The following is a 576,716-nucleotide window of genomic DNA, read 5'->3' as shown; positions in this document are numbered from 1 at the left end:
CTCACAGCGATTTTCAGCAAAAACCAGACCTCCAAGTTTCCAAATGGATTTACACCTTTTGCAAGTTTGGCAAAATGCACAACTCTTCCGGGTTGAAGATACAATCAGCCTTAAAGATCTTATGGATTGTAAAATAAAGATTAATCTTTAAAAAAGTTTAAACTGCTGGGAGCAGCATGCCCGCTTTAATATCCTTACATAAATGTATGAAGGGTTGGCTGATAAATATTAAAGATGATATAATATCTGAAACTGAGAGAGTGTTTGCAGCCTCAAACTGCATACCAATTCTTTAGACTTGGTCAGACTATATGGTAAAACCATGTCTTGAACAGTTACATCTAGAGAAGCACTGAGACTTTGCTTCATCTTCTAGACCTGTGAGGGAATTATTAAGAAATCCAGTCTGAAAGAGGAAACAAAATTGCTTCCTCTTTAAAAGGTGCCCACAAGAATTGCTGAAGGTGCATGGATAGTAGGTGCTTGAATGCAGGCCTTTGCAGAGAGTTGGGCAGCCTTAATTCCAGATCAGTGGGTAATACACTTTATATTACCTATAGCACAGTTTTCTCATGTTCAGTGCCATTTAGTGCTATAAATTCTATAGACATTTAGATGGCTTTTCAATCTTTTGCAGCCTTGTTGTTATATTGTTATTTGTGAACTTTAAAATATCAATAAATACAGTTGAAAAAGAAAGAGACAAAAGCAACCTTTCTAAACCTTCTTCCACCCAAGAACCAAGACAGAGTTATTGGAACACCCTTAGTGGCAACAGAAATGCCAGATTTCAACCATGGAATGCCAGAAGTTTGTGAGAGTCCTTGCCTGTGGTACCTGTGGTTTTTATACTGTCAGCCTGGGACCAACACAGGCCTTTATTGTGAGAGGTAGTCATGATTCAAATTCTGCATTGACCCACAGCAGACTTTATTGGATTCTCTCACAAGCTGTACAGGGGCAGACCAGAGCCAATTGACCAGCAATACAAATGTTACACAATTGTTCTTGACTTGAAAGACTCTTTCTTTCTTTCTTTCTCACACACACACAGCATTCCTTCAGGCTCCCTCCAGGACCGCTTGTTATGTAGGATTGAACAGGCAGAGTGCCGTTAGCCATTTCAGGGGGCTCTCTCCTCTCTATAACCCTGCTCCCCCTTTCTCTGCAGTGTCCTCACATACAGTGCCCAAGCACTCGTAGGCTCTCCACACACCTACACCTAAACGCTATCAGATTCCTACCAGGCACATGCTTCCTCCAAAATCTTACTCCTCATTGGGACTCGGGCTGTTCTTGCTATGTATCCTCACTCTAACTCAGTAGCTCTCAGTATGTCTGCACTCACTGTAGATGGTAAGGGCTGTGACACAAGGGGAGATTAATCACTGCACAACAAATCTCCCTTGTCAAGGGCGACTAATCTCCCCGAAATGCCATCCCACCGGATAGAATGTAGATCGACAGTGGGATGGCCTACGCGGCGCCACAAAGTTTCCTCTCCAGGCAACTTCCGCGACTTCGCATATGCCATCCCACCAGAAATTTACATTCTCGCCCACGACAAGGGAGATTTGTTGCGCATTGAGTAATCTCCCCGTGTGACATAGCCCTAATAGGCCAAAGAGGAAATGCTCTGCTGGTACACCTTTTTAAATAGGCTCCTGATGCGGACTCCCTCTACAGACTAACCCTAGTGGTTGGTGCCATATTGTGGACAAAACCCAATATAGCTACAACTTTAAAATGCTGAAGTAAATCTTTGTTACCTACATACTTATTATGGTGAATTGCTTGAAATGGAACATGAGGACATTCCAGTTGAATTTTCTCTCCCAGTGGGACAGAGAATCACAAGACAACACAATAATTATCCTGCTTTATATCTGTTCTACTTAACAATTGTCTTCCTCTTGGAATTCAGACATCTCTGAATTTTTATTTTTTTTTTAAACTTTGTTTTTATTGTTTGTTTTTCAACAGGGTAAATTACATTTAAAGCATGTAAAAGGGAAAATAGAGAATTAAAGTTGGGTTACTTATGCTCTTTTTGTTTGTAATTAAAACTTCCTATTAGTCTATCCTAGCCAATGGGAGGGTGGGGGTAAACCCAAGTGTAGTGCTGTCATAATGGAAGAAAGGACACGATAATTACTGTAAATATTGCTACAATTTTCTCTTATATATATTTATATCCTGTTGTAATGCTGATTTTCAATTTTGAGGTTGAAGGGGCCCCTCATTTGTGTTTGGGTTTTATGGATTAGGGTTTTTATTTTTTCTGCAGATTGTTTTATATGGATTATTATGTGAATTATTGTTATGACATTGCACTATACAGTATACATGTTAAGGCTCCAGTAAGGAAAGAAGTTGGGTAGCATGTTGGTTGGTTCCAGTTTCTGTTACCACAAACTGAAGGTAATTTATTTGGACCTTCCCCTGGTAGCTCCACTTATATCCAGCTACTTCTGTTCTGGCAGCTATAGACCTATTACTCTTAATTCTAGTGCTAGTCCTAGAACTGACACGTTCTATCCTATCATAAGTGAGGTAATAGTCACTTTCAATTACATAAAAACGTATGGGAGAGATTCAATTTTGGTTGAATTTGAGGAGAAAAAAATGTTTCGGGGTTTTTCATAGACTTCAATAACTTTTTCATGTGAGAAACAGTGATCAGTTTTTCTCAATAAATTGCATCTGGCTCTATGGGAAAATATGGAATTGAATTCGGAGAAAAGCTTTTCTCACCAAATTGAATTGGGTCTGCTATGCCTTGAGATATGAGACTCAATCCACTACATTGTAGGGGGTAAAGAGTTAGGCTGGGGGACGTATAACATTTGTATCATTTGGATATACATTTCTTTATGTATATGAGTAATGGGATAGCAGCTGAGACATTCTCTGCAGATAATCATAAAACAGCTTTCAGCTTTGATCATGTCTATAAAAATAGCTGTGCTAATGTTTGGTTACAGCACCCACTACTGTACAGAGTAGCGTGGATTTGTGGGAAAACCATAACAGCTGCAGGTTTTCCTTTCAGTGTTTTTGATTCTAAAGTTGCTATGCATTTTACTATAAATGGCAGCAGAGCATGTCAGGGAGGCATGAGGTAGTCTTTATAAATAAAATAGTTTACTGTCTATTCAAACCTTCTAAAAAGATTATATTTGTACATTTGTTGGGTCTATTGCAATTATGATCTATAACCTCCAGATTGCATGTATCCCACCAAGTCACTCGCCACCAAGAAAACTCCTAACCCATGGTCCTAACTTCCATATAGGCACTTGTGGGCATAGGGCAGCAGTGGGGGAGGCCCATGGGTGCCTATATGAAAAATCACAAAAAAAGGATATGGGGTGGTCTGGTACAGCTGTGGTCATTCTGCTGCATGACCTGGACACTTCTTTACATTCTCCACTTTCATTAAAGGTACTTATGGTAATGCTTTCCTTGCATTTCCTTATAGTTGGGCTTGGCGCCACCTAGTCCTTCCTGCTTTCCATTCCGTACCGAGTGCTGCCATTCCTAGTGATGCATGGGGACCCTGGAGCCTTCACCACCTGCTAACCAGACAGTAGCTCCAAGTTTCCCTTTGTGTCCAGCATCAATAAGTCCAACACACTTTCACCTAAAGGATTAGGCACGGATGTCACTGGCATGCGATACTTTGGAAATTACACCAACTGGACTTCCCCACAATTCGCTTTGATTTGTGACAAAATAAATGCACAGTTTTGGTACTTGTTGAATTGGATGACATTGCCATAGGCGCAGCGCAATTGTACCAAGCGCATCATGCTCTTGCGACCACAATGATCGGCAATGTTGTAAAAGAAACATGGTGACTGGGTTTGAAATTGCACTTTGCTCACTGCACATGTGCCCAACAGTTTTAAATTTTTTTTTTCAAATTAATTATTACATATATCAGTAAGCAAATAAATGGAATAACATTACCACAAAAAAAAACATTTTTTTTCTTGTTCTGGCATATGGGATAACACAAAACCTATTCTTTTGTTAAAAAAAAAAAAATACCGTATGGTGTTGTGGTGGCAATGACACATATTCAAGATATTTGGCAAGCTTTGCAAGACTGTCTGTAATTGCTAATTAATGATTTACATCTACAGCTATCAAGTAGGATGCGACCGTCTAATTATGGTTTGTACCTTCTGTCATCTCATAGCATAGTACAGTTGTAAAAGATGATGCTTATTTCCAAGCCATATGGCTGTATGGACACCAAAATACCAGATTTATAAGAGTTTATATATATATATATATATCATAATATAACATTAATTTGTAAATTAAGTAATACAATGTTTAATGGGATACAGTTTATGGGTTAGATGATTTATTATATAATTCAGTTTTAGATGTTACATTAACTGAAAAAACATTTATATTTTTTTGACATATTTTTATTTGCACAAAAAAATTGTAACTCTCTCTTCCCCTCTTCAGATAACTGTACTGTTAACAGGAAAGTCTGGCATTCTGTAGATTTTGGCAAATGCCAGAGCGACTGCTGTAAGATGCCATAGACTCACATTTAGTGGGCTAGTGGGAGGCAGATTGGGCCTCTGTGTACCCAAAGTGTCAGAACTAATTTTGCATTTCAGTCCAGATCTGTTATTACCCACATAGCCCAGCATGCTTTTTTTTAACAATATGGTTAGACGCAACAACAACAACAACAAATTGTTTTTTTATGTAACCCTTTCTTTATGTAACCCTTTCTTGGCACACTTACTTCATTGGGCTGTATACTTGCTTAGACCAGGAGATTTGTAGTTCTCTTTGCAAATGTGAAAGTTACTGGGAACTGGGATTTTAGCTCAGTGCCGCCACCTAGTGGACACTGAGGAGCACACCTCAAGGGGATTTCCACTTGGAAAAATAATTACACACACTTTGCAGCAAGAATAACTTTATATAACTGTTGATATAGTATAAACAAAACTTTATGGATAATTGATAATCCTGCCCTGAGGAACCCGTGCAGTCTATCCAGTCCTGGCACAGTCTCTTTAGTCGCCCAGTCCCAACTTGGATCCGGATAGACCACAAACCTTTTATTTAGTTCAGTCCCTTCCCCAAGAGCTCTTATGCCAACCCCCCCCCCTCCCAGATTGCACTACCTGTCCCAGAGTATCTTCCCCTTTGGAAAGGCGACTGCTCCCACGTAGCAGGCAAGCAAGCAATATCTGTCCTCACCAGGGGACACACATGGAGATTCCACAGAGGACTTTGTAATCACCAGCAGCCCAGCAGACTTCTCTCTTTGCAGTCTGAATTCACAACAATTGGTACTAGCTACTTACTCTGGATCTCTCTTCCAAAAGCTGGCAAAACAACTGGGACTACCTTTATAAACTGCTGGGCCCGCCCCTGATTTTTGGCTTCAAACCTAGGCACACCTCCTCTCTCCCAGCAGTGCACTGGCAATCGGGTTCTCCCCAGTCTGTAACCAGCGCTGGATTTCAAATTGGGGTGCCCCGAGCTCGCCCCTTTCTGCACCAAACCCCCCCCCCTCGCCACAAATCCGGGCCTGTCTGTAGTCAGGCTGGATGATGTCACAGACAGAGAAACAGGGGAAAGAGTTCTCTGATCCCCTACATACATATTAAATTAAGAAGTTAAAATAAAATAAGAGTTGCCGTAACTTGATTATAAATTGTTTCCTATATAGGGCAATTAGAGTGTTACAGATTTAACACAGCTCATGTAATTTGTACCTTTCACCCTTAACTGTAATAATTTTTTTCTTCAAAGATTTTAACACTTTTGTTTCACAGGTTTTTTGTGAAAGTTTGACACTATTTTTGCTCTTGCTCCCCAGTGGCAGTTTTTTTTTTTTTTTATTCTAACATACAACACACTTCCAACAGTAGGTTGCTAAGGTGGAAAGTATTCTATACAGCACACACAGTATGCAAAACAATTTAAAATGGAACTAATAATTTTTAGAATTAGAATAGTGTTACGGTTTTCCTAGGTTCTTATGAAACAAAATTCAGAAATACAATATAGAGTGAACGGACAACAATTTTTTTTAATGTGGCAATATACTGAGTGCTGAGTATGTGCTTGTTTTCATGCTGAGAAAATCAATTAAACAGCTAAATGTACGACCTTATACACTTCACCTCGAGCTGTGTAACACATATCAATATTGTATTCTGTCAGTTTGTCCATTAACTGTATTATGGATGAAAGCAGTTTCCTGATATTACAGGAGAAAGAAAAGGTACAATCACTGGGGGAGACAAGCTCCCAATTAGGCAACCCCCAGTGATTGTAATCACTTACCTGATACTCAGGGCTGGTGCTCCTGCCCAGGGTTCTGGCGAGTAAGAAATCGTCTTCTTCCCTTCTTTTTTTCTTCAAAATCCTGGGCCAACGCATGCGCAGTAAAGTGAAAAAGTTCAACTTTTCACCCTGTGCCGGGGCAGCGGTGTCCCGGGGGATCAGATAAGTGATTACAATAACTGGGTGTGCATAACTTTTGTCTCCCCCAGTGATAACATTAGACATCCCCCAGTGATTTAACCTTGCCTTTATCTTTAAAGGAATACTGTCAAGGTAAAACGTTTTTTTCAAAATGCATCAGTTAATAGAACTTCTCCAGCAGAATCCTGCACTAAAATCCATTTTTTCAAAAAGAAAATTTATATTTAATTGTGAAATTTCACATGGGGCTAGCCATATTCTTCATTTCCCAGGGTGCTACAGCCATGTGACCTGTGCTCTGATAAACTTCAGTCACACTTTAATGCTGAGCTGTAAAGGCGGCTATACACGGGCCGATTGGAGCTGCCGATATTGGTCCTTTGAGCCGGTTCGGCAGCTTATCCGCCCGTGTAGGGGAAGAAAATAGGGGCATGCCTGACCGATATCTGGCCTGAAATTGGGCAGATATCAATAGGGCAGGTTAAAAGATTTAGTCAGATCGGGGACCGCATCGACTCGTTGATGTGGTCCCCAAACCGACTGCCCCATCGCCGTCATTATAATTCGATAGTTTGGCCCCAAATCATGACAGTATCCCTTTTAACTAATTTTTTTCACCTTGAAATTAGAATGCTAACAGAATAAAACAAAATCTGTAATTTACTGTGTACATCATGTTTTTATTTACGTTTTATTATAGTTCATCATATTTTTTTGCGTTTTGACTTGTAATATTCCCCAACAACGACAAATTTTCATTCTATCTATTTATTTAAGGATTTGAGAAATCTTTCTTATTTGTAAGAAATATTTAAACAATATTTAAAAAAATAATAATATATAAACTATTAAGACAGTATTAAAATATTGTTTAATTTTTAAGACAATGCCACACAGTCTTCTGGGTTTTGAATTCTGACAGAGCAGACTGCAGTAACATACAGCTTTTGGAAAGAAAACATAAGAAAAACGTCTCCTTTCAGTCTCACAAAAATGAGTATCATGAAAATATTTTTTTGGCAAATGAGAATGATAGTTTTTGTTAAAAGTTAGCATCAGGTAGCTTTGGGTGGTTACAGAAAACCTAAACTCTTATTTGTTAATGTTTACAGGTATGTTTCACTAGGGCCAGTGGTGTAGAGCCATGAGTGAAACAATTCAAACAAATAAAAATTCATGTCAGAAGAAAAGTAGGAGTCCAGAGTGCCTGATATACAGAAAAGTAAGGACAATTTACTATTGCAGGGCAAGCTGACTTTTCTTTTTGCACTTTGCTGATATGTTCTCTGCCATTTGCATGTTGCAAGGTATAGAGAGAGAATTATTTGCACTCACAAATAATACATTGGCTATGATCATATTTATTACAGGACTGTTTTGTGTAGAAGTAAACAGATACTGGGAAACAATAATAGGAAAGTAACCATGTTGTGTGCAAGTTGTGGCTAATATTTTCAGGGAAGATTGCGTCACTTTTTACTACACAGCATTAAAATGGCATTGACATGTGATTGTTTTGACTATACGGCAGTGCAAAGGGTCTATTTAGATAAATGTACCACTATTGAATGATGGTACAAGATTTATCAACACAAGCAACATTTGCATCCATTTTAGAGAAACCATAATTGACGCTGCATCTGTAAATGGCCCTTTATAAACCTTGCAGACTGGTTTGTGTATGCCCCTTGGAGTACCCTTCAGAATGATGTTGTGATGGCAGATTCTGTTAATGCTTTTAAGAGGGGCTTGGATGATTTCTTGAACAAAGATAGTGATACTAAAATCTACAGTTAGTATTGATGTTGGTATATATGGTTTGTGTATTTAAGTGTATAGGTATATCAGTATAGGATTATGTATGTGCTAGGTTCACTTGGAAGGGTTGAACTTGATCTTGGAAGGGTTGAAATTGATAGACTTCAGTCATTTTTCAACCTAACTTAAAAATTAAACTGGATAAAATATAATGAGCAAAATAAAAGATGTTTTCAATATAGTTAGTTAGGCAAAAATTTAATCTATAAAGGCTGGAGTGAATGGATGTCTAACATAATGGCCAGAACACTACTTCCTACTTTGCAGCAGTCAATAACCAATCAGTGACTTGAGGGGGGGCTTATGGGACATAACTGTTCAGTTAGTTAGTTTGCATTTGAATATGACCTGCGCTGTGTGCTCACAAACTAACCGAACAGTTATGTCCCATGTGTTCCCCTAAAGTCACTGACCAACTTAGAGGTTAGAGAGCTGAAAGCAGGAAGTAGAGTTCTGGCTATTATGTTAGACATCTGCCTGCTCTAGCCTTTGTAAGTTACATTTTTGCCTAACTAACTACAGGTATCGGACCCCTTATCCGGAAACCCATTATCCAGAAAGCTCCGAATTACAGAAAGCCTGTCTCCCATAGACTCCATTATAATCAAATAATTATGATTTTTAAAATTGATTTACTGTTTCTCTGTAATAATAAAACAGTACCTTGTATTTGATCCCAACTAAGATATAATTAATCCTTATTGGATGCAAAACAATCCTATTGGATTTAATTAATGTTTTATTGATTTTTTAGTAGACTTAAGGTATAAAGATCCAAATTACGGAAAGACCCTTTATCCGGAATACCCTTGGTCCCGAGCATTCTGGATAACGGGTCCTATACCTGTATATTAGAAACATTTTTTATTTTGAGCAGTCTATTTATTTTACCCCGTTTCATTTTTACACTGAACTATTCCTTTAATATGAAAGTATTTTGTCACAACAGTGCCACCTGCTGGCTTCTTTCTGACCATGATGTTGTCAAGGAAGTTGTCAGGAGATAGAAAGAGGGCTGATCTGATGTTCTTCTGGTTTAAAAGGATGTAAGAGAAGTTATCTAAGTTTTTTAATATTTTTTCTAAACAAAAAAACATCAGATCAGCCCTCTTTCTTTCTCCTGACAAAATCGATGACAAAGTCCTTGACTTCATGTTCGGAAAGTGACTAGCAGGTGGTGCTGTTGTAACAAAATGCATTCAAATTAACAGTATTTTAACCCGTAATATCTTGGAATTATAAATAAATAATCAATGTTTCAAAAGTGCTTAGAATAGCACTCTCATCAATTTTACATGAACTTGTTTTAAAGGTTTACTTATCCTTTAATGTGGATTTGCCCTCGTTTAATTGCCTGCTATTTTACCTTTTACCTTCCCTGCAGAGGCTAATCAATGCTTCTTTGTGTCTGGAGTCCTTCCAACTGGGAATAGGCAAAGCAATACTCAGTTTTACTGATATGTGTGCGTTCAGTCAACTTGCATTTTCATAGCTCTGTAGTGACACTATGTCAGGCAAGGGAAAGCAAAGAACATAATCAGTTTTATAATTAGACATTATTGTAACCAAGGATGCTTTAAAATTGCCTTTTGCTAAATACAGACAACAGTTATATGGTTTCTGATTGCAATGTACACCATTTTGTTGTATCTTTGGAATATAAGGGCCTCTTTAGGGAAACAAACTCTGCTCCCAGATAAACTATTATAAATGTTTTTGTGGGCCCTAAGATTTCTGTTCTAGCCTGGAGCCTGTCTCTCAGTTAAAAGCTGTAATTTGTAAATGAAGCTGGCAGAAGAACACAGCAAACACTACTTCATTGCATCTGGTGCAGACGCACTGTGTTTACAATGCCAGCATGATGTATTTATTAGTCATGGCACCCAAACTGTGCCAAATGTGATGGCATGCTGGTATCTTTAAAATGGTTTCTGAGGAAACAGATTAACATTTCTGTTAATATTTTATTTCCAAAGTCCAGAGTAGCTTATCTGCTAAAAGCCTTAGAACAAACTTTAGAGGCTAATGGTGATTTTTTTTCTTCATTGCTTAGTTACCTATGCTCCTGATTTCTAGCCCCTACATGGCAGAGCTATAAGGCTCATAAGTTAAACAAAACCGTGCCGCCTTTCCAGCTAGTGATGGTAAAACATCAGTCACATTGGACTCCCTTACCCAGATGGGCCCTTGCTAAGTGATAGAGTGGAGGAAGGGAGATGGTGTTTGGCAACTAATGATTAAGCAGGATGCCAGAGAATCTTGCAAACAAAACAAAAAAACTACTGTCAAATCATCACAGGGTTTTTAATAGTTACAAATCAATGAGTTAGTATAGCTATGCAGTCAGATACAGTCATGGATAGAACTAACAATTCTGACACCACAGTGGAGATTGCTTGGTAGGTTAAGAAACATCTTTTGAATGCTACCAGCTAGTGGTCCTGATGCCCTCCAGTGGAAACTGTTCAGGGAGTGATACTCTAAAGGCTAGTCCCTTTACACTGTAGTCCCTTTACTGTAGGCCAGTTATGCCTAAGGGAGAGCTACCACCAGCTATCGATCCTCAGGTGGAGCAAAATGCTGCTTAGCCATGTCTCACTAGCTTACATTCCTAGAATGTATATATCTGTGTTATATATCTGTGTTTAGTCAGATATGTTATATCTGACTAAAACCTTATTCACAGGGTCCCTGTTCCCTTACTTTCTCTAAAAGGTTTGTCCCTATAGGGCACTTGGCCCTATACTTGGCCTTGTTGACAGCAAGTTCCCCAGCACACATACATCTGGGATCCTTTCCAATCACTATCTTGAGTGACAGGAAGTAGTCACTATCTCTATGGGCCAATAACACATATATGTAAATAAGATAACTTAGATATAAAGGCTTAGTAAATAGCACTTGTAAAAGATTTAAATACATAGGGACTGTATACCTTTTGGGTTTCTACACACACATAGCAGTTAACTAATAAACGGTATCATATTACCACAAAAAAGTATGTATTTTTTCTTTTTCTGAATTATGGCTAATATGGTACAATGCTACCTGGGTCCTTCTTTTTGTAGATTTGCAAATGGCCACCCTAGTAAAGAGCTCCATTTCGGGATGTCCTTCAGAAAAATGTAATCTTAAAGCCAGAGTGCTGGAAGGGCATAAGACACTTCCTAAGGAGCAGCTGGAAGAATAAAAAATAGAGATCATAAGCCCAAATAAGTCTAAAATGGCAGTCTGGTATGCCCTGTGTTAGCAATAGAGCAAAATGGTAACAGACAATACTTTTCTTCATAAATGGTCCACCCTGTAAGGTGCCCAACGTGGGCCACAAATTGTTAGTTTGTTAACTAAAGAGCAATTAAAAGTGTGACAAAAGTGTGACTTGCTCCAATGGTGGCTGGATTTGAGGAGTCCGGTGCACCCATGTCAAAAGTGGTGGGGGAGTCCCTCCAGCTGGAGAGGAATGTCCCAAGGAACAGCAGCAACCTCAGAAAGAAGGAGTAAAGCATTACAAACCCATAAAAGTGTGTAAGTCAAAAACAGTGGCTCAATTTCCCAGGGTTTGCTTACAATTAATCTGTCCAGGCAGAAGCTTGTTCCTGGGCTATTTTGGAGCTCTTAAGTGGAGAGTGCATGCTCAGGTACAAGAGAGCTGCATGTGGTTTACCTACTTGGTGTAGAGGGACTCTAGCTGTAGGAAACCATGTTATTTTGGTACCTCTTGAGGTTTAAGTTCTATTCCGAGGCATCAACAGCAGGCTAATTTCATTCCTGGGTTAAAGGGATACTGTCATGATTTTTATGGTGTACTTTTTATTTCTAAATTACACTGTTTACATAGCAAATAATTCACTCTACCATTTAAAATGTTATTCTTGAACCAACAAATGTATTTATTTAGTTGTAATATTGGTGTGTAGGCAGCCATCTCAGTGCATTGTGCCTGAGTCTGAGCTTTCAGAAGGAGCCAGTGCTACACATTACAACTGCTTTCAGTTAATCTATTGTTTCTCCTACTCCCATGTAACTGGAGGAGTCCCAAGCCAGACTTGGATCTCTTACTATTGAGTGCTATTCTGATATCTACTGGGAGCTGCTATCTTGCTTCCTTCCCATTGTTCAGCTGATCGGCTGCTGGGGGGAAAAGGGACGGGGTGATATCACTCCAACTTGCAGCTCAGCAGCAACGTTTTCCCATGACTGTATTTTCCTGGTAGTACAGTAACTGGCCAGAGGGTGTCAGGATATTCCAGGTTTGTAAAAAGGGAAGGCACCATGTGTTCGCCCTCTTTTGGTCCTTACTTGCTGGAGGCAGACCAGGACTGGGATTCAAAATAGGCCTTGGCATTTAAAGCCCAAACAGGTCACCACTAAATAGTGACTAAATAGTGACTGTCTATGGCAGGGATCCCCAACCTTTGTACAATCAAATGTAGAAAAAGTTGGCGAGCAACACAAGCATGAAAAATGTTCACGAGGGTGCCAAATAAGGGATATATTTGGCTATTTGGTAGCTGCTATGTGGACTGGCAGCCTACAGGAGGCTCTCTTTGGCAGTACCCTGGTTTTATGTAACCTGCCTCCAAGCCAGGAATTTAAAAATAAGCACCTGCTTTGAGGCCACTGAGAGCAACACCCAAGGGGTTGGGGAGCAACATGTTGCTCATGAACCATGGGTTGGGGGTCACTCATCTATGGCATCTTACAGCAGACCTTCTGGCATTTGCCAAAACCCCCAGTCTAGCCCTGACTAGAAGAAGTAGTACTGAAGGGCCTAGAACAGACATAGGTTCCAATAAGTGCTAGGATAGTTTTAAACAGCTCAGTCTAGGAGTGAGAGGCAGGATCAGGGTGGTTAGTAGGGCAGCCATAGGCTCCAATGAGGAGGCTACTAAGTGTTAGTATGTCGTGCCAAGCCGCCAGTATAGGGACTCAAGAGGATAGATATAAGGTTCCTGGAGCATGGGACAACTGTGAGCTCCGCCTAGCACTGGGGATTGTTTCACCAAGGCAATAATATCTCTGGGGTTTTGTGAACACTACTGCTGTGAGTAACAACTTATGTGATAATGTATTTGAAGTGTTTACTGATTTGTGAGCTTGTACTATCCAAATCAGCACCTCCAGAGAGATAGGGAAGGCATTCCATTAACAGTTATCATTTGTTCTTAAGAACCACTGGTGCCCAAATTAATTGTGAGATCAAGTTCCGTGTGGAATCAGTGTGGTTAAGCCTTCCCCCAGCAGTAATGGAGAGGTCCTCCTGAGAGGAAAGAGGAGTCGCAGGGAGTTGCTAATATTACAGTACAAGGTACTACTAAACAACCTGTTGCTTAAAAAGTCTGCAGGGATTTACGGAATAAAGGAATGACATACAAGTATATATATAAATGGAGAGTTAATATTTCTACGTTTAATGCAATATGTTCTCATATTATACATTGCATAGAGCAGTGGTCCCCAACCAGTGGCCCATGAGTAACATGTTGCTCACCAACCCCTTGGATGTTGCTCCCCGTGGCCTCAACGCAGGTGCTCGTTTCTGAATTTCTGGTAAGGAGGCAAGTTTTGGTTGCATAAAAACCAAGTATAATGCCAAACAGAGCTTTCTGTAGGCTGCCAGTCCACATAGGGGCTATTAAGTAGCCAATTATAGCTCTTTATTGGCACCCCCAGGAACTTTTTTAATGCTTGTGTTGCTCCCCAAAACTTTTTCCATTTAAATGCGGCTCACAAATATAAAAGGTTGCGGATCCCTGGCATAGAGAGACTCATAGGACGGGCAGCGGATCTTTATTTCAAACCCATTTTCAGCACTGGTCTCTTTCTATTGGCTTGTGAGTATGACGCCAAGGTCATACTCCACTCTGATTGGCTGCCGCTGAGGACCGAGCGATGGCTTTTTTTCCTCACAGCATCCTGATAAAAGAAGGCGGATTTGGTGATGCCAGTCCCGTTCTCCTCCCTGTGTTCCTGAGGACCGGTAGTTGCTAAGGCGACAGGTGAAGGAGCCAATGGTAGAGAGGCGAGGGCCATGACGAGCAAAGTGGGCGTAGAGCACTGGCAGAGCGGGGAGTGGGTAGTTAGAGGCCGACGCGAGTCACTGGGGGGCGAATGAGCGAATAACAGCCGCTCCGGGAGAGGGGAGCTCCGGGCACCGGGCCCACGTAGCCCGGCCTTTTTCCCATGTCTCGTAAAGCCGCTGCAGAGGAGGGGCGGCGAGGACGGAGGGGGAGGCGGAGAAGCGGTGCGCTGTGAGGGAGCGGAGGGGGACGATGCGTGAGTATAAGGTGGTGGTCCTGGGAAGCGGCGGGGTCGGCAAGTCGGCCTTGACCGTGCAATTTGTCACAGGGACATTCATCGAGAAGTACGACCCGACCATTGAGGATTTCTACCGCAAGGAGATAGAGGTAGACTCGTCCCCCTCCGTGCTGGAGATCCTGGACACGGCCGGTACCGAGCAGTTCGCCTCTATGCGGGACTTGTACATCAAGAACGGGCAGGGCTTCATCCTAGTGTACAGCATGGTGAACCAGCAGAGCTTCCAGGATATCAAGCCCATGAGGGACCAGATCATCCGCGTCAAAAGGCAAGCGGGGGGGGGGGGGGGAGTAGGGTTGGACGCGGCCCTCCAGCTGTTCAACTACAACTCTCACATTCCGCTGCCAGCTTGGCATTGCCGTACAGCACAGGTGTGGGGCCGCGGCTCTGCATCATTTACTGCACAGAACAAAGGGGGCCCTTAGTCTCTAGTTACTTTTGTTCAACCTGCCAGTAAACTGCCCCCCTGTCTCCAGCCAAGCCGCCTCTCATTGGCTCCTGTGCAGCTCATTGTCCTGTTGCCCTGTTAGTGCCCATTGGGGCAGGCTGGGGTAGAGCCTTCTGCTGTGGCTGCTCCCCTATTGCATCCTTCATTTATTTCTTTTCTTTGTTTGTCTGCCCAGTCCAGCTTTTGTACATGTAATGCTTTATATTATAGATTGGAAACAGAATATTGGTCCCTGCAGTATGACTGACATAGATATTTAATATGTCTGGGTCTTTCCCCATAGTCTCTCTGTTACAGCAGGGAACAATGAGGCTCCTCAGAGGAATCTCAGACACTGGCAGAATTGCAGAGCTTTTTGCTTGATGGCTTTGCTGCACAGTGGAGCCTCAGGGTATTCATATATATATATATATATAAACACAACACATGCTGCTCCCTACTGTCATTCTACTGAGTCATCATGTATCATATATGAACTTGCCTTTAAATAAACATGCACATATGCTCTACTGACCTTATGTAAAGGGATTGAAAGGCACTGAAACCCTCAGCCAAAAGCATCTTAATTACATATGAACATAACAAGCATCTGTGAATATCCTGCCATTATCATCTAAGTCTGTGGCTGTACACAAATTGTCTACATCTGGATAGGCTTTCTATTTAATGGCATGATTTAGTGAAAACCTCTGTGCATGTATACACAAGAGAAGTGTATAATATATATATATATATATATATATATATATATATATATATATATATATATATAGTACAAGTTGTTTTAGACACAAATTGCTACACTAGTAGCACCAGAAAAAACAATGCAAAAATGTGTGAAATACCATCAGTCATGGTTAATACACTTTATATTGGCGATTAAATGAGTTAGAAGTAAATATATGACATTTAAGTTATAAAATATATATATATATATATATATATATATATATATATGCTTGAAACGATCATGCTGTGATATAAAGCAGTCATGCTGTGACCATTAAAGACTATAGATAGGGCGGGTAGACTTGATCTATCCTACCTGTTGTGGGATACCAGCAGATCCAATTCAACAGTGCAGCTTTGGTCCACAAGTTGTGCCTCATTGAATTCATTTATATCTAAGTAGTTGTTAGAAACAGTTTTTCATGAGTATCCAAAGGGCTACAGTGGTACATGGGTTTTTTCATGTTGGCTTTGAGCTTATGGGTATTGGTGAGCTATTTTCCTTCTGTATATTAATGCCATGGGTTGGTGCATGACCATTAACACTAGCTTGCCTACTTGGGCACTTCGGGATTCAGTTTTGATGAAAAAATCAAAAGGCAAAAATCAAAACTTCAGTAGGGTAAAAACTGTAGTGATAGTTGTTTGGCCCACAGGTACAAGTGTTATGATTCCCACTGTAAGCTGAAAAGCAAGCAACAAAATGGTTAGGATAGCCATTGCTCTTAGACCTGTAGCTCATCGGGTTCATTTCATTCTTATACAGTCTGGTTTTGATTCACTAATTTCAATTTTACACAGTGTGTCATCCTCCATTCTCAAACCTGACTACCCATACAATAAAGTAGCTCTTTCTTTGTTGATAGTGGAACTGTGCTTCTTTTCCCTGAATGAATTCCTAGTTATGAAACAGCTTTGTGTCAGCCTCCGATAGTTTGGTGTCTACTAGAATTGTTTAATCCCTTTTCAGTTTAATATCTCCCCAAATGTCTATTATTTAAAGTATAATTATTATAATACTTCCCATAATATGTAGCTATAAAGAACACCAGTGCATTTTCTCTATGTGATGAGGAATGCTGGCCTGAAGAAAAAAAAAATCCATTACTCCAAAGTCCAGTGGTGCGAAGTCACACGGGGCAATTAGTGGCTGCAACTTTTTAAAAAGTTGCAGTGACTAATTGCCCTGCTGCAAATGACACGCAATTAGTCACATCTATAGCAGTTCAATTTCTGCAATTAGTCGCCACTACTGAGTTTTTTTTTAAATTGCGGTGACTAATTGCCCCCTGTGTCTTCACCATGAATTGTGATTATAAACTTGTGTGCGGCGGCTCAACCATAATAATCCATTACTCGCAACACTTTTGTCCAGACATTGCTTCCAGTGACTAGTTGGAACTCTACTGTAGTGTGTGTTCCAACTGAGGATATCTCATTCTCATTTTAAATATGACTATGAAGATTTTAATTCATCCAGGTCATGGTATATCTAGTATAAGTAATCTAGAGCAACTGGACTTGCTAAGACGTTTCACTACTCATCCTAGCAGCGTCTTCAGTTCAACTGACAGGTATGGGAAGTCCTCAGCATATGGAGATGGAGTTTCTGGTTACTTTTGACTAAAATTGTGTCTGGATACTTTTGGCCAGTCCAGTCTGCCTTTTTTTCGGAATCATTTAATTGGGGTAAAATGTATAGACTGTTGATTGGGTGTTTGTCTACATATTCTTTACATATACAAAATGTTTATTAATAATGTGCTACTTTCTCACCGGATAAGTAAGGAGGGTGTCCTGTGTGTTCCATGTCATTTGCCCTTTCTACATTTTCACCCCATTGCAGTTTGTTAAAGAATAATCTTTTGAAAAAGTGGTGCTTAGGGGCATAAACTGGGGCTAAACTGGTCAACGTTTTGTTTTTTTTATAACATGGTAACCAGTTTTTGATACAAATGCCATATCAAGATAAAGGGCATGTCACTGAACAAAAACACAATGAAAAATTACTTTTCAATGGTTTATTCGACAAAATACTAACATCCCATTTCCTTCTGTAGAAAATAAGAACACCCTTATCTCTAATACCTGGTACTGTCCCCTTTGGCACAGACAACTTTAAACTGATTACCAGTCTCTGACATAAAACGGGAGCAAATGTGTAGATCTAATTTGTGCAGCCTCTCTCCAATGCTAGACTCATGTACTTTGCCATCAGTAGTGGCAAGAGTTACCTGTGGGGCCCTTCATTCAGTTCAGAGGTTCTTAATTCTTTTAGCAACTTGCATTCTGCTCTCTGGCAGAGGCCTGCTTTGAGCAAGTTGGCAGTTGCTTAAAATCTTCTCCATTTGTAGATAATCTTCTGGACAGTAGAGTAATTGATGCCCAATTGTTTGGTGATCTTTTTTTAATATTTTCCCAGACTCATAAGAATCTATACCACTCTTTTCTGAAGGCCTCAGAGAGCTGTTTCAGAAAAGGCATGTTGATAACGTACACTTCAACAGCAAAGAGCAAACCAAACAAAATGTCTAAGGTTCAAGTAAGACACATTCAGCTAAAATTATCTCTAGGGTCCTAATCATTAGCCCTCGAATTTGGTTCCCCCTGTTTGTCAGCGTATTTTTGATATTACCAAAAATAGGACACTATATTCTTTACTATAGCAGTGAAGTTTTATTTGTCGGGAAACATTTTGAAGTTTGAGGATTGCTATAGTTCAGCTGTGTGATTGCTACAACCTTCAGCTCTAACTTGTGTCTCTTGGTCTTTGTTTTCTTTTCAGATATGAAAAAGTGCCAGTAATTTTGGTTGGCAACAAAGTTGATCTAGAAAGCGAACGTGAGGTGTCATCAAATGAGGGTCGTGCATTGGCAGAGGATTGGGGATGCCCTTTTATGGAAACATCTGCTAAGAGTAAAACAATGGTGGATGAGCTCTTTGCTGAAATAGTGAGACAAATGAACTATGCAGCCCAACCAGATAAGGATGACCCGTGCTGTTCTGCGTGCAATATACAGTAGTGTTCATTTAGAAGGAATTAATCCAGTTAGATATTTTTTCACAGCAATGATTTAAAATAAACTTCAGTTTTTTAAAAATATGTGAATCATCCAAAGAAAAGCTTTGAGAAAAAAAATCATTGACTGTGTAAGAAACAAACATTGCGTGGATAATGTGCAAATATTTTTTTTCTTTTTCTTAAATTTAGGTTTGCAAATTCATAAGTTTAGCTATTGTATGATCTAAAATTTACATTACATGGCTTATGTGTTATGTGGCTCCCTGCCATATACAATTTCTTCCTGAGTTACCTTGGGATTTACAGTTTTGTAAATACTTCCTATAAGTAAACTTGCCAACGTTTGCTCTTACCCTACAAGCAGTGGAAGTGTTTTAATTGCAAATCCAGAAAAAGGTAATTAATACAAAAAATCTACAGAAGATCTGGGATAGTCACCAAAAAAAATATGAGCCAAGTCTGGTGGTGCAAAGCTGTATGCTTTTATTTGCTGGAGTTTGTTTATATTAGTTTGGTTTTAGTTTAGGAGCTTTTATTATTGCCCCTAGTGAAGAAGACTTACGTCTTAAGAAACAAACACTTTAGTATCTAGTGAAACACTGCTTTTGTGATTGGAAAGGGTATTTCACCAACTATGAATACCATTTTTTGGGAAAAGAAGCCATGTTGCACACAGTCCTCTTATGAAATTCCCGGAAAGGACAAACATGCGTTTTGTGCGAGTGTACTAAAAATACAATTATTCTACTGAAACAGTCTCTTCAGAGTTTTTCTTTTGAGTGTTTCCATGAAACATGATTTTACTGGAAGCCCTTAAAAATTTAAGAATTGCAATTTTTATTGTTGATGCACACGACCGTGAGGTAGAATGTTCCTGGGTGCTAAAGCTAAACATCAAGTATATATCATTTGCATGGGCAATGCTGCAAGTTTATGCTTAATGCTGTCTGAAACTGCATTGTGTGGAGTTATATCTTAAAAGAGAAATTCAGTTGTCCTTTCACTCTAAAGAGATACTGACACCGGAAATTAAATATTTTTTTTTACATCTATCATAACATTGTCTTTTCATGCTGTTTGTAGTTTTGCCTTAAATGTATTTGCCTGATTCTTTTACATTACCTTTCTGATCCCCCATATTTTTTTATGACGGGGGCTGCCATATTTGTGCAGCAGGAGTCCGTTGGCATTTGAAGCTATAACTGACAGGTTGACAGTCAAGTTGGCAAAACTGTCAGGTTTAGGAACCTTAGGTAACAATTACTTAAGAAAAGCAGCCCTATCTGTGAAAATTGATTCCCATGACCTATGGGTAACTTTTAATGTAATTAATATTGTGAAGAGTGTTTTTTTTTGTGTCAGTATCACTTTAAGGAAACGCAAAGCCCATTTAATACTACATATAAAATAACCTATTACTCATACTTGTGAGAATAGTTCTTTTTTAATGTGAATGAAATGCTGTGTGAATGTGCAGACATAAGTATCCTAACAAATACCGTTTGGGGTGATATTTTAGGTGTTGACACATCTTTGTAAATATGTGTTCTCTCTCAGAAAGTACTTGTACTGTTTAATTTGCTTTCAAACTTAACAAAGCTCTACATAAAAACAAAATTTTTGAGACAGTGATTTCTAAGGGATGTGCATTAAAGGTGCTAAATTCCTGGTCAAAATTGTTTAAAAAATATTTCTCTCTTTGCTTTATTTGCATTGCATTAAATATGGATTATGCCTCAAAATGCTGATCTTTTCATTACCACAATTTGTATCGCAGAATATTATGTCACTTGCCCTGTGTTCCAGGCTTCTGTTCTTGAGATTTGTGCTGAAGGTAAAGGATGCCCCTCTTTAATTCATTATCGTCGTGATTCAGAATTTTAGACATAGAAACAGATTTGTTCAACTCAGATGCAAATGGTTCTGTGGCTTTGTCTTTGTGGAACTTGTTTCATTTCAAAGGCACGCACAGGCTGATTATTATCAGTTATTCAGTCTTTTTAGCAGGTAGTCCGATATTTGGGGAATTTGGTCATGCACATTAATGGCTATATATTTATTAGATTGAACCATTGTGCACACACAACAGTGGAGATGTTATTATCCGTATTGTTTTTGATATTTAAAGGAGAATGAAAGGCTAAGTCACTTGGTGGTGCCAAAATGTTAGGCACCCCAAGTGACTTTAATCGCTTACCTTGTACCCCAGGCTGGTGCCCCTGTAAGTAGAAAACCGCACCAGTTGGGGGTAGCTGCAGTGAGTGTTTTCTCTTCCTTATTTCTTCTGTCTGCGGAATCCCTGCGCCAGCGCATGTACAGTAGAGTGAAAAAGCAGACTTTTTTGTTAAAGATCGTCTTTTCACTCTACTGCGCATGCAGGAGACGCTCACAGATACCCCGGGCTGGTGCGGTTTCTCCTAACAGGGGCACCAGCTCGGAGTAAAAGGTAAGCGATTAAAGTCACTTGGGGGTGCCCAACATTTTGTCACCCCTAAGTGACTTAGTCTTTCCTTCTCCTTTAAAGGACATGTAAAGCCTACATTTTCCTACAATCCCCCCAAATGGCATCATTTGTACTGCATATATCCCCTTCGTATGCCAGCACTATCACATTTTCCTAAAGCAAAAAGCAGCTTTCACCCAGCAGCCATTTTTTTTCTGACACCTCATCAGTTACATTTAAATCTGCAAAGAGCATACACACAGATTCCTAATTCAGCATAAATTTCATCAAGAGTCAAGGCTCAAGGAAGAGGGGGTTAGGAGCTGAGTTTCTATGGGAACCAGCAATGCCATGTCTTTATTGGCTGCTAGACTAGGGAATGTGTTTAATAATCTGAGCTTAGAACAACTGAGCATGCCCACAAGCCAACAGCAAATTCCTGAGGGAGGGGGCCGAGTGGGTTACAGGACGAGAAGGAAATCTAAGTGATTAAGGGGATGCTGCAGCCTAACTATTAACCTCTGGACAACCAGTGTGGTAGGTATTAAAAGATTTCACAGAGGCTGTTCACTGATTACATTTTTGTGTGGGGGGTTTACATGTCCTTTAAGTTATGGAAAACAAACTACAATGCGCCAGATCGCAACAAAATTTGATTAGCCTAAGCATTACTTTGGGTCCCTGTACATCATACACAAATGACAATTGTATAAACAAGTGCCAGTATGGCCAGCTCTCATGTTTATTTTCCATTAATAAACCCCGCTATTTTCAAGAAATCATCCCTTTTTAATTGAAGTTTTTTTTATTGTTTGCAGTTCCCTTAGCAATATTTATATTTAATGCTTTCCCAGGGAAAAATAAATATGGATAATTGCAAATATTGGCATACAGTGTATTTTAGAATGGCACAATTGAATACATATTAGTCTGAATAAAAACGTAACTCCTATGAAACACTGTAGAATATACAGTTTGGATTTTATTTACTGCATTTTATTTATTTAGACCTTCAAATTGTCAGGCATTTGATTTCTACATTTTAGTATGTACTAAAATGTTACCATTCATTACTGATGATAGCCACATATACAAGTATTTATTTTGCTAAATAATATTACAAATTACTACTTGCTTTGCATCAAAATCTGCCCTTTAGCCAGAATCCATAAAATATCACAACTGTATAAGTCTATTTTCATGCTTTTCTCTTCACGAAACTGCAATACTTTGCAGTGAAAATTTGGCCCTGAACTTTTGTCTTTTTACCTTGTACTCAGTGTGAGAAGCTGTTTACATTGTTAGGGGATACTGACAAGATCTTCCATGTAATCACAAAGTGCATTTACTGCATTTATAATTGTACATTATTTATTTCCTTTATGTACATTATGTTCTCAGCTGCATTTTAATCACTTGGAACATTATAGTTAAGTGCTGTGCTTTGATTTATTTCTCACTGCAATTTTAATTACATGACTAACCATGCCTGGCATTATTAACTTTGATATTCACATTTTATTTTCTTGCATTTTCTATAATTTATTTCATGCACTACTAGTGGTTTTGTACTGAATGCTGAGTGAGGCTGTACTTTTGTATTGATGTATTGAAAGGGGAACAAGATGTTAGTGGTTTTGACCATTTATACAAAAGATGATATAAAGTTATCCAATAGGTAAATACTGATTAAAATATAGGTTCCCTTCACATTACATGTTTTTAGAATATTTCCCAGAAGCAGACAAGCAACCATCCACTCTGATCTAACTTTGGAAAATAAAGATGTTTCAGAATATACAGACTAATTATGGGTTATAAAAACAGATTAGTGCAGAAGATGCTGCTGAACAGAAACATCTTGATTTTCAATTTGAAGATATAATTACTTCCTCTGCCCAACCACTTTCAATAGAATGCCTGACACTCTCCATTTAAGGCCACTACTCACCTAGGGTGTCTGCCTAAAAGCATCAGTTAGCCGGTTCTTCTGTGTACTTGTGTACACAATAAATCTCAATACCTAAAAGTATGTGATGGTTTTCAGACGTCTTGGCACATCTAAAAGCAGTTACTGTTTAGAATTAATGCCTCTTCTGGATATATTGCTAATGTACTCCCTGCTGTTAAAATATCAGCATGCTATAATTTATCAAGGAGTTTAGTTACTACATAAAAAGGCACAATAGTGCATCCTGATTACCTTTGTATGGGTGACAGAATTTTATTATGACAAATCTTTATAATTAACCGCATGTTGTGCACATCCCTTACAACACAAACAATTTACTGATTGTTGGGAGAAAGTTTATGGAGGTGGGACGGAGGCAAACCTTGAGGGCTGCCCTGTTTTTGTGTCTGGCATTATACCCAATTTAATCTGAATAAGACCCATACCGCTATTTCCTGTTGGAGTAGAACACATTTTCTTGTAAGATATTGTCATTTTATTATTTAGGCAGGAAGGTCATAAAAAATAAATATCTGCTACATTTGACACCTTTGTTTGCTCGGAATGCTATTGTTGCAATGAGCCATTTGAAAAATGTAAATTAACAAAAGTTACATTTTCGCGATTATTTTTGTGAATTGCACATTTCTCAAACTGCTTTTAACTCATTGAACTGAAAAGTCATTTATCATACTTCCTCCCCACTGTATATTATGTATGCCAATATTGTTTTTTTTTCTCACACTGTTCTGATGGCACACCATGCTTGACCATTGTGGCCAGTGGATGCATAGCAGTCCCTAATATGCAGTATTTGGTTTTGTTTGCCCATCTATGCATTTACATATGTCTCTTTTTATGTGTATGGACCAGGGAAGACAACAAATTCTACAAATGGCAAAAATAAAGCAGGAGAGTTTGCAGATAGACAGATTGTGGCAATAGCAGATTTATTTTATTTTAAAAGTACATATTAGTTTTGATTTTTTTTATTTTAAAGGGATTTTATGCTATTTAAAACAGGTGTTAAAAAAAGTTTTACCTTTATAAATTGACAGTTTGACTTTAAATTTGAGTTTATTATGATTGTGGTGTTGTCTTTTAATTCAGCAGCTTTTCTTTTGGGAATGTAAGCAGATATCTAGTTGCTAGAGTCCAGTCTACCCCAACCCTAGTGGTTTGATTGAGATAGAAATATGAATAGGAGAGTGCCTACATTTTTTAGATATGCAATAAAAGGTAACAAATTTGTAGCCTCACTGGGCTATTTTTTTTGCTTTTGCAATATAAATGCTGGATAGAGGCAGAAAAGAAGGCAAATAAAGAAAAAAAAAAACCTATATTAAAAAGATTTGTAAGAAAATGATTTCTGTACAATGCTAAAAAGTGACCTACCACTTTAAAGATGCTGCCTTACCAGGATAGTTCTGACATGAAGAAACCAATGGTCAAAAAATTGGAAGCTTCTTTAAAAACATATTTAGATGCCACTGGATGGTTTAAAACACCTATAGTAACAGCCTCTGGGCCTCATTAAAAATCTCTGAACCATAGAGAAACAAAGTTTGTTGAAAGGAAACATGTTTATATGACTTAATGAGCCTCAGCTCTAAAGCAACTTTTCTATCTGAAGCAGCCCTGTCAGAAAACTACTGTTTGCCATTCTTGTAAGGAGGGCATTAAGAAATGATCTGCTAAACCTACCCTTAAGGGTTTTAAATTAGACTAAAAAGTGGCAAAAAATCTGATATCAGATTCTATCTTTCTATCTGACATCTTCCTCAAGATAATAAAAAGATAGTATTACTTTCAAGGTTACTGTCTACACTGGAAAGTAGAAAAGGCCTCAAAGGAAGGAGCTTACACCTACTTTAGAGGGAAGAGCTCTAGAGTATGAGATCAGGCCAACTTTACTTAAAGACTCTTTGCATGACACTATACCTGCAGCAGAAGATTAAACTAAAAAGCTATCCAAAAATGGGTACTTCAGACTCTAAAAAAGGTATAGGAAATGTATTTCTTTTTACCCCAAAAATCTGAAAGGTCAATAGGAAGTGGTACTAAGGCTGAGCAAGAGTTCAAATTACAAAGGGGTATTCCTACCAGTCCTTATAATCATGCAAGGACTAAACAAAGCCTGTTAGAGTAAAAGATATAAGGTATCTAAAAAATGTACTTTAAAAAAAAAAAAAAGGTGCAAATTGTAATCCAATCAGGTCTTGACTGATGTTTTAATTTCTCTCACTTGATTATATAATTAGTCTGGACATACAAAATGTATATCTCCATGTCCCCTTAAGACCTTGTCACCAGAATTTTCTTAGCATATCCCCAATAGACCTTTGAGAATCAACTGTTTATATCTCTGTCACTGAGCATTATAAGTATGATAGTAGTGGCTGTATGTCTGAGAGCTCTTGAGTATTGATCATCCTTTATTCAGAAGGCTATGTTAAATGGCAAACTCAAAATTGACGCTCTTGCTTTCTTTTCAAATTCAAAGCTAGGATGCATCATAATTTGAATGAAGTCCTCTATTCAACCATCTTTTCAATGGAGATTTATAGGTATGATTCTGTATTCAAAAGAAGGAATTGCTAGGTGAAGCTGGATGGATTGATCACATATTTTATCCAATCCACTTGATGAAAATCACTAAATGAAAGTCATAAAGTAGTTTCACCAACATGCAGACAAGATCATTCTCAACTGTAACAACAAGGCTCACAAGAAGCTGAATCTCTTATAAATGTATAAGAGCAGCTTGGCATGAACCTCCAAGGATAGATCATCTTCAGATCATTTTTTTATCCCAATCCTTTTCTCCTCCAGTCAGAGAATATGAGGCATGACTTAACATTCCAGGGCATTTCACCTTTAGTTATTGTTAAACTTATGCATAGTAGAAAAAAACATAACATAATTGGCCTGGCATTTAAAGAATTTGCTGCCAGAATTTCTACTATCCCAAATAGCTGATCAGATTCCCAACTACAGACTGGTTTCGCCCTTCTTGGGGCTCATCAGTGTAGTGCAGGGTTTTCTGATCAGCTTAGGTAGAGCCAGGAGTGGGGATTCACGAACAAGCTAAAAGGGTTGAGGAGACCACCTCATACGTATGTAAATAAGTCATAACAGGATTCTGGGAAGAAATCCTTTAGGCTCTTAGAAAAGTCCCATTTACATGGGCTTGTCCCATTTGCATGGGTTTATTCTATAGACTAATGCTGGCTCTACCTAAGTTGATCAGAAAACCTTGCACTACACTGATGAGCCCTAAGAAGGGTGAAACCGGTCTGTAGTTGGGAATCTGATCAGCTATTATCCTGGCTTTTGCATTGAAAACCCAGTGGGTAAGCATTAGTCTATAGCAGTGCTGTCCAACTGGCAGCCCGCGGGCCGCATGCAGCCCTCGACCCCCCTCTGTGTGGCCCCCCACCTGTCTGGCTGCTTTGATGGCTTAATTTTGTGTAAACTTCAAATGCTATCAGTATTGAGATTAACTGGCCCCCTGCATGGTTCTCACCTCAGATTCAGGCTGTAATCCCCCTGTATTGTTTAAAAATGTGCTATCCACAGGGGAGGAGGAGGCATATGGATTTAAGGGTGTGTCTTACTATGACAATATAATTCTTTAACATATGAATGGTGGTTGATATCCCTGCAGCAACCATTGTGATAAAATGGGTGTGGTTTGAAGTGGGTGTGGTTTAAAATGGGGGAGTGGGCAAACTGGCTTCCATTAGCGGCCCTCCACCATGTATGTGAGAGAAATTCCGGCCCTCGGCACCGCAGAAGTTGGACAGCACTGGTCTATAGGATAAACCCATGTAAATGGGACAAGCCCATGTAAATGGGACTTTTCTAAGAGCCTAAAGGAATTTGTTCCCAGAATCCTGTTATGACTTACTATCCCAATGAAACCAGAATAAAGTAGAGAGCCTAGAGGCAGAACTATGCTGCTACGAAAATGTATTATCAAACTCCACAATTACTAACATTTTCTAGCTCTGTCCTTGTCTTTCTCCACTTTGGTTTAACTTCTCTCTATCTTGTTGTGCCAGGACAGGTGCACAGAAGGAAAGCCTTGTGGATTCAGTTATTGTGTCATGGCTTTTGCCACTGATGAGCCTTTTTATTACTATTCCAATTATGTTAGGCTTTATGATGGTTAACGTAATACTTAGGTCTTTACAAAATTTCTGTTTTTACGCTCTGGAGGAAGCCCTGTTTCATGACCAGTCATGACCATTTTTACTGTGACTGTTTTTCGAGGTGTTTTAAGAATCAATGGCTTACTCTACCTTAAAACACTCTATTTGACTTCTTGTAATGATCCTATCTTGAAACAAAAAAAAAAAAAAATCATATAACAATTGTGAGCTATTTCTTCCAATGTTTTCTAAACATTTTCAAACAAAAAGAACCTCCACTGACTGGAAGTCAAAATAAATGTCTTGTTGTATCTTGTAAATATGGAACACTTCAGAGAAAAAAGTAAGTATCCAAACTGGCTGTATACTGGTGGACAAAACCCCCAACTTGTATTGCTGTGACTACATCTATTCAGGAATAATGAATTAGAACAGTTTCTATTCTGTAAGATGAGAGATCTACCCTTTCAGTAGAACAGATCTGAGGGAAAGCATCATGGTCAAGTTATATAATCTTCAAAAGAAAACATTACAGGCTGGCTGTTGGAGCAGCTAGGTAGGTGGCTTTTGCTAAGGCAGTCTTGTTTTTTATCTTAATTGTACTGCTAATCCACTCTTTAGTAAGTGCTGACGTTGTACATGAGGAAAAGCACAGATTTATAATTACTGTAAATCATCTTGCCTGCATTCCAATAGGCATTACATTATTTCTTCCTATACTTAATTCTTAAATAACTCATTTGGTGGTCAATGAGTTCTGTTCTGCTCGGAAGTCTGCTAGAGACTCAACGCAGGAGGCGCTTTTATAAAGAGGCAATTTCAAGTTTAGGGCAGTATTTTACCTACCCATTCTAAAGTGTTTTTAGTCAGTGCTAGCATTGAGTAAATGGAATCATGGTAAGTATAAAGCCATGCTTTTATTGATTTTAATATTTTTTCACTTCATTCAGCTATGAATGACTGCAGTGCAAAGCCTTAACCTAGCTATATCAGTGCTGTAAATTATCTCTACCAAGCTCTGCTGTCTCACCGTAAGTTAGTTGACACCACTTTTTCAGGTTACGTTTATTATTTACATTTTGTGGCTTTTGGTCAGATGCTAAATGGCTAGTTAGGTGGAAAATAGCAACACATCACATCACATTACATTACTCCTTGGTTTATAGCTGAAAGCAGCCCTAAATATAAAAGTATGAAACTTTAATGTCACAATTCATAGAGAGCCTGGACAATCAGATAAAGAGACTTTACAGCCTAAAGGTAATAATTTTAAATGCAATTATTGGACGTTTTTAAATGAAAACATGTTGACATAACTTAAATGGAAATTTAAAATTAGGTCACTGGAATGTGTGTAGTTGCTTTTTGTAATCCATACCTGTACATGACCCTTTTACCAGGAAGATTTACAGTAAATTTGTTACATGCTTTCAAAAACGCGGTTTAACAATATTATACTGAATATTCTTATTAAACTCATTTAAGGTCATTTGTTAGCTACTCGTACTAATATTCCCACCTCCCACTCCATTTAACAGGACTATTTTAATCCTGTTGTTAGCTCTAGAAAAGTGTGCCTTTGCTTTGTTGGTCATAGTAAGTATTGTTGGGATTCAATAATACATTTATAAATGATCAGTAGAATCCAAACTAAATAATTACATTACATACAGTTACCTGTATAAATTCCAAGCAACAACAAACCTATTTTTATAATGAATACACCAATATGTTTAATAGAATTACTGTATTGCATAGAATTACCTTTGCAGTATGGTTAGCACTTCCCTTATGTGTGTATTCATGATAGATTGATGCTTAATGGAAAAGATGTGTAGGGAACTTAAAGGAGAAGGAAAGGCTAGTAAAGAGTTAATCTCAAGCTGCAGGCATACCTTCAGTTGTCTCAATAGTGCCCTTAAGCTTCCCCATATTACCCCTGTTCAGATGATCAGAAGCCAAACAGCAAGAAAAAACGCTGAGCTCTGTAAAGAAAGTTCCCATAATGCCTCACTCCTGCACTGAGACCAAGACCAAGTGAACATGCTCAGTTAGTTAGGCTATGAGTCAGCTTCCTGCCGATTGGCTCAGATCCATATTCCTAGGGGGGGGGGAGCAGGAGAGGGGTGAGAGCTGAGTGTCTCTGGCACAGGAATTACAGACACAACTAATCTTTTGACAGACAAGTCAGTGCAGCGTTTCTGTGAGTGCTTTATGGCTGTATTTACTTTCTGATAAAGCTTACTTAGTTTTTATCTTTCCTTCTCCTTTAAAACGGTCTTGTAAAATGTCAGTTGCTTATATTCTTGGCATTTCTGTTGTAATAAAACCTTGTACATAGAATATAATGCATTCTCCTCAGCTGTATTTGAAGGTAAATTATTTTAACAAATACATTTATTTAAGGAAACCGGTTTGTGTGTGGTGTTTAACACATATATTTATTTTAGGTGTGTTTTATATAGAGGAGTGCTTGATTGTATCTAATATAGTGTTCACTTAGCAAAAATTAGAACAATATTTGAAGGCACAAGTAAGGAGATGTATGGTGAAGAGTAGTGATGGGCTTTAAAGGAGAACTAAAGCTTAACTAAAGAAATAAAAATGTTACAAATGTTTTACATGTTTAATATGTTTTTGGATTCTGTACCAGCCCAAGGCAACTACAGCCTTTTATCAGGTTAGATCTGTGCCCCCAAAGATGCCCCATGTGAGGAGAGAAAGATCTATTGCTTTTCAGGACCCGTTGTGCCATCCATCATGCTTTAAGGTAGAAGTCTGTTATCTGTACGGGCTTATGTGACTGACTATGGAAAAGTTTATTACTATTTTCTGTGTGTGCTGTGTATTTCAACATGAATGGGACCTAAACACCATTTTCTGCATTCACTGTGGTGAAGTGGTGTGTTCCCTGTTTTATTGGCACAAGTGCAGGCCGCTGTGAGAATTCTGGAACTGGTTTGGAGGTAGCGATAGCGCTAGGGTTCCTCTGTGTCAATAGACACAATCACATTCAATTCAGAACAGGACGCAGGAAAGACTGAGCCAAGTGCAACTATGTGGAAATGCAAAGAATGCCTTTTAATGCAAATACCTTTAATGAATTGGATTTTTGCACAACCAATAGTAAAGAAATTTATAGTCCCATTGATAGAACTGTAAATGGTTGCCATGTGTTTCATATAGGCTAATAGATTCGCCTGTCAGTGCTCACGCGAGGCAGATTTTGGCCCATAAATGCACAGTTGCATAGACAGATTGCTGTTTTATTGGAAAAGTAAGAAAAATGCTTTTTCCAAAACTATTTAAATAACAATGAAACTTCCTTTTCATTCTCACATACAAAATTAATTGCCCTTTTCTTTTTCTGCTTTAGTGCAAGGTGAACATGGTGGGGGCATTTTGGTAAATTCTAGCTTTACAAATTCAGTTCATATACAAGGCAGCCTACAGTCCAGTTACCATTGCAAGCAAGTCATTGGCATAAGCAGCAATGTGGGTCTGTGGTGGGTAATTTTAGGCCACTTGATGCTTTTTAGATACTGAAAAATGACAGAAGATTTGTCCATAAGCATAAAATGCAATATCAAATCCTGTAAAATATTGTTTTGCTTTGCTTTGTTTTTAGCATTGGCTATGCTAAAAACTGATGCAAAAATGGTACAAACAGGTGAATTAAATAACTCATACAAGGAAAGTAAGTTGTTTTCAGATTTACTGGAATAAATGACTTTAATTCAGTGCTGTGTTGCCCATTTTTTACTCCAATAAAGAACTTCACTGATCTAGCTTTTGTTTGGTGAGATACCAAAATCAATTGCTTAGGACACAATGATAAAGAACCTTAATGAAAATACTGTAGCTTGTTATAATTAGGATGACTAAGGAACTTATATATCATCCAGACCAAAGAAGACGACAATAGCTGGAATTGCTTTAAGGTCAAAACTGCACAAATAAACAAACAAACAAACAAACAAACTGGCAAAACTTTTTTTGATCCAGGTTAGGATTTAGGAGGGCCATTTACTAACAGTCTGATTTTTTTGTCCCAGTTTGGGACAAAAATAGTCACAACTTTTCCGAGATTTACTATGCATCAAAACGGCTAAAACTCAAATTCCGACAATTCGCCAGCTAAAACTTGCCAAGATAATGTAGAAGTCATTGGCAATCCCTGCAGGATTCTTATATTGCTTCGAGGAATACACTGAATCCAGAATTCGGTCAGGGATTCTGCCTTTTACAGCAGGATTCAGATTTGACCCAGTTCATGCCTCTGGCTAACCAAATCCTTAAAATCATGTGCCTTTTTGTTTGAAATTTTTTTACCACGCACTAAGCATGCAGTTCTCTTTAGCTTCCTTGTCCTAATCTGCATATGCATATTAGGGTTTGGATTCATTTCAGTATTTGGTAAAATCCTAATCTCCATCCTAAAATATTGGATTTGGTGCATCCCTACTTTAGAGGTTTCTGATTTTTTTATGCTGTTTTTTGTGCAACAATTCGAAAAAGTTGCAGTTTTCATCTGACAAGTTGAAAAATTCAGAATATTGACAGCTTTCAGAAAGAGCCAGCACTACACAATAGAGCTGCTTTCAGATAAGCTACTGTTTCTCCTACTCAATGTAAATGGAAAAGTAATCTTATATCAACCACTAGGTGGGGTATGGGAGCAATTTTCCAAATAAAGATGTTAGCGATCAGTTATCTTGTAACCTTCCTATTGTTCTGCTGATCAGCTTTTGGGGGACAAGGGAGGGGAGCGATATCATTCCAACTTTCAGCGCAGCAGTAAAGAGAGACTAAAGTTTATCAGATCACATGGGTGAGAGCATATGGGAACCTAAGAACATGTCTAGCCCCACATCAAATTTCAAAATTTCCACACCACTAACAAAGCACAAAAACAAAAGCTTTCACTTCTCTAAAACAAGCATTAGGACCCAAGCGCAGAAACACAATACAATAGCATGTATCACTTTAGCTAAAATAGGAAAACACGGCGCTTTATAAATACATGTTAATGACAATAATGCACAAACATATTCCATAGCGCTATACAATAAATGGGTGTATACTTTATACATACAGATTTGCAAACAAAGCCAATCAATAAAAGAGGTAAAGTTGGCCCTGCCCAAAAGAGCTTACGATCTGCACATGTTCCTGTTGCACAAAATATCTAGTCCGAACAGAACAACAAGCATGTAGCTCAGTGGAAGTTGAAACATAAAACTTGCTTTACTGGATTTTTGTTCAAATGACCCCCCCCCCATACACAGGAATATATAGTACTAAAGCTGTTGGTAAAAAATCAAGTTATTCCCCCAAGAGTCATCTAATTATAAAGCCATATTGACTCAATGCGGTTCATTAGCAATGATTTAAAGATGAGACAAGTTTTTAGGAGAAAATAGATTCAAAGCAATTGCATTCATTTATGCCTTTAAGGTTTTATTTTTATTTTTTAGGAGGATTTTTAGGTTCCTAACTTTCCAGCACATTTAATTTCACACGGACACCGGAAAAGCTGTAAAACATTCACAGTACTAGAAATGGCTTGTAATGCTTTTTTTGTGTGTGTGGGTGGAAAGCTGTTTTTCCTTATGACAGATTGCACAGCTTCTGCAGGTATCTCAGCCAAGTTCCCAATTTGTGTTAATTAATTTTGGGACATATATATAATTAGTCATTTCCATTATCTGGGCATCCTTGAGAGTGAAGTGCTTAGCACCTTTAAGCACTATAAGACACAGCGGTTTTGCTGAGGCAGGCGCACACTGCTTTGCTAATGCTCTAAAGCTTCTCTGCATTAGGTCTAATCTAAAGCTTGTGAGCAATGACTGTCGCTTCAGTCTTATGAAAATGGGTTGTTGTTTTTTTTTGGTTAAGGGTGCAATGCACAGATACATTTTGGATTTTGCTGAATTTACTGAATCCTACACAAATGAATCACTCATGAGAATTGTAATTGCTTACCTTATACCCCGGGTTGGTGCTCCAGTAAGGAGAAAGATCCTCTTCCTTCTTCTGTCTAAGTGCCACTTGCGCTGGCCCTGGGAATCGGAAGAAACAGAAGATGATTGCTCACTCACAGCTACCCCAGGCTGGCGATTACAATCACTGGGGGGGTGCCTAACATTTTGGCTACCCCCACTGATTGTACCTTTCCTTCTCCTTTAAAGGGCAGATATCAGAGGAAAATCTTTTCCCTGACGGAGGCTGTGGCTAGTAGAGTCTGCACTCTGGTTAGGGGAATCAATACTATTATGTGCAATAAATGCTTATAATGAGCACTATGCCAGCCACAAACAGAGGGGAACCCCCAAGTGTGGGACCCCATGATGGGACACAAGCATGCAAATGGTTTTAGAGTTTTTTTAAACAATGACTAAACTTATTTCCACTAATGCCACCAATGTCTAGTCATTTATTTAGATATCTGAATAAAAAAAGCACAAATAAAAAAAAAATGTGAGCTAGCAATCCTTCTTCCAGCTTCAGCCTTCGTGCATGCGCAGTAGAGCGAAAAGCCAACCATAACAAAAGCCAGCTTTTTCACTCAGCTGCACATGTGTCGTCCCGGGGATTCTGAAGAAAGAAGACAGGAGGAAGAGGAACACTCGTTTGCATATACCCCGGCCCAGTGCCGTTTTCTCCTGACAGGAGGACCAGCCAGCGGTATCTGGTAAGTGATTACAATCACTGGGAGGGGGTTGCCTAACATTTGACACCCCCCAGTGATTTATTATTATTATTAACATTTATTTATAAAGCGCCAACATATTCCGCAGCGCTGTACAATAAGTGGGTTTCATACATTGGACATACAGAGTAACATATAAAGCAATCAATAACCGATACAAGAGGTGAAGAGAGCCCTGCCCAAAAGAGCTTACCATCTACATAGCATTTTCTTCTCCTTTAATATACATAGTGCTAAATCCATATTGTTATCAGTGAGAGCATTCTGTTATTGGGAGGCACAAGCGCCTGGATAAAGGTGAAGGGGCCCCACAGTTTTCAATCTTGCCAGAATAGCCTCCACATAAGATCCTTCCACTAATGGATAATTTATATCTAAGTGACTGCTTTAAGCTCCAGTAATTTTGTGCTTTAGAACTCATTGTGTGAGTGAAGCAACTTGGTGAAATACCTGCTGAAGGGAACAATCAGTTATCGGAAATTGGTGTAGCATCTGTGTACTAATGGAACTGTATGAGGTATTCTAATCTAAACCCATAAACTATGGAGGACAGAGTTTTGAATATACATATTTCAGTTAACTAAGCTACCATTTGTTGTACCACTTGTGTTTCTATATATTATGAATTAAGCCGGCATTTTGTTTGCTGTACTGGCTGGCCAGTTCTATTTAAGAACTAATTTCTATTTTTAATTTCTGTTTAAAAAAAACATTATTTATCATTTGGATTATTTGGTTGCACGCGTATTTTAAGTGTATTGGTTTCCCCAAAGGGACTTGAGGGGATTGGTGAATCCAATTGCAAATATTACCTATATAGTGTCATGATTCTTATTATATTATGACTATTTTTTCTGTGTTCATGTTGTCAATGGGGAACCATTCAATTTTCATTTTTTGAGGATCTAGATTTCCTGAAGATTCATACATCTTCTTTATTGTTCCATATAAACTTCTGACCCTTTCAGGTATTGGAGGAATCTTCCATTCTGAGCTTTAAACACTCCTAATTATTGAAAGAGTTTCTAACCAGATTACAGACATACAGTTACTTGTCCCTAAGCGTTCTTTAATATCTAGAGAGAAAGAGCATATGTCTATGACTGCACATGAGCAGAAGAGTACATATTCCTCTTTATATTAAACGTGAATTAAAAGGAGTTGATAAAAAACTTACAATGATGAAATAACTTTATTTCAATGAATTTTTTAGATAAACAATTAGCAGTAGCTGGAATGTTAACTGATCTGCAGTGAAACCTCCAACATCTCAGAGTTAGCTAAGTGGTTGTTGTGAAGAAACAGACTAAGGCAGCGTTGATCAGGAAACGTAATTAGAAATACGCAGCCTGTTTGTGCCAATTCACTGTTAAAGTACAAAAAAGAAATTATGCTGATAACATGAAAAGAAAGCAACAGAAATTGGCAATAATAATTCTTCCTCCATGTAAGCTCTCCATGGATTGGCATCATTCTTTATCCATAAATACAATTCTGCAGAACAGTCTCCAGCTATTGTCTCTCAGGATGTTAGATTTTGTCTTGGCATTTATAGACAATATTTATATATTTAATATGTTTGCAAGCAAGGTTAATTTGCTTATTGTTCTTAAAGGGGAACTTCACCAACACACTATTTAAGCTTTTTTAAAAGTAAACATTATTTCAAGCAGCATTCCAATATACATCAATTAAAAATATGCAGCCTTTTCATGATTTTTAGTGTAATAATATGATTTGGAACAGTTTGGCCCTAAGCCTGGCCCCTTTTCTCCTGCTGATCTGGCTGACTACTTAATTACTTAATTACTTAAATGGAAACGAAAGTGGTTGTAATCACTTACCTGATACCCGGGCCCGGTGCTCCTATTAGCAGAAAACTGCACAGTGAAAAGGCTGGCACCTGGCGAAGAGAGAAGGCTAACAAGACCACTGGCCGAGGTATCAGTTATCAAGTGATGGGGGTGCTTAAAACTTGGCACCCCCAGTGATTGAAGGTTTCCTTCTCCTTTAAGCAAACATAAAATGAATGAGCTTCCTGAACTGACCACTACTTCCCAGCACCAGTCCCACCCATTTCCCCACTAGTTTCACCAACTCTAGTGTCCCACAACAGTTGTCCATCTGATTCACAGCCATAAAACGCTTCCAGCGCCAGATCTTCATTTTGCTCCATCCACCTGACATTTAACTAATTTCCCCCATTATGCAAAAAATCCTACACCAGCCCCTCACTGCTACCACTAGATTTCCTGTCACCTGTTCCATCTCCCTCTATTTGGACATTTGATCAGCTACAGGCATAGGCTTTATAAAACTAAATAGTGACATCAGGTTCTATGACGGAGCAGGTTCTATTGAAAAAGACAATCCAAAGAGAAACCCAACTGCCCAGCTCAAAACTGGATATGTGGCAAGCCAACATTGGTCACAGCGCTGCAGCAGGTCCCTTGACTTGTGTCAGGTCTGAGATTTAAGCAACCTGTTCTACTGCCAGTTCCTTTACACCAGGCCCTCCTCACTATCTTTCACAACCATTAGTACCCCAAAAATGCCTCCACAAAACTTACAGGCAATCCCCCTGCCAGCTGATTGGCTTCCAGTGCTTACCTGTAAAGGTGGGCCTGTTTGAAGTTATAAACGGTAAATTCTGACTTTTGAACTCACTTTATAAAGTTATAGTGAACAGTTCGGGGTATTTTAGATTGCATATAAATGTATATAGATTCTATACAAATATATTAGTTTTGGATTTGGTTAAATACAGAATCTGAAAAAAAGATTTGGCTAAATACTGAACAAAATCCCAACTCTAATTTGAATTAACCTTTTACATCAATTAAAGAATGGCATCATCTATCAATAAAAACTGGTCACAATGATGTGCCATTAATGCTCTGGGCAACTGACTTTTAGGGTTCTCCTGAACCAAATCCAAACCTGAGGCCTGCAAAAATGCTAAGATTCAGCCCAATCCAGAACAAAATCCTGGATAAAAGTAAAGAAAGTAGTTTTCGGTGGCTGGTGCCCCAGTAAATAGAATTAAGTCATTCTTACACTGTCCTGGCACATCATCATCATGTATTATCACCCCAGAAAATGAGGAAGGATACATCCATTGCTAATTCACAACACACAAGGCTGGATACTTGCATGTAGAAAACAATTTCCTCTGCTCACCTTTTATTGTGATCACCCATCTTTCCTTATTCTGCTCCCCTCAGTGGTTTATACTATGATTTGCAGTCACTTTCTCCACGACCCTCTCTGTACATTCATATTTACTTTTGTCTTCTTTTTTCATTTCTTCTTCCAGCCCTATTTATCTTTCTGTTCCGTTCTGCTCTTTTTATCCTTTGCCTTCATCATTTTTCTTATTCTGCTTTTCCAAAAACTTTCACATGCTTTCTTCTTATCACTTCTTTTACATTCTCCCCTTTTGCTTTCCATTTTTACCTTTAGACTCTTCTTTCCTATTAAAGAAAGGCTTTAGCAAGCATATATTTCAAATGTAACTACACAGTAAGCTTAACTGTGACCAATGACATACCATGACCTATGCACAGAATTGTTTACCAGCTTGAAGGTACACATACCCTCTACCACTGAAGGTCCATGTTTCTAAATGTGCTCCTATAATCAATCAATTACTCAATCCCTCTCTCAGTCTCTCTCTCTGTTTATATATATATATACTGAGTCGTTTGTCTATTCCACTGATGGAGAATCACTAAAAAGAAACAGGATATGCTGACCAAAATTTGAGTATGAGCACCTAAAGCAGGCAGAGACACCCTGAGTGCACCAATACACTCAAACAGACATGGTGAGAGGCTGAAACCCTTGGATTCATGCAATATTACAGGCTTGGGGAAGAGTTGCAGCAGGGACAAGTGCTCACTGTTAAACTTTTGATACTCAACATTTACTATGCATAGAGCTGGTGAACAATTGGCAATATACAGCAGGGGCAACACAGGGCTAACATTGGGCAGTGGGTGGGGTATATCTTGTCGTTAAATACAGACTTTTCTGCCATTTCTCAGATTTTGTGCATATTTTGAAAGGTTGGAATTAGAGAAAAAAATTACGGTTTGCAGTCTAAAACTATCTTTAAGCATGTATATGTATTTTCCATACAGTTATTGTAAATGATTTTTGCGAATGAAGTATGACAGCTAAATTGAAGATACGGTGCCAGTTGCTATGCAACATTTTATTTCATCATTCATGGGTTCTCCAACCCTTGCTTTCTGAGCATAAAAAGTCAAGGGTGCACTGTAATGATTATAAAATACAAGAAGTATTTAATACAGAATCAAAAGTAAACATCATGCATTGCCCACGCATTGCACTTTTCTTTTTCAGCTCTAAATGCTAAATGGAAATCGAATGTAAACCTGCTAATTATTTCTATTACTTGGAAAGTTCTAAAGCAAAATGCAGGCAACATCAAGCATCCTATTTCAATTTATAAATTATTTGTGTGCTGTGTTTCATAAGGAGAAGCCAATATCACAAATACCTGTTTCTTTACAGTCCATAAGGTTGCCTTCCCACTATTAAATCACTAGCTGGGGTCAGAATTACAAATTTACCAGCAATGCACTTTCCAGTACATTTAATGTAACTTGTAATTCCATCCTTTCCCTAGCTGACCTGCTCCACTGGTCCAGCCTTTTAAGACCTCAGTTTATGGTCTTGCCACTTACAGCACCCAGACCCTCCTCTGTCCCCCATATTCCCCATCCCCAATCATTGTCACAGCCTCTCCTGCAGGCTGCTATTAGGAGAAAACGTGGAAGCCATAACATGGATTGATACAGCTTCAAGCACAGTGAAGTTTAGAGTGATGTCTGACTTCATTTACAGAGCCATAGAGCTTACTATTTACATCTGACCACAGGACAAATGTAAACAGTGCTCAACCCTCAAGCTTAAAGTCACAACTCAGCTTTTTGAAGCTGTGTTGGGGCTTAGGTTAGTATCCAGGGGCTTAAGGAGGTGGGGAAAACTTTTGAAGGAGAAATTGGCCATGAAAATTTTTATATAGGCATACTGACATGTTTAGCTTAGTAACAGAATGTGTCACTATACCTTTAAAGGGGCAGAATATCCCCTATTTGACATTAGTTAAATGAATAGGCCTTGGACTGAACATATATTTTGCATATATTTTTAATTATGTTTTATCTCTAAAAAGAACAAAATCTGAAAATGAAACTAAAGCCACATTCTTCTTCCTGAGTCATTTGAGCACAAAAAGTAAATTAGCAGTCCACTGAGAAGCCCTATGTATAAACTAGCCCCTCCCTAATCCGAGCTGCAGCCTGCTAGGTTGTGCGATAAGAAGCAGCTCATTAAACAGAGGCCCCTCATTGGACTACTTGTTTATTTTGATTGTGCTCATACCACAAACCATGATGCATATATTTCAACATATTACAGGAACATGTAGAAGTATTTAGTAAGCTTTATCATAAAGGTCTATGTAAATACAGCCATACAGAACTGCTGCTCTGAGTCCTTTGTAAAATAAAAACACTGCATTTCTTCCTGCTCTTATCCTTCAGGGCACAGCACAAGCCTGCACCATTCCTCCTCTCCCCCTTCTCCTCCCCTCTCTTCTGTAATCTGAGCACAGAGATGCAGGCACAGAAGTGAAGTCAGACTCTGATAAAATGGCAGCTGCTATCTTAAACAGAGATAGATATTATGGCTTTTTACTCAAGTATGGTAAAGCATTCTGAAGCATAAATATAGTGTTCTAGGTGGCACTGTTGTGACTAATCTATTGGCAATAAAATACCTGAGTCGTTTTCCTTCTTCTTTAAGAGCTGGAAAAACTGCTTGTAGCATAATTTCTCTTGGAACAGAACATTTTACAATGGACCTCTGGCTTACTGATATACCTGGCTGAGCATATTACAGTATCTTGTAGATGAAACTCAACTGAGCAGTCAGCTGGGTCCTTAATTCAACATTATAGGCTACTGGTTTCTATGTAGCGATACATGAAATATTTGGTGAACGTAGGTGAGTATTAATTTTACAACCCTTTTATTGGTTATTTTTTTAGGCATTAGGTATGGGTTTTGTGTGTATAAAAAGTGCATTAATGGCATACAACCATAAAGGCTATTTTGTTAAGCGATTGTGTTTTTCTAATGTACAGATGTTCCCACCACAAGGCCGAGCTACCTCGCTTTACTAAGACTCACTTTAAGACTAATCAGAAACAATTAAACACTTTAGAATTTCTTGGGGTAACCAGTGGGCCTGGTTTTGTGCTAGAAGAAGGCAAGAAGTACACGTGCTAAGAAAGTTATTGAGGGTATAATAAGTGATAGGATACTTTCAAATCACAATACTATGAAATTGTGCCAGCATGGTTTTATGTGCAATGGATACTGCCAGGCAAATGTAATTGCCATCCATTTAGACTTAAGGAACAGAACGTTCATTTGCAGCAGCGTAGGTGGTTTTTCATGGAGAGGTTGAGATTGTAAAGGCAGATTCTATTAATGCCTTTAAGAGGGGCTTGGATGAGTTCTTAAACAAGCATAATATCCAAGGCTATTGTGATACTAAAATCTACAGTTAGTATAGATATTGGTATTTATAGTTTATATATGTGAGTGTATAGATGTGTGTGTAAGGTACTGTATATACATATATATGTATGTGGTTTACCCCTGGTAAGGGTTTGACACCGTGCACCCAGAGAAAAGACAATGTGGAGTGCTGCAGACACACTGGGGGGTAAATATATATACACAATACACTATCATATGCAGGTAAATGAAAAAGAATGATGCCTCTATGGCTACCATAACAGTTAAAAAACGCAATAAGACCATAAAAATTAGGTATCCCCTATTTAAGCATTATGAAATGCTTCTGTAAGGGAACAGACAGGTGTTGCTTGATTGCCTGCTATGTGGGAGCAGCTGCCTTTCCAAAGGGGAAGGTACTCTGGGGCAGGTAGCGCTATCTGGGTGACTTAAATATTCTTGGGGATAGGGACTGAAATGAGAAAAGGGTTTATGCCTATCTGGATCAAAGTGTGGGACTGGGCACCTTAAGAGACTGTGCTGGGAGTGGATATACTGTAAAGGTTCCCCAGGGCAGGATTATTACTTATCCATATATTTTTCTTTGCTTTATTTCAACTGTAATATAAAGTTATCCTTGCTGCAAAGTGTGTGTGATTATTTTCCAAGTGGAATTCCCCCGAGGTGTGCTCCTCTGTGTCCACTAGGTGGAGGCACTGTGCTGTGAATCCCAGTTCCAAGTACCTTTCACTATCGCAAAGGGGGCTCAGAGGACTGAGCACAAACCAGGAAAGAAGTGTGCCAAAAAAGGGTTACACTTCTGTAATAGAACAAACATTAGGCAGCTTAGTTTAACTTCATTTTGATCTCACTTTGATACCTAATTCCAGTTTTCAAGCAATTTGCTATACATCACATTAAACAGTTTATAAGGCACTTATTTATTTTGGTTCATCTGCCTGAGTGCTGTATTGGGGAGCAGGAATTTAAAGTACACATAATTTCCTTCACTATTTCCTACCCTGGGGAACAGGACTGGGAGTGTTAACCTATCAGTTGGATAATCCAATTAGTATCAGAAGAGAATTTGTCTTTTTACTTAGTATAGTTACAAAGTTAAAGTCGAATATAAAATAAAATGTAGATTATATTTTTAGCAAGGCAATGTAAAGAATAAATGGGCAATGAATCCATGCACAACACAAATAAAGGGTTGTATTAAGTGTCTGAACTAATTTATGGTTTAAGGGTTATTTTCTCTTTCCCTAGGCTCTTGTAATTACAGGATAGTATTTGCAATTGAAACCCTTTCATGCAGAAAAATGTACCATCCTTATCATGATTATAGTACAGCTAAATATCCTGATTCCTAAGTCCTTTGTGTTTATATCTTGGATTTAATGCTTTTTTAGCACATTACTGTCTAATCAGAACCCAAGTAATATGTCTGATGTGGCTGAATATATATATATTCCAATTTATTAATTTACCCTAATTTAAATTTTTACCCTAATTTCTATTTCTTACCTGCTAACTAGGCCCCGGATAGATATTGAATGATGGTAGCAGGTGCCATGGCAAAAAATCACATAAGAAATATATAGATATTCAGCTTCTAAAGCTGGAATGGAAAGGCTAAACACAATAAACATCAAAACATTTTTAAAAAGTGAGAAAAATAAACTAAAAAATGTTGTTCTCTTCTGTTTCCATAAATGTCATGAATGTCAACTGAGAGGCAGCTGGGAGCTGCTACCACTTCATTAAAACTAGGGGGTGTACCATTTCTAGGGGCTGCTTCATTAAATAGTAATTGCAGATAAAATGGTGGTCTTCACTGTCCTGTTGAGCCCTGGGCAAATGACTCTTTTGCTCATTTTATAAAGATGGTCTGGAAAGGATTTATGTAAAACTCACCCTGCTATAGCTCTAGAAGAATCATGGACACTGAGTAATAATAACCTTTATACTGGGATTACCATCCCATGGTGCATACAGGGCTCATGTCAAGGATAACGTTATATGGAAAAATAAGTGTAGCAGTCAGCCAGCTATTTTTCTAGTGGTATATAGGCAGGGTTGATGGTATTATACGTATATAATACAAAGGAAATTGGCCTTAAAATTCTTACTGTTTCTCAAGTAAAAGCTCTATTGAAGTCTATGGGAAAAAACTGGAACTGAATAAGGAGAAAAGTTTTTTCTCTTTGAATTGAACCTTGTCTGTGGGTTTTCACATGATAAACCATGAGATAACGTTTTGTCACTGAATTGAATCTAGCCCAAAGAATTTCCACCTGACTTGGAATATAGCATTGAGTAGGAGAAACAATAGGTTATCTGAAAGCAGTTCTAATGTGTAGTGCTGGCTCTTTCTGAAAGCTCAGACTACACACCAATATTATAGCTTAAAAAATACATTTGTTGGTTCAAGAATAACATTTTAAATGGTGGAGATATTTGTTATGCTGTGTAAAACAAAATTTAGGGAAAAATGAAACTGAAGATTTTAAGTCGTTATTTTATGTATGCAGAAGAAAAAACACTTTAAAAAATTACACAATGAAGCCTGCCGATGTGTGGTGAATTTTGGCACTGTTTTTTACACAGCATAATAAATAGGCCCCTTAATTATTTGCAATGTACACAGTGTAATTTAGTACAGGTATGGGATCCCTTATCCGGAAACCCGTTATCCAGAAAGTTCTGAATTATGGAAAGGCTATCTCCCCCAGACTCCATTATGAGCAAATAATTCAAATTTTTAAAAATGATTACTTATTATCTCTGTAATAATAAAACAGAACCTTGTACGTGATCCCAACTAAGATATAATTAATCCTTATTGGAGGCAAAACAAGCCTATTGTGTTTATTCAATATTTAAATGTTTTTTAACAGACATAAGTTATGGAGATCCAAATTACAGAAAGATGCCTTATCCGGAAAACCCCAGGTCCCAAGAATTCTGGATAACAGGTCCCATACCTGTAATACAAACTATACCATACACCTAATATACTTGTTCCACTGTTTACGGGACTGCCCACACATAAAAACCTTCTGGGTACAAATTTAAGATTGGGCCACAACAGCCCTGGTGAACTATGTGATGCTGTCTCACCACTTCATGGTACACGAGCTACAAGATCCACCCTTTCCTATACTCATATACCTGCAAACTAAAGAGGGGGGGGGGGGGTGAGAGATGAGGAGTCAGGATCCAGGACCTCACTTTTCTGTCCCATTTTCTTCCTTCTTCATGCTTTTTCTTATACATTTTCTGTTAGCTCTTTTATTCTTTACTTAGTTAAGTGTAGTACAGTGCAAAAGAACTACCTCTTTTGTATACCAGTTGCGTTATGATGTACTAACATGTTACTGCTTATGATGCTTTTGCAATGTGACGTGGACTATGACCTGTTTCTCACTGTACTGAAAATAAAAAGATTTTTTTTAAAAAAAAATCATGATAGAATCTCAGAACTTTTCTTATTTTTAGACATGTATAATGCAGTGGTAAATGTTTGTTTTTGTAACTACTCTTCCCCTTTAAGTAGAGTTGTTGAGTTAAATAAAGAATGAGGCTAAATTAAGTCAAATTGAATACATAGCTAAAACATAAGGGATCTTCTCTTAGTAAGGCTGTTAGGAGCCCAGTGTCAGACTGGGGTGTTTGGGGCCCACTGGTGACAAGAAACAAAAAATAGGTTTGTTTAAATATAACAATAAAGGAAATTACATATCTGTATTTCAGCTTTTTCTGCATAACACTAATATGGCATATCCATGGGGTATTTCTCACATCATGGCAGAAATGGTCCAACTGGTTATGCCCAATAAATTTAGGAACTTCTTACAATGTTATTCCAAATCAAACTTTGTAAAAAAAATTGTATCAGCTTCTGAATTCTAACAGGGCTCCCTTTTTTTCGGATGCAAAAAATCCCCTACCTGTGCCTGCACCCGAAAGCATTGAATACGCTTGGCTGCAGGCACGTAATGACCTCAGTTATTTTTAGAAGGGAAATACAGCAATAACATTAATAAATAACAGGTTAAGGTTACTGAACTGTAATTCTATCAATAGCAGCTATACAACATCTGACACAGAAAGGTAGCAAAGAGCAATCAATATGTCACAGCAAACAAAAGTGACACATCTCCATTAGCCTGGATCATCTGTAGCCACTTCTAGCCCAACCAATTGAGTGTTAATAAAAGGGATCAATAATGGCAATCTCATCTAAAGTCTTACCTTGTGGAATTTAATCATATTGCTTATGCCATAGTACCCAACACACCTGTCTGCGTAAAACCTTGCTTTTTAAGTTGTTTGTAACTTTTTTTTTTTTTGGTATAGCCACTCATGGGTTTGTTTTTAACTGTTGTTCCACTCCTTCTGTTAGTGCATGGGGAAATAATAAGCACCTCTAGCCCAGTACTGCTTTAACTCAGAGTGGATGCTGTCTGAATAGATTCGTTCATTACAGGTTGTTTAACCGGGCAGAAAATACTGACTACCTTTTAGGCTAATGCCACACGCAGCATATTCTTGGCAATCTGAAAAAGACTTGCAGAGAATACACTCCTACGCTTAAAAATTCTCCTACCTGCGCCTGCACCCAATAGCATTGAATACACTTGGGTGCTGGCACATGTAGCCAATATCTGCCAAAAATGTGAGACATTTTTGGCGGATATCGGCTATATGTGCCTGCACCTGAGCGTATTCAATGCTTTCGGGTGCAGGCACAGGTAGGGGATTTTTTGCATCTGAAAAAAGGGGAGCCCTGTTAGAATTCAGAAGCTGATACAATTTTTTTTTACAAAGTTTGATTTGGAATAACATTGTAAGACGTTCCTAAATTTATTGGGCATAACCAGTTGGACCATTTCTGCCATGAGGCAATGTGAGAAAGTCACCGCTGGAAACTTGCTTCTGGAGATTTGACTTTATTAGTGCAGAGAGTGAAATTGCATTCTCAGCACTAGTGATGCAGACCCCCATTGCCCCATCAAAGCTCTGAAAAAGTAAGCATGGGGGATAAGAGGGGGCAGGATCATCAAGACCATCTCAGGCAGTGGGGGCTACATTCACAGAGCATTCCTTTCTCCCATTAAAATGGAGTCTCAGGTCTCCTGCTACCTACCAGGGGCGCCATCTCACACACTACTATGAATTTTTATTACCACTAAGGTTACATTTGTAGTCACCGCTGGGAAACTAAAACAGAACTTTATTTTGAGGTGTTTGAGTGGGCTTTAGCTGAGCACATTAACCCTCTGCATGCTTTTGCCATTGATTGTGAGCTTGTGGGCTGTACTATTAATTAACCAGACTTTGCCATAACTTTTCAATCTAGCAAGCTACTACCTATTCACTGATAATGCCTCAGGGGTGGCTGGATATTTCTTTTCTTTAATAAAGCTCCAGCTCTATATGGTGATGATACAGGGCTATATACAATTTTTTCTGTGGGTGCTGGCCTTTTTTCTGCTCACTTATCTACCCCAGACTACCTATACCTCCACTGGGAAAGAGCACTATTAAGACAGAAACACAGATATCAACCCATGTTCCAGACTTTGTTGAAACCAAGGCATGACCTGCTAGTTCTGCCTGGGTGGACTGGGTGTCTATATAGGCCCTGGCCTAACTAAATATTCAGTTATCTTTTCGGGAGTTCCTCTTGCATTAGCGGGAGAACAGGAATTTGAGAAATGGCAGAAGCCTGCAGTCCAGATGCTTGAGTAATGTCCTTTGGATTTATTTGTTTACAATTATATCTCAATGGGGATGCAGAATCCCATAATGAGTGAGGCAGAAGCGCTACTTTCCGTTCTCCCACAGAAAGCAAGGGTCAGGTCTGCTTTTACCTAACCTAAGGGTGCTGTTTCACACACTGCTGTGAATATATATATATATATATATTACAATCAGGGTTATATCAGGAATAAACATATTCTAGTTATTCTTTTTCTTAAGGCACATAAAAAAGGACAATAGATCTGGGTTTAGTTAGTGCTATTCAATATCAACACTAATGGGATAATTCATTGATGAGCTAAATATCAGTATGTATGGAAATAAATGTCATACAGAACTATAATGTGTTAATCTGTAGCAGTAGTTGTTGCTTTTTCTCTTCTTGGTCTTGATGGTGTTATATGGAATGATGGAAGACACACAAAATTCAGGGCTAGCACTTCTCTTGGCAATTTATATTTTAATAACAAAATATATATGTTGGCCTTGAGCCACTAGCTCCCTCGTGTGTTGAAACTGCTTAACTCTATTATCTTTGGCCTAAGAAAATGAAAAATATATTTGTTGCTATGGTGACTTGTTAGTCTCTGTTACTTAGTGTTATATTAAATTAGATCTACCTAGTAAAATTATTCTAACCCCTAAGCAACTCAGGCATTATGTTTTACTCCTGATCTATTTCTGCTTTGTTGCTAATGTGTAGTGCAAACATTTCAATGTTTTCTGTAAAGCACCTACAAAAAATAATCACTGCATTTGTTTTCTGTACAGCCGCAAGCGGAAAGGCACAGTGTCTTTAAGTTGGATGAACATTAGAATACACAAACTGGAAGTAACATCAATTTATGGGTGTTCTACAAAAACATTAACATGCCATATTGTGGTATATACTCCTTTCTTAAGCCTATTGTGTATTTCAGAAAACCAAAAATAAGTTGTTTTTTTTACTGTTCTTATTGGTGTTAGAGATTTTATTTTATTACTGCATAACAGTGCTTATAACTGGTGGGGGGTTAGCTCTTTAGGTGGAAGCAGCAGCTCCATTCACACAGATGAGACACAGGTACACAGGGTTTCAAACTTAAATTTAGCGTGTAAATTCATTTAAAACATCAGGGTTAAACTAGTTAGCAGAATAAGGGTGAGAATCCCCAGTGGTCCTTAGTGCCAGGAGACCCCTTCTTGCCTGCTCTGATAGGCACACATAATGGATGGGAAAATGAATCCCATTCTTCCCTTGTACTGCTGACACATGGGACATAGACTGTGATCATTTCTGTTCAGAAAATAACATGTACATGTATTCTTTAGTCTACTTATTTGGATGTCAGTGGATGCTTCGTACCCCTTTATGTGCTAGGCCCTTGTAGACTTGCCACTATTAAAACACCTCGGAAAAGTGGCAACCCTAGGCCTACAATGTCTCATTCTGGCATTGCCATTAAAAACCCAGGGAGTTAATCTCTGACTGGTTGCTATGGTTTACTGCCCAGGCATTATTGGACTGGGGTGTCTAGGGCCCACTGGGGCTGCCACCCTGGAGCCTCCCACTTTAGCCTTAAAGTCAGAGCAGCCTCCACTCATCATGTGTGCCCTTCTGCACTTCACATTCTTTTATTTACATTAGCCTGCAATTGGGGGGGGGGGGTGCAGCATGAAAAGCCTCTTTGAAATCTCTCAATACCTGCCACACTGGTTGTCCAGAGGTTAATAGTAAGGCTGCAACATCTCCTTAATCACTTAGATTTGCTTCTCCTCCTGTAACACACTCGGCCCCCCCTCGGAAATTTGCTTTGGCTGTTGGCTTGTGGGCATGCTCAGTTGTTCTAAACTCAGATTACTAAACACGCCCCCAGTATAGCAGCCAGTGAAGAGATGGCATTGCTGGTTCCCATAGAAACTCAGCTTTATCTGTCTGCTACAGTTTTTTTTCTCCTGAGCTCAGCTTTACCATTACAGTGCTCAAACAAAGCAGACCTTTTATCAGAGACAGTTGTGCCTGTGTGAGCCTGTATTCTTGATGAAATGTATGCTGAATAAGAGTCTGTGTGTTTAGGCTGTTTGCAAATTTAAATGTATCCAATTATGTATCAGAGGAAAAATGGCCACCAGGTGAAAGCTGCAATTTGCTTTAGGAAAATGTGATGTACATGCAGTACAAATGATGCCATTTGGGTGCGGGAGACATGCCCAACTGATATACATTGTAGGCAAATATAGGCTTTACATGTCCTTTAATTCCAGTTTTCTAATATATGTATCTGCATAATATTGATTTATATAGCTCTGCTTAGAAATAATTCTGCTAGAGCACTTGTGTATATATAGAACATTGTGTATATATGCCACCAATAAGTAACAAAGTAAATGTGTGTTATTAGTCATTCAAATGTACATTATTTGATCCAGGGGCATCTTCAATACTCTAGAACTGTGCTGTCCAACTTCTGCGGTGCCGAGGGCCGCAATTTCTCTAGCATACATGGTGGAGGGCCACTAATGGAAGCCAGTTTTGACCACTCCCCTTTTTTGAACCACACCCACTTCAAACCACACCCATTTTATCACAATGGTGGTAGCGCAGCAAAAACCCAAATGCTTGGTCCTTACTGCGGGGATATCAACAGTTATTCATATATGAAAGAATTATATTATGTCATATTAAGACACACCCTTAAATCCATATGCCTCCTCCTCCCTGTTTCTCAATTCGCCTAATGGCAGAAGCGCCCCTGCTCCCTGTGGATAGCACAGCAACCCCCAGCACATAATTACACACCTTAGGGACCATTTAATGGCTATTTCCAACTGCTAACAAACTCCCAGAACAAACCCCTGCCAGGTTCACCTCTCACTGCCTCCCTTATGCTGCCTGTGTGTGCCATACTCTGCCTGCCCTATGCTGCCTGTGTGTGCCATACTCTGCCTGCCCTACCTGTGTGTGCCATACTCTGCCTGCCCTATGCTGCCTGTGTGTGCCATACTCTGCCTGCCCTACCTGTGTGTGCCATACTCTGCCTGCCCTTAGCTGCCTATGTGTTCCATACTCTGCCTGCCCTATGCTGCCTGTGTGTGCCATACTCTGCCTGCCCTTAGCTGCCTGTGTGTCATACTCTGCCTGCCCATAGCTGCCTGTGTGTGCGATACTCTGCCTACCCTGTGCTGCCTGTGTGTTCCATACCCTCCCTGCCCTATGCTGCCTATGTGCCATATACACAGGCAGCATAGTCCAAGCAGTACATACATGGGTGATTAGAGCCTGAGGTGTGAACACTGCAGGGAGTGAACAATGCAGGGATTAAAATGTGTGAACAACACAGGGGATTACATGTTTAAACAATACAGGGGGATTACAGCCTGAATCTGAAGTGAGAACCATGCAGGGGGGGCAGTTAAACTCAGTACTGATACCATTTAAAGCTTACACAAAGGTAAGCCATCAAAGCAGCCAGACAGGTGGGGGGCCACCCGCGGGCCACCAGTTGGACAGCACTGCTCTAGAATAGTAGTGAAGCTAAAGAAGGGCACTAGAAGCAAACTGTGTAACATTTGTTCATTATGTTACTTCTTCTGCAATGTTCAGAATTGTGTTGTTCAAGTGCACTTGTCGCCAACATATACATTTTCCAAATGACTCCTGAATGCTAATGGGAGAGGTGATCATGGTATCTTAGCTAAACAATTAATCACTATGTCGCTTCTGAGATTTAATTGCTGGTAAAGAGCTGAATAATCAGAAACACCTTTTCTACATCTTTCTCTTGGGCAGCTTATTTCAGGTAATCATGTTCAATTACCAGTTAATTGCGAAAGTTCATTTTAGTTCATTTGCATTATTTTTGTCCTAAAGAGTACTGTTTTGTCAGATTACAAAACTATTTATTCCTTATAATTGTGACATTACAAATTAAAAAAATACATACATAATAAGTCCTAAAAACAGTAAAAACTCCACAATCTAAAACTAATTACACACTGTTTATAGATGGCTGTATTACTCTCCACAGGTCACTTCCAATTGATATCATCAGTGAGAACTGCAAGTTATCGGAAATGGCCCACAGCGAGTAGCATGAGATTTGATTGGCTCCCAGTTTCATTTTAATTACCACCTATGTCAAACAGGAAAATTAGTTGATACAGTTTATTGCTGACTAGAAACAGGTTTAATTGTTTCCTTTAGCAGCATATTATATTATTTACCCTAAATGATGACACCTATTCCTAGCCATCTTTCAAGCTGCAGCTACAGGCTAAATACTAATGTCCCTGAGTAACACAAGTGCAATGTAAAGTCTAGATAGGCTGCCATACTTAAAGTCTAGTTCATTCTAAAGAGATACAAGTATAGAACTTGCTATCCAGAATGCTTGGGTTCTGGCGTTTTTAAGAAAAATGGGTCTTTCCGTAATTTGGATCTCCATACCTTAAGTCTGCTAAAAATCATTTAAACGTTAAATAAACCCAACAATTGCTTTGCCTCTAATACAGATTAAATATATCTTAGTTACTATCAAGTACAAGGTACTGATTCATTATTACTGAGAAAAAGAAAGTAATTTTTTAAAATTTGAAAACATGGCTATGACCTTCCTGTAATTCTGTGCTTTTTGGATAATGGATCTCATATCCGGATCTCGTATCAAGATGTACTTGCTATAGTGAGTTAAGGAATGGTAAGATATTTAGGCAACAATTTTTCCAACAGATTTTAAAAAAATAGTGAGTTATGAAAACAGTTTATAGTTTACTGTAAGTGCAGCTCTTTCTGTAAATAATATGCTGTTTTCAGGCAATGAACGTCATATTTTTTGAGCTAGTACTTTTTAGGTTTTACCATTTATAGCTGGTAAATTGGATGTTGGATGTGTCATTTCTGTACTTATTGTAGTTAAAATGTGCAGTACCAGTACTCACCAGTTTGGTCATAGTTTCCATAGACAGCAATTAAATATAAAGAACTCATATAGTATTAATAAGGAAAACTGACCTAGTATAAGCAGCAGCCTCAGGCCCAATTAAGTTCTGCACACAAGCATAACTTCTGGAAGCCTCATTGACCACCCAGCACATAGCTTTATTATATGTTTTATGTCAGATATTTTTACAGGCTGAGACTCAAGAATAATTCCTAATACTTTTATATTTTGATTATAATAAAACCCTTTTAATACTGGGAAATGTCAGTTGACTTTATTATAGATGGTCGTTGACTTCAGAAGGACACGGAGTGTTCACTCTGCCCTCAGGATCGATGTATCTTCTGTGGAAATGGTCAAGAGCACAAAATTTCTGGGTGTCCATCTGGAGGAGAACCTCACCTGGTCCCTCAACTCCAGCTCTCTGCACAAGAAAGCTCAACAACGCCTTTTCTTCCTGAGAAGGTTGAGGAAGGCCCGGCTACCACCAACAATCCTCACCACCTTCTACAGAGGAACTATTGAGAGCATCCTGTGCAGCTGCATCACTGTCTGGTTTGGGAATTGTGCCATATCAGACAGAAAGTCTCTACAGTGGATAGTGAGGACAGCTGAGAAGATCATCGGGGTCTCTCTCCCCTCTATCGATGACATATACACCATACGCTGCATCCGCAAAGCAACCAGCATTGTGGCTGATCGGTCACACCCCTCACACTCACTCTTCACCCTCCTGCCATCTGGAAAAAGATACCGAAGCATTTGGGCATTCACATCCAGACTATGTAACAGTTTTTACCCACAAGCCATCCGCCTTCTCAACTCAATGGACTGGTCACACATAATTCAGACGAACTAAACAACATCAGGACTGAACTGACAATCACATATGGTAAATCACCTGATCTACCTGAACTGCTCTTAGCAATTTGCAATTATTTGCACTATATTCTTAATTTTATTTTAATTTATTTTGTTAAACTTGTGTTGTGTTGTAAATTTTTTTCATGGGTTGCATGTATGTAGCATCTTGGGCCTGGAGGAACGCTGTTTCGTTTTACTGTGTACTGTACTGTATATGGTTGAAATGACAATAAAAAAAAAAACCTACCTACCGATAAACATATCAATGTATGTATTAATGTATGCTTGGAGCGGTGAAACTACAGAGGCTACAGACTCCGTGGGCCTGGGGCGGGGGTGCAAGGGAGTAGGGGGCCTGCAGGAGAGGGTGTGGGGGGAGGGTCCAGGGGTGACTTGCAATACACGTGGTTTCCCCTCGATTATGCTGGAGGGGTTGTGAAAAGAATTTTTTTATGCCCTTGTACATGATAATATGATAATACTTCATTCTGTATTTTAATTAATCCAAAGATACCTCAGAATAGTGTAGAATAACGCATATCTTGCACAATTTGTGGGAAATGTTTGTTACTAATGCACATATAGAATTATATAGAACAAAATTATATATTTTTTGTAAATGTTGTAGCTCTGACATGAATAAAGTGTTCTTTGTTTTTGTTGGATGTATTTCCTGTATAACACAGGCATTTCTACTATACAGCACAGCATGCACAAGTAACCCTTTATAAATAAAACTATACATCCATGCATATATTTAACTTTTGTTGTGCTAACACTTGTATTATGGCCCTGGAATTAGGTGCCACCTGGAGGCCTTTTCCTAATATTGCAATGCAACATATCTTATGTTACCAAAATCCAAGTTTGTATAGAATTACCCTACATATATATTTTAGTATATTTATGGTACAGATTAATTGCTTTATTCTGACAATACCAATGTATTTGACTTGCACACTTGTCTTTTTAAGTTCTTATTTCACAAATACATAAGGTTGCCACACACATCACAATGACAAGATTGTTTGCTTCTTTTAATATAACTACATCAACTATTTTTACTTGTATTTCTCCTCACTACAACACTAGTGTGCCTGAATAGAACATTATTACCTAAAATGTCAATTCTAGTTAGTTGATGACTTCCATTAGGCATGTAAGGCTGATCAGTTGCACTAGAAGAAAAAGGGGCCACATATTTGTAGAGATCCTGTCGTCTGTCCAGCAGGACAACTGATGATGTCAGAGCAATATTGTTGAGAGAACGTGCTCAAACTGACATATCAGCTTGCCTGCAGGCTGACAGTTTAGATAAGGTATTACTTAAGTTTTTTTTAGCTCCACACGGTGATGTAAAGCCAGCACAAGACTAAAGTAATATCACCTATACCACTGATGCTCTTTTAGGAACCCATAGGGTTAAGCTCCCTATGGCTTTAAACCCTACCTCTTCACATCTTTACTGTTATTGGGCAAAGCCCTTGTACTCAGGTTACAGTTAAACCACTATCCCTTATTGGTTAGTCAGGTTGTTCCTGAGCCTGGGAGCAGAACATAGGCCCCAGAAGCCATTGTACCCCAGAGACCAGCATACTCTCTGGAGAAGTCGGGGACAGGGCCCCGTGAACGAGGTTTTAGCAAGAACAGCAGGTCTGTAATAGCACGGGCAAGTCTAACAGCCCCATCAAAGGAGATATTAGATCTGGGAGTATTTCTCCTATCCGGCAATGTTGCCTCAGTGTAGGGCCGCGGAGTAGAGAGACAGGAATAGAATAAAGGTTATCAACCTGAAGGAGCAGATATCTACCCAGACTGCCTCCACAGGGGTATTGGCTGAAAGGTGTATTTACCCTGCCCAGACTCTACCAAGAGGTGGGATAAACCGGTGTACACCCTCTCTTCTTCCTCAGAGTGCACTTTTGTACCATATACCTTTGCCTGCCTGTGAGTATGTGAAACCCTGTTTACCATCTTGTCTTGGACAATAAACCTGTACCATAGTTTACCACAAGAAACTCTCTGGCGTCCATATTTACTGCACTACACAGCTACAGTGAGTTGTAGTTGAACTACACCCTCAGCTCCTGCCTAGGTTTCTTCCAATTAAGCAAAGTCCCATCCTAAGAGAGCTGCATGTAACATATGCTCTCATATCACTTTAACCATTCCATAGCCAAACAAGTGTTACACTCTTATATTTGTTGATGTCCAAAATGTAACAGTTCTTTAATAATTGTTCTAAATTCTTAAACTATTGCTTATCTGAGGATTGATATTAGTACATTACCTCAGTTACTATATACAGATTGTTAAAAATGTTATAATTTAATAGTAAAGATCTGATCTTTTAAATAAAAGCAATGTGTACTTGTACAATGCCTGTCCTTTTAAATAGCAGCCACTTGTCTGCATGCAGTTACTGTCCTTTTAAATTGCCAGCCCCTCCCATAAGGCTGCAGAGAAACGGAAGTCTCAAGGCAGTCTCAAAAACAAAAGAGAACGACACTCAAAATCTGCTGTAAATGTACCAAAAAGGTATATATTCTGTATACTTTACAACTTTTATTACATACAGTATTTAAACTAGCAGTGACACAATCACAGGAAACAGATGGGACTTTGGGGTTTGTAGTTTTCTCTGTTCCGTTATACAAAAACAATGTCTTTAGTTCTTGTAAATGTCCAGCTGATCAGTAAGTACGGCTACTGCATCAACTTAACACTATTAAGTGCTGCCTATATTTCATTTAAGATATTATATGTTGTTTTAAATTGTATTTGTTTCTGTTGTAGGTTATATTCTAATTTACATGATATGTCTATGTTTTAAGAATCTCCCAGTTAGATCCTGGTTTATATTCACCCAGTGAGTTGATATTGTTACTGTAGGTTAAAAATTAGTACCTCATGCACACTGACGAAAGTATTTGGAAACGTACTTACCAGTATGAAATTAGATCCATACAGCCACATGGATACAAAGCTGTATATAATTTCCAACATTGTAAATCACCTTTCATTTGGGCAGCAATATTAATAGTGATAGTTGCTGAGATATACCTACATTATGGTAAGCCCCATCTTATTCCAACACTCAAGGGACAATTTTTCAAAGGTGAAGATGAAAACGTTATTCGTTCTCAATGAAAAAAGCAGCTCAATGTGCCTATTAGTAAGGCAGATATAGACTTGAGTTTTAAAAGTGGAAAAAAATGCCACCCAGGACGATATCAAACACTGATAAATAAAAAAAGAATTGTATGTGCATAGAATGTGTTTTCATTCAATTCACATTGCAAGTTGCTGATTCAGCTTTCAATAAAATTAAATCTGAAAGCATAAAACTACAGAGCTCTGGCACATTGGTGTACTGACTCTGTGTCAGCAACATATATTTCATAATATATTTGTTATATTCTCTTAATGTCTTTATATTAATTTTGTTTACTTTTTTTGCAGCAAAGACATTAAATGCCGTTGTTCCGAAAAAAATTGTTATCATTTGAAGACTTTGATGGCAGCTTTAATAATAATAACCAAGTGCATAAAACATTGGTCTGTTTTAACATAGGGGATGAAACGCCTTTATGGAAACATTGGGGCTTTGCCTACAACAACCCAAACTCTGATCATGCCGAACAAATCATACTACATGAATTACACACATTTCTTGGTGCAGACCAGTCTAAAATGAGTTTAAAATATAAGCTTAACTTGTACGCAAGCTACAGCCCATGCTTCTCATGCTGTAAGGAATTATGTCACTTCCTGCTTATCTATGAGAATCAAATCCACATGCACTTAAAGGTTGCTAAATTATACAAATTTTATGACAGCAATAATCAAAGAGGCTTACAAATGCTCAGAGAAAATGGAGCTAAAATTACAGTTATGGATTTAGATGATTATAAGGAATGTTTTTATTTTTTTGTAAGTCCAACGGACACCTTCCAGCCATGTACACATTTAAATGACTGCAGCTATGGAAATGCACGTGATATGGATCTTCTCTGGAAAGAGGTACCCTTTGGATATTGTGGATAGATTTTAAAGCTGATTTCTTCATAATTAGATTAGAATGCTAACTGGCACATCAATGGCATTTCTCAGCCAAAAAGGCCCACTATGCACCTGTGAATCCTGTCACTTACATGAATAGAAACCACCTGTTAATGCTCATGATAGGAAGTTTCTATTCATGGCAATGACAGAAGGCACAGGGGAGATTAGGCATCCCTTCACTGGCTAAGATACACCAGCAGAGAAGCACTATGGTCAATGTTCCCTCTAAGGTGTGCGTGCGTGCACACACACACAAATTTTAAGGCTGAAAACAAAAAAAAAAATTGTATATATTCTGAGCACAAATACTTTTTTTCTGTGCACGTAGCCAAGAAGAAATTAGAGGGAATATTGACTATGGAGCCCATTTATGATTGCCCGGGCTTCTAATAAAATAGTTTGATAAACTTGACACCAAGGGCAGTGGCACACAGGGATATTAGTTGTCTTCAATAAATCTTCACTATTGCGGGCCGTTCCACTGGCAAGAATGTAAATCTACTTTGCGAAGTGACCCAAAATTGCCTATTGTGGGAACTTCAGGCTACTTTGGAAAGCAGTCGTGCTGTAAATGTTTTCCCACTGGCGATTAGCATTTTAGCAGGTGGAAAGGAAACAAGGAACATTTTGTTGCCCACAGTAGCCAGGATTTATCACAGACAACAAAATGTCCCTTATGTCATTACCCTTTAGAATGGGGGAATAAAGGTGCTAATTACAGCTAAAGAGGTCTAAAATAAGATGAGATTATCTAACAAATTGTTGTAAGGTTTGTCTATCGTATTAATCCATTATAAAATGTATATATGCGTCAAATTAAATATAACATTTGACGTAAGATAAGCTTTAGAACATAGATAGTCGAAACACTGAACAGTACAATATATTACTTGGATTTGTGTTGTTATTTGTTGACTGGGTGAGTGACTGCACTGACACATCTAAGCAGCCCAATGTTATAAGTCTATCTCATAATATTAAGATGTGTAAGTTTGTTGGTTAACAATATATGTATTCCATGGGTGTGTTTCTGGGCAGCCCAGTGGTTGGGCATACTTTTTGGGGGGAGTCAGTCTCCTCAAACCGTTGGACTTTCTCCATTTCTGTAATCCACTCCACTATAGTAGGGGCAGGTGTTGAATTCCATTAACGGAGGATTAGAATCTTGGCCACATTAAGGGCACATTTCTGTAGAGATTGTTTATGTGCTCCCTCTGGGGTGGTATTAGAATGCAAAAGGATTGTTAAAAATAATCACTGAAACTATAATTGCCTGAGAGAGTTTTGATTTTAATCCTTAATTCCAATATTCTTATAACCAAAATTTTTTTTATACATTCTTACAGGATGAAAGCACCACAAAAGGTGGTAAAATAACCATTCACAAGTCTGGTGAGTATTAAGAAGTATATATAAGAAGTGTAATCACAGTTAAAATATTTAAAGTGTAACGGATTTTAATAAAATGTGTTTTTAAAGCACAAGGAGTAATTTACAGGTGCACTATACTTGTGTAAAAATGCACTCTTTGCACTCTTTTCAGTTATATATAGTTGCACTTGGCGCCGCTCAGTGCTTTTCATTCCAAATCTGCACCTATTGACATCTAGGGGAACCCTGGAGATACTGCCACCTCCTAATCAGGCGGTAGTTTCAGGGATCCCTTTGTGCCAAGTATCAATAGGCACACAGATGTCACTCACACTTGAACAACAGATGGACTACTGCATAATTTGTAATCTAATTCGCTTCAAAATGCGCACTCCCTTGCATTAATTTTGGTGAGTCGAACTCACAGCAGACGCAGTGCTATTGTGCTTATTTTATGCTTTTTTATTCTTAGAAATCTGCAATTGTAAAGACTTTTCAGGAGGAGATGAAAACAATTGCATTTTGTCAGCAAAAGAACACTTGACCCCAGAATCCACAAAGGACAAAAATGGATCAAGAATTATGACTGTGGAGAAGTCACATATTGCTCATAGTTGCAAAGATCACAAGGGTGTGAAGAGAAAGCTGTCATTTTAAACATAAGGAATGTACAATTCCAATTATAGAATGGGAATGATAAGGGTAATGTTTTTTAACCAGCTCCCTATTTATGACTCACAATCCCCTTGCTACCCACCCCACACACATGCGTGCAAATGGAGGTGAATTGGGGAGTGCAGGTTGTTACAAGGCGCCACTGCAGTCATAGTTACACAGTTACATAGCTATTTGGGTTGAAAAAAGATCAGTCCATCAAGTTAACCCCTCCAAACAAGCCCCAGTGCATACAGTATATATATATATATATATATATATACATACATTCCATACAATGGGAAATGAGTTTCAATGTTGTGCATTTTGGTAGAAATAATATAAATGCAAGTTATACACTAAATGGTAGTGTTTTGATCTGGGGGATTTTGTAGATAACATGTTGTCTACTTCCAAGCAATGTCATTCTGTGGCTACTAAAGCAAATAAAGTGCTGCCTTGTATTAAAAAGGTAATTGACTCAAGGGATGAAAACATAATTTTGCCCCTTTATAGGTCCCTGGTAAGGCCTCACCTTGAGTATGCGGTGCAGTTTTTGGGCTCCAGTCCTTAAGAAGGATATTAATAAACTGTAAAATAACCTGGTAAAGGGGATGGAAGATTTAAACTATGAGGTTAGACTGTCATGGTTGGGGTTGTTTTCTCTGGATAAAAGTCGCTTGTGAAGGGACATGAATTCTCAGTACAAATACATTAGAGGGGATTATAGACAGATGGGGGGTGTTCTTTTTCCTATAAAAATGATCAGTGCATCAGAGGACCCCCTTTAGAGGAACGGAGCTTCCATTTGAAGCAGCGTAGGTGGTTTTTCACGGTGAGGGCAGTGAGGTTGTGGAATGCCCTTCCGAGTGATGTTGTAATGGCAGATTCTGTTAATGCTTTTAAGAGGGGCCTGGATGAGTTATCCAAGGCTATTGTGATACTAATATCTACATTTAGGGGGAGATTTACAAAGACCCGAACGCTCGGAGCGTTTATGCGAACGCTCCGAGCGTATTCTCACCGATTTTTTCACGCTTGTGTGACTTTTTTGCGCGTCCGCACGATTTTTTCGAGTGACCGCGCGAAAAATTCGGAAAGGCTCTGCCGCTGTTTGCGATGGTTCGGTACGAAAATTCCGTGACTTTCGGATTGCCAATACAATATTATCGTGACTAATACGATTTTTTCGTAAGCATTTTCGTGATATTTGCGATCTTCAGAAATTTTCGTTTCCAATCCGAATTTTTCCCATTCGGGATTCGAACTCGTGTTTTGATAAATCTGCCCCTTAGTATTGATGTTGGTATATATGGTTTATGTATGTGAGATATATGGTTTATGTATTTACAGATAGGTCAGTATAGGTTTATGTGTGCCGGGTTTACTTGGAAGGATTGAACTTGATGGACTCTGGTCTTTTTTTCAACTATGTGTTTATGGCATTTACAACCAGGTATGCAATATGTCTATGAAGATTCTCATTCATCCAGGTCATGATATACAGTATCTAGTAGAATTAAGTCTAAAACAACTGGACTTTTCTGAGTTTTTCTTGAAAACGTTTCACCACTCATCCGAGTGGCTTCTTCAGTTCAAATGACTGGTAGGGAATTCCCCAGTCATGTACTTTGAAGGATTAACACCTTCATCAATGAGAATCTTGGTACCGTTGTGACTGGATCATACCTTCTTACACCTGTCAGTTTCAGCTAACACCTAACTGAACAAGTTCAATGGAACCATTGTGATTGGATGTCTGTGACTCTACTACCATCAAGAGTTTAAATACCGGGGAATTCCCTACCAGTCATTTGAACTGAAGAAGCCACTCTGATGAGTGGTGAAACGTTTTCAAGAAAAACTCAGAAAAGTCCAGTTGTTTTAGACTTAATTCTACTAGATACTGTAAACCAGGTATGCACAATTTTTGGATTTGGCTAAATACCAAATCCTCCAAATAAGATTCAGCTGAATACTGAACCAAATATAAACCCTAATCTGCCTATTCAAATTTACGAAAAATAAAAAAATCACATCTGTGAATAAAAAAAATGATTGGCTTTAGTTGTCCAGAGCTTCATTTAAGGGTTCCAATACAGTTTGCCTAAATACTTGCACTGGGCCAAACCCTGCAAAAGGGCTAGTACCAACCCAAAACCTGGATTGGTTTATTCCTATTTAAAGCATATTTCAACCAAACACTTTATATGTTTTTTTGTAACCCCAACCCATCAACTTACCTAAAAACCTACTTTTGAGGTAAGTGACTCATTAAGGGAAGGCCATCTCCCATAGACTCTAATTTATTAAAATTTTTGAAACTGATTTCATTTTTTATGTAATAATAACCTTGCCTTAAAGGACAATGAAAGGTTAATATAAATTAAAAGTAAGTCTAAAGGCATTCTTTTTAAAGGAGAATGCAAGTCAAAATTTAAAAAGCATGCTGCCCAATAGTCCTCCTATTGTTTAGTAAAAACGCCACACTTTTGGCTCACCTAATCAAATATTTACTCAGCCACACTTACTTCACATTTTCTAGAACAGGCAGCCATCTCTAAAAAGGTATTCTCCCTTCCTTTCCCTCCTTGCTTCATACTGCACATGTGTTTCATTCCCTCCCCCCCTCCCCTCTGCCAGATCCGCTTCTGATTGGCTGGTGGGCATGTGTAGCTCAGAACAGGAGACAGGATCAAGTTACACACATGCTCAGAGAATAGGAAGGCTGCCGCCATATCTCAGAGAAGCAAGCAGGGATCTGGGAATTTAGATATGCAGTAAGTATTTAAAAAGAATGCCTTTAGACTTACTATTAATTTATATAAACCTTTCATTGTCCTTTAAGTACTTACTGCATATCTAAATTCCTAGATCCCTGCTTGCTCCTCTGAGATATGGTGCTGGCAGCCTACAGCAGTGTGAAGACCAGTGACATCACTGAAATCTCTCTTCCCTTCCCAGGGGCGGGCCAAGCCGACCGGGCGCCCTAGGCAACCGTGTCGGCCACCTCGCCCCTGCACCTTCCGCCCCCCCCTCGCGTTTCAGCGCGCATGCGCAGTTCCGGGGGAGGGGGGGCGGTGGCTACGCGATAGTTCATTGCCCCCACCGCGTATTGACAAGCGGCGGGGGCAATTAAAAAGGTTTGCACCCTAGGCAGCTGCCTCTTCTGCCTACCCCTAGTTCCGGCCATGTCCCTTCCTGTAGCTGCCAGCGGCAGCCTTCCTATTCTCTGAGCATGTGTGTAACTTGATCCTGTCTCCTGTTCTGAGCTACACATGCCCACCAGCCAATCAGAAGCGGATCTGGCAGAGGGGAGGGGGGGGAGGGAATGAAACACATGTGCAGTATGAAGCAAGGAGGGAAAGAAAGGGAGAATAGCTTTTTAGAGATGGCTGCCTGTTCTAGAAAATGTGAAGTAAGTGTGACTGAGTAAATATTTGATTAGGTGAGCCAAAAGTGTGGCGTTTTTACTAAACAATAGGAGGACTATTGGGCAGTATGCTTTTTAAATTTTGACTTGCATTCTCCTTTAAGGATACCATGACATCAAAATGTAGCGTGGATGCTATGACAGTTGTCACTGGGTTGGTGTGACCTTACAGTATCTCAGTGGGGATTTTGCCAAATATTTCAGTATATTTTCTATGGAAATCTTGGATCAAGCTAGGGGCATGGACATCAAAATGTTTGTCCCAGGAGTTATTGAAGGAATCCCCTAAAGCAGGGATCCCCAACCTTTTATACATGTGAGCCACATTCAAATGGAAAAAGTGTTGGGGAGCAACACAAGCATGAAAAACACCTTCTGGGGGTGCCAGATAAGGGCTATGATTGGCTATTTGGTAGCCCCTGTGTGGACTGGCAGCCTACAGAAGGCTCTATTTGGCATTAGACTGGGTTTTTATGCAACCAAAACTTGCCCCCACTCCAGGAATTCAAAAATAACTACCTGCTTTGAGGCTACTGGGAGCAACATCCAAGGTGTTGGTGGGCAACATGTTGCTCCTGAGCCACTGGTTGGGGATGACTGCCCTAAAGCAAAGGAGAACTCTAAAAGATACCAAATATTTAACAATCATACATGAAAGACATTACGGAAGTCAGATGGTAGTAGGATTTCAAAGATAGGAAAAGGTCCAATCAATTTGGGAACCGAGATACGTAGAAGGGATCCCTTGGTGAACATTTCTGGTAGGACACACTTTGTCACCAACAGAATATTATGAAGAGGGTTTGAGTCTATTATAAGCAGAAGTCATTGGTGCATAGCAGTCATATAAGTGAGTTTATCATTGGTAACAGGGTCATATATATGCCTGGGGGAAGAAATGCACCCCTTAGTGTTCATTCTTCCTGGTCTGCACCTCAAGCTTTACAAAAAAGAAATCTGGTGTGAGTAAGGTCGCTACTGATGAGCAAAGGTCCTTTCTAATGCTTTATTACTAGTGTTTAAATGGACAGTATACTTAATAGACAGTATAATTATAGGCCAGGAATACAGTGAATGGTTGTAAGGATCCTTCCTGAAGTTAACACAACTTTAGGTCAATAACACAAAACAACATGTAAAAATATTACTGTTGGTGCTTATGTATATTAAATGTACAACAAGTTTTAATAATGAGGGATTTTAATTATCCAGATATTGAGTGGGGCAATAAGGGCTCTCACAAGCAGATATTTGAATATTCATACATGTGCAGTGGCCTTTAATTGCTTGTACTCATGCAACATAGATTAGATGGCCCCATTAGTATTAATACTTGCAATGTGCAAGTATTATTATTTCATTAAATGTTTGTTGAAAAAATATACAAATATACATTAGGCCAACAAATACTCAAAGTTTTAGAAAAGAAAACATGAGCACCAACAGATCATTACTTCAACAGGCAGACTGGGGCATATGTTTTTCAGCTAAAAACACAGAGAAGAAATGGTTGTTTAAAATTACTGTACATTACATTTTTACTGCTCTAATTGTATTACCTTGGCAAGCAAGTTTTAGGCAAAGAAGAGGTTCCCAAATGGTATATGTCCAGTTTATTGCAAATTCAGGCAAACTTTTCAGTTGAACAATAAAATGAATGCTCTAGGTCTAGGCTCTAAATACCCCCCCCCCCCCCATACTACCTTCATAAGGAGAAGGTGGGGGAAGGCATGTAATCATTCCCTCTCCAAAATACAACTATTGCTAATATGTGTGACACATTCAGACAGAAAATATCAGGAGCACCCGCTGGGACCCTGTACTTGTCCCACATGTGCTTTTTAAGCTAGAATTTCTGCACTTGCGCAGGGGCATAATTAAATGAGCCACTTGGTCTATAGGTCTTACAAGGGATATTAATATAAAATAGAAAGCCCAAAGAAGATTAACTAAATTGATAAACAATGTGGAAGATCTAAGTTATAAAGAAAGGTTAACTAGGTTGGGATTTTTTACACTGGAGAAAAAGTGCTTAAGGGCTGTGGCACACGGGGAGATTAGTCTCCCCAATCGCCGGTGGGATGGCATACGTGGCGCCGCGATTTCCCGAAATCACAGAAATTGCCATTGCCATTTTCGCTGGTGGGATGGCATTTCGGGGAGATTAGTCGCCCGTGACAAGGGAGATTTATCGCGGGCGACTAATCTCCCCGTGTGTCACAGCCCTAACAGGGGCTATGATAACTATGTGTACAGTAAATATACAATAGTACCATAAAATAAACTGTTTGATGCGTTATTCACCAGTAGATTTTTCCATCAGAAATTAAGGCATTTTTTCACATTAGAAGAATGGAGGTTCTTAAGATGTCATTTTCTACAATGAGAGATGTGAAGGTGTGGAATTCTCTTCCTAAAGCATTTGTACAAGGAGATACATTAGGGAGTGTAAAGTGAGAGCAGAAATTAACTTTTCAAATTTGGCCCAATTACCCTCTTGGAGTCAAGAAGGAATTTTCCCACTCTCTGAGGCAAATTGGAGTCTAGCTAGGTAGATAAGTTTTAAGCTTATCTGCTATGATCAAGGACAATGAATAAACCTAAACAAATGGGTAAATAATTTTTTCTTATATAATTTGCAAACCCAATGTTGCTATTACTAATTTAATTCATTTTACCACAACACATATACATGCATAATTAGATAGCCCAGTGATTAAAGTGATAAAAAAAACTCCAGGTTTTAAGCTCCTACTTTACCCAAATAATAGTTTTAAATTACATAAAATGAGCACTATTCAATAATACTGAAAGACAACCCAATTTAAATAGCAGCAGTTGCATATAAATCTATAGGGAAATCTAGGGAAACAAACCCTACTATGGAACTAGTCAAACATTGTCTACTCTTTCTTCCACATTGATTGGCTTGAGACCTCAAACAATAAAGAAATACTTGCAGAGATATTCTTTAAAACTTGGTGGTCATAAATATATACATTACCTCCTTGCAATAAACAACTGACCATTCCAGTTTTTCAGAACACATTCTGGTATGACAGGGAAGCCCTGCTTGGTAATACCACCATAAAAGAATTGACTCACCTACAAACCTTGGACATTGTTGCTCATGATCCCTCCCCTCAAACTAAGATAACCCCGAGGAGTCACTGAGCAAAAATGATCATTTTTTTCAATAAAAGGTCAATTCAATGAGACTAGACAATTGGAAATTGCCTATAGAATATTGCTCTACATTTGTTTCATAGTTTTGTTCACAGTTGAGAATCTTCTTCATATATACTGCACTAGACACTAATATACTAATGGTTCAAGATTGCCAGTGCATTGCTCTATTTGTTTTATTTTATTTAATAGAAAAACAAATAAAAACATATTTAAAAACAATTACATAAAATTACAGGGTGGAGAGTTTCAGAGCGATCTCTGTGGGCAAAAGTATATATATTTGAGGGACTCTGCGCACAATCAGCAGGGGACAGTTGTAGTTCCTTCAGCATTATTAATATGCCAACATACACTTTGCCTTGGGGCACTCCAAATATCACATACCAGGAGTATGATGCTTATGTAACCATCTTGGGTTTTTCTATTTCCACATAATGGCAGACAGTTATGTGTATTTGCAGCCAGTTTAGGTCTAGGACTGCGAAGATTGCCGGCACTGAGAATTAATTGTCAAAAATGATTCTTTTTCTCTGCATTTGCTTCTTGCAATCGCACATGCTATTAAAATGCTATTAATATTTTTACTGCATAGCACGCTTTGCAGGTTTTGTATGATAAATGTCTTAATAAGATGAGCAAAGAATAGATACATCTTGTCACTGTAACTTAGAAATAGGGCCAACAGACAATACTACTGGCAGAATTATTATATGAATCACATTGAGCCAGTAATATTATTAAAGCGAGAATTAGGTCTGAAATCTGTTTTGTCATGTAAGGGGTTAGCATGCAAGCACTACCCCTAAATTGCATGTCAGTACTGAGGCACAAGAAGGAAGGTGAAGATACATTGGGAGGCCTGTACTCTAGGCAGGAATTAAGCACAGTGCTCACTTTAGCTTCTTATTTGCAAACATAACTAAAAAAAATCCAACATTCTATATAATTCCTAAAATGTATTAAATAAATATCATAAAATATCCTTAAATATACAGGTATAGGACCCATTATCCAGAATGCCCGGGACCAAGGGTATTCCGGATAAGGGGTATTTCCGTAATTTGGATCTTCATACCTTAAGTCTATTAAAAAATCAATAAAACATTAATTAAACTCAATAAGATTATTTTGCTTCCAAAAAGGATTAATTATATCTTATTTTGGATCAAATACAAAGCACTGTTTCATTGTTACAGAGAAAAAGGAAATCGATTTTTAAAATCTGAATTATTTGCTTATAATGGAGTCTATGGGAGACAGGCTTTCCGTAATTCGGAGCTTTCTGGATATCGGGTTTCCGGATAAGGGATCCCATACCTGTATTGAAGAAATTGTTACCTATTGTGGTGAAAATTGTTTTATTACAAGAAAGAGATACAGTTTCTGGGACTATCAAATGCGCTTAAAAAATGCACTGTAGTGTTGCAGGACTTTGATACATGTTTTAAGAAAATATGCACCACATATGTTTTGAAAACAATATTTTAAGGGATAACTATTCCTTTTATTTTAAAATCACATAATAAGACTCTGAACAACCCCCAGAATACTGTCAAATTTTTTTTCAAAATCACAAGCAGCTAACTGCAGTGCTTTTCGTCTGCTTCCTAGTCTAATGTGTTCAACTCACTTTTCTTTGCTCTTCTTCTCTCTTGCCTGTGAAGATGGCCAAAGAGATTTCTACTGCACATGCTTGGTGCCTTGGCACCTCTTTGACCATCTTCACAGTTAAAGAAAAGGAGATCTCAGAAAACAAAGGAGGGTCAAACATCAGGCTAGACTGGGAAGTAGCTGCAAGAGCTGCAGTTGAGCTGCTTGTGATTTAGAAAAGAATTGATACAGAATGCATGGATAAAGGCATGGTATTCACAATACACAATACCAGCTGTCTTCCTTTCTTTGCATGCCAGTGCTTGACTAACAAGGTCACCACTTGTGTTCAGAGGGCATAGTCATTATTTTAATTCCTAATACAAGAAAAACATTTATATGTACACTGCCAGTCAAAACTTTGAACACTATGGTTTGATATGCTTTATTACAATTCAACACTTATCAGTGCCTCATACAAAGCAAAAGGTCAGACAATGGCAATAAATGCCACCTCTCTTTGCTCTGGTAATCACTGGGCCATCCCGCACCACTTAAAATCCTAAATATGTTGCTGAAATTATGATCTGTACTTTACAAAAAGCTGGTATCTCTCTGCATATGCAGCCTGTATGACTAGACAGAAAGAATCCTTTCAAGTTTTGACCCGAGGAGGGGCCTTGTGTACCTAACAATATGTATCAGCTTACATAACTTAACAAGTGATAACACTTGAGATAATGGGTAATGCTGCTGTTGACTGGAGGTGTGGAAATGGCCCATCTGGGAGAGCTGCTCTGGAATGTGATTCCAGCAACTTGTAGCCTTGCCAGTTTGTGTGCAGGGTTTAAACTTAGGGTAAACAACACTGACCACCAATGAATTAAAAAAACATAAGCTAAATTCCAATTACCAACAACTACTGAATTTTACTGAACTTATTTGCATCCGCCTACATTACATTTAATATAGAATACATTTAGTGTTGCCTAAATGTGGGGTTTCAGTTACGACCAAATAACTGACTAACTTATTAGCACATTAATTAATTGAACTATTTACACCTTACTATGCAATAACATCAGCTCTTTATATTATGATCTACCGTATTTACCTGATATATATAGTTATCACTTTCATAAACTTTTCAGCAATAGAATAACTAGCAAGATCATTCCCCTAAGTTTCCCTAAACTTTGGGAACAAAACACAGTCCCACTATATACTCATAAACCCTAGAGCAGTGCTGTCCAACTTCTACGGTGCCGAGGGCCGGAATTTCTCTAGCATACATGGTGGAGGGCCGCTAATGGAAGCCAGTTTTGACCACTCCCCCTTTTGAAACCACACCCACTTCAAACCACACCTATTTTATCACAATGGTGGTAGCACAGCAAAATCCCAAATGCTTGGTCCTTACTGTGGGGATATCAACCATCATTCATATGTGAAAGAATTATGTCATATTAAGATATACCCTTAAATTCCATTTGCCTCCTCCTCCCCTGTGGATAGCAGAGCAACCCCCAGTACATAATTACACACCTTAGGGACCATTTAATGGCTATTTCCAACTGCTAACAAACTCCCACAACAAACCCCTGCCAGGTTCACCTCCCACAAGCAGCATAGGGCAAGTAGAGTATGGCACACACAGGCAGCACTCTGCCTGTCCTATGCTGTCTGTGTGTGCCATACTCTGCTTGCCCTATGCTGTCTGTGTGTGCCATACTCTGCCTGTCCTACCCTGCCTGTGTGTGCCATACTCTGCCTTCCCTATGCTGCCTCTGTGTGCCATACTCTGCCTTCCCTATGCTGCCTCTGTGTGCCATACTCTGCCTGCCCTACCCTTCCTGTGTGTGCCATACCCTCCCTGACCTATGCTGCCTGTGTGTGCCATACTCTACCTGCCCTATGCTGGCTGTATGTGCCATACTCTGCCTACAGTACCTATGTCTGAGGTGTGAAGAAGTGAACAATGGGAGTGATTACAGTCTGAGCCTGAGGTGTGAACACTGCAGGGGGTGAACAATGCAGGGATTAAAAGGTGTGAACAACACAGGGGATTACATTTTTAAACAATACAGAGGGATTACAGCCTGAATCTGAGGTGGAACCATGCAGGGGGGCAGTTAATCTCAGTACTGATACCATTTAATGCTTACTCAAAGGTAAGCCATCAAAGCAGCCAGACAGGTGGGGGGCCACACAGAGGGGGGTCGCGGGCCGCCAGTTGGACAGCACTGCCCTAGAGAACCACCTAAACGCTAGTGAAGTTGGGGAACAGGGACCCCGTGAATGAGGATTAGCAAGAGCAGGATAACATCTGTCATAGCACTTTCTAGAAAAGTGAGATAGGTTGGCTGAGGTGGGCACGGTGGACACAATATCTTTCTATCATCTGTGCCTTACCTTCTTAATCCATCTTGTGAGTATTGCATAACCCTGTGGATCATTTGTCTTAGACAAATAAAATAGTTCTGTACTATTTTACTGCAAAAGAACCTTCTGGCGTCCATTATTTCATTCACTTTTCACACAGCCTAAGTGAGTTGTAGTTGCGCTACACCCCCCTTGATCTTTCCACATAGTGAAAGCCCATCCTGTGTGTTACAGTCCTATGTACCCCATGCTCTAAAGCCTACATAGTTGGTCTGGTCTGTATTCACAGGCAAGAAGGGGATACATTTAGAACCCAACATGGGGCCTGAGATCTTAAATGGGGTACGCTGACAGCCTTGCCAGACTCAATAGGAAAAAGGTGCCTGCAGCATTGATCATGAAACTTTTGACTTAATTGGCCGTGGGTTTGGGCTTGAAGATTTCCCCGGGTGTATCCCATTGGCTACCTGCACTGTAACTCATCTTAACCGCTTCATGTGCTGAATTTTGGCGCGAGAATTAGTTTGGTGCACATTCACTAAACGCCTGCGTGAACTTTAACACTGACAAGGATTTCCAAGGGCGGTGCCCGGACATATGTCACCAGCTGCCATTTTGTGCCTAATGCTGAATGCTCCTGCACTGGTACACGGTCCCGGGTTGATTCCCACATTGACACTGGAGGTTCAAAGTTTACGAAGGCCTGCCTGCTCCAAGCGCAACCGACTACCTCCACGGCTGAGGAGGATAGCTGCCAGTGCAAACCTTGCTGATCAGACCAGCACCGATACACCACCTGCCATGGCGGATAGAAGGTGGGATGGTTGGCCTGACCTGGAAGTCCCGGCTGGGGCAACCCTATTCTCTTTCCGTGACCCACCGCCTCCTTATACTGGACTGAGGTATGTGTGGGGAGTCAGAAAAAGTGGCGGTAGGGGGAGGAATTATAGTAATCTTCTGTTGCGGCACCAGTGGTCCTGAGCTGGATGGAGAGCTGCAGGATGTCACCTCTGCTTGCTACTTGTGCCACTAAGGACCCCAAGGGTAACCAACCAGATGATCAGCCCAGTAAGCCGCTGCTGTCCTCAGTGCCTACTGAACCTGAGGTGATTCAGACTAAGGAAGAGTCCATAATCGGGCAGGTTAAAAAATCTAGTCAGATCGGGGACCACATCGGCTCGTTGATGCGGTCCCCAGACCGACTTTGCCTATACCTGCTGTAATAATTTGATCGTTTGGCCTCAAGGCCAAACGACTGAATTAGCCTGGATTCTCCCGATATCGCCCACCCGTAGGTGTGGGATATCGGGAGAAGATCTGCTCGCTTGGCGACATCACCAAGCGAGCGGATCTTAAGGTGTATGGGCACCTTTACTCTGTATACCTTTGTTTGTTAAACTTTTAAGATCCCTGTTTGTTTACATTTATTGTGAAGAGCTGTGTAATTTGTTGGCACTATATAAATAAGGGATGCTGATAAAGATGATAGTAGGGAGAGACAACATTTAGGTGTAATAGCGTAACAGGTTATTTCCCTAAAACAGTTATAGAAAAGGTATCAGGTAGTGCTCTTTATATTATTTGAATTTTGTAAGCATATAATAATACAGACTTTGATTTGAGTTGTACGATGCATAAACATTAAATAAGCAGATGGTTATTAACAGTTTTGTTATCCTGTGTCTCTTTATTGAAGGGGGAGAGGGAAGGGAGGGAAGATGGAATGTAGGTCAGGCTCCTTATTCTCCTGGGTACCAGACCTACTTAGTCATATATTACCATTTTAGATTGTAAAGCAGAGACTGTTAAGCAGAGTAAGTTCAGTAACCATATGTCTGGTAAGTTGCTTGATTGAATCATACAATACAAAAGTGAAAAAACAAAGAAACAAATAAAAGGTACATCATTTAGCTTCTCTCCAGGTGTTGGGATCTACAACGAGAGCAATACAAAATCATTATGTAAGTGTAACTGCAAAAGTTTCCACTAAGCTGCTCCCCGTGACAATTCCATCCAGGGTTCCAATCAGTTTCCCATTAGTAGTTTATTAGTTAGAGAGGAGAGCACGGCTCATACCAGATGGGGCGATATAATGGACCCATGGGCACCATATACTTTGAAATTGTGTTTGCATGTCATTTAGAATGCTAGTAAGCTTCTTATTAACCAGGATCCTATTAATTTTATGTTAAATGTGCTGTATAGGCAGCAGTGGGGATTTCCAGGACATAGTTATGGTTAATTTAGCTGCCTTATATATTTATTTATATTTTGTTTCCTACTTAAAGGGATACAGTCATGATTTTTATGGTATACTTTTTACTTCTAAATTACACTGTTTACATAGCAAATAATTCCCTCTACCATTTAAAATGTTATTCTTGAACCAACAAATATATTTATTTAGTTTATTTATATTGGTGTGTAGGCAGCCATCTCAGTGCATTTTGCCCGAGTCTGAGCTTTCAGATGGAGCCAGCACTACACATCAGTGCTGCTTTCAGGCAACCTACTGTTTCTCCTAGTCCCATGTAACTGGAGGAGTCCCAAGCCAGACTTGGATTTCTTACTATTGAGTGCTATTCTGATATCTACTGGGAGCTGCTACCTTCCCATTGTTCTGCTGATTGGCTGCTGGGGGGGTGGGGAGAGGGTGATATCACTCCAACTTGCAGCTTAGCAGTAAAGGGTGACTGAAGTTTATCAGAGTACAGGTAGCTTGAGTGTCCTGAGCGACCTATGTCAGTAAGCACAGTGAACTTGCACCTAAAGAATATGGTGCACAAACACGGCACACACTGGAAATGGTGTCACCAGCATCTACTTTGCAACTCATTGCAAGTTCAACTGCATTAATTTTGCGGCATTGGCCAATATACTATATGGTGTAATGCCCTCTTGTGACTGCAATGATACTGGAAATCTTGGAAGAAACATTGCATTATGAGAAAAAAACATAGAAAATGCACTTTGCGCAAATAACCCCTATAGCCTTTGCAATTAGGGGGTTACCAACTAACTGCAGTATCAGAGTTGTGGAACACAGACCTAAATCTAACTTTACAGGTAAATAAAATAATTTTAGAGACAGCTACTTGCGTATGTTTTATTATCAGCTATTAAAATGTTTGAAGGTGAATTTCGCTCTTTAACACCTAATACACTTTTTAGTATTATGTAAAATTATCTAAGTCCTCCATAATGGATTTCTCTTTAGCTGTAAGTCAAAACAGTACAAGAAGAAGTGAAGGGGTGTGGTTGTTTATACAGAGCTCCCCATTTCTAGTTAAACTCTTTACAATTAAAATAAAAAATAGGTAAAATGTATTTTCACCATATGTTCTATTTATTTTTTATTATGTGGAAAAGCCATTACTAGACATACACTATGCGTTCAAACCTAATTATAACAAAATGCTTATGCCTAATTTTACTTATTCTTTTTATACTAAGTCAAGCCAAAGTTAAAAAGCTGAGCAGTCATTTCCGCGCTACAGCCGCTACATCACTATCCGAGCTACGCATGATTCCGCCCTATCCCCAACCACCAGAACTTTCCACCAAAAACAGGCCGTGCCCCTCTTAGAGACCCAGCTGGACGCCCGGCTGCGCTTTCCTACAGAGCCAATCAGCGCATTTTGCAACCCTTCCTCAGTGCCATAGTCAGCATCCAGACTAGTAAACCACAGCCGCCAACCTCCCCATCATCCCATCTCCACCAATAGGCATGCTCCTACCTTCCGGCTCGCCGGTAGAGTGAGGTCAGAGCGCTCCAGTGGCAGCCCTCCCGCACGTAGCCCCTCCCCTCCCGCACGTAGCCCCGCCCCTCCCAGGCAGCTTTCCGGCCCGCGCTCATTCCCGCGCCCTCTCTCTCTCCCTCTGTTTCTGGAGCAGCAGCAATGGCGGCCGAGCAGCAACAGTTCTACTTGCTCTTAGGTAACCTGCTCAGCCCCGAGAACGGCACCAGAAAGCAAGCAGAGGTAAGAGTTGGACTGCGCAAGGGGGCGGCTCGGAAGCTGTACGCGTCTTATTCTGTGAGGTTGGATTGGGTCAGCTGCTGAGCGCGGCCCACGTGTGAGCCCCGACCGGCACCTCCCTACGTGGAACCCGGCATAAGAGCCCAGCGTTATGCCTCCTTTATACTGCCTAAGCCTCTCTTCCTCTTTTATAACTTTCTGCTTCGGCGGGACTTAGGGACGTACCATTTAGCGGTGTCATAAAGGGTTCATGCTGTGTCAGTCTGTGTAAGACTCAACTAACCTGTGGCTGCATAGCTCCCGTGCATCTAGTACTCGCTGGATCCCATGACAGCTGTCAGAGGATGTCGGACTTGAATTTTAACAGCATTTGAGGATTAGTGTCCCCCCCCCCCATCTCTTCAGCATGTGAGCTGCGCTGGCTGTTGGGAGTCAAATCAATGGAAGTTCCCCTGTGACTCACTCCACATGGAAGTTACTGGTGGTGGAGCAGCTGTTGGAGGCGCACTTATACTTCATACTGTAGACTGTGCGCTCCAAGCAAACATCCCCGGACAGACCATTCTAACTTTAGTAGGGAATCCCAACACTAAAGCCCCAGTGACAGTTTAGATTTGTACAGGAAACAGGATGGAGCCGCTGCAGCTGCGACTTGTAGTGCGACAACTGAGGGGCCACAAGGTCCCTGTCTGTAATAATGTTAATCTGGTTGCCATAAATTAAGTTGAACGGAGGGATCCATCATTAGTGGGCCTGGAAGTCAGTGATTGTCTCTTCGGGCTCTGATTGGCTCAGCTCTTTTATCAGTGACATCATTGCACTTTCCCTTCAGCACATTCCTTTATGCAACAGTGAAGGGCTTTAATCCCCTCACCACGTATCCCACTCATTGTGTTCTTTTGTTAGTACGCTTGTGAATAGGTCTAAACGAAACTACTGATCCATCCTGTGTCTGGCAATATTGCTAGTCCAAGAACAATTGTATGTTAATCTTTATTAAAGCAGATGTATTTTGATTTAGAAAGAGAGCATTTGTACTTAGGCACAGCATGTATCTAGTATTGCCTGATGTGCTGGATAAGTCACCTTACAGCTACAAGTATCTGATATGGGTATCCGCATAGATGTTGTTTCTTCAGGCTCTCAGGTTTCTTTTTTGTTGCTTTGGGTTGTCCAGTTGTCTGTAGCCACGTAAATGCACTTTTGAAAGACTTGTGTCATTAGGGAGTTGTCGCTTTATTGCTACTCGTATATATTGATCATTCCTTTTCCATTACCTGTAATAGTTTTGCTCAAATGGTCTGGGGGTTTGTTGGAGAAAAAGCTAGTTGCATAATGATACTTGTTTAGCTACTCTTTGCTGTTGTATGGTACCTTTGGCTTAGGAATGTAAGTCTGCTCTAACAGTTTAATTACCACACACTAGTCTTTTGTGTGTATTTTTCCATAGAAAATCTCCACAACCCTAAAGTTTAACATTTTAAGGGCTGTGACACACGGGGAGATTAGTCACACCGCGACAAATCTCCCGCAATGCCATCCCACCGGCTAGAATGTAAATGCTGGTGGGATGGCATACTCGGCGCCGCAATTTGACGAAGTTTCCTCTCAAGGCAACTTCGGCAAATCACGGCATCACATATGCCATCCCACTGGTGATTTACATTCTAGCCGGTGGCATGGCATTGTGGGGAGAATAGTCGCGGCATGACTAATCTCCCCGTGTGTCACGTCCCTAACAGATCCGAAGAAAGGCAGGGTTGTTTGGCCAATATTATGTCATTTAAACAGGGCTGTTAAGTTGGAGGCAATTTTGAGTATCTGGAGTCAGAGTCTGAAAAAAATGAACCGACTCCGACTCCTACTAAATTTAAATGGGAATAAAAAAATAAAGCAAGTTTAAATGTCCCAATTCACAAACAGTCATAATTAATTACTTCTCTGCTATAAGAATAAAGCCCAATACACGCAGTGCATAAACGAACACGTTGAGTGACCATGAAGCATGCTTTTCATTGACTGTATGAATGTATAAAATACATTAGCATATTAAAAACAGAGGAGTTGGAGTCTGAGTCGGAAGTATCAGAAACTGAGGAGTTGGAGAATTTATCTACCGACTCCACAGCCCTGCATTTAAATAGTAAAGGTGGCCATACACGCTAAGATCTGCTTGCTTGGCAAGTTTGCCAAGCAAACAGATCTTCTCCCGATATCCCCACCTATGGCGATATTGGGCCAATTCAGTTGTTTGGTCCTGGCGCCAAACAATCAAATTAGAATGACTGGTATAGGCGTCCGTCGGTTCGGACCACATCAGCGAGCCAATGCGGTCCCCGATCGAGATCTGGCCAATTTTAGGCCAGATATCTGTTGGGCAGGCCCATCGTTAGTGTCCATACACGGCCCGATAAGTTGCCGAATCGGTCTAAGGGACAGTTATCGGCAGCCTGTGTATGGCTACCTTAAGTCTGGTTAAGAAATCATGACCTAAATTTGGGTTTTAAAGTCAGGGGCATATTAAGGTTCGGTGCTGCCCTAGGCACCGGACCTAAATGCGGCCCTACATCAGGCCCCCACCTTGCGCATGATGTCGCTACCCCCCAAAGCCTGTAATAAAGAGACAAAGATTTCTATGTGCATAGTAAACATGTCTTTTAGGGCTCTGGCACACGGGGAGATTAGTCGCCCTCGACAAATCTCCCTTGTCACGGGCGACTAATCTCCCCGAACTACCATCCCACCGGAGAAAATGTAAGTCGCTGGTGGGATGGCACACGCTGAGCAGGCGATTTCGGCAAATCGCCGAAGTTGCCTCGTGAGGCATTTTCAGCGATTTGCCGAAATCGCCTCCTACTTGTTGTGACAAATACGATTGTGTCACACAAATTGTCGCAAAGTATGAAAAAGTCACAAAAAATACACACAGTACGAAAAATACAATTTTTTTGGATTCGGAAACAATCGTACTTTGATAAATGTGCCCTTTAGAGTGCAATTCCTGGTGGGGATTTAAAGATAGCTGAGTAGCTTCCAGTATTCTCTGCATTGATCCATGTCAGACTTTCAGGGATATTTTCTATATTATTGTGCCATAAACCCCCAAGACATGCAGAGCTGTCTGGAACTCTGCAATAGATGTTTGATGCTTGCTAGTTAGAGGAAGAGACAATAGCAAGTGTCAGAAGATGCTAAGTACTGAAACTACTTGTTGCCTCAGAAGCATTTACGACTCTATAGTAAAGATAAAATAAAGCTTAACAAAGAACTAGGCTAAAAATGTTGCACATTGTTTTGAGATTCTGTACCAGTACAATGCGACCCCTGCTCTTTAGCTGACGATCTGTGAATCTGAAGAGGTCCCCAGTAGCTCCCCATCCAATATTCTGCTGATTCACAGTGCATGCTTTGTTCTACTGTCAGTTACCTGAGCTTACCCGAGTATATTAAAGTCACAGTACGAGGCTGATAGAAGTAATTCAATTTCTCATTACACGGCAGCTCAGAAACCAATGTGATCTGCTTTTAGTAATTAGCCCTGTAGCATCTTTTGACATGTGAACCTCATTTTCTGCTTAATTTGCAACAGCCCTTAAGTTTGGCTTGTCAATAGCTGCTCAGAACACACTGAACATGTGGGTGTCACTGTCACTCCTGAAAAAAATTCAAGATGGTGACACCCTGTGCACTAGTGATGTGCGGGTCGACAAAAATTCAACTTGAACCTAACTGACAGCTTATCTGCACCCGACCCTAACCCATTGAATCTCTGTATTTCTCGACCCAAACTTGCCCTGCCCCTCCCTGATGTCACGAAAGGGGCAGGACATGTATGTAAAACTTTATTTATAAAGTGCTACAGAGATACCTAGCAATGTACAATCTTACAATATTCACAATTACACAGATATACACTTGTCCTCCCTGTGTGTATTTGTATTTATTTATTGTATTTAAGTGCATTGCGGTATGAGACAAAGTAGGTCCCTGCACCGTAGTGGGTGTGAATCTATAAATACTGACATTAGAAGGCAGAAGCGGGGCCTATTTTAAGGGTATATGTGGCAATCTGGAATTGGGTTCAAGCAGAGTTTTAAAGTGATACTGACACCAAAAAATGTATATTAAAAATATGACCCTACTTCCAAACCTACTTATAGGTCATGCTGACTGTTTTTTTCCTAAAAGTCCTGTTTTTCTACATAAATCCTACTGAAGATCCTGAGCCCGACTGTAGCTTCTCAATCTGTCAAAAGGGCTATGTCATAAACTGGGAGGATTCAGCTTGCTGTTTGCTTCAAGGAGCTCCCCCTCCCTCCCTCGCTCCTCGCATTGTGAACTAGATAGCAGGCAGGCTTGATCTTTCTGTTGCTTGCCTGCTTCAAAGGGCTGCCCCCCATCCTTTCTGCTCTTTGCGCGACAAATTTAAATAGCTTTCCAGTGCCTGCCTGCCTGCTAAGGGCTCTCCCTCCCCTCTCCCCATTACATATAGACAACGGAGCGGAGCTTATGTCACACACCAGCTTAAAGCAGAAGGGGAGTTGCAGGTTTGTGATTGGGCATATTCACCTGAAAGAGGGGAGCAAACATGGCTGCTCCATGGGTCTGTAATTCATGCTACCATAATTATGAAGCAAAAAAACCTTGCAGATTAAGTTTATAAGGAATTTAAAGCTGACGCAAATTAAAACACAACAGCAGGTGTAAAAAAAAATTTTAATTGGCTGTCAGTATCACTTTAAGGAAGCAGCATCCTGCTAATCTCCCCACAATGCCATCCCACCTGCTAGAATGTAAATCGCTGGTGGGATGGCATATGCGGCGATGTGATTTGCCGAAGTTGCCTTGAGAGGAAACTTCGGGCGACTTAGGCAAATCTGGCACCGCGTATGCCATCCCACCAGCAATTTACATTCTAGCAGGTGGGATGGCACTGTGGGGAGATTAGTCGCCCATGAAAACGAAGATTTGTCTCGCGGCGACTAATCTCCCCGTGTGTCACTGCCCTTATGCATAGAACTGTCTTCAGCTGTCACATTAAGTGAGCTATAAAGCTTGCCCTGTTTCTACTTTTGGTTGTTGGTATTTATGTACTTGAACTTCAAACATTTTTGTTTTAGAAGGTTTATGTCAAGAAAAGTAAAAGTTTTGATCAGGTTATGAAACAAGGCTTATGCACCAATATATACCTTGTTTTGCCCTGCCAATAAACACCCATATTAAAATTGAGGTTGACCGAACACAGAATCTTGTTTTAATTAAATCAGGTTTTTAACATTAAATAGTGTTAACTTACTTGTGCTTTCTTTCATATGTAGATAAATTGCCAGATGGCAAATTCTATAGTACTTTAAACAAAATGAAAATATAAAAAAAAATAAATGGAAATTTTGCAGTAGAAAAACTTTTGCCCATTTTTGATTCATTATATTAGTGAAATTTCTGTTGTGTAATGCTGTGGATCTGTGATCTATAAAATCTTGAAATCTCTTTAAAACTATACATATTTGGGCTCTTGGGAAAACACGGGACTTTCAGGTATATAAAAAGAGATTTCTGGTCTGTTTCTCTACATTGTGAAATAGATGTTGGTTTTTTTTTTTTTTTTTTTTTTTTTTTTTTTTAAATTAAGAGACCTTTATCTTGTTATAGAAGTGCAATTTGTAGTAAATACAAATGTGAATTGTGTTTATCTTATTTCCTTTCCTTATTTAGTTTGTATTAACATTTCTATTTACGTGCCCCATCTTACAGGAAACCTACGAGACCATCCCTGGGCCATCCAAAATCACATTTCTTTTGCAAGCTATCAGGAATGGAGCTGTTGCAGAAGAGGTATGCAATAATAATTTCTATTTATTTTTGAGGGAGCTATACTACATTTGTTCCTTTATGAAGGGGCCTCAAATAAAAGCAAAATTTCACTTCCCTATTTTATTAACGTAGTATCTATAAATGCCATTATATCCCCCAGCATTGTATAATAAATGGGTGTATACATTTAAACATACAAAACAACCAGTCCAAGATATGTGAGCCCTGCCTAATGTAATTTTAGCCAAAAAAAAAACTAAAAGATAATGCTACAGTGTGGAATCTGTGGCATGTAAACATTGGCTAATCATCAGCAGATCATCTGGCTTTCGCTTGATCCTGTATCTGCACTGAAAGACACTGCATCAGCCTTGGTGCGCACACAGGGTGGATTTCGGCTCGGAAATATGTGAGTTTTCATTTTTTCACCAAGATGCGCACTGTGTCTGCACCCAGGCCAACGCAATGCAAACTGAGGCAATTGGATTGGCCTAAAATCGGCCCCTTGTGGCAGTAGCCTACAGGTAAGCCAAAAAGAATGTTGTATTGGTCAGCTGATTTCCATCAGTTGCAAATACCCAAATACCTGGTTGGTGGAGATGATTTAAAGTCTGTTTTAAGGACAAGAACATCTTTACTGCATCACATACTTATTGAGGCCGCCCCCACCCACATCAAGGTGTTAACAGCTACGTAATATTGGTGTCCCTGTTGATTGATGAGCATTTAAATGTTCACTGTCAGCCAATCTTCTCAGGGCAGCCTGTGGGGGAGAAGAAACTGTGCAGGGCGCACAAATTTTTTTTTGCCATCCTTTTAAGTTATAGTGAACCAGTGATAGGAAAGGATTGACAAAAATAAAAAAAAAACAAAGCACTTATGACTCATGACCGTATGATACATGATATTATGATCACCATGGTCCCCCTTTGAGGAACACTTAAGTCCAGTCTCCATCTTTAGCCACTTCTCATTTTCTTGAGTTTGTAATGTGCTTCCAGTGACATAACGGCAATTTCAGACAAGAATCAATGGGAACTCTCACCCGTACAAACATTACCCATTATATATTTAAATATATTTCCAGGTAAGACAGATGGCAGCTGTCTTACTGCGACGTCTCTTGTCCTCCTCATTTGAAGAAGTTTATCCTTCCCTTCCTGTTGACCTCCAAACTGCCATCAAAAGCGAACTTCTGCTTGCCATTCAAGTGGAATCTCAGTCTAGTATGCGGAAGAAGACATGTGATATTGTCGCAGAGCTGGCCAGAAACCTAATAGGTATGGATCTGTTTGTTAGCTTTGCACAATTGGCTCCTCATACAACTAAATACATGAAATTTCTGATATTGTAATACTCCTTGAACTAACAGGAACTGCAGGTTCAGAAATTTAGTGTAAGGGGATAGCAATCATCTGTAGTTAAAAATGACTGATTGACATTGGCAACCTTACACATTACTTGAAATCTCTAGTAATCGTTTGTTAGGAAAAGATGAGTGACTTGTCGCTAATCGCAGCGACTTAATCTCCCCTTGGGACATTAGCCTTAGAGTGCCAAAACATTCTCTCCATTGTTATCCTTAATGGAGATTCAAAGAGTTTAAATAAGGTAACTTCTAAGGGCTCTGGCACACGGGGAGATTAGTCACACGCTCGCGAGGCATTTTCGGCGATTTGCCAAAATCGCATGCGCAGCGTGTGCCATCCCACCGGCGACTTACATTTTCGCCAGTAGGATGGTAGTTCGGGGAGATTAGTCGCCCGTGACAAGGGAGATTAGTCGTGGGCGACTAATCTCCCGTGTGCCAGAGCCCTAAAGTTCACAAATATTTATAGTAGGAACTGTAATTAATTAAGACTATTTAAGAAACAGATTTATTAAACCAACTACAGTTATACAGTTTTATCCTTTAAGATTTGTGACTTGCTTTGTACTTAAACATTTGCCTTTCTTATGCCAGTGTTAATAATTCACTTGTTCCTTGTAGATGATGATGGAAATAACCAGTGGCCTGAAGCATTAAAGTTTCTTTTTGACTCTGTAAGTTCCCAAGATGATGGACTGCGTGAGGCAGCACTACACATCTTCTGGTAATTATCGTGCTTTTTAGTATTAGTCTGTGCAAGGCAAACAAAATTTAATTTTAACATTGCATTAACAGATGTGTGCTTAGACTGGGAAAGGGCAAACTGTGCCCAGTTCCCTAAGGAGTTGCTGCTTCCAACTTTCCCAGGAAAGCGGATGGTGCATTGTAGCATGTTTGAAACATGACGGATTCTCTTTAAATTAATACCCCACTCTGTAGGCCAGTGACTCACGGGTTTATAAAATAGAAAATGCGCTGGATGATGCATGTGCTGAGCAGTGACAGGCCACCTTGAATAAAACCATCATGGAGCATTTTGGCACCAAGATCTGCCTGTCACCGCTCCCTGTCAGTTTGGGCACTTTCCATTTCACAAAATCAAGTCTTTTCAGTGGATGGCTGTGGCTAACCATAAAATCCCCATGTCTTTTTTTTGTCCAGCGTTAAGGTTCACATAGCCATAACATATCTAGTACAGTATTTTAACTCTATTCATTGCCTGCTATCAGAAATCTGGCCTTTTTTCAAATTGCTTTTCTTCTTTTAATGAAGTCAGTCCACTTTTTCAATTTTTTGGTTTGCCCCCCATAAACAGATATTAGTCTCTCTATAGTCAACTTAAAAGTTTAAATTAAGGAACTAAGGATCTATCTGCTTATTCCAATTTAGCTTCCCCTCTGAGATTCCTGAATATTTATTTGGAAACCCTATTAATTTGCTTTTTTTTTTTTTTCGTACTGACACAAATAGTTCATGACAGATGACTTATGCCTTCAGAGCTGCATTCTGTATATAAAGTAAAATTAAGTGTACTTCTCCATCGTGCATTACACCGATTTTAATTTCTTAAAATACACACAGCTATGGATAAAAACTTTGGAAATACTTCTACAGTGGATATAACTAAAGCTCCTGAAACCACAAAGTCCAGCCCCACTTCAAAGATATTTTTTTTAAAAAATGTTATTCCCGGTATGGTTTTGTCCATTTTTACAGTCAGTAGTACACTTGGAAAAACTGGCTTTGCGGCCATATCCTTCTGATCCTTAACATGTAGCAGAGGCAACTCCTACTTCAGAGGCTGAAAGGTCCTTTGTTAAGAATAAATATGGTGCTTTTATTTTGTGCCTCAAATGTTTTTCTGCAGTATTTTCCCTTTCCTCTCCTTTTTATCTAGTTTAAAATATTTGTATTTTATTTTCTTATGTGGACATATTTGCTTATACTAGATAATAATTTTAGGAACTTCCCTGGAATTTTTGGAAACCAACAGCAACATTACCTTGAAGTTATCAAGAGAATGCTTGTGCAGTGCATGCAAGAGCAAAATCATCCTGTAGTAAGTACAATTTATGATGAAATCCTTCACTGTGCAAAAAATACCTTTTTATAAATACACTTGATATCTTTTAGCTTTCCTCTGGATTAAGTGACAGGCTTCACTTTTAGGTAAAGTTTGAACTTAATGGGCATGTCTTCTTTTTAACCTCATCTACCATTTTAGCATGAGGTGGTTTTGTTGCTTCCTTAAAGGCTTCAGTATAGATACCGTATGAGCTCGCCAATGAGTATGTTGGGTTCAGGTGCACATGCTCCATAACTTCAGCTTAAGGTGTTATTACCACAAAGGTACAAGAGCAGGATTACGCTGAAGACTCTACTTTAGAGAGAGAAAATGGTTGGCATTTATAATCTGTATATAGGAGTGTGGGTAGGTCTAAGAGTACAAAATCTTCTCTACACTCCACTACACACATCATATAGCAGTGCTCTCTGTTTCCATATGGTGGTCAGTTATTTAAACTGCATGATCTAACATTGAGGTCTTAAGCAGTCTGTAGCCATAAAAAAAAGACAACAAAGGGCCATTGCTATCCCACATGTCTCTATATCCGTGATCCCCAACCAGGGGTTAGTGAACAACGTGTTGCTCTTCACCCCTTTGAAGTTGCTCCCACTGGCCTCAAAGTAGGTGCACATTTTTACATTTCTGGCTTGGGGATGAGTTGTGGAAGCACAGAGACAGTTTTACTGCAAGCAGAGCCTCCTGCAGGTTATCAATCCACATGGGGCTACCAGATAGCCAATCAATTATTTGGCATCCCTAAATATTTTTTTTCATTGTTGTGTGACTCACCAACATGTTTTACATCGGAGTGTGGCTCATGAATAAAAAAGGTTGGGGATCCTTGCTCTCGATGGTGGCTTCAACACATATGGCAGGCACACACAGATCCCACGAGCAGGCAAATAGTAGATAATAACAAAGAAGCTTTTTCTAGATAGTGGCCCTCTATGTGACAAAACTCTCCTCTTTGTCACTTATGAAAGTTCACTGAGCAGCTTTCATAATATTACATTTTTACATGTTTTAAATTGTTTTGTTTCCTTCAAAGTTGTAATTATTTTCACATTGCAGATCAGAACACTGTCTGCTAGAGCTGCAGGTGCATTTGTGCTTGCTAATGAGCACAATATTCCCCTGCTGAAGCACTTCTCAGACTTGCTGCCAGGTATACTGCAGGTAAGCATTTATTAAATCATAGGTGAATTTAGAAAGCCACATAAAGTGTATCCTTTTTGTGTGTGCTATTACATTAAAAGATAGTTAAAAGGGGTAATGTGTAGTTATTGAGCTATATTTTTGCCAGAAAGAAGTTAATATCATATGCAGGCAAAGCATGCATTAGATTGCATGAATGGAGGCTTAGAATTTTTATTCATATCAACTTGTTTTAAATATAGTGATTTAAGCTATTTCCTCTTTTTTTTTTTTTTTAGTCTGTAAATGAATCCTGTTACCAGAATGACGACTCTGTCCTAAAATCACTGGTTGAGATTGCAGACACTGTACCAAAATTTTTAAGACCACATCTGGAAGCAACCTTACAACTGAGCCTGAAGGTAGTAAAATGTGCAGAAGAAGCAGATGTCTTGAACAAAGCCTCAGAGCCTACTTAGTTTTTCTATTCCTTGTTGTAGCTTTGTGCAGACCGAACACTGAGCAATATGCAGAGACAACTGGCCCTGGAAGTCATTGTCACCCTTTCGGAGACCGCAGCAGCTATGTTAAGAAAACATACAACTATTGTTGCTCAGGCGAGTAAGTATACCTTATGGCATTTTCTGTGTTCGTGGTTAGATTTAACTATTACAGTGGTATTCATTTAACTTACAATAGTGTCTCTAGTGCATTGCTGTGATGTGTCAAGCTTGGAAACCTTAGAATTTACATTAGGGAGCTATATACTGAAAGGGTAATTAATGATTGGAGGTTTCGTTGTGTCTGAGAGGTGCCTACTTTTGACTTCCTAGAACAGTATACTGTTTTCATAATGTAATCTGGGCTGCTCCTATGTCATACAGAAATATACTGTGTGGAGTATCTTTGGCAATATATATTATGAAATATTCACATATATAAAAAATCTACATAAAACTATGTACATACATACTGTACATAAAACTACTCTATACACATCTATTCATCTAAGTGTGTTGTAATTATTTTTAAGTCTTATTGTTCATATGTACTTCTTTTTGTGGGCAGAATGACTTATTAAATCATACAACTTTTTTTTATTTAGTCCCTCAGATGTTGGCAATGATGGTGGATTTAGATGATGATGATGACTGGTCAAATGCAGATGAGCTGGAAGATGATGATTTTGACAGGTATTTGCTTCCTTCTGTTACATGTCTTTCTGCTGTTATACATGTTAGTCTGCAGTTGAGCGGTTAAAATGAGAAGCATTGTGTTTTAACAGTGTGTATGTTGCACACAGTTTACTGTGCTTAAGGTTTTAATGAAATCTATTATTACTGATGACAGTTGATTTCTAGTGATGAGCAAAATTTTTCTGCAGGCATGGATTTGCGGCAAATGTTTTTTTTTTTTTTTTTTTTGCGAAACTGGTGCAAAAACTTTGCCGCAGATAAAATTGCCATGTGTGACCATTTTATTTTGACGCACGTCACTTAATTTCCCTTGGAATTCAGAGATTTGTAACAATGTGTCAGTTTAGTGCAATGTTTTATGGTGGTAGATGGTGTTATGTTATTATGGGGGTACAGTGTTTATTTCAACAGGCTTATTTTTGCTTGTAAGGACATCTCAACATAGTAGCTATCAGAAATGTCAGTGATTTTGTTTGAGGGGAAAAAATGGGTTTTCAGGAATCACTTGTAATTAGTATAGGATCTATTTAAACATGAGTCATACTAGGGAACTTCATTGTTTCAATATTCTTGTTATTGGCTTTGCTATGTCAGATGAGTAGAAGGTATTTTTAGAATAGCCTATATAACTACAGCTTTGTCATTTCAGTAATGCTGTTGCTGGAGAAAGTGCCTTGGACAGAATGGCATGTGGCCTGGGGGGGAAAATTGTTCTTCCAATGATTAAAGAGCACATTATGCAAATGCTTCAAAACCGTAAGTCCCAATAATTTGTGAACTTTTGTAACTGCTAAATATACCCTGCTAAATAAACAGGCAACTAATAAGCAATTGGCTCTGATTGGTCAGATATAGGAAGATTTGTTTTTATTGCTATCTAGAGCTGTATCTGTTTTGTAAAAAGCCACTAAATCCACAAGTCTCATGCTGAATATGCAACTACAGTTGCAATCTGGATTGTGAGCTCCCAGCCTACAATGATAATAGGGCCAAAAATACTATTTAAGCAATAACTGGAATGTCACAGATTAATAGTTAATGTTCTATGACATGGGCAGCTGTAACAGATCTCTCCTGTATACTTCGGCTACACATAGAAGGTAATGGGGTAAAATCTAAGATGGAGACTTTCTGCCATTTTTCAATGAAACATCTGGTGCCGGTTTTTACATTGCTTTCTTTGCTATTCTTCCTCTTTCCCGCTTTTAATTTTATAGCTGTGAGGATCGCTTACTAAAGCAGCAAAAAACACTATTGCTTTGCAGACATATTGCATTAGTACCAATCTTTTAATTCATATCCTTTTACTATTTATCTTTAAGTCTGTCCTTCAAACCACTGCATGGTTGCTTAGGGTCCCAAAAGGGTAATGGGACAGCTGATCAAAAAGCTAAATTTAAAAAAAAAAAAAAAAAAAAAAAATTGGTTGGTGGCAACCAATTACAAAGTGTTAGAATACTCTTGTCATACAAAAAGTTTATCTTAAGATGTTCTACAGCTACAACACATTTTTATTATAAACTTATGTTTCTGCACAGGCTAAAAGAAAGTGGTTTCCTTTTAAAACACTTGCCTATCAAGCTCTTATTTTTAATAACTATCATTTGAGACTTGTAGGAGGTGACAAGAAAATGCTGGCCAGCCTGTAATGATACAGTGGCTGCTGAAGCAAGGCTTAAAACTACAGTCTTGGCTAGTAGGACCTTTGTAGAAGCAACAAGTTTACTTGGATCTCACCAAATATCAAGGCATATGACAAAGATGACTTATAGACTACAAAACAATGCCTCCTAAATTGGAAAGTTTGTTTTTAGATATTTCATTAATAACGACAGGTTAATATTGTCCAAACCTTCCACCACCTTAACTACAATTTCAATACACAGTTGGTATCTAGTTTTGGAATGACAGTTTTTTTTTTCAATTACTCTGTAGTTGAATATAAGTGGAAAATCAGGTTTACTGTGACTTTTCCAACACACCCACTAACACATAAGATATGCATTTTTGGGTATTAAATCCACCTCTACTTGATTAGTCAAGTAGTAGTCTTAACACGATTTACCACTGAATACTGGTACTTGTTAATGTGTACTGTTTAACTTTGGTTTGTTGCAGCTGACTGGAAGTATAGGCATGCTGGGCTTATGGCATTGTCAGCCATTGGGGAAGGTTGTCACCAGCAGATGGAGGGCATTCTTAATGAGATGGTCAATTTTGTACTGCTCTTCCTTCAAGATCCTGTAAGTATACTTTACAAAAAAAGTTTGTGGACCAGGAGTATAACAAAATATTCCTCATATGTTTATTGACATTTGACAATTTTTTTTTTTTTAGCATCCTCGAGTACGTTATGCTGCATGTAATGCCATTGGCCAGATGGCTACTGACTTTGCTCCTGCTTTCCAGAAGAAGTTTCATGAGAAGGCAAGACACTTTAGATCTACTCTGCTTCCTAAAAGGCTATACAATTGCATGTAATCTTGTTTAACCAAAGTAATAGTGGTTATAAAAAGATCCACCCGTTTGGTGAGGTCGCCCAACAAGTGGATCATTGCAGATATGGCCACATGTGTGCTGGACCATTTTGAGCTGGTCAGATTGTTTGGCCCTCGGATCATAATGGGCAGTAATTCAGGCCATTAGAAGAGGGCCACTTTAACACACTGATGTGGTCCTTGACCCAATGGAACTTTAAAACCAGCATGATAGATATCTTTGTAAATAATATATACATCTAGAAAGATATATTTCTAACACATTTCTGTATGTGTACTTGAACCGGCCCTATCTGGTCCCACACTTAGTTTGGTTGTGAGTCCTAGGGGCACATTTACTTATCCACGAACGCTCCAAGCGTATTTTTAGCGCTAATAAATCAGAGCGGTTTTGCCGCTGTTTACAAGCGTTCAGTACGAGAATTTCTGGACTTTCGGAGTGCCAATACGATATTATGACTAATACGATTTTTTCGTAAGCATTTTCGTGATATTTGCGATCTTCAGAAATTTTAGTTTAAAATTTTGATAAATCTGCCCCCTAGTTTCCTGACCTTATTCTCTTACAATGCCTGAATGAAGCTCTCAGGGATTTTCTGTAAAGATGCTTTAGAGTTGCAAAGCATGTAGTGCTATTTTAACCAAATACCCGTTTCTACACTAGGTTATTGCAAGTCTTCTGCAAACTATGGAAGACCAAGCAAATCCACGCGTTCAGGCTCATGCAGCAGCTGCTCTCATTAACTTCACCGAAGACTGTCCAAAGTCCCTTCTTATTCCATACCTTGATAATCTTGTAAAGCACTTGCACTCAATTATGGTGGTGAAACTTCAGGAGGTATGGTGCTTTTCCTTTCTAAAGGCTATTGTTACTTTTGCAAGGTTGTTTGCCCCTATGGCATTTGATTTTGTTACTAATATTGTTTTGGCATTGTTTAGGCTTTGTTGGCATATGTAATATTGTTGCTTTAATTTTAAGAAATGTATATGTCTGAAACTGAATTGTATAATGTCAGGATCCTAGTTTACCATTACATTAACTTTAATGTGTTGTAGGATGTGCCATTCTAACTTACCTTTCAGTTGGTCTTTGTTATATTCCTTAGTTTTTTAAATTGTCTATTTCCAGCTTTCAAATTGGAATTACTGATTGAAGTAGGCAAAAAAGTATTGTGAAGCTACAATTTTGTTATTGTTTACTTATCTTTCTATTACATTCCTATTCCAGTCTCTCATTTAAAACACTAGCTGGTTGCTATGACAAATTGGACCCCAGAAACAATATAACCTGAATAGTTGCTGAACAAAAAGTTAATTAAAAATTGATAATAACCGAAGACCAGTTGCTAACCGTTTTTAGAATACCGCGGTCATAATAAGTTATTTTAAAGATAAACTACTTTAATTGTTTGGCCAATATTCTGTTAGTTCTGTCGGTATAAGCATAAAAAGGTGGCCTATGAGTATATAGTGGGATTGCAAAATGCTACTATAGATTCAAAAACCATTAAGAAGGGTTTCTAGTCTACACTAAGTATTTGCATGAATGTACTGAACCTGAAGTTTGATTCTTAGCATGTTTTCCTTGATTCCTTGTTATAGTTATTAGGAATGGTTTAGTTGTCTTGCATTATATGGCTGGCCATTCTAGCTTTCACTCCTGACAAATGTTAGATGCGTTTTCCATTTTACTCTAAAACTTTTTTTTCCCTGTAGCTGATCCAGAAAGGAACAAAACTTGTCTTGGAACAAGTTGTAACCTCAATAGCATCTGTTGCAGACACTGCTGAGGAAAAGTTTGTTCCATATTATGATTCGTTTATGCCTTCACTGAAACACATTGTTGAAAATGCTGTACAAAAGGAACTTCGACTACTGAGAGGCAAAACTATCGAGTGCATCAGTTTGATTGGTTTAGCTGTTGGGAAAGAGAAGGTAAGCATTTCTTACATGACAATGAAACATAATTTTTTATACCTTTTAAAAAGTTGGATACATTAATATGTATTAGGTAACAAATATAATTCTAAAAGTAATGTTTACATGTATTCTCTTGCAGTTTATGCAAGATGCTTCAGATGTCATGCAGTTGTTGCTGAAGACGCAAACTGATTTCAGTGATTTGGAAGATGATGACCCTCAGGTGTGGATAAGTAGATGTATGCTCATGCATAGGTCCAGCCCTTGTTTATTTAACTTTCACTGTTCAGCATTTATGTGGTAAATGTATTAATTTTGTTTTTAAAAACCTTGGTTAAGAAAAAAGGGTGGAGACTTCTGTATAAAACAATTTCATGTTTTCAAGAAAGATGAAAAGTAAAATGTCAAATAAAATTCGAAATTCTGGTCTACAAAGATATTAATAAGATATAATTATTAATAAGTTATAACAAATGCAAGATAATAGTTATGACAGAAGATGACGTGCTCATGTTTTTTGTGTTACCGTTCTATTAAAATTGTCTGACAATTTTAAATTGTACGTTAATGAGGTTATATACCAAATCATTTTTTATATTCCATTTTAATATTTTGTCAAAACATTTTTCTTGTGTGTGTGTATATATCTATGCAACTTTGCAATTGCAGTTTGCTCTGAGAACTAAGCAAGTGAGGATAACAGTTCAGTGTTTACTATGTTTTGTTCTGCATTTGTAGTTGTAAAAACTGGCCATTTGTGGAAAGACCTTTTTGTTTGAAAATTTTAGCCCTTTGCCATTTTTAGTATAATTGTTAAAAATGTTTTTCTTGTTTGTAGATTTCCTATATGATCTCTGCCTGGGCAAGAATGTGCAAAATTCTGGGAAAGGAATTCCAGCAATATCTTCCAGTGGTCATGGGTCCTTTGATGAAGACGGCATCTATAAAACCTGAAGTGGCCCTACTTGATAGTGAGTACCACCCTTGTAGGTTATTTGGATTGTACTTTACATAATATATGCTAGCATGAGAAAAAGGCAGTGCTGAAAAGTAGTTTGGGATCTTAGTGCATTATAGTACAGCAATGACCTTTTATGCAACTTTGTAAAAGCTGTGCATTCTTTAAAATAAGAGGATATATGTTTATTTGTGTAAATAAGAGTAATGTTCTCTTTCCTTCCTAGCGCAAGACATGGAAGGCATGAGTGAGGATGATGGTTGGGAATTTGTTAATCTTGGTGATCAGCAAAGTTTTGGAATCAAAACGGCAGGCCTTGAAGAAAAAGCGACAGCTTGTCAGATGTTGGTGGGTGCTAAAGGAATAAGAATGTATAAAGTGTGAGCTTAAAAATGCAAATTATCTCTTACAGGGGTTTGAATGTTATAAACAAAGGGGTTGTCTTATGAAAGTTTCCTGTTCTGTGAGCTTGAGTGCAAGTGGTATTTTTCCTGCAGGTCAATATTTCTTGACCTGACTATTCTGCATGGCAGGCTTTTTTTTTTTTTGGGTTGGGTGTATATTTTCACTGCCCTAGCCTGGGCTTTTTGTTTGTATCTGGATCATATGCCTATGCCAAATTTACACAGTCCCACTGAACATACCATGCTTCTTATAGGATTTGTTACAAATTTTTGACCATACTTCTTTTAACTCTGTTTCAGCAGTACACAATAATGATTACTTGTTGCACAGCACAGTGCTGATCTATTGCTGTTAGAATGTGGAGGGTGCCAGTTTGTTTGACAAAAAGTTGCACATTTTTGAATGTCTGGCTCTTTTCTCCATAGTTCTTGAATGCTTGCTTTCTGACATGTATGCTTGAATTAGAGAGGAGATCATGATTTCCTAATGTTACTGTGCTTTCTCTGTAGGTTTGCTACGCAAAAGAACTCAAAGAAGGATTTGCAGACTATACAGAACAAGTTGTTAAGCTAATGGTCCCATTGCTAAAATTCTATTTCCACGATGATATCCTTTACAAAGAAGTAATGTTTAATGTCTAGCATTACACGTATATAGTTATAGAAATACTAGAAAAAGGTAGATAGCATGTAGCAAGGTAAATACCATATTATAGTAGGTTACTGTCACATTTTTCTAGTATGGTACAAGCCTTAACTGAGGCAGTGTGTCCAAAGCTTAATTAGGCTCTTATAGCCCCATAAACTACATAATTAAATGGTATATGCACTGCTCGGAAATGAAAAATGCTGTGTGCATTTGCTGGATGCAACTGCCAATTTAAATAGTTCAAAGGCAAAGCAGCCTTTTAATAATCAAAATAGTAAAGTAATGTTCAAATAATCATTTATAAGGACAAAAAGACAAAATTATTTTGATAATTATTGATGGGCTGCTTTGCCTTATAGTCCCATGCCAGACCAGGAGCTTTGCTCCACTGGCTTAAGCTTGTCACCAGTTGTGATGCCTGCCATAGACTTAAATGGCATCAACTTAAATAAGAGGAAGGTTGAGTGGAACAGGCTTTTTCTTTTTTTTTTTTAAAGTTTAGATGAGACTGACCTTAGGCATTAAAAAAGGTGGTGTTATACTTTAAGCCTGTTTAATTACTGTACTCCTCAAATGTAATATTGCTTTCCTCGTGAGTGTGTATATATGCCTTTTCCATAAGCTTTAAATAGCTTTTTCCCCCCATTTGTTGATTATTCTTCTATAACCAACATGACAAGTGTTAGAGTGGCAGCTGCAGAATCCATGCCTTTACTTTTGGAGTGCGCCAGGGTTCGTGGTCCAGAGTACTTGACCCAAATGTGGCATTTTATGTGTGATGCTCTTATCAAGGGAATTGGAACAGAACCAGACTCTGACGTTCTTTCAGAAATAATGCATTCTCTTGCAAAAGTAAGAAATTTTCACGATAACATAAAAATTTTGATTGTGAAGTTTTCTGACCTTCAGCACTTCAAATATTTATTTACTGACAAGGTCTTGGGGCAAATGTGTGTTGTTTTCAGTAACCCCTTTGGAAAGAATCTGGACTGGACTATATTTAATACATACTATAAATCTAAATTGGTGACACAATTCTATTGGATGTATTTAATGTTTTTTTTAGTAGACTTGAAGTATAGTGATCCAAGCTACGGTATGATTCCTTCTATAGAAAAGGCCAGGTCATAACCATTCCGGATAACTGATACCATGCTTATAAATACATTAGGGGTCATTCATAAACAGTGGACAACCAATACGAAGTCTTGCTTTCATTGTTGTACCTTTAGCTGGCTGAAAAAATGTAATCACTGGTTGCTATGGGTTACTGTCCCAGGTGCAAATTTGCCCAATGTTCATAAGTGAGCCCAATTGACTTACTTTTTAAAGAACATTGCACATGTAATTTAGGCATCTTCCAAAATACAACTGAACACAATATACATGTAATCCTTGACAAAGGCATGCAGAAATATGATAAGTTATTTTCTTAGCATAAAAATACTTATGTCAGTTTACATTGTTTGACAGTGCATTGAGGTAATGGGTGATGGGTGCTTAAACAATGAACACTTTGAAGAGCTTGGTGGAATACTGAAGAGCAAACTAGAAGAGCACTTTAAAAACCAGGAACTCAGACAAGGTATTTGACTGCAAAATGTTTAGTTGCCTCAGATAATAATGCTGCCAGAAATGCATATATTTTGTTTGGTTTCTTTCAGTGAAAAGACAAGATGAAGATTATGATGAGCAGGTTGAGGAGTCGTTACAAGATGAAGTAAGTTTTTTCATGTGTTTATTCCCCCTTACATTTTCCCCTGATTCCACCATGCTTTGCAGATCTGCATGATTTTGTTTGGGGAATATCTGGCATGTTCCAGTATTGTGCTATTTGGCCACTTGAGCGAAAGTTGAAATTGAAATGTGCTGGTAACATCCTGCAGAGACGTTTGATTCCATCATGTTCTAGACTGAACATTTACCCTCCATATACAGTGGTTTTACTAAAGTATTCATCCCTCTTGGCATTTTTCATGTTTTGTTGCCTCACAACCTCGAATTAAAATGGAATGTTTTGAGAGTTTGCATTATTTCATTTACAGAACATGCCTACAACTTTAAAAGATTTTTTTTTTTGTGAAGCAAACAACAAATAGAACAAAATAACAGAAAACTTCAGCGTGCATAACTGTTCATCCCCCTAAAGTCAGTACTATGTAGAGCCCCCTTTTGCAGCAATTACAGCTGCAAGTTGCTTTGTATAAGTCTCTATGACCTTGCCACTGGGATTTTTGCCCATTCCTCAAGACAAAACTGCTCCAGTTCCTTCATGTTGGACGGTTTTCGCTTGTGAACAGCAATCTTCAATTCTGACCACAGATACTCAATTGGATTGAGGTCTGGACTTCCAACATACCAACATTCCCCTTAAACCACTCAAGTGTTGCTTTAGCAGTATACTTCTGGTCATTGTCCAGCTGAAAGGTGAACCTCTGTCCCAGTCTCAAATCACAGGCAGACTGACACAGGGTTTGCTCAAGAATATCCCTGTTTTTAGCACCATCCATCAGGTTTCACTGTGGCGATGGTGTTCTTGTGGTGATGGGATGTGTTGGCGCCAGACATAGCATCTTCCTTGGTGGCTGAAAATTTTAGTCTCTTCTGACCAGAGCACCTTCCTCCATACATTTGGGGAGTCGCCCACATGCCTTTTGGCAAACTCAAAATGTGTCTTATATTTAACATAAGTAATGGCATTTTTCTGACCACTCTTCCATAAAGCCCAGCTCTATGGAGTGTATGACTTATCGTGGTCCTATGGACAGATACTCTAGTCTCTGCTGTGGAATCTGCAACTCCTTCAGGGTTACCTTTGGTCTCCGTGCTGCCTCTCTGATTAATGCCCTCCTTGCCTGGTTTGTAAGTTTTGGTGGGCGGCTTTCTCTTGGCAGGTTTCTTGTGGTAACATGTTCTTTCCATTTAAAGATGATGGATTTAATGGTGCTCCAGGGGATCCTCAAAGATTTGGATATTTTTTTTATAACACAACCCTGACTTAGATAGGACACAGGTGGATTTCATTTCACTATTATGTTTTGAAGGTAATTGGTTGCACATATATTTTTCTAATTTCACTTCACCAAATTAGACTATTTTGTGCAGATCCATCACATAAAATAAGATTAAGAAACATTTAAATTACAGATTGGAATGTAACAAAACATGAAAAATGCCAAGGGGAGGGGTGAATACTTTAGCAAAGCACTGTATGTGTGGATGAGGTTATCTGCTGATTTTTATGAATTTATTTCCAATATGTTTATCGGTAGCCATCTTTGGCATCCTGTCAGGGAAAAGCATGTTTTTTCCAAAATGTATCTGTTAATTGTACTGGTGCAGCAGAATGCTGCACTAAAGCAAACAGATTTTTTATATTTAATTTTGAAATTTGAGCTAGACATGTTAGTTCCCCAGGTGCCCACAGCAATGTGACTTGTGCTCTGATAATCAGTCACACTTTACTGCTGAGCTGCAAGTTGGTGTGATATACCCCACCTAGTGGTAGACATGAGAACAGCACCCAAGAAGGATAAACCATGTTCTGCTATTATGCAACTACCATTGAATAGAAAAAACTTTTTAAGTAGGAGCCAACGAGTTTTACCAATGCATGACAGAATTTTTACTTTAATTGCTGATCTTTAATAAATCTGGGTGCAACTGGCCCTGCTAAATCCAAGTTTGTAATGGAGTAGTAAATGTTCCTAAATAACATTTTGTTTTGTTTTTCAGGATGACAATGATGTTTACATTCTGACTAAAGTATCAGACATTTTGCACTCTATATTCAGCAGCTACAAGGAGAAGATTTTGCCATGGTTTGAGCAGTTGTTGCCTTTGATTGTTAACTTAATTGTGAGTATAATTTAAAAAATCTGCATTAATTTTAGGAAACTTTTGTAGACAGTGCATAGACTGGGTCATTCTAAAGGTGCCATCTGCTCTGTAACATCACTTTCTATGACAGACAAACCTTGTTTTCTACTCAGTGATTTTTGACAACCTCTCAGCATAGTGTGTTAATAGCTGCCCAAAGCACACTTTGTAACATAGTAACATAGTAAGTTGGGTTGAAAAAAGACATATGTCCATCATGTTCAACCATAATGACTATATATAACCTGCCTAACTACTAGTTGATCCAGAGGAAGGTAAAAAAAACCCATCTGAAGCCTCTCTAATTTGCCGCAGAGGGGAAAAAATTCCTTCCTGACTCCAAGATGGCAATCAGACCAGTCCCTGGATCAACTTGTACTAAGAGCTATCTCCCATAACCCTGTATTCCCTCACTTGCTAAGAACCCATGCAGCCCCTTCTTAAAGCTATATAATGTATCAGCCAGCACGACTGATTAGGGTAGGGAATGCTGTATGTCCGTAATGCTCAAAAGATTGCCTAGCAAGATCCAAAATGGCTAGCTCCTGTGGACAACTTTAAAGTCATGAAACAGTAATAAGTTCTGTACATAAAACAAGTGAAGGTACTTTTGTTTTGTTGTGTGAAAAGGTGGAAATGTTAAGTTTAAATATAAAAGCATGTTTTGGCTTTATGGCTTTAGGTGTGCATGGATTTATGCGTACATGAGTAATTTTATATGGCTTTCTTATTCTCCTTCAGTGTCCTCACAGGCCTTGGCCCGACAGACAATGGGGACTTTGTATTTTTGACGATGTCATAGAACATTGCAGCCCATCCTCCTTTAAATATGCAGAGTATTTCCTGAGGCCACTGCTACAGTCAATTTGTGACAACAGCCCTGAAGTTAGGCAAGCTGCTGCTTATGGTGTTGGTGTAATGGCACAATTTGGAGGTGACAACTATCGCCCCTTCTGCACAGGTATGTACTGACAAAACTGTCATCTCTAAATCTAGCCTATATAAGTCCGAGGGGTTGTTCAGCTTCACATTAGCTTTTAATATGTTATAGAATACCTCATACAGACAAAAGCCAAACAAAAGGAGAAACCGGTCTGTAGTTGGGAATCTGATCAGCTATTGTCCTGGCTTCAGCTTCAAACCCAGTGGGTGAGCTGTAGCCTATAGGATAAACCCATGTAAATGGGATTTTTTTAAGAGTTTGGAATTTATTCCCAGAATTCCTTTTGTTTGCTTTTGTCTGTATGAGGCAGTCTCCTCAACCTTATTTATTTGTTTGTTTAAAAGGAAGAATCACAGTCCCATGTGTGACATGTTTTAAATCTGTCAAGCTGCAGTGCAGTGTGGTGCCCTGAAATGTAGAATACAACACTGGTTACATTGGTGTTTTCTTTCATGTAAAGGTTAAAAGAAAAGTATTTTGGCATTTAACTGCCATTAGATTTGCCACATTAGTGCCACCTAGAACATTATTTATTATGAAGAAAGCTTTACCATAACTGAGTAAAGAGCCCTAGAAGCTTTCTCTGTTTGTCTAAGACAGCTGCTGCCATTTTAGCTTGGTCTCAGCAGCTTTAGTGCTGCAGCTCTAGCTGCTGGTAGCACAGATTACACAGAGATGGGAGGGGGTGAAGAAGAAAAGAGGGAGAGGAGCAGACTCTTGCCCCTGCCCTGAGAGATTTTACTGAGAGAAGAAAGTTTGACACATAACATGTATACACAAAAGAAGAAAAGGAAAACTCTGTGTTTCTTTTGGTAGAGGACTGCTGTGTTTCTGTGAGTGCTTATGGTTGTATTTACATAGACCTTTCTGATAAAGCTTACTTAGTTTTTACCTTTTCTTCACCTTTAAAGGACAACATAAAGAGCAAATGTGAATTGCAGAAAGTCAGTCAGCCAGTAGTGTACACCTCAGCCCCACCCCTCTAAAAAAAAAAAAAATGCGTGAAACAAATGAATGGTGTAAAGTGGAACTTTGATTGCAACCACAAGTAGCAAATGGGAAGCCCCAAAGTCTGGTCCACAGTTATCATTTGCCTAACTAGATAGTAATATTCAGGATCAGCCTAATAACCACCCCACAAAAAATTACAAAATTCAGGGAGTTTTCATTTCTTGGCATTCCTAGACTTAGTAACTGAATCATCTAATGTTTTGGGATTTTGTAATATGCAGATCAAAGAATTGTTTACGAATAAACATTTTACTACTTCTGTTTCTGTGATCAAAAATGGTACTTCTTGTTGCCACAGTAGTTATCATTCATACTAAAGCTAGCTCTTTTTTTTTTTTTTAGTGCATTTATTTATTTATTTTTTCAAATTCTCTGGTTACAGAAGCTCTTCCTTTGCTTGTTGGGGTTATCCAGGCTCCAGATTCAAAAACCAAAGAGAATATTAATGCAACGGAAAACTGCATTTCTGCAGTCGGAAAAATCATGAAGTTCCGACCAGATTGTGTTAATGTGGAAGAAGTCCTGCCACACTGGTTGTCATGGCTGCCCCTGCATGAGGACAAAGAAGAAGCTGTTCACACTTTCAACTTCCTTTGTGACCTCATTGAAAGGTGAAAATCTAATAATTTTATTTCTGACAGGAAAATGTATTTTTACTGATATCCAGCTTTACGTGTAACCTGAGAGAGGAAACCATAAACTTCAAAGTGTCTGATAATCTGTGGTTATTTTGGAAATATTTAATTTTGTACATGCTGCTTTCTAACTACATATGATTAACAATGCCATTGAAGTGGTGGTGGTCATTTGACTCCATTTCTGTTATGTTACACAAGTCCTTGGTTTGATGCCTTTTTACATTTATTTTCAACAGCAACAATCCAATTGTCCTTGGACCTAACAACTCAAATTTACCCAAGATCTTCAGTATAATAGCAGATGGTGGTGTTCATGAATCTATTAAAAATGAAGACGTATGTGGAAAACGGCTTGCAAATGTCATCCGACAAGTTCAGGTACAAAAGCAACGTTATGTTGAATGTACTATGATCATGCCTTTGCAACTTTGTACTTGGGAAACTTAGCTATATAATAAAGAGCTAAAACTTTCCTTTACAATTTTATATTATATTTTATAATAATTAGATGTTATATATAGATATTGTTCTGAAGTTAAAGTTCTGCTGGAACCTTGATGTCTGCATTCTTACTACTACTTTCTGTGTTTTATAGGAATCACAGTTCCCAATGGCTGCTGCCATTGGTTCCATGCATTCTGTTGGCTATGGTATCCCTAAAGCTGGTCATAGATGGTCCAACTGTTATATGTTATGCACCAAATTAACCCATGTGCTAAATGGATGGATACCTAGAGCGATTTTTGTTGTTCTTTGAACATCTCGAACTAAAGAGGATTTGTGACTCCTTCATTTTTTTAGCCAAACAGAAATTTTCCATCAAGTTTGATCATTCTTAGTCGACCAGAATAGTAGGATTATCATTCTAAAGGCCTTTTCCCCCCTGATTTGCTGGCCATACATGGCTAGATGGTTGAGAAGTATGGTTATAAAACTGCCTAACCAAATCTGAGCATTTATGGCAAGCTTAAAAAAGATTTAGCAGTCAAATAGTTGATGTATAGTAGCCATTATTGTGTCATATCATAAATGAATACAATGTTTATTAATGGTATATTCTTATACAATGTTTTGCAGGCCTCAGGAGTATTATTTACAGAATGTGTGTCACAGCTAAATGCGGCCCAGCAGAAAGCTTTACAGGATCTACTCAGCACTGCGTGAAAGGCCTTCACCACTACATATCAGGAAAACTAACATCAAATAAACTTACCTCTTCTGTTTAGGTTTTCTTGTTTTAGTTTTTGAGCAAAAAGAACAGTAGTGCTTATAGGCCAAGTTTTAGCAGGCCATCAAAAACAGCTGGCAGAAAGCACTAGCTATCAGACTGCAGTGTCAAATGGATCCTTCTACAAGAGAGCTGTCCCCTGCAGACATACAGATGGCTATAAAAGGATTATTTTTCTATCCTTACATCTTCCCTCCTTATATATTTTCCACTTTTGTGGGTAGGGGGGTTCACTTTGCCTGAGTTCCAGTAAATTAGGACTGTGGGTGCTACAATTGGTTCAAAATGGACTTCTTCCCATGCACTGGAAGTACTTGCAGCACTTTTTGACCTAGCATGATCAATGTGGTTCCACCACCTGAGTGATATGGTTACCATACGTATTTAGGATGGTTTTGCTATGGTCAATAATGAACTCCAACATTTTACTTAAAAAGTGGGATAGAAAAATTCCTTGCGCTTTGAAATGTATCCCAAACCAAAGGTATGAAGGTAATGTGGAAGTTTGCGCAAAGATTCATATTGGCATAATTTTTTTGTGCCATCAGCTGTTTTCATAGGATTTATGAATTGAGGCAGGAATATATTTAGCTTCTGGCCCTTGAATGTGAAAAATGTCTTTTGGCATGTCTTGCAACTCATTCACTCCTCAATAAACAATGAAATATCTCAACCAACCTTTTGGTAGGTTAATGCTGTCTGACTTTATTCTGTACTTGAAGTTTTCAAACTGTCAGCTTCGGGGATTTTTTGGGGTTTAAGACCCATATGCTATCCAACGTATCCAACTTCTGTGTAATAGAGGGCCAGAATTTTATTTTACCAACTTCATGGAGGGCTGAGAATGGAAGCCATCTACTTCAAACCACACCTATGTTATCACAATAACTTTTAAGACGCACATTAATAATAATTAGATCCATATGCTGCCGCCTCCTCCCCTGTGCATAGCACAGCAACCCCCAGCAAATAAAATTACACACCTTAGGGGGACCCCCTAAAATTATTTTATATTATAAAATTATGCGCTACATTGCCTTCCACAGGCAGGGTAGGGCAGGCAGAGTGCGGCCCACACAGGTAGGGAAGGGCAGGCAGAGTGTGGCACACAGAATAGGGAAGGCAAATTATAACAGGCAGGCTAGAGAAGGACACAGGGAAACATGACTACTCAAGTAACTGATCATGACTACTCAACATCAACAGTTTGTACTGTACTACATACAGTGACAATGTCGGCACTGCTCCTGCATTGTCTGAGGTGTGAACAATGTGGGAACCTACAGACTGAGGTCTTATATATGCTAACAGTACAGGGCTTACAGCCTGAATGTGTGAAATATGCAGGGGCCAGTTAATCTCAGTACTGATTCCATTTTGAAGATTACGCAAAGGTAAGCAGTCACAGCAGCCAGACAGATGGGTAGCCACACGGGGGTCTGTGGGCTGCCAGCTGGCAGCTCTGGTTTAAGGCATAATTTGCAAGATCTTAAACTTTTTATGGGCACAATGTATAGAAGAACAATATAAATAGAAGGCCAGAGTTAGACATTTCCACTAAGATACATGTGACCTAGAGCATTAGACATGGTATTTGCTGTTTAACCCTGGCTAGTAAATCATAACTGGGGCAGTGGTGACAAAGTGATCTCTGCCCATTCCCTTCAATGGAAACTGCCTGGACCTGAGCAGTGCAGCAATGGTTCAGGATGATTATTCATTTATCCTTAGCCTTGGATTGAATTGGATAAAAGCTTGTTTTTATCAGTAACTGCAAACCCTATCATTGTGCAAACAAGTTTTTTTTCTAAATGTGATCTTTATATTGTACTTTGTGCTCATGTTTGGCTGAGCATGCTTGCATATTAGACATGCTCATAAAAGGATTGTTCACCTTGCAAATTAACTGTTTGCATGACGTAAGCATGATTGTAGAACAAACGTCAACTTGTCTATTTACTGTGATTTAATTGAGTTTCTTAACTTTTGGGGGCAGTTTGTAGACCCATTGAAAATGAGCGGAATACAAATTTGATGCATTACAGTTTTTTTTTTTTCATGGTTATAGTTAATCAAATTTCTTCCGATTCAAATGTTTTTAATAAACAAGCAAATGTTCAAGTTTGATAAAAAATGTGAGTTTTGGAGTGAATTTTAGTTTTTCTTTTTTTTTTTTTTTAATTAAAATAAATTTGATAAATAAGGCCTCAATGTGTGCTTCCCCCCTCCCTTAAGAATTCATAAAACTCACTCCCCCTCCTTTTAGGAATGTGTAATCTGAGCTATAATGGCTTGACTGCAAACAGGAAGCTACTGAGACCAAGCTAAAATGGCAGCTGCAATCAGAGAAAGCTTCTAGGGCTCTTTACTCAGGTATGATATAGCATATTCTTGGTGGCACTAATGTGGCGAATCTATTGGCAGTAAAATGCCAAAATGACTTTCCTTCTCCTTTAACTGGCCATCTTGGTCAGAGTGGGCTGGAAGAATACTGGGAGAAAACATGATGGTCCCTGGACACCAAACAATTTACCAATAGCAACCAGTAAGAAAACATAGTATGTCAGTAGATCAGCATAATGATTTTGACTTTAATTATCATTGTAAATTATTTGCAGTTTAATTATAGAATGGTAATTTCAGAAGGCATTAAGGTAGAGAGAGCATGGAAGTGATGAAAAAAAAGCAAGAATAAGGCCCAACCAGTTTTACTTATCTGGTTCAATTAAAGGAGAACTAAACCCTCAATGAATATGGCTAGAAATGCCATATTTTATATACTAAACTGATTGCACTAGCCAAAAGTTTCAGCATCTCTATAGTAGTAATGATACAGGTCATTTTAGTTGTCACAGGAGCTTTTTTTTTTTTTTATCTTGGATTCTGTTAGAACTGTCTGGGACACTGCACATGCACAGTATGCTCTGGCCAGCTGTTGAAAACTGAGCTTAGGGGTCATTGCAAATTATCAAGCAGAAAATGATGCTACAGGTCTGATTATTAAATTTTAATGCTAATCACACTGGTTTTAGAACTGCCATGTTATGCATGTAATCCGAATGAATTACTAATCTGCCTTATACTGTTACATTTATATTCTATGTATGCAGTATATTATGAGTTTGTCCCTAAACTCAGTAACTGACAGCAGCACAGAACATGTGCAGTGAATCAGCAGAAAAGAAGATGGGGGGCTACTGGGGCATCTTTGGAGACACAGATCTTCCCTGCTAAAGGGTTGTGGTTGCCTTGGCTGGTACAGAAGCACAAAACATAATGTTCAATATTTCTGGCCTATTTCTTTAGTTAAGCTTTAGTTCTCCTTTTAAAGGTGAAATTCATGGGATGAGTCTTGTAGTATTATTCTTGACTTTTTTGGGCACGCAGCCATGGAATTAAGATGAAGGGATATGTAGTTTGTATTATTTTAAGCATCATTTTTTCTTTTAAAAGTTAAATTTGTATATTTTGTTGTTTTAAAGGAGAAGGAAAAGTAAAAACTAAGTAAGCTTTAGCAGAAAGGTCTATGTAAATACAACCATAAGCACTCACAGAAACTCTGCACTGAGTTCCCTGTCAAAAGATAAGCTGTGTCTGTTTTCCTCTGCCAGAGACACGCAGCTCTTTGCTTTCTGCTCTTTCCTGCTCCCCCCCTCCCTGAAGAATGCTAAGAACTCACTCCCCCCTTAGGAATGTGGATCTGAGCCAATCAGCAGGAAGCTGACTCATAGTCTTACTAACTGAGCATGTTCACTTGGTCTGGGTGTCTGTGCAGGAGTGAGGCATTATGGGAACTTTATTTACACAGCTCAGAGTTTTTTCTCCCTGTTTGGCTTCTGATCATCTGAACGGGAGAAATATGGGGAGACTTAAGGGCACTATTGAGAGAACTGAAGGTGTACCTGCAGCTTGACTCTAACTCTTTATTAGCCTTTCCTTCTCCTTTAAAGGAGACATTTAGGGGCACATTTACTAATCCACGAACGTCCAAAAGCGTCTGAATGCGTTTTTTTCGTAATGATCAGTACTTTGCGACTTTTTCGCGAATTGTCGCGACTTTTTCGAGCTCTCAATACGAAAGTTGCGATAATTCGCGAAAGTCGTAATGGCAATGAAAAAGTTGCGACAATTCACGAAAGTTATAATGGCAATGAAAAAGTCGCGACAATTCACGAAATTTGTAATGCCTATGAAAAAGTTGCGACAATTCGCACAAGTCGCGATAATTTACGGGGAAGTCGAAACGGTAACGAAAAAAATCACAAAAAATACGAAAAAGTCGCAAAATGTTCGTTTTCCAATCCAATCGTGGATTAGTAAATCAGCCCCTTAGTGTCAGACTTATCTAGTATTATATTCCCCCTTCCTTTAACTGTATAGTGTCAAAAAAGTTGACCTCTTAGTTCCATTATATCAGAGCAGCTGACAGATCCTTTCAGCTCTGTGTCAAGGATGAAATGGGGTCTGGGTGGGTTCTTTCATTCTCTCACAGGAAATGGTCATAACTGTGTGTGACAAGCAGAACTCTGTAGTAGCAGCCCAAGACCCACCCCTAACTCTATTTTCCTCCCTATGAAATTGTGATTTCATTCCCAACACCTGTATTTACATACTTTCTACTGTGTTCAACAGTCCCCATTAACTAAAAATGTTATTTAATGGCATCAGCTAGAGGGCCACCTCCTGATGCACTTTTGTAAGCCCTGTCCCTCTTCACGCACACTCACCCCACAATCGCTCTCACCACCTCCCTGAACGGCTGCACTGGGGACTGGACAGGAGATTCAAACAGCTGTCAAAATCTGCTGTCCAGTCCCCAGATCTTTGCTGCTCTAGGCCCGGGCCATTGTGACCTGCCCACAAGTCCGGCCCTGCCTCCCCCGCTCCCCCTTCAGGCCCTCTCGTGCTGCACCTCCCCACCACGCCACTATATTTAAAGGTAGGATAAGGGCTGGAGAGAGGGAACTAACTATGTTGGTATAGTTTTTTGTTTTTTTTAAATAACCCCCTACAGCGATAGGCTGCCAGTGCCCACACCAGAAGGGAGCTAACGATATGGGAAGCCATGTCGTGGCATAAGCATGCCGAGTGAGTTACACCCACCACTCACTGAGAGTGAGTCTCATTGATTATGCACATGTGTGCTAAATAACATGGCCACCTACACCTGGCGGTCCCTCCCGGTGCAAGCGGCCTAGTGCTCGCAGGGGAAAAACTATTGTTTCCTTCAACTAGAGTGCAGCTCTATTAGCCTGCACTTCTGGTGGGAGAAGCAATTTTATGGTGATAGGTGCCCTTTAATCTAAGGAATTGTTGCTGGTAGCAGGTGGGTCACACCAAAGAGTTATTGCTTTAATAAAGACTGTTATATACAGTAGAAGATGAGCAAATAAATGGGAATGATATGACAGCTGATAATGAGACACAATGAAATTTTAGCTTCAGGGAAAAGCTGCCGCTTCACCAACTGACGTGAGCACAAAGACCGTGACGCAGCTTAGTCAGGCTGGAAGCAGGACGGGGCGGGAGCAGAAAGACATGGGGGAGGGACTTGAGCTGCCGTTGCACAGTTCTGCATTTCATTAAAGCTGGCCATACACACACCGATGTACTATAATTGTACTTTTTTGGACCATGTGTGAGCTCCAAACTACTGTCCTGATAATTTTTGTGCCACAGAAATCACTTGTTTAGTCGATTGTACAGGTTAGAAAATTTTGGTCTGATAACAATAAAATCCGTGCCTGTATTATGTCTGCCGATATCCTTGGGGGACGTACCAGTGTCTGCCAACTATTTTATGTTCAGAACATCCACCGATTTGTTAATTTTAGGGCTTTATCCTACATTTTCAGTCCGAATGTTAGTTTTAGATTGTTGCATTTAAATGTACAATCCAAATCCTAGCGTTTGTTAGAAGAAAACTAAAATCTGAACGTGTATGGCCAGCTTTACAGGCATCACCAACTTGTACTAATGAGGAACTGCCAATGGTTCTCCTATGGAGGTGAGATTTTTTTTTTTAAAAATGTATTTATTTTGAGACACAAAGGGGCAGATTTACCAAAGTACAATTTTTGTACATTTAAAAAGCACGATACAAAAAAATCGTATCAAATACGATTTTTTTGTATCGTGCATTTTAAAGTATGAAAAATTTGTATCTGATCATATAATGGCCGAAAAGAACATTTTTTTCCGTATCTGAACGATCGTAAAATGCAGGAAAACCTTGTTGACTTTGATCCTTCTGTGCATGATTTTGGAAGCCTCCCATAGGACTCAATGGCACTCTGCAGCTCCAACCTGGCCCAAGGAAAGTCTCCCATAGGGCTCAATGGCACTCTGCAGCTCCAACCTGGCCCAAGGAAAGTCACGATACCGAAGCTTGAATGAATCCGAAACTTTCGCACAATACAATACGATTTTGCCACGCCTTTTGGCGCAAAGTATAAAAACTTTAAAAAAAATACAAATTTTTTGTATTCGGACCAGTCGTACTTTGATGAATGTGGCCCTTAATCTGAAAGGTATGCTAAAAACTGCATCAACTTCAATTTTAACATGTAAAATCATGTTAGGCTAAGTGAATTAAAAAATATGAATTGTAGTACTTGTAGTACTCTTCTGACTACTTTTGCAATTGACATACAATTTTATATTTTTTGTGCTACTATGATAAGATAAATCAAGATATATGGTCCTTGATATGTCATTTATTTTGAAATTGACATTTGTCTTTTGCCATTATAACAAGGCTACAGGTCTACAAACATTGTTTCAGTCCTACAATAGTAGTTCCGCAAACCCAATAAACAATATATATCTGAGGCAGGACCATATATCTGAGGCAATAAGGTTACAACACTACGTCAGTTAGTATGATGTCCTTCAATAAAATGACAAATAAAACCATGATAGCTATAGGAAGCACCTTATGGTGGGAGCACTGCCCAAGTAAGGAGGTGACCAGAGGTATACAGAGATGGATGGGCTGCAGGAGGTGAAGTCCATGATTTGACTAATGGAAAATGAGTTGGTGAGATCAAATCAAACTGAATTCCAGTACCTATCCACTGTGACTTTATAGGGGATCTAAACCAAATATATGATTTCATATAAACTTCTACATTCATTTTTTTACTTTTTGTGCCTTTAATATTAGACGTTTTAGGCTGCATAGTTGGATATAGTTGATGCCACTGGTATTGTCACTCAAAAACTGCTAATATCTCAAAAACCACTAAAATACTGGTATAAATGTTCAAGTTGTGCCTGCCCTGCAGAAAATTTGGGTAAAGCAAAGATCCAGAAATGACCACTGCATATATAGTACTGTAGCTCAGTTTACAGTTTGCAGACATCAGAAAGGAATCCCCAAGAATAACTTTTGTGGTTCAGGCTGCTCTGTCATTAACTTAACATAGATGGTAATTTGATAGGGGAGTGCTATAATAATATATTTATTTATAAATAATATATTTATATGCAATAGAATGATATTTTAATATAGTAGGCTGTAGGCTGGCCAGCAACATTTTTTTGAAGATCTTTTTTATCATTTATTGTATTTCTGTTCAGCCCCTGTTTTGGCTCTAACATCTATGTCCCTTTTATGTAGTATTTAACATCTAGTTTTGTGGCCTGTTTAAGAGCAGGGCTACATTTAGGGGCCCATTCATTAAAACACTATTTTTGTGCTTAAAATCATGATTGCAAAACACTTGGAGAAACCACGATAATTTCTGATGTTCGAAAATGTCACAAAAATTATTTTATCGGTTGTACAAAAATATCGTGGTTGGGTTCTGAAAGTCACGAAATTATCGGATCGGAACGTTCGTAACAGCGCAAAAACCTTTCTGGCTTTGAAACCTTCAATGTATGATTTTAAAAGCCTTCCATAGGACTCAATAGTACTCTACAGATCCAACCTGGCCAAAAGATAGTCACCAAAGCTTGAATGAATTCCGAAATAGTTGAAGTTACTACAACTCCCACTGGTGCTATGTAGTGTGTTAGTTCGAATTAAGTAAGATGGTTGCAAATCAAACTGTTAACTCTTTATTGTCCAAGACAGATGTTAATGGTACAGGGATGAATCAATACATGCAGATATAGCAGAACCCGCTGAGGACAGTAAAGGAGGGTACCACCAGTTCATCCCACCTCTTTTGGAGTATGGGCAGAATAAAGTACCTGTCAGCTTGGCACCACTTTGGATGGCAGTCTGGGTAGTGAAGTTAATCCCCAGGTTGATAACCTTTAACTTGTGTGGGTCCTACAGCTGGGCAGAGATCAGGGTTTATATTAACCTGTATCCTGTCACTAGTCAGTGGCCCTAAGCTAAGGCAACATTGCCAAGAGGAAGAAATACTTCCAGCTGTCTTCTAGTTGGGGCTGAGCTAGTTCTAGTTCTAACTAATCTCACTCCTCCTAGAGGGTGCTATAACAAGGACTGCTATTCTGTCTAAGCCTTCCTTACGGGGCCCTGTCCCCGACTTCCTTCAGACGAGATATTGGGGTCTGAGGTGATAATGGCTGTACTGGGGCCTGTTTCTACACCCAGGCATAATGAAGCTGTTATCAGGTAGCAGACAGGGAGCCAGAGAGGAAGCCACACCTCCTTGCTAGACACTATATGAGGCTGCAAGGGGTGTGGACAACCATATGGGCCAATAAAGGATGAGGTATAACTGTAAAGTGTTACAAAGGCTTCTGCCCAGTAACAGGGAATATGTGAAGAGTTAGGGATATCACTCCATAGGGCATTTAACCCTATGGGTCCCTACATAGGCATTAAGGCAGGGCTGTATTTGTATATATAGGCACCCGAGGGCTTGTGCATAGGGTGGCAGCCCTAGGGTTCCTATATAATCCAAAGGTGACATTATGTGCAGCGGAAGTGGCATCACAAGCAGGTATGCATGTTATGTCACATTTGCAGTCTGGGGGCACAGTTAGGTCTGGTAGCTAGGGTAGCACTGGACGTAAATACTGCATTAAGGTAAGTTATTGCCAGCATCCATGAAGAAAATTTTAACTTTCACATGGATTTAAAATCTGCAACAGCTGCAGTGTGTCCTGTATGTTAAAGCAATAAGCTAGCTTCTAAATCTCCCGTTCATTGGCATTCAGATTGGTCCCTACGGGCCACTGCTCTAGCCCACCCTATGGGGCCAGCCAAGTCTGGTTTGGACTCATAATAGGTCCTGGGACTGGTAAGCTAGCACTTACTGGTTACCTGTGTAACAGCATACATATTACTGGTTGCTATGGTTACCGCACCTGGGCAAACAGTGCGTTTGATTACCAAATGGGTTAGAAACTACAGCTTGACACTATATCTGGAAAACGCCCAGTTGATTCTGATCAATTAGAAGAGTCTGTTATAACAACACAAGCAAATTCCACTCAGTGAGTATTAATTTTCAATACAAATAAGCCGAAAGGTAATGTAAGGGAGCTGTATTGTGAGGCAGGCAGGCAGTAAGGAAGAATAGGCACAGGGGGGAGCTCGGTCCCTTCCATCCAGCGCTCGTTTGTCTCTCCTCCCAGGGGCCATGAGGGGAGGGGGAGACGGCCAGTTCGGAGTGGCTATGAGAGGACAGGAGGAGGGGAAATCGGCTGCTGCTCTGGCTCGGCTCATCTTCCCGCTCCCTGGTCAGAAGGAGGCAGCAAGGCTACACCCCTCCTCCTCCTCCTCCTCCAGCCATTCTAGGCTCCTGTGAATCCTGTTCGCAAATAGGCTGTGCCGTTTCGACAATGGCGACCCTGAAACAGATGCCCTTCCACACGGCAGCCTGAACTCATACCTTCTAATGGAAGTGCGGCCGCAGCATCACTAGTGCAGAAGCAGCCGAGGACCGAGCTACAGTGCAGAAGGAGGAGTGAATTGCCAAGCCGGGGATCTTATACAGTGGTAAGGGAGGGAAACGCACAAAGGGAACCGGCCGGCTACGGGCTGACTGTGCTGCCAGGCTGCAGACGCACGTCCATGGGCAAATCTGGGCACGGCTAGAAGCACTGAGCAGAGGTGTGACAGAACAGCAGGAAAGGAGTCTAGGAACAAGGGATCAGAAGGGGGAGGGCAGATCCGGGGAGGGGGGAGTGGAAAGGTGGCATGTCACATCAATAGCAAGGGAACAACAAAGAGTGGAGGTGAGGCAGCATTAGCACTGCTTGCACTGAACTTCTTACCTAATGGAGGCTCGTTTAAATCTCTTTTCTATAGATCACAGGGGCAGTAACCAATAGCAACCAGACATTTCCAGGTGCTGTCTCCAAGCACGGTGTCAAACCTGTATGCCTCTGCTGCCTTCTAGTAACGCTTTCTAGTGTCCTCACTTGGGCATCCCCTCTGCCTGACTTGTATTAGATCCCTTCAAATATAGTTGGCACCTATGGCTTATTGCACCTCTGTAAATAAAGGTTGTAACCCTGTGCATATAAATAATAATAAGATTATTTGCCTGAAAAATGCTGCCAGAAAATGACAACTGTTACCAGTTACCTCTAAACTCAATACAGGTGTAGGCCTGTTAATTCAAAAGTGATTTCTATATTTACAGAAATTAATGACTTGCAGGAAAAATGCCAGCTTTTCTTTTGCAGGCATAGAAGCATGTCATGCTGTATGACCAAATCAAGACCAAAGACTAAATTACATGTAAACTAGGTTTTCTTCCTCATAACTAAATTGTTTACTAGTGGGAACGTCCAGTCCTAAAGATGCTTATATGTAATAAGTGATGTGTGAGTATCTGGTGAATGAATGTTTAACCTGTGGTCTTTGGCCATTGTTAAAGTGAAACTCTCAACACCTAAACAGCCAGAGGGTCACAGGTTGGAACTTCCTGGTTAATAAGGTTAAACGCCAAGAAAGTCTTCCAAGTGATTCTGAGCTCTGCTCTTCTGTTCAAAGGTAATTGAGAAAATCCATGTGAGGATTGTGGCTTTGTAATCCTATTATTTCCAATGCAGCATTGCCCATGTTACTGTACAGGAAGAAAGCTTGTTCAAGCAGTTTTTAAATGGGCTAATAAAACCATCGCTTGAAACAATCTTTCCTAATTGCTGGGAAATGTATCCAACCACTATTGGAATGTCATTGTTGCTGTGACAAGAGAACAAAATGATTTGCATCTGCTGGGCTCATCGCTTTGATTACAAGCATTTTATATATACATATTTAGTATTTACACTATACCTTAACAGTAAATATATAAGTAAATTGTACAGGCTGTGACATGCATATCATGACATGATGGAACAATACTACATATACAATGTTGGCTAATATTAATACATTAACCTTAAAACTTCACACTATCAGCTTTAAAAAACCCATGCCCAAAACCCATTTGCCTATCATTTCGAGCAAAATGATAAAAATCTATGGCATGCTTATAAATATTATACCGTTAATTAGTGGTTTTGACTAAGCCAGTCTTTATATTTTCATCCTGAATCATTTATATCAGTGTTCTCAAATTGTCTGATTATATGTTATGTTATATTATATTATATATAAAGAGTAGAACCAGGCAATTAACCTGGATGTTCATTCTGCAGATCTCTATATATACTGTTGCTTCCCCTGCTTTGCAGTAGTTTATAAACAATCCCAAAATGTTGGTGGGACAGTTCTGGCCACAAACCTGCTGATTCTCAAGGCATTCTTTAAATTAAAACTGTCCATAAACATAGGGTTTTTTTTAAGGATGTAGACTAGTCTCCTAGTGTATATGGCACATCCAAGTGATAATTGCAGACATATTGTTAGGAAATAACAGTATGAATCTGCCATAACCACTGCTTTTGACATATGCTTTTCTCAAAGACTATTATTTTTGTTTTGTTTTAGTGACTCCCTGGTAAAATATGCCAATACAAATATGCAGAAAATGCCCAATGTGCCAAAGCTTTCAGGAGAATGAAAATTACAGTCTTTAAATGGCACAATGCCTGCTTTTATGTCATGCTCATTATCAGTCAGGAATGCCTTTTAGGCAGTTCTGATGTGGAATGTGGCTGAAGATCTTTGAATTCAACATACATTTCAGGTGACATCAACCTGGGGGGCAAGTGAAATGAATAATATATGCATCTAGAGCAGGGTTGCTTTAATTACTGTTTTCTCAGGGAAGCAAACTAAAGCCTTGAAGACAATTTGCTCCCCAAGAATTGGTCTAGAATTATTTGTGTACTGCAGAGAACTGGGTATAAGAGAAAATGCAGTTAAGAAAGGACTATATGAATACAATGGGTCACCCTGCTACAAAATACCCTGAATATACTTAAAGAGCTTAATTTAGATTTAGAACAAGTAATACATGTTACATTAAGGTACCATGGGGGACTAACGTGCTACATTAGTTTTAGTTATTAATCTCTCTGTTATCTATTTTGTTATTTAATGGAAATGTCTTCCTCACTGTTGGAATCAGTAACGTTGTTTTATAAAATAGGCAACACAGGCAATCACAGTTCACTATGACCTTTCAAACAGCTTGTATGTAGTTCAGACAGTTGTGCAAATCCTCTGCACTAATGTCTTCAATGAGTTTCCTGTGGAAACACTTCTCTGTGAGATTAGAAGCCCCCCTAATGTTCTCTAGCAAGAACCATTCACCCTGGGTCAGTCCTTTACCCTTCGGAATCTATTTGGTGGCTTCTCACCTCAGCAGCTGTTTATTAGTTACTGTGTTTTTGCACTGCACTTAACTCATTGGCTTAAACCTTCCTACCCAATATATGCTCTTATGCTGATTAGTGATGAGCAAATTTGTCCTGTTCTGCTTTGATGAAAAATTCATGAAATGGAATTCAACGCCTAAGTAAATAGGCAACAAATTTTAAGCGCAACAATTTTTTTTTACTCCAAATGCATTAAAGTCAATGGCCATTTTTTTTCACAGAGACATTTTTGAACAACTTTTTTGTTGCAGAAAATTTTTGCTGCAGTTTTGCAAAAAAATATCACCGATGGCGAAATGAAGAATTTCGCTGCGATTCCATGCCTGCTGAGAAAATTCGCTAATCACTGTTACTGATATATATTGATATATTAAGATTACACAGTTTATGAAGCATTGCCTTCTATTGATCCTATAAAAATAGTTAAGAAACAAAAATATACATGTGACTCAATGGAATGAAATTATATGAAAATGGGCAGAGCCTGTTAATTGTCACACGCAATGAGTGATAACAGTGGGTGGTTTATTGCAAATCACACATTTAAAAATAACAGCAAGCATAACAGGATATATGAAAAGTGCTGTAGGATACTAAAAAGATATCAGTTGTTCAGAGTAAAACTAATGCATTGTTGCATCTTGCTTTCTTATGTAAACATGTATATGTAGTATATTTTGTATTCGTCTTCTGAGTATTAGAGACAAGAGAAAGGGGTGTCCCTGCCTTGTAGCACTTGCAATCTAATATAAACAAATTTGTTATAAAACTTTTTAGAAATGATGATAACTGTATTGTGGAGAGAAAGGGTTCATACACATGGGTTGTTTTGTGCATTTAAGTGCAACTAAATTCATGAACTAATTATTACAATTTTATTTCAACAAGCATCCAAGCTGTATTTTAGCATAACATTGTGTTTTATGAAATGCAACATGCTATATTTTTATTTACTGCACATTCCTAAATTAGAAAAAAGAGGGATGTATCTTTTGCACTCACAAAAATTAACTTTAAAAAATGCATACAAATGTAGTATATACATTTGTTGATGCACAAGAGAATGCAAAATGCGTTGTCATTTGTTTTTTTGGTATTTTAGATATAGTTGTTATCGGAGATTTTTTTCCCAGATATTTCAAATGTCAAGCTCTGAGGTTTTTATTTTTGGTGTCTTACCCATTCTACAGTATGGTTGTTCTTATGTTTTGCATTGCCATAGTTGGCTGCTGACCTGCATTTCCCATTACTTATTTTGCTGAGAAATGTACTTCCCAGGCTCCAACCCATGCCAATATCAAGGCATATATATATGCTGCTGCTTTCCCGCCACTTTGGGTTTTTCAGGGGGGTTGTTTCCACTCACTGTAACTTTGACAAAGGCTGTGGACACAGCCGAAACATCAGTTCCACGTCATAATAAATGACCACTTCTATTTAAGTCCTGTGAGTGTGGAATCTATCTTTATGGTTTATGTGATATCTGCTATACTGCACCCTGGCACATTGGCTCCAGAATTATACGTGAGTGCCTGTATTACCATGTGTGTGTGTGTGTGTGTTTGTGCGCAAATTTTGCCCTGGGTCTAGTAATAGGAGCCAATCAGCAAGTACCATTTACCAGATTGATTTCTGTAGTGCAAACTTTTTTTTTTGTGTGGTTTTTATTACATTGCCTTACTAGCTTTCTGGTAGAGACAAAAAATCATAGCCCCTACCTCTTTTATGTTATGTTTTCTGTTACACCACCTAAAAACATCTTCTTGATGTCCATGCAGAGTTGTTTCTTGCTTTCTGGCAATATCATATTTACATTGGACAGACAGTTCTGAAATGCAATCCAATTTGGCCACCTCCCACAAATCCCAAATGTGAGCAGTGTATGGAAAAGAAAAGACTGAGGCAACACCCTAAAACAAATTACCAAGGGTTAGCATGTTTATATTGTAGCGTGTTAAAAGCCATGTATCTTGTTACTGCTAGCACATTTTGAAACTATTTGCACTTATTTATTTTTTAATAGCAACAGCATAGACCACAGCAAAGTGTTTAAAAGCATCATATATAAAGAGTGCAAAATGTCCTGCTGTCCGTAATGCTGTTACTAAATTCCTGTATATTGCTTGAGCCTTCCCCCGATTATAAGCTCTTGACACAGTTTGATATTCTTAAGTGAAAAGAATGCTGCAGTTTATTTTTGAACAGGAATAACTGCAGGTGATGCTTACTACTGAAGTGTGATGGCAGAAATAAAGATAGAAGCGTGAGAAGGAAATGAATGGAAAGAGCATGGGGGCAAGGTGAGATAACACAAGGGCTACCCTGCAAACCAACTTTTTTTAAGTGACTTTGATTTTTTCAGACAGCATATGAGTTTGCATGTTGACTGAGCCCACTTGTATGCATTGCACCGTAGGAAGCCATTCCCTTATCTTGAGTTACTTCCTTTGTCCTTGGGGCAATGGCACATAGGGTAAATCTGGGCATTTTGCTGCCCAAGTGTTTAATACCTCTGTGTGTGGGTGACAAAATGCCTGGAATTTCTCATCATTGATCAGTGGCAATGGTTTGGACCCTCAGGCACGCTCGGTTAGATAATTGTCGCTCAGAAACACCGCATTCAGGGACAGCGGGAAAAATCCCGTCCCGGGCAACTACCCCCAGATAGTGTGCCCTATGTGATTTAGCCATTTTGGTGTATAATGTTTTTTCTTTTAAATGTGCTCAGTTCAGTGTTTTTAGTTAAGTTTTAAAGAGAAAATGACTTCATCAGGCATCACCCCAACACTTTCTTTCTGGATTGTATTGTAAGCTCTACGGGGCAGGGACCTCCATCCTCTTGTGTCTTTGACTCTTAACTTGTTGCAACTGTATTTATCTGTATTTATTGTTATACTTTGTATTTATCTATTATTGTCTTAATAACCCCCTGTTTGTATTAATGTATTCTACTGTACAGCGCTGCATACATAAGTAGCGCTTTATAAATAAACATATACATACATTTTCTATTTGGCAATTTGCAGTCATGGCTACAATGCTGACAGCCCAGTTTGCCTTTTGGCCCGTGGTCTTTAAAACCATATTGTAAATCTCACTTTGATACATTCACTATCAGCAGTTGCAGTGAACGTGCCAAGACATCTGTAGCAACATTCTTGGGGGCTAGTCTTACAGCCTGTCTGTTTTCAGCAGCGACATAAAGAAAACATACCATTCTGTAATGGAATCTCATGTTACTGCCTTTAGGTAAATGTCTGCCGCTGCATTAGCTTGTAGGGCACACAGAGCAGTGTAGCAAAGAGCTGAACGAAAGCAGCTATCTTGTCATTATAGAGTCTGGTTACTGCTTCTTTGCTGTAAGCCTGCAACAGCTTTTCGGATGAGATCTAAATAAAACGTTTACCTAGTCCTGCATTGGATAAAATTTATGAAGAGAGATATGGAAGGACTGCCTTAGAGGATTATCATTTTACATTCTCTGCATGCTTTCACTACTGATATATAGCTGGAGAAATGACATGCATAGTTAAAGATGGAATGGCTATGTCACAGTGTTGCATGCTCAGGTAGAATGCAGGTTCTACATATCTAACTTATGTGGTGCCTTGTGGAAGAAGGGTCTCTGCAGGGGTTCCTGAAAAATTTCAATTGGTAGGTTTTTTTTTTATGTACTGCAATCATTCTCTTTAATGTGACTTGGTTGTAAAACAGTAGTTTCTCTCTTTATGTTTCTGGGTGAGTACTAAGGGCAGAGGCATTGGATTTTGATCTTTTCAGAGAAAGCTGCAGTGATTAAAATGTGTAGAATCAATGGCAGCCTGTTCCCATATTGTATATTTAAACAGCAGCCAGTTCTTTATGGTGATTGGCGGTTACTGACCCAAATCACTAAGACCATTCAACCCCCTCTTCCTGCACATCCTGCTGCTGCTGTTCATATATTATTGTTCATACCATTTACAAAATAACATGTTTGCTGTTGCTGTAATTTAGTAATTCACACCTTGTTTGTTGTGACTGGCAGAACAGATTTTTTTCTGTTTTCAGTGCAACAAGAATAAACCTGAAGTACCTGCAGTGTTATTGTCTGTGAATCCAATATCATTTTGCTGGCAAGCCTGTAGGTATTCCAAACTGATATTTGATCTCATATTAGCACATAACAATATCATATTAATATTATAAAATTGTGAGCTACCACTAGATTTTGAGCTGCTGAACACAGCAGCCCAGCATTGTACACAAAGGACTCCATAATATCGCAAATTAGTCAGATTTTAAAAACATGTGGAAACTTTGAAAAGGAATGGTATTCATATATAGACAACACAATTGTAAGCTCTTTTGGGCAGGGCTTACAATTGTAAGCTCTTTTGGGCAGGGCAGATCACCTCTTGTATTGTACTCTGTATGTCAAATGTATGAAACCCACTTATTGTACAGCGCTGCGGAATATGTTGGTGCTTTATAAATAAATGTTAATAATGTTAATGACACAAATATGCACTGTATAATAAATATACCTTTGCATGGCATTGTTACAGGGTGGTTAACCCTAATGCTTTACTCTTGTTACAGAGTAAATAGACCAAAAGTTAGAGAACCAACACTACATGAAATTTGACAAAGTGGAGACCTTAAAACCAACCATGTATTATAATCACTGGTGTTTACTGCCTTGTTTTAAGGCAACTAGGATGAATAAGGGCTGTGGCAGACGGGGAGATTAGTCACCCGCGACCAGGGAGATTTGTCGCGGGCGACTAATCTCCCCGAAATACCATCTCACCGGTGAGTATGTAAATCGCCGGTGGGATGGCATATGTGTCGCCGCGATTTCCCCGAAATCGCAGAAGTTTCCTCTCAAGGCAACTTCCACTATTTCGGGGGAAATCGCGGTGCTGCATATGCTATCCCACCGGCGGTTTACATACTCGCGGGTGACTAGTCTCCCCATCTGCCACAGCCTTAAACTGTATAACAGTTGTATTTTATATTCATCTTTAATAGTAAGTATGACATAAGCATTTTAATGTAGGCTTAAATATGTATGGACATTATACTAAACTCTGGAAATGTTGGTGTTTTTAATAATATATCTGAAAAGTTTGGTGTGTTTTAAAGAGATGAAATGCCACCATACAAGAATAATCTTATCATGGGGAAGCATAACATTTATGTGATCTTTCTTTTGATGTTTTCATTAGTTTGCTGAGCAATAGGAAAAAGCAAATCTTGGCAGACAAGATGAAATAGTATCCAGTTCATTTTTGTTCATGATTTTTATTATAAAGGGGGGAGGTATAAGTTTGGTTATACTGCTAGCAATAAATACTACATTTCCTGGGCTATGGCTTGGTCTGTAACAACAATGAAGCTATTATGTATAAAACACTGCCATATTATGGTGCACTCTTCAGTTGTGAGATAATCTATTAGACAGCAGAAATCACCTTGATGGAAAAAGGTTATAAGCTCTGATACCAGGAGCTTACACTAGGTTATTTTTTGTTTATTCAGGCTGAGCTAGAATTCAGGCTAGAAGTATCTATGAGAGCTCTTAATATTAGGTATTTTCTAACTCTAACTGGCCTTCAAGATGAACTCCATAGCCACTGGTGTTGGCCTTGGGAGGGGGCAGCTCCACAATTTGGGACTTACTGCTTCAGAGATTGTCAAAAGATCAGATCTTTCCCCAATCTTTCCACCTTGAGGATCATAATTACCACTATGCTGGGTGTTGGATTGAGAAATGCATAAACATGCAGATTTGGTTCTAGATCCTTTGGAAAAATCAAACATACCCCATCAACATCTGATGGGTCAGAGGGCCCCATACATAGCCTGGCAAGCTGCCAACTCTGTTACAGAGGCAGCTTTTATTGGCTAGTATCCGTCCACCTTTACTGTATGATTTCCTTTAGTTTGAAGTAAGGGGTAGCAAGATTCGTTTGGACTTTAAGGATTGAATTACTTGCCATATAGCCCTCTCCCCAATATTCGGCCTTGTGGCTAAAGGTTTAGAAGTGATTTTGCTCACCACATAGCATACTAGCAGATTGATCATGTATGGCCAGCATAATTGCACTGTATTTTTTTGTTTTGTTTCTTATGCTGTACCATTTTATCACAAGAAAGATGATTTCTTGTAACTGAAAGATAAATACTAAAGAAGAGTGACAAATTCACATTTATACACTTAAAATGTTGTTTTTGTTAGTATTTATTTTATACATTTTTAGATTTTTTTCTAACTTTAGCATATGCTTGGCATTAATAGGAAACATAATTGCCAGTCTTCTCCCCATGAGAAAGTTACATTAATTGGAACTGTGACTTAGCAGTGTGTGCCTTGTGTCCCTAATCCACCCCGCCACATTCCACTACAGAACACACATTTCAGAACATCATTATTATAGAAATAAAGATGTGCACTTGAAGTGAAGCAAGTGCTGGAAAGGCCAGATATATTTCAGGAGGAAGTGAATAATATAACCTTCCTTACATTGCTCTCATATACTGATACATACAGCCCTCGGCTGCTTGCAAGCAGAGTCTCTGCGTACCAGAAGGGAAATATCTTTGAAAATCCTGTGATTGATTAGCCTTTTTTAGGCGTTAAAAATCCCTTAAATAGAATAAATTCCTCAGATGTGGCAACCATACCCCTTACAATGTACTCCAAAGGTAGTGGGTAAATGGGGCAGCAGTAGATGCAACTGAAAGAATAATCTATTGTTCTGGCATGACCTGAATAACCATTTAATTCCCATAAAGGTTCACATATGAAAAAGAGATATTTATGTTATTTGTTATGTTTCCTGTAGGGAGTAAATTATATTTTTATCCCATTCTTCCTTTTTTTCCTTCATTTTTGTTCATTTCTTATGATTCATTTTATTCCCTGCCTTCACGGTGCTTTTCTGAAATGTGTTGCCATAGCAACTTGGCATTGCTTCCAGCAGCACACCCTGTGCCTACAATACAAAGGGCCGATCAGTGACGCTACCTGATAGTTCATGACTTGCTTTCCTGCCCTCGCATACAAATACTGTCCCTTCCTTTTGTTTTGCTTTACAGTGAAGGTTCTGGCTGCCTGTCTCTGTACACTTTCCCACAACAGGGAGTTTAGCAATATCTTCCTCTCTTTATGGAATGGAATTTGCTGAAATAAATGATGCAGCAGTTAAATAAGAGCTTGTGTACACTTATGATTTTATTAGATTTTCATTTAATTAATAGTGTTCTGAGTAGTGTTCTTCTAACTTATATTTTGAGGGTTATGACTGATATGTTAGTTTAGCTCTGTAGTGCTTCTTTAGTGTTTTTGTGCTGACTCAAGATTTAATGGAATGATACACATGGTGCTTTTTCATGGAATATTTCTTAAAACTTACTGTTAAAAATGTAAGAGATTAAAGTGGAGATGTAATAAAAGGCGCTAAATTTGCCCAGGAGCAGTAACCCATAGCAACCAATCAGCATGAAGCATTCACTAGTCCTCTTTTTTTAAAGCCAACATCTTATTGGTTGCTATGTATTACTTCTCCTGGTCAAACTTAGTGCCTTTTATTACATATTGGGGTATGAGTCCTCCTTTCCTCTGCCCAAACAGCGGAATTCAGATAGTGCTCTGTTTGCTGGAGCTGCTAAAATAAAATAAAAAAATGCAGAGCCAGCAAGGTAGGCGGCTGCCCCAGCAATTGCAGACCAGAAGTATGTGCAGCTGAAGTTAGTTTTGGGATGTCTTTTAATCATGTTCCTGACATGACATTGCTGGGAAAATAAAGTCAAGCAGCACAAGATCTTTGATAATTTGTTAACCTGGTATTGATACTGTGTGATTCCAACAGTTTTCTCTTATATACTAAGATAATTCCAGCACTAGTCAGTGGTTTAATATGCCCAGTTGTCATAGAGTAAGATTGACGTCAGTGCAGCAGGAAACAACATTAAGGGTTTTTTTCGGGTTCTCTTGTACCCTATTTGAAAAAAGGCAATGCCTAGTTTGCTAAGGCCACATTGATAACAGTTCTGTTGCATGCTTAAAGCTATAACCATTCAAAATTAGAGAACAAGCTAAAAAACAAGTGTCTAGTACTCCAGTAGGATTTATGCTACTTTGATACTTTGCTTTGCTTCTCCAAGCACTCATTGATTATGCTACTTTTGAGAACATTTCATTAAAAGCATCTGCTGTTTTGACAACAACACATTAAAAGTGGTATTTTTATAGCAGCAGTGTTTAACAAAGCAGATGTGAATGTAGTAACTGCAAGGGATTACTTGTTGCTCAGAGGTGTTGTCATCGCTGTGAAATGTTTCAGTAGCCATGTTTCTGGTTCCTAAGGGCTCTGGTACACGGGGAGATTAGTCGCCCGCGGCAAAACTCCCTGCTCGCGGGCGACTAATCTCCCCGAGTTGCCTTCCCTCTGCCATCCCACCGGCGAACATGTAAGTCGCCGGCGGGATGGCAGACGCGGCGGCGCGATTTCGCGCAAATCGCCGAAAAAGACTCGCAAGTCTTTTTCGGCGATTTCCCGAAATCGCGCCGCCGCGTCTGCCATCCCGCCGGCGACTTACATGTTCGCCGGTGGGATGGCAGAGGGAAGGCAACTCGGGGAGATTAGTCGCCCGCGAGCAGGGAGTTTTGCCGCGGGCGACTAATCTCCCCGTGTACCAGAGCCCTTAAGGAACTGTAGATACATCTTTTCAAGGAGGGGGGGAGGATGAGTTTACTGAAAATAGCCCAGTTTTCAAATTAGTACTTTATAATGGCAAAAAATAACATAGGAAAATACTGATTTTATTTAAATAAAACAACAGAATGTAATTTCAACACAAGTCCTATGTATTGTGGTAAGTTTTATCAAAGGTGTTTTTAGGTGTATACTGTCACTTTAAAAACCAAAAATAAAATGTGCCTAATGAAAGAAAATGTAATTATCAACAACTTGCGATATACATTTATAACAAATCTTACCTCATTTTAATGTTATTTGTATATATGTTTAATATTTTTAATGTTTATGGTCTTTTTGGGCAGGGGTCTATTAATAGTTAGACTAACAGTAATGTTCAAACAATATATGTATGCCCCTTGCTATCCTCTGCTTATTCAAACATTTGTAGCAGGAGCCAGCTGATTAATAGACCTGTGCAGAAACATGCAACACATTGGAGTCTTAGTTGGAGGAGAGCTAGCTTCTGTTGCATTGTTTCATCAGCCAGAACCAGCAGTGGGTACAGAGAATAGCAAGGGACAGATGGCTACAAATTTAAATTACAGATAACATTTAGATGATTGACCATTTGGAATAAATATAGAGGTATGATGAATACTCAGGACCTGGTGTTTCTGGAAAATGGATCTTTCCCTAATTTGGACCTACATACTTTTAAGTTTACTACAAAATTATTTAAACCCAGTACAATTGTTTTGCCACCAAAGAGGATTAATTATATGTTTGTTAGGATCACGTATAAGGTACCGTTTTATTATCACAGAGAAAAAGAAAATCCTTTTTTGAAATGTGAATTATTTAATTAAAATAGAGTGTGTTGAAGATGGCTTTCCTGTAATTGGAATCTTTCTGAATAATGGGTTTCTGGATAACACATCCCATACCTGTGTTTTAAAAAAGTTGCATAGAATTGTAGTGGTTTTGGGCTTACAATAAAGAGTATATTTTTTGGAATTGGTTTTAAATGACACAAAGTAGTTCTGTCCTTTAAACATTGGGATTTCCAAACAAGCACTGCAAACCTTGAGCAATCTCTGGGGGTTTCCATTAACACACAAAAATTGGTTGCCTCACCTTCCCTACACTTTTCATTTATACAAAGGGTGCCTTTCTTTCTTTTCTCTGTAAGCCTGTGGGGACATGTATAATTTGGTTCAGTTATATATAAACTTCTCTATTACATTAAAGCTTGGGCAGCTGATGGCAGGAAAGGGCTGTGTCAAAAAGCAAACTGTCAATCCATATAGGTTCATTAGGAAAGGCTGTACCTGAACTATCACCCTGCTGTCTGTAGCTGTCTGTCACTCCCACCACAGCTGTTTAGAGATTTTCTTGAAGTGTTTATATGTTACTTGGAAGTCTCTGCCTCAAAACAAAACTAGCTTATATTGTTCCTCTGTAAAAGGGAACCAGGTAAAGCTCACAGGTGTATATTATACAGAATATACACCCCTGTCCATTTTTCTTTTATGTTCTCACCCCAATACCTTATTTGAAGAACTATTTTTGCATGCTCACAGCACAGGGAAGAACATCTCAAGCACAAATGGAAGAAAGAACTAGCAGAACAATCCAATGTATAAGTGATGTAAACCAGGGCTGTGGAGTCGGAGTCGGAAGCAATTTTGGGTACCTACTAAATTTAAATGGGAATAAAAAAAAAAACAAGTTTTAAATGTCCCAATTCACAAACAGTCATAATTAATTACTTCTCTGCTATAAGAATAAAGCCCAATGCACGCAGTGCATAAACGAACACGTTGAGTGACCATGAAGCTTTTCATTGACTGTATGCTTCACTAAATGGGACGTAACGCACAGTTAAGGTGCGGCAGCTCCACTGCGTCGTGTTCCTCTGTTACAGGGAACACAATGCCCACTGGGAACCTAGCCTAACTCTCACTGATAACTAATTAAGTAAAAAAAATTTGCAGGACTAGAAATACTTGTATACGTGAAGGGAATGGATAGTCAATAGTTTAAGATTGAAGCTTTAAAACATTTGAAAAACTGCTGTAATTCAGCTGTAATGTTAGCTTAAACTTTAAACATGACTATGGGATTCTAGGGAAATCATTAGGAGTAGGAGTATAGATAAAATTGTCTATCAGTTTATTATCAGTTCAGTTGTGTTTTAAGTGTCCCTTCCCCCCTGCCCCTTCCTGGATGTATAAAATACATTAGCATATTAAAAACAGAGGAGTCGGAGTCGGAAGTATCAGAAACTGAGCAGTCGGAGAATTTATCTACCGACTCCACAGCCCTGATGTAAACTGATATTGTCTCTCTTAGCAGCACTCTGCTGCTAAGATGTTTATTTCTAAATGCTGAAAATGGCCCTTTTGAGAAATGGCAGAAGATTACCACATTTTAGGGACTTAAAGCTGGAAATTTTCCATTTATAAAGTTGTGATACTGGATACTGTTTGCCAAAACCAGTCAATATATAAATCAAAACCAAACACCTGATCATGCTTCATGACTAGGTTTTTGACCTTGGTCAGAGTGATGCCAGGCCACTAAGGGACAGTTTAAATAATTACACTCTCTATCCCAGTTTGAGCAATACTTAGAACTAAATTACAGAGAGTTCTGTCAGCTCAGGCATATTGAGAAGAATGTAATATGGTCAAAGTAAAAGATGGGGATACACAAGACAATAATGGCTAAAATGTCAGCCACTCCAAGCCAGATCAGTACCTAGGCATCTGGTTGGATGCCTATTGGACAGGTTTGAAAATCTGTCTGGGCAAGGGCAATATTGTGTTGTAAATCCTGATGTGTCTGCATAGTCCCTTATTGTGATCTGATCATTGGGGGAATGAGTGCAACATACTTTGAGTGGCCTGTTTAATACAGACCTCCTTTTTTCCTGGTAAGTGGTAGTAGAAATACATGGGTTATTGTAAGCCTCTATGCTATAGTCTGTGTAGAGAAGAACCGGACTACCAACATGAGAGTTAATTTGGTCTGTCTTATTACTCTGCAATCTGTTCTATTTTTAATAAAATGCCTTCATTTGCTTTTATTTGATCTGCCAGTATTTCTGTAGTGCGTATTTGACTTTCAGTGACGATGCCTGAGCTGAGTGCAGGAATGCATTTACATAGATGTGTTAATGTAGTCAGGCAAGTAAAAAATGTGTGTGAGCAGTGACGATTTCTGGCTGGGGTCCAAGTACTGAACATTGAAGTATTTGTCTGCTATGTTTCAAGTTTCCGTGCCTGTGGCGAGAGTGCAAGTTCTTTTCCAAAGGTGCATTGATTTAAAGCGGAAATCCATTTTGTGAAGCTGAGTTTGTCAAATATTAGGCCTCTTAGATAACCAGATTTTGTTGGTGTTCAGGATTTATGGATCCTTTAAGTCTATATTAGTACAATAAGATGCATACGGTGTATTTCCCTCAAAGTTATAAATATGGGTTGCTGGATTCTCATTTATTCAGCTCTGGAGATTTTCTTATGTTAGTAATAACCATATAATCCAATTGATTGAGTGTTTTCAGTAGACTTCAGTCATCTTCCCTTAGCATGTCATACCCAATCTTAGAATTTTTTAGCACTTCCTAAAATAACATAAAGAAGATGCAGGTAAAAGTTGTTTCCCTGCAATGAATTTCCTTTGCTTTATTTGATTGGCTGCTAGGTACACACTCACTGACATCTAGAGGGCAAATTAATTGAAAAACAAAGGGGATACCAGCGTTTTTCTCAGCAAGAAGAAAATGTTTTGGGGCTCTGTTTGGTGGATCCATTATATCTAGTGCTCTGGTGGGCCCTTAATGCCCATAGTCTGACTATGGTTGCTGACATAACTAACATTCATTGGTTGCCTTCATTTTAGCTGATCTCTAGTTCAGGCCATTAAAATGATTGGGGAGGAATTTTTTCTCCTGGATTAAAAAAGTAATATTGAGAGCAACCTTTACAGTTCTAATACAGTGACGCGAGTTAAAAATAAGTTGCATAATTTGAACTTTTTAATTGATTAAAATGCTAACATTTCTGAAAGCACTACAGGTTGAACTAATTTCTTTTTTTCTAGAGGGAAGTTTAACCGAAAATGATTCCTACCCAAGTATTTGAGCTTATTATTATAAATTATACTAAATTAAAAGTGGTTTTGATTTTATTCCTCTGAAATTTGTGAGCATTAAATCTGCTCATGTGTTTTCTGTTCATGTGAAATAACCAATTTAAAATAACAGACAGATATATTGAATGTAATTAGCTGCCCTTTTGAGGTATCAGGGCTTACCCACCACTGAGCTACAGAAAGAACAAGCAGTAAAACAAGGTGAATGTATCAGGCTATTGCAATGGGGCCGCCTGTCATTACTTAGTATGATAACAAACCAAACAGAAATAATACAGCCAGTAGGGGAGTGGAAAGCTAATTTGCTTATGTTCTGTAACAAGGTCCTCAGTCCATGTATTTACTTTAATTGTTTGCAATTGTATCCTAATGCCACACAAGGCTAGTAGGTGCATACATCTGGCAAACACATTGAACCACAGAACTTCTTTGGCTTTACATAGAGACTTTTATTTGTATTCAAACTGAAAGCCTTTAATTTGACTAAAGGTGTTTGTCTTGTATTATATCTGTAATTTCATGTTGCTTTAAAAAAAAAAAAACAACTTACACTTACTCTGTGTCTTGAAACAAAGTGCTACCTGAAACAGATAAGATTGCGATTGTAAAAGGAGGTAAAGTTTTAGTTTATTTTTATGTTATACAAAAATAGGGAACACTTCTGTCTTAAATAAAAACAAAGTGTTCAGAAATTTACAGGTACACTTTACTGGTATTTTTCTTTTATAGGCTTTGCTCTGTTATCCAAGAACTGACACAATTTATTTGTCTGCTGTCGTTCTTTTGTTACATATATCTTGCTATGATTGCAATATTTATAGCAGTTTTGTGCAACCAGCGGCCTTCCTTCCGTTTTTGAGCCACAAGTGCACATTTTAAACTACTAGGATTTGGAAAGCTGTATGTTAATTGGTTGTAACTATGGAGATTTTATATATATATATATACAGTGGTGTGAAAAACTATTTGCCCCCTTCCTGATTTCTTATTCTTTTGCATGTTTGTCACACTTAAATGTTTCTGCTCATCAAAAACTGTTAACTATTAGTCAAAGATAACATAATTGAACACAAAATGCAGTTTTTAAATGAAGGTTTACGTTATTAAGGGAGAAAAAAAACTCCAAATCTAAATGGCCCTGTGTGAAAAAGTGATTGCCCCCCTTGTTAAAAAAATAACTTAACTGTGGTTTATCACACCTGAGTTCAATTTCTGTAGTCACCCCCAGGCCTGATTACTGCCACACCTGTTTCAATCAAGAAATCACTTAAATAGGAGCTACCTGACACAGAGAAGTAGACCAAAAGCACCTCAAAAGCTAGACATCATGCCAAGATCCAAAGAAATTGAGGAACAAATGAGAACAAAAGTAATTGAGATCTATCAGTCTGGTAAAGGTTATAAAGCCATTTCTAAAGCTTTGGGACTCCAGCGAACCACAGTGAGAGCCATTATCCACAAATGGGAAAAACATGGAACAGCGGTGAACCTTCCCAGGAGTGGCCGGCCGACCAAAATTACCCCAAGAGCGCAGAGACAACTCATCCGAGAGGCCACAAAAGACCCCAGGACAACATTGAAAGAATTGCAGGCCTCACTTGCCTCAATTAAGGTCAGTGTTCACGACTCCACCATAAGAAAGACTGGGCAAAAACGGCCTGCATGGCAGATTTCCAAGGCGCAATCCACTTTTAAGCAAAAAGAACATTAAGGCTCGTCTCAATTTTGCTAAAAAACATCTCAATGATTCCCAAGACTTTTGGGAAAATACCTTGTGGACCGACGAGGCAAAAGTTGAACTTTTTGGAAGGTGCGTGTCCCGTTACATCTGGCGTAAAAGTAACACAGCATTTCAGAAAAAGAACATCATACCAACAGTAAAATATGGTGGTGGTAGTGTGATGGTCTGGGGTTGTTTTGCTGCTTCAGGACCTAGAAGGCTTGCTGTGATAGATGGAACCATGAATTCTACTGTCTACCAAAAAATCCTGAAGGAGAATGTCCGGCCATCTGTTTGTCAACTCAAGCTGAAGCGATCTTGGGTGCTGCAGCAGGACAATGACCCAAAACACACCAGCAAATCCACCTCTGAATGGCTGAAGAAAAACAAAATGAAGACTTTGGAGAGGCCTAGTCAAAATCCTGACCTGAATCCTATTGAGATGTTGTGGCATGACCTTAAAAAGGCGGTTCATGCTAGAAAACCCTCAAATAAAGCTGAATTACAACAATTCTGCAAGGGTGGCCCAACCAGTTATTAGGTTCAGGGGGCAATTACTTTTTCACACAGGGCCATGTAGGTTTGGATTTTTTTTCTCCCTAAATAATAAAAACCCTCATTTAAAAACTGCATTTTGTGTTTACTTGTGTTATCTTTGACTAATAGTTAAATGTGTTTGATAATCAGAAACATTTTGTGTGACAAACATGCAAAAGAATAAGAAATCAGGAAGGGGGCAAATAGATTTTCACACCACTGTATATATATATATATATATATATATATATATATATATATATATATATATATATATATATATACATACATACATTCCAATTGACAATGCGCACTCCTCATCCTTTATAATTCATTTATTGTTGCATTAAAAACATCAACGTTTCGGTCCAGGTCTAGGACCTTTATCAAGATGTTAAACCATGGTTTAACATCTTGATAAAGGTCCTAGACCTGGACCGAAACGTTGATGTTTTTAATGCAACAATAAATGAATTATAAAGGATGAGGAGTGCGCATTGTCAATTGGAATGAATATGAGCTACAACCATGTGCAGCACCCTTGAATTGGATATGGAGTAAAGTGAGTAATGGGAGTGTGGACCTAGTGATACAATATATATATATATATATATATATATACATATATATATATATATATATATATATATATACATATATATACATATATATACATATATACATACACACAGTATGTAAACAACGAAAGGACACAGTATTCGCAGGGCTTAGAAAATATCCTTTATTAGTGCTAACGAAAATCAACATTTTGTTGTGACCGAAACGTCGGTCACAACAAAATAAGGCTTTTGCTGAAAATGAATCTTCCAAGACATCTCAGGGTCCTGAAATATAATTTATATATAAATATTATCTACCCATTATGTACATACACCAAAAAATTGCCTGGGTGTCCAGTGTAGATATGGAAATGTAAACAACAAAAGGACACAGTACTCACAGGGCTTATAAAAAAGCAAAAAAATCCTTTATACTAATATATATGTTGTTATATTATCATTTATATATATCATTTTCAGCAAAAGCCTTATTTACTAGTATTCATTGCTCATTTTAGGCTGTCCAGTTCATTGCTGTACATGAGATACATATGAATATAATTGTCTTTTTAAGGGCTTTTGATTGGAAAGTGCTAGACTGTAGAGCTCCTTCCAGATGCTTGGAAGGAGGGTGTGCCTTTGGTGGGAGATGCTTTGCTTTTCCATCTGTGCCTTATCTCCAGCACCAGTCAGACTCTAGTACTGTTCTGTTGGGGGCCTCTGCAGAACACTGGCTGGTGTCCAAAACCGAGGAGGGGTGGTACTGAAACTACTGTAATAACCCATAAACTTGTTCTTTAGTAGCTTTGCTTTTTGTTAGAACTTCTAATTGAAACATACTTCCAGGTTTGACAGGTTTGAAAGGTTTCAGAAACTTACCTCTTTAAAGAAAAAAAAAATATTTTTCTACATAAGTTTATACAGTCTCTTTTTATGAGTATACATGGCTTAAAAAATAGGGCAGTTTTTCATATATATGTATTTCTACCAGCTGGGTTATGAACCTCTTGACCTTCAGAGAGTTTTCAGCTATATATCATTATCACAGCTTTGGTCTAGACTGTTGCCAGATTCATTCTGAGACCTCCTCTTGTAAATGCTCATGCTGAATTTGTATTTAGATTCAACAGAATATAGGTATGAGTTTTTTTTGTAACCTACTTATTTTTCATTGGTATTGTTAAAAGACCATTGGTTTTAATTTTTATGATTTAAATGGTTTTCTCCTTTTGCATCTGACAGCAAAAGTAAGAGGAACTGGATTTCTTGAGCATGGGGGAATCGGAGCAGAGACAAACGGCCGCTTCTCGATTAGGAGCTCCCGAAAGTGTTGGTATCAGCACACTAGAACATGGAGTCAAGCCGCCTTTATCACCGCAGGGGAAAATCTATCCATTCAAGGTCCAGATGCTGGATGAAACCTTGGAGACCGTTGAAGTTCCAGTAAGACATTTACAGCTATGCATTTATGCCATATATAATTTAAGAATATAAAGGAATACAACATTTGTGAGCTGCCTCATATGTTTCTATTTTATATATTAGTCCCATCTCTCCCTCCTTGTTTGTAGATGAAATAGTTGAAGTATGGTAGTGTTATGTACTTATAGTCTGTTATTGGCTTATTCAGGTTTAGAGAAGACATTCTAACATTTTAACACTTTATTATGGCTGGTCAGTTCAAGCAGCCTACTAAGGAATTATTGCTTAAGAAAACACTTCAATCAAGTAGGCCAGATTAGGATGGATGCCACTTTCTGTATGTATTTCATATATATTTCATAAGACCATTGGCACTTAGAATAATTTCAAAACGTTTCCATGAGTTTATAGCCGGGGAAAAGACAAAAGAACAACCTCAGGCAAGGACTGTATAAAACAAATTGGTCCATGCAGGAGTTTTAAGGTGATTTCCATAGACAGTCTTCAATTTACATGAAGTAACAGCTAATGCTAATAGTAGTAGCAAGGGTTCAGGTATCAGTGCTGGCCCAGTTATGTTCTTATGAAACGAATTGAAAGCAAATACCTGTGTTTATCCAGCAAACGGGGTGATGGATCACCTGCATAAAGCAGATATTGGCTTTCAATTTATTCCATAAATGCTAGCAACAGCTGACTGGTTCTGCCCATCGGTACTATGATTTACCAGGGTATGCAGAACATGCAGACCAAAGCTGTTTATTTAGTGACCAGATTATCTGGCAGAACTATTTTTGTGAACCTAATTATGTTAATATTATGAAGGTATTTACTTTTGTTATAGACCCTCTGACATACTTGGGGCCTTAAAAATATTTGATATAGGCCACAGTCATTTTAAGGTGACCTTAAAATAAATTTTATTTAACAACTGTTATTTTACAGCACATTCTAATGGCAATAGATACACACTGTGATAATAAATGTAATATTGCATACAATGTTTTCCAGCAGAGAGCTGTTACCTTCATGACTCCCGCCCCATTCTGGAGGTGGAAAGTACAAGGACATATTCCTCTAGACCTGCTTGTGTCTCATGCTGACACAAGTTTTGCATCATGACTGATTTCTGCCTTAGCCATGGCCTTAGTTACTGCAGAATGCCTATGATTGAGTTGTCCTATGTGAGCAATTACAGTTGCTGAATGAAAACTGAATGTGACCCCTAAATTGATTAGTAAAATTTGAGGACAGTAACAAAAATGTAATCATCTGTGAACAAAAGAATGAGGGTCAGCTGTCCAGTGCTGTAAAATTAATGACATTAATGGTTCAAGTGCTGAGTTTTAGCAGGATCCTGTACTGAGTGCATTCTTACTTGTGTCTAATAGAAGTAATCATGTTGACTAATCCTAGCCTAGCCTGGGAGTAAGTAGTCATACACTGCATCACCATGTTTCTTGCTTTTCTCAAATGCCCCTTAATAGACTCAGTCTGAATGTTTGTCCCATGGGCCAAACAGTCGGATCACAGTGATGGTAAAAAAAGGCTATTGGGAGTGGACTGCATCAACAAACCATTTTTTAAACCTGTCCCATGTACATGTGGCAGTTTTTTGGCCAGATATTTGCCCTGTACACAGAAAATAATCTTTAAATGGCCACTTAAGTCTGCGCTAGGGATGCCTGGAAAAATAAAGAAATATGGAGATGCTGCCCTACATTTTTCCTTTGGCCCGTTAATTTTTTCGTAAAAGAAACATGGAGGTACTAGTAGCAGCTACTTGTCAAGGCTACAAAATAAGACAATACTGTTCAGTTAATGATAATTGTCTTTGTGTGTTTTAGCAGAGAAAATTCTCAGTATTATCTATGGCAGGATAATTTCTGGCATTTAGCAGCCATAACAAGTAGCTGCTACTAAATAGCTCTCTGTGTCTTTGACCTAAAGTGTGTTTTAGGTCTGTGTGTGTGTGGGGCTGGTAACTCCATTCCTTTTCTCCACCTACTTCTGTTAGCTTTATGTCCAGTCGTACACCCAGGTATTGACACATTTATACACTGGATATGTGCAATTTCCTTAACTCTGTTACCAAACTGTTTTAGTTATCATATAATCTACAAGTTGAGTGTGTGTTTAGTATTCTCACTAACTAAATATGATCCCTTTATTTTATAAGCTTTATGTAAGCTGCAAAATGACAGCCCTATAACTGTATGCAAAAGCTGCTGATACAAGTTTGAAATTACACCGCGCAAGGACCAACAAATGATGTGCATTTATAAAACAAACAACAAGAACACTACAAAGTGAAAATATAGCATCCTACATTTGTTAAGGGCAAATATACTGGTAGGCAGACAAATTTTAAATATTTATAGCGCATGCTAACTAGCCCAGCTGAACAAACAGACTGCAAATGTAAACCGATAAACAGCACAAGTGGTTTGTCAGCAGGCCAACTTGCTTAAAGAGCTGTATCATCATTCTTTCAGTAAAGAAATTATTCTACGGGTTCATAAGAATAGCCACATTATGTATATAAATTGTCTATGCCTAATTTATTTAGCTTGGCAGCTCTCAGCAGCTTGAACTATGTTTTAAAAATTGGATTTTTTTGTAAATCAATATGCATTTTGTGTATAAACTTATTATGTTAAAAGCAACAGTTAATGGAAAATAAGTTAGACTGGAATTAAGTTTATTTTAAGCATATTGATTTCCAAAGTTTTATGAGTCATTTCTGCCATATGTGTGTGGAAGGATCTGATCTACTTAATTTTGTTGTACAATATCATCTGTCATAGTAAACTTTAAACATTATTTTTATCTGATACCTTTAATGACCTACCAGGATTATACTGTAAGTGTTAAAGGAGAAGGAAAGGCTAAGTCACTTGGGGGTGCTAAAATGTTAAGCACCACCTAAGTGGCTTTAATCGCTTACCTCGTACCTGTTAGGAGAAAACAGCACCAGCCCGGGGTACCTGGAGCGATGTGCTTCCTCCTTCCGCCTGCGGTTTGCTAAGACTAACACATGGGTGCATGCGCAGTAGAGTGAAATGCTGACTTCTCTGTTAAAGTTCGGCTTTTCACTCTACTGCGCATGCGCGCGCGAGCGATACAGGAAGGAGGAAGCGATGCAGGTACCCCGGGCTGGTGCTGTTCTCTCCGTACAGGGGCACCAGCCCGGGGTAAAAGGTAAGCCATTCAAGTCACTTGGGGGTGCCTAACATTTTGGCACCCCCAAGTGACTTTGCCTTTCCTTCTCATTTAAGGTCCCCATACAAGGGCCGATAGTAGCTGCCGATATCGGTCCCTTGGACCGATTCGGCAGCTTATTGGCCCGTGTAGGGGCAGAAACGAGGGGGCTGTCCGACCGATATCTGGCCTAAAATTGGCCAGGTTAGAAAATTCAGTCGGATCGCGGTCCATATCGGCTCATTAATGCGCTCCCCGAACCGTCCGCCCCATTGCTGCCAATATAATTTGATTGTTTGGCCCCAGGCCAAACGATCGAATTATTATTTTTTTTTACCTACACGCTCCCCGATATCGCCCACCCGTAGGTGGGGATATCGTGTGAAGATCCGCTGATCATACATTTGTGGCCATTTAGGCCACCACAGGTTGTCTGCCAAATCAGTCGGATTTGTCTGTTTGGCCTTAAAGCACTGCAGCCCGATTATGTCCTTTCCCAATGGGATTAGTTAAAACATTTACATTGGTTGTTGGATGGATTAATGAAAGGCTGGTTGTATAATTTTTTTGTTGTTTCAGCACAATCAGAAGCCCCATATTAAAGGGTATCTATATTGCCTTGTTTAAACGGTGTCTATGGACAGTACAGAAACCTTTTAAAAAGTTTAATATGTATATGTAATAAAAGGTACTAAGTTTGGTCAGCAGCAGTAACCTACAGCAACCAATTAGAGGTGACTAGTACATTCTGCCTGCTGATTTGTTACTGGGGCACTGCTCCTGGGCAAACTTAGTGCCTTTTATTATGTAATCCTATAAAATGTTTAGGGTTCTTGTTGCATTTTAAGGTTCACTAATTTTTTAGTGATCTCTCTGTCCTGAGTTAGTTAAACTTTTACTTGTTCTGCATGCATTTTAGGTATTCAGTTCAGTTATTCATTGTTGGTTATTATTTGCACTGAAAAATTACTTATTAAAGGCTACAAAACAAATGATTTTATCAACAATGTAAATGTTTTTCCAGCTTTTATAAGACTGTTAAACAAAAAGATCTTCCACAAAGTTTTATTATGGGTGTAGTCAATCTTAGGCTAGCACATTATTGCTGCTCTCCGTCCAAAGTATAATGTACACTGACAGGCATGGTTTTCACCATACTGAATGTGCCACAAGATCAAAGCAGGCCAATATTGGCTGCAGACTCGGCCCTTCCAGACTAAAGCTGGCCATACACGTGGTGAGCTGACGATGTTTCGTGCGACCATTGGTCGCACGAAACATCGTCAGATCCGCCACTCACCGTCAGGGCTGAAACAGCAGATAAGGAGGTAGAAACAATAGGATTTCTACCTCCTTCTGCCGATTCAGCCCTGACGGCAGATTTTGGTCAGGCGCCTTCTATGGCGCCCGATCAAAATTTTCTAACCTGGCCGATCGGCGAATCGTCCAATATCAGCAGCTTCCTGCGATATGGGTCGACTTGCCGACATGCCATAAACGCACCAAATATCGTACGAAACCGTGTATGGCCAGCTTTAGTTGGCCTTTGTACAAGGACAAAATGATTTGCCTGACTGATGTCTTGCTGGCGGATTGGTCAGATCTTTTTCAAATAGTTTTAAAAATCCCATTGGGTGAGGATGGCAACAACCTGTAAATGGTCCCAGTGGGTCTATATAGGTTCCTAGCGTCAACCCAGTTGGGTTCGCCACATGGATGTCCAGATCTGGTAAGGAATGTATCCATTCCTTTATTACAAGTTTCAACATTTACCCTTAAAGTACGTTTTTGAGTATGGCAAATAGAACTCAGTTATTACGTCGTTATAGTATTAGGTTTTTGAATGATCTATACCTTACCAATATATATGCTTCTTGTTGCCAACAAAAGGAGTTCACATTGTCATGCATTTGGTCACACTTCCAGTTGACTCATATCATCATTTAGACAACACCAAGAAATAAAATGTACTCATGAACATAAACAGGAACATTTTGGCCATTACAGTAGTTTGATCTCACAAAAAACATGATAGGCAATGTAGTTCACCATAAATTGCCATTAAATGCTAAGATCCTATGTTTAGCTGTCTGGTTTAAAATTTTTCCTGATTTTACCCATACACTGCAACCATCATGATATGTATGTCAGGTGATGATAGAGAGACTGCTCATTTATAGAATGTTGCTTAGAATTTTTTTTTTTTTTTTGTAAATAATAAAATAAAATATACGTTTTGGGATGAAACTCCCATTAATAACTCTTGAAAAATCCATGTGTGTGATTTGTGCCTTCAATATTTTTCTTATAGTGTATTACATCACACTTTTGATTTTCTAGATACTTTGTCCCAGTTATGTGATATGATGTTCCACCCATTACTGGCTATTGGATATACCTCGAACTGGTTGAATGACCAGAAACAAAAAAATAAAAGAAATATGACACCAAGGGAATTTAATGACAAGTAGCTTCTTGTCCCAGCTATGTTCTTGTGCAGGATGTTTGTGCTATGGGTTTTATGCAAGATTCTTATGCTGGGGTTTCTTGTGCAGGATTTCCATTCTTGGAGTTCTTGTGCAGAATATATGTTCAGGTGGTTCTTGCACAGAGTTTCTTTTCAGTCAATTATTTTCTGTCCTGTAAGTCTTTGTGCATGAATCCTGTAGTTTCCACAGTAGGTCCCGAGCATTCTGGATAACAGGTCTTATACCTGTATATATATACAGTGGTGTGAAAAACTATTTGCCCCCTTCCTGATTTCTTATTCTTTTGCATGTTTGTCACACTTAAATGTTTCTGCTCATCAAAAACCGTTAACTATTAGTGAAAGATAACATAATTGAACACAAAATGCAGTTTTTAAATGAAGGTTTATGTTATTAAGGGAGAAAAAAAACTCCAAATCTACATGGCCCTGTGTGAAAAAGTGATTGCCCCCCTTGTTAAAAATAACTTAACTATGGTTTATCAATTTCAATTTTCAATTTCAATATCAATTTCTGTAGTCACCCCCAGGCCTGATTACTGCCACACCTGTTTCAATCAAGAAATCACTTAAATAGGAGCTACCTGACACAGAGAAGTAGACCAAAAGCACCTCAAAAGCTAGACATCATGCCAAGATCCAAAGAAATTCAGGAACAAATAAGAACAAAAGTAATTGAGATCTATCAGGTTATAAAGCCATTTCTAAAGCTTTGGGACTCCAGCGAACCACAGTGAGAGCCATTATCCACAAATGGCAAAAACATGGAACAGTGGTGAACCTTCCCAGGAGTGGCCGGCCGACCAAAATTACCCCAAGAGCGCAGAGACAACTCATCCGAGAGGCCACAAAAGACCCCAGGACAACATCTAAGAACTGCAGGCCTCACTTGCCTCAATTAAGGTCAGTGTTCACGACTCCACCATAAGAAAGAGACTGGGCAAAAACGGCCTGCATGGCAGATTTCCAAGGCGCAAACCACTTTTAAGCAAAAAGAACATTATGGCTCGTCTCAATTTTGCTAAAAAACATCTCAATGATTGCCAAGACTTTTGGGAAAATATCTTGTGGACCGACGAGACAAAAGTTGAACTTTTTGGAAGGTGCGTGTCCTGTTACATCTGGCGTAAAAGTAACACAGCATTTCAGAAAAAGAACATCATACCAACAGTAAAATATGGTGGCGGTAGTGTGATGGTCTGGGGTTGTTTTGTTGCTTCAGGACCTGGAAGGCTTGCTGTGATAGATGGAACCATGAATTCTACTGTCTATCAAAAAATCCTGAAGGAGAATGTCCGGCCATCTGTTTGTCAACTCAAGCTGAAGCGATCTTGGGTGCTGCAGCAGGACAATAACCCAAAACACACCAGCAAATCCACCTCTGAATGGCTGAAGAAAAACAAAATGAAGACTTTGGAGTGGCCTAGTCAAAGTCCTGACCTGAATCCTATTGAGATGTTGTGGCATGACCTTAAAAAGGCGGTTCATGCTAGAAAACCCTCAAATAAAGCTGAATTACAACAATTCTGCAAAGATGAGTGGGCCAAAATTCCTCCAGAGCGCTGTAAAAGACTCGTTGCAAGTTATCGCAAACGCTTGATTGCAGTTATTGCTGCTAAGGGTGGCCCAACCAGTTATTAGGTTCAGGGGGCAATTACTTTTTCACACAGGGCCATGTAGGTTTGGATTTTTTTTCTCCCTAAATAATAAAAACCCTCATTTAAAAACTGCATTTTGTGTTTACTTGTGTTATCTTTGACTAATAGTTAAATGTGTTTGATGATCAGAAACATTTTGTGTGACAAACATGCAAAAGAATAAGAAATCAGGAAGGGGGCAAATAGTTTTTCACACCACTGTATATATATATATAATGTTTTGTATCACTTTATAGAGAAGTTAATAATTACATTACTCTCAACCTGCCTTCTTGTTACGTATTTACAAGTTTTCTGCTTTGGGTTTGTTGCCTCCTGGAAATCGTAGTACCACAAGTCAGCTCTCTCTATATTCACATACGGTAACATAGAGCAAATGTTTTTGTTTTGTTCTCTCGGTTTAATCTGGGTAAATGGAAGGATGGTAATGTGGATATGATCAGTCCTCTTCTGTAAGAAATTCCTACAGCAGCTGTCTGGCATTTGCAACCATGTGCTTTGTGGCTTTGCTAAAGTTAGTTTTGTCATGGGAAAGAAAGGAGTTTCCCCAGACGTGGTTAGGCAGTATGCTCTCACTGCCCGAAGAAGGAAACTCATGATAAACTCTTCTCTTTAGTAGAAAGTTGTATTAGTTTAGTGTCTAAAATGTAAAATGGGGAAACTTACCATTCATTAATTAGTCGTTCAGTTCTCCTGTTTCATTAGCAGAATTACTCTTACAATGTACTATAGATATATATATATATATATATATATATTCCTTCAAAATGTTCTATATTTTTATATGAATGTGACCTTAAACATGTGTCTGATTTTCAAACAAGTCCTAAAAGAAGATAAAGAAAACCTAGTAAAACAAATGAAACAAAGTTTATTATATTTGACTGAAAACACCAGATTCTGATTTTACCTTCAAATTTATATGGTAATCCTAATGGTTCACTTACTTTTGCCACACGCAGATATGTTATTGGATCATTTAAAAAAGAAAAAAAAAACTTGACAGAGAGAGAGATTTAATTTGGTACATCCATAATTAAAAATAAATAATTACAAATCTTAGGGTATTGTCACCCACCTACAAAGCCAGGAATTGCTCCAGCAACAAAATACTTAAAACTGAACTGAAATATTGCCAAAAGCATTATTTAAATATTAGTCCTCTTTAATACATATATCAGGCCTTTTGCTTGAAGTTTCACAGATGCAGGGGTATACAGATATGGGACCTGTTATCCAGAATGCTCAGGACCTGGGGTTTTCTGGATAAGGGGTCTTTTCATAATTTGGATTTCCATGCAGTCTACTAAAAAATAGTTAAAGCATTAAATAAACCTTCTACCTACAAAAAGGATTGACCATATCATAGTTGGAAACAATACAATTAACTATTGTATTATTACAGAGAAAAGGGAAAATATTTAAAAACATTTAAATTATTTGATTAAAATGGAGTCTATGGGAGATGGCCCTCCTGTAAATTGGACCTTTTTGGATAATGGGTTTCTGGCTAACGGATCTATGTTTGTACTTGTCATCTTAAGACCATTAGCAGTACTTGAAACTTTCTATTTCACTAAATTGATTGTAGTCTTTAATTTGTAAAACCTTTTAGTTTCAAGGTATGTAACAAGTTCCTATGGACATGTGATAATAAGAAAGTGTTAGTGGCATTGGATTTATCAGGTTTTTCCTGCTTTCAGCAAAGGCCTGATGCCAAGGTTAGGTTATAGCTACAAGCTCATAGAATGTTAAATTAGAGAATCAATAGAGGAACTATGTGAATCAAATCAGCAATAGGAAAGGATCTCTGCTCTCAGTACATAGTCCAGCCATCACTATGAAGACTACAAACAAAGCTTATCTTAATTGAAATGCTAAGCATTTCTTCACTCTACTTCCTAGGATATTTATTTCCAGTGCTGCCCTTGGTAATGTTCATCAAAGTATCTAGAACAGAATGTTTCATTAAAGAAGTATTTTACTAGCAAATGCAGCTGTAGAATATCTTTATGTACATAAAGGAATATGAGTTCCTAACATTACTGGAATTGTTGCCATAGAAGGCGTCTGCCATAATCTTATTTAAAAATCGCATTTTATTTCTCTGTCATAGAATCTGTATGTATATTGTGTTTTCTGAAAACAAACAAACAAAAAAAATATATTATATTACATCAGACCAAGGATCCCCAACCTTTTTTACCCATGAGCCACACTCAAATGTAAAAAGAGTTGCGAAGCAACACAAGCATGAAAGGCATGATGGTGCCAAATAATGGCTTTGATTGGCTATTTAATATGTGGACTGGCAGCCTATAGGAGGCTCTGGCAGTAGACCTGTTTTTTTTATTCAATCAAAACTTGCCACCAAGGCAGGAATTCAAAAATAAACACCTGCTTTAAGGCCACTGGGAGCAACATCCAAGGGGTTGGTGAGCAACATGTTACTCACAAACCACTGGTTGGGGATCACTGCTTCAGACCCTTGCATTGATATTTCAGAAATACTTTCTAGGGACAGAACCATTGTGTTAGTATGTCACTGTTGTGAGTAGGTGTATATCACTGATAATGTAATCCTAACCTCAATTCTCATTTCCTATATCATTGTTGATGCCTTGATTTAGACCAACTACAATTATTCAAAGTCTGCTCTAAGCCATTGAACCAAATTTAAAACAGCCAGTCTTAATAAGCATTTGCTCACCCCTTCATGAAATTGCCCTGGACCCTTCGCTCAGGGAGAAGCACGGGTAGACCCAGCAGTCACAAGCACAATTTCTCCGATGGGTGCGCACTCCAAACACAAAAGACACGAAACGCATGAAGATTATTGTAAAATAAAGCTTGTTTCTTAACCACCTCCATTTGTGTTTGGAGTTCACACCCATCAGAGAAATTGTGCCTTGATTTAGATACTAATTTCCCTAATGGTTAGCTCATTGCATTATTATGTGTTCAGGAGGGCTCAGCGTCAATTCCATGGTATAAATTAAATGGATAGAAGACTAGCTAGTATAAAGCTTGCAGGTTTTTCATGTAAACAGTTGTATATGGAATGAGTTAGGGTTCAGCTTGATTTTTATCTATTGTCATAGCAGAGTTAAGATACATTTCTCTTTAACCCACTGCTTCTCGTATGTGGTTAGCCTAAAGGGGCAATATACCCCTTGTTCATCATGATTGGGACTTATGAATATATGCTCTTGGCTGTTGTTTTGTTTTAAGTAAAATTTCTTTTTTTAATTATTTTTTGAGCTAACAAGGAAACCATAGAGATGGAAGCTAGCTTTAGCTTCCAACTTTGTTTCTTGTGAGCTATTGTGGAAAGAGGAGAAGGCAGTTTATCATAATGGACTTCAGCTATCTAAATTAGACACAACAAAGAAGGGAGGGACTGGTTATTTATACAGGAAGATGTATAAGGTAAGGGGCATATGAAGGGGTTTGTTCACTTTCCTCTACCTGTGCTTACAATGAATGCGGAGGTGGGCTTCATGTGTCCCTGCCTGAAAAAAACAACAGTATTCTGTTTCTCTAGGCTTGTTACTGTAGAACCAAATTATAGTAAATTATATTCAGTAAGAGAAGACTGCATTGCTTAAAGGAGAAGGAAAGGCTAAGTCACTTGGGGGTGCCAAAATGTTAGGCACCCCCAAGTGACTTAGATCGATTTTTTACCCCGGGCTGGTGCCCCTGTACGGAGAGAACAGCACCAGCCCGGGGTAGCAGCGATCGCTTCCTTCTTCCTTGTTCGCTGCCGCGCATGCGCAGTAGAGTGAAGAGCCGAACTTTGAACAGGGTGCCTAACATTTGGCACCCCCAAGTGACTTAGCCTTTCCTTCTCCTTTAAGTGTTGCCAACTGGTTTAGTCAGATGATGGAGGTTGCAGTCAGATCAGATTTTGTTCACTTATACAAGCCCATACATGGAGCAGCTGTTGATTTTACTGTAGATGTAACCTTCAGATTTACAGTTTACTAAGCTTATATATATAGCATACATGTTTGGTCTGCTTGTAACAGTGGTGACATTTCAAAATTGTACTTGGTTTCTGTTTTTTTTCAGTAGTTTTTTGGACGCTTTATATTTCATAGCATTCATGAAAAGTATAATATTTCTGTCTTTTATGTATGAAATCTTGAATCTGGCGACATTCATATGAACAGCTGGACTTTTGTTCAGAAAACATTATATAGTGTTTAATATGTAAAGTGGAAATTGGTCGTGGGAACTTAGCCTAAGTAATTGCACAGCAAAATGTTAAAACTATGTTTGACCTTCTAAGAACAACAATTCTGAAGGGAAACAAGTGTCTTAGATTTGTAGAAGTAAGTTAAATATATGTATAAATAAAATCTGTCGTTCAGCTGTAACTTGATGGAAGTGTGGGCTAACATTTTAAGTTACAATGATCATGGAGGCAGCAATCCTCTCTTAATGATGCTGTTCTTTTCCTTTACTAACTATCTGCTGCCCATTTCTTCTCCAAATTGACAGAATACAGGGCAATTTAATGTAGTTGTTAAATACTTAAACTCTCAAAAACGAATCACTGCGGCATTATAAATGTTGATAAACAATGTTTTGTAGCATACTAAGGTTAGTGGCTTTGAGCACAGCATTTAGCTATGTTTCCAGGCAACTATCATTTAACAGTTAGTGCACAAGAGCTTGCAAAATATTTCAGTAAAAGCCTAAGGGGACACTTAATGTGTCCAGTATTTCACTATCCCAAAATGAGATTTGTTTTTAAATTTTCAAAAAATTATAGCTGAAGCCCAGCATTGACCCTACTTTTTTTTCTTAAAGAAAAACTAGTCCTTATTAGTTTTGAGGGAGGTCCCCAGTATTGTATCTGTTGCTCTGATTTAAAGGAAACGGTACATGTTAAAACCTAAAAGAAACAGACGGGGGCTGTAAATACATAAGTAAATAGCTTGCTATAAGAAACAATAGATTAAATTAAAGGAACAGTAACACCAAAAAATGAAAGTGTAAAAAAATAATTACGATATTATGTACTGTTGCCCTGTGCTGGTACAGCTGGTGTGTTTGTGTCAGAAAGACTACTATAAATAAATTGATTAAGGTGTGCTACACAATGGACAAACTGGCTAGTTGTAGCCCCAGGTGCAAGCTGAACCCTCCGCCAGGGTAAAACAATATCCAGGATAAAATGAAAAAACAGCAGCACTCCGGAAATGTTGTAGAAAAAAGTGACTTTACTCAAGTGCACACGGCAACGTTTCGGGCTTAAACCAGCCCTTTATCAAGCCCTTTATAGCTTGCTATAAGAAACAATAGATTAAATTAAAGGAACAGTAACACCAAAAAATGAAAGTGTATAAAAATAATTACGATATTATGTACTGTTGCCCTGTGCTGGTACAGCTGGTCTGTTTGCCTCAGAAAGACTACTATAGTTTATATAAACAAAGCTGCTGTGTCGCCATGGGGGCAGCCATTCAAAGGAGAAAAGGCACAGGCACATAGCAGATAACAGATAAAGCCCCATTATATTCTACAGAGCTTATCGGTTATCTGCTATGTAACCTGTGCCTTTTCCCTTTTTTTTCCAGGTTGAATGGCTGCCCCCATGGCTACACAGTAGCTTATTTATATATAGTATTGTTACTTTAGCAAATACACAACTTTACCTGTGCAGGGTAACAGTACATTATGTTTTAGGGCTCTGGCACACGGGGAGATTAGTTGCCCGCGACAAAACTCCCTGTTCGCGATTTCGGGAAATGAAATCGCGCCGCGGCGTGTGCTATCCCACCAGCAACTTACATTGTCGCCGGTGGAATGGCAGGTGAAGGCAACTTGGGGAGATTAGTCGCCTGCGAACAGGAAGTTTTGTCGCGGCCGACTAATCTCCCTGTGTGCCAGAGCCCTAAAATACTTAAATACACTTTCATTTCAACTAGCCATGTGCGAAAAGCCTGAGCTTTCTATATATATTTCAGCAGAATTATACAGTATATGCGTTTTTAAAATGTAGCTTGATTCTGTTCTTGCTTATCCATTGGGAGAGGTTGCCCAACTGCACTTTCTGTTTTGGCTGCTCAAGTGGTCATAATATATATGTAAGGTGTTATTTATGACCCAAAAGTGGCTGTGGTCAGGCAAAAATGGCTGCATCCATTGCATAAAAAATGGCATTTATTCAATGCACTTAAAAGCCAGTGTCTAAAGACACTCCTTGCACTTACATTGTTTGTTACACATTGGGGCCGATTCATTAAAGTCTGAATTCCAAGTACGATTTGTGAAAATCTGCATTAAATACGAAAATTTCTGATGTGCGTTAATTTTGCGAAAGGTTGTGTCGCGCTTGTACGAAAATATTGTGGTACGATCTGAAAGTTACAAAATTTCATATCTGAATGATCATAAACGGCGCAAAAACCTTTCTGACTTTAAACCTTCAGTGCATGATTTTGGAAGCCTCCCATAGGACTAAATGGCACTCTGCAGCTCCAACCTGGCCCAAGGAAAGTCACGATACTGAAGCTTGAATGAATCCAAAACTTTCTTACTCGTTGCAACAAATATGATTTTGTCGCACAAATACGGAAAATTTGTAAGCTTTAGAAAAATATGAATTTTTTGTAATCGGACCTATCATACTTTAATGAATGTGCTCCTTAGTGCCTGTTTGATCTGAAAATTGAGCAAAAGTGCAAATATTGACACAGGAGCCCACACTTGCCATAAGTAAATGACCCTTATAGTAATGTGTAATATACAGTAGTTGAAAAGAGAGTTGTAATATTGTAAGACATTTGGGGTTAAGGTGCCAAGTCCTGAACCTTCAGCTGGAGGAGGTAAATCGCAGATCATAGGTAGGCCTTAACAGAAACAAACAAAATGGGCCAGTACAACTAATCATTGTTTATTAACTACTTTCTAATAACAATAATAATAATAATAGTAAACTAGGTGACAAAATATTACCTGATGTTTTGGTTTTAGGTGAAACAAATTTACAACCATCATTTACTACACTGTCCAAGCTAGGGTTAGTTTAAGAGATATAGATTCTTTTTTTCTTTCTCTTTCACTCTGAAGCTTTAGGGCAGGGATCCCCAACCTTTTTTACCCATTAGCCAAATTCAAATGTAAAAAGACTTGGGGAGCAACATAAGCATAAAATATGTTCCTGGGGGTGCCAAATAAGGACTGTTATTAGCTATTTGGTAGCCCCTATATGGACTGGCAGCCTACAGGAGGCTCTGTTTGACAGTACACCTGGTTTTTATGCCTCCAAAACAAGAATTCAAAAATAAGCACCTGCTTAAGGCCACTGGGAGCACCATCCAAGGGGTTGGAGAGCAACATGTTGCTCAGGAGCCACTGCTTGGGGATCACTGCTTTAGGGTAATCACACATGGGTACGTTTCCTGTAAAAACTCAAGAAAATTGTGTCATTTTTTTTTTTTACAATAGTGGGACAGTGCTGCAAGTTAATTATATACAACTGGCTTTAGATTGCAAGCTTGTATACTGTCTGGCTGTCTGTTGTGTTAAGCCAAATAATCTATTGAATTCACAACTCCTTAGTGAACAGAGACATTTTTATTTTCAGCATGTATAAGTGTAGTTTATATGCAGGGGCTTTACCTTCTGGAAACTCTGAGCTCTGTTAAAAGAACCATGTTTTAAAGTAGTTTGTTTATGAAAGAAGTGCTAAATGTCCTTACATGCTGATTTTTGTATACACACTTTATTCTTTCTCACCTTCATAAAAAAATTCAACGTGTGGAAAAAGATATGTCCCATTTGGGTAGCTTCATGGATGAATACATTCTTTAGTTAATTGGTTATGACTTATCAGTCTAGACTCTGTGTTTGCTTGCTGCGGTTTTTCTACCTAATAAGCTTTCTGTATACAATTTTCATTCCTGTCTCCTAAGTCTTTTTTTCTTTCTGTTCAGCACTAAGATATAGTTTTGTCGGATGCAGGCACTAGCATAGATGGCTAGTAAACTGTAGGCATTTCTTGTTTTAAAGGAGAATGCAAGTCAAAATTTAAAAAGCATACTGCCCAATAGTCCTCCTATTGTTTAGTAAAAACACCACACTTTTGGCTCACCTTATCATATATTTACTCAGTCACACTTAAGGTGCCCATACACGTTAAGATTCGCTCGCTTGGCGAGATCGCCAAGCGAGCGGATCTTCACCCGACATCCCCACCGGAGAATTTCTGCTTTAGGAGAAATGCCCAACACCACAAAACTGCAATTAACATTGCTGCAAACCACCTATTGTTGTATGCATTGGACCAGTTTTATACCAGAAAACACAACTGGTCATTTTCAAATGAAATCTGCCTTGTGTTTGCAGTGACATGCAGTTGCCTTTAATGTCATGGCCCGTTCTGCACTGGTGATATTGGGCAGTACTAACGCTTTCTTCATTGGAAGTATGCGGCGGTACTGACATTTTCTCCACCTGTGTTTGAAAATAATGTCACCAGTTAATAGCTGATTTTATCAGTGTTGATTCTGTTGAGGCTTACAGTAATGTTTCATTCAGGCAAATGGAAAAATCCATACTCTATTTTCTTCAGTATTTCTATCTTTAAATTATACAAAGACCCCTGTGGACTCTAGATACTGGGGTGAGTGTTACATTCTTCATTTTTGCATATCCAAAATACTGCATAGCAATATAACATCTCCTTATCCCTAAGTGACTGTTAAATATGTTTTAATAACCCTTTGCAAATATGGAAAGTTTCAGGAATAAATAACAATAAGGAGTAAAGGGTTTTTTTATAGTTGCAGAGATACCTGCCTGTCAAACCTGCCTGTTTGCTAAAGCGAAACACATTATATTCATTGATTAATCGATAAAAAGACCTTTGAGATGATTCGATATAATAAAGTTGGCCATACACTGAAAGATCCAATCGTTTAGCGAGGTTGCCAATTGATCAGATCTTTTCTGATATGCCCCACACAGGTCCAAACGATTGAATGAATTACAATGGCAGGCATAGGCGACATTGGACCAAGGACGGTATCAACGAGCCAACGCAGTCCCCAGTCCGAGGGAAAATCAAACCTTCCCAATCGAGATCTGGTCAGTTTTAGGCCAGATGTTAGGTGTGTAGGCCCACAGGGCCAGATATAATATGCTCATGTATGGCCACCTTTAGTCTCAACTGCAAATATATGTTCTACCCCTAAGCTCAACTGCAAATATAAAAATAGTTAATTCACACCATAGAGGTTTTTGGAGGTGTTAAGGTTGTACATGTTAAACAAAAAAGTGCTGTTATTAGTTTCACAGGAGCTAAGTGTGCCAGAGACATTCTGTAGGTATATAAAACAAATTTATTCATTGTGAATTGTTTCATCAGATATCACCCTGCTCTGTTCCTCTGTGTTTTATAATTTTGAATATTTCTTACATTCTTACTTCTTCTTGGCCATTTATGCAGAATGGTTATAATGTCTGCTTCTGATTGATATCAGGTGTATGTAGGAGAGAAAATGCCCTTTCTGCCAAATTCCCATTTTAGCTGAACCCAATGTTGCTGCTCTGAGACTCCCCAAGGGGCCGGGCCCACAGGGGAATCACTGCTCTTAAGACCTATGATAAAACAGTGATCCTAGCCTAAAGTATAAATCTCATATATACTAGGTCATTGCTTTCCCCTACCCCAGAATTAAATTACCTGGCTCATTGATCCCAACATATATAGGCACAATGATCCCCAGCACATAATGGATCCATGGTCCCAAATAGAATCATTATAAGTCTATACTGGCCCTATGGTTCCAACATATCGGCATGGTATAGCACGCAGTTTCTTAACCTTTTTCTCCTTGGGGCTAGTCTTGGATTAGGTTTTATGACCCAAAAATTGTAATAGATTTCATTATATACACTTTCTGTAATCAAAGAAATTTCACTGTATTTAAGCTGTTCATGGGGACTGATTCATAGGTTAATATAGGAATCCAATCAGAGCACATAAGAGCAATTCTTGCACAGACCCATTATTGCTTATTGCCCCAGTGGCTCATGCTGTGGTTTCAAAAGCTTTTTGTTTGTGGCTTTAACTCGGCAGTAATTATGAGCAAATCTGTCCTGTTTCACCTTGCTGAAAAATTTGTGAAACTGAGCAAAAATTTGCATAATGGTGAAAAAATTGTGAAATGCGACTACTGTGCAACTTTTTTTTACATAACCACAATGTATTTTATGTGACCACAACTTTTTTGACGCGACAGCAACTTTTTTTTTGATGCAGCTGTTTTTGAGCAAATCCGCCAATGGTGACATGCAGAATTTTGCTGCGAATCCATGCCTGGTGCAAAATTTCGCTCAAGATTTTTACTGGTTCAAAGTTAATTTTGTACTAGTCGTCAACATACTACTAATGTGTTTTTCTAGATGAATGACGTGATCACAAGAATAAATTGTTTTATTAGTGAAAGTTAGGTGAGAGCAATAATATTTTCATGCCCTCATCCTATGAGGCTCTTGTGCAGTACTGTATGCTGAACATGAGCCATGAAAGCATTCCAAATTTTAGATAAGACCCGGGTCACTATAATCCTAAACCAAAAACAGTTTATTTAGTAATGTTTAGGTGCAGCTGTAAGGTTCCCCTGCATCAATGAGAGCACTTGTGCAAAATGTTTCAACAAACAGTATACAGTGCGACTATGTGGATGAGCAAGGAGTGGCTTTGGACTCGTCATGCCATTTTTTTTTAACTGCAGCTTCTGTTTCATTTATTTTGTGTGTTTACACCGAAGACAGAAAAAATTCAGTCCAAAGGTAACAAACCAATAGCCACCTTTGCGGTGGCCATACACATTTTCCTCTTCCTAACAACCAATTGCAGTGCAATCCAACAAATCTGTCAAATTATCTTAGTGGCATTGCACATCTGCCGACTTTTCATCCAACATAAGTCAGTTGGCAGGTTTGAAGATTTTTACCATTAGCAATGAAATTTGCCTGTGTACAATTGTTTTCAGGACCAAGCAGGTAGTTCTTCTAGCTTCAACTAGACAATATTGCTTGAAATGGGCGTTTTCGTTGATGGACTAATAGTACTTTTAAATAATCGTTTTAAGATAAGCTTGGTCCTACAAAATCTGAATGTGTATGGCCAGCTTAATACTTTTAGTGCTTTTCATAATAAAACAGATAACTTGTTTCCATTTATCCCTATAGTGCTGTATATGCAATGTAAACTGCAAATGTTGAATGGAACCTCAGTTTAAAAACAGATTTGTGTAAGCTGCTTTTTTAAGGTTCTACCAGTAAAATTAACAGAGTTTGAAAAAAACGTGGATAAATGTCAGTTTTGTTTGCAGAAACATAAATGTTACATTCTATGTTCTTCAGAGTTACAGAAATAACCTTGTTTCCTTTTTTCTACAAAGCCCACTGTGTATAGTGTTTGGTTAAAGCACTGATCTTTTAGGCCATAGAGCTTTTGATGTTATGTAGACGTTCCTCTTTCAGTTAAACTTCAACTGTGGGAAATATGGAGGATGGACTTTTTAATTACAGACTACAGACTGCCTTTGTCAAATTGCTCTTCAGATCAGATCTACAACTACCAGCATATAATCTTCTATTATTCTGAAACAGCCATGTGAATGCTGTATTTTATATTTCTCTGTATCCTTAGTATGAATACTATTATAATATGCACAAGCGCATGCACAAGTCTAATTCTGCTTTGGTGACACTTAGGCCAAGGGAAAAATGGCATCTTTTTTACCTTTCCCGTGCATAGACCTGGGAAAAGAGAGAGAGACAATTTGCTGGAGAGTGCCTAACATTGGAGAACAGAAGGAGATGCTGTCCTTTATAAGGGGATCATTAACACACATACACATACATTTTTTGTGGCCATTGTTTCCAGAATTCTGATATTTATCAAGACAACAATCAGTGCTTGGCTTCAGAGTTTGCCATAAATGTGGGGCTGGGCTTTCCACCTGTCCAGTTTTAACCCTTTTGGTCAAAGCGGAACTTCTACTGCCAGTTTTTGAACATTTTGCACTGTTTCACTTTAGGGGCCTTTCCTTGGGGGGACTTTTAGTTTACCCAGGAAAACAATATATTGTTTTTTTCAGGACAACCTAAGCTCTTACATTTTTTTTGTGTAATTCCAATTCTGTAACAAGATATAGGCTTCTAAGTGTCTAAAAAATAAAAAAAAAAAACAAGATTTTCCATAATATAAACACATACACCAGAAACAAAAATTATTTTATGCATGAAAATACAACTTATTTGGAAAGTCCCATGTCTCCTGAATGTGCCAATACCAAATATATATAGTTTTATGGAGATTTCTCACTTGTATAGGTCAAAAACTCCCTGCAGTACACTACCAAATTTCCAAAGCACTGCTTCAGAAAGCTGCATACTTTAGATTTCAAGGCCAAACATTCCACTAACAGAAGGTTTATCCCAGAAAATTATATATTTTTAGAAAGAACAGATTATGGGGAATCCAGAATAGGTAGAACTGTCTGTCTACTCCAAACTAACCAAGTCACAATGCTTTCCTAAAGTTATTGGTTTTTATTAAAATTTGTGAAATTTTTTAAAAATCACTTCAAAGCTTCCAGTCTATAGTATCTTATCTCCCACAGGTCATAAAGTAACCAGATAAAACACCCTAAATATAGGGGTCCACTGAACAGTTTGATGCCCAATATGTATAGGTTTACCTAAGTATGGGGCATGTAGGGGCCCCAAAGTGAACATACCCCCTATGATCTATCATTTCTGTCATTTCAGCTTCTGCAAAATCAACATATTTACATCATTATATGTGGAATAACGCTAGTAAAATGTACATTCACCCCAGAAAGTCATATATTTTTGGAAAATACACATCCCCCCAAATCTAAAATGGGTACCCATGTCTTTCTACTCCAAAGTACCAAGCCGCAAAGCTTTCATAAAGTTGGCAATTTTGATTACATTTCCAAAAATCCCCTCAAAGCTTCCACTTTGCAGCATCTTATCTTAGCTTAGGTACTAATAACATAGGTACTACGTTGTTGGCACTTAACTGCTTTTTTTAAAACAACGTAGTACCTACGTTGTTGGCAGGGAAAGGGTTAAACCAAATACTTTTTATGGGGCTGTTTATTTTTAACATATCTGTTCTGTTTCAGCATTGTGAAACCCAAACAAAAATCTGGCCAATACCTAACTCAGAGCCCTGCCCCCACACATCATGATCCCACCCCCTATATGTGACTGCTTTGCCCTGAAAGTCATTTACCTGTTTCTTGTCCAGTTTTTGCTGAAGGTGGCAACACTATAATCCGTGCTGCAATAGAAGGACGTCAGAAAATAGCACGCATGGCAACTAACAGTGGCTACTAGGTTCCATGTGTGCTTGGTACCAGTTGGCTGCAGAGAGCAGGCAGTATGCCCACTCACCACTTAGATATTGAGAGGATCGCACAGGGGCCCCTTACTTAGTACTTAGCACAAGTCCATAAACTTTCTGGGAATCCTTTACTTCCCCTTCAGGAAAATTGTAATATCATCATTCATATTCTGTGATATGTCACCTGGGTTACCCAACCAGTCTCACATTGCAAGAAAACAGCTTGTAAAATATTCATTGCTCATTGATGTGGTTTTTGGCTGTCAGCATATTAAAAGCATGCCAATGGTTCTTACAGCTTGTTCTCTCCAATGATCTATTACAGCATATGATTTAAATGCATCTTGTAGTTTCCAAGATATTTCTTGGAAATCATTACTCTGCCGAAAGATATAGTCTTCTTTAAAAACTGTATTTTTTATATATGTATATTTGTAGCATAACTGCCACATTAATCTAAAACAAAAAGTTTATTGAAGGCAGACACATTTTTTGTGAGTGATTGACACTAGAGATTTCTTATTTGGTTTAAAAAAAAATATTTGCTATAATATGTTGGAGGCTAATGGCACAGTGATGATTTTGGACACTGTTCTCCCACCTTTTATACTATTTTAAATTTTGACCTAATTTTTGTGAATGGTGGTGCAGGGCTCAGTGTCTGTTTTACTAGCCCAAACACCCAGGGCCTGAAATCTGCCTTTCTAAAAGTTGTTTGAAAGCATTTGTCTGACAGTCCTTCTCTGAAAACATGCATTGCCATGATATCAGTTAAACAAGCACCTTCATGCAACTAGAGGGAGATTTCAGGCACTTTTGGCAGGACATACTAAAGCAACTAAAACATTTGGTAGGAAAAAAATAATTAAAATGGTGCTCTGAGCCACTTATCCAGTAACTGCACTGGACTTCTGGAAACTAACTTCTAATTAGTGACAGTGATTACTGAGCAAGGCAAACAATCCATATTGCATAAGCTTACGGTTTGTTTGCTTACAGATCCTTGACATGCAATGGAAACGCTACTGCAACGTAAAATTATCATTTCATAAAAAACTATATGGGCTTCAGTTGGTTCATTAAGTGTGTGTAGGTGAGATACACAAAGGAAGCCCTGGAAGTAACAAGTCCTCAAGACTTTCTTGGTTCCATACACCTTTGTAGTACATACAGTCATGTGTGTTTAGCAATTTTTCTCCCAAAGAGCCAGTCTTCTGCAGTTTTAGATATTGTTGACAGCGGCACTTTATCCATCAGAGCAATAACCTGAAGAGGTGTGGGAGGGGCCATGACTTATTAATTGCTTAGCCAACTTACTTGTCCTGGGAATTGTGGTCTTTCAATTGAGTCCAAACTCAGCTATTACTCTGTGGTATAATAACCTGCAGAAGAGAGAAAACTTCTTTGCAGCAGTCAGTATTCACTGGCAGCAAGCATTGCTCATTTGTTTTTGTGCTGTATCATGAGAGGGGTTTGAAAACAGCAGTTATGCCATAAAGCGGAATTATTGTTGTGAACGGACATAACAGCAAGTGATTGTTCATCATGTAGACTTTTTTCTCTTTCTTTGGTTAAATGTTTGTTTTACTCCAAGAAAACCACAACTTCTTTATATAAATATGATATCATTTTAGGAGATGTCAGACTAGCAAAAGTCACATTTCTCATAGCTTGTTTTTTCAACCTGTGTGAGAATGATTTCTGTTGTTTTTATTTCAGTATTCTTCCTTTCCAGGATGAAAACTATGTTATGACATAATTTGTTTAATATTCAGTAGTTCCCCTGGTTACCCAGTGATTTGTTCTGTTTTCTCACTGATACATCAAGTAGAAATATTTCATTAGTTTTTATTTGCTGCCTTTTTGCAAATGATAGGGGTAGCATTTTTGCTTAAATTGCACCTCAAAACAACAGCTATAATAGCAATATTCTAATAAAGAAGGAAATAGGGAGCAAGTGATGTTTTTTGTGCTCAATTTAGTCACAGTGATATCCGAGTTATGAGTATGGTATTAAAGGAGAATGCAAGTCAAAATTTAAAAAGCATGCTGCCCAATAGTCCTCCTATTGTTTAGTAAAAACACCACACTTTTGGCTCACCTAATCAAATATTTACTCAGTCACACTTACTTCACATTTTCTAGAACAGGCAGCCATCTCTAAAAAGCTATTCTCCCTTTCTTTCCCTCCTTGCTTCATACTGCACATGTGTTTCATTCCCCCCCCTCCCCTCTGCCAGATCCGCTTCTTATTGGCTGGTGGGTATGTGTAGCTCAGAACAGGAGACAGGATCTTGTTACACACATGCTCAGAGAATAGGAAGGCTGCCGCTGGCAGCCTACAGGAAGGGAAGAGAGATTTCAGTGATGTCACTGTAGTCTTCACACTGCTGTAGGCTGCCAGCACCATATCTCAGAGAAGCAAGCAGGGATCTGGGAATTTAGATATGCAGTATGTACTTAAAAAGAATGCAATTAGACTTACTTTTAATTTATATTAACCTTTCATTGTCCTTTAAAGGGGTACTTCAATTTTAAATTAACTTTTAGTGTGATTTAGACACTGATATTCAATTTGCCCTTAGTCTTAATTTTTTTTGTTCAGCAGCTGTCCAGTTTCGTATTAACAGCTATCTGGTTGCTAGTGTCCATTTATCTCTAGCAACCAGGCAGTGGTTTAAAAGACTGGAAGATGAATAGGAGAGGTCATGATCAGAAAAAGATGAATATTAAAAAGTAACAAGCCCTCCTCCTGAGGTCAATGTAAGTAATTTGAAAGCTTAATTCTTTTACTAGCCTAGTGCCATTGATCCGAACACTGGTCAATAGAAAGTGATCTTAGTGCATAATAGTGACTGACTCTGGGCATGGTACCCATTGTCGTAGCAGGATACTGGCATAGGTGCATTGATATCAGCATTTGATGTCAATGTGTTATTATTATTATTATTTGATACAGCAGTATTGATTATGTTATTTACTGGACTCTTAAGATTTTCCCTCATATTGACAAAGTGACATTAAGAGCAAAGTTGCCTAGACTCCAGAGTAATGTAGCGTAATAGCATTGCCCTTGGTGTATGGTGACCATGAAAAACTGACTCCAGTGCATTGTTACCCCCTGGCATTGATCTCAACTGACACTGGTGCAGTATGATTGTACTCATTGCATACTAACCATTGGCACTTAACCAATAAGCCACCATCTGGGGGGAGAGGGAGTACAACTGTACCGGGCCCGAAGAAATCACCTTCACAAATGGGCCCTGCCGTGTCGTGAAAGTTACGCCAATTTACCTAACTTGCACAAAAACTGCCAAGAAACTTAGGTAGCATGTGTATTAAGCAAATGACAATGTAGAGAAGCTTTGCAGGGACAAACTCCACTGACCACCAATGAACTACTGACTAGTTATTGGGCCTCACAGCAACTTACGTAACTTATGCAAAAACTTCCGTAACTTCAAGCAATCAAACAAAAGTGCCCCCAAACCAGGGAGTTATTTTTGAAATCCTGACATGGTGGCAAGTTTTGGGTAGATAAAACAAGATTTACTGCCAAATAAAGCCTCCTGTAAGCTGATAGTGTGCATAGAGGCTACCTAATAGGCAACATTTGCCCTTATTTGGCACCTTCATGAACTTTTATGATGCTTGTGTTGCTTTCCAAGTTTTTGACTGTGGCTCACAAGTAAGAAAGGTTGGGGACCCCTGGTATAGAGTAACATCATCTGTTTAGTGCACAGAAAAGGGGTGTGGCCAAAATGTAGGCACTGGACACTTGTGTTCATGGGGGGCCCCATATAAACAACGTTTATGGGGCCCCAAAGCTTCTGATGGTGGCCCTGCCAATATATATTCACCCAGTGGTATTGATCCCTGTATACATTAACCCAGTGCATCCTATAAAAGTGTCCAGGTCAGTGCAGATTAGCCATACAAATGTGTGGACGTGTAATGAAGCTTAAACTTATGACACTCTGGATGACATTGTTTACCCAGTGTATCCATTTAGCTCTTTAGTAGACAGTGAGTGAGCTGGCCTCCACCTGGCTTTTTTAGACTCATAGTCTTGTAACAAAAATTGCAGTGAGAAGGTAAGGCTGCTAGCACATGAGATAAATCACCCGCAATAAATCTCCTTTACCATGGCTGACTAATCTGTCAAATGCTTTCCCACCAGCAATAAAGTAAATCGCCATTGGAAAAACATATGCAGCGCTTATTTCTTTAAAGTCGCCCAAAGTTTCCTTGTGAAGCAACTACAGAAAATCTAAGTGCCAAATATGTTTTCTCACCGGCGATTTACTTTATTGCTGGTGGGAAAGCATTTTGTAGGAGATAAGTTGCCAGGAGATCTGTCACGGGTGACTACACTCCCTGTGTGCCAGCAGCTCCAAAGTTAAACTTGCATGTACTGACACTCTTATCTATAGGCAAATTATGGTATCTTTGGTGATTTCCCTCTTAAGGGCTCTGGCACACGGGGAGATTATTTGCCCGCGAACTTCCATTTTTCCCCGAATTTCTCCCCGAACTGCCATCCCACCGGCGACAATGTAAGTCGTCGGTGAGATGGCACACGCTGCGCAGGCGATTTCGGCAAATCGCCGAAGTTGGCTCGCGAGGCATTTTCGTTCATTTGCCGAAATCGCGCCGCCGCGTGTGCCATCCCACCGGCGACTTACATTGTTGCCGGTGGGATGGCAACTGATGGCAACTCGGGGAGATTAGTCGCCCGCCAACAGGGGGATTTTTCGCGGGCGACTAATCTCCCCGTGTGCCAGAGCCCTTAAATCATAAGTGCATTAGTAAGTACACTAAATTACTTAGTGACATAAGTAACTTAAGGGCTCTGGCAGATGGGGAGACTAGTCGCCCGCGACAAATCTCCCTTGTCGCAGGCGACTAATCTCCCCGAAATGCCATCCCACCGACGAAAATGTAAATCGCTAGTGGGATGGCAAACGCGATGCCGCGATTTGCCTTGAGAGGAAACTTCAGTGATTTCTGAGAAATTGCGGCAACGCGTATGCCATCCCACCAGCGATTTGCATTTTTGCCAGTGGGGTGCTAATTCTGGGAGATTAGTTGCCCGCGACAAGGGAGATTTGTTGCGGGCGACTAGTCTCCCCTTCTGCCAGAGCCCTAAAGTGTACTTCACCTTTAAGTTAACTTTTAGTATGTAATAGAATGGTCAATTCTAAGCAGCTTTTCAATTGTTTTTCATTATTTATTTGTTATGGTTCTTTAATTATTTGCTGTCTTCTTCTAACTCCTTGCAGCTTTTGAATGGGGGTCACTGACCCTAGCAGCCAGAAAATATTATTGTGTTACGCTGCAGTTATTATTGTTAATTTTCATAACTTATTTTTGAATTTAAGTGCACTCCTATTCATATACCATTTTCTCATTCAAACCACTACCTGGTTGCTAAGGCAATTTGGACCCTAGCAACCAGATAACTACTAAAACTCCAAACTGGAGAGCTCCTACACAAAAATTATATGAATGAATTAAATAATTTAAAAAACTACAAATAATAAAAAAAATGAAGACCAATTTCAAACTGTCTCAGAATATTACTCTGTACATCATACTAAAAGTTAACGCAAAGGTGTTTAATCATTGTGCATATTATATGGGTACTGCTGGTTTTGTCTTTATATGAAAAAAAAACTCCTGTGATTTCCCATATCCTTACATTTTACATTAGGGTCAAAATTATCATCTATAAACGGCATGATGTAACACCCACCATGTAGTTAGCACTGCTTTTTTTCTGTAGGATGTAATTATTTAGCTGTTCTCATAATAGAAAGCTAAGTAAAGTTGTTTCACATATTTTCTGCTACTGAATGGATTGTGCCTCTGTATAAGTTCTTACATATAATGAGTTTTCCTCTTATTTCTGCATTTAATAGCAAGCAAGTGTTAAACAACTGAAGAGTTTCTGATGCAGCCAGTAAAGATGTTTTCTCTTTATTTAATTACAGCTTGGTGATAAGCATGTAGCTTTAGTGTGTATTTTATTTGAGCATACACATTTTTCGCCCATCATCACGTCATAATCTGAAATACTCTTCGAGCAACATCCTTTCCCTTGCACAGTATACTGAATGAATGACCTTTACATCTTGTTCTCTCTGTTCATTCAGGGACACATTCCAGTAAGATCTTGTAGAAGAGCAGTTTAGTTCAAATCTTGTTCTCTTTGGCCTATTGCCATGGACAATTTGTCACACAAGACAGCAACTATTAAGCTATTTAGTTCTCCCACTTCTTATTCTTCTGGCAATTTCAGCAGCAGGAAAGCAGAAAAAAAACTTAAACAAACAACGTGTTTGCTGACGTTTTCTTCAAGGATTTATGTTTAAAACCACACACCCTGCTTATAGTCGTACAGCCTTATTACAAATTTGCTAGAAGCACTAAAAAGTCATTATATTCTTATCTTGGTGTTTAAAGTGCCAAAATTAACCTCATACTCCATATGCACAATGTCTAGAAGAATCTATAAAGTTGTCAGAAACATTTCTGTACTGAGGCACAGCGAGGCAGCAAAATGGTCTTCTAAACCAGTGCTGTCCAACTGGCGGCCCGCGGCCCGCATGCGGCCCTCGACCCCCCTCTGTGTGGCCCCCCACCTCTCTGGCTGCTTACCTGTTTACCTTTGTGTAAACTTTAAATGGTATCAGTACTGAGATTAAATGGCCCCCTGCATGGTTCTCACCTCAGATTCAGGCTGTAATCCCTCTGTATTGTTTAAAAATGTTATCCCCTGTGTTGTTCACACCTTTTAATCTTTGCATTGTTCCCACCCTGCAGTGTTCACACCTCAGGCTCAGGCTCTAATCAACCACATTGTTCACCTCTTCACACCTCATTGTATGTACTGCCTGGCCTATGCTGCCTGTGTATAGGCAGCATAGGGTAGGCAGAGTATGGCACATAGGTAGCATAGGGCATTGAGGGTATGGCACAAACAGGCAGAGGATGGCACCCACAGGCAGCATAGGATAGGCAGAGTATGGCACACACAGGCAGCATAGGACAGGCAGAGTGCTGCCTGTGTGTGCCATACTCTGCCTACCCAATGCTGCCTGTGGGAGGTGAACCTGGCAGGGGTTTGTTCTGGGAGTTTGTTAGCAGTTGGAAATAGCCATTAAATGGTCCCTAAGGTGTGTAATTATATGCTGGGGGTTGCTGTGCTACCCACAGGGGAGGAGGAGGCATATGGATTTAAGGGTGTGTCTTAATATGACATAATAGAATTCTTTAACATATGAATGATGGTTGATATCCCTGCAGCGACCATTGTGATAAAATGGGTGTGGTTTGAAGTGGGTGTGGTTTAAAATGGGGGAGTGGCCAAAACTGGCTTCCATTAGCGGCCCTCCACCATGTATGCAAGAGAAATTCCGGCCCTCGGCACCGCAGAAGCTGGACAGCACTGTTCTAAACCATCCCAATTTCATTTTCTTGACACCACTTGGTCATCTTTTATTTACTCCTCCTCAAGCCCGGATTGGATATTTGTGGATTATGGCAAATGCCAGAGGGGCTGCTGTAAGATGCCATAGATAGTCACAATTTTTTGGGCTGGTTGGCCTTCAGTGTACTTGGAATGCCAGGGCCTATTTTGTATCCCAGTCCAGACCTAGCAATCCTCTTTGTGTCCCAGGCAGAAAAGAAGTGCTGGTAACCCTAATAAAGGATACAAGTGTTTGAACTGCGAGTAGCACTGTAAAAATGTGATTTTCTTAAACATAGAAATAACTTGCATATTTCCTGGTACACACAACTGTGTTTGAGTTATTCTATTCTATCTCACTCACCTGAAAAAGTTTGAGGTTCAAGCCAGGTGAGTGTGTTGACTGTCATGGTCCTGTCAGGATGATCAAATCAAGGCAGTCAAAACTATGGGTGTAACTTCAGGGGCCTGGGCCCCCAAAAATGAAATTTTGGGCCCCCATGAAATTGTGCTATCTATGCTATTACTTTTAAATTACCTTAAATGGGTAATTTAAGTTGTCATAAGAAATGCAACGTAATAAGAGTGAAGCTGTGAAAATAAGTTAAAAAAAAAAGTCTGTGTGTATATATATATATATATATATATATATATATATATATATAAGGAAAAAATCACAGGACTTATACAAAACAAAAAATTCTTTTTTTATTGCCAGAGGAGTGAACTAACGTTTCGGCTGTTACACCAGCCTTTGTCAAAGTTGTAGCAGCAAAGGAGAAACACACATAAATACTGTGTATGGCGGGAAAAATCAAACAAAGAAGTGAAAAAACTTTCATGACGTGTATAGTGCACAAAACTACCAACCCCACCCATCACATTAACATATCATTAAAATGCTAATTATAAGGTGTTAGTACATCGATACCCTGATACGGACAATGTATAATCAAGGCATTAGCAAAGAAAATTTATACGCACAAACAACAAAATTCCGAAGTATACTAAAGGGGTAGGTGCTGGGTGTGAACACAGGGAAAGAATTACATAAGACGAATACTAACGAAACACAAACGAATATTGTTGGGAAAATTAAAATAAAATAATTATAGAAAAAACAAATAAAACAGTAGAAGTCGGAAAACGAGTATCGGTGCAAGAGGAAACGTGAACGTACGTGACACCAGGTAAATAGAAAGAAAGAAACCCATCTCCGGTAAAGGTAAGTCCAAATAAATGGTACAGTGAAGAGCAAAGGGAGAAGGTAAGTATCAGCACGGAATCCCACCAAGGAATACCACCTCGAAACATACCGAAATATGCTAGGCGCTCCAAGCGCTTCCTAGTGACATCGTGGCAATCGGACCAAAGAGTTACAGCATATAGGGCAAGGGCAGTGGCATACTAAATCGCTAAAGGGGGCACTGTACTCACCAATAGATTTTCGGTGCACTTACATTGTAAGGCAGCACCGTAGCCTGAGGCACATAAGAATACCGGCTCCACGGTAAACGGCCAGTTGGCGAGTAGAAGCGCAGATGGAAGTGCAGGCTTAGAGGCTGGAACCAGGGCTATGGTGCGCAATAGGCAAGTGGAGACATGATCAAAAATTATTTCCCAAGAAAGCACCATCCGGTACATAGAGTCGAGAGACTGGTCCGCACATGTGGCACAGGAACCCGTATTTAGTAGCGGGACACGGACCAACACGGCATTCCTATTGTGTCTCATGCGCTAAAGTAGCATAGTAGTAGTGGAGCTAGATAATGAAGCTCATGATTTTTAGATAGCATCATAGAGTCTGTATTCTTGATGAAATGTATGCTGAATAAGGGTCTGTGTGTGTGTGTATGCTGTTTGCAGATTTAAATGTATCTGAGAAAAAATGGCCACTGGGTGAAAGCTGCTATTTGCTTTAGGAAAATGTGATGGTGCTGGCAAACGGAGGGGATATATGCAGTACAAATAATGCAATTTGGGTGGGGGAGACAAATGTATGCTTTACATGTCCTTTAAATCATAGATATAAAAATGTAAGGGGTATAAGTTTGCACAGTTTTTATATATCTGGCTTGGACTGGCAAGTTGTGGATTCTGGCAATGACAGAGGGGCTGCTGTAAGATGTCATAGACCAGTGCTGTCCAACTTCTGTTGTACCGAGGGCCGGAATTTTTCCGACCTACGTGGTGGAGGGCCGATAATGGAAGCCAGTTTTGACCACTCCCCTTTTTGAAACTGCACCCACTTGAAACCACACCCATGTTATCACATGACCATACCCATATTAATGGTTGTAGTACAGCAAAAACCTGCCATACTCTGCCTGCCCTACCCTGCCTGTGTGTGCCATACTCTGCCTGTCCTACCCTGCCTTTGTGTGTGCCATACTCTGCCTTCCCTACCCTGCCTGTGTGTGCCATACTCTGCCTTCCCTACCCTGCCTGCGTGTGCCATACTTTCACTGTGTGTGCCATTCTTGGCTGGTTTGTGCCAAACTTGGCCTGTGTGTGCCCTACTCTGTCTGCCCTACTCTGCCTGTGTGCGCCATACTCTGCCTTCCCTACCCTGCCTGCGTGTGCCATACTTTCACTGTGTGTGCCATTCTTGGCTGGTTTGTGCCAAACTTGGCCTGTGTGTTCCATACTCTGCCTGCCCTACTCTGCCTGTGTGTGCCATACTCAACCTTCCCTACCCTGCCTGTGTGTGCCATACTCTGCTTGCCCTATGCTGCCTGTGTGTATGGCACACACAGGCAGCCTACAGTGACACAATGCTGGCACTGCTCCTACAGTCTGCACAATAACTATATATTAAAAAACTTTTTAATTGCAGTACCACCTCAGTATATGTTCTTTTTGTAGTGTATTTGTGGGTTTCTACTGCTCCTGAGGTGTGAACAGGGGAACAATGTGGGTGATTACAGCCTGAGCCTGAGGTGTGAGCACTGCAGGGGGTGAACAATGCAGAGATTAAAAGGTGTGAACAACACATATTTAAACAATACAGCCTGATTACAGCCTGAATCTGAGGCGAGAACCATGCAGGGGGGGCAGTTAATCACAGTACTGATACCATTTAAAGTTTACACAAAGGTAAGCCATCAAAGCAGCCAGACAGGTGGGGGGCCACACAGAGGGGGGTCACGGGCCGCCAGTTGGACAGCACTGTCATAGACAGTTACTATTTATTGGGCTGGTGGGAGGCAGTTTGGGCCTCTGTGTTCTTAAGATGCCATGGATCTTAAATGCCAGTTCAGACCTATATGGTTATACATTGTGTTCCTATGTTGTAATAATGCTTAAAGGGCATGTCAACCCCAAAAATAATGTTTTGCATAATGAAAGAAAACCTAATTCTAAGAAACTTTCCAATATGAAATAATTAAAAATCTGTAGCACTTTAAACATTATTTGTAAATGTAATTGCTATTGAAAGCAGCATTTGCTGAACTCCTGGTTGTTACATTTTAAACAATGTTGCAAAGGTCTTGCTTCTCCAGCAAGGCAGGTCTGTCAGTCTGCTGGCTGTGTTACAATGTTTCAACAGTCTGAGCCACCAGGGCAGAGAATAGAAAAGGACAGGCAAACACTGCTTCTAATAGCAATTATATATACAAATAGCTCAAAAATCATTACAAACTTGTAATAAATGTATATTGCAAAGCTGCTTAGAATTTTGGTTTCTTTTATTAGGCAAAAAAATATATTTTTTTGTTGCCTTGTCCTTTAAACAGTGCAGTATTATTTGTATTACATATTTTGGTATTTACACATGTTTTATTTAATCAAGCACTTCTCCATTCCTTAGGGCTCTGGCACACGGGGGAGATTAGTCGCCCGCGAACAGGGAGTTTTATCGCGGGCGACTAATCTCCCCCGTGTGCCAGAGCCCTTAATGCTGTGTGATGAACCTGTGGGATCACACATGGCTGCTAACACAAATTAATACCAGGCTATACACTTTCATCTGAAATCTTAATGATTAAATCAAGTTAATAAATACCCGCGAACAGGGAGTTTTATCGCGGGCGACTAATCTCCCCCGTGTGCCAGAGCCCTTAATGCTGTGTGATGAACCTGTGGGATCACACATGGCTGCTAACACAAATTAATACCAGGCTATACACTTTCATCTGAAATCTTAATGATTAAATCAAGTTAATAAATACCCTCTTTTACTCATTGTTATACATTATTTGCAGCCATAAATTCCCATTTATATTGATAGCCTTTAAAGTGGCTTAGTTTCACTCAGACAACAGAGTGGGTGAGAAAATCATATATACTGTCCTTTTTTCAAGAAAAAACAAAGCCTAACAGTTGTCTCAGAAATGTCTTTGTAGTCTGAATTTATTTATTAAGAACATCTTGATGGGGCACACCCAGTGAACCAAGTCCTTCTTTCTTCTTATTTTGCTTAATATGGGTGCTGGCAATAAAACTGAAACTGTTTTCAGTGGTAATGTAATTGTTAATACTACTTTATTTTTTTCCTTATATTATAGTTCTAAAATGTTGGATCTTTACAGAAGTTTAGTTTTAGTTTGTTGTTACCTTTGCTTTATTTTGCATTAAAGTACCTGAAATGTATATGTTCTACACTGTGATATTTGTAATTTTTCTCATAGGCCAGGTCTACTACTTTATTAAATGAAGGAATTTGTGCCTTGTACAGGCACCCTTTTAATATATATAGGGTATCGTTTTCCATCAGTAACTCCTGTAGGAGGAAACTTTACGCGACTTCAGAAAATGAAGCTATACGTATGCCTCTCCACTGGCGATTCACTTTATTGCTGGTGGAAAGACATTCTGGGAAGATTAGTTGACCCACGGTAATCAAGATTAACTGTGGCCAACAAATCTTGCCATGGGTCGTCACCCGAGAACAAAAAGAACATGACTTATCTGATATAGTGATACATTGCTATCATTTATAGCAACGCATCATTATCACTTTTGACCTAATCTGAAACATTGTTACATATCCATTTCATAGATCTTCAATTAAATGTAACACTATAGCCTAACTTGTGAATTTTTAAGTGCAATCTTTCCTATTAAACTCTAACAAACTATTTTAAGATGTGATTTACAGCAGGAGCAGCTATAATTAACACAAAACTCTTAGCTTGCTAATTACTAAACTGGAAATACATTTGCATACATTAAATTACATTTACATATACATTTTTCATTATAAAAGACTATATTGTGAACAGATTTCCAAGTGCTCCAACCTGAAGCAAATATTGTATAGCTTTAATAGCAAGTACAGTAAATAAAAAATGTTTTGCAGTAAACTATTGTCAATAATGTCACCAAGGGTATTTTGAGGTAGGATCACAGAGAACAAAGTGCTTACCACAGCTAGAGAGTCAAAACTTTAGACCAGTGGCTGACTCACATTGGCTGACTTACATTTCTTATCTACTCCCTTCTTCTCTCTGCTATGCAAAATTTCTTCCAATTCTCATTTTCTTAGTGACCAAGGGACTTTTCTCTGTTTCCAGTGGGAGCATGGCCATTGACAGACAGACAGTAATAGCATTATTACTGGCACAGCTGCAGCAGTAATAGCCCTTCAATGTTTGTTCATAACCTTAACAAATAAATGCCATAAAACGAATTTAAGTATAGGTATTCCTCTGTACTAAACAAATCTCTACATTGCAGCTAAAATGCATGGTGTCCTAGTGACCATTATGATTTAGTTGCCCTTTCAGCCAAGAACCACATTGTCCTTAGGGCAAGGTCACACAGCCTACACATAAGAACAGACTGACAATCCACCCCGATATTTAAAAATACTTCTAGTTGTGCCTGTAGCCGGAAGCAGGCAAACGCAGCCGATATCCGTTTAACAAACGCCAAGTCTTGCATCTCTTGGTGGATTTCACCTGCATGTGCCTTTACCCGGACAGATTCAATGCTTGTGGGTGCAGGTACAACTAGAAGCATTTTTAGGCATACAGGCGGACGGTGTGGCCTTGCCTTTAGACTTGTTCATTGCATCTTTAACCTAAAGGAACAATAAACCTTCTTTTTTTCTTAGGGCAAGAACACTCTTAAGGTGGCCACACACTAACCTTCAGGGCTGAAACGGCAGATAAAGAGGTAGAAACAATAGGATTTCTACCTCCTTCTCCCAATTCAGCCCTGACGGCAGATTTTGCTCAGGCGCCTTCAATGGCGCCCGATCAAAATCTTTTGACCTGGCCGATCGGCGAGTCGACTCGGCAGCCTCGGCGAGCCGACTCGATATCAGCAGTCTCCTGCGATACCGGTCGACTCGCTGACTTGCCATACACGCACCGAATATCGTACGAAACGATCGTACGATATTATCGGTGCATGTATGGCCAGCTTTAGAGGATTGATCCGCATGTATGCACAGACCCCTGTAGTGCCACTGACAGGCCTGGCTTTGGCCAGCTACACCGAGTGCACGAAAATGCATACCTTTGCATGTCCTGCCAATAGAGCTACAGGAGTGTGTGTGTGTTTACTGTGTCTATAAAAACTGCCTACAAAGGAAAGAGGGAAATCCGCATAGCCTGCCCTTGCCCTTAGGGGTTTGCCTAGTGAAATTTACTTTTTGCCTTCAAAAATTCTATGAAGGTCAGTTAGCTCGGTTTGCAGGATTATCCTTTCTTTAAGAGACGTTATTTCATTACAAGAAGGCCTGAACCCCTTATTACTTCTGGCTGGGCACCTTTTCCCATTACAAGAACCAGAAAATGGCAAATTCTGATATAGGATTGTTGTGATGTAACATCATTAGTTGTGTGGCCTCATATTGGTTTCTTATAGGTGGTACAGAAAGATAACATAATTCTGAACTATTAACCTTTCTAAGCACAGTTTGTGTGGATGACCGGTTGCTGATCTGGGTCCTTTTTAACTATAGCAAAATGTTTATTAATGTACATTTAACACTCTTATGAGCTCATAAGAAAATATTGTAGTACAAAATGCAGTTTAAACTGAAAAGTCAAAAACCTCTTACTAGTGTTTTAAAATGCTGGACATCTTTGCAAGTTGTTTTTAGAAGAAAAAACAGCAATTGAAATTCTCTGTAAATCTGCAAAATTTGGGTGTCCATGGGTATTTTGGGCAAGCTGAACTGCTAAACTAGTATTTTTTAGCTTGGATGTACTAGAAATGTAATTTTTGCTGTCATCCCTCATTAAACACTTAAATCTACATAATTGGTATTTAAAGGGAAGTATAATTAAGGCTCTAAACAATATAATTTTCTGTACTTAGAAGGCTAATAAATGCTACTGTGCATTGGCTGACCTTTCAGTGTACACTGTGTGTGCTATAAACCTAATGTTAGAAAAACACATTTCTTTTTCATTTACTATTATTGGTGTTTGTTTACAGTAAGTTGTGAAATATGCTGTACTCTGTGTATTAAGGTTATAGTGTTGACAGATTCTGTTTATTATCATAATTTACCATTACATTCTCTGCCATACACAATGTGACCTTCTCCTAGATGGTTTACTGCTGAAAAATAAATAAATAAATTAAAGTAATTAGACACAGTTTCTAATGGTGCGTGAGGACTCTTATTCCAGTAATCGTGTGTGTGGCCATTGCTCAGGTAGACAGTAAGGGTTGCTCAGTGATATTATAAGTTAGTCAGCTGTAGAAGAAATGCCCATTTCCCTTATTTTGCCAATTTATGTATGTATGTATATACACACCATTTGCAGCAACAAAACCTGGGTACTAGTACAAAAAAATGCACTGGAACAAGGACAGCACTCCTAGGATTTAAAGAATTGTGAACAAAATGTAAATGCAAAAATAGAAATAAATAAACCTTTCTATTTTTGCATTCACATTTTGTTCACAATTCTTTAAATCCTAGGAGTGCTTTCCTTGGCCCAGTGTGGCACACCGCATGGCTCAGGTGCCCATTTATGCTGTTTTAAAATACACAGTTTTTTTCACAAGAGACCTCCACCACATGTGCATTTCGTCCATCAGCTACTTCTCCACATCGTCGTGGGCATAGAAGTTTTTTAGGGGTGTGATACCAATCATGGTAGACTTTATATGCATTTTCCTTAGTATGTGTTAATGGAGGAGGTTTCCATATTTCTATGCATTTTGTTCCATTCCTCTTCCTCCCATTCCTCCGATTTAATTATTGTTTAGATTGCCTTAATATCTGAGTTCTAAAGTGCTGATATCTATAATGTTCCTTAAGAGGTATTTGGTGTTCTTCGTTCTTAATCACTCCCATGTACGGGGTTTTGAGTCATGATACACATCCTGAATAATGCAAACATTCGGGGAGGTCCACCTGGAATATGATAGATATTGTAGACTGGGTGGAAAGGCGGGATTATGAAATATCAGTGTTAAGGTGGACTGTGGACGTAAGATGTTTTTTGCTGTATCCCATTCTGTTACAGAGTATCTGATAATCATGTTGTTTTTAGCTCGTGTCCAGATTGAGTTTTAAGGCATCAGAATTTAAATGTATATATCTTTCTATGTATAATATGTAACAAACAATCCCATGTGCAGAGGGTGTCTTTTTGCACTAGATATCTTAATATCATTTAATATATTAAAGGACAGTTCAACCCCAAAAATATTTTTTTTGCCTAAAAACATAATTCTAAGCAACTTTCCAATATCACTTTATTAAAAATTATTAGTGCTTTTAAAGTTATTTGTAAATGGTATTGCTATAGAAAGCAGGATTTGCTGAACTCCTGGTTGTTACTTTTTAAACAATGTTGCAAGTGCCATGCTCCTCCAGCAAGTCAGGTCTGTCAGTCTGCTGCCTTGTGTTACATTGTTTCACACATTGTTTCAACACCAAAGCCACCAGGGAAGGAAAAAGGAAAGGACAGGCAGACACTGCTATTAATAGCAAATATATATACAAATAACTAAAAAAAAAAAAAATTACAAATATGTAATGAACGTATATTGCAAAGTTGCTTAGAATTAACTTTTCTTTTATTGGGCAAAATTTTTTTTGGGGGGTTGACATGTCCTTTAATGGTGTGACAACTAGGATGCATCTTTTGTCTGTTTTAATTTTTTAGTCACATTCTCACATCACCTTTTGTATAATTTAGGAAATATTTACTACAAACACCATTATCCCTTGCAAAAAAACTAAAAAACTAACTTGACTCACTACTGCAAAAGTGTTAGTTTAGTTTGTAGTAGTTTAGTTTTGGAGTTACTATTCGAGTCCTGCCGGAAACTATATTTTTCTTATTATTCTTGCATTTAGACCAATGCTAAAATGTGTTATTTTTCATTGTCTGTAAATCATAATGGTCAGTGAGACATTATTTACCTAAACTTAATATTTCTGTATGTGTGTGTGTGTGTATATATATATATATATATTTTATTTATTTATTTGTTTGTTTAAAGAAGTAGAAGGTTTTACCTTTCTCATGACTCTCCCCATTTGTCAGCTTTTATTACATAATGGACAAATGCTTGTACAGCTGAAAGGCTCTCATCTCTCACAAATCAACTGTTTCATGCTGACCAAAAAGAAAATGAAGGGCTTCTTTTTCTTTTTGGTCAGCATGAAATAGTTAATTTAGAGAGCCGTAATTCAGTCTAAATCCATACCATAAGGACACAAAATTATTGATCAGCAGTGTTTAGGAGGAAATGTTATATATTGAATTTAAAGCTATGAAGCAGCCGGTGGAGGTTGCAGCACTAAAGGACAAGTCAACCCAAAATATAATTTTTTTTTCCCTAATAATAGAAAACATAATTCTAAGCAACTTTGCAATATACATTCAAATGTGCAATTTTTTTTAATTATTTGTATATATATAACTGATATTTTGGTGTAGTGTTTGCTAGTCCTTTTCTAGTCTCTGTTCTGGTGGCTCCAAAATTTGAAACAACGTAACATGAGGCAGCAGACTGACAGACCTGACTTGCTGGAGGACTCTGACTTTTGCAACATTGTTTAAAAAGTAACAACCAAATGCTGCTTTCAATAGCAATTACATTTGCAAGTAACTTTTAAAGTACTAAAAATTTTCAATAAATTCACATTGGAAAGTTGCTTGGAATTAGTACTTCTTTTATTAGGCAAACAATTATTTTGGGGTTGACATGGCCTTTAAATGTATCGGCAAATGTATGCTACATCTAATCCTGGTACAATTAAATGGTATCCATTGCAGTGGGGTTGACACTTTGCACAAAAGTTTGCCATCAAAGAGACCAAACAACGCCTATAATGACCCCAATATCAAGAAGAAGTAGAAGTATACAATCCCTTCCATTTCCCTTTTGTTTGTAAGCAGGAGACTTTTATTCACACTGGTAATTGGTAATCTGCCTTGCAAGGACCAAACATTGAGCAGCTTCAGTTACCCTGTTTGTCCTGTTTAGCTCAAGAAATAACAAATATTTGTTTTTTTCTCATTAAAACAATAGGCAATAATTTTGTTTAGCAAAAGCCCTGTTCATTGCACTCATTCACTAATGTTATATAGATATACAAATACATATTATACATACATATATATATGTATAGGTATACGTATATGTATATATATATATATATGTATATGTATATATATATATATGTAATAACATTAGTGCATGTTATACTGTCCCTTTAGTAATAGGAAGCCATAGCAATGATAGTATCTGGCATTTATTTTTAGTATTATTTATCGTTAGCAGTCTGTCAGCTAATACTTGTTAATGACTTGACTCCACAAGACCTAAAAGAAAACTTACAGGTACTTGATATGGCCAAATGTATCCAGACACCTGCCTGTCCAACATCTCATTCCCAAACCAAGGCTAGTAATATGAAGTAAGTCCTTAGTTTGCTGCTATAATAACCTCTACTCTTCTGGTAAGGCTTTCCACTAGGTTTTGGAGCATTGCTGGTAGAATTTGTTTCCATTCAGCTACAAGAACGTTAGTGACGATGGGCATTCATATTGGGGATCAGGCCTGGCTCACGGTTGGCAATTCAGTTCATCCCTGTTGACGCTTGGTTAGTTGACGCAAGGTCAGAGGTCTACACAGGCCAATCAGGTTTTTCCATTCCTACCTCAGCACAGTTTTTCTTAACAAACCTTTGTTTTGTTATGGGGACTTTATTTTATTGAAATAGGAAAGTGCCTTTCTCAAACTGTTGTCACAAAAACATGGAATTGTCAAAAATGTCTTTGTGCTTTGTAGATTAAATGTAGATGAATGTGCTAAATATTCTTAATTTCTGTATCTTTTAGTTTGTTTTCACTGGATCCCTGGGTCATAGTCCAGACAATGGCAAACAGCCCTAGAATAATAATCCTCCACTATCAAACTCTACCATTACCTTTATGTATTCAGCTAGGTAGTGTTCTCCTGGATTTTGGCAGATGCCAGTTGGTGCATTGCCATATATCATTATAGAAAATGCATTTTCCCTGCTCCAGTCCAGTGGCAGTGCCCTTCAAACCATTCCAGATGGTACCTGGTATTGCTCATAGTCATTTTACATTTTTGCCTCTAATCACCCATTAAAAGTCTATGCTTTCTAAGATTAGTTCTTATGTTTTAAATTGTGTGTCAAAATACTTTGTGTCTGATTTATTTGGCTATATGGCAAACACCATGTATAATTGATTATTTAATTCAGTGCTGTCCAACTGGCGGCCTGCGACCCCCCTCTGTGTGGCCCCCCACCTGTCTGGCTGCTTTGATGGCTTACTCTTGTGTAAACTTTAAATGGTATCAGTACTGTGATTAACTGGCCCCCCCTGCATGGTTCTCACCTCAGATTCAGGCTGTAATCAGGCTGTATTGTTTAAATATGTAATCCCCTGTACTGTTCACACCTTTTAATCTCTGCATTGTTCACCCCCTGCAGTGTTCACACCTCAGGCTCAGGCTGTAATCACCCATATTGTTCCCCTGTTCACACCTCAGGAGCAGTAGAAACCCACAAATAATCCCTGCATACTACAAAAAGAACATATACTGAGGTGGTACTGCAATTAAAAAGTTTTTTAATATATAGTTATTGTGCAGACTGTAGGAGCAGTGCCAGCATTATGTCACTGTAGGCTGCCTGTGTGTGCCATACACACAGGCAGCATAGGGCAAGCAGAGTATGGCACACACAGGCAGGGTAGGGAAGGCAGAGTATGGCACACACAGGCAGGGTAGGGCAGGCAGAGTATGGCACACACAGGCCAAGTATGGCACAAACCAGCCAAGAATGGCACACACAGTGAAAGTATGGCACGCAGGCAGGGTAGGGCAGGCAGAGTATGGCACACACAGGCAGGGTAGGGAAGGCAGAGTATGGCACACACAGGCAGGGTAGGGAAGGCAGAGTATGGCACACACAAAGGCAGGGTAGGGCCGGCAGAGTATGGCACACAGGCAGGGTAGGGAAGGCAGAGTATGGCAGGTTCTTGCTGTACTACAACCATTAATATGGGTATGGTCATGTGATAACATGGGTGTGGTTTCAAGTGGGTGCGGTTTCAAAAAGGGGAGTGGTCAAAACTGGCTTCCATTATCGGCCCTCCACTACGTAGGTCGGAAAAATTCCGGCCCTCGGTACAACAGAAGTTGGACATCACTGATTTAATTAATAATTATTCATTTATTTTGTTAAATGGGAAATACTTTAATTCCAGCAACAGTTCAACAGAATAAACACAGGCCAAAAAATTAGCCCCTATGCTCCAATCAGCTTTCCGATGTGCCGGCACCCATAGACACTGCACTGGCCCGGGTGCAGGCACACATAACAGATTTTGGTACAGAAATGCATGCTTGAAAGTTTTGGTGCTAAATTCCATGGTCCTGCACCTGGGCTGGCGCTGTGACTCTGGGTGCAGGCACATGTAAAGGCTGTTCAGGGCATAGAGACAGATTCTCGCCCAAGAGTCAGGTCCATGTGGCTATAGTCCTAAAACTATATGACGTTTATATATAATAATAGTAGAATTTGTACAGTATCTGTACAGAAGGTCTCGTTTACAGCAAGGAAGCTGTGATCAGTGCTTTTATTTAATTCAGGTTTTGCAGTGCTTGATTCAAGAGGGGAGGAAAGCATGCAAGTATCACCCCTTTCACCCCCTACCAGTTGCACATCTGAATGATGAGATAGGACGCAGGGCACAACATGTACTTTCAATTCTGCCCTGGGGAACAGTCACTGACCCACATTATATGGGATTGCCACCTGGCTGGTAAAAATTATGCTTAATGCCAATGTTATTAATAGGTAAAAAAGGCAAAAATATAGGAAGTCCAGTATCCAGTATTTTTTTCCTAAAAAGGTGGCAACCATACCATAGTATCCCTTCAAATCTTTTCCCGTTGTAACACACAAATTCTTATTGTCCAGGGAAACACACATTCCAATGAAGCAATTACATGCTCTATGCTTCAAGATCAAAGCCATCCTTTAAGCCAGCTAATATTTAGGTGCTTGTTTATTTTGCCCATTAGCTCATCAAATAATTACTGACCTCAGGTTCACATTTTAGTCCCTATATTTTAGTTTAGCAGTGCCGTAGGTAGTGTAAATGGCTGCCATGTGTGCTTTGAGTTTAGGGTTTCTCAGTAAGTAACACTTACTTTCAGCTGTCATTACTCTATGAAACAGAGCCACATTGTGGCACTACTGCTCGATTGGCTAAGGGGGATTTACTAAACTGAAGGTTAAGTAGTTTAAGATAATCCTGAATAAACAAATAGATGCTCTTGCTGTGGATTCAGAATCTGGAGCTGTCAGCATATATTACTGCAAGGATTAGAAAAGAACCAATAAATGTTTTTAGCTTTGGCTTTTTTTAAAAATATGTTGCTTGAATGAACTGTGTAGTGCAGGTAGTTTGTGCTTTTTTGTATCAGTTGCTTTTTTGTATCATTATCCTCAAAGTCAAAGAATACTCAGTACTATTTGAGTAGGGATTTGTGTGAACCTATTTTTGTAATTGTTATGCCCTTTAATTTGCTCAGAGGTTTGTGATGGCTATTTCTAGGCTAAAAATAAAAAAAAACTAGCTAGTGAAGTTAAAAACATGCCAGGAAGGGATTATGAGAATGTATAAGGGCTCGTTTCTGTTCATATAATAACTTTACAGGCAGACTGTTACAGTGTACAGTGTGCTTGTCACTAAGTGATTTAGCATAAATATATCTGATGCATCTGATCATGACTGTAGATCAGTCATTCCTCTCATCCACCATCTATTCAATATTTGATTGGACACTGTATAAAACAAATGAATTTGTTTCTGAATCCCAGACTTCGTTATAGAATAATATTCGTCTGAATAATATTCGTCTGAATGATGATGGCACCTAAAGTTTCTTTACATAAAAAGAATACACCCATGCCAGATAAAAGATCCTGGCTGTATAAATCATGAAGCTTCTTCAGCCACTAAAGGTCTGAGACAATAAAGTAGAACGTCGCCTGTGGTTATCTTATGCCCAGCCCCTTGTGAACCATGCAGTGGTGTCTCGGTTAAATTATATATTCAGAATCTACAAATTACAATTAGTCAAAGGTAGGCGGATTTTACAAGAGCTTATTGTGCTAAAATGAATGGAAAAAGGGAAAGCGCTGTAGCAGGTGACTACATATGTTTAATTGATGAGTGTGTGTTTATGGCTTAAGGCTTGGGATGTTTAACTTTTTAATCAAATAATAAGAAAGATCCCACACAATCCACAGTGCATTGCAATCAGTTAAGTAGCCAACATTTTGCACACTGCTCTGCAATTCATTTTATGAGGTAGCCAACATGTTTCAGAGCAATTAATTATAGAGAGAAAGCAGCATGATGCAAACATTAACTGGAAAAAGTATACATTAATATAGTCCTTAAAAATGGAAAATATGACTTGGACAGAGATAAATTGCAGTGTATTTCATTATTTAGATTTTAAGACTGGTAGAAATGTTTTTAAACTTTTTTTTTATCTGAAAATGTTTCTCCAAATATTTATTTGTAAATTGTATTTTGATAGGCAGAGTGAGGCATTGGCAGAACCAGGAGAAGAACAAAATCCAGTTCATTTATCATTTTTATTCATGTTAGGGCCCTAAAACGTGGTGCCAAATACAAGAAACCTGCAACCTTCTTATATCTGAAGTTTTCGGCTATTGACACCTCACATTCTCCCATTTAACAGGAAAGTCAGCATTTTCGCCCTGTCTCCTTATTAGAAATCTTCTATAAAGTCCTCACAATGTGGTATATAGTCCTATTCCGTCTGAATTAAAGGAGGTCATTTTGCTGGATAGTCTGTTTGGCAATTCAGGTGTGCAGGTTGTATTTTGCCGACCGCTGAACCTTCCCCCCTCATGGGCTAACACTCCTTTTGGGTTAGAGCAGTGGATGAGGGCTGCACAGGTTGTGGGAGTTATCATCACTAAAGTTATTTCTTCTCCTTCCTTCTGTTTTATTCCCACAGCAGAAGGCCAGTTTTTGTAGGAATCAGAATCGTGTTTCTGTAATCACGATGAAACTATTTGTCTTCTGTTGCTGCAGGTTATTTGTTGCAATGAACTTGCAATTAAACACCTTCATTTTGCAGAAAAAGAAGCATATGGTACTTGGAGGGAGAATGGCATCAATGTTTTAAGTGCTGAATAAAGCAAAAGCAAAGCTTTAAGTGGCTGTAGATTCACATTCCAGTTTCTGAGAGATCTGTTTACTAAAGTGATAATTAATTGCAACCCAAAAAATGGGTAACGTTACATTGAATTTAAATGCATAGTTAACCCTTTCCATTTTTTGTGTTACTTATCCTTTAAGCCAGTGCTGTCCAACTAGCGGCCCCCACCTGTCTGGCTGCTTTGATGGTTTACCTTTGTGTAAGCTTTAAATGGTATCAGTACTGAGATTAACTGGCCCCCTGTATGGTTCTCACCTCAGATTCAGGCTGTAATCCCCCTGTATTGTTTAAAAATGTAATCCCCTGTGTTGTTCACACCTTTTAATTCCTGCATTGTTCACCCCCTGCATTGTTCACACCTCAGGCTCAGACTGTAATCACCCACATTGGTCTCCTGTTCACACCTCAGACATTGTATGTACTGCCTGACCTATGCTGCCTGTGTGTATGGCACTCAGAGGCAGCATAAGGTAGGCAGAGTATGACACATAGGCAGCATAGGGCAGGGAGGGTATGGCACACACAGGCAGGGTAGGGTAGGCAGAGCATGGCACACACAGGCAGCATAGGGCAGGCAGAGTATGGCACACACAGGAAGCATAGGGCAGGCAGAGTATGGCACACACAGGAAGCATAGGGCAGGCAGAGTATGGCACACACAGGCAGGGTAGGGCAGACAGAGAATGACACACACAGGCAGGGTAGGGCAGAGTATGGCACACACAGGCAGCATAGGGCAGGGAGGGTATGGCACACACAGGCAGCATAGGGCAGGGAGGGTATGGCACACACAGGAAGCATAGGGCAGGCAGAGTATGGCACACACAGGCAGGGTAGGGCAGACAGAGAATGACACACACAGGCAGGGTAGGGCAGAGTATGGCACACACAGGCAGCATAGGGCAGGGAGGGTATGGCACACACAGGCAGCATAGGGCAGGGAGGGTATGGCACACACAGGAAGCATAGGGCAGGCAAAGTATGGCACACACAGACAGCAAAAGGCAGGCAGAGTATGGCACACACAGGCAGCAAAAGGCAGGCAGAGTATGGCACACACAGGCAGCATACTGTAGGCAGAGTATGTGTGCCATACTCTGCCTGCCCTATGCTGCCTGTGGGAGGTGAACCTGGCAGGGGTTTGTTCTGGGAGTTTGTTAGCAGTTGGAAATAGCCATTAAATGGTCCCTAAGATGTGTAATTATGTTCTGGGGGTTGCTGTGCTATCCATAGGGCAGGTGGAGGAGGCATAAGGATTTAAGGAAAATGTCTTAAAATGACATAATATAATTGTTTCACATATCAATGATGGTTGATATCCCCGCAGTGAGGACTAAGCATTTGGGTTTTTGCTACACTACCACCATTGTGATAAAATGGGTGTGATTTGAGGTGGGTGTGGTTAAAAGGGGAGTGGTCAAAACTGGCTTCCATTAGCGGCCCTCCACCATGTATGCTAGAGATTTCCGGCCCTCGGCACCGCAGAAGTTGGACAGCACTGCTTTAAGCTGTCCACAATTTCGTCAGTATGTGACTGACCTATACAAGTGGATGAATTGAAAAGCTGGGCTAACATGTGATCTGTTTAATGCACATATTGGCTCATTACTGATGAAATTGCATAGGCTCACACTCACCTAGTGATCCAGTTGTTCAGCCCACTGGCCATTTCATTTGCTAAATATAATTTTACTTATCTATTTGTATGACCAAACTTTAGTAATATTTGACAGATCATCATAAATAATGATTACTCAAGTATTCAATAAATGAGCTTGTAATTAGCTACATGGACCCATAATAGTGCAATATGGACTTGCACTGATCCCAAAATCAGCAGAAATATGGGAAGAAATCATTTGTTTGTTTTGTAGATTTCTGTTTTGCTTGCCTAAGCAGTGTTGTGGGTAAATTATCAAGGAATAATTCTTGATGTCTCATGCTCATATCCAGATTACATGCACATTTATGCTGGGGAAAAGTAGCTGCAGGCTGGTATGAGAGAGCTTGCCAAAATTGCCTCTTGTGACCCATAGCTATAAATGAATGTATAAACAGCACTCTCTTGTTGATGCAGCAGTCTCTGTGCAAAATACATTAACAGAAAATAAAAAAAAAGAAAAATACTTGGGATCTATTTTTCATTGCCATTACCTTAGTTAATCATTTTCGGATTTGAGTAAAATATTTGCTCAGTTATCAAATGTTATCAACAAGTTAACCCGCTGCTTTGTCTCTAGCAATGAATAATAAATAAGCAATTGGCTAGAATGATTCCCAGTCTGTTGAGTCTTTCTAAACAACTCATATTAACATGAAAGCTGTTTCTTCTGGAAAATATTTCTAAACCTGTATTGTATGTGTATATATGAATGGGTTGGACCCTGAAGGTTTTACCTCTATAATCAAAAAGAACCATGAATAACTTGTAAAACCTGTTAAAGGCTTTATATTTAATATTATCAATCCAACATCTATGAAAAGCCATCATTATATATGTATATAATTTCAGTGTTTTTGTTCACTGTGCCTTAGGATGAAGACAGACTAGGTGATTAGTCACTGCAGTTTTTAAAAATCAAGTTGTGGCCTAATTGCCCTGTCTGTTTTGGCTGGTTGCTTTGGGTTAGTCTCGTAAAGGTGCCATGCACATTAAGACTTTTCTCTCCCTAACGACCAATTTCAGTGCAATCTGACAAATCCGTCAAACTATCGCGGGCACCGAACATCTAGCATTTTTGGGCAAGTTTGAAAATTTTTGTCATTAGCAGTGAAATTTGTCCATTTGTATGCAGGACCAAGCAGATAGTTTTCCTAGCCTGAACCAGACAATATTGCTTGAAATGGTCTTTTTCGTTGATGAACAAATTGTACTTTTAAACAATCGTTTCAGGATAAGCTTGGTCCTACGATAACCAAAAGATCTTTTAAAAATCTTAATGTGTACAGCCAGCTAAATTTGCTCTCATGTGTATAATAATGAAAACAGTTTTTCTTGCAAACCCCACTGCTTTGAGTCTTTAGTTATTTAATACTTTTAGGGGTTTTGTTGATCTGCAGTAATATAGATCACACTTTTATCTAGACAAATCTAATACTAGTAGTGGCTGGTAAAACCTTTAGGCTACTATTGCCAGGCATCCAAAAAAATGATTGGTGTGCTGCAACACAATATTTGACAGCAATTTCTTGTACTTGCAGGTTATGGATGGATAACAGGCATTTTTTATTGGAAGGAAGAAATATTTGCTTGGCAGCTAGTGCTTCAATTTGTGTGGTCTCCTTGGAGGATCTGTCTGGCTTGGTACAGGTCTAGCTTACGCCAGAGCTATCGGTATTACAAAAAGAAAAGCAGTTTACCTTAAATGGGGAACCAAAACCTAAAAAGTACATGACTAGAAAATGCTGTATTTTATTTACTAAAGTTGTTGTACATTTCCACTTCTTCAGCAGCTGAAACTTGGAACAGGGGGGAGGGGGGTTAGGCAATATTGGCTTGTACCTAGGGCCCCAAATATGCAATTATTGCTCCTGCTATCTTATTACTTCATCCTGGTTGAGCAGAAGCAAAGTGTACTACAGGTCAGTGAATGTCTAGGGGAGGCTGTTGTGGCAAGGAGGTGGTGAGGTAAAGTGGCATGCAGGCAGTAAATTAGGGATCATGTCCAGTGGAATAAGTCACATAAGGTAGTTACCTTGGGCCCAGCTCTGAACAGTAAACTTTTCCACAGTAACTTACCATCTTGCTTCTTGTCAGTGGCATTGCACACGCACAGTGTGCTTTGGACTGTCGTTGAGACGCTATACATTTGTTATAGAAACTAATGCAGCAGGGCTGATTATTAATCAGTTCTCATCAAGAATTAACTAGTTTCTTTCCTGCCATGTAATACAATTAGAAAACTAGTCAGCCTTGTATTGGGAATAACATATTGTATATATTCTCTATATTATTTCTAAACTCAGGCAACTGTTAGTAGGCTAGAACCTGTAAGCTATAGAAAATAATGTAGGGCTGTATAAAGCAAGGCTGATCAATGTGTGGGTTATATATAGCATAAGTTCTTTTATATTGGATTTGGAGGACTTTTTTTTTCTCCCCAAATAATATGCATACAAACTGTAGTTTGTTAACGTTTACTCTTTAACTGCATTTGCCTGTTTCCTGCCAGTGGTCTGATTAATGGAATTGATTGATGTTTTTCCTGAACTGGAACAGTCTCAGTCTGAATTTTAGCAGAGAAAGAATGTTTTAATAGTGAAAACAGTTTATGATGTTTAGTAAATTATATTACTGCTGAAAACTAATTTTATAGTTATATGTTTTTCAATATAGTGAGATTTTCTTTCTAGCATCATATACTAGATTCTGCATATCTGCTTCTTCTAGCTGTTATTATATTTATTTATGTAATATAACTTCATTTTATAGCCTTACATATATGCAACACTGTACATTTCTAATGCTGCCAGAGACACCATTTTAAGCAAATTATTCCATTTTTTTAAAAAGATTTCCCTTTCCTCTGTAATAATAAAACTGTACCTTGTACTTTATCTTAAGAGATAATCATTCTTATTGTAGGCAAAACCGTACTATTGAGTTTATATAATTTTAAATTATTTTTTTTGTATGATTAAACTATGGAAAGACCCCTTATTCAGAAAAGCCCAGAGCCTAAACATTCTGGATAATAGGTCCCGTACCTGTATCAACGTATGCAGTAATTCTCCTCTATTCTATTTAATATTGAAAGCATGTAGCTTTCTTTTGGCGCTGTGATCCACTTAAGCTATTTGTACATTTCTATAGTTTTGCTTTTTTGTTTTCCTTTCTCTCAGGCTACTGACTCACTTTCGAGCTAGAATCCAATGACTGGAAGTAAATATACAGAAATCATTCTAAAGGAAAAGTGCATATTTTTTTTTAGTTTAAAAGCTATATGTTGATGACACCTACACTTTCTAAGTGAAATAAGGGCGAAGGCACATGACGATATTAGTCACCTGTGTTTGAATCTCCACTACCATGGATGTCCAATCCTGAAGTTTCCTGTGTTATGTATGCCTTCCCACTGGCAATTCACTTTATTGTTGCCCGTAGTAGCCAAGATGTAACTGTGGGTGACTAATCTCCCCGCATGCCATTGCCTTTAGCCACAGAAGGTGTCATTCACTCTGATCATATGCAGTCCCTTTGAATTTATTGTTGACTGCAGGCCTGCAGATTGCCAGTCTGGGACTGACTTCAGTGGCTGAGAAGCATCCAAAATGCCCAAAAGTATTGTGCCAAAATGGCAGGTGTTACTGTACTCAAGCTCCAGATAGGGCAGCCTCTATTAATACATTCATGTGTAAGCAGCACATTATTTATTTCATTGGATAGGGTGTGACCATACGTTAAATTCCCAGTTTTCACTCTATAGCACAGGAAAGTTTTAATGTCATTTGTAACTTGCACTGGGAGCCAACAGTTTACCACATTTAAAATGAAAAAGTAATTAAAAAATGAAAGTAGTCCGTTATATGTGCTCTTTCTCCTCTTCATTTTCTCTGTCTGAGCCTGGCATTGAGTGTGCTTTTGAACAAACGACTGTGCTTTGTTAGGCGGGAACAGCCAGAGGCAAACTGCAGGGAATAGGAAAACAAAGCAGTTTTTATGATGCTGCTGTATGATTTACCCAGAACTAGTGACCTCATGGAGCGAAACATATTTTAAATGCTTTCAGCATCCTTTATTTCTCAAGGACATTACAGTGTAACTGCAGGCTGCAATGGAAACTAAAATGCTTATAATAAAGAATTAGTTTAAGTGGAAAACTGTTTCTCTAAAAATGGGCAAGCTGTATGTTTAACTGAGCAATCTGGAGGTCTTAGTGATTGCCTATGTAATTGCAAGTATCCATTAAACATTGCCTCAAGGAAATGATATTACAAAACCATATGTTATTTATTTTACATTCTGAAAACACAATGTTTTGCTTATTTTTTTTTACTTGCAATGATTTGTCTTAAGTTGGGGATACTGTGACACACAATACATTTAGTTGTCCTGTAGGGTGAAGTAATCAGATGCCATTAGCCTATTGGTTGCATGACTAGATCACATGGCAGGTGGGAGGGTGGGATAAATCGTTATTAAATTCACTAAGTTTTTCCTGTACTAACACTAATGTTGCCCTAGCTAGCAGATGGTGCTTCCTGTGGCACATTAGAAAGCAGGTTCTGAACAAGTAATTCAAAATACTTTTTTATTATACAGCTCGATCTGCTTGCAGGCCATAGGCCCCAAGCTACTTATTTTATATTACATTACTCTATTGCCTTAGTCTAGCCCTTGACTTCCCTCAGCTGCCTGTTATTTCTTATGACTTGTCTGCTTCTTGCACACACTAATGCAGAGACATAATGAGATGTAATACCTAGCCATACAGGCAGATGAAACCAAATATAATGTGTGCGCACATGCATTAGTGCGTAACTGGTCAAAAGTCCTGTGTTCAGTATTTGAGATCTGGGCAGGTATGCACTTTCTGCAGTGTGTGAGTGTGCAATCCTGTTTGTACCACACACCGTATTATCACTTACATACCCAAACAAAGGCACTGTTATTTATGTGTATGAGATAAAACACCAGACAGCCTTTGCAGAGTGCACTGATGTTATTTCTGAATTGTCTAGTCTAGTGAATATATACTCAGGGTTTATGGCCCTGTAAGGGATTTTTATAGCAGCCTGTGTATTCTTTGCAAACAGTAACAGCACAAGTACCTTCCCATCCAGCTGTAAATAATTAATCAGCAATAAATGGGCAACTCCTGCCAGGCTGTCTCCTACTTTGTGCCGACCGGCTATCTGGAATACTGGGATTTGTTCCTGTTTCACAAAGTGGAGATTAGTATCAAGTGTTTTTGAACCATCCAAATCCCCAAACCAGTCAAACCAGTTATTTTTTTCCCGTAACTCTTTATTACATCCACAGATCCATGAACCAATTTCTAACGTGGCCATTGAGGCCAGCATAAACATGAGCAGGAACTGCAAAAACACAGCAGCCAACCTCACACTTTGCACCCCTGGGACACTTCTCCTCATTTACCTACACATTGCATAGTGCTTGTAACATAAGTGCAATGAATAGCACTATTATTCTCTGGGATTTTCCATCAGCAGGTTGTGAAATTTAATATGAACCCAGGTTAATAAGCATTTTTGCATTATACAGAGCATAGTGTGACGCTTTAAGTCTTCTCAAACTGCAGTTATTGAATGCATTTTTTTTCAAACCAGGCAATGAATAAAGTTACATTCTGTGAACAGAGCTTTAACAGGATATATATACATGTTATATTTAGGCTGCTGGAAATGGAATAAATGTCTCCAGTGCTGTACATGCTGTTCATATAAAATATATTGCTTTGCTTAGCAGCAAAATGTAGAGGAACCTCTTAGCTTTAGTAGGAAATCCTGAAGCCCATTGGAATCATTGCGTTGTAACATTTAACCCCAAGATGTATTACTCCATCAACTAATCAAATAAAAATCTATGCACAACTTTGTGTTTGTTACATTTGTAACAAACATAATGCATTGTGTATTATGATACTTTATAAAAGATAAACACAAATAAACATTACATTTTGTTTGCCGTAAGCCTTGATTTAATGGTCAATTAACATAGGCATATTAGAACGGTATTGTGGGGGATGAGCTTGTTTGGAGCTGACATTAGTGTACTGATGTTGCATAACGCTTGTGAACAAATATGAGCATATAAGGGCTCTTTATAGGTTTGTTGTTTTTAACCCTGAAAGAATTCAAGAATCATCATCAAGTACAAAAGAATAATTTTCCCACTGTCTTTTAGTCCTTGTTTTACTCACAGGAGATTGTGTAGTATGTAACTGGCACTACTCAGCACCCACTATATTCCATTCATCTTCCCATCAACAAATTATGGCTGTAATTTTAAAGTTAGTTTTGTTGATATTTAAAGAAAATTCTTGATCAGCGCCGGATTTCAAATCCAGGCGCCCCTAGGCCGCCCCCCATTCGCAAATAAAAGCTCCCCCGGCTTTTAAACTCCCATACGGAGCGGTGGGGAGAAGTCCCCATTGCGCCGTATGGAAGCAAAATGTCAACATTTTGTTGCGGCAGGGCAGCATGCTGCCCCTAAATTTCTGCCGCCCTAGGCCCGGGCCTTTGTGGCCTTGCCACAAATATGGGCCTGTTCTTGATTTCTTATTTTAGACAGAAACTGTAAGCCTGCCTCACCACAAATGGCAACACAGAACAATTGATTATAATGCTCAAGTGCCCAACTATTATATGGATCGTCATGTTAGTGGAAAGGCATGTAAAATTCATCATGTTGTAAAACATATTGGGCCATATTTATAATAGTGTGTAAGCCATCATTATTAGTGATATTGCCTATAGCAACCAATAAGCAATTTCGATTTGAATGGTGATCTACAAGTTAGAAAACAAAAGCAAATATCTGAGTTGCTATGGGCAACTTCACCAGTAATGTTGGCTTACACAAACTATAATAAATATGCCCCAAAAGTGTGAAGCCATCATCATTAGTGATGTTGCCTATAGCAACCAATAAGCACTTAGATTTGAATGGTCATATACATGTTAGAAAACAAAAGCAAATATCTGAGTTGCTATGGGCAACTTAACGAGTAATGTTGGCTTACACCAGTGATCCCCAACTAGTGGCTCGGGGGCAACATGTTGCTCACCAACCCCTTGGATGTTGCTCTCAGTGCCCCCAAACCAGGTAGTTATTTTTGAATTCCTGACTCGGTGGCAAGTTTTGGTTGGATAAAAACAAGATTTACTACCAAATAAAGGCTTCTGTAAGCTGATAGTTTGACTGTGGCTCCCGAGCAAGAAAGGTTGGGGACCCCTGGCTTATACACTATAATAAATATGCCCCAAAAGTGTGAAGCTGTGATAACCATCCTTAAGCCTCATAGTAGTTTGTTAACTTCTAGAAGAACTTAGTCCTGTGACCCTTTTTTGCATCCTGCATGGTGCAGTGGTAGCCAGCATGGTTTGGCTAAAGATCCACTTGTTTAGTGGTCTGGACAAATAATTGATTGTGTATGGCCAATTTGTGCACCTACAGGATTGGAGTTTTATTGATGGTCAGCTGGGATGCTAAAGTTTGTCTATCTTTAGGGCAGAGTTATTATAGTGGTTATCTACATCTATTAACCTTAAGTCTGCTAAAAACTTATAAGCATTAAATAAACCCAGTAGGATTGTTTTGCCACCAATATAGATTCATGCAGGTTACCCTCAAGTGTAGGTTACTGTTAAAGGAAATGTAACGGCGATACGGCGAGGAAGGAGCTGCATCCACTATGCGACGATCGATTGATCGAGCCTAGCCTTCTTTCTGCATAGGGAGGAGTCAGGCTAGGCTCGATCAATCGATCGTCGCATAGTGGATGCAGCTCCTTCCTTCGCTATCGCCGTAGTTCAATTGACTGGAAACCAAGTTTTAGCAAGTATTTTCTATTAAAGCATTTAAAATACTAAGTGGTTTGCAGGATAGGGCAGTTATTGGTGCAGGGTAGAATAGCTTTTTTACTTTTAAATTTTAGTGTTACTTTTCCTTTAATTAGAATTCTGTGCTTAAAATGGATGCCATGGAAAATGGCCTTCCCATTATTTTTAAAAAAAAATGTTTTTGCATGTTTTTATATGTATATTTTACATTAAAGTGGACCTGTCACCCAGACATAAAAATCCGTATAATAAAAGACCTTTTCAAATTAAACATGAAACCAAAATTAATTTTTATATTAACACATTCAAACCCATTATAAATGCATTTCAAAATCCCAGCTGTCAATCATATACTGCCTGCCCCGCCTCTATGCCTTTACATTCAGCACTCACATTCTCCCTACCGTCTCACTATCTGATTGTGTAGCCAGTGCATGGGCAAGGGCATCAGGTCCCCCATTCTGGCAAATACATAAGATTTTGGGGTAACACAAAGCTTGCCTTAATAACAGTGCCCACAAAATGGCAGATGCCTGCTGGCTGTGATTGTATATTCCCAAGGCTGAAGGAAACAAGATTTATATAGTGTGTGAAGTTAATTTTGCTTAACAAACACAATAGAAAAAAAATTGTAATTATTTCTTTGGGTGACAGGTCCCCTTTAAGATGTCCAGTAATTAGCATACGACTTTTCATAACTTAGAAAAAAGAGAATTATAGTTTCTACTGCATTTCTAGCATTAATCTATTAATGTTTTTCAGTGATGCCTTTTATTAAAATACTGTACTAAATACTATACTATACTAAAATGTACTATTTTTATTCTAGATAAGAGCCCCAGGAAAAGCTCTTTTGGATGCTGTCTGTAGCCACCTTAATCTTGTTGAAGGGGACTATTTTGGCCTTGAATTCCAGGACCATAGAAAGATTATGGTATGTGGTTTGAAACACAAAGTTATTATTTGCTTTGGAGGTGGGTTTACTGTTTAAAAGTTTGCAGTTGAATTTCACGCTATGGCTCCAGTGTTCTCTCACTAAGCTAAAGTTGGATAAATTTTTACCAAATCACCTGTGTAAACAAGGCTATGGGCTCGCCACACAGTTTTTTTTGTATACTTCCATCAGTTTCTGACCTTGCTGTGTGATCATCTATACTTGTGTAGCTCTAAAAATAAATGATTTGTCTTCATCAAGCATGGTGCACCAAAGTTGATTCGGCTAAACATGGAAAACGGCCCCAAGTGACTATACAGGCACGGGCTAATTACTCATCTTAGAACTGTAGGAATTATCTTGCTGATCATTCTGCAGATATCTATTGACTGAGCCCATAACAAACTCCTCTCTTTTGCACTTTTGTTACTTATAAGTCCATTTTGCTGGGCAGGGAAAATATGCATTTTCGTGCCCATTTCCACTCCATATAATGTTCATCTGCCTGGGTAAAAAACACAGAACGAGTAAAGGCAGATGATGCAACATGATCTTGTTAACTGGTAGTAAAACTCATGTATTAGCCTATCATGGGTGACTTTCTTGTAATTGTATAACAAAGAAATATTTTGAACATTTTCTTGTTTCTTTTTCAGGTCTGGTTGGATCTCTTGAAGCCAATTGTCAAACAGATTAGAAGTAAGTATAATATTGCAAAGTGCTGCGTAACTTACAGTTGCAAGTAAACAAGAAAATATATGTATATATAATGCTGATAATATAGCATTTGCATGTGTAGTTGTATGGTATTTAAGGAATTCCTCTTGTTCATTCTGTTCATTCCTGTACTTCAGGGCCTAAGAATGTGGTGCTTAAGTTTGTAGTCAAGTTCTTTCCACCTGATCACACTCAGCTGCAAGAAGAATTAACAAGGTTAGTGATGTGTGTATATTCATTTCATACAACAATTAAAGTTGCTCATTCACTTTCTCTATAGGTTTTATGTGGCAGAGATTGTTCGCCTTACATTAAAGACCTAAAAATGACTAGGTAGTTGAGGATTTAGATTGTAAGTTCCAGTTGCCTTCTTAACACTTAGCACTTAAACGTTAATGTAACTTTCTATTTTTATTGTATCATCCCATTTTTGTAAACTAATGTATTATTTTTCTGTACAGCACTGTGTACATAAGTAAGTGCTATATAAATAAAATATACTTACATACAGGATTGAAGGATGTGTGCTGACCAGCCAAGGCAAATCATGGCACACGGGTAGCTTTCTGGCACTTTGTCTCTGGTATTGTAAGATAATTACAGTGCACAAATCACCTCATAATGTTGAAGGCCATGCTGTAAGTTGATAACTGCTTGCATGTGTTAAATCTATTGAAGTTATTTTAGGGCAGTGGTACACATCTAAATGTAACCATAAATATAACAACATTGTACGCTATCCAACCAATGGTCCACAGTTATCATTCAAGGGGCCATATATAATGATAAAGAGTCTGAACAGTCAGAACAGTGGGAGATGCAATTTCTTAGGTAGCCTTGTCATTTGTCTTGCAAGTCAAATCATTATATCGCTGCAATTGTCTGTTTACTGATGAAGCAGACTTTATGGAGACATTTGGCTCTGATGACTCTTCATATGAGACCATTTCACACCATAGATATATTCCACTGAATTGAACATTGGGGCAAGTTGACAGGGTATTAGCAGAACAAAATCTGCTACATATAGCATATTAGCTACATATACCATATTTATATTTTACTAGTTATTTACATGTATGGCCCTTGATGTCCTGATTTAGTGTGCTTAGCACTTGTGTAGTACTTATGTTGAACTGTACAGAAAGCTTATTAGCATAAGCAAACAATATTAACATGTCGTAAGAGAATGAATGAAATCCAACTCCCACCTAATAAGATGTTTGCTTTTAAACAGTTGACTAGTAAATGCTACCTGCTGATTGGTTGCTGTAGGTTATTGTACCTGGGCAAACTTAAGTGTCTTTATATTGCATAACCCCATTTGTGCATAAACTTTGTTTTGTGTACTGAATGCCATAAGTCTATGAAGAATATTTCATATACACGTACTGATATGTAATTATAATACTATACATATACATACTACCCCCTAGTAAATAAAATGTATTTATTACATATTACACCACAAAAGCTTTTGCATGCTTCAATTCAGATGTTAACTGGGAATGCAGGAGGTCGCATAACCTTTCTGTTATTTGCAATGTATGTCTACAGGTACCTCTTTGCCCTCCAAGTCAAGCAGGATCTAGTACAAGGAAAGCTTACTTGTAACGAAAGCAGTGCTGCACTTCTTATCTCTCACATTGTACAGTGTAAGTTATACGTTTTCTCTATTTTATGTAATTTTCATGCTAAAGCACCAAGAACCATGGGAAGGTGTATGGTGTACTAATACAGCAAAGGCCTAGCACCTTCTTTCATCTTTGGAATTCCCAGAATCCATTCTTTCCGTGCATGCATCCATTCTTTCTTTATTCCTACTCTTCCTTTTTTGATATTTACTTTTGGCTCCCAAATGAGGGTGTTCTGGTCATGTGAACAGTTTTTCAAGTTTCCCCTGGGAATAAAGAACATTTTTTTTATTTTCAGCAATGTTCCCACTATGAGAGTTGGGCAGAAGAGGTTTGGAGAAGTATTAGAGAAAGGGCCAGTAAGGGTCTTGGCAGCTTGACCTTGAGATTGTAACACACAGGGCAACATTGTTGCTATGTCTTGCATTGCTAAAATTGTATACATGCTTAAAGGGGTTGTGTACCTTTAAATAAACTTTTAGTAGGACATAGACAGTGGGTTTTTTTGTGTTTATTTAGTTATTAAACGTTTTGGTTAGCAGCTCTGCGGCAGGGGTTTAAATAAGATACTGGAATAGGAGTTGGAGGGGGACTCAATTGAAAGATAAGGATTAAAAAGTATCAATAATAATACAATTGTAAGCTATAAAAAAGCAATAGTTTTTTGGCTGCCAAGGTCAGTAACCCCCTTATGAAAGCTATAGAAGAGAAAAGCAAAAAATGCAAAAAGAATTAAAAAAAAAAAAAATAACGAAGACAAGTTGCAAAGTTGCTAGGAATTGGACTTTTTATAACATACTTGTTAAGAGGTTGTTCACCTATAAATTAAGAATAATTTAATTCATAGTAGATTTTCTGTTTTCCAACATTTTCGGAAAGCAGTTGAACACTGCACTAACCACATCCTTGTCTGGCGGTGATAATTACAATGGCAGGGAAGTGGGCAATTTTATGCTCAAAAGGGAATTGATTGCTTTGCTTATGTCTGCAACAGTTGAGACCCTGTGTTACTGTGAGAACATAATGCCAGTAAGAATGCAACATGAAGGGTAACTCAATTATTACAGAGCATAAAAAATAGACTCTAGCTGTATTTCATCTAATATGTATGCCAGCGGTTTAGTTTGATTTTTGTGGTCTTTTTTTATTTCTAAATACAGTTTACATAGCAAATAATTCACTCTACCATTTAAAATTTTATTCTTGAATCAACAAATGTATTTTTTTTAGTTGTAATATTGGTGTGTAGGTGCCATATCAGTGCATTGTGCCCGAGTCGGAAGGAGCAAGCGCTACACACTAGAACTGCTTTCAGATAATCTATTGTTTCTCCTACTCCCATGTAACTGGAGGAATCCCAAGCTGGACTTGTATTTCTTACTATTGAGTGCTATTCTGATATCTACTGGGAGTTGCTATCTTGCTACCTTCCCATTGTTCTGCTGATTGGCTACTGGGAGGGGGGTGATTTCACTTCAACTTGCAGTGCATCAGTAAAGTGTGACTGAAGTTTATCAGAGCACAGGTCACATGGCTGTGGCACCCTGGGAAATGAAGAATATAGCTAGCCTCATGTGATGTGTGTTTTTGAAAAATTTCAATGGAGAAGCTCTATTAACTAATGTGTTTTGAAAAAAACATGTTTTCTCGTGACAGTATTCCTTTAAGGATGAACCATTCACTGGTAGTAAAAGGACGAAGGTGCAAACTATAATTATATTGGGAGTGACAGTATTTAGGATAGGAAAGTTTATTGTGGGCACATGCTGATGTAAGACTGGAATGAAAATCGCAAGCACTGTGTAAAATGGCATTTTTGTGAATGTTTAGTGCTGTTCACAATGTTATATTGTTCACTAAGCATTTATTACATTGTGAATGTTTAACACCTGCTTGAAGATGGCATAATTGTGACTGTGATGTTTCATTAAGAAGTTTTAGTTAAATTCACTGCGCACAGGCACAAACTAAAAAATTTGCAATCGAAAACCTGTCACACAAATTGCAAAGAGTTTGCTAATGGGTTTTCTTTGTCGCCCAAATGCAAAATTTGTGACAAAACGCCATTATCAATACATATTACATTCCCCCAATAGAATTTTCTAGAGCAATGCAATATGCCTTACATGTAAACTCATCTGTCATTTAAGTATAACCTATACTTTGTTAAGAGGTAAGCACCCTCCTTAGTGCTTCCTTATAAAATTGGAATGGCACATTATAGTATCACTGGAAACTTTAATTATTGATAAATTTATTAGGTTTGCTTTTCCTAATCCTCTTTTCTGCTATAGCTGAAATTGGAGATTTTGATGAAGCTGGGGACCAGGACCATTTGCAAAAGAACAAGTATATGCCCCAACAAGAACCTTTGGAAGAAAAGATCATGGAATTACATCGGAATCATTTGTGAGTTATGATTCAGCTGTTTTGTGTCGTGCACCTAAATCTTTACCCTTCCTTTTATACAGATCATTTATACAAAAATAGTTAGCGATACACTTAAGTTCATTTATCAACACTGGGTCATTTATCAGCCTTGGGCATTAATCCATGGCAACCATTCATATTGTTGCATTCATTGTTCTACTTGCAAATATCTAAAAAAAAAAAACAATCACTGATTGGTTGCTATAGGTTACTGTACACTAGTAAATTTGCCCAGTGTTGATAAATGTTGATATAATGCCCCCAGAACACCTGGTAGTATAAATAGAGTGTCTGTTTTTTTTTATAATAACCACAAAACACTTGGTTTGATAAATGTAGTTCCATACCTCCATCCATGTTGTTGGAAATTCATTGGTGATAGTATGGGGAAGGTTAGTTCTCTCAAGCCCCCATGTGTATGAGGTCAATACAACTACCTGCCCATCAAGCCAGAAGATCAGATTAGCCTAACTTGGCTCACATCCTCAGCCAAATGAGACAAGGATCTGCGTGTTTGCCAATCTCACCAAATAAGCATGTTTTCCTGTATAGCTAAATTTGGCATTTAGTAAATCCTGTAACAATAGCATCAATAGGGTATTGGCCTAGCTGCAAGAGTGTTGTAAGAGTTGAGGAACTGGAAATTGCAGAGAACTAATGTTTAAACTGTCAACAACTTATAAATGTTTTGGGCATTGTATGCTGTCTCTATTATAAAAAAATGCAATTTTTTTTTTTTATTAATTGCTTGTAATCATTTATTTGGTGCCTCAAGTGGCCAGACACCGGCAGAGTCAGATTTCCAGCTTCTAGAGATTGCCCGTCGCTTAGAGATGTATGGAGTCCGTCTGCATCCAGCCAAGGACAGGGAGGGAACCAAGATCAACCTTGCAGTTGCCAACACCGGCATCCTAGTGTTTCAGGTTTGTATTGCTTGTCATGGATTTACACTGATGTATCTTATATATAGCAAAGTTTAAAAAAAACCAAAACCTACTTCTACCAGAATAAGCCTGTCACACCCCCACCTCCTCAGTAATGATTGTGGCAAATGAAGCCTTTGGCTCCATCCTGACCAGAGGAGTCATTTATCATGTGCAGGGTTTGCGTTTGCCCCAAGTACCTGCATATCTCACCCCATTAATGACAATAGGACAGCGGATGGCTGGATAAAGATAGAGGTTTTGTGTTGTTGTCATTATTTTATGTGTTTAAGCAGATGATTTACTAAATGTTTTCTTACTCCCCAGGGTCACACAAAGATAAATGCTTTTAACTGGGCAAAAGTTAGAAAACTAAGTTTCAAGAGGAAACGTTTTCTCATAAAACTGCGTCCAGATGCTAATGTAAGTTTTTCTTTTTGCTTTTTTTTTTATATTGAAATACAGTAAATCAAAAGCATATATATTGTAACAATTATGTATGTATACATAATTATTATTGTTGTTTCAATGCTGCAGCTTATATATAAAAACTATCACACATATACTGCCATGAACAATACAATACAACCCCCTTGTCGTACAGTCTAATCACCAGGCGTGGTTCAGATTGTAAGGTTTTAATTTTTTGATACCTTTACACATTTTTTGGTATGATGACATCATGATGACATATTTTGTCACCAAAACTCCCTGTTAACACTGGGGTATTTAGGTTGGGGTTCTATAATATGTTATCTTGAAAAAGTTTCACATGGGACCGAAACATTGATCCACCAAGAACACACGGCACCCAGGTGATAAACTTGTTTGGTGAAATGCCCAATACAATATTGTTTATATATGTATATATCTATAATATAAACATATTGGTAGTTTTAATTACTGCTAAAACTTCTGACTTTCCCTTTTTGCTTTGTTACTAAGAGTTCATATCAGGATACCCTTGAATTCATGATGGCCAGTCGTGATTTTTGCAAATCATTTTGGAAAATTTGTGTTGAATATCATGCCTTTTTCCGGCTGTTTGAAGAGCCCAAGCCAAAGCCCAAGCCAGTTCTCTTTAGCAGGGGTTCATCATTTAGGTTCAGGTGAGTATATGCTGCCTTCTTGACATTTGTAAAAGTAACATATGAATTAGTACATTAAAAGTATAATTTTTTGTGCTGTTTTATTGCATTTGCAATATTTAAGTATTGTGTTTAGACTGGCAAGCCATATTTAGGTGTCTATAGAATTACATTAAACACATGCATTGGCAGACATTTTCTGTGCACCCCACATGCACATACAAACACTGTAGATATGCGTCTCTGTAGTGTAATAGACCATCATGACCATTTTAGGTCTGTATGCAGTGTCGGACACAGGGATACCAGGAAAATTCCTGGTGGGCCCAGATGTCAGTGGGCCCGCCTGCTTCTAGCCTTTTGGCCTAATTCATGGACATTAGTTGTTTTATTTCTATAGAAAAATAATTAAATATAAAGAAGAATAGATTAATGTTTACAAAGATAAAAAAAAAACTAGGAAAATATAGAAACTGAGTAAGAAGTGGATAAAAATTAGTTTGGAGAGTGGGACCATGGTCTAAGGTTTTCTGGTGGGCCCTTGGCATCTCAGTCCGACACTGTCTGTATGTATGCATTAATTCTTTAGCTCACAATTTAAAATAACCATACTTACGGTATGTATATGGTGAGAACTACAGGAAAATCTACCTTGCCAGGATTTTCGCAAAAATGAAGGATGGGTAGATTTTGGGATATTAGGGCTAAGCACTTAAACATTTGTTTTTCTTGCCATGTGTTTTAACAGTGGTCGTACACAAAAGCAGGTTTTGGATTATGTCCGAGAAGGAGGGCATAAAAAAGTACAATTTGAAAGGTAAGCATTCTACGTCATTTTATAGTTCCACTGTATTTTACAGTGTTATTTAGAACAGAGTGTATGTTTTGCCAGCATATGTTGAAATTGAGCATTAATCAGAGACAAAAATCATTCACTATAAGTAAGCACAATGTACCTCTAGTGATTACATGTATGACTTAATTGTGGACAAAATGAAATCTATAGAATAATTGTGACTGTGCTTGAAAATAATTGTCAACTATGTATAGCCAAACTGATTCAACAGCACTCAGAAAATCTGTGTACAAATGGAAACTTAAACTGGCCATACACATGAAGATCTGCTCGTTTGGTGAGCTTGCCAAACAAGAGGATGTTTTGCCTCACTCTCTGGTGAAATCAGGCTGATCTGATCATATGACATCCAGGCCAAAGATCGGATTATTACTGGTGCCTATGCAGGCCCATCAGGAGAGGGCTGTATCAGTGCATCCGTGCAGTCCCACCTAAACAGGATTTTTAAATCTGTCTGACATGTATCTTCCCAGTTTTTGGCTAGATATCTGTCGGGGAGTTCAAGAAATGTCAGTTAAGATAAATAAATATGTGCAGATATATAAAACATAAAACATTACAATGGATAGCAGTGATTAATATTTTATGATCCACTTATATACATCATTTTTATTTTTGCCTGCCTTTTTTTTCTTATTTTGAAGGAAACACAGCAAGATCTGCTCTATTAGGAGTCAATCTTCACATCACCCAGAACCTCTTTTGGAAGTGCCAAAACAAGTCAGTAAATTAAGCACTATTTCATAGTACTTAGGTTTATCAGTCCTTTGAGTGCCATGGCTGATTCCTTTGATCTGTGCCACACGCTGCCATGTAAGATAGAGGAAAACACAGAATCTATGGCTTTAACAATATGGTCTTTTTATGCAGGTGTTATTTATTCATTTGGTGGCTTAGATGGTTAAAGGGCAAAACAAGTGGTAAAATACTTTCTTTTTCAAGGGCTGACTACTTTTCCTGTCCATTAGGGATGCACCGAATACGCTATTTTTGGATTCAGCTAAATACCGAACCGAATCCTAATTTAAATATGTAAATTAGGATATGGAAGAGTTAAAGAGCTGTACGCACAGCAAAAAACTTTCATCTTCCATGTGTATGTGACAAAAAGTCACGTGGTTTTAAGTATTCAGCTTCAGTTCAGCCAGGAGCATGGATGAATATGAATCCTGCTATAAAAGGCCGAATGTTGACCAAATCCCAAACGGCATCCTGGATTCGGTGCATCCCTACTTTCCATACATGGCCAAATTTGGTATCACGGAATTCTGCCGTACTGCCCGATTGTCGTGGCATGTATGTCAGCTTGGGGGTTAGTTTCTACACACCATCCGTTGAACCAAACCAAAAATGTTATCTGCTGATGCAGGAGCTGCATCTTCAGGTCATTTGGCCATCATCACAAATTAACAGAACAATAGCATTTGGTGGTTCCTGCATATAGCTGTTTATTCTCATAGCCGTGTTCCAATCGCTCAGATACCCGGAAGGGTGTGACCCATATTGTCATCTACTGCAGTGTCAATTTTAGGCCTCCCTAAACACTTTGAAACCTGAAACACTCCCTAAACACTTTGAAACACTTTGAATGCCTGAACCTTCCCCTTAAGATCTCACTCTTCCTTCATCTTTCCTTTGCTCTAAACCAAGCTTGACTCTGTTGTTAGCTATCCTTTACATGCATATATTTTCTATTTCTATACTATTTATAGAGTTCTAAAATAACCTTCGAGCAAATTTCTCAGCCAGATGAAATACAGACATTACAGCAAGTGAGGGAAGATAAGCGGGTCATTGATGTGCCTGTACAACATAGAAGCCCATCTCCCAAGAAAAGTCCAGTTGCCAGGAGGGCAAAAGAAGACACAGATGTGACAGCTGATGGTGAAGATGCTGCCAAAGACCACGCACAAAAGAGCTTAAAGAATACGCACCAGCCAAGCACAGGTCCAGCATCCAGGGCTGCTTGTGGCAGCAGTACCTCAATTCCTTACATTGACTGCAGTGATGTAGATAGCGAGTATGATATTCACAGAGCATATTTAATCCGCTCTCAGTCCCAAACAAATGACAATTATGAGGCTGATTTTCACAGTAATAATTCAGTGTACCGAACAGATGATTATCTGAAACATAGCAAATTAAAGCAGCAAATGTCTTCTGTTCGGTCATCTTCTAATATTATTGAAGAGTATATTGATGATGACCCAGAAGGCTTGTCTTTTTATACCGGCGGTAGTCCCAAAATGCCCAGACACAGTTCTTTGATAGATGATATGTTTAGTGGTCCAGACAGTCGTAGTCCATTAGCTGCTCCATTATCGCCCAGTAGCAAGGAATCAAGTCCAAACTTGAGATTTAATAGAATGGGATCACAAAGCTATGCTTCAGAAAATGGGTATGGCAATAATAATTGGGCTAGAAAACTAGATGATGATAATCTTAGTAACAACTGCCAAAGTTATAGCAATCGTAGCCCAGCTTTAAAAAGGCCATGTATTCAAAAGCTGAAAAACATACATAGGAACCATTCTGAAACTGATCCCTTCATTTTAAGTCAAATAGCCTCAACTCCAACTAGAGATTATAGAGTAGAAGAGCAAAGGATAGACCACATCTCAAAAATGGCAGCCTTAGAAGCTAAAATGATGTCTAATGGGTTGTATGATAGTAAACAGTCAAAATATAGTCCACAGTTGCAAGCTAGTGTTGTATTAGAAGACCACATTGGTGGTGTTTCAATGATGGATGGTTCCACCAGCAGCGGTAGCGAAACTAGTGATGGAGATTCAGATATAGTTGATACTTTTGGTCACCCACTTGTTTATGGAAATCCGGTAGTCTTGAACTCTTCGCCAATACCTAGAAACAAGTACTCCTTTGGTAGTATCCAGCTGGATGAGTATGCAGAAGATGTGAATGATGAGGTAGATACCGTCCTAAGTTTTAGCGATGAAGATGGTGGACATGTTTTTGGCTGCTGAGCCATCATGTTGTGAATAGTTGTACACGTGCCCAGTAAAATATGAACATAACAGTGCTAGACAGAAATTACTGCTTTGTTTTAATGCAGCTGTTAACTCTGTGGATGTGTAAGATGTAGTGTAGCAAGATAGGAGTAGTTTGCACTTAGTCTATGGAATTGCTTTCATGGTTTATTCTCTTGAGGTATAATTGGTTGTGTCATTTTAGAATGTAATCATTAGATTTGTATGAAATTTTATAATGCATGTTTGATAGAAGCACTTGAAATACTGGAAGTGTAGAAATGGCTTTAGGAATATTACTTTTGTAATTTTGGTAGGGGAATGTTATTCCAAGCAGGCTGTGAAGTTACTTTTGCACTAATACAATGTGAATATATTAGTCTATAAAATACTTTGTGTGAGGGATTCTAGTGTTGGTTTGATATTAACTGAAAGGTAATCTCAGTGCCACAGATTGTACAAGAACATTGCATATATAGTGGCCGACAGTTCTTCTGTCTGCCACCTTTACAGTGCCTATAGTACAACTAGGGGCTACAATTGTGGCCCAAGTACAGAAAAGAAATTTATTAGCAAGTACCAGATGTTAAAATGTGATTTCTTTTTTTCCCCATTTATTGCTTTACAATGACTTTGTTGTTTGACTTCTTGGTGGAAAATGTTCTCCCATGTTCCAATAGTCTTGTAAATTAAGGAATATGCATAAAGCAAACTACACTTTAGCGGCAACATAAAATATACACTTAGGTCTTTTCATAAAAATGAATGGATTAAAAGAACATATTTATGATTCAACCCTAAAGCTACCCAAATGTAGCCCTAGATGCATCACCCCACGGTGCAATTAGGTGGTTATTTATGCAGTATGGTTACAGGCATGCATAGTTTCATATAGATGATATAAGGGATATTATAAATGCTCAGGACCTGAGATGGGAATGGTAAGAGAGCAGGAACAAGAACCTTTAAAAACATTTGACTTCCAATTAAAGCATCATTTTATCCAATCTCTGAAACAGTGGAATCTGACTACAGCAAGTAAGACTGTCAAAATAGCTTTTAAGTTGCCATAACATTTAATTAAATGATCTCTCAGATTTGTCAGGCCTGTTGGAAAAAGTCCACCAGAGGGGTGCTCTAAAGGTTGAAGGTAAAAATAACGTAAGTAGTAGGTATTTGTTTAATGATAGAAATTTAGATATAATTGAATGTAATTAAATTACAGTTTTCATAGAACTGTAACAAAACCCACATAAAGCTTGTGGTTGTAAAGGAAAGATGATAGGGGTCATTTATGAACTGGAAGGCAGGGCTCAGAGTACAAATAGCAGGTGGAATCCACCATCCCTTTGGACCATGCCTTCATAAATGAAATGCTACAGGTCTCTTGTAGCACAGAGACCTGTGGCTTCCACCACGAATACGGTGCTGGCTGCTTTCAGCAGTGCTGTATTTATGGGGGGAGACATGTAAGCGCTTCCCCATCCGTCCTTTACCCATCTGCTACCCCTGCAAGATAGAGAGCAAAAGCAGATGGAGGCACCACCAGGGAGACTTTGCTTTAGTATTTTTATAGCGTAAAGAATGTCTCCTAGAGTTTTAGGACCAAGCAGACAAAAAGTGGTTGTGGACTGTGGGTACTTGCCAGGTATTCTAAAGCCAGCATTCATGGTATCAGGGCTCTGCCAGTAAGGTGCCTGCTTATACCGGAACTGGGGTATTTGTGGGGAACTCTTTGAAGAAGCATGAAGCACACATGCAAGGGAAGCCGGTTGTCCAACGCAACAGACAGCTAAGGCACATTGTTACAGAACATTTAATAAATGGGAGGAAAGTAGTTGTATATTTAGTGGGTCTGAGCATGGGTTTCATCTGTGCTTAATTTGCGCAGTGACAAGTTTGATAACACAGTTCAGTGAAATGTTACTTCATTCTGCAGATTCTAAAGACAATTTACATGCAAACATACCCATGTGGTACTAGCATGTGGGACCCACTGGTGCAGCCCCACCAGAAAACCCGGGCCCTAGTGTTGTCCTGTGAGAGATTATATAAATTTTCTTGTCTTGAGCTTGGTGGAGATCACGCAACTCTAAAAAGACATTCCCTTTTGAAATGTTAATTTCAGTTTAAGTCTTATTTTCATTTTCATGGCAGTCCCTAGCACCACATATCCATAATTGTAGCATTGTAACCCATAGCCTTAATTGAGACTTTGATTTAGTCTAAATGTATCATGAGGTACTTAATTGGTATAATTACCCATTTGTAATTATGGGTGGTGGGTTCCTTAAACTGCAGCCAATTAGCATTTTTGTCTATGTGTTGCATATTATATAAGGCAAGCTGATAGACTGCTAATAGTGCAGTTTAACATAACTAGGAATCTGGGCAGTAATTAGTTACTAATATGGCTAAGAATGAATGTATTCATTAAAACCTTGTAAGTATTTATCTGCTTGTTTTAATATAAAAGTAGACTTGTAAAGACCACAAATCTACCATCATCATTTCGTGCCTCACTTTTTTTTTAAGCATGTAATCAACCTCAACTAAAGTATTGGCTGGCTAGTGGCTAGCTAAGGATTCTGGGGGTTGTTATTGGAGGAAAGTAGGTTTGAATTCAGTATGTTTAAAGGTGACACCCACACTCTGACTGCTTTGCATGTTACCTGACCCTGGGTACAAGGACTCCTCATATGCCACTAACAAAAAGGGCAAATATAACAGCAATGCTGCATTTCTTATATGTTTTGTGCTTCCCTTTCCAAATAAACTCTTCCTTAACTAATTTCCTTGCAATCTGCTAATCTGGGAACTTCATTCTCATTTTTGTCATTTGTTAAGTTTTTTTTTTTTTTTTTTTTCTTGAAGGAAAAATGTGTTTTTATTGCATTTTAAGCACTGCTTTTGTCAGCATGTATATCTCAACAAAGGATGGCAGGGGTTTTGCTTATGTTGGCCTTCCTCTGTTCTGTCTTTATCCTTAAGCATGTTTTACCCTCTGTTACTTACATTGGTCTCATTTAAATGTCCCTTTGCTTTGGATTACCCGTTTATGTAAAATAAAGCTTGGCCATCTACAACACTGATCCCAGCCTGATCCCTATTACTTTGCAGTGGGCCATTCCTAGTTTCATTGCTCTTATTTGATCATCTTCTCTATTTTTTTTATGGAAACTAGTTTTAGAAGTTATAATCTACTTGATTTTCCAGTTGTAAGTCTGTTTGCAGTTAGTTTCACTGCTGTCTTTATTGACGCTCAATCTTGTGCAATATTTCTGATCCAGTCTCTCTAAAATGTATAAAGAGCAAAGGCTTTTCTCCCTTTCTGTCTAATGGCTAAATATAACTATACTATTACATTGCCATACACTAAATTAAATATAAGGAATAAAAGTAGTTGCCCAAACATACCCATATGCTCCTCTGATTCTAGAATTGCTTTAAACAGAACCAGTCAGCCGTGACTGGGATTTGTTCATGATCAGTGTTGTTGACAGGCCAAGGTACTTATTAAAAGTACAGCATTTGTGTTGATGGTGTAACAATTCTTTTGCTAAGCAGCAGCACTGTTTAAAATGTAGCACTGATGTTAGAAAACATAGGGCTAGGGCATAGGGCAATCATATAGGGAGAAATTGTTACACTACCAAGAACAGTTGCTGTCCAGGTTTCTATGTATAATATGTAAAAGCATGAATATAAATGGGCTGCAAATGTCACTGGCTGCTTATCACACCTTGATGAATTTTTTTTGCATGTGAAGCGCTACCTGCTTCTGCATCGGGGACATTGCCAGTCTTTCCATTTATCTGTAAAATGTGTTTTATTTATCTGTTTTGTCAACCTGTTAACCAATCATAGTGACTAGGTAAGATGTAATGTAAATCTGAATCATTCTTTCTAATTATATTTTTATGCTGTCATTGAAAATAACAGCACTTTGCTCAGGCACTTCTCTATTTAGGCCTATGGCTAATGTAACATTTCTCCCATTTCTTCTCTGGTGGAAAATCACCTGATATCTCATTCACATGATTGGAAACCTCCCATTACCTCTTGTGACAGAGTTTTTGAGCAGATTCACAGTTGTGTATTTTCTGGTTGTAAATATGGTTTCCATCAATGGGAATGACTGGTGACAGAGATATGGAGCATCTCTCTGATGGCATACTAGAGAAAAGTTCCTTGTACCCCAAGCCTTACACATAGCTGCCAGGGAATTCATTGATTTAAACATGTAACAGACCTGTGCTTTATTGCAGGGTGAACAGAAGTAGATGTCAGCTCAGCTTATTGCCCTTGTGGAACTATCATGGAAGCATTGTAGTCCTTAGTTCTTATTCAAGTAGTTCTAACTCTAATGAGCTGCTACAATGCATGTTTATTGTAGGAGATTAAGAGATCAATATAAAATGATAACTCAGTAAGTTGTGATTATTTTAAATCTTGAGAGCCTTCCACATCCTGCTTACTCTGCAACCTTGGTAATTTGTCAGCCCTGGTTATGCCAGAAGGATCACAAGTTAAGTTAGCCATACTGTACTGTAAGATCCCCCCAAACAAGCTAATCGTTCTCCTGATTTACCCACCTAAGGTGGGCGATATCGGGCTAATTTGTCTGTTTGGCCCAAGGGTCAAACAATTGGATTACGAGGGGAATGTGAGCTTTCGGAGTGAGGACCTTATCAATGAGCCAATGCGGTCCTTGATCAGATATCGGCTGTGTAGGCCCATCGGAGGGTCCCATACAGAAGAAGATAAGCTTCTGGATCAGTCTGAAGGGCCCGATCAGCATCTTAAATGTGCCCATGTATGGCCATCTTTACAGTATATGTACAAGTAAAATATTTAAGTATTATTAATATGTCCACATTTTGTTAGGGGCCTGTAAATAGACACCTGAAGGGGCAGTTCAACTTGAAATCAGCTTTTAGGGGTATATACACTAAAGGTGGCTCGTACCACTGGTGGTACTGCAATGATGAACTGAAATGAGATGAAATTTTCTCGTCAATCCTAGGTGATAGTGCACGTTACTTCATATTGAACTTTAGTGTATAGACCCTTTATAGTATGATGTAGACAGAGGCTCATTCTTTGTGGCAAATGAAATATTTAACTGTTTGTTCTGTAGTTTGGAATATGATATGCTGCATCATACTAAAAGTACTTTCGAAGGCAAACTGCCCTTTATCTCATTTATATGGAAGCACAGCTTTCCCCTGTCACTCAGTTAGTAGTAATGTATATTAACATACTTATGTTATAGATAGACCCCCATTTTCTTGTTTCAACTGTCAAAAATGTTTGCACTGTGTGTTAAAAGGCCTACAGGCCAGCAAGCACAACTTACACATTACACACTAACGGCTCACAGAATTATCAGGCGTTACAAAACCTATTCATATTCTAGAAGTGCTTCATGAATAGCTCCATAAGGGTAAAATAAGCATTCATTTTACTAGGGGCTTAAAATGAAAATGGAATATACAATATATTAGTGTACCTTTTATAATAACGGGATAGAAAATCCTAGAGCCTCAGTTTCTTTTTGGGCCAGTTGATATCTTAAAGTTTACTCCCAAGAAGAAAGAGTAAAACAAGTTTGTTTTGTGCAGTATATTTTTTCTCTAACTTCAAGTCTACATGAAATTGTGATCTTTTATCTTCCAATTTACCATTTTAACATCGATTGATTGTGTAATCTTGCTCTTTAGAGTTAATAAAATTGAAACATTCATATTTCTGTTTCTTGATGAAGTTTAAGTTTAATGTTCCATTATAGACTCAGGATTGTATCATTTTCCAATATATTTGTATAATAATAAGCAAGTAGCGCTGGAGAGTAGAATTAAGTTGGATTTCTAGCAAGGAGATGGTTGGAGATGCACAATGCTGATTTCTTGGCTGATTTCAACCATACTTAGAACAGCTTGGGCTCATTATGACAGGCCAAAGAGAGGTCCTTTTGCACTTTATCTTTACAAACTCAATATTTAATCCGCTGCTGGTGCATGTTTTATTGGTGGATGAGAAAGTGAGAGCCAGCCCAAATTGATAGATTGACGTTTGTCCATTCCTGTGTATGCCCAGCTATATATCCATTCTGTTCATGCATACGGGCCAGTTCGATGGATATCTTTAGAGCTCAGCAAGAACATGATCTCCTTATGTAGTTTAGTATAGCATCATTCATGTCTAAAAAGGCACTGAACTTAACTGTGAATTCATTTGCAGTATATATAACTAAAATGAGTTTTGTGATATAATGGAAATATTCCAGAATCCATATACTGAATTTTGTACTCCCTTATAGTAGAGGGCTTGTTTGCTATAGCCATTTCTTGTTGACAGAAGTATGCTAGGATACCACTGAAGTGATTTGGGGCAAGGACTTAAGTAGCGGAAACAGTCAGATCCCATAACCTGTAAGCCAGCTGCTACCTCTCCATAGCTGGCAGTTCCAATGGCACATTGCAAAGCAATTTCCTGGCCCACTGTAGGTGATACATTCTGCCATCCAATATTTCATTTGCACTGCACATGCTTAAATCTAGAACTTAATGTTTCAGGTCACTGAAACGTCATTCACATCATTGTCCAGTGCAGTAGTGGACCTCAAAATGAACGGATAGTAATTGTTAGTGAGCCATTGAAAATCTGTTGCAGATTTCAACACAGAAAACTAACAATTCCACATATCCTGCATCAATGCTACAGGTGTTTGGGTTTGGGTTCACTCTTTTAATAGCTGAAGAGCCACTTATTTCTGCAAGCTATTCCTCTTTATGGGATGGTTTTACTTTTATATTGTTTTCAACTATATTTTAATGTCTTTGCACAAAAAAACATTTTCCAACACAGATAATCTGAAGGCTTCCATTGGTATCCCCCCACCCTTGCTAAAAAAAATGCACCTTGAAGCAAATTAATTAAGTGCACTTATGGTGCCACCTTAAGGGCTCTGGCACACGGGGAGATTAGTTGCCCGCGACAAATCTCCCTTGTCACGGGCGACTAATCTCCTCAAACTACCGTCCCAGCGGCGAACATGTAAGTCGCCGGTGGGATGGTACACACTGCGCAGACGATTTCGACAAATCGCCGAAGTTTTTTGCCGCGATTTGCCAAAATCGCGCCACCGCGTGTGCCATCCCACCGGCGACTTACATTTTTGCCAGTGGGATGGCAACTCGGGGAGATTAGTCGCCCGCGAACAGGGAGATTTGTCGCGGGCGACTAATCTCCCCGTGTGCCAGAGCCCTAACTCTCCAGAATGACATTGTATATCTTGCTTACGCCACCACTGTTCATGATGTGTACATTTCTCTTTACTGAGCATATAGAATAGCTGTGCTAGGAACTCTGTCACAAGCACTCATTGGAACATGGAAATGCATCAAAAGGTATTCTTCCTGTGTTGTGTGTAGTATTGGTATGTAGTTCAGCCTTTCTCGTTTCTGTGACATACTTTTAAAATATTGTATGGTAGAATATCTTTGTAGACACCCTCTAGTTTATGTTCACCAAATCCTGTCCAGTTTCATGTCCTTCATCTTCTAGAATTACATCTAACCTCTAATTTACAAACGGCGTTGGGCTGCAAACCAAACAAAAGGTACAACAGCAGCATTTCATAGTCAACAGACCACATAAACATTTGGCTCTGATAGGAGTGCCTTAAAGGGAAAGCTAAACTGTGCCCTAAATCGTGCTTTCTCTTTTTGCATAGGTTCCTTAACAGGGAGTCCACATCTTTCAGAATTGTCAATTAATTCTCAAGGAGGAATGATCGGCCTTAACCCCTCACTGTCTCCTAATCTGAGTCCTGATGGCAAGCCCTCCTCTCCTCTTATTAGCCCATTACTGAATGAACCTGCCTGCATCAGAACAGATGATGAGGAAGAAAGTCGTAAAAAGGTACTGGCCTGCTAGCCATTTATTCATATTGGGGTATGCCGATAGACACTGCACATATAGATTTATAATATAAAATAACCCTTATCCCTTATTAAGGACCATTGTATTGTCTTTGATGTGTAGATTTATAAGTAATACTAGGCTACTCCTGTGTTCATAGGTTATAAAAATCAGCAATTGTATCATCTTTATGATAACTGAGCCATAGTAGTCACTGTTTTATTGGAGTCTACTGATGATGATTATAATTTCAAAATTCGCACCACAGAGGGCAAACACATTATTTACAAACAAGCTGCCCTTTTCCTAATTTTCTTTTGTATTTATGCACATTATGAATGTATGTATGTATATCTTTATTTATAAAGCGCTACTTATGTATGCAGTGCTGTACAGTAGAATAGATTAATACAACAGAGGGTTATTAAAAAATAATAGTAGATAAATACAAAGTAAAACAAAATACAAGTATAAGAATAAATACAAATAAATACAAGGTACAGTTGCAATAAGTTAGGAATCAAAGAGTCAAGATGATGGAGTTTCCTGTAGGCCCTATAGAGCTTACAATCTAAATGATTATTGATTTATTTATTGAACTATTACCCAGTCCTGAATTTTCTGCTAGTTTTGCCATGTTCAACTTGAAAAAAAAATCACTAGCAAAGTGTGCAAAGCTAGTACATAATTACCCCAAAAAGACTTTAAATTGTGACAGATTGTGACCCTAAAAAGTGTGGACTTGCATGAACAGTATATTTAATTTTTTTTAAATTAAATAACATTTTTGATGTGTGGTTAAAGCACTGTTATAGGTGTATATTATATAGAAGTGTATACATATAACAAACGCTTCCATGCCCAAGCATAGCCCTGTAATCTGGGAAATATTCCCAAACACATTTGCATTTGACAAGCGGATCCCCCTCTCGCAGCTGTTTTAGCCATCACGGAGCAGGAAGTGCAGACACGGTCACAGCTGCTGTTACTGGGTGCACTGCCAGTAAGTTGAATGGGCCAGCAATAAGAACAGTAAACACATGGAAACAGCACACTTGAAAGCAAAGCATCACTGAGGCCTTATCAATGAGTCACTGTTCAAAAAAGGATATTCAAATAAACAAATCAATCATATGCAAAACTAAATGGATACGGCATGAAACTGTTTAAGGAAATGAAAAACAGTTTGGTCGTGTACATATTCAGTAATTTAATGACTATTTCACAAAAGATATATAATCTAAGTTTAGCCTTTAAAATCTATGTTCCGGTGACAAAAGTGCCACAATGGTTTATTCTGCAATCTGCCCACTTCCTGGCCTCAGAGCCACATTTTCTAAGGGATCTTTAAACCCAGTGTTTTAGCAGTTTTGTTATTTTACTTTACTGTATTAACTGGGGCTGGTATATTAGCAGTATATGCAGATGCTCCTGGAAAATGTTGTTTTTGTGAAAATCGAAAAACATTGATTTATATATTCTTTTGTATTTATCTTTCTCTTTTTGTCTTATAAACGCACTGATATATTTCATGTTTTTTGTAGAAATGTCCTACGGACAAAGCCTACTTCATTGCAAAGGAGGTTTCGACTACAGAGTGCACCTACCTGAAAGACCTGGAAGTTATTACAAAGGTAATTCCAACACCTGTATAGATGCTAGGGAAGGTGCTGTTGTGCAGGAGACTGCACAGTATTGAGGTTTGTATACATACAGAAATGATCAAGCTCTGTTCCATGGAAAGGAACCTTGTACAGGCATAGACATATATCATGCTTTAAAAGGAGTCCTGAATGCTTGCAACTACTATGTGAGCCAGTAAATGGAACAACTTATTCTAAATTTTCCTGCACAGATGTAGATGTCTGCAAGTGTAGTTGAAAATTGGGCCAGTTGGATCACTAAATCTGACAGTGCTTACTCAGCTTTCTGCAGACTTCCTTCCAGCCAATACTATATAAGAAAAATTTCAGTGATTATGCAGCCAACTATGTCCTAAACATTATGTGTTGTCTCTTTGCAGTGGTTCCAGAATGCTGTTGGGAAAGACGATGCCATGCCAGAATCTTTAAGAAACCTTATATTCCCTAACTTTGATCCTTTACATAAATTCCATACTAGTTTTTTGAAGGAAATTGATCAAAGACTTAGTTTTTGGTAAGAATTCTTTCTTTCTGATCTTATGCACCTTTTACTGTTACTTGTTCATGAGCCTCCTTGCAAATACACAGCAGCCATTCCTGCTTTACTCAGGCAAAAAGGTGAAGTAGGGTGAGCTACTGATGCACACTCCGAGCTTCCTGTCCCTTCCCAACCCACAGCCTCGATTTTGATTATGTGAGAGGTGGACAGGGGATGGGAACTTACATCCCCAGAGGTAGGAGGGTGTGCACCACCTGCACCTGATTGGCTATGTGGTAATCCCATGTGGCCTGCAGGAGGCTCTGCTTGGAGTAAAACTGTGTCTCTGTGCTTCAAAAACTCATCTCCAAGCCAGAAATGTAAAAATGGGCACTTACTTTGAAGCCACTGGGAGCAACATCCAAGGGTTTGGTGAACACAAACCACTGGCTTAGATGTCCAATAATATACACCTAACCTCGAACATACAGAATGGCAAATACTACTTTTTGCCTGTTGACCTGTATTTTCTATATGTACTATGTATGTTCATAAAAAAAGACTTTGCACAAAAGTCTCTAAAAGGATTTCCAATGAGAACAAGGATCAGTTATTTTATGTAGCGGTATATTTACACTGCCTTCTGTTACGTCTGCAGTTTTTAACATTGCAGCCTTTTTTTCTTTTTAAACCTCTTTTTCTGTTTTTTCTATATACAGAAAACTATGTGGAAACAGAAACAAAAATATGTTTTCTTTACAATTTAGCTAAGGCTGCTTACAGAAAAGGTTATAGGTGAAGGCCAGGTGAATGCATACTGAAAATGATACAGAGTATCACTATTAATCACCAGCTGTTTTGTAGCCATAGGCTGCCACAGTGTAAATGACAACAACCAGTTCATTAAACACCACCAGCAAGCTGGATTCATGGGTGAATGTTTAAGCCAAACAGTCTCTCATAGGAAAGAGTCACCTGTGGCAATGATGAGAGCTGCTGGTGTGCTAGTGTTCTTTATATAAACAAGGTGTCTTTTAAAACAGGGTTATATTTATCATTGTAAGAGCTTTTGAGTTCTCCTACCATTATAATATCACATTTTCCTTTTGTCCCACCAGGGAAGGTAGATCCAATTCACATATGAAGGCAGATAATCAGAAAATTGGGGACGTAATGCTGAAGAACATTCAGGGTATGAAGGTACTGTTGTGCAATGACATTCTTTCAAAATAGAATTATAATCTGTTAGATGTCTGCAGTCTCTGCTGCTTTTTATTGATGATAAGATTGAATAGATGGCTTAATCTTTGTTCTACTTTGTTCTTGTTTATTGCCAAAGAAAAAAAAAAACATTTGTCCAAACGATTAAACATCTAAAAATAAAAGGAAGACTTTGCAGCTGTAATCAGTTTGCAATTATGCAGCACAATGTTAGCAGAATTAACATTTAATCAGAAATCATATTGTTGACTGAATGCATTTAAATGAATGGCTGTGATGCTGAGATTCAGATGAGCTAGTGAAGGCAGCTGATAAATAAAAAGCAATTTGCATGAAATTACTAAGCAGTGGCAGATGTACAAAGCCGAGTTTACATGAAGGATTGCTGTAATGTACATGTGGGTACGTGTATGGTAATAAAAAGGCTGTTTAATAGTGAAAGACATACATATGGTGCCATATAGTTTTATGGCGAATGGGGCACTTTTCTGCAGAGTGATAATTGCCCTAATTGTAGCTTCATTCCTAAAAAGGCTCACTGGAGTATATTTGTCTTGAAAAATCAGCCTAAATATTTCAAAAGAGAGGTCATAACAAGGAAGGAATATATTATCCTGGATCCATAAACAAGAATTTTCCAATACCTAAAAGATATTTTTTTTAAATTGTATTACTTGAACATTTCATCATTCCTGCTTGATTTCCTGCTTCTCTGTAATAGGACAATTGCTTGTAACTGATAAATACTAGCCCAGCATGAACCCATGCTAATGACATTTTAACATTTCTTTTTAATCACACTTTAGTAGTTTTTAGGCATCGTATTCCTGTATATCTGAGCTAACCGTATGAATTAATGTTAATCAATGACAATCTGCCCCCTGCTGTAGGACAGAAATGTTTTAGATGTTTATTTGATGGATGTAATACATTATTTTTGGTGAATTATACAGCTTTAAGAATAATAATAAGAAAATATAAAGTTTAGTGATCTTGAGCTGGGTCAGCATGTCAGTTTTATAACTGAAAACAATTTTCTTATGTGTCCAATGGTTTAAATGTATGTATAGCTGGCTAGTTATACTCTGCACTGCTGACTCTTGAACAATATAGCAGAAGCCATCTGATTACAGATCGGGGAGAGAATGAAAATCTGCTCCACTGTTTTAAGAGTCAGAACTAGGCAACAGTATGGAACAGACAAATATTGCTTACATTTACAAATAACTTTAAAACCACTAAAAATGTTTAATGTATATCAGAATGTTGCTTAGAATTGCGCTTTCTTATATTATGTAAAAAAAAAAAAAAAAAAAGAAAAACTGTTTCTGGAGAGTTTGGGGAGGGAAAGTGCAGCCTCACAGGAGCCTTTTTGTTTAAGTGGCTAAAATAAATATTAGACAAATGTTTACATGAACTCATTTTTTTTTCAGCAACTCACAACTCATCTACAGAAACACTATGAAGCTCTGATAGAACTGGAAAAGGCCATTAAAGGCTCCCGCAAGCTGGAAAGCCTGTGCCGTGAGTTTGAGCAAGAAAAGGTGTGCTATTTACCTCTCAACACCTTCTTCCTTCAGCCGTTACACAGGCTTATGCACTACAAGCAGATCATGGAAAGACTCTGTAAACACTACCCCCCAAATCATGTGGACTTCAGGGACTCTCGAGGTGAGATCATGGAACATCCTGTTTGTTGACCTGTGCAGATGAACGTTTGCTTCTATGTCACAAATGCGTGTGAGATCTGACTGTTGTGTAAATTGCTCCTGCAGTATTTTTTGTCAGTCTGATATAATTTTTTTTTTATCTTTCTATCACTTGTATTTTTTGTTGTTTTTGGTTCAATCTTTTACCTAACTGAATATAACTGTTGTACACATCTTCGTATGCACCCATGCAAATAAAGTCCCTCTGATTTCCTGTCTCCACCCCAGCTTGTGACATATATAGACTTTGCTTTCACAGCTTGTTTATGCACACTAAGCAACCTCATAGTTTTTGAGTAGCAACTGTTTTGGCAACTTTATGGATTGCCAGTATGAATCCCTGCTGAAAATCTGAGCCCCCCGATGAACTCATTTGCCACGTGTGTTGGTTCATTAGCTTGCAGGCAGACTGCTCCTGTCAATAAATCCATAAGTTAAGCCTGTGATTCACTCATCAGTGCAATTTTGCCTCAACTGCGGGACAAAACTGCCCCAATGTCCTGCTAAATGTCCCAATCTTTTTTTTTTTAGTCAAATATTCATTCTCTCCTCTTCTAGTGCAGAGTGCAGGAGAGGAAGGGGGAAATGAACCAGTCTTCTGTTTACAGTATTAAATAAGTTTATTTGTACTATATTTTATGTAACGGTTATATTTTGTGTATGGTTATAGTGGTTACATATGCATTACATCTTTTAAAATATGTAGAATTTTGCCTCCCCATCATCGGCAGCCTTCATCCTGTCAGCCATTTATTAAGGTCACCCCTGTTATGTAGACTCTGTGGTTTCCTTATTTATGTTCATAGAGCACTCATACAGTAGTGCCCAGACACCATATATTTATTCTTGCCCATTGGCAGAAAATTCTTACAGTTGGCAGCCAAGCTGAATAATGTGTTTTTCTTTCTGTTAGCTGCCTTGGCAGAGATAACGGAATTGGTAGCTCAGCTACATGGCACAATGATAAAGATGGAAAATTTTCAGAAGCTACAGGAGCTCAGAAAAGATTTAACTGGCATGGACAATCTGGTGACCCCAGGACGGGTATGTGGTTTTGCATGTAACAAAATAATGATAATACAAATACTAGATAATATAGAGAGGTGCAAGGTTAGCTTAGGCCCATGTGCTTTAAATTGCTACGGTCTCCCTGTATGACAGCTTGCCCCCAGTGGCTTGTGTGGCAACTTACACAGAGGACAATAGTTACCAAATCTAATTATATCAGACTACGTGAATTTATGCCTACTTTTGGGCAGAGCTGAAAGCCTTGCTTGAGTGTAAAAGCAACATGAAGTTGTTTGTTCACTGCCTGTTTGTCAGGAAATGACTGTTGATCCCATATTCTGTTGGATGGGAGATTGCTTCAAAGTGCAGTCATCTGCATTTTCATGATTATAGGAAGCAATTAATAGCAGTTATTGTCATTTGCCTGTAGAAGATTTTGCCAGTGTCCAGTGTAGTCTGCATTGAGGTAGATAACAGGGTTTTATACACTATATTAAATAGATATTTCCAGTATTTGTGCACATTGCATATAGCAGCAGCCATATATTGCTTTGCTGTAGGTGCACCTCACATATCATTGTGCTCTGTAGGACAGACATCAAAATTGGCCCAGCACAGTTGGTATCACAGTTAATTGTAAAGAATAAAGTGATGTGATTCTGCAGGCTTGTGCTGTACTGTACTCATGCCAGACATGCTTGCTAAATGAGCATTATGATTGCAGCCCGCAGATTAAATGTAAGCTAAACTCTTAACCAGAAAAATGAACTTGCACAGTTTGCTAAATGTCACCTTCAGATGGAGCTTTTCTTTTTGGCTATCAGCAGGCCGGGCAAGTGGGACGGGTAGGCAAGAAATAAGCTGACCACTTGTAACAGTTACTTAGTAAATAAGATTTCAAATTTTATTGCTTTTTCTCTTACACACAGGAGTTCATCAGGCTTGGGAGTTTAAGCAAGTTATCTGGGAAAGGACTACAGCAGCGGATGTTCTTTTTGGTATGTAACTTTTAAGCACGTCATGGCAGGCTTGTTAAACCTGCACATAAGACAGCAAAATCATTATACAAAATATATCACACAGGTTTTCAGCTGCTGAGCATAATGGTATTTTGTACAGTCATGAACATATTCTAACCTGTTACTAAAGTACTGTGAGCTGCCTGCAGTCTGTTTATAAGGGGAAGAGGCTGAGGTCACTCAATGTCTCCCAGCAAACTTGTTAGTTACTGTATATGGCACTTGTATACTGATTGTCCTTATAGCTGCACTGCTCTTGATGTTTAGTGCAATCTGTCAGCATGGCTCCCTTAGTTACTCACACATCATTTTCAGCCACAACTTATTACTTCCTTTTAAATATTAAATTTTTCTTCAAAATTTAGATCCCAATTTCTTTAAGAACTGTGCGGTGATTTTCTTTCTGGCACACTATAGTTTTTTATTTTAGTATTTGCTGTGACGCTGTTTGCACAAACAGCTTTCAGCACTTCCTGGGGGTTACTGATTTATACCAATTTCCACATTACCATTAAAGGGGCAGAATAAATAGTAGCAAAATAAGTTCATCAGGTTCAATGCATCAACTTGTACTAAGAGCTGCTTCCCCATAACCCTGTATTCCCTCACTTGTTAAAAAGCTATCCAACCCCTTGAAGTTATCTAAAGTATCTGCCACTTTAAAAAAAAAAAAAAAAACAGGAGCAAAATAGAACCTTTGCTAAAAATACATTCTGCCTATTCTTTTAATAAAAAAGCTAATTTCTTGGTTATTTTTAGGATTATTATGCTTTGTAACAATCTTATCATTAATTAGCTGAGTTAAGGTGGCCATACAAAGGCAGATTTTTGCTGCTGATATGGCTACTTCAATCCAAGTCAGCTGCTTATCGGCCTACCCTGCCAATATCTAGCCAATTGTTGGGCAGATATTGATCAAATAGGTTTAAAAATCTTGGGGGTGATGATGGCATTGGCTCATTGACTTACATGTTCGCCGGTGGGATGGCGGGTCATGGCAACTCGGGGAGATTAGTCGCCCGTGACAAGGGAGATTTGTCGCGGGCGACTAATCTCCCCGTGTGCCAGAGCCCTTAAGGTGGGTATGGTATATCAGCTTCTTTGGCAACCTTGCAAACCCCCCCCACTCTGTCACTGTATTGTTTGCAGGGCTCCATTATGCAGGGAATTTATCTGTGCAAAATAATCTGCCTCACAAGAACCAAATATGGGGTAGCTACAGTTTCCCTGAAATATCTAAAATATGTCCATGGTCATAGATTTGTGTAGCACGTGCTGAGTCAATAAAAACAACTCTTACCAGTAAATAAATATATTTGTGCAATAATTCTTTCTTCTAGTTCAACGATGTTATGATTTACACAAGCAGAGGGCTGACGTCATCTAATCAGTTTAAAGTTCACGGGCAGCTTCCTCTCTTCAATATGACGGTTAGTATTGAGAGTTTCAAGTGTCGTCTCTGTAACTGTTTTTATTCCACTTTATTTTTTATTGAATAAAATAAGAACTAACTGTAATGTTTAATTTTAAATGAGTGTGCGCTCAGTTTATGTAGTATTGACATCACAAATGCTTTACAGTGCTGTGTACATAAATAGTGATATACCATTATGGGACCTTTTATCTCAAAATCTGTTTTCCAGAAAGCTCCGAATTATGGGAAAGTCCATTTTGAGCAAATAATTCCAATTTAAAAAATAATTTTCTTTTTTGCTCTGTAATAATAAACACTGTACTTTGTATTTGATCCTAAATAATATATGATATAATAGTCATTATTGGGTTTATGTAATGGTTAAATGATTTTTTTTAGTAGACTGTGGAATGTATGGTAATCCAGATGACAGAAAACCCCTTATCCAGAAAGCCCCAGGTCCCAAGCATTCTGGATTACTGTATAATTGGATTCTGGATAAGTCCCATAGCTGTATAAATAAAAATACACACATACAACCTATATAAATGCACAGTATATCTCTTGTTTGTTAATACTACTATAAAGTGTCTGTCTGTTATTTTGCAATAACGGATTTATCATTTGAAGACTTTAAGCATAAAGACTTTACACCTTTACAGTACCGCTTAAGGGTATTAAGAATTGGCTTTTTTGTGTGATATATTTTTAAAGAGACCTGGAATGTTCTGGGATAAAGATTTGCGATTAAGTAACACACTATAGCATTGCCCTATTTCAGAGCTGCCTGCATAGCAGGTTAATGGGGGATAACAGATCACTTGTACCTGTAGGGGAGTGACACAACAGCAGAATATGAATCAGCAGACAATCACTATATTGCATATGTAATTTAATTCCTAAGGCCATACACTGAAAGTAAAGGAAAGAGGAAGGGAGAGAGCAGCATTTCACTGTATTGGTATTTATCTTGGAGCATGTCATGTGTTATATGCATTAAATTCAGGAAGGAGACACAACTGTTTAAAGGGATAAACAGCCACACTGTGCTTCCCCATTCTGTATAACAGCTGTGTGAATTATTTCCCTAAAATGCTCTCGTATAGGACCCATTGCACTTGAGGTGCAGCCTTAGTGGGTAGTGTATGTATTGTACCATAAAGAAAACACGAGGAACATGCCTGAAGTATCCACAAATGATATAATCATATCATTACCATGGATCCTATTGGTTCCAAGCATATGCCTGAGCCATCTGGATTAGCAGTTACAGACTGAATAAAGATGAATCACTTACTCAAATATATGGTGTTTGCACTCAAAATGTCCTGCTTCTTTGTGATCATACAAAAATGGAGCCCTTATTACATACCTCAGGCAGGACATGATCAATATATTTACAGTATCACATCATCCCCTAGTGCTAGCAAACTGGCAAACATCATCTAAGGAGAATGGCTCTGCGCACAGGCCTGGATTTGTAGATTTTTTACATTTTTATTTCAATTTATTACAAAGTGTTGCTGTTATTATTTGATATCTTACTTTTAGGCTCACTTGCTTACCAGAACCTGTTACATTAGTAAAGAAAATACCATTACATTGTTGTCTATTTACAGGGATAATTCCTGACCATACCCTATGAAATCTTTGCAATAAATTATAAAGTCATGAGATCTGATTTTTATTCGCCACTTTGACTATTTACCAATTTACTGAGTAAAGCAGCTTCTAAGTTCTGCTTTCACTTGATACTGGGTTAGGCTTTAGGCAGGGGAGTCAAGATCTTTTAAAAGCAGTAGCATATTCCAGTAAGAAAATGTTGCTAATATACTGTTGTATATCTCCTATAATGTTGTTCCATGATGTCAACGTACAGTGTGCCCCTTCTAGCCTGGAGCCCATGATGATAAATGGGAATTACCATTTTTACAAGAAAATAGCTTGCGCACAATCTAACCTCACATATGAGTTTTATGCTAGTGTTTAAGCCTCTAAACAATGCCTTTTCCACCCACTATATACATTACCTGTTATTGAAGTTTCTGTGTGTTTGTCCCTCTGTCTTTCAGATAGAAGAAAGTGAAGATGAATGGGGAGTACCTCACTGCCTTACCTTACGGAGTCAGAATCAGGCTATCATTGTTGCAGCCAGGTAAATTTCTGCTCTGTATTTTCTTTATTACAGTGTATTTAGAAGGAAGAGGTGCCAGATGATCCTGACCATGACCATTGTTAGTAGTGATGAGTGAATTTCCGCATTTCGCCACTGGCGAATTGTTTTGCGAAACTTCCATGAAAATTTGCAGCAGAAAAATTTGTTGTGTGTAAAAAATTTTCGCTGCACGTCAAAAAAGGGCACGGTCGGGTAAAATTGCATGACGAATGCGTTTCGCAATTTTTCTTGCAGTTTTGCGAATTTTAGGGTAAAGCGAAACGACACAGATTTGCTCATCACTAATTGTTAGTGCTGATTAAACCAGAACATAGACCTGGTATGATGACTTTCCTGGATACCGCACAGTAGGATACCAGATCTGAAATATATATATGTATAATGGTTTTAATGTGGCTTTTTTTCAAGCTGCTTATTACACAGCTTTTTAAATCTGTCCATTATGTTTTTCCATAGTGCTCGTCCTGAAATGGAAAAGTGGAGTGAGGATATTCAGATGGCCATCGATCTGGCTGAGAAAAGCAGCGGCCCTGTACCTGAGCTCTTGGCTAGTAGCCCTCCTGATGGTAGTAAGTAAATGTGTGGATCAGATATGGCTGCAAGGGCTACAGGTTAGAGGGCCTGTTGGCATGAAATTATTGATACTTAAAAAAAAAGATCATTAACATTTATAAATGCCTGCCCCGATTATACACACCACAGATATATTTGTATTAGTGATGTAAGGCTCAGAATAAACTCAACCTGCACCTGACCCTAACCTGCAAAATTTGAACCCACAAATTGTTGCCATTGTAGGCCCCACACCCAACCCATTCCTCTCTGTACACTATTTCTACGCTCGCCTTAGCTTCCAAGTTAGGGAAACTTCAGGAGTGAGTGTACTTCCCCAGTCTCACCTGTCATAACTCTAACCTGCCTCACCTAAGGGTAAACCTGCAGTTTGCAGGTCAACTAGCACATCACTAATGTGTACATACATTCCAGTGACCCCCAAACTTACTGAAATGGAACAAACGTATTTCCCAACAGCTGGATGGAAATCCCTTCCCCTTACATTTCATTGGAGTAAATTGTTTTCAAACCTATTGTAAGAATAACGATAACCACTAGGGAAGGTGTGTGCTGCTTCTGTACAAAATAAAAGTATTTTTGGTGAGAACTGCACTGCCATCACTGAACCTGCGCATTGATTATGTGTCACAGAGACGCCAGAGGAAGGCCCTACAGACCAGGAGTCAGAGGATGATTTGAGTGCATCCCGCACCTCTTTGGAAAGGCAATCACCGCACCGTGGGAACACCACTGTCCACGTTTGCTGGCACAGAAACACTAGTGTATCCATGATTGATTTCAGCTTTGCCGTGGAGGTACATAACCTGCCATACATGAACAATTTCCTCTGCATACACAATATATTGGTTCTGTTTATCATTGAACCAATGATACGCTTATTGTTTACAATACACAATTCGCACAGAAATGGCAGCTTCTCAGATGAAATCAAAGCTTAGGCTTCTGCACCCACCCTGAAACCTTAAAGTCCTTCGAGAACTCAACTGCATCAATTTAAAAATAACCATTTATAGGGCAGTATATACATCTTTTCTCTAACGCCCATCCTACCACCTGTTCTCTTGATCCTATTCCCTCCCATATAATACCCTTTCACCCATGCCTTTAGGGCATGGTCACACAGAAAATTGTCTCTGCTTCTCTCTGCCTGCGGTTTTTACTCGGACACAGAGACGCGGATCCACATTAATCAGCATCTCCCCCTAGCTGCACTACCAATCACATTTTTCGCCTGTGTGCAGCTACGCAGAGCAGAAGTGGAGATTGACCCAGAAATTCCAGCTTTTGCATTTTTGGGCTGATCTCCACTCCATGTAGCTACACACCCGTGCAGCTACGGGTAGATGTGTATTGGAGGGGATTTGCTTCTCTCTACCTGCTTAGCATGTTTCTTTACCAAACTGATATTAATTTGCTCAGAATTTTCCCATCCTCTTGCTGCTTAATGATTTATGTTTATTTGTGCTTGAATAAAAACCTTATCTAAATAAGATATTGGACAGTAGAACAACAGTAGTCACTTGTCACTAGATGGCAGCAGCCTTTTATAAATCAATCAGGGAAACATTTTGATAAAATGGTGGATGCAGGGGAAATGAGTCCATTTAAAGGCAAGAACCTATTGTTTCTCGTCTTTCATTAATGTTTGAACTCTGTTAGCAGAGAAATACAGTACCACAATAGAACATGCTATTAAATGTATACGTGTGATGGCACACAACTATGTTGTGGAACTTTGAGTAAAATGCCCTTTAGAAGTGATAGTAATAAAGGAATGGGATCCTTTATGACACTAGTTATCCATAAAGCTTAAAGTATGAAGATCCAAATTACAGAAAGATCCCTTATTAAGAAATTCCAAGTTCCAAGCATTCCAGATAATATACCCTATACTTTGTTTCTAATGCGCTGGATCACCCCTAAGTGTAGCCTTGGGCCACCAGGGGGGCAGTAACAAAGGGCAAGGGAGAATGCAAGGACACAGATTGTCACTGTCACTTTAATGATTCTTATTTTGTTTGTTTTGTTTTCCTCTAAATGTCAAGTGAAAATGCTCTACATTGCCAAGGTAATACACATCTTACTTGCCAACTTATTTCTAAAGACTAGGATTAGCGTCATCATAGAGTGCTGGTTAAGTAGGCCAGCCAGACTGCTAGAGTACATTATGCACCCAGCTCGCTGCTCTACTGTATAATTAGCTGGCTCTGTGCTAGAGTCGCAGCTTTCCTGTTATGTCCCAGCCAAACTGCGCTGGAACCGACTCTGTGCCTCTCACTCTGTCTCTTTCTCTCACTCGCAGAATCAGTTCTCTGGCAACCTCCTGCGCAAGTTCAAAAACAGCAACGGCTGGCAGAAACTTTGGGTGGTGTTCACTAACTTCTGCCTCTTTTTCTACAAGTCCCACCAGGTAATTGTAGCCCCCCTGAATCATTAAGTGCATTGCTAAGGAAAGAATTAAAGGGAATAACTAAACTGAATCCCGGTACCTATTTATTCAATTCTCTTTTATTCTGCATTCAAATCATATTTATGTGTGCTTTATATTTAAGAAAAACCTAAAAAATACAATCTCTTTTTGGCTGATCAGATCTCTGGAGCAACCAAGGAACATTATAACCTTCTGCCAACTCATATTGCCTGACTAGGGCATTTTTGGGCCACAGGGTGGCAGTTCTGGTACTGATACCAGTCAGCATAGTGAGAAGTGTCCCATGTGCCACTGGCCTTCAGATAGTGTGCACAAGCTTAATAAGTGGTCTTTATCTGAACGTTACATTCCCTACATTGGACGTACCTAACCCGTACTGGCAAGCTTTAGATTGTAGCTGGTAACATAAACTCTCACAATTTTAGTTTTAGCACTTTATACATATAACTGAATGGTTTCTTCACTGTTTTATGCTCTTGGATCAGCTTGCAGAATGCGAACATGTTTGTATTTCCCCCACAGGACAGTCACCCGTTGGCCAGTCTCCCTTTGCTGGGATACTCCCTTACCATTCCCTCTGAATCAGAGAATATTCACAAGGATTATGTCTTTAAACTTCACTTCAAATCACACGTCTATTACTTCAGAGCAGAGAATGAATATACTTTTGATAGGTAAGAGGCTTACTGCGTGGTCATTCGCTAGGAACATGTGGTATTGAGGTTATGTACTGATGTGGATTGGACAAGAAAGGGAAACAATATTGCACAGCATTTTTCTTGGTATCAAAGAGAAGAGGGGACAAGATTAGGGTAGCATTTATTTAGACCAGGTATCCCCAACCTTCTTTACTTGTGAGCCACACTCAGATGTGAGCCATACAACCGTGAAAAAGTTGTTTGGGGATGCCAAATAAATACTGTGATTGGCTATTTGGTAGCCCCATGTGGCCTGCAGAAGGCTCTGCTTGGGGTGAAACTGTGTCTCTGTGCTTCCAAAACTTGCCTCCAAGCCAGAAATTTAAAAATGGGCACCCACTTTGAGGCCACTGGGAGCAAATCAAAGGGTGCTGAGCAACAGGTTGCTCATGAACCGCTGGGTTGGGGATCCCTGATTTAGACCACTGCCTCATGTTTTTTGTCTAACATCACTCATACAGGTCATTGTGCACCAAGGTGAATTCTAATATTAGGAATGTTTTCATTGGCTGTTATTTAGCCCTCAGCATTCATCAGCAACCCCTCATGTATTTGGATGCTGACAGCTGTACTTTTATGGTTAAATGTTGAAGATGACTGTATTATACCCTAATTTAACATCTGATTGTTGTAGGTTATTTATTAAAGAGAATTACAGCTATAATATAATATTGTTATAGTCTTGAAGTTGTGGCAGCACCCTGGCACTACACTATGCCCTCTTTATAGCACCAGGTTGGAGACAAGGTTAATGGTGGCTTTATAAGTGAAGATGGCATTAGATTGAGGGCAGTGTTATAAAAAGGACAAAACATGCCCACAGTGCTAAGGAAAGGGGTATAAAGAAATATATGTTAAAACCAAAGCATTTTGTCCTGTGTATTAAAATAATGCAACTGTTCTGCATGTTGTGCAGGTGGATGGAAGTTATTCGAAGTGCTACGGATTCTGCCAGTCGCTCACACCTTTTGAGCCGCAAGGAGTCCCACATGTACTGAACATTCCTGACACTAAATGGGCCGGCTGCTTTGCCAGCGGGAATCCGACACCAGCCCCAGCTCTTGCTGAATTTTTGTGAGGCCGGCAGCTGTTGTTTCACAGAAACCCAAGGATCCTGCCCAACAATGCCTTTCTTTTTGTAGCATCGTATGGGCAAACACATTTTTAAACTTTTTAAAACCATTCTGTGAGCCAGGCCTTCTCTATACTATAAACTCTGAATTGAACATGTGCCAACACTAACAAAAATCTTGTCTCTAGTCTAGTGGCCAATGATTCTACTTGTATCCCTGTCCTGTTTCTAACTCCCACTTGCAGTTTAACTTGTCCGTGTATCATTGGAACAAAAGGTCAATGTTTTTCAAGTGTTTAAATTATAAAGCTTTCCCTTCAATTGTCCTGCTATAGAGTTGTTTCCATGAAGGTTTACTGGCCTACAAAGCACTTTAATCAGCTCAGTTTGGAAGCAAGAAACACCGCTAGCTCTAACCTGTATTTACTAAAACTCCTCTCCCTTTATACAGCCACAGCTTTCCCATATGGCCAGAACCACAGAATTAACTGACGCCATGCAGTTCCTCACTATCAGTGCACAGGCATCTTTGGAAAATGAAATTTTTTTTTTTAATGTACAAACTTTGCATCCGATTGTTCTCCGGACTTTTTTGACATGGATGTTGTGCCTTTTTATTTTTTATAAATATATATATTCTTTTTTTGTGCTTTAGAACTTCTTTTAATTAGTACACTGCCCCACTGCACTATAAATGCACCGGCTAAACCAGGAAGGGCGGGATTTTACCAAGATGCAATAAATGAAATGCACAAGCAATGAATCCATGTTCAATCATTGATTGCCATTCTCTCCCTGCGGTCGTGGAGTCCATTCTGTAGCCAAGTGTCTCCCAATGCCCAAACAGCACTTGGCAGAGCAGTTCTATTTGCTGGTAAGAACACTATGGAGGTGAAAGCACTGTGTGATATTACTGTTAGGCAGGCTGGCCAACATCAGCCCATTGTCCAGCCCTTCAGATGCTCTCCTTATCTTCGTGGCCCTCCCAGTAGACCCAATAGCTCCTAATTAACGTGATATCTTATTTTGCCTTTTTCTTTTTTTTTTTTCTTTTAAGATACTTAAGACCTTATTGCAAGGCTGACTATAGCAAATCACATATTAGTAAATATGGACCTATAAGGGATTCCAACACAATTTAGTATTTACTTTTTTTATTGCATGAACCACAGGATTTTTTTTTCTATTCAAGATATTGAAAAAATATTACTAGGAAAAATACATAATGGAGAAACCCAAACCCCCTTCTCTTTTGTGACTTATACAAACCTCATTGTATTTAATGAACTGATATAGCTGATACAGACTGAATTCCCTGTCACTGCCCAGGATGTAAGGTTTGCTGTATATTGGTACAATTGGTATAAATACTGATCTGAAAATCCACTCAGGAAATAGTTTTCTCTAGCTACATCCTCTGCTGTAAGTAATGGGGAAGAGTAGAAAGTCCTCCATTTCAGGTCTCCTGCAAAATATTCCAGGTTGTTAGAACTCTGTCCCAGATGCAGTAGGAGTATGGGCTGGTTGAGGAGACCATGAAACGGCTATTATTTAGCATAAAGACCACATATAGCCAAAGAGAAACCAGAGATCTACAGTAGTGGTTTCCAGAATTTTTTGGGTCAAGCCATACTTTGAGACCCAAAGTTTGGCCAGGGCCTGCCAACACTCAGTCATAGTTTCAAGACTATCTAGGGCACCAAATACCTGTCCCCCACCCGCAAATTATACTGTGATTGACCCCCCGCCGCCACGCCACAGTCAAGGCTTTGGGCGCCTCTACAAGGCACACTTTTTTTTAGAAAATATATAAACATTTTCTCATGTTTTCTTGTTATCAGCAGCCCCTCCTGATTATTGATCAGAACCACACCAGCTCCAAGCATATATGCTTCTTTATTTGTTTGAATTCAAACTTTACAAGTAATATCCATTTCTATAGTAACAGAAGCAAATCTGGGCTGAGTTACAGACAACCAAGCTTCACTGCATGGACATTAAATAAAAAAGAGAGACAATCAGCAACAGATGAACGTTGCGGTGACAGCTCCCATGCTGATGTGTATAAACCCAGCACAATTGGCTCATTTGGTTTTGCAATATTATAACGCTGCACTTCTATTTTACACTCTGTTACAAAAAATAATTCTTACTTACTCTTTGTGTGAACCATTGAAACAAATGATTCTGGGCTAAACAGATAGTCGTACCGAGTACAAAACAAAGTGCGTGTGGAGAAAGCAAGAAATATATCTATCCGCTCCCGTCCCTGCCAGCTCCCCTGCCCAGCATGTGGCACTGCCTCCCCCATTCTCACTCCCTCAGTAACTACAGAGACCATTTCTTGGCTTTGAAGGGATAACATAACCATATTCCTAATAGGAGTTTGGCATCTAAATCCAATCCCTAAATGACAACTAGAATGACTGTCCTGCTAGAACTTCTGCACATTTACAATATTTCTAAATAGGGTTTAGGTTGCATTTTTTCCCCTTAAAGACCTTTTTACCTTATTGTGTGAATGAAACTTTTCTTCTGTGCGACACAATTTACATACACACACACACATACATATATATGAAAGGCACTCACTAAGGGAGAATAGCTGCCTGGTGAAAGAAAATTCCATTATCAGTGCTTCCATCCAGCCATGTCGCTCAAGGACCATATAGATAAAAGCAGCAGAGAAATACTCAGCCCCTCCCTGGAATGTATTCTATATGGCCCCCACCAGATGTGAAGCAGCAGGTAGAGAAGTGACCTAGAGAGCAGACAGCTAGTACGCCAGTTTCCATAGATATTATCACTTCTTTCCATACAAGTCCAGTGATATGTATGTTTTGGAGTACATTCCCACAGTGCTCTGGCGTATGAAGTTTTATAAACAGCATGCCGGTAACTGGAACTATTAAAGACCAACTTCAGGACTATGACCATAGGGGAGATTATTTTCAGCGCTTTTTGAAGGTGATATGTGCTGCCATATTGCAGTTTTCATTTGTTTCTGTAGTACAGAACATCCCCCTCTCATCAGACTGACCACTGCCAAATGTCCTCTTAGGTCACAATGTATTTAAAATAAAAAAATTAAAAAAAGTTGTAACTGTTAACAAGTACATTTTGTAGCCTACTGGCACCCATAGAGGAGCTCTGATTGTAGTCAGAGGATCATGAGTGATTTCTTGGCCCCAAGCAGCCATACTTCTGTGTTTCATAACAGGAATTCTAGTCATGCTACGGTCCAAAAGTAATTGCATCATTTCATTTTGCCCAACAAGCACCACAGCAAAAACAGCTGCTTCATAAACCCATTATGGTCACACTTTCCTCAAATATCCCAATTTGGCCCATGGATACAGCATGAGCGGTAAGATCCCTATAGTTTGCTCAGTGTAATACAGGTATAGGACCCGTTATCCAGAATGCTTGGGACCAAGGGTATTCCGGATAAGGGGTCTTTCCGTAATGTGGATCTCCATACCTTAAAGGGAAACGAAAGGTAAAGTCACTTGGGGGTGCCAAAATGTTAGGCACCCCCAAGTGACTTTAACCGCTTACCTCGTACCCCGGGCTGGTGCCCCTGTTGGGAGAAAACAGCACCAGCCCGGGGCACCTGGAGCGCAGCGCTTCCGTGTTCTGGCTTCCTCTTCCTGAATGCCAGCGGTGGGCGCATGCGCAGTAGAGTGAAAAGCCGACTTTAATGTTTAAGTTCGGCTTTTCTCTCTACTGCGCATGCGCGCGCAGCGAAACAAGAGGAAGGAAGCGCCGGCAGCTACCCCGGGCTGGTGCTGTTCCCTCCTCACAGGGGCACCAGCCCGGGGTAAAAGGTAGGTGGTCAAAGTCACTTGGGGGTGCCTAACATTTTGGCACCCCCAAGTGACTTTGACTTTCTTTTCCCTTTAAGTCTACTAACAAATCAATAAAACATTAATTAAACCCAATAGGATTGTTTTGCATCCAATAAGGATTATTTATATCTTAGTTGGGATCAATTACAAGGTACTGTTTTATTATTACAGAGAAAAAGAAAAATCAGTTTTAAAATTCTGAATTATTTGATAAAAATGGAGTCTATGGGAGACAAGCTTTCCGTAATTCGGAGCTTTCTGGATAACAGGTTTCCGGATAAGGGATCCCATACCTGTAATTATCTACTATAATAGCAACTTCCCCCCTAAAATAAAGAGACCGTCACTGAAGAAATCAGTGGTGATTACCAACTTCTCTCCAGGAAGCTATAAAAGTTTCCCTCTTTTTTTTTTTTTTTTTTTGCCCATAAGCACAAAAAAAATTTTTTTTTACACAGGCCTCAAAGTCTGTGTTCTCATCTTAGAGAGTAAATTAAAATGGGGGACCAAATATATATTTTCAAATGTGCACTTTTAGGATTATAGTTGTCACTAAACCTTCGGCACCAGCATCCCTACTGTATAAGGCCAGGGCTAAGCAAGGGTCTTCAGCATCCTGTGCAACTGCCTTTTAGTTTCCAGGGAATCACCAATAGCCAGAAGCCCAGTGCTGAGCTTTGTCCAGAGATGAACCATGGTGTTGCCAAACAGTATGTGCCTAAAGCCTTTCACTGTTAACTAAAAATAAGCATTCTGTGAGCTATATATTCCATTTCAAAGTTTGCTCTGTATCTACTAACCTATAGCTTCCAACCAGTATATACTGCTTATCGGAAATCACACATCTGATTGGTTGCTATGGAAAATATACCTGAACCTGGTCTGATGTTGTTTATAGTGGACCAACATCACTGCTAGAACACAAAACATGCCTATAACCTGTCAACAGCCTGGGACTATCCATCCCCTACCAATAAGCTTAAGTTTACATTTTAGGAACACATAGTATTTTAGCTTTGTAATTATTTAGCCTCAGTGCTGCTTGCTACACAAGCCAAAGGGAGACCAAGTGATGAGAATAATGAGTCCTGCAGTACTGCATTTATATAGCACACAAATAATAATACCGGTGATATCAGAACAGGGTGTAAGCTTGGTAATGAGGTAATGGAGCATAAGAAACCTTAATCTAAAAAAAAGGTGTCAACTCTTTAGCCTCCTTCTAATATTACTGGAATCAGATATATTGTTTTGTGAATTAAAATATCTACACCAGAAGTACTAACTTGGTTTGGATAGCCATACTGTAGCTTATTGGCCTGTGTATGGGGCCAAACAAGCAGCTTTAAAAATCCACAATAGCCAACTGATGCAGCCTTTTACAGTGGGTTTACAGAGACCACTATTTGATCCAATCATTGGTTTTGAGAGCAACACAATAATGTATCAACCTGCTTTGATTCACCGTGTGGCAAAATTGAGCAATGACTTGCTCTTTGGCAATCCTAACAAACAGATATTTGTATGAATGCCCAGATTTAGTGATACAGTGGTAAATAGGTGAACCCTATTACATTCACCCTAAATTTGCTCAGTTTACTCCCAGGTCTAGTCATTCATACCAACCATTGCTTCTCAAACACAAGTATATCTTCTCATTGGCTGCTATGGTATAGGACACCTTCTCATTGGCTGCTATGAGATAAGAGAAATGAAAGACCATCCCCACTCCCATATTGGACAACTGCAGAAAAGTACAAAGGGCTAACCAGCCACACAATGACCATCTTCTGCCACCTGGAGCCACTTTGTGAGCTCAAAATACGTAATTAAAGGGGACCTATAACCTTAAGAAATAATTCCAGACTGTGGACAGTGTTATTAGGGGAAACTTTGCATCCTGCTAATATCTTGTTTCTGTGCCAGTATGGGGGGACCTGATGCCCATGCCCATGCACTGGTTACAAAATTACATGGTGAGGAGGGAGGGGAAATGTGAGGGAATGTGAGGCAATGTGAATGCAGCAACATCTAAGTAGTTCTGAATTGAAAGTGAAACTATCGGCCCCACCTCTATGCCTAAGGCGGGTCAGGCAATATATGATTGACAGCTGTCAATGCCTTTACAATGGGTAGAGATGTATTAAAAAGGAAACCCAAACTAGTTTGGGTTTCCTTATTAATTTGAAATGGGCTTTTATTATACAGTTTTTTTTATGCCTGGGTGACAGATCCACTTTCAAGTATTTTATCTGATGAATGCTTAATTTCCATTTTTATTTTACATACAAGTAGAAGCTAACACAATGTGTCCTTAAACTGAAAAAAAACTCATCTGCCTTCCCACTGAGGTCATTTTGTTTCCATGTTTAAGCAATAAAATGACATTTGAAGGATAATGGTACAGGCACCCACTGCAGGGTGCAAGGAACCCAATACTAGGGCAGAAAAATAGCAACTCTGAGCGGTAACTGGAATGGAGTCCAGTCTTACAGGCACGCTCAGCATTCGGTTTTTTTTGTTGTCAATAAAAAGATGACTTTACCTAGACAGTCATTTCATCAGTTGTATATTGCAAAATGGAATTGCTTTTGGCATTATAAACAAAGCTTACGTGCAGTGTAAATGGGAGGCTAGCACTCAATGCCATCCATTACACATTGGTGTTCAAGTGTCATATCCCATAGCAACAAAGATGTTTGCAACAGGTAACCAGTAAATGCTACCTGCTGATTGGTTGCTATAGGAGATTGGTCCAAACATTGCACCATTGTAACATATTAACCTGATAAATCTCAGCAGCTGAATACTTATGGCACATGTGTTAAGAGGGGGAAAAACTGGGTAAGCCAAGGGTAAGGTATTGTGCTCCCTGAGCAGTCATTGCCTCTCTCCTCCCTTGTCTGCCACAGGCTCTTATTCTTAGTAGTGGAAAGGGCTGCAGATTGGGACAGTTGTTTCAGCCACCCGAAAATACTATTGTGTACAAAATGTCCCAATGCAACATGACTGGCCACAATGCCCGGCACCAATGTGGTGCTTTCCCTACTAACTTGCCTAGAAATTATACCAGTGCAGAACATTTTGTGGTGTTTCCTTAATAGTTGTGTAACTGTGGACTTTTAGTCCATAACAGCAGGAAGTGGGTTATTTACTGTACTTCCCAACAATCTGAAAAGGATGGGAATTTTTAGAGAGTCATGGTGTTTTGATGGTGGCAAAATGTGGTCAAAAGCACAGAAGCAAAGAAAACCTCCAGAGAATTAGCTGTAATAGTGCAGGTATAGGATTTATTATATGGAATGCTTGGGACCTGGGGGTTTTAATTAATTTTGCTTAAAGGAGAACTAAAGCCAACTTTATAAAATGCTCTTAAAACAATTGTCCCTCTCCTGTACCACTGTATTGGAACTTCTCTCACTTACTCGGTTTGCCTGCTCCAAGCTCAAGTTCTTTTCATGTGCAATGTTACTTGCAGCAGCCATCTTTCCAGCACTCACATCACTTCCTTTGGCAACATGATTCACTTCAGGTATATAAAATAAAGCAAATGATAGTGGGCATATGCAGCTTTGCGATTGCGTTGTGTTTCTATTGGTGCACTGTACTGAGGGGGTGGAGACAGAGAGGTCAGCAATGACGTTAGCTGTGTACATGTGATCTGAATGTAATTGCTGTCCTGGGGAATGCTCTACAGTAATGTGTGCATACCCAGGGCTTGGGTGTGTGGGTGCCTGTGCCCACAACTTGCTAGCACAGAGATGCAGGTACTTTACAATAGTTTTAACTTCAATTTTTGAAGTTTCTAGATAAAAATACCAGTACATAAAGCAGAAAAAAAAACCTAGAGCACTTTACAGAAAAACCCAACATTACCAATTAATAATTGTTTAGTGGTTGTAGATGGTGATAGACCAACGAAAAAAAATATAAATTACGGACTACAGGCTTTTGGCAAGTCCTTTTAAATTAGAAAATGAAGGTTTGCAATACATGTATTTTCTGTAAAAGAAAAATTAAAAGCTCCTATCCCACTCACCCAAGCCCATTCATATATTTAGCTTGGGTCAGAAGTAAATCATTTTATTTCTGTTCCAGTGACTAAATTACTTGGAGGGTGGGGGCAGCCAAGCTAACAACTCCTCTCTCTTTGGTATGCACATAGCCAACCAATCATGCTTAAATGAAAAGCCTCTTCAACTTCCTGCTGGGAACAGGTTCCTTTTTCTCATCAAAAACCCTTTTTGTGTCTACATAAACTGAACTCTAAGCAACAGGTAACATAGATACAGCAAAGCTGAGAGAATGTTTGGGTTATGTAAACATGGAAATCATTACAAGGCCTACTGAAAAGAAGCATGGACTCCTGGCATGAAAGGTGATAATGCAAGTGCCAAGTCTATGAAAGTGAAGTCAGCTGTAATAACTGGGTATGTGCTGTATTGCCATCGCCTGGAGAAACACTAACACCAGGCAATGCCCAGCCCATATAGGGCTGCAGTTTTCTAGGCATATGTGGTTTGCAATGCTGGCATTCCTGCTTAGTAGGTATAGCCCACTAACTAAGGAATGTTATCAGGGAAAGCAGAAAAAAACGAAATAATGAAAATACAATAATAGTTTTCAACTGTGTTCGCTCTATATATAAACCTGTGGCATCTAGCAGGGGGCACTGCCAGCACATTGTGACTGTTGCGGGTGCTGGATGTTGTAGTTCAGCAGCTGGAGGGTGGCACGCAGGATAGCCCTGACACGGTGTTACTGTCACACTAGCTCACCATTCACACTCACCCACAGTCACAGGATCCTCCCTGCTACAGACACTGCTCCGCCGCTGTCTGCACAGACCAATCAGTGACACGTATAGAATGATGTAACTGCAGGCATTTCTGTACGTATAGGGTTATAATATTCTCATAACTTATCCTAGTGATGAGGCTGTGCCTTACATATTTCAGACATATCTATAAATTAAAAACATTAAAACTCCATTGTGACAGTACCGATCCTCTGTCTTTTAAAGTATATACAAATAATATGTATCGATAAATGTACTGAAGACATATCTAAATGCCACTGCGTGTGTTCTGAAGAAAATAGCAATACTGTACAATGTCATATGTATTCTGACAAAACATTAAACTGGTTTTATCTAACAGATGTCCAAAGGGGCTTCTATATGTAGGTAACAAAACTCACTTGGCGCTTGACTTAAACCATGAACATAAAACATAAGTATGGCTGCCAAACATGAAATCCATACACAAAGCGTGTGTGGCTCCATTCCCCTCTTGCAACTAGGGATGCCCTGGGTCAGTTTGTAGGTTGGCAAACTCTAGTAAATAGTCAACTGTAAAGCTGGGATGTCAGCCCACGTCCCTCCAGCTGCTGTGATTTGCATTACCCAGTATTCATACCCTTCAACTGCTGGGGCATGCTGGGAGCTGACAGCCGCTTGAGGAAGGAAGGCTGAGGCATCTGATGGAGTAATTTATTGTACAAGAATTGCACAGAGCTTTCATTCCATCTCCAGCAGAACTGACTGCTTAAAGCAAGATACCTGAGGTTTCACAATATCTTCATTTGCCTTATCACAGTACTTTGCAGAGTTTTTTGTTTTTACATTTTTATATATTCGTACTATGATTAGAAAAAAAAAAAGGAAAAGAAAATCATAAAAACTATAGCTTTCACCATTTCCCTATGTTTAGTCACTCATCATTCAGGAATGTCCATGTCCTGTGATATCCATGAGCAGAGGCAAGTACGATAGGGATAATAATGCAAGGTCCATTTTTGCCTTAAAAAGGAGGAAAACATTCTTCAGTGCGAGGAAGAGTCCACTCCATTAACGGAATACCTGTAATGCAAGAATAGGAAAGGAGTAACGAAGGGCAGCCAATTATTTTGGTTATTATTTTGGTTGCCAAACGTTTGGTACGCCCAGCGTTTGTAATCACTTGCCCGAGGATGGCTTGGTTGAAGGAACCCAGGGCCGGTGCAGTTTTTGGCAGTCTGGAGCACCAGCCTGGGGTTCCGCCAACCAAGCCATCCTCTTCTTTTGTGAAAGATTTGTCCGAAAACCAACCCAAATCCTAATTTGCATTTGACGATTAGGAAAAGGAAGGGTTAAGGAGAACCGCACACAAAGTGACAGTGAAACATTTTCAACTTCTATGTTTATGTGACAAAAAGTCACATGATTTTTAGGATTCAGATTTGGTTCAGCCAGGAGCATGGATTCTGCCAAATCCTAATCTTGTGGAAAAAGCTGAATTTAGGCCGAATCCTGGATTTAGTACATCCATAGTAAAAAACTAGAATGTGCCACTGCATTATACTCCTCTAAACATAGAAGAAATGTGCTTTAAAAATAAGTGTTGCAAGGCTGATTTATTGAAAAGTTCTCCAAAAACAGTCCCACCCATCTGTTTCACTTCCTACTGCCTCCTTTCCCAGGCTGTGCAAAGGAACCAGAAGCACTTAGCACACTGCATTGTAGGACAGGAACCAATCAGCAGCTAGGTGTAACTGATAAGGACCTGAAACCTGCCATTGTGTGTGTGACTGCAGGGCTGTGATTGGCTATCCCGCTTCTACTGTGCTTCTGGTACACCTTATTTGAAACAAGGAGAGGGCAAATCTACAGGGAGCTCCAATAAAAGGGGCCATTTTTTAAAGATAATGATCATTTTTAGCCCTGAGTGAAATCTGCACCACATATTATTCATTATTGCCTACAAGTTTGGGGGGGGGGGGGGGGGGGGTCACATATACTATATCATTTTAGTATATTTTAGCCTTAGAGCAAGAGACAGAAGCAAAGAAAAAAAAGTTCCAAGCATTCGGCATACCAAATCCAATCTAGGTAGGTCCCACTCTCTCCAAAGGAAACAATTAAGTTAAATTACTGTCTGGGTTATTGTGTGCTCCAAAGGTTTCATTTAAGTATAAAGCTTTGAATTAAATTGTGTGAAATTTGACTCCTTAACCAACTAAATTGTCTTTTCTCTATTACTGTGTGGTGTCCCGGTGGCAAAACAAGTGGTAAATACTAAATTGAAACTATTGCTATGCAGAACCAGGTCACGGTGAAATACACAACACTCACGCACACATTGATATATGTGATCAGCAAGAAACAAATCCATGCAAAATGTTAGTTCTCACCTCTGAAGCCTAATAAGAAGCTGTGATACCATGGAGTCCGAGATACCCGGACAGGCCTCTTCAGCTAAATAAATTGCCTCTCTCAGTTCCTCTATTGAGCCTACGTTCCCGCCACACGCTTGACTCTTCTCCTTCAGCTGAAAGTAGAAAAAAATGCAAAAGTCTAAGGCTAATGCCACACTGGGATGATTCTCGGTCTGTGGGAAAGTCTGAGAATTAGCCCCTAAGCTGGCATCAGCCTTCTTCTTTGGCTGCACCCAGAACAAATGTGCGAGTCTGGGCACATGCGGCATTTCTTTACCAATATCTCCTGCATGTGCCTGCACCCTGGGCAACACAATGGCTCCAGGTGAAGGCAAAGAAGGCAGCTGATACCAGCGAAGGGTGCCGATTCTTGGTCTGCATTTTTCAACAAGCCGAGAATCAGCCCCATGTGGCATCAGTCTTACCCTTAGGGGCAGCTGCTCATTAAAACAAGAATGAGCCAAAGAATAGACAAAATGTACCTACCTCTGCAAATAAAGGAGACATAATTGTAGATAAGCACTGAGACAATGGCCGTTTGGGAATGTCTTTAACCTTAAATGTAATGTAAAAAAAAATAAATCAGTATTCGTCAGTAAGCAGACATTTTAGAAGAATGATTATTTTAATTTAAAAGAGACAAAATTCATATTTCTTAATATACAGCATATATACATACAAGCAAAGAGAAGTGAGGACGGTGAGTACTGCACATAACCCTTTCCATTCTTGTTCATTTAAAGAACATGACTCTTACTGCCATCAATACAATTAATGCTATAATAATAAATGAAAAAGACAGGGATTATGCTGCCTTGACTACTCCTAAAAGCATCGGAGGGAGACATTGTTAAGCACTTACTTTATTATAAGATTTAAAGTAATAGGCAGTGTATGTTTTTCCCATATCAAGCAAGGCTGGGGAGTGTAGCAAGCACTTACCATTATAAGTCATTGGTTCATATTAATATAAACTGTAGTATAATGGCTGGACAATAGGAACTTTTCTTGTGACTCAGACTTTATGCCTTACCTCTTCTGGCTGTGCAGGAATGGGCTCCAAGTTCTTCAAGTCTCTCTTTCTTCTTGTGAAGTTCCAATAATCCTTCTCGCTGCCAGCAGCTTGATCTACTTCTTCCCTTTACAGTGGGCAAAGGCAGACATATATACAAGGTTTATTTCTTATTACTGAACCTGCACTCTATGCCTGATCAATTTTCCCCTGTATTACTATAATTATTTCAATTTTTTCATAGAACACACACAGTTTTAGAAAAGGTGATTAGCTTGCAGCTGCATTTGTAATTCCTACTGGCATACCCAACCAGTCTCTCTACCAGTTTCTCTTATCCCCAGGATTTGACACTCAGTCTGCACTGCTGTCAGGGACAACTGAAACTGCTTGCAGAAGCCCCCAGAGCAGCAAATGCTGACCCAAGATAACCACTACTTTGCAAGCAGCAAAAAACATATGTATTAACACAAAATGATCAGCTCTGGAGTATTTTTAAGCCATCAACTTATTTCATTTCATTATTACTGAACAGTAGGATGGGGTCAAAGGAGGAATTCATTGAGTGTTAATGAGCTGAGGCACCAGAGTTAATGCTGAAGTAAATTTGGAAATAATCATTGGGGATGGAGTCACTTCCAAAGGCAACTACACTGTACATGTGGTAACTCCATTTTGTTTCTATTTCCAATTCTTGCTTTATAAATCCCACATTCTAAATGAAAACACCATCAGAAGGAACACAAAAGGGCTTATTTTGAGCACAAGCCATATTTTTGCATGTACAGTTCAATGTGAATCAGACACACTTGCGCTGAGAATCTTTTGGGTTCAGATGTCAACATTGGTGGGGCTCTGCTTTAAAACAATGGCTGTGCCCTGATTCTTTAGGTGCAAGTCCACTGCATCAAATGACACAGGCCACTATGGGAACACTGCGGTTACTGCACCCTTGAAGGGGACAGCAGCTTCAGGGTTTCCTACATCAATGTACGCAATTCAGGAAGCGACACAGAGTTAGTGCCGCTGAACACAGATATGTAGAAGAGCAAGAAGTGGCTTATTATAATATTAATAGTGCTTTGACCTTACATACAAGTAAGCCAAACCACTAGCAAAGTCATTTCATTGGTACTTACTCCTCAGAGTCTGAGCTGGAGGCTTCATGGCCCTGTTCTATCTTCCATCTCTTGTATCTGTCTATGAGCTCTGTTAAGTAGGAGGTTTTCTTTGCACTTCGCATAATAAACTTGTGTTTCAGCAGTTCCTTAGCTGAGGGTCTCTGGCAGAGGTTAAAAAAATTGTTCATATATTTCCATTTAGAACAGGTTCAAGCAATAAGTTATGTATAACAAAAGATATCAGCTAGTTTTATGAGCCGGCCACTCCCAAGTATTTGTCATTTAGCAGAAACCCCATGATCTCTATGTGGGAGTCCATATCTTCAGTAAGAAGGTCAAGCTGTTTACTTTTGATTTAGGTTTTCTTTAACCTTCAGTCCAAGAGACCACTTTCTGTGCTTTTACTTTACAAATCATTATACACATTTTTAACTGACAGGCCAGCACGCTAACTGTCAATACATTTTACCAATCAGTATAATGTTATCGGCCAGAAAAAAGTGTTGATATATCATAAAACAGATCAACCTGTAGGAGTTACCACTGCAATATATAGCAATGTGTATTGACTCCAAAGGGACACAAAGTTACTTTATGGCATAATGTGTGCAAGTCATGAATCCTCCCGGTATTAATATGAATGTAGGTGCTGCACATAGCTGCCAAGAGAAGTCTCTACTTTAAAGAGGACATTAAATGCAAGCTGATTGCAGAGTTCACAATAAGGAATCCTAGCCGCTTCCCTTGAAGCTCAGCTACCACATAGCTATCAGGCAGTTCAGAAGCTACATTTGACCCCCAACAATTTTAGGCTTTATGTGAAAGGGGCTGGTTTCCTTACAAAGATACTATAAAAGTCCAGGGAGCAGAGTGATATGTACAATTATTACTTTAGTAATCCTAAAGTGAAAGCATCAATCAACCCATAATAAAGACAGTGCTGCTGCTTGTGAACTTGAGGGAACTGGGATTAAGAACATAGCTGATCCTGTCCTGTTTGCTAAATGTATTAATATTATGGCATATACTTCACTGGGGTAAGAAAATCAACAGATCCAATGCCTCCAAGGGCAGTTTTCCCTTTAGTAATTAAAAGCAGAGGAAAGTCGCCAATATATTGAGCTCTACACAACAAAGAGAGAACATCAGGATAGCTGCTTTCACAAGTTATTGACCCAGTGGATGTTACAAGTTAATGCAGGTGGCCTGGATCTTCTTGGTGACACTCGCCTGCTACCTGAGAGATCCTGCAGCACAGTGCAATCTGAAGCCTAGGTGCACGAGTGTCACATAAGGCATACAAAAGTCAAGCAATCAAAGTTATAAAGGGTCACAAAAATCCCCTATGTAAGATCAATAAAGCCTTGGTCGTAAAGAATGCTCTCAACTGTCTGTTAGATAATATAATTCGAAACTAATCCCTGGTCTAAAGGCTAAGAAAATATTATATACAAGCATTTAAGGTCCAACATTGGCGCTGTATTGCAGCAGACTTACAAAACTGGGCTCCTTGTTTAAGCAGGCTTCTACAAACTCCTTCAGACCCTTGCTGTAGTTCCCTTCCAGTGTGGGAGGATTGTTCTTGGGTATAAGGAACAAGACTTTCATGGGATGTAGCTCTGAGTGAGGAGGCTCTCCTTTTGCCAGTTCAATAGCAGTTATGCCCAGGGACCAGATATCTGCCTGTATGTAAAATAAACGCATAAGGATAGAAACCCATAGCAGCTGCAACAAGACATGTAGATTTTCTCTTTTAATTCAAAAATTTAGATAATTCAGCGATGGCACACGCAGGAACTGTCACTGATCTCTTTATCTAAAGTATGTTAAGAGTACAAGGCTGAATTTCACTGCAAAGGGCACATAAAGTACACACTGATCTTATGATTTATAGGAGTTTCTGGTGATGAGGAAGAAAAACAACAACAACCAAATCGAAAAAGTAACCATGGCATAATAGTGATGTTGCCTTATCCAATCCTCCCCTCTGCATATGCAACATGCCAGCAAGGTGGGCCTGTGACTTGCATGTGTGCAGTAGTTCCAAGCTCCCGACAGTGGGGCATATTTACTAAAGAGTGAAAGCAAAATTTTGAGCAATTTCACCAAAAATGAAAATTCACCAATTTTCTAACAGGAGATTACAAGTTTCTCTTAATAAACTTTGTACTGGTAAATATTCTCTTTACACTGGTGAGAATTCATATCTTTTCTCCAGTTGAAATTTCTCCTGTGAATCTTTGCTAATAAAACACAAAAATGATTTTGCGACAAGAGAAATTGCTCCAGTAGCCACTTTTGCATCTAATTATCTACACATCCTCCTCCATTTTCCACATACACTATTTCTTTGTGGCGTAAATTCTCTGTGTTCTCTATGTTCACTAGCAAGCATGGAAAACCAGCCATGGACCAGCGCTGACCTTCTTCTCTTACCTTGGAATCATATGCAGACTGCTTTATAACTTCTGGTGCCATCCAGAATGGAGTTCCAACAAAGGTGTTCCTTTTGATCTGTGTGTCAGTAAGTTGTCCTGCAACACCAAAGTCAGCTAATTTCACCTCCCCGTGTTCAGATAACAGCACATTGGCAGCTGGAAAAGAGCAAAAACATTCCAACATAAAGAATCCATTTATCTGCCAAACACAACTGCAATTTATGGTAACAATACGGAAATGTGTAATACACTTATGCGTCTGAGTTAATGCTGCACTGCTTTGGGCACTTCCTTTGTATAGTTATGATTGCCATGATTTCTGATGATGAAAGAACAGGACAAATTTAGGGTTAAACACTCAGGCTTATTTATATATTCATAGATCTGTAAGTGTCCTGTACATAATTCTTAAATCAACCGTGCACAATATGAACAAATTCTTAAAGGTCTAGCAAGACTGTGTCAGTGTAGCAGCTGCATAATAATGCTCAGCAAAGTTTGTTTATGCAGAAGGCCAAGTTGCTGCAACAAACCTGCATGTAAAACCTAAGCTTTAAACACATCCTGACCAACAGACTTTCTGGCTGAATTTCAAAGGGTTCTGAAACACCTATGCAAGACAAAAAATTCTTTTTTTTAAAAATTAATTTTATTCTATATAGTTTTTACCATTTTATCAACAATGTGATGCCCCTCTGGATGAAGGGGTCGCCAACCTCTCACCCACCACCTGCACGCAAACATTGGCAGCAGGGAGTTAGGAGTATTCTCAGTTGAAAAGCAAGTTAATCGTTTCCGTACATGTGTGGCCTATTGTTAGCTGCAGCAGCCAACAGATTAATCTGCATAAGAAAGATGAGAGCTTGCGCATGTGCAGTACCACTCAAGGAAAAGCTTTTGTGCTCTCTCTTTTCCTCTGGCGGTCTCGCTGATCTCTAACTGGGTAAGCGCCTCATTTTAATTAATAAAGGAAGCATTTTAAAAAATTCATTATAATGGGTAAAGTTCTTCTTTTGCATTCCCAGCACTCTGATGGGGCTTTGTAAAAAGTGAACATCAGCACTGTCTTCATTTATTTATTATTTATGATTTTTTAAATACTTTTTTGTTCTACAAAAAAGCAATAAAAAAATAAAAACCATTAAAGAAATTTTTTGCTGCAAGCTGGATCTATGCAGAATAAAATCTTGTATCATTCGAAACACATACAAAATAAACAATCAAACCAACTGAACTCTTTTCAAACGTGCTTCAAATACTATGCAAATGAATCCCCAGTTCAGGCTCCATATAACATAAGACAATTTATCCATTTCATTTGCTAAGCAATTCTATTAATATGGCAGAATCAGCAAGTAAGTTAAAAGATTCACTCATTTGGCCAGGTCACCAAATGAATGGTTCTTTCCCCTGACGCAGTATGCCCATCCCGAGGGCCAATCGACCAGATCATAATGGCCATTATGCAGTCCAGATGCCAACAGATACCCTCAACCTGACGGAAAATCGAACCTGCCCAATTAACATCTACCCGATTTTTGATTGGGCAGGCCCTTCAAAAGGACCCACACGGGCTGAATGCCTGCCTACTCTGTCTGTCAACAGCTTTTGTCAGCCCATGTATGGCCATATTTCATTTGCAACACCTGCATGGAATGGTAAACCCTGCAGAAGGAATATAATCCCCATTCTTCTATTATTTTGATACAAAGAGGAATATGAAGACAGAGTTCCAACAACAGACAGAATAACGAAAAAGGAATGACCTACCTTTAATATCCCTGTGAATTTTCTTCTCTGAATGCAAGTAGTCAAGTCCCTTTAAGATTTCCCGTAAAATGGTTGCAATCTGTGTTTCATCTAAAGGACCAGGTTCTAACTGCCAGGAGGGAAGAGAAAATGTTGGTTAGGGTGATGGAACTTACTGAGGGATTGTTAGGGTAGTGCTTAAGGGTGATGGCACACGAGAAGATCTCGCCCATTGTTAGATCGCCGCAAGTGAAACCTAATTACTCACAGCAACCTGGCTTTTTCCCACATTTATTCCAGATCACAGAGCGGAATAGGTTTTACGTGCGATGATCTTAAAGTGGACCTGTCACCCAGACATAAAAAGCTGTATAATAAAAGTCCTGTTCAAATTAAACATGAAACCCAAATTCATTTTTATATTAACACATCCAAACCCATTATAAAGGCATTCAAAAATCCCAGCTGTCAATCATATATTGCTTGCCTCGCCTCTATGCCTTAGGCATAGAGGCGGGGCAGACAATAACTTTAGCTTTCCATTCAGCACTTCCTAGATGTCACTGCACATCTCACTTTCCCCCTCCCTCCTCCTCATCTAATTGTGTAGCCAGTGCATGGGCATGGGCATCAGGTCCCCCATTCTGGCACATAAACAAGATTTTGACATGATACAAAGTTTGCCTTCATAACAGTGTCCACAAAATCGTGCCTACCTGCTTGCTTTGATTGAGTAATTCCAAGACGGAAGGAAACAAGATTTATATTATTTATATAGCATAAGTAACATTTATTTTGCTCAAGTAACAAAAATAATTTGGAGTTATGTCTTGGGGTGACAGGTCCCCTTTAATGTTATGCTATAGAAGGTCTTTTATCGTAGACATGGCGTCTGCGGTAGCAAAGATTTAACTACAGACGACAAATCTCCATGTGTGCTATCACCTTTAAGCACTACCCTGTTCAGGAGTTCATATATACAGTTCACAAATACAAAGTGTAATTAAAAGGGGGGCTGTAGAGATATTATTGGGGGGTGAATAATTCACAAAACAGAAGTTGGTTTTAATCTGGAATACTAACCCACAGCTGAATGGGGAAGTGTGACAATCTTAGGGAAAGGTCACACAGGGCGGACTGTAAGCCTGCAGATAAGAACAAGCCGACAACCCATCCCTACACTTAGGGCTCTGGCATACGGGGGAGATTAGTCGCCCGCGATTAACTCCCTGTTCGCGGGCGACTAATCTCCCCGAGTTGCCTACCCCTGCCATCCCACCGGCGAACATGTAAGTCGCCGGCGGGATGGCAGACGCGGCGGCGGCGAGTCTTTTTCGGCGATTTCCGGAAATCGCCTCGCCGCGAACAGGGAGTTTTATCGCGGGCGACTAATCTCCCCCGTGTGCCAGAGCCCTTAAGGTGGCCATACACGCACCGATATTATCGTACGAAACCTCATTTCGTCCGATAATCGGTGCGTGTATGGCATGTCGGCGAGTCGACCGATATCGCAGGAAGCTGCTGATATCGGACAACTCACCGATCGGACCAGTTTGAAAATTTTGATCGGGCGCCGTAGAAGGCGCCTGACCAAATTTCTCCCTTCAGAGCTGAATCGGCAGAAGGAGGTAGAAATCCTATTGTTTCTACCTCCTTACCTGCCGATTCAGCCCTGAATGGTGTGTGGCGGATCTTACGATGTTTCGTGCGACCGATGGTCGTACGAAACATCGTCAGATCGCCACGTGTATGGCCACCTTTAGGGGCACATTTACTAATCCACGAAAGTCCAAAAAGCGTCCCAATGCAGTTTTTTCGTAAGGATCGGTATTTTGCGATTTTTTCGTAAATTGTCGTGACTTTTTCGTAGCGTTACGACTTGCGCGAATTGTCGCGACTTTTTCGTAGCCGTCGCGCCGAGGACGAAAGTTTCAGATTCATTCAAGCTTCAGTATCGTGACTTTCCTTGGGCCAGGTTGGAGCTGCAGAGTGCCATGGAGTCCTATGGGAGGCTTCCAAAGTCTGAAAGTTTTGCCCGCCGTTTACGAGCGCTCAATACGGAAAAGTCACAACAATATACAAGCAAATCGTAACGGCTACGAAAAAGTCACGACAATTCGCGCAAGTCGTAACGGCGACGAAAAAAACGCAAAAAATACGAAAAAGTCGCAAAATGTTCGTTTCCAATCCGAATTTTTCCCATTCGGATTTGTGGATTAGTAAATGTGCCCCTTAATATTTGGCACCAATATCTGCCAAAAAACTTGAGACTTGCTATTTGTTGGCAAACATTGGCTGTGTATGCCTGCGCTGAGGCGCAGTATAAATCCTACGCCTGGCCCAGGCCATGGAAGCAGGCAGTTGTTCCTAATGCTACATTAGAAGCCCAAGTCTTTGTGTAGATTAAAAAACAAAATTTGTATATGTATACAGACAAAATGTAAACATGAATGTACTAAGTGCTGAAAAAAAGGCTTATGAACTGCAGTCTAGATTTATAATTAGAATAAAATGTTCTTGGCATGACAGCCTGCTTTAATTAGAACCAGTGTGTGTATAAAACAGGATGTGAACATGTAACTTCATTAGTGCAATTAATGACAATATGGACAAGCTGCTTTAACACTGAGGGGGCTTGTTTATCAAGCTGAGTGAAACTTTAACAGCCAAAAAGTGGTGTAAGATGTGTTATACTCTTTATTTAGCACTGTCTATCGCCATTTCTAAAACCAGGTTAAGTTAAAAAAGCCATTTCATAAAAGGTGTTGCGTAAACTATTTTACACAATAGGTTGATAAATATGCTCCTGTGTGTCAAATCTGTAGCAAACGTGGTAACAAACTGTGCTAGGAAATTGCATAGATCCTACAATAAGCAGTCTGAACAATTTGAATATACAAAAAGCAGTAAGCCTCTGCATATGACTAGAGGATCTTAATGGCTAGCCCAAATATAAAATACTTCTCTACACATGATACATGAGGAATGGCATCAAATAATTTAGGTAACCACTAAGGCACCCATATTTATTTCTGTGAGTGTGTTTGGCTACCACTATATAGGGCTCTGTCAATCATTTTTGTTGCAACTTTTTTGTGTTGTTTAACTGCTACATGAATTACACCCAATTAGTCTTATTAGGGGCAAACGATAAATGAGTGGGTAATAAAACACACACAAATCATATACAGCTTCAAAATAATAGAATTCTAGAAATACATTATATATGAGAATTCATATACATACTAGATCCAGAGCAGAGCCTCCTCCAAGGTATTCCATAATGATCCATAATTTTGTGTCCTAAAATAAGAAACATACCAGATATCAAAAAGCAAATTGATATAAATGCTGGACAAGTTTACATATTTAATGCAGTTTCATTAAATTCCAAACAAACTGCATGATATTAAATGATCATTTGGTCAATTAACCTCTGTATAACACTGCCAAATTGATCAAAACAAAAAGCAGTAAAATGTATGTTCTAATTGGCACATGTACTGGGTAATTGGTGCACTTATGCCTGGTGATCAGGATGAATCCTTGCAATTTGGCACTGCCAATGCAGTGAGGAGTAGGGGAGATTTACACATCAAGTCTTACAGATTACTTAACTAAAACTTTGGGGAACCTTGTAGCAACTGAAGGAAGTGCCCAGACTAATCCTATTGTAAAAAGATATCATTGACCTCCTATATTAGTATGCAGCATCGGACTGGGCCACCGAGAAAAAACCCGATCCCCACAGGGTGCTCCACTGACCCTCGGGGTCAGTGAAAAATATGTATTATGCTGCTGAACTGCTCATCACCACTTAATAGATCCGATTCTAAAAGTCCTAAGAATGAGCAGAAAGTGGGTGAATTTTTCTGTGTTGTGCTCTAATCTAACATTTTGATAAATCTGCCCATAAAAGTGTTTTAGAGGTACCCTATTTAAATTAGCTCACCTGCAATCCACATAGCTGTACATACAATAATGCAGACTAAAGCATAAATATAAAGTCATAATTCATTAAAATTCACTTCCTCGAGTCCTAATTATTAAACAGGGATATTTAAAAATGGCAACCTGAGGTCAGCACCCTCATTATGTATGTATGTGTACCTATATTTATACAGTGCACTATTGATAATCTGGTTACTAGGTTTAAGGACATAATCCCTATCTGATATATTTAACCTCCTGAATGGCATTACTAGAGAGTCCCTGGCAACTAAGCCTTTTCTCTTGGAAAGAATTTCCCCTTTAACACATTCTTCATATTTGGATCCAGTGACATTTCACAGATGAAATTTTCTTATGGCAAAGAATCACAAAATACTTACATGGGTTATGAAAGTGTTCTATCAGAGAGTGCATATTTAATCTAAAACATTAGCATCAGGGCTGCCCAAATGGGGACCCATGGACCTGCTATGGCCTCTTGCCCACCAGCATCCCAACATCCCCCTTTGTATGTAATAACTGTTTGATAATAATGGGCCCCCTAATATGTGAAAGGGCAGCATGGTGCCCCAGCGAGTAGCAGTTCTACCGTGCAGCACTGGGTTCCGCAGTTTGATACCAGCTTGGGCACATGTGCAGTGTGTGTGCTCTCCCTGTGAGGCTTTTCTCTGGTACTCTTCCTCTACTCTGGCAGGGACTGATGGAATGATGTATAATCTCTGTAAAGTGTTGCATAAACGTGCTAGCATGATATAATTAACAAAATAATAGCAGATAATTGACCCATGTTGTGGAATATCTTGGACATAACTATTATACAAATCCACATGTACAGAAGCCCAAGATTTATGTGAACTCACTCCAAATAAAGGTTGTTCAGAAAGTAAACTACACAAAGCACCTTGGACAAATGTAAAGTCAGGACAGAAAACATCCACAAATACATGTCAACAAGGGGCTTATTTTAGTGCAAATATTAGCGGGTACTGGCCATTTGCCAATAACAGCACGTTTGATACCGACCACAGCATACATTTTTTTTTCTTTTTGAATTCTCTTTACTGAATTTTACAAACAGTTCAATAGACTATTTGACAAGAGAAATAAGACCACAAAATTTCAAAGAAAGCAATATATACTTTTTATATTATCAAAAAATTGAACAGAACCAACATATGACCTATTTTGCTTATGTCATCTCAATACTCAACAAATTGTTCTCTACAATCCAAGCTACTGATGCACTTAAGGGATTAATATAAAGAATCTGTCAAGGATGTGGTCTCTTCCCAACAGTCAGCAGGGCTATCCCAGTTCATTAGGGGTTAACCATTAGTTCTTCCCAAGAGTGGACTAGATTATACTAAATGTAACCACGAGAAAGTAATTCATCTTGTGGAGATGTTACAGAATTCTAAGTAAACCCCCAAGGGTGCGCATCTGCACAGGAACTGTAGTGCTTTCTACAAACAAACACATAACTGAAACATGCCGTACAAAGACGTTCCTAATTGAATATAATAATGCAACCAAGAACAACTCCTAGGGTGGGGTTGTCAGAAATTTCCAAAGGGACAATCCTATTGTAAAAAAAAGTATACAATTGTCCTCCTATAGTTGTATGAAAATGCATTCTCAGATATAACAATACATATACAGCACTTTAAAGTTAAGTGTCACTGAACTAAGTGCCGCGGGCCAATTGCTGGTGGGAAGGCACACACATTACTTCGGTAATCTGAACTCGCGCAAAGTTTTCTCCTGCAGGCAACGTTGCGTGACTTCAGAAAATGAAGCGTTGCGAAGGGCTTTCCACCGGGACTTCTAGTATTGGCAGTGAAAAGCATTTTCAGATTGGTTAGTCGTGTGGGCAACTAACTTGCTCCATGGATCCTTAACCTTACTAGCTCATGTATGGGGGCTTGGTCACCTTATGATCAATAAGGAAGGAATGAAGGAAGGAAAATCTCATCAGACAAGGACCTCATTGGGGGACAGGTGCAGTCCTCTCCTAATGGTTTGGCCAAACTTGGGTGACCAACTGTGGCGAAGACCTGCACTAGTGGTGCTATTAACAATACCCCCATGCATTTATATAGCTTTAAGTGGTTGGCAATGCTGCCATACTAAAATCTCTTGCCTATAGTACTCAAGGTATCAGGTTAGGCAAAAGCCCCCAGTTTTAGATAGATAAGTACAGAGAAGGAAACATGGCAGAAAATGAGACAATTAAAGCAAGAGCCATGCAGGACCAATTCTCAGCCTGCAGTTAGAGAATCGGCCAATCGACAAGCACTGTGTCTCACTAAGTACAGACACCAAAGTCGATTTTGACACAAAAACGCATACCTGCACCTCCACGACAAAATCCACTCATCCACCCACTTGGTGCTCTGAGTTCAGCACACAGCTCACACTCCATTAGGGAAAATAAAACAAATCACCAATAAAGAAAGTTAAGGCTTTTAGGGGATCCAAGGAGGAGTAGTTCAACAACCACAGCTGCGGGGACTCATAAAGCAGCCTACTGCCTCACAGCTATTGTTGGAGTGCAATATGTTAGCATTTAGAATTCTAAAATGCAAAGGGTCATGTTTTAATAGGTCCAACAGGCTGAGGTCAAGTTGCTTCTTTCAAACTGATGCTGTTTAGCACCGTACCTTCCTACAGCTTTACTAAACACTGCACCATTTTATAAAATTACCCCTATGGCCTTTGACTCCAAAAGTTGCAGCTAAGAAACAGTTGGGGGTGGCCTCAGGTGTGACATTCCTATAGTATCTACCAATATAATATGGGGCCCTAAAAGCTGTTACTGAGCATCCTACTAATTATTTTCATTTGGTGCTGCATACTTTACATACAGGGAAAAAAAATCATGTGAGTTTGTTAAAAAATAGAGAAAATATGTAAGATGTACTTGTCATGCAATGAAGAGCAGATTAGTAGGTTATAATACATACAAGCAGCACCACTCTAAAACAAACCTGTGGTTTTTTTTTTGTATTTGAAAAGGGAGGTTCATCTTTAAGTTAACTTTTAATATATTATAGAATGGCCAATTCTAAGCAATTTTTTAACTGGTCTTCATTATTTATTTATTATTGTTTTCGAATGATTAGCCTTCTTCAGCCAACTCTTTGCAGTTTTTAAATGGGGGTCACTGACCCCAGCAGTATAAAAGACACTGTTGCACTGTGAAGCTACAATTTTATTGTTATTGTTACTTTTAGTAAATGTATTTTCTATTCTGGCCCTCTCCTATTTATATACCAGTCTCTCATCCAAACTAGTTGCATTACTCACCTTAAGATAAGAGCCATAATACTTGGTCACGTAGGGGCTATCACATTGACTAAGCACAGTTATTTCTTGCTGAATATCCTCTATTTCATCTTCTGCTTCTTCCAGATCTATAATTTTTATGGCAACAACTTTCTGAGTCCTATTGTCAATTCCTTTAAAGACTTCTCCAAATGAGCCTTTGCCTATTTTCTCTAGTTTTCTGAACAGTTCCTCTGGATCAGCTTTAAGACTCTGCAAAACAAAAATTACAAATGTATATGCATAAAACATAAAAAAGTTGTGTATTACAGAATAAAACAGTTTCTAAGAAACAGAAAGGGATCTTTACTATTTAGCCACACAAGACAGAAGAATGCTTTATATACACTGTAGGTTCTGAAGGTTAGGATTATCAGACTGCTCAATGCACTATATTAATAATAATCCATTGTATATTGCTTCCTGCAACTTCAGAATCTCTGAAGTGAATTATCAGTGCTGTTTGGCTACTGCTTACTATTTTCATAACTTGGCCATTTAGCACAATTATTATTACCTATATACTCGAGTATAAGCCGATCCGAATATAAGACGAGGTACCTAATTTTACCTAAGAAAACTGGAAAAACTTATTGACTCGAGTATAAGCCTAGGGTGATAAATGCAGCAGCTACTGCTAAATTTCAATAATCAAAATAAATACCAATAAAATTACATAAATTGAGGGATCAGTGGGGTATATGTAAACTAGCTCTGTAAGTGGAGAAGAGGGTCAACAAAAACAATATGGTATCAACAATGATAACTTAACACTACCCCCTTAGCTCAATTAGCAACCAAGCTAAAACACTTTAACTATTTATAGTTTATACAGAATATAAAGTGCAATGTCTAGTGCAGAATGGGACAGGTGAGGATGGTAGATGAAGAAACTGGAGTCTATAGAAGGATGCCTGTGGGTAGTGCATAGAGAGAAGGGGACAGTTCAGGCATAAAGTTTAAAAAAAAATGTGGAACAGCAAACTAAAGGGACAAACAGACTTTTGGAGTTTAAAAATAAAATAAAATTAAAAAAGCTTCCTGGTAAAGAAGGTGGCCATGGGCATCATGAAATACTGAACCCCGCCCCCAAAGTTTTTTGGGTGCTGAAAAACTAGCCTTATACTCGAGTATATACGGTATTTTTATATTTATATTATTATTACTGGGCTTTAATCTCTTTTTTTTGTTAATTTATATTCCTATTACTAAGTTAGGTACTTTATATTGAGTCAGTAGCTTATGGGCCCATGTATGCGGCCACTGAACAATTTATTTTGCCCTTTTCTAACAAGATTTCAAGATTTCTCTTATAACTTTTTTGCCCATCTTAAGCCAGTCTAGATTAGTACAACCTTACAGAATGCATTAGAGCAGTGCTGTCCAACTTCTACGGTGCCGAGGGCCAGAATTTCTCTAGCATACATGGTGGAGGGCCGCTAATTGAAGCCAGTTTTGACCACTCCCCTTTTTGAAACCACACCCACTTCAAACCACACCTATTTTATCACAATGGTGGTAGCACAGCAAAATCCCAAATGCTTGGTCCTTACTGTGGGGATATCAACTGTCATTCATATGTGAAAGAATTATGTCATATTAAGATATACCCTTAAATTCCATATGCCTCCTCCTCCCCTGTGGATAGCACAGCAACCCCCAGTACATAATTACACACCTTAGGGACCATTTAATGGCTATTTCCAACTGCTAACAAACTCCCACAACAAACCCCTGCCAGGTTCACCTCCCACAAGCAGCATAGGGCAAGCAGAGTATGGCACACACAGGCAGCACTCTGCCTGTCCTATGCTGTCTGTGTGTGCCATACTCTGCCTGTCCTACCCTGCCTGTGTGTGCCATACTCTGCCTTCCCTATGCTGCCTCTGTGTGCCATACTCTGCCTGCCCTACCCTGCCTGTGTGTGCCATACTCTGCCTGCCCTACCCTGACTGTGTGTGCCATACTCTGCCTGCCCTACCCTTCCTGTGTGTGCCATACTCTGCCTGCCCTACCCTTCCTGTGTGTGCCATACTCTGCCTGCCCTACCCTGCCTGTGTGTGCCATACTCTGCCTGCCCTACCCTGCCTGTGTGTGCCATACTCTGCCTGCCCTACCCTGCCTGTGTGTGCCATACTCTGCCTGCCCTACCCAGCCTGTGTGTGCCATACTCTGCCTGCCCTACCCTTCCTGTGTGTGCCATACTCTGCCTGTCCTACCCTGACTGTGTGTGCCATACTCTGCCTGCCCTACCCTTCCTGTGTGTGCCATACCCTCCCTGACCTATGCTGCCTGTGTGTGCCATACTCTACCTGCCCTATGCCGGCTGTATGTGCCATACTCTGCCTACAGTACCTATGTCTGAGGTGTGAAGAAGTGAACAATGGTAGTGATTACAGTCTGAGCCTGAGGTGTGAACACTGCAGGGGGTGGACAATACAGAGATTAAAAGGTGTGAAAAACACAGGGGATTACATTTTTAAACAATACAGAGGGATTACAGCCTGAATCTCAGTACTGATACCATTTAATGCTTGCTCAAAGGTAAGCCATCAAAGCAGCCAGACAGGTGGGGGGCCACACAGAGGGGGGTCGCGGGCCGCCAGTTGGACAGCACTGCATTAGAGTATTAAAATGTGCCCATAAAGAAGTTCACATTATTATGGAGCAGCAATAATTGTATTGTCTTGTGCTCCCAAAACCATAGCTATATATTATGCCCTAAGGATAATGTCACACCAGGCATGAGGAAAATGCATCAAGGTCAGTGAGCACTGGCAGGAAAGGTGGATTTCTGCCTGAAAATGCCAAGTGTGCTATATGAAATCTACCGTGTGTGGGCAGGGACAGACTCATCTTTGATATCAGCTCTGCTTTTCAGAGAATGGACTAAACCTTTGGCCTTACGGCCAAACCATCAAATTAGCCCAATATCATCGCCACCCATAGGTGTGCATATTGGGAGAAGATCCGCTCACTTGGCAACCATGCCAAAATGAGCAGACATATTGTGCAACCTGGCTTTGCACATGACTGGCCAAACTGCATAGCTACCGTATATACTCGAGTATAAGCCGAGTTTTTCAGCACAAAAAATGTGCTCAAAAAGTAGCCCTCGGCTTATACTCGAGTATACCTTCCCCCTACCTACCTCCCTCCACTTGTGCCTGGCCTGGCGACTCTCGCCGAAGTGAATGGACGTTCGTCCATCTGTCTGTGTGCACGCGCGTCACGGACGCATATGCGACCTTGTATCCTCAGTTCGTGCTTTGCCAGGAGGGACCGATTGTCAAATACTATATCGGCGCGCAGGGAGACACACACATGCTCGCACACGGCGCCTTGCATTCTAGGTGCATTCTTCGGTGCAGATGCCGTCCTGTATCCTCAGATCCTGCTTCGCCAGGAGGGACCGATTGTCACATACTATATCGGCGTGTAGTATTTGACAATCGACAAGTGACAAGCGCACACGGCGCCTTGCATTCTGGAAACCAGCTTCGGTGCACGGACACACACCGCACCCTGCATCCTCAGATCCTGCTTCGGCAGGAGGGACACAAGTGGAGGGAGGGAGGACAAAGGACGGACACAAGTAAATAAATATTATTTAGGCATTTTATTATTCACACCGGCATTTCAATTCTCTCCAGGGCCCACCATGGGTAAGTCTTGCTGTATACAGATAGTGGTGCCAAGGTAATTTAAGAGTGCATTAGGTCTCAAAAAACTTTTGTGAGTACAGGGTGTAGATAAAGGCTAAAGCTTTCTTACTAAACCTCAGCTCCAAAACATAAATACCTTGCCAATGCAAAAAACAAGGAATATAAAATAAATATACAATTAAAATGTATTGTATTGCTCTACTTATTGACTGCAAATGGAGATGTTACCCTTGAAAGTGATTAGGATGACAGAGCAGAAGATGCAGAAGGAGAGGGCTTTGCAAGGCAGTACCTGGGGCAAGAAAGTATTACCCATAACTACAGTATGTGATATCATTCACATTTGCATTACCCCAAGGCTTGGTAAACGGCACACGAGCCAGAGTAAGTAATTGGTACAATAACTTGTTATTTACAAAAATTAAATTTGTATTAAGTCCAGCATCAAGTATTATTTTGCGCTTGTAACTACTATTGTAGTACTGTGGTGGGACTTGTACACTGGGGTCCAAGTACTTGATAATTAGTATGGCAGCTACCTTAGCGTTCCTAAACTTGCTTTTGTCTGCTGCTGTAGCATTTTTCTTTCCCTAAAGTTATCTATTTATTTATCTGTTATTTATTTGATTATTGAAACTTAGCAGTAGCGGTTGCATTTCCCACCCTAGGCTTATACTCGAGTCAATAAGTTTTTCCAGTTTTATTAGGTAAAATTAGGTACCTCGGCTTATATTCGGATCGGCTTATACTCGAGTATATACGGTATATGCTGGGGAACACCAGCCACAGATTTTACTAAATTCTTTGAATGTTACCAAATTTTAGTCTGGGCATCTGGCATAAGCAGCTAATTCAGTTGCAAATGACCACATAGGATAGTCTATTCCTGCAAAAAAAAATTTATGATTTGGTACTAAAGTTACAAATAGTGTTAGGGCTCTGGCACACGGGGAGATTAGTCGCCCGCGACAAATCTCCTGTGTCTCGGGCAACTAATCTCCCCCAAATGCCATCCCACCGGCAAAAATGTAAATCGCCGGTGGGATGGCATACGCGGCGGCACAATTTCCATCCCACCGCGGCGCGTATGCCATCCCACCGGCGATTTACATTGTCGCCGGTGGGATGGCAATCCGGGGAGATTAGTCGCCCGCGAACAGGGAGTTTTGTCGCAGGCGACTAATCTCCCCGTGTGCCAGAGCCCTTATAACTTACCTGGCAGCATATATATTTGCATTATGAGTAATGTTAGCAAGCAAACCAATACAGAAGCACAACTGCACTGAAATTCACAATAAATATTGTAATATAATAAGCTATTTCATAAATTACCTGCTATAATTTCATTAAAACCATGTATTAACATGAAAAAAGGCACAAAGTATGAGTGCTGTAGTCTGCATTATGGTCCCTTCCAGCAGGTATAGCCTCAAAGCATTATTGGGGTTATGTAATACAAGAAGGAAAGTTTGCTATACTGTACTTCTCATCACCTACAGGTAGTATTTACTGGTCACCTGTTTAAAAGCATGCATCTTATTGGTTGCTATGGGTTACTGCTCCTGGACAAATCTTGTACCTTTTATTACATAAGGGGGTATGTACATACCGTACTTAACCATACCACATACCCAATACAGCAGTTTGTCTCTATAGAAATGTGAAAGACAAGCAACATCTATGAGATTTGGCAACTGTGCACTGCCTGCATAACGTACAGCTGTACAGCAATATGCATGTTCCACCATTAAGATATATGACCATGTATCCAGATCCAAGAGATTACTAGCATGCATATTGTGCCAGAAGTAAAACAAAAACTGCACTGCATAAATAAAAAGATACTAATTTGTACAAGCTACCTCTATATGTTCTGATGGCAAAATAAGATAAGCAGGGTTTCCCACTGTGGGCAGTGGATAGGGTACCACTTCAGAATAATGGCTCACTGTGACTGAGAATGCAAAGATTAATAAAAAATTGGTCACTTTATTATGGTATGGAGACTTGCAACCCCCGTTATGACCCAGAGAGCTATGCACCAGTGACTGTATGCTCCTGGTAGAGCAGCGATTCCCAACCAGTGGTTTAGGAGGAACATGTTGCTCACCAACCCCTTGGATGATGCTCCCAGTGGCTTCAAATTCTTGGCTTGCAGCAAGTTTTGGTTGCATAAAAACAAGGTGTACTGACAAACAAGAGTCTCCTGTAGGCTGCCAGTTCACATAGGGCAGGGGTCCTCAAATTTCTTTACCAAGGGGCCAGTTCAATGGCCCCTAAAGGCCCCCATACACAGGCCGATAGAAGCTGCCGATATCGGTCCCTTGGACCGATTCGGCAGCTAATCAGCCCGTGTATGGGCAGAAACGAGTGGCCTGGCCGACCGATATCTGGCCTGAAATTGGGCAGATATCGATCGGCCAGGTTAGAAAATCCAGTCGGATCGGGGACCGCATCGGCTCGTTGATGCGGTCCCCGAACCGACTGCCCCATGGCTGCAAGTGTAATCCGATCGTTTGGCCCCACTTTAGCCACTTGCTACCCGATATCGCCCACCCGTAGGTGGGGATATCGTGTGAAGATCCACTCGCTTGGCGACATCGCCAAGCGAGCGGATCTTATAGTGTATGGGGACCTTAAGTTTGGCATTATAAAACACTAATCCAAAAGATGGGTTATTTTCACTGCAAACCACCTTCCTTTATAAACAGGACAATAGGATTAGAGCAGAGGCAGTTTTCAGAATTGGCTATGTCAGTATCTTCTAGCATTTTGTAGCTGTGACAAGTAGCTGCTCATTAACAGGGGCTTCTCAGCAAATTCAATTAGTTTTATCAGCTCCTTTGAAGTTTGTTGGAATCAAAAAGGGACAGAAATTGCTAAAGTGAAACTGGTTTTAAATTCTCAGAAATAACAGAAATCGAAGATATTTCTTAACTGAAACGATAGGCAAGAAGGATTTTTGGCACAGGCCCTTTTCACTGAGTTTATGTTAAAAAGGAGTGTGTACTGAACCTTTAAGGGGGGCTTAAATAGCCATAATCATGCAGTTTCTAGCAAGAGTCAAGAGCATGAAGAAACTATGTTCAGCTGTTAGACGTTAGTATGTGTTGTACTTTCCCAAATTGCTTCCTGTAGCAGTAGCATGTTTAAAACTTCTAGGGTGCATGCTTGTTCATATGCCGCCCTACCCTTTTCTGTGGTTAACACTACAGCTCCAGCAAATAATAAGCCCTAAATCAATAACAAGATCCAATCTAAATCCAAGCTGTGACAGTGATGGACCCAATACATGTGTTTCTATGTAATGGAAAGCATATATATTCTAATCAGAAAATAATCAAGAGCGTCAGTTAAAAATTAAAGGGAAACAGATGTGGTGATGGGCTATGTACTAGGCAACAGGAAGCAATATTCCCTTAAGCATATGAGTCATACACAGCCTCATGTACTGTAAATCAGGTTTTACCACACAATTAAAGCCAAGGCATCCAGCCACTACAACCCTAATTACTAAATACCTGCCTGCTACACAGAGGGGCAATATAAGGAACATACAAAATTCTATGTTAAGAAGACCAGAGGATATGCAAGAAGCTTATTTAGCTTATCCTGCTACTTTTACTAATCCACCTTTTTGGCCTCTGAAGCGATTCAAGTTTGCAGGCATAGGTTTCTACTATATATATATATATATATATATATATATATATATATATATATATATATATATATATATATAGAGTAATAAACCTTTCTATTTTTGCATTTATATTTTGCTCACAATCTCAAGTCCACAGAGAGCACTCATGGCATAAATATATATGTGTGTGCTTTTTCACCCATGTAGCCCTGGCCCCACAGCCCCAAATCCAGTGTTGTAGTTGATGAATTACAAGTTATTTCTTTATTATTTAGGTACCAAGCATAATGCTGCACAGGGTTTGACACAGGAATCCCTACCAGGCACAATGGTACCGGGCCCTGCAGGAGAGAAACCTCAAACACAGGAGCACTCAGTAGGATTTATGTGCCTGCCCTGGCCAGATCCATCCTGTTCCATCTGACAAATATTAACTTTCCCCCAAGGAAGGGAGGAATGAGAAAGTTTTCTGGAAATGTAAACAAACGTAATTTTACTTTATTTTTGTACGCTCTGCTTCTGTGTGAATGGGTATTTTGTAACATTCAACTTAATTCCCCAAAACATTTTATTTCTGTTGTATATTCAGATTTGCAATATAAATGCACTTTTATCTTTTTGGTAGCACAACTGCCAGCATCCCACCACAACTCAAAGGCTGAATGTTGTACACAAAGCTGAATGTTGTAGTCCATCATCATCTGGATGGTTACAGGATGCCCATGCCAGTTTCTATAGATAATTCTTCAGCAAAGAAGTTATTCCCTTGAAATTAAGTGTTTTTAAACCAGGAAATGAATGAAAGACAGAAAGGGAGGGAGAAGTGAAAACATATCTGCCATACTTCATGTAATTTATACCACATGGCCTAGGGTACCAGCGTTCATAACAGTTATTAGGAACTGCCGTTTGGTGGGAGCAATTAAACCAATAACTACAACACATACTGTCAATGGTAAATGCAACCTTCCTGGCTTTATAGCAAAAGAAAGTTACAGTTAAAAAAGGTAAACAACATCAAAGTAGGAACATGAATGGATGTCTGATTAGTTTATGCCATTTCTTCTTAATGCTTTGTGAAATGATACTGATTTTTTATGATGCTCATAGGCTAGAATGATCCAAACCTGTCCACACAGAAAATGCACTGCTATGTCATATGCTAATAAACATGTATTGTTTCCACCAAGATCAAAAAATACAAACACCCAGGCACCTGCACAGGCTGTAACTAAAAAGGAACTAACATACCCTGTTCATTTATAATATGGGGACCCCATAACGTGGCCAACCGGTACTGTATAAATGCCAATGAATGCTGCACCATGTTGTGATGAGAAAATCTGTCATGGCCACCATTTTGGTCCAGGGGGGTACATCAAGCTTTATCCTATGCTTCCATGCACAGTAATCCATATGTGCTCACCTACCACATTAATGTGTTATAGAATATCCTGTTACTAGCAACTTTGAAATTGGTCTTAATTTTTTTTCTACTATTTAAATAATTTGCCTTCCTCTTCTATGTCTTAACAGCTTTCAAATGGGCATCCCTGACCCCGACGGCCAAAAAGCTATTGCACTGTGAGCTTACAATTTTATTATTATTTATTATTGTTACTTTTTATTGCTTACCTTTCCATTCAGTCCCTCTCCAGTTTCTATATCAGACTCTTGTTCAAACCACTACCTAGTTGCTAAGGTAAACTAGACTGCAGCAACCAAATTGCTGCTGAAATTCCAAACTGGAGATCTGCTGAACAAAAAGCTAAATAATTGAAAAACCACAAAAAAATAAAAACCTATTGCAAATTGTCTCCAGTCATACTAGAAGTTTAAAGGAAAATTAAATTTAAAGGAGTAGTGACTATAAGCATCCCATTCACCTTGCATCTTTCTTGAGGCACTGTCCCAGCTGCACATTTGTTTGTGAATCTGTTGCAAAGCACAAAGCTCTTGAGTGTAAAGGTCCCCATACACGGGCCGATTCTAGCTGCCGATATCGGTCCCTTAGACCGATTCGGCAGCTAATCGGCCCGTGTATGGGCACTACCGACGGGACTACTCCAGGGCCAAACGATCGAATTAGCCTGGATTATCCCCCATAGGTGGGGGATATCGGGAGAAGATCCGCTCACTTGACGACATTGCCAAGCAAGCGGATCTGAAGGTGTATGGGATTCATAAACCTAAATAAAATGTATTAATGACAATACACATAAATTCCAAAAATACAAATATATTATCTTTTTATACATCTACATCAGTTACCATAGGAGGAAAAAGCACTCTAGTGACCGACAAACTGGCAGCATTAGAACAATGCTTACAAGTAACAGATGGCACGCCAGGCCTGACGCTGAATCCCTTCTCTGGTATTATTGAAAAAAAAAACTCACTAAGTGTACCTGAAATGAAATGGTCATTGAAATGACTAAATTCAATGATGTAAGGGAATCAGCAGCCTTTCTGAAATATCAGATAAAACCAAAGTGAAGCAGACAGGTAGATTATTAGTTTGCAATCCTGGCCTTTCATACCCCAGACCATTTATAAATCCTCCTTACAATTGTAAAGTTTGTGCCAGAATAAATCGTAATTATTCAGTTTAATTAAGAATAATAATATTTATGGATAGAATATTGCATACTTAAAACAATAAAGGCCAAGCACAACAAGAATAACATCAATAATATTAAGACAATGCAATGGTGGGGAGAGAAAAAATTAATTCCAAAGTTAGGCCTCTTCTTTTCTAATTAGAGTATATATCATTGAAACTACTGTAATTAGCCTGCAAAGCCTGGCAGTCACAAAAAATACAAATACACAAAAATGCTGGAGAACTCACTGCAAAGTGAATATCAGTGTTCAAAGAATAGACAAAGTGTCAGGCTTTAGTTTGCACGTTTTGAAGACTGGATAACTAATATCCACCTTGAGTGTTGCAACATCTCCTGTGTATTTGGAGTATTATACCTATGTATTTGCATACATTTACAAAAGGGTATTGTGTATGACGGTTGTTTTATTCTGAAATAAAGCACTCTTCCCTTGAGGGAGTAAAATAGTGGCTATAAATCCAGTAAACCAAAAATCTCATCTTGTCTAAAGAAAAACTGAGTTTAAAGGGGTGGTTTACATCAACTTATTGTACAGCGCTGCGGAATATGTTGGCGCTTTATAAATAAATGTTAATGTAATGTTAATGTAAAGGGTGTATACATCAAACATACAAATACTGACAATATAGCAGCTACAAGGGCCCTTGGTTTTTGGCAGATATGATCTAAAAGGAGAAAGGGGATTGAAACACAAGGACTAGTGGTTTCCTAGACAGATTAGCTCTTCTTGGCCCGCAAAGAATTAGTGTCTACAATCTTACCTATGCTTGTGGCCCAGATTTGGCAGTGAGTAGCTACTTGTGCTTGACAGATTGTAAAGGACAGGTGGAAGCATCATTTTGCCCATCAGGCTAAAAAAACATATATGCAGTAGGACACACTTTCCAAACCAACATTCCAGCAGGCACTTATACCACACACGATTTGTGTTCTTTTAAAAAAAAAAAAAAAAAGAGACAAAACCACCATGTACTTCCTCCTATGCACGAGCGGTACTTCCTTGTTCCTAGTTACACGTTTATGCAATATATTGATGTAGCAATGGTTCCGCTGGCTGGGTCAAGGCAAGTGTGTTCTAAAATCAGAATACAGAAATGTCTTTATTACAATGTTAACTCGTTATTAGGTAAGGTGGGCCCTCAACAAAACCACTGCCTTGGGGCAACAAAATGGCACTGTGCCCCACAAACTAATATTAAACCCATAAAAATATATATGTCTGTATATTTGCTCTAGAAGCAACATTTTTGGATGCATAGCCTGTAGGAGGGACCAGATTTGCATGGCTTCAAACACAATTCAATATTGTGTTTATAATAGAAGCTACAGGAATACCTTCTACTTTGAAAAAGCAGCTACTGTATGTAAAAAAAGCAATTGAAACAAAACTAAACTGTTGCTTATTTTTATGGCAGCAGGTTGCTCTTACCTTGCAGCTACCTGTGGAAGCAGAATTGGGTTCTATAGACACTGTCTCCCATTTCTCCTAAAGGTGGCCATACACGGGCTGATTGTAGCTGCCGACATTGGGCCCTTGGACCGATTCGGCAGCTTATCGGCCCATGTAGGTGAAACAACGACTGGCCTGCCCGACCGATATCTGGCCTGAAGTCAGATTCGCCTATTCCAGTCGTTATAATTCAATTGACAGAAATAGCTTAGATTCCCCCGATATCGCCCACTCGTAGGTGGGGATATCGGGAGATGATCTGCTCGCTTGGCAACCTTGATCTTTACGTGTATGGCCACCTTAAGTGTTCAGTGGTTGCAAAGGTGATACTGGGAGATAACAAGCGATGAAACCTGGAGCAGTAGTAAGAAGCAGCTCATTTGTAGTAGGCCTATATGAGGCCTTAAAAGGAAAACTATACCCGCAAACAATGCAGGTCTCCATAAAAATATATTGCATAAACAAGCTCATATGTAAAACCCTGTTAAATAAACTGGGTTTTACATATGAGCTCTAAATAAACCATTTTCATAAATATATGTTTTTAGTAGTATGTGCTATTGGGTAATCCTAAATAGAAAATTGCCATTTTAAGAATTAAGGGCCACCTCCTGGGATCATAGGATTCACAGTGCACACAAACAAACCAAGGTACACATACATGCTAGGCCATGTCAGCGAATTAATGGGCAGCGTTCTGTCTTTTGCTCCCACACTTCTTGTTACTGTTAGAGCAGCATTATTTCTGGTCATGTGATCTCTGAGGGAGCACACAGTCCATCACTAAATGGTGGATCAAGGGAAAGGATGTAAAAGGGCAATATTTACGGATATATATTCCAGTTTGGCAAAATTATTTAATAGGTCACAACATAATATAAATTATCTGTTGGTTAAGTATTCATTTTGGGGGTATAGTTTTCCTTTAAAGGCCTATGGTACTAGTAGATATACAGTATATTTAAAAAACACACGCACAAAGTTCACTATAACAGAAGGCCTTACAGGCCTTTTCAACTTACTCTACATCAGGGATCCCCAACCTTTTATACCCGTGAGCCACATTCAAATGATAAAAGTGTTGGGGAGCAACACAAGCATGAAAAAAGTTCCTGAAGGTGCCAATAAGAGCTATAATTGGCTACTTAATAGCCCCTATGTTGAATGGAAGCCTATAGAAGGCTCTGTTTGGCAATTACATTGGGTTTTTATGCAATCAAACTTGCCTCCTAACCAGAAATCCAAAAATAAGCACCTGCTTTGAGGCCACTGAGAGCAACATCCAAGGGTTTGGTGAGCAACATGTTGCTCATGAACCACTGGTTGGGGATCACTGCTCTACATGATTGTTTTTATGACCACCAGCTTGACCAAAGAGGCCACAGGCATAAGTTTTACAGGATCTAGTTTGCAAGTCTAAGAAGGTGCCTTGCATTACAAACCAAAGGAAAATAAACAAACCAGGCAGCAACGCTTCACTATATTTTACTATGATTATTTCCTGTTGGCAAATAAGCAAGTGTTCAGAGGAAAATGCTGGAGCTCTATGAATAAAGAATGAGTAAATTAAAGAGTCCTGCAATGTAGTCATGCTGTTTATGGGAATGCATGTTTCTAGATTGGAAACGTTCCATGACAGCCCTATAACCCCATATTAAGGTGAAGCTCTGGTCAGCATTCTGCAGTTGTTCCAGTGCCTGTTCTCAGTAAACCCAGTCAAAAGTGCATGTATTTTGGACATGCTTACATGGACATGGTTGATTACCATTTGAGCCCCCTGAACTACTGTGAGCCGGGAACAGTTCTCTCTTGGTGGGGCGGGGAGACTAAGAGCTATATACAATGCTAATAAAAGCATTGTCTGACCAGTTAAAATTCTACCATAACAAACATTTAGGCTGACAAAGATGCCACCAGAAGTACGGCTGGTAAAGTGCCACACCCTAAGGGGATGGTAAAAATCAAAGTGGCAAATTACAATGGACAAGAATACACCCAAAATGCTTGTGAATGAATCACACTGTAGATAATCTGCCAAAATTGTAAATGAGCTGTAATCAGTGAGGTACAAGTTGCACTGCAGCACAAAGGCCAGGGACCTGTAAAACTAGTTGGTTTCAATGACCAGTTTTTCTACTGCAGTAATGAGTGCGAGTAATGTACAAGGTATCTCTTCCTATGTGGGACAGAGGTGCAGAAAAGCGTCCCCACCCTAGAAGTTAATCAGTTGGCTGCATGATGTCTTCAAATTGATTTTTATGGCCCTAAGTCACAAGAGCAACACAGACCCCTTTGTAAAAGAACAACATTTTACAATTTGATCTGGACCTTAGTATGTAACTGCACTGCTACCCATCAATATGGGACAGTCGTTTTACAAAGCTGCTTGAGTTTATTTCAAGGCAAATGGTGACAAACAGCAGAAAAGGGTTATGGGAAAACATAATGCAGAAAGCACCTCTAAATAGATGCCAATATGTATTTCTTATCCTGTTAGGCACTAATAAGAGCTTATCTCATGCAGGGCTTTATAAAGCAACTTAATCTAAGAAGTCCAAGGCCTTTAACCTAAGGATTATGTTACAGGCAGATAGAATCTAAACTACTTTTCGGAGACTCTTATTCCTTATTATTATTATTAATATTATTTATACACTACATTTATTTTATTTAACCTGTCAATTTTAAATTGAGATTTAGTAACCCTTTCAAACTAGAAAACTGATATTGAGCACATGGTCACTGTCAAAGTAGTGGTTTAACTGGCAAGTTGGGGAGCTATAGAAACAAAAATTCAATTTAAGAATAAAAATTAAACTTAATTGCGGCCTCTCACATACTTAGTCACTGTTCCCCATTCCCCTTAGCCACACCAGCACTTTACTTACAGAAATGTCAAACAGTGGCACAGGCCTAAAAAGTTTCCATTGTTAATAAACAAAAAGCATGTTTATGTCACAGTTTTATGTTTATGTCAGTTGCTTTACTCAGTGTGTAAAGAATTATTGGATCTGGATTCTTTACTCAACACAGCTGTAGTAGATGGGAAAGCAATGTAGGTGTGTAACAGAAAGTCACAGTGTAAGGGACACCCAGCACCATTACACATGTCACTATGAGCAATTACATATAAATGAACCAGATGTATAAATGGATTTAGCCACTAAAATGGGCTGATCTGATTAATCTGATTAAAACTCCCACAATAAATGCCAGCTGAAGATCATTTTGGGGGGGGCAGCAAGGTGAACTCGTATTTGCTCCCACAGATGTGCTAGGACTGTGGCCAATAACAGTAATGTTTCCCGTATGATGAGTTAAAGGTTTCCGGGCAAACCATGCACCTCAATATGCAGACTCAATGGAATAAGGTCCCAAATGCCTTGATTTCTAGCCTGATCTGTAGCCTGGAGCATCAATACCTGCACTCAGATGTCCAACCTGCGGCCCCCCAGCAGCTGTACTAACTACTCACACTATCCAGCCTCCATTCCCCAGCATTCTATGCAAGCCAAGTTTCTGGGAGTTGTAGTTCAACTGCTGAAGGGCCGCAGACAGACTAATATATACCAGAAGGGGTCGAAAGCCAAGCTAAAGGCGAAGGTAGGACGCGGCAGAGCTCACCTGTATCCCAGGCAGGCCGGGCTGCACCGGGGAGTGACTCATACTGATGTGCCGGCAGCACAACCCCGGCCCTTACATCCACTGCGATACCGAGGAGTGTTCCCCGGTCCCCCGGGCTTCCCTCTGCCTACGAGTCCGGGCCCAGGAGGAGGAGGAGCAGCCGGGGGCAGAGCTGGGGAGCAGGAAGAGATTGGCTTTATTATTGTGCTGGAGAGGAGGATTTCCGGCGGCGGCTGAGGCCAATGATCACACGAAATGGGGAGAAGCAAGTTTGAGGCTGCAGTAGATACAAGGCGATGTCACCACGGTTTCCTCTCTCGTACAGAAAACTAGAGCAGGAAACAAGAAGAGCAATAACCACCCATCTACCCTCCTCCTCCTCCTCCTGTCTCTTCCCCTCACACAGCTCCTCCTGCGCCCTCACTCTCGCCAGGGCAATGGCATGTCACTTTAATCGGACTCATCTGCTTCTCTCCCTTGGGAGCTTTCCCCCTGCCCCTGGGTGAGACACAGCTGCCACCCCTGGGTGCCTGTATAGCAGGAGGCGCTACTGCACTTAGGGTGCGTTTAGTTCATGCCTATCTAGTGTGGGAGAGTAATCAGGCACAATATACCCCTGTATTAGTACTGACAAGGCTACAGGTATCAGAAGGGGAAAACCAGCAAGTGCAGCACAAACTTGCCTCCACTTTACCGTTCCCCACAAACGACTGCTTTCTAAGCTAAGGTCTATTGGTCTTAGTAATGTTGTTTGTACATTGATAGAAAACTGGCTACAGGATCGGGTACAGAGGGTGGTTGTTAATGGTACATTCTCTACTTGGAGTAAGGTTCTCAGTGGGGTCCCTCAGGGTTCTGTACTGGGTCCACTTTTGTTTAATTTGTTCATAAATGACTTAGGGGAGGGTATTATGAGTAATGTATCAGTGTTTGCAGATGACACAAAACTCTGCAGACCAGTCAATTCTATCCAGGATGTGACATCCCTGCAGCAGGATCTTGACCAACTGGCAATCTGGGCAGCTAAGTGGCAGATGAGATTTAATGTGGATAAATGTAAGGTCATGCACCTGGGATGTAAAAATATGCAAGCCCTGTATACCCTTAATGGGACTGCACTAGGCAAATCCATAATGGGAAGGGCCTTGGAGTCCTTGTAGATAATAAACTTGGCTGTAGCAAGCAATGCCAGGCAGCAGCTGCAAGGGCAAACAAGGTTTTGAGCTGTATTAAAAGGGGTATAGATTCACGGGAGGAGGGGGTTATTCTTCCCCTTTACAGAGCGCTGGTAAGGCCCCATCTAGAATATGCTGTTCAGTTTTGGTCTCCAGTGCTCAAACGGGACATTGTTGAGTTAGAGAGGGTCCAGAGAAGGGCAACTAAGCTGGTAAAGGGTATGGAAAGTCTCAGTTATGAAGAAAGACTGGCCAAGTTGGGTCTGTTTACACTGGAGAAGAGGCGCTTAAGAGGTGACATGATAACTATGTATAAATATATAAGGGGATCATATAATAACCTTTCTAATGCTTTATTTACCAGTAGGTCCTTCCAACGGACACAAGGGCACCCACTCCGTTTAGAAGAAGGGAGGTTCCATTTAAATATTTGGAAAGGATTTTTTACTGTGAGAGCTGTGAAGTTCTGGAATTCCCTCCCCGAATCAGTTGTACTGGCTGATACATTATATAGCTTTAAGAAGGGGCTGGATGGATTCTTAGCAAGTGAGGGAATACAGGGTTATGGGAGATAGCTCTCAGTACAAGTGAGGGAATACAGGGTTATGGGAGATAGCTCTCAGTACAAGTGAGGGAATACAGGGTTATGGGAGATAGCTCTCAGTACAAGTGAGGGAATACAGGGTTATGGGAGATAGCTCTCGGTACAAGTGAGGGAATACAGGGGTATGGGAGATACAGTGGAGGAAATAATTATTTGACCCCTCACTGATTTTGTAAGTTTGCCCAATGACAAAGAAATGAAAAGTCTCAGAACAGTATCATTTCAATGGTAGGTTTATTTTAACAGTGGCAGATAGCACATCAAAAGGAAAATCGAAAAAATAACTTTAAATAAAAGATAGCAACTGATTTGCATTTCATTGAGTGAAATAAGTTTTTGAACCCCTACCAACCGTTAAGAGTTCTGGCTCCCACAGAGTGGTTAGACACTTCTACTCAATTAGTCAACCTCATTAAGGACACCTGTCTTAACTAGTCACCTGTATAAAAGACACCTGTCCACAGAATCAATGAATCAAGCAGACTCCAAACTCTCCAACATGGGAAAGACCAAAGAGCTGTCCAAGGATGTCAGAGACAAAATTGTAGACCTGCACAAGGCTGGAATGGGCTACAAAACCATTAGCAAGAAGCTGGGAGAGAAGGTGACAACTGTTGGTGCGATTGTTCGAAAATGGAAGGAGCACAAAATGACCATCAATCGACCTCGCTCTGGGGCTCCACGCAAGATCTCACCTCGTGGGGTGTCAATGATTTTGAGAAAGGTGAAAAAGCATCCTAGAACTACACGGGAGGAGTTAGTTAATGACCTCAAATTAGCAGGGACCACAGTCACCAAGAAAACCATTGGAAACACATTACACCGCAATGGATTAAAATCCTGCAGGGCTCGCAAGGTCCCCCTGCTCAAGAAGGCACATGTGCAGGCCCGTCTGAAGTTTGCCAATGAACACCTGAATGATTCTGTGAGTGACTGGGAGAAGGTGCTGTGGTCTGATGAGACCAAAATAGAGCTCTTTGGCATTAACTCAACTCGCTGTGTTTGGAGGAAGAAAAATGCTGCCTATGACCCCCAAAACACCGTCCCCACCGTCAAGCATGGGGGTGGAAACATTTTGCTTTGGGGGTGTTTTTCTGCTAAGGGCACAGGACAACTTATTCGCATTAACGGGAAAATGGACGGAGCCATGTATCATGAAATCCTGAACGACAACCTCCTTCCCTCTGCCAGGAAACTGAAAATGGGTCGTGGATGGGTGTTCCAGCACGACAATGACCCAAAACATACAGCAAAGGCAACAAAGGAGTGGCTCAAGAAGAAGCACATTAAGGTCATGGAGTGGCCTAGTCAGTCTCCGGACCTTAATCCAATAGAAAACCTATGGAGGGAGCTCAAGCTCAGAGTTGCACAGAGACAGCCTCGAAACCTTAGGGATTTAGAGATGATCTGCAAAGAGGAGTGGACCAACATTCCTCCTAAAATGTGCGCAAACTTGGTCATCAATTACAAGAAACGTTTGACCTCTGTGCTTGCAAACAAGGGTTTTTCCACTAAGTATTAAGTCTTTTTTTGTTAGAGGGTTCAAAAACTTATTTCACTCAATGAAATGCAAATCAGTTGCTATCTTTTATTTAAAGTTATTTTTTCGATTTTCCTTTTGATGTGCTATCTGCCACTGTTAAAATAAACCTACCATTGAAATGATACTGTTCTGAGACTTTTCATTTCTTTGTCATTGGACAAACTTACAAAATCAGTGAGGGGTCAAATAATTATTTCCTCCACTGTAGCTCTTAGTACAAGTTGATCCAGGGACTGGTCCGATTGCCATCTTGGAGTCAGGAAGGAATTTTTTCCCCTCTGCGGCAAATAAGTGAGGCTTCAGATGGGGTTTTTTTGCCTTCCTCTGGATCAACTAGTAGTTAGGCAGGTTATATATATAGGTATTATGGTTGAACTTGATGGACGTATGTCTTTTTTCAACCCAACTTACTATATTACTATGTTACTTCACACTAATCTCACCCTATTAATCAGGCGTCCTCAAACTTTTTAAACAGGGGGCCAGTTCAGGACCCTCAGACTGTTGGGGGGCCGAAATATAGTTAGCCCTCAAACTACAGCCCCCACTGCATCCCCACCCCTGGCTACTACCTGTCTAACTTAACATGGTCCTCGGCCCCAGCGTGTCACATCGCCGTGTCACACCAGCTGACACTAATGATGCTGGAATTGTCATTAGCATCCACCGGCGGGACATACTGGATGCATCATTCGAGTCGGCCTGTGGGACGCAGTGACGCACTGGTGCAGAGGACCACGCTGAGGCAGACAGGTAGTAGGCAGGGGTGAGGACACAGTGGGAGCAGGGGCCGGATAAATGACCTTGGGGGGGCTATATCCGACCCGCAGGCCGTAGTTTGAGGACCCCTGCTATTTATAGTGCTGGGACTGTGTTGAGGAGAGCCCTAACATCTTACATCTAGGCCCTCGAGGTATACACACCTTTCTCTTAATGCAAATTGCTAAGAGTAAAGTTAGGTATATTGTACAGTTGGTTCAGCAGAATTGCTAGTTCTTCGTAAATGTATATAATTTCAACTGTATTACTAACACAGGTTATTAGCAATGTTAAATTCACTATATGATACATAGGCAACCATTAGGACACCAATTACATTATAAGATTCTCACGGTCTCTTGACACAGACTTTCCTGAATGGGGTGAAGACACACGGAGCTACTAATAGCAGTTACTTGTCATGGCTACTAAAATAGACAATCCTGATCATTTAATAATAACTGTCTCTAGGGGGCCCATTTATCAAAGTATGATTGCTTCGCTTCATATTGTGCATATTTTTTGCAACTATTTCGTCAATTTGCACAACTTTTTCATACTTTTGCAACAAAAAGCACGACAATTTGTGTGACAAAATCGTATTTGTCGCGCTGAGTACGAAAGTTTCGGATTCGTTCAAGCTTCGTTATCGTGACTTTCCTTAGGCCAGGTTGGAGCTGCAGTGTGCCATTGAGTCCTATGGGAGGCTTCCAAAATCATGCACTGAAGGTTCAGAGTCAAAAAGGTTTTCCCACTGTTTACTTTTGGATCACCAATACGATATTATCATGACTAATAGGTTTTTTTGTAAGCATTTTCGTGACATTTCCGATCATCAGAAGTTATTGTATCTAATCCGAATTTGACCCATTTTGGGATTCGAACTCGTACTTTGATAAATCAGCCCCTATGTGTGTTTTAGCAGAGGCAATTCTCATTATTGTCTATGGCAGGGTATTTTCTGGCGTTAGTAGCCGTGAAAAAGTAGCTGCTGCTAGTAGCTCCGTGTGTCTTCACCCTTAGTGAGGCTAGAATGGGAAAGCAGGGTAAAATCAATGATCTGTTATGGCTCATGGGGAACTTTCAGTGCCCCTTCCACTTCCAGTTTCTCTAAATGGGAAGAGAACATGTGAGTAAGTTCTTTTCTCACTTATTCTGTCAAAGATTCCATTTCCTGCAGTGATGTAAATTATAGGTTAGTTTTTCACCAAGGCCATACATGACTAGCATAGATGACAAAGTTAATTTGCAAGAGTAAAAAGGGGGAACAAAACTTCATGTTTTATAACCAAGATGCAGCAGTCTCCACACAACTCCAGAACTGCTGCTTTTAGATTGTAAGCTCCTTGCCTCATGTATCAGTTATTGATTGTTTTTGTATATTTTCTTGAATGTATAAAGTATACACCCGTGTATTGTACAACACTGCAGAATATGTTGGCAATTAAAATGCTGCTACTTTCCCAGTTGTTTCCATTTGAATAGGAAGCACCCACAAGTCTCTCATGCCCTGCTATTAGAGCTTAACCCCCCTTGAGTATTTTTGCCAGCAAGTGCCATGCCAGGCAACAGATGGTGATTCCCATTCAGTGTCTGGGGTGAAAAGGGATGATCTGAATGTTGTGTGTGCCGAAGCCTTTACACTTCACAAACAGGAGGCAGCAGGCTTTTACTGGACTTACACACTATGCTATTATAAATTTATTCTGAGTGCATAAAGACAAATATATTTTTTAATGCACCTAAGTGCAGAAGAGGCACATGACTAGGGCGCAACAGTGGAGGGGGGGCTAGGCACATACCTCTTTGTCTGCCTACCCCTAGTTCTGAGTCCTGGGTCATCACCAGATGCCAGTATTTTTGGTGATGGTGAGTGGTGGCTATGGTTTTTGTCACCTCAGCCCCCATTCATCACCATGCATGTGCACACATGTGCAAGTACAAGTGCAAGTAACAGCAGCATGTGGTATCTAAATAAAATGCATATTTGACACTTATTAGTACAAAAATTAGTTCAAGGCAAGTTATATATATATATATATATATATATATATAGTAGATCAGGGGATCAGCTGCATGTGTAGCGTATCACCAAGAAATAGGGGCATAGTCTGTGTGGAGTGGGGGCTTGGCCTATTGGGAGGGCCTTTCTTACATCACTGAAATCTCAGTGCCAATGCGCACATCTTTCTTAGAGGGGGGGGGGAATTGTAAAAAACGGAGAAATGGCATATAATGACAGTAAAGCCCAGAAAGATGCTCACAACATCCATAAATGTGTAACTAGGGGTGCTGCTGAAGTAGAGAGTATAAATCATGAGAATGTGTATGTTGCACTATACATAAACACAATAATAGGTAATATTATTTGGGAAGAATGGCTCCATCCTTATGCCCCAGTCTTGCTATTCATGGGTGTCCAAGTTCAATATCTCTATCAGGTACTTGGAAAGTCTACTAATTTCCCCTGTGTTTTCTGGCTACCCTGGTTACACATAATAGTACAGATAAAAGAAAAGCCACAGAACTTGCCATTCGTATTTTCAGGCAGCATGAAAGCAAACAATGCAGATTTCATTCTCTGTAAGTGTAAGAAAAAACAAAATAGTTAGATAGAAAAAAAGTGGATCTGGGGTCTTGTAAGCAGCAATAGCCCCCCATAGTAAAGCTTTTCTTATATAAACAGATATACCTCATTAAGGGGCCTATTCATTAAAGTACAATTAAGTCTGAATGCTAATTTTTTTATAAGTTTTAAAACTGTGCGTATTTTCTATGATATTTTCGTTAACTTCTGCGACTTTTTCGTGCTTTGCATCAATTTGTGCAACAAAATCGTATTTGTCGCAACAATTACGAAAGTTTTGGAATTCAATCAAGCTTCGGTATCATGACTTTCCTTGGGCCAGGTTGGAGCTGCAGAGTGCCATTGAGCCCTATGGGAGACTTTCCTTGGGCCAGGTTGGAGCTGCAGAGTGCCATTGAGCCCTATGGGAGACTTTCCTTGGGCCAGGTTGGAGCTGCAGAGTGCCATTGAGCCCTATGGGAGACTTTCCTTGGGCCAGGTTGGAGCTGCAGAGTGCCATTGAGCCCTATGGGAGACTTTCCTTGGGCCAGGTTGGAGCTGCAGAGTGCCGTTGAGTCCTATGGGAGGCTTCCAAAATCATGCACTGAAGGTTCAAAGTCAGAAAGGTTTTCGCGCCGTTTGCGATCGTTCGGATACGAAAGTTTCGGATCATACCACAATATTGTATGACCACGATACGATTTTCCGCGCAATTAACACACATCAGAAATTATCGTATTTAATACGAATTTTTTGCAAACGTACTTTTTAAGATTCGGAATTCGAACTTTGATAAATCAGCCCCTAAGTCTACTGTTCTGAAAGGCTAAATTTGACTCACTCAGGCTGCTGTCCAATTATAACACCCAAAGCTCTATAATAGGAGGTAAATGTCTTCTTTTAATTTCAGTACCTGATGTAAATTATTTTAAAGATATTTAACCAGAAGCAAATAGTCACTTATGTCGCTATCCCAGTTGGAACTAATACAAAGGCCAGACCACTATATAGGTTGTATGTGGGGTTGGACCTTTTCTGGAAAAAAAAATGGCCAGGCGAGAAAAAATACCCTAGCTATATGAGTGAGAGAGTTTATATAGATGGCTGTCCAGCCAATATTTATATATCTGTCCTTCCTTAGGGTATACTTCTTTCCTTGCACACTACAAAAACATGCTGTACAAGTAGGTTAATTGGCTCCTGAAGATATTGGCCTGCATATGTGATAGGGACCTTAGATCATAAGCTGCTCTGGGACAGAATGATGCTATATAGAGTATATTAATAAGAATAGCTAAAGGGGGTGCTGGGGGCTTTTTCCTGTATTAGCTGGACAGTTGCAGATTTCCTTTTTTTATTAAGTTAGATATTTCTCATTATCAATATGAACCGCATATTTCCCTGTAACAGATAAATAAGACAAAGGTTAGGAATGTATTGCTAAACATTTTCTAAACTATTAGGCTAATGGGCAGACTTCAGATGCTTACTGAACTATTTCTATAGTCTATTTCCGTTTCAGCTGATTAGTATAAAATTTGCCATTAATCATTGACTAAAAATCTGCCACAAGCTTAATTTGCCTAATAATCTCATCTCAACGGTGATTTCCTGCAAGTGTGGGAAAAACAAACATTTTTGTAATGCAGGAACTGACAGTGTTCTACAATCTCTTTCTTATATAGAATGGCTGGTTTTTATAAATGCTAAATCTTGCATAAAGGTGTCTGGGCTCAAATATTTGGCCCACACCTATGCTTGGTTGGGTAACAAATGTGTGCCTTTGCTCCTTAGCCATAGGGGGCCAAATTGAAATTGCAACCTTGATTTTATTTTAGGGTATACTGAGAGTTTTAGTCCAGTAACATGGAGCCATAGAGCTTCTTATACATCAGGGTGATTATAATGTTGCGAATAAGCAAGATAAACCCACACAATCTATACAATCATGCTACAAAAACCTTGCAATGTAAAGCCATGTTGTTCTTGTTGTTTGTCCAGATTCCCCCTTCATATTAGTGCCAACCTTCAAGCCAACATGGAATATGTGATTCTTTTTATTGACTTGCGTCTTAGTAAGAGACCTAAGCAGTCCCAAAGCTTGCATTTTGTAATCTTTATTGTCAGCCAATAAAATTATTTAGTAGACTGGAGGCCTCTCTTTGACAGCCAGAAATGTCCATAAGTCTGTAAACTACTAAATATAATTTGAATAATTAATATGTATTTATGCACTTGGCTGTCTTTGATCACTGAGGTATGTATGTATGTATGTATAACTTTATTTATAAAGCACCACAAGGGTACGCAGCGCTGTACAGTCTTACAGAATACAAAATTACACACAGGGAGGACAAGTGATATAATAAATAAATACATATATAAGTGCCATGTGGTATGAGACAGTAGGAAGGAGGTCCCTGCCCTGTAGAGCTTACAATCTGAGTGGCTGGGTAACATACAGGCACAAATTGGAAGGTAAGAGTGCACCAGGTATGGGCATTTGCCCTTAAGCGCAGGACTGGGCAAAATAATGTTTTAGTGCTCCAGAAGGCAACAGCTAAGCTTTTTCTTAAAGAGAGTGGGTGAGTGTCCCCTACGGAGGGATTCAGGGATAGAGTTCCAAATGTAAGGAGCAGCAAGATAGAAAGGTTTGAGACAAGAGAGTGCAGTGGGTGGGGATTGTGTAAAAAGACGGAGGCTCTGAGAGGAGCGGAGGAGACGATCAGGAACTTGCAGGGAGACCAGTGAAGAAATGTAGTGAGGAGCAGAGGAGTGAAGGGCTTTGAATGTTAGCAGAAGGATTTTGTAAGCTATCCTTTGCTTAACAGGTAACCATGCAAGAGAGCTTAATTGAGGCTGAGCAGGTTCCCTCTTCGGAGAGAGCAGGAGGATCCTGGCAGCAGAGTTTAAAATTGATTGCAGGGGAGAGAGGTGGGAGTCTGGGAGGCCGGTCAGTAGGAGATTGCAGTAATCTAAGCGGGAAAGGATAAGGGCATGGATTAGTGTTTTAGCTGTCACTTGTGAAAGAAAGGGGCATATCTTGGCAATATTGAGGAAAAAGCAGCAGGTTTTGGCAGTGTTATTAATATGGTTAGAGAAGGAGAGAGACTGGTCAAAGATAACCCCAAGGCAGCGTGCAGAATTTACAGGGTTGATGGTCATGCCATCAATAGTAATGGTGAAAGGAGGAGGAGGGCCAGGTTTGGGCGGGAAGACTTTGATTGATAAGGTAGAAGGAGAATTGTACTTTTAGAACAAATATTTAGCCAGCTTATATTTTATAGCCTAATATCTGATCTATTAAAGAATCTTACCAAACTGGCATATACATATCAGCAAATATTACTCTTTTATATCTTTTACATCAAGCGACCATTTTGTAAAGTTTTGTGCCACTCATTGATCACGTGCTACTAATAAAGTGTTTCTTTTTATAAAAAGGCTTTACTTATATGAAACATAGATTTCTATTTGTAGTATATATTTAGTGAGACTTGCAGTGTTCAGAGCAGTGGCGTAGCGAGGGGGGTGCCGAGGGGGCCATGGCCCCGGGCGGCATATCAGAAGGGGCGGCGGCGGCGGCTCCTTCTCTCTTACAGGCAACAGGCGCTTTTATAAGGTTGCGCCCGTGCGTATGACGTCACACGTCAGCGACGAGGCGCAACCTTATAGAAGCGCCTGTTGCCTGTAAGAGAGAAGGAGCCGCCGCCGATGGTCTGTTGGGGGTATGTACTATGGGGGAAATTGGGGGCACTGTGTGGGGGCTACTGTCTATGGGGAAATTGGGGCACTTTGTGGGGTATTGTGTATGGGGGCACTGTGTATGGGGCAATTGGGGCTCTGTGTATGAGGGCACTTTCTATTGGGGGGCAAGATCTTTGGGGGGTATTGTCTATGGGGACACTGTGTATGGGGCAATTGGGGCACTGTGTATGGGGGCACTTCCTATTGGGGGCACTTTGTATGGGGCAATTGGGGGCACTGTTTATGGGGGCACTTTCTATTGGGGGAACTGTGTATGGGGCAATTGGGGCACTGTGTATGGGGGCACTTTCTGTGGGGGGGGCAAGGTCTTTGGGGGGTACTGTCTATGGGGGAACTGTGTATGGGGAAATTGGGGCACTGTGTATGGGGGCACTTCCTATTGGGGGCACTGTCTAAGGGCAATTAGGGGCACTGTGTGGAGGGGACTGTCTATGGGGACACTGTGTATGGGGCAATTGGAGGCACTGTCTATGGGGAAATTGGGGCACTTTCTATGGGCAATTGGAGGCAATGTGTGTGGGGGGCACTGTGTATGGGGCAATTGGGGGCACTGTGTACTGTCTATGGGGCAGTTGTATGGGGGGACCGTGGCCAGAATAGCGTTAGGGGGGCCTGGCCAGCATAGTGTTAGGGGGCACTGTGGTAGGGTGACCCTAATACTTTTTATGTCTGTGTGTCCTGTACTGATGGAAGGGGCCCCGTGATTTCTGATGGCGGCCCTGCCACCATGGGCAGCCACGGACGCACAGCTGAATCCACTTTTGACAATTATGACATGCGCACCGCATTTCAAATTCAATCAAAAAAAAATAAAAATTTAATGCTGCTTTTTTTATTTTGTCTATTTTTTTTAAGAATAACTAAATAGAGGGGCGGCAAATTTCTGGTCGGCCCCGGGCGACGAAAGCCCACGCTACGCCACTGGTTCAGAGTATAGTTTCCCTGTCGTGGCTATGTCATATTATTGGGGGGAAAAACATACATCATTTAATGATATTAATTATATTTTGGGAGAGCTTCCCACTGGAATTTCACTCAGATTAGAATCAATCTAAGGGGAAACTTCTTTCACCCTTTAAATGGCTCTGTGTAACACAAACTACTATAAACCCTAAATTATATAAAATTGAATGATTGAAAACTGATTGAAATCATTTCATTGAAATGCAGGAAATGGAAATGGTTATCACTGGAAAAGAAGCAAAGTATGTAGATATATGACATTTAGCTGGTAAATTTGAGATACCCTTTCCTTGCAATACTGGCCCCAATCTTACCCTTTCTCTTCTCCGATCCATCCAGAATTCACCCACAGTCTGCTCTCTACATCAGTTTCTGGTGTGACATGGTCCAAGGGTAGTGTCATACTCGGGGAAGATTTTGATTTTTAAAAGTGAAGCATGTATTTTTACGCAAAAAAACTGCCCCATGTGTGCACTGATCCTATGCCTGTCAGTGCTCAATCATGTCGTGGCAGAGTTGAGAGTTCTGCCCCATTCATCAAATAGCAGGAGCTGCTTGAAGATAAGTTTATTTGAAAACAGGGCAAAAACAAACAAAAATAAATTGTGTTACCCTTTTACAGAAAGCAAAGTTCCAACTCCATATCCAAAACAAAGTCTGTTCAACTACCACTTTCCAGGCTGCAACTCTACACTTGGCGACTTGCTCTGAGATCAGGTGTTCTAATAACTTAAATATGTGTCTGCCTTTCCCAGCAGCCCTGGCATGTTTAGCAGCAGTATAGTTGAAACTATTATCAAAAAGATACATTTGTTTAAGTATACATTTTGGTTTCTATCACCCCAATAAACTTTAAATGGAGTTTACAGTCTCATTACCAACAATTAAATAACAGTCAAAATAACATCAAAAACATATACGAAAAAAAACACATTTTGTTTAAATGCAATCTGCTGCAGATTTTACTAATTGATAATTAAGCTCAGTGCATGTATCCTGCACATACCCAGTGCTAAGGTTTAGCTCACATTATATTGGATGGGAGCAGATACAATTAACAAGTAATATATGGGTGATTTATGCAGGGTCGGACTGGGGGGTGCAGGGCCCACCGGGGCTCCCGCCCCAGGGGCTCTGCAGGTGACCTGCGGCTGTGTCCCCTAACCCCTCAGCTCGCGTAAATTTAATGCATCAGGGGAGGAATGGTGGGGTAGGGGGAGTACCGGCATGGGTTGGGTCTGCTGACAACCAGAAAGCATGATCAGTTACAGGTTGAAAAATGACAGAATTGGCCAAATACACAGTGGCCTCCAGTGGTAGCTGGCAGAATGTAAATATGGAATTACTCAAACATAACTCTTAGAGGAAGTAGCTCTCAGAGTTTGTTAATTGTGTAATGTCATAATGCTTGTTGGCCATTAAATAAAACATTTCACTAATGTGTTCTTTTGACTTCACCAAAGAATATTTTAGTCATTGTTTCTGGTTATTTTTGGTAGGGTTCCTGATCCTACCTTACATTACAGATGACAGCAGAAGGCTTAGCTTTTAAAGCAGTTCTTCAGTGAATTCCCTAATGACAGAGCAGCTGCACATTAGGTTAAATGGCAACTTATAGCCTGGGAATGCAGTCTTTATGGTATACATGTACACTACGGCTTCATCACAAACTGGAACACACTCATGAATTTATTTTGGAATGCACACCTGGTCATGGATTCTGTTTCTCCTCTGAAATTGCTCCTAGCTGTCTGAGACAACTGTATGCCTAAAAATTCATTTAGCTGGCGAACTAAGAATTCCCACAGCAGGATATAGAAATCTGAAATCATTCTTGAAAGCAATTTATCTCTGCTCCCTACGGACGGCAGTCTAATTATGGAAAGTGCGTTGAGATTTAAACCCTAGAAAATGTCTGTGACTTGCAGTGCACAATGACTAGTCCTCAGGACAGTGAGGTTTCACACAGAGAACAAATGGAAGGAGAAATCATTCTGCGGATTTCAGTTAGTATTTTTGTGGACAATGGTAGAAACCTGAGAGAAGCAATCACTCCCAATAGTTCTTTTATTATAACATGATGACAGAAGTAGTAGTAAAGCTTCCATAGTCAGCAACAAGATCTCTCTGCACCTTATTTTTTTAAATTTTTAATAGTAAGCCAGTATATGGTCAGTGGATTAACTAACTAGATGTTACTGGGACCCAAAACATTGGTAAGCTGAACCGTTCTACCAAGATATATCAAAATGATTCATTATTTGGGCCTTACTGGGCCCTCTACACTCCTGGGGCCCCCAGCAACCGCAGGGTCTGCTTCCTCTATAGTTACACTCCTGTATATGGTAATGAGGTGTGGAAAAAAATTGGACATATGAACTTTCTATACCAAAGTACCACACTGCCTCCATTCCCATCTGCACTACCTGACTGCCAACATTACTGGCTATTTTTGTTAAGTTCCTATGTACAAATACAAGTTACAAGATGGAGCGGAAGGGAGCAAATCAGCAGAAAAAACATTGCGTTTGCCTCTGGCTTTAGTTTCTCATTGTTTATATTCTTCATTGGATGCCCTGAGTGTAAGAACAAATGGAGAATAATCGTTATCTGGCAAATGTTACTGTTGGAAATGAAACCAAGCAGAGTAATGCTGTGCCATGTTTCACTTTGATGAATTAGGGAGATATTGTTAATGCTGCCTTCATTTGCTGATGGTTTCAGCTCTACATGGGAAATAAAGCTGCAACAGATGTTGTTTGAATTTAAAAGACTCCCATGTACCAACATTTTATTTCCCTGCAATTAAATATAAATTAAACGTTTATCGCTCAACACTTGCCCTTTGCCTTTACCACTGAAAGCTTGCAAGATTTTTGATAAAAGTTTAATTTCTAGGAATTTTTAACGGACAGATCGATTCAAAGGCCCACTTCAATCAATTCAATAAATATCAATCTAAACTGATTTTCAACATTGTTAAAGCCTGCAGGATTCATTATAAAGTATATACACAAATGGGAACTAATATCTGGAATATTTGGTATGTAGGGGTTTTCATTTTTTAACGAAGTTTGGAACAACATGCCTTAAGGGCCATAGCGTGACAAATCTCCCTTGTCGCGGGTGACTAATCTCCCCCAAATGCCATCCCACTGGCGTGAATGTAAATGCCTTGAGAGGAAACCTCCGCGACTTAGGCAAATCACGGTGCCGCGTATGCCATCCCACCAGCGAGAATGCATTTCGGGGAGATTAGTTGCCCGCGACAAGGGAGATTTGTCGTGTGGCGACCAATCTCATTGTGTGTCACAGCCCTAAGGCTACTAAAAGCACAAAACCCAGAATGGCTTTGGTATCAATATACATTTATGTTATCTAAGCTATCACCAAGTGCAAGGATCAGAGATGCCAACCCCAGAGAATCCAGTGGAAAATTTGAATATGGTCTAATGACATCACTGCATATGACATCACTACATATGTGCATGAGCTCCTCTGAAGCCACTGAATGCTCTCTGTGAACTCACATCAAATTTAGAGAAAACTGGAAAACCCTGGGGAATGGCATATAGAGGCCGCAGCCTGGGGGGAGAGGTCCAAATAGCAAAAAATGGGAAGTTATTTTCAACTACTACATTTTAAACCATTGGGCAGGGGTGCAATGAGGTTGTGATCACAAAATACATATAGACAACAACAAGAAATCCTCTGCACTCACCTGTTATCAATATATATTGGACATTAAGACATTCTGTGCATTAAGCTAGCAAGAGATTCCCTCCCCTTTAAGCAAAACAGGGATAGTTTGTCCATATATTGCAATATACTTCAAGCTGGCCACTTACATCATCCCTGCTCTGGCCAGTCCTACACTCACTTTTATCTGATTCATTAAGAATTCTACTGCTTCAATATACATTTAACAAAGGGACAGAGTTTTACCTGCAACTTACTTGCTTTCAAGGTTAAAACCCCCAAATGTTTGCCCTTTTATTGGCTCCACTGAGGTCAGCTGACTATATCTGGGAAGGGTGGAAGCTACAACATGGAGCTGGCCACTGCTCCTGTATAAACTATAGCAAAAAAAGGAAAGTTGGGAGAGGTCCAAAACCTGGGAAGTTGACTGGTATGAAAGTACTATTCGATAATCATAAATTCGAAATATGAAGAATTGGTTGGGAAATGGCAAAGCTATATTTTGGAGCTCTCTGGATAAAGGGTTGCCAGATAATAATCCCCATACCTGTGCTATATTAAAAAATCAATATAAAAATGTTCACCATTTAATACATACACAAAATTATGCAGGCAAGCACATGCATTTCCCTAATATAAGCAATGTTCTGCAGAAAAACATATGTGTATTGTAAATAGGTCTGCAATTCTGTCCAAGGACTACAGGTCAGTGGGCACAGAACACTTCCCTCACAAAATGCAATAACTTGTGTGTGTGACACTGTACCTGATTTAATGTATGAAAAGTATCTGCTGCATAACTTTAGTACACTTCTTTGTTATATTCTCTCCAGGCAGAGCTAAAATGGAAGGTTATAGATAGTGTGAGTTCTGAAGCTTAGTGGCAAAATTGTAGTGTTTGTAAAGTAATCAATGCCGTTATCTAGCCAGGGTTAATAGAACCCATTTTGTTTGTCTTTACCATTCCCATCAAAAACTGGCGAGCATGTCTTAAATTACATAGTTACATAGTTACATAGGGTTGAAAAAAGACCAGTGTCCATCAAGTTCAACCCATCCAAGTAAACCCAGCACACCTAATTTTTTGAAAAAAAAAAAGTGCAGGTATTAGTGACTTTTCTATAAATCCCAATAAATGAAGCTTGGCAAGTTACATTTCCTACAGGGTCATTTCAGCAATGAAGACCTGACAGCACAATTGAATCACTGAATTTTTGACAGAAAAATGACAAAAGAAATAGGAAAAGTTGTCTCTTGATCTTGATATTTTGCTCTGCATTTTGTAAGCCATTAGACTTCACAGCAGCAGTTTGTGGAGAGATGCTGCCTGCCGAGCCTGAATTATTGAGTTCTTGCAGTGCTAATACTTGCGCAGAACTAAACTTTCTGCTGTTCCAATGTACCCAAAGTCATTACTGTCAGTAACAGTGTGAGTAATCCCATAAATAATATACCGGTGTGCAAGCAGCATTGTATACAACGGACAGGTTCTACAGTCTACAATATTTAATGGTAAAACACTGCCACCTAGTGAAATATTTTGATATAGCAAATCATAACCAGTACCTTCGACACTAAGGCCTTTGTTACTAACGTTTGTATTTTTTCTCTGGGATCCATGTTCTTTTGCTCTATAACTAGATTTTTTTTCATGAAAAAATTGTACATTTTTTGCCATTTATTATGCGTCAAAACCACGAAAACTGCAAATGTAAAAATATGCCGTCTAAAAGCTGTCAAAGTCTTGTATAAGTCAATGGGAGTTGTCCTATGCAAACTGTAACAATCTTAATTGAATCTTATCACAATAATACAATTTATGTGCTTTAATGTGCTTAGAGATAAAACTAGTCCATGTTATATATATATATATCAGTTTTTCTATATATAAGGCACTGAAACATTAAAACAAAGGGCAAAAAACAATAAATTATCGCTCTTTATTTGTTTTCTTTTTATAGGAATCTCAAAGGATCATTGTCATATTTCAATATTTTGTATCTGAAAACAAATTATGCAGAGCGGCGATCTCCAGAAGGTAAGCGCTGGCGCCAAATGCTTTCCACTTGATCTCTCACATTGCACTCCAGCGTTATCATTAGTTTGATTTCCAGGCAACAAGGTATTTCCCAAATGACAAACGGTATATTTACAGGTTTTTGATATCATCATCCCACATTACATTTTTGTTTGTGAATAAGGTCCATCTCCATTTTGAACACCCATTGCCTCTATTTCCTTTGCATTCTTTTTCTTTTCTTCTTCATCAAACTGAGCTTCAATCTCGGCAGGATCCACATAAGTGTAGAAGTAGGCCATGACAGCAAAGATGATACAAACAGCTACCAGGAGAGCAGCAAAGAGCACATACTCTGCCCACTGTAAAAAAGTGTCAAGAGTTAGTTATTTTGAAATACAGACCAATAGTGATGTACAGGTAAGCAATGTCCTGACTTACCCCTGACCCAAACCTGCCTCACCCAAGGCAAGCACCCACACCTACTGCTGAATCTCACTCACCCCATTGCGTGCGGGATCCAGACTTCAGGTGGCCCAAAACTAGGGGAAGGCAGGCAAAAGAGGTACATACCCCCACTCTGTTGCACCCTAGGCACGTACCTCTTCTGCCTGCTCCTAGTTCCAGCCCTGCTTAAGATGGACTCTACAGGAGATGGCCTTTCCATAATTTGGAGTTTTCTGGATAATGGGCTCATCATAGTCATATTATTATGGTCAAATTATATTTATTGCTATTCATTAAATGGTATTAATATTACCATTGCAGAAGGTCCATATAGAATTCATTTACCTGTTGACTAATGTGTGATGCCCCAGCCACAATAAGGACAATGATATTTCCAACAGCTACAGTCAACAGCCACCCAGCTTGGAGAACAGATTTCATGTTGGAAGGAGCCTGTAAGAAATTAGAATTGAGGAAGAGCCTTTAAAAACAAATTCTAAAATACACCATTTCATGTTTTCCCTTTTATTTTCATATCTATCTATTAACTATTTCTTTTTGGATGAAGTAATGTTTTACATTGCGTGCTTCCAAGAGAAACAGCTGATAAGAGCTATTTGATAAATGCTAAACTGAACTTTATTAATGTAGTACTGTAGTGTCTAATACTCTATCTAGTTTCCTGGTCAAGATTTGATGGTTTTTAAGCAGAGTGGATTCTTGCCTAAAATATTGCTAGATAATAAAATAGTTACAGTTTTATGACTATCCTACTAGGTATAACAGTGAAATTGTATTCACTAGTCTCCTTTCCCTCTCAACAAATGCAAGAAGCACCCTCCAAGAAGCTGCCCACTGTACCTGGGGCAGCAAAGGGGTTGGCAGCTTTATCTCTGGTCCAATTTGGCTCTGCATGTGGGTGGCAAAATAGGGCCTCCCTTGGTGAGGTCACCAAACAAGTGGATCTGGCAGTGTACGGCCAGCATTACCCATATCAACCAATCAGATATTTGGTTTTATTTACAAACCAGAGGGATAAAAAATGATTTCTGATTGGATGCTGGCAAGTGAACCTGTGCAGTTTAGCACATTCTGAATATTAGTAAATGAACCTCACTATCTCTCAGTAAGGTCTTCAGATAACTTGGCTGTAACAAAACAGAGCAGCTTCTTATCTAGTACAGTGTGACAACTACCATGACATCTTAATCAGGAAGTACTTCTTATTATTCACATCACATCCAGTGTAGCAGGGCAAATAAAGCATGCTATTAGTCCTTATAGTGGGACATTTACATACCTGAGAGTATGAAAACTCCAGGCCAGTGACTGAAAATACAACCTCGCCAGCTGTAATAAGGAAGTACTGTGGGATCTGAAGAGCCATGTGAATAGTGTTGGGTTGAATGTCTTCAACATACTCAACTTGTAGTTCTGTGTTACCCTGATCAAGGAAGAGAAGTGGGTAGATCATTAATCTGTATATGTTATATGCAATGCAGTCATTAGTTAGCTACATAATGGTATTGACACGGAATGCACAATGAGTTGTAGTTTGTTATGGCTGGAAGAATCCTATTCCCAGACTGTTAATAGACTTCATTCAGAATTAATCCTACCTTTCTGAATAAATCTTTAATTGACCCATAAATAAGCCTATATGGTAAGAGCACCATAAACAAATTAAACAGTTCAGAAATAATTCTGTTTTTCTTGCCTTCTCTCCCCCATGTCAGGGCCACAATGGCATTGGTTATATCAGGGGCTTAGACATTGGGTCCTTGAATTCACAAAGGGAGTGGGTCTTGTCAGTAAATATTAGGCAGGGTATGAAGACAGACCTGCCCCTACCCTCCCCATGCTATGCTTTTTATAGTACATTCTCGGAACCAGTAAAAAAAGGAATCTGTAGGAAAAAGGCTGCTGGAAATGGGGCACATAATATTAACTATTGTTTGTTCATTTATTAGGTTAAGCTTTTAAGAATAAATCTAATCATGACAGATAAATCAATTCAGTTTTTTTAAAATAAGCTATTAAAATGTCTTTGGCAATAAGAGTGATCTAACAGGGACATTGTACTGGCACGGAGTGGGGAGTCAAAGTGTTCTAAGCTTGTACTCGCTGCTCCATCGCCCTACAGTCCAGTGTCATTCATGATAGCATGGGGTTAAGTGGCACCCTATCTAGGAGGCCTCCTAAATTAGGGAGAACTAACCCCTGGACTACTGGCCCTAAAGTAATCCTGGATTGCTACAGTTGCTGTCTTGCTTAATGGTTTAATTGCCAAAACAAGAAATTGCAAAATTAGAAGATCTGCATATGGGGGAGGGGGCATATTTAATGCAACACTAAAAAGCATAAATAGTTGTGTAATCCCACCAAAAAAAAAGATGCATCAAACAAGGACTGTTTTGCTTATGTATTACATGCATGTGCAGAATTTGCCCACTAACCTCCTTAATGATTATGGTATATGAGCTACCAAAGCCAAATTTAATTGATTCAACTTTCCATGTTTTTCCACTCGCCGTAAAAACTTCAATTTCTTTTCTGAAGAATAAAGAAGAGAATGTAAAACAGGTGGAAGCATTGCAAGAATGTTCACATATGGCTGCAAAATATTAGAAATATTTAGTTAATTATTGACTGGCAGAAGACAAATCTGTTCAGTCTAATGATTGGAAATTCCTTCTTTTCATATGATGTCACTTTAGCCAATAGTCTTATAGTTATGTAATAGATAAGCCCCAACTTACAATTAAAAGTTCCAACATTTTGGATATAGCCAGTCTTATCCCAGCAATTGTTAGCCAGATTGGGGTTCAGTCAAATATGTAAAGTGCAAGCTGCAGTCTAAAACTGGAACTTTGAGGGCCAAATAGGACAAAGAATGTTTTTCTCAGTAGGATAACAATTAAATACAGGCTAAATAGGCCAGGGCACAACATTGTGTACAATGGTTAAATGATTTGAGTGGGCAGAAATAAAGATATAAAGAAAATGGGGCAGCAAAGCTACAATGTGCTCTTGGTCCAGTAGCCATGGGGGCTATAAGGGGTATTATCACTAATCCGCTCCAAACAAGTATTTAGCATTGTTCAGTGTGTCATAGAGACTCTAAACATTATATTTGTACAGGGAACTTGAAGAAAGTGGGGGTTTGCCATTGGGCCGATGGGCCAATTGGTTACGTATAAATACACCTCAACAGCCTATACATCCTCATTCATTTGTATAGTTTCAGCATGAACTTTTAAAAAAGACAAGTCACCAAATAATTTGTGTAAAAATAATATGAAAATACATTAGGCTGCTATGCAGAAATGGTCCCTAAAGAAACATTTGTCCTTTATAGAACTATTCTAGGGTTTAGATGAAATAGGAGCAAATGTATTATTTCTTACACAGCCTAAAACTGCAAAAGGAAGTTTGTGTTCCAGGCTATATTTTCCTTTGTATACAGAGCTCCATTGCATTTGGTGCCTTTTGAATATTATAAAAATTGATAGAAATCTTTACTCACATTCCTAGCTTTTGCATGGTATAATTGGATATTTGCAATGGCATCAGCTGTCCCAGAGAAACTGCGTTGAGTGTTACGTTGATAGGTTCTTGCATACCGTTGACAAATCTATAAGACAAATATATATACTTTTATTTTAAGCATAATTGTTCACATATTAAGTTGTACAGTATGGGGCACTGAATTCTATCATGCTCTGCTATGCTCCTAGTAAATGAATATGGTACAGTAAGCTGCCAGAATTACTGACATTTCTCTGTACAAGCCTCTTTTTGCTGCTTCCATCACACAAACAATGCAGTTGTGCTATTTTAGCCACTACACTATAGGTTATTGCCTGCTGTCCATGGACCCCTGCTTTCCTGCTATCCTTGCATATTTCCCATTGCCTCCTGGTCATCATGTATTTGTTCACAAGAGCCTTTTTTCCAATAACATCATTATTTTTATTTCAATCATTTTTATTTGCTTTTTTAACTTTTACAGATTGGATATCAAAATAAAACTTTTTCGTAATATACAATTTTTATCCTAAAAGGGTAGAAAAGAAAGGAGGAAAAGGAGGAGAAGAGGTCCCATTTTAGTGAACAATGGGCCAAAGGGTGGATAAGAAAGAAAACAGCATAATAAACTTGTAAACAAAACATTAGAGTGATGGTGCTTTTAATCCTTAAGTCCAGTTATCTTTATGTAATAGTGCCTTTGAGGTCCCGAGTTATAAATGAAGTTCAGAAAGATTAGCGTCTGTGGGAATGTGGTTCATGTATACCTCAAATAAACTTTCTTTTCATTCTTATATCTCTAGCATATTATTTTGTCGTTTGACTTAGGAAGTAAACGAGAATCAATCATTAGGGTTTGGAAAAGAATAAGTATATTATGGTTCCCATATTTTCATAAATTTATCATGCTTATCCACAAGTACACTTGTTAGTCATTCATTAACCATAACCCAGTTCATCTTGTTTTTAAAATGAGAAATGGGGATTTGGGTTGTTTTCCCGGATTTAGCAATCGTTATTTTGGCCATTAGAAAAATAAAGCTTATTAATGATCTAGTATAATTATTGAGGTTGGGTATTCTAACGTTCAGTAAAGCATTCTGAGGGTCTTTCATCAAATTTATTTGTGTCACCGAGTAAATAATATTGTATATTCTAGACCAAAACCTTTGAACATTTAGGCCAGCAGTTCTCAACCTGTGGGTCGGGACCCCTTTGGGGGTCGTACAACCCTTTCACAGGGGTCGCCTAAGACCATTGGAAAACACACATTTCTGATGGTCTTAGGAATAATTTTATGGTTGGGGGGTCACCACAACATGAGGAACTGTATTAAAGGGTCACGGCATTAGGAAGGTTGAGAACCAATGATTTAGGCAATCCCACCAGATATGAAACATTGAGCCAGTTTGTCCGCATCTCCTAAAACAATCTTTACTAACTTGGGGATTTATCCTGTGTAGGCGAGAAGGGACCATATACCAGCGCATTAGAACTCTATATGTAGTTTCCAGCAGTGAGGTATTTCTAGAACAGCTGGCCGTAGTTTGCCATATCTGGGTCCAATTTTCATCAGTGATCATGGTATTAAGATCTTTACACCACGCCTGGGTATATGGTAAGGGGTCTTGTGAGTGTGTGCTCGATAATAGATTGTACAGACTAGAAATTAGTCCTTTCTAATATGGGTATTTAATACAGACTGAAAGCCTTTAGACATCCACCATTGGAAAGCAGCAAAGGAAAGTCCCGGAGGGAAGAGTGGGTTACCAAATAGTGGTGTTGCTGGGAGAGTTGGTGATATAAATTTAGCAGAATGCTTGTACTTATCCCAGACTGTCATAGAATGGGACAAGAAGGGGTCTGGATATTTTGGCCGTTTTAGAGGAGGGAGCCAAAGTAATGCACATGGGGAAATCGGGTATAATTGATGTTTTAATATAGCAACCCATTTAGGGGGGTTAGAAGCGTGCATATGGATTAATGGGACCAGCTGTGCTGCTATATAATAATCTTGTAGTTGTGGAACGCTCAAACCTCCTTGCTGTTTAGATCTGTACATAGTTTGTCAGGTTATTCTGGGATGTTTATCTGCCCAGATAAATTTAAATATTTTTCTCTGCATGGTCTTGAGGTCTTGATCTGGAATAGGAATTGGTAATGTTCGAAACAAATAAAGTATCTTAGGTAAAAGGGTCATTTTCATGGATTCTCCCAAACCAGGATAAGTTCATTTTGGACCATAATTGTACATTTTCTCCCGCCATTTTCCAGAGTTGAGGGTAGTTATATTAATAAAGGGTTGGTGTGTGGGATGGAATATTAACTCCCAGATAGTGTATAGTCGATTTTTGCCATTTAAAGTCGAAGTTTAGTTTCAATAGTTTGACAGTATGTTGTGGTAGAGTTATGTTTAAGGCTTCTGATTTGTTGTGATTAATGGTTAGTCCTGATATGTTCCCGAATTTATCTAATAGGTGGATTAGATTAGGTAGTGAAGTCGATGGTTTTGTTATAGTCATTAATATATCATCTGCATAGAGGCATTGTTTATGCATTATTTGTCCAATTTGGGGACCTGTGATATTCTTATCCTGTCTAATAAGTTTGGCTAGAGGTTCAATTGCTAGAACAAACAGAATAGGAGATAAGGGACATCCCTGTCTGGTTCCCCTTTCTATGATGATCGGGTTCCCTTGATATGGGCCCCATTTTGGAATAGCTTTGGGGAACAAATTACATCATTATTTTATAATCATACCTGTTTTATCATTGTCGAAATAGAAACTTGTAATTTAGTGAAAATTATGAATCGGTCACTTTTCCTACCTCATTTAATAAAAAAAAAAGCACAATAATACCTTCACTGGCTAGCCTCCCTGCAAAAAAAAGTTATGTCAGGACTCCCACAATTAGAACCTAAGCTGCCGCATTCACTGATCATACCCACCAACACCCCCACATGCGCACCCTGATGCTTAGTGATGGAAAGACAGGCAAGAAAAAGTGTGGACAGCCAACCCTGCAACCAGTCTGTCCCCCTCTTCCCTGGGTCATGGGGTCTGCTGTATTGTAGTTACTCCACTGGCTGGTAATAGTTTGGCAATGAGAGAGTCGGGTTATGATGATTATCAGAATATACATTTTACATTCAATAAGCAATTTAAGACCAACTCATGCACTAAATATACTTGTCTCGTATACACTCATTCAAGGAAATGTCTTGTAGTAAGGGTAAGTTTCACTGGAAATAATCGTTTCTGTATTTAGCTTTACATTGTGGCCACTACATGTAAAACCTGTGTTACTAACAGAAGCGGCAGTGTAGTATTTTATTTGTAGGACATACCTGATTGCGTTGCTGCCTTGGTCTGGCTTGGCACTAATGTCTTCAAACTGCAATATATGATTACATTCAAAACAATTATTCATATATTGAGAATGTAAGCAGTGGTTCATCTTTAAATTTAAAATTCTAAGTAATGAGTGATGAGCAAGAGATGGTATTAAAGGCGTATTAACCGCAGAAAAACTCTTTTTTAATTTTTACAATGTTTATATTAGACATAAGATCACATTTCTTATTGCTCATAGCTAATTAAAAAGAAAACACACTGCTCTTATTTACAAATCAATCATTTGTACCAATTCAGCAAGCCCCCCTATTCATTTATTAAAATTAACTGCATAGCTTGCGTTTTTGGGAGCATACTGAATCATTCAGATACAGTTTGATAGTTCTGTGCTGCGGCTGAATTGTAACACCCAAAAGGAAAGAATTGGCTTAAAGCAGTCTAATCACTTATGATAAATTGGCAGAGTTTAAGAAGTGAAAAGACTTTGGTAAATGTGCCAGTTCCTTAAAAATGTTATGTTTGTATTGATTCCTTCTGTTTGTTTATTGTATGTTTTAATGTGCAGTGTTAATTACACATATTACTATATAAATCTATCTAATTACTGTCAGTCTCTCTATTTTTTTTTGATTAGGAAACAACCTTAAATGTAGGTATTCTTCAGAAACACAGAAAGGTACATACCACATTTGCTTGGATAGCTGTTCCATCATCCTTCACTACACAAGTGTAGCGGGTCTGTTCTGCAAGATCTTGTAGGGGAAAAGGTTGTGGGGTGTTTGTTCCATAGGCAAAGGTAACACTACTGGACTGTTCAAGGGTATGATATTCATTTGCCTATAAAAAAAAAAGTCTTCCTTTCATGCAAGAGTCCAAATGTAAATTCATACTGTTGGGCATATTTATTATGCTGTGTAAAAAATGGTGAGAATATTCTCCACACATCGCTCGCCAGGCTTTGCCGTGTAAAAATAGTCGCAATATCTGCGTAATATTCACACGTTTTTTCTTCCTCCGGAACTTAAGTAAAAGAACGGTGTAAAATCAGGCATTCAGACTGCGATCTTCTCCGTTTATTCTACACAGTTTTTTACTAAGTATTTTCATTGAATTTGTTTTACACAGCATAATAAATATGCCCCTTAGAGTTTACAGTAATGGCCTTCTACTAACTCCTCCACTAACTAGATACAACTGATGCTTTGTTCAATTTATTTGTTCTGCTGCTAGCATTTTTCTTTTACTACAGTAAAAATACAGGGTTAAGGCCCAGGCCACAGGCCAAATGTTGGGGATAAAGCTGTATATTGGGGGCTGTTATTAAGCCATTAGTGTTTGCATCTGGGCTTATGGGCCTGTAGTTATGCTACTGACCTTATATTTTGGATTTCTCTCTTGGAGATACCCTTAATTTAATGCCCATTGCATGCATGATTTGCTTCTCAATTTCCCCTTAATGTAGTGTGTATATTCTCAGAAATACTAACTCTATTAATGCAGCCATTTTTTTCAAGTCACAGCATCACAACAAATAAGGAAGACCATATTCCAGACTATTTTCAGTGTAATATATGTTCCATTGCTAATCACTGGAGTGCAAAATGAATCTCCCTCATTAATCATACAATGAAACATGAAGCCAGAAGTCTCAAACAGAAATATTACAAAGAACCTATTACTTGTATACCTAATAGCTAGAGATGAGAGCCCCCCCCCCCATCCCTTTAGTAGCAACAGAAACAATATAATATATAATTATTGTTTACTACAGGGCAAACAAATTTTATGTGTTTAGATGTGGCTAACATTGCTATGGTGGCTAACATTGCTACTTTACTGTTCTGGACTGTTGCCCTATATTTTCCTATCCCTTTCTTACAGGCCAAAAACATATCTTTTAAAATTGACCCTGTGTACAAACTATGTGTTTGTACCTGTTACTGTGATAACATAATTAACAAATAATTTAGGCTGCAAAATTTTACTGTACCTTAAATGGAGGTATCAATGCAGAATCTGCTGTGTTCGCCACATAGGTGACATTAAGATCTTTTGTACCTAAATTTATAACTTTTAGTTGAAACTCATTGCTAGATGGGAAAGTTGGCAGAGTTTTCTAAAAAGAAAAGAAACATTTTGGTCATACTTTATATTTACATAGGCAAATATCACACACAAACAATATCACATTAGAAAAAGTAACCATGGAGAAGAGAGAGAGTAACATATCATTGCACCAGGCAAGACAGAATAAAATTAAACTAAAGAGAAGCCTATCTATAATGTGATATTTGTTCTATAGGAAAGTGAGAAATGTACCCCATAATATAAGGGTAGGAAGATTTGAAGTCAAATTATTATATGGAAGAAACATATCAAACAATTCCACAATACCAATTGTGGGGTGGTTCTGCTAGAGGTTTTTGCTCAAAGTAAAGTTCAATCTAATAATATGTTACTGTAACATATTATTTTTTTATACTAAAGATATTCAATATTGGGCTCATTTACTCGCAGTTGGCAAATTTGCACTAGTGCAGTAGCACATGGTAACCAATTAAAATTTGTTTATGATTCCTGCAACTGAACAAAGCAATTCACTGATTAGTTGCTGTGGGTTAGTAGTAGTTAGTAGTTCTCTCCTACCTGCAGTGTCCTATGCAGGCCCTAGTATTAATATCAGCAAGCAGGTCAGGTTTAGAGAAGGGGCTCTTTATATTATAAACAAGCCTTTGTAACATACATTGGGGGGATGTCCAAAATGGGTATTACCATGTTTGCATGAGAATGGTTTGCAGAATTATAAAATTATAAGTCAGTAAATTAAAAAAATGTTGCTTACAAAGTCAAATAACATCAATCCCAGTCCAAATCCATCCAACAATGCTTCTCTTTAGTTACTTACATCTATTTCTATTTGGACAAGAGCAGCAGCAACAAACGCCATGGCAGCAAGAAACATTCCCACTGTCATTCTTTTTAGAGGTCTGCAGGAATAACAAAAACACAGGAGAATATTGAATTAATTAACATTTTAAGGGAACACAAAGAGTTAAATTACATTAGATAAAAAGAATGTTCAGCATGTATCTGATGAGTGAAGAAAGGCGTAAAAGATACACACATGGTTAATTATTGTGTGGGGACACTATGAAGCAATGGTATAATATCCACCAATAAGAAGAAATCTATAATAGGTAGGAAGGAGGCAGTGGGCCCTCCGTTCACCCAAACTTCACTGTTAATATCCCACAAATACTGTATGTATTGTTATTGACTGCTTTAAGTTTTGCAGGTAGATAATTCCCTCTGTCATCTCCTTATTAGATCAAAAGGGAAACTTTTGAGGGCTTAGTTAAAAAGGACCCAAAAGAGACAATTATACCTGTTCTATCTCTGAATGAATGAATGTCAGATATTCTGACTACCATTATTATATTAAGCAGATAGATTACCGGAGTGCCTGCCTTTCTCATCTATCTGCTTCCTATATGGCTCCCCTATGCTGAGGGTCTGGGGCATGAGCACCTGGAACAAACCTGCACAATGGGTAAACTTTGCTTCCACAACTACTGCTTAGATCTATACCTATATGAGTACCATTATTATATGTCTATTCATTGTCCCCCTGATTGTCCATTGTTAGTAAAGTTTGGGAAACTTTGCAAAAGTGATTTGAACAAGACCAAAAGGGGTCATTACCAAGTAAAGGCCACATTCATGTTTGACTCATTATGAGTTCAGCCAATGTACATCACTTTTGGCAGGCACATTTTGCTGTCAGATTGTTATTGTGAGCCTGTTGTCAGCATGACACATACCAACATCAGTTACAAGTCTAGGTGAGATATCCAATAAAGTTTCAAATTTGCTGCTTCAAGAAGTCTAAACAGTGTGTATTTGCACCTAACTCTTGTCTAATGTGATCAATGCTCTGTCTCTTGCTGCAGACTAATATTTGGCACAAAGCACAGGGTACATCACTGATACATACAGAGATGCTGTACAGCGTGCTTCTGCTGTATGTATTAGCAATCAGATGTTCCTCCATCAACTTGTCCCCTCTAAATGTAGTTTTAGCAATGTTACTAGTATTACCCCCATCCCCAGCTGCACTCAACTAAGGCTCCTAATTTACAGAGAGCGCAACTTCTAAATAGTCCCTTTTGTAATGAAGGGATATAAATAGCAAACCCCTTGCACATACTGATATGCCTTTGTCTACTTACGTGAAATCCAGTTTGCATTTCCTTATAAGGGGGTACACGGCTGCATCAAAGATTGGCACGAGAACAATGATCAGAATAGGATTAACAGTCTGTAAAAGAAATGCATTGATCATCTGTTATATATCTGAACTTAAATGGGAGGAGCAGGATATTGCTTTAAATGAATGCTTATTCTCATTACCTGCATCTGATCCGGCTGAATCTGAATTGCACCCTAAAAAAAAAAGAAAAGAAAATATTTATTAATTAAAGAAGCCTAAAAGAGATTTAGTGGTATAAAAAAAGCTTGGAAAGAATTTAATTAAATTCAATTCTTGGTGCCAAGGAAAAAAGTTTTGTGTGTTTGGTATGGAGCATATCTTTTCACTATTCAAAAGCTAAAAAATCACTTAAAATGCATCATCCAGATTTTCCATTGGTGTCTGTTGTGTCTGGTTATTAAGTACCATTTTATCACAACTGGTCAAATGTGAATCATGTTTGCAAATGTTTGCCCCCGGGATATAGTTGTTATTGATGGGTCTAACCTACTGAACAGTTTTGCATATTAAAACAAACAGATTAATAATTATTCAATTATTTCAGAGTGAAAAATGATCCCCAGGACATGAATAACCTTTGATAAATGTACATAAAATAAACGCTATGCTATAAACACTATGAAAGTGGGAGAAATTTAAGAATGTATTTTAGGAAAACCTCTTTGACCTTTAATAAATATATCACTTATCTTACTGAAACAAACCTGATTTTATAGCACAAATATTACATTCATTTATTTCACCTTGTTCAATCAATTTGCAGCATATTTGACATTTTTATGGCTCTATTGGTTATGAAACACTAGGGGGCTGATTTACTAACCCACGAATTCGAATCCGAATTGGAAAAATTCCGATTGGAAAACGAACATTTTGCGACTTTTTCGTATTTTTTGCGATTTTTTTCGGAGCCTTTACGACTTTTCGGAAATTATTGCGACTTTTTCGTTACCAATACGATTTGCGCGAAAAAACGCGAGTTTTTCGTAGCCATTCCGAAAGTTGCGATTTTTTCGGAGCGTTAAAACTTGCGCGAAAAGTTGCGCTTTTTTCGTAGCGTTAAAACTTAAAAGGCGCGACGTTTTGCGCAAGTTTTAACACTACGAAAAAATCTCAACTTTTTGCGCAAGTTTTAACGCTACGAAAAAATCGCAACTTTCGGAATGGCTACGAAAAACGCGCGTTTTTCCGCAAAAATCGTATTGGTAACGAAAAAGTCGCGATAATTTTCCAAAAAAATCGCAAAATACCGATCATTACGAAAAAAACGCAATCGGACGCATTCGGCCCGTTCGTGAGTAAGTAAATGGGCCCCTAAGATACATGTGAATGTGAGATACACTTACAAAATTCCCATCCATTGTGGTTGCTTGGAGAGTCCATCTTGATCCCTTTTAACAGAAAAGTAAAATAAAAAACTAAAAATAAAGGAGGACACAAAACTTGCAATTACCTTTCAAATACTGTAAATGTCATTGCTAGATATATAGAGAAAGTTCTGTGGTTAATCGTGTGGATTTTCTGCTTTATGTGATAACAATGGTATGAGACAAAAGAAAGACGATTTAACAAAAGGCAGGAGTCTAGCAGGAGCTACTATTTTGTGTTCAAGTGTTTCTTTCCATCAAGCCACATAACTATACTTGTATGAGGGAGACTCTGTTTCTTTCATACACACATAAAGTGGCAATAGGATGGAAAAAGTACCAAAAATTTGCCCTGCTTTCATTACCTGCTGGTCAAAGAGAGCCCAGAACATTGGCAGAGGAATGTAGAGAAAAAGGACCTTTAAGACCATCTTAATCTGAGCAATGAGACGCTCCTAAAAAGAATAAAACAAAGGAGTATTTGAAATTATAATTAGTACATGGGAATTGTTGTTAATGTTTAACGTCCTTTAGTTTTTATTTAATGTCAAATATATGTGCTTACATCATACTTTTCTTTTGCCCAATCCAACCAGTGCTCTCTCTTTGGTATTGACTTACTGCGATTCCTGTATCTGTTGCGGATAGCAAACTGTGAAGACATGAAAGGATTTTCTTGCAGTTATTCTGTGCTGACTGGCAAGATCAAAATGTATTTATCCATAAGATTATGGTCCACATTGATACTGTATTTTATTCTGCATTTAATTAAATATCAAGCAGTAGAGCCTTTCTGGGTTTGGTAGATATACCGCATCTGGAGGGCCACAGTCGAGACATTAATAACATCAAGTGCTTTTATATGTGTTGGGAAAGTGTCCAGATTTTAATTTCTTCTAACAATGCTGTTACTTGCCAGACTCCCATTAATGTATTATAAATTTATGTTATAATGAAAAATATGTGAACATTGAGGAGGGTCAAGCTATATAAAGAGAATAGTATGTAGCCTTGTGCCTTTATATGACAGCAGGCTTCCTCTGTTACCTTTAACATAATCTTAATAAATTGTAGTAGTGGGGTACATGATTCCACTTATGATGTACTGCTCTTTTAACTGCTTTTGAGTTGCATTTTTTATGAATATTTTTATTCCAGAATTAAAATCAGAGCAAGAGCAGAAGAAGTAGTATGCTTGCAATGGAATTCATACTATCACATCGTATCAGAATGAAATCCTTAAATAATATACTCACACCAATACACTTGGAAACCTTCACTATGATGTTGCCCTGGGGAGAAACTTTTTTGTACATTGAGCTTCCAACGATAAAAACAACTGTAAGACACAAAAACATCATCTGGGTTAAAAATAACACAATAGAACTTTCAAAATGTATTCACTGCACTTCTGAAGACATCACTTCTGTACATCACTGGCCTTTCCACTGAAAATAACACCATTCTACTGATGTACCTTGTGTAAAATTGTTAACAAAACATGTACATGTAACACCCTAAAAATGTGAGCACAAATGGGGATAGTATTTTAATTAGTTTTTTTAATTGTGTTCTACAACTATTTAAAATTTTTGGAGGGGAAATGCAAATACTTTTTTTATTATATTATAAATCATATGAGGCAGTTTCATTTTTCCTGATCTGGAAACCATTGCAGGGCTGTAGCTTTTAATGCCCCCATCACTGTGCAGTAAGAACTTGTACTGGGCACTCACCTAGAGCAACAACCATAAGGGCAGCGGGGACACCAAATGCCAGTGGGTAGCACTTCTGCTGGCTGTGAATACCACACTCTTGACCTGAAAAGGAACAAATAATCAGATGAATTGTGTGAATCTTTGAGCTAATTGAACAGCATGAATTGACATTAATGTGATACACATACACAACAAATACTTTTGGAGTTAAATCAATAGTTTTGCTCCCTTGCAGATAAGCACTAGCAGTGATCTGCAACTACTACCGTATATACTCGAGTATAAGCCGATCTGAATATAAGCCGAGGTACCTAATTTTACCTAAGAAAACTGGAAAAACGTATTGACTCTAATATAAGCCTAGGGTGGGAAATGCAGCAGCTACTGCTAAGTTTCATCAAAATAAATACCAATAAAATCACATTAAATGAGGCATCAGTGGGGTATATGTTTTTAAATATTTATTTAAAAGAAAAACAGTAAACTAGCTCAATCAGCAACCAAGCTAAAACTCAAAGAGTTAAAATCCTTCAAAACTATATATATAGTTTATTTAGAATATAAAGTGCAATGTCTAGTGCAGAATGGGACAGGTGAGGATGGTAGATGAAGATGAATTTGGGAGCGGGCCAGGGCACTGGAGGGTCTGGTTGCGGGTGGCCTAATTTGCACACAAAGGAGAGAAGGTGCTAGTCTAGAGGGACCCATGGCACCCGACTCGAGTATAAGCTGAGGGTTAATTTTTCAGCACATTTTGGGTGCTGAAAAACTACACTTATACTCGAGTATATACAGTACCTGGACTGGGCCTTGTGTTCTCCTCACTGTATATATGGATGGGGCACATCAGTGACAGAAAAAAGAGGCATATATATATATATCTAGTATAAATAAATTTAAAGCAACTGGACTTGTTTAGTCCAGTTGCTTTAAATTTATTTATACTAGATATACCATGACCTGGATGAATGAAAATCTTCATAGACATATATATATATACCTTAAATATAGTATATGGAAATAGTTTCTAGCACATCAAAGCACTACTCACTGCAAAAATACCCCAAGGCAGTTTACTTACCTCGGAGGATAGGTGTTATAATAGTTGAGAGAAGACTTCCTGCGTTGATTGAAAGATAAAATATAGAAAAGAACTGACTTCTCTGCTTGTCCTACCAGAAAAAAAAGAAAAGTATTGTAGGTTTAAATGAATATTAATAAAATTCATATTGTGTGCACTAGCAGCATGGTCTGTGCAATGGGAATTGTAACATTTTGCCCATATAAGGAATAATTACTGCCCCCACCCCAAGTAGGCTACAACACCTGGAGGGCCAGCAATTTGGATTCTCCAATCTGTTTTTAACTGTATTGATACCATAGCAAAGGCTAGTAAAATGTATTTAGATATACCTGGTTCTCCTCAAACTGGTCTCCTCCAAAGGCTGCTACACAAGGTTTGATTCCTCCTGTGCCCAAAGCAATGAGGAGAAGGCCAATAACTGACAGGGCACTGTAATGAGAAATTGACATGTCTGTAATGAATTTGGCTATAGCCCCAGGGGTTTGTTCTGTTGATGTTAGGAAACAGATAACAATGTAAATACATTTTAAATAATGCAGCTTTAGAGAGATAAATCAAGCAAATACAAACCAGGAAATCTGAGTATAAATACTTACACATGGACTTCAAGTGTATCTGGGGTCCCATCCCTATTTCCATCAGTGAGATCATGAATAGCGCTTACAGCCATGACCACTTGGCCAACTGTATAAACAATAGACAGGTATACAATGGTCCTAACGTTGGAAAGAGAAAAGATTGTTAGGGAGGATTGCATAGTCCCGTGAATGACGTATTGTGACTGCTGCTGCCTGGTTGCTGGATTATTCAAGCCCTAGTAACCAAACAGATCGCTGAATTCCAAAACTGAGGGCCATGGAAAAAATACTGCTAATTAAAGTAAAAAAAAAACTACTTACTTGAATTTTCCAAGCCAAGAATCAGCAATTATGGCCCCGAGAATTGGAGTCAGGTAGCAGATGGCAACGAAGGTGTGATATATAACAGTGGCAAGGTTATCGTCCCAGTGCAGAAAATATTTGAAGTACAACACCAACACCGCTTTAGTGATGTAAAGAGAAAGTACCATTAGAATTGAGCATCATTCTTGTAGGAAATATCTGGAGATGTAGCAGAAGTAATATATATATATATACCTCGCATTCCATAGTAGGAAAACCTTTCACAGAACTCATTGATGACAATAAAGAAAATGCTCAGTGGGTACCCAAAGCATCCCGGCTGTAAGGTATAAAAGAAAAATAATTAGCCTTTATATTCAATACATGCAAACAAATTGGCTAACTGAAACACAACAGGGAGTCAGAATGTGCCTGGAATATGTTCTAGTCTGTGCTTTGATAATGCTGAGGCACTGCCAGAAAGAATGAACATTGTACAGCTAGAAACTTGTAATACTGGCACAAAATATAAAAACTCTAAAACTTCTACTGCACATTTGTATGTAATATTTTATTTCAAATATTATTAGCTTTTTTGTTTTGCAAACCAGGGAACATCCACCAACTAGCATTGTACAAGCCTAGGAACTGGAAAATACAGTTAATGGGGCTTTTGTGTTTCTGCTTCTCAGCTTTGAATTTGCCATAATGTATGTTTTTGTCAGCTATAAAAAAAGAAGAAAATCCCTGCTCTTCTTACCACATATGGAAATATAGTAGGTAAGTTTTACAGGACATGTAGAATATACTGTAAATTACAATTGCAGGGTGGCCATGGCATTGGGATCCAAAACCTTTGACTCCTTACATGGCAGCAGCTGCCACCAGAACAGAAATTACTAGAAATGAACCTGTAAATGTAAATCTACAGTGCTGGCTGTAGTGCTGTAGATTTAATGATCTGTGGAACCTAAATGGTTAAGGGATCATCAGGATCTAATAGTGAATAGATCAGATAGTAGTTTCAGATAATTCCTTATCACATACACATTATAGCCTGTTTCATCAGTAGCCAATAAACCTGCATGTTTTTGGAGTGTGGGAGCAAACCAAAGTACAAAAAAAACCCAGTAAATAAACTGAACTGACCTGTTTCTTTTCGCCTCGTCCTGTTTTGGAGAGAAGATAAATATGTGATTTAATTAGGAAACAATGTAACTTCAGACAAGAAAATATGTTGCTTAAAGTTACCATAAATAATCTTTCTATCATGAAGTTTTTCAATGCATATCCATCAAGATTTGTTTAATATTGGGCTGAAGAATGGTTCCTGCCAGTATACTAATATTAAGGCACTGTAAGCCTTTTCTGCAACACCATTCTAGCAGGACTACACTCCCATACACTTAAGAAGGACACAGCATAATGGTATTACCAGCAGGCAGGGCCAATACACAGAAGCTGTGCTGCCCATGGGGATAAGTGTAGAGCTGCCAGCAATGGCTACAGGTACTGGATTGTGCTGTTAAAAAGGCAGAATGTTTAATGTTTAGGACTTTCATACACCTCTGCTTTCCTGGGAACCTTATGAAACATATTGACCTGATCTTGCTGGAAATATCTTGGTCTTCATTTAGATGCATGTAAAAATATACTTAAATGCAAACCTCTTCCCCCACCAAACCCCTTGTCTCTTTATTTTCAGATGAAAAAATTTGACAATTCTAAATAGTTTGGGGGTATTCTAGTTTCCATAGGTTCTGAGGTTCTCAGTGACAAAGTAACTAGAGGATATTGCCTAATACTTTAATTACAATCATTTAAACATATCATTAATAAGTCTAAATGTCAATATAACCTGTTCTATTGCACTATTGTAGGCTTTAATATGGTTTCATTATACTTCCTGGGGACAATAAGAAAATATTAATATATTGTAAAGTTGTAACTATTTCGTTTTAGAATATTAAAAAGTAAAGTTTTTTTTTTTGTTAAATTGTCTATGTATTATTAGTAGTAGTAGTAGTAGCAATATTATTTCTATTATTATTATTATTAGTGATACTTTTTTCTTGCCAAGCACAAACTATAGGTGTCATTTAAAAGAGATTATCTTGCATAAGTCAAGATTTTCTATTTTCTGTTTAATAAAAAAAAAAAATCTGCAGGACTGTTTGGAATGAACAATTTTAAGTGAAATATTTATAAAATATATATAATATGAAAAAAAATGTGTTGTTATAAGAAACATAGAAATTGCATTAATTGTTTCCTATTAAGACTAATGCCACATTGAGCTCCAACCAATTGGCAATTAGTTACAGGGGGGGGGGGGTTAAACCCTTTTATTTCTTTATATACCGTAGTTCACATGAGCATCTAAATCAGTCTTCTTGGTGACAGTGCACTGCATTAATTGCCCAGGTTGGGGGCATCTTCTGACGCAAGGAGAATGGTATCACCAATTGTTTTCGATTAATGTATCAAAGATTAAGCACTAAAATATATCATCTGCGAATAACCAAGTCAATGTTTTACTTTTTACAATGTAGGTGGATTATCACTAATTGTCACAAAAAAACGTTACTTAAAGTTTATTACTGCTGATATATATTTATTACTTGTACTGTTCCAGTAGTCTCTGTACTTTGTATCAGGGCACTAGATGTACTGGGACATGTGGCGGCACGTGCTCTGTTAGGGGCAGAAGGATCCATTTATCTAATTTGTCACTAATGTCACTAATATCAATGTGCAGTCACTAAAAACTGACTAACTGGCAATATTTTTCCCAGAGGGACAATTTTCTATAGACCTACATTGCTAACTCATAGTGAAGGGGGAAGATGCACAAAGGGCATTTAGCATCTTTTGGTCGATATAAAGCTGAAATTACAGAATATGCCAAAATTATTTACTAATGAGACAGCTGTCTTGTCTTATTTCACATCACAGCTGTTATTTCAGCTTGCATAAAGCTTAATAAATACATGGAGCTCAAGTAGGCCAATTGCATTCAAGAAGCAACAGTGAGTAGAAGGCACCAGAATATTCCATCTTAAGGCTAAATCTTTTAAACTAAACTCTTTAAAAGAAGAATTTTGGACTGAAATGGGGGTAACATTAGTCTGTTGGTTTGTTGTAGCTTTAAACAGATTCCAACATGTGTGTACATTAATATAACTGAGAGTGTTGCTCTTATCTGCTCTGGGGTCCCATATACATAAAAAAAAAGTAACAATTCAGATGGCACTCACAGCAATTATGCTACATTCTTTTAGTTTTTTTGAGCTCTCCACATAAAGTTTTAGGGGATTCTCCCCCTTTCTCTAGTGCTCTCATAGAGAGTGCCATCTGTATATTTACTTTTTGTAGTATGCTGTAGCTGTTTGTTTAAAGATATTAAGTAAAGGTAGTGAAGTCAAGTATACACCTTCTGTGAATAAGTATGGTTTGGACACAGGGAGCTGACTAATATAGTTTATTGCCTTTAAAAGGGTAGTTCACCTTTGAATTATCTTTTAGTATGATGTTGACAATTTGCAATTAGTCAATTAGTCTTCATTTTATTGTTTTGTGGTTTTTAGTTATTTAGCTTTTTGTTCAGCAGCTCTCCTGTTTGGTATTTCAGCAGCTATCTGGTTGCTATGGTCTTATTTACCATATATAAAAGGCTGAAAGTTAACTTGCTTAAAGGTGAACCATCCCTTCCAGCAGTTCAGGAAGCAAGTAAGGTCTTATTTAATGGTCTTATTTAATGTGCAACCACATCAGTTCAGGAGAATGCACTGTACTTATTGTGCTACCGCTGCTGTAGCCGTTCAGAAGAATGCTATTATCCATATGATCCAATTGTCTATAAATACCATTACATTTATAAGTATCTAACTGTTTTAATCATTTCTAATTCTTGTTTTACTAAAATTTTAAATTTGGTTTTTTAAATTGGTTTTTCCTTTTCTATGTAAAACTTTCTAATCTTAGCAGTTCAACAATTAAAGAGATTTATCAGATTTTTTTTCAGACATACCCTTATTCAGGCTCATATACATTACCTTTTTTAGTACAAAATTGGACATAACCTTCCCAAAAAAATGTTATATATTTTTTTTACGGTGTTGGACTATGTTATCATGTCAGCCCTATTTATTACTGACTTTTGTTCTTTTAGGGTGAAGACACACGGAGCTACTAATAACAGCTACTTGTCACGGCTACTAAAACAGACAATGCTGATCATTTACTGCTAACTGTCTCTATGTGTGTTTTAGCAGAGGCAATTCTCAGTATTGTCTATGGCAGGGGATTTTCTGGCTTTTAGTAGCAGTGACAAGTAGCTGCTACTAGTAGCTCTGTGTGTCTTCACCCTTACACAGGGAGCCATATTTATCTACTTATTAGTACTTATTTCTTTAAGCAGGATCTTCAAATTTTCCAACACTTCTCTACAAAATATGGCTATTTTCAAGCACAGTTATTATATGTATATAAATGTATATAAAGTAAGTATATGTATTATGTTTTTCACGGTGTCACTATTATGTAAGTATGTTAAAGAAAAATGTACCCTGGCATAGATTATTTTACACTAAAAGCTTATTTATCTACATATTGTAGGTATTGTAGGACTGTATTTAACGCAGGAGTGAACAGATTTCAGTGATGTTACTGCTTTAGGGTCTAATGTCATGGGTTACTCTGGCATGAAGAAAATCATTTCACTATTATTAATGTATTTAGATTAATATCACCTATTTTCCTACATCTGAATAATGGAAGGAGTGCAGAAGGGTTATCTAAATGAATTCTTTGTGCACAGTACTTGGGTGCTACACTCAACTGCCCATCAGCTCAGGATCTACTAGTAGATCACAAATATAGCTTTTGGGCTATTGAGCAAATCTTATCTATTTATTGAAATGATGACATGAATTGCCTTATCTTATGTCTTGCTGGAGCAGAATCTGTTTTGCAACTTAAGTGGTAATTAACAATCCCATTTTCCCAGTAATAGATGAAAGGCAGAACAACAAGCCATCATCATGTTGCCTAGATCTGCACACTGTTATCTACAGAAGAAGCAATTTACTGCACTTTGAGATTTGAAGTCTGCACAGTAAACACAATAATAACAGATAACATGAGAGCAATTGCCACTGTGCTGTTGTTATAACATTGCATTTTTTCCTCTTTACTAAGTGAAATAGGCACAACTCCAAAACTATGGTAGAAGAAGGGTCAGAGGACACGTTTGCACAGGGTTCCATCATTGTGGGGGGGGTGGGGCTTTTAGTTATAGACCCCTTTATAGTGACAGAATCCTAAAAACCTAAAAAATTGTAGTTCTCCACCCACCTGCTCTTTGATAAAGAACATTTATATTCCATATATTCCCATGCAAGTAAGGACAGAAGCAGGACAGCCCATTCTCACTGCATATATTAAACAGTAGTATTTGCAAAAATCCCATTCTGCCACTTATAGCTATGAAACACAATACATTAGAAGATTTTTCTTCTATAGTATTACTATATATATGCCTTGGGCAAAAGTAAATGCCAAATGTCATGTTTGGCATAATTTTATATGAGGGGCTTTCAGGAGGGGGAATGGTTATGGTAGCTTGGGGATCAGGCAGGGGTGGATTAGTCAAAACCTGAAAACCATGTCCCTATTTTTTACATTATCTATGAGGCAGGTATTGATGTACCAGCAAAATATATTTATTTTTTCCTATCAATTTGAAAATTGAACGATGATAACAGTAATCTTTTCCTTACAAGATTTATTTGTAACCTTTGGCATTCCAACTGGGAATTGGTTACCGTTACTATTATGCAGCTATTGACTGTAGGAGGGTGTTGTGCAGCAAGTGATATAACAAATAACTTTCACTTTATCATTCTGTTTAGTTAAACTGAAGATTAAGCATTAATATACTTTTATTATGTTGCTTATTTACTAAGTAAATATGGTAAATATAGTATATACTATATGAAGTGTCATGCCATGTTTAAAGAAATCTTAGATTAGAAATATTTTCATTATCACTGGTTTAATTATAAATAATGAAAAATGCATTCAATTAATTATATATTAGAAAACATAACTAAAACATTACAAATACATTAAACACATATAACTATATAATGTATAATACATTACTTAAAACATGTAACTATGTCATATAAAAAAAACATTTCCATTTTTGATGACTCTGATCTGTTTGTGCCTTACAAAAGACTTTCATTTGAGCACTCAGAAAGCAGCGAATAATGAAATCTCCCTGTACCTGCTCCCATCACTTTCTCCCACCTCATTTTCCATTTTGCTCGCATACAATAGATGCCAAATATAGGTGTAAAAAAAACATTATCCAAAAATCTCCAAATTATGGAAAGCCCGTCTCCCATAGACAATTTAAGCAGATTATTCTAATTTTGAAAAATGATTTCCTTTTTCTCTGTAATAATAAAATAGTAGATTGTACTTGATCCCAACTAAGCTGCATGAATCAATATTGGTGGCAAAATAAACCGAGTGTTATGTCCAAACACTAACACCCATAGCTGCACACATATAAGGATGCACTAAAAGTAAATGGAACTTTTTCTTTAAAAAGTTCAAACTTGTTATATTTTCCATTAAACAAGTTACTTTCTGTATTATTTAGCTCTCTCTCTTTCTATAGATACATATATATATATGTGTGTACATAATTTTCTATGGAGCAACCAAAGAGCAGCAGGACAGTCAAGCTTATCCCTGAGATGGAAATGCATGCAAGTAGTAACATACCCATGATGACCAGGATACTGTGTGATTGAATGGAAAGGTATCCTTTGGAGACTGGGAACAGTCTGTCAGTTTACCCCGTTCTTTTAATGTTTCAGCATCTGGCAGTGAGCCAACTGTAGATACTTATTAGATGTTATAAAACTCATTTTCCCCTCCTCTGTTTTGTTTTAAATAGATTGACACAGAGGTGCTCCACCTCCACTACACAGTGGCTACGGCACATGGGCCAGAGGTTGATCAAGGTTCTTCAGGAGATGCAATGAGACAGGGTGCTGACACAACATCTGCAGTAAAGTGCCACAGAAACACTGATAAAGCTCAAATGTTTACAGTAGCTGTTGGCAGTGTAATAAAACATGAGTTGTGTACCACTGCAGCATAGAAACAAGGACACTTTTATAAAAGTTATGCAGTGATATAATTAGACCAAATTTATACCTAAGTATTTACAGCAAAATCTAATAAAAGTATAAGACATAATTCCACTTATAGCTATATACAGTGGAGGAAATAATTATTTGACCCCTCACTGATTTTGTAAGTTTGTCCAATGACAAAGAAATGAAAAGTCTCAGAACAGTATCATTTCAATGGTAGGTTTATTTTAACAGTGGCAGATAGCACATCAAAAGGAAAATCGAAAAAATAACTTTAAATAAAAGATAGCAACTGATTTGCATTGAATGACTATCATGTTTGCGCCCTAGAACTGTCAAAATGCGTCTTAAAAAAATTACTTTATTCAGATGTTTTGGAGACAACATGGATTCCATATAACAAATGTAATAGTCAACAAACTTTTTAAAAAGCCCAAGCCCAAGCCACACCCAATCCCCACGTGTTACATGAAACCCCTAATATTAACCCTATGTACAATACCACCCTCACTGATAGAACAAAGAGAACATAACTACTTTTTGCTGAAGTTTAGGGTTCCCCCAAGCATGGATCTCTTTGTATATCACATTTGTCTCTGTCACCACATTCAAACATGACCTTGAATCATAATGCATATGTTGAAAATTCGATGCTGTGCTCCAGTATAGTGTATAGCTTAAAGGAGAATTAAGAGAGAAATAAAGCCTAACTAAAAAAGTAAAGAAGATGCCCCAATAGCCCCCCATCTTCTTTTCTACTGATTCACTGCACATGCTCTGTGCTGCTGTCACTTACTGAGTTTAGAGAAGGATGCACAAAATACTGTATATACAGAATATAAATGTCACAATATAAGGCTGATTAGTAATTAATACAGATAATTACTACATGGCAGCTCTGAAACCAGTGCAATTAGCATCCAAAATTAACAATCAGCCCTGTAGCATCAGCTTATATGGCAGGTCAACCTGATTTTCTACTTGATAATTTGTGACAACCCCTAAACTCAGCTTCTCAACAGCTACTCAGAGCCCAATGAGCATGTGCAGTGTCCGGGACAGTTCTAACAGAATTCAAGCTGGGAAGATACTGTGACAACTGTAAAGACCTAAATCACTACTATAAAGATGCTGAAAATTTGCAACTGCAGTCAGTTTAGTATACAAAATATGACATTTCTAGCCATATTCATCTTTAGGGTTTAGTTCTCCTTTGGGGGCACTCATCATCTTTTAGTTTGCCTACTAATGGTAGTTGGCTACACATTATTCAGTGAGCATAGTGAACATTGTCTGTTAGCCAATGAGCAGAAAGCTAGGCAAAGGGGTGGCAGTGGGTATGATCTACTTAGATTGAGCTAACTGTTGTTAATTAACCATAAAAGTTCCATGTACAAACCGAATTCCAAAAAAGTTGGGACACTAAACAAATTGTGAATAAAAACTGAACGCAATGATGTGGAGGTGCCAACTTCTAATATTTTATTCAGAATAGAACATAAATCACGGAACAAAAGTTTAAACTGAGAAAATGTACCATTTTAAGGGAAAAATATGTTGATTCAGAATTTCATGGTGTCAACAAATCCCAAAAAAGTTGGGACAAGTAGCAATAAGAGGCTGGAAAAAGTAAATTTGAGCATAACGAAGAGCTGGAAGACCAAATAACACTAATTATGTCAATTGGCAACATGATTGGGTATAAAAAGAGCTTCTCAGAGTGGCAGTGTCTCTCAGAAGCCAAGATGGGTAGAGGATCACCAATTCCCACAATGTTGCACAGAAAGATATCAATATCAGAAAGGTGTTACCCAGTGAAAAATTGCAAAGATTTTGCATCTATCATCATCAACTGTGCATAACATCATCCGAAGATTCAGAGAATCTGGAACAATCTCTGTGCGTAAGGGTCAAGGCCCTAAAACCATACTGGATGCCCGTGATCTCCGGGCCCTTAAACGACACTGCACCGCAAACAGGAATGCTACTGTAAAGGAAATCACAGAATGGGCTCAGGAATACTTCCAGAAACCATTGTCAGTGAACACAATCCACCGTGCCATCCGCCGTTGTCAGCTGAAACTCTACAGTGCAAAGAAGAAGCCATTTCTAAGCAAGATCCACAAGCTCAGGCGTTTTCACTGGGCCAGGGATCATTTAAAATGGAGTGTGGCAAAATGGAAGACTGTTCTGTGGTCAGACGAGTCATGATTCGAAGTTCTTTTTGGAAATCTGGGACGCCATGTCATCCGGACCAAAGAGGACAAGGACAACCCAAGTTGTTATCAACGCTCAGTTCAGAAGCCTGCATCTCTGATGGTATGGGGTTGCATGAGTGCGTGTGGCATGGGCAGCTTGCATGTCTGGAAAGGCAGCATCAATGCAGAAAAATATATTCAGGTTCTAGAACATCATATGCTCCCATCCAGACGTCATCTCTTTCAGGAAAGACCCTGCATTTTTCAACAAGATAATGCCAGACCACATTCTGCATCAATCACAACATCATGGCTGCGTAGGAGAAGGATCCGGGTACTGAAATGGCCAGTCTGCAGTCCAGATCTTTCACCTATAGAGAACATTTGGCGCATCATAAAGAGGAAGGTGCGACAAAGAAGGCTCAAGACGACTGAACAGTTAGAGGCCTGTATTAGACAAGAATGGGAGAGCATTCCTATTCCTAAACTTGAGAAACTGGTCTCCTCGGTCCCCAGACATCTGTTGAGTGTTGTAAGAAGAAGGGGAGATGCCACACAGTGGTGAAAATGGCCTTGTCCCAACTTTTTTGGGATTTGTTGACACCATGAAATTCTGAATCAACATATTTTTCCCTTAAAATGGTACATTTTCTCAGTTTAAACTTTTGTTCCGTGATTTATGTTCTATTCTGAATAAAATATTAGAAGTTGGCACCTCCACATCATTGCATTCAGTTTTTATTCACAATTTGTTTAGTGTCCCAACTTTTTTGGAATCCGGTTTGTATAATATTTTCACTTTCCAGAGCAGTTTGAATAAAATAGAGAATTGGGCAATAAATCAACAAATGAGGTTCAACATGCAAAGGTATGCACTTGGACAAAAAGAACATGAATGCTAGTTATATACTAGGGTCTATATCTACGATGGGAAACAGGCTGTTGCCATAGGGAATTGATTTATTTTCTGGATCATTTGCTTTCCAATTTTAAAAATGGGAAAATGTACCTAAACATTGTATCTGCAGCACAGAGAAATGTAATGCAACTCAGACACAACTCACTAGCACTGAATGTATAAATTGTTTTGAACTTATACTTGGTCTGCCACGTGTGGCATGCTTTTCAAGGGAAGCTCACAATGTATTCTATGTTAAAGTTCCTATAAAAGTTCAGTGTGAGTGCTGTGTATGCATCTGTTCCCACTGCTATAATGTTAGTATAACAAGACTGGATTTAAACCATCAGAATCACTGCCACTAGTCAGTCTGTTAACCCGTACCAACCACCGTTTAGTCATACATATTGCACTGATGTACTTTAGTACCTTTTTGCTCTGTAGTTATGCTCAGGGTTCATACAGCGTGAACTCAGACTAAATGGGCTTTTGCTCGACTCGACTGGAGATGATTTACTAAATCATTATTGCAGTTATCCTTGGAAACCAAACACATAACAAACTGCACTGGAGCATGTTAGCACCAGTCTTAGTAAAGCAGAGAGTTAAGGGCAGTGGCACATGTGGAGATTAGTCACCCGCGATAAACCTTCGATATTGCGGGCGACTAATCTCCTTTAAATGCCATCCCACTGGCAAGAATGTAAATTGCCAGTGGGATGGCATACGCGTTGCTTTGGTTTCCCGAAGTCGCTTGAAGTTGGCTCGCAAGGAAACTTTGGCCGACTTCGGGAAACCAAAGCAACAAATATGCCATCAAATAGTGAAGTTTTATCGCAGGTGATTAATCTAACCGCGTGCCACTGCCCTTAATGTGACAATAGGGTGAAATTATTTACCCGCGGTTAAATCTCTGCTACTGTGGGAGACTAATCTTCCTGAAATGCCATTCTGCCCACAAGTGAGTATGCGTCGATTTGTTTTCAAAGTTGCTTGAAGTTTCCTCCTGCAGGCATTTCGGGGAGATTAGTTGCCCATGCTAGCTGAGATTAGTAGCGTGATACTAGTCTTCCCATGGGCCATTAGTCTTATGTAGAAACCCAAAAAAGAAGGGTGAAAAAAGTATAGTATGTAGTAGTGCTGGGCGGTATGACCAAAAATTTATATCACGGTATTTTTCAAAATTATATCGGTATCACGGTATTTGACGGTATTTTTTTTTCCCCATGCATGATTAGGTGACCACCCCAAACACCCGCCACCCGCACCCCCCCGCCACCCCAAACACCCCCCCATCCGCACGCACCCCCCCCACCCCCCCCCCACCCCCCATCCGCACGCACCCCCCCATCCGCACGCAACCCCCCCCACCCCCACGCACCCCCCATCCGCACGCACCCCCCCACCCCAAACACCCCCCCATCCGCACGCACCCCCCCACCCCAAACACCCCCCCATCCGCACACCCCCCCCCACCCCAAACACCCCCCCATCCGCACACACCCCCCCACCCAAACACTCCCCCATCCCCTTCACATAAATATAACCCCCCACCCCAACCCCCCAAACACAACCCCATCCCCTTCACATAAGTATAACCCACCCACCCCCACCCCAAACACCCCCCCATCCCCTTCACATAAATATAACCCCCCACCCCACCCAAACACAACCCCATCCCCTTCACATAAAATATAATTACTGGCCAGGCACCCCCCGACAGCTCACATCGGTATCCGACTCTGAATGCGTCCTAGCGATGGCGCTTTTGTAGAGTGTGCGCGCTGACGTCACGTGCGCGCTGACGTCACGTGCGCACCCGGAAGTATTCAGCACACCGGTATGTAGAAAATTCATATCGGTTTCAAAAAAAAAAAACGGTGATCGGTTTTTACCGGTATACCGCCCAGCACTAGTATGTAGAAGACTCTAGAGCAGGGGTCCCCAACCTTCCTTACTTGTGAGCAATAGTCAAATGTAAAAAGACTTTGAGAGCAACACAAGCATCATAAAAGTTTATTAAAGTGCCAAATAAGGGCTGTGATTGGCTATTAGGCAGCCTCTATGCACACTATCAGCTTACAGGAGACTTTATTTGGTAGTAAATCTTGTTTTTATTCAACCAAAACTTGCCACCAAGTCAGAAATTCAAAAATAACTCCCTGGTTTGGGGGCACTGAGAGCAACATCCAGGGGGGTTGGTGAGCAACATGTTGCCCCTGAGCCACTGGTTGGGGATCACTGCTCTAGAGTATACATTCAGTTTTTCAATACATAAAAAACACAATCTATTTAAACAAGGCAAGTCCAGATCTTAAAATTCTTACAAAGGCAACATTTTTTTCCCCTACAACATACTAAAAACAGAGGGGTGCAGGCCCATAGCATGTTCCATTCAATGATTCATTAATAAGTATTACAGTTGCACTTACCCGCTATATGAAATGATTAGTAGTAGCCTTTGATCTTACCTTAAGCATAACCTTTCCGTGAGCAGATGTAATAAATGTGTTCCTTGAGAAATACCAATAACAGCATTTACAATGACTGTATCAAATAGAAAGTATTGAATACTTTAATAGTCAATTGAATGTCCCTATTTCAAGGTAAAGACTCCAAAATGCATTGTGTAGTACATCTAGTACCAATGTTTCCCACCCAGGGTACTGTATATTCAAAATTTGATCAGTATTAGTAAGAAAGGAAATACCCTACACACCTCTGCTTGTAAAGAACGCAGTGTCCCTCAATACCAAGATCAGCTTCATAAAAGTGTGTAAATCTTGTCTGTTCTCTTTATTGGGACCAAGACTTTTCATACTACCTTGGCTGTGTCAGGAGCACCGATCAATACTGTATCATTCTAGCATTACCATGTAATAATGTCGTTGGATTAAGCCAAATGTTGTGGTAACCATGGGTCGACTATTTCAAAGAGGAACCTTTAAAGTACTTAACTTTGCCTTAAAATGGTGCCATAGTATTGCCTCTTTCACCCACTTATTTTAGTAATATTTAACTGACATAATAATAGTAGAAGAAATCTAGCTTACTCCTGGTGCATTATCAGCTTGTTTTTATTTGTGACTGGTTACACCCCTGCAGCTTTTTCACTTACCTGGTAAATAACCAAGATGACTTCTGGGAGCTGCAAGTGATATTGGGAATGCCTCCAGACCTACGATAAATAAAAGGAAGTAGAGCCTAGCTCTCCTTAGCTTCTTTCTTGGTTTGTCATTCTGTCGGTTGCTAAAGACTAGTGATGGGCAAAATGTTTCACCAGGCATGGATTTGCGGCGAATTTCTGCGTTTCGCCATTGGCGGATTGTTTTGCGAAACGGATGTAAAAATTTGCTACAGAAAAATTCGCTGAGCGTCCAAAAACTGTTGCCCGCGACAAAAGAATTGCTGCGCAACAAAAATATAGCTGTGGGCGACAATTTTTTTTGACGTGCGACATTTTCGCCATTTCGCAAATCTTTTGAAAGATTTGCAAAATTTTCAGCGAAGCGAAACGGGACAGATTCGCTCATCACTACTAAAGACACACATGTACAGAACTGTTATCAGTGACGTAACAATAGAGGATGCAGACCCCACGGTCACAGGGGACCCTTCAATGTTGCATTTAAATCTCTGCTCACCGCTGGCTCTCAGTTAGTAGAGTGGGTGGGGTTGGGGGTTTAAATGAGAACGGATCTGTGGTGCGCATCAGCGCAGGGAGAGAAGGGAGGTAGAAGGGGGCCTGGGTGGGTTTGCTACTCCGTGCTGAGCCCTTTCCGAAATTTTTTTTAGCAGGGGGGCCCGGTAGAGTAGTTACACCACTGACTGTTATAACCATTTAACTGCTCTTTCTTTTTCAATTGTTTTATTGAAATGTTATACATAAACATAAGTATATATATATATATATATATATATATATATATATATATATATATCACAGAATAGTGATAACCAGAACAAGGAATTAAAATACAATCTACAAATAGTAGCAGTAAGGAAAAATAAAATATTTTGTAGAATGACATTAAGTGAATCAAGAAGATATCTATTTCTGTCTGCATGGAAAAAAAGAAAGTATTACATCCATAGATTGTAAAATACTGTATGTTAGGAACTGTAACCCTAATTTGGCTGATAAGACCAATGTCCAGCTAGAGGGTAAGAGCACGGGCACACTCTTGTGTAACTACAATTCCCCTTTGCCACAGGACGCCAGAGGTTCTTTACAAATAACAAGAACTTGATTTATTTGTCCAAGAGAAAACACATGCAGGTTGAATACTCACTGCAATAAGGTATAATAGCAGAATATCAGGTGGTATAAAGGCAGAGTGTTGTAGCACCACTGTGGAGACTGATGTGGGAAAGTAGGCTGAAGTCCCAAGGAAGTGGGCATCCTATCTAAGGGCCAATAATTGCACAGATGCAAACAGCAAAAGTGGTAACATGTACTTCTGCATAGTAACAGTAAAGTAGGAAGTGGTAGGGGATAAGGCCATAGGGATTGTTAACCCTATGGGCCCCTACAGAACCACGTTGCTCCTTAGAATTGTACATAAACCCCTGAATCTCATTTCTCTCAGTACTTTGTAATTTGTTAAGGTATGTGGACCAACTTCCCAAAAAATATTTGTACATATTTAAATATCATTGCTTCTTGAAGGCAAAGATTTTTCAGATAAGATATTATTCAATCTTGGAGGTTCTTCCTTAATTCAATGAAGAAATAACCATTGACCTGCCCAGCTGTCTGAGCCTTTGAAGATGTCACCTACTATGTGCTTCATCCAATGCCTACAGCTTCAGCCATGGAACTGCAGTGGAATGGAGAATGCTGGAATAAACAAACTGAGAATTATGTGTCCAGACAACAGCAGCAGTGGTTTTACCTGGGCTGACCCAGTGAAAGCATTGCACGCACATTCATTGCTCTCATAGGAGAGAAACAGGTTCCTTTGAGCACAACTACAGAAATAATTGTCATCAGCTCATTAGACCCACAACTTACTGTCATATTTGACCAAGTTAAATGTGTTATATCAATATTATTGTGCCTGTGCTTGAGTCTAAAATGTCATTTAACTGTATGGCAGGGAACTGTCTCCTCTGCCATACAGTTAATAAGGTTGATTACACTTGCTTTGTTTACATATACAAATATATACCCTTTACCTAGTGAGGACTGGAATGAACAGAACAAGATCTCAGCCTTAACAAATTACAGGTATTCTTATATACAGTGGAATTCTTAAAGGGATACTGTCATTATTTTTATGGTATACTTCTTATTTCTAAATTACACTGTTTATTTACATTGCAAATAATTCACTCTACCATTTAAAATTTTATTCTTGAACCATCAAATGTATTTTTTAGCTGTAATATTGGTGTGTAGGCACCATCTCAGTGCATTGTGGGAGTCTGAGCTTTCAGAAGGAGCCAGCGCTACACATTAGAACTGCTTTCAGGTAACCTATTATTTTTTCTACTCCCATGTAACTCCCAAGCCGGACTTGGATTTCTTACTATTGAGTGCAATTCTGATATCTACTGGGAGCTGCTATCTTGCTACCTTCCTGTTGTTCTGCTGAACAGCTGCTGGGAATGGGGTGATATCACTTCAACTTGCAGTTTAGCAGTAAAGTGTGACTGAAGTTTATCAAAGCACAAGTCACATGGCTGTGGCACCATGGGAAATGATAAACTTGGCTGCCCCCATATGAAATTTAAAAATTGAATAAATATTGCCCTTTACATCTTTTCCCATGAGCCACCATTTTGTGATGGGCTGTGTGCTCCCTCAGAGATCACCTGATAGGAAGTTTTTAAATGATTTGCCTTTTTCTTCTGCCTCTTTCCAGCTTTCAAATGAGGGTCACTGACTCCAGAAAACAAAAAACTATTGTTCTGTGAGGCTACAACTTTATTGTTACTGTTGTTTTGTATTTTAATTACCTTCCTATTTGGGCCAACTCCAATTAAAATTCCAATCTCTCATTCAAATGAAAGCCTGCATGCTAGGGTAATTTGGACCCAAGCAACATGATAGCTACTAAAATTCCAAACTGGAAAGATGCCACATAAATAATTCAAAAACCACAAATAATAAAAAAATTAAGGCCAATTGCAAATTGTGTCAGAATAGCACTCTGTTAATAAAAGTTAAGTTGAAGGTGAACAAATCTCTTTAAAGTTCTTTCTACATATAACTGCATCTGGAAACAGGGTTTATGCCTTTCAGTTCTCTGGCCCTGACTCTTAAAAATAATGTAACAGGAGTCCATTCTCCTATAGGTCTTTTAATCAGCTGGCTTGTAAGATTAGGATTGAAGAGAATGTAAACAGTCAGACATATACTGCTTTTATAGAAATTACATTTACAAATAACCTTAAAACTGCCAGACAAATGCACATTGGAAGGTTTCTTAGAATTACATTTTCACTATGCAAAATGCTCTTTGATGAAGGACACTTTTAAGTGCAGCCGTTTCGAGAGTTGATGTGGCCCGGCAGGTACCACAGTGTGCCTAGGGGATAATGGCAGCAGGCAAGACAAATTCCCCATAAATAAGCCATTAATAGGCTTAAGCAACACCTACACCCTTCAGCACTGTCACCCTCTAATTGTGACTAGACTCCAGTCGGGAGGCTATGGGAGGTCCAGTACGGCACTCAGCAGTTTGGGTTCCATTATATTTTTTCTCCTGTTGATCTGAAAGACTGCTTCCCTATATATCTTTATGTCTTTATTCATTTACTACAAAATATTTGACGGTGGAAAAAAAAAAGAAAAAGACTACAAGGAAATTAGTATTTTCTTTTAATACGGGTGTAGTACAGAATATTACTTACAGCAGGACAGTGTTTCCAGTTAAATAAAATTAAAAACCTTTATTCATTCCCCAAATATAAAATTACTAAATTAATATCTTGAAAGAACAATAAGATCAAATCTTTAAATAACATCACCATTTACCACAGTAATCATGACCACTGACATACTCTTTGCTTTGGCAAAAAAGAGAGGGGTGGGGGGAATTTTTTTTTTCAAATTTGTTTTTTAACAGTGTATAAACTTAGGATAGCAAAGACTGTGTACATCTTTGTATTGCACTCCTTTATGTACAAGAATAGACTGTGAAGACAAAAATATATATAGCAAGTAAAATGAATAAGCACATTTTTGTCACAATAAAAGTTCTAGCGATGAACGTTAAAAAATGCATAGAAATATAAGACATTTATGTACAGAAACAATGGGCTGCATTGATTAATATAATAATATGTACATTGCAGCGACCCAGTAACATCTGCGCTGAGCAAAACTGCAAAAGCAATTCCTATCTGTGCAGCGATAAAACGTTAGATACTTTCTCTAAAAGCTTTCCGACTAATAATGTGACCTAATGCAGGAAAGCAAGGAATCCGTTGTGTGAATGTTATATATATTTTTTCTGGGTTTTTAGGCAAAATAAAAGGCAATTTGTTGGGGGCGGGAATAAGAAATGAAATGGAAACAGAGGGGTTTAAAATATGAAAGGGGAAGCCCTGATAGAGTTAAGACTTACATCTGTGCTTGGTCACATAGCTAACATGTAAACTTTAGTGTAACATTTACTAATATACTGTACATTTCTTGACATCTACTAAACTATACCTAATGTGCTATTCCTTGTCACTCTGTTTTATTTATAACCATTTTTATATAGCGAGCAGAAAAATAATACAATATATACTTCTTTTACACTGGTAAAAAGTCAGTATTGCCAAATGATTACATCAAATCCTAGCAGGCTTGGTGAAAATTGTCAGCCCCCCAATGGTTGAACACCAGGATTCAGCATACAGAAGAAGATGGTGTTGAACACATGGGGTGGCTATGTTTGAAAAACTGGCTTAGCTTGACCTTTTATTCAAGAAGTGATGTTTTGGCTCCCATTAGCGTGCAGTATGGTAGTTGGAACAAGCCAGCTTTTCCTTTTGAGTCAAAATTCTGGAATACATCCTGAGATAGCCGTGAGATAGGCTTCTAGAAGTAAAAGCAAACAGACTCATGCAACTGAGGAGGAGCTTGTCATTCCATGTACAGTTGTTCCTGTAGGAGTTCCACTTATGGCATTGAAAATGTGAAGTGAATTCGGCATAACACTGATCTTCTCTTCTCCGCACCAAATCTATAAGAAAAAATGACAAAAACACAGATTTTTAAGTAAAGAGAATACATGTTTATACTACTTTTACTACAAAGAGCAGGGCCACTATAAACAGAAACACATCTGTGAAATTACATGCATACAATGTATATACCCCAGCCTTCATTCTGTCAGCCACTAAGAGATCTGATTTGAAACTATGGAAGAACCATTTCAGAGAAGGGCCACTTAGGGCAATGTCACAAAGGTTATTATGTCCCATTTTTGTTTTTAAAGAAAAGGTGTCTATTTAGCAAGAAAAGGAATATACAGTATAATACACATACATTATAGCAGATATGGTGAATATAAGTGTGCAAGTGAATTTGGTGAGGGAAAACAGTTCAAGGCAAATAAATAGGGGTTCATTCTCCTGCAACTTGACAATAAGCTAAGATTTGATTTAGAGGCAACTTTTTATTTTTTTTATAACAAACTCACTAGGAGTGGCCATGTAAAGCTGCCAATACATAGCAGAAAAGTGGCTGTAGACTTGGGCAAATTGACAGAATTCTGCACATCTGATCTGATTACTGGCCAACCAGTCCAGAATGCATTCTGATATCATTGTGCAGAGTTTGTTTTTAAATATATTTAATGGACATCTTTGTTATGGACATTTTGCATTACACTCATTTTGGATATCATACGGACAATGTATTGTCAGGAATTTGTACTGAAAACACAAGTTAAGAAATATACTACTATCTAAGTGGGAATTCAAATTTCACTCTAAAACATTCAAAGGCTATATCCAAGGCTATTGTGATACTAATATCTACAGTTAGTATTGATGTTGGTATATATGGTTTATGTATGTGAGTGTATAGATAGGTCAGTATAGGTTTGTGTGTTCTGGGAGTTGAACTTGATGGACTCTGGTCTTTTTTCAACCCAATGTAACTGTATAACTATATGCAAAAGTGTTTGGTTGTGAATATCTGGGCTCATTTTAGTGTCTGAAATCCAAAGGCATGCCTATTGTCTCCAATCAGTCTTTTCCACTAGGGGTTAGATTAAAACTGGGATACAGTAATGTTTGCTCTGTTTGATACTTGATAAAGAACAACACTTCAGTACATTGTGCACATAACATCTCCATATTTACATAAAACATACTGTGCCACCTGCTCTCCGGTGTGCCTAGAGGCCTATACTTATCTAAACAGTTATGTTCTGCATCCTGGGTGGCCAAAGATCTGCTCCTATAAATTTGGAAAGACAGTCTAGCATTCCTTGTTTGTGCAGTTCTGCAATTTGCTGTAAAGTTCAGTTTAATACAGTGGCACACAGCAAACCTGCTGCATTTAACTGTTTATGCACTGAGATTTTTGGAGCAAGCTGCCACAATTAAATGTACAGGCATACTTCCAATTGAAAAATGTTTCTCTTTCAGGTATTTTCTCTAATTAAGATTACAATAAGATGGCAGAAAAGTCTTCTGGTCTAGAGTGAGGCATTTAGCATTATGTAAATTCATAGTATTCTTTGTAATTTTATCTAGTAATTAATATATACGGGGTTGTGTATCAGCTGGAAGTAGTACCGCAACCCTAATGTACAGGAATCAATGCTACGGACGCAGCAAATCCAGGAATCAGTTCCAAATCAAGGAACTTTTTGCAGGATTTGGATTAGGCCAAATCCTAAATTGTCAGCAAACTACATTACTTTAATTTGCCTTTGATGCTCTTCTGTTCATAATTGATGCAAATTGGGGGGTTTTTTTGTTGTTTTTTTTTTAAAATTTAAATAGGCAAACTAAGGTTCGCATTCAGTTTGGGATTCGGAAAAATCTTTTGTAGAGCATGCTGCAATTTAAAAATAATGGAATCAGTAAATTCCTAATAAATGCAGTATAGGAATATGAACTTTGTATACAATAAGCAAGCCCCTCGTATGGTAGTGTTCTAACAAGCCTAAACAGAGACACACACACACAAATATATATATATTATATATATATACACACACACATACAATAAATAGAACCAAAAACCATGCATGTATTACCATCCCATCTGCTCATGTATGCACAAAAAAAAGAAAGAAAGAACAACCTTGTTAACTTAACAGTATTATACATAAAACTCTTACTTCTGTATTTATATTGCTTAAAATACAAGAGAGCAAACAAATTACAGCAATCATGGATTTAAATGAATCCTTGAAATTATTTTTTAAATATTTCATTTTGATTTAATCTTCTGGAAAAAAAATGTTTAAGGGGAGTTCATTGCACGAAAGAAACATGTTTCATTTACTGTATATAAACTAATATACAGGTATAGGACCCATTATCCAGAATGCTCGGGACCAAGGGTATTCCGGATAAGGAATTTTTCCGTAATTTGGATCTCCATACCTTAAGTCTACTAAAAAATCAATAAAACATTAATTAAACCCAATAGGCTTGTTTTACATCCAATAATGATAAATGATATCTTAGTTGGGATCAAGTACAAGGTACTGTTTTATTATTACAGGGAAAAAGGAAATCATTTTGAAAATTCGGAATTATTTGATTAAAATGGAGTCTATTGGGAGAAAGGCATTCCGTAATTTGGAGCTTTCTGGATAATGGGTTTCCGGATAACGGATCCCATACCTGTATATAACATATAGTTATTAGTATATGTGATTTTTTTTTTTAGCAATGTTTATCTACATGATAGGGAGGAAATAATGATCATTTCTAATTATTTCATCTATTTGAACATATTTAAATAAATCTATTTCTTTATATCTATTTCTTTAGTGACCTAACTGTGCTTCTGCTGCAATTAGTTATTTCAGAAGTCATTTATTAATGTATGACAAGCATTCTTAGCTGTAGATAAAGTGCCAACTTATCACATTAATAAGCCATAAATTACGACTACAAACACATGAACGAACTCAAGGACAGAGCGATATCCTATGACACAAGTGACATAGAGGTTATCATTGTTTATGTTTGCAGTTCCTCAGCAAGATGTTATTATGCTGAAATTGGCAAAGGCACTGTGAAATAATTACTTAGTCATTTTGATTTTAGGAATTTCATCTTTTTCAAGATAAAGAACACAAGCAGAATATGGTACAGATTTCCAAATACAAATGACAATAAGCATGAGTTTTTTAAAGGAGGGACAGGTTCACCAGTCAATAATCTGATGCTACACAGCCGATTATTAAGCTATGATGCTAACTGCATTGGTTTCAGAGCTGTCATGTACCAATAACCTGTTTTATTTATTAATCATCCTTATTGTGACATTTATATTCTGTATATTTGTGCATCAGTCCCTAAGCTCAGTAAGTGACAGCAGCACAGAGCATGTGCAGTGAATCAGCAGAAAAGAAGATGGGGAGCTACTGGGGCATTTTTGGGGGCACAGATCTTTCCTGCTAAAGGGCTGGGGTTGCCTTGGCTGGTACAGAAGCGTGAAACATATTGTACAATATTTCTGCATTACTTCTTTAGCTAAGCTTTAGTTCTCCTTTATATGGCCATGCATGATTTAAACTTTAGGAAAGGTCAGTAATTTATAGTATATGTACACAAGGCCCACACACATACCTGTTCATGCATTATTTCTGAAAGCTCTTTAACCATCTCCCTGTAGTTTGCTTTCATCTCTTCTTGATATTCAAACTGATTTTCCTTAATAAGTCTTTCATTGACACATAATGCCTGACCACAAGCTTCAACAAATTGCCTATAAGGTGAGAAAACACTAGTTAAGACAAACAGATGAGCCACCTATATCACAAGCCACACAAACGTTTTTTATTTTAACACATGGTATCACAAAAGAAACAATGTTACCTGAAAACCTCCTTCAGTTGTTTAATTTTGTTGTCTGCATATTTTTTGGTGTTGGTGTCATCCAAGAAAACTCTTGCATAAGCCAAAGGTCCAGCATTTACCTAAGTAAAGAGTAAACTATAAACATGAAACGTCATGCTTGAACATTCCACAGCTTTTTGCAGTAACCCTGGTATATGCATTTGTAACAGAACTGTCCACATATCTGCATTTTCTGAATATAAAAACTCAGCCAGGAAGTAGACCTATGGCTTCTTATTCTGATAAACCAATTTGACCAGTTCATCTGTCTTCCAATATTTAGAAATGACACCTACCTGTACACTGACACTGCCCTGAAGTTTTAACTGTAACTTGATCATGTCGACTTCAGAAGAGGAACACAGTTGCCTGAGCTCTGCCACCTTCTTACTCATTTCATCGATGGCAACCTCTATTGGATTGAGATCGGTATGATGTTGATACATCACAGGAATGCGCTTTTTCACATATGGGAAACAATGTATTGCTGTTGGACAAGAAAGAACCATGACTGAAATAACTGACAATATCCAGAATTGACAGAAAGAAATGTTCAAAGATGCATTGAGTAAAAACAAGCCATTTAGTACCTAATTTGACCCACTCATCTCTCTGTGCACATAGTTTAAATGTTGGGCGGAAAAAAAAAGTTTTTTGGTTCATCTTGAAGAGAAAAGGACACTACTGAGCTACTGATTGCTTCTCAAGTAAAACTAGATACGGTTGCTAAATGTACTAGTTTAGTTTCTTATCAATTTAGTGATACTATTCATATTAATTCATGAGCTGCAGAGGGGATTAGGGGAGTGAGCTGCTAATCTCCATCAAGAAAGTAATTGGTCCTCTTTTTTTAACAGCAGCATTTCATCAATAAAACCTTTTTGTTAGAGTATTTAAAAATAAATAAACAAATAAAGTAACTTTGTCCAACTGATATAATATTTATATAAAAGGCATAAGAATTTCCAGATGCAAGTTGGTGAAATAATGTAATCACACAACATACTATTATTTGATTAAACTGGCTTGTGTGTGACAAATTACACTGTCTGCAATACAGTACAAAATTACCTGAGGCTTATTTATAAACACTGGGCAAATTTGCACCTGGGCAGTAACGCATGGCAACCAAATGTGTACTTTCATTGTGCAACCTGCAGGTGGCTGAAAAAAAGTTATTTACTGAATGGTTGCCATGGGTTACTGCCTCTGCTTTCTTTGTTTTACAAACAGCCAGGGAGCAGTGACATCAATAGAAAAACAGGAGGAAAAATACAGAGTTCTAACATCTGTACAGTACCTTGTACATAAATTATAGAAAATGCACTTCATTTAATCTAGAGGCCTTTTGGCCTTCCATAGCATTTTTACTGCCCATAGACTTCTGTATTTGGCATCATTTTAACATGACCAGATCACATAAATATTAATGAGCCCCCCAAGAAAGAAAATATTGCAATATGAAAAAGTCAATGTTCAAGTATTTCCCTACCTGTCAGTATAGTGCGTCGTTTCCACTGTTCCTCCACACCACCTTGGCGTTTTCCAGACAGAGTGAATGGCATTTCAAACACAAATCGGCGGATATTGTGACTCTTCTCAAACTCTGTTTTCCTTTCTTGCAGTTCCTTCTCCTCAAAGTATGGTGTGACATGGGTCACTTGGATATAAGCATATTTGGAATCTAAATCCTTTGGATTTACCTTTAAGGTTAAAGATAATGTAATGTAGTGTCAAAAGCTTTTAATAAAACTAAATCTAAAGATAACCACACAGTACAGACTACCTCATTTATTAGAATGCAGATAAAAGATTTCACAATTTGGCCACAAACACAAATAAGGTACAACACATCACCCCCTTTATCCCCTAAAGTGAAGAGTGCTTTAGTTGAACATCTTTTCATTGTGTGTATAAAGGTTAAATGAACAGAAAAAAAAGAGGTTTTAAAAAGGCTCAACTTTGTATAAGCATCTGATAATAAAACAAACATACCTTGCCAGAATCCTGTATCATTTTGACATTTTCTGAGCCAAATTTGTCAGAGTAGAGTTTCTGCAATCGCTGAGAAATTTCTGAAAGGGGTGTCAATTTTGGCTCCTTGTAAATGTATTCCTTCCCATCTTCATCCTCAAAGAATCCCTAAGGCAGGTTTTAATGGCATTAAATAAGGTACAAATATAAAGGGCCATTTCAACAATGATTAATACTAATTTTTTACTAAAGAACACTTATTTCTAATGCAAAGGAATCAAATGGAACCAATAAAGTGTATGAATCATGCAATTTCACTTTCTGTGTATAAAAATAATCTTGCTCATTTGCCTCCTACTTTAGGGTTTGGAATACGTTTGTTAGTGGGGAAAACATGATGCATAATACGCTAGGCTATAATCTATTTTCTGTATATGATATATTATGTATATGATATAATCTATTTTCTTTCATATTAAAAGAACAGTAACACCTGCACTGGTAAACATTGTGTGTTTGCTTAAAAGGGAATACTGTAGTTAATAAGCTGCTGTGTAGCCACGGGGACAGCCATTCAAGCTGGAAAAAACCTGTGCTTTTTCCCTTTTTTCAGTTTGACACAACTTTTACCAGTGCAGGGCACATAATATAGTAATTACTTTGAACCACTTTGATTTTTGGTGTTACTGTTCCTTTAAATATGGTGATTCTATTTGGAGGTAAGGAGAGGCTCCACTCTTTAGTAATACCAACAGCAAATGTTTGCATATTCTAAATTATTTTAAAGTTGCTATTTGACACCCTGTAAAATTTCAATGATGTCTTTTATTTATACGATACCTAAAGGTGTGCTTAGTTTACTTAGTATGCTGTGTATGGACTCTCTGTGATCCTTACTAAATACTATTTAGACTAGACTATAGCACATGATTCATATTACCATTGCGATTTAAAATATGTGAAATAAGTAAAAAGTGTTCTTTAATAGAGAAAAACTACAGCATGACTTTTCCTGTAATGACCATGAAAAGACAAAAATGGCAAACAGCACTTTGGTTTTTGCCCAAAAAGACACTTTTAGGCATTGTAAGACCACACAATTATGGAGAAAAAATGAGAGTACTTCGTAAGACATTGATGAGAAGCTGCTCTCCCAAAAACTGTTTTTCTTTATGAATCCAAAAGTAAGACAAGAACATAGCAAGGAAGCTAATTTTTCTGTTACTAGGTTGGTCCCTATTTGAATTTCTTATTATATCAAGAATAGAGTCTTCAAAAATACTGTTATAAAGGAAAAATCTTGAATATTAACTTTATGGATGGTATGCCAAGTTTCATATCTAAGGAACACAGTAAGTACTTGAGCCAAGAACACAGGTTGATTGTGTGACTGTGTGTTTTAGCAGTAGTTCTGCTTTATGTATCTGAAGGCAAAACATTTTTTGTCATCGCCCCATCCAACATCAGAATAGAATCAAAATGCTGGTTTGTTATGGTGTATAGCTGTTGATATGTGGCAATAAAATGACATTATATTGCTTACATTTCTATATATTTTTTATACAGTGGGGGGGCTGGATTTATTTCTTAACATCTGGGACTGAGGTTTATTTCTGGGGTATTGGCCCAAACAGCACATTTAAAAAAAAAATCTACAAAAAAGCTAGAATAAAATCTGAAGAGAAAATGAGAAACTATACACAAATTGTCATGAGGTCACACAAGAAAAACAGGAGGGAATGATAGAATGAAACAAATGCTGAAATGATGACAGGTTTCACAGCAAACTGAAAGTTTCAATGCAGTAAATTCTTCCATTTGAACTGCATTGTTCACTTCTTAACTGTAGTTACCTCCACATCTGTTTCACTGTCTGTAAACTGGTATTGCTATAGAATTGTAAAAAGGAATAAAATGTAAAAGTTAAATTGCTTAATGCAGACGAGGGCTGCACACATTATACCCAAAGCGAATGGTATACAAACAGTTTTGATGGAGAAGCCTTCACGGAACCAAGCAGAATGAAACACTGCCCAAGTGAGGTTTTTGCACTCTCGCTGTGAGGACACAAAATGACGTGCTATCTGCAAACTGAGACAGAGCCATTCGGACAGACACTACATGCATTAAAAGCAAGTACAGAAATCACGTGATCTCTAATGGATTACAGCTGCTCCAAGAGGTATGTGGGAGGGAGAGTGGAGGGTTCATTTACTTATTGCAAGGAATACAAATGTTGCCCAAATTTGCCAAACCACACTAAAGCATCCAGCAGTACTACTAGAAACTGGTATGCCTTAAACAACTTACCGCCGCCTTCAGATAGTAATTAAAAAGAAAAACAAAAAAGAAGCAAGATCACTTTACTACTGAAACTTAAAACAGACTACAGTAAGACATGGACTCCAGAAGTAATAAAAAAAACTTACTTGTCCAAAAAATGCCACTCTAAAATATGTTCCCAGAAGCCTCTTGCCTGTGTGCATGACCTCTGTGACTTTGCTGTAGGCACGATGTAGTGTATCATACAAATGTGCAAGTCTCTGAAAGAGAAAGAGCAATGAGCTGTGATTTCTGGACCCACCACTTTTACAAAACATTAATGAAGACATATTTTATGCTGTATTATGCCTATGCCACTTGGCACTGGCACATTCTTAAAGTGTACTGTAGGGTGCTAATAGATGGCTAATAAAAAGTGGAACCGTAAATCAAAAATCTTCAAACTGTGAAAGGGAAACTCGAGGGAGACAGATTTTGTTATTCCACTTTGCCCAGGAGCAGTAACCTATAGCAATCAGCAGGTAGAATTTACTGCTCACCTGTTTAAAAGCAAACATCTTTTTGCATTTTTTATTACACTGCATTATTTTACATATGGGGGAAAGACATTTGAAGCACATATTAACATATAATATTGTGACAGTTATGAGATCACAGCATCCTTTTCTAAAGAAGCTTCCCTTTACTGCATTTATATTTATTCTACAAATAGCAATCAGCAAGTGAAGGCTACTCAGTAGCCGACGCTAACATTTTTTTAAAAAGCATTTTTATTTTTTTTCTGTAAACGTTGCCTGTTACAGCAGAATATTTATAGCAACCAATTCACTTTTAAGGTTTGCATTTCCCTATTGCTGCTGTTCTGTAATGACCTGTGAAGCAACAGCTAATAGCCCTTAAGTACACTGTGCCTAGAGTAAATTATGTTTGTCTATTTAATATTCATCACATGAAATGAATCATCAGTATTATGAAACAGCAATATTACCATGGAAAACAGACTCTGAACTAACGAATTTGACAACGGTGGAAAAAAAAAGGTTTTAGGAAAGAAAAGGTAAAGGAGTGGTCAGGGAGGCACAGGTTACAGGTTTAGGTAAATTCTTACATTCTTTGCAGTGGCGTAACTAGATGTTACTGGGCCTCACAGCAAATTTACATATCGTCCACTGAAAATACAAATGTTTCTGGATGGGATTTTGTAGCTGATCTCCCCCACGGAGAGAGGTGTTCAATTTTTTATTTAACTTTGGGACTTTTTTTGTGGTCTGATGTAAATGATACAGATAAACATTAAGTCTCCAAGTGTTACCATGCCTAGAAATGCACTACTGTTTATTACTTACATGGTGCTGGCATGCTATGAGAGAGTTTATCATTCACACCATTAACTACCCCACTGAGCTAACAATCCAAATTTCTTATTAGATTTCAAATAGTATAGTCAATTTTGTATTCTTTTTTTTTCCAGGCCAGGGGCAGAATGACATTGACATTAGAATACCTCAAAATCTCTGCGCTTTTCATAAATAGGAATGATGATTTTATAGATGTCAGCAATTAACTCATAACGCTCAGCTTTCCAGAGCCCATCTGCACACTGTTCCAGGAGCTCCATCAGTACATCCTGTGCAATACACAAAAATTATTACAGTGAGGAAGTACATTATGCACTTCTATGCATTAAAATACCTGTTAGTATATGCAAACAGATATAAGAAATAACTAAGTTACAATGTGAAACTACCCACAGTGCATCACTGTGGACATGAAGATTTAGCAGGCCCTCTGAGCTGTAGGATGAAGGCAGTTACTGTATTTTCTGACAAACTGTGTAAGAAAAGGACCCCTCAATAATTATCTTGCCATTGCCTAAATGTAATATTTATATATGGTTTCTTAATTTATGGGTTGAGAGTCGAAAATGGCTCCTCATGCTGTTGCACTGTGCATCTAATCTACTTTCTTAATGGCAATAAACAGCAATTTTATTTTTTTAGTTTTTCTTTGAGTCTGAGGATATCAGTGTGATTAGCACCAATTTATACTCTGGCTCCTGCACCATCCCAGGAATGTAACTGGTATCTGACAACCTCTGAAATTGGTTAAAGATTTACTATTTTATGTTCGTCAGATTAAAGGTTATGTGCAAACTTTGCAGGAAATAAATCTCAACTGTACAGAAAACTGATAAATAAACTTGCACTGTAGGGCCATTTTTATCAATAAAAAAGCTGACTTACAAAAATATTCCCTGTCATCTGATCTTTGAGATAAAAGCACCATAGCAAAAGGAAACTGGTGATGCACACAGCTTTGGTTCACATTTAATTAAACTTCACCATAAATAGGCTTGAGAAGGCAGTGATGCAGCGAGATGATCGGATTGTCTGTCACACAATTGTAGGCCACTTAAACAAAGCTCACCTCATTAAAGTGAACATCTTGCATCCCTACATCCTCCATCATAGAAGCTTCTTCATCAATGTTTGGAGTAATCACCCTGAATGTGGAACATCCTTGCCTGAACATTCCTAAAATAAATTATCATGCAACAATTACAGAGTTCCAGTGTACAGCCTCACTACATGGAAAACAGTCTTAAAGAAATGATGTGGCGTCAGATCTCTTATCTGGAAACCTATAATCCAGAAAGCTCCAAATTGTAAGAGTCCATTTTAAGCAAACCATTCTATTATTTAAAAATGATTAGCTTTTTCTTAATAATAATAATAATAAAACAGTACCTGAGCGCAACAAAGCTGTATAATTCCATATTGCTGGCAAAACAATGCTATGGGTTTTTTAATGTAATGACTTAAGCACACTTAAGGCATGGTTATCCAAACTAAGATATAATTAGTCCTTATTGGAGGTAAAACAACCCTACTGGGTTTATTTAAAGTTAAAATGATTTTTTTGTAAACAATGTATGGTAATTCAAATTATGTAAAGTCCACTTATCCGGAAAACCCCAGGACCCAAGCATTCTGTATAACAGGTCTAATACCTGTATACATTTATATATAATATATGCAAATGCATATAATACAAATATTTATTTTTATAAAGGACACAAACATGAAAATTATACCAGTGATGCAAGGGTAAATGGCACTGTTGTCTGCTATGCCCTTTTCAGCATCTGCGTTTTAATAACCAATAATTAAATTGACATATACTGACCAATTCTTTTTTGCCAGATACAAAAAAAGTAATTCTAGATACTTCATTGTTTAGAGGAGTCACACAAGCATCATGTTATTTTGTTTGATCCCCACCCAATAATGACACTGTTTTACTGGTCCTGATAAATCATTGAAGCAGTATTAACTGCCCCACTTATAATACTAAATACAAATGTGAGGATTAGGAGAAAAAAATGACATCTTGGTGTAAAAATAAATAAATTAAATTCTTAAAGTCACTGTCTTAAAATAAAATGTTGTTGAGGTACTTTTTGTAGCTACATTATGCTCTGTAACAGTATGTGTACAGTGCCTTGCTAGTGCATGATGATGATTAGTTTACAGAAATCAGACAAGAATTTTTGTAAAGGAAAAAGTACACCAAATAAATGCATACAAAAATATATCAAGTTGTGTTTTGACAGCATGCAGTGCACCAGGCACAACAAGCCATAGCATTCATTTCAGCACAAAAATGGGGTGAGAGAAGATCACAATGGCTTTCTGCAATATGTACTTGGTACTAAAATCAGAGGCCACATTACTGTAACTTACCTTTCCGTGTGAGGTACTCTGATACTAAAGCTGCTACATGCACATAGCACATTGCTGCCTAAAATACACAGAAAAAGTAGTGGTTATATCTAGTTCTCATATAGTCTATACCTAGCTGCACTGGGCATCTCCATAAATGCTTACTTCAGACAACAGAGTGAAGACACACAGAGCTACTTAGTAGCAGCTACTTGTCATAGCTACTAAACGACAGAAAAAAACCCTGCCATAGACAATACTGAGAATTGCCTCTGCTAAAACACACAGAGACAGTTATCAGTAAATGATCAGCATTGTCTATTTTAGTAGCCGTGACAAGTAGCTGCTACTAGTAGCAGTGGCACACGGGGAGATCAGTCGTCCGCAATAAATCTTCGCTATTACGGGCAACTAATCTTCCAGAAATGCCATCCCACCGGCAGGAATGTCAATCGGTGGTGGGATGGCATATGCGTTGCTTCAGTTTCCTGAAGTTGCCCAAAGTTGCCACTCAAAGAAATGTTGGGCGAAGCGACGTGTATGCCATCCCACTGGCAATTTGCATTCTTGCCGGTGGGATGGCATTTCGGGGAGATTAATTGCCTGCAGTAGCGAAGGTTTATTGCGGGCGACTAATCTCCCTGTGTGCCACTGCCTCTTCTTTGCCTATTTCTTTACATTAATAAACCCACAGAAGGGCATAGAGAAAGGCTAAAAGTTTGTCATTACCTCTGATAGATCTCCATGCTTCACATGGATTCTTGCCATGCTGTCAAGCCAGGTCTTCCTCAGTTCAGGTGTGCTAGCATATGACTTGGCTAGACTGTACTGCAGGTCCACCAACATTTCTGGGTCATTCTCATGTTCTTTCATCTGAGCCGTAGCCATCAAGACTGTACGGATCCTTTTTGTCAGATCTTTAACATCAGAGGAGAAGGAAGTGTGCTGCAAAACCACAGTGCAGGTAATTAGAGCCTTGATAATGCCGTTACTTTTAGATCATCTTGTTGTATTTTGGGCAGGGCTCTCTTCACCTCTTGTATCGGTTATTGATTGCTTTATATGTTACTCTGTATGTCCAATATATGAAACCCACTTATTGTACAGCGCTGCGGAATATGTTGGCGCTTTATAAATAAATGTTAATTATAATAATAATCATCTCTTCTACAGTGTTGTAAATGGATGACTAGCAGCGGTTCAGTGAATTCTGAATCTATAGAACTATCTTTCTAGACATAAAACAAACATTGCACATTTGCCCTTGACAATGTTCTAGTTATTACATGATTTATAACAGGAGTGCTGTTCAGACAATGCGTAACAAAGGAAGGCTATACCTTATAAGTTGTGGTTTTCCATTTCACTTAATTAAATTGTATTTGAGTTAGGCGACATTAGATAGGTAAACAGAAAAACACTTGCCACGATGTAAACCAGATTCTGGCAACGTTAAGTATAATGTGATCTACGTGAGGGCAAGCTTTGCTGTAATATGCAAAGTGAGCTGGCATATCAAGGAATAGGGAAAGCAAGGTGAGGGCTGCGATGCAACTCATGTATAATCTAAAAAACTTTAATTATTCTGGCTTAAATTGTAGGCTAGTGACAACAACAGCTTTTCTTCAATTATTTTATTGAACACGGACACAGACTTGCCTACACTAGTAATAAACCACATTTTCAATACTTTTTATTTTAAAACAACTTTTGATAAAACTTCCTGATAAAACTAAAAAACAACTGCAGTGCTTATTGTAATTTTTGCCTAGCAAACCAGAACTTCCCCTCACCAACCTTAATGAGCCTGTCGCTGTTGGCACAATTGTTGATGATGGAGAGTGACTGCTGGAACCTTGTGCCACCAATACCAACCACATCTGCTATCAGCTGACTTACTGAGATTATAACCTAAAAAGAGGAAGGATAAATGGTCAAAGTTCAAATGGCTGCAATGTCAAAACTCACTGCTCTTTAATACAAAATACAATAATTGCAAATTTCTATTACTAACATTTTCTTGATCCTCAAATTAACTGTATCTGAACGACATTTCCTATAAATGTCTGTTGCTCAAAAAAAATCTGTAAAATGTTTCTTCTCTGTGGGCCTTACAAACCTGTTAATCCTGTAAAATCTAAATATTTGCAGTCTTCCAAAATAAAATGTAAAACAATAGCTTTTTTTCATACCTGCAGGTGTGTTCTGACAAAAGATTTCTTTCCAGTGTACTCAAAGTTATTTCTCATTAGGAAATAGAGGAGTTGAGAGGCATCTGTTCTAATGGAGCTTAATTTGGAGTTGCAGCACTTGAGGATTTCATAGCACAGGGCAGCACACATGTCAGCTCTTCCTTCATAAAATGTTGAGGGAAACTACACATGGGAAAAGCATTCATGTGAAAGGTTAATTTGTGTACTTCTCAACTAGCATTTCCATTTTATAACACAGTCTAAGAACCTTGAGCATGTGCCTGTTATGGATGTGCTAATGTTATGTCAAACTACTGGCTGTCTTCCCTTAAAACAACAAAAACTGAAGCTAGTGGAGTTCTCAAAGGAATGCAATTTTAATCTTAAATTGTAGTAGATAAAAAAAAATCAGCTGGAGGTCACCAGCAGCAATGCCAAAGTACAACATGCTTAGAATTGTTATTTACGTGGAAGCAACCATAAGTCAAATGGCTACAAGGAGATTAGAATGCAGGTCTCTATAATCTACAGATGACAAAATGAATGCAGCTAAAGTTCAGTGATTACATTAAGACTACTAAAATATTCTAACACTAGCTGCTGAGTAGTTTTGATTTAATCTTTTGAAACCATAGGAAAAATCAGTGCAGCCTGGATAGGAAGTTGGTAAAAAACAATCAGCCAAGTTATACCATGCTCAGTACACATTATCATTTCACAATAACAAGTATAGCTGAATATTAAGCAAAATGTTCTACTTGCTGATAAATGCTTACCTTATATATTAGACATCTTAAAGCAGTAAAAACGTTCTTTAAAGCCGTTTCTGACTGGTTTTTCTGAAGAAAGCAAAGGTAAACATCGAAAACCTTTTTCATCAGTGGATTGTGTCCATGATCAGCAAGAAGTTGGTTCTGGAAAAGAAAAGAACCTTTAATGAAAATAATTTATACTAGAGTAATTCCATTGGAGGTACATAGAGTATTGTTACAAAATATAATATATATCTGTCCACAAAAGCACAATAAGTCTTGATAATCAATAAGTGACACATTATATGAATTACAGATGGCGCAATCCTGCCTTTGACAAGGGTTGTGGGAAAAATATAAATCAGAATTGATGAACTAAAACTTGCACAAGGACCAGGCTGTAAAGTTTAAGTTAAGGAATCCATAAGGAAATGTTATATTTTTTATCTTCTTGTCCCAAAGTTTTGCCACCCTACAATTGAGAGAGGTACAAGAGATCCCTCACTAATGCTAATTGTATGTATTATACTTTTATCAGCTCACATCTTTTTCTGCTGTTCATCTGTACAAAATATTTTTCCCTTCAAAGTAATTATTAAAAATTACAAGTGGAGTTGGAACAATGTTTCATGTTTATACAGACATTTCTATATAATGTAAACTATACTTGGTAATGAAGTCACTGCCTATTACTAGTATTAAACAACGCACAAGAGAATCAAAATGATCTATATGCCTTTATTTTTCTTACTTCACCTTGTTGTTTGCCTAACGGAATTATCACAAGTTAAAGGTATAATATTTTTTGGTGTTTTCCCCTCATACACTATGAGGCCTACTCTCTCAGCTTGCAGTTTTAGCCTTGCTTTGCCTTAAGCAGTCTGTAAATAACCCTTCTTATCACCTACTGCAGGCCTTTTATGATGTTATAATCCCTATTAGAAAAGCTAAAAGAGGTGTGGCCTGATGCCCCTGGGGTTGCAGACAAAATGGCGTTCAATAAGCCTTTTGAACCTTTTAGGTTTGCTGTAACCTAAATAATTGACTTTTAAATTCATGGGAAATAAATTAAAAATGTATGAGAACATTTGGGTAAGGGATTTTCTAACAGTAAAAAATGGATCAAAGACTGAATTAATAATCTGAAGTGATCAAAAGATGACTGAACCTTAGTGGATTGACTAAAAACATTAGGAGGATGGTCGAGAGCTATGGTCAGATATAGAAATAAATGAAAATTGATCAATAATGATCAAAATAAAGTGATTATTATGAAGTCCATTCTGAACTAAAGTTAGTCTCTGGAATTAAAGCATGCAAATATAAGGCTGAATGCACGCTACTAGGGTCAAATATGTGAAACTTCAATATAAGAAATGAATGCAATATAAAAGCAGATTTTTGGTGTAAGAATATAACCAATAAAGGGCAGCAGATGGCAGTAGGAGCTACCCCCAGTTGACGGTACATTTAGTCACTTAATGCAGGTAAATAGTTTCCAAATGCAGAAACATTCTGAAATGAAAGAGTCCTCACTTTTAGCTATTTACTTGAAAGGTACAAGAACTCGAAAACATATATTTTGAATGAATGTTAACCAAATCTCCATTATGTAGCACTTTTTATTGGAAAATTAATTATTTATAATGATAATGTTGCAAATTGGGTCCCAAAACTTTCCATTAGAGGGCAATAATGAGCTGCACATGTTTATGTCAAATAAAACTCTCAGTTTTCCATACTATTTAACACAATAATTTGTGAGTGTGCATTAAAAGATGAACAATGATATAGCTACAGGACTAGGAGCCAGTTTCAAGATACTGATATGTAGCTGAGCTGATCCCTCTTTTGACTCTGCCCAAGAGCTGGCAGAGTGATCTTTTTTCAGTAAAAACATGACTAAATGTAATAATTTTTGTTTCATTTGTTTCACTAAGTTTTCTTCATCTACTTTTAGGACTTGTTTGAACATCAGATGACGTTTTTGGTCACAAACATATAAAAACAGAAAATTTGAACAACTTCACAAACTTTCAAGAACCATTTTATGTATCACTATATGTAAAATACTTGTATTTATTTGGCACAGTACCCAGATAAAATAGGACATTCAGCCTATATGGAAAGGTGGTCTTATATTGCAGACTTGTAAAATACACAAATGATATATTAACAATGTATTTCATTAAGAGAATTTCTATGAAAAACCAAACCCTGTACATAAATGTCTTACTAGTAACATTTTCATATATTTGCCTGTTATTGGACAGGATCCATGCCCATGTTTTATATAGCAGGTCATGGTGCGCTGAACCCCTTTTAAAGATGAACTACAGCTTAACAAAAAGGTAGGGTAGAAATGCTGCACTTTATGTACCAGCCACTGCCCTTTAGCAGGGAAGATCTGTGCCCCCAAAGGTGCCCCCAGTAGCTCCCCATCTTCTTTTCTGCTGATTCACTCCACATGCTCTGTGCTGCTGTCAGTTACCTGGGCTAAGGAACCAACTCACAATGTACTGTATATACAGCATATAAATGTCACAATACTGGTTAGTCATTAATTTAGATTCTAATTACAATGCAGCTCCAAAACCAGTGCTGATTCATATCAGCCACAAAGCGTCAGCCACAAAGCGTCAGCTCTTATGACAGGCAAAACTCTATTTGTATGATTGCTTTTTAATTACCCCTAAGCTTAGCTTCTTAGCGCTGCCCAGAGCACACTGAGCATGCGCAGTGTCACTGACATCCTTACAAAATCCAAGATTAGGAGATCCTGTGCACAATTTGAAGGCTGATGTAGTAAATTCAGTATATTAAAAAAATAACCATTAATTTTAAGGGTTTAGTTTTCCTTTAAGCAAGTTTCATATGAGCCATCAGTGCTTTTGCAACTTTATTTACTTAAGCTAGTCAAATAAGGCCAAGTAAAGAACAGTGTAAATTGCATGTATTCTAGATTGTCCAGTAACTTGATACCTGTGCTAAATAATATGACCCTTACTAAAAGTACATTAAACTTTAGCCTTCTAGACTACAACCACAGATCAGTTGAAAAATAAAAAAAAATGTATACAGACCTTAAAAGCCATGGTGAAAAGTGACAAAGTGTCCAGTATTGTAAGGCATACTTCAGTAGCTATGTTTGCTTCAAGTGAGGACTGGTGAAGAATATCTGCATCCGAATGGCCGTAGCCTAAAAGAAGAAATGAACGTTAAATAAATTAAAAGCCAACTTTAATCTTATGTTATTAGTTCTAAAATTGATACCGAGGGTCAAAATTCAGTGACATTGTTGAAGGGAACTACAACCATTTACAACTCTAAATTAGGGAACTGGGGATAAAACCAGGACAAAATAATTAATGAATGTTTTGGTCAGGGCTTTCTTCACTTAAGGTTGTGTATGTAAAAATGCTAGCTTGACAAGAAGTCCCAGTAGGAAACTCTTCTAGAAGTAATGATCCAAATGCCAGATTATTTTTTTGTGGAGAATGGATAGCACTACAACTAGCTTGCAAGCTTGTCAGAACACAACCAAGGAACTGTTCTCCCTAATGAGAGTCAATTAGTGTTGACCCTGGTATGTTTTGGAAAAAAAATGATCTTAGAGACCAAACTTGTTGGCTAAATGTGCTATTTAATCTACGTATCGTGTTTTGCTCCTTACTCAGTAATAACAGTATTTCCCAATACCAGGGCTGCCCCATGAGAGGTTAAGATGGAAATCATTTAATTCATAGGAATAATTAAAGCCTTTGAGTTTTTAATAGGATGAAACAAAAAGTAGTGCAACAATTTCAAATTTAACAGAAATTCAAGAATTGTGGACTACACCCCACATTCTTTAATTTGTCTATAATCCTGTAGTGACGGTAGCCCTGAGATACACAATGACAGTGATGCACTTCTTTTTAAAATAACTCACAAAGGAACAGAAATATCCTTCTCACCATCATGTATTTTCTTGTATTTACTATATCACTGTGCGTCAGCTGATTAACAAACAGCTAAAATATGTACATGTATAGGACCCATTATCCAGAATGCTTGGGATGCTTCTGGATAAAGGGTCTTTCCATAATTTGGATCTCCATACCTTAAGTCTACTAAAAAATCAATATACCATTAATTAAACCCAATAGGATTGTTTTGCACCCAATAAGGATTATTTATATCTTAGTTGGGATCAATTACATGGTACTGTTTTATTACTACAGAGAAAAAGGAAATCAGTTTTAGAATTCTGAATTATTTGAATAAAATGGAGTCTATGGGAGACGGGCTTTCCATAATTTGGAGCTTTCTGGATAACGGGTTTCCGGATAAGGGATCCCATACCTGTACTATACTGTACTTTTTGGCTGAGCTGAGTACTAGCCCAGATACTCATTCTAAAAGACTACAAGAAAACCATGCAGTTCTTCCAGCCTGGCGATCAAGAAGTGTTTCAGGGCTGCAAATAATTGATTAGCTAAGGGAATTTCTGGCATTGGTGGCAATTTTCATATTTTGATAAGCCAATACTTTGCTTTATTTCAAGACATAAAAGAATTTATCAAAAAAATAAATGTTACAATATAGCTCCCTATAGACTCAAGTACTGCAGATATCAACCTACTTTTCTTGACCATAAACAGGCATTTCTATTGTGTTTTCTAATGTCTTTTATACATTCTAATAGTGGACACAATTTATAATAAAACAAGCAATAATACTAGTAAACATGCTATTTATACTGTCCAGTATTAAACAGAACAGAATAATGTTAATAAATTGTATTATATATATTATATCAATATAAAGAGAAAATATTTTTACAGAAAAGAGTAATAGTGTTAGGAGCTGTCTGCATCAGTTTGTTCCGACCATACGAATGATTTAAGATTAACTCCCCAGGTGCCAAGAAATGACTAATAAATTATGGAGGCTATTTTTTCAAAGATACATGTCAATTGCACCATTGCAGTCATCTGGTACTGACCACATGGTTGCTTTCATTTTCTAACTGGTTGGTTGCTATGGCCAACTGAACTTTATGTGATTAAATAAGCCATTACAGTCACTATGTGCAGAAGTTTATGCACTTAGTATTTGTGTTTTACAATTTTAACAATACTATAAACAAATAAATTGATAGAGCAGGCATGACTTATAAACTGCCTGTCCCCTAATTCCCTGCTTAAATATGTTTTCAGTTTGATAACAAGAACTTGGAAACAGAAACCTAAAGAGTCAGACATGGCTAATGACATTTTCACGCCAGCGATCCTGCCTGCAGCTGCCACGTGCGTGGAATGACACTTTGGATGGAATCTGCCTGTCACTGTGCAAATGAAGTAGATTGTTTGTGTGCATTTTCTGGCCAAAATCTGCCATATGTGCACAGTGGAGGTTGGCTCTCAGTCATTCCTGTCACTATGGGCAGATGGGGCAGCACAAGCTTTTTAACGCCAGTAGAAAAAAGCCTCCTATAATATATACTTTAAGCTGTAAGGGTGAATTTTTGAGGCCATTTTAAGCATGTGTAGGAGAATTAATGGAGTGAAAATTATTTGTATTTTCAAGTAACTAGTTAATATAACTCCAAATTACAAAAAATGTCCTATTTAGCAAACTACTCACTACCTCTGCAAAGTAAGATGCATTACCCAACATTTGAAAAATGTAAAGTGGGACAAAAAGAAATGCCACGCAAGGCACGGTGAAAATTTCTGTCCATGTTCATATTTGCAACCACACCCCCTAAATACCACTCCCATTTTACACAATTTGCAAGGTTATTTACAGTTTGAACACATTTCTGGGGGTTTTGGGGACCCGTTTAGCTTATTAGTTATAATTATATCTTAGTGCAGGTGTCGCCAGTTAAGTATTCTGAGCTCTCTGCCAAAAGCGTACTTATCTAATTAAGTTTGAGAAACTTTATAACTTTTTTGGCATTCAGTGCAGAAGATCAAAGGGAAATGAGAATCAATTCAATAAGAATCCAGGACTGCGGGCTGAGCTGTTCAAATTGGAACTGTAGCCCAAAAATCAGGACAGTAGGGAGGTATGTAATAATCTTAATTTATGGTTTCAAAAAATGCAAATTTAATATTTTAAACTTTGTTCCATGGCTACTGTGGAAAAGACAAACTACCTGTGGTAAACAAAAAGGGAATACAATAACAAAGCCACATCACCGTTACAAAAATGTTCTCCAGCACAAAACCTCTATTCACAAGAGGTGGCTTATGAAGATTTAGGGAGGCTTAGCCTCCCCAAAAAGAGACCAACTGCCATATATGCATATATGTATTTATAAGTTGAAAAAGCCTTTTATTCATAGCCTCTCTAAGCAAAATTGTAACTGTTCTTCTTGGCTCTTAGTGTGTGGGCCAAGTTTTGTTTAAATTATTGCAAATGCAATGCTGTCCAAAACACGAACAATGTATATCCCAAGGGGTCAAGGGGTGACACCACCTGCAGAACTGAAGCCCAGAAGCAGCCACTACACAAGGCAGAAAGACATACACACACTTCCTCTTGAACCCCCTTAAAGGAACAGTAACACCAAAAAATGTATATATTTCAAAGAAATTAAACTATAATGTACTGCTGCCCTGCACTGGTAAAAGTTTTGTGTTTGCTTCAGAAACATTATTAGAGTTTATATAAACCCTGGTGTGTAGCCATGGGGGCAGCCATTCTAAAGAAGAAAAAGCTCAGGTTATATAGCAGATAACAGATAAACCCTGTAGAATACAATGGTGTTTTATCTGTTATCTGCTATGTAACCTGTGCCTTTTCTCCTTTTTTCCAGCTTGAATGGCTGCCCCCATGGCTACACAGCAGCTTATTTATATAAACTATAGTAGTGTTCCTGAAGCAAACACCCCAGTTTTACCAGTGCAGGGCTACAGTACATTATATTTCAATTACTTTAAAACACTTTCATTTTTTGGTGTTACTGTTCCTAACTAACTAACTAACTGCTTTCTGGTCATGGGACCTCCTGGCCCCACCCCTCTGAGTCAACTGCTTCTTAAGCCATCAGGGAACTCTTCTCACTCAAATGCTTAATTGTAAGGTTTGCTTCCTTCAAATCATCATACCTAACATATAAATAGCGGTTCCCTCTTTCCTAATTGTATTACAACCCATTAGACTGAAATATTAAAAGATAAACCCCCATATGCAATAAAAGGCACTATGTTTGCCCAGGAGCAGTAACCAGTAAGATATTTGCTTTTAAACAGGTGACTAGTAAATGCTACCAGCTGATTGGTTGCTATGGGTTACTGCTCCTGGGCAAACTTAGCGCCTTTTATAGCATAACTTCAATAAACTCTTATAAGGTGACCTTAAAGAGGATTTATTGGTGAAAGACCATTTCATAAAACCACCATCCACTCTAATTAAACACAGTCTATGTGCCCAGATATGTAAAATAACTACTGAATAAAGCAAATCGTACAACTACTTGTCAATGTGATTTTAGCATTTTTGCCACTTTTTTTTTAGGTATAAATTGCTGTTGTCTTTGGCCACACAGGCTGCACAATCTCTTATTTGTTACTACTACTTTCTTGAATGAAAAGGTAACAGTTAACAAGTTGATTCCTATCTATGCCAGTTAGATTCAACATAAACATCCCATAAAAGTATTGTTTTTTACCCAAAGACAAATCCTCAATTCAAGTTAAAAAAAATGTCTAAAAGGTATTATCAAGCTATTTCCAGATTCTGGCAATGACTAATAGTAAAAGATCAGTAGAGGGACTATGGTAATAAATGATTTCTACACAGTGAGATAGGGGTTCTGAGTCAGTACGATGAGTGTTGTTGTTAATTTGCTGTGGCAGGGAAGAATACCCTACAGCAAGATCAACAAAATGTCTATGTTAAATAAGTAGCACAGACAAAGTTGGATAACTGACCTATATTCTGTTGTTCCAAAACAAACCCCCTTATATGGGTAATATAACTTCTTCCTCAAAAACAGGTTTTTTTCTTTTTTTTTTAGTACTAGGTGATTAGTACTAGGTGATTGCTACTCCTGCACAGGATAGCATCACAAAGAATTCAGATCATAGCTTCAGTGTGATTTTTTCATATTAATGGAAGACAAAAGAGTTAATTGTCAAACCCTTTTGAAACAGAAAGCCCATTTTGTATTACAGAAATTACCTATTAAAGACACATTTCATATTTTCAGCAATGAAAAAAAAGTCTATATTTGCATGATATTTATTTCCACCTCCAACACATTTGTCAGGCCTACCCTGTCTACATGGTTTTTAGAAGCAGATATATAAAACTATTCCATCCAGCTGCACAGAGTGGTAGAATATTAGTCATTTGAAAATACATCTAGAATGCAAACCAACTTACTGATTTTAAACTCATGTAATCAGTTTATAATTGAACGCTCTAGATTCCATTAACAACTTTTTCAATAGAACGTTGTTTTGGCAAAATGATTAATAAAAACAACAAATGTGCATTTGAACATTTTCCTGTTATGTACATAGGAACTCTTATACCGACTTTGTGGGATTTGTGTAGAGTATTATTATCATTCATAAGAGCCATGCTGGAGTGTAGGATATATGAAGCAAACACTATAAGGGTGTTCAATCGTGTTCTGCATTTTTTTAAATAAATTAGAAAACATAAAATTTTGAGTTTGTTTCCCATTGTTCTGTTGAACTATTTCTCTGGCTTTCAAGATTTGTATGTACTATAAAAGTATTTTTACTGCATGTCATAATGAGCTAATATAGCAAATGTTTCCAAACTGCCAAACCTTGTAGTGTAAAGTTTGTAGTGTAAATTGTCCCATCTAAAATTAAGTAGTTATGAATCTTTACTGTAAATACATGCATGTGACTTCATTTAGTCCAAGGCGGCTTGCATATTACTGACAGAGGTTTGAGAAGTAATAAAAATTTACTGTTATATATATATATATATATATATATATATAGTTGGTACCACTTAAAAGACTCAAGTTCGTTAGTAGGCATTTTTATTTGAAGTATGATTTTGAAAACCAAGTGTAACTGTAATACTCATACATAAGAATGTATGGTACATTTAGTCCTAGTGTTCTTTCGATACATTTTTAAGTAAGGATGCTTTGGACTGGATAATGCTGACTGCTCAATAGCAAAATAAAAAACAAAAAAACACAACAAAAGTAAAAAGCAAACAAATTGTTGATGTAGGTTATGTAAATATCTAGGCCACTTTCAACCTGATTGAGTCTTACCATTGTCTACAGATATTCCAAGTATACTTGATATTTTTCTCACACTGAAAACACAGAAAAAGTCATTTCATTATTGAATGCTTTTTCATTGAGGCACAAAGTGAATCATGGACTTTAAACACTTGCCTAGGATGAATCAGATTTCAGTTACTTTGAGGATAAAATGTGCAGAGATGCTTAGCAGTGCTGTGCCTTGCGTATTGGCTCTATTAAATAACTCAATTAAAAACTCAACACCAATGGAATTGCAGCTACTGTTCCACAAAACCTCTGGAGTGCTGCAGCTTTCGTAAATGATCAGATATTTTTTCCTGTGAATATAAAGCAATTTGTTCCAAAGAGATTTGTCTCATATTATCTTTTTCATATCCTTAAGGCAACATAGAGACAATAACAAACACACAGCACTGAGAAGATTTTGCCCATTTTATCCCAATAAGCTAGGCAGCAATCCTGTACATAAAAGGAATGAAATCTCAGTGGTTTACATTTGTCAGTGTCCATGATGTTCCCTGGGATGGTACTGGTACCTGCCTGTACTGAGGTGGTACAGGAAGAGGCTGCTGCCTGCAATGAGCATCACAGAACTTACTGTGGTTAAAAGTGAGAGAGTTATCCAGGCTGCTGAGCTGCTGCAATCTGGCATGCATCATTCCTGTTCTGTTACGGGAAACAGGTAATGTCTGAGATTTTCGGTCATGAACTATGGGTCCCAACCCTTCCTGGTTCCTGTAAGATGGGTGAAATGGGACAGAAGCAAACGTCAGATGTGTCCCCACAGCAGAGTTGCGGGGACAGTTAGTAAAGCAGAGAAGGCATACAATGTGTAATCCAAAAATGCAGAGCAGCCATTTTATTTTTTTTAAATGAAAGCTCTGCTATGGCACATTTTAAATGCAATTAAAGTAATATGCCAGAGCGAGGAAAGTGCCATTGCCTTTAACAATGTATATGTGCTACAGCTAAAGGGAAAATATACCAAAAAATACACTTCTATATAGATGTAACACTGCTCCTATAAGGTCCTTTCACATGTAGCTAAGTTTTACACATGCAGCATACACCATCTGAAAACAGGTTTTCTTTCTGTGTACAGAACACAGTGAAGGTTAATTGGTTAATAATACTTCTGCAATAAATAGTGGCCCATGAAATGCCTATACATTGCTTACATATGTTGCTTGAGTTGGACTGCACCCTGATGGCCCATGTGTCCTGACTATTGCTACTAGGATGTGAAAAAAAAAAACTAGCAAACCATTAACTATGCCTAGTTTGCAGCAGAAATTGAAAGCTCATATGGCCTGTTAGGTGAATGGTAATTCAGGTCACAGTGACCACAGACCAATGCTTTAGCACTAGTGTTTATTACATTTTGTTTCACAGGAATGCATTAAATCAACCAATGAAAAAGCATTCACAAAAAACACTGAAATATTCTAAGACATGGCAACTACTGAGCAAGGAACATAAGGTAGTGTCTACTTTTGAACCTAGGTTCAGATGATGAAAATGGTTCAATTTGTTTCTGGTCTCTATTTCTCTTGCTCTACACATCCTGTAAATTTTATCTTTATAAATGCCCCTTAGAGATGTCAACAGTTTTGAGCAGTGAATAGTGATGTCACAAGACTTACTGAAACTTATTAAAAAGAAAAGGAAAAAAGGACCCCGTGTTGTAAAATATGAAGAAATTAGAAGCCACCTCTGAGTTCCATGGCCTGTATAGAAGCACTTGGTCTTTTCTTTTACTCCTTTGTTTGACAGTGGATCTTGTCTGTGACTTATACCATAATAATTTTACAATAGGGGGTATATCATTTCATATTATATATATATATATATATATATATATATATATATATATATATATACACACACAAGTGTAAGTGGTACAAAAAATGCTAACACCGACAATGCACAAATTCTAAATAACGGTGAGACCAAAGCTGTAAAAATGTATTTTTTGAGTATAATTTCCCTTTTCAGATTTTTTGCTCTTCAGTCCATCTAAGCAGCAATGCTATAATGTACATTCCAGTAAGTTGATGGGGAAATGTGTTTTTTTCTGCTTTTCAAGAGGTTTAGTATAAGCTTTCAAAGCAAATTCTGGTGCAAACCAGTAAAGGTATCTTTGGTAAAAATGAAAAAAAAAAAAAAAAAAACATGCAACAAACTAAAGCAGGCTAGCATGTTAGCAGCAGCATAATCTTACCCAAGCAGGAAGGGAGAAGAGCCATAGACTTTGTTATACTTGCCAGCAATTAAGTGAGGAAAACAGAAAAAGTGACCTTTGTTAGCAATCAGTTAAAGCTGGCTTCCTAGCGTGTACCACCACCAGTGCTGAAAAGGGAGGACCAGTGCAGGACACACACAGACACATCCTCACTCATTATTCCCGTGTTCTGTTATTATATGTGGCAAACTTGTACATGCATCCCATACAATATCTCATGCTAAAAATACAAAAAATGCAAATTTTCTTTAAAAAAAAAAAAATTCTGTACTAAAATAAATATTCTGTATTAAAATCATGCATTAATAAACAGTACATGTGTTAATTTCATTACATGAAATATAGGGTATCCAGCTTTTAATTTTGTGGAAAATGAACCTCTTATGTCAATATGCCATGTTATAGCACTTTACACATTATCCCCTTCACTTCCATCAAGGACTGATTAAATATACATATTTTAAGTAAATATTTTTGCCAAATAATTTTTCAAGTACAGTGACTTCATTGAAAACCCACTACAGCTGGATATGTTCCTAAATATAAGAAAACAAAGTTATCAGAGATAATACATGACATTGTATCTGTACTACCCTTCATCACGTGGATACATACAGAGCAGCAGTTAGAACAGTGTCCCTTGAGGTTTGCAATGTGGTGCAATATTGGTTGGATGCCATAAATAACCCACAGCTACAAATGAGTCAATGACTTACTTATCCAACCACATCAAACCTGCTATGGTTTAATGCACTTGGCCAAAGGAGCATCATTTTACAAACTATTGACTTTGCATGTTCTAACACAAAGGCCTTAACAATATGCAGCATAGTTAATAATGGTTAAAATTATACACAAATATATCTGATAACCTGCAGATTTCCTTGAGGATTAGCTTAAATATTTTTGCAGAATAATACAGATGATTTATAGTTACGGTACATATTCAATAAGCAACGTTTGTAGTCATTGTTTAAAAGTGTTCAGTTAATTCAATAAAATGTAAAAAAAAATTCTGAAAGTTTCATGATGATTTTAATTTATTCTATATTAACACTTAAAACACTAAAGGGCGTATTTATTAATATTAGATACAAACTTTAACGGTGATGTTGCACATAGCAACCAACAACAAGGTCACCTACAAGTTGGAAAACAAAAGCAAAGATCTGACTGGTTGCTATGGACAACATCACTGGAGAGATCTGTATCAAATGTCAGATGTCAGATGAAGAAGGTTCAGGATTAGGGCCGGTTTGAAAATTTAATTTCAGCCAGTCATTGGTGCATCAGTCAGTGAAGTCAGCAATTCTCTTCACTTCCTTAAGTTCCATTCATTTGCGCTGTCTGCCAGAACGATCTAAACAACAGAATATGTATAACACCTTGCACGCAATCTCTTTGTTTAGCCATTGGTTGAAGAGTGTACCCTTTTGGCCCATGCAGTGTTCTCTACAGAAAATTATTTCTTTAGACAGGAAAAATATATATAAATTATTAGGTGCCTAAAACCTTGCCCCTTGCATGCCCTAATAAAATAATAGTTACAAAAGCCAATAGGACTATGTTCATCTGCAAGTACAGATGAGTGGGGTCCTATAGATTTCTGTAAAAAAGTGTTCTATTATGGCGAATATGGTGTGGGAAGGTGCAAAGGTGAGCAGCTTACAGGAAATGCTTGGTGATACCCCTGGCCAAAAGGGCTGGGGATAACATGTCATGTTTGGCCACCTTTAGAAACACCTTAGCCATTCAAGGTAAAAAAAAAAAAAAAAAAATTGGCAGAAAAGGATATTTTAATTAGCTGTTAAAGAGGACATTAGCAATCAAACTGCATGGCATGTGCCTAAAGGGTTTACTAGGCTCTGCAGTTGTTTTAGGTGCTAAATATAGAATAAGCAAAAATATAGCCCCAATGAAAGATTGCCCAAGTGCAGTAACCCATAGCAGCCAGTCAGGACTGCTTTCAGTTTTCATTTGGAAAGTTTTTCCCATTGTCAATAAATGAGCATCTCTGGAAAAAAAAACATATTACCCAAATATAAAAAAATCTATTTATAATAACAAATCTAAAACCTTAGTATAGTGTTGTATAAATCTTTATATACCAGGAAATAAAGACATCCAAGCAGTTATATATTACACTATACCTGGCTATGTATCTCTTCCCCATGTACTGGAACTGATGCAAACATACTCTGCAAAGATCAAGATTAGAATAAACTTGCTGGAAATAAAATACATAAAATGCAAATAAAGATAATAAATGTGAGTCATCATGTGTGATAGCTCCAAATCCAATCTAATACATTTAAGAACTATGCACCTAAAACAATTTTTTATACAGAATGATGTACTTCTTTCCAGAAAGAAAGCATACTACTATATTTACACAATTTACATAAAAATGAATTTCCAAATAAAACCTAGAAATCGTAATAAATTATACATACTCAGATATTGTGAAAAAATCCATCAGTTCTGATGTAGATGCTTTGTTCCAATAAGTAAATAATGCATCTGATAAAAGAATGAATATTTATTTTTTATTTAATTATAAAAGAAAAATCCAAATAATGCCTTTTATGATAGGATTCCTTACCACATAGCATGACACCTGGGCAGCACTATTAACTATGAAACTATGAACATTGCAGGTCTCAATTAAAATATATAACATAAAACAGCAACATATGTAAAACCAGTTTCACCTAAATAAACCATTTTCATAAAAATTAATTTAATTAAATCAATTAATTAAATACATTTTCTCGTAGCATGTGCCACTGGATAATCCTAAATAGAAACTTGCCATTTTCAATACTATAGGATAGATTATATCAGCCAATTAATGACCGCACTCATTTACTGACATAATTCTTCTGATACAGTTAGAGCTGCATTATTTTCTGTCAGGTGATCTCTGAGCGAGCACACCCACCATCACAAAATGGTGGTTCAAGGTAGAAGATGTAAAAGGCACTTAATATTATATAAATCATCTTTTGGTATAAGTATTTTTAACCGAAAGGACTGGGAAAGCATTTACATTATAAACACCAAGGAGAGTGTTTTTTCTTTTTTTTTTTTGTAATCGGTCAACATACTATAACTATACTATTTTAATATTATAGTATTTATTAGCATATTGCATATCCAGAAAAGTATACATACCATCTGACATGCTTTTCAGGATATGAAGAAAAGACATTAATAGGCTTTTAATTTCTGATTGCTCCAACTTGTCGCAGCGTACTAAGGAGTTGCCTAAAGAACCACCATGCTGGTTGTAAGACAAAAAGACAAAAAAAAAAATTACGATTTGTGCCAGATACAAAGAAAAGAAGAAACTGGGAAATGTAATTCACTGCATTATACAAACTGGAAAAAGTGAGGAAAAGCACAACAAACACACGCAGTAGTGTAAACTCAAAACTATCGTTTGTCAACCCTGCATCAGTGAGTCTTCTGTGGGGAAGGCTGTATTCATTTTATTGATTACTCTGAGGCAAGGGCTGCCAGCTACCTCAAACCAACAAGCCGTTCGACCCCAAGGCATGAAGGAAACCTGCACTGATCACGAACTGTGACAAAAAAGACTGCAAGAATGTCAGACATGCAGCTCTTTGACTCCTTGACTGTCATGGGAATTTTGGGAAGACCATAAAAGCTGGACACTGCTGCACCACAGCAAACACACACAGCGGTCAGGTTTTGCCACAAAGCATCAACTAAACCAGTTAATAAAGGGCAATAGTTAATAGTAAAACAAACAGTTCTCTGCAATGGCAGCACAGCCTGTACAAGTAGCCTGTACAAGTAGCCTGTACAAGTAGCCTGTACAAGTATTGGGGAGACCACAGTGAGACACTCTAGTAAGTTTGCTTATCCTTTATATTGTCAGGTAAGTTTGGCTTCTTTTACTCCAACAAAGCAGCCTCTACCTCTTTTTATTTAAAAACAAAACAAAAAAAAAAACCTCAGGCCCTTTTCAACAGAAGCAATACTCTGCAGAAATGATGCATCTATGTGGCAAAAATTCGAAGCACATCATAATGAAATGGCCAAACTACTGCAAACCAAACAAGACAGAAAACTGAAATACTTCTTGAATCTGAGAAGCAACATGCAATATATTTTCTGGCAGCAGTGGCACAGTCAGGATTGAGAAATCCACAGTAAAGCGATTTCTCTTAGTAGATAGTGTGCATTCTTCTTCCTCTCCAGTCGACCATATGGCATGTGCAGAATGCCTCCGGATAAGTCTGTCCTTCTGCACAGTGAAGGCATGTTGGATGTGAGGAGGAAATGTTAGAGTTCTGCACATGCCCTTATACCAGTGATAAGAGCTGATAATCCTTAACACAAACACAAAGCAAATAATTACCTTGTCAATGGAAATGCAACCATACCTTTTATTTATGTATAACATTTGCTAGATCTTATATATATACACAAAGGATGGCACACCGCTACATATCATACCTCGGGTGCTCGGTAAAGGGTTCCAATAGTATAAAAAAAGACCAGCAACACCGGATTTTTTGTGAAAAGTGAGAACGTATATTTAAAATAGCATGAACAGTCGACGTAACGTTTTGGTCCCCATCCCCATTAGAAAGTTAATTTATTGTTACAAACGTCAAACTAATGTTTCGGCTGTCTCCACGGGCCTTGAGAAAGGCTGTGGAGACAGCCGAAATGTTAGTTTGACATTTGTAACAATAAATTAACTTTCTATTTTTTCAGTAAGTCCTGTGAGTGCGACATTTGTTTCTACATTTATTATACTGATTTCTAATACTGCACCCAGGTGTTCTTTTGCTGGACTGTGACATGAGTGCCTGCTTTGAACGATTTTACAGAGATTATACATCATTCACTTTAGTCCCTGCCCCCAGTGGAGCTTACAATTTAAGGTTCCTATAACATTCACACATCACACTATGGACAGTTTTATCAGGAGCCAATAAACCTGCCTGTATGTTTTTTTTTCCAAGTGTGGGAGGAAAACAGAGTACCCACACAAACCCACATAGACACAAGGGGAAGGACATATAAATTCAGAAACCTGCCACTGTGGGAAAAATTGTGTTTGACATTTGGCACTTTGCTTTTATACTCAACAAACACTGAAAAACAAAAAAAATCTCACATGCATATGTATAATGCAAGGAGCAAAAAAAAATATTTTTTAAACTCTCAATGAAGTGTATTTTGCATAGAAGCTTGCATCCTGATCTCCTAAACAAACACAGGGAACTAAAGTAGCATTAGGAGATGTAGACACACAAAAGACATGCTGTAGCAAGGTTTGTCTACAGCATGCAAACTGTTCCATTCTTAGTATTCTGTAGAAATTGTACTTAATATTGTGTATGACTTGGTGACCGATAGGCTGCATAATAAACAAAGGTTCCAGTGACCCAGCCCTCAGTCTGCCCCTTAAGTTAGCAAAAGCCATATTGCCCAAGATACAAAAAGTGCAGCACCTCAACTAAATGTGACTGTTGAAAAAAGATCTCAGAGTCCCAAAATGTCAGTGATAAGAGATTGCCACACTGGAGCTGTACTTAATATCTGTACTGGCTTATGTCTTTTTACCTATATTACAGTAAAGCTGTACCTTGTCTAGAGAACTACTCTTGTCACTATTTCTTTCTGGAAGACTGTTTCCTGAGTCAGTGCTAATGAGGGATCCTCTGGAGTCTGCATTTCTCACACTGTTTATGTTGGGAGTAGATGAGGTATGTGGTGAAGCTTAAAAATAAAAGAAAAAGCAGTTATGTTATGTCTAGGCCAAATGCGATATATATTAAGAAGGTACCTGAAAAATAACAAAACAAAACCCTTTTTTTGTATATACTTACAAATAATGTACCATGCAAAGTTATACCAATCTCCCTTGCTGAATTTTAACCTACGCAATACACAGTTTTATCTTCATAAACAAATACTAAATAAGCACCATATTTATATTATAAAAAGTAACAACCCAAAAGAAATGCAATATAAACCATAGCCTGTAGACTAAAGGCTTATTTAAAAAAAACAAAAACCCTGCTGTACTAATGCTATGGTTTTCTTTTAAACATTCTCAATGATGACTTCACGAAAGGCTTTAATTAAGTTCTGGCAGCTGCATGCTTGAATGTGGTTTGTTTGTGGGTTTAGGCAAAAGAAAATAAAGTAAAAACAAAGAAAAACTACCAAATCGTTGGATTAACGATATATTACTTCCAGATGTTATAAAAATAGAGAACAATTATTTTTTGCTACTGATAATCGGCAGCCATTCTTTGTACATAGCTAGACTGCAAGATAAAATGTTATTATAGTTTTAAAGACTTGCCCAATAACTTCTGCCCAAAATGCATGCAGCTAAAATTATGGTTTTGGGTGTTTCCAGAGAGCTAAACATCATTAGCTGTATCATCAGCTCTGAGCACCTACAGCAGTCCTAGTGTTTCAGGCATGCTTATTAGTGCTATTGGTATGCACAGAATGGCCAAGTGCACCAATTTAACAAGCAACCCACTAGCCCCAACGGGCCACTCAGCTTAATTTAAAATGCCAGAGGCACAGTTTTTGCAGACCTGCAAGAAAGGGATGACCTTAGGTACTCAAGAGTTTACAAAAGAGGCCTCTGATGTTGCCTGGCTGTTGAAAAACCAAAGTGGTATTTACAAGAAACAGAAAGGAGGTGCCCACAAACCATAAACTTAGATAGGGCTAGTTTGCATTGACTTGATTAGATTCTAGACTCAAGATGCAAAAAAAACTGACCTGTTCCAGAAATAACACCAAAAAGATCTTTATGTAGGTTGTTATCCAATGTGTTGCCTGGTTTTTGAGGTGTCACCAATGGGTTTGCAGAAGTCACAGTTGAAAGTGTTTCATCTTTCATGCTCTTTAAAATATAAAAAGACTAACAGTTAAACATAAAGGGAACAAAAGTCCCAATGAACACCTTTGTTGTCAGTGGCAAAACATTTAAGCAGAAATGTTTAACACAAGCCAAATGTGAATATGTCTTCTACACCTAAATTAATATAGACAAAGTGATTGTGGTTTTCTTTACTCTCTTAGGGGAATGGCACACTTGGAGATTAGTCGCCCATGATAAATCTTCACTACCATGGACAACAAATCTCCCCCAAATTGCCTCGCGAGGAAACACAAAGGTCTGTACCAACCCCAACTGTACACCTGTGGGATAAACTGAAAGCTGACTGTAAGGAAGGCATTATCAATAAACATCAGTGCCCAAACTATAAAGACCTTGTAAATAAATGAAACAATGTCTACCAACAATGTTTCTGGAGAGTAGAGGCTTTCAAGAAGAGAAGAGGCTATCGAAAACATACTGCGGGTTTTCAAATAAGATAGTTGACAAACCAGTGTGTGGGCCCTTGTGACATCTAAGGGCATATAACTGGTTGCTATGGGCAACATCACTGGTGATATTGGCTTACACACTATAATATATATGCCCCATGGTGTATATTCTAACCAGCAGAAAGATACTCGGATTTTACAGCCATGGCCTATTCAAAGCAGACTTATCCTTCAATCTAAAATCTAGATACATATTTTGTTTCACACATTCACAATACAGGAATGGGATTATCCATGGGAAACCCATTATCCAGAAATCTCTAACTTACGGGACTGCGATCTCCCATAGGCTCTATTTTAATCAATTTAAATTATTTAAAACTGATTTCCTTTTTCTATGTAACAATAAAACAGAACTTTGTATTTGACCCCAACTAAGACATAATAGTTCTTACTGGAGGCAAACGGTCATATTGGGTTTATTTAATGCTTACATGATTTTTTAAAATATGGAGACCCACATTACAGAAAACCCCAGGTCCTATATCTGTATAACCATCTTTATCCTTTACACAATAAAGCAATGAAGCTATCTAGGCAAAAACCGTTTTCCTCACAAAAATGTAATTTTTTCAGCAAACTGTACTTTCAAACTTACATTATGGGCTACAGGAAATGGAGAAGTATCTTTCACATTAATCCGCTGTACATTCTCAATTAGAAGGCCAAACAAAGGAAGGTAGAGTGTGGCTAGTCTTGCCTGTTGACTCTGAAAAATAAAACACATTGTACAGGTTGATTGAGACTTGTAAAATGAAATTTGGTTACACACGTCTGAGAGGTACTGGGGTTCATTTATGAACAGCAGGGAAATTTGCACCTGAGCAGTAACTTACTGCAACCAATCAATGATAAGCTTTTTTGAGCCAGGGGAAGGTAGATTAATGAAAGCAAAAATATATTTTTCATGCATCACTGTGTAGGTGTTCAGTGGTCACTGTTTCATAAACAGTCTATGGATAAGATTGAACTGGTTGCTGTGACAAGCATCAGGATGGCTGCTTCCATGAAACAACCAAAATATATGGATAAATAAGATTTTGTGGAACATCTCCAAAGCTTCCCCTGCTGGGAAGGAAAAAATGGTGTATACTTTCCCTTTAACTGATATTTATACAATAAAAACCTGATCTGACAATTCATCAGCTGATTCTGCCAGCAATTACTGTTGCGAGACTAAAACATCTAATGCATTCTTCATGAAATGGGAAGACGACCAAAAGCACAAATATTTCCACTGAACTGCTCATTGGTGTTTGATGTTACAAAAATACAAATGACCTACTGGCTACATATTTCTATAGACATTCTGAAAGTCTGAACAGTCTGAGAAGTCCTCTCTGATTTTGGGACTGGCATTTGAGTTGGAAACACTCCTGCCTTACAGATTTCACAAAGTGGAAGTGCCGAGTATCATGTTGCCAATATTTAAAGCAGGGGTGTCCATACTGTGTCATGAAATTGGGCTTTACCAGATGAAGTATTACGTTTCCATAGGATCTGTAAATTGGTTGCATTATATTGAAAACACATGCTGTATTTAAATATCACCCATTTCCCACATTTTACTTAAAATCTGAATAATGTGAAGGATGGTCTAATGAAATGTTTGTGGACAGTCCTGGACTCCATTCTTTATTTTTACTTTGCAGTCCCTTTCTTGAGCAACACCAATTTTTTCTTTAATGCTTATATAGGTTTCTATGAATGTATATCGACCTCTTAAATTATGCGTTGCTATGCAGAAACATGATTTAAGTACAGTGCGGAACCGTTACAAATGCAAGTACATACAAATGATACGCATGTGCTTAAACAGTCAACTAATTAGTCATACTAGCTGCTTCTTTTTTAAATTTTTTTTATCATGCAGCTCTCGAAAACTTGTAATTAGGAACTTTTAATGTTTTTAGATGTTTATATAATAATATGCGTTATACTTGTCATTGCCCCTCTAGCCACTGTATTCATGGCCACTCAATTTCCATTTGACATGCAGTGTATTTTAAGCTCTGGAAGCAGGCACCAATCCTGAATGCAGAAAAATCTGGTCTCAATCAATTGATGTTGTCTACCTTAGGTAAAGAGCAACAAGTCAGAATAAAATTAATTAAAACTTGCAATGCCATTTGGTGGAACTCTCCTCCACTGGTATGAAGCGAAGATGTACAGCAAATAGCAAATGTTATGGAGCTATGATGTGGTTTACATTAACTTGTACAAAGTGGATTTACCCTGGAAGAATAACGATCATCAAAGGAATGCTTTATCATCAAGCCTTTCAGGACACTGATTGCAATCTGTCTGATGTCTCTGAATTCCTGTAAGGCACTCCCTACCTCCCGAAGGAGGAGGCCCACTAAGAAATGATTCTTGCAGAAGTCATCTGTCAGAGTATAGTCAAGCTGCAGATCTGAAAAGGTATTTTGGGATTAATTATAAATAGAATTAATGAACCTATTATATTGCAAGCAGCATTTTGGAGACCTCTGTGTAAAAACAAAACACTAGAACTAGGTATAACAGCAAAGTAATGTACTGATGAATGTATTTCTGGGAACAGGACCAAAACCACTATTCAGAGAGCTCCAACCTGTTCCTAGTCAGTACAAATTGTCAGTTAATTAGGGATACATCAACAAGCATAACTAGAACCAATGGATTTTTATTCTATTCATTGAACCAGCTCTTTAATTGCAATACCCAAAAGCAAGATAGTTGTATGGTGCATGTTTCCTTTTTTACAGTCATGCCTGAATGAATCAAAAGATTATAATCAGCAAAAATACAGCTGCATCTGAAAATATTGGTTATGCTTACTGAGCAACAGACAATAGCAAAATCACTGTTACAACGCATCACTCCCTGCACCTACCTACAGGGTGGTCTAATGATTCACTGCTGTTGAATAAAAACTTGATTTATAGGGAAAAAAATGTGAAAGCAAACAAATAAGGAAAATATAAATTACTGAGAAAAACACCTGGAAATGGTAAATATATTTTTGTTAAATTATGCTGAGGTTGTGCTTTTCCTGGCTATTTGAACCTTATACATTGGGAATATGAAAGCTTGCATTACAAGGAATGTATACTGGATAATAAAAACAGTGGACAAAGATAAGTGAAAAGAATTGTTGCCTATTGCCAGGAGCTCCCTGCTATTATGTGCATATGACTGTGGTAAGCTCTCTGTGCCTTGGTGTATTCATTGAATCTTGCATATGCTGTAAATGCTGCTCATATCAAAAGATGGATCTAGTCTGCATAACAAAAGCGTGATCTGTTGCTTTCATTTTTAAAATGTAAGATCCTATAATTGGTCAGCATTTTATTATTTTTCATCTATGAAAAGAGCACAGTAAGGAAGACAGAATGAACGAAATAAATCTTGAAAACTACTTCCATTTTGACCTCAATATAAACATACAAATATGCAAAAAACTGCTTAAGTAGAGATGAAAATAAACAACTGGTCCATGAGTTTATGTTATCCAAGCATCTATCATAGTAGGATGTTTTGATATAAACATATCCTAAGAATAACCAAACTAATGTATAAGTTCTTGATAAGAGCTAGAAAAGTGCATCAATATATTTTTCAGAAATGACACAGGGCTTGCTGGTGCTTCCCAACAAAAGCAATATCATGTAAAATCAAAGCTAAGCATTTGTACATGTATTTGAAATCTAACTACCTTGATATCGGTGGATCCGGCCTTTACCAAATGGCATTGGCAAATTTAGAGGAATGTAGTGTTCATGATTGCAGACAACTCGAAAAAATTCAAACTTGTATTCAAAGAGAGTCTAAAGGTCAGCACAGGAAACAAAGTAAAGTGTGATTCACTCAACAGAAAAAGTGTGCATAGTATTGAAAGCATACAATAATCAAAACATCGCTGAATTAAAAATGGGTCATAGTAAAGAAAGGTGCAAAGCAGGTAGAACACTGGGAAGTATACTATACTTGCAACAGTTTTTTACACATTTAGCAAGACCTAAAACCCCAAAGAGTAAAGGGGAGGCAATTGAGCCCTAGACAAATTCTTACACAGAAGGAAGTGAGGAAAATGGAGTATTAGCAAACTTAAGTTGGAGTCTAACAGCTTCTTTATGCTATACAATATAGGTACTCTCTATCTTTTGGTACATCTATTTACAGAATGTGGGACTGTGCGATTGTAATGACATTATTTTCTAAGTGGCATAAAACCTATAATAGTGGATTTATAGCTGTTGAGTGGTATTTAAAATGACTGATTTCTGCTCTTCATAAGAGAACTGAAATTGTGTATTACAGTTTTTAATAGTACTTGTTTTTGAACATGTAGCAATTACTTTGCCATATATGTCAATATACTCAGTGACAGAAATCTGTAGGAATGGGGTTCTCCAAATATAAATATTGCTTTGGTTGTTGTCATACAGTACATGATACATCATTTGATAACAATAGAAAGTAAACATTTCAAGTAACAAGAATTCCAGGGAATACCCTCAAGGGGCTTGATATTCAAAATCCGAGCAGAAGAAATAGTAATGCAAATAAGAAAACATTTGCTTACCTTTGGATCCCCAGGTGCAAAAAAACTCATATAGTTGTTAATTTGTTTAAAAACAAAACCTCGGTCCATAAATGTGAAGCATCTCTGCAAAATGAGAACAATGGATAATGTTATGGGTGTTTTTATATTTAGTTTGCTCAGCCAAAAAGAAATGCATATATTACACTGCTGTAGAAATGTATACAAACACTAACCCTATTTATGAAATTAGCAACAATTATTATTAATAAGCAGATTAAATGAAAGTCACAGTAAACTGTGATCCACTTGAAAGGGCATAAAAGCATTAAAAGGACAGCAACATCTCATCAAGCTTTACAGATTATACTGCCTTTAATATCAACCATTCAGTTTAGACTACATTATACTAATATGGCAATAAACAGAAACTTATAAGTTGTGTATAAATATTGGCTTAATTAAATGAGAATTCAGCTTAGCAAGTTTTCAGCAGTATCTGGCAATGAAAGTAAACTCAAAAGGAAAGGAACTCAGCACAGCACCTACAAGGATATGGGCCTCAGAACAACATTTCTATTATCATGGTTTGTATGGCTTATGCAGCCTCCTTACAGACCAGTAATAAATATTCTCTCAATCCCAAAATTCTTCTGTGAGTGCATAATAAAAATTTTATTTTAGATGTTTGGTTAAAGGGCTAGTTTATCGTAACGTACGTATTGTGTTCAGATTACAAGACATGTAATATGCAATTCATTATTTACACAAGGTAAATTGCTGACATTATAGCAATAAACTGTTATAACAAAGAGATGTGTTGCTGTACTAAAACTCATTTGGATGGAGAATATCAAGCACATACAAGGATGAAAACAGTGATAATCCTAAATGCATATAAACATACCTTGATGAAGAAAGCCAAACTGTGATTGGCATTCCTAGAAGCCTCAGGAATTTCCTTGTATTTTTGTGTAATATGCGGCATAAGCATGTTCACTAATGTTTCGACGGCATGATGAAATGAAGCTGGGAATCTTTGGTTTCGTAGTAACTAGAAGCAAGTAATAGAAAAGTAATTTAGAATTTGGGATTTCATTTTTGTACAGTTCTCCAAAATAATTCAACACTACCAATTGTATCCTTTCTTGTGAAATAAAGAAGCACTACTTTTTACAAGTACATAAGTGATGCAAGTTTCTAAAACCCAACAAGCAACATTTTTCATTTATGTTAAAACAGACAGCTATCATTTTAGGTTTGCGATTTAAACATGAGCAAAAGAGTAGACCAAGGCTGATAACTTCCCCTTGATGTAAAGTGTGCTTTTAACCCACAACTAAGCCCCTTTTGTCTTTTAACTAAGTGCCAGACTATAGCTAAAACTGTTTATGTAATATACACTAAAAGAATCTGCTTTTTCAAACAAATTTACAGTTTTTTTTATATTTATGTACAATAATCTTAAAAGCCAGTTTGAGTGCTGAAATATATCCATTTTACAGAAGTGCATTTTTCATTTTTGAATTCTTGGAGCAGTGGAATTTTAGACAGTAAATCATGTTGGCTGTTATAAAGGAACTGCAGAAAACAGTATGTTACCAGGCTGTGAATTACACAGAAGAGAAGATCTGGCCTTGCACATTTAGCTTATGGCAGCAATCAGTTTTAATTTGCTTTAATACATCATACTTGACAAAAGAATTTTGTAAAAGAATAGCAAAACTATTTTATTAGCATTACAAAGACAGCATCAATGCATGATTATTAGTCAAAGCAAATATAGCACCATAAACCATACCAATAATATATTGGTGGGAATGCTGTTTGGGTAGTCTGTTTTTTTCCTTGCATCTATGGTTACTCTACCTACAAGGATTGCAATGGTGGTGGATGAATCAAGCAGTGTTAAATTAGGCAGAAGATATGGTGGTAATGTGATTGTGTGTGAATAAGTGAGAGAATTATTGTTGCCTGCATCTGTGAATGATAGAAGTGTGCCTTATTGCTGATTGATTTTCAGAGGAAGAGAACTCTATGAAAAACCAAAATAAAATTGCATTGTCTTTCCTACTGTGACCACGTACAAGTATGGGACCGGTTAACCAAAATGCTCGGGACCTGCAGTTTTCCAGATAAGGGGTCTTTCCTAATCTGCATCTCTATACTTAAGTCTACCAAGACCGCATTTAAACATTAAATAAACCCAACAGTATTGTTTTGTAACATACAAGTACAAGTTACTGTTTTATTATTACAGAGAAAAAGGATATACGTTTTAAGATTTAAAGTTATTTGATTTAAGTCTATGGAAGATGGTCTCCTCTTAATTCAGAACTTTCTGGATAACGGGTTTCCAGATAATAGATCCCATACCTTTATTTAATTACATATGAAGATATGCTAAAGTGAAATCAATAGAAAGAAAGTTAAAGTGGATAAAAGAATAAACACATCAAAGCGAGCAAAAGTATAGACATTTACATGAGAGGCCTATTTAATTTAACAAAGGTTGACATTAACTTTATTTTTATAGAAATATTCAGTTAAACATAATGGCAAGGCAGTCCATTAAACTTACTGACAAGCTATTTTGTTCAGACAAATTCATTCATATATATTTCTAGTTATTTATTTTTGGGAGCACTGTGAATTTGTTCTGCATTAGATTAGCCAGTTCAGTATTATCTACAGAATGCCTGCATATTTCTTAGAAAATGTTTTAAATGACATGGGTGTATTGCTTCATTCAACATGGCCTCATGGAAGCTGTGTTTAATTCTTTCTACAGCACATACTGCCAATGCAGCAAAGTGCTGAACATTGTAGAATGCTAAAGAAAAGAACCTCTAAAGAAGATGCACAATCTGACCAACCAAAATATAATGTACAATGTACACCATTAAATAGCCATAAAGATGGAGCTACAAGAATATTGTTTTCTCATATACATACTTTTACTTTTGAATTCTCAACAAGGTGTTGTGCCATTGACTTTATTAGGACTTCAAAGAAAAACCAGGAATACTGCAAATAAAAGAGAAAAGATTCTGTTAGCTGTGGCCGCACTCGTCTTCAAACGTTCTGTCAGGGCACATGGTCAAAAACTTTCTTGAGATTTTTTTTTTGAGTAGCACCCCATGATTATTCATTGCAGTTATCACACTTATAACTTCTATATACATAACCAGCACATTAAACTTGTTTGCATGTACACAAGCATTTGCAAATAAAGATAACGGAGACGGTTGCTTTCTCATGAAACATTCTATATACCTTAAGCAGCTTATTGCTAGTTAGAAAATCTGCAGACGGCTTTAGGATTGTTGTCATAGACTTTGCCAGCTCTTCATGCATGGTCTTGCATTCTGAAGTGATGTAAGGCTCAGCCTTGTAGACGTACTAAAAGCAGAACAAGAGAAGTAGTATAAACAAAAGATTATAGTTACAGTAGTATTTTGAAGGTCAGATTTTTAATGTCACTACGATAATAATAATAATAAGCATTTCATACCTTAACATAGGATCTAAGGTAGCTCTCCAAACCCTCTTCATGGCACAGAGCAACCACGTGGATAATAACCCTAAAACATGTAAATGAAGAGAACTTCAATTGTACTACTGAAATATAGGAAAACATATTTGAGATACCTGGAATGTGGGGTGTTTGGCTGTTTTTGAAGCAGCCCAAACGTGGTGCCTAAACACCTAAAATCAGTTGTCTGAAAGCACTGCCAGTTTTAGGTGAGATTTGATTGACAACTGGTGCTTTCATACAACTGTCACAGAGGGCATTCTGGCCATATGCTAAGAAAGCAATACAAAATTTTAACTAGTCACAAAACTCTGGCCTTAGGGTAAAGCAATTTTTTCAGTTGTGGATATTATAATGCTTAAACAATGCAATTACTACCAGGGGGGCACAAGGGAAATTTTAAAAAATTTGGGGCATGTGGTGCGAATCAAATGGGTCTTTTACCACCTGAAATGGAACCTCGTCCACCCCAACACCATGCAGCAGAATTGTATCTGATACGATAGACCTGTGTAATTAAACTGAATTGTGAAAACGAACCATATACCAACCATCCATATCCACATATGTAACCTGTTTATTTATGTTAATGTTTTTTTGTGTTACTAATAAAAGGAAAAAATAAACCTTTAAAAAAAAAACCAATGCAATTACTGTAACCTATGAGTAATTAGAGCTAAATGTTTTACTCAGAGTGTGGGATACATTTTAAGAAATGCACAAAAAAAGTCTCACCTTGTAACATTGACTGCAACCTCTTCTTGTGTAGCCCGGGTCAGGACTCTGCACATCTGGTTCAGTACGGTAGGCAGGAATGCTATCATTACATGCCCTTCCATTGCATGAAGGCCCTAGGATTGAAAACATCATGCTTCTCTGTTAAACCTATGAAAAAGTTACTCTGTAGAATCCCAGTTATAAAAACTGTAAGTGCTTTTTCCCCCAGGCCTGGAGCAGAATCTTTAATGCATACAGCAATATATACAAGCAGGGCTGCAAACACAAACTGATTTTTTCATTCATTAAATGAATACATTCTGTTACATATCTGTAAATTTAAATGTATTTTTTTAAAAAGTAAAAGTTATTATAGACGTTTAATAATAATTACAGATGTAACTGCACACCCTTGAAGTAGGTTTACTGATATAGAAGAGAGCTTATTATGTCACAAGTACCTTTAAATACTTAACAAGGTCACTCCCTACAGCTTGTACTCCAGATTCCGTTTTCTGACAATACTGAAAAAAATTGTGCAAGTGCAGGTCCTAAAAGGCAAAAAAAGGAAGGATCAAAATTTCCCTTTCTGCATAAAGAATAAACTGTGAAGAAGAATAACAAAACCATAAAAGGGCTTATTGTTTGATGTGTGAAGACTTGATTTTTCACTGCTACCACCACCAGATTTAATCCACACCAAGTTTAATTGTGCAACTAAATCCTACAATATGGTGGGTCATTTGACACTGAAGCCACAAAATGATGGGACTGATTAACTAATACCTGACTGATAAATCTGTGTTTTAATGGTAATTGTTGACAGTTAAAGGATTCCCTCAGAAGTTTGGTATATTTGTAAGTGGAAATCATGGGGTCAAGAGGCAGTGGCACTGGTGTTTAGTCACTGTGTAATTATATATTTAATTTCTTGTGAGCTGAAAACGTACCTGTGCATAAACTGTAGATACCAAATGGGTAGCAACCTTCAGTAGTGGTTTGGCTCCATCAACCCACTTTATCTCAGGGCCAGAATGCTTAAAAAACAAAAAACAATTCAATACAGCAAAATATTAACACTTTTTGATGAATCCTGAAATGTAAAAAAAAGAAACAAACAACCAAAACCTTTATAGCTTTGTTGCAACCACTACTTTATTTCATGTCCCACAAATAAAAACCCTGCAAAAACATAAAATATAAAACACCCTGTTCAATTTTTCTATGGAAGTTGCATTTAAAGGGCCATTATAGCCCCTTTTCAACATGAGTTCAATAAATAGGGCTTATGCTAAACAAACTTTTTGCCTAGTGATTTAATCACAATACATATATGATTTTTGTGTTAAACAGGGGAAACTGAAGCCAATTCATGTGTGGTCCTTGAAAGAGAGATAATTAGGTTACCAGTGCAGAGATAAATTATACTAAAGTTTTTCATTATAGGCAAAAATTATGTTTCGTTCAAATCTTTTGAAAATGGCATAAACTGTCCCTTTATGCACAAAAGTTCTCTCTCTTTCGGGTCTTTAAATAATACAGCACAATTTCTCTTTTCAAGAAATAGAGTTTTTCTATATTTGGGAGTTGGGTTTAAACAGAGTACATGAGTTTACTTGCTCAAAAAATAAATCTATACCTTTCCCATTCCAAGTTCCTGATATCCAAGGTATCCAGCTGGAAGGTTAGCAGACACAGGGATGTTCTGCTCATTTGTCACCACGCGGCCATCTTTAAGCAAGGGCAACCAGGCATATCCAACTATAAGCAAATGAAATTCACTTTCAGACTTTGGGCAAACTGTTTATTTTTACCCTCTTTTCCCTGAGCAGCTGAAAGGGTTATAAGAACTAATAATAAGGCTGTACCTTGGCTTTCTATAACATCTCTCTTCTTTGTACCTCCTTTGCTTGAAGTATCACAGCTGACATGGAAAAAAGTAAACAACAAATGGTGCTTTTCATGGAGTTGTGTTGGAAGTTCAATTTTAATCTGCAGGAGAAATGAAGAGGAGTTGTTATAATATAATTTAGTATGGCGGCTCTTTTATTTTGGACAAAAAATATATATTTAATAAGATATCATCTTTATCCCTTTACATAATTTTTGGCACACTGACAGGCATGACAACTCCCATTGACATTTATGGTGGGGGCACGGCTATGTATACAAAGGTTTAATCTCTGCCTAATCTGATGACAGGATGAATTTGCACATTAGTTTAAGAAAAGCTGGCCATACACGTGTGTGGGCTCTGGAATTATCGTGCCAATAATATTCATACCATGACGATTGGTTAGCTTACAAAATTTCAGTCAGCTGACAAAAAAATCTGCAAATGTATTGTATATCGTGCAATATCCTTGGGGGCCTACAATGGAAGTCACTTTCGTACGATTGGTGTCTGCCAACTATTGCAAGTTCAGAACATCCTCCGATTTGTATTTTAAGGGCTTTATCCTACACTTTTAGTCTGTATGTTAGTTTCATTTAAATGTACGACCGATATCCAAACATTCGCCAGAAGACGACTCAAAGGAATCACAATACAGATTTTAGGGGTACTCTAAGGTAAAGTGTTCATCTGCAGTTCCACCTGTGCTGAAATAGGGAGATACTTAAATGTCACCTGTGAGCGAGCGCCACTTAGTCTTATAATTAATAATTAATGCAGAAAACATATTGCTCAACCATTCATGCAAGCTTAAGAACAAAATTCTATAAACTATTTAATAATGCACAATGTATTACCTAAATATTACCTACGGTGTATTACAAATACACCAAAACTTTGTGCAACCATTCAAACAATTGCAATTTGCAAGAGAAACAAAATAAACGTCTGAAAAAAAAAGAAGCCTTCTACCCAACATACTCAAAAACCAGGTGTATGGCCAGAAAATCTGCAAGACTGTCACAAAGTGATATTTCTAAATTATTATGCTTAGGATTCGACTAATGTAACATAAAAATTGCATAGCTTCTTAAAAATACTCACCTCATCATAAAATTCAGGATTCTGCTGATGATGCAAAACAGAGGCTAGTGCATTTTTCACAAAAAGAGGCCCCCCAGGTCTTCCATATATACACTAAGGAAAACAGACAAGGAAATGGTAAATGTTATACTAAACAGTGACGAAGATCAAAAAAGAACTTAGAAGTAGAACAAACCTTTAATGGCTGTGATTCCTCATCATCTGCATCTCTGAATTCAATAGACAATGCAATATTTCTTGCCTTAAAAAAATCAAAACAAAATATTAAACAAAACTAGTAAATATACACATACATTTATATCTTTAAAAGAGATTAATCACCAAAGTAATATTACAGTTACAAAACAGTGGAGCAACTACCATACAGACAGGCAGTACAACTGCACCCAGACCTGGCCCCACAATCGGAAATATAAACTAGAACAGGTCCAGACATTCAGGATAACAGTTCATTCTATAATGTGGATTGCTATGCCTTGAAACTACTTGAAACCCCCTCCAAAAAAAATTACATTTGGCATTATGGCCGTTTGCCACTTAACCATCAAGTTAGTGACACAACTCTGTATGTACTTGAGTTGCTGAATTAAATAAGGACATCAACAACAGCTGAATATTGGCCCGGGGGTGCAAATTATTTAAATTTGATAGTTTGCATTGTAGACACACATTTACCTGATTAACACTTGTAGCTGACAAATATGTTATTAGTTCCAAGTGGATTTCTGGAGTAAAACCCCAGATGGGCTGGCTAGGTTCCAAACCAGCAACAGGCACGTACTTGACTGACTTTATTTCAAGAAACAGGACAGGTACAATAACTCATGCCCAGTGGGAAGGTAGTAGTGTTTTACAGCATGAAATACTGAAGTAATCGTCTTTTTGTTACATAATCCACCACTTTGTGCTATTTCTTTGATGCATGTTTATTTTTCCTATGTTATAAGGCTTTGACGTTCACCGATGGGGACAACACTTTGGCAGTGTCTGTTAGTTGGAGGCAATTTTAGGTATATTTGGTGGTTATGCATGAAATAGAATAAACACACTTGTGTATTTTTAAAAAGGTCATGTGTTGTGCCAAACTTAGTCCCTATCTATTACTATTTTTGTGCACTGAGGCATTTGCGATACTTGTTATTAGTAGGTGCCTTTTGGCCGTATATAATAATAACAATAACAAAAAACAATGCACTCTAACCTAGTGTTAACAGATCACTTATAAATCCAGCTAGGAGGGCTACACTGATTCCAATTTAATCTGCATTTATTAGATGTGTCCCTGAATTTCCATGTGATCTGGTAACCTTACTCAACCAAATCAATCCATGGGAGCATGGTTAATTGGTATATATGAGTAAGGAAAGAGAGCAATTTGTGTTCTGGTTATATTGCATTATTCACATATGATTGATATATGACCAATTTCTGGCCAGATATCTGTAAGACAGGCCTGAATGGTTGTCAACTCTTTGGGGGAGATTTATCAAAACGTGAGTTTGGTGCTTAATACAGTACATAAAAACTCACTCATGTTCTATTCATTCTTATGGGATTTTCAGAAGAGTATATATCAAATTGTGAGTTCTAACTTTCACCCCTGTCTGTATGGACAGAGTTGGTAGCTTTTATCAGCTACCACATGGCCACCTTAAGGGCTCGGGCACATGGGGAGATTAGTCGCCAGCGACAAATCTCCTGTGTCTTGGGCGACTAATCTCCCCCAAATGCCATCCCAGATGTAAATCGCCGGTGGGATGGCATACACGGCAGAGCGATTTCACTGAAATCGCGCAAGTTTCCTCTCAAGGCAACTTGCGCGATTTACATTTTCGCCGGTGGGATGGCAATCCGGGGAGATTAGTCGCCCGCGAACAGGGAGTTTTGTCGCGGGCGACTAATCTCCCCGTGTGCCAGAGCCCTAAGTTAAACTTCTCTCTTATCTTCCAGTTCTTTCTCATCTTGTCATGCCCCTTTGTTAGACAACATGATACATGGAATAGATCAAAGATTAGGCGGCATATTTCTTACAGTGTGTAAGCCAACATTACTGGTGATCTTGCCCATAGCAGCCAATCAGAGCTTTGCTTTTGTTTTCTAACTTGTAGGTGTTAAAATCAAATTGCTTATTGGCTGCTGGTCACCGTTGATGCTGGCTAACACTTTAATAAAAATGCCCCTAACTGTACAATTCACTGTGCTGGAAGTCTGGTATTTAGATGCTGGCACTATAGTTTTTTTTATCTATGGCAGGTACGCAGTTAAATATTATTACTATCAATTGTGTCTTTTTTTTTTGTTTAATACATGAATTCAGTACAACAGGAAATTTGCCAAGACTTAGCTTTTCAAATTTCAAATTTGCAATCAGAATAGTAAGAAGAGGGTACCTTGTCAAGACTTACCTTGGCAAATGCCTTTTGACCATCATATTTCAAGTGCTTTGGGTAAACATACAAGTGATTGTTGTAAATGGTGAAAGGCTGGGTGTGTTTAGGTATGCAGGGTACAAATTCTTCTACTTCAAAAGTTACTGTTGTCTCTGCACTGTTCTCAAACTGTTTCATGGGAATGTATGAGGAGTTAACATAGTCTAAAAAGTAATGAACATTATTAAAAACAGATCAAAAAACTAAACATATACATTTTCTAAGTACTCTTTTCACAACTTACTTGGAAAGTCAGGAGATACATTGTCGATTGTAATGTCTAAATTTCCTAAAATAACTGGAAGCTTGGCCATTTTCTCAGGTCTAGAAATACAAGAGTATCTGGGTTAGTAATCTGCTGACAATATATGTATACTCTAGGGCAGTGCTGTCCAACTGGTGGCCCGCAGCCCCCTCTGTGTGGCCCCCCACCTGTCTGGCCGCTTTGATGGCTTAACTTTGTGTAAGCTTTAAATGGTATCAGTACTGAGGTTAGCTGTCTCCCTGCATGGTTCACACCTCAGATTCAGTCTGTAATCCCCCTGTATTGTTTAAACATGTAATCCCCTGTGGTGTTCACACCTTTTAATCTCTGCATTGTTCATCGCCTGCAGTGTGCACACCTCAGGTTCAGACTGTAAGCATCCACATTGTTCACCTCTTCACACCTCAGACTGTAGAAGCACTGCCAGCATTGTGTCACTGTAAGTACTGCCTGCCCTATGCTGCTTGAGGGAGGTGAACCTAGCAGGGGTTTTGCTGAGAGTTTGTAAGCAGTTGGAAATTAAATGGTCTCTAAGGTGTGTAAGTATGTATTGGGGGTTGCGGTGCTATCCACAGGGGAGGAGGCATATGGATTTAAGGGTGTGTCTTAATACGACATAATAAAATTCTTTCACAAATGAATGATGTTGATATCCCCGCAGTGAGCACCAAGCATTTGGGTTTTTGCAGTGCTACCACCTTTAATGTGGGCATGGTCTTAAAAGCTTGTGTGGGTGTGGTTTGAAGTGGGTGCAGTTTAAAAAAAGGGGAGTGGTCAAAACTGGCTTCCATTAGTGGCCCTCAACTATGTTTACTAGAGAAATTCTGGCCCTCTGCACCACAGAAGTTGGACAGAAATGCTCTAGGGCACTGCCATATGGGGTGGATACTGGACTGCATTCAGCAAAGTTAATTTCATGGAGCTAATTTCAGCTGGAAACTGCATGCATGAGCAGTTTTGCACTGAAATGCTGCAGTGCTCTTGTACCACTGTATTGCTTGTTTAGGGATGCACCACACAAATATTTTATGATTTTATGATTTATGTTTTCAAATAACAAATCTTTAAAATGTTAGTTTAATATAAAACTAAATACCCATTTCGACCAACAGCTACTGGTTTTTCTGGATGCTCTCTGGTTTTCCTCCTTTTTAAGTAAATGGTTTATAATACACTTCTCTTCTGTTCTCATTATGCTATTTGATTGGCAGGTTTGGTGTAAAGCCAGAAAGCATAAATGTTTGCAGCTCATGTATCAGGACTAGATTCTTTTGTTGTGGCTGCTTAACAGATAACTACTAGATCGGAATATACCCCACCCTGGATATGGATTCAGAAAAGGCCCTAGCATTCCATATACACAGAGGCCCAAACAGTCTGCAACAGGCCCGATAAATAGCGTCTGTCAGTGGCATCTTACAGCACCCCCAGAATTGCTGACATACAGTTATGAAGTTGATCAGATTATTAAACTGAGATGCAACTGCATCTCTATGGTATTCACAAAATACAAAACGCAATGCAGTCAGATTCCTAACTGTTTCAGCATTTAGTAAAGGAAAGTTAAAACTTGGTATAGACAGCAATATCTGCTTTGATGAGGAACAGTAACATCAAAAAATTAAAGTGTTTTATAGTAATTAAAATATAATGTGCTGTTGCTCTGCAAAAAACTGGTGTTTTTGCTACAGAAAAGCTACTATATAAATAAGCTGCTGTGTAGCCATGGGGGCAGCCATTCAAGCTTGAAAAAAGGAGAAAAGGCACAGGTTAAATAGCAGATAACTAGTAGATAAGCCCCATGTAATGGGGGTTTATCTGTTATCTGCTAAGTAACCTGTGCCTTTTCTCCTTTTTTCCAGCTTGAATGGCTGCCCCCATGGCTACACAGCAGCTAACTTATATAAACTATAGTAGTCTTTCTGAGGCAAACACACCAGTTGTACCAGTGCAGGGCAACAGTACATTATATTGTCATTACTTTTATACACTTTCATTTTTTGGTGTTACTGTTCCTTTAATGTATCAGTGATGTGTTGTGCCAACACTTAAATTGTCACAGTGCTGCTGCTGGGAACCGCACATTGTCGCTTAACCCAGTTAACTCAATCAGATGTAAGGTAAGTCGATGTCAATAAATGGCAGGTAATTAAGCCACAAAATCTTTATACACTGATTACCAGAGATAAAATATTCTACTTTGCTAAGTCTCCAATAAATCCTACAAAAATCCAACAGAAATACTACTAATCATGTCTACAGAGACAGTGTTGGAACCTGGGAGCTCGTAATACATACTGCATATGCATAATAATGAAGGGCCAGTTCTTATTTTCTTGTGATCTTTTTTGCCTATTTCAATTTAGCTGTTTCAGCTACTTGCATGTTTAATATTACTGGAAGGCTGAGTGTATGTAGATATATAGTAGGGATGCACTGAATCCAGGATTTGGTTCAGTATTCAGCTAGGATTTGGCCTTCTTTGGCAGGGTTTGGTTTCGGACGAATCCATGGTCATGGCCGAACTGAATCCGAATTAGCATAATTAAGCATGTGCTAATTAGCATTCGGAAGGGTTAAATGTTAGGGGGAAATTTTTTTTCCTTGGGATGGGTTCGGAGGTTCGGCCAAACCCAATAAAGTGGGTTAGGTGCATCCCTAATATTTATGTCCCTGTTTAAATATCTTTGCAATCCAATAACACATGGACATGCTATCTGTTCTGGTATGCTAGATATTCTCCATAAATTACTTTACAGAGTACCAAATGCCTCAGTGTTTTCAGATTTTTATATAAACTATTTTGTGATGTAATGGATATTCAATGTTTTAATTAATTAATAAACAATCCCATAATACTTTACAGCCTGCCTTAACATTTAAAATGTCTGGTAATTGCCAGTATCACATACTTTCGAAAATCAGCAAGCAGCTTAAGCATGTCTTCATTTGAAATTTTGTTGCTGTCCTGTCTGTAGATTGCAGAAAATCTTGCATTTTTGTCCAGTGTTCCGTTTGAATCCTTAAACAATGATCTGCAGGACAAAATTTCAATTTAAAGCTCTGAAAAGAAAACCTGAAGAGGCTGTGCCATTACAGAAAGGAAATTATTGTTTCAGAGACATGAGTAATGATTTTAATTGTATAGAGTAAAAGCATACACAGGGGTTGCACAGTTATTGATCAGAAATGATTAAATATGCAAAAAACAAAACTCTTGGAAGATTAACTCCTTCTGGTAATTGTATTAAGACATCAAATGCCATAAGGTATGATGTACATTATAACAAGAGGTCCTTTGCACCCATTATCAATATATATATAGAACATTAAGACATTCTGTGCATTAAGCTACCAAGAAATGCCCTTCCCTTTAAGCAAAACAGTGGTTGTTTGTCCATATATTGCAATATACTTCAAGCTGGCCACTTACATCATCCCTGGTCTGGCCAGTCCTACACTCACTTTTATCTGATTCATTAAGAATTCTACTGCTTCAATATACATTTAACAAAGGGACTGAGTTTTACCTGCAACTTACTTGCTTGCTTTCAAGGTCAGAAACTCCAAAATGATGCCCTTTTATTGACTCCACTGGGATCACCTGACTATAACTGGGAAGGGTGGGAGCTACAACTTAGAGCGGCCACTGCTCCTGTATATACTATAGAAAACTATAACATTTCTTGGTATCTTAATGCACAGAATATCTTAAAGGAAAGCTAACACCAAGAATGAAAGTGTTGAAAAGTAATTTAAATATAATGTACTGTTGTCCTGCACTGGTAAAACTGGTGCTTTTGCCTCAAAAACTCTACTATAGTTTATATAAATATGCTGCTGTGTAGCCACAGGGGCAGCCATTCAAGCTGGAAAAAAAAGGAGAAAAGCCACAGGTAACATAGAAGATAACAGATAAGTCATGCAGAATAAAATGGTGTTTTATCTGTTATCTGCTATATAACCTGTGCCTTTTCTCCTTTTTTCCAGCTTGAATGGCTGCCTCTGTGGCTACACAGCAGCATATTTATATAAATTATAGTAGAGTTTTTGAGGCAAAAGCACCAGTTTTACCAGTGCAGGACAACAGTACATTATATTTTAATTACTTTTCAACACTTTCATTCTTGGTGTTAGCTTTCCTTTAATACATTCTGTGCATTAAGATACCAAGAAATGTTATAGTTTTCATTAGTTTATACAGGAGCAGTGGCCGGCTCTAAGTTAAAGCTCCCACCCTTCCCAGAATATCTGCAGCAAGCACACAATTGTTACAGTAACGGGGCAACAGTACATTATATTTTAATTTGATAGATTTTAATTTCTTGGGGTTACTGTTCCTGTAATGTCCTACATATCCATTGATAATGGGTGAGTGCAGAGGTTCTCTAGTCGTATGTATTTTGAGGTCACAGCCTCATTTGCACCCCTGCCTAATGGTTTAAAATTTAGTGGTTAAGCACAATTCCCCTTTTTTTTTGCTATATGATATACATTACATATAATATGTTTTAATAAAGTTGTAAATTTCAGGTTACTGGCCTTCCCTGGAAAGGTTACAATTCATCACTTAAATAAATATGCTCAGAGAGACTGAATAACCCTTGTCCTTATAAAGAAGAAATTAGGCCTCAAAAGATGTAGTCAATTATTTCTGAAAACTATAGTCAGTGTAAAAATGCTGTTGTTCTTTAAAAGAAGAGAAAAGTTTTTGAAAGTGATTTGCCTTCTAGAATAGTTAATTTTTTTGAGGCCCGTGGAAAACAAATACAGATATATCAAAGTAACCAGTGTGGCAGCTTCCACAATGACAGGTTCAGGACTCAAGGCTGAGCAATGAACTCAGTCCAACATACAGAGGTTGTTTTCAGCATAGAATATATATACCCATACAAGAGCATATTTTTACCTTGCTGCCCAAGCAAATGGCATCCGGTACTGGCCAAGCCTACTACATGCCTGTTTAGCATTTTTCAAAACCTTCTGTGCAACCTGCAAGATGTAATAAAATTTACTTATAAATCTGCAAACGCATCATGTTCTCTAAATTCATACTTTACTGGTGTCATAGTTTTAGATCTCTTATCAAAATTCTCCCCTTTTTAAGATTATGTTTACTTTTACTACTCTCTACAGTGTTGGTGGAAAATATCCTTGTAAATCATTTTAATAAACAACAAAACTAATCATTTTAAACAATAAGATTGTAGGGGCTTGGAAAAAAATTAAAACAGTTACATATTTCTTCTAAAGCTGCTGCTGTCGTCATGCTTTTTGTTACAACACAGCCCTTCTATTAAAATCAAACAAGTGTATCTTGCAGAAATCAGTTGTACATGAATAAAAATACTTCATAGGAAGATCAACATATCAAATGCAATAAAATTTGGCCTTTTTAGCAGTCTCCCTGGAGAAATAAAGGTAGCATTTGATTTGCAGCTATTAAAAGAATCAGATCCTATAGAGCAGGCTATGTTTGTTACAAATGCAGGGACACATTTAGCATTTCTATTTATACAATAAGAAACAAGGTCTAAACAGCGTAACATATACAGCAGAACCCCAAATTTAAGTTCCCCAGGAACTACGTCAAAACATCACAAATTCCAGGAAACTGTAAAATCCGGAAACAAAACATGCAGTTTGCCTGTGTCAGATTGCAAAAAAACAGTGCCAGTTCCAGGAAACTGCATAATTAGGATGCAGGCCCATGGGAGTCTATAACCTGGGTGTCTAGAAATCTTTGTGAAAGGCAAAAAGCATGGCACACTCAGGATCTGCACAATATGTAAAAAGGAGATATTATTCGGTGTTTCAGATCCAAACCAGGACCTTTGTCAGTCACATGAATATATATTATATTATAATATTAATAAATAAATATATATATATATATATATATATATATATATATTAATACTGGCGAGGAGTGATTGCACACACAGGATTTTCATACAGGAGTCATGGAATCAAAAACAAGAGGTTTTTTATTTAGACCAACGTTTCGGTTCCTAACTGGAACTTTCGTCAGGGACCCTCTTGTTTTTGATTGTATGAAAATCCTGTGTGTGCCGTCACTCCTCGCCAGTATTATTGTTTTTGCACTGGCACCCAGGTATCATCTTTTTCTTATGGTGTGCAGCTGCCTGGCATTCTGTATCTATATAAATTTGTGTGGTATCACCATGCCTAGACTGAAAGAGCTCTGATGCCAATTTAAAATGTAAAAGCAATGGTTAAATAAAATGTAAATTTCCAGTAAGGCAAAGAATTTTAAAAGGTCTCCACCATCAAAAAACTTTTATCAGTTCCGTAAGTATCCAATAGTACACCGTAAGTAAAGGCTTTTTTAACTGCTTTCAATTTTTTAGTTTTGACTGTTTCTCTAATATTAAAGTAAAAGGGGACTGGTCATTTAAAATTTAATTTAATTTAAAATTATTTTCTATTGTGTTTATAAGGCAAAATAAACTTCACTTACACAATATAAATAATTATTTTCAGGGATTTTTAAATGGCTTTATAATGGGCATATATGTGCTAACAAAAAAAGGGAATTTGGGTTTCATGTTTAATTTGTAATGGACTTTTATTGTTTATTAGGGTCACTAATTTTGATACATTAGTCGATACATATCTTTGGTCCTGCAAGAAGTCAGCTATTATAATGGTTATAATAATTACTAATGTTCCACAGATACTATTGAGAAATGTATTCATGATAGTAGCAGATTATAACAGTTCAGAGATTGTGGCTGGAATACTGAGCTTCCAGACTGAAACATTAAAGTTTCAATGGTTAAAATAAAAAATTGAAATCAATTAGAAAAAAAAAAAAAAAAAACTCTATTCCTGATGTACTATCTGAAGGTAAACCCCTTTAAGAAAACCTAAACCAAAGAATATTCCTCTATAATGTGTGTGTTTTTACACAGCAATGACCTAAACAAAATAAAAGTAAAAACCTCAACCTGCGAAAAATGTATACATTTGGATGAAAGGACCATAGGAATCCTGCAGGCATGAATTCATTGCTTTGTATTGAAAAGTTTTTCTCACCTTTGCAGAGTCTGAGCTTTTCATGTATGGTTCTGCGCAGTGAGCAATGCTGCCTTGAAGGACCTTTTCTATTCTGGCCACAAGGAAGATATCAGTATGGGGACAAGTAACAGAGAATATGCCCTAAAAGAAGAAACGAAAATATAACATGAAAATGTATTAAAGGAAAACTATACCCCCAGAAGAAATATTAAACCAACAGATTTTTTGTATTATGTTAAGTGACCTATTAAAGAATCTCATTAAACTGGAAAATGGACATGACCAGAAATAATGCAACTCTAAAGTTGGCCATACACGCACCGATAATATCGTACAAAACCTCGTTTTGTAAGATATTCAGTGCGTATATGGCAACTCGCCGAGGCGACCAATATAAAAAATTGCCACGTGTGTGGCCAGCTTAACTGTAACAAGAAGTAGTGTGGAAGCAAAAGACAGAACTCTGTCTTTTCATTGGCTGATGTGGCTTAGCATGTATGTGTGCCTTTGCTTGTTTGTGTGCACTGTGGACCCTACGATCCCAGGAGGTGGCCCTTAATCCTTAAAATGGCAATTTTCTATTTAGGATTGCCCAATAGCACATACAACTAAAAAGGTATATTTGTATAAAAAAGGTTTTAGATGAAGCAAGGTTTTACATATGAGCTTGTTTATGCAATATATATTTATAGAGAGTTACACTGTTTTGGGGTATAGTTTTCCTTTAACTGATAACAAAAGATAGTGGCTTCTCCCCATTTATCAATTTACATGCATTTTTTATGTTTTTAGTTAAGGGATGTTGGGGAGCTGTGGTTCTGTATCTGCTGGAGAAGCTTTTATGTTGTACTATGCACTTCTAAATAGAGGCCATAAAGAAATAGGGCATGGCACAGCAAAAAATGTCAAGGCCAAGAGACATCTTTCTCCAGCATCCTTATGCCTAAAGCATAAACAAAGCATAAAATCATGTCTGCAAGAATTGTGAAAATTGTTTTTGTATCTACTGAAATATATTAACATTCTACCTCCCTTAACAATTAATTCATGTGAGCAGTGCATACATTTGTATGCAAGTTGTATATAGCTTACAAAGACTTTCTAGGCAGAAAAAGGATTTTCAGTCACTGAGTTTCAATTTTAGGCAGTCTATAAAATGCAAGGATCCTTAAATTATTTAGTAACTTTCTTTGAAGTACTTCAATTTCCCTACATGTTACTCAGATTTCTTAACTAAATTATTTAAGGCTTTCAGTTTGGGTTGAAACATGACATGCATTTTTACTAAAACATTTTACTCACACAAGAGTGCAAACAGCAGCAGAAAGGTGATCAAAGTGACCCAATTATGCCAGTACCTGTTTGGGATACTGCAGCATGGACTCTTGAATAGATCCTAGGATTGATTGGCTGACATCCCCACCACCGTTTAAGAGCTGCTGGGAATGGGCACAAATCATTTGCCTCACAGAGGCATGGTTTAAATCAACAGGAAAGTCAGCTGATATCTTCCGGTTGGTTTTAATATCGAACAGCGATAAAGTGACAAAGAAAGGTTCAACCTGGAAAAAAATAGTACGTTTTCATGGTCAGGTTAGAAAGAGAAAAAACATGTAGCATGCTAGCTGTTAAAAAAAACATGTGTTAGGGTGGTTACTGTGTCAGATTCCATCAAGTTCAATTAAACTTTCTCTTTGTCTTCAAACAATATTTTGAAATATATTTCTTCCCAGAATTTATCCTTATCTAGCGTAGCATTCCTCCAGTATACACTATACTACATCCTTCACTTCAGGCTTAAGGTCCCCATACACTGGCAGATCCGCTCGCTTGGCGATGTCGCCAAGCGAGTGGATCTTCTCCCAATATCCCCCACCTACGGGTGGGCGATATCGGGAGAATCCAGGGTAATTTGATCGTTTGGCCCTGGGGCCAAATGATCGGATTACAACGACGGGCATAGGAGAAGTCGGTTCGGGGACCACATCAACGAGCCGATGCGGTCCCCAATCCGACTAGATTTTCTAACCTGACCTATCGAGATCTGCCCGATTTCAGGCCAGATATCGGTCGGGCAGGCCCGTCAGAAGTGCTCATACAAGGGCCAATTAGCTGCCGAATCAGCAGCTACTATCGGCCCCTGTATGGGGACCTTTAGACTGACTTACTGGAGGATCCCAGTAGTGTGCAACGCTACAGAGGGAAGATGGGCTAAAGGTTAGGTATCCCAGTCCTACACTGCCTCACTTTGCCAACTCCTGATCTTTCCCGTACCCACAGCCTGTGTCTCGTAACCTCTTCCCCTTTTAGATATCAAGATCTAGTAAGCTACAATGAACAGGGCCCTCTTTATCTTTTGTACTGATCAATATTTTTAAATAATCTATGATGTGGAAAGGTTTTCTATCATTTCCTCTCACCAACAACAAAGTCTTCAAAGCAAATAAATACTTTTACTGTATGGATATCCTAAATGGTGGATACTAAGGAAAATGTATAAATCCGCCGGAAAATCTTTAAAAGGGCCAAATGGTTTGAGTTTGCTGGTATTTTCTGCAATGACATTCCTTTAATATTTTGTAAAACAGCAAAAAAATATTTTTGCTTTTAAAAATTTCTAACAAAGTATATAATGGCATGTACAAACATATTTTCTTTAAATTAAAATATTGCATAAGGACTGCAAAGATCTTTTTTTTTCTCTTACATTTGTTGTTGGTCCCTCTTCATTTTCAGCAACACAGCTCTGGAGATTGAATGCTAAGTCATTGCACTTCACTAAAATTCTTTTGCCAAACTTCTCTTCAAAAGGTTTTACCTCTGGCTCAATTCCTGAAAAATCAAGTTTCTTGAAAGGAAAAAAATAAATGACCATAAGTTCTGAAACATTATTTCAAGATAAAATGCACACACTAATAAAGTGATACTGTTCATTACTCGCTAATAGGTTTTCTCATTAGTGCCCAGAATATGTTCTCAAGAAACAGAAACTAGCACATTTCCACATCTTTTCATTCTGAGTAAAATGATACTTAGGCAGAAGGAAAAGGCTCTCATGAATCCTAACACTATGACTATCAGTTATTGGTAAACATCCAACTGCACAGCCCTTTTTTTCTGGGGGGAACAAAATGCACACTGAAAAAAAATGCTGCGACGATAATGCCCTTCAAAGGTGTGATACATTTACCCTGTACTTTCAAGTAACTTCAATTTTTAGCAACCATGGCTTAGTCTGGTAGCAAAAACAAGTAGGAATAGTTGTAGTCAGGTATATTAAAGGAGAAGGAAAGGTAAAAACTAAGTAAGCTTTATCAGAAAGGTCTGTGTAAATTCAGCCATAAGCACTCACAGAAACGCTGCACTGACTTCTCTGAAAAAGCTTAGTTGTGTCTGTAATTCCTGTGCCAGAGACACACAGCTTTCTGTTCTCTGCTCTTTCCTGCTCTCCCCTCCCTCAAGAATGCTAAGAACTCACTCCCCCCCCTTAGGAATGTGGATCTGAGCCAATCAGCAGCAAGCTGACTCATAGTCTTACTAACTGAGCATGTTCACTTGGTCTGGGTGTCTGTGCAGGAGTGAGGCATTATGGGAACTTACTTTACACAGCTCAGCGTTTTTATCTTCCTGTTTGGCTACAGATCTTCTGAACAGGAGAAATATGGGGAGACTTAAGGGCACTATTGAGAGAACTGAAGGTATGCCTGCAGCTTGAGATTAACTCTTTACTAGCCTTTCCTTCTCTTTTAATACAAGAATTATGTGGAATCAAGAGTAGGGACACATGGATTTAGGCCTGGGTGTTTGTTAAACCAATAGGGTGTTGTACAGGATAAATTATCAATTCTACCAGCCACAAACCTGTTGATGAAGAGACAACAACCAAGGCAAACATGGAATATGCCAGTTAAATAATTTTTTTAATATTTTCCATTTTGGACATCTGCCCTAACCTTGACTCCAAAGGTGTAAATTATACCAAAATAAATATTACCACACAGTAAAAAGTAGTTTAAATTAGTATTATTTGTATTTTTATATATATATATATATATATATATATATATATATATATATATATATATATATATATATATATATATATATTTATGCACCTACACATTTTCAGTTCTGAGTGATTGTCTTTAAAAGGATCAAACTCTCTGATCATGGAGACATTTATTACAGTGCAACTCAGGGAAATACCAATACCAATTTTTAGAAATTAATATATTGGCCAAACAATATTGTACTGACTGTAAGTGGCAAGCTTTTAAAAGATATAGAGAAGGCAATGAATGGATTTATTTGTGCAAACAAAGAACTCAAGCTAGATATATAAAACTACTTATAATTTTAAAAGAAAAGAACCAAAGATTTAAATATCTGATCCTTGCACTGATTAAATCAGATAAGTTAAAATAACACTAAACATTTTTAACAGTCAAGAAGTTTTCACAATACTTCTGCAGACATGGATGACCAATTTGAACTAATATTACTATTCAGCCCCTGGGTCACCTCTCCATGCTGAAAGCCTTATATTGCTCCACTTGGGCCAGTGGAGCATTACACATGCCAACAGAGGTCCCTGACTAACATAAGTCTTAACCACCTAATAGACTAATGACTAAACCACCTAATAGACTAATGACTATACAGCTTGACTGTCTAAGATGTATGAAAACACTTGGGCATGTACAGCTGAAATTTAGTTCAATGTTTTGTTCTCATAAACATGCATTTCAATAAATGTTGTCTCCAGCCTGGCATGCCAAAAAGATTTTCAAAAGACTGCCAGGTTAAAACACCCTGCATAACACCTGTACTCTTCAATTGAGGTTACCTGTGTGTCAGAATCCAAGGCAAACAGTTTCACTCTGCTTTCATTTTTTAGCTTGGTCTCTGGATCTCTGGGGCTCTATAATCACAAAAACCACAAATATGTTATAAACTTGTTGATCAATAGTATATTTTTAAATTGCAATAACAATCATTATGTTGGGTTGAAAACCCCAACATACTGTTCTTCGACTTCAGCTTATTCTTCCGCTTCTTCTTCTTATTCTTATTCTTAGCGCCCCCCATTTCAAAACGCTACTCCTCCTACAGTTTTAGGGGTACAACACCCAAACTCTCCACACTTCTTCACCCTATAATGGAGCAGGTTGCTTGTGCTTTTCTAAGTGATCCCGCCCCCCATCTTTTTGTGGCGCCCTTCTGAACCCCCCAATTTTCCCATTGACTTTGACAGGGAAGATTTTCAAACTGCTGCCACACTAACAGCTTTGAAGCTACAGCCCCCAAACTTGAATAACATAATCATGGGGTCACCCCGAAACAGCGACATATGTTGGATGACCCCAAAGTGAGAGGGGCCAACAACAGCCAATCAAATTTCACCTGTTGACTTTAATGGGGAAATTGAAACTGCTGCCAATCTTACAGCTTTGAGGCTACACTCCCCAAACTTGAATCACATAGTCATGGGGTCAGCCTGAATGAAAATATGATGATTGCTAGACGCCTAAAAGTGGGCGGAGCTGTGAACAGCCAATCAGATTTTACCTATTGATTTGAAGGAAATTCAACCTGCTGCCATTCTCACAGTAATAACACCAGGGTCCCCAAACTTTTTACACTTGGTCACTAGGGGAGTGCAGTTTTAGTTTTGAAAAGTGGGCGGAGCCACCAACAGAAAATCACATTTAAACTATTGATTTTTATTGGTTTGATGCCCAGAATTCCCAAACTTTGCATAGTCAGACACTGGGTGACTACGCATTCAAGCCTGAATGAAAATATGATGATTGCTGGATGCCCAAAAGTGGGTGGAACTGTGAACAGCCAATCAGATTTTACCTATTGACTTGGTGGAAAGCCAACCTGCTGCCAGTCTCACAGTAATAACACAGGGGTCCCCAAACTTTGCAGAGTTAGGCACCAGGTAACTGTGGTTCAAGGTAAGAAAAAGTGGGCGGAGCCACCAACAGCCAATCAGAGTTTACCTATTGACTTTCAATAGGGAAATTCAACCTGCTGCCATTCTCACAGAATTAACACCAGGGTCCCCAAACTTTTCACAGTTGATCACTAGGGGACTGCAGTTTTAGTTTTTAAAAAGTGGGCAGGGCCACCAACAGCCAATCAGATTTCACCTATTGAATTTTATTGGTTAGATGCCAGGGTTCCCAAACTTTGCACAGTTTAGAAAACTTGGTTGGGACCAACAACAACCAATCAGATTTCACCTATAGACTTCATATGTTTAAATTTAAACTGCTGCCATTCTTTAAATATTAAAACTAAGGTCCCCAAACTTTGCAGAGCTAGTCACCAGGTAACTGCGGTTTAGAGTTAGAAAAAGTGGGTGGGGCCACCAACAGCCAATCAGATTTTAACTAATGATTTTCAATGGGGAAATTCAATCTGCTGCCATTCTCACAGTATTAACACCAGGGTCACTAGGGGACAGCATTTTTAGGTTTTAAAAAGTGGGTGGAGCCGACAACAGCCAATCAGGACTTCACCTATTGATTTTTTTTTTTTGTTTAAATTTAAAATTCTGCTTTTTTCACACTGTTTATGTCAGGGTTCCCAAACTTTGCACAGTCAGTGACTGGATGACTACATATTCAGGGTAAGAACATGTGGGAGGAGCCACCAACAGCAAATCCATTTCCTCCCATTAGATTTAATTGGTTTATATTTAAACTGATGCCATTATTTAAATATTAATTCCAGGGTTGTTAAACTTTCCAGAGTTAGTCACTGGGTATTTGCCATTCCAAGTTAGAAAAAAGTGGGCGGAGCCAATAAACAGCCAATAACATTTCACCTATTTACTTTCAATGGTGAAGTGTAAAATGCTGTCAGTCTCACAATTTTTATGCCCCAAAATTTGCAAAGTTGGTCACTGGGGGGCTGCAGTTCAAAAACAGGAAAAGTGGGTTGGGCCACTAACAGCCAATCAGATTTTATCCATTGAATTTTATTGGTTTAAATTTAAATTGCTGTCATTCTCACACTATTTATGCCAGGGTACTCACTGTTTGTCACTGGGTGACTTCAACTCAAGGTTAGAAAATGTGGGCGGAGCCACCAACCACCAATCACAATTCACCTATTGATTTTTATTGGTTTAAATTTTAACTGCTGCCATTCTTTAACTATTGATCCTAGGGTCACGAAACTTTGCAGAGTTAGTCACTGGGCAACTGCAGTTTCAGGTTAGAAAAAGGGGGTGGAGCCACCAACCGCCAATCAGATGTCACTTGTTGATTTTCAGTGGGGAAATTTAAGTTGCTGCCATTCAGACACTATTAAAACCAGGGTCCCCAAACTGGCATTTATAAAGCGCCAACATATTCCACAGCACTGTACAATAAGTGGGTTTCATACATTGGACATACAGAGTAACATAAAAAGCAATCAATAACCGATACAAGAGGTGAAGAGAGCCCTTCCCAAAAGAGCTTACAATCTACAAGACATATTTATGTTATATCTTTGCACAGACAGACATTAGGCCACGCCCATGAATGATGCCCCAGGAGCTTAGTCTCTAATTGCATCTATTGAATAGAGATGTATACTCCTGTACTGTAGCTTGCTGGGTGCCCACTACAATGTGTTTTAAAGTGCATTAGTAACAATCCATGAAAAGTAATGTCTGTTTCTAGATGTCAAACCCAACAGCCAGAAACATTGTCCTCAAAGTACAGTGGAGACAAAGGGTCAGGGTAAGGGGCAGCAAATACTTTCTAACTACAGAGACTTGTATCAAATAGCAATGTAGCAGCCATTACAAAGAGAAGAACTAGGCTGCATTGCTTTTTGAATCTGCTTCTAAGTTCTGGCTTCAGAAAAGAAAATATGGATCCTAATATGTCTCTTTCTCTCCCCAGTTTGATGGCCATGCTTCATGAATAACTGGCAAAGTCCACAGAAGTGTTTATCTGGTTACACATTAACCCACTGGCCAGTTCAACATGCTTAATATGCGGTTCAAAAAGCATCAGTTAATAGAGCTTCTCCTGCAGAATCCTGCATTGAAATCTGTGTGTTTTCCCATGCCAGATTCCCTTAAAAACTACCGTTCTACCTACTACAGTATTGCACTAGAGTCCCTGATTTTCTTATTTAATCCTCTACAATAAATCAACTAAGAACTTGTTATGCCACAAAGATTAGTAGTGTTTGCAAGGTAATGCTTCAGAGCAAATGCACCACGCAGCATGGATTAGAAGCTGAGGATGATTCTGATTTAGAGCATTAATAGACAGAACACTGGGGGCTATGTAAAAAAAGTGACTAAGTTTGCCCAGGAGCAATCACCCATAGCAACCAATCAGCATTTAGAATTTGCTGGTCACCTATTTAAAAGCAAACATCTTAGTGGTTGCTATGGGTTACTGCTACTGGGCAAACAGTGATATTTTTACATATGTGGCATCCTTCCATTTATTTTATATTGTACACAGATGTCCAGGGTATGATAAGTATTTAACATACATTGACCAGCCAATGACTAGATGGGCCAATGACTTCAAGAAGAAAAGTAATTTGCCAGATCTATAGGGGGTAGAAAAGTTGTCAAAAAAGTGCAAGAGTGCAGATAAGCGCAGAATGAAATATTTGCTTGTCGCAGGAAACACATCTGCTGGTTGTGGACAAATCAAAAAAAAAATGAGGCAAACAGAACAAACTCCTCTTATTTAGTTTAATCGTAACTACAGCCCATCAGTTTGCCCAGATGCAGCCCCTTTCCACCTGCTCATGTGAACAGAACATATGTTGCCCATCTTAACGCGGCATAAGGTGACAATTAAAGAGATTTCATTGTTCCCTCCACCTTCATATCACTGGCAAACAGTCTCAGTGTTTTTAGTTATTATAGAGATCTGGAAAAGGCTGAAACCCCTCTAACATCAGTCTGACCACCCAGGGATATTTGATCAAATAACTTTTGTATTATAATAGCCTTTGATGAGACCCATCATGTCTGGCACTATCAGGTCTTAGGGGGCATCTTGCAAAGGGTAAGACGCATTGGGACAGGAATAGTCATGTTTTTTCCCCCCCAATGTATAATATAAGGTCGAAGGGAGTTGTTGCTGGCAGGAGGAGGGCCGTACCATAGTATCCAACAGCTAGTGCTTTAATGGAGACTGTTACACAGTAGAAGCTGCGTGGAAATAAAAGTGCTGGGAATGAGACAACTGCTGATATTGGGGCACAGTATAACCTTCCAGTTTGGGGCAGCGCCACTAAACACACACTTGGGCTGCTGCTACTGCACAGTTCTGTTTGTCACTTACAGTTATGACTGTTTCTTGTGGGAGAGGGAAAGGACTTGCCCAGCCCTCATTAAAACAGTAAAACACATTGTACACCAATTGTATATTTGACATTATACAGTTAAAGGAAGGGGGAATATGATACTAGGAGAAAAGGCTGCATTTTGGGATACTGTCAGCCCCAGTATTGCTCCATAGAACAAGTAGCCCTATCTGAAAGCTGCACTGATGACATCATGAGCTGTAAAAGACAAGATTACTATATGGGCAGTAAGTTAACTGGGCAGCACGGTGGCGCATTGAGTAGCACTGCTGCCTTACAGAAGCACTGGTCACGAGTTCAATCCTGGCCAGGGCACCGTCTGTAAGGAGTTTAAGTGTATGTTCTCCCTGTGTCTGCGTGGGTTTCCTCCGGGTTCTCCGGTTTCCTCCCACACTCCAAAAACATACAGATAGGATCCCCCTACCCTTAGTGTGTGAATGTGTGAGTGAGTGATAAGCCAGTATGAATAATCTCCATGGTCGTGGAGGACTATACTGGCTTGAGTGAATGGGAGCCAGTATGAATAATCTCCACGGGTGTGGAGGACTATACTGGCTCGAGTGAATGTTTTGCAAAACATTTGTTTTCCCCCAAAAAGATACATTGAAGTCAATGTGCCCTTTTTATCATATGGGTTGTTTTGCAATATGAAATTTCAACATGCAACAAAATTTACCTAATTTATCTATATTTTTGGAGTTCATATAATACTTTTTTTTGAAAAATTTACATTCATATATTTTCATAAAGGACATGTCAACCCCAAAAATATTTTTTTGCCTCATAAAAGAAAACATAATTCAAGGCAACTTTCCAATATCAATTTGTTAAACATTATTAGTGCTTTAATAGTTATTGTGTTGGGTTGAAAACCCCACAGACTGTTCTTCCATTTTGGCTTATTCTTCCGCTTCTTCTTATTCTTAGCGCCCCCCATTTTCTAAACGCTACTCCTCCTACAGTTTTAGTACAACACCCAAACTCCCCACACTTCTTCACCCTAAAGTGGAGCAGGTTGCTTGTGCTTTTCTAAGTGATCCCGGCCCCCCGTCTTTTTGTGGCGCCGCTCCGAACCCCCCAATTTTCCCATTGACTTTGACAGGGAAGATTTTCAAACTGCTGCCATTCTTACAGCTTTGAAGCTACAGCCCCCAAACTTGAATAACATAATCATGGTGTCACCCCGAATGAAACAGCAACATTTGTTGGATGACCCCAAAGTGGGAAGGGCCAACAACAGCCAATCAAGTTTCACCCATTGACTTTAATGGGGAAATTGAAACTGCTGCCAATCTTACAGCTTTGAGGCTACACTCCCCAAACTTGAATCACACAGTCATGGGTTCAGCCTGAATGAAAATATGATGATTGCTGGATGCCCAAAAGTGGGCGGAGCTGTGAACAGCCAATCAGATTTTATCTATTGATTTGAAGGAAATTCAACCTGCTGCCATTCTCACAGTAATAACACCAGGGTCCCCAAACTTTTTACACTTGGTCACTAGGGGACTGCAGTTTTTGTTTTGAAAAGTGGGCGGAGCCACCAACAGCCAATCAAATTTCACCTATTGATTTTTATTGGTTTGATGCCAGCGTTCCCATTAGATTTAATTGGTTTATATTTAAACTGATGCCATTATTTAAATATTAATTCCAGAGTTAGTCACTGGGTATTTGCCGTTCAAAGTTAGAAAAAAGTGGGCGGAGCCACCAACAGGCAATCACATTTCACCTATTTAATTTCAATTGTGAAGTGTACAATGCTGTCAGTCTCACAATTTTTATGCCTGAGTCCCCAAAATTTGCAAAGTTGGTCACTGGGGGACTGCAGTTCAAAAATAGGAAAAGTGGGTTGGGCCACTAACAGCCAATCAGATTTTATCCATTGAATTTTATTGGTTTAAATTTAAATTGCTGTCATTCTCACACAATTTATTCCAGAGTGCCCACTGTTTGTCACTGGGTAACTTCGACTCAAGGTTAAAAAAAGGGGGCGGGGTCACAACCACCAATCACAATTCACCTATTGACTTTTATTGGTTTAAATTTTAACTGCTGCCATTCCTTAACTATTAATCCTAGGGTCACGAAACTTTGCAGGGTTAGTCACTGGGTAACTGCAGTTCCAGGTTAGAAAAAGGGGGTGGAGCCAACAACCACCAATCAGATGTCACTCCTTGGCTTTCAGTGGGGAAATTTAAATTGCTGCCATTCACTATTAAAACCGGGGTCCCCAAACTTTGCATAGTGGTTTTTACTATATAACTGTGGCCCAAGGTTAGAGAAAGTGGGCGGAGCCCATTCAGTGACTTCATGTTTTTCAACGCAACATGACATTTGTTCTCAAACTTACTTTTCTAGTTGTATCTGTTAATTTTTGTTGTTATTTAAACTATGGGTAATTGCAATTCTCTTTGTATGTCGACAAATAAATAATTTACTTTTCCCAGCACAGATATTGTATCTTTGTGTTTTTAGTTTTGGATCCTAATCAGCCCACTGTGCAAAACGTCCGTTCTATTCCAGATGTACAAATCCTTTCCAAACCAAAAGGAAGGGCTCCAGTGCTTCAGTTCATTGCAGAACAACCACATCAAGAAGCCATGAACCCTTCCACTGAAGGAATTGGTGAGGAAGTGGTTTCAAAAGTCTAGTCCGTTCCAGTGTTTGGGTGGTAATAAAGGATTTAATAATCTCTCCAATATACAGGTCATTCTTAGCAGTGAAATGGCATGAAGTGCTAAGCTCTGTGAAAATCCTTTTAATCGGGATCTCGGATACAAATATTTAAAGACCATATATCTTTACAATGGGTCAGTGCAACTTTGCAAACCTTTAAATTAAAGCGAATGAAAATGTTGGCTATATATATATCATTCTAACCAAACTATACAAGAAGTATACCAATCATTATAAGCCATATATCAATGATTACAAGAAGTATTCCAATCTATATAAGCCGTATACCAACCTATATAACCAGTATACATTCTCAATACATGATAAACTTTACTCACAAACTGACTCTGGGAATTACAGCATAATGCAGTAGAACTGCAATTTGCAAAGTTACAGGAAATTTGCATGGTTATGACAATCTGAAAATTCTGACCCAGCCCAAAATAGAGTGATCAAACCAGAATGCCTACAACCTAGTGCAAGAATGCAATCCTAGTTTAGTTTAAGGCAATTCTGCTTTAGGGGTCCTAGCCACCTGAGGCGACCAAGTTGATGCCACCCCCTCACTCCACTTGTGCTTGCCTGTTTCGCATCTGAGGGGGGCGAGGGGGTGCACAACACTACTGCAGAGAGCACAATAGCGCTCTCTGCACTAGAGGAGCCAAAATTCTGCTTTAAAAAAATCTGAATTTCGGCTCTTTAAGTTACCGGGAATGGCTTTTTGCCACCCACAGTAACTTGCTGGGCACTGCAGCCTTAGGCGAGCAGCACCCCTGGTTTAAGGTTAATGCCTGTTGAGCATTAGCATAAAGAGGAGTGTATTTTTGGTAGCTGTATGCACAAAATGTCAAAGCCCATTGAACTCAATGGACTATGACACAACTTTAACATGCAACTTTTTTGCAACCGCTGGAAGGTGTTTTTTCTCAGCAAAACCTAGCGACAAATTTCACTCATCACTAATTCAGATATCCATGAATACATTATTCTCTGCACATACAATAACAAGTCAAAATTTCCAATTAAAATAAACTCTCATTATGTAAAAGTCTGACTTTTTAACTCCAAACCATGTATCTGTTTCAAATTATTTAAATTCCTGTCACAATCTGCAATGAAATGTGACAAATGTTCACAAAAAATGTCCACAGAACAAACAAATTATGACTTAGCAGTCCATAAAATCCTTGTACGGTGCCGGCTTGCAATAAACAATTTAAATATGACTTCATCTATCTGTATTATGGAAAAGACAGTGGAAACAATTACATCAGAAACATGTCTCCTTCCTGGGACAAGAACATCTACAAACATTCACTAGTTCCCCCAGGTTTCCACACAGCCAGAGGGCTATCTGCATAAAATGTTAATATTACTTAATATGTTTCTTACCATAAAATTTAACAATGATTGCAAAAATTATAACTAAGTTGCTGAAGCCCGTTAAGTAAGGATGCACCAAATCTGATTCGGCACAATACTGAACCAAATCCGAATCCTAATTTGCATGCGTAATTTAGGATTATGTGAAGAAAAGTCACGTGATTTTAAGGATTTGGATTTGGTTTGGCCAGAAGCGTGGATTCGGCTGAATCCAAATCCCGAACCGGATCCTGGATTTGTTGCATCCCCACTATTAAGTTTAAAAAGCTCTGTAGTCTTTGCCTACCATTTCAGGAAAGAAAGATGCTGTACATATTTCATTTGTGAGTTATTCTGCAATCTTTAAAATTGACATTTCTATCCCAAACATATTTTTAGTTTCTTTATGGCAAAGCCCCTACCACTTGGCTGAGAGGCTATTTCAAGTATATAGATCAGCCTTAATATTAATTATGTGGAGGCAACCTTTTTGATTTCTTCCATACAACTTTATATAGATCCTCTAGTTCTACTCCTTCTTTGGTAAAAGACTTTGCTCCTGAGCCCTTTATTATATACAGCACTGGGCTGCTGATCTAAATTTGTTGCCTTAAATGTAATGAAACACAAGCATACATCACCAACAGAGACTATTTATTTGATTGTGAGCTTTAATGTAAGGTCACATTAGCAGAGGTGCACACACCTAGGGATAATTTTTACTGACCTTTTTAGAAGACTGAAAACTTAACACATAATTATATGTTTGATAAGCAACTGTGCACTTAAAACATCCCATGTAAATTTCTACATATCGATACTTCTTATTCTGATCTGTTGTAGTAGTGTCTGCAACTTTCATGGCTGCATGTAGTCTTAACAGGTGATATGGTTGAATTTTTAAACAATGATGTTGAAAAGTTGATATTGCCTTTTTTATGTGCCAAACTCCCCTTAAAGGGCACCAATTGCAAAAAAATATTGTTTCGCCCACCAAAGCTGCAGGAAACAATTAACATATATAGAGGAACAGAATACTTGTATTGCCACCCAATTACATTGTTTTTCCACAAATATAAAATACCTCTACAATAACAAAACAATAATAAACCATAACAAGGAAAACTCCATTAGATACTGTAAATTACAAACCTTTTCTTGAAGATAGCTATCTAGACTAGAGGATGAATTTTCAAATTTGCTCTGTTCATCATCTGCAAAAGACAAAAGAACAAAATGAATGAAATGAATCAAAAGCTTCTGAGCAGCAAGAAAATCTATAAGCAATTTTACATTGTAAAGAAGATAACATTTTCATTCTCTACCCAGATTAAAAAAAGGAAACAAAGAATGGAAGAAATTGGGTGAGGCTGCAAACCAACTTTAGGTTGGAAGTATAATGTAAAAATTGCCTGCTTAAAAAAATAAAAAATTAGTCCATTGACTAGTTCTCTTATTAAAATGAATAGCGATCCAACAGTTTTCATTGTAAAATTTTGATTTCTAAGCATTGAAACTTATGTTTAAAAAAAAATCATAAACATTGTAATAACTACTATTATTATATCTGTTGTAGATATTGTTGTATTATTAACACATAATAAGCACTATATCAAGGTGTTTTTAAGTTTTCAATCACCACATCTTCTGGAGGAATAACAGCTTTCAGGCTTTTTTTTAGGTGTATGTACAACTTTGCAAACTGTTTGGGAGTGATTTTTGCCCATTATTTAGGGCAGATTTGCATCAAGTTGTTAGTTGTTAGGTAAAATGTGTGCTCCTCAGTTTTAAAATCATTTCACATTATAATATAAAATTAACATAATGTTGGCTGTTCATGTGTTTTTTTTTTTTTTTTAAATGTTTTTATTGAGCTTTTACATACAGATTCAGTTTACATGTTATGTTTTCATTTCCTGTATAATTAACAGAAGTATATATATATATATATGGTTGTCGACACGATCTATTCATAGTGATGTACAGTTTCAGTATTGACATTGATGTTTTACCATCTATATGTATCTCAGTTAGCAAAAATAATGGATAATAAACCAATAATGGGAAAAATATTTACACCAGCACACCCTTACCTCCTCCAGAGAATTACTACTTGGTGCACAGCCTAGAGAGTCGGCACTCTCCACACAGTCCGGTCAAAATATTTCAGCCAGAACAACAAGTAAAGTGCAAGGAGGGCTTAGCCCCTGCGTGTTTATTCAAAATGCAACATTTCGGGGGCGTACCCCTTCGTCATAAACCAATAAAACATAAAACATGATGACCCGCCTTTGAGTTCAGTCTGTTTTTATATCTAGGAGACATTCACTCTCGTTCACAGTATCCTGGCAGTTTTGTGACTCCTGGGAGGCTCCGATCGTTGTGATCTCTCATCATGTGGTAGTGTTTGTATGTAGTTCTGTGTTTCTATTAATAGTTGGTTGTTTCTTATGAGTTCCATTTCATACCATGTTGTGTTCTGTAGGGAGTGTATTCTTAGGTATTCTGTATGTTCAGTGAGAGATGTTATGTAATTTGTCCAATGTGTAAAGAATTTGGTTGTGTTTTGTTCTCTATGTGTCACTGTTTCTAGCCAGTCCATATAGAAGATGTAGTGTAGTTTTTGTTTGGTCAATTCTATTGTTGGTTTTTCTGGGGTCAGCAGCAAGGTATTCCGCGAGGACTCTTTCAGATTTGTAAGTGGAGTCGGTTGATTTAATTTGCTAAACAGGGCCCATTCGAGCGAGGGGTATAGTGATTTGCTTGTTAGACTGGACCAGTAGTTACTGATTTGGGTCCAGAAATGTTATATTTTTGAGCATGTCCAAAGGCAATGTTCTAGGTCTGCATCTGGGCTATTAAAAGGTAGGCAGTTACTAGTAGGGAGGTTACCCATTTTATGTCGTTTAAGTGGGGTTAGGTAGGATTTATGTAGAATTTGAAGTGACATTTCTTGATATTTACTTGAAGTGAGAAGTTGCATTGAGTGGTTATGGAGTTTGAGGATGTCTTGTGTTGTTGTCTGTGGGGACATATTTGTCCATTTTGCTAGTGTTTTGTCTTCACTCCCCTTATAAATTAAGATTCGTAACATTTTATAGTAGAGACGTAGATTTTACTGATGTTTTATCTTTCCACAGGAGGTTGAGAGGGTTGGTTTTATCCGTTTCCAAGAAGTGTTTTAGTATGCTTGACGTAAAATGCAAAATTTGTAAAAGGAGGAAGAGGTTTTGTGATATAAGGGGATATTTGGCTTGTAGTGTTTCTTGTGAAAGGATTGTGAAGTTCGGTCCTAATAGATTTTTAATATTATAAAGGCCCTGTTGTTCCCACTGATTTAGTGTGGGGTTATTTAAACCTGTTGGAAAGGATGTGTTACCATTCCATGTTTGATATATTAAACGAGTAAAGGGTAATTGAATTTTTTTTGAAGTATCTGCCATACTTTATGTTCATGCATTTTTAATACATGATTGATCTTTTTTTGGAATAAAACTTGGTGTTGCTGGTCTGTTTTTGGATATATATTATTGAAAAATTGTCTGCTCATGCATTTTTTAATACACAATTAATTTTTTGCAATAAATCCGGTGTTGCTGGTCTTTTTTTCGATATTTAAACTTTCTACCTTGCACCCGGGGATAAGGATTGAAGCGGTGTGCCACCGTTGGTCGATATATATATATATATATATAAAGTCCGATTTAGCGGCACTCACCATACGCAGAGAGCAGGGGCCGGGTGCATATCAAATCTTACATCCACTCCATAAATAGCACTCACGGCTTATGAATCCTGATGACGATCCCTAGCGGGTCGAAACGCGTCGATATGGAATACCAATAAAAGTTTTTTATTTGATTCATAAGCCGTGAGTGCTATTTATGGAGTGTGTATATATATATATATATATATATATATATTTATATAAAGCGAGAGAGAGAGAGAGAGAAAGAGTAACAAAAAAGTACCGCGCTCAGCAGGCTCAGTTTTTTATTGCTCTGTACACATTTTACAAGTTAGTGTAAATGATATAAGGACCTTAGATTAATAGCTCCAATAAAAAAAAGAAGCACTGATTTGAATGATGTATAATTTCTGTAGTATAATACATTGGCACTTTATATAACAAGTAATTACAGGGAAATCGCGGCGCCGCATATGCCATCCCACCAGCGATTTACATTTTCGCCGGTGGGATGGCATTTCGGGAAGATTAGTCACCCTCGAACAGGGAGATTTGCCACGGGCGACTAATCTCCCCGTGTGCCAGAGCCCTAACAATTCTAGCCATCCCCTGATAAAAATCAAACAACAAACTAAACTTCTTCTATCTACTTTTGTAGACATAACTTTGCATGAACAATACATAAATAAAACAGCATTTTTCTGACCTTCGTGAGCCTCCCCATTCCTTTTTTCTTGCATTGCAGCTTCAAAGTTCAGTTGCAGGATTTTGTTTAGCGTGCTTATCCAGTCTTCCATTTCTGCATCACTGTCTGCAGCCAAAAGATAACTGCTTTTGTCCTGCATCTTTAACTCAAAAGCAAAGCGCCGGACCCTATTGTTCTGAAAGGATCAAAATATTTCAGTATAGTTTTTTGGCATCAAAAACATTCTGTGCATTTACAAATTTTCTACTTGATTCAAGGCTTTTGTACTACAGGTACAGGATCTATTATGCAGAATTCATAGGACTTAGGGTTTACCAGAAAAGGAACATTTCTGTAATTTGGATTATCATACCTAAAGTCTGCTAAAAATAAATGAAACATTAAATAAACCCAGTAGGATAGTTTTGCCACCAATATGGATTCATGCACCTTAGTTACCATCAGGTAGATTTTGATGATCAAGTACTTTTTAATCATCATACAGAAAAAGGAAATACTTTTAAAATACAGTTATTAGTATTATTCACTTAAAATGGACTCTATGGCAGATGGCCTTCCTGTAATTTGCAGCTCTCTAGACATTGTGTTTCTGGATAGTAAAACGCATACATGTTTGCTTTAATGATAAATTCATACAATTTGCTTTGTTGGAGCATTATCTTTCCTTGTATACCCAGCTTTAAGTGGTATCGAAAGTACTAAAAGTACAGTGGATCTATTCTTGAAAAAGAGACACGAGGTTTGCCACAATGACTCACATATTTCTTATGTATTAGTAGTCAGGTGTGGCCATGGTTTCTGACCATTCAATTAAGAAAACTGGAGGCATGCAGCAGAATATCACCTTAGCTGGATTCGGAAAGGGGCTGTCACTCAATACAGCTAATCTACAAAGGATATTTTGTAGGGTTGGATCGATAGATCACATCCTACAGTAAGTAGTTACGTGGGTTAAAAATAAATGTAAAACTTGACAGAAAAATCTGATGTGCAAACTATAAGAGATATCTGTCATCGAACACAACACACCTGTCGGAAGGATCCTAAAAAATCTCATGCTGTTTGTGACAAGTTTTTTTGGGTCAGATAAAATCTAACTGAAATCTGATTAAAATGTTCAGTGTGAAAACTGACATACTGATCAAACGAGACCGCCTTTACCTCTACTTTGCTGCAGAACTCTTATTTATAGGACACATCATTTCAGGTTTAATGTGAGTAAGATCTAACACCTAAAGTGACTAATCATGAATAAGACATCACACGTTCATATAAATTTAGCAGCTAGAAGGAGGGTTGGGTGAGGGATTGCTGTATTCATGTTTGTGCAAAGCTGAAGTGTCCAGATATGTAAATATTTCTATCTACAGCATGGAATGCAAGATTGTCTTGGTTTTTTTTTGTTTTTTACAATTGAGGCAAATGGGAGATTAGCAATGCTATACTTCCTTGGTTTCCCATTTAAAAAAAAAAAATTAAAAAAAATTATATATATATATATGGCCAAATGATCATTATAACTGCTAGAATGTTTGTTTTGCTTTATAGCATTAACTTTGAATTAAAGAGGTCCTTTCACCTTAAGAAATAATTCCAAATTCTTTTCTATTGAGTTTGTCAAGTAAATTTACTTATATTATATAAATTATTTCCTTCAGTCTTATAATGCACAGTCACAGCAAGCAGGCAGGCTCCATTTTGAAGACACTGTTTATTAAGCTAAGCTTTGTATCACCCAAAAATCTTGTCCCTGGTGCCCATGCCCATGCGCTGGCTACACAATTAGATGAAGAGGAGGAAGGGGGAAAGTGAGAAGTGCAGGGCCATACTGGAAAGTGCTGAATGGAAAGTGAAAGTAGTTGTCTACAGGCATAGCAGTGGGGCAGGCAATATATGATTTACAGCTGGGATTTTTAAATAGCTTTATAATGGGTATGGATGCGTAAATAAAAAAGACATTTTAGTTTTATACGTAATTTTAAAAGGACTTTGATTATGCAGCTTTTTATGCCTAGGTGATCCCCATTAAAACTCACTATAATACACAAAGTTAACTGAGTAATGTGAAAAAATTACATCACTATGCACCAATTAGAACTAATGACCCACCATTTCCAAGATATTCTATGTTCTTGTGTATTATAAAGATATATTTTACATTTTATTGAAGGGTCTCGTGATTTTTAATAAAAAAAACTACAACAGTTTTTATATTAGTGTTTGGACGTATCTTGTTGTTTCCCGTCTTCTTAAATTACCCAAATACAGTCAAAACACAATTTTACATTTTCCAGGGACCAAACAAACCCCATGAACTGCAGAAAAATGTAAAATGGCAGGGATGTAAAATCAGGGTTTGAATGTATAATTGGGTAAATCTTAAAAAGTAAAATGTTTCATGAAATAAACAGGTGTTTGGGCCAAAATTATGCCATTATATGCTTTAATTGAAATGCAGAAGAACAAGATGGGACTGCAAAACATTAAATGTAAAATGGGGGCTTCACTGTAATACACTTTAAATTGTTTCCACTTAAGTGAAGATAAATGTAAAAAGACTACAATAATTCTAATACAGGCAAACTAACAATAAAAACCCAAAGACAATGAATCTTTACCTGCACCACTCCCATACAGGAATCAAGGAATATTGACCCTTTAGGCTCCTTGGAGATCTTCTCATCTTTGTAGAAATTTAGATTATATGAACCATCTCCTAGCTGTATCAGGTGGAAGAACCTTCTTTTGAAAGACTAGAGTAGAAAATCAGACGGTAAGTGCACAAGATTCCAGAAAATATTTGTTACAATAAATTCATGAAAAACTTACCCTCATGGTCACACTTATTGCACTATTCATGTTTCCTTTGTACAGCCACCCCTGCTTTGTGATTCCACCCTTTTGAGACCCAAGAGAAGCAGCGTCCTACAAAATAAAAAATTACGTGAGGCCCTCATAAATAGCCGTTGTGAATGTATTGCTCTATTGTAGGAGGGAATCTGTATCTTCAGTGAAAATACTTCAAAGCTCACAATACTTAGGGCATTACAACTAATCAGAATGGTCCCCATTTAAAAAGAAATAATAATAATGGTGCCCCTGGCAGTACTGTTCTGATAAGATTATTTTTAGTCAATAGAAGGTTTCATCTGAATGTAAATTCATTACAAACAGTAAACTAACATTCTGTTTATAAGACTAATGCCACACAGGGCTGGTTCTCGCCAAGCCCCTACACTGGCATCAGTCTTTCCCTGTTGGCCAGGGTGTAGGCACATGGAGCAGATTTCAGCGAAATGCATACATGCCTTTTTTTGTTCCAAAATCCGGTCTGTGTGTCTGCACCAGGGATGACACAATGGCTCTGGGGCAGGGGCAGGCACAGGGAAAGGGTGATACCAGATAAGGGACTGATTTTTGGCCTGCATTTATCCACAGGCTGAGAATAAACCCTGTGTTGTATTAGCCTAAAGTATGAAAAAGCAAGGGATGTCATGCTAATCTTAAAAATAATTGTTCTTGACAGATTCTATTCTGTTATTTATTATACGCTTCTCTTTTAAAATGTGAGGTAAGGTTTTGCTTGGCTTCTTTGCTTCTCATTTAGCATGCAAGGTAAGGTTTTGCTTGTTGTGATTTGTTGTGTTGAGTTTGTTATGTTTTTATTGTGCTTATTATTCAGCTGGTTTAGTGTCACTTCTAATATAGAGTTCTTTTTTTTTCCTTTTTTACATATTCACCAGTACAGAGGTTTTCTTTGAAATCTATATGGCCGATATGTCTCCTAAATCCGAACAGAGTCTTTGTGGGAGTTGAGTAGCTTGGAAATAGTGTGTTCCTCAGTTTCCATTAAAGAAGAAGATTGGTTTGAGTTTAGTATTCAGGTATACTGTTTCTATAATGCATAAAGAATTGATCTGGGACTGTCATGTAATTGGACTATACTACACTGCATCTGTGTATGGACAAGGGGAGTAATTTATGATGACCCTGGAAACAAGTGCTAAAGTATGGATGGAATTGAATTAAAATTGAATTGCACCTTTGTGCTAATTTAAGAAGCCCTTGCATCCATGAACTTGCTGTGCTTCTAAAGAATTTTATGACACAGCAAGGTGCAAAAGCACAGCAGGACTTAGCAGGAAGGCAGCCCTGTCCTTATTGCCTGCCACAGGACAGACCTATGTGTCTCTCTCCCCCCTTATGAATACCGTGCTGTGAAACACCACTGTATTTATCAGGGAACACAGGTTGAGAGGTAAATATGATGGGGTAAGGTGCATTTAATAATGGCAGAGCAGGGTGCAATGTACAAAAAACAAAGGCTTGCACATTTTTTTTTTGAGCATACTCTTCTCCGCCATAAGTAAATGAGCCCTCATATGTAAAGAGCTAAGCATTTAGCGTTATCACCACTACAGGATTTCCTGAGCACTGAAGTCTGAGTAAAGAAATGTGAACTGCAGAAGTGCTTGTAAGAGCAAACTGAGGTACTACAAGAGCAAACTTTTTACAATATAATAAGCTAAGTTTACTGATCAGTTTTATTCAGCAGTAGAACAAAAACAATACAAAGGACCAGAATACTAAGCCTGTTTAAAACAGGGTGTCATGCAACCAAAAAATTGTAATGTTTTAAACAACCAAACATAGGTGTTTGTCAAACGACAACTTACCTCATCTTTGTCTGCATCTTCATCAACCTCATACACATGTACTGGTAGTTTTTCTGGTTTGACTCCTTTGCTATATGTTGGTTGAAGAAAAAAAAATTAAACGGTTTCTTATAAACTTTGCTGTTTTTGAGTTGTGTTTACATACAAATATTAACTAACAGTATGGCTATATATTTACCATAATATTATGCTAAATTCTTGTATCTGTGTATAGGGGTCTACCAAACCTGATTAATATTCATGTGAGAGATCTTATGCTCTCCATCCACCTTTTGTACAAAGGTAAACGCAGTAGAAAACTCATTCATATGGTCTAACAAGGTACCTAGGATTAGTACTGTAAGCTTACAGAGGTCAACCCAGACAGGAGGCCTTGCCTCATCAAATGTATATATTTATTACCTGGCAGCAGTGCTAGTAACTTCCCGTTGGTGGTTTGAATCGGACAGTAATAATGCAGCAACTGTTCTAGAAGCTACAGTATTGGGATATAAAGAAGCCCTGAGGACTCATAACTAAATCCATGGAAACTACCATCAGAGCCTGGAAGGCGGCTCAAAAATTACTTACCCACAATGGACAAATATACTGATCACCTCATGCCCCTCTTTGGTGTAACCATAGATTTACTCATTTTGAGAGTATACCAGATTACCATTTTTAGGGAAAATCCAGTCTCAAATTTGTCAAAGACCTCTACCCAGATAGTCAACTGCTGAATTTTGAACAAATTCAGAGAATTTTTCAAGTCACACCTACAACTCAATTCAAACATCTGCAGCTTAGACATGCTGCACAGGCACAGTTCTCCAACCCACAAATCACAATTGCTGTCACTGCCCTAGAGGCTGGATTACAACTCTAGGAGGTCCCTAAACCGCTCTCAACCATCTACCAAAGGTTAAAGAACCCTGGGGAGAAGCAAGTGTTAAATTGCTACTGGAAATGGGCTCAGGACATCGGAGACTTGAATCCGGAATAGTGGAGGGAGGTATTAAGACACATCTACTATATCATCCAGAGACAAACCAGTCCAGGTCAAATTTCTTCATTGTTCCTACCTGACCCATGAGCGACTACACCGGATAAACCCAGCTAAAGAAAATAGTTGTACCCGTGGTTGTGGACACCAAGGTACATAGTTCCATATAATCTGGACATGTCCCAAACTCAATAACTAATGGATGCAAATGTTTACATTTATTTAAAGTGCTTGTGCTCACAATACGCCGGACCCAAAGGTGGCACTACTGGCACTACTGGCACTTACGAGTGGCGTTATGACCTCTATGGAAAGCAGAACTTTACTACAACTACTAATGTACTATGCCAAAAAACAAACTATCATTAAGTGGAACAGACCCACTATACTTACAATGGAAGGAATTAATAAATAAGGCCCTGCCATACTATAAAGCCACCTACCTCGCTAGAGGGTGCATGGACAAATTTATTAATATCGGGATGCTATTGGTTCTCAACCCAGAAACCAACAGCCCCCGCATTTTCTAAAAATGCATTTGATATGTGACATTTTATTTTAAAGACCGCATACTATGTTACACAATTTGCTCCCCTCCTACTCTATACTATTACTCTATTTTCTCTGTTATCTATTGTCTTTAATACCTAATCACCTCCCTCTTTCCTTTCGACTTTTCGCATAGTAAATTATGTTTATTCTTTATTTTATAAAAATCAATAAAAATATATTTAAAAAAAAAATACCTAAACACTAACCACTGGCAGAACTACCAGAATTCATTTGTATTCATTCAATACAACCAAAAACAGGTAATGCTTGCAAATATTGCAGTATCAAAAGAAATAAAGAAATACTATTCTCAAAAACAATTTACTGTATGTAGTAGGACTGGGATCACCCCAAAATGTACTTATTATCTTATGTCTTTGATAAGTAAACTTTAAGCAAAGTGTTCTAAACTTAGAGGCAAGTTATAAAAATATCCATGAAACGATTGCTTTTATCGGTATTTATAGCTACAAAGCAATTATTGTTATGCCAAGACAGAACTGAGCTTCCATATGTCTCCTTCCATGTGTCTCCAGGGAAGTGAAGATATCTCCTCAAGGACTAGCACTGATTATATTTTAATTGTATACTGCTGCTTCCTGCACTGTGTACAGAGTTTTCAAGATCACAAAAACCATCTAAGCAACAAATATCAGATCCTGCTATTTGCATTATCATGTTCCCTTTGAAACTTTAAAGGAGAGGAATGAAAGGTTAAACAAATGTTGCAATCAACTGATGGCAGTTCACCTTAAAAGAAAGACATTTTTTAATTTTATAACACAAATGATTACTTTTTTTGTTTTTAAATTTTTTTTTAATATGTCAGCTTAAAAATGATGTTGTTTTATTTTCAGACCCTTAAGGGCCGTGACAGATGGGGAGATTAGTCGCCCGCAGCAAATCTCCCTTGTCGCGGGCAACTAATCTCCCCGAAATACCATGGCATACGCGGCGCAGCGATTTGTCGAAATTGCCTTGAGAGGAAACAGCGATTTCGGCGCCGCATCTGCGATCCCACCGTCGATTTTCATTCTTGCTGGTGGGATGGCATTTCGGGGAGATGAGAGTTGCCCGCGACAAGGGAGATTTGTCGCGCGGTGACTAATCTCCCCGTCTGCCATGGCCCTAAGTTTCCCAGTAGCAGCTTAGTACTTCAGACAACCTGATCAGTTGGATATATTAGTTGATAACATTGCTCAGCAGCTACTGAAGTTGTCAAATTACATTAGAAGCTGAGAAATATATCAGCTATGTAGCAAAGCTAAACAAGCCTATATGAAAGGGAGTAGTGGATTTGCAGCAATCTACAGTATATGCTGTGCTCTGTTTGGGCACTCTGCTATCTCTTCAGAAACCAGCACAGTGACATGGCAATGGTATAACAGAAGGCAGCCCATGCAAAAGGCTTCTGATTGAAAGCTCTCCTTCTTAGGGAATAAACCCCCTGCCACACCAGCAGGTCATTGCAAAAGATGTAATTTGCAAATGGCAAAAGGCTGTAATTTTCTTTGAGGTTACTCTACTGGTCAACGCAGCCATTATTTAACTGTTAGCAAATGAACAGACCCTAAGGGCCTCCGTGACACACGGGGCGATTAGTTGCGCCATGACAAATCTCCATTGATGCGGGCAACTAATCTCCCCGCAATGCCATCCCACCGGTGGGATGGCATTGCGGGGAGATTAGTTGCCTGCACCAATGGGAGATTTGTCATGGCGCAACTAATCGCCCCGTGTGTCACAGTGGGATGGCATTGCGGGGAGATTAGTCGCTCGCAACAATAAAGATTTGTTGCGGCGCGACAAAACTCCCTGTGTTTCAAGGCCCTACACAGACAATAAAGTTTAAGATGCTGAACTAAAGTAAAACTTTGGTTTTGCCAGATAAAATTCTGCATGCAATCAAAAAAAGATCCCAAGATCCCATACAGATATCCTAAATAATGCATATTAAATTAAAGTGACTTAGAACAACGATCAAGCTACAAACTTTTGCCACACACACCTTACACTTTCATTTGAATTTTTCTAAATTGTGAATAAGCGCACACTGTACAACATTTACCTGTCACTGTTTTCAATTAACTGTTGTTTTTTAATTAAGCTTTTTGTTTAAGGCCTCTCCTTTTTGACATTTCAGCAGCAATTTTGTTACTAGGATCCAACCAGACATTGATTTGAATGAGAGAAAGGAAGATGAAATAAAAGGGCATGAATAAATAGAAAAGTAATAAAAAGTAACAATAAAACAGTCACCTCACAAAGCAACAGATTTATGGCTACTTTGGCCAGTGACCTGCATATAGAAGCTGAAAAGAGTCAGAAAAGCAAAGCAAATAATTATAAAACTATACAAAACTATACAACTGAAAAGTTAATAAATATTGGCCACTCTATAACATTCTAAAAGTTAACTTAAACTTTTAATCTATTACATAGTACTCACCCAGGTAGCTGCCGGAAATCTCCTGAGTAATCTTCATGTTTATAGGTGACCACATGCCAATCGGAATTATACGTTCTAATACACTGATTAAAAAGAAGAAAAAACATTTGTCGGGGTTCTGTTTATTTGGAACAGCAAAATTATTACCTGATATTTTTTGGGCAGCTATGAAAATCTGCCAAGATTACTTCAAGCTGTTGGCCCTGTCCTATTGAAGGTGTACAAATACCCCTGCTGCAATCTTATTATTGGCAGCGGTCCAAGCAGAGAACTCAGCCCAATCTAGCCCAGAGTACACAGGGCAATGACCAATGGACATTTTCCATTTATACTGACGGAAATAATTATGTCACACAATACCTCTTCCACTGACTGCATTTTGAGGACAAGGAAAGCCTCCCGGATAAGACTGAAACATAGCATGCAGCCACCTGAGGCCTGGGAAACAGTAGGACAGTGGAAAAGACTGAGGCTTTTCTTGTCTTTAATATCATCTCTCTTAATCGATTCCTTTCTTTGTGCTTCTCTCTCTCTCACTTGTAGAAAGAGAAACTATGCTAAAGTTGCTGCTGGAAAACTAGGGTGATCACTACAGTTAGTCTGGAGTTCCCAAATCCCTCACCTATTACCAACTGCAGAAAGCTCTGAATTACGAAAAGGCCATCTCCCATAGATTCCATTTTAATCAAGTACAAATTTATGTTTAAAATGATTTCCTTCCTTCACTGTAATAATAAAACAGTATCTTGTACTTGATCCTACCTAAGATATAATTAATTCTTATTCAAGAACAATCCTTACGGTTTGGAGATCCAAATTACGGAAAAACCAGAAAACCCCAGTTCCTGAGCATTCTGGACAATAGGTTCCATACCTGTATTATGTGAGCAGGGCCCTCTAATCCTACATTGTATTCTCTGACCCTAGTTTGTTAGTTGTACGGTTTGTTTAAAATTATTTATAGAGCTGCATAATTTGCTGGCGCTATATAAACAATGATTACCAAAAATACAATGAAGTTCTTAGACGTCAAGAGAAAAAAATCCATTTCTGGGCAAAAACCAAAGGAAATGTAAAGGTGGGTGGTAAATTGGTGCCTGGTGCCATTTATATTTTTAGCAGAAAACCTTAAATGAACACTGTCTAAAACGGGAGGCCAAAAGACAGAAGGTATTCCACCTACAAAGTTAGAGCACATATCTCAAACCACCCTAAGAGGTTTGATTTATTATAAGACTCAGAAAAGTGTAAAGTTTCCTGAATAAACCTGAAGGACCCCAATGCATGAGCTAGAGTTTTAGCTTTACTGGCATTACTAAATAGATAGCAATAAATATCTCTGGTGCAATAAATATTTGGGAAGCAGGTACAGGTATGGGATCCCTTATCCGGAAACCCATTATCTAGAAAGTTCCAAATTACGGAAAGACCATATCCCATAGACTCCATTATAAGCAAATAATTCTAATTTTTTAAAACTGATTTCCTTTTTCCCTGTAATAATAAAACAGTACCTTGTACTTGATCCCAACTAAGATATAATTCAACAAATAGAATTAATCCTGCACTTACCTCTGTGACAAACAGGCTCTGTGCTTCTTTCTCTGCATTTTCAGGGACTGTTGTGCATATATACCGGCCTTGCCGCCTTAGTGTTGCTATCTATATGGTCAAAAGGGAAACCACATAAGTTTCTTTTATCTAAGAATACACCAAGCAGAACAAGCACTTGTACAGATAAAAAATATATTCTAAGAACATTTTCTCACACACGTTTAGTAAGGATTCCATACTATATGCAAATGTACTCAAATGGTGTCTAGGCATGAATATGCATGTACATCTGAAGTTTATTTTCATAATGAAAGCAAAATGTAATTCTAAGCCACATTACAATATACATTCATTAATAGTTATAAACAATTATTAAGTTATTAGTAAATGTAATTGTTACTAAAAGAAACATCTGCCTGTTCTTTGAACAATGATTTCCTTTTTGTGCACATAATTGTGAAACTATAACACCGCATATTATTCTGATAGCAGTGCATAATCTTCAGTGTCAATACACATAAAGACCTTTCAGCATGGCTGCTTCATACACTTATTGCTGCAATTAAAAAACTAAACCCTAAAATTAAATATGGCTAGAAATGCCAATTTTTATATAATGACTTTATTGCACCAGCCTAAAGGTTCAGCATCTCTATAGTAGTAATGAAACAGGCTTTCAAAGCGGTCACAGATGGTCACCATACAGGATTCTGTTAGAAGTGTCTGTGACACTCACATGATCAGTGTGCTCTGAGCAGGTGTTGAGAAGGTAAGCTTAGAGATTGTTGTAAATTATCAAGCAGCAAATGAGATTTGCCTCATAGAAGATAGTGCTTCAGGGCTAGTTATTACATTTAGATGCAAATTGGACTGGTTTCAAAGCTACCATTTACAAATAATCTGTATTATTTACAGCCATTTACTGTGACTTTTTTATTTTATATATACAGTATATATACAGCAGCACAGAGCATGTACAGTGAATCTGCAGATGAGCAGCTACTGGGGCATCTTCAGAGGCACAGATCTTCACTGCTAAAGGGCTGTGGGTGCCTTTGACTGGTACAGAAGCCCAAAACATAATGTACAACATTTCTGCTCTACTTGGTTGCTATGTTGCTATATGCATGTTGTGTATTTTGGATTCCTTGCTCATGAATGGTCAAAAAGTCTTTGCATCCAAATGTGAAAGACAGCCCATTGTGGGTGTGTCACATTAATATTGTTGGATTGAAGTGCGTAACCAACAGGTATAATGTACTGGTTGCTATAAACATGATTTTAATTGCTTGCCTTTTTAGTGGATTTTATTGAAAGTTTCAATACAATACTGATTTAAATTAAAAAAAAAAAAACACAGGCCAGCTTTGTACATTAAACGGGTGCATAGTTGACATCTGCGCTCTTTTACATATGTTTTGTATTTGTCAGAGGGGACGGATGCAGGGTCTTCCAGTACCTTTGTACTCTTAAGGGCCTGGCTTCCTGCTTTTAGGTCTAAATATTTTTGAGATTACTATCAATGAAATGTTAAAACAAATGGATAGGGTAAAAATAAGTAGCAGGATGCTTTCACTGAGGAAATGTTTCTAACAGATTTTTAGAACAAAAAAAAAAAACACAACATTATCTACATGCCTATTTGCAGCAAACTAATATATTGCTGCATATTTGCAGTGTGTGTGTGCTTGTGTGTGGGTGCGTGAGAGTGTGAGTGTGTGTGAGAGAGAGAGATATACATAATATTTTACCTTTTTCTATTATAACCTCCTGTGTCCCAGAACTACAGGTATAAACGGGTGTTGCAACATGTTTACAGTGGGTAAATCTGTATTCCACAGTACTAATGTATATTAGCAAGCTGTTTATACTGTTACACATCACAAAGTGCTTAAACTTTTAGAAATTAAGACAGGGGGCTCAAACTCAATTTACGCCTGGGCCAAGGAGCAAGAGATTGAGGCTGGACCGCATAAGGGATTCACAAAAAATTGGCTTTCAGAGGGTATGAAGACTGTCGCTGTTGGAGCTGCTGTTGCCGGAAATTTACGTTATCCTCATAACAGATTATTAGGGAAGACGTTCGTCGTGCACAATTAGCTCTTAGCAGCTAATTTGCACACAGAAGTTTCCCATAATGACTGTTATATGGCATAAGTTCATTTCCGCAATCAGCAGCTCCGCCCGCCGTGCCTTGCATTATCCATTGAATCGCAATAAAAATCGCATCCATTCATGCCTTTTGATAAGCGTTGGTCGGGCCACAAAATATTGTACGAGGCGCAAATGGCCCGGGCCGGTTTAGACCCGAATTAAGAGGATGCTAATCGAATTGAAGAAAAAATAGGAGTGAAAAATAATCAAAATAAAAGGGCATTGCTGCAAAGAGCATAATAGATACCAAATATAGAAACGAAAAAAAATAAAGCAGGAGGGTGTTGGACATGTGGTTTTAGAACCAGGTAATTTTGTTGATGGAAAAAGGGGGAAGGCAGAATCTTTAAACAGCTTCTTGCATTGTTTACTCCAACGAAAAACCAATTTTTATTCAGGCTTCCTTAAATAGACCAAACCCAATATATTTAGACATATATTCATATCATTTAGAGGTAAATCAGAATATGATGGCATAAACTCCTTAATAGCTAGACCACTTTACTTAATCTTCCATGATTCTTTAGTGATTAATATTGCTACAAGAGAATGGCTAATTGCATAGGCGGATGGTGAATTTTTTGTTTGGGGAGGCTAAAGATGGGCCATACATAGACTGACCTAAAGCTAATGTGAGACTTTGTAGATTCGCTGCTGGTGTAAAAAATGAACCTCCCAACTACCTCTTGCGGTTCCCACTGACTCCCAGGGATACTGCGCCAAAGTGCAGGTAGGATTGCTTTTCTTTTTTACCCTAAAATGCTTAGGATGTAAAAGTATCCATCCGTGCACTTCTGTGAGGGGTACTCCATCCATTTGTGTTTGTGATCAGTTGGTAGGTCACCTTTATATTAACTTTTAATATGCAGTAGACATTGATATTATGAGACACTTTGCAATTGGTCCTCTTTTATTTTAAATGGTTTTTCAGTTATTTAGCTTTTTGTTCAGCAGCTCTCCATTTGGTATTTCAGCAGCTATCTTGTTGCTAGGGTCTTATTTACTCTAGCAACCAGGTAGTGGTTTAAACAAGAGATGGGAATATGAATAGGTAAGAGGCATGCATGGAAAATTAAGTAATAAAAAGTTACAATAAAAATAAAATTGTAGCCTCACAGAGCAATACTTTTTGGCTGCTGGGGTCAGTGACCCCCATTTGAAAGCTGGAAAGAGGCAGAAGAGAAAGGCAAATTATTCAAGAACTATAAAAAAAAAAAATGAATTAGGAAGACCAATTGCAAAGTTGCTAGGAATAGGCCATTCTATAACATACTAAAAGTTAACTTAAAAGTGAACCACCCCTTTAGATGTGCTTAAGTTACTTTTAGAGAGGCAGTCAGTACTGACATCCCAGCACATTATATGCAGTGAGACGCAGTCTGTATATACAAAACCAGCACATTATATGCAGTGAAAGGCAGTGGGTACAGATGGCAGATATTCAGGCCCTGGCACTATAACACTGGCACTGATACACAACATTGGCTCCACTGTAACTAACTAGAAATGAACAAAACAATGACAAAAGTAGAAAAAAAAAATAGTAAGTGCAAAAAACAACAAACATATAAAAGCACAATTAGGTTTTTCAGGGGGAAAGAGTTAACTTACCGTCCATCTTTAGGATAGGTGATAGGGATATTATAGATGTCAGGTGACAATAAACAATTTAATTTCAACTAGTGATTCAGCTTTTAGAATTGTATAGTACCTGTGGGAGTGGGATGATACTGTATAGTACCTGTGTATAGTACCTGTGGGAGTGGGAGGATGATACAGTATAGTACCTGTGGGAGTGGGATGAAATCTGCAGCAAAAGTTCAGAGCTGGTTCTTAAGTAAAGTTTACAGCCTGCAGATTCTTCTTTTCAGTCTTCATTTCTGCACTGCCTTCAGTTTGTAATATCTCCCAAGCCCTGTCTGCATCTGTGCCTTGATTGGTCAATTTTACTGTGTGTCAAGAAAGCTGAGCTTTGATTGCAGCATCCACAAGAAGAAAGATCCAATCAGAGCACAGCTGATTAGCCTATGGCTAATTAGTAACACAGTGCTTTTTACCAAAACAATCTATGCAGGAAAAGTTTTATGGGATATTAAAGGATCAGATATGATTTATATCCCAACAGTATGCATGTGTGCCAGAATAGCTTTATAATTAGCAGCTAATTTGTTGACAATTTTCCTTAGCAGTCAAGGGATGGTTTGAATGAGAGACTAATACATAAATAGATAAATAAATAGAAAAATAAGTAATATAAAGTAATAACAAAATTGTAGCATCATAGAGCAATGTTTTTTTTAGCTGCTGGGGTCAGTGACCCCCAACTAAATTGGCAGCACATAATTTAAACACTGTAAGAAAAAATAATGAGGACCAATTGAAAAGTTGCTTAGAATAGTCCATACATACTAAAAGTTAACTAAGGTGAACCACCCCTTCATAGCATTTTTACAACCTAAATGGCTACTGAGTAAATAAAGAATAAAGGCCATGAACATATTTTTACTTGGAAAATAATTGGCTAAATATTGATAACAAAGAGATTATGAAACATAATCATTTACAGAATCTTTTCTGGTTGGTCCAATATTGTTAAATAAGGACATTAGGGTTCTTTGGTCTACTGGTCTATTGCCTTTAAATACATTCATAAATTATCTTGAGGTTGGCCTTGTGAGCACTCTTGCTATGTGTGCTGGCGTTACTAAATTGTTCAAAACAATTGATTCTATGCAGAATAATTACTGTGGAGAATGATTTAAATACATTGGTATACTGGTCAGAAAATAGCAAATAACATCTAATGTTAATAAATGCAAGAATTCCTGTAAAACACATGAATGCTAGTAATAAGCTAAAAGGAGTAGGAAAGGCGAAAACTAAGTAAGCTTTATCAGAAAGGTCTGTGTAAATACAGCCATAAGCACTCACATAAACGCTGCACTTAGTCCTCTATCAAAACACAAAAATAAGCACTGGCACTTAAAGCACGTACAAGCAGGGCAAGCCCTTGCAAATTTATTGCAAACATGCATTTGTGCACCAATCCTCTCTTCACTGGAGTGCCAGGGTGTTGGGTAAGACCTTCTTGTCTCCTCTATCAAAAGAAACACAGGATTTCTTGTCTCTTTTTTGTAAACATGTTCTTTAGTATCAGACTTCCTCTCTCAGAAAAATCCGTCATTCCCAGGACCAGAGTCTCTGCAGCTCTCTCCTCTCTCCTGCTCCCCCCTCCCATAAGAATTCATAAGAACTCACTCCCCCCTCCTTTGGAAATGTGTGATCTGAGCTGCCAAGGGCTAGAGCTGCAGCATGAAGCTACCAAGACCAAGCTAAAATGACAGCTGCTATCTTAAACAAACGGAGGGAGCTTTTAGGGCTCTTTACTCAGGTATGGTAAAGCTTTCTGCAGAAAAAATATAGCATTCTAGGTGGTACTACTGTGGCTAATCTATTGGCAGTTAAATGCCAAAATGACTTTCCTACTCCTTTAATTGGATTTTCCTGGCGGTTCTCTTTAGCAAAGTATGACACAGATAATAAAGCAATTTTGTAAAAATTTTGTATAACAATACAATTTTGCCTCTTTTTAGAACTCAAGTAAGACCTAAACTTGAGTACACTAGTCCAAAGCAATGATCTTAATGAGCTGAAATAAGTTCAGAGATGGCTACTAGTAAAAGAAATAGAACAAAAGGAAGACTAACAAAGCTGAGAGAGAGAGAGAATATATAGGGGGTCATGTAATAAAAGGGCACCAAATTTGCCCAGGAGCAGTAACCCATAGCAACTAATCAGCAGGTAACATTTACTAGTCACCGGTTTAAAAGCAAACATCATATTGGTTGCTATGGGTTACTGCTCCTGGGCAAACTTATTACAAATGGGAAATAAAGTTTTGTTTAACCCTAATGTGGGCTACTGATGCTGGGAGATACACTGAATGCCTGCATCTCATGGAGAGTTAATTATCTAACTATGAGAGCTATGAATCTCTGCATGGGTTTAGTATTAAAGCTACATTTAATTCCAAACTATTTAGGTTTTTTTTAACTAAATCTATTAAGACAAGTTACTTTTTCCTAGAACTTTTTGTTGGAATTACACCTTTTTTAACCATTGTTTTCTTTGGTTGATAGACCATGATTCATCAGCAGCTTTTAAGCAGAAGAGATGTATATACACTTCTTTAAATTTATTATTTTAGTTTACTTTAGGATGACAAGTAAAATGCAATTATGGATTTCAGAAATGATAGGTGAAAGCCTGATCTATAAAGCAATGCGTTATTCCTACATATAATCCTCACAATGTCTAATAGTGCAAAAAAGAAGACGTGTCCACAGCTGGCATAGATTAGCCATTCTCTTCAAAGAAAAAAGAAATCTGTCATTGAGCCAACATTATGAGTTGCATATCTATAATATTGATATTATTAGCATCCTTAAGAACTTGTATAAAGCAGTAACTTTGATTGAGTTTCCTTCAAATCTCAATCCTTTAAAAGAAGCAAGAGTTAAGTTAGATGGCCAAAAGACAACATTCGACATAAAAACATTTGTTAAAACTTTCACATGTTTTGTACTACAAGCTTTTGTTTTTATGGTAATTGCACAACTGTGTATCTTGTAGAAAAAAAACAGGGACACAGTGGGAACACAGTTTTGTTAATAAGTTTATAATTAAAAACACATAACAAGTGAAAAAGAAATGCACTTAATGCATGTGACATGAGCCTGATTACTTAATTTGTTTTACTGAAAGCCCAAGCTTATTTATTTCCCTGCCAAGCTGTATAGTTAAATAATCAAACAGCAATGGCATGGAACATATTGGCATAAAGCTAGTTCTTGTTGCTAAAACAGCAAATGATATCTAAATTATAGTTATATTTTGGGGCTGATTTATTATCAACTGATGACTGGATAGGGTAAATCCATGACTTCTTTTATTCATTAAGTTTTCTTGCATTGATGCTTTTTAACTTGTGTGTAATAAGTGTTTTTCACCCAAAAATAAAAAGTTTGTCAGGTTTCATCATGTCAATGTCTAAAGCATACGAACCATCACTCAGGAATTCTATATTTAAGTTTTTAGTTGTCCTATAAAATTCAGCCGGCCACCCGGAAATTAAATTTAGAAATATTTTCCCTATATGCAACTGGCACATCTGCTAATCAATAATCAAACACTGTAAACTTAAGGAGATGTTTACTTGCCTGAAAGTCATCATAGGGGAACAAGAGCATCTCTCGTAATGCATCATTCAGGATCTGGGTTTTCTTCTGAACAATCACATTTTCATAGTCTATGGGTTCAATCAGCTTTGGCTTTGCCTAGAAACAAAAAATATGTTTGCTTATAACAATCAACTTTAATTTAATCAGGGCTGTTTTAACAAAAGGGCAGTTACCCAGGACCCACCATCAGACTTTCATCTGCTACAACTTTTGACTGAAGCATCCCCAAAAATGGCAGGCCACACATTTTATTCAGCTGGAAGAGCTCAACAAAACCATTTATTATACTTTATATTAAAACAAATGTTCCTAAAGGATATGGTACAGGCTGGCACACTTAGAACTCTCAGAAAAACAATATCATAAGCACAGACATTTTTCCTGTATTTTCTGCCTTACTGTGCACAAGTTACCCTGCTTGAGGGTAGGCATATAAAAAAAGCTATTGGAGCAGTTGTGGGGGCCCACCAATAAGATCTTTGCCCTGGCCTCAGTGGTACCTTAAAGCGGCCTTAAATATATTGCCTTGCTCATGTCACATCTGCATAGATTCAGGGGAAGCCTGAATTATGACCTACAAGAACTGTCACAGAAATATAAACATATCAGTAACAATACACCTTTTTCTCATTAATGCCAATGGATGTTTAAAAAGGTTTGGACAGTTACACTGTCATGAGCGTCTGAAAGAAATAAGCTTACAGGAGCATCATTCTGTTAGCTTTTCACATGCAGTGCTTTAACCTTGCTTGTTAACACTTCTGTTGGCAAATGTGGAATAAACAAAATAAAATATAAACTATAATAAACGCCACTTGGAAGTTTGCCTAGCAGGTCTGCACTAAAATTTCTTGTGGGAGTTTAAAGCCCTAATCTAACACATTCCCAGGCAAAAGGAAAAAACAAAAACACTGAAAAGTTATTTTCCACTCCAAGCTATGGGAAGCGTTAACAGTGGCACACATCTTCACTCTCATGATATTCATTCTTTTGCACACCGATTCATGCTATTTAAATCCCCCCACTTGAAAATTCCTAGAATTTCTTAGTTGACTCTTGAAGCTTTGACCACTTCCATATTACAACTTACTACAACTAGGAAAAAGATGCTTTAGTGCAAATTTAGTGCACTAAATTTTAACTATAATGTCTAATTTTTTCAAGTACTTATTATTTACAATTTTTTTTTTATTTCAGCTTTTAAGCAACACAGCAAGAAATGCATTCCATTATTATCTCTAAACGACTCCTTAGCTGTCAGCAACATGCACTTATCCTGTATGAGTCAAAGCACAAGCAATTTTTTCTTAAGCACTTAAAGCATTTAGAAATAAATAAATAAAAGCATTCTCAACACACACTCAGCCTTCCACATATTTCCTCAAATAAACTCAGCTACAGGATGTGCCGAATCCTCAAGATGAATCACAAATAAATTGCATACAGTTAAATATGAACCCCAGATATATTTCTCTTGGCCTTAATTTAAAAAATATAAGTAGTCCAGGAACAAGCTAGCAAAGCCAGCAACTTTGCACAGATGCTCTTTTGTAATGACAATAATTGGTCCATTGAGGAAATTAAAAAAAAGAAAAAAAAAATCACAGGTATAAACAGGTGGAACCTACAGGTATGGGACCTATGCAATACAACACGCTGCAGCACTCCGAATTAAGTGAAAAAGGTGTTTATTGTTTATTTCACTTGGGTTGTGTTTATTTCACTTGATTCGGAGTGCTACAGCGCGTTGAATTTCAAAGTTATATTTGGTCCTTGGCAGTGGGCTCAGCTAACCGCAGCCGACGCTACAACAAGCGGTTGTTATAGGTGAGCATTACCATCTTGCATTTACAGGTATGGGACCTGTTATCCAAAATGCTTGGGACTTTTCGGATAAAGGATCTTTACATAATGTGGATCTTCATATCTTAAATCTACTGAAAAATAATTTAAACACTAATTAAACCCAATAGGATTGTTTTGCCTCCAATAAGGATTAATTAAATTTAATGTGGGATCATGTAAAAGGTTGTGTGTTATTTTTACAAAGGAAAAGAAAATCATTTTTAAAAACGTGAATTATTTTAATAAAACAGAGTCTATAGCAGATAGCTGTCCCATAATTCAGAGCTTTCTGGATAACAGGTTTCCAGATATTGGATCCCATTCCTGTATTATTCATATTAATATAAAGCATACCAACAATTAATAAAAATTGGTCCTGGCCTAAGGACAATTCTAAAGCTTGAGAAAGTCCTTTAAGACTACATACGTCCCAACATTTGAAAATTGAAAAAGGAAAAAAAAGAAATGCAGCGCTTAGCGTGGCAACACTTTTTGACCACATCCCCTAAATACTAATCTCATTTTACAAAATTAGGCAAGTTTGGATACATTTCTGGGGGTTTTGGGGTCGTTTTATGTGTTATTACACTGTTGCTAATGCAGGTGAAAGGCAAAAAGACGCGAGATAATGCAAAGTCTCACTTTTTTTGCGTGTATCGGCTACAAGTGCCTGCACCCGAGCGTATCTCATTCATTCGGGTGCAGGCACAAGTAGCAGGCGTAGGGCTGTATTTTCGCTTGCCGAAAATATAAGCCCTACAACACGTCTGCCATCAGCCTTAACAGATCTCCCCAAAGAGACCTGTTAAGCTTATTAGTTACAATTGTATCTAAGTGCAAGTGTGGCTTGTTAACTTTCTGGGCTCTCTGTTGAAAGCCCACTTATTTAATTAAGTCTGAGAAACAATGTATCTAAGTGCAGGTATAGCTTGTTAAGATTTCTGGGCTCTCTGCCAAAAGCTACTTTTTATTTAAGTTTGTATCTTTTTTAGCGTTCAGTGCAGGAGATCAAACGGAAATGAGGGACTTTTCAGTAAGAATCAGGGACTGCGGGTTGAGCTGTTAAAAGAGGGACTGTCCTGCGAAAATCGGGAGAGTTGGGGGGTATGATGACTATACAAATGCTGGAGAAGCCCAATATTACTGCTACAAAGTTAAGAAGAAATGGGCAATGTTTAAGTGGCTTTACATCAAGGATATTTGAGAAGAGCTATAAAAATTGTTACATTTTCTAATGATTGATCATAAACAGTGCATTATATTGTATTACTAGGTATGTCAGTAGGAAAACATCAAAAGCAGCAATGGAAAAAAGCATAATATTATCCTAAATGGCTATGAATTGTTTTCAATAATTTCTGAATCATTTGACAGCAAATAACAGCAGTAACATATTAAACTAGAGGCCACAGCACAAAGGTATGTATGTATGTATGTATGTATGTATAACTTTATTTCTAAAGCGCCACAAGGGTACGCAGCACTGTACAATCTTACAGAATACAAAATTACACACAGGGAGGATAAGTGATATAATAAATACATATATAAAGTGCCATGTGGTATGAGACACAGTGGGAAGGAGGTCCCTGCCCCGTAGAGCTTACAATCTAAGTGGTTGGTTAACATACAGGCACTAATTGGAAGGTAAGAGTGCATCAGGTATGGGCATTTGCCCTTAAGCGCAGGACTGGGCAAAATAATGTTTTAGTGCTCCAGAAGGTAACAGCTAAGCTTTTTCGCAAAGAGAGTTAGTGAGTGTTCCCTACGGAGGGATTCAGAGATAGAGTTCCAAAGGTAAGGAGCAGCGAGATAGAAGGGTTTAAGACGAGAGAGCAGTGGGTGTGCATGGTGTAAAAAGACGGAGGCTCTGAGAGGAGCGGAGGAGACGACCAGGAACATGCAGGGAGACCAGTGAAAAAATGTAGTGAGGAGCAGAGGAGTGAAGGGCTTTGAATGTTAGCAGAAGGATTTTGTAAGCTTTCCTTTGCTTAACAGGTAACCATGCAAGAGAGCTTAATTGAGGCCGAACAGGTTCCCTCTTAGGAGAGAGCAGGAGGATCCTGGCAGCAGAGTTTAAAATTGATTGCAGGGGAGAGAGGTGGGAGTCTGGGAGGCCGGTTAGTAGGAGAGGTGTTACTCAATGCCATTTCCAGTCAGTAAATCAATGCCAATCTGAGTGGTGATATGTTAAAGTGAATTTATCTCTAGCCACAGGGCATAAGTGGTCACTGAATGAACTCACAGAAGTATATATAGTACAGTATTAAAACTATATTAAAGCATAAGGGAGGTCAAATTAACAAGGGTGTGCTAATATATGAACACCTCATAACTAAATCATTAAGTTTGTTCCCTGAGCTTTTCAGGCGATAAAAAATATTCAACCCAGGGAACATTCTGTTGCAGAGACACTCCACCACCTACCCCTGGCACCTGCGGAATAGAATAAACACCCAAGGGATGAACCAGAACCAAATGTTCAAACGGCTGAATTCACTAGTATACTGGCTTTCCTTGTCCTTTAACCCAGTGCCATGACTCATTTATCAGCATTTCCTCACCATTAACCTTACTAAACTATTAACCCTTATGTATTTCTTGTTTGTACGTTTTTGACAGAATACCAGGCATTTGCATAACCTATGCCAAAGGTACATCAAAGTGCTTTTGGTGGATCTGTAGATTTGTAACTCCTATATACAACCAGAAACAAGGATATGCTAGGCATATACAACGTTACGTAATAAACAGATGTAGTAGCACATACAAAAACAAATTGTTTGCTTTAAAAAAGGTGACCAATAACCTTCGGATTGGTTAGTATTGGTGATTAAAGCTGTAGAATACTTTGCAAGACTATTCTGTTAAAGTTTTACTCCTGAGTGCTTAGTGTAGTGGAATGTTTATAACAGTATAGATATACAGCTGAGTCCTAAAGTTTACATACACTATGCTAAAGTCAAACAGTATCTACTTTTTTTAAAAGTAATAGCTGAGAGTCCGATTTATTTCAGCTAAGCATTTCACAAACTTTTGACCCACAGGAAATCAGAAATGGTAAATAAAGACTGAAATAAATTGCTCCCTAAGCTATTACTTGAAATGACATCATATAAAAGTAAAGTTGATACCCTATTTAAATTATCATAGGCAATGTATGGTAATAGGATACGAGTTCAAACTGAGTTTGAACATCTTTAGCCCAGTGTATGTAAAATTTAGCTTTCACTAAATGCATTCACTAAACTTAGCAATCACTTTCTACATAAAGGCTATTAGAAAAACTAAAGATGTCCCTGTTTAGCTTACTATGCCTCCAGTGGTCCCTGGACCCTTTCTATGTTGTGATCAGAACACAATAGGAGACTGTGGGAGGTAATAAAGAAGCCTGCAGGCAGGAAACTGGAGGACAAAAGCCTTTTAGGCAAGCCTAAAACTGCAAGTTTATCCAGTACAGTACCTTGAGGAAATAAAGCAAACTAAATATACATCCAGCTTTTTTTTTTTTTACTCATGACTTCTATTTTACTAGTACCCTAGATTCTTGTGTGGAAGTACCGTTAATCTTACCAGTGGGTACTGCCAAATACTTGTGTTCTATTGTACAACCCTTGGGAAATTTTCTTAGTGTTTTATAAATAAAGCATAATGAGCAGAATAGCACTTAGAATAGACAGTAAGTCTGGTTCTGTATATAGGGCTCTCCCAATTTTGTGATGGGTCAACCAATTTACGTTTTCTGAAACTGTTTTTATATTATATATATATATAAATATAAATATATATATATAAAAAAAAACCCTCCATGCTAAAATGCAGAAATATTCCTGTGTTGACATATTATATTACATTGTTTCCTTGGCTCCTAATCCATTTTGTGTTTGAGTGTTTTTTAGAATCATGTTCTAAATATGTTTTCCATTTGATAGACCAATATACAAAGAATGAATAAACACAGTATAGCTTTGACTTCCAAAATAATGCCCCTTGGGACAAACTATTTCAATGTTAAGTACACATGGAAAAAAAGTTTGTATTGTAAATTAAAGGAGAAGGAAAAGTAAAAACTAATTAAGCTTTATCAGAAAGGCCTATGTAAATACAGCCATAAGCACTCACAGAAACGCTGCACTGAGTTCTCTATCAAAAGAAACAGGATTTCTTGTCTCCTTTTTTTCCTGTGCCAGAGTCTGCCCAGCTCTCTCCTGCTCCCCCCTCCCATAAGAATGCTAAGAACTCCCCCCCTCCCCTGCAGCTTCAGATTAACTCTTTATTAGCCTTTCCTTCTCCTTTAATAGGTTAGTGCACTAGTGCAATTGAGCCCATGTTAAAATGTCAGTAAGACAAAGCAGGAAAGCATGGCGATGTTTTAATTAAGAGTGTAATTTTGTTGACTTAGTGGCACCTTATAAGCACCCCCCCCCCCCCCCACCCCCAGTAATCTGTCTTCTGACATAGCCTTCTAGGAGCATTCCTTCTATTGGATTATGATTGCCACAAGACAGCAGCAGGCTTAGCCCAACATTCAAAGCACATTTCTGTAGAAACATTTCAGTTATTCAAATGTAATTTTCTTTGACAACATAATTCTTCCTTTCCAGAAATGTTAAGTCCTTGTTTGTGTGCGACACATTTAAAAGACAATATACAATTAAAAGAAGCAGTGGCCTCTGTTTTTTCTCTTTATGTGAACCTCCACAGGAAAAGTCACCAATAGCGGGGGAAACAAATGTGGCAACTTTATAACAGGTGCCCCAGGTCTAGGAAGTTAGCACAAGCTATTACAGGGGTCGGGAACCTTTTTGGCTGAGAGAGCCATAAACACCACATATTTTAAAATGTAATTCCAATGAGAGCCATACAATATGTTTGGACGCGGATGCTGCAGGGCAAGGTAGGGTGGGTCCCAAGGATGCCGGATGCGGATGAGATGCAGAGGAGGGCGTGGCCTGCGCTCGGCGGATAGAAGACGTGTTCTAAGGCTTAGAACACGTCTTCTATCCGCCGAGCGCAGGGGCATGGTAGGGTGGGTGCCATGGATGCCGGATGCGATGCGGAGGAGGGCGTGGCCTGCGCTCGGCAGACAGAAGATGTGTTCTAAGGCTTAGAACACGTCTTCTATCCGCCGAGCGCAGGCCACGTCCCCGTTATTTTTTTTATTAAACATTTGGCAGCGAGCCAGATGCAGCCATCAAAAGAGCCACATCTGGCTCCCGAGCCATAGGTTCCCTACCCCTGAGCTATTATGTTGCTATTTGAGAATAAACAATATTACATCACTAAGTTGTATTTGTTAAGCAACTTTAGAAGCAACATTAAAAGCTTTTGTAAAAGCTTTGTGTGTTTTGTCACCACTGCAAAAATGTTAAATGTAGCTGCTTGTGGTACTACAATACAAATAAAGTGTGACTTATACTATACTTTCCATTCAGATCTCTTCTGCTCAATCCATATAGAAATTCTCTCTCACTCTTCACTCTTAGAAATTCACCTTTCCTAAGCAATTAAAGAATTTTTAGATTTTCAGTAAAATGTCATGTTAAAAAAAAACCAATAATCCTCATGGCTAAGCACAACATTCTCAGCCTATGCCTGTTTTTCTCCACTAGTGATGAGCAAACTTGTGGATTTTTGTGAAAAAATGTGCAAAATCATAGAACATTTTGCAAAATTGCAACATTTTGCCTATGCTACAACTATTCCCATAAAAAGCAAAAGACTCCCATGTTGCAAATTTCTTCCAAAATTGCGCCTGGACAGCTTAGTTAACCTTAGTTAAACAAGGGGATGGGAATGGCTCCAATCCCACTGGATTATGTAGGAAGGAAAGGGGCAGATAATAATGGGATGTGTTTTTTGTTCAGGTGCAACAGATCACAATAGATAGCATTGGAAAAATTATAGCGTGTAGCCACAAAAAGTTTAGCTGCTGACAACTATACAGGGCGATAAAGTTCACTCAACCCTACTCTCCACACATCCTGCCAACATTTCTAATACCGACTGGACATTCTCCTGGTTGATTATAATAATACAAGATAGTGGGGCATATTGTTCAACCATAAATTAAACCAGAAAAGTTCTTTGAAGCAGGGAACTTTTATTTTGCTAATGTGAAATTCAGTGAATGGCCATTTTTAAAACACACCACACATAACAGCAAATATCACTTAATTACACTTTAATAAACATTTCATCTCACTAAATTGTACTACTTATTGAAACATCAGCCTCATGAGCATCTACCACTTGTTTCCTTATTCAACTAAACATTTAGCTTACATTCTTCTGTTTGCATATTCTACATAGATATATAAGCATCTTACTATTCAGTCAGCCACAATTAAGCTGAATAAGTGCAATGGCAGGAGTGGCACTATACTTTGTCCATGTAAATGTAATGTCTGTCAACAAAAGGAATTGATCTGCATGAATTTGTTTGCTTTTCTTAGAAAAGAGCTCTCTGATTTGATGATACTTCACTATGCTGAACTATTCTATTGCTGCCCTATATTCCATTTGTATTGTATTCTCCTCATCAGTTCTGTATGTATATAATAATAAATATATTTTATTTCATTTAATTTGTAAATCCCAATCTAAATTTTTACAAGTGTGCTTCATATGCACAAATGCTAAAAGCAGATTATAGTGCATATGGCTGTGATATGATCACACCCTATAATAACAGTGAGAACAAAATTAGAAACAAACTTCCTCCAGATCTTTTTTTTTTTTCTTTAAGCAGCTCTTTTGCACAGGGGAGTTCACAAATAGGCAGCAGATGTTAATGGAAAATACCACCAATCTTTTACTTTTAACTATTACAGAATATTTATGTAGCTTGGGACAAAAAGCTTTAACATTTATGTGCTCCCAAACCCACTAACAGTTTGTATTAATCTATAACATAAGAAAATAGATAGGGAGAATGGCCCGCCTATACAGTAATAACAACAGTTATAAATGCTGAAAGCATGAGATTAACAGAAGACCAAAGTAGGTATGTTGAGGTGTGCACTTCCCTCAAGTATTTGATTCTCAAAATGGAGAATAGCTTTTTAGCTAATTAAAGGGGAACGCCACCCAAACACATGATTTTTAATGTAATAATATGGTTTGGAACAGTTACTAGCCTCGCCTAGCCCCCTGTTCTCCTGCTGATCTGGCTGACTATTTTGAGACTCCAACAAAAATGTAACAATAGTCGACTGTCAGCACCCTGCCTTCAGTCTGTATTCTCCATATCCCAACATTCCCTGCACAAGTGATGTCAGCAAGGAAAGGAACATCACAGTACAATGCAATGCGAATTCTGTAGTTCCTGCAAGCCTGCCTGTAAGATGTTGAGGAGTTGTTACAATTTGTAACATTAGGTTTTAGCCTCTCCCCCCCTTTAAAGGATTTCAAATGATGCAAAAAGAAAAGAAATACTTTGCAGTTGCATTTCATCATATAAAAATGGTATTTATTCATACTGTTTAAAGAAACAGATTAGGTAGGTATTTTACGGGTTTTTCGTATCTTGGGGGTCTTTAATACATTTTGGTTTGGAAGCCAGAGTCCCCCTTTAATACATACAAAACAGTTTAAAGGGTATTGCAGTAAAAATACAGTTAATAAGTGTCCAAACTTTCTTCCTATAATAAAGTTACCTTTGTTTAACATTCATATCTTAACAAACTACAGTAGCATATGTGTGTAATTTTTCAGCAAGAAAACTGAAGAAGCAGTTATTTCAGCCAAATTCCAATGCAGACAATGTAACTGAAAACTGCAAGAAGCAGCTGTCATCCAGTGTTAGTAGGATAATTATACTTACAGAGAAGATGTGAAACTCTGCAGCATGACAGTTTCAAGAGTGAAATGAGATAATCTCCCACTCAGGAGAATGTGTCAAGATCATCGCCCATGTGCAATTCTTAAAAAAAGAAACTTATCCCCCCCACAATGGTGAGCTTTGAAATGATTTAATTAAAAAGATAACGTTGTCAAAGTAAAGTATTCACTTATCCCTGAAAATAATGTTTAATATTATGTACAGTAAAGCTGCTTTTGAAAATGTTGTAATAACAATTAGAAATTTTCTGGGCATTGTATTCTTTATTACTTTAGAGACAATCTACAGCTCAGGATTACAAGTGGGCCATTGTAAGGGGCAGTAAGTGCACTGTAAGCGCACTATAAGATTTACCTTACCTTCTCTTTAGAAACCTGTGAGGCTGAAATTTTAACTAGACAGAGTATTTCAGAGTATTTTGTCCCATGAGATTGCCATAATAAACTACTCCAAGCAATATTGCTTACAGTGTCTCTGCAGTGCAAAAATTTGCCTTGGGTGCATGTGTGCTTCTGAAAAGAATTCATACAAACTATGTGTTTAAAATAAACTGCATAGAAAAAAATTCTACCAACCTGTGCTGCACCAACAGAATGTTAAAAAAAAGTGCACAGAAATGTATAAAATGTATAAGAAATGTTCTATCATCCTGTGCTGCATTAACACAGATGTGGCAAAGATCATACATTCATAAAAGCAACAATGTATATATGGTTACAATATACTGTATATGGTATGTATGTGGTAATGGCAATATCAGGAATTGTATGACAGACAAGTAAAATAATGCACACCTCCCAACATTTGAAAAATGCTAAGAGGTACAAAAGAAATGCAATGCCTAAACACCACTCCCATTTTACTAAATTTAGAAGGTTATTTAAAGGTGAACACATTTCTGGGGGTTTTGGGGTCTTGCTTTATGTATTATTACAGTTTTGCTAAAAAAGCTGAAATTGCCATTTAAGCTGCAAGTCTAAGTTCCCTCAAAAGGCCTGTTTAGCCTATTAGTTACAATTGTGTATTTAGTGTTCAATGCAGAAGATCAAAGGGAAATGAGGGACTTTTCAGTAAGAATCCGGCACTGTGCACTGAGCTGTCAAAATCGGGACAGTTGCGAAAATCAGCCACGAAAGGAGGTATAATAATGCATTTCAAAATGTAGTTAAACTGTAAAAATCATCCTTTAATAAAATTAATTTGGACAATGTGGGGTCAAAGGGTGGTAATCTCAGGCCTTTTGGATACCATGGAAGAATTACTGTGGCTGCGGGCACCCACTCTGTGTATCAATTTCAATTTAACATTAGGGATGAGCGAATCTGTCCGGTTTTGCGAATTTTCGAAAATGAACAGGCAAAAAATCCATGAATCATGTTTTTGGTGCAACTGCTCCTATTTTTGACGCAACAACGCCATTTTGACACAGCCACGCCTATTTTTAGCACAACCATTTTGATGTGACCTCGACTTTTTTTTTTTTTTGACACGTGTCAAATTTTTCCACGGGGGATTTATGCTGAAGTTTTGTGAAACCATTCACCAATGGCAAAATACGGAAATTCGCTGCAAATCCATGCCTGGCTAAAAAATTCATTCATCACTATTTAACATTTTTACCTAACAAGTTGTTATTAGTTGTTAAACAACTGTGTGTTGCAAACATTTGACCATTTCAGCAAGCTTTCTGGAAATATCAACCAACTATGATACGTTCCTAGTAACTGAATACGAGAGGGCTGCTTACAGCAGATGCCAAATCAATAGCTATTATAATGGACTGCTTATACCAAAAGCCATATCAATATCTGCTGTAACAAGCTAGGAAATATAAAGGCCTAATTCTGCTTCCTGGCCTTGGAATATTGCATATGAGTTCATGCGTGGTTCAAACATCTTGCATTACTTCATATTAACCACCAAATATGCAGGCAGACTTGAGATACTTTTCAATTAACCCCAGATAAACAGTCTGCTTACCATCCAACTCAGTGTTTCCTCTTCTTTAACTATATGGCTAACAAACAGACCACAAAACCAGAAGTCAATGATTAGCACTCAACTCATCTCGAACCAGTAAAAAGGAAAAAGAAATCATGTAATAGAAAATGGCTGCTCCTTTATCCGTCTTAAGTACAATCACACTGAAGCCTTTTTATGGAAATCAAAAAATATATATTCCTTAATCTTATGAGGCACATAATTTGGTCTACTCATCATATAAAGCAAATATTTTTTTTATGTTTTGAGTAAATTAAGCTTTTGTTTTGCAACCTTAAACACTGCTTTCAAATTGCTAGGATTAGTGGTATTACCAACCAGAATGAAGAATAAGTAAAAAATAAATACATTCTAACCTTACTCTATGGGGCACATTTACTTACTCATGAATGGGCCGAATGTGTCCGATTGCGTTTTTTTCGTAATGATCGGTATTTGGTGATTTTTCGGAAAATTGTCGCGACTTTTTCGTTGCCATTACGAATGTTGCGCAAAATCTGGCAATTTTTTCGTAGCGTTACTACTTGCGCGAAAAGTCGCGACTTTTTCGTAGCCTTCGCGCCGAGTACGAAAGATTCGGATTCATTCAAGCTTCAGTATGGTGACTTTTCTTGGGCCAGGTTGGAGCTGCAGGGTGCCATTGAGTCCTATGGGAGGCTTCCAAAATCATGCTAGGTCTGAAAGTTTCGCCCGCCGCTTACGAGCGATCAATACGAAAACGTTGTGACAAGATACGAGCGCATCGTAATGGCTACTCGCGTTATTTCGCTCAAATCGTATTGGTAATGAAAAAGTTGCGACAATTTCTGAAAAGTCGTAAAGGCGCCGAAAAAAATCGCAAAAAATACGAAAAAGTCGCAAAATGTTCGTTTTCCAATCTGAATTTTTCCAATTCGGATTCGTGGGTTAGTAAATGTGCCCCTATGATTCTATATTCTAGAGGCTAGAATCATTTAAGTTTGCAATAAGGTAACCAAACTCCACACAATAGATCATTTGAAAAAAAAAAATAAGTTTTGAATAACATTGAATATCAAGCAAGAAAGCACATTTGAAACTGCCTTGAACTTTGTTTAATTACCCTTCCTTTCGAAAACTAATTGCTGCAAGGCTGTTCCCAGTGTTGCGTTTTAAATGGACAGTGAGTCCTCTAGCTCAGAACTGTGTTTAGACAGCTGCTGGAGACAACCCATGCTAGTAAAGCGCCCTGGTCAGCACTTTATTGTGATGTACCTCACTTCAGTTATCATGTCTCTGTCCTGGGGGCCCACAGAAGCTGCCAAAACACAGCTCTAAATTCTGGAACAATGATCTATTCCTCCAAAACGTAGAACTAACAGTGCTGCGAAAGAGAATTTCTATCTAAGAGGCTTCTAATGGAGTGACCATATGCATAGGAAGCCAATAAATGTATTGGTCATACATAGGTTAATCCTCTATGTTGGCAGCCTCTCATATAATAAGCCCTGTGTAGAGAATTAACCCATCAATTGCCTGGTAAAGAAGAGACAGGGCCGCTTTCTGCATATTTACATTCATTCTAACAATTAAGCTAACCTAAAGCCCTTTAAAGTTATTCTCCCTTTTGTGAGAATTCTGCAGAATCATATGATCAGTGGTATAAAATAAAAAAATCATTAGGGATACTAAAATACAGCATACCCGCACTGCACTTCCCAAATGAAACAGATCATTTCGCTTTAAACTGTGTAAAATATATGTATACCATATACAACCAATGCAGAAAATAAAATCACTTACAGGACAGTAGCATGTATGTGTTCCCCAAACACCACTTAGTTATTGTTCAAACCATGATTCATATTTGTGATTATGCCATGGACTGATATATTTAATATAAGTGGTTTCTTGGATTATTATATACCTCCAAGATTATCAGAATTTTTTAGTGCATGGGCAAAAGTCCAAATTAAGTGGCCTGTCTACAAACATAGCTATAATTGAAACGAAGACATTTTTACTGGGGCCCACACAAATGCTGCAGTTTCAGTAATATACCAACTGATATTGAAAATGTTTTGTGTGCCATAGGCCTATGGCTGAAGTCCTGCTTTTTAGTGCAGTAAGTTTGCTGTTAGCTCAACTCTCAGACATCTTGTATCTGTTATCTAAACAGCCACTGGTGTGTTCTGCTCAGGAAAATGCACAATTTTACCTCTGTGAAAAACTGCACTCCATAAAACCTGGCAAGATTTCGGTTTCATCCACTGAAAGATACAGCAATGTAAATAAAAGCGATGGAAATGATGGCTCTTGCCATTACAAACAGTCAACTGACAGAACAATCAAAAGGAAACACACAGATCCTGTTTTCTTTAAAATAAAAAGCCCATGAGGCACAAAGATCCCACAAATTTCCATTAGCTGTTTCAGACAACGTCCCGAGGATACAAAGGGAATTAAGCATAAATAATATATTAGTATAAGCAGGTGTGGATGAGAGCAGGGAAAAATCAGATAGGAGTCGGGAAACCAAATTTTGGAAATATCTGATAATTGGCCATACTCTAAGATAATAATTGTACAGGTATGGGAACCGTTATTCAGAATGCTTGGGACATGGGGGTTTCCAGATAAGGAGTCTTTCTGTAATTTGGATCTCCTACCTTAAGTCTCCTTATTTAAACAGTACCCAGAACCCAATAGGATTGTTTTGGCTCCAATATGGAGAAATTATATCTTAGTTGGGATCAAGTACAAGATACTGTTTTATTATTACAGAGAAAAGGGAAACCATATTTAAAAATGTGAATTATTTGATTAAAATGGAGTCTACGGGAGACAGCCTTTCCATAATCCAGAACTTTCTGAATAATGGGTTTCTGGATAAGGGGTCTGATACCTGTACTGTTCCAGCTGTAAATTTCTACACATAGACAAATTAGTTAACACACATTATGGAATGTATTACCTGCAGTGTCCATTAAAAAAAAAGACATTTTAAACATGGACTAAAAAGGAAATATGTTGCCCTGAAGAAGCTGTTAAACTACAAATCCCAGCATAAGTTTTTTGCATTTGTTAAAAACAGAGGTAACCGTAGTGATAAAGCTGTCATGGGAAAAGTGGCACATAAGCCATGAGAGATCTCCATTAAAACTGCCCTTTAGTGCAGGGGCACACGGGAGTGAGAAAGTGCTTGGCCTGTTAGGGGAGTGGCCGTAGAGAACAGCAGTATTCCCACCACTAATGCTGACCACACACACACACACAATTGAGCTTCAGCAAAAGCTGGATTGCTACAGGTTCAACACCCCTGCTATAAACAAATCAACTAATTGACATGCCACACTTAATATAGGAATATATTGGTAATATTATAGTAATATATGTTGCTAGTTCTGCTATTAAGTTAGACCTGCTCAGATAAAGCAATTGTATGGTATACTGTACAAAACGAAACCCAAAACAATAAAAGCACTATGAAAGGTTGGATGCCTTCTAAGCAAGTGAAACCAATGTAATGATAACCACAGTCACACTGATAAGAATCACACAAACTGCTAAGTAATCTGCCCTTTATTCATGGGATCTGGGTTTTATCAAACTGCTTCACAAGACAAGCAAATGGGAAAATGTGCCTGTCCCCCTTAGCTATAAAAAAAAAAAAAAAATTTTGGATGAATCTCATGAAACTAGTTTCACACAGATGTGGAATAGATTTGGATATAGTCTGTGTGCACAGAAGGTGAAAACAAGGGCGTGGGGATGCATTTTATGTGCATATCCAATCCCACCATACTTCCTCTGAGGACAAAAGAGAAAAAATGAAATTAAGACCTGTAAAGCCAAAACGGGATAAAGATAATAAGCTCCATTCATACAGAGCTAAACATAAATCATTCAACCACTTGTCATCTGTAGGTTAGGAAAAAAGAGGAGTGGTGCAGGCTGGTTGTGCTTAGAAGGGGACTGCTCCACAAGAGACGAGGGCTGTTTCTGGGGATAAGAATGGGAGAACTAAAGGTGTGATCACTGGGGTTACCATAATTTTAGGCACCACTCAGTGATTATAATCACTTACCTGACACCCTGGGCCAGTGCTCCTGTTAGAAGAAAACTGAAACAGCCCAGGGTATTTCTGTAGAAGCTCCTCTTTGCTTAAGCATTTTCCCTCTTCTCTTCATTAAGGTACACACAGGCACAGTAGAGCAAAAAGCTGGCTTTTTTACTCTACTGCGCATGTGCCTGCCCGAGCCCAAAGTAAAGAAGAAGGAAGAAGCAGAAGAAGATTTCTGTGAATAAGCTCCTACAGGTAAATCTCAGGCCAGTACAGTTTTAAGTGAACAGTAGTTCTAGCCCAGGGTATCAAATAAATGATTATAATCATTGGGGTGCCACATTTTGGCACTCCCAGTGATTATACCTTTGCTTTAAGTACATTCTAAAATATGAGTGTGTTGAAGAAAACAGATTTAATAAGAACTGATCTGAGTGATACAGTGGGGGTACAGCCACGTGGAAGAATTAAATGCCTGTAGCAAAGAAGACCAAGCAGAGATGGGCACGAGACCAAACACGGTCAGAGGAGATATATTGTCAGAGAAGATAAGGACAGTAATGCAGAAGAAAGGAAAGTGCGGGGGGGGGGGGGGCAGTGTAATAGAAAGAAAGGAAGGAAGGTTTTTCCCTATGAACCACTCAATGTCTTGCTTTGTATTCTGTTAACAGGAAGGGATGAAATAATCAGTATTGTGTCAGAACATGACATTGAATGGCACAGCCATGACAGACCAGCTGAAGTACCACAATGTATTCTAATATCACAATGTTAGAGAAACATATTAATGATATGTATGCACAGATTCTGCAATACAGGGCCACCTTAATACTGGAGCAATCTACACGGGCATTACTGGCTGGCGATAATTCTGACTGGATGTCAAATACACACACGTTGTAGTTGTGTGGCAATATTCTACTATTATACTAAGAGGGACCCTGTTTGACCAGACTAGCAGTTTCGTTGGCAATATATAGAAACTGCAAATGCTACAGTGGTATTATTTTATACCCAGATCAGCGCCAGATTCCTCCTTTATACAAGTGCAAGCTGTAATGGAACACAAACCAAAGGGATGACCTGCAAACCAAAGGCATAGGCATAGGCATACAACTACACACAACTACAATGTGTGTATTTGACATCCAGTCAGAATTATCGCCAGCCAGTAAAGCCCGTGTAGATTGCTCCACTATTGCAGCTTGCTCCAAAATATAGCAATGGCAATCCACGGGATGGACCATGGATGGGAGCCATTTTCTATGTCGCCTGAGGTGAAAAATCTCCCAAAAATGCTTTTCCATCAGCGAAAATGTAAATCACCAGTGGGAAACCATACAAGCAGCTTTGGATTTCCTAAGTTGCCTCACGAGCAATGCATAGATTTTCCCATTGGCAATTTTTCATTATGACTGGCGGGAAAGCATTTTCAAGAGATTTGTCAAATTGCGGTATCACAGATTTAACTGTGGGCGATAAATCTCCTGGTGTGCCATTACCCTTGTATTCTAAATGTTTTTAGATACTTTTTGCTTAGTTGTGGGGTCTACTGTTGGTTTGTTATATCTATTATCCCTACCATAAAACAAGCCAGGAGATGCTGTTGTTTCCCAGGAAGAAAATAAAAACAGTAACAAAGGAAATGCATTCCTCAATGCAAGCACAAATAGTGACTAGTATTTCCATATTCTTCATCCTCCTCCCCCTCAAAAAATGTCAATACTTTCTACAATATCCCAAACTATTTTCAAGTAAAAGTAAGCACACTTGATTCAGATCAGTGTTCAGAACTCCTGGCAACAACATAACAAGCAGAGTATATAACAAAAGAAGCTTCAAAAAAGCCTTTGAAGCTCTATATGCAAAACATAGATGTTTATTTTGTGCTGACCTGCAGATAAAATAAAGGTAAATTTTACAACACGCATGTCTCCACTTGCCTTTCACACAAAGCTTTGTCTTCATACAGTAGCACTTACCGGCACAAATTCTGCCGTTTGTGGCACAGCATGCCCCAGTAAAGCTGATTGATACAATGAGGGTTTATTACAAGGATCTTTACTGTTTACTACCTCACCAGCTGCTGCTGAACAGCCCACATTTTACACATGTCTAATGGGAGTTGTAGTTCTACAACAGCTGACAAATAAATGTTCTGCTACATAAAAAGACATTTGCATAAAAAAATGCATCAAGTAATTTTTTAGTAGACAAAGTTCTTGGTAAATAAAGGTATCAAATGAAAATAGTAATATCGGCACAGAACAACTAAAGACATTTCAGAGACTTTTCCTTAAATAAATCAAATAATTTAATCTCTGGTTAATATAACTGAACCTGGCACTTGCTATTAAAATAAGCAAATAAAAGGAGCAGAATTTAAAGGAGAATGTATTCTACCTGTGTCTAGCCAGCTTTGTTAATATCACTAAAAAACATAAGTCTGGGGACCTTTAAACAAAATCCTTAGAATAAATAGATAATTAAACAAATGGAAGAACCGTATACCTGGAGAGAAGCAGGGCAGTTACAAGTATTATTAGTCTAACCAAAGAAAGGGTGACCTGCCTCTCTCTAGATGCAGTCAAACTACAACTTTTCTAACCCTCTTACAACCTTTCAACATTCTTGGCAAAATAAAATCAGTAAGGAACTGACTGATATGTAGCCAACATAGAAAACATTCTGTCAGGCACTGAATACAGTGTGAAGTTCTCACCCAAAGAACATGGTTACAGTTGCTTGTGATATTTCTTCCATTAAACTAAACAAGTGCAAACACTTTACCCTTACCCTCTCAGGCAGGGGGGATTCGGCTTCCACTTCAGCTTCAGCAGCATCCTTGTACTGCTGGGGTGATTCTATAATAAGTTCCCTCTTGATGCTTTTGCCAGTATTTGTCCTGCTTTGCATTTTTCCCCTCTCTACAGTGCGTATCTTCAGAGGCCAACACAGGCTGACATTTCAGTAGAGTGACAGAGTGGGGAGTGCCTCTCCCAGTCTCCCAATCCACAAAGAAAAAAAAAAAAAAAAAAAGGTATAAAGTGAACTGCTAGAGGCTTTCCTTGAGTGAAGTGCAGTGCAGTTCTGAGCCGGCCTCTGAAGGGGGTTGGAATACTGTCCTGGCTGGAATAGGAGGATCTCTCTTTTCATGTCACAAGGAAAACAAACCACAAGTGCTGTGCAGTGCATGGTGCAACGGGTCTCAGATTGGAAGGAGCAGATGTTGATTAACACCATTTTTATGGCAAATTTGCTGAGCATTGTGTAGATTTATATGGGCCGTGCAGTTAAAACAATAAACAAAGACACTCTTTTTTTTCCTTCATAGCCACTGGATTGAGAAAACCCACAATAAAATAACATTGTAAGTGGCACAGTCATCATTTTATGAAGGCAGAAATAAATTGAATGCATGACTAGCACATTATGTCTTCCCCTTTCCTTGTACACACCCCTACAATCTAGCTAGTCAGGGGAAAGGGACTGGCTCTCTTTTTAACGCTCATAGGCAATTCTCCCTCTTGAAGAGAAACACATTCCTCACTGTGAAGGCTCAAAGGTATAAGTAATATGAAGCATCACTGATTTGTGGGACTGTTAGACCCTTTAAAGTTCATTTTCCTTTTGTGTGTTTATCATTTTCCTACAAGAATAGCAGCTTTTATTTTTTGAACTGATACAATCTATTACTGGGACATTCCAGCTATGCACACACCTCACTCAATGTGCAGAAAAATACACACTGCATATAATTTACTGGAACATCTGCACCAAGAAATGTGGCAAAATAATGAATTGTTTTAACTAGGACAACTCACATCTGGAGCTCAATTCATAGCGAAGTTGAGACCTTACCAAAAAAATAATAACACTAACACAAAGAGATTCCAGTAAAAACACTGAACATGTCAAAACTAAATCAGTTTGCAGAGTTTAAAGAAAAATAGCATTGACAATGTAAAGAATACACATACTCTGAAGTTTTCTGATCACAAGTAGGGGATGTACCGAATCCACTGCTCAAGTACAGGTGTGGGACCTGTTATTTCCGGATAAGGGATCTTTCTGTAATTTGGATTTTCATAACTTAAGGCTGATGCCACACCAGGCGTAGGGCTGATTTTTTCGGCAAGCGGAAAAACGCTTGCCGAAAATTCAGCCCTACGCCTGCTACTTGTGCCTGCACCCGAATGAATGGGATACGCTCGGGTGCAGGCACATGTAGCCGATATACGCACGAAAACGCGAGAGAATGCAAAGTCTCGCGTTTTCGTGCTTATATCGGCTACATGTGCCTGCACCCGAGCGTATCCCATTCATTCGGGTGCAGGCACAAGTAGCAGGCGTAGGGCTGAATTTTCGGCAAGCGTTTTTCCGCTTGCCGAAAAAATCAGCCCTACGCTTGGTGTGGCATCAGCCTAAGTCTGTTAAAAATTGTTCAAATATTGAATAAACCCAAAAGGATTGTTTTGTCTCCAATAAGAATTATATCTTAGTTGGGATCAAGTATAAGGTACTGTTTTATTATTAGAGAAAAAGGAAATAGTTTTAAGAATTAGAATTATTTGCTTGTCTGTGGGTGAACTTTCTGGATAACGGGTTTCCAGATAAGGGATCCCATACCTGTACTGGGTAATAGTCACTGAGGGACGGACTGCAATGGTCTTCTGGTTTTCTAGGTGTCCCATCAGGTTAGGGTGAATGCATGCATAGTACAGAACGTTTTCCAAAATTTCTGTACTGTGTATGCCCCAAACTATAAGTTGGACATGGGATACCTGTGAGGAATAAATAATATGGCAGTATGGTGCACAGTGAAAAGTACCTGGGGTACTTTTATGAAGAAGAGGGGTGACAGGGAGGATGCCAATTTATTAAGAAACAACCCCCCCCCCCCAACCTCTGAGGCCGTCACAGAGCAGCTGTATTTGTACTGACATTAGATTACACACAGGTGCACTCTATTTAGTCATTAGCACTCATCAGGCAATGTCTATGGGCAACAGACTGCACTCAGACCAAAGGGGGCTGAATAATTACGCACACCCCACTTTGCAGTTATTTATTTGTAAAAAATGTTTGGAATCATGTATGATTTTCGTTCCACTTCTTACGTGTACACCACTTTGTATTGGTCTTTCACGTGGAATTCCAATAAAATTGATTCATATTTGTGGCTGTAATGTGACAAAATGTGGAAAAGTTCAAGGGGGCCGAATACTTTTGCAAGCCACTGTAAATGGTACAAAAATACAAAAACTTTTAAAAATGTTATATCTGATAAAGGCCTATATTTTTTTAACATTAGAACAGAATTTAAGGCTCCTTTTCCCACATCTGTGTTTGTTATATAATCTGCATATGGCCTTATGACATTAGTAATTATTATTGGTTGAGAAGCTGCTCAAGTTTATAAACAAGTTTTATATTGCAAGTAAAGAAATTCATACAGCACAAGACAACAAGTCAAATTCAGAAGCAGTTTCTGTTGTGTAGCAGAAGTAGTAAAAACATATTCTGCTACACAACAGAAGTTATAGTTCCTTCACTGATTCAATCTAGATATACTCTAAATATAGATACCTAAGGGCCACGTATGTGATCCCACCGGCGATTTACATTCTCGAAGGTGGGATGGCATTTCGGTGAGATTTGTCGCAGGCGACTAATCTCCTCTTGTGCCACAGCCCTAAGAAGCAGTACTAAAGTAAAGGTTTATCCAGATTCCAAAAAATTAAGTTAGGCTAAACTGTAACAAACACAGTAACAAAAAACAGGGCCTAGTTTCAAAATAACTACCAATATTTCAAACAAAACCTAAAAGAAGCATAACTACTGCACAGCACCTTGTGCAAAAATCATGGTGGTCTTTATAGTTTAAAGATATCTGGCACCAAGTGCCCAGAAATAATTAGAAATCTAAATCTAACTAAATCTTTAAGTTGAATATGGTTAGAAATGCCATATTTTATATACTAAAGTCACTGCACTAGCTTAAAGTTTCAGCATCTCTATAGTAGAGATACAGTAGTCTTTACAGTTGATACTTCCCATCTTGGATTCTGTTAGAACGTTCCGGGGTAGTGCACATGCTCAGTATGCTCTACGCAGCTGCTGAGACCCTAAGTTTAGGAGTTGTCACAAATTATATCAAACAAAAAATTAGGCTGGCCTGTCATATAAGCTGGGGTGAAATATTAATTACTGATGCTAATTGCACTGGTTTCAGAGCTGCCATGTAATGTGAATAACCAGCCTTATATTATCGGTTCCTAAGCTCAGGTAAGTGACAGCAGCACAGAGCATGTGCAGTGAATCAGCAGAAAATATGAGCAGCTACCGGGGGTGTCTTTGAAGGCACAGATCTTCCCTGCTAAAGGGTTGTGGTTGCCTTAGGCTGGTATAGAAATCCAAAACATAATGTACAACATTTCTAGTCTATTTCTTTAGTTAAGCTTTAGTTGTCCTTTAACCTCAATTATTATAGTAGTTGTTACAGAAGTTCAATCTAGGCAGTAGGACAGTGAAAATATGCCTGTTTACAAAGAAAGCTTTAAATCAATAGAGAGATGCATAAGCCATATCTTTTATTTATTTTCTGGTATTCATTTAGCGCCAACACATTTACGCATATAACAGAGACTATATATTATTTATATCAGTCCCAGTCTCAGCCCCAGGGCCAAATGATCGAATTAGCCTATATTTTCCCCGATAATGCCCACCCGTAGGTCCACTCGCCAAACAAATGGATCTTCACGTATATGGGCACCTTAACTACTTTTCACTATACCCCTCAGAAATCTGTATCTTTAAGCAGCTTTGTGTTGGAGTAGGTTATTTTAAAAGAGAGTTAGCTCTAACACATTGTTCACAGTACCTATCAAAATATGGAGACAGACAGATTGCTAAGGTGGATGATTAAGAATATCTTGATCATTTCAAAAATGGTACTAGGCTATTATTAATTGACATTATTTAGATGAATCTATTAAATTTACATTTTTTGTTCCCTTTAAGTTTTGTTACATGGCTGGTGCGTAGAGGAAAACTACCTATGTCTAGTCGAAATACTTCATTCCCATATCATTTAAGTCTAGTGTCTATTCTCACACATATAGTAAATATTTTTTTGTAATTATTTTTTATATATATATATATAATTTTTTTTTTTTTTTTTAATTTTAGTAAAGCAAGAATTTAAACAAACAGAAAGCCAGGCATATTGGCTACCTTTACAAAATTTGAAAGTAATAGGAGAAGATATGAAATATAGTGATGCAATAATCAAACACTAATAAGAGAACAAAGCATATCTAGTAACCAAGTTTACATATAATGCACTGTAAACAAAAGCATATAGATAATTTGTCCTGCCCTATTGCAATACAAATCTCCAAGCAAAAAGCTTGATTCCTTTCTGAGAAGCATGAAACAAACAATAGTCCTATTGTATTGACATATCCCATAGGGGATGAACTCAAGTGGCAGCTGCATAAAACCCCCCACCGTTTTCCCCTGATATAGCTCTGGAAACATGGACTTTAAAGACTGATAAAATATTCTGTTAATAGAAGCAAAAAAGCACTTAGAATATATTGACTGTTTACCATGACCCATAACCAATGCTATGTTTTGAAAATACATTAAAACAAATGCAAAAGTTTTTGTTTTGTTATTTAGTAAAATAAAGAAAAGCACATATTATGCAAAAACAGCAATTTATTGCAACATCTTTAGAGACTTATGGGGTTAAACTCAGTGACTGTTTTTGCATTCCACTACTAGTCTGAAACTCCCCTAATAGCTAAGGAAGTCCCAGTCTATGTAACCTATGCCCATGAGTGGTAAAGCTTTACCTATTGGCCCTATTGACCATTTTTCTGGTCCTGTTATATAGAGTAAATGCGAGCATGTGGCTCTCTCTTTGTACTTCGCTTGCTGAATAAGTCGTATGCTGCTGGGGAGCATAGGACACAAGATCCTAGTAAAGAAGAGGGCCCAAAAGTAACAATCCTTTTTGTGTAAGTCAGGGAACAGGTTCTAGTATAGTCTAGGAGTGTAGGCTAGACAGATTTAGCTACAAGGAGCAGCACTGAGCTCTAACTTTGATAGATTGAAAGTAGCTCTTCCAAGGCGATACTGCCCTTGAAGTAAAAGGACCACAGTAAGGAAAGGGACTCAAGTTAGAGTTCCCTAGGGTTTCTGCTGGAAGGGCTCTGGACATCTAGTTAGTATTCCACTAGTTAAACTTAAGCCTACCAACTGTTTCTACACTGGTAGCAGTGTACATCTGCTCTGTTTGTATTGGATACCCTGCCAGATGTTGTGTCCAATACCACTCTAAAAGCCCTTATTCAAATAATGAAGGTATAGTGCAACAACGAAGCTTCCTTTTTCCACACAACATCATAAGTGCCCAACTGAGAGAGAGTAGCCAAAGCATCAGTTAAAGTGAAGATAGGGTTACACATATGGATTAAAAGATACAGTATTAAAAAAAAAATTGTCCTCAAGTGCAGTACTAACACAAAACACTTTAAAGGAGAAAGAAAGGTAAAAACTAAGTAAGCTTTAGCAGAAAGGTCTATGTAAATACAGCCATAAGCACTCACAGAAATGCTGCACTGAGTTCTCTGAAAAAAGATTAGTTGTGTCTGTAATTCCTGTGCCAGAGACACACAACTTTCTGTTCTCTGCTCTTTCCTGCTTCCCCCTCCCTCAAGAATGCTAAGAACTCCCTCCCCCCCTTAGGAATGTGGATCTGAGCCAATCAGCAGGAAGCGGACTCATAGTCTAACTAACTGGGCATGTTCGGTTTGGTCTGCATGTCTGTGCAGGAGTGAGGCATTATGGGAACTTTCTTTACACAGCTCAGCGTTTTTTCTTCCTGTTTGGCTTCAGATCTTCTGAACAGGAGAAATATGGGGAGACTTAAGGGCACTATTGAGAGAACTGAAGGTATGCCTGCAGCTTGAGATTAACTTTTTACTAGCCTTTCCTTCTCCTTTAAACAAGTAAAATGGCAGATGCAGCCAGCAAGTTACATTTGTCAGACATATACAACTTGCATTTTACTTCAAGCATCCTAAACAATGTTGGTTCTAGTTGAGTAAGAATGTCCCACAAGGAAAAATTATATATTTTAAACATGGGGTGGTAATCAACCATAAGGGCTGAGAGGAAGTCTTATTTTACTAAATTTACTGCAGCTGCCTGAAATTATAACTTATCTTTTGGTACCCGTTATATTCAAGGGGCTTGTAGCTCTGAACAACCTTAACTTTAACCTTTGGGGCAAGGGCACACAGTACGTATATACTAGCTTCTCTCAGACCCGAGCTTGTTAGTTAGGCTGAGAGAAGGGGATCCGCTTGCCTATGCTGCACCATGTGCCTGCACTAAAAACTACAGTAACCGCCAGAGTGTGGGCACCAAGAGGGGATCGGAAGTTGGCCTGAGAGAAGTGAATATACGCACCACATGCCCTTGCCCTTAGAACAACCTCATCTTTAACCTTTTGAACACCCTTCAGATTTAAGGTAACTACATCCCTCAGGCTACAGTCTACAGTCTACTTAACGTACCATTATGAGTTTGGATTACAAGGCCAGAGATGAAACCGTTCATCTGAAAAATGTAAAAGCCCCATTAACATGTACATTGAACTGGGTCAGCACATTCTCTATTGCAGCTAGGTTTCTGAAAAATGCACTTATGGACCACACCTAAATCAATGGAAGCAATCTGTACAGCAGCTTAAAATGTGTGTCTTTGGTTGCCCTTAAACTGTGTCTAATACAGGTGACTCCACAAATACAACAATCTTATAGGATTACTCTGAGGATATGAGCAAGGGTAAGGTTCCCCTTCCATTCTGTCTAGTCTGCTATTATCTTTTGACCTTTCATTTATGCCACAATCCACACAATAAATAGTGATGTATGAACACATAAAATAATTATAACCACTGGATTAAATGAAAGCCCAATACAATCTGTAGTTATATCCAAACGATAACAGAATGATAAATAATTCAGCATTCATTTTTACCATGCCCGATTAGAAACAGACATATTTCATACAGCCTATAAAAACATGTTACAACAGTAAAATGGACACTGCAGGTGCTGTGGTATAGGGGCATACACACATGTATGCTATACATGTATAAACTTCTTACATCTTTGCAGACATATAATTATGTGCTTTCCAAATATACCAATGTTTTCATTCTCCTAAGTAACGTATTCCTTTTAATGAATAACTGTAATATTAATCTATAATAGAGATAATTCCAGTATTCAGTGCTACTGTGTTTTGGGGTTTTGTGTTGCTAGCTACAAACTATGCCTTACACTGCATTTAATCTTCACGTGAAAAAGTCACTTTACAAAGGTATGCATTGTTTTCAGATTATGATCACTGCAGTTGTATTCAAACTTTTGGATTTGGCCCAACTTTCAGTACAAACAAGCTCCTCAGCAACATACAGTATCAGAATTTCCTTTCCTTCTCAGCTCGCCAGAAAGCCAGACTTAATCATAACAGAAACCAGGCATGTAACTTAAAGACCTCTAAAAATAATAGGTGAATATACTGCATGATTCTTAATTGACATGGATTTTTAACCAAAGTCCATCAGATTCTGTTCCATAAAGAATTAGATTGCCATTAAGTGCCCTGATAAGATGCACAATTAAACCTCTGTTTTGTGCTTGAGGCAGTAGATCATGAATCACAAGCCTTGCAGAAACACTAACTTGTTAATGTAAGGATTTATATTGAACCAAGAAAGAAGCACTGACATTTAAGTTAAATGTCTATGACTCTGTGCATAGTCCCTGCCTAAGCAGGCAGCCACTTAAATAACTGTTAGAACACATACTATATGCAAATACATAACAGACCAGAGTCTGCCAGGATTGAGACTCATGCAACAGTGACAGAATGAAACTTCAGGTTTTTATTTTTTGTCCTTCAAAAAATTAGGGATTCAGGTTTACATATATCTTACCTCGATACATAAACTGCTTAAGTGGGACTAACACAGAGAAGAAAAGTGTCCTGTACTGCCTACTAGGTACTTGAGAAAACATTTACATCTGAATCTGCCGAAAGGAAACTGTGGTGGATAACTATCCAAAAACACTCACATTCTAGGGTGCAGTGTATAATTCAGCATACTAAAGGATGGCAAATACTAATAAGACCATCTGGGAAAACAGCTTTTGAACTATATGCAAGCTGGTTTGAAGGGTAGAGATAGAAGACAAAGTGCATGGTGGGAGTAAATCCTTCATTTAGTTATCCTCCGTTTATCACTTACTGTAGAGTAGCGAAGCAAGGCAGTGCAATGCAGAACAAAAAATAAAGATCATAGCAAATGGACTTCTGCTGGAGCATTCAATGCAGAAACTAAAAAGTGCCCATTACTTTTCAAGAATGACAGTTTTGCAGCAGAAAAGAAAGAATGCAATCAATAGCTAGGGCACCTTTAAATTCCTCACCCCAGCCTTTGCCTCATGCTCACTCTGACTACACTCAGAGACAGATTTATTAAAATGTGAGATAAGAGTCCACCACTGAAAACTAGCCCACTTTCTATTCATTCCTATGGGATTTTTAGAAGTGTATTTATCAAATGGTGCCTCTAACTTTCACCCACTGATAAAGATGCTTCTAAGAATTCAATATAAATGAATATAAAGTGGGTACGTTTATCTGTGGTGGGCTTTAATTTCACATTTTGATAAAACTGTTACTGAGTATAAAGCTCACCTGCTGTAAAAGACAAACCCGAATGTCTCCACAAAGCGGACGCACCACCAAGACAACTTGTGTGGTGCCTCCACCTAGTGGGCTTGAGATGAACACCCATGGGTGACCTTCATACCTACAGTTGTACACAGTGTAACAGTAAGATACATTCTAAATATAAACAGAAGACACAAATACAGAGTTCGGGCATGTTACAGCACCCTGGTGCCAAACTCATTGGTTCTGCAGGAACCTCTCCATATGAATAAAGTCTGCTTCTCAATTTGGTGTCTAGCAAATTCCAAACTTAAATGTATTAAATGTTTAATAAAAATCTCCTCAAATTACTTTATAAGGAAGTCTTCTGAGGAGCCAAGGAACATCCCTTCACTTGACTGTGGTTCTTCCATGGGGGCCATTCCTCCAGATGCAAATACATTGAGGTAATGTAATTAAAGGTGAAAAGTGTGCTACGGGTCTATAATAATCTACAGTAACTAATCAGCAGGTATCATTTAGGCTAAGAAGTAGGGATTTTTAGTACATTTTGCTCATTTAATAAAAGGCAGGTACAGTAATCCATAGCAACATATAAGATGTTTGCTTTTGAACATGTGAACGGTAAATGCTACCTGCTAATTGGTTGCTAAAAGTTAGAAGAATTGTATCAAATTTTGTACCATATATTACATGAGCTATAGAATTCTTTCTTCTGGAGAATTTGCCCCTCCAACTGCAGTAGCTTCCTTCTACTTAAAATCGTGTGCGTCCTGCTTCACCTTCAGCTCTTCTTTTAAGAACAATCTAAAGCTCTGCTCAGTAACTGAGCTTTCTTAACCGACTGTTTGCTTGGTAAACATCTAAAAACAAAATGGTAGTGTACACCAGGAGGTGTAGCTGCTCACATACATCTACGCACTAGGAGACTGTATAGTTCATAGGGCGATGTGTCACCCACTCTCCCTTTAGGATACTGCACTGTAGGTCTGGCAAAACATAAAAAGTATAGTGTACTAAAAAAGGGAATTGTGGGTAAGATCCCACAACAGACACCTTTTGGGAAATCAATGTACAGAAGTAAAGATGCACAGAAATGCATTCATATTTAAAGAAATATTTATCATAGATACATCAGTGACCCCTCATATTGTGTTCAGCGATTTTAATACAGTAAGTTCCCCAGGAAATGCAACAAACTTCAAGAGGCACTTCACATGGAAGCAGCAGTTTTTGCTTGGAAGTGCTAAGGGAAAATGTGATGAACAAAACAGCCAACACCCAGAATGAAAGCCAACAATACATCAGGAAATGACTGTTTCTTACACTTTTTTCTGTATTTTAGAAAGGCAATTATTTTTCAATATTCCAGTTATTTCAGCACTACTTTATTCATATTTAACACTATATATTGAAAGCTCTGTTGGGGGCAGGGGTCGATATAAACGATGTACATTCACTATCTGAAAAGATCTTGTCATATTTATTTAGTTGTGTAGAGTACTAAATATTTGCTGAGCTGTAAAAGCTGAAAGCCTCCACTAAGCTCTAAACACCCAACTGAACAGAATAGTGTTTAGCTACTGAATGCAAAGACACAGTGATTAATTAACACACTAAGGGGTATATTTATCATGCTGTGTAAAAAGTGGAGTAAAGCATTACTGGTGAACTTACCCAGAGAAACCAATCAGCAATTAGATTTTAACAGTTAGAAAATCAAAGCAAAGCATCTGATTGGCTGCTATGAGCAACATCACCGGTGATGTTTTACTCCACTTTTTACACAGCATGATAAATATACCCCTAAGTTGCTTGCTTTCCTGACAAGTGATTGGGAAATGTTATTGTCAGCTAGTAAAATGTTAACAAAAATTCAAACTGCTTTTTAAAAAAAAAAAAAAAAAAAAAATCCCCAGTTTGAAACATAAATCTGCTCCTAATATTTTTTTTAATACAGTACATCTCACTACTTGCACTGTGTCAGCTACAATATACTAGTGCCACCTACAGTTGTATGTGAGATTAATTTCAACATACCACCATCAATCTGTTTATAATAGATAAAAGTGGAATTTTATGCATCTGACTTCATTAAAAGCATTTTGACATTCTCCTTTATGTAATAAAAAAAGAACAGAGATGTCTTTTAAATGTTTGTTTTTGAACAGATGACCGGTAAATGTTAGCTATAGGTGATAAGACCTGTAGCAAACTTTGCACCTTGTATAACATAACTCTTATGCACATCTGTTATTTTGATTATATCAATGCATTTTAGACTGTGAGCTATTATGAACAGGTCTCTTTACTAGTATTCAAATTTTATCCGTACATTGATGAATATACCTTTCTATTGTACAGTGCAGTGGAATATATAAGCTCTTTATAAATACTTGCTATATAAACCATCCTTTGGCAAAGATTATTGCAAATTATTGTGCAACAGTGTCTGTTAATACATGACTAAGTCAGATGAAATTTAAATTCTCAGGTGCCACACCCTCTGCTGAAGTATCTGTTTTCAGATTTTTTTTGTATTTTTAAAGCTACAAACTTACAAGATGGAATTTTTTCAAGGATTAAGATCAAGCACCAACAAAATTAAGATTTACACATTACCATCTTGTCAAATATTGACAGTCGTTCTCCTACATTATATAAAATATATATGAATGCTGAGCACCATCACCAGTTTGAGAATGGCAAAGTCAAAACTGTGTTTTAGCACAGTGCATTTCATTGAATCCAACTTGTTGCATTTTGTACATTCTTAGTGTTTAAAATGCAAAAGCATACTGAGAAATGCATTCACAAAAACTAATGAAATAACACAATCCATTCAGTCTGCATTTTAATACATACACATTTAAACATCCATGTACAGAAACCCTTAAAAAAGCAGATGTTTATTATTAAGTGCAGGATGTGCATCAGCTCATTAAGGCTCACCATCAGAGTTCTGTGTAGGTCTGGTTGGGCAGACCCATATCTGACCTGGACTCACCTACCCACTTCGCAGAAGACCCAAGACCTTCTACCTGACCTTTCCTGAAGAGGGTTAGAATTAAACCCAACATGAATGTGTAAACCCATGATGTTAATGTGAAATTGAAGAGATGTCACTCAGGGAGGCATAACAATAAGGTTAAAAAATAATCTACTTCTTTAAGGTGGCCATACACAGGCCGATTGTAGCTGCCGATATCAGTCCCTTGGACCGATTCGGATTGGTCCCCGAACCGACTGCGCCTGGCCAAATGACCAAATTAGCTTAAATTCCCCCAATATCGCCCACCCGTAGGTGGGGATATCAGGAGAAGATCCACTCGCTTGGCGACCTTGCCAGGCGAGCAGATCTTTACGTGTATGGCCACCTTTATAGGGAGTAGAGGGCAAATTGTCCCAGATTAGAGCCTGCACTTTACCCAAGGCAGGGTACCCACATACGACCTACTTAAATAGACAATGCTGATCATTTACTGATAACTGACTATGTATGTTTAAGCAGAGGCAATTCTCAGTATTCTCTATGACAGGGTATTTTCTGGCGTTTAGTAGCCGTGGCAAGTAGCTGCTGCAATGTAGCTCTCTGTGTCTTCACCCTAAGGACCGTGACAGACAGGGAGATTAGTCGCCACACGACAAATCTCTCTTGTGGCAGCCGAATAATCTCCCCGACATGCCATCACACCGTCTAGAATGGGATGGCACACACAGCACCGAAATTGCTAAAGTTTCCTCTCAAGGCAACTTTGGCGATTTCGGCAAATCACAGCACCACGTATGCCATCCCACCGGTGATTTACATTCTAGCTGGTGGGATGGCATTTCGGAGAGATTAGTCGCCCGCAACAAGGGAGATTTGTCGTGGGCAACTAATCTCCCCGTCTGTCACGGCCCTAAATGGGTAAAGAGCCACTCATCTGACAAACAGGACTATCTTTAAAACAGCTTAAAAACTGAGGGCAGCTGAATCAATAAAACATTCAAAGAAGCTATGGGAAAGTAAACAGGGACAGTAGAGTCTTTAACCCTTTCTGCTAGACAATTTTTTCCCACCAGTTAAAAGTGTAATGTGGAAATTAAGAATCTACGCCACTGGCATGTCTACATCATTAAGTCGAAGAACTTAAAGCGTTGATGCTTATAAGCACTTACATTCAGACTACATGACCCTTCTAAATACTGTCTCTTTAGCGTCAGGAGATTTCTTGCATTATAGCTCAATATATAACATGGCAATCAAATCTAAGATAAACTTTCAGAGTATATAACTTTATTTACCCATAAACAAAACTGTATTGCATGCTGAAGCTCATTTAATAAAAGAGTTAAAAGGGCTAAACTCCATGAGCGCTTTTGCCAGATGGTGTTGGGTGAACAAAATGCATGCGACAAGTTGGATGTAGTTGCATGGGTCAAAATATAATGGGACTGATACAAACCTGATGCATTAACTGCATGTAACGTTTGCCATCTGACATGACATGCCTGTTGGATGTGAATATTGCATGCTGCGTCTGCATCCATCCAAGATAAAAACTGATAGTGTCTGGAATTTCTCGTTGAAATACATTAAATGCCAGATGTAGATGCATGAACAAAAGAAAACATAACATTACAGCCTGTGGGGATCAGATTTTATGTGATCCAAGAAATGTTGTGGTATTGCATGCTGTTGCATTGTGGATCAAATTAAATCTGACCCACAAAATCTGATCAAAAGCACTTGTGGAGTTTAGCCCTAAGGATAATGGTCACACGGAACATATTCTTGTATTCCATGCTTTCGGGTGCAGGCGCAAGTGGAAACATTTTACATTAGCGGGGTGTATCATCGGCAAGCGATTTTCGGCTTGTCAAGTGTTAAGGTTATATAACCTTATTTATATAACCTTAACACGAGAAAATGCTACATGTGGCAATAGTCTAAAAGTAAAGTAATCAGTTGGCCGGATGAATTCAGTCAACAAAAAGCTAATGACTGATAGTTAGCTAAGGGTAAGAGCAAGTAATATATAAATTAGGAAGCTACACAAATAAAATAGAAAAACAAAACCCAGGTCTAAGGGTTGGCAGAAGCCTAGGGCACAGTAGTGGCCCTAGAACCCTAGGCACATACCTCTCCTGCATTGCTTAACTTCAGCCTTGAACATCCATCAACAACCTAGCAGGTGGGGTTGGGGATAAGCAGGACTGTGGAGTCGGAAGATACATTCTCCGACTCCGACTCCTCAGTTTCTGATACTTCCGACTCCGACTCCTCTGTTTTTAATATGCTAATGTATTTTAAACATTCATACAGTCAATGAAAAGCATGCTTCATGGTCACTCAACGTGTTCGTTTATGCACTGCGTGCATTGGGCTTTATTCTTATAGCAGAGAAGTAATTAATTATGACTGTTTGTGAATTGGGACATTTAAACTTGCTTTATTTCTTTTTTTTATTCCCATTTAAATTTAGTAGGAGTCGGTTCATTTTTTGCCGACTCCGACTCCAGGTACCCAAAATTGCCTCCGACTTCGACTCCTCGACTCCGACTCCACAGCCCTGGGGATAAGAGGCAAGCATGGTGGGAGGGATAGGTTGTTACAGTTGGGGCTTCCCGATGAAGTCAGAATCTTTTGCCCCAGCTCATAAGAAATGCAGATACTAAGCTGAATAATTCAAATTTTCTAAATTATAAAAATTCATTGAAAAGCAAAAAAAAAAAAAAAACCAGAGCAAAAAAAAAACCTGCCAGTTATCCAGTCAGCATTGCTTCACTGCATAGTGAAATAAAATGTTATTCTAAGTTTTAAAAAATACAATAAATAAAAATAATTTGTCTGACTATTTTCTCTGCACACCTGGCAGAGAACTGCTTAGCCACCTAGCAGACCTGGAAAAGAACTGGCTACTCTTACATTGTTTTAATAGTCACAACTAGAGAAAAAGAGATAAAACACTGTTTTTACTAGCAATTACATTTTTTTTGACTTCGCAAAAAACTATTCAAATTATTGCATCAATATTTAAATATACATATCACTTTGCAGATTTTGCTGGACAAAATTGTACCAGATCAGTTCAAAATGTCTGTATGTTTCTTAGTAAAGAATCTAATGGATTGTGAGTCATTCATATACTTTTTTTTTACCAAGGTACTCAAATCCAATTTTTACTCAGTGTTCCTGGTTAAGCATTATGTGGTTATGTGCACATCAATTAATTAAACTGGCACACACATATCAATACTGCAAATGCCTATCTACCACCACATAACTTTTGAATACTACAATTATTAGGTAAAAGAGTAAGTATTTTAAAGTGTGAATTATTAAAGGTACATAAATGATCAGATCTGTTTTCTGAAATATAAAAAAATGCACTGCTTAAACCTATTTAGTGACATTTTTTGCATGAATAAGCACAGTAGTATAACAACTACATGCAGGCAAACATAACAGCTTAATACATTTACAGCAACATTTTTCTAACAACACACATTCACAATGAAATCATTTCACATGCACACACAGTGTCCTCCAGTGCCATTAACAGTACTTGAACTGGCCTCAATGAAATAAATGCACACAGGTAAAGTAATTGCCACACAACAGCTAAGGATAGGGCATATTTTCCATACCATGATCTTCTACATGCAGAACACATAGTATGTTTGGCAGATAATCTCATTATGTTTAACTTTCATAGTGTAACAATAAAAAAAATAAAATAAGACTGCATTTCAACACACTTATGCAAATGAATTCTGTTTCAAATCAAGAGAGGAAAAAAAGCTGTTCCATCCACCCTTTGGAGCTACTGCTGTGCATTTAAAAAAAAAAAAACAAATGACCGAAAAGAAAAACCAGACATGGATACAGAGACTAAGCTAATCTAAGGAAACAAGGTTAATACAAATATTTGTAATGTTTACTGTAAAGACAGAGTAAAAGAGTAATAAGTAAAATGATATTGCATTTACCAGAAGAGAAACAGTGAATCCAGAATCTTCTCTTGATAAGCTATGTGCTGTATATTCCAAAGCATTATTCTCTCCTTGCTGTTTGTAGATATAAGCACAATTCCTTTCCAGTGCGCTGCAAATACCTTTAAAAAGGATCACGCTAGTAGTGCAACCCATTCCTGGTGTGTTAGAATGAACATTTTTTACAGTCCTGGCTCCATTTGCTGGCAATCTCCATCTGCCTCCCTCTTCTGGAGATCCTTACATTACACACATTAAGGATCTCTGAAACACTGACTGAGCCCATTAAACAGAAAGGAGGAGTGGAAGGGAAAAAAAGGCTGCAATACAGAAACGATAAAGAAACCGATAGCCCTGCATCAAATAATTAGAAACATGCAATGGCAGCATGCATATAGCCAGGACCACGTTATGTGCTACTTGGGAATGCCTTGGGCGATGCCCAAGATGTAACAGATACAGATGTGGCTATGGCTGCTGACAGTCACAGAGAATCTTAAGGCAGCAGGGTCTTTCCCACAAAGCACTGCGCTAGTACTCGCAAATGCTTTTTCCCCTGACCTAAATTTACTTTATCATGTTTAATACTTCATTATAGATTTTCACATAAGGGGAAAAGCCGTTCGAAAAGGGAAGTGTATGCGTGTGTGTGTGGGGGGACTACCATTTCTGTCACTATGGCAACACCTAATGTCTTAAAGGGCCATGGTATGTACTTGCTATGGAAATGGTTTTCTGATACCAAGTCACAGGGGAATGAAAGATTGACACAAGCAATCTACTCCATTTTCTCCTCTCTTCTGTTAGAGAATAGAGCATGAGCTTCCTCCTTTAAGAAAATCTGTTACTGGCAAGCTATTGGTAAATGTGTTTCACGATGGGCTGAAAGGTTCTCAGATTTTACCATAATTCTTTATTACAGAATAGATTAAACATGTAACAATAGTTAATGTTAACTGTTCATCTCAATCTTCATTCTTCTGTAAATATGTATGTATGAGTATGTACATTTGTTATAAATGGGGGGAGTATATTTAATATATTATATATATATACACACACACACACACACACACATACATAATGGAACAAGGAGGTATCGGTCACACACTCACGTTTTGGTGTGAGACCAAAACGTCGAGTAATAAACCTTTCTATTTTTGCATTTACATTTTGCTCACAATTCTTTCAATCCTAGGAGTGCTGTCCTTCTTCCAGTGTATTTATTTTGTACTACCCACTCAGGTTTTGTTGCTGTAAATGGTTTGCACCCTATGGACTATTTTATTATAGAAATATTATATATATATATTATAAATTTTATATATATATATATATATATATATATATATATATATATATATATATATATATATATATATATATATATATAATATATATATATATATATATATAAATATATATATAATATAATATTATATAATATAATAAATTATAATAATATATATATATATATATATATAAATATATATATATATATATATATATATATATATATAATATATATATAATATATATAAAATATATATATATATATATATATATATATAAATATAAATATATAATATATATATATATATATATAAATATATATATTATATATATATAAATATATATATATAAAATATATATAATATATATATATAAATATATATATATATATATATAAAATATATATATAAAATATATATATAAAATATATATATATATATATATATTATATAGCAAGAAGACAGGCACTCACGTATAAGTAGGTCCAAGGGAGCCTGGGTGCAGTCCAAAATAATAGATGGAATAGCTGTAGAGAGAGTCCGCACTCACAGGTCTTAAGAAAATATAGAGGTTTTATTCAAATCAACATCTAACGTTTCGGCTGCATCCACAGCCTTTCTCAAAGGCTGTGGATGCAGCCGAAACGTTAGATGTTGATTTGAATAAAACCTCTATATTTTCTTAAGACCTGTGAGTGCGGACTCTCTCTACAGCTATTCTATATATATATATATATATATATATATATATATATATAAAATATATGTGGGGAAGTTTAGTTGGTTCCCATGTCTCCCTGCAGCAAATGGGTGGGGGTGGGGGGAAGAAGGGTCACCAACTCTGTAAACTGTCCTAATTTGATACAGCAGTTCTTATCTTTGGCTCTTTGAGCCAGTAGTTGCTAATGTTCCATAGTTGGTGCTGAGAAATGTATCAACTAATGTAGCAGATTGTAACAGCTCAAAAAATGCACCTGAAATACCAAGGTGAGGAACAATAAAGCTTGCTCCAGACCATGCGGATTCTTGGTCTGCAGATAAGCGCAGTGGCTCTGGGTGTAGGCAAATCAAGCAGTTAGGATCACAGGGGTGGATTCTCAGCCTGTATTTATCTGCAGGCCAGAAAGCCACCTGGGCTCAACTTCAGGATTAGAAAAATTGTCGAAAAAAACAACAAAAAGCAACTGCAAAAAGTATTTATTTCTGGTGTACTTTCTAATACCAACTAAACCGAAGAGAGTTTTTTTATTCTTTTGTAAATATATGTTTTGTAAATATACATTTTAAAAATGTACTTATATTATACATGTACACATATGTACACATATATATGTACGTACGTACGCACACACACATATATATTATATATATTACAGCGAACCCAGGGTGGCACTCTGCTTCAGCTCTTAGCTCGGGTGCAAGGTAAATTACTTAAATATCCAAAAAAGACCAGCAACACTGAGTTATGTTCCAAAAAGCCTTGAGAAAGGTCCCGATGGGGACCGAAACGTAACGTTGGCTGTTCATGCGTTTTTAATACACAATTGATATATATATATATATCAAAAAGGTCCAGACTTATGTGATGAAAGAAAAGGAAACTTTACTGCATCATGCAGATCAAATACAACGTTTCGAGGCTCCCGCCTCAAGATGATGAACACATAGCACACAGGGTATAAATAGGGGCAAGCCCATAGACCACTCCCCCAATCAAGGTGTAGATGTTAAAGGAAACTTTGTAAATTTCCTATATCTAAAGTATCCATACACTTGGGTTACCACTCATATCGTCAGTCAGAACATAAGGCAAAAAGAAAAGCGTGAATATAACCTAAAAAAGAAAGCATTATACCATATACTGGTACCCTAGTTAACAATATATATATATCAGCTAGTGATGTGCGGGTCAGGAAAAACTTAACCTGCAAATTGTTGCCATTCACACTACTTCTACGCATGCCTTAGCTTTCAAGACAGGGAAACTTCAGGGGCAGAGGAAGAATGTACTTCCCCAGTCTGACCTGCAGCCAACCTGACCCCACAACGGGTGTCCAAATTTCCACCCTAACCCTGACCTGACCTAAGGTTAAACTCGCAAGTCCACCACAGGGGGAATATTGGAACAAGGACAGCACTCCTAGGATTTAAAGAATCGTGAGCAAAATGTAAATGAAAAAATAGAAAGGTTTATTATTCGAGTTTCAGCATGTCAATGTCACATGAATGTCACCACTAAACACCAATTAGAACTGATGACATAACTTACTCCTTTCTTTATGTACCCCTCAAAAAAAAAACAATAAAACCCAACCAGCACGGACTAAAAAAAATGATCAATAGAAACATTAAGGGGGTCAGGCCCTACCATTAACTCAAAATAACATAGATAAAAACAAAGAGCACCCTCTTTAAAGGAGAACTTAAGGCAGCCATACACATTCAGATTTTACGTTCAGATACACAATACATGTAAAGATTTTATTGATTTCCGACCAGGGAAGATCTGTGACCTCCCAAAGATGCCTCCAGTTGCTCCCCATCTTCTTTTCTGCATGATTCACTGCACACACACTGACTTCCCCCCACTGCTCCCTATGTAAGTGTGGGGTGGGGCTGCTAATCACATGGGGGGGGGGGAAGTTGTGGGCGGCCTCGGGGTGCCCAGATTGAAAGATTGAAAATCCAGCCCTGGCTATTGATAAGCTAACTCTTTAGGCTGGTGCACTAAGTACAGTATACAAAATATGGCATTTTTAGTCATATTCATTTTTAGAGTTTAGTTCTCCTTTAAAATCTGTAGTTTTGCATAAGGGCCATCCCTAATCTAATGCAATGTGACAAATAACACATAGATGATTTTATTACTTAGACGACAAAAAATAAATAAACTACAATGGTTCTGTAGCCATGCAATTTACTTTTAGGGCCATATTTATTATAGGTGTAAGACAAAATCATAAGTGATGTTGCCCATAGCAACAAATCAGCTTTTGTTTTTTTAACTTGTAGGTGTTTAAATCTAATTGCTGTTTGGTTGCTATAGGCAAAATCACCGGTGATGTAGCCTTACACACTATTATGAATATGCCCCTAACTGTATTATGCACAATGCCTCACAGCACTGCAAACATTAACTGGAGGAAATTCTGCCCAGGATGCTGTCCTTTCAAAACACATGTGCACCACCCCCATGTGATCTAATTATTCAACTGACACCTGGGTCACCCAATGAGCCATTCTTATTACATAAGAACAGCTTAAGGGCGCACACTCATGAGCATTATTTCTGCTTTTCCCTGCATCCTGCCATAGTGAATCACAGAACCAAATGCATCCTGTCCTTTGTAATGCTCCTGTACTCAAGCACATGCATGTAAGTGCCGAACACATCATGCAGCTTTCGGGCTCATATGCGCCTGTGTGAGTACGGGCACATTAGGAAGAATAGAATAGGGTGCATTTGTTAATGTGCTTCCCTGTGGTGGAACGGAGAGGAACACACTAGAGTAAAGTGCAGAAATAAACGCTTGTGAGTACAAGCCCTTAAACCTTCTAAAAGGTTCTAAAAGTTATTTTTTTTTGTAGGAGGATCAACACAGACATAATTACACAGTCTTTTGTACTGCTTTGTGGCTAATTTTAAATGGATATTAGAAGAGGGTAAGGTCGCCACCTTATCAGCCAAAGAAGGTTAGGGCACGATGCCAGCAAATTTGGCTTAAGGACAAAACAATAACTATCCTGTACCATGGCTTTAAATCCATTTACAAATAATCTTCTCTTCATCAGCAACATCTCCTAAAAGCATGTTTCATTTGCAATACTTTAAATATGTACTTTATATATTTATATAGAGTAACACTAAACACTAAAGGTAGCAGTAAAAATGTGTCTGAATGTCTGCCAGAGTTAAAAGAGAACACACTGCAATAAAAAATATGACTACTGCTACTGTTTGTATATATTCACACACACATTATATATATATATATATATATGTGTATAGAAATATAGAAATAGCTCAGGTGTCCATAAAAAAAACATCAATTGTACAGGAACAAAATATGAAGAAAAAGGTCTAGGTCTTCAGCCAAGAGTATGGGGAGCCTAAAGAAATGTAAAACAACTAGCAATAATCTAAAAAATTCTGCAAAATGTAGTTGAGGGTCCTATGGAGCAGAGAGAGAACATTGGCATAACTGTAATTGGCCACAATCATTAAAGGAAAAGTAACACCAAAAAAAAACCAAGACCAGATACATCTTTCTATAAACTTTTCACTACCTATATGTTTAAGCCCCTGGCATAGCATCATGACTAACAATTAGTCCTTTGACCACGTACAGGCCATCCCTATCCAATCATAACAATGTACAAAACGGAAGTCACTAATTGTTTGGTCCTCACTTATGTCATGCAAAATCTCTCAAATTGTGTCAAAACCTGTGAAGGACATACTCAATCATCAGCAGCCTGGACACTAACACAGAAAGGAAAAAAAAAAAAAAAATATATATATATATATATATATATATATATATATATATATTTGTAATTTATCAATTACATAAATGTGACTTGTAATTACACTACATTAAGAAATTCAATCAAATACAAACAGAAAACAGAATTAGATTAATGATGGAAAGAGGGGCATCAAGGCTTCTGACAAATAAAGCCTGAACATAAGACACAAACAGTAGAAGTGTAGCTGGCTTATACTAAAGTTCTTGTATTTATATAACAATAATTTCATATAATTTTTTTTTATTTCGAAAGCGAAGTGTTTAGAAAAAGACACAATACATAATGTCGTGGGGTAATAAACACAAGCTAATATATTTTATGTTTTACCACTAAACTGTGAATCTAGGACAAAATCCAGATATCCGGTGGCTGGGGGTTCTGCTGAAGCTGTCAGAATAATGTGTGGTTCTCAGAGAGATGCTGCACTGAGTCTCTACTGTAACATAACAGTGGAAAGACAGAGGAAATCCTATGCAGAAGGTCTCTTTTTAATTTGTGAGCCACTTTAAGGGACTGTACACCCATGCATTATTTCCTTCACTCCTCTAAGGAGGCGTTCTCCTTTTTTCCATAGCATGGGAGTGCAGGAAGAAACACATCCTGTTCTTCCTAATGGGGCTATACTAAAACAGGCGCATGCAATGGCGAACACAGGTAAATATATCATGTTGCATACTAAGAAAAGATGACATTACATCTGGAGTATGTTTATTTTGTTATATTCATACATAAATCTGTGTAAAAAGTGAAAATCTGAAAACGTAGTTACTCTTTAAAGGAGAAGGAAAGGCTAATAAAGAGTTAATCTCAAGCTGCAGGCATACCTTCAGTTCTCTCAATAGTACCCTTAAGTCTCCCCATATTTCTCCCATTGAGATGATCAGAACCCTCAAAGGGAAAAAAACGCTGAGCTCTGTAAAGAAAATTCCCATAATGCCATGCTCCTGCACCAAGACCAGGACTGGTGTACATGGCTCAGATCACAAATTCCTGAGGGGGGGAGGGGGAGCAGGAGAGAGGAGAGAGCTGCGTGTCTCTGGCACAGGAAAACAAAGACAAGAAATCCGGTTTCTTTTGAAAGATAACTCAGGGCAGAGTTTCTGTAAGTGCTTATGGCTGTATTTACAGTATAGACCTTTCTCATAAAGCTTACTTAGTTTTTACCTTTCCTTCTCCTTTAAAGAGTGCAATAGGATGATGCTAGAATTTCTTGTATACCAATGCTTATAGATGCTTGTATGCCAATGCTTATGGATAAGTATGACACCTTGTTAAGACTTTAGATGATAAATAGTTTGGGTTAAAATACACTTGTGTTGTCAGATATTCCCATCTAATATAAATGATGCACAAACATTTTATGATTTTATATGGATACATAGATAAATAAACAGATGATGATAGATAGTGATGGCACTCACAGGATATTCACAGCTAAGATCATTTTGAGAACCAGAATTTTCATGAAGCCAACTGATCATAATTACATCTTACATGGAGCTAGTAATTGCCCAACTGCCCCATCAGAGGTATACCCTCGGTTCCTAAGGACAATTAGCAACAATAGTGGTTCCTACGTGGTCACTTGTCCTTGTGGCCCATACTATGTAGGCAAAACTGTCACCATGCTCAAAGAACACATTGGCAATCACTGGCCAGCCATCAGCAAAGCCTTCAAGTAGGGCAAGGCCTTACAACCGGCAGCCAGACATTTCTTTAGAGGGATTCTGTTATGATTTTTATGCTGTACTTTTTATTTCTAAATTACACTGTTTACACTGAAAACAATTCCCTCTACCATTTAAAATTGTATTCTTGAACTAACAAACGTATATTTTTTTAGTTGTAATATTGGTGTACAGGCAGCCATCTCACAGCCATGCCCAAGTCTGAGCTTTCAGTAGGAGCCAGCACTACACAACAGAACTGCTTTCAGATAAGCTACTGTTTCTCCTACTGAATGCAAGTGGACGAGTCATGGCTTGGGTGAGTTGGACCTGAATTTTTACTATTGAGCACTATTTTCATATCTACCACTAGCAAAATGGGAGCATTTTTAGCAATGAAGCTGTCAGGGCGCTGTTATCTTGCTACCTTTCCGTTTTTCTGTTTATTGGCTGCAGTGCAGTAGTAAAGAGTGACTAAAGTTTATGAAAGCTCAAGTCACATAGCTGAGGGCACCTGGGAAACTAAAGGTGCCCATACACCTTCAGATCCACTCGCTTGGCGATGTCGCCAAGCGAGCGGATCTTCTCCCGATACCCCCCACCTACGGGTGGGCAATATCGGGAGAATCCAGGCTAATTCGATCATTTGGCCCTGGGGCCAAACGATCGAATCCTAACGACGGGTATAGGCAAAGTCGGTCCGGGGATCCAACTAGATTGCCAGATACCGGTCGGGCAGGCCCATCAGTAGTGCCCATACACAGGCCGATTAGCTGCCGATTTGGTCTAAGGGACCGATATTGGCAGCTAGAATTGGCCCGTGTATGGGGACCTTAAGAAAAATCTAGCCCCATGTCAAAATTCAAAATGAAATATAAAAAAAACTGCTCTTTTAAAAATACAGATTTCTACTGCTCTTGAAAAAGTGGTGAATAATGTAATATATCTGGCATAGCTTTAGCAACAACATTACACTTTTTCACAGATTTTTAAAACCCTAATCAATTGACAACATAAAAAATGTCAGCATAGATATTAGCCTGCACTAAGCATAGTTAAACAGAAAAATGCAATAGTTATCTAAATAATAAAAAAGGAAAATCAGCATTTTCACTGTCAAATTAAAACAAAAAAAGAAAAAGTATTTCAGCAGTAAACATTATATTTGTTATAATTATTCTGTGCTTGACAAAGAAGACAGAAATAACCTAAAGAGTACAATAGTTCACAAAGGAAACCAAATATTTGCTACAGGTGTCTTGCTAAAATATATCAGTTCCCAGAGTAATAACCTATTTTTAAAAGAAAAATAATTACATTCACATACTGCCATGGTATCTTCTGATGAACAGGAGTAACCCCCAACAAAAACAATGTGAGTATGTTGCATATGCTACAAATGTTACAAACAGAGCACAACCCTATAAAAGTATGTAATTATTGTTGCACTTTCTTTCCCAGGGTATAAAAATATCACCATATAACAATTCTCTTCAAAAATTGTGCAGTTTTTTTTTTAAAATATATCTAAGCAACAGTAAAGGCAATAACGCATTTCAAGAATATGAATACAAACGTCTGTTTTAGAGAACAAAGTTACTGTACTAAAGTGGATGAGGCAAACCCATATGTTAGGAAAACCATGTCCTAACTGCATGTTTTGATCTGCCACCAAACCATTCATGGCCTCTCTAAATGCACATTTACAATATTTCCCCTAAGTTTTCTTCTGAGAAATTCACTTCCACACTTTTGGGATGTTTACGGGAAGGAAGTTTTTTTTATTTTTTATAGATATAATGAGAACCAATAAAACACAAATGCCAACTGAACTTCCCTAAGGAATGCCACAACTCATTTTTCAGATTGCACACTTACTCTGTTATTCATACAAGCAATGGCCTTTTTTCTTTCAGTCTCTATTTGCATGTATTCTTTTTATATGCCCCATTACTGGTATATGCTTGTCTAACACAGTATGTTTAGTATCCAAATGGTTAAAACATGTTTATAAAAAGGTGTATTTCTGCAAGCATACAGCAAGTGGTGGTCAGCCATAACTCATTTCTCCTTTAGCAAGAACAGATGGATTGTTGGACTACTTTGAAAAAAACAGTTTACCTGACATATAAGAATACTTTTGGATTTGTATGAACAGTTTCACACAGCAAATGTAAGCTCTCTGCAAAATGGGAAGATATGACTTTTATATGAAAATGTCCTAAAACAATAAAATACACCACACATGCACCACAAAGGCATTATTCATTTAAAAAAAAAAAAAAAACCAATTTAAGACAGAAAAGTCTATAATTCACTGGACCACCCATGGAAAAATATTTTTCAGGTCCAACATTTGAAAAAAAAAAGATCAGTTTCAGCAATTATAACACACTAAACTGGCAGTTATTTATTTTCATATTAGGGTAAAATAATATAAACACAGCTGCAAAAGAGGCACCGGTGTTTGAAGAGATTAAATATTGAAACATTATATTTATTTGGATTAAAAAAAGGAAAAAAATCAAACATACATAAGAAACCAGTAAAAGTGGTTCAAACCTGAATACTTAGTTACTGGTTTAAGGATTCTGTTTAAAGAGTGCACTAGGATGATGCTAGAATACACCTTGCCCCGTTGGTCAAATTGGGAAAAAAAAATGAAACGTAGATTATGCCATGTGTAAAAGTTTCGGAACACCTTCTGTTAATACTCTGGCTTCATTACTTAATAGACTCATTAAGCCTAAATCCAAGTCATGTTAAGTCACATGACATCAGTTCCAGAGCTTGATAAATTCACAAGATCTATAAGTGCTCATACAAAAATATATACACACACAAGGTAGAAAATTAGCCTGAGCGAATGAGGGTCCCCTTTAAAGTCACCATATTACATCAAGTCAGCACACTCTTTTTTCACCTCTCAATTTTTATATAATTGCATTTAGACACTGTCAGTACATTTATCCATTGTGCATTTTTTATTGTGGCATTGTGGGATGTAAATCTAAACCATCATTGTGCTTAATGAACAAAGGCGGCAACTGAGAAAATCTTAACACTAAATTTAATTATATACATTTTGAAATGTGGGGTAACTGTCCAAGGCCCAAACAGGATTACTGTGCATCTATCTGCCTGTCAATGCAGAGACATACAATAGCAGATGTTATCAGAGGGGCAGCTTCTTAACTTGCATTTATACATGGACAAAGACCAAATGTGGCACTACCATGAAACTAAAGCTAAATCATTGTCACACAGTTAATACCAAAGTAACCTAGTATTTCTGTTTAATTATATGTTACACTACCAAAAAAACATCAGCTGGCAAGATAAAATCTTCTGCACAACACACACATTTATAACTGATATACTTCTAATTAAATAACATACTTTTTCTGTCTGGGCTCATATGAACACAATTCACTGATCTCAGATGAAATGGTCAGATCATGACCCAAGAACCAGCACTTCTGGAAGAAATTAAGCTCTGCACATGACATCTCCCTGTTTCAATTAGGAACTCTATTTATTCCAATTATTGTATTCCCCTGTGAAGATCAAAAAAGAGTCATATCATTAACTGCTCTACATGCCAGAGACAACACTAGAAGAGTGCCTTAGCATGAAGAAAAAGACAAAGGCAAAAAACAGAGATGAGCTATGCAGACAAAAACATACATACATTGTAACAACAGTAATGTTTAATTCAGCAATACAAAAAGCATGGCATAAACTTTATATATTAGTTTGTTGCCCATGTCACTGTTGCTCACAGCCTGCAGAAAACAATAACATATACAATGCCAGTTCAAACTAATTTTTTTAAAGCCTGTTGCTAAATAGTATCTTGTTATTATACCGTTATAGATTTTAGCTCAATTTTCTAGCATCTTAGTAAATACCTCATGAAGAAATGCTCCATTTTTTGAAGCAGGTATGGTTTCTAAATTAGCCTAAGTGATATTTAGTTCTGGAGACTAGTGATGGTAATTTAACTTATTTTTGGTGTGTTTAATGTAAGGAACACAATTAAAGTAACAGTAACACCAAAAAAGTGTTTTAAAGTAATTAAATGGATTGTCGTGAGTTTTATGGTGTAGTTTTTAATTACTAAATTACATTGTGTACATTAATTCTATCATTTAAAATGGTATTCTTAAACCAATATTTATTTAGTTATATATTGGTGTGTAGGCAGCCACCTCAGTGCACTGTCCATGATTATGTACTTTCAGAAAAAGCCAGCATTACACAATGCAACTGCTTTCACATAAACTATTGTTTTCTCCTAATCAATGTAACTGCAAGAGACATGGCTGACTTGGGAATTTCACCATTGAGTGCTATTCTCATATCTACCACTAGGTGAGGCATGGACGCATTTTAACAATATATGTATCAGCATGTATCTTCCCATTGTTCTGCTGATCTGCTTTTGGGGTGGGAAGGAAGGGAAGGTGATTTCACTCCAACTTGCAGCACAGCAGTAGTGTGAAATTTCTCAGGGCACAAGTCATACGGCTGAGGGCAATTGGATAACTATTAATATGTTATCCCCATGTTAAATTTTGAAATGAAATAAAAAAAATTATGAAAATAAAATGAATGAATGAAAATGAATGAAATAAAAATGTGTTTGCTCTTTTGAAAAAAAAAAAAAAAAAAAAGATTACAATGCAGGATTCTGGGCACGATTAACTGGTGACAGATCACTTTCATATATTATGTAGTGTTGCCCTGCACTGGTAAAACTGGTGTGTTTGCTTCTATAGTTTTTTTAAATAAGCTGCTGTGTAGCCATGGGGGCATCCACTCAAAGGAGAAAAGGCTCAGGTTACATAGAAGATAAGCTCTGTAGACTATAATGGTTTTATCTGCTATTGAACTTGGGCCATTTAGACCTATTTCATTTGCCTCCATTGCTACATCACAGCACATTTATATAAACAATAGTAGTGTTTCTGAAGCAAACAATCAACTTTCACCAGTGTAGGGCAACAGTACATTATATTTTATTTGATTTACTTTAAAAGAATACCATCATGAGAAAACATGTTTTTTCAAAATGCATCAGTTAATAAAGCTTTCCAGCAGAATACCGCATTAAAATCTATTTTTTAAAATCGCAAACAGATTTTTTTAAGGTTAAATTTAGAAATTTTAAGATGTGGCTAGCCATATTTTTTATTTCCCAGGATGCCACAGCCATGTGACTTGTGCTCTGATAAACTTCAGTCACACTTTACTGCTGCGCTGCAAGTTGGAATGATGTCACCCTCCTCCCTTTCCCCCCCCAGCAGCCGATCAGTAGAACAATGGGAAAGTAGCAAGATAGCAGCTCCCTGACACCTGTATTGCTAAAAATGGTAGATATCAGAATAACACTCAATAGTAAATAACCCAAGTCCATGTTAGGACTCCTCCAGTTACACAGGAGTAGGAGAAACAAAAAGCTGCTAATGTGTTGCACTATGCTAATGTGTTACGCTGTGCTAATGTGTAGCGCTGGCTACTTCTGAAAGATCAGAATCAGCCACAATGCACTGAGATGGCTGCGTACACCCCAATATTACAACTGAAAAAAAATACATTTGTTGGTTCAAGAATAAAATTTTAAATGGCAATGTAGTTGCAATGTAATTAGAGTAATTTAGAAATAAAGTACACCAAAAAATAATGATAGAATCCCTTTAAAACACTTTCATATTTGGTGTTACTGTGCCTTTAAACTTCACGAATTCTATTAACAGTCATTTGGGAAAACTGAAACATTATCAGGAAACTTTTACTGTCAGACCATTGAGCTGCCTACAGGGAGGGTAAGGATGTTGAATTTTATATTGTCTTGACAAATTTGTTCCACAGCCCACTACTGATACCACCAATTAATATGAAAACAACAATAAAATACAGATTAGTGTTTGGTTTTAGTCTTGGTAGGCCAAAATTGACTGAAAGATCAAGTATAACCTGCGTGGTATAGGCATGTATTTTCCAGTGGTGAAAACGCAGTGTGTGATATTCTGCTGAATAAATATAATAAAATGGAATATGGGGTGCATGGTCAAAAACATTACAGTGTCAATTTAAATGATTAATTCCAGGACCAGCACTCTTTCATGCAGCACTTTGTGATGCAGTGTTATGCAGAAGTCCTTCTTAGGACCTTTATCAAGGACAAAGGTCCTATAAAAGGACAAAAACATCAAACTTTGGTATAATGTGTGTAAAATAAAAACACTGCATCACAAAGGGACTGCTGGCCCTGAAATTAGTAATTAGGAATAGACTATATAATTATAGACTATATAAGAATAGAATGTGGTGTCTGAACTTATACTAACAGCACACACATTTGCTCTGTGTAAATAGCAAAAGTAAGGTTATGGTTTAATGAGGTTTCACAAGCCAGTAAACCTGAACATGCATGAGTGAATGAGTAATAAGAGCGCGTAGGTGGATGTGGACATATACAGGAGTGCTGCAAAGTATCTAGTTCTCAGACACTAAGCACGCTCTATATCTGTTACAGTAACCAAGCAACTTCTGCAAGAAAGTGAAACGTGTTTTCCTTACCAGGGCATTATTTCTGACAAGCACACTGGAACCTGTCATTCTTCCTATGAGGTATGTATGGCTGGAGCTGAACTCTAGGTATGAACACTGTAACTTTCCCCACTTTCACAAGAGTAAATACCATTTGCTTTCTCCTGTGCTAAAAATGTAAACAATGTACAACCACACTCTGCAGAACTACAGCCACATGTTTTAAAACATGCATTAAAAGGATCTTAATGCAGTCACATTTTAAGGACAACTAAAGCTATAAACAATTCTTTAATAATTAAAGGACGTTCCACAGTCATCTGTCTTAAGTTGCTGAAGTTACGAGTCCCATAGCTTCCTCAAATTTACCATCCGTGATCCTCCAGTGCAATCTCCACCAGTCTTTGCATTCCTCAGATGTGCATGTGTACATGAGGTACCATAAATGCATGCTGTGTCTTCTTTCCTGCAGAAGGATAGGTGATACTAGCAACTGCAAAATATTGGACCCTTAACTCTGGTGGTAGATGGTTGCTGCTCATGGTAAAGACCTGTGCCCTATTCACCTATACTGAAACATTCTTATTATATCAGTATATTAATTTAGATCCTTCCATTGAGGATTCTGTATATATTTACACCTTTTGCTGGTTGCCTTGCCTGCAATTAGACTTTGTTCCCCTATTCTATTTTATCACTCTATTTTAAAGCCCTAAGCAAGGATATAAGGGCAAGTTTCAAATCTTGATTCTCTTGATGCTGCAGTGCCAAAGCCAGACTTTACCTAGCAAGCAGGATGGCATGAACATAGCCTTAAAAGAGAAGGAAAGCCTAAGTCACTTGGGGGTGCCAAAATGTTAGGCATCCCCAAGTGACTATAATCACTTACCTTGTACCCTGGGCTGGTGCCACTTTTAAGAGAGAACCGCACCAGTCCGGGGTAGCTCGAACGCTTCCTCCTTCCGCTTTGGCGCATTGCGCCTTAGAGTGAAAAGCCAAACTTTAACAAGAAAGTCGGCTTTTCACTGCACTGCGCATGCACCGGCAATGGGATTGCGGCACGGAAGGAAGAGCTCACTACAGGTACCCTGGGCTGGTGCTGTTTTCTCCAAACAGGGGCACCAGCCCGGGGTACAAGGTAAGTGATTAAAGTCACTTGGGGGTGCCTAACATTTTGGCACCCCCAAGTGACTTAGCCTTTCCTTCTCCTTTAAGGGCCATGGCCCACGGGGAGATCAGAGCCTGTGGTTAAGTTTGGCTGCACTGGTATCCCACTCGGCCCCCCCCCTCAGGAATTTTCTTGGCTGTTGGCTTGTGGGCATGCTTAGTTGTGAAATCTGCTATTTGCTTTAGGAAAATGTGATGGTGTTGGCAAGTGAAGGGGATATATGAAGTACAAATGATGCCATTTGGGTGCAGGAGACGTGCCCAACTGATATACATTGTAGACAAATGTAGGCTTTACATGTCTTTTAAGAGCAATGGCACACTGGGCATTTGGTTGCAAAAAGCAAGCAATTTCTCAGGATTATGCAATTCAGCTAACTTGCAACAAGTGATTTAAAGGCTTTTCAATTTTTATGTATTTTCAGTTATAATCTGCAAGTAGTGTGATTTTGGGCAACAATTAGCTCCATGTGCCACTGGCCTATCAAATACATTGTTGATGGTTAGTTACCAACAGACTATCCAGTGGGCAAATGTTACAATATAAAAGGATAAAAGGAAAGTAGCTCCATCAGATAACTCAATATCATATTCTCAGCAGGCTGCCAACTTAGTAGGCTTTTCATTTTAAGCCACTTGTATGCCTCTGGACACAGTGAAGTAAAGCAGTAATATAAACCCAGGTTTCACTGTAGCATAACTTTTGTCTATTAAAATTAATGGCAAAGTAAATTGATACGGTTTCTTTACAAAAGATAATGTTCTGCAGGAGTGAGACCAAAAGAAATGTTAGCATTCTATTTTGTGACACTTCATCTTTTACCTTAACTGGAGAAACAGACACATTTTAAAAAATGTAAAATACATTTTAACATCTTTTTACAGTTTTTATGCAATGTTTTGCATGTCTGTTTGCCATCACATTGCTTTGCGGTTAAAAAAAAGAACACTGACAGGAAATTCTAACTCCAAGGAACAGATCCTAGAGGTGAAACTAAATATTTGGACTGCCAAGCTATGATAACAAGAGATACGTAGAGGCATGTGAATCCTAAAGCAACAAAGTGATGTTGTGACAGCAAGAAAATCAGTGGTGCCATTTCCTGCTGTGGCTGTGTACAGACCACCAACCTAATTATTTTATAGCACAAACAACTCATCCAATTACTCAAGGAGGTAACTGCATAGTTCCTTTTAAAAATCTACCTTTTCCCTTTAAACATGCAGCAATATGAAAGGAAAACAGATATTTTATTCACGTGACAGGCATAACACAATAAATGATATCAAACAAGATAAGAATTATGTACTGCAAGCAGATGTAACGTATTAGTAAAATCAATGACTACTACAATATACAGTAGAAGTGGACAACCTGTAGACAGCAAGATATTGTAAAACAACAGATCTCTTAAGTTCCCAACAGGAACTTCAACCACAGTTTGGACATTTCTGAAGGAAAGCATGCCTCTTCTCTGTGCAACACTGTGATTTCATAGGTTGCCACTAGCAAGGGCACAGATGTTTACTAAACACAAATAATATTATACTTGTTGGGTATACTGTAGATCGTTTCAAATGCTAATATGAAGCTGATCAGTATCTTTTCAGTTATATGAAAAGCTTGAGCTTTTGGGTGCCCTTGTAGAAATGTTTCTCTTGGTTAGCTACAAAAGATTCTGAAATACACTTCTTTACAAGAAAAACTATTCATGAATGCTTTGCACTGCGCAAGCATTTACAGCACCAAATATGACAGGGACATCTGAAAGGATAGAAAATGTACTATACTGCACCAAAAAAATGGGAACCCTGCTGTTTAAACAGGGGTAACTAATAAATACACATTACTAGTGGTGACAAAGCATACTCAAAGCAGGTGCCAAGAAATTCAGCTGCCCAGTATTGAGTAACCGTGGCTATAGGTTAAGCCAGGGGTCCCTCAACCTTTTTTCCCTGAGTCACATTTAAATGTAAAAAGAGTTGGGGAGCAACATAAGCCAAGTAAAGGCTGTAATTGGCTATGTGGCAGCCCCTATATGGACTGGCAGCCTACAGCAGGCTCTGTGTGGCAGTACATCTGTTTTTTAAGCATCCTAAATGTGCCTCCAAGCCAGGAATTTAAACATAAGCACCTGCTTTGAGGCCACTGGGAGACGCATCCAAGGGGTTGGTGAGCAACTTGTTGCTCAAGAGCCACTAGTTGGGGGGTCACTGGGTTAACCCAGCAGTGATTTTGGGCCAAGGGTCATTGCAAAGTATGCATAGCAGGTGTTACACAGTGCCAAATTCTAATTGCTAAGATTTCACATGAAATAAAATCTACTGTTTGCTATAAATGCATCATACCTGTGAACTACTAAGATCTGGCCAGGGGCTCAGGGTTAAGTGTTCACAGCTATACAACTTGTTTATAATATCTAACACCAATTATTAATAATGGCACAAGCAAGGCAAGTGGAAAATAAGTTGTTGGCAGCAAGAATCTAATATCTAGATTTGTTCTCTGAGCAGCTGTGGTAACAAGTTATCTATATTTTGACATTGTCATGCTGCACATGCATAAGATCTGAGATTCAGTGGAAGATACACCTTCCCTGGCAGATCAAAACATGTACAATCATCCACCCTAACAAGTTTATGGAATGTAAGCAGCACAGAAAGGGAACTCCAGCAAGCAGCTTAAATCTCTGTACCATGTGACATAAAAATACAGTAATGAGCCCAGTGCTTAAAACTGGTTTTTAAATGTCAGTTTAAAAAAAAATCACCAAATAGTTACAGTCCAGATACAGGAACAGGGAAAGGGTTCTTTTGCATTTGAGTGCCAATATATCTTGATTGTGTTACTCTGCCTATGTACCAAAGTAAATACAAATTAGTCAAGTCTATGAATAAATACAACCCTACTAATTAATCTTTGCATTTACATTACATTTTTGCATTGTTTGCATTGTGCATTGTTCACTCATTTTAAATACTCAAGTAAATGGATATTCTGTACTGCATACTGTGAATTTGCCAGTTTTTCACGTCTAGTAATAATAAGACTGCCCATTAATCATGCAAAGTCTCTTGTAATAACCAGGCAAAATTTATACTGTTTGAAGGATCAGCAGAATGGCCAGAGCAAAACCACCATTGCTCTTGGGAATAAACCATATAACAGTTATTGCAGGAAAGGGTCTAAAGGGCCACTCACAAGTACTTTTGGTTCATGCAACAGTACATTAACATGTTTCTAGATGCATTAATGTTCCAACAGGCACCTACACTGTGGAAGGTATACAAGCCTCATCCTAGCATAAGTGGTTTAACTATACCTGTGACATTCTACAGCTCTCTAGCTGCTTACCTCAGGGGGGTTCTCAAGTGTATTTAACTTAAATGTATAGAGACATACCTGTCACAGGGCTGTACTTGTGAACACACACAGCAGCTACAGGAAATAAATACTGGGCAAGTCAAATGGCATGTCTATTGTGCTCTTGCTATTTCTTTATCAACCAGCAGAGAAGAAACAGTGACTTATCTGTCAATACATACAGTATATACCCCATTATTAACACAAAAAAGTCACATATAAAGGCAAACATTTTCTTTCCATTAAATATAGGGCTCATAATCTGAGAATATGTGAAAAAAAAAAAAAAAGTAAGCAGTGGAATCTTTAAGAACTACCTTGGTAAACCAATCGCCAACACATTCCCCACCCATTTACCTGTTACCTTAGCTAAGTAAAAGGGACAACGCAAACAAGCTAAAATGTTGTTTTAAACGAAAATAGCTGTTTCAGGGATATATTTTTCTGTTTTTATGACCGAAGGAGAAACCTCCTTCAGAAGACAGCTTCTGGAATTCCATCTTGTGTTCTAGTCACCTGAGTCTTGCAAATTTAGATAACTAATTCTTCTTTCCAGATTGCAGAACCAATGCTATAATATTTCTTGGTTTTTACATAAACTGGGCAAATTTGGATTCATAACCAATTCAAGTGTTTGCCCACATCTCAAGAAATTACATACCAAGGAAAGTAACCAGAATTGAGCCCTACTGGCCTTATGGCTTGTGACATATACATATGGATAGCAGGATATTCTAAGTCTTAGCTGTCTACATAATTGGCTAACAATCAACCATAGTAAGTTTGGGGTGCAGAAATTGTGTATGGTTGTAGGCATAGCAGGATTATTTTACAAAATCATCTATAAATAGATCCAAAAAGAAGGCAAACAAAACCACCATAGTAGACAATCCACTAATATAACTGCAAAAACATGAGATCAAATAACCATTTTTTTGTTTTTTGTTTTTTTACCTCTAATTGGACTTTTTTTTGTTTCAAATACAAAACTCTGCATTCCAGTAGTTACAGATTGTATTTTAATATAGAGGCAATTTAAACAATGTACATACCACAAATGTTTTCACCTCAGAATTAATGTTTTAAAGACCTGGGTGTTGACATGTGAGGCCTCAATGAAAGAGATCTGAACCGGTCTTAAATGTGTCCTGGTCTAAAAATCCAACTTAAATACCCTCTGATGATGCTGGTTTTAAGAGTCCTGCTTGCTGTGGTACAATGCTGGATGGGTTGATTGGAAATGTGCCCTAAAATTGATATAATTTTGTAGTTTTTTAATTATTTGCCTTTATTCCCTGCCTCTTTCCAGCATTCAAATGAGCAGACTTAATACTACTGTGTGTTTACATTTCCATTGCTATTTTTTACGTTTCTTACCAGTCAGGAAACTCCTATTCACAGAAGCTGCAAATCTTTCTTCATTTACAAACACAGGTACATTACAGAGGCCTGCACTGCAATATGTCAGGCTCCATCTGGCCAACTCCTATTCAAATTACAGTCTCTCATTCAAACTAATGCCTGGTTGCTAGTGTAAATTAGTATCTAACAACCACATAACTGCTAAAAATTCCAACCTGGCTAGCTGAACAAATTTGCATAATTCAAAAAAACACAAAAAATAAAGTATGAAAACCAAATAGTCTCAGATTATCACTGTCTACATCATACTATAAGATAAGTGTGAGCTATACCTTTAACAACCAGTTAGTAGTTTAAACTCCACTTTTGTCAGCCAAAGGACAAAAACACCTTAAATATTATAACACTATAGCATGTTTCAAATGCCAGGGGCTTAATCATAATGTCCCAAACCAGTTAAGTGTTAAAAGTTACATAGTTCATCTGAGGTAAACATGCAACACATATTTACGGTATTCAGCAGGTCACATGAAGTATGTTGCTGATTGGCAACTATAGCAATCCTCAGAGAGACTGCATAGGTGAAACATAGGTGAAAGGTACCACACAGTTTCTTGTTACTTATAATATAAAACCTGGGCAAGCACTAACTCACAGATAAGTAACTGACAATAGTTGACAATATATGCAAAATACATTTTTATTACAGAATGGAATTAATTTCAGTTGTAATGCAAGCCACAAAACAATAATACAGTATTTAAAGAGTGCATAATTCTGTATACCTTCTCACAAACAGATGGTCTAAAATGAACTTCCTTTCTTAATTCGAGTTGCATGGGCCTGCAAGAGATGCATGGCAACTGTTCATTGTTCTTTTTGTTTTGACAAAAGAATACTAGTATTCTTACAGGCTATAGTCTATGCTCCATGGACCACATAACTGTATTGTAGAAATGCATAAATTACTTATTTAGTCCTATGGTTAGTAGGAGAGAAGATTCTAGCAAAGTGTGGCTTGGTTTTACTAAATCTTATACTCAGTGGCATAACTATTTTCCTGGGGGGGGGTCGGGTCCCAAACATTACACTACTGCTTAAAGTGACTATTACATTTATCTCAATATATGTTAAAGATAAAGTCTTTTTCTTTTTTAATACTTTGCAAATGATTAAACTGTTCACTTATAAAACTTTTTATATAAAGAGCTAGATGCTATTCAGTGAAAAAAAAAAAAAGTCTATGCAGCTATGGGACATTTTGTAACTGAACTAGGATATAAGTTTTTTTTCATAGAACTGAATCTGCCCAAAAATGTTTCAACTTCTTTGCTGTGCATGTGGCACCCAAAAGTGTAACAGTGCAGCACATAAATCAGCATAAAGCTGATACATAATTACAAGTATACACTAGCTCAAAGCACTGGGCTATGGCCAGCCAAGAGGTAGGCCAACTAAAGCTGGCTATTCACCTTGATATCCCCTTATTCACATCTGTCAAATGGAAACGCTGTTGCAGTATTGTATTTTTATACGCATGGAATACAGATTGTGTAAATAGAAGTAGCTGTAAGAACTGAAACATGTAACAATTCAAAACAATTGTGACATTGTACAGTATAACTGATACTTTTTACATATAAATGTAAATAACTGTTGTAAACTCACTAGGGATTTACTGATTTATTTATTTTAGAAGCAAAGTAAATAATATACCTACTATACAACATGTATAATGGTAATACTTTTTTTTATCAATATGGTCCTCCTCTGATGTGATTTTAAAATCTACCTGATAGAAATTTGGGGGGAGTTATACACAGACTTTATCTGGCCCTACACATTATGAGTTTTAAAAGATTTATTAGTTATTGTAGGAACAAGATTAACCTGAAACAATCATTTAAATGTATGATTTGCCCATCAATGAAAACTACCATTAAAAAGCTAGAAAAACTTCCTGCTTGGCCCAGCAAACAAATGAACAATGGGTAAATTTCATTGCTAATGATGAAAATTTTCAAACTTGCCCAATCGATTTTCTGACCAATGTCAGATAAAAAAAAAATCGCTAGATGTGCAATTGTTTGGTGCCCACTAACCTTATGATAATTTGATGGATTTGTGAGATTGCACTTAAATTGGTCGTTAGGGAGAGATCTTAACATGTATGGCCACCTAAATAGGTTTCAAAGTTGGCAGATTTTACTGACTCATGTATGGCCACCTTTAGGAAATGAAAACAAATTTCTTAATGGTTGCTATGGTTAGCTCCACTGGTGCAATTGCGCAGCTATTTTTGTAAATCAGCACCAAGATACTGATAGATTTTTATGTATTCAGTAAAAAGAATTTACTGTTACTGGTAGATTCTGTTAACACCTTTAAGAGGGACTTGGATGATTTCTTGAGCAAGCATAATTATATAAGGCTATTGTGATACTAAAATCTACAATTAGTAATACAGGTATGGGACCTGGTATCCAGAATGCTCGGGACCTGGTGTTTTCCGGATAAGGGATGTTTCTGTAATTTGGATCTCCATTACTTAAGTCTGCTAAAAATCATTTACATATTGAATAAAACCAATAGGCTTGTTTTGCCCCCAATAGGGATTAATTATATCTTAGTTGGGATCAAGTAGAAGGTTCTGTTTTATTATTACAGAGAAAAAGGAAATAATTTTATAAAATTAAAATTATTTGCTTAAAATGGAGTCTATGGGAGATGGCCTTTACATAATTTGGAACTTTCTGGATAACGGGTTTTTCTGGATAAGGGATCCCATACCTGTATATATTGGTAAATATTGATTATTTATGTGAGTGTATACATAGGTCAGTATCAGCGCCACCTCAAGGGTCCTAGCAGCCTAAGGCAGCCAAGTTGATGCCACCTACTTGCTCCCCCCGTGTTTAGAGTTTCGCATTGGGGGGCACATCGCAATAGCACTCTCTGGTAACTTGCTGTTCACTCCCGCAAGTTAACACGCTAAGGCCTGTTTCTCAGCTCATGTCCAGCAGTGCCCCTGGTCAGTATGGGTCTGTGTGTGTGCATTGGGGGTTTACTTGGAAACAATAAACACAACATAAATAAAGCAAGATACATAGGACACTTTGGTGTATGTATATAGTAATATTTTACATAGGGTTGAAAAAAAGACAGGTATCCATCAGCTTCAACCTTTTTGTCTAAATAAAACCTGCCTAACTTCTAGCTGATCCATAGGACAGTTTTGGAATATACTAACAATTTGCTACAACATGCACTCTAGTAAATAGAAGACAAAGCACTCAAACATTTTCAGGTATCTGTGACTGGATGTCACAGAGACAAGGGTAACTTTCAATACCTAGATGTATTGTGTTTAAGACATTTATATATAAATGTACTCTGCTGTATATGGATATTGTTATTAAAGGAAGAGCTTAGGCATGATTCTGCAAATAGGATGTACTACTAAAGCCATTGTCGGAAGCCCTGTAATTGTGATGCATTGTGTAAAGCCTATTGTTTATGCCCCATAGTTACAGTTAGCCAGTAGTAATTCACGGAAGGGTTAGAGTTAGAGGAGCCCATGCAGATGATGATTTTCATCACTGAATTACTCCAGGCTAACTCCTTTCTTAGCACAGTTGGTATTCACTTTGCAAACACGCCCGAACTATGCACAGACCCCCTAACTTTTTCAGGCAGTGAATACAATAGCATGCCGTTATTGCTTCTGCTGCTAAACACCACCATAGCTAGCCTCCCCCGGCCGATTAACCAACTCCCGCGATAGTCACACTACTATATCCAGGGAACACTGTCACTGTCGCTGAGTGACAGGACTTCCAAAGCTTTTTCCCCCCCTACGTGATGCTGCAGACCGGGCGCCCCCACCTGCCGCATCCCGACTCTTACCATAAGTACGGAGCCCCGCACCACCTCTGATACACTCTGTCGGAGCTCCGCGGCGGTGCCTGGCTTGCTCAGCGCCCGGGTGAACTTGCGAGTCTCTGGGTGCACGGCATGGTGAGAAGACATGGCAGCAGAGTAGAAGCTCAGTATTTACCAAAAGAACCATTTACTGGGGACAGCAGTAGTGTTGCGGGGCGGACATGGAGAGGAAGAAGGGGAAACACCCCCCTTCCTTGCAGTCCTTATTATCCCAGCTGGAAATCCGATAGCACCTGAACAGCTTCCACACTCATGTCTATGCTGCGCACAGAGGCGAATGAATGACGGCCGACTGTCCGTTCCTATTCGCTGCTCAAAGAACGGGAAAGAAGGATGCGCGCGTTCCCAGCTGCGCGGAATTCCCGGGGAACGTTCGGACCATGCGCGCACACCTCGGGCTTGCACCTTCCGGGAGCGCGCACCTCTCTGTCAACAGTCATTCTTCAGGGGCGTGGCCCTGGCTGCGTGCACACTGTCAAGTGAAGTTTGCGTCGCCATTGAGCGTCTCGGGAATGTGATGCACTGCCTGGCAGCTGCCGGGAGAACCATCTTTACTTAGGGCATGTGGATACTGAATGTTAAAGGAACACTGTCATGGGAAAACGTGTTTTTCAAAACGTATCAGTTAATAGAGCATCTCCAGCAGCATCCTGCACTGAAATCTATTTTGCAAAAGTGTAAACAGTTTTTTATATTTTATTTGAAATTTCACATAGGGCTAGCCATATTCTTCATTTCCAAGGGTACCACAGCCATGTGACCTGTGCTCTGATAAACTTCAATTACACTTTACTGCTGTGCTGCAAGTTGGGGTGATTTGGCCCCCCCACCCCAGCAGCCGATGAGCAGGACAATGGGACAGAATAGCACTCAATAGTAAGAAATCCAAGTCCTGCTTGCAACTCCTCCAGTTACATGGGAGTAGGAAAAACAATAGGTTGCCTGAAAGAAGTTCTAATGTGTAGCGCTGGCTCCTTTTGAAAGCTCAGAATTGGGCACAATGCTCTGAGATGGCTGCCTACACACCAATATTACAACTAAAAAATTGTTGGTTCAAGAATAACATTTTAAATGGTAGAGTGAATTATTTGCTATGTAAACAGTGTAATTTAGAAATAAAAAGTATACCATAAAAATCATGACAGAAGCATCTTAGCATGAAAAAGGCCAACTAATTGTGTTGCGTTACTAGCTCGCAGCGGTAGTTTACCTTTAAATGGGTTGTTCACCTTGAAATTAACTTTTAGTATGATGTAGACATTGATATTCTGAGACAATTTGCAATTAGTTTTCATTTTTTTATTTGTAGTTTTTCAGTTATTTAGCTTTTAGTTTAGTAGATCGCAAGTTTGGAATTCCAGAAGCTATTTTGTTGCTAGTTTCTTGTTTACCTTAGCAACAAGGCAGGGGTGTGAATAAGAGATTGGAATATGAATAGAATTGGGACTGAATAAAAAGATAAGGAATAAAAAGTAACAATAAAAATATAATTGCAGCCTCAAAGAGAAAAGTTTTTTCGGCTCTTCTTATGTGACCCTCATAAGAAAGCTGGAAAGATGTAGACAAAGAAGGCAAATAATTCAAAAAGTATAAAAAATAATGAAGACAAATTGCAAAGTTGCTAGGAATAGTACATTCTATGACATATTACAAGTTAAAGGTGAACATATTGAAAGTTAAAGGTGAACCACTTCTTTAAAATAACTGCTGGGTGTTTTTAAAGTTTCTGAATGATTAGCCTTCATTGTATGAATCATTCCAGGTTTCAATTAGAATAATGCTTCATTCAGTATACAATGCATATCTTCAAAGTTAGGCCCTCTCCTCCTGTTCAGGGCTTCACTCTGCACAAGGAAGCAAAGGAACCAGGTCAGAGAGAATGCTGGGACAAAGGTAGGTAATTCTGGAAGCTGTTAAGAGTAATTTTACTGATAGGGAAAAAAAAGGTTTATTTATTCTTTAAAGTATAACAAATGTAAAACTAATACAGGGTAGAAGACAGGAGAGTGACAGCAGCAGACTTCTTACTTTTCTTCCTACCAGATCACAATAGTTTTTTTACCATAATGCTGGAATTATGAATGCTCACACCTCTTGGATTACTTATCGTATTTATCTCATATTTGTACATGCTAATTAAGTCTGGTGTTTGCCTTCATATTCCAACAAATCTTTTGTGGAGGACTAGGTTTTTCACCAAATCCAAAAATAATGGATTTAATGGATCCCTAATGTATTGTCCAATGTTCTGCACTTGCAGTACCATCTTTCAACAGCTATTTTGAGTGCAAAAATCATCAGCCTTAAAGTGTAATCACCATATGGTGCACTTTGTCTCCACTTTCCCATGTGGTGGGTTGACACTGTATTATGGAAATGGACAAACATATTGTGACAAAAAGGGTTGTCCCAGTGTGAACAGTTTTTTACTTTTTTTGGTTTTCTTCCCTCCACCTAAAAGATTTGAGTTTGTTTTTCAATTGAGTAGTACAGTTTATATTTCACATTAAAGGTGGAAAAAGTTCTGAAATTATTTATCTTTGTCTCATTTTTGTACAGCACAGGAACCCGACATTTTACCAGGGGTGTGTAGACTTTTTATATCCACTGTAGCACCCAGGCTGAGGTACTGGCTCCTTTAAATCTCCAGGGCAAGATAGGCTAGTGCCCTGGAGCATGGCTAGAGAACACTGAAACTAGTTAGGCAACACATGAAGTACTTAAGGGGAGCCTGGATGTGCAGAAGGAGTTCAGTAACTTAGAGAGGCTGTGAGGGCTAATTTTTGCCTACAACTGCAAAGCTCTGCAGAGGGTGGTGCAGTGTTCCGAAAGGATAATTGGAGGTGAGCTTCCCTCCCTCCAGGACATCTATAGGAAGCGGTGCCTGAGGAAAGTGGAGAGGATCATAAAAGACTCCATTCACCCTAGCCACGGACTGTTCAAACTACTTCCGTCAGGCAGGAGATATAGCAGCATCTGGTCCTGAACCAGCAGGTTGAGGGACAGCTTTTTCCATCAGGTCATCAGACTGCTGAACCCTGACCACTAACACTTCATAGACACTTCAGCAACACTACGACACTATTCATGTGCACTTACATTTTGTACATACATTATACATGCCTACTCATGTGCATATGTATTCTATATTTTGTACTCCACTGCTGCTTGTGAAGCTTGCACACAAGAATTTCACTCACATTTACTGTTATCAGTGTACCAGTAATATGATGTGACAGTAAAAGTGATTTGATTTGAGGGAAAGACTGGGCTGAAAGTAAACTACCCCTGATTCTGGGACTCCAGGGAAAGACTGCCTGGCATTGGCAGTGTGGACTTTTGTTATACTGTTAGTTGAAACTATACTCTGGTGAGATTCTGTTTTGTTGAACTTTTTTCTTTCAAACATGAAGCTGCGGTGTATGTTATTTTGCTAGTTTTGTTGCAAACCGGAGTGGCCTGTCTTGTCTGTGGTGCCAAGCTTCCAGTTTGGTATCTGCTGCTGCCAGCTAAATCCCCACAAAATATATAAGGAAAGAACAAGAAATGTGTATTAAGTTTCATTCTGTTATCTCACTGTCTCAAAATCATGTCCAATCTGACAAATGTGACAATCCAAAGTATTGCAGAACCATTCAATGATTTGCTGTGGCAAAGGAAAAAAAACAAAAGCAAAAATTGGTTATTCATAGGCAGACCTCTGCAATTCATATTATGAGCCAAAAAACCTAATGTTTCCACATGTTTCTAACATATTCCACTTGGCACTACGGCTATACAGTATATATACTGCATAACTGCAGTGTTATACAACTGCGAGTCATATAAACTTTTTCCAAAAGATTAATTTAATTGTTGCTGAAAGTAGTTTCAACTAAGCACAAAAAGAAGATTAATTTCCATGTTAACTGGCCGCTATTTCATAAAAGTGGATTTATCTTTGGACAGAGTATGCTTATTTTGATCCTTTAGTTTGGCACTGTCAGCACTGCTTCTTAAACTGAATGCCAGCAATATATATTACCAAATAAAAAAAGAGTGAGGAAAAACATATTCAGCAAAGGAAACAGCTAAACATGACAGTGATTAGTTACTTTTGGAGGATATTTAACAAGAAATGAAGGTTTAAATGTTTATTTATTTGTAGAATAACTGAACAATGAGGTAAAAAGACTATGTAAACAAGTCATTTATAAACATCCTAAGTCTGTGAAAGAGACAACTATTGTTTGCAATGAAACATAAGATATAAATAATAAAAAAAGCACAAAGAACTGACTGGTGTTGTGTGCAATATGCTGTCATATTAATAAAGAATGTTCAATATGTAGCCAATAAACATTTTAACCATTTAATTGCCACAGGATGCAGAATTTACAGCACAGAAACATATGGCTATGTATTATTAATTTAATGTGAAGCTTCTTGATTTTAGTATTATATATGTGTCCATGTACCCATAGCATTAAATGTTTTAAATGACATGTAAACCCCAGACACAAAAATGTTATCAGCGGACAGCCTCTTTAAAATCTTTCAATACCTGCCACTCTGGGTGTTTAGAGGTTAATGATAAGGCTGCAGCATCCCCTTAATCACTTAGATTTCCTTCTCCTCCTGTAACTCATTCGCACCCCCCCCCCTCAGGAATTTGCTTTGGCTGTCAGCTCCTGGGCATGCTCAGTTCTTCTAAGCTCAGATTACTAAACACATCTTCCATTCTTGCAGCCAATAAAGAGATGACATTGCTGGTTACCATAGAAACTCAGCTCTAGCTGTCTGCTCCTATTTGTTTCTCCTAACCTCCTCTCCTGAGCTCAGTTTAATCATTACAGTTCTCAGGCAAAGCAGAACTTTTATCAAAGACAGTTCTGCATGTGTGAGCCTGCAATCTTGATAAAATTTATGCTGAATATCTGACACAACACACCTGTCTATTGTAAATGCTGCATGGTAAATTAAAATACATTGACTGTCGGATGTGGACGTATGAACAAAAGACTCCATCTGACTTTTTCTGAGCCAACTTGCATTACAGCTGTGGGGATCAAATTTTGTAGGAGCCTACAAAATATTATACTGTTGCATGACAACATCTAATCAGAAAAGAGCTGATCAAAATCTCTCGTGTAGTTTAGCCCTAATGAATAAAAACTTTGATCGTGGTAAATCTGATTGTGTATGTCTAAAAAAGCAGTAGATAAGATCTTGTAAGTCATAGGCAAAAATATAAAAGAGCTGCTACCTACTTCATCATACATTACTTTCACCATACTAACACCCTTGTGTGTGGAAAAAGGAGATTTGATTACATTTTTTAGTTATGTTTTATCTGCAAGTTATTAAAACATCTGGTTTATATAAAAATGTGAATTATTGCCTTCTTGTTTATGTCTCTTCTGTGGACTCAAAGCTGTCTCCTAGCATGCTAGGGGAAGCTTAATAGATTTAAAAATTATTTTAGTTTTAGATTGGCAAGAATGGACTAAAGTGTCAGACTTAGTTGTGTATTGCTCAATTAATACGTCTCTACTGGAAGATATAAAGTTTTGCTACACTGGTATCTAGTTCCAGCCCAGCTACATCCCCTGTGCGTTAGAGGCTGCGAAGAAGAGGGCACAGGCTATCACATTTGGTGGCAATGTCCCAGTTTGCAAAGGTTCTGGACCAGGGTTTACAAAATTATATTTTCAGTAACGGGTATAAACTTGCCTACATCACCAGACCATGCTCTACTAGGGAATAGAATGCCAACTATAAATAAATATACGAGGACTCTAAGTAGTCAAATCTTTATTGCAGCTAAGCTAACTATTGCTAGATTGTGGAAATCCCCACTATTACCTCTCCAGCAGTTAAAGAATGAGTATGATAATGAGATTCTAGTTAACGAGAAACTGACAGGCAAATGCAATTTTACAAAGTGTGGGATCCCTGGATTCATTATGCTGCCCCTCCAGGTATAAGCCATGTTCTTCTTTCCAATTAATAGTTTGAGAGAAAGAAGGATTGGTTTTGCTGAACAAAATAAAATAAATCACCCCCCTGCCCATCCACTATGGATAATCAATAACTTTGACAAGTAACAGACTTTAATCCTTCATGTGGACCCTGTGACCCAAAGCTGAGCCAGTGGAAGCACCCTTTTTGTTTTGATATATTCTGTAATTTTTTAAGGAGACATATCCTATAAAAATTAAGAATGTACCAGTGAATTGTACTCTTCTAAATATAGAAGGATTGTGGTTAAAAAAGTTGTATTTCAGACTGATTTATTGAGAAATTCCACCAAAACCCCACTAGTCCCGCCTATCTGTTCCACTTCCTGCTGCCTGAATTCTCCGGATGCGCATGGACCGGCCGGTCTCAGTACACTGCACTGTAGGATAGGTACCAATTCTGGCATGGACCCTTAGGACACGCCCACCCTTCATTTCAAACATGATCAGAGAAGCGATAGGATCTATAGGGAGCTCCAATAAAGGGACCATTTTTACAGATAGGATTAATTTTTAGCACAAAGTCCAGCACCATATATTATTCATAATTGCCTACAATATTAGGGTTTTTTTTCCCATTTATCCAGTATGTTTCCTTTAAATGTGCTTGTTTTGTTTCTTTGATGAGGTGTGAACAGGAGAACAATGTGGATGATTACAGCCTGAGCCTGAGGTGTGAACAATGCAGGGGGTGAACAATACATAGATTAAAAGGTGTGAACAGTACAGGGGATTACATGTTTAAACAATACAGGGTGATTACAGCCTGAATCTGAGGTGTGAACCGTGCAGGTGATCAGTTAATCTCAGTACTGATACCATTTAAAGTTTACACAAATGTAAGGCATCAAAGCAGCTGGTGGGGGGCCACCAGTTGGACAGCACTGGTATAGAACATAACTGAAGTCTGCAACTACTGCACATCCTACTGTTTCCAAGATTTATTTATAAGATATTCCACTACCCTCTCTAGATAACATAAAATCTGTTTTTGTCTCACTGTGAAAAAGACCAACAAGCATATCTTAGACTAGCATACTGCATCAAGAGACCACTGTGCCCCATTAAGTGAGCAATACAGCTCTAATTTTTCAAATCAGCTGCTACCAGAGATGAAAAGAGGATTAGTCAGCCCTTATAAAACCCCATTATATAACTATAACATAACTGTGCACACCCCCTTATATTGCAAAAAAACTAAATGTGGAGGGCCATTACTAGGGTCCATTGCCACTTGCATGCTGCTTAAAGGAGAAGGAGAGGTATAATCACAAGGGAGGTGCACATTTAGGCCCCTGTTAGTGATTATAAATGCTTACATGACAACATGGGCTGGTGCTCCTGTTTGCTGAAAACTGCAGCACCCTGAGTAATACTGAATGAGCGGCACGTTGCCATCTTCTTTCTTTTTGTGGATCCCTGTATGGCACCAGGATTGACTGCGCAATCTAATTTCCTGGCACCATCTGTAAAAACTGATCATACCACCAGGGTTGGTCTGGGGGGTGCAGGGCCCACCGGGGCAACACCCACCCATGGGACCCTGCCACCTGCCCATCCCCCCTCCCCTAAGCGCACGCACATAATACTTTTGACACATCAGGGAAGGAAGATCAGCGGCCCAGGGAAGCATGGGTGGGGATTGGGTCTGGGTGGGTGGAGTACCACTGATGCAAGTTTTCACTGAGCCATTTTGGTGCCTGATACTTTTTTTGACAACACCATGAGAGGTCAAAAGCAGGTAGCAGACTTCTGAATCCACAGAAAGCCAAGGGTCAAAATCAGCATAGACAAAAGAAAGGCTTTAGTAATTCCTAAATACCAAAGCCAGCCTGGGGAAGGCAGTGCAAGGTACTTAAGTTTAAGGGAGTTTGGCACCAAAGGAACAGCCCAGGGGTAAAATGTGTCATGAGAGTGCCACTGATATGCATGGAATCCAGCACATGTAAAGCCACCATGCCCATATAGATGCAATTAGATTAGCATGTGTGTCACTAAAAGAACAGGAATGTCTGATGTTTTCAGCATTGTGATTCAAATATTTTAAGAATGTTAATAGCTTTTGAATCCTTTAAAGTACACGGATGTTCTCTATAAATCTGGGTAACATGCAATTCACCCTAATTTCTGCTGGTTACACCACCATGTCAGGGGCCACTGGAGTTTAAAGGAAAACTATACCCCTAGATTGAATACTTAACCAACAGATAGTTTATAATATGTTAAATGACATATTAAAGAATCTTGCCAAACTGGAATACATACATCAGTAAATATTGCCCTTTTACAACCTTTCCCTTGAGCCACCATTTAGTGATGGGCGGTGTGCTCCCCCAGAGATCACATGGCCAGAAATAATGCTGCTTTAACTGTAACAGGAAGAAGTGTGGAAGCAAAAAAGCAGAACTTTGTCCATTAATTGGCTGATGGGGCCTAGCATGTATGTGTGCCTTGGCTTGTTTGTGTGCATTGTCAATCCTGTCATCCCAGGAGGTGGCCTTTAATTCTTAAAATGGCAATTTTCTATTTAGGATTACCCAATAGCACATATTACTAAAAACGTTTATTTTTGTGAAAATGGTTTATTTAGATGAAGCAGGGTTTTACATATGAGCTTGTTTATGCAATAAATTTTTATAGAGACCTCATGGTTTGGGGTTATAGTTTTTATTAAGGTTTGGAGTGTGGACGTGTTAGAAATTGGAACACAGGCAGGACAAGTGCTAAAAACAGTTGCTAAAATGTTCATAGTCCAAGTCAGGGCAGGCAACGAACCAGGCAGTGAACACTGTCAGGACAGGCCAAAAGTCAATGCCAGGATCAGAGACAGCAGTGCATTTCCTAGGCAAGATGACTAACAATGAACTGGCCACATTCAAGGTATCAATGCACTTTTTAACATCACTCTTCCTACCATATAGTGGCTTAATGATGTTCTTACATTTTGCTCCTAACACTTTATAACATTTTTATCAAATTAAAAAATGTATTCAACCCACAGATAACACACCTGCATAATGAACTTCTGTTTATATGCAGTTTATTACTAATCTGAGATCTAACTGTGTTATTAGAAGTCTGCTTCCTCATCATTTTTAAAAAAGCTTGTAATGCTTACAGTTGAAAATTATGTTGGCAACAGTACTGGTACCCTGGTTGTTTTCTGCATGGTTCTTACATTATACACTTTGCTGGACCCTTATTGCTTTATATGCTTTTGGGTCTGTTGATTTTTCTCCACAACTTTGATGTAGAATAATACAAGATAAACAGGCAGACAATTGCTGTCAAAAGGCCACAGCAAGGCACAAAAGTTGTTAAAGGACATGTAAAGCCTACATTTGCCTACAGTGTATATCAGTTGGGCACGTCTCAACCACCCAAATGGCATCATTTGTACTGCATATATCCCCTCCACTTGCCAGCACCATCACATTTTCCTAAAGCAAATTGCAGCTTTCTCCCGGTGGCCATTTTTCCTCTGATACATAATCAGATACATTTAAATCCACAAACAGCATACACGCACACAGACCCTTATTCAGCATACATTTCATCAAGAATACAGGCTCAAACAGGCAGAACTGTCTCTGATAAAAGTTCTTCTTTGTTTGAGCTGAGGAGAGTTGGTTGGGAGAAAAAAATTGAAGCAGACAGCTAGAGCTGAGTTTCTATGGGAACCAGCAATGCCATCTCTTTACTGGCTGCTAGACTGGGGGGCATGTTTAGTAATCTGAGCTTAGAACAACTGAGCATGCCCACAAGCCAACAGCCAAAGCAAATTCCTGAGGGGGGGCCGAGTGGGTTACAGGAGGAGAAAGGAAATCTAAGTGATTAAGGAGATGTTGCAGCCTTACTATTAACCTTTTGGACAACCAGTGTGGCAGGTACCGAAAGATTTCAAAGAGGCTGATCACTGATTACATTTTTGTGTGTGGGGTTTACATGTCCTTTAAAATGCTCACAGTCCAAGTCAGGGTAGGCAGTGGGCAGGCAGTGAACATGGTCAGGACAGGACAAAAGGCTATGTCAGGATCAGAGACAGCAGGACATTCTTTCTTGTGTGTGCCCGATGCCACTGATGCAAATGTTCTGGGAGAGCATACTAGCACATCTTAACGGTTTGCTCCTAACACTTTACATTTTTATCAAATTAAAAAAATATATATATAACCCACAGTTAACCACCCGCATAATGGACTACTGTTTATCTGTAGTTTATCAGTATCTAATTATCTCACAGGGGGGTCAGTTGGTTGATGAAAACAGGGAAAAGAATAGACCCAATTCTAGTAATATAACTACTAATACATGGGTCACTCAGGAGGAAATTCAAAAGAGACTTGAACATTTAAAGGTAAACAATGGTCCAAGACCAAATGGTATTTATCCCAGAGTATTAAATAAGCTTAGCTCTGTGATTGTCAAACCTCTTCACTTAATTCTTCAGGATTTATTAAGGTCTAGCATGGTGCCGAGAGACTGGAAAATTGCTAATATGGTTTCGTTATTCAAAAAGGGATCCATTTCTCAGCCTGAAAACTATAGGCCTGTTTATGAAAGGGGTAATAAGGGATAGGGTACTTGAATACATTGCAAATCACAATACTATAAGTTTGTGTCAGTATGGTTTTATGTGTAACAGATCTTGCCAGACTAATTTAATTGGCTTTTTTGAGGAGGTGAGCAGGAAACTTGATGCTGGGGTGGCAGTGGATGTCATCTACTTGGCTAAAGCATTTGATACAGTACAGCACAGAAAGTTAATTATGAAATGAATGAAATTAAGAAATATTGACCTAGAATAAAATATTTGTAATTGGATAGAGAACTGGCTAAAGGATAGCTTACAAAGAGTGGTAGTAAATGGAACATTTTCTAATTGGGCCAGTGTTGTTAGTGGAGTACCGCAGGGGTCAGTCCTTGGTCCTTTGCTTTTGAACTTGTTTATTAATGACCTGGAGGTGGGCATACAAAGTACTGTTTCTATTATTGCTGATGATACTAAACATTGCTGCTACTTTACAGAGCAATTTGACAAAATTGGAAAACTAGGCAGTAAAATGGAAAGTTATGCACATTGGTAGAAATAATATAACTGCAAGTTATACACTAAATGGTAGTGTGTTGGGGGTATTCTTAATTGAGAAGGATCTGAGGATTTTTGTAGACAAGTTGTCTAGTTCCAGGCAGTGTCATTCAGTTGATACTAAAGCAAATAAAGTGCTATCTTGCATACAAAAGGGCATTGCCTCAAGGGATGAATACATACTTTTGCTTCTTTATAGGTCTCTGGTAAAACCTCACCTTGAGTATGCAGTGCAGTTTTGGGTGCCAGTCCTTTAGAAGAATATTATTAAGCTGGAGAGAGTGCAAAGATGTGCAACTAAACTGGTAAAAGGGATGAAAGATTTAAACTATGAGGTTGGACTATTAAGGTTGGGGTTGTTTTCTCTGGAAAAAAAAAGGCACTTGAGAGGGGACATGATTACTCTTTACAAGCACATTAGAGGGGATTACAGACAGTTAGGTGAAGTTCTTTTTTTCCCATAAAAAGGATCAGCGCACCAGAGGCCATCCCTTTAGATAAGAGGAACAAAACTTTCATTCAGCAGTGTAGGTGGTTTGTCACGGTGAGGGGAGTGAAGTTGTCCGAGACATGTTGTGATGGCAGATTTTTTGTGGCTTAGATGATTTCTTGAACAAGAATAATATCCAAGGCTTTGTGTGATACTGAAATCTACAATTAGTATTGATGTTGGTATATACTGTTTATGTTTGTGAGTGTATAGATAGGTCAGTATAGATTTATGTGTGTGCCAGGTTCGCTTAGAAGGGTTAAACTTGATGGACTTTGTTCTTTTTTCAACCCAACTTAACTATGTAACTTAACAAGAACCAAACTTCTGAGCTCTAGCTGTGTTATTAAAATTTCTGAAGATCGCAAATATCACGAAAATGCTTTGGAGATCCGAAAGTCACAAAATTTTCATACCGAACAATTGTAAACAGCGGGAAAACCTTTCCGATTTTTTTGCGCAAGAGTACGAAAAAGTTGCGCAAACGTACGGAAAAGTCGCGCAAGAGACAAAAAATTAGTTAGAATGAAAGCTCCGAGCGTTCGTGTCTTAGTAAATCTGCCCCTAAGGGTCAGACTTATTAACATGTGAGTTTAGAGCTTAATACATAAAAACTCAATCATGTTCTATTTATTCCTATTCCTATTTATTTTTAGAAGCACATTTATCAAATGGTGAGTTCTACATTTCACCCATTGATTAATATGCTTTATGCTTCTAAAAATCCAATAGTTCTTATGTATTAAGCTTTAAACTTACATGTTAATAAATCTGCCCATACAAATCTGCTCTTGATTATTGTGGAGCTTGTACTGGGTTACAGAGTCTTCCTTTCAGTCTCCACCTTTTACCTGCTCAGTTCTTCCTCTTTTCTGCCACCCATTTCTACATGTTTCTCCTTTAGTCTAGCAAATCTGTTTTTAATTAGTGCAGCTTATTTTGCAGCAGAGACTTAATAATATAGTAGTTAGCACTAACTGTATCCAGACAAACAAATCTGAAGACATATTCCTTTTGACACTGTCAATATGTTGTTGTACCTGTTTGACTGTATTCTCAATGCCTTGCATAGTAAGTAACATCAGATCCAAGGAACATCTATTTAAGATCGCATACCATCTGTGTTGAAATATTTTATCATTCTTGTAAAAAAGGTGTATTGAAACACCTAAGGCCTTTTGGCATTTGATATGCCTTTACATATTCAGCTAAAGTAGAAACATGTAGTGCTTTTACTTAAAGGGGACCTGTCACCCTAAGAAATAACTCCAAATTATTTTCTATATTATTAGTTGAGCAAAATAAACTTTACTTACTCTATATAAATAATATAAATCTTGTTTCATTTCGTCATGGAATTACTCAGTCAAAGCAAGCAGGCAGGCACCATTTTGTGGACACTGTTATGAAGACAAGCTTTGTATCATGCCAAAATCTTGTTTATTTGCCAGAATGGGGGACCTGATGCCCATGCTGATGCACTGGCTACACAATTAGATAAGGAGGAGGGAGGGGAAGAGTGAGATGTGCAGTGACATCTAGATAGTGCTGAACGGTGCAAACAATATATGATTGACAGCTGGGATTTTTAAATGCTTTTATAATGGGTCTGGATGTGTTAATATAAAAATTTGGGTTTCATGTTTAATTTGAAAAGGACTTTTATTATACAGCTTTTTATGTCTGGGTGACAGGTCCACTTAGCATTTCTAATTTGTTAAGAGAAGGAAAAGCCTAATCACTGTGGCGATTCCAATGTGTTAGCACTGTCCAGTGATTATAATTTCTAACCTAAGACCCCAGGCCAGCACTGTTTTTTGTAGAAAAATGCATTGGTCAAGGGTAAATATTTAGTAAGGGCTGTGCTGCCATTTTGTTGACTATCCCAGGGATCTCTTGTGGCTAGATGTACATGCACAGTAGATTAAAATTGGAACTTAGAAACTAACATGTGCAGTAAAAGGCACTAAGTTTTGCCAGGTGCAGTACCCATAGCAACAAATATGATATTTGATTTTTAACAGTTAACCAGTAAATGCAAAATAATGATTGGTTGCTACCTGCTACTGAACCTGGGAAAACTTAATGCCTCTTTCTGCAGGGGCGGGCCAAGCCGACCGGGCGCCCTAGGCAACACGGTCGGCCAACTCCGCCTACCTCCCTGCCCCCCCAAACGGCGCATGCGCGCCAAAGCACAGGAGGAGGTGCAGGGGGGCGGTGCGATAAGATCGGTCATTGCCTCCACCGCTAATGACAAGCGGCGGAGGCAATGACAAAGTAGGACTAGGGGTAGGCAGGAGAGGCTCCTGCCTGGCGCCCCCCATTCGTTGCGCCCTAGGCAGCTGCCTCTTCTGCCTACCCCTAGTTCTGGCCCTGTGTTTCTGAGAGAGAAAATCTGATGCCGAAGAACATGTTTACAAAAAAGGAGACAAGAAATCCTGTGTTTCTTTTGATAGAGGACTTTTCTGCAGATTTTCTGTGAGTGCTTATGACTGTATTTACATAGACCTTTCTGATAAAGCTTAATTAGTTTTTACCTTTCCTTCTACTTTAAGGTTTACCCTAACCTTTTAGCCTTTTCTGTTACAGGAGTTGAGTCCAGGACACCCTCAGTCATGGGGATCAGCAAACTCTATAATTAACCCACTGCACTGAGCAACTGCTTGTGCACCCCTGGGTGAACCAGCCCTATAATTTGTGAACTAAGCTGACAATGCATACCCAGATGTCTTCTGCCTGTTTGGCATATTTTGGTTTTAGTGTGACAAATTCCAACTGTCAACAGTAGAGGGAACCAATGTACTATAATGACTTATCACAGAGACTGTCCGCATCAGTACACACTACTAGTGCCCAGGGTCCATGAAACACACATGCACATTTGTGGCAGAAATGGAGATACTATGAGCAGTACTGAAAAGCAGTTTAGGAAAATTACACCCATATAGGAGGTGAAGGGGCACAGAGAAGTCTGAATAAAACTTACCCAAAACATTTGTCATAGCCAAAAGTCTTTTTGTGCTATGAATGATAATGAAAATCAATCTCTGCTCACTTTGCAACAGAAAGAAAGGTATCTCTTTTATGGTGGAATTACCATTTATCATAGTAAATCAGGGCCAATTTAAGATGCCAGCCCATCACTGAGAACTGTCCTAATAAATCTGTGTGTTAGTACTCCCCTCAGGCAGCCAAACTTGAACATAAAAGGCAGGCAATAAAGAGATTTTCTGTGTTTACCAAAGTAGAATTGGGGATAGGTGTACTACCTTGAACTAACAGCCACAGAAGCTGATAAACCATAATTGCAAAATTAAAAGGCAAAATAAAAATTCAAAAATGCATTCTTTTATATAGATAATTGTTCTGTCCCAGTAGATTAAAATCAGGGGTCTGTCATTCCAGGGGGGGGGGTTTCATTTTTGCAGGTAGTAGTCAGCACATGTCCGTGTAGACTGGCATACGTTGGGCAGACAATGAGGATGGTCCATGAACGAATAAGGGAACACAAATCAGCAATAAATATGGGTAAAAAAGACCAGCCGGTAGCAGGCCATTTAATTGAGTATGGACATAGAGTAAATCAACTCAAATTTCAAATTATTAAGACAGAGTTGAAGCGGAGAGGAGGAAACAGATTGAAGCAACTACTATATAGGGAAGCCTTCTGGATACAAAAATTGGAAACGTTGAGTCTATTGGGGTTAAACAAAGAATATGATCTCAGACCTATTTTTAGATAAACTTCCTCCCATATGTACAAAAAAACTCTATGTGGTTTTTATTATGCTTTTATCTTTTTACAGGTTGTAAAATATGGACTTTTTTACTCTGCATTTTAAAGAACACTTAAAGATGAAAACTTGATACACTGATGGCAACATTATATGTTTGATACATTGTTTTTGATACACTGTGTGGTTTGCTATATTACTACATACAAGTTTGTGTCCACTGGGAAGGTGTTTGATTGTCAGTTATCTTGATAAAAGGTCACACCTGGCCTGAAACGTTGCTGGAATGCCCTAAGATGTATGCAATAAGGCTAATGAGAGACCAGGCATATGGCGTATACTTTCGGGAAGCTGAAAAACGCTTGCCGAAAATACCGCCATATGCCTCCTACCTGTGCCTGCACCCGAATGATTGGAATATGCTCGGTTGCAGGCACATGTAGCCAATATCTGCATAAAAATGCGAGAGAATGCAAAGTCTCAGAAATTTGTAGAAGGAAATCACAGTTTTGCTATCCAATCTGTGTACCGTGGTGAAGCAGGAGTCACATAAAGTAACCTAAAGACTTACTTGAAAGTATGCGTGTCCTTACTAAAAACATAGGTGCGTGTTGCTATGGCAACACCTATTCATTCACTTGTTTCTATAGTTTTATATATGTTTATAATTGATATATTAATATCAGTGTAATCTGTGCATATTACATCAATCCAAGGGTTGGTATAATAGTAATTTCCATGACTGCATCAAATGGACAGGTGTACACTGTGGCAACGCCAATTTGTCTCCTGGACACAAGGCCCTAGCAATCAGATTAAAGTGCCAGGATACTCAATATGTACGGAAGTATTAATAGGGAGAGTTCTTTTTGTATGTCAGGAAGAACTATATAAACCTATTAGCACTCTCAAAGCCATATAGGTATACAGTAATATATTACATGAAAAATAATAAACTAAGTACAAACTAAGTAGAGCAGTGGTCCCCAACCAGTGGCCCATGAGTAATGTGTTGCTCACCAACCCCTTGGATGTTGCTCCCAGTGGCCTCAAAGCAGGTGCTCATTTTTGAATTTCTAGTAAGAAGGCAAGTTTTGGTTGCATAAAAACTAAGTATAATGTCAAACAGAGCCTTCTGTAGGCTGCCAGTCCACATAGGGGCTATTAAGTAGCCAATTATAGCTCTTATTGGCACCCCCAGGAACCTTTTCCATGCTTGTTTTGCTCCCCAACACTTTTTCCATTTAAATGTGGCTTACAGGTATAAAATGTTGGGGATCACTGAAGTAGAGGGTGGGTCGCCATCAAGTGGATCCAGTTTAAAAAAGTGGGTCCATATTTACAGAGAAACTTCGGTGGTATTACACCAAGAGTTGAAGTGACTATGCACAAAAGGTGTAGAAACCAGAAAGTAGACTAAATAAAATACCAAGTATAAGGGAATACAAGAAACCAAGAAGATATGTACCAAGGTACAAGAGCCCGCTAATGATACTCACCGCCTATCAAGTCTGGTTGGCATTAACTTGAGAGCACTAATGTTAAAGTAGTTAAATCTTTAAGTGGATGAAAATCTTTTAAGGGCACTCATGGTTAATTCAGTGGTCACATCATTAAGTGGTTAACAGTATTACCGAATGCCACACGGGTGGATAAGTGTGAGATTAACGTTATTGCTTTACTGTGGTTATAATGGGACTAAGTTATCTGTACGGCGCTGGATACTGGGTAGGGATCGCCACTAGTAAATATTAGGGTACATCCCAGGGGTCACTCTACCCGTCCTATAAGGCGCCCCAGTGTGGGGGCGGCTACAGTGTAGCTTAATGTAGTTCACATTTAACTCCTGTAATTGGTAAATGGGAATATTAGCGCAAATTCTTTGCATTGCTACGCTCGATCTCTCTATTCTCATTACCTTAAATGCCCCAAATCGCGACCCGTAACTGTACTTCGCAATGCATGACGGGAGTAGTAGTCTAATGATATGTGTTTCCTTGCAATGGCTTCCTGCTTGTAGGTAATCGCTAAGATATACCTCCTGTGCGTGTTGTTGGGCTTATAGTATCAGGACGGTGTTTGCGCTCTAAGGACTAGCACAGTAGTTGGAAAAGAGGAAGAGATACGTAAAGTTTGTGAATTTATACAGGCAGGCGTTCTGTATGTTTACAGCTGAGTAATACACCAAGTACTCACATGAGAAGTAGTGGGTATAATAGGATACTGATCGCCTGCGTCTTAGCTTTATCTTACAGCAGGAAACAATTAGGCTTGATATACTCTGCCTTAGTGCCTTTATTCATATATATGCAAAGGTTAGGTACTTTTCTAATAGGGAGCTGGTGGATTTTGTAGGTTGCCAGTGGCACCTCTGACCTTCCTAGGAGGGTAATGCACTTTGCATGTGGTTCAATGGAGAGTTTGGGATAGAGTGCAGCATTAGTATGAAAGCAAGGCTATGTCATTGCTGCCCAATCTCTTCTATTTAGGGGGTTGAATTCAGAACAAACTACATGCTTATGCCAGACTTTGTCAGCACAATCTGCATCTTTATTTGAAAGTGAATGTTGGCAAATAGGTCTAAAAAACTTATAGGTAGACTGAAGTTGAGGACTAAAATAATTTGGAGCCTGTATTCTCCACATGGGAACAAACCTATTTTTTTATAGCACCTCCGCGTTACACAGGACATACTATGTTTGATTTACAAACATAGATGCTAAATTGCACAGGTGCAGGTATAATATGACACCAAAGATCTGACTTGTTGTTTTTGTCAGTTTAGCACCTGTCTTCGTAAGTGTGTATATAATACAAGGATTTTTCACCTGTGCGTTGGGACCCAACACCCTGTGGATTGGGTTATCTGTTGCAAGGACCCTACACACAAACTGTGTATTGCTTGCCTGGTTTGGCATATGGTTGAATGAGACTATTCAGAGGTGCTAGGGATAGGTATGACTCAGCAGTCTTGGTACACATTGGAACCAATGCCAAACTTAGAGGAGGGTGGAAGTCCTCAAGAATGACTTAAATAAATAAAAAAAACTAGATAAAGCTGAGGGCGAGGACATATGAGGGCAGTACCTGTGCCATGTGCAACATTAAGAAGGCTGTGGGAACTTAGGGCACAGTCACATTTAAAAAAAAAAAAAAAAAAAAAGTTGATCTGCTTTCATCCGCAGCTATGTGTAGCTCCACAGACAGGCACTGGGTCGGCCTGTGTGCAGCTATACTGTGTAGGCTTTGGCCTGAAAATGCAGACAGGCTGACCGTAGTACCAATCTGAGATTTGCAAATATTTTCCTTTTCTTTTCTGGTAACATGTCTTCCATTATTTTGCAGCAATATTTGCTTATGTTGAGTTACAAATTTTGGTTAAGTTTCAAGTTTTCAATTCAATTATTTTACATTTTTTGCAGATTTAAATCCTAAGGATGCTATGCAGGAGTATAGTGCAATCTACTATAGGTAGTTTACCTATTACCGGGGCTGTAAAAGGTGTATACTTGTATTTTTGGAAGTACCTATCCCGGTAACTTATTCTTCAACAGAAGGTGATCAATGTTTGCTTTGACGTTTGCTGTGGACAGGTGAAAAGCCATCATGATTGCCAGTACTGGTTCGAGCGGGCTCTGTAAGTAGTAAAGTTTGTCACAGAGCTGTGGCTGTGTGTATGAGTATTATATTTTGCCATGTAAATTTGGAATATAACCTTTCAGAAGCTGTTAAATGAAACCATGTTAGCAATAAATGTACAGGTATGGGACCTGTTATTCAGGACCTGGGGTTTTCAGTACAAGGGACATTTCTGTAATTTGGATCTCCATACCTTAAGTCTCCTAAAAAATTGTTTAAACATTGAAGAAACCTAATACTGGTATAGGACCCGTTATCCAGAATGCTTGGGAAAAAGGGTATTCTGGATAAGTGGTTTTTCTGTAATTTGGATCTCCATACCTTAAGTCAACTAAAAAATCAATAAAACATTAATTAAACCCAATAGGATTGTTTTGCATCCAATAAGGATTATTTATACCTTTTTTTTTTAAATGTTTTTATTTTCCTTTTTTTCCAAACAAATAAAACAAATATAAGAGAGGGGGAGAGAAAAGGGAGAAAAGGAGAAGGGAAGAAGGGTTGGTAGGGAGTTTGCACATTTGCTCGCATTGGGGTTAGTGAGACTTAAGGGGTTAATATGGTAAATTTGGGGTGTCTGCTGTTGTAGGCAGGGGGTCCCCTTCCACATCCAGCCATGGTTGCCATACTTTATCAAACTTTGCTGGGCATCCTCTGGCAAGATATGTCAATTTAATGGAGGGTAGGGCTCCGTTGATGAGCTTGATCCATTGCTTTTTCCGGGGGGGTTTGGGTCCCATCCAGCGAAGTATAATACATTTCCGAGCATAGTAGAGTAGGGATCGGGCAAATAGTCTAGAGGCAATGCTTCCTACTTGGTCCTCCAGGATGCCGAGTAAGCAGGCGTATGATGAGAGGAGGGGAGGATAGGCAAGGTGACTTGACATATGTGTGGTGATGTCTATCCAGAAATCCTGGATCCTAGGCCAGGTAATTCTCATATACTAGGGATGTTTCCCGGAATTGGTCCACGAATGCCTCCCTCAGCTGTAAGTATTGGTACAGTTTAGCATCAGTCAGCAAGGGCCTGCTTCTAAGATCAGTGTATGTGGGGAACAAGTTCTCCTCAAGTATATCCTTGAGCCTTTTTATACCTGCTATAGGCCAGATTTGGAATTGAGGTAGTTGCGTAAGGTGAATTAGGTTACTATTGTTCCAGAGGGGGAGCCTGGGTGAAAGCAGTGGTGGGTCTATACCTAATTTGCGCAGTGCCATGAGCCACAGTCTATGCGTGAGCTTTATGATAGGGGTAGTATGCTGTATGTCTCCTTGTGTTCGGTATGGGGCGTTTTCCATGGCTTCAACCGAGCCCAGTATTGTGGCTTGTAGTGCCATATTTGGGTTTTCAGCATCTGGGGGGATTATTTATACCTTAGTTGGGATCAGTTACAAGGTACTGTTTTATTACTACAGAGAAAAAGGAGATCAGTTTTAGAATTCTGAATGATTTGAATAAAATGGAGTCTATGGGAGACGGGTTTTCCGTAATTCAGAGCTTTCTGGATAACAGGATTCCAGATAAGGGATCCCATACCTGTGTTATTGTTTTGCCTCCACTGTGCATTTATTATATCTTAGATGGGGATCAAGTTACAAGGTACTATTTTATTATTACAGAGGAAAAGGAAATACTTTTTAAAATGTTGAATTATATTTGATTAAAATGGAGTATCTGGGAGATGGCCTTCCAATAATTTTCATTTAGACATTAATATATTAATATTTTTTTTATGATATGCTGTTTTCTAGACTCTCAAAAGGACATCATTCCATTGCCTAATGAATTAAAGTTATCTGGATTTATTTTTCTTTGTATGGAACCAGGGCCAGATTTGTGATTGGGGCGCCCCGAGGCTGCCCCCTATGGCCGCCCGCCCGCCCACCTCGATCGCACATGCATCTACCTAGCCCCCCACATGTGCATCACAACTCATATGGAGCATTGGGGAGAGGACGCGCTAAAGTTTATGCTTGTCCTCTCCCCATTGCTCCATATGCCGGCAAAATTTTCTGGTGCGGCAGGGCAGCATGTCGCCCCTAAATTTCTGCCACCCTAGGCCCGGGCCTTTGTGGCCTCACCACAAATCTGGGCCTGTATAGAACTTTGTCCTCCTAGAATGCATCTCTGCATTTAGGAAGTGGTGGGTGGCACATGGGTGTGCCTAAGAATGTCCCTAGCATTTGTGTTGTTCAAAACGTGTAAGCACCGGGGTACACTGAGGAGAACTTTCCTGTGTTCCTGACAGCTATGTCAAGATTTTTAATCTGGAGCAGTGTGCAGCAACAGCTTTCAAAAAGGGTCTGTGATTCCAGGTTGCATGTAGCCTTTAGTAAATGTGCACTTACAGCTTGACCTTACTTACTACAGCACTGACCTTCAAGAACATCTTTGGTTCCTGTTTTTCTGGGCAAATTTACATTTTGAAAATGAGAAGTAAAATAATTAAAATGAGGTCCCTGCTATTGGAAATACCCTTACAGGAAACCACAAACCCATACAAAACATTCATACAAAAGCATTTTAAAATTAGAATATATGTAAATGCATGCAATTAATCAGTAACTGCAACCTCCTTTATTATTAAGATGAAACCCTGAATGCACATGTATCTGATTCTTTCCAGAGTCACAGCCTTTTTTTTCTTAGAGATTTCTTTAATTTTTGTTTGAGCAAGGCACTCTCTACATAAGCTGGACAAAATAAACAGAATAATAAGAAACACAAAAGCACTTTAAAGGGTTAGGTCATTTTTTTAAATAATCTCCCACATGCTGTCCCTATTGCCAAATAGCCCCATTTCTTTTAAACAAGTCAGCTCCCCCACTCCAAGGGGCAAGTGTGCTCACTGCTAATGCTTCTAGAACATATACTTTTATTATGAAAAGTATGCTAGTTTTATATATTAAGAATTATATATCTTTTTACCAACGTGTCGTTACACACTATTTCATACATATATTGAAAGCTTACGATGTCCTGAAAAAATTTAATTTTCTTTAGTAAAAAATTCTTCACACAAAATGTCCCTGAACTAAAAGAACATATAATGTTGAAAATTTACTTAGTAAGCAGTGTGTCCATATGAAGAAAATTTGCTAACCCTACTTAATATTCATTAAGCCACAGTATAATATTTTGCTGCTATGTAAAGGATAATAATTATCCTAATAGAAAATGTATTGTGTGCAAAGTACATGTTTTTGTGTTTTTATCTACAGATAAAGCCCCGCTGTCCAAAGGACTCTTACTTATCCCAAGCTTTCTCTCCATTGTGTTGACATTTTTGTTTCAACAGCAACAAGAGTTGTTTCTCTATAATATAAAAGCAATAAAAGACGATTTTCATGTAAGTTGACTAATACTGTGCTCACAATTATACTTTGTTCAAATAAATTGCTGACACTGCTTAATTACCGCACTGCTGTTAAAGGAGAAGGAAAGGCAAAGTCACTTGGGGGGGCCAAAATGTTAGCCACACCCAAGTGACTTTAATCGCTTACCTTGTACCCCGGGCTGGTGCCCCTGTTCAGAGAAAACAGCACCAGCTCAGGGTACCTGTAGCGGAGCACTTCCTGCTTCCTTTTCCTAAAATGCCAGCGGTCGGCGTATGCGCAGTAGAGTGAAAAGCCGACTTCTCTGTTAAAGTTTGGCTTTTCACTCTACTGCGCATGCGCGTGCACGAGAAAGAGTAAGAAGGAAGCGCTGGTGCTGTTCTCTCCGAACAGGGGCACCAGCCCGGGGTAAAAGGTAAGCGTTTTAAGTCACTTGGGGGTGCCTAACATTTTGGCACCCCTAAGTGACTTTGCCTTTCTTTCTCCTTTAAGTGATTTATTGTGCTTGGGCAAATGTAAGCAAAGTCAATATTAAGGCCTTACTGTAGCAGTATGTTTATGAAATTCATGTTTGTCATATGGAACATTAACCCAAAGATTCCAGAGAAACTTTTATAACTTTTATAGCCTTCAAAAAGGATGTTACTTATTTCTGAATGATGACGGTCCGTAGCAGCACAACAGAAAACCACAACCTATATATGTAGCTAAAACTTCACAGCCTACAGGAAATCTTGCCTTCCAGCTAACTAAATGTAATATTAAGCTATATTTTAACTGTATTTTGCCATCTTATTATTTTTAAGCTATGTAAATTTAATAAAATGAATACAGAGGTGGTACATGGTACAAATGGAATCAGATCTAAAAACAATTGTTTCATAATTACTGTTAAGGTGGCCATACACGGACCGATTTTTTACTTACAAACGACCGATTCCCGAACGATCCGATGCTATCGTTAAGTTATCGTATAGTTGGTGGTGTACGAACGATTGTCGGCCCACTAAACGAGCCGACATTATCGTCCCCAAAATCGATCGGCCAGGTTTAAAAATTTTGGTCGTTTAACGATAAAATCTGCCAGTTGGTGTGAGTGTCAGACATTTGTCTTTCAACGATTGTTCTCTGCGCATGTCACGATTGCCAGCAGCAGAAGTCAACGACATCGATCGTACGTAGATGTACGATCGTAGGTATTTTACGATAATGATGCGACAAAATCTTTCCCAAATTATCGTTGCCCGTGGATGGCATATCGTATGGGAACTCGATCGCCATACGATCGTTTGTCGATATAATCGTTCATCGCACAACGAGCGAAATCGCCTCGTGTATGGCCACCTTTACTTTCTTTTGTGGGTAAACATAATCATGTGATTATAAGTTGGGCTTTCAGTGAATGTTATGCAGTGAGAGCCAAGAGAGATCTTTAAATGTTTTAGTTTCAGTGGACCTGTCGGCATTGGCTAAATTGAAGTGGAGATATTTATGTTTTCTGGCAATGGTTGCTTTTGTGTACCACAATGTCCATTAGCTTTTATTGAAATGGATTTGGGGCAATTCAGGCTGTTTTGTCATATTTGCTGCTATATTAGTTGCACCTTTTTTAACAAAATAATTTTCTTTCAAGAAAATGGTCCTAAATATTCCTTTTGATTTAATCGTTGCGTAAAGGTGAACTATGACAAGCTTTTCATTTTATTTTTTATTTTATGATGTATTATCTTATTATGATTATTATGATATATTATCTTTGTGATAGAAAGTATTCATACAGAGGGTTAAAATGCTAACAATTGGATGCTAGAAGAATAAAATTCTTTAACATTTGCGTTGTAGATATGGAAACTGATATCTGGGAGAATTATTTGTCTGGATCTGAAGGACACGTTTTGTAGCAGTTTACTAATATATAATTTTAGAACACTGGAAAGAAGATTTGGTAGTCGAAAATTTACGGTAAGTCATAATAGCAAAGTAAAGCTAAAACTTTAGGTTATTTTAATTATATAGTTATAATTAATTGGTATCTCATAACAAATCGCATCTTTTAAGGGACAGGTTTTTGATTTTCCTCCATGGATTATCTTTTAGCTTGCTTTATTTACCAAAGTTTCTGTAAAAGCAATACTGGTGCAGCTAGGATTTTTACGGTGGAGAAAACACTTGCCTAAACAGCCATTGTTGCACCTTGCAGGCTTGCTGCCGGTTACCGAAAACTCCAGTTAGGTTCTTTTTTTTTAAAATTTATAATTCCATTGCGTAAACAAAGGTCTACCAGTCCATGCATTATAATGTATGATTGTTAGGGATGTAGCTGGCAGAACAGGGCTATTAATTGCACTTTCTATTTCAGACACAATGTCCTAGGTTTTCTGATAACCTGTACTGAGGGATAATATAAATAAATGTCATCATATGTATTCTACTGTACTTGGAATAATGGTGCTGGACAAGTTGACACTGTAGTGACCCTTAAAAGGGAAAACTCTGTTGAAATGTGTTTATCTTATTCATTAATTTTGCTGTAAATGAAGTATGAATGTGTTTTAATCAAAATGTCACATGCAAGTTAAGCCTTGGGGATAAAACGCCACCCACAACTTGTAATATTCTCTATTATTTTCTGCCTTGTTGTTTTTGCAGTGGCTCATAAAAAAACAACAGGCTAGATTCAGTTTAGTGGGAACATTGTATTGCCTTATTAATTTGTATCTTGTTTTCTGCCGAATTCATAGTTCTGATCTGTAAAATATTTCACCTGTGGTTAGTAGTTATAATTGACACATCAAAATCTGTATACTTATATTTTTCTATTTAATTCTTAGTCATTTTTGTTGGTGGCCTGGATACTCTCTGCAGTTTTTGATTTTCTACTTGTTGAAGCTGTACATTTTATATTAGGAGCAACACTTACCACTTTACCTTCAGGATTGTAAGTAATTTTGGTGTTTGTTATTTATTTACAAAATGTTAACTCTAAATGTATTTTATTAGTTTTATACTATATGTGTTGTCAGTGTGGATTCTCTTGTTTCTGCATAAGTCATAAACCACAGTAAGCAATGCTTTGCATGTATGTTTATATAAATATTAGTGATTGGCTAAGATATTTATTATTTTTATGTAGATACTGAAAGTACAGAAAAGTATTCCTTTGCTCTTACAGTCATATTTATTATGTTCCTGCTTTTGGCAAATGTTATTCTTCCATAAAATGCTTATCTAGGTTTTGGACTAGCTTTTATGATTATTTTCATGGCCTTACATGTAAAGATCAGCATTTTGTTACAGTTTGTTACAGTTTTATAGGTTGTAAGGCTAATGGCATAAAAAGCATTTTCTCAATAAAGGAGAAAGGGCTGTTTTTGTCTGTTTCTGTTTCGGATTTTGGCCAGAAAACACTTGATTTTGCATTTTCTGGCTGAATACCTCCCTGTGCGTACAGTGACAGGAGGACAAATACAGGATATAAGCGGACAGGATAATGCTGTGTGCATTAAGCCTAAGGGGAATATCACCTGTAGTGCATTGTTGCCTGCAGGGGGATGCCTCCCATGGACGACAGTGTGTCCAAAAATACCCTTTAATCCAAAAGGATGGCGGTAAATTGGAAAATGGCTTTGTATTTTCCTGTAATTACCACGGGAAAGTGTTTTACATGGGATCCCTATTTTTTTTTTTAATTAAAGGGTATATTTGAATGCTTTGTAATTTGCGGGAAAGGTGATCTCCCACGGGTCATGAAGTGCTATGTTTGACATTTCCCTAAGGATAAGTATTAAAAAGACAAGATGGAATGCTAATTTCTTCTCTACACATAGCAAATACATTTTTAATACAAGAGTTCCCAAACTTTGTGTAGCTGCACCCCCTAAGGGTTCCTACAACATCTGGTGGTGGCCCATTTTGAAAACCTAGTACATTACAATTTCAGTACTGCTGGAAATATAGGAATCTAACTATTGTAATTATATTCTTCTGTATGTATGTATGTATGTAGATTGTAAGCTCTTTTGGGCAGGGCCCTCTTCACCTCTTGTATCGGTTATTGATTGCTTTATATGTTACTCTGTATGTCCAATGTATGTAACCCACTTATTGTACAGCGCTGCGGAATATGTTGGCGCTTTATAAATAAATGTTAATGTAAATAAATGTTAATATGTATAACTTTATTTATAAAGCGCCACAAGGGTACACATCGCTGTACAATCTTACAATATACAAAATGACACACAGGGAGGACAAGTGTTATAATAAATACAATAAATAAGTATAAATACACAGAGATTAAGTGCCATGTGGTATGAGACACAGTAGGAAGGAGGTCCCTGCCCCGTAGAGCTTACACTGTTATAAACCTAATAGGACTCCCCAATTTGCAACTTTTTTTGTACATCATAAAAGTTTCTGAATATAGACAAACCATTTGTTGTAAAATGATACCTGTATATACCTAAGTAGTGAAATGCTGGTTATTTCTTTGATATTCATTATTCTCTATGTATGTGTACTTATGTGTTGACATATGTTTAATATGCAGGTTGAAGGCAAAGTGATATTTATTTTATTTAATAGAAGTTAGAAAAAGTATTTGTCTGATTTCATTGTAAGTTTTTTGTTTTTGTTTTAAACTATAAAACCCATATAGAGGACTGTAACGTAACTGCTGCAATTTTCATCCCACATTATTTGAAGTCAATAAGATGAACATGTGCTCTCAGATTTCATCAGTAACTCCAACTGCCTCCTTCCATTTTGTTAGCTCAGACTACTAATCAAATAAATTTATGAGGCTTACCTTGATAAAATTATAGTATTCTAGTAATAAAAAATAAAACCTACCTGGCTGATAGGGTACATATGTACAGTATACATATACAGGTATGGGACCTGTTATCCAGAATGCTCAGGACCTGGGGTTTTCTGGATAAGGGATCTTTCTGTAATTTGGATCTCCATAACTTAGGTTTGTTAAAAAATCATTTAAATATTGATTAAACTCAATTAGATTGTTTTGCCTCCAATAAGGATTAATTGTATGTTAGTTAGGATCAAGTACAAAATATTATTTTATTATTACTGAGAAAAAGAAAATACTTTTTAAAAATGATAATTATTTGCTGATAATGGAGTGTATGGGAGATGACCTTTCTGTAATTCGGAACTTTCTGGATAACAGGTTTCCGGATAAGGGTCCCCAAACCTGTATATGGTAAATATGTAACGTATATATGGTAAAACAAACATGTATTTAAAAAGTTTAGTCCTATGAGGGAATAGACCACAAGAATTAATTTAACACCAGTTGCTAGAATAACAGGTAATTCTCACCCAAATCAACGTTCAGCACTATACAGAATACGCTACAAACTACATGCTAGCGATACTAGCTATAGCTCATACTTACTATTATATATTGGAGTAACAGACACCATGGATTATTTAACTGCAAAGCATTAAATCATGTAAACAAAACTCAGCACATATAAATTTTATTTAAAGGTTCTTGTGCCAATAAATGACCCTTGAAACTTGCAGCTAGTGTCAGTCTTCCAGTTCAGCCCGGTCTGATGTGTGTATGTGTTCAAGGAGCAAAGTACAGGACACACAGACACAAGGGGGTGCCACCACTGTAATCTGCAGCACTTAATATCCTTTTATTTTGTTTCTGTAAGTTACCCTCCCATTTGTAGTGTAAGCTCTACAGGGCAGGGACCTACATCCTTTTGTCTTTTTGACATTTAGCTCTGGGAAATCTTTTAACGCAACTGTACTTTGTATTTATTTGTATCTATTATTATACATACCTAGTGCTATATAAATGAATATACTGTACATACATACATACAAGGGAGCACCCACCTTTACTTGTTGCTCCTGCAAATAAAACTAACTAGGACCTAAAGAATTAGATGCTAATGTCATTTCTGGCATGTTGTAGACTGACACATGGGAATTGATAGCATTTGCACCCATATCGACCAAGAAGATCTAGCCCTGCAACTTACATAGCAATCAAATTTGCAATGCTTTTTTGCAGAGGCTTTCTAATATGGTGGAGATTTGGAAAAGAGCCCTTAAGTTTGGCACGTTTGTTGGGTCAACAGCAAACCCAATAATTCATGGGTTGTAGTTCTCAGATCAAGCATATTGGCCTGATGCATTTTTACTATTCTTGTGTCGCCAGCTTGCAGTAGTTTAATATTTGGTTCAAATTATTTGGTAAATATACAGGAGAAAACCCAGATACACATGTGGCAAGGATTAAATAGCCTGCAGTTATGTTTCTGAAAGAGGAATTAAACTTCAATTTGTTTGTTTGTATTCAAAAAGAAACCCAGACTTTCTTATTCTAGCAATGTTATAATAGTTCTCTGTATAATAATAACAATAATTTTTTTAACATCACATCATTTCACTGTTGATATTACTCAGAGAAAGAGCACTTCCACTTCGTATACTTTTTCTCCGTACACTTCGTAGGTAGTTTCGATATAGGATGACACTTATAACTCTAGCCTGAAATTGTTTTGACACTATGTAGTACAGAATAACATCCAAGCATGTGCTGAGATTCATTAGAAATGTGGATAACATTCCCCATGGTCTATAAAGATCAAGTCCATCTTGAATTGTTAATATGAAACATACATGGAATGGCACAAAACACAACAATATTTGCACAATTAAAGTGATGATAATCCTTATTGATTTCTTCTTTGCTTTTGACTTCAGCCGAGATGTTTTGCCACTGATTAGACTGTAAATAATGATGCAGTAACAGCCTATCATGATAGACAAAGGAATGAAAAAGAAGAAAATCACACGAGCAGTGTTCACAATAGTGTTCCTTTTGAAGTAATTGATGTCAATTATTTTAAAACAAGTAGTAAAATTTAATTCCTTTTCTGGGTCATCATAGATTAGGAGTAAAGGTGTTGTGGTTACTATAGTCATTATCCATATTCCAAAGCAGGCCGTCATTGCTTTGGAAATGTTTTTCAGTTCTTTGATGTGCTTAGGTTGCACGATAGCCATGTATCTATCAGCACTTATAAAGGCAAGGAGCCACAGTGTAACACTTGGATAGAACACAGTGAGAGCACCCAGAATCCGACAGAATATATCTCCAAAGGGCCAGTATTGTTTTGCGTAGTATATTATGCGGAAAGGAACAGATATTAAGAACATTAAGTCAAGCAGTGCAACATTCATCATGTACACAGTGACTGTTGTGCGTTTTTTTGTGGTACAGCTAAATACCCAAATAGCTGTGATATTGACTAAAAGCCCAATGGGTAACATAACACTGTAATAAATAAGTGCAGGAACCCGATACTCTTCATAATGCCAGTTGTGCTCCAGCCTTTCACTTTGATTGTGATATATGTTATCCATATTTAGTCCTAAACCACATCCAAACCTGTAGAGGGGAAAAAAAAGCCATATTGTGAGAATAATTTTTAAGGCAAAATGTGGATCATGGTTTATATACTTATATACACAAAACATACTGATTTTAGATCTTCATTTAGGTCACCATTGGATCCATCAGTTTCATAGAATATACACCAAATATTAAGGGGCACATTTACTAAAATGCGTGTTTTTTCTTGCCTCGAAATGCGATATGGTAAAATTTCTGAAGTTCTAAAATGTCTCGACAATGCTTTTATCATTTGTACGAAAATAAAGCAATTGCGCTCCGAAAGTCACAAAATTTTCGTGCCAAAAAATTTGTTAATGCCATGAAAACCTTTCTGGGTTTGAGGAATTCCATGTCTGGCTTTGGAAGCTTTCCATAGCACTCAATGGTACTCGACAGATCAAACCTGGGGAAAAGATAGTCCCAAAGAAAGTGTAACAAAATCGTTAATGAATTTCCAAAATGTTCGCATTCTTTGCGCAAAAGTAAGTTATTTTGTGGAAATTACTAAAACCACGAATAACTTTTTTTTGGGAATTTTAACTAACTTTTTGCATACATTCGGAAATGTTCTATAAGTTAGAAAAAATACGAATTTATCTTTAAATTGTTTAGTAAACAGTGTCTTTACAAAAAGGTGTCTTTCTTTCAGGTCATGGCATAAACCAGACTTATATGAAATGTGTTGTATTTCACATGGCTGTAGATTTGGCATGGGAGCTTTTCACATCTCCCAGAAAGCACATGATACTTCTGAAATGAGCTAAAGGGATTCTGTCATGGAAAACCATGTTTGTTTTTTGTTTTTTTTTATAAAATGCATCAGATAATAGCGATCCTCCAACAGAATCCTGCATTCAAATAAATATTTCTAAAGAACAAACAATTTTTTTTATATTTAATTTTAAAAGGTGACATGGAGCTAGAAATAGTTAGTTTCCCAGGTGCTCTCAGCAATGTAACTTGTGCTCTGATAAACTTCAGTTACTCTTAACTGCTGTACTGCAAGTTAGAGTGATATAACCCCATTCCCTTTTTCCCCAGCAAGATTGAAAATGAGGTATTTAGTAACTCTGCATTCAAATGGGATCTATTGTAAAAATGAGAATGTAATTTAAGCTCCACCTCACTCCACCCCCCCTCTCAGCAATTTTTCTCTCTCTATTTTCTCTTCATGTAGGAGGTAGAGTCATTTTTATTTACAGGTGTAATACATTCTTGGGGGGTTGTACCTTTGCCTAGAAAATGCATTAATGTTGACTCTCTTAAAATAACAAGCTCTGATGGAAATCCTTTTTCTCTACATGCAGGATTTGTGCCAGAGTCAGTTATTTTGTTATATTTTATCTGTGCTGGAGTTAGTTTTTTTATTTGGCTCTAATACATCTGCTAGGAAAGGGAGCCACTCCCCACCCCCAAAAGAAGTAACAGACGTACCTGTCGATCAAAATCTGACCCTGAATTCTGCATGAAGAAAAAATGAAGGGTGACAACTTGCTGAGAGGGAGATAGCAATTTTAATAAATAATATTTGGTAATATTTAATAGTTCCCCTTTATTTACTGCCATTTAAGTAATGAGATGAATGTGCACAAAAATAAAAGTAAGGTTAAATGTTTATGTTGTTAAACGGTTTGTGTATATTATATCTATACATATATATAAGCCGATCCGAATATAAGCCGAGTTACCTAATTTTACCTAAGAAAACTGGAAAAACGTATTGACTCGAGTATAAGCCTAGGGTTTCACGCGCAACGCGTACACCTTTATTTTTTTTAACTTAAATGAACTATGTTCCCCAATAAAAGTTTTCTTACATGAATCAAAATGTAATTCTAAGCAAATTACCAATATACATCAGTTAAACTTTTTTAATGATGTTAAATTATATGAAAATTAAATTGCAGATGAAAGCAGATTCAAGACTCCTTCGCAGGCCTTTTTAATTTTTTTTAAAGAATAATTTTCCATTGCACTTGATACATAGTTGTCGAGTACCAAATATTATTACAGTATATTCACATTCCAATAGTAAATACTTGGTAGCAATGTCTGAAGAATATAGGGACCTCTATTCAAATTACAATTGTTGTTTAAATTCACCTGTACAACGTAAACTAATAATGAAAGAGCAGCTTTAATTGAACATAGGACAACTAGAGATACAGCAAGGTTAAGACAAGAAGAAAGAAGAATAAGAGTGAGGACTAACTATAAACTAGGCAGATTTCACTTTTTAGGTAAAATATAGAATCAGTTAAACCTTCAGTTAAGAGTTGAATCACTAGTTATAAATTAGTTCACTATATGATTCGAGCGACATCTATTTGAGAGTAAATTTGGGGCATATTTTTTAAAAAGTGATATTCCGTCACACTCTATTCATTACTATAGGTTATTTTTAGAGGTGTATTTATCACAGGGTGAATTCTTACTTTTACCCATTGATAAATCAGTCTTTAAAAACCCTATATATATGTGGTAGGTTCTAATTTCACTCTTTGTTAAATATGCCCCTTTGCATACTATTTGTAGGGCATTTAGTTAAGGGCAGTGCTGGGCAAGGTGGAACCTTAATTCATGTGCCTGGAGCACTGGATGGCAGTGCCAGGGCTTGGTTTGGGTGATGAAAAAGAGTGTGGAATAGTGTGTGTTTCTTAGTCAGCTGTTTATAGGTATGGAATTTATAATTATTATTATAAAGTCATTTTTTTTAAAGGATTTACAACAAAACAGCAAAAGAAAAGTAATAAACAGGCAGTAATATGACACTGAAGTATGCAGAACAACCCCTACAACTAATTGAATCCATTGCTGGGCCGTGGGGTGCAGCGGGGCTTATCCACTTCATTGCTATTTGTTTTTTGGTGTAGAAATATAACATTCTAAAGAGGATTCTAGTTTTGTTCAGCGAGGCTAGATCTACATTCCCAGCAGACATACCTCAGGCCAGGCAACAGGATTTGATCAGTCATATATTTTACAACTTCAGGCCAATAGTTGTAGTGGGCACTCATCAGGCATCCGTCTTCGGGGGGCACACCGCGTCACTTGTCTGTCCCCGGTAGGGCCAGGGGTGTGCAAGGGACCAGACTCTTAGTTTTATATCCATATACTCGAGTATAAGCCGACGGTGCCTTTTTCAGCACATTTTGTGTGCTGAAAAACTCTGCTTATACTCGAGTATATACGGTAGTCATAAAATAGAGGCAGCAGCACAGCCTGTAAGGAGCAGGAAACTAACAAACTCAGTGTTACACTTCCCTCCATATTGGATACATATTGACATTATTGACCTCCATAGAGGTTATATGAAACATATATGGTGGGACTGTCCTCACTTACATCCGTACTGGCATTAAGGTATTCCAAGCCATTTCTTAAGAAATTTTTTGGATCTGCTCCCAGACCTTACACTGGCATCTAACTGACCTCACAGTTAAATGTGATATGTAGGGGCCTATTCATTAAAGTACGATAGGGTACAAATGCAAAAAAATCAAATTTTTTTCGTTAATTTCCGCAACTTCTCTGTGCTTTGCGACAATTTGTGTGACAAAATCTTATTGTTGCAACGCGTACCAAAGTTTTGTTATTCATTCACGCCTCAGTATCGTTACTTTCCTTTGGCCAGTTTGGAGCTGCAGAGTGCCATTGAGTCCTATGGGAGACTTCCAAAAACATGCACCAAAGGTCCAAAGTCAGAAAGTTTTTTGTGTCGTTTACGATTGTTCGGATACGAAAATTTCAGAGCTTTCGAATCATAGCACAATATTTTCGTACGACCGCGATGGGATCGGGAATTTTCGTATTTAATACGAATTTTTCCAACTCGTAGTTTTCGGACTTTGATAAATCACCCCCATAGTTTTATCCCTTCCTGCAGCTAGAATGGTTATCCTCAGGGCCTTGAAAAGCACTAAAGTGCCCACTGTAGGAGAATGGGCCACTCAACTTAATTATAAAAATAATAGAAGAGAGCCTATTTGCATAAGTCCCAAAATTATTTTAGCAATGTTTGGTCTGCCTGTAGCTTTTTCAACCTAATTCTAAGTACAAAGACAGAGCAGGGTGGACCAGACTTAAGAATAGACCCAAACTGTGTTTCATATTACATAATTACCTGATTTTATGTTACTCAAAAGATAATATCTAGTCTACTTTGACCTAGTTATTCGTTGCTGCTATGTATGATAAATGTGGACATGGTGTCCATATCATGCTCTGGCTGTCTCTTTCCCTCAATTTGTCTTTTAATTCTTAAATTGTATAGCTTGATACCTTATATACTCGAGTATAAGCCGATCCGAATATAAGCCGAGATACCTGATTTTACCTATGAAAACTGGAAAAACTTTTTGACTCGAGTATAAGCCTGGGGTGAGAAATGCAGCAGCTACTGCTAAGCTTCAATAATCAATTTAACTGGTATTAACAATGTGCTCAACTTTAAATTGCGGTAATTAATAATAATAAAAAAAAAAATGTAGGCATCAGAACAATTTCTGTCTGGGCCCAAAAAGCCTCCTTACTGATAAACAATTTATATATATATTAATAGGACATGGTGGCTCTGTGGAAAACATTGCTGCCTTGCCTTTGTTTGATTCCAGCATTGCCCACCTTCACCTACTCTAGAGCTCCAGCTATTTTAGGACTTTTTATTTTAGTCCTTTATCTTGGTGCTTGGCATGTCTTGATTAGTGTGTATAAACGCTTCATATGCTAAAGGGCATGGATTTGCAAGCTGAAAAGTGCAGATATATAACAGTATAGTAATGTGTTGGTCAGAAATTTCCTGATCTGCAGCAGACCCCCAGCAACCCCTCCATGACCCACCACCTCTGGTGCCATTAGAGATGTGTAACTGTATCTACGCTATTAGGTCACAGGGTTTTGATCAACCTGGAAGCAGTTTGATATTGTTTGGATTTGTGACAGGCTTCTTTTGTTTGATATCAATGGCTTTAATTTTTAGGAAACAAAATCTGTATGTTAATGATTCAGGATGGGCGTTGACCTAGCAAGTGGGCAGGGCTCTGCAGAAATCTTGACTTGCACCTGGCGGTGATATGTTGATCTGAATTCACATAAACCCACATCACCAACATGGTCTATACAGAAACGTTGTATGTCTTTTATGTCATACATCAAGCTGTACAAGGAACTAGTAACACAAAAATGCAAAGTGCAATGCAAATCACAGTGTCAGGCATTGTTTAGAACAGTAGTTAAAAAAATGGAACTGGACACAGAGAGGGGCTTTCCCATTGCTTAATTGTGACTGAAGACAAATTCTTGACACTGAGCAGCTAAAAGGAAAATATACCCCCACCCTTACTTTTGATATAAGCTCATTTAGCTGGGCTTATGTAAACAAAAAAAAACATTTAACTTCCAAAAATAAATTTAAATGTATTTTTTTTTTTTTACAGTCTTCCCTGATTCTTTAAAACTTTCAATTTATTTTTGGAATCTTAAATATAACCTGGTGTGTACAGTCTCAAAAGATTTGTAGATTCATGTAACATTTTACTTCTTTATGTTTGCTTTATTACTGTTTGTGTGTGTTACGTCAAATTGGGGAGAAAAACCAAGTATGGTTTTGTAATTAGAATTCAATTACATGTAAGTTATCCTAGAAAGTCAGTATCCAGAAAGCTCTGAATTACAAGAAGGCCATTACCGATAGACTCCATTTTAATCAAATAATTAAAATTTGTAAATATAATTTACTTTTTCTCTGTATTAATAAATTATTAACTTGCACTTGATCTCAGCTGAGATATAATTAATCCTTATTGGAGGCAAAACAATCCCATTGAGTTGATTTAATGTTTGAATGATTTTTTTTTTTTTTAGCAGACTTAAGGTATGGTGATCAACATTATAAATAGACCCATTATCCAGAAAGCCCCAGGTCCCATACCTGTATAAGATGAATATATAGCCGTAAAGACTACAGCACATATGGCTATCTTTCCTTATAAAACATTATATCAAGGTCATGCTCTTGAACCATTTCTTTGCCCATTGCTTGTAAATCATTGTGCTATATAACCTAAACTTTTTGTATTCTTAATTTTTCTTTGGTTCTCTGTGTTCATTTCTTTATCTGTATTGGTGCATTCTCTGCCAACATAGTGGTTTGAAAATGGTTTTGCATAATAGAAAGTCAAAGTACTGGAATCTCTTGTCTTGTAGTAAGGGAACTACATTATATATTATGATAAATAAGCAGTATGAAAAGCACAATGGTACATACTATTTGTGCAGCCTGTGGAGCTACATAAGGCATTATGGGGACCTATTTTTATTAAAGGCATAAGGTCCTAACTTGTGTATGTGCACCAGTAGATTTATTGTGAAATGTTTTTTATGTGCCAAAGTCTGCCAATATGCGGCGAATAAATATTGTGTCCCATAGCCCCTAAGCACTGTACTAATAGCAGCTCTTTTTACACTCCTTAATTTCATAAAATGATTTTGTATGAATGACTCATTTTAAACAAAAGATACAAATTTTCATGTTTCAGTATAAGTAAATGGTATTTAACCCATACTAGGAATTGAAAATAGCTCTTAGTACAAAGTTGATCCAAGGACTGGTCCAACTGCCATCTTGGAGTCAGGAAGGAATTTTTCCCCCTCTGCAGCAAATCCAAGTCCCACCCAATAGCTGCACTGTTGCCTCAGCTCCAACTGCACAGTGGTTGGCACAGGATATGGTGCTTAAAGGGTTACACACGATAAATGTAAACAAGGCACCTGGGCCAGATGGAATACACCCTCGGGTACTGAGAGAGCTAGGGGCAGAATTGCAGTGGCCCTTGTTTCTGATATTCTCAGACTCTCTTTCATCAGGTATGGTACCTAGGGATTGGAAGAAGGCGAATGTCATTCCCATATTTAAAAAGGGAGTAAGATCTCAGCCTGGCAATTATAGGCCTGTAAGTTTGACATCCGTGGTGGGCAAGTTATTTGAAGGCTTGTTAAGGGATCACATTCAAAATTATGTAGTGGAGAATGGCATTATGAGCAGTAATCAGCATGGCTTTATGAAGGACAGGTCATGTCAGACCAATTTAATTGCTTTTTATGATGAGGTAAGTAAGAAGCTGGACAGTGGGGATGCAGTAGATATCATCTATTTGGATTTTGCCAAAGCATTTGATACCGTTCCCCACAAACGACTGCTTTCTAAGCTAAGGTCTATTGGTCTTAGTGAAGCCGTTTGCACATGGATAGAAAACTGGCTACAGGATCGGGTACAGAGGGTGGTTGTTAATGGTACATTCTCTACTTGGAATAAGGTCCTCAGTGGGGTCCCTCAGGGTTCTGTACTGGGTCCACTTTTGTTTAATTTGTTCATAAATGACTTAGGGGAGGGTATTATGAGTAATGTATCAGTGTTTGCAGATGACACAAAACTCTGCAGACCAGTCAATTCTATCCAGGATGTGACATCCCTGCAGCAGGATCTTGACCAACTGGCAATCTGGGCAGCTAAGTGGCAGATGAGATTTAATGTGGATAAATGTAAGGTCATGCACCTTGTAAAAATATGCAAGCCCCGTATACCCTTAATGGTACTGCACTAGGCAAATCCATAATGGAGAAGGACCTTGGAGTCCTTGTAGATAATAAACTTGGCTGTAGCAAGCAATGCCAGGCAGCAGCTGCAAGGGCAAACAAGGTTTTGAGCTGTATTAAAAGGGGTATAGATTCACGGGAGGAGGGGGTTATTCTTCCCCTTTACAGAGCGCTGGTAAGGCCCCATCTAGAATATGCTGTTCAGTTTTGGTCTCCAGTGCTCAAACGGGACATTACTGAGTTAGAGAGGGTCCAGAGAAGGGCAACTAAGCTGGTAAAGGGTATGGAAAGTCTCAGTTATGAAGAAAGACTGGCCAAGTTGGGTCTGTTTACACCGGAGAAGAGGCACTTAAGAGGTGACATGATAACTATGTATAAATATATAAAGGGATCATATAATAACCTTTCTAATGTTTTATTTACCAGTAGGTCCTTCCAACGGACACGAGGGCACCCACTCCGTTTAGAAGAAGGGAGGTTCCATTTAAACATTCGGAAAGGATTTTTTACAGTGAGAGCTGTGAGGTTCTGGAATTCCCTCCCCGAATCAGTCGTGCTGGCTGATACATTATATAACTTTAAGAAGGGGCTGGATGGATTCTTAGCAAGTGAGGGAATACAGGGTTATGGGAGATAGCTCTTAGTACTAGTTGATCCAGGGACTGGTCCGATTGCCATCTTGGAGTCAGGAAGGAATTTTTTCCCCTCTGCGGCAAATTAGAGAGGCTTCAGATGGGGTTTTTTGCCTTCCTCTGGATCAACTAGTAGTTAGGCAGGTTATATATAGGCATTATGGTTGAACTTGATGGACGTATGTCTTTTTTCAACCCAACTTACTATGTTACTATGTTACTATGTAAAGAGGCTTCAGATGGGGTTTTTGCCTTCCTCTGTCTGGCTCAACTAGCAGTTAGGCAGGTTCTATATAGACATAAAAGGTTGAACTTGATGGACATGTGCCTTTTTTCAACCTAACTATTTTACCCAACCAAATCCATACTTTAATCACCAGTAAACAGAGTGATGGTTGTCAAGAACTATAAAGTCACATGACTTTAAAGAGTTCGACTGAACCCTTTTTCATAACAAAAAGTGCTGGAATTTGCTAAACCCCTAATGGAATTCTGGATTCAATGTGTCACTATACATAAATATGTGTTTTGGCTTGATATACAGTAAATATAATTTTGTTACATTTTGCCACAGGTGGGATTTCATATTGCCTTGCATATTGTATTCTGATCTGACTTTGTACTTTTACTGCCTCATGTTTTGTGCCCTTTTCCAAGCAATTTGTCCTTACATCATTATACTGTGCATGATAACAGTGAAATAAAGGACATGTATGTTCTAAGGATGTTTTTAAAGTTTAGTTTGATAACTTATGATAAAAACATGTTGATATAAACATGACTATAGATGTGCAAAAGAAGTTTAATAAGATGGATAATTTATATGCTGCTTAGAAAGCTAACATTTACAGACAACTTTGTTAAAACATGTTACATATTTATATTTAAAAGTTTATGATATTATACTATAATATAAAACTGATATAGACAATAATATTATACTATAATATAAAACTGATATAGACAATAAATGTGTCAGTACTTACCATGGATGCTTGATGAATTAGTAAACTAATGCTCTTGCCTAGATTTCTTGAGTTTTATGCTTCCTTTTTTTATTTCATAGTTTTACTTGTGTTTGTCAAGTTGTCTGGTCAGGAAGTGAAACCATACAGCAACTCATGTTCACACAAACACGTTCTAGGTTGCAAGAGCACAAAGTTGTCCCCTCCCTGTATATACATATATATATATATATACATCTGTGTTTGCAGGAACCAAAGACATGCCCACAAGCTTGCAAGATGCAAGAATTTATTTTAACACAGCCCACTCAGAAAAAACATGTGACATTCTAGAACTGTATCACCAGCTTCCTTCTGATAATAATGAGCAATTAGTATTTTGCAGTACGGAATGCTAAAAGGCAAAACTTGTGTTAAAATTCAAATTTTATAGAACTGAAAGTTTAATGTTGACACTTTAAAAAATGAATGCAGAAGTAAACTGCTCCAGTTTAGTAAATATAAAAGCTGTTTGTTACAGTGAAATTATAGCCAAATCATAACACTGCCTTGCCATATAAAATATTTTATAACTGACATATTCTGACAGACTATTTTGACAGGGCAGATCAATGTTAACCTCATGATGCCCTCCCATGGGCAACCTGTGCTTGAAGAAAGCATCCCCACTCTTGTCCCAGGAAAATTTGCACACCCACTGCAAACTATCACCAGCAGGTGCCCTTTTGCAAAAAGCTATATGCAGAGCTATCTCTCATTGCAGACAACTGGCAACTTTTGCTTACTTCCACTATAAAACACACCAACACTTGGAGCAATATACTTTTACAGAAAACCCTCCTCCTTTTAGGGGGAGATTTTATCCTAATTTGTTTAATAGTGGCTTTTTGAGAACAAACTTCAAATTGTCAATTTCATGGAGACAGCTTTTTATATAGTCTACCACAGGTTAAACCTTTCTCACCCTTTGAATACCTCTGGTTTGGCCAAATCAAACAATATTTACGAACCTACATTGTTTAGAGGTATAGTTCTCCTTTAAGGCATTGCTATGCTTGTAGCATGAGGCATATGAATACCTTCTGTTTTAAGAAGGCTCTCTGTGCATGTCTTGCATTTGAGAAAGGCTCCTTTTAGCCCTTCTCTCCCCCTTCTTTTTCTTAGAAACATTATAGGCAGTATAATGTTTTCCCCGGTTCTAGTGCTAGTTTAGAATATTATGGGGTATATAATCTTTTTTGTTTTTTTCTTATCGGAATCAACCTGTGGGACACCAGGCAAAAAACCTGGTGGGCCCCGCTGACCCAGACCCAATCCCTACCTGCCCTCCCCCAATCGCGGCAAAAGTAAGTTTAAGGTGTGCACGGGGTAAGGGGCTGAAGGTGGGCAAGTGTAAGGGGCCACAGAGGGGCCCTGGGGTAGCTGCCTGGTGGGCCTTGCACACCCCAGTCTGACCCTGCTAACTTTTACATTTATAAAGTTAAAGGACAAAGAACATTACGATCACTGTAGGGTGCCAAAATGTTAGGCACTACCCAGCGATTGTAATCATTAATCTAAAACTCCCAGCCGGTGCTCTGGGGTGCATGCGCAGTGGAGTGAAAAGCCCAACTTTAACAAAAAGCCGGCTTTTTGCTGAAATGTGCTTGTGGGGGCTCTGTGATCTCATCAAAAGGAGAAGGAAGAGGATCACTCACCTGCATTAACCCCTGGCAAGTGCAGTTTTCTCCTAACATTCAGTACCCCCCAGTGATTTAGCCTTTTCTTCAGCTTTAAGGTCAAATGCCATATAATTAAGTAGGATTTAGACAAAGTTTTATTAAATAAAAAAGACCCAATGTAAGCAGTTGTTAGAAATATAGAATCATAGCTCCCATCTGTCCCGATTTTCCCGGGACAGTCCCTCTTTTGACAGCTCAACCCGCAGTCCCGGATTCTTACTGAAAAGTCCTTCATTTCCCTTTGATCTCCTGCATTAAATGCTAAAAAAGATTCAAATTTAATTAAAAAGTAGCTTTTGGCAGAGAGTCCAGAAAGTTAAACAAGCTTCACCTGCACTTAGATACAATGTTTCTCAAACTGAATTAAAAAGTAGCTTTTGGCAGAGAGCCCAGAAAGTTAAAAAGCCAAACCTGCACTGAGATACAATTGTAACTAATAAGCTAAACAGATCTCTTGGGGGAACTGAGACTTAAAGGGCTATTTCAGCTTTTTTTAACAAAACTGTAATATCACATAAAACAAGACCCCAAAACCCCCAGAAATGTGTTCAAACTTTAAACAACCTCCCAAATTTAGTCAAATGGGTGTAGCACGGCATTGGGAGGTATGATATAATGTACATGTAATAGTTCCTTAACCTTGTTTATAACCTTATCTATAGCATTGCAAGTTGTTTTCCTGTTTTCTGCGGTATAACATAGTTATATATAGTTACATAGGGTTGAAAAAAGACCAGAGTCCATCAAGTTCAACCCATCCAAGTAAACCCAGCACACACAACCCACACCTACCAATCTATACACTCACATACATAAACTATATATACAACCAGTAATACTAACTGTAGATATTAGTATCACAATAGCCTTGGATATTCTGATTGCTCAAGAACTCATCCAGGCCCCTCTTAAAGGCATTAACAGAATCTGCCATTACCACATCTCTAGGAAGGGCATTCCACAACCTCACTGCCCTCACCGTGAAAAACCACCTACGCTGCTTCAAATGGAAGTTCCGTTCCTCTAATCTAAAGGGGTGACCTCTGGTGCGTTGATTTTTTATACAAGACAGCACTTTATTTGCTTTAGTAGCCACAGAATGACACTGCCTGGAATTAGACAACTTGTTATCAACACAAACCCCTAGATCAGCGCTTCTCAACCTGTGGGTCAGGACCCCTTTGGGGGTAGAACGACCCTTGCATAGGAGTCGCCAAAGACTATCGTAAAACACATATTTCCGATGGTCTTAGGAATAATTTTATGGTTGGGGGTCACCACAACATGAGGAACTGTATTAAAGGGTCGCGGCATTAGGAAGGTTGAGAACCACTGCCCTAGATCCTTCTCCATTAAGGATACCCCCAACACACTACCATTCAGTAGATAGTTCGCGTTTATATTATTTCTACCAAAATGCATAACTTTGCACTTATCAACATTGAACCTCATTTTCCAGTTTGCTGCCCAGTTTTCCAATTTTGTCAAATCCCTCTGCAAAGCGGCAGCATCCTGCATGGAACTTATAGTTTTGCACAATTTAGTGTCATCAGCAAAAATAGAAACAGTACTCTCTATGCCCACCTCCAGGTCATTAATAAACAAGTTAAAAAGCAAAGGACCAAGGACTGACCCCTGCGGTACTCCACTAACAACACTGGCCCAATTAGAAAATGTTCCATTTACCACCACTCTTTGTAATCCTTCAGCCAGATCTCTATCCAATTACAAATATGATGTTCTAGGCCAATATTCCTTAATTTGATCATTAACCTTCTGTGAGGTACTGTATCAAACGCTTTAGCCAGATCTCTATCCAATTACAAATATGATGTTCTAGGCCAATATTCCTCAGCCAGATCTCTATCCAATTACAAATATGATGTTCTAGGCCAATATTCCTTAATTTGATCATTAACCTTCTGTGAGGTACTGTATCAAACGCTTTAGCAAAGTCCAAGTAGATGACATCAACTGCCATTCCAGCATCGAGGTTCCTACTCACCTCCTCATAAAAGGCGACTAAATTAGTCTGGCAAGATCTGTTACGCATAAAACCATGCTGGCACAAACTAATAGTATTGTGAACTGCAATGTATTCAAGTACCCTATCCCTTATTACCCCTTCCAAAAGTTTTCCTACTACTGATGTCAGACTAACAGGCCTATAGTTTTCAGGCTGAGAACGGGATCCCTTTTTAAATAACGGCACCACATTAGCAATCCGCCAGTCTCTCGGCACCGTGCCAGACCTCAACGAATCCTGAAAAATTAAGCGAAGAGGCTTGGCAATCACATCGCTCAGCTCATTTAATACCCTGGGATGAATCCCATCCGGTCCTGGACTTTTGTTTACCTTTACATGTTCAAGTCTCTTTTGAATTTCTTCCCGAGTGACCCATGCGTCAGTAGCTAAATTACTAGAACTGGGCATATTAAAAGGAAAGCCTTCATTAGCTGGCTCCTCAGATGTATAGACAGATGAAAAATAAGAATTCAAAATTTCTGCTTTTTCCCCGTTTTCATCAACCAACTTACCCCCCGTGATAATAAGGTTCCCACCCCTTCTTGCTTTATTTTTTTACTATTCACATAATTAAAAAATAATTTTGGATTCTTTTTACTCCTAGCTGCAATATCCCTTTCCATTTCTATTTTAGCTTGCCTGATAGCTTTTTTGCATGCTTTATTTGCTTCCTTGTACCTGATGAAAGTTTATGCTGTCCCAGCTAACTTGAATGCTTTAAAAGCACGTTTTTTCTTACCAACCTCGACACTAACACTTTTACTCAGCCATAAAGGTTGAAGTGTTACTGCAATTGCAGATATTTAGAGGCACTTATTAGTATAATTTTAAATACTTAACTGTAGCACTATAGCAGTGACATTGGCTTGGGGCTGGGGTGTATATAAACACACATTTTAACAAGGCTGATCAAGACTTTCCATTTATATGGTATGTGTGGGTTACCTTCGTTTTAGGAACACATTTGTTCCTAGTGTGTTCAGTTTGCAAAGGTTGACAACCCCCAGAATACCATAACTTAGTCCTTGTATTCAGTCTGATCAGGTTGAAATCTCCAGCTCCTTTCCTCTACTTCCTGGTACAGTGTGTAGCCCCGCCCCCTCTTCCTGTTCAGCTCTCCTCATCTCTTTGACTACAGGGTAGTCCATTCCTCCCAACTGTCCTGCTTTCTGCAGGACTGTCCTGGTTTTAATAGCACATCCCACTGTCCCGGATAATTCAATGAATGAGCTGGGCGCTCCTGCTCCTTATGCGGCTCCTTGTGCGGCGGCGACAGGCCCTTTTATAAGGTTGCGCCCCGTGTGTATGTGTGACGTCAATACGCACGGGGCGCAACCTTATAAAAGGGCCTGTCGCCACCGCACAAGGAGTTGCATAAGGAGCAGGAGCCACTGAAGAAGAGCAATTGGGGGCACTGTGTATGGGGGGTATTGTGTATGAGGGGTACTGTGTATGGGGGGTACTGTCTATGGAGGCACTGTGTATGGGGGTACTGTCAATGAGGGGTACTGTCTATGAGGCAATTGGGGGCACTGTGTATGGGGGGTACTGTGTATGAGGGTACTTTCCATGGGGGCACTGTATGGGGCTACTGTCTATGGGGTCAATTGGGGGCACTGTCTATGGGGCAATTGGGGGCACTGTGTATGGGGGGTACTGTCTATTGGGCCATTGGGGGCACTGTGTATGGGGGGGCAAAGCTGGTACATAGTTATAACTCACTTATAACTGACTGCCTTATCTCTATATTTGTATTTTATATGAAGCAGTTGCTATATTGTTTTCCTTAGGTAGTACAGTATGAGGGTATAGCACATTTTGCGTCTGATCCCACCATTTCAACTATATAAAAGGAGTATTTTTTGAAAAAAAAATGGGGTGGGGTAATTGGGGTGTGGCTGCGCGCCAAATCTTTTTGTCCCTCTTTTCATTTTTCAAATGTTGGGTGGTATGTGGTAGTCCAAGAGGAGAGATTTCTGTGCATGCCTGAGAAGAAGCTTTATGGGAATGCACAGAGACTCAGGCAGTTATGTATGGGCACAGAAAAAAAGCTGCTGCACACTGGCTCCTGCTTCTCTGTGCATTCCGAAAAAACAAAGAATGAAAAAAATGCACAGAAGGCTCTTCTCTTCGACTACCCTGTAGTCAAAGCGATAAGGAGAGCTCAGCAGGAAGAGGGGTTGTGGCTTCATGCTGTACCAGCAAGTAGAGGAAAGGAGCTGGAGATTTCAGAAACCAGATCACAGTGAATGCAGGGACTGAGGTATGTTATTCTGGGGGTTGTTTAGAGTAATTTTAAAGATAGAAAAAAAGGTTTCCTTATTCTTTAAGTATAAAAATTGCTTGTTTTTTTCGGATTTTTTTCATGTTAGTATTCTGGCTGTGTCTAACTCAGGCCCGACTTTATTTGCACCTATAAGTGCTTGCGATTGCAGTTATGGTGCACACTGAATAGTCTGCATGTTAGGCAATTCCAAGTTGACCTCCCTATCCCGTTCCCTTCCTTTAACCCCTTAAGTGCCACAGAACGTAGAATCTATGTTCTGTTGATAAAAGTACCCAAGTGCCACAGAACGTAGATTCTACGCTCTGCAGTACTTCCGGGTTTGGGAGCGGACGCTCCCCGCTAGTTCCCCAGCCCCTAGGCAACGCGCAGAATTGGGGAACGAGGGACCCCTGGGCCGTGATCGTCCAGGGCCCCCTAAGCAACATCGGGCACGTGGTTACTACGTGCCTTCTGTTCCTGGGTCCCTCCTGCAATCTCCAGCCTGCTTGTTCCCAGGCTAGTGTCATATACATATGCAAACACACACTTATTACACTAATACACACTTATACTTACACTTACACATACAATTTGGGGGGTTTCACACATTCACAGCACTCACACTACTTGCACACAAATGCACACAACATGCATTTTGCCAAGTGTACACACAATTTTGTGGATTTTTTTTTTTTTTTTATCGCATCAGCTTTTTTTTGCCTGAAAAAAAATGTTTTATTGCCATTGCAGATAGCATATTCACTAACCGCATTGTGCAATACCTTTTGTATGTTATTTTGGTGCCTTTATTACATTTTCTGTGATTTTGGTGCATTTTTAGTCATTTTATTGCATTTTCAGTTATGCATACAGTGGATATAAAAAGTCTACACACCCCTGATAAAATGTCAGGTTCCTGTGCCGTACAAAAATAAGACAAAGATGAATCATTTCAGAACTTTTTCCACATTTAATGTGACCTATAAAATGTACCACTCAATTGAAAAACAAACTGAAATCTTTTAGGTGGAGGGAAGAAAACCAAAAAACTGAAATAATGTGGTTGCATAAGTGTGCACACCCTCTTCTAACTGGGGATGTAGCTGTGTTCAGAATTAAGCAGTCACATTTCAAATCATGTTAAATAGGAGTCAGCATACACCTGCCATCATTTAAAGGGAAACGAAAGGTAAAGTCACTTGGGGGTGCCAAAATGTTAGGCACCCCCAAGTGACTTTAACCGCTTACCTCGTACCCCGGGCTGGTGCCCCTGTTGGGAGAAAACAGCACCAGCCCGGGGCACCTGGAGCGGATCGTTTCCGTGTTCTGGCTTCCTTTTCCGGAATGCCAGCGGTGGGCGCATGCGCAGTAGAGTGAAAAGCCGACTTTAATGTTTAAGTTCGGCTTTTCACTCTACTGCGCATGCGCGCGCAGGGAAACAGAAGGAAGGAAGCGCCGGCAGCTACCCCGGGCTGGTGCTGTTCCCTCCTCACAGGGGCACCAGCCCGGGGTAAAAGGTAGGTGGTCAAAGTCACTTGGGGGTGCCTAACATTTTGGCACCCCCAAGTGACTTTGGCTTTCTTTTTCCTTTAAAGTGCCTCCGATTAACCCCAAATAAAGTTTAGCTGCTCTAGTTGGTCTTTCCTGACATTTTTTTAGTTGCATCCCTCAGCCAAAGCCATGGTCCACAGAGAGCTTCCAAAGCATCAGAGGGATCTCATTGTTAAAAGATATCAGTCAGGAGAAGGGTACAAAAGAGTTTCCAAGGCATTAGATATACCATGGAACGCAACGAAGACCGTCATCATCAAGTGGAGAAATATGGCAGAACAGTAAATTACCAAGAACTGGACGTCCCTCCAAAATTGATGAAAAGACGAGAAGAAAAGCAGGCTTCTGCTAGAAAGCTGAACATGAGGAGGAACTTCATCTTTCAGCATGACAACAACCCAAAGCATACATCCAAATCAATAAAGGAATGGCTTCACCGGAAGAAGATTAAAGTTTTGTAATGGACCAGCCAGAGCCCAGACCTGAATCTGATTGAAAATCTGTTGGGTGATCTGAAGAGGGCTGTGCCCAGGAGATGCCCTCGCAATCTGACAGATTTGGAGTGTTTCTGCAAAGAAGAGTGGGCATATCTTGCAAAGCCAAAATGTGCCATGCTGATCGACTCATACCCAAAAAGACTGAGTGCTGTAATAAAATCAAAAGGTGCTTCAACAAAGTATTAGTTTAAGGGTGTGCACACTTATGCAACCACATTATTTTAGTTTTTTTGGTTTTCTTCCCTCCACCTAAAAGATTTCAGTTTGTTTTTCAATTGAGTGGTACAGTTTATATTTCACATTAAAGGTGGAAAAAGTTCTGAAATGATTCATCTGTGTCTCATTTTTGTACAGCACAGGAACCTGCCATTTTACCAGGGGTGTGTAGACTTTTTATATCCACTGTAGGTGTTGTTCGATTGATTTTGTCCATAAAACTAATTTGCCCAAGCCAAAATGTGATTGTGAATGTGATTAGTGATTTTGTTTGTATTTTAGCGATTTTATTGCATTTTGCATTGTTTTTTATTTCCATTGCCCATGGAAATTTTGTCTGCTATATATACATTTCGGTGCCTCTGTACACCACATAGTTTGGTAAATCTATGCATATTGGGCATCAAACTGTTCAGTAGACCCCTGACGTTCATATTTAGTATGTTTTATGTTGATATGTTACGGAATATGGGGTACATAATGGGGCAAAATGCAAGCTTTGTGACAATTTTCAGAAATGTCATAAAAACAGTTATGTTTAGCATAGCTTTGTAGATTAGTAGTTTGCAGTCGAAAGATGCATTTACCCATTCTGTTTTTGTCAGAATGTGTATTTTCGGAAAATATATGGTTTTCTAGGGTCTCTGTATTGTTAGGGGGTCTTATGGCACATAATACACATGCCGGGAGCTTATATTGCAGCAAATGCACTTTCTATGCACTAACTTGCTTTTGGGGTCTCTAGATGCCAAAAACTGGCAAAATCCTATGCACAATGGGCATCAAACTGTTCAGTAGACTCTTGGCTTTCATATTTATGTGTTTTCTTGGTACCTAATGCTATATGGGAAATAAGGTGCTTGAAATGGAAGGTTTTCCTATCTAAACTTAACTCCCCCCCCCCCAGTAAATATCCCTAAAATGAGAGAGCACAGAATGTTTACAAAACGCCTGGTACTGGGGAGAGCTGAAATGTCAAATTCTGCTGGCACTTAAAGGGTTAACTTATATGGGAAGCACAATCACTACTTAAAGATTTGCACTGGCTTGTGGTAGGCACAATTATGCTAGAATTGCGAAAATGAATGGAGCAAGTGATTTGCACTTCTTTTTGTAAATGAGTCCTGACATGTGAAATCCTATAGAAGCCAAAAACTAGCTGTTTACCTCTTCTGAATTCTTCAGGATATCGGTTTGTGACACGGCTTATAAACTGCAGCAGCACTTGTAAAGTCAGCTGCAAGTTAGAAGTCACTGCCTGCTCATCCTGTAGATGGCGCTAGTTTACAACTTTTGTGGTAAGAACTGGAACTTGAAATGATGGTAATGTTTTTCCTAGTTAAGTCAAAATAAAGGGCAATTAGCATTAAATTATGTAGTATGAGATAAAGAATGGTATTCTATATAAGACCATTTGAGTTGGGATGTTTTGTACCCTTTGAATTATTTTGCTTTTTGTTCTGTAGCTCTCTGGTTTATAATATAAACTGATATATGGTTATGAGGGTTCCGAAAATTTCCCTAGCAACCAGGTAATGGTTTAGAATGCCAAAATGGAAAGTTATTTGGAGGAGTAGTAGGTTAAACTTGCTTGCTTGTTGTGCCTGCATCATCATAACTGTTCAATTTTGGAAATTAATTTTGTGACAGAAGAATTGGTTTACATTACAGTAATAATGATACTGAATGAAAAACATAAAACTGAATCTGTTGAAATCAAAGCTATTGTAAAAAAAAAAAAAAAACAGATATAGAAAGAATAGAGAATACAAATATATGTATATAATTAATAAATACAGAATAATTGTGTTTCAAAAAATGCAAATGGGTGAAGTACATAAAAAATAAATAGTAAATTTATAAACAGGAGATGCTCTTGCAAGACTTCTGAAAAACAAATCATTTTTATTTCTGACAGGACTTGTTTTAGCTGGGTCTCCATCCTTTTCTCAGAGCCTACTTCTCCCCACCCTTGGAGAAAAGCCAGGGACCCAGAAGTCCTGCGAGAGCGGTCTCCTGTTTATGGATTTGTATATATAATACTTTTTTTATGAACACATACTGCCCTCTAGTGTCCATATACAGAAAAAGATTTTTTCTGGATCCAAATAAATAAAGTCCATAATATAAATATACTCAAAGTCCAAAAGATCTGTGAAAAAAAACCATAGTGCAATACCCTCCTAAAACATACAGGGTTACTTGGTGTTTTTTTTTACCTTACTAACGGCCCTACATTTTTCTAACTTGCTTTTCTTTTCTTTATCTGTAAAAAACAAACAACCATTAGTGATACGGTACACAATCACAGGAAGCAAATAAAATTGGCATCCTCATTTAAACTCTTATCAGCAGCCTTGCGTGTGTTATCACCCTTTAGGGCTGTTACTTGTTCCAAGACTTGCCATCTCAAATGACTAAAGGTCCCCATACAAAGATCCGCTCGCTTGGCGATGTCGCCAAGCGAGCGGATCTTTACCCGATATCCCCACCTACGGGTGGGCGATATCGGGACCAAACGATCGGATTACATTTGCGGCCATGGGCAGTCGGTTCGGGGACTGCATCAACGAGCCGATGCGGTCCCCGATCCGACTGGATTTTCTAACCTAACCTGCCCAATTTCAGGCCAGATATCGGTCGGCTAGGCCGCTCGTTTCTTCCCATACACGGGCCGATTAGCTGCCAAATCGGTCCAAGGGACCGATATTGGCAGCTTGTATCGGCCCGTGTATGGGGGCCTTAACATTGTGCCTGTATTTAGAGAAATACCTACTTACACTTGTGGCATTTGTAGTAACATTCTCCTGTGTTCATTTAAACATGTGCGTATCTGTCTACAGGTTTGCCCTACTCAAGCCAGTCCACATGGGCATTTCAGCAGGTAAATTACATTTTTGGAGGGACATGTAAAATAGCCTTTCACTGCTGCATTTAAAATCTTTGAGGGATGGGTGATATTAGGGCCTTTAATAATACTTTTACAATTTTGACATGATAAACACAGGAATGGCCCGTGTTGCGGTGTACCTAAAAAGCATTGTATCGTGGCCAATGTGGCTTTCATATCGATAGGTGTCAAATTATCTCTCAAGTTCTTAAAAAGGGGGAACTGTATTCAAATTTGGCAGTAGACTCACTGTTTTGTACCAGTGGCCAGTATTTCTTTGTTTGATAGTTTTCAAGTGTGTATTATAAGTACATTAAAAAAAATTATCTTTTCTTTTTGTGTAATGGTTTTTCCTTCCAATAAATTCTCTCTGTTAAGGTCAGCAACCTCCTTATGTCTTCTCCAATAAGTCTTTGGATACCCTCTCTCTCTAAATCTTAATAATAATAATAATAGTAATATTAATGAATACTTAATTAATAACAATAATCCCTACTTTGATATATAATATAGTTTGAATTTTATTCCAGGGATTTTCCAACCATCTGTTTTGTAATGAGCTTTGTGATGAGAAATATTGTTGTGCCTAGCAATTATTTGCCTTATTTGTATTACAGTTTTATGTTTTGTGTACATGTATTGCAGGAGATGACCTAGCTTAAACAGCATGGGGTTCCAAAGAAAACTTAAGCTAAGGATATAAGGCTCTTTGTGTTGTGAAATACACATTTAGCACAATGACTTTTTGATACATTTCATAATTTACAATTCAAATCCTTCAACAGGACAATAGTTAGACTGGGGATAGCAGTCCCATAGTTAAACTGTCGGCAGATGTTCTGTGAAGTATTGAAGCATATTATACTTATGCGTTTGTTTTTTTTCTTCTTCTAGGTAAGGTCTTGCCATAACAACTATTGGCTTTTCCTGTTCTCTTCTGTCCTGCTCCCCCTCTTGTCTTGTTTGATCATTCAGTCTTCTCTATCTTCCCTTGCCATTATTTCAGTGTTTAACAGCCACAAATACCTGCAAACTTATTACGCCATCATATAGTTTAGTGATTCCTAGGTTTTTTTAGTTTGTATAAAAAATACAAGCATAGCATATTGTGTATGTAAATATTTCATCACTTTGCCAAAGATCTCATGAGATACAGTGGTTATTGCTCCTTTAAATTACCTTCTTAGGTTAAAGGGGTGGTTTAACTTTAAGTTAACTTTTAGTATGTTATAGAATGCCCTATTTCTAGCAGCTTTGCAATTGGTTTTCATTATTTTATTTTTTTTATGGTTTTTGAATTATTTGCCTTTCTCTTCTGCCGCTTTTCAGCTTTCAAATGGGGGTCACTGACCCCAGCAGCCAAAAAGTATTGTTCCGTGAGGCTACAATTTTATTATTATTATTACTTATCTATTCAGTCCCTCTATTATTCACATGCCCATCTCTTGTTGCTTGGTTGCTAGGGTAAATAAGACCATAGCAACGCGATAGCTGCTAAAATACGAAATGGGAACTGCTGAACAAAAAGCTAAATAACTGAACAACCATCAAAAATAAAATAACAAAGACCAATTGCAAATTGTCTTAGAATATCAATGGCTACATCATATTAAAAGTTAATTTAATGTGAACTACCCCTTTAATGGGGGCCTGTCACCCAGGCATAAAAGCTGTATAATAAAAGTTATTTTTAGACTAAACATCAAAACCCCAAATTATTTTTTTTTTTATTAAAATATCCATACTTGTTATAAATGTTAAGAAATATTCAGAAGTTTTTTAGTAGGGATACACTGAATCCACTTTTTTGGATTCGGCGAACCACCGATCCCTTTGTAAAGGATTAGGCCAAATACCGAACCGAATCCTAATTAGCATATGTTAATTTGGTTTTGGAAGGGTTAAATCTGGGAAAAATGGGAAAAAATTTTAACTTTACATGACAAAAAGTCACGTGGTTTTTAGGAATTGGATTTGGTTCGCCCAGAGGCATGGATTCGTCCGAATCCAAATCCTGCTGAAAATGGCTGAATCTTGGCCGAATCCCGGACCGAATCTTGGATTCGGTACATCCCTTGTTTTTAGTCATATATTGCCTTCCCCACCTATTCTGTACTTCCTTGTCATGTCCTGGTCCCCCTCACATTCCCCCTCCCTCCACTGTCTATAATTGTGTATCCTATGTATGGGCATATGCATAAGGTCCCCCATTCTGGCAAATACACAAGATTGTGTAAGGATGGAAAGCTTGTCTTAACAGTGCCCATAAAATGGCACCCACATTCTTCCTGTGATTATGTATTGTTAGTGCTTGACTAACATAGAAAAAGATTTGGAATTATTTCTTAGGCTGACAGGTCACATTTAACATTTGTATCACTAGCGTTGTTTTTTTTACTATAACAAATCTATAGCCAGATTTAGTTGCATAGCATGTTTATTAATATTGCCTTCACAAATTATTTTGTACATTCTGTACCTATTATATAAAGAGGGAGAGAGAGAGAGAATTTTTTTGCAGTCCAAAGCATTCTTACATAACATTCTAGCATAGCATATCCGGCATATTATATACATTGTAATGTATAGATAACAGTTAATTTATGCATCATTTCTGTACATAATAATCAGCTGTGGAGCTAAAAACATTGAATCACAATTTCCCACATTCCTCTTTAAAAGGCATTATGCTAATTAAGCACTGGTAAAAATAAAAAAACCTTTCAGAATGATTTGGCCTGTGTGATCAAAGCAGCAAATATGCAGTTTTGTTCTCACAGGGTTCACTCGCTTCCTACTCACCCTGTATTTTAAGTACTTGTAGTCACTGAGTACAATCTGTTGGAAGTATGTTGGAGCAAAAAAGCTTCAAAGGCACACATTGGTAAATGTATGGATTATGCAATTGCAATTGACTCAACCAAATAAGCAGAACACCACAAAAATTATCAGTGCACATTTTGTTGTCCCCTTTATGTACAATCACTATATTCTCTGTACCGCACACATTTCAAACAAGGGTATTTTATCCAAAAGTTTATAATCATAAACAAGCAATTTCTTGTGAAATGAGTTTCTGTGGCTGCTGGGGTACAGCTTTATAATCATAATTGTATTAATAGCTGTGTTTTTAAAGGGCACCTGTCACCTTAAGAAATAATTACAAATTGTTTTCTATTGTGTTTGTCAAGCAAAATAAACTTTACTTACACCATATAAATTATTAAAATCTTATTTTGTTCTGCCTTGGAATTCACAATTGCAGCAAGCAGGCAGGGGCCATTTTGTGTACAATGTAATCAAAGCAGGCATTGCATCCTGCCAAAATCTTGTTTCTGTGCCACTATGGGGGGACCTGATACCCATGTCTATGCACTGGTTACATAATTACATGGTGCAGAGGGAGCGGGAATGTGAGGAGGGCAGCAACATCTAAGAAGTTCTGAATTGAAAGTGAAAGTAACCCTTTGCTTAGGCATAGAGGTGGGGCAGGCAATATATGACTGACAGCTGGGATTTTTAAATGCCTTTATAATGGGTATGGATGTGGTAATAAAAAAATGATTTTGGGTTTCTTGTTTAATTTGAAAAGGGCTTTTATTATACAGCTTTTTATGTCTGGGTGACAGGTCCACTTTAATCTATACTGTTGCAGGATATGGCCACTGACACAAGGAAATAAGTTGCTCTGCGATTAATCTCCTTTAGCACTGGACACTAATCTCCTCTGAATACCATAATGTAAATCACCAGAGGGAAAACATACAAGTCATTTTGGCTTTCCAAAGTTGCCTCATAACGAAACCGGGTGATTTTGGAAACCTGAAGCGAGGCATATGTTTTCACCCGTGCTTGAGGAGAGTAATCACAGGGAAACTAATCTTGTCATGTGTCAGCGTCCTAAAGGGTTAATATATGCCTTCCCAGTTGTGGTCAGGCACAGTAGCCACAGTCGCTCCGTAAGAAAAAGCCATTCATTAAACTTTAGTTACATCTAATATCACTCTTGCACTGAGCACCCTTTTGTTCTAAAAAGCGTGAGTAATTATGCTTATTGCCGCAATAAAATTCTGGAGCTACTACAACCTTGGAATGTGGCAGTAGGTTTATCAACAAAAATGTGCCTAAATACTGTGAGCAGTTATCGTTTTAATGCTAAATACTGGAAATAACTATTACACAAAATTCGCCATTTTGTGTAAAAAAAATAAAAATAAAAAATTAATTGCCTGAAAAAAAACAATTTTGCCTTAAGCTTTTCATGGGACCTCTATATGCACGTTCGCAAATAAATTTGCAAGGGCTTGCCTTGCTTGATTTAACTTTTGTGCTGTATTTTGGGTGGGTGCCGATCCCTCTGGCATTTGTGCACCAAGTTTCACTGCCTGGAGTGCCAGGGTGTGCGGGTAAGATCTCTCTTTTTACCTCTATATTTGGAAAATATTTGTGACTGAAAACAATGTTGAATGTTTAGTAAAAAAAAAGTGGCTAAAAAAAGTTGTAGTTACTGTTGTGCTTGCATAGGGAAGTGGCATCTGATGCTAAAACACTTTTTCCGTACTTTTACAAAGTAGGTTACCATTTATGGCTGAGATTTTTAGCTTTACAACACACCATACACTGAAAGATCTGCTCCTTTGGTGAGGTAGGCAAATTAGTGGATCTTTCCCCGATATGTCTACCTTGAGGTGGCTGATATCAGATTGATCTGATTATTTGGGCTGAGGGCCAAATGATGGGCCTAAAGCCTGATCACATTGAAGGGATACAGGTGTGGGGTTGAGGACCACATCAATGAGCAGATTCTCTACTCACCCCAATGAGATTTTAAAGGCTACCCAATTGACATGTGACATCCATAGTGTATGGCCACCTTAAGAATGCAATTATATCTATTTGCATCATCACAGGATTTTGAGTCCTGATGTTTAGACCACACAGATGTTTTAATTGTCATAGTCATTTCAGGTTTAACTGTGGTAATCAAAACTTGCTTAATATTCCTTTTATTATTATTAATAATATGAATTGATAAAGCACCAACATATTCTGCAGCACTGTACAATAAATGACTGCATACAAAAAAACAGCCAATAAACAATAACAAAATGTAAAGAGAGCCCTGTCTTATTTTGTAACGTTATTTATATGCAATGTGTCTAAAATAAAAAAATCTAAGCAAGACATAGAGAGAGTAGTAACAAAATGCTAAATATATATCATGGTAATTTTGGCTTGAAACTAATGTCAAAAATATGTTGATATTTTAGAAACCCATATGTTAAAGGGGACCTGTCAGCCAGACATAAAAAGCTGTATAATAAAAGACCTTTTCAAATTAAACAGGAATCCCAAACTCCTTTTTTTTAATAGAAAATAATATGGAATTATTTCTTATGCTGACCGGTTCCCTTTAAGAATGTATGCAATTTTAAACAATGGATTACCAAAAAAATTAAACATGGGTCCCGGAAATGTTCATTGATCATTTTTTGCCAGTCATCTAGAGGAAGGCAGGACAAATATACATGTTAGTATACATAGTTAGGAACTCTATAGGGGTTTTTTGTTGACCTGGTATGGTGGCTTGGTCACTGTGATCATTAACTTGCAATTAAAAATCCCTAGGGCTCATTTTCAAAGCAAGTACAAAATGCATCAGCATAATTGTGCAGCATCCAGAGCAATTTGCTCTTTTTGTGAATCTAACACTATTTGCCATGCTTGTTTACACTGTGGTGATAAAATCACTTCTGGCCCACTACTGCACACAACTTCTTGCAATTGCTGCCAGCTCTAGCCTGGTGGTATTTCTAGGCTTCCCTACCATCCATATTCACAATTGTGCGCAGCTTATCAGATGTATCTATTCTAGGGTTTTGCACATGTGCTTGCATTTGTAAATAAACTTTTCTGGTTTTGAAAATGTATCAATTTCAAATAATGAAATGCTGATTAAAAAAAAATTGGTCCAGTGGAATGTACATTGATCTATCCCCTTGTTATTGCTCATTTGGGCTTAAGGTATCAATTCCTGACAATATTTTGCTGTGAAACAACAACTAAAATGCATAATGTGCTGATGCTAGGATTATTAGCAATGTATATCACAGTCTGCATAATTTTATTTATTTATTTATTTTTTGCAAACCTTGAATTCTGAATAATGTAATCCTAACCTTTTTATGCTTGTAAATATTTGATTTTACCGCTGCCATTTTACAGAAAACTGACTGTTTAAAAAAAAAAAAAAAAGAAGCTTGCAATGGTTGAGGTTTATTAAATAAGTGAAAGTATTTATATCTTTTTGCTTTCTTTGTATTTTGAAGCAAGTTTAACTTTTAAATAATTTTAAAATAGGTTAAAGTGTGTGATGTCTTTTTGCTTCTCTTAAAGAGTAAAACAGGAAATAATGGTACACCACAAAACATAGCCTGATGAGTAATAGATAATGCAGACAAAAAAAAAAACTCTTTTGCAACAGACTTCTACATATAGCATATAACTGACCTATGCTGAAATACTATGTGGGTAAAAATCTTTGCAGCAACTGGTCTATATTTTTGTGATGAATTTCATTAATACATATAATGTCATGTTACCCAAGTAGTACACCCATCATAGATATATCTTACTAATAGTATTGTACAACTTGAAAGTGTGTGCCCTGGTGGCCCATACAGAATCATTTTATCATAACTATGTTTTATTGATCTCTGTACTTTTTATCATTTGTAAGTTAATTGATTCAGTAATTTTCTTATTTTCAAATTTTACATTGTAAATTATATATAACTATTTTTAACAAGGGGTCTATTGGCCATTATGCAAAAAGTAGGTGGCTTTCAGGCTGTCATTCCCAGTGCAAGGAGCAGAGCTGATTTTAAGGTTGCCATACACAAGCCGATTTAAGCTGCCGTTTCTCCTTTATACCCATTCGACAGCTTATCTGCCTGTGTATGGGGAACACTGACAACCCTACCTATCGAAAATTGATTGGGCAGGTTAGGTTTTTTTTAGTTGGATAGGGGACCTGCATTGATGCAGTCCTCACTCCAACTGCTCCTTTCTCCATCGTTGTAACTTGATGCAGAATCTGGCCCTACGCTCCTAAAAGCTTCTTGATATTCCTGCACCCGGAGCCATTACGCCATGGTACTGCCGGAATATGCAGTTTCACTCCAAAATTCTGTGTCTGCACCCAGGTATTGGTTTATGGGGTATTTAGTATTGGTGATCATTACATCTTTTTGACAAAAGAAATTATTATCCTCCAATAGCACTAACAGTTTATTCTATGGATACTTTTACTTTAGACTATATTAGGGCTGAGTACAACAACTTTGTTCCCTTGTTTGGCAGGTATCTCTGCTGTCTGATATCTTAAGTTCCTTTTAGTTTAGCATGTATATACAGATATATATTTAAAGTTCAGTTTGTGAATATCACAAATATATGTCAAGTGAAGAGTAACCATACACTTTAGCTATAGTTTCCACTAACAAAACTTCATAACTTCTAATGTGAATGAGCTGTATTTCCAAGCAAAACAACAGCAGGAGGCCAGGCACCAAGTGAACATACAGTAACCCTTTGTTTATAGTACATCACCTGTCCTCCTATATTCAAAGACTATCTCCATTAAAACTGATCTGCTCATAGATTTAGTTATGTTTAATGGAATGGTTTGTTTGAACCATCAACTGAGTTTCAGCCAGATCACGCGAGCTTTCCTCAGCAGCTGGTCTTGTGGCACTGGATGAAGATATGCTTGCTTGACGTTTCAATATTTTCATGATTTTTCTGTTGTATCCTTTGCATGCGAAAAAGTAAATAAATGGATCCAAACAACTGTTTAAATTCATTAAACACACAGTAATGTGAAGGCAGATCTGAAAATGTTGCTGCTCACTGCAGGTTGGCGTGTATGTCAGTTTCTTGATCATATGTTGGATGATGGATATATGATATGGGGTAAAGCAAATTAAAAACACAGCAATAATTAAAATGATTGTATTGATAGCTTTCTTGTTTGTTCCCGACTTTTCAGACAAACGGTTTTCCTTTGTGATCTGGCATAGTTTCGTGCTTATTTTGGTATAGCAAACCAAAATTATTCCTAGCGGAATAATGTATCCAATAAAGCATGCACCAAGAAGCATAAATGGCAGATTTGGTATAGTTTCAAAATTTGGGTATTCCATGCATGAAACTTTTCCATTTAATTCGGTTCGTGACATTGTCTGTAAAAGAAGTGGAAAGGTTTGGGAAAATACAATTACCCAAACAAAAACACAGATGAGCTTTGCATACTTTTCTCTTCTCATCTTGTTGTAGCGATGTGGATGCACCACTGCAAAGAAGCGATCTACACTCAAACATGTCATGAAATTTACTCCTGCATAGGTATTAATATAAAAAAACAAAGAGGTGATTCTGCAGAGTGGCTCCCCAAAAGGCCAGTGAAATCCTAGAGCGTAGTAGGTTATTCTCGTTGGTAAAGCAGTAGCAAAAAGAATGTCCGAAATGACAAGGTTTGTGGAGTACAGAGTGGTCGAGTTCAACTTTCTTCTATTTTGGTGTATTACCAGTAAAGCCAAAAGATTACCGAACAGTCCAAACAACAAAACAAAGCTATAAAACAGTGGCATGGCAATCCGTGCTGTGTTGCTATGACTGTATAAGTCACACGTGCTTGCATTGGAATAATTTTGTGTCAGTGGAATTATTGACGTAGTGTAAGCCATTTTTACAAAGATTCTTCCTTATTTTCTGAGGGAGAAAGAAAACATTGTCAGCATGTGTAGATTTTACTTACTAAATACCACAGACTTATGTAATAGAGGATTTAATGGCATAATAAAAGGGTATATGTACCAACTGTAAATTATGTTTATATGATTTAAAGATGTACTCTGGGAAAGGCATGCATGCTTATCTGTGCAGTGTAATAAAAGTTAAAAGTGACTTAAACATTTTCACAATTAAAAGGAATGTATTTTGCTAAGCAGTGTAATCTTCTACTGCATAGCAGTTATTTATTATATATTATTTCTAACAGATAAATGCTAAATATTTTTGTAATGCACAAATGACATTGTATTCACAAGATAAATACTGTTTGCTTGCTCATATCTTCTCCTGTTAACAACCTTTACATTCTTTCATATATAACAAGTACTGTTGCCACTTTTAGCTATGCGTACTTCACCCTGGAATGAATGGCAGTAAAAAGGCAGTTTTAAAGTTTTTCTTTAGATTTCCTTTTCCTACATATCATTTGAATGCATAACCCTTTGGCTATCTTTCCCAATAATTTTCTTGAAACAATGAGGAACATTGTGTGTATGCACAAAGTGACAGTGGCACAGAAAAAGCCCTTCTGCTTTAAGCAAGGGATGCCTATTATGAATTATAGTTTCTGGCCACTATTACAAAGTAGTTGTGGAAACATGGAGGGAAATTGAATCCTGTTTGTAAGTTAACCATTTTCCCACTCCACGAGTTTCCTTTAAATTTAGAATAGTTATTGTTATCTTGATTTAATGCAACTCATATTTTGCAATTCATATCTTGACTGAATGCAATCTGTATTGTGCAATCCATATCTTGATTAAATGCAATCTGTATTGTGCCATCCTTATCTTAATATGAATACCATTGTATCATACTGCATTGCACCCAAACACAGTAACACAAAATAACAGGGTCATTAAAACTGTAGTCTAAATTACATTTTCTTCAAGGTTAAAATACTGATATAAATCTTATTTAGCTTCTTGTTAATCTAGAAGGCACCCCCAACAAGCTGTACATGCTCAACAGATGTTCTTATTTGTAAGAAATTTGTTCAGCATATTAGAGGACACCTTACATACCTAATACCCCAGGGCGGTGCTACTGTTAGCAGAAAACTGCACTGGCCCAGGGTTCGTGTAACCGAGCAATCCTCTTCCTTACCTTGTCTATCTTCGAAATGCCAGGGCCGCCTCATGTGCAGTAGAGTGAAAATGCCGTTGAAGTATGGCTTTTCACTGTAATGCGCATACGCAAGCTGGGAGGATGAGGATCGGTCCTGGGCCGGTGTGGTTTTTCTGGTAACAGGAGCACCAGCCTGGGGTATTGCAATCACTGATACCCCTCCAGTAATGAAGACTTTCCTTCTGCTTTAAAGTTTCAGCTTTAATTTTAGAAAAACAGTAACAAGTAAGCAAATGAAAAAGCTTTTATTCTGCTGAACTATCTGAATTAAAAAAAAAAAGAAAAACAGAATCAATACTCTCTCCTGATTGCAGGAAACAACACTCACTCCCAATCATGAATCAAAATATTGCTGGATTAGGGCAGACTGGTTTCAGTTTTAAACTAAGCAAGATTGTTTCCCTTCTTTCCTAATAGTAGCTGCTGGGTCTGGACTGCTAACCTGTGATTCTGGTAAATGCCAGAGGGGCTGCTGCAAGATGCTAAAGATCAGGGATCCCCAACCCTTTCTACCCATGAGCTACATTCAAATGTAAAGAGAGTTGGAAGGCAACCCAAGCGTGACAAATGTTTCTGGGGGTGCCAAATAAGGGCTGTGACTAGCTATTTTGCAGCCCTATGTGGACTGGCAGCCTACTAAGTACCTACTTTGAGGCCACTGGGGGCAAAATCCAAGGGGTTGGCCAACAACATGTTCCTCCTGAGCCATTGATTGGGGATCACTGCTATAGACAATCACTGTTTGTGGGGGTTGTTTGGGCCTCTGTCTTCTTGAAATGCTGAGACCTGTTTTGACAGTCCAGACATGGTAGTTACTCATTCCTATCTATTTGTAATGTGTAATCACTTAAAGGTAATGAGAAGGTGATGCTCTGTTCTTTATAGATTTTAGTCTAACCCTTCATGGTGTGTTCTTGCCATTTAAAAGGGAATTTCAAGGGGTAAAGTAAACTATATTGTACTAGTAAGGTTACTTTCTTATCCCTTAAATATGTGTGCCTAATATGTGGGTGATATTTAATTTATTTAAGTGGCAAGTTTTATACATTTCCCTCTTTTATTTATAACCTTGCTGAACTAAAACATGCTCCCCAATGCAGTTTCTTTGGATTGTCCCATAGATGTGAGCTGATGGCACACTTCCACCCAAAGTGTATCTAGAGTTGGGACAAACTACATTCTTGGCATTCTTCCAAAGTGGAGTATATAGGATTATTTTGCTTTTGTGTTTATTGCAGTACTTTTTAAAAAAAAATAATTATGGCAATTTGAAATATTATAACAATTACAGTCACTGGGACTGAAGTACATTGTTTCCTTGTCTTCTCACATGTGCAACATTACATTGTTACATTTGCTACTATGTGTGTGTATGTTAATACAGGTTATTTTCTCTGTGTGGACATTGTATTGTGTGCTTTTAATTTGTGTGTTGCCTACATGCATGTTACTTAAGTCCAAACACTTTACTGCAGGGCTGATACTAGGGGTAGGCGGGGGGGGGGCGCAGTTGTGGAGGGCACTAGTCATGTACCTCTTCTGTTGCCTACCCCTCGTCGGGACCTTGTCACTCCACTGGTCGCTCATAGTTTACACCCCCCTTCCCCTGCGGTAGTTAACATGTACGCTTGTGTGCCCATTCAAGCATGAGCAGGTGGTGGGGCGACATGGCCAAGTGGGTTGCCTAGGATACCAGGCTGGCTTGGCTCGGTGCTGCTTTACTGCACTTTCACATGGTTGCCAATGCATCCATCCTGCCTCTTCTATTGACTGGTGTGCAACTGTGCATACTGGTGCTGGGGAAACCTGGACGGCTGAGCCACAAGTGAGGCAATGCAGGTGACCCAAGAGGAGATGTGTTACTTGCAAGTAAGTGTAGTGATTCTGAGGGCTAAAAAAAAATTTGCTAGCTAAGTTTTGGCAGCTTTTAGGTGCCAAAGATTTTCTTGGTTACAAAACCCTGTTTGTTTGTGGAAATTTATGAAAATTGACCAGCTTTTTCCACTCAGAAACCCAGTGTGAGTTAGCAAACTCACGTGGGGCTTTCTTTGATTGCTTGAGCACAAAGGCAGACTGTGTGTCAGTCTGTTCTGACTCGTACCAGACAGCATTCTGCAGTACAGTAACTTTAACCCTATGAATTCTACCAAGGCTGCAGGAAAGACACACGACTGGTTAACAAGTGACACCTAACAAAATGTCTTTTCTTTTCAATGCTACACATATCGTTTTATGCATCCTATGTATATTTTATATATGTCCATCCTGCCCACTTTTTATAATTCACTGCTCAGTTAATATTGGAAGGAGATGCATACGAATAAGAATGTTCTAAGCGCTGTATTATGCCAGCCCTTGTGTTAGATAATATTAAAAGATTTAAGGCATCTTCCTTCCTGGGGTGCATATAATCTGAAGTTCTGCTGTTGTAAACACTTGGGTGGGGTCATCAAATACAGCGGATCCAAATTGTTATCCGTCTATGATCAGTATATGAAGAGTGCAGCAATTTAATTTAATCTTTTTGCTGATAGTCTGCATAGAGGATTATATTCTCCCAAGTATCTACCTACCAATGTTTCTAAAACAGTTGAGTGTGTTTGGGCTAATTTGTATATACATTAATTAATATATTAAAATGGCTTTATAGTTATATGTAAAAATTTAAACAAAGTTTTTATTACTTTTAGTTTATTACTTTATTGTCTCTTGTTCTGTGACCTGCTGCGTCATATTTTTATGGTCACAGAGCTCTTTGATAAATTATAGTAAACAGTACATTATCTATTTGGTTAAAATATATATTGCAAGAGAAAAATAACCTCCTTCTGTTTATCTTTAAAGTTTTCAAGTCAAATAGCAATGCAGACATATTCAATTTAGAAGCTTAAGGTGGCCATACACGGGCCAATTCTAGCTGCTGATATCGGTCCCTTAGACTGATTCAGCAGCTTATTGGCCCGTGTATGGGCACTAACGACGGGCCTGCCCGACCAACATCTGGCCTGAAATCGACCAGATCTCGATGGGGCAGGTTTGAAAATTAGTTGGATGCAGTCCCCCAACTGACGGGTGCCTATACCTGTTGTTCTAATTTGATAATTTGGCTCCTGGGCCAACCAACCGAATTAGCCCGATATCGCCCACCAGTAGGTCGGGATATCGGCAGAATGTACTCTAATGGGGCAAAAAAAAAAACAGGGCATTGAAACTGTCAACTGGGTGGTAAAGTTGTGCCCAATGCAGCACTTACAATTTGACACAAATTGGGTGCAAATTATGTCTAGAGTTTATAGAGTGGGGGTTTTGTTACTTCCAGAGCACATGTTGCTTGCCTCTGATTCACATGGAGCAAGTCTGGTGCACCTATTGATGCAACCTGCTGTGGGAACCCTGATGCTACCTCCAGGTCCAGGTTGCCAGTAGGTCCATGGTTCTCCAGTGTCAATATGTGCACCATATATCAGAAGAGGCAGGATGGATGCATCGGCAACCATGTGGAAGTGCAGGATTATGTTTGCATGCAAGTACATTCATGAGTTGCATCAATATGTGCTCTCCATTGCTTCATTTTAGAGCACCTGGACTTGCTGGTATGTAAGTAGACTCCATGACTTGAATCACTTCTTAGGTTTTCTTATAGCCTGAGAGATACCATACATTCCATGTTCCAAGAAAACTTTATGGTATTGTATCTATGTGGTGTTAATATTATGCATATCAGAGTGTGATTCAACACACAATAAAGTAGTATTGCATTTCTAATCAGGGCAGTAACAAACTGGTTTCAACATTTACAGCAGTCTGTACGAGGAAATAGAGACTCAACATTTCTTAATGTTGTGTGCTAACCCTGACCACAATGCTTCTAATGAATGCATGTTGCAATTCTGCTATGGGAAAGAAAGAAAAATAAGAGAAAGGGTGTCTTTTATACCAAGTATTAAGCCAACCTGTACATGTAATGTTGTAAGAAAAACTGGTAAACCTTTGTTTTACAATAAAAGTCTTTGTTAAGAAGAAAAAATCTGCCATACAAGGTTAAGGAGATTTATTGAATGGGAGGGAGAGGGGGATAAGTGAATTTTCTGCTGCTGCTGTCATTGTCAGACTTCAAACACAAGTGGGGCCCATTCATTAAACCACAATTTTTTTTGTTTTTTCTTATTTAAAGAACTTTTTGTAATGTCCACGATAATTTTGTTAAAATTCCATGACTTTTTCGTTTTCGTTCCACGAAAAAGTCGCATTTTGTGCAAAGACTACAACCATTTCGGAATTCATTCAAGCTTTGGTATCGTGACTATCTTTTGGCCAGGCTGGATCTTTAGAGTACTATTGAGTTTTATGGAAGGCTTCCAAAATCATACATTGAAGGTTTCAAAGCCAGAAAGGTTTTCGCGCCCTTATGCATGGTCGAATCTGAAAATTTCATGACTTTCGGAACGCAACCACGATATTTTCGTACGGCCGATAAAAGAATTTTCGTGACATTTTCGAACATCAGAAATGATTGTGGTCACTCCGAATTTTTTCCAGTCGTTATTTTAACCACCCAAAAATCATGGTTTAATGAATGGGCCCCATGTGTGTTGCAACCAATCACTTTTGTTAATGCTGCAATGAGGGCCCACAAGGTCAGCTGTAAATTCTCAGTTATTGTCAGTTTTTACAAAGAAATTAAAGCCAGCTATTTTGAAAAGTGAGCATCTTTAATTTTACTGGATGTTTTTAAAACATTTAAAACACTATTAATAAATCAAATGTGAAATGATTTATGATACCAATATATTATATACATATATGAGTAACTACCAACATATAAAACAATGGAAAGTCCTTCCCTTGTCACTAAAGTGCTTGGTGGACTGTACTAAATGTCATTTGCCGTTCATGCTACTGATGATTATTCCTATTGATCTGATTAGATTTGCCTTGAAGTATATGACCATTACAATCAAAAGCATGAACTCTTTTGACGTACACTCTTTCCCTTAGATTCATTGTTGTTGTCCGAACCAAAAACACCTTACCCATCCTGCTTTGAATGGCTTGTTCATACTATTAAATAAGACATATTCAAGTGTGACATTTAAATTAAAATAAATACATCACTTGGCCCAAATGGCATCCACCCACATGTATTCATAGAGTTAAATTACATACTAGACTACAATTACATAATATACTTATATAATATACATAATATATGTGAATATTTTCCTATCTTTCAATCCTCATATACAATCAATGCAGTCATGTAATCTGTATGTTTAATGTATACGCCTTTTTTATTATACAGTGCTAAGGAATATGCTGGCACTTAATAAATTGGTGATAATAATTTATGTGTTTTTGAAGAAATAGTTATCCGAAGCAGTCTGATGCATTTTTGTTGTGGTATATCCTAGTCTAGATTGTGGTATGACAATGGATGTATTTGCAAAAGTATGTGAAATTGTTTCTCATTACAGTTAGCGCAGAAGATGAGCACTGAAGGACTGTAATGGTATATCTGCAGACTGAGATACAATTAAGTGGGGTACTGCGGTGATAAGTATTAGGTTGTGTCTTTATATATTTAATATTTTTCATTAAAGGAGAAAGGCTGAATCCCTGGGAGGTGGTGCCAATTATGTTAGGCTCCACCAAATAATTATAATGATTTACCAGTTTCCTTCCTCAGTCCAAAAATATACATCTTAACTAACTCCAGATGAAATTAACCCTACTCTGTGTAAATATGATAGGTACCTTAAATTGTAAGCTCCAATGGGGCCTGATATGAATAATGTATAATCTCTATAAAGCATTGTGGAAATGTGTCTGCTCTGTACAAATGCTAGGAAATAAATATATACATATAGTTTTGAATAACCTGCTGAAGAAGAAGAAGACTGCAAATAAAGTTTTGCCCATGATTAATAATTTTGAATATAGAATTGCAGATGGTTGAGATCTGAGCAGGCTCTGTAGTAAAGGGACTTCTTTATCAGAACTCTGTCTCATTTTCTGAAATGCATGCAAAAATTCCTCTATCACCACCAGTAAGCAATTAAAAGTGTATTAATATTGAAGATTTTGGTTTATATTAAATAGTAACCTTTAATTACAGTATATTTTCTTTTTAAAATGCAATAAACAGTTTAGGGGTGGAGATTTTTCTGCTTCAAAAAGAACCTTTAATGCTATGCTTATATTGTTAACACTTAATTTTTCATTTTAAATATGATGCTTTGAAACTTAACTAGTTTTCAGATGTACTGAAACTCATACACATTTTGTCCCTGTGGGATTGGGTTTTCTCTTTTTTTTGTCTAGAATTGCCTACTAACCTCAAATATTTTTTTGCACATATCTCAAAGCTGCACCCCTATTGTTAATGGTATTGCATACTTCCTGTTTCCCACCACTTACAGTACTTAAACGAATGTCAGTCTTTTAATGCCCACAGTACCAGTGTCAGTTCTACTAGAAAAGTATACCACTTTGGTATTAACCTATATATATTTGGTTTTGGTTTTCCATTGAACTCAGGAAATGTTTCATTTCAGGACACATGTTAAATGTGTATGAAGCATTTTCTGATATTCCAGACTTCAGGAGTAAGGCATGTTTATATTTATGTTAAGTAGGAATGCACCAAATTCAGGATTCGGTTTGGGCCTTTTCAGCAGGGTTCGGCCGAATCCATGTGCCTGGCCGAACCAAATGCAAATCCTTAAAATCACATGGCTTTTTGTCACATAAACATTGAATTTGAACATTTTTCATTCAGTTGTTCTCTTTAACTTTTCCATTGGCTTATTTGCATATGCAAATGAGAATTTGGATTTGGTTTGTTATTTGACAAAGGATTCGGGGTTTGGCCGAATCCCAATAGTGGATTCAGTGAATCCCTAATATTGACTCAAGATTTCCATGATGGTTTGTTGGCCCACAACAAGTTAACAAATTATCTGCAGCATGTGATTTTTGATAGGCACAGATAAGAAAAGGCATATTAAAAACATTTAGATGCATTACATACATCCCAAATCGTGCTGTGATTTGGGAAATGACTGAATTACATTTTTGGACCATAGTCCCATAGAACATTTCTAGACTCAAGAATAGGAGGCTGTTACCAGGAGATACCCAAAAAACACTAATGAAGACCTAACTTAGCAGACATATGTACACAATGCTTTACAAAGATTGTTCATCATTCACATCATTGTCTGCCCCTCACATTCACACACAGTAAAGTACATTAGGACCCTCCCTGTCTGTGTGTTGGAGTGTGGGAGGAAACTAAGATACTCGGCAAAACCCACATATCCCACTAAATTTGAGCAGCATGCCTTACAAATAAATGCATTACATACTAGAATCTGAGTAAGCAGTATTACTTAAGAATCATAAATTCTTTGTGGGCTCTAGTAGCTTTTCTTTAGCATCATATCTCTGTGTCATAACTAAATCTGATGGATTACGAAAAAAAACATAGCTTTCAACAAATGAATAAAATCTACTTGAGAACCACAGCAGAGTAAAATACATTGTGACCTACTTAACCTGTTGAACTTCTATAGAAACACATATTGTTCTATAGAAAGCAGTTATCTTATCTTGATCTGTTTATGCAGTTATAGCACATTAATGGAGGTATGATCTCCCTGATGCATTTGGTACGCTCTCCCCTTTAGCGGTTACAGACACACAAAAACCCTTGTGTGTATGTACCCATTTAGCTGTAACTTATTAAAAGTAAAGGGTTTACAGTGTATATTAGAAATGAAAACTTTACTGCTGATATTTGTAATGTGATTGAAGCTCACAGTGCATTACAGGACTGGTAGTCTTTACGCATGCCAGATCTGACTTTGACCTGTATTTTTTGGCATGAAAAGCAGCAGGGGCAGTGGTAGAACAGAAGGTTTTCATTGCAGCATACTTAAACAGTGGGATAATGGGTTTAACTTTGTATTTTGTATTATAAAGGACAGCTTTAATATATGAATTTTTGAGTAACAAGCGCATGAGTTTCAGGGAAAAAAAAGTTTCTCCTTCTGTAGTGAGTCATATCATCCTGTGACATTTTCTGAGACAGCACTGAAATCGTTTAACACTAACCTTTTAGCGAACGGATGACAGATTTGAGAACCTGGTCTTTTTAAAAGCTTATATTGTAATTTAAAAAAATTGGTGCTGCCCTCAATATTATCTTACACATTACTTCAGATTTGCTGAAGATAAAGTGACTCACAAAAGAACTCTAAACTGCAGGGGGGAAATTTGTATGTATTCTTATGAGCATAATAGTCAGTAAAGCAGAAGAAAGATTTGGTGAATTCACCTATAGGTGGAGGCGTGTTAATCTGACAGTCAAATCTTGAGAGGAAAGATTTTGACAGCTCACATTCTATGGAACTTTAAATTCTCAGAAATTCAGTATACCACTTTTAAAGGGGCAGTACAACTTATTCTTCTGTGTTGGTTTATGTGAGATTTGTTACAAATGTCAGTTTGTTCATGCAAGCACTCTAGTATTATATTGGAAATGTCTGCAATATGCAAGCTTTATATTTAATACTTAATCCAAATATTACTCTCATCAATGACTCTTGTTCTATTTCAGCAACATTAATTTAATCCAAGATTGGTAGCTAGAATAAGCTTGGCACTTTGTGCAATTGAATTAAGCACTGTGCACACCTTAGGTTTTCAGACCCATTCACCTTTGTTTATAGCTATATGGTTAAATCGAATCAGCTAAAACAAATGAAATAGAGCACTATGGTTGCATACTGGCTAGAATCAATGCCTTCCAGTTTTGAGGTCCAGGGTTCAATTCCAGCCAGGGTGAGTTTGTTCTCCCTTTGCTTCCTCCTACATACACACACAAAAAAAAGATATGTACGTCCATGACAGGGACAGTAGGGTGCCACCATAGGCACCAGACCCCTATGTACACCCCCAGACAGTAAATGCGGTGTGTCTGATATCACTTTTGGTACGCCTGACGTCACAACTGGGGGTAAATTGTGTCGAATCCCTTCCCCCCCAGCTCTGCTGCTGGATTTCCACCAGTAGGTGTGGAAACTGGGGAGGGGTTTTTATTTATATATTTTTAATTTTTTAAACTTTATTGATTATTTAGGCACCCGAAGGCCATCCTCCCCCAAAGGCTTGCCACCCAAAGCAGAGACCCTCGGATAACTATATATAAATACGACCCTGGACAATCGTTTGTTAAATCCAGTGGGAGCAAGGAATAATGAGGAGTGTACACTCTGTAAATCACTCTATAATACTAAGGCACAATATAAATAAAGGAAACTAATAAAATGAAAACAACCAAATAAGTGCATATCAAGCGCCAAAAGAACAGTCAATTGCCATCTACACAGAAACAGCTATTACTGTAAAGGAAAAGGAAAGGCTAAGTCACTTGGGGGTGCCAAACTGTTAGGCACCCCCAAGTGACTTTAATCGCTTACCTTTTACCCCGGGCTGGTGCCCTGGGTACCTGTAGCGATGCACTTCCTCGTTCCGCCTGCGTTTAGCTGCAACTATCCGATAGGTGCATGCGCAGTAGAGTGAAAAGCCGACTTCTCTGTTAAAGTTTGGCTTTTCAATCTACTGCGCATGCGCGCGCTCGCGAAACAGGAAGGAGGAAGCGCTGCAGGTACCCCAGGCTGTTCTCTCCATACAGGGGCACCAGCCCGAGGTAAAAGGTAGGCGATTTAAGTCACTTGGGGGTGCCTAACATTTTGGCACCCCCAAGTGAGTTTGCCTTTCCATGTCCTTCAAACGAAATAACTAACTAGAGTGTACAAGTGAACCTGCTTGAAATGAGTGATACGCAACAGGTTAACCTAACTGGTGTGTAGTTACAAGTTATTTATATGAAATGCAATTACATTTGTACTGTGTGGTATTAATCTGTGGTTAAAGAGTATAAATGGAAATATGTGGTACAACCAATACCACAAAGTCTCATGTCTTTTTTTTTTTGTATCATATTTCATATAATAGTTTTTTTTCCTTTAAAATCAATAGACTTCTCATCTGTTTTGGGGTGTGTTTTTCTGTCCTTGATCATAGTCAAACCTTGTAAACTTTCTGACAGTATTAGCAACTCATTTAAATTGATGCATAAAATGAAGTCACCACTTATAATATGTGAAGCTATAAATATATTAGGCACAATAGCATGTTTTAAAGAATGTAAATATAAGCCATTCTAGGTACAATTTCAAACACATTTCTAGGTTCCATAACAATATTGTAATTGAAAATGAATGCACAGATATTTACATTTTATAATGTGAAAATGTTAAGACACCATACTCACTGTGCAGATGAATCGTTCACTCTGGGATCTTTCAATTAGAAGAAGTTCCTCCCTTCTGTCTTGTTTCAGAAGGTTGCTTGTGTCTTTTTCTTGGTGTCGTAATCAGCACTTTTTTCTGTGGTTACTCATCTTATGTTCTAGCAATTTTACACCAAGACTGTGGGAAGTAAAAACATTTTAGTATTTTTTCTTAAAAATCGATTTGTTTTATTTTACTTGTTTCATTTCCTTTATTCTGTACATTATGATATAAGCATAATGTTGCTTTTTATACAAAAAATGTTTTAGCTTGTATTTGTCAGCTTCATATGGTGACCAGAATTCTTCTGCAAAACTGTGAGAAGCACAAATCAAATCAGTTTAATATTTAAAAGAAATGATCAGTCACACGAGCCTCTGCTAGATTATAGATGCACTGCTGCACAATGTTCTGTGAATGTTCAATAAAGGTTTCCTAAGAGTTCAAACAAGGAAGGTAAATATCTGTATTGCATCCCAAGATATTCCCTTGACATCTGTCAAGGTTGAAGATTGAAGAGCTATGCGGCACTAAGTGTGTGAGTTTATATTTGCAAATTTCTTTGACAGTATATTAAGACATCACTGCAGCACCACCATACAGTGTTCATGTTTGCAAAATAGTCACTTGGGAGTCGAGACGTAGACTCTCCCAACCCCCCTTCTGGAAAGTATGAGAAGACAAGATTAGTACATTTGACAAAGTGCCATAACACCCCTTCCTCTTTACTTGGAGGAAATACTAGTATTGCTTTTACTTGTGCTAGGGAAACATATTCTCTTCTGACATTAAACAAAATGTACATCGCAATATAATAAGTCAAATGCATACAAACAGGTGTGCTTAAAAACTTCTGTTGCTGAACAAATAGTAGTTGAGGGCTATTTTGAAATGTATATATAAGAACTAATTAGGAGGATTAGAAAATATATTCACCCCACTGCCAGCTGTGCACAGTCACCATTGTTTCATATCTGTTTTTATTATGGGTGAAGTGGATGAGAACCAACCTTAGCATGTCGCCACCAAATACGTGTAGAAGTAGCAAATATTTGTTAAAGGAATCCAAATGTAGACTTTTGATTTGTTCATTAGAGGCTGCTTGTGTCTAACGCTGTGTTGGAGGAAAGAGAAAATAATTGTTGTACAATCAGCTTATAAGGCTGAAGACACAAGGAGCTACTAGTAGCAGCTACTTGTCACGGCTTCTAAAATAGACAATGCTGATCACTGACTGATAATTCTCTACGTGTGTTTTAGCAGAGGCAGTTCTCAGTATTGTCTATGGCAGGGTAATTTCTGGCATTTAGTAGGCATGACAAGTAGCTGCTACTAAGTAGCTCTGTGTGTATTCATCCTAAATATGTTGATTAACAAGGTCTGGTTAATAAATATTTCCCATTAAAATCATTTAAGGGTGTAGTTTTGTGTACCTGGGGGCTGATTTTTAGCTACTTAGATCTGTTGGCATATCCATTTCTTCTGTGTAGGTGATTTAGCCGTGTCTAGCATAATTGGGATTAGTGAGTACTTGTACAGGCATATTCCTGTGGACGTTGGCAAACTGGGTAATAATAAATAGGGCAGTAGTATCGCTATCACTGTGCTTAAATTATGTGACCCAGAGGCCTTATTTTGTGTGTATGTTTTTTTTGGTTGCTGGAGTCATTGACCCTGACAAGCAGAAAGCTGATTAATCTGGCGTAATTTTTCTTGTTTGTAAACCAAATTACACTGTTGTGCTATGCAATAGAATCATTTTATTAATATTTAGAATTGAACCTTTAAAGAGGTTTTAGAATTATGGCATCCGCATTTATGTAAAAAGTGGAGTCAGAGCCCACTGCTGATCACCAATGCTAGAAATAGGAATCTTCTTAAAGGGGTGGGTAACATTTATTAAATAACTGAAAAAACATAAATAATAAAAAACAATTATAAATCATCTCAGAATATCAATGTCTATAACACCTTTAATATAATAGAACTAAAAAATTTTACCAGATCCTCCTTCTAAAGGTTAGGCAAATGCTAAAATAATTTTATTTCTGGTCCTTTAATCAGACTTGCTTTACATGGTATAGTCTTGTTATGTATGTATGTTGGTATGTATTCTTGTATGTATAACAGCCAGAGTCCTGTTGGTCACTGACTGCACATGGAAAAATGTAGCTTTAAATTGAATTCTGTAAATATTTCTGTTCCCGATGTAATACTGGCAGCAGTAAAGGTACTGACTACATATTGGCAAGGAATTTTTTTGTATGTAGATAAAAAAATTAGACTAGGTTTTTTGTTTTTTTTAACATCTAGTTAAATATCACTTATGCCTTTTTACCTCCATGCTTCCACCTCCATGTAAACTGTATTTTTTTTTTTGCTGTAAAGCCGATTCTGAAACTATTAACCTTGAGTAAAGTTTTTGTTGTGGATTGAAAAGTTTCTAACAATCCTGATTTGAATCATGTTTGTCAGTTGTACTTTATTATCCATTTGATAGGAACCAGAGATGTCCAAGCCTAATAACTGTTCATGCATTGAAGGAAAAGTCTCAGTAATTTTGACAAGGCACATCTAACCATTGTCTAATTTCCTTTACAGCCTAGCACCTGTGTTTGCCCTCTTTGTGCCATTTTATTGTTCTGTTCCAAGAGTACAGTTGGCTGAGATCCTTGGCTTGTTTCCCATCACCAACAAAACTTTAGTTTACATTGTGGGTCTACAGGTACTGAATTTTCGATTATATTTATTTATTGGAAAAACTACTTTTGCTAGGTGGTAATTATTTACAGTTATACTGTCTAGTTGGAAGCCTGAGGGTATGGAGATGGTCTTTCTGAAATGTTATGGACGCAAGCTACAATGGTTCGCCAGAGAATGTGTGTTAAGGCATAACTGACCATCTACATATAAATCATTGGACAACACTGTATTATTCTATTGTAGCATTATAGCACTTTTATTTGTTCATTCAGCTTTGGAATGGTGCTGACATGCTATCCACAATACAATCTAGACTGTCTAGGGAACAAGCAGAAAATAGGACTTAATGTTATTTAGTTATTCATAGACTGTCTTAAAGGAGCAGTTCAGTGTAAAAATGAAACTGGGTAAAATAGATAGACTGCACAAAATAAAACATGTTTTCAGTATAGCTAGGCAAAAATGTAATAGATAAAGGCTGGAGTGGACAGATGTCTAACATAATGGCCAGAACACTACTTCCTCCTTAACAGATCTCTAAGCTGTTAGCAGTCAGTAACCATCAGTGACTGGACGGGGGCTATGGGCCACTGTTCAGTTAGTTTGCAATTGACCTGCTTGCTCACAAACTAACTGAACATTTATGTCCCATGTGGCCCCCCTGAAGTCACTGACTAACTAAGAGGTTAGCGAGTTAAAGGCAGGAAGTAGCGTTCTGGCTATTATGTTAGACATCTGTCCACTCCGGCCTTTATAGGTTACTTTTTTGCCTAACTAACTATATTGAAAATATCTATTTTACCCAGTTTCATTTTTACACTGAACTGCTCCTTTAAGACAGTCTATGAATAACCCATACTTAGTATGTCCTATTTTATAACTAACTATATTGCAATTTTTTTTTTTAATTTTGCGCAGTCTATCTGTTTTACCTAATTTCATTTTTACACTGAACTATTCCTTTAAAGAGGTAGTTCACCTTTAAGTTAATGTTTAGTATGTTATAGAATCATTTATTATTTGTATTCAAAAATATATTTTGTATTTAATCTATGTGTTTAATGTGTACTCCGCTTTGTTGTACACTGTATAACATTTTATAAACACATAACAACAATAATAGTAATACATCTACTAATAATAATAATAATCAAAAATCATTGCAGAAAACTTGAAATTATGACATTACTCTGAGCGGTATTATTGGTAATCTGTGCTTTATTTCTTTTAACTAGCTTTTGACCTCAAGTCCATACATGCTGATCGTTGCTATAAGTGGACTGGTAAGTCAGCAATTTGTGAAAAACACTTCCATAATTTAATAATTACACTTGGGTGTACAGGTATGGGATCCCTTATCCGGAAACTCGTTATCCAGAAAGTTCCAAATTACGGAAAGGCCATCTCCCATAGACTCCATTATAAACAAGTAATTCTAATTTTTTAAAATGATTTCCTTTTTCTCTGTAATAATAAAACAGTACCTTGTACTTGATCCCAACTAAGATATATTTTGTTTAATTATTTTAAACATTCCTTTCCTCCAAACTGAAAAGTACCTACTTCTTCCTCTTTTATGCTAAGGACACCAGAACGCATTTAACTTTGGAGGGAATTGTTGTTTGTTTCTTCTTTTCTCCCACCCCCCACCGTAGCATAATTTTCTGTCTCACATAAAAGCTGCAGCAGTTGGTTTTGGTGCATTCCTTTTAGATGTTTTGTATTATCTCCTGCATCTGATTTCTAAATTAACAAAATTATAAAAGCCCTATGGTAATGGAAATAATTTGCATCAATTAAGTGTCTCCCCAGTTTGCGTTTATTTATATGCCATGAGAACTATTCCAGTGTGTTTAGTTGTGCCATTGCCATTCCCAGTAGGAACATAAATAAATGTGGTGGCCCAGAATGGGGTAGATTGCACTTTACAGTTGTGCTTCTTTTGACTACTTTGACACTTGTGTGTAGATGACCATTGTACAACAAAGTTCAGTCTAAATCTAACATTTTGTGAAAAAATAATGTGAGAATTTAAGGACTAGACTTCTTAGATGTATTTTCTAATCTTGATATTGTTTCAAATTAAGAGAAAACATCCTTCTGAAATGACTCATGATACTTTCCTGCTGTATGTCCTGTATTTCATAGTAAACTTGTGGTAGCAAGTGTGAACTGTGACTGTTGCTCGTGTAGGCTATATTCTGTAAATTAAATATATTTTTTGTATGTATCTATATGAGTGTGTGTATGATTAAAATATACTCCAGACATCTTAAAAAAATATACCTGGAAATATGTACTTCATTATATGTGAGAATGAAAGAATGCATTTAGCAGTTTCAATTTTTAATACTGTGGTTTGTTAAATTTAGTCCCTTAGACTGAATAGACTCATGCCTTTGACAGCAGTTCTTATTGACACACTCCCATCTGGCCCAGTCATAAACAGACACTGCAATTATATGTGTCTTTACAAATGCCTTTTTTTTCCTTACCTCTTCAGGAAGTAAAGAAATGTGAGGACAGTAAAAAGTTAGGAAAAAGTGTTTTTGGGTGCAAAAAATGTACACTTTGCTGTAGCTGTTTATTCTGTAATAACAAAAACACCATTCATTTTGATAGGGTCCCCACTAAACATTTAGAGCAACTGTTGTGGGATCCAGTCACTTTGCCACTTCAGACTGAAATGCCTTCTGTTTGTGTGGGATAGTAGTCAAAGAATGGGGGCCCACCTACTTTACCTTAACTTGAGCCAGCTTAAGCCAAGCTTTCAAAAAGAACTAATCATTATTATATATTCTATAATATAGAATTATGTTTTAAAATATTATGTTTTATGTATTACAGAATTGTGACCATTTTTGCACAGCTTTAATCTGCCACTTTTTAGATAATTTAATCTACAACTCTGTCACAGCCACTTCTGGGTAATTTTCTCAAGACATGCTTTGATAAACTTGCTCCACCCTGAACACCCTTGCCATTTCCAGTAGGCCAGGTTTATTGTTCACTACTGCATTAGGGACTGTGGGACTGTCCCTTGAAAAATCAACTGAATGTCATGAGAGTGCCCAGTTTTTTAATATGTTTGTCTGTTTTTCTGGTTTTGTTCTCTGTGATATTTTCTTTATTTGCATATTTCCTTTATTTATTTTGTTTCCTTTATTTGGCTGCCCTTTAGTAAAGCATCTGGTGCAGATTTCTTTCTACTGATCTTTTTGGTGCTGTTTTTGTCAGATGAGGCCTGTTCCAGATTTCCAAAAGACACACCCCTAAGGCCGGAGGCCGCTGCATGTCACTTCAACACCCACCCACCCGCACTTGCTTGTTTCTCACACTGGGTGCATAGGAGATTCAATCTACTGTCAAAATCTCCCACGGAATTACCCTTCCTTCTTAAAGTTGTTAGAGTATCATATTTATAAGAACAAGTTTAGGGGGCAGGAAGTTCTAGTGTGAACTGGAGTATTTGATATTTTTCTTGAGTACACTTTCACTATGTAATATAAACATACATGAAATATAATTTCAGATTTCAGGACTCTTTTACACATGGGATGTTCTGAATGTTCGTAAGATACTGTGCATTCCTCATTGGCTCGCAGACCTTTTTTCTAGGCGACTTGAACCAATTTTCTCATCTGTGGAACCTGTCAATGAGGCTCGTGTAGGTATGGGTGCCACTGTTGACATCCAAAGACAACAACGGATAGAGTTACTTGATCAACAGTTCATGCTTTCCCAGTTAGCTCATCTTGGAAGAAGACAACCACAGCAGGTAAAACATGCATCTTGATCATTTTCTTGAATACTTGATAGTTACCATTTTACCTATTTTCATAACGGAACAGGTGCTATGAGGTCTAGATACATAGTGCTGATTGAACAGGAAATTCAACTTGCCTATCTGACTTAAACCACAAGAAGTTCCTGTTTTAAATTTCAAAATGCTAATTTAGCAAGTCTTGGGGTGTGTATAATTGTGACTTTTCAGAGTTATAGACTTTCAGAACTGTCTGGTCCTTTATAGTGTGTTTTGTTTATTCAGGGTGTCAGGGGTAAGAAGATGCATGTACATGCAAGAAAACAAGACCAAAAGGAACTCCTAGACACCTGGGAATTTTATGTAATGCAATCCACCAATAACATCACCAAGTTCCAAAGCACTAGAGTGTAGAATAAATTATTTCATTTATTAAACCTCTGATTTTAAGCATTATAGCTTTTACTATACTTTTGCTTGTTTGGTGTCTTGTGTGCGGTTTATTTATTGGTGCAACTGCTTGCTGCAGATTTAAGACCTGAGCACCTTTTTGCAGGCTATTCTACTTTATAATTTACTAAAATTGAGCCCTATAATACTATAAATGAAACACAGCTTTAACTGCCGGAAACACAGTGAGCCTTCCCTTTACTACATATGTGCTCAATGTCCTGCCTCTCCCCGCTTGCCTAATATTAAGGCTTAACTACCAAGTTTGGGTATTCATGCAGGCATTGTGAACGTCATAGTAAACAGACTTGTGAAGAAAGAATTTTATCTTGAATAGAGTCTGTTACTTTTTTGGACATGGCCATATCATATGCATAAAAGACCTTATGTTCTTTACATTGGGGCAATAAGCCTATTATGTGGCAGTAGGGTAACGTAGAGCTGATGGAGCACCTTATATTGAATAAGTTTTCCCAATTTGCAATTAAAAACTGGTATTCTTTTGAATACTATGTTGAATACTACTTCATCTATGTTCTCAACAGGAGGCCCAGTTAGATCTCATTGCCAGGCCTGATATGTCTGGAAAAAGGGAGATGGAATTGTAGGTACTACGATACTCTATAGCTATGTGACTTTGGGGGGATTGGTTACATCAATGTCGCTTAAAAAGCCATTAGAGCCATAGATGGTTGATTTGAGGCATATTGGGCTAGAAAAGCATGTTGACATTATAAATAGGTCATTTGAGTTTTTGCAACCCCTTGGTTATGTACAGTTTAACGTATGCTTGCTGTTCTTCATAATTACAAATTAAATCTTGTAATTTGGATCCCCTTTTATCAGTTTGGATGCAATGCTCTCTTATGAAAAATGTGGCATCTTGGGGGTGTGACAGACTAATGAGAAGTGGACTAAAACAAATATGCAGAGAATCTAAGAAATTTACGAATATGTCCTAAAGTCTTTCTGCTCACGGTCTGTATAGTAATTTAGTAGATTTCCAAAATATTCAAAGCTATCAGTAACGAGTCATTTGTGGATTATGAAACAGATTATAGTATTTTTGGATTTTAACTGACTACTGGATTGATTATTCATGACTAAAACTGGAGGAAGTAACAGTCAGACATAGTTACTAAACAGCAAACCATTGTTTTGTTGGTTTAGATGATTACAATAAAAGGGTAAAAAAAAAATCAGCTTTCGTGACCATAGTACAGAGCATCCAGTATCATAGCCATGAAACATGATGAAAGGGGATGTTACTTTACATCATTTGTGTTCTGTCCTCATATCATGGAAAGCAGAAGTGGCAAGTTTTGAAAGCAGTGCATTATCTGAATTTATTTCATTAATGTTCTTGGTTGATAATACTGCTAATACTGCTAAAATTCACACTTCTACTAATTACTTTTCATTTTAATCTGGCCATCTCTATAAAAGGGGTTATAATGTGTATTAAACAGATATGTCATGATATAAAGAAGATGTTAAGCCAAAAAAGTATATGACAAAAAATTTTATATTTTATATACAGCACTTAGTGTAGAAGCAGAGATGTTCAGCAGCTCATGACCTGCCCTTCAGATTGTCCCAACACTTTCTATCTCAATAGGCCATCATTTAAGTGTCAGTGGTATTTATATGCTCTGTTTTTTGGGATGCTGTTGAGAAGTGAAGCTTAAAGGGGATTTAAACCCCAAAAATGCAGTGGTGAAAACTTATTGAAAGTAGCCCTAACTTTTGCAACTTACACTCATTTTGTATATATAGAAATAATTCCAAATTGTTTTCCAGTGTGTTTATCAAGCAAATAAACTTCACTTACACTATATAAATTATTTTAATCTTATTTTCTTTAGCTTTGTAATTCACAATTGCAGCAAGCAGGCAGGGGCCATTTTGGGGACACTGTTGTAAGGCAAACTTTGTGTCACCCCAGTATGAGGGGACCTGACACTCTTGTCCATGCACTAGTTACAAAATTAGATGGTGAGGTGGGAGTGGGAATGTGAGGAGTGTAGCAAAAGCTTAGAAGCAATGAATTAAAAGTGAAAGTAACTGTCTGCCCCGTATAGGATTGGCCAACAGGTGGCAACTCTACTCTCTATGAACTTTGTGGATGGAGTTAACCCATGGCTTACTGACTTTCAGTTAAGTTAAAAGCCTGCTATTAGCATGTTTTTTTCTGTGGGCCAGTGATCCTTCTAGATAAAATAAATTTACCACCTCAGGAAAAAATGTAGTGCAGAACTGCGTTTCCATCTTATGTATCTTAAGGCATTTAAGTATTGCAAGTACTTTGATTCAGAGCACTGCACCACCGTGTTTTTCTATGATTTTTCAATGATTTCCAGGTATCCCTTGCACTGCCCTGGACAATATACAATTCAAAATTACTTCAGAGCTTGTTGTACTGCACATTTTTCTTATTAAAAAAAAAAAATTCTAAAGCCTTCTGCCTGCTGCCAGAGCAGAGTCAAGGGGGGTATACCTTTTATACCTTTTTAAAGGAAAAGTAACATTAAAAATTTTTAAGTAAAAAAATCTTTTCTACCCTGCCCCAATAATTGCCCTATCCTGCAAACCATTTAGTATTTTGAATGCTTTATTAGAAAATACCTGTTAAAACTTGGCTTCCGGTCATTTGAAGAAAGGCAATACGGTGACGCGGGGCAGAATCCACTATGTGGCGATCAATTGATCGATCCTAGCCTTCCTTCTGTATAGGAAGGAGTCAGGCTAGGATTGATCAATCAATCGCCGCATAGTGGATGCTTCCCCTGCATCGCCGTATTGCCTTTTTTCAAATGACCAAAAGCAGATATAACAGGTATTTTCTTAGAAAGCATTCAAAATACTAAATGGTTTGCAGGACAGGGCAATTATTGGGGCAGGGTAGAATAGATATTTTACTTAAAAATTTTTAGTTTACTTTTCCTTTAAGGTATATGAAAATTAGGGCTATTTTAGCTTTGCTTTTTGCACAGCACCACAAGGCTGTATGAAAAGCAGCATAAGCAGCATTTAGTCTGTAAGGTTCTTTTTAATATCATTATTATTTTATATGTGAAAACAAATCGATTTAATAATAAAAAAACAAAGAGAAAGGCAGATCGGGTATGATCTGGGCAGGCAAACAATGTTCAAGTACAGGCAGTGGTCTGCGAAGGTGGCTGGCAAACAAAGTCCAAGCACAAGATCAGAACACTGGGAAACAAAGCACGAAACAGCCCCCCACTAGAATCTGCAGAGCCACTGTGTTGGCCCGGGTGCAGACACACACAGAGCAGATTTCAGTGATTTTCAGTATGCATTTGGGTGCTGAAATCTGCTTTTGTGTGCCTGCACCCAGCCCAATGCTGCGGCTCTTGGTACTGCCTCAAAAGGCAGCATATAGAAGCAGAAGGTCTTTCTCACCCTGTGCTTATATGTAGGCAGAGAAACAGCTCAGTGTGTCATTAGCCTTACAGGGACTCGGCATGCAAATATTCAGGATAGAACAGGAGGCATGGTCATAGTACAAAAAGGCCAGCACTGCACTAGAGGAAGAGGCAGGCTTTTATTGGCCCCTAATAAGGTAATTGCCTGTAGCTGGGTCATAGCAGGTGTTAGCCAGTAAAAACAGAGAGGTGTCCTGTGGCTTAACAAAGAGGAACAGCAGCCAGTAAATACTTGGTTCTAGACCAGCCAGTTTTTGACATTACTGGGCCACTGACACATAATTTCATAGACACTATAGTAATGCCATTTGTCCTACAGTGTCATCTATATGTAATAACCAATTGGAAGATTTTCTTTTGGGGGGGTGGAATAGATACATAACTAATTGTGCACTTTGATGTATTCTTTGGGAAAGTCCTAACACAAAATCAGGAAGTCATTGTATGAAAAGGCAGATCTGTGGCTACTACAAATAAAATCTCAAACACGGTAGTCTGTAAATCCTTTGCTACACTATATTTTCTTAGCTGCACAGATTGACTTGCCTAGTTTTTCTACCTCTACAATAGAGTGCCTAAATGACCAACTGAATGGTTAGTCAGCAAATATCTTCAGTATCAAGATATTTAGAACCAGATGAAACCTGAGATTAATCTCTCATGTCAAGGGATAGCAAGGCAAGATGCCAACATCTTATTTAAGGACAGGTGCCCACCTGTATGGTTATAAAAATAAGTAAATTAAAAGAAGTCTACCCTGCATCTTTACTTGTGTTTTCCATTTGTATGCAGAGATGACTTTCTAATGAATGCTAAAAACACCAATGCTTTTGGAATGCTTTGTTTAATATTACTTCTAGAGCTGATGGCATACAAAGTATTTTTTCCACCTGTGTATTTCAGTAAGCAGAGAAATATCTGAAATATCTTTTAAATTAACTTAGAGCACCACTTAAATGGAATATGGCTGACTTGCAACCCCAAAACACTCCAGTTTTCCGGCTGAAAACTGCATATATTGGTACTTGTGATTGAGATTTGGCTTAAGTGGCTTAGGGCCTCATCTTCCATCAGCCTTCTTTCTGAATGTAATTTCTTAATCTGGACAGTAATTAATAAGTGTAACGTTTGCTTGTGATATGCAATGAGAAGGTTGAATTTGGAGGACATAGACTGAAAAGATGTGTAGGTTGCCTGTTATTAATACTGCCTGTGCATGTTAGATTAGTAAAATTGTCATTTATTTTGTTTATTTAGGGTGGAATATTAAACTGGAACCGCCTTTTTCAACCATTAAGACACCGGAATTTGGGAAATCAGGCTCAACCACAAGATCCCTCTCCTGCAACTTCTGAAGAACATGTAAGTTAGTGTGCAGATCAATTCAATGCCAAAAAAGTGCTAATCTATACTGTGACATACAAACTGCTATGTAAGTGCCAGTAGAGCATGGCTCTGGCCTTTTAAGAGCCACTCAGCAGCTCTTTGGACAACCAGATGGTGTCATTTATGTGCCTTCCAGTTGCCCAAATCCCACTTTCATAGAAAGCTTATAAGGGATACTGAGATCAGGGGGTCGATGTATTGAGGGGGTTCATTAGAGATGAGTGAATCACCCACCACCGCCACCACCACACTAATTTGGAATGTGTATAGTGTCCTTCAGTCTCCTCCTTCAACTGTCACATTTGTTCCCTCTTTCCTCCTCCCTGTACCCTTCATCATCCTCCCTTCAGCTCTCAAACTTTGTCCCTTATTCTTGCTCCCTGTGCCATCTTGATTAATTTTTTTTTCTGAGAACCACCATCAATATACTGACTGAAAAGCAATGGGAAACACATTACTTCTAGTTATTAGGCAAAACAACTTCTGGCAATACAGACAGTTTGTTGTAATAACAATTCATTTAAGTGACAACTTCACTGACCACGTTTTACTTAGCCCCACCCCTTTTCATGTCCAGGTTTTGGGACTTTATCACCAAAATATGGAAAGAAACATTGATCGTTTGGAGTCCATTAATTTGGACTGTGCACCCTAAATATGAGAATTTGGATTGAATAAATCGAATAAATATATAGATAGTGTTCTTAGACTTTTAATATTTGCAGTTAAAATTCCCTTAGTGATACAGACTGTTAAAAATGCCTATTAGAAATGGAAAACACATGTACACTGACATAAACTTTGTGGAAATCCCCTTATATTTTATTTTAAGCCCAAACAATTATTTTGTTTTAATCTTTAAGGCTCATGGAAAGTTCAGCAAAGATAAACATATATACGCTGATTTTCTAGCCTTGATATCTTGTCTTCTTTTAACTGCAGGAATTTCTTAGCAGCAGTGTCTTTATATTTTTTACTTTTGATTTTTTTAAGGGGTAGATCACTAAGACAAAATACAAATGGTCTTTATTAATTATTTAGGAATTTCAGCACTAAAGCAATAAAATCAAAGCAGTAATAATTTTATATGACCCTTGGCATTGATATTTATGATCTGATGCTGATCATGCTGCAAATTTTTGTAAAGTGTTCTTTCCAAATGATATGTTTTGTTCTGGGTCATCTTAGTGTCAGTGTCATTTTAAAAAAAATCATCAGGTGTTTTAACACAAATGAAGTACAAAGTAGGCTTAGGCTAATGCTACACAAAGCGTATGGCGCCTATTTTCGTCAAGTTGAAAGACGCTGGCCGAGAATTCGCTCCATACGCTTAAAGATCCCCCTAGCTGGGCCTGCACCCGAATGAATTGAATACACTCTGATGCAGGCACATGTTGCCGATACCCGCATAAAAACGCAGGGGGGATCTTTAAGCGTAATGAGCGTATTCTTGGAAAGCGTTTTTTGGCTTGCTGAAAATATGCATCATACACTTCGTGTGGGAAGGGTTAGAAATATTCTTTTATTTTAAAAAAACAGCTGGTTTAAACTCAAATGAAATAGCTGATGTGTGTGATTTCATGGGTGTTCACAATATGGGTCAGATTTTATCTCTCATCAGATGGCAAAACTTTCCTGTAGTTTACACTTGAGATTTTTCTTTCAGTCTCATTATATTTTCACCCATAAGACTACATTTGGCTTTTGGGAATGCGATATGCCAATCTGACACCATGCTACAAAACTTGTTTAGTGTAGTTTAGGACTGAACTAAAAATGTGAAAAAAGGCAAATTCCCATGATTAAGCCAGGTCAATGTGTTTTACTTGCAGCAATTCCAAGGTAAGTGAAGGGGAAGGCATTTTTCTGGAGATCTATTGCCTGTGGTAGTGCAGACTTACCTCAGACAACAAAACTCCCTGTGTGCCAGAGCATTCCAGAGCACTCACTTTTATATTGGTAAGACCAAGATAGAATCATATTTCTGGAAGAAAGTAGATGCCCCAAATTCTGGGAAACGAGACATTTTCAAAATAACAGCTCCCAATATAGATTTTGCAGTCCCTAGGCTTGCTAGTTTATCCCCTGGAAGCTCCAGAATTAGGAAAATGCTGCCTTAACTTGATAAAGCCAGAGAGGAAGCTGATGTTTGTAAGTAACTTTACAGTTAACAGAGATAACAATATAATACAGAAAAAAACATAAATATACAAAAAATGTATTTACAGCTCTATATGATTTTGTAATGAGAGTTAAAGGAGAAGAAAAAGCTAAGTCACTTGGGGGTGCCAAAATGTTAGGCACCCCCCAAGTGACTTGAATCGCTTACCCTGTACCCCGGGCTGGTGCCCCTGTACGGAGAGAACAGCACCAGCCCGGGGTACCTGCAGTGCTTCCTTCTTTCCTTCTTCGCATGTGCAGTAGAGTGAAAAGCCGAACTTTAACAGAGAAGTCGGCTTTTTCACTCTACTGGGCATGCTCCTGACTCACAGCCAAGACTGAACGGAGCTTGAAGGAGGAAGCGCATCGCCCCAGGTGCCCCGGGCTGGTATGGTTTTCTCCTAATAGGGGCACCAGCCCGGGGTACGAGGTAAGCGATTCAAGTCACTTGGGGGTGCCTAACATTTTAGCACCCCCAAGTGACTTAGCCTTTCCTTCCCCTTTAAGTAAATGCAAAGATGTGTATTAGAATATTGAATGTACTTTCTTAGGCATCTTTTCTTCGAGTTTTGTCAATTTAAATAATTATTCAGCCTACAGCCTCAGACTTAAATTGGGTCATGGAACTCCACAATGGCATCCTGTTACATAGGAATCTGTGCAGTAGAAACGATGTTTTTTAAAATGTTAATGCACAGTTACATCTTATTTCACCAATTTTAAACATAGGAACCAAGAAATCACAAAACAAAGATTTACTGAATACAGTATGCATGTCCTGTGTGATTTGGATCTGGGACCTCTTCTTTGTTTTTCTGACATCTGGATGGGGGCAAATATTTGGAACTGATATCATGCTGTGTTTATTACTGTACATGTTTTTTTATTTGCTGTAAACTTTTAAGGGTGAAGACACACTGAGCTACTAGTAGCAGCTACTTTTTTTATGGCTACTAAACTCCAGAAAATACCCTGCCATAGACGATACTGCGAATTGCCTAAAACACATGATCAGCATTGTCTATTTTAGTAGCCTCAAGTAGCTGCTACTAGTAGCTCCGTGTGTCTTCACTCTAAGGGCAATTTTGTGGCTATTCCCTTCCATCTAATATGCTTATATTTTGAAAGACAGCGTTTATCTATGGATAGTTATTTGTCCTGCATAAACAATGTACAAATATGTGATCTGTTATCTGGAAACCCATTATCCAGAAAGCTCTGAATTATGGAAAGGTAATCTCCCATAGACTCTATTTAAATCAAATAATTTTTTTTCTGCAATAATAAAACAGTACCATCTACTTGATCCCAATTAAGCTATAAGTAATCCTTACTGGAGGCAAAACAATCTTTTTGAATTTAATTAATGTTTGAATAATTTTTAATAGACTTAAAGTATGGAGATCAAAATTTCAAAAAATATCCATTATGCGGAAAAGCCCAGGTCCCGAGTATTCTGGATAACAGGTCCAATACCTATATTAGTAATTATTATTTAAAGTGTAAAGCCACACATTTTGTGCTACAAACAAAAATACAAATTTGAATTACTACAAAGCATCCTTTTAATTATTTCTTTATATACATTTTGCCTTTTTACCCTGATGCCTGGATTATATTGTTATATCACAGCTGCCATGATGATAATCACAAATCAGCTTGTGTGCCATTGGTACCAATCCTTTAAAGGAACAGTAACACCAACAAAATGAAAGTGTATAAAAGTAACTAAAATATAATGTGCTGCTGCCCTGCACTGGTAAGAGTTGTGTGTTTACTTCAGAAAGTCTACTATAATTTATATAAATAAGCTGCTGTGTAGCCATGGGGGCAGCCATTCAAAGGCGAAAAGGCACAGGCACTTAGCAGATAACAGATAAAACACTATTGTATTCTGTAGAACGTATCTGTTATCTGCTATGTAACCTGTGCCTTTTCTCCTTTTTTCCAGCTTGAATGGCTGCCCCCATGGCTACACAGCAGCTTATTTATATAAACTATAGTAGTGTTACTGTAGCAAACACACCAGTTTTACCACTGCAGGGCAACAGTGCATTATATTTTTATTACTTTAAAGCTCTTTCATTTTTTGGTGTTACTGTTCCTTTAAATAGGTTTGCATGTTTTTTTCTTAATGCTTTGTTCCACAAGTTACATTCCCTTTTAGTGCTCTGTAATAGATCATGATAGACCTTCTGTAAAGGGTTTTAGAATTTGCAAAGGAACAATATCACCCACATTTATCTGTGCTTTACTTTTATTTTTTGGTTAAATAAAAATGTTTCTGTGTAACAATACCCGCATGTTATTTAAAGCAATCAGGTCAGAGAAAATTACAAATCCTCCTACAGGACCTCTTCTGGCCAGAGACAGGAACTACTCTCCATTTTATTCATCATCTTTAGTTATTCCTAATGGTAATATGAAGAAGTAATCTACAAAAATCTTGTTATTTCTGTTAAATTACTCAGGAGAAGTCACAGAAATAAAATGGCATTTACAGTGCCAGACTGGGAGTAAGAAGCAGCCCTGGCAAAAAAAAAATAAAATAATCAAAGCAGCCCACATAAAAACATGTGACTTCTCCTATATATATTGTCAAACATATATTGGGTTAAAACTGCCAATACCAGATATGTATCGTTTCATGGAGATTTCTGACTTCTATAAATCAAAAACTCCCAGCAGTAAATTACAGAATTCTGCTGTATTTAAAATGGGTAAATATGTCTTTGTGTGGCTGAACAGTTTAATGCCGAATATGTATAGATTTACCAAACTGTGTGGCGTATAGAGGCACCCAAATATAAGTAGTGCATATGAATTTTCACTTCTGACACTCTAAACGCTGCAATATAACCTCCCGGTATGTGTATTATGTGCCATAAGACCCACTAACAAGTATGTAGACCCTAGATGCCCAATATGCATAGATTTACCAAAATATGTGGCATGCAGAGGAACCCAAATCGATGTGCAGGAGACAAAATTTCCATGTGCAAAACGATGCGGAATGCAATAAAATTAACTAAATTCAATAAAACCACTAAAATCTACACTTTTTTTCCACTTAGTGCAATCAGCAGTCAGAATCAGAGTTTGAATATTTTGCCTTGGTGAACACCACCTATGAAGAACTGGAAACGCAATAAAATGGCTAAAAAAAAAACAATAAAATAACTAAAAATGCACCAATATCACTAAAAATGAAACATAATCACTGAAATAACATATAAAAGGCATTATGTAGTGTGGTTAGCGAATACCCTATTTGCAATGACAATAAAAATTTCAGGCAAAAAAAAACAAAACACCACAGTGCAATAAAAGAAGTGTGTTTCATTGTGTATACACTTGGAAAAATGCAGGTTGTATGCATATGTGTGTGCATGTGCAAGTAGGTGTAATTGCTGTGAATGTTATGAGGCTGCAGATCTGACTGGAGGCGCTGGAAGCAATGCAGGAACCGGAGGAGGCTGCCTGCTGCACTGGATATGGTTGGGGCGTCACTGTGGGGAGAAGGAAGAGCGGCCTTAGCACTCCCAATAGGATCTTGCCCCAGGGGCCACTCGTTCCCCGTCTCTGCTCATTGCCTAGGGACTGGGGAGCGAAGGAGCAGCTTTAAAAGTGCTGCAGAACGTAGATTCTACATTCTGTGGCACTTAAAGCATTAAAGGAACAGTAACACGAAAAAATGAAAGTGTATAAAAATAATTACGTTATTATGTACTGTTGCCCTGTGCTGGTACACCTGGTGTGTTTGCCTCAGAAAGACTACTATAGTTTATATAAACAAAGCCGCTGTGTAGCCATGGGGGCAGCCATTCAAAGGAGAAAAGGCACAAGCACACAGCAGATAACAGATAAAGCCCCATTATATTCTACAGAGCTTATCTGTTATCTGCTATGTATCATGCTACGTTTTCTTTACTTTGCGCTCGTTCTCTGCGCTCGCTGCTTAATCCGAGCGCAGAGAAAGATCACAAAGTAAAGAACCCCCTAGAGAACGAGCGATGGGGGGTTAACAGTGGCCCCTGGGGAGCGATCGCCCAGGGGCCTCATAGAAAAAGTCGGGCACGTAGATTCTACGTGTCCGACTTTTTCTTCTCTCTCCCTCACTTCCTGTACTCCCCCTCCCCGCTTCCTGTAACGCTACTCACCGGTTCCTGCTGCTGTGCCTGCGTCTCCTGTCTGCCTCCTGCGATTCTCCAGCGATCTTCAGCTCTTGGACCCCAAGTAAGTGCTACATACACACACAAACACACATACACACACATATTGCACTAATACTTACACACACACACATACATTTTGGGGTGGGTTTGGACACTCACACACATGCATTCAAAACACATTTTACCATGTGTACACACTCACTTACACACTTATGTAATTTTGTAAAAAAAAAATTTTTATCGCGTCTTTTTTCTTGCCTGAAAAAAGTGTTTTATTGCCATTGCGGATAGCGTATTCGCTAACCGCACTGCGCAATACCTTTTGTGTATTATTTTGGTGTTTTTATAAAATTTTCTGTGATTTGGGTGCATTTTTAGTCATTTTATTGCATTTTTAGCCATTTTATTGCATTTCCAGTTATGCATAGTTGTTGTTCGCTTGACTTTGTCTGTAAAACTAATTTGCCCAAGCCAGAATACTCAAACTGTTATTCTGACTGCAGATATCACTAGGAAAAAAAAAACCCATTGATTTTAGGGTTTTTCTTTGTGATTTTAGCGATTTTATTGCATTTCATATTGTTCTTTGTTATTGGACTTGTACATGGACATTTTGTCTGCTGTATTTCAATTTGGCTTCCTCTGTACCCCACGTAGTTTGGTAAATCCATGCATATTGGGCATCAAACTGTTCAGTAGGCCCCCGGCGTTCATATTTATGGTGTTTTATGTTGGTACGTTATGAAATGTGGGGTATATAATGGGGCAAAATGCAAGCTTTGTAACAATTTTCAGAAATGTTATAAAAACCATTCTGTTTAGTATAGCTTTGTAGTTTGGTAGTTTGCAGTAGAAAGATGTATTTACCCATTTTTTTTTTTTGTCAGAATGTGTACTTTCAGAAAATATATGGTTTTCTAAGGTCTCTGTACTGTTAGGGGGTCTTATGGCACATAATACACATACCGGGTGCAAAAATTGCACAAGCCGGAGCGTCATTCGTGAAAATTCATATGCACTATTTTCATTTGGGTGACCCTGTACTCTGCATAGTTTGGTAAATCTATGCATATAAGGCATCAAACTGTTCAGTAGACCTCTGGTGTTCCTATTTGGGGTGATTTTCCTTTGTACGCAAGAAATTGTGTGAGATAAATGCGGCAAATTGCAACATTTTTAGTAGATTTTCTGAAATTTCCTAGAAACCACTAGCTTTAGGAAAGCTTTGCAGATTGGTACTTTGGTGTAGAAAGGACTCTTTACCCATGTTGGATTTGTCTGAACGTGTACTTTCCAAAAATATATGGTTTTCAGGGGTAACCCTATATTTCTGCAGTTTCTCTCCCACATAAAACTGCCATGTGTTTATGAATTAGGTAAAGGTAAGCCATGAAATTAGTGTGCACAAGGTATATTTTGGGGTCTCTAAGTGCCATGTGCTTTGATAGACCTATGTACAGTGGGCATCAAACTGTTCAGTAGACCTCTGGGGTTCATATTTAGGGTGTTTTATCTTGGTACCTAATGACCTAAACAAAATAAGATGCTGCATATTGGAAGTTTTGAGGTGATTTTTGGAAATGTTATAAAATCGACAAACTTAGGAAACCTTTGCGGCTTGGTACTTTTGAGTAGAAAGACATGGGTACCCATTTTAGATTTCGGGGAATGTGTACTTTACAAAAATATATGACTTTCTGGGGTGAGTGTATTTTACTAACTTTATCCCACATATAATGATGTAAATGTGTTGATTTTGCAGAAGCTGAAATGACAGAAATGATAGATCATATGGTGTATGTTCACATTGGAGCCCCTACATGCCACATACTTAGGTAAACCTATACATATTGGGCATCATACTGTTCAGTGGACCCCTGGCGTTCAAATTCAGGGTGTTTTATCTTGGTACCTAATGATACATGGGAGATAAGCTGCTGTAAACTGGAAGCTTTGAGAGGATTTTTGGAAATATTATCAAAATTGCCAACTTTAGCAAAGCTTTGCGACTTGGTACTTTGGAGTAGAAAGACACAGGTACCCATTTTAGATTCGGGGGAATGTGTACTTTCCAAAAATATATGGCTTTCTGGGGTGAGCATACTTTTTTTGTAGCGTTGTCCCACACAAAATGATGTAAATGTGTTGATTTTGCAGAAGCTGAAATGGCAGATCATATGGTATATGTTCACATTGGGGCCCCTACATGCCACATACTTGGGTAAACCTATACATATTGGGCATCATACTGTTCAGTGGACCTCTGGTGTTCAAATTTAGGGTGTTTTATGTTGGTACCTAATGCTATATGGGAGATAAGATGCTGCAAAGTGGAAGCTCTGAGGGGATTTTTGGAATTGTCATCAAAATTGCTAACTTTAGAAATGCTTTGCGGCTTGGTACTTTGGAGTAGAAACACATGGGTACCCATTTTAGATTCGGGGGAATGTGTACTTTCCAAAAATATATGGCTTTCTGGGGTGAGCGTACTTTTTTTGTAGCTTTATCCCACACAATATGATGTAAATGTGTTGATTTTGCAGAAGCTGGAATGACAGAAATGATAGATCATATGGGGGTATGTGCACAATGGGGCCCCTTCATGCACATACTTAGGTAAACCTATACATATTGGGCATCAAACTGTTCAGTGGACCCCTGGCGTTCATATTTAGGGTGTTTTATCTGGTTACTTTATGACCTGTAAGAGATAAGATACTATAGACAGGAAGCTTTGAAGCGATTTTTAATAAATTTCACAAATTTTGATAAAAACCAATAACTTTAGGAAAGCATTGCAACTTGGTAGTTTGGAGTAGAGAGACAGTTCTATCTATTCTGGATTCCACAGAATCTGTTCTTTCTAAAAATGTATAATTTTCTGGGATAAACCTTATGTTAGTGGAATTTGTGACCTTGAAATCTAAAGTATGCAGCTTTCTTGAGCATTGCTTTGGAAATTTGGTAGGGTACTGCTGGGATTTTTTGACCTATACAAGTGAGAAATCTCCATAAAACTATATATATTTGGTATTGGCACGTTCAGGAGACGTTCAGGGACTTTACAAATCAGTTGTATTTTTGTGCAGAAAATAATTTTTGTTTCTGGTGTATGTGTTGATATTATGGAAAATATAATTTTTTTTAATTTTTTAGACATTTAGAAGCCTATATCTTGTTACAGAATTGTAATTACACAACAATTCCACCACATTTTGAAAGCTTAGGTTGTCCTGAAAAAAACAATATATAGTTTTCCTGGGTAAACTAAAAGTCCCCCCAAGGAAAAGCCCCTAAAGTGAAACAGTGCAAAATGTTCAAAAACTGTCTGGCAGTAGAAGTTCCACTTTGGTCCAAAACGACTGGCAGTGAAAGGGTTAAAGTGGGAGACAGTGGAGCAGAGTGGCCCATTGAGTAAATTGCTAGTCCAAGCTTAGGCATTTATAGCAAATGCTGAGCCATCAGTGTCAGTCATTGTAGAAATGATGCAGACTTAGTAAAAAAAAAAAAAAAAAGAATCTTTAAAGGAACAGTAACACCAAAAAATGAAAGTGTATAAAAGTAACTAAAATATAATGTGCTGCTGCCCTGCACTGGTAAAAGTTGTGTGTTTACTTCAGAAAGTCTACTATAATTTATATAAATAAGCTGCTATGTAGCCATGGAGGCAGCCATTCAAATGAGAAAAGGCACAGGCACATAGCAGATAACAGATAAAACCCCATTGTATTCTACAGAACTTATCTGTTATCTGCTGTGTAACCTGTGCCTTTTCTCCTTTTTTCCAGCTTGAATGGCTGCCCCCGTGGCTACACAGCAGCTTATTATATAAATTATAGTAGTGTTACTGTAGCAAACACACCAGTTTTACCAGTGCAGGGCAACAGTGCATTATATTTTTATTACTTTAAAGCTCTTTCATTTTTTGGCGTTACTGTTCCTTTAAATAAAAAAAAAGTAAAGGAAAAAAGTAATGGTAAAGCCTGGGAGTGATGATATAAACATATAGAAAGTTCTTAGTGTGAAGGACTGATTTAACAGGTATAAAAGTAGTTTTTACAGTGGCCTTTTTATTTTTTTTTATGGAAAATGGATTTTCTAACATGCTGAGAGCATTGTTACATAGGGCTGAAAAATGTTCAACCCTCCAAGTAAACCCAAGTAAGCCCAGCACACACTGTGGTTGTTTAATACGATTTGGACAGTAAAAGTGAACCACTCCTTTAACATTTTTCATTAATCAGGTGAAAATAAACACTAACACTAAACACTAACTTCAGGGATGTTTTTTAGCCTGAATTTATCGTCAAGCTGAGAATCAGCCCTGTTTGGCATTAGTCTTAAAAGAAATATTAATGTTGTATACAATATTTTACAGAATTGTACTGTTTACTTTGAGAAACTGTATGTATGGCTTCTAAAGTGTTAAAGTGATGCTGACACTAAAAAAAAACAACTTTTCAAAATATTAATGTACATAAAAAGTTACCAACAGCTTGTGTTAATAATTTTTCACTGATAGGGCTGCTTATGTAAGTAATTGTTACTTGTAGTTCCTAAACCTGACTGTTTTGCCAACCTGACTGTCCCTTCTCAGCCTGTCAGTTATAGCTTCTAATGCTAACGGCCTCCTGCTGCACAAATATGGCAGCCCCCTCATAGAGGAACATGGGGGATCAGATAAAAAAAAGCATTGGGCAAATACTTTTAAGGTAAAATTAAAAATAGCATGAAAATGCAATGTTATAGATATAAAAAAAGGTTTAGTTTTTGGTGTCAGTATCTCTTTAAGTTAAACCTGCGTACAGAATTAGTGGTTAAAAGGGTGAACTTTCTGAGAGCAGTTATCAGCAAGTTTTTAAAAAACAGGCTGTTTCTAAGCATTATACTGAAAGTTATTAATAATAATTGTACCCAGGGGAATTGAAGCACTACTTACTGCTTCTTAATAAAAGGAACTTGCACACCTGTCTTACAGGAAAAGGAACAATGTGACGGATCTAAATGACTATTCCTCTACTGAAATACTTAATAAATAAAACAAACATATTTCTGTAGATAAGAAACAAAAATCCCTTTGGGGTTATCTGTTAATCTTGCACTAAACTAACATTGGAAGCAATGAGGGCTGTTGCTTACAGTTCAGCACATACTGTAGCAAGGATTTATACAGTGTGAAATTACTTCTCTCAGTTTGTGTTACTTTATAAAAATGTCACAAAATACATTGCCATATTGAGTCAATGTTTCCAATTTAATTGATTTTAGCTTTTTAAAATGAATGTGGTGGAGTACAGTTTCTTATTTAACAATCAGATAAATAATCTAAGATTCCTTTGGGCATCATTTCTATACATTTTTCTTCAAATCTTCACAGTAAAGGCATGTAGAGACAATTTACCAAGCAGTTTATTGACAATTGTAATTCATATGAAGTCAAAGGCATTTTCATTTTAGTATGTACCAGTCAATCTTTTCACTTAGCTGCATATTGGTAAATGGAATAAGTGCTAGGTCAAATCTTACCTAGTCCCAGGGTATAAGTTATTACATTTTGCATCTTTGTTCTGTCTCAAGTAACATAATAGATTATTTCATGCCCAGTTATCTCTAAGAAATGCATGGATAGTGGAGCATTAACATAAATTTTTGTGATCAGATAAATTAACCCAATTATCAGTTCATATGGCATAAATAATAATAATATGGAAAACCTTTCAAGCCTGACATGATAAAATATTGCACTAAAAGTGAATCTTATGGATCAAGGGAATACCCCACTTCTAAATTCCCATTCGTTAAAACACAAGCCATGGCATTGCAGCTATTTTTCTGACTCTTACCCCATATATAAGAAAAGACACCAAGTTTGCACAGGAGCAGCATAACAACCAATAAGATGTTTGCCTTTAAGTAGGTGACCAGTAAGTGTTACCTGCTGACTGCTAAGGGTTAATGCCTCTGGGCAAACCTCGTGCCTTTTATTACATAACCCCCCCCCCCATTCCTTGAGCAGCGTAACTATATTAGAAATATTTTTTATTTTGCCCAGATTCATTTTTACACTGAACTGTTCCTTTAAAGTGTTGTTCTAATTTGTAGGTGCATAGTATTATTTAGATTAAATACAAATAAATAATATTTTTAGCTGGTAGTTGGCAGCAATACTTTCTATTCACATGCTATACTTAGAGCACTGACTAAAAAGTAAATTAGAGCTGTCATTGTTTAAGGAATTGTAGACCGAGATAATTATCAGAGAGAGATGTTAATCAAGTCCTTTGTCAGTAAATCGAGAAATACTGGTCCAGTGGCAAATATACATACAAATCAGCCATTAAACCAAACTTGTCCACTGCAATTGGGAATAATGTTCTATTATCTAAACTGTCTTCTTTTTAGTATGACATGGTAAGTTTGTTCTCTAGACTCCCAGGACATGTTATTTAAAACATGTATATTTACAGATATTTCTCAGCCTCATTCAGATTTGTTTTTGGAATTGCTGACTGTTGTTTCCCAATGGCAGAAATTTCCTTTTGGAACTCTTTTGTCATCATAGTGAGGAAAGCTCTCAACCCACCTGTTGTACACATAACCGAGACAGAAACTAAAGTTGAAACTAAAGTTTTAAACCGTTTGTAACAAGATGACTCAATACACACAGTCTATGACTACTAGAGCTTTTAACTTCAGTCAATAGCACTGACTCTCCTGGTTCTGAAACACCAGAGGGAAAAGCCAAAAGCACAAATATTTAATCAACTGAATTGCTGGCAACAAATTCTCTCTAGAATGAAAGTTAAAATAATTTGCTGTTTGTCTTTGTTGGCAGGTTGCACAGCTGATGGAAATGGGGTTTTCCAGGGCAGATGTCTTATTTGCGCTAAGGGCTTCAAACAATGACATCAATATTGCCACCAATTTTTTATTGCAACGGTGATATTTGATGAAAACATTTTTATTGTAACATATAAGAGCCTTTTCTAAATAATGCTTGAACAAATATTTTTATAAAAACTCTGCTTCTTTGTTGGTGTTGTATAATTCAAATGATCATAACAGCACCGTTTCACCCATTTATATTTGTTGTACCTCTTCCTTTTCATTTTCTTTGGATTTATAAAGAAATTTTTCAGACTGCTGCTCAAAAACAATAATTACATGACAAACAACGTGTTTCAAATTAGATACGTATTAAAATAAGGCAAAAACGATGTTTCTTTTTATATTAATTTGCAGTTTGTTTAGAGTCTTATGAATTATGCATGTGATTATTTGTTAAAATATCATTTTGGGATTAAATTGTATAAAACATATTTGATGGAATTAAAATGTATTTGCTGATTTTCATTTGGATCTAACAGTAGTATCTTATTTCAGAACAGCGTGCGAACATTACAAAAACATAGATTTTAATCAAATGCAATTTTTACTAAATGAAATTTCTATTAAAAACTTTCTTTTTTATATGGTAACTAAATTACTTTTGTAACAAAGGAACATTTTGGCACCTAAACATTTACGAAGATTGCCCAGCTTTTTTTTCCACAAAACCTCAGGCAATCAGAAATGTGCCCCTAACATTGGAGAGATTTAAGGGATACTATTCTACTTATAAACACCTCACACTTTTTGAAGATAACTATATCTAATTGTTATTATATGCCATGTCAGTATCAACAACCCAGGCCTCACTTGCCTAAACTTGAATAAACTTAAAATTTTCTGTTTATCTACAAAGGTTATTTGAGAGGTATTATTTTAAGTGCCCCGCTAGGGAATGTTACCAGTGACCTGAAATGGTGGTGTGTGGAAGTTGTGCCTGCCCAGGATTTGTTATAATAAAGCATTTAAAATAATTTTCCTATGTCTGAAGCAGTGTGGCTTAAGGCTACTAAAAAAACGTTGCGTTGCAGTAAAACGTGGTAATACACATACCAATATGACTTGAAATCTTGTCTGTTGGTGACTCCCATAGGAGCCTGCGAATACCTGTACCTCTCCCATTTCTGTTGACATTTGGTTCATGCACAAAATGAGTGGGCAGTTATACTTTGACGTTTATGTTTGTGCAATATAAGACCATTTAGCTCATGGACCAGAGGTTAAATAAACTTAAGATTCTCTTTCTTTTATCTGCAAAACTGCCAAGATATAGTATTAAATACGTAGGATAAGTCACTGTTACTTCCTGTTTTTCTGTAACATATGATGAGGTCACGCTTAGGGTGCAGGGTGATGTGACACCTAGGGGCACATTTACAAAAGCACGAACGCTCTGAGCGTATTTTTGCCGACTTTTTCGTATGCCGCACGACTTTTTCGGACGTTTGCACGAAAAAATCGGAAAGGTTTTACCGCTGTTTACAATTGTTCGGTATGAAAATTTTGTGACTTTCGGATCGCCAATACGATATTATCGTGACTAATATGATTTTTTCGTAAGCATTTTCGTGATATTTGCGATCTTACGAAATTTTCGTTTCCAATACGATTTTTTCCCATTCGTGATTCGGATTTGTGGATTAGTAAATGTGCCCCCTAGACTGTTTGCGAATGGCTATTTATTTATATATATATATATATATACAGTATATATATATATATATATATATATATATATATATATATATAGTAAAATTTGACTACTTTGTATTTGGAATATGTTGAAAAAGATAACTTAGTAATGTTTTTTTATAACCTATTTTGTAATCTTTACCATGAAAAACAGTACAAGCTAAATTAGTATATAGACATATTTGCAAAACTAACTTATTATTCAACTGTTATTATCCGTGGCTTGTTACAAATGTATCCATACACAGATGTGAAATGATTTCAGAATATCGGGAAATAATTTCAAATATCAGGAAATGCTTTATAAATGTAAAAAAAATAAAAAGCAAGAAAATAAAACCTTTTTCACAATTTGGTGTTCTGGGAAAGTCCTTTAATGCAGCAAACAATTTTTCAGATGTTTTACCCAGGTTTTCGAGGTAACGGTGATAGGTAACAATGATAAACACTGCTAAGATTTCCAGCTACATGTATGGGATCCAATATTGCCTTTCTCAAAAGCTTGTGTTACCATTAGTTCTATTTCTTTCTTAAAATCATTTGTGAGATCATAGTGACCAGGAATTTCCAGTTGCCCCTGTGCTTCCTACCTATAACTGTTCTTAACTGCTACCTTTATCAGCCTTCCTGATAACTATATCGTTATTAGTTTTAAGGGCTTGTAGGACTGACCTTTTTTAATAGTTAAAGTACATTTTTTCTTTTTTTACATGTTTTCCATACTTGTTTTACTTCATGTTTTTTCAAAGGCATACAGTAATTAATTATTTACATCATGGACAAATGAGCTTTTATTCTTAAAACTCATTAAATCCGCTGCATTATTACCCTTATTGGTGTCCTTAACATCTGAAATAGCAAATTGTTTTTAATTTAATGTTTCTTAAGAATATTTGAAATTATATCTCCCATGTAGCATACTCTGTATCTTAAGTAGAGACAAATCCTAGCTATTTATTTAAAAGAGACAGTTTAGCAGGCGGAAAAGAGGAAATATTATTTGCAAGGTTATTTACCCTATATTGTTGCAAATCCTCTTTGGGTACTGGGCTCTGGTGTTTGATTCTCTTGGAATAAAGGTCCTAATGTGGAACAAAAGTTGGACACAAATGTTATGTGAATAAATATATTTTACTTATCTAGTGTGTGCTGGTCCTACCCACAGCAGCCCTTAGGTATTATGCCTGCCCAAAAAGTCAATCAAGCCCCATTTAAAGCTGTTAAGAATAATGTAATATCTAAAAAATACATCTTGACCTAGCGATAATGTCAGATGTATTTTTCATTCCATTGATTTTTACTTAGTTGGGTTATTAATTTGATTTATTTACCTTGTGGACCATTCCAGATCATAAAAATATCATCTACGTATTTTATCCAGGAAACTATATTCAGAATAAACCTTCTCCTTAGGGAATACATTCTCTTCACAGCAGCTAACATGGGAGTGCATGTATTTCCCATTTTCATTTTCTGTGTCTAAAGAAAGAAATGACCCTCAAATTTAAAGTAGTGGAGATAATGTACAAAACTCAGTGAAATAATTATAATTAGAAGCTTATACAGGTATAGGACCCGTTATCCAGAATGCTCGGGACCAAGGGTATTCCGGATAAGGGGTCTTTCCGTAATTTGGATCTTCATACCTTAAGTCTACTAAAAAATCAATAAAACATTAATTAAACCCAATAGGATTGTTTTGCATCCAATAAGGATTATTTATATCTTGGTTGGGATCAATTACAAGGTATTGTTTTATTACTACAAAGGAAAAGGAAATCAGTTTAAAAATTCTGAATTATTTGATTAAAATGAAGTCTATGGGAGACGGGCATTCCGTAATTCGGAGCTTTCTGGATAACGGGTTTCCGGATAAGGGATCCCATACCTGTACTTGAATAATAAACTGTCATTTGTCTGCTTTAGGATATTTGCGTAAAGCATTTTCTTCTGGTATAATCCAGCCTTTTTATAAAATCTTTGTTTTATTAACTAATTTACCTTCCCTTGAAACCAAGGTTCCCACACCCTCTGTCTTCATGTTTTTTGTTATTAATTAAATAATTATATGTGGTTTGTTTTACTCTTTGCACATTGGTTTTTGTTTTCTTCATTTTCAATTTTGCTTGTATGCTTTGTGGCTCTACTGGTTTCCTTGTACTTAATAAAAGTTTCAGATGATCCAGATAACTAGACTGCATCTTGTTCCTGAAACTATCGCTATTTTGTTTCTGAAATGCTTTTTTGATTTATTGAGATGAAGTATAAAAATATAAAATACAAGCTTGATCCATGAACTGCTAATCCTAATCATGAATTGCTAAAACCACAAAAATTCTGTTTGCTGACCACCCCTAGATGCCAGTAGATAACTGCCAAGATATAGTATTAAATATGTAGGATAAGTCACTGTTACTTCCTGTTTTTCTGTAACATATGATGAGGTCACGCTTGGGGTGCAGGGTGATGTGACACCTAGACTGTTTGCAAATGGCTATTTCAGTTCTTTGTCCAACGATATCACTCTTAGCAGTAAACCACAAGAAAGAACTATCACTTCCTGGCCTTTTTTAAATATATGTTTTTTTTTTCTATCAGTTCCAATGCTAACCTTTCCATTAAATCAAAAATGTTATGCTTTGGCTTGCATACAAGGGGAATATACAGAGTACATTTCTCAAATATAGTTTTAAAGTACAAAGAAAGGTAAAATCACTGGGGTGGGGGGCAAGTTGTTAGGCATCATCCAGCGATTCCAGTTACTTACCAGTTACCCCAGCTTGGTGTTTCTCTCCTTTAAACCTGCAAGTTATCACTGAGACCTTGTGGGATGAAACATGTGACTGAGCTGTGAATTTAAATGGTTAAACCCTTTTTAGGAAGGACAAGAGGGATTAAAAAGGGTGGGGAGTTTGTATGTAATGCCAGAATTAAAGCCTTGTGCTAAAGCAGGGGTGTCAAACTCAATCACATAAGGGGCCGAAATCTAAAACACAGGCTAAGTCGCGGGCCAAATTTTTTATTAATATATTTAGTAAGAGACTAAGGGGTATATTTATCACAATGTGTGAAAAGTGGAGTAAGACATTACCGGTGATGTTGCTCATAGCAGCCAATAGATGCTTTGCTAATGTTGAAATCTGATTACTGATTGGATGCCTTGGGCAACATTACTGGTAATACTTCACTCCACTTTTTACACAACATGATAAATATACCCCTTAGTCTTAGTTACTATGTGAGGAAAATGGAAATTGATCAGGATGGATGGTCAGACACACTCACCAAGGGCCACATAAAACAGCCAGGTGGGCCTGATTTGTTCCCCGGGCCTTGTGTTTGACATATATGTTCTAAAGAAATTATAAGGGACATTGGGGAGGGTGTGGAATCCCTTTTGGTAGAGATTTCATCAGGGCTAAAGGTTACAAATAAAATGATCATTGGTGTATGTTATAAACCACCCCTAGATCAAGTTGTTATTATGGGGGACTTCAGTTATCCAGACATCGATTGGAGAAATGGGGTGGCCCAGTCAGAAAAAGCTAGCAGCTTTGTAAATATGCTAACTGACAACATTTCTTATTTCAGCATTAGAAAGAATCATCGGCATACCACTTACATACTTCCATAGGGTGCTTTACTTACTCAGCTACTCCCAAGCTTACTCAGCTACTCAGTATACCTTTGTGAAGGGAAGAAGCACACCAATATGCCAATATGCACCAATAATGCCTTTAACACATTTATTGCAGAAACGAGTTCTTCTTCCCTTCACAAAGGTATATTGAATGGCTTGGAAACTTTTTATTTCAGGCAGTTCAAAAAAACTACTAGGGATGGTTCTCTTTTGGACCTGGTACTGACAAATAATACTAAACTTATCTCTAGTATTTGCGTGGGTGAGTATTTAGAGGGTCTCCTTTGAGATTATGTTGCAGAGACAGCTCTATAATGGAGTAACTAAACCACAAAATTTTAGATATGTAGACTTTGCCAGTATAAGGGCAATATATTAACTGGGAAAGGCTTTTCATGGGTTTAAACACATAAGGAAAATGGAATATCTTTAATATGTTGCTTAACAAGTATACATGTCAATATATTCCCCTTATAAGCAAGGATAGACATCTCAAAGCAAAACCTTTATGGCTTGATAAAAGTGGTAATTTCAACATTGATAAGGAAAAAAAAGTGCTTTTAAAGCATTCAAGTTAGCTGGGACAGATAAAACTTTCATCGTACAAGGAAGCAAATGAGGAGCCAGCTATTCATTTTTGAAGGAGACATATTGGATAAATGGAAAAAATCTAATTTTGTAGGCAATTATGAATAATATATGGTGCAGGTTTCACTTTGGGCTAAAAATTAATCCTCTCTGTAAAAATGGCCCCTTTATTGGAGCTCCCTATAGAATGAAGGGTGGGCGTGTCCTAACAGTCCCTGCCAGAAGCACAGTAGGAGGGGAGAGCCAATCACAGCCCTGCACTCACACAAGCAAAGACAGGCTTCAGTTCCCTATCGGGTCAGCCTAGCTGCTGATTGGTTCCTATCCTACAGTGCTGTGTACTGAGTGCTGCCGGCTCCCCTGCACATACAGAGAATTCAGCCAACAGGAAGTGGAACAGATGGGTGGGACTTGTGGGGTTTTGGTGGAATTTCTCAATAAATCAGTCCGAAAAAAAACTTTTTTTTAAGCACAATTCTATGTTTAGAAGAGTATAATTCATTGGTACATTCTTCATTTTTATATGATATGTCTCCTTTAATAGACCCAGTTCTAGTAATATAACTACTGATGCATGGGTCATTCTGGAAGAAATTAAAAGACTTGAATATGTAAAGGTAAACAAAGGTCCAGGACTGGATGGAATTCATCATTGAGGTCTGGCATGGTACTGAGAGACTGGCGGATTGCTAATGTGGTGCCGTTATGCAAAAAGGGATCCTGTTCTCAGCTTGAAAACTATAGGCCTGTTTGTCAATGGTAGGAAAGCTTTTGGAAGGGGTTATAAGGCATAGAATACTTGAATACATTGCACTTACAATACTGTGAGTTTGTGCCAGCATGGTTTTATGTGTAACAGATCTTGCCAGACTACTTTTGGGCTCCAGTCCTTAAAGGACATGTAAACCCCACACACACAAATTTAATCAGTGATCAGCCTCTTTGAAATCTTTCAATACCTGCCACACTGGTTGTCCAGAGGTTAATAGTAAGGCTGCAGCATCCCCTTAATCACTTAGATTTCCTTCTCCTCCTGTAACCCACTCAGGCCCCTCCCTCAGGAATTTGCTTTGGCTGTTGGCTTGTGGGCATGCTCAGTTGTTCTAAGCTCAGATTACTAAACACGCCCCCTAATCTAGCAGCCAGTGAAGAGATGGCATTGCTGGTTCCCGTAGAAACTCGGCTCTAGCTGTCTGCTTCAGTTTTTTTTCTCCCAACCTCCTCTCCTGAGCTCAGCTCAAACAAAGCAGAACTTTTATCAGAGACAATGGTGCCTGTGTGAGTCTGTATTCTTGATGAAATGTATGCTGAATAAGGGTCTGTGTGCGTGTATGCTGTTTGCAGATTTAAATGTAACTAATTATGTATCAGAGGAGAAATGGCCCCCGGGTAAAAGCTATTAGCCTTAGGAAAATGTGATGGTGCTGGCAAGCGAAAGGGGATATATGCAGTACAAATGATGCCATTTGGGTGGGGGAGACATGCCCAACTGATATACATTGTAGGCAAATGTAGGCTTTACATGTCCTTTAAGAAGGATATTAATGAGATGGAGAGAGTGCAGAGACGTGCAACTAAACTGGTAAAGGGGATGGAAGGTTAGACTGTCGAGCTAGGGGTTGTTTTCTCTAGAAAAAAGATCTAAGCCCAGGTCCCTATTTACACTAGATTGCCAATAGTGCCATAATTTACCCACCAACTCCTACAGTTTTTTTGCTTTTTCAGTCAGTGTAATCCATCACTGCTATAGAGATTTTACCCCAATGAAAAATTAGTCCAGTGTTCTAGGAACCCATTTAGATCCCCAAGCTCCTGCTGCGGTCTTTTTGTTGAATGAGGCACAGGTAATATCTCCAATAAAATTACACTGAAAGCTTTGGCCTTGATCCCTAAAATCACTCTTTAAGTCCCCTACCAGTAATTTAGTCATTAAGTCATTAGTACCAATACGCACCATGACAGCAGTGCTGACCCAATCATTTTTCTACCATGTCATTTGGGCACACTGTCTGGTTGTAGCAGTTTGGATAACAAATTACCCTTTTTTTTAATTAAATGAGTGCATTTACAGGGCACAATATTGTGACATAAAAATAACATTTGTTTGCATTTTGACATGACAATGACATTTATGCGATTATGACATTATAAATCCAATTGCTCCATTATAACCTCATACAGATACAGTATTTGTGCCATTATAACATCAAAATGATATTTGCATTATTATGCACTACAGCAATATGTGTGCCATTATGAAATCATGATGTTTATATAAATATAACCCAAGGATATTTGTGCCACTGTAAAAAAGACAGATGGTACATAAAGAGCCTCTGACAGAGCACTTTTGAGATTTATATTCATTTGCTATTTTTAATAGTTTCTAAGATATTAGCAGATTTTTAATTATACTAATGCCGAGCTTTTAGCTTAAAGGCTCTCTTTTAAGCAACCCTAACTGGCTGTGCAATTCCTGTATAGTCCGTTAACCCTTGGGATGCTGACTTTCAGAAAGAGCTGATGAGTCAAAAGTTTGGTCTAAAACTGCTAATATCTCAGAAAGCAATAAATACAGAAAATCAATGTTAATTGCAAGTACTCAATGTGCCCAGTCTGAGTAGGTTTACTTTATTTTTTGTTTGATCCCCTTTAATTTAGTACAGTGTATTTCTATAATTTGTCACAAGGAGGTGGTATTGTTTAGTACAGGTTTTAGAATCTAGCTGCTGGGAGAATTTGCACACTTTTTCATATTATGGTTAGTACTTGTAATTCTGTTCTGCAGTATTTAACTTTAGCTCTTGTCCATATTCTGGGCCCTGTATAATCAGTGCTGTTTCCTGAGTGCAAACCAACTCCACTTAATTGTGTTCTGAATTGCTCTAAATTCATAGTTACATAGGGTTGAAAAAAGACCAAAGTTCACCAAGTTCAACCCTTCCAAGTAAACCCAGCACACACAAACCTATACTGACCTATCTATACACTCACATACATAAACCATATATACCAACATCAATACCAACTGCTGTGGTTTAGATTATATTGGCCATGTTTTCAACTCTTTGGCAATCTGTACTAAAGCAAATTAAACTAATCTTTTTTACTGTCTCTTTTGTTTTGGGAGTTATCCAAAGCACATTTTAGGGGTAACAATTCTCTGCACACCCATATGCACACTCATTAACATTTTGCACGAGACCCAGAATGATCCCAGCAGTAAGCTTTCTGGCCCAAATTTTACTTTAGAGTTATCCATTTTATGTTAATTGCGGTTGTTTTTATCTTACCTAATACTATTCATGTTAAACCTTTAACCAGTGTTGGACCAGGGCACCAGAAAAATGCTTTTCTATAGTTGTCATATGGGCTTTTTCTTGTTTTGGTACCCCCTATGCACTCTGTATCAAAGCCACTAAGGGTATAGCATTCCCTGAGCATTTTACATCTTTTCAATTCGATAATCAGATTTTGTGGGTCAGATTTTATCTGATCTTGTCACGCAACAGCATTTGTATCCTGCAAAATCTGATCTCCTTAGGCTGTAATGTAAAGTCAGATCAGATAAAGCTGGATGGTGTTTTTTGCAAACGCAGCATGCAGCTTTCCCTTCTGACAGGCATGTTGTGTCAGATGGCAAATGTTTCATGTACTTTATACCTTTATACCTAGAGATTTCTCTATCAGTCCCATTATATTTTAACCCATGCAACTACAGCCGACTTGTAGGATGCATTCTGTCGATCCAACGCCGTCCTACAAAATCTCCCACGGAGTTTAGCCCTTAATGAAGACACAAGCAGAACATTGAAAAGGTAGGTAATACTCTGTGTTCCAGAAAGAGGGATGGGCTTGTGTAGACCAGGCCCCACCTGGCATTTTGTCAGCACCCAGAATGCCAGTCTGACCCTGCCTTTAGCTGTACAGGCAGAAAAATATTAACTGCTTATGAGCCATTTTCACTGTCCATGGTCTAAGTTTCTGCAGTACTGATGAGAATAATCAGTAAAATTTGGCAGCTATTTGTTACAATATTAAAGGAGTAGCTCACCTAAATTGAGACAATTTGCAATCAGTATTCATGTTTAACCTTTAATAAACCATCTCTAGTTCTAATTCAGCAACTATCTGGTTGCAAAGGTCCAGTTCACTGTAGCAACCATGGAGTGGTTTTGAAGGGGCAATACACCCACTTTTCAACATTAGTTAAATGAATAGGACTAAACATACCTTTTGCTTTCTTTTAATTAGGAAACATATATGGTGTTTGTCATTTCTTGCTCCAAACTAAAAGTAGTCACATTATCCTTTCGGTTCATAGGAGCACAGTCAAAACAAAAGGGCAGGCCACTCCTCTGTATTGGTGAACCCCTCCCTTCCCCCAGCTGCAGTCTGTTAGACTGTTAGATAACATGCTGCTACTTAAAGGAAAAGTAACACTAACATTTTTTAAGTAAAAAAGCTATTCTACCCTGCACCAATAACTGCCCTATCCTGCAAACCACTTAGTATTTTGAATGCTTTATTAGAAAATACCTGCTAAAACATGGTTTTCATTTGAAATAAGGCGATACGGTGAAGGAAAGAGCAGCATCCACTATGCGACGATCTGTTGAGTGAGCCTAGCCTGACTCTTTCCTATACAGAAGGAAGGCTAGGCATAGTGGATGCTGCTCCTTCCTTCGCAGTATCGCCTTATTTCAAATGACTGGAAGCCAAGTTTTAACAGGTATTTTCTAATAAAGCATTCAAAATACTGAATGGTGTGCAGGACAGGGCAATTATTGGGGCAGGGTAGAATAGATTTTTTACTTAAAAAATGTTAGTGTTACTTTTCCTTTGACAAATAAAAATGCAAAATACTGACTGTCCCTTCGTCTTTTACATGGTACAAGATGCATGGAGTTTGATCTTGTTTGTTGTCCCTGTGTTTGAAAATGTTTTCTCTGTGGGCTGTGGTTTTCTATTACAATAATAAAAAAAAAAAAATACAGACTGATTTATTGAAACTAACCTGTGTGTTAATGTAACTGTAAAATTAGATTGTAAATTGGACTAGGATATGAGCTGATGTGAATATTATAAGTAAAATGCAAGGTAATATGCCGGCACTGTGTAGATAAAGTAGAATAACCCTGCTGCCTTAAAGGAGAAGGAAAGGCAAAATCTATTAAGCACACTATTAAAAAGTACTACTACTGCTGTGTAAAATCGCTATATTCCTGGCTTGCCTAATGAAAGATTTACAAAGATACACATGCTAGAACTTACATGCTTGTTTCAGTGAACGGTGCTGCCATCTTATCCAGCATGTCTGAATGGGCTGAAAAGTACAAGCCGGCTCCCTGCTCCTGTTAGAAAGTTTCTGCAGCTCCACAAATTCCCCCTCCATAAACAATCTCCCTGGCAGCAGCAGCCTGCCCTCCCCCCTGCTTGTGAGGAAAAAAAAAAAACGGAGCTCTCTGCTGTGCACTGAGCATGTCTGTGTCCTGGACAATCTGTGTTCAGTGAGACAGGAAGCTGCACAGGCTTAGAGCAGGTACTGTATTTACTGACAAGACTTTTCCATGTCAGAGCCAGATTAAGCAACAGCACGGTGAGTTCAGGAAATATGTTAAGGACTGTGTTAAGGCTAAGTTATTGAGCTCATGTTGTTTTTAGACTTTCCTTCTCCTTTTTAAGTATATAATACAGACTCAACCTCCAGTCTAGTCCAATTAAAGACATCTACATACTGTAGATAAATAAAATATGAGTCTGGTCCTTACAAACAATGGGATATACCACAACTAACTATTGTAGGCATGCATTAGGGAAAAATACCTTTAAGTCTATGGTTGTTGGTTAGGGCACTCAGCTCATTGGAAAGTTATAGATATAGAAAAATATGGATGTATTCATCATTTAGCCATAGAATATTGAAAAGAGTTCATTTGTTTTCACCCCCAATATCCCTCTAATTTACCCTCAAACTAAGCTAGCACAGCACCTAGGATATCTAAACCATTGCTTTAACTGCACAAATATGTACAAATATATGTTTTATTTATTTATTAATGCTCTTTGTTGGTTTGTGAAAGACTGAGAAATGTATTTGAAAATATACAATTATTACATAATGACAATCGACATACTGGTTCCAAAAAGAACATAAAGGTGGCACACGTGCTGTATATGTAGATGTCTGGCCAAACCCAGCTTTTTATTCATTCACAAAATGAGAAAACCAAATAGACAAAATAATAGTTTCGGTAACTAGTTCAGGCTGGGGGATCACATTACAACTAGTTGTCAGTATGATTGCTACTGAGGCCAAGCCTCACACTCATATTCCTTAATAAGCACAGAAACAATAACGAGGAACTTATACATCAGAAAGCAACTGTAGTTTATTGCGGTAATCAGTATCTATACAAGAAAAATTCAAACATCTTTAATATTATAGCTCTTAACTTGGCAGAGGCAATGCTTTCATAGCTGAATCATAACTATATAAAGAGTCAGAACATGCAAGCACTAGGGGTCACAGCAGCACCGCACCCAGGAAATGCAAGTTAGCAAGTTAACTGTTTAAGGGGGTTATTTATCGAAATTTACATTTGTGTAATTTGCATAAAACCATGACAACTTCGTTATTTTCAAAAAACATTTTCAAAAAACTTGAAAAAAGTCAAATTGACAAAAATTTTGCCTAGGAAGCTCCCCTTGCTTCTACATGAGCTCACAAACGTTTAGATGGAGACGTTTTAAAATTTTTCTCTTAATAAATATTAGAAAGTACTTTTAACATTGTTTAAATTCATGATTTTAGTGCATAAAAACTCAAATCATGGAAAAAAATATGAATGTTGTTAAATATCAGTTTAATGGTTCCTTTTCTGTGCTGTGTGCATTAGATGCATGGATAAATTTGCTCAATCTGCAGTTCTATATTGGTCTTGTAGGACGATGTCAGACATGTTGCTTCATCACCCGGCAATGAAGCTCTCGACAATACCTTCCCCTTCACTTCTGTTCTAAAACACAAGTAGTGATCCTTGGTAATTGCTAAAAATGCAGAAGGACGTGTTTTTGAGCAATAACCAGGGATCACTGCATGTAATTTATAGAATCAAATGGAAGTGAAGGGGCAGGTATTGTAAGGTGGCCACACACGTGGCGATTTTTGATCTTTCATGCAACCATCGGTCGCACGGAAGATCGTTCTAATCCGCCACTAATGGTCAGGGCTGAAACAGCAGATAAGGAGGTAGAAACAATAGGATTTCTACCTCCTTCTGCTGATTCAGCCCTGAAGGCAGATTTTGTTTAGGCGCCTTCTATGGCGCCCAATCAAAATCTTTTTCTTTTATCAGCAGCCTCCTGCGATTTCGGTCGCCTCACCGAGCTTTCGTACGATATTATCGGTGCGTGTATGCCCAGCAGACTTACAGCAAAGACTCAAACACAAAGCATGCATTATTTGAGTGCCATTTATTGCTAACCATTAGGCAGAAGAGATATGTGCCTAGGGCACAACAGAGGGGAGCTAGACACATTACTTTTCTGTGTACCCCTAGTTCAGCTTTTTGTCTACCACTAGTTCAGCAATGCGATGAGCAATGGATTTGATGCACTCCTCACCACTGCGCAATGCTTCTATTGCAACCCACTGTCCCTGCACAGTCCCCCACTCCTTAACAACCCTACCCCCCTTGCTCATTACTTCACTGTGGTGGAGGGGTCATCGGTGCCTCGGGGACCACTTAAGCTGGGCCTGGCCTGGGAAATACCAACAGATTGCAAGCAAATTAACACTATCTTGATAATCAAATTGTTTAATAAACTACATATTTATTAAAGCAGATCAACTTTTTAATTCTTCAAAATACTTTCAACTGTTCTTAAGTGTCAAACGCCATTTGGTTCTATGGGGTGTTAGAGTGGCAGTGCTGAACCGTAACACACCTTGAGTCATTAAGGCTTAGAAATTAATGAGCCTGTGTTAAAATGAACACAAAGCAAGTTAAAGATTCAGAATATAACCTGTTAAATCTGATGGGATCAGTTTTTTTTATTTACCAATGGGTATCCATCCTTAAAACATATCACTTAATAACAGATTGGCTACTATGCATTATTTCATCTTGCTTTTTGCCTGAACTGGGATGATTGCACAGGGTTGATGTTATGACCCAAAATTTTGTGCCAACATTTTTCCTAGGACTGCTAAATGTTTCCTTTGCAACCTTAAATATAGACAGATGTACCGGTGCCAGTAATGGGTACTAGTTATCCTTTCTTAGAGGCAATGAATACTAATGCTTTACTTTAAGCTTTACTTGTTACAAAATGAATATCACAAAAATAATACTAAGTTTGTGAGCTGTAGCATCTCCATTGGCTTGGTTCCGTGCAGAACTACAGCTCTACTAAGACAGTACCGCCTTGATTTTGACTGGTGCTTTGGTTTTCTGAATATGTCACAGATGGACCAGAGACATACATTTTAAATAAGCCTAAAATTCTTCTCTTGTATCCTTTAAATGCAAAAAAGTAAATGATGGGATCTACACAACAATTCATGTTCATAAAAGCAACAGTGATCTGAAGCGACATCTTGAAAGCTTTATTATCCAAGCAAGTCTGCTGGCGAATGAGACTTCTGACCATGAACTGAATGATGTTGATGTGGTATGGAGTAAAGCACAGGACAATGGCAATCAGCACTATCATGATTACATTGAATGCTCGGTTATATTGCCCATTTTTGTCTGCTATGGGGTTGTTCTTTGCAGCTTTACACAGTCTCATACTGATGCACATATAGCAGAACAGAATGATGCCAAATGGTGTTCCATAGCCGAAGATGCAAGCTAGCAAGAGAAGAACTGGCAGGTGATTGACATCTTCAAAGTTGAAATATTCCATGCATGTCACTGTATTTTTATTTTCTTTTGTCATTGGTCTAAACAGCAGTGGCATTGTCTGGAGGACCACAATACACCAACCCAGAAGGCATATGTATTTAACACAGCATGTTTTCCTTAGCTTACTAAACCGAAGTGCATGTACCACAGCGATATAACGATCAACACTCACGCAGGTCATGAAGTAAATCCCAACATATGTATTGGTATAAAAAATAAAGGCTGTTATTCTGCATAAGCTGTCTCCAAAAGGCCAGTGGAAATTTAAGATGTAATAAGTAATTCTGCCGGGCAGAGCAAGAGTAAACAGGGCATCAGACACAGCCAGGTTGATCAGATAGATGTCTGTTGAGTTTACTTTTTTTCCTCTCTTAAATGTAAGGTGAAGAGCAAGAATGTTCCCACAAGAACCAATGATAAAAACGATAAAATAATACACAGTGAAGATGGTTTGTGCTGCTCTCTGATTACTGTGTACCTCACAGCTGCTTCCATTGCTGTCGGAAACATTAGCCCAGGCAGAATCCATGGTGCCAGGAAAACTGAGTGAGGAAATCTGTTTGGGAACAAAGGACATGTACCATAACGTTAGCCTTTAGAAATCAAACAACAATGAAAGGGGACACTGATTTCATAATTTCCTTTCAAATTCCAAGTTTACAGTTTGCTAAAAATATAAAAAATAATCAACACTTAACCAATCCAGATCATTAGGTGAAGCATTCCCTTGCAGCTGCCTTCCTTTTTCTCCTCTATATGGGTATCCAGACAATATGCAAAATACTATGAGAAAGTGTGTGATTGTCAGTGTCAGCTTAAGGGCAAATACATCCAATGTTAATAAACAGCAAATTGCACACTGCCAACCAATCAGAGATGTCCCTAACCTAATGATAAAGCTTAGCACTATAAGTATTCCCCAACAAAGGGCTGTATGCAGAACCCAGAGCAAGTCAGGATGCAGTATGTTCATAGGGATACAGTATCACCGCTCAGTGCAGGATCATACCAGGATCACACCATGCTTCCTTAGGAAAAGATATCTTGTCAATGGGGTCTTTAAAGGGCAGATGCCCAACATTGGCAAATGATCTGCTCCTGAGGAAGCATGGCGTGACCTGTAGACATCTACAGGCTATGGTGTTTTAAAAATAAATGTACTATAGTATGTTTGCCTTGTTTCTTCATTGAGACATTAAGCACTATTAGCAAGAACCCTAATGTGTTAAGAATATTTTGTACCTGGTAAGCCACAAGGGGGATGTATGTGGTTGCATGTACATATAGCAGAACAGAATGTATGTGGTCAGTAGATGAGCTTTGAATGTGGGAACAGACAGATTAAATGCAGTGGGAAATGGAGGTATTTTCTGTGTTCCTTTTTTCTCTTACAGAGAAATCTGATGCACTGGTGAGAATTAGAGTGGCTTAAAGGGGTTTCACCTTAAAAAATACTCTTATAAGTGGGAGGACAGCAGAATGCTAAGACAATTTGCAATCTTCATTTTTTATTTTCTGCAGGTTTTATTCTTATTTGTTTTTGATAAACTAGTTCTGTTTTTTTGAGGCAGAAATAGCACAGTTTTCAGCATCTACTTGTAGCTTTACACTAAGGGCTAAACTCCATGGGATATGGTGATCAGATTTTATCTTACCCACAAAATTTAATCAAAATATCCTGTGTAGTTTAGCCCTAATGTAAGTCAGATCAGATAAAGTCAATGTATTTCAATTAGAAAAAAGTCTGTCCGACACCATCAGATTTTATCTCAGCGGAAGCACACGCATCATGCAGCGCTCCCTCCCGACATTGTGTCAGATGGCAAATCTTTCATACAATTTACACATCAGATTTTTCTATTAGCCCCAATAAAAAAGATCACAATTCTAACCAATGATTTAACTGGAAAATGTTTATGTAAGAACTCCTAAATGGTACCTAAGGAGGCCATATTTTTACTTGTTCATTCCTTAGTCTACAGCTATGTTGGGATTAGTTAATTACCCCCTCACTTTACAGTATTGGTTTGGCAACACCAAGAGATAATCATTACCTGCCCACACTTACACTTTGTGATGGAGCGGTTACACAGAACATGATAACTAATTTTTCACATTACCACCTGCCCCACTTGGGTTAAGGTAGAAGGCAGTTAGTTGACTCTCCTCATCTTATGTGGGGTTAAATTATTTATTGCCTCCTTCAGGGGGTGGGAGGAAAATTCGGCAAGTTGACCCCTGATCATAGAGAAGAAGTTTTCAGGCTTTGTTGGTTCACTCTCTGATCTCTTTGTAGAACAACATTAAGGAAGGTCCTCTATAATTCACAGCAAAGTTACAAAAAAAAACGTATTTGGGTTGGATCATGTTATTATCCTTGTTCTTACACAAAAGCCCAGTTGGTGGGTGGAAGATTGGGCAAATTCACCTCATATTTAGAGGGAACATGTTTTCAGACTTTAAAATAAATAATGACACAAAACTATCACAGGTAAGTTATACATGCATAAAATATGCACACAGTACACAGACCAGAACATTACTATGAGACCCCACCAGAGGGAGGGATTTAGTCTAGTCCCCGTTTTTTTAAAGGGATTCTGTCACAGGAAAACATTTATATTTTTCAAAATGCATCAGTTAATAGTGCTGTACTGAAAACCATTTTTTAAAAGAGCAAATGGATTTTTTTAATATTAAATTTTGAAATTCCACATGAGGCTAGACATATTGTTAGTTTCCCAGTAAACTGTAACTGGTCTCCTGAGAGCCCTAGCCCCATTAGTCTCATACACTCAAGTTACTGTTACTGTTTTATGTATTTGGTCTTACATAGGCAACTAGCCATTATGTTGATTGTTTAGTGTATTGTGTAGCGTGTCAGTAAGAGTTTAAATCTATACCAAACCTTAATGTACGATGGTCTTTAAACAGTGTGGATAGTTTAATGTTGCAGTTCAGTGTAAAAATAGATAGACTGCACAAAATAAAAATTGTTTTCAATATAGTTAGTTAGGCAAAAATGTAATCTATAAAGGCTGATGTTTAACATAATGGGCAGAACTCTACTTCCTCCTTTTTAGCTCTCTAAGCTGTTAGCAGTCAGTAACCAATCAGTGACTTGTGGGGGGCCATATGGGACATAAGTGTTCAGTTAGTTTACATCTGAATCTGACCTGCTGCTCACAAACTAACTGAACAGTTATGTCCCATGTGGTCCCCCCTAAAGTCACTGACTAACTAAGAAGTCAGAGAGCTGAAAGCAGGAAGTAGTGTTTTGGCTATTATGTTAGACATCTGCCCACTCCAACCTTTATAGATTACATTTTTGCCTAACTACATTGAAAACATTTTTTATTTTCAGCAGTTTGTCTTTTTTTACCCAGTTTAATTTTTACATTGAGCTGTTCCTTTAAAGAAAATTTTAAATGGAAAATGATCAGACAATACTGTGAAGTTTAACTGGTAATGTCCCTGCTGCAAAAGTGCGAAGGCAAAGAGTTCATTTTTGAAAATAATTCAACAGTGCACTTAAACTGGAAGTGTTCTATTTTATTGGTAAATTCATCAAGTATATGAAAATCCAGCAGGCGTGACACGTAGCATTCTAATCATTGTATGAACAGTGATTTATTGTAGGTTCTCTGCCACTAAAGCAAAGCTCCATGTGTTCTGATCAAACATCTTATATTTGAAGGTACATGTACACTTGAGCAATAAGTGAAGCATAATAGAAACCTAAATCAACCAAAACTGGAAAGAGCAAAAATGCATATCCAGTAATATAAACAAGTATAAAAAAGATAGATACTTCATCTACATCAGCGTTTTTCAACCACTGTTGTGCCGCGAGATGTTGCCTGGTGTGCCGTAGGCAGGGCCGCAATTTTTACTTTCAAAGTTTCAAAGTACTTTAATAAAATCCGGGCCCTGTCATTGGTTGCGCCCCGTGTGTACGGGTGACGTCAGTACGCACGGGGCGCAACGTTATAAAAGGGCCTGTGTGCGGTCGCGTGTAGGCAGAAGTGCAGAGGCGGCGCGCGTGAGGGGAAGATGCTGCTGAAGCCGCCGAAGAGCAGAAGTAAAATGCTGCTGGGCACCAATGTATTAGGGGGGGCCACGGGGCACACTGACTTATGGGGGCACTGCTGCTGGGCACCAATGTACTAGGGGGGCTGGCTCTTGGCACCAATGTACTGGGGGGCACTGCTGCTGGGCACCAATGTACTAGGGGGGCACTGCTGCTGGGCACCAATGTACTAGGGGGGCACTGCTGCTGGGCACCAATGTACTAGGGGGGCACTGCTGCTTGGCACCAATGTACTAGGGGGGCACTGCTGCTGGGCACCAATGTACTGGGGGGCACTGCTGCTGGGCACCAATGTACTAGGGGGGCACTGCTGCTGGGCACCAATGTACTAGGGGGGCACTGCTCTTGGCACCAATGTACTAGGGGGGCACTGCTGCTGGGCACCAGTGTACTAGGGGGGCACTGCTGCTGGGCACAGAGTTAAATTTTTTAACATTTTCTAATGGTGGTGTGCCTCGTGATTTTTTTCATGAAACAAGTGTGCCTTTGCCCAAAAAAGGTTGAAAAACACTGATCTACATTATGGAGCATGGGTATGCACAAAAGCCTTGGCCCAAGTGCCAATTTGACCAGTGTTTATAAATGACCTCCAATATTGCCTTTTGCACTTTCAACTTGAGTTGGTAATGGTGCCCAGGATTTATTAAATGATTGATTAAAAATTAATTGGAAATGTTTGCAACAACAGCCACAAACCCTTCTGAGACTGCAGTTTAATAAATATCAATAAATATGAACAAAATTCTCCCTATTCCTTTATATCTCCTTATTCCTTTATATCTCCCTATTCCTTTATATCTCCCTATTCCTTTATATCTCTTTCAACAGTCCACAGATAAACAAGCTGCCAACTTACAATAAATACCCTCTTTGTTCTGTTAATATGTGAAAAAAATCACCTAAAATGTATAGAACTGACATTAGCAATAAAACATTTTTTGTACTCAATAAAAAAAATATATAAAAGATATAAAGGCTCTTACTGGTTACAGGGGCAGGTCCTGGCTTTGTATTGAGAGTGGAACAATGTGCAGGTTGCAAGACATTTAAACTTAAAACAAACTTGGAGTAGTAACCTTTTTATTTCCTCTGCCAATTGCACCAATGTGATTTCTTTTGTGGTTAGGGCGAAAATATTTTTGTGTGCACATTACTCTAACCAGATACTGAGTGGCTTCCTGTTCCTGTGGTAAGAAGCAATGCTTTTTTTTTTTTTTTTTCAAATGTTATCATTACCATCTCTCTCAAGATATGTTTAGCGTGTTAGTGTTTGTAGAAGCAAAACAACTACGTTTAGCAGAGTAGACACAATTGTTTTAGCTTCAGTAATATAACTAATAGTAATGTTTACCTTAAATGTACCTTTTGGTATGATGTAAAATTAAAATGGGTTTGTGGGCTTTCCATAAAACTGACCTAAAATAAAAAGAGATGAAGTGACCCTTACAGAGACAACAAGGGAAGGCAGCAACAAGCTTAATAAGCAAAGTTTGTCTAAAGGTAGCCATAGGCGCACTGATAATCGGTGAGTATGGTGGGAGACGAAGCAACTGATATCGGTAAAAGCCTTGGATATTGGTTGTCAATCATGCAGGTCTGAAAATTTTCATTTGGGCGCCTTTGAAGGTGCCTGAACATAAAGGTTAATGCTGAATTGTCAGATAGGGGTAAGAATTCTTTGTTTTTACCTGCATATCTGACGATTCAGTTCTTAATGTTAGTAGAGTGGAGGAACAATCTTTTCTACGGTCGATAGTCGTGGGAAAGATCATAATTGTAGCTTGTATGGCCACCTTAAAGAAACAGTTTAGTGTAAAAATGAAACTGGGTAAAATAGATAGACTGCGCAAAATAAAAAATATTTGCAATATAGTTAGTTAGGCAAAAATGTAATATATAAAGGCTGCAGTGAATGGATGTCTAACATAATGGCCAGAACTCCCCTTCCTCCTTTATAGCTCTCTAACCTGTTAGCAGTCAGTAACCAATCAGTGACTTAAGGGGGGCCATATGGGACATAACTGTTCAGTTAGTTTGCATTTGAATCTGACCTGCGTGCTCACAAACTAACTGAACAGGTATGTCCCATGTGCCCCTCCCTAAAGTCACTGACTAACTAAGAGGTTAGAGAGCTGAAAGCAGGAAGTTGAGTTCTGGCTATTATGTTAGATATCTGCCCACTCCAGCCTTAATAGATTATAACTAACTATATTACAAATATTTTTTATTTTGTGCAGTCTATCCATTTTACACAGTTTAATTTTTGCACTGAACTATTCCTTTAAGAATACACTGATCTTGTCATTACGTACATTTCCTCTCCCATTCATTACAATTATCAGTGTAACATACAAAATTCAGGGCTAAAGCTGGTAGACATTGATAACATATGATACTTAGGGGCACATTTACTAATCCACGAACGTCCAAAAAGCGTCCAAATGTGGTTTTTTCGTAACGATCGGTATTTTGCAATTTTTTTCGTAAATTGACGCAACTTTTTCGTAGCCGTTACGACTTTTTCGTAAATTGTCGTGACTTTTTCGTAGCATTACGACTTGCGCCAATTTTCGCGACTTTTTCGTAGCCGTCGCGCCGAGTCCGAAAGTTTCGGATTCATTCAGGCTTCGGTATGGTGACTTTTCTTGGGCCAGGTTGGAGCTGCAGAGTGCCATTGAGTCCTATGGGAGGCTTCCAAAATCATGCAAAGTCTGAAAGGTTTGCCCGCCGTTTACGAGCGCTCAATACGAAAAAGTCGCGACAATATACAAGCAAATCGTAACGGCTACGAAAAAGTCGCGACAATTTGCGCAAGTTGTAACAGTTATTAAAAAGTTGCGACAATTTACGGAAAAGTCGTAACGGCGACGAAAAAATCGCAAAAAATACGAAAAAGTCGCAAAATGTTCGTTTCCAATCCGAATTTTTCCCATTCGAATTCGTGGATTAGTAAATGTCCTCTATGAAGAAACAAAATTTGATTGTCAGATGGGACGGGTGTTTTTTGGGGGGTAAAATGATGGCAGATTAAAGTTCAGCACCTTTAAAAAGCCCTAGGTGAATGTTTTTTCTTTGGCACAATGGCCTTTTAGTAGTTAACTAACACTACAAACTAGCACTACCTTATTGGTCGGATGGCAGATTGAAATTTATCACCTTTAAAGAGATACTGACACCACAAATTAGACATTTTTTACATTTATACTAACATTGTCTTTGCATGCAATTTATATTTATTTATTTAATCATAAATGTATTTGCCCAATGCCTTTACATTCCCTATCCGATCCCCCATGTTCCTCTATGAGGGGGCTGCCATATTTGTGCAGCAGGAGGCCGTTAGCATTAGAAGCTATAACTGACAGGTGAGAAGGGACAGTCAGGTTTAGGAATTTACAATTGCTTACAAAAACAATTACTTACAAAAGCAGCCCTATCAGTGAAAAACGATCAACATAACCTATTGTTATCTTTTAATTTACGTTAATATTTTAAAGAGTAGTTTTTTGCTGTCAGTATCACTTTAAAGGCATAGGTGCCATACCGTTCTGTGAAGTATTTCTGGAATGCTATGGAATGGTGTAATCTGATTGGGGGCATGTCATTTTGGGGTAAACCAGCCCAACACGCCATCTACACTGATCACTCACTCGCCCTTGCTGCTTGTTGCTAAATCCTTTCCCAGCTAATTGCTCCCCCTGTTCTTACACTCCCCCCCCCATTACACCCAGTGTTGGTGCCTTCCCTGTCTACCCCTATTTATAGCCCTTGTGCCAAAAGCCTCAAATCAAGTGTTAAGCGCAGAGCTAAGTGACAGAACCCTAAAACCACTGTGGTGGTTTAAAGTGTTAATCTTCTTTTTAGGCCTGTCTATAAAAAAATATATAAATTACCTTACTACTACTACTACAGCAGGAACTGAAGGCCACAATAACCACTGACACATTTTAGTATAATTGTATGTACTTGGCATTTGTAGCAACTTCTCAGAAGAGAAGCCCAGCCACCTAACAAAAAATCCTGCCCAACAGAAAACTCTTAGAGATAGCAAGTAAAGGGCAGCAATACAAAAAATCCATGGTAAAAAGGCTTCTTCCTTTAGTTTGTGAACTGAGTTAATTTGGTTATTATATGCTGTTCCAGAACAGGCCTGCTTTTCCCTAAGACAAAAATATGGTTGACGTTTATTTATACAGATGTTCTGGAAATTCTGAAACTAGGGATCACTTGAGGTAAAGACATGAAGTTTATTTGACATGATACATGGATTCTACACTCTCAGAAGTCAAAATCCAAACCAAGGGATTGGTGGTGGGGGGCTTATACCCTTTTACAAAAGCATATTATACAAAAACTATGCAAAAGGGGGTATAATGAGTGAAGTGTAGGGGTAGAAACAAAGCATTGAGAAATGATGTGGAGTTACCTGGGGGAGAGCGCTTGCAGATGTGGCTTCACTATTAAACAGAAGGATTCACAGTGCACACAGACAAGCCAAGGCACAAATACATGCTAGGCCACATCAGCCAATTAATGGACAGAGTTCTGACTTTTGCAATATTTACTGATATATTTATTCCAGTTTAGTGAGATTCTTTAACAGGTCACTTAACATAATATAAACTATCTGTTGGTTAAGTATTCATTCTGGGAGTATAGTTTTTCTTTAACTTTAGATTATAGCCTACACTATAGAGCTTTTTATGCTTTATAGTAGCAAGCAGTGGGTTTCATTATGCTTACACATCAACAGGACATTTAGTTAGTATTAACAGAAGCGCTATGAAAGGACTGTGATTGGCTCGTGCTCTCTGCTCAAAAGACATTTCTTATTTTCTACTAAATTACAATTACTCTTTCATGTATTAAACTCTGTGACAATTTTGAAACTGATGTTTAATGTAAACAGTAATGTAAGCGTACTCTGCCCTGGTCTCTTTGGCTAATGAACTGAAGTCCCCAAGGGCCTAAGATCCAATGCCTGAGATAATAAC

General features: G+C 38.2%; 11 protein-coding genes across 39 annotated transcripts; 5 read left to right on the top strand and 6 right to left on the bottom strand.

The window, feature by feature from the left end:
• Positions 1-14,227: 14,227 nt before the first annotated feature.
• Positions 14,228-20,551, top strand: rap2a (RAP2A, member of RAS oncogene family). 3 transcript variants are annotated; one of them, XM_012957121.3, is made up of 3 exons: positions 14,228-14,291; positions 14,641-14,878; positions 18,573-20,551. In XM_012957121.3, exons 2-3 carry the CDS (start codon positions 14,763-14,765, stop codon positions 18,808-18,810), a joined length of 354 nt encoding a protein of 117 aa, XP_012812575.1. In that variant the 5' UTR covers positions 14,228-14,291; positions 14,641-14,762; the 3' UTR covers positions 18,811-20,551.
• Positions 20,552-54,623: 34,072 nt separating this feature from the next.
• Positions 54,624-58,736, top strand: LOC116408872 (DNA dC->dU-editing enzyme APOBEC-3A-like). 2 transcript variants are annotated; one of them, XM_031897061.1, is made up of 4 exons: positions 54,624-54,713; positions 55,638-56,198; positions 57,587-57,632; positions 58,084-58,736. In XM_031897061.1, exons 2-4 carry the CDS (start codon positions 55,650-55,652, stop codon positions 58,266-58,268), a joined length of 780 nt encoding a protein of 259 aa, XP_031752921.1. In that variant the 5' UTR covers positions 54,624-54,713; positions 55,638-55,649; the 3' UTR covers positions 58,269-58,736. The 2 variants fall into 2 exon arrangements, with proteins under 2 accessions (XP_031752921.1, XP_031752922.1); XM_031897062.1 differs by lacking the exon at positions 54,624-54,713 and adding an exon at positions 54,721-54,871.
• A 14,004-nt stretch (positions 58,737-72,740) lies between these two features.
• Positions 72,741-99,238, top strand: ipo5 (importin 5). Of its 2 annotated transcripts, none has more exons than NM_001079572.1 (26): positions 72,741-72,839; positions 78,591-78,671; positions 79,738-79,930; positions 80,641-80,743; positions 81,982-82,078; positions 83,159-83,263; positions 83,521-83,643; positions 83,722-83,842; positions 84,327-84,414; positions 85,067-85,173; positions 86,536-86,660; positions 86,755-86,844; positions 87,580-87,753; positions 88,632-88,850; positions 88,975-89,058; positions 89,674-89,806; positions 90,020-90,141; positions 90,708-90,804; positions 91,526-91,698; positions 92,320-92,431; positions 92,511-92,566; positions 94,582-94,704; positions 95,467-95,686; positions 97,065-97,290; positions 97,554-97,695; positions 98,395-99,238. In NM_001079572.1, the coding sequence occupies exons 1-26, from the start codon at positions 72,759-72,761 to the stop codon at positions 98,479-98,481; spliced, it is 3,282 nt and encodes a 1,093-aa protein (NP_001073040.1). In that variant the 5' UTR covers positions 72,741-72,758; the 3' UTR covers positions 98,482-99,238. The 2 variants fall into 2 exon arrangements, with proteins under 2 accessions (NP_001073040.1, XP_012812633.1); XM_012957179.3 differs by having other exon boundaries at positions 72,747-72,839; positions 97,062-97,290; positions 98,395-99,223.
• Positions 99,239-107,943: 8,705 nt separating this feature from the next.
• farp1 (FERM, ARH/RhoGEF and pleckstrin domain protein 1) lies at positions 107,944-217,445 on the top strand. 3 transcript variants are annotated; one of them, XM_031897060.1, is made up of 27 exons: positions 107,944-107,962; positions 128,146-128,346; positions 182,572-182,676; positions 183,333-183,375; positions 183,531-183,609; positions 184,951-185,048; positions 187,322-187,436; positions 188,233-188,380; positions 188,708-188,803; positions 189,326-189,489; positions 190,217-190,285; positions 190,969-191,044; positions 192,037-192,271; positions 201,050-201,237; positions 202,782-202,871; positions 203,261-203,394; positions 204,477-204,558; positions 206,013-206,250; positions 207,202-207,332; positions 208,226-208,294; positions 209,656-209,745; positions 211,802-211,884; positions 212,362-212,474; positions 213,112-213,275; positions 214,784-214,891; positions 215,435-215,586; positions 216,527-217,445. In XM_031897060.1, the coding sequence occupies exons 2-27, from the start codon at positions 128,176-128,178 to the stop codon at positions 216,606-216,608; spliced, it is 3,123 nt and encodes a 1,040-aa protein (XP_031752920.1). In that variant the 5' UTR covers positions 107,944-107,962; positions 128,146-128,175; the 3' UTR covers positions 216,609-217,445. The 3 variants fall into 3 exon arrangements, with proteins under 3 accessions (XP_031752920.1, XP_012813172.1, XP_002935691.2); XM_012957718.3 differs by lacking the exon at positions 107,944-107,962 and adding an exon at positions 108,140-108,467 and having other exon boundaries at positions 192,070-192,271; XM_002935645.5 differs by lacking the exon at positions 107,944-107,962 and adding an exon at positions 108,140-108,467.
• A 7,971-nt stretch (positions 217,446-225,416) lies between these two features.
• On the bottom strand, positions 225,417-256,493 carry stk24 (serine/threonine kinase 24). The gene is given in 11 exon segments (NM_001130225.1): positions 225,417-226,390; positions 227,701-227,837; positions 228,211-228,279; positions 228,758-228,863; positions 229,876-230,018; positions 231,355-231,540; positions 232,294-232,451; positions 234,066-234,174; positions 237,291-237,347; positions 241,302-241,532; positions 256,326-256,493. Coding segments are annotated over 11 exon segments (1,275 nt in total). The 5' UTR covers positions 256,368-256,493; the 3' UTR covers positions 225,417-226,353.
• A 16,830-nt stretch (positions 256,494-273,323) lies between these two features.
• Positions 273,324-303,147, bottom strand: slc15a1 (solute carrier family 15 (oligopeptide transporter), member 1). 2 transcript variants are annotated; one of them, XM_012957717.2, is made up of 23 exons: positions 303,061-303,147; positions 291,220-291,239; positions 290,326-290,410; positions 290,089-290,230; positions 289,786-289,905; positions 289,519-289,618; positions 289,187-289,277; positions 288,124-288,207; positions 287,644-287,726; positions 286,953-287,039; positions 286,753-286,842; positions 286,367-286,411; positions 285,161-285,193; positions 284,980-285,068; positions 283,656-283,737; positions 282,741-282,866; positions 281,435-281,587; positions 280,744-280,790; positions 277,393-277,500; positions 276,323-276,419; positions 275,167-275,310; positions 274,212-274,319; positions 273,324-273,781 (listed from the first exon to the last, which is right to left on the bottom strand). In XM_012957717.2, exons 1-23 carry the CDS (start codon positions 303,107-303,109, stop codon positions 273,581-273,583), a joined length of 2,184 nt encoding a protein of 727 aa, XP_012813171.2. In that variant the 5' UTR covers positions 303,110-303,147; the 3' UTR covers positions 273,324-273,580. The 2 variants fall into 2 exon arrangements, with proteins under 2 accessions (XP_012813171.2, XP_031752919.1); XM_031897059.1 differs by lacking the exon at positions 303,061-303,147 and adding an exon at positions 296,869-296,959 and having other exon boundaries at positions 273,328-273,781.
• A 4,003-nt stretch (positions 303,148-307,150) lies between these two features.
• Positions 307,151-457,911, bottom strand: dock9 (dedicator of cytokinesis 9). 16 transcript variants are annotated; one of them, XM_031897052.1, is made up of 56 exons: positions 433,530-433,927; positions 399,061-399,177; positions 391,706-391,795; positions 390,134-390,216; positions 386,151-386,220; positions 384,304-384,399; positions 384,093-384,227; positions 381,475-381,649; positions 378,233-378,294; positions 368,544-368,618; positions 366,405-366,545; positions 365,056-365,259; positions 363,716-363,838; positions 361,566-361,648; positions 359,569-359,691; positions 356,636-356,715; positions 356,368-356,555; positions 354,138-354,203; positions 353,963-354,055; positions 352,833-352,956; positions 352,604-352,725; positions 351,915-352,001; positions 351,426-351,515; positions 350,983-351,098; positions 350,227-350,296; positions 349,989-350,114; positions 349,668-349,739; positions 347,620-347,766; positions 346,755-346,838; positions 345,885-345,996; positions 344,422-344,600; positions 342,786-342,896; positions 341,576-341,699; positions 340,416-340,549; positions 337,964-338,072; positions 337,243-337,309; positions 336,940-336,987; positions 333,146-333,282; positions 326,378-326,493; positions 323,319-323,456; positions 322,543-322,725; positions 322,148-322,261; positions 321,080-321,295; positions 320,372-320,429; positions 319,056-319,162; positions 318,133-318,255; positions 316,775-316,888; positions 316,656-316,661; positions 316,199-316,234; positions 314,367-314,513; positions 313,864-314,074; positions 312,668-312,858; positions 312,351-312,451; positions 312,102-312,240; positions 310,553-310,560; positions 307,151-308,521 (listed from the first exon to the last, which is right to left on the bottom strand). In XM_031897052.1, coding segments are annotated over exons 1-56 (6,231 nt in total). In that variant the 5' UTR covers positions 433,689-433,927; the 3' UTR covers positions 307,151-308,520. The 16 variants fall into 16 exon arrangements, 15 of the variants coding, with proteins under 15 accessions (XP_031752912.1, XP_031752918.1, XP_017946568.1 ...); XM_031897058.1 differs by lacking the exons at positions 310,553-310,560; positions 433,530-433,927 and adding an exon at positions 457,376-457,911 and having other exon boundaries at positions 333,146-333,213; XM_018091079.2 differs by lacking the exons at positions 310,553-310,560; positions 433,530-433,927 and adding an exon at positions 457,376-457,910.
• A 16,768-nt stretch (positions 457,912-474,679) lies between these two features.
• ubac2 (UBA domain containing 2) lies at positions 474,680-553,382 on the top strand. 7 transcript variants are annotated; one of them, XM_012956595.3, is made up of 10 exons: positions 474,680-474,739; positions 476,146-476,360; positions 479,582-479,709; positions 481,538-481,657; positions 482,527-482,633; positions 530,431-530,554; positions 531,768-531,815; positions 534,065-534,310; positions 539,449-539,553; positions 552,748-553,382. In XM_012956595.3, the coding sequence occupies exons 2-10, from the start codon at positions 476,330-476,332 to the stop codon at positions 552,853-552,855; spliced, it is 1,017 nt and encodes a 338-aa protein (XP_012812049.1). In that variant the 5' UTR covers positions 474,680-474,739; positions 476,146-476,329; the 3' UTR covers positions 552,856-553,382.
• gpr18 (G protein-coupled receptor 18) lies at positions 484,857-496,482 on the bottom strand. The gene is made up of 2 exons (XM_018091651.2): positions 496,345-496,482; positions 484,857-487,127 (listed from the first exon to the last, which is right to left on the bottom strand). Exon 2 carries the CDS (start codon positions 487,100-487,102, stop codon positions 486,110-486,112), a length of 993 nt encoding a protein of 330 aa, XP_017947140.2. The 5' UTR covers positions 487,103-487,127; positions 496,345-496,482; the 3' UTR covers positions 484,857-486,109.
• gpr183.2 (G protein-coupled receptor 183, gene 2) lies at positions 513,630-528,344 on the bottom strand. The gene is made up of 2 exons (XM_004911820.4): positions 527,811-528,344; positions 513,630-516,262 (listed from the first exon to the last, which is right to left on the bottom strand). The coding sequence occupies exon 2, from the start codon at positions 516,235-516,237 to the stop codon at positions 515,155-515,157; it is 1,083 nt and encodes a 360-aa protein (XP_004911877.1). The 5' UTR covers positions 516,238-516,262; positions 527,811-528,344; the 3' UTR covers positions 513,630-515,154.
• A 12,692-nt stretch (positions 553,383-566,074) lies between the features above and the next one.
• Positions 566,075-568,260, bottom strand: gpr183.1 (G protein-coupled receptor 183, gene 1). Its single transcript, XM_018091650.2, has one exon. It carries the CDS (start codon positions 568,207-568,209, stop codon positions 567,124-567,126), a length of 1,086 nt encoding a protein of 361 aa, XP_017947139.1. The 5' UTR covers positions 568,210-568,260; the 3' UTR covers positions 566,075-567,123.
• Positions 568,261-576,716: the final 8,456 nt, after the last annotated feature.

Source organism: Xenopus tropicalis, chromosome 2 (genome assembly GCF_000004195.4).
Source record: "Xenopus tropicalis strain Nigerian chromosome 2, UCB_Xtro_10.0, whole genome shotgun sequence".
Taxonomy (NCBI): Eukaryota; Metazoa; Chordata; class Amphibia; order Anura; family Pipidae; genus Xenopus; species Xenopus tropicalis.
This window is presented reverse-complemented; position numbering and strand designations above follow the sequence as displayed.

What these genes read in the sequence shown, in the direction of transcription:
- dock9 (XM_031897048.1), bottom strand. Translation starts at nt 433,688, where the DNA reads ATGGGTTGCACTACTAGCGTGATCCTTTTTAAAGGTATTTGCAGCGCA. An exon ending in ACCTTGTTAAGTATTTAAAG is followed by an intron (nt 351,099 to 351,425) that starts GTACTTGTGACA and finishes TTTCAATCCTAG; the next exon opens with GGCCTTCATGCAATGGAAGG. An exon ending in ACCTTAGATCCTATGTTAAG is followed by an intron (nt 350,115 to 350,226) that starts GTATGAAATGCT and finishes TTCTGCTTTTAG; the next exon opens with TACGTCTACAAGGCTGAGCC.
- gpr183.2 (XM_004911820.4), bottom strand. Translation starts at nt 516,237, where the DNA reads ATGGCTTACACTACGTCAATAATTCCACTGACACAAAATTATTCCAAT.
- farp1 (XM_031897060.1), top strand. Translation starts at nt 128,176, where the DNA reads ATGGGGGAATCGGAGCAGAGACAAACGGCCGCTTCTCGATTAGGAGCT. An exon ending in AATTGTCAAACAGATTAGAA is followed by an intron (nt 183,376 to 183,530) that starts GTAAGTATAATA and finishes CCTGTACTTCAG; the next exon opens with GGCCTAAGAATGTGGTGCTT. An exon ending in TATCTCTCACATTGTACAGT is followed by an intron (nt 185,049 to 187,321) that starts GTAAGTTATACG and finishes TTTCTGCTATAG; the next exon opens with CTGAAATTGGAGATTTTGAT.
- LOC116408872 (XM_031897061.1), top strand. Translation starts at nt 55,650, where the DNA reads ATGCCGTTGTTCCGAAAAAAATTGTTATCATTTGAAGACTTTGATGGC. An exon ending in TGGATCTTCTCTGGAAAGAG is followed by an intron (nt 56,199 to 57,586) that starts GTACCCTTTGGA and finishes ACATTCTTACAG; the next exon opens with GATGAAAGCACCACAAAAGG. An exon ending in AATAACCATTCACAAGTCTG is followed by an intron (nt 57,633 to 58,083) that starts GTGAGTATTAAG and finishes TTTTATTCTTAG; the next exon opens with AAATCTGCAATTGTAAAGAC.
- slc15a1 (XM_012957717.2), bottom strand. Translation starts at nt 303,109, where the DNA reads ATGAAGCTGATCTTGGTATTGAGGGACACTGCGTTCTTTACAAGCAGA. An exon ending in GACGAGGCGAAAAGAAACAG is followed by an intron (nt 290,411 to 291,219) that starts GTCAGTTCAGTT and finishes TATACCTTACAG; the next exon opens with CCGGGATGCTTTGGGTACCC. An exon ending in GATACACTTGAAGTCCATGT is followed by an intron (nt 289,619 to 289,785) that starts GTAAGTATTTAT and finishes TTCTCATTACAG; the next exon opens with TGCCCTGTCAGTTATTGGCC.
- rap2a (XM_012957120.3), top strand. An exon ending in CAGATCATCCGCGTCAAAAG is followed by an intron (nt 14,879 to 18,572) that starts GCAAGCGGGGGG and finishes TTTTCTTTTCAG; the next exon opens with ATATGAAAAAGTGCCAGTAA.
- gpr18 (XM_018091651.2), bottom strand. Translation starts at nt 487,102, where the DNA reads ATGGATAACATATATCACAATCAAAGTGAAAGGCTGGAGCACAACTGG.
- ipo5 (XM_012957179.3), top strand. Translation starts at nt 72,759, where the DNA reads ATGGCGGCCGAGCAGCAACAGTTCTACTTGCTCTTAGGTAACCTGCTC. An exon ending in ATGGAGCTGTTGCAGAAGAG is followed by an intron (nt 78,672 to 79,737) that starts GTATGCAATAAT and finishes ATATATTTCCAG; the next exon opens with GTAAGACAGATGGCAGCTGT. An exon ending in AAGAGCAAAATCATCCTGTA is followed by an intron (nt 82,079 to 83,158) that starts GTAAGTACAATT and finishes TTCACATTGCAG; the next exon opens with ATCAGAACACTGTCTGCTAG.
- gpr183.1 (XM_018091650.2), bottom strand. Translation starts at nt 568,209, where the DNA reads ATGTCCTTTGTTCCCAAACAGATTTCCTCACTCAGTTTTCCTGGCACC.
- ubac2 (XM_012956595.3), top strand. Translation starts at nt 476,330, where the DNA reads ATGATTGCCAGTACTGGTTCGAGCGGGCTCT. An exon ending in CAATAAAAGACGATTTTCAT is followed by an intron (nt 479,710 to 481,537) that starts GTAAGTTGACTA and finishes TTTGCGTTGTAG; the next exon opens with ATATGGAAACTGATATCTGG. An exon ending in TTGGTAGTCGAAAATTTACG is followed by an intron (nt 481,658 to 482,526) that starts GTAAGTCATAAT and finishes TTTAATTCTTAG; the next exon opens with TCATTTTTGTTGGTGGCCTG.